Source organism: Hyla sarda, chromosome 6, assembly GCF_029499605.1.
Source record: "Hyla sarda isolate aHylSar1 chromosome 6, aHylSar1.hap1, whole genome shotgun sequence".
Taxonomy (NCBI): domain Eukaryota; kingdom Metazoa; phylum Chordata; class Amphibia; order Anura; family Hylidae; genus Hyla; species Hyla sarda.
The window spans coordinates 83,606,472-84,183,187 of record NC_079194.1 but is presented as its reverse complement, the minus strand read 5'-3'; the positions used below and the strand labels follow the sequence as shown (position 1 = coordinate 84,183,187).

The 576,716-nt window shown below is 43.4% G+C and overlaps 3 protein-coding genes across 23 annotated transcripts; 2 read left to right on the top strand and 1 right to left on the bottom strand.

The window, feature by feature from the left end:
- Positions 1 to 37,414: 37,414 nt before the first annotated feature.
- On the top strand, positions 37,415 to 108,875 carry CARD19 (caspase recruitment domain family member 19). Of its 4 annotated transcripts, none has more exons than XM_056524346.1 (6): positions 37,415 to 37,569; positions 101,330 to 101,472; positions 103,606 to 103,759; positions 105,055 to 105,114; positions 105,866 to 105,937; positions 108,004 to 108,875. In XM_056524346.1, the coding sequence occupies exons 1-6, from the start codon at positions 37,557 to 37,559 to the stop codon at positions 108,117 to 108,119; spliced, it is 558 nt and encodes a 185-aa protein (XP_056380321.1). In that variant the 5' UTR covers positions 37,415 to 37,556; the 3' UTR covers positions 108,120 to 108,875. The 4 variants fall into 4 exon arrangements, with proteins under 4 accessions (XP_056380321.1, XP_056380320.1, XP_056380317.1 ...); XM_056524345.1 differs by lacking the exon at positions 37,415 to 37,569 and adding an exon at positions 76,218 to 76,452; XM_056524342.1 differs by lacking the exon at positions 37,415 to 37,569 and adding an exon at positions 84,169 to 84,421.
- An 11,429-nt stretch (positions 108,876 to 120,304) lies between these two features.
- Positions 120,305 to 203,224, bottom strand: NINJ1 (ninjurin 1). Of its 6 annotated transcripts, XR_008844918.1 has the most exons (5): positions 203,065 to 203,224; positions 136,288 to 136,513; positions 134,065 to 134,226; positions 126,969 to 127,112; positions 120,305 to 120,570 (listed from the first exon to the last, which is right to left on the bottom strand). XR_008844918.1 is itself a non-coding variant. In XM_056524336.1 (4 exons), exons 1-3 carry the CDS (start codon positions 203,134 to 203,136, stop codon positions 134,075 to 134,077), a joined length of 450 nt encoding a protein of 149 aa, XP_056380311.1. In that variant the 5' UTR covers positions 203,137 to 203,224; the 3' UTR covers positions 123,225 to 127,112; positions 134,065 to 134,074. The 6 variants fall into 6 exon arrangements, 5 of the variants coding, with proteins under 5 accessions (XP_056380311.1, XP_056380312.1, XP_056380314.1 ...); XM_056524336.1 differs by lacking the exon at positions 120,305 to 120,570 and having other exon boundaries at positions 123,225 to 127,112; XM_056524337.1 differs by lacking the exons at positions 120,305 to 120,570; positions 203,065 to 203,224 and adding an exon at positions 198,079 to 198,384 and having other exon boundaries at positions 123,225 to 127,112.
- A 79,968-nt stretch (positions 203,225 to 283,192) lies between these two features.
- Positions 283,193 to 549,525, top strand: WNK2 (WNK lysine deficient protein kinase 2). 13 transcript variants are annotated; one of them, XM_056524329.1, is made up of 28 exons: positions 283,946 to 284,286; positions 285,346 to 286,240; positions 418,504 to 418,676; positions 426,719 to 426,939; positions 428,456 to 428,613; positions 445,628 to 445,716; positions 455,788 to 456,007; positions 460,042 to 460,315; positions 473,754 to 473,950; positions 477,840 to 477,983; positions 478,818 to 478,973; positions 481,889 to 482,386; positions 483,866 to 484,141; positions 484,247 to 484,296; positions 487,979 to 488,144; positions 488,972 to 489,088; positions 490,753 to 490,923; positions 492,756 to 492,801; positions 492,911 to 493,021; positions 498,753 to 499,666; positions 506,197 to 506,756; positions 514,425 to 514,630; positions 514,959 to 515,177; positions 518,225 to 518,323; positions 522,444 to 522,488; positions 523,550 to 523,812; positions 542,373 to 542,487; positions 549,281 to 549,525. In XM_056524329.1, exons 2-28 carry the CDS (start codon positions 285,533 to 285,535, stop codon positions 549,313 to 549,315), a joined length of 6,231 nt encoding a protein of 2,076 aa, XP_056380304.1. In that variant the 5' UTR covers positions 283,946 to 284,286; positions 285,346 to 285,532; the 3' UTR covers positions 549,316 to 549,525. The 13 variants fall into 13 exon arrangements, with proteins under 13 accessions (XP_056380298.1, XP_056380307.1, XP_056380304.1 ...); XM_056524326.1 differs by lacking the exon at positions 549,281 to 549,525 and having other exon boundaries at positions 506,197 to 506,595; positions 506,677 to 506,756; positions 542,373 to 545,011; XM_056524323.1 differs by lacking the exons at positions 283,946 to 284,286; positions 549,281 to 549,525 and adding an exon at positions 283,193 to 283,213 and having other exon boundaries at positions 542,373 to 545,011.
- Positions 549,526 to 576,716: the final 27,191 nt, after the last annotated feature.

The following is a 576,716-nucleotide window of genomic DNA, read 5'->3' as shown; positions in this document are numbered from 1 at the left end:
TCAATGCAAGCCTACGGGAGGGGGCGTGATAGCTATCACGCCCCCTCCCGTCGGCTTGCATTGAGGGGCAGAGCGTGACGTCACATGGGGCGGAGGCGTGACGTCACACGCCGCCGGCCCTGTAGTCGCCCGTAATCAGACCCGGAGCGAACACGCTCCAAGGACTGATTACAAACGGGGTGCCGCGTGCGTGATCGTGGGCGTCCCCAGCGGCGGGACTCCCGCGATCAGGCATCTTATTCCCTATCCTTTGCATAGGGGATAAGATGTGTAAGCACCGGAGAACCCCTTTAAGGAGGTGCTGTTTTCCTTTGTACCTTCTAGTTAGGTAGCTATATAGGTAGGTAGGTATCCAGGTAGCTAGCTAGGTAGCCAGGTAGGCAGCTAGCTAGGTAGCCAGCCAGGTAGGTAGCTAAGTAGATAGCTAGCCAGTTAGGTAGGTAGCTAGCTAGCTAGCCATGTAGGTAATTAGCCAGGAAAGTAGCTAGCTAGCTTGATAGGTAAGTAGGTAGCTAGCTAGGTAGCCAGACAGTTATCTAGCTAGCTAGGAAGTCAGATAGGTAGGTAGCTAGCTAGCTAGATAGTTAGCCAGGTAAGTAGTAAATTAGGTAGGTAACTAGATAATCAGGTAAATAGGTAGCTAGCTCAGGATACAGGTAGCTAGGAAGGTAGCCAGGTAGGAGGGTAGCTAGGTAGGTAGTCAGGTAGGTAACTAGTCAGATGATCCCCACCCTCGCAGTAACTAGCTATGTTCCCCCTTTGTATAAGGATAAAAAACACATACTCACCTCCTGTCCCACGCAGCAATCTCCCTTGCAGTACAGCGGGGCCATATCCTTCTTCCTTCACAGTGCAGAAGCCGATGCTCGGGGGCAGAGGTTACACTTTCTGTGGCTTACATAGACAGACAGCATTCCCTTGTTTGAGCAGGTGCGCATATGGCTGAAAACAGTGTTCACTAGCCTGGGGATCTGGACAAACTGTCCTGGATTTCCCAGGGCACCCGGGGCTATGGATGCCAGACCCAGGGCTTTAGTGTCAGTAGCGCAAAACCCCCACCCCCCCCCCCCCCCATCCCCCCTTAGCTGCACACCTGTTAAGAACACATATGGGGGATTTTATTAAAGGGTTTTTTTTTTATTTGACTATGCTACAGGGGCTGTAAAGTTAGTGTATTTCATAATATAGTGTCTGTACCTGTGTGTGACGGTTTTCTCACAATTCTTCTGTGATTTACACTCCAATATTTATGTTTAACAGCATACAAAATGACTGTTGTCTCAGATTTTTCCCAGGTGGCAATGCGGCCGAGACCTGACCTCACTAGTCAGCTGATGACAGGGAGCCTGTCTGCTTCAAAGGGTGGAGCGATCGCTTGGTGGGAGAGATCTATCTGCAACTAATGCAACAGCTGTAGGCACCCTGATTGAAAATCACAGGTCTTTTGAATGGATGCAGCTCACTTATGTTTCAATGGGTGGAGTGGCTGATGTGTAGGAGTGAGGAAAATGGAATTATGGGATTTGTAGGCAAAAGAAATACCAGTTCACAAAAAGCTAGTCACAGTGTTATGGTAATCTCACAACAAGACAAGCGCAGATCCTTCCTAAGCATGTCCATTACTGTCTGGCAGGTACTTACTAAAATCACCTTATGGTGGATAACCCCTTTAAGGTCTGAGATCAGCCCTAGGTTGCAAATTTTTGATACTTTTGGGCAATGCTCGCCAAGTGAGCAGGGTTTTGTGTACGCCTATTCATAAAAGAGTCCCTTGCACCAAAAAGCTAGCAGACATAAATTGTACCTTACATCTACAACAACTTTAAAACCTCTTGATAATTCACTATGATCCTACACTGGCAGGGGTTTGCTTAAAGGGGTAGTCACATATTACAAAATTATTAAAATGCTGCAGAAGTTTATAGCATTGCTTACCTGTCTGCTCTGGTTCTGAAATCACCCAAAATCTATTTGTTTTGTGTGTCTGTGGGTCTCACCCTATGTCAGATAATCACTGTGCTTCCTGGTTGAGCAGTTCTTCTGTGCTACAATTTCCAGAATGCAATGATTTCCCTCAGCTCTCCGTAATATTTCTCTCATTCTGCTCACTCCCTATCCCTACCCCTTCTGCCATTTCTCTGACCACAGAGCTGCTGCAGAACATTGCCGTACACAGCAGAGTGCCTCTCCACACAGTAAGGCTGCAGCAACTGCTGTATTCATTGTCTGTCCTCTCCTCTCATTGTTCAGCACAATACATATTTATACACACACAGAGAAAGAGAGTGAAAGGTGGTGACATCACTCAGGGGGCAAAGCTTGAGCTCAGAGACAAGATAAAGTCACACCTTCGAAGAGAGTAGAGCAGTGGTCTTCAACCTGCGAACCTCCAGATGTTGCAAAACTACAACTCCCAGCATGCCCGGACAGCCGTTGGCTGTCTGGGCATGCTGGGAGTTGTAGTTTTGCAACATCTGGAGGTCCGCAGGTTGAAGACCACTGGAGTAGAGGATCAGGAATTGTCTTGGGAGGGAGGAGTCTAGGAGCAGAAAATTAGACGACAGCAAATTAATAACGCTGTATCAGTCAGTTACAAGTCTGGTGGTAATAGCTTTGGTTATAAACAATTTTATGATACCAAAATAACCCTTTAAGGGTGCGTTCACACCGTTTCGGTTCCGTTCTTGCAGGCTGTAAACGGATTTAAAACTTTTTTTTTTTTTTTTATCCCATTCATGTCAATGGGATTTTTTTACAATCCGTTTACATCCGTTTGTACACGTCAGTACTCAAAAAAAAACAGAAAAAAACCCTGAATATAGTAAATTTAACATTGAAGTCTATGGAAAACGAATGAGTCTTTAATGTCATCCGTTTGCATCAATTTTTTCAATCTGTTTTTTGATCCGTTTTTACTTCTGAGCATGCTTTTTGGGGGTGTTATTGACTGAACAATAACGGATACAAACGGGTAACATCCGTTTGCATCCTTTATTGTCCTTTTTCTTTTTTTTTTTTTTTTAAAGGGGTACTCCCGTGGAAACCTTTTTTTTCTTTTTTTTTTAGTAACTGGTGCCATAAAGTTAAACAGATTTGTAAATTACTTCTATTAAAAAAATCTTAATCCTTCCAGTACTTTTTAGGGGCTATATATACTACAGAGGAAATGCTTTTCTTTTTGGATTTCTCTGATGTCATGACCACAATTGTCACGATTCGGCTGGCAGGAGGTGGATCCTCTGTGCCAGAGAGGGATTGGCGTGGACCGTGCTAGTGGACCGGTTCTAAGTTACTACTGGTATTCACCAGAGCCCGCCGCAAAGCGGGATGGTCTTGCAGCGGCGGTAGTAACCAGGTCGTATCCACTAGCAACGGCTCAACCTCTCTGACTGCTGAAGATAGGCGCGGTACAAGGGAGTAGACAAGAGCAAGGTCGGACGTAGCAGAAGGTCGGGGCAGGCAGCAAGGATCGTAGTCAGGGGCAACGGCAGGAGGTCTGGAACACAGGCTAGGAACACACTAGGAAACGCTTTCACTGGCACAATGGCAACAAGATCCGGCGAGGGAGTGCAGGGGAAGTGAGGTATACATAGGGAGTGCACAGGTGAACACACTAATTAGAACAACTGCGCCAATCAGTGGCGCAGTGGCCCTTTAAATCGCAGAGACCCGGCGCGCGCGCGCCCTAGGGAGCGGGGCCGCGCGCGCCGGGACAGGACCGACGGAGAGCGAGTCAGGTACGGGAGCCGGGGTGCGCATCGCGAGCGGGCGCCACCCGCATCGCATCCCGGCTGGAGGCAGTATCGCAGCGCACCCGGTCAGTGGATCTGACCGGGGCGCTGCAGTAGCGAGGATGTTGCGAGCGCTCCGGGGAGGAGCGGGGACCCGGAGCGCTCGGCGTAACAGTACCCCCCCCCCCCCCCTTGGGTCTCCCCCTCTTCTTGGAGCCTGAGAACCTGAGGACCAGACTTTTGTCTAGGATGTTGTCCTCAGGTTCCCAGGATCTCTCTTCAGGACCACAGCCCTCCCAATCAACCCAAAAAAATTTTTTTTCCTCTGACCGTCTTGGAGGCCAGTATCTCCTTTACGGAGAAGATGTCAGAGGAACCGGAAACAGGAGTGGGAGAAACAAGTTTGGGAGAGAAACGGTTGATGATGAGTGGTTTAAGAAGAGAGACATGAAAGGCATTAGGAATACGAAGAGAAGGAGGAAGAAGAAGTTTGTAAGAGACAGGATTAATTTGGCACAAGATTTTGAAAGGACCAAGATAGCGTGGTCCCAGTTTGTAGCTGGGGACACGGAAGCGGACATATTTAGCGGAGAGCCATACCTTGTCTCCGGGAGAAAAAATGGGGGGAGCTCTTCTTTTCTTATCGGCAAACTCTTTCATGCGAGATGAAGCCTGTAAAAGAGAATTTTGGGTCTCTTTCCATATGGTGGAAAGGTCACGAGTCACTTCATCCACAGCGGGCAAACCAGAGGGCAAGGGAGTAGGGAGGGGGGGAAGAGGGTGACGGCCGTACACCACGAAAAATGGGGATTTAGAAGAAGATTCAGAGACTCTGAAGTTGTACGAGAATTCGGCCCATGGTAGAAGATCTGCCCAGTCATCCTGGCGGGAGGAAACAAAATGCCGTAAATAGTCACCCAGGACCTGGTTAATTCTTTCTACTTGCCCATTGGATTGAGGATGATAAGCAGAAGAGAAGTTTAATTTAATCTTGAGTTGTTTACAGAGAGCCCTCCAGAATTTTGACACGAATTGGACGCCTCTATCTGAGACGATCTGCGTGGGCAAACCGTGAAGACGAAAAATGTGTACAAAAAATTGTTTTGCCAACTGAGGCGCTGAAGGAAGACCAGGAAGAGGAATAAAATGTGCCATCTTGGAAAATCGATCAACGACCACCCAAACAACAGTGTTGCCACGGGATGGGGGTAAGTCTGTAATAAAGTCCATACCAATCAGAGACCAAGGCTGTTCGGGGACAGGCAGAGGATGAAGGAGACCAGCAGGCTTCTGACGAGGAGTCTTATCCCGGGCACAGACAGTACAGGCCCGCACAAAATCAACAACATCCGTCTCCAGAGTCGGCCACCAATGAGTTGCAAGGACTTTTTGATGCCCGCATGGCCAGCGAGGTGGGAGGAGTGACCCCATTTGAGAATCCCGAGACGTTGGCATGGAGAAACGAACGTCTTCCCTGGAGGAGATTGCCTGATGGAGGCTGGAGAAGTGGAGATCAGACAGTCAGGAGGAATGATGTGTTGCGGAGAGACCTCTACTTCCGAAGCATCCGAGGAACGAGAGAGGGCATCGGCCCTAATGTTCTTGTCGGCAGGGCGAAAATGAATTTCAAAGTTAAAACGGGCAAAGAACAAAGACCACCTGGCCTGGCGAGGATTCAGCCGTTGGGCAGACTGGAGATAGGAGAGATTCTTGTGGTCGGTGTAAATGATAACTGGAAATTTTGATCCCTCCAGCAGATGCCTCCATTCCTCAAGTGCCAATTTAATGGCCAGTAGTTCTCGATCCCCGATGGAGTAGTTCCTCTCCGCCGGAGAGAAGGTCCTAGAAAAAAAACCACAAGTAACAGCATGCCCGGAAGAATTTTTTTGTAGAAGGACCGCTCCAGCTCCCACTGAGGAGGCATCAACCTCCAATAGGAAGGGTTTAGATGGGTCAGGTCTGGAGAGCACGGGAGCAGAAGAAAAGGCAGACTTGAGCCGTTTAAATGCGTCTTCCGCTTGAGGAGACCAGGACTTAGGATTGGCATTCTTTTTGGTTAAAGCCACGATAGGAGCCACAATAGTGGAAAAATGAGGAATAAATTGTCTGTAATAATTGGCGAACCCCAAAAAACGTTGGATAGCACGGAGTCCGGAGGGGCGTGGCCAATCTAAGACGGCAGAGAGTTTATCTGGGTCCATTTGTAGTCCCTGGCCAGAAACCAAGTATCCTAGGAAAGGAAGAGATTGACATTCAAACAGACATTTCTCCATTTTGGCATAAAGTTGATTGTCTCGAAGTCTCTGAAGAACCATGCGGACATGCTGGCGGTGTTCCTCTAAGTTGGCAGAAAAAATCAGAATATTGTCCAGATACACAACAACACAGGAATATAAGAGATCACGAAAAATTTCATTAACAAAGTCTTGGAAGACGGCAGGGGCGTTGCACAGGCCAAAGGGCATGACCAGATACTCAAAGTGTCCATCTCTAGTGTTAAATGCAGTTTTCCATTCGTCCCCCTCCCTGATGCGGATGAGATTATAAGCACCTCTTAAGTCCAGTTTGGTAAAGATGTGGGCACCTTGAAGGCGATCAAAGAGTTCTGAGATAAGAGGTAGGGGGTAGCGGTTCTTTACCGTGATTTTATTAAGTCCGCGGTAATCAATGCAAGGACGTAGGGAGCCATCTTTTTTGGACACAAAGAAAAATCCAGCTCCGGCAGGAGAGGAGGATTTGCGGATAAACCCCTTTTTTAAATTTTCCTGGATGTATTCAGACATAGCAAGAGTCTCTGGGGCGGACAGAGGATAAATTCTGCCCCGGGGTGGAGTAGTGCCCGGGAGGAGGTCAATAGGACAGTCATAAGGCCTGTGAGGAGGTAAAGTCTCAGCTTGTTTTTTGCAAAATACGTCAGCATAGTCCATATAAGCCTTAGGGAGACCGGTTACAGGGGGAACCACAGGGTCACGGCAGGGAGTACTGGGAACCGGTTTAAGACAGTCCTTGAAACAAGAAGTACCCCAGCTCTTGATCTCTCCTGTGGACCAATCAAGGAGAATTTCGGAAGTGCAATTGGAGAGGACCAAAAACTCAATTTTTTCGTGATGAGGTCCGATGCACATTAGGAGGGGCTCCGTGCGGTAACGTACGGTACAGTCCAATCTTTCATTGTTAACACAATTGATGTAGAGGGGTCTGGCGAGACTGGTCACCGGGATGTTGAACCTGTTGATGAGAGAGGCCAAAATAAAATTTCCTGCAGATCCGGAATCCAAGAAGGCCATAGTAGAGAAGGAGAAGGTAGAGGCAGATATCCGCACAGGCACAGTAAGGCGTGGAGAAGCAGAGTTGACATCAAGAACTGTCTCACCTTTGTGCGGAGTCAGCGTACGTCTTTCCAGGCGGGGAGGACGGATAGGACAATCCTTCAGGAAGTGTTCGGTACCGGCACAGTACAGGCAAAGATTCTCCATGCGGCGTCGTGTCCTCTCTTGAGGTGTCAAGCGAGACCGGTCAACTTGCATAGCCTCCACGGCGGGAGGCACAGGAACGGATTGCAGAGGACCAGAGGAGAGAGGAGCCGAGGAGAAAAAACGCCTCGTGCGAACAAAGTCCATATCCTGGCGGAGCTCTTGATGCCTTTCGGAAAAACGCATGTCAATGCGAGTGGCTAGATGAATGAGTTCATGCAGGTTAGCAGGAATTTCTCGTGCGGCCAGAACATCTTTAATGTTGCTGGATAGGCCTTTTTTAAAGGTCGCGCAGAGGGCCTCATTATTCCAGGATAATTCGGAAGCAAGAGTACGGAATTGGATGGCGAACTCGCCAACGGAAGAATTACCCTGGACGAGGTTCAGCAGGGCAGTCTCAGCAGAAGAGGCTCGGGCAGGTTCCTCAAAGACACTTCGAATTTCCGAGAAGAAGGAGTGTACAGAGGCAGTGACGGGGTCATTGCGGTCCCAGAGCGGTGTGGCCCATGACAGAGCTTTCCCAGACAGAAGGCTGACTACGAAAGCCACCTTAGACCTTTCAGTAGGAAACTGGTCCGACATCATCTCCAAGTGCAGGGAACATTGTGAAAGAAAGCCACGGCAAAACTTAGAGTCCCCATCAAATTTATCCGGCAAGGATAGTCGTAGGCCGGAAGCGGCCACGCGCTGCGGAGGAGGTGCAGGAGCTGGCGGAGGAGATGATTGCTGAAGCTGTGGTAGTAGCTGCTGTAGCATCACGGTCAGTTGAGACAGCTGGTGGCCTTGTTGCGCTATCTGTTGCGACTGCTGGGCGACCACCGTGGTGAGGTCGGCGACAACTGGCAGTGGAACTTCAGCGGGATCCATGGCCGGATCTACTGTCACGATTCGGCTGGCAGGAGGTGGATCCTCTGTGCCAGAGAGGGATTGGCGTGGACCGTGCTAGTGGACCGGTTCTAAGTTACTACTGGTATTCACCAGAGCCCGCCGCAAAGCGGGATGGTCTTGCAGCGGCGGTAGTAACCAGGTCGTATCCACTAGCAACGGCTCAACCTCTCTGACTGCTGAAGATAGGCGCGGTACAAGGGAGTAGACAAGAGCAAGGTCGGACGTAGCAGAAGGTCGGGGCAGGCAGCAAGGATCGTAGTCAGGGGCAACGGCAGGAGGTCTGGAACACAGGCTAGGAACACACAAGGAAACGCTTTCACTGGCACAATGGCAACAAGATCCGGCGAGGGAGTGCAGGGGAAGTGAGGTATACATAGGGAGTGCACAGGTGAACACACTAATTAGAACAACTGCGCCAATCAGTGGCGCAGTGGCCCTTTAAATCGCAGAGACCCGGCGCGCGCGCGCCCTAGGGAGCGGGGCCGCGCGCGCCGGGACAGGACCGACGGAGAGCGAGTCAGGTACGGGAGCCGGGGTGCGCATCGCGAGCGGGCGCCACCCGCATCACGAATCGCATCCCGGCTGGAGGCAGTATCGCAGCGCACCCGGTCAGTGGATCTGACCGGGGCGCTGCAGTAGCGAGGATGTTGCGAGCGCTCTGGGGAGGAGCGGGGACCCGGAGCGCTCGGCGTAACAACAATGCTCTCTGCTGACCTCTGCTGTCCATTTTAGGAACTGTCCAGAGCAGCATATGTTTGCTTTGGGGATTTTCTCCTGCTCTGGACAGTTCCTAAAATGGTAGTGGATGGTTGGCTTCAAAGGAACCCGGCTCATGGCGCTGATCGACCAGACAGGTAGGTAAACTTAAAAGAGGATTTATTGACCAATGGTTAATAAATCCTCTTTTAAGTTTACCTACCTGTCTGGTCAATCAGCGCCGTGAGCCGGGTTCCTTTAAAGCCAACCATCCACTACCGTTTATGTTCCGGAGGGCAGCAGACGATCTATCCTATGCCTATTCCCATTGTTGTGTATGTGCCTACACAACCACCCAGGGTGGGCAGTTCATTTATACAATTATCTAGCTCTCTGGGTCCAACAATTTTATTCTATGGAGCGCTTATTTCCTTGTCTCTAGAGTTTCTAAAATGGACAGAGATGTCAGCAGAGAGCAGTGTGGTCATGACATCAGAGAAATCTAAAACGTAAAGCATTTCCTCTGTAGTATATAGCCCCTAAAAAGTACTGGAAGGATAAAAAATTTTTTATAGAAGTAATTTACAAATCTGTTTAACTTTCTGGCACCAGTTGATTTAAAAAAAAAAAAATTTTTTCCACGGGGTACCCCTTTAACCCCTGAACGACGAAGGACGTATATTTACGTCCCGCCGGCTCCCGCGATATGCCGCGTCATATCGGGCCGGTCCCGGTGGCCATCAACGGCCGGGACCTGCGGCTAATACAGGACATCACCGATTGGGGTGATGCCCTGTATTAACCCTTCAGACGTGGCGATCAAAGCTGACCACCACATCTGAAGAAAAAGTGAAAGTATCCCGGCTGCTCAGTCGCGCTGTTTGGGACAGCCGCTGTGAAATCGCAGCGTCCCGAACAGCTTACAGGACACCGGGAGGGCCCTTACCTGCCTCCTCAGTGTCCGATCGGCGAATGACTGCTCCGTGCCTGAGATCCAGGCAGGAGCAGTCAAGCGCCGATAACACTGATCACAGGTGTGTTATTACACGCCGGTGATCTGTGTAAAAGATCAGTGTGTGCAGTGTTATAGGTCCCTACGGGAGCTATAACATTGCAAAAAAAAAAAAAGTTTAAAAAAAGTGTTAATAAAGATAATTTAACCCCTTCCCTAATAAAAGTTTGAATGACCCCCCCTTTTCCCATAAAAACAGTGTAAATAAAAATAAACATATGTGGTATCACCGCAAGCGTAAATGTCCGAAATATAAAAATATATTGTTAATTAAACCGCACGGTCAATGGCGTACGCGCAAAAAAATTGCAAAAAAGCTTATTTTTGGTCACTTTATATACCATTAAAAAATGAATAAAAAGTGATCAAAAAAGATCAAAACAAAGTGGTACTGATAAAAACTTCAGATCACGGCACAAAAAATGAGCCTTCATACCGCCGTGTACGTGGAAAAATAAAAAAGTTATAGGGGTCAGAAGATGACATTTTTAAACGTATAAATTTTCCTGCATGTAGTTATGATTTTTTCCAGAAGTACGACAAAATGAAACCTATATAAGTAGGGTATTATTTTAACCGTATGGACCTACAGAATAATGATAAGGTGTAATTTTTACCGAAATATGCACTGCGTAGAAACTGAAGCCCCCAAAAGTTACAAAATGGCGTTTTTTCTTCGATTTTGTTGCACAATGATTTTTTTTCCGTTTCGCCATGGATTTTTGGGTAAAATGACTAATGTCACTGCAAAGTAGAATTGGTGACACAAAAAATAAGCCATAATATGGATTTGTAGGTGGAAAATTGAAAGGGTTATGATTTTTAAAAGGTAAGGAAGAAAAAACGAAAGTGCAAAAACTGAAAAACCCTGCGTCCTTAAGGGGTTAAGTCCGATTTTATTTTTGACGGGAGAAGAACGGGACGGGTCTAGATGGCTGTCTTAGTAAATAAGACTCATAATATGAATGTCAGCCTGTTTCTGTCTCAAATTGTGCCAAAATTCTAGTGCACTTCCAATGGTATCATGCACTGACTGTGTACTTATCTGCGCTTTTCTACAGTGCATTATCTGAATTTGCAGCAAATTATTAAATGGGGAAAATCGCCAAGAAATTCAGAATGACTTTCGTCTTGACAAATTGTATTTGCATTAAATTATATGTGTTGTTCCAGTTCTTTGTGTTGACCTAAGCTAAAAAAAATCCATTTTGCCCTTACATTATAAGCCTGTCGGTAGTGGATCTGGAGACAGGTGGAACACAGGTTTCTAATATGTAAATCTGGTGTATTTCATTACCTGGGTGACAGCTGGTTTGAATGTGGAGGAGTGTAACATGCAATTAGAACAGGATTTTACCATCAGAATGCAGAAATGACAAGCGACGTAAATTCAGAAGAGATACCCGCCTTTTGTTTTTCATCTCTTTACAAATTAATCATTTGCATTTCAATAACATCGTTCTCCGTTAATCACAGATCACCCTGTGGAAAACGCACACATTATATCTGATTGAATCAAAACAGTCTGCGCCTCCAATTATAATGTGACTGGTAGGAATGACACATTATCAAACCCATTTCAAAGAACTATAGCAAGACGAATTTAATTGTTTCTTACATTGCCTAAAAATGTAATTATTCGCCACAGTATTTTATAGCATTGCTTCCATAGATGAATCGAAATGTTAAAATAAAATGTCATTCCTAAACCACCTGCATGAAGAGGATGATTGCTCCGCTACATGGCATTACCTGCTGTCTTCACTATAGGTGACAATGAAAAGCCTTGCAGCTTGGATCATAAAGTTGCTAAGTAACATTATTGTAACACTGATATAAATATCTCTTTGCTGCAATCAAATAAGAGTGAAAGCATTCTGTTTAGAATTCTGAAATAACCGATTCTGTGTATGCAAGAGTAAAAGAGGAGAGATACTAGATGTGAAGTGTTCAGAGAAAAAATACAGTGATGCCTCAACTTACAATGGCCTCAATATACAATAGTTTCAACATACAATGGTCTTTTCTGGACCATTGTAACTTGAAACCAGACTAAACATATAATGTGACGGACAGTCCAGATCTGTGAAACGTGTCAATGGCCGGAAGATCTGACGAATCAGAAATGGCATTCATTGGTAAAACCCCTGTATTACTGAAGTGTATGCACTGACTGGTGTCTGGTAGTGCCCCCTACAGTACAGGGAGGTAGTACATGCTCTGTACTCTTTACCTGTGCCAGGGTTACCTGCTCCTTTGGACACCAGGTGAGGGCGGCTCCATTTTACTTTTTTAGGACATTGTGTGTACTGTACAGGACCCCGAAGAAGCTCCTGTCCTCTACATAGACAGTGATTACAGCTCCCAGCAGATCTTTCTTACTTTTATATGTAAGGACTTGGTTTATCTATATTAGTTATCTACTTATTTTTATTTAATCATCACTTTTTCCTATCTTTTGATGACATTTTGGGGGCTTCAGAACCAATTGGCAGGTTTCCATAGAGTTATGGTCTCAACATACAATGGTTTCAACAATGGTCATCCTAGAACCAATTAATATTGTAACATTTTTTTTCTGTGTTTTGGACCCACTCTTGGTTTTGAACCATAATAAGGTGCAAAATACTGTGAGCACATAGACTAAAGGGTCTATTCAGATGGCAGAATTTCCGCTTGAAGAATTCCATCTCAAATTAAAGCCCATAGACTTCTATGGAGCTCCGCACTCCCATTCACACTTCTGAAATTCCGTTAGCGGAATTTCAGAAGTGTGAATGGGAGTGTGGAATCCCATAGAAGTCTAGGGTCTTTAATTTAGGCGGCATCCCGCCGTGTGAATAGACCCTTATAGGCTAGGTTCACACTGGGAATCTCTGGGCAGAAAATTTCCGCCCGAAGATTACAAGTGCAGCCAGTGCCGACTGAATCAGTCGGCGCTAGGACCGTGCGGACACTGCAGTCTCCAATAGACTGCAATGTGTTCCGCGAGTATTTCCGCATGAAGAATGAGCAACGCCATTCTTCAGGTGGAAATTTCCAAGCGGATTTTGAGTTGACAAATTCCGCTTCACAAAGTCCGAAGTGTGGATTTGTGAACAGAAACCCATTCACTACTTTTACATTTTAGCAAGCGGAATTTCTGCCTGCAATTTCAAAGCGGAATTGCAGGCGGAAATTCCGTAGTGTGAACCTTGCCTTACACTGCCAAAGGCCTAGTATTAGAAGATGATCCTATTTGTAATGGCCATTTACACTTCAGAATATCCTCACAGGCAAGTATTCTGTGTGCAGTGGCTGCCGCCTATGGGACTCTGTGCTAGGACCGCGCAGACCTGCACTGTCCTCATTGATGGTAATACAGTCCATGCAGAATTCCGCCGAATGAATAAACAGGTTAATTAATTCAGCGGGTCTGAAATTCACAATTTCTGCATTCACACCAATGTTAAATTCATGCAGTGGAATTTCCAAGCAGAATTTCTGACAAGAACTCCACTCGGAATTCCATAGAGTGAATACACCCTAAGGGTACGTTCACTCGGGGGGATTTATTTACGGGTTTCCCACTGCGTATTTGAAAGGGGTGGGCTTTTCTCGGCTGTCCACAGCAGATTATCCGCAGCGGAATTTACGCTGCAGAAAATCCGCCGCAGACCCTACTGACTTCAATGGGGCTTGTGGCGGATTTTCTGCAGCGTATATTCCGCCACGGAAAAACTGCTGCGGACAGCCGAGAAGAGCCCACCCCCTTTTAAATACGCAGTGGGAAACCTGCAAATAAATCCACCTGAATGTAGCCTTATGGTGCGTTCACACAATGGAATTTGGAGATGGAGAGCAGCAGTCCCATTGATATTAAAGGAGTACTCCAGTAGAAAACTTTTTTTTTTTTTAAATCAACTGGTGCCAGGAAGTTAAACAGATTTGTAAATTACTTCTATTTAAAAATCTTAATCCTTCCAGTATTTATCAGCTGCTGTACGCTCCAGAGGAAGTTATTTTCTTTTGGAATTTCTTTTCTGTCTGACCACAGTGCTCTCTGCTGACGCTCTTTTTATTATAAATATATAAAAACTTAACAAAACAGAAAAACAGGCTTAACTAGCATTAACAAAACACAACACAACAAAACCTGCCTAACTGGCCAGCCCAACTTAACTAAACTAACTAAACACATAACATTATACCTACATATAAATTATCAAAAATACTATCACACACACATACCCACACATTCTTTACATAAACATAAAAATAGCTTTACTTAGCTTTAACTAAAAACAACCAGAATTGGTAAAACTCAACCACACATTACATTCACAACTAACCCACCCCAAAACCCCCACCACCACCACCCCCCCCCCTTTTTTTTTTTTATATATATGTTTTTTAATATTTTTTTTTATTATTATTTTTATTTTTTTACTAAAATTTAATTTTTCCCCTCACATATATACACATATATACATATATACATATATATATATATATATACATACATACATAAACATACATATACACACCCTTTTTTTAATCTACACTACCATAATACAACCAATATTAAATTAAAGTAATATAAAAATGCTAACTAAATCTGATCCGACTGCCTATCCCCATCCCCTCAAATAAGATAACCAATCCATACTATATAATAATATATACAATACGAATATAAAAACACAAATACATAACCTAAATGCAAATACATACATAAACTATATACACCAACAAACCAAAATATACATCTACAAAACACATGACATCCTACACTAGACTAACCCATTACCCACACAACCACCCACATTGACATGGGTCAGAGTCCATAGTCCATGGATATCGAGTCCAGTCCACAACTGACCCATGCCAGCCCCTCCAAACATCCACCAACCCACCAATTCCCCCACCCAACCTAATCTATACCCAAAACCAACTATACAAATACAACTTCATAACATAACATATACAAAACAATACAACCCACCTTAGGCCCAAGTTCGGTCGCCTGTAAGCCCTTTACGCAATCCATATTCTGAAAACAAAACAAAAAGACTAGGGTGTACATGCATAGCCCACCACCAGGAAGAAGGATGGCAATCCTGATGTTACTTTATAAACTCTCTCCACTAACTTTTCCCTACGACTCACCCTACTGTTATCCCTTCAACAAACTGACCCTGCACTCACCCTCTCTCTGTCCCTACATTGCTATCCCTAACCAGAAAAAGGGGTACTCTACCCAAGAGGTCTAGTACCTAGGGCACATCAAATGAAAAACCTCTCCACAGGAGAGAAGCCCTGCTGGTACCAAGACTGCCATACTCCAAAGACCTGATCTTCCCGAGGTCACCGGTGATGTTCCTACAGACCTCCACCTCGGAGAGGACTTTCCGCTGTGTAGATACTAGACACCGTGCGTTCCACGTGTAGTACCTAACTACTAAGCTGACTACAAATAAAGTGCCCCGGTCTCGGCCACCCAGGTTCCTGAATGCCCCATAAGCCCACTCCGGATAGGTAAGGCCGGCAAGTTGACTCCAGCCAATGGAAGCCCCCACCCGGTTGTAGACCCCTATATTAAAGGGACAATGAAGCAGGAAATGGTCCATGCTTTCCAGCATGTCCTCGCACTCTTCTCTGGGACATCCCCGGTCATCAGAGCTCCTACACTTCAAATTGTCCCTCACATATAGCTTCCCATGAAAGCAGCGCCAGGCCAAGTCCCAAAACTTCTGGGGGATCCTTTTCATGTTTAAAAGGTACAACCCCGCCCTCAGATCCCGACCTGGGCAGTCCCTGAGCGCCAGAGGCTTCTGGAAGTGGGTCTACAGAACCCGTTTGTCAAGGAACTGCCTTGACTGGGTCCTGATCTCCCACACTCCCAGACCCCACCGACGTATCGCCTTCAGAGTTGGGGTAGCATAAGCCGGAAGATATCCGTGTGGCATACGGAGGTCCTTCACTTGCCCTCCTGTCTCCCATTCCTGGAAGAAAGGCCGAAACCATTCCCTGCAGGAGATTACCCACGTAGGAGCCCTCTCTGACCAGAGGTTTGAGATGTTAGCTTTCAAGAAGGTGTTTGTTAAGAACACCACAGGATTTACCATAGATAAACCCCCTAGTCTCCTCGTGCGGTACGTAACCTCCCTCTTGACTAGGTTCATCCTGTTCCCCCATAACAGTTGGAAAAACAGGCTGTAGATCCTAGTGTAGTAAGCCTCTGGCAAGATACATACGCTGCCCAGATAGATAAACAAGGGGAGCAGGTACGATTTGATCAGGTGTACCCTTTCCCTGAGGGTCATAGACCAACCCTTCCATTGGTCCACCTTCTGAGCGGCATCCTGGAGCTTACCATCCCAGTTTTTGGTGGGATAATCATCCTGGCCGAAAGTGATGCCCAAAACTTTTGCTGACTCTTGGGGCCCTGGAAGGGTGTCCGGGAGATCAAACGTGGGATCTCCCCCTCCCAGCCAGAGACTCTCACACTTATCCCGGTTAATCTTAGACCCGGATGCCTCAGAGTAGCGGTCCACTTCCAACATCACCACATCGACCTCCTCTCTCGAGGACACGAAAATGGTGACATCATCAGCGTATGCCACCATTCTCTGGGCGACATCCAGCTCCGCCAGACTCATCCCGACTCCCGCCAACGGCCCACAATCTACCCTCCGGACGAAGGGATCGATCGCAAACACGTATAAAAGCGGGCTCAAAGGACAACCCTGACGGACTCCGGACCCCACCTCAAAAGAGCGGCCAGACCAACCGTTCACAAGCGGGAAACTCTCTGCCCCTGCATACAAGATCTTAAGCCAATTAACAAAAGTACTTGGTAAGCCATATCTCAGTAGGACGGACCAGAGGTAGTCATGGTTCACCGATCAAATGCTTTGGCCTGATCCAAGGACAGCATGTACCCCTTCCAGAGACCCGCACTACTCCGCTCCACTGCCTCCCTGACACTGAGGACAGCACTTAAGGTGCCTCGGCCTGGAACAGAGCAGTGCTGGGCCCCCGAAAGGAGCCGGGGTGCAAACTTCACCAGCCGATTAAACAGTATCTTGGCCAGAAGCTTCCTGTCCGTATTGAGAAGAGCTATGGGCCTCCAATTCTCAATCCGGCTAGGATCTTTACCCTTTGACAAGAGAATCAGGGCTGACCTCCTCATTGACTTCGGCAGAGTGCCCGAGGAGAGACACTCATTGAATACCTCAGTCAAGAGGGGAGCTAAAGAATCCTTAAAGGTCCTGTACCACTCGGATGTTAAGCCATCCGGACCTGGCGACTTCTTAGGGGCAAGCCCCTCGATCGCCAGTCTCACTTCCTCTTCCCTGATTTCTTCTGCCAAAACATCAAGAGAGGGGTCTACCCCTGGCTCAGGAAAGGTTTCAGCCAGGAAAACCGACATCCCGTCTCGATCTAGATCCTTCCTTCCCAAGAGGTGCAAGTAGAAGGATCTGACGACCTCCAAGATCCCCGATCTGGACCGATTCAGAGATCCTGTACTATCGATCAGTCCTGAAATGACTTTACTACTCACTGACATCTTACAGTTTCTGTAAGGGTCGGGCGAGCGGTACTTCCCGAAATCCCTCTCAAAAACCAAAGATGCGTGCCTATCGTACTGACACCTCATCAGCAAGGATTTCACTCTGGAGATATCCTCTCGGCTACCTCCAGTCGAGACAAGAAGCTCGAGTTTCCTCCTCAGACCCTGATACAAGCGATACCTGTTCAGGGACCTGAGGCTCGAGAGCTGGCGGAAGAACCCCGCAACCCGCTTCTTGAATATCTCCCACCACTCCAGCTTATTACTACAAAGATCCAGTAAAGGTACCTGACTCTGAAGAAAATCCTCAAAGGACTGTCTTACCTCCGCTTCCACCAGGAGGGACGAATTCAGCTTCCAATAACCTTTACCCATCCGGGGGGTCTCTGAAACATTCAGGGAAAACAAAATCATACAGTGATCGGAGAACTCCACCTCAACCACGGACACTGCGGAAGAGACGGCTTCCTCCTTTAAATAAAACCTATCTATTCTAGACCTGCGGCTACCTTGATGATAGGTGAAACCCGCGTGGCCCGAGGGGCTCCGGGGGGGCGTCCTCTAGGCGAGCTTCTCTAGTTATGCTAATTAGTGCCACACTATCGCAAGTCAGTGGACCATTGGAGCCTCTCCTATCCTGGGACCTCGTGACATTATTGAAGTCCCCTCCAAAGATCACCTGCCGACTCGTAAAAAGAAAGGGCTTAATCCTCATAAAGAGATCTTTACGGCCCCGCTTAGTTTGCGGGGCGTAGATGTTAATGAGCCGGAGCTCTTGTCCCTTCATGAAGACATCAATGATCAGGCACCTCCCCATTTGTAGCTCAATAACCCGTCTGCATTCAACAGGAGTGGAAAAAAAGACCGCCACCCCACTATACGGCTCAGCCGCAAGAGACCAGTGGGAGGGACCGCGCCTCCACTCTCTCCTGGCTTTTGCCAGAGAGGCAAGATCTGACAACCTGGTCTCTTGTAAAAAGAAAATGTCGGCTTCAACACGGCCGAGAAAATCAAAGGCTGCAAATCTAGCCGTATCTGACTTTATACTGGCACAGTTAATAGATGCCAGCGTCAGTGGGGTGAGTGCCGCCATCATGGGTGATTGAGTTAGATGGCCTCACCCCTTAAACCTTCTTCCTCTCCTTCCCTCCACCCCCATCGGAATCAGAGGAAGACCCTTTACTTCTTTTTAAACTCTGGGACATATCCATCCCAGGATCTTTACCTCCGGCACCTGGTGTTACCTCTCCCCCTGAGGAAACTACCCAAGAGGAAGGAGGCTCGGTACCTCCTGGAGGCCGCACTGCCTCCTGACCCTCGAGAAGAGGAGGGGAGATGGTATCCCCGAGGGCCTCATATCGATTCGAAAGGACGATCAGAGGGTCAGAGACTGAGTTGTTCCTTCTATGGTCTGAGGCTACAATTGAAGAGGAGGACGGCGCCACCTTACTCTTACACTTCTTCCTCCTCTTCTTTTTCTGGCCACCATTTACTGTCTGCCCCTCCTCCTCCTCCTCCTCATCCATAGTTTCGGATTCAGAGGTATGACTGGAGGAAGGAGCATCTTGACCTTCTTCCCTACGCAGTCTCCCTATCTCCTCGTCCAGTTTGGCCTCACCCAAAGCCTCAGAGTTATTCTGACCTCCTTCTGAGCCAGTGTCTGGAGTGGGACCCCGAGCTACCCCTGGTACCTGGGCATTCTCAAGGGCCCTCTCCAACCTGCGCTTCTCCTGTCGCATCCGCATAGAGGGGGTCTTATGTTTTTCCTTCACTGGCTTTGGTGCCCCCTCTCCTCCACTGGTCCCCTCCCCCGCCGGGGCAACTGTTAGGCTTTCCCCAGACGGGGCGGTCACAGCATTAGAGAACGAGCGCGGACACCGGCTGAACGGGTGACCTAAGTCACCACACAAGTTACACCGAATCTGCCCACAGGTGGCCGCCAGGTGACCCACCCCACAGCAGAGGGCGCATATCTGCTGAGTGCAGTTGGCACTAAAGTGGTTTGGGTCACCACACCTGTGACACAGCTTCGGCTGCCCCTGGTAGAAGATCTGAATCCTGTCGCGTCCCAGGAAGGCGGCCGAAGGAATGTGGGTGACCGTGTTCCCGGAACGCCTGAGACGGACGGAAAACGTCCAGGCCCCAGACCATATATTGTGCTCATCAAAGTTTTTCCGGGGGATGTCCGTCACCTCCCCGTACCTGCCCAGCCAGGTCATAATGTCATAACAAGAAAGTGACTCGTTACAGGTCAAAACGGTCACTTTCTTTACCATACTCTGGCGAGATACCGCTTTTACAGTGAAATCTCGCCATCCGGGCTCGTTTTTCACCAGCTCATAATTAGACCAGAAGAGATCTAGTCCCTCCGGCCTAACAAAGCTGACGTCAAACTCAGAGGAGCCGAAAGGGTGGATCAGGGCAAAGATGTCCCTAGCCCTGAAACCCATCTGGAAGAGAAGCTCCACCACCTTGCCCCTTTGGGGGCACGCATCTTCGCCTTTCCAGACCAGACGGGCCACATTCCTGCGACCTACCTCCTGCCCGGGTGTCTGGAGGGACCATACAGTCTCCCCCATTTCTCTGTCGGAATGCTCCCAGACCATGTCTCTCCACCCAGAAAGATAGGTCCATCTCCTTTCCCTCTACCTGGAGCGTCCTTTCTCCTCTCTTTAGTGCCTCCAGGAGGCGCCGTTGCAACTGACCGTCACCAGACACAGGAGGTAAAGATCCCACTGAACCCCCGGCCGCCACGCTGGCATAACTCCTGGCGACCGAGGGGGCAGCCGGACCAGACCCTGTCCCTACGGCCCCACCTAAACCACCTGCACTGCCACAAACGTCACTATTATACACACCACTACTACTCCTCTCATTCACTCCACTATCACTCCTCCCATCTGCACCACTCCCACTCATTCCACTACCACCCCGCCCATTCACTCCACTACCACTCCTCCCATCCGCACCACCACCACTCCTCCCATTCAATCCACCACCACCACTCACTCCACTACCACTCCTCCCATCTGCATCACTGCCACCCCGCCCATTCACTCCACTACCACTCCTCCCATCTGCACCACTACCACTCCTCCTATTCACTCCATTACCACTCCTCACATTCACTCCACCATCACTCCCACATACACTCCTTTCATCCACAGCACTACTACTCCCATCATTCACACACCTTGTAGTGACATTGCTTTTGGTTTTATTAGCAGTGTTTTTGGGATCAGCCGCTGCTTCACCCACTACCTCTGGGCTGGCCAGGACGTGCTTTAGCTGGATCTCTGTCGGCGATGCTGATTCCTCCTCCATGTGGGATGTCACCGCAGACATCACATCCCGAGGCCGAGGCTGCCCCTCCAAGCGCACCTCTGCCCCTCCACCTGCCACTGACTTGCAGGGACCCTCCTCCCTCACAGGGGAAATCCCTACAGCGTCCATGCCACACACTGCGCCTGACTGCACGGGATCAGCAGCGGGTCCCGGTGCCTGGACACTCCCCCCCTCTCAGGGGAGTGCCCTGCAGAGCTGATAACAATGCCAGGGACACCCACCATTAACCCATCCTGCTCTTCCCTACCAGCAGGATGCGTGACTGTAGCACCCACGGCCATGTTGGATGCAGCACTGTACCCCCCGTGCTGGTCCCGTTCCACAGCAGAAACTGGATCTGGCAGGGTGGGGGGCCCAGCAGTCTGAACTAACTTCTCAGGTGGCCCAGACTGCTGGATAGGGGAGAAAACAAACATGACTTGCTCCTCAGCCTTTTTCTTCCTCCTGTTCTTTTTCTTCTTCTGGCTCTCCTCAGGGCCCAGGTCCTGGCCAAAACTGAAATTTTCCAGACGGGTGGGTGACTCCTGCATCACTATGGCCCGCAGGAGCCCCCCACCGACTGGGCCGCTGTCACCACCATCACTACTGTCGCTTTCCTCTGAGGTGGTTGGTAAGGCGACTTGGGCAGGGTTAATATATTCTGCACTTGGGGTGACAGATGTCTTAGGGGTACACGGGGTATCACACACATCCCCCTCACTCTCATCACCCTCACTGCCGCCATCTCCCTCACCACCTTCCTCCATCTTCTCCTCTGTATCACACAGGTGTTCTTCCTCCCCCTGGCTATCCTCTTCCTCCTTCACAGGGGTCCGCATGATTTTATAGCGGTCCTCGTTTTTTAATTTTTCTTTAAACATACCCGCTCCCTCTATGATCTGCATTCGGGCTCTCACCACCTCCTGCTCCTCTGCCTTCAGCTCGCACACTCTAGCAACAAACTTAGCCCTCATGGCCTTGGCAGAGTTATCTGTCTGGTAGCGGGCAAACTTCAGATCCTCCCTTAACACTTTCAGCTTTTTTCCCAGCTGTTCGTATTCCACCAGCTTTGCCTGCATGCGGGATCCAAACGTGGCAAGCGACTCCCTGGGTCCCTTCACCCCCCATTGCTGGGGTTCCGTAACATTAGAAACAGTCCCTGAAGACACAACAGTTATCTTCCTACCGTATGCCTTGCGGTTTCCAGCGATGGACGGGGGAGTGGGCTCCACATTACTGCGGAGCCTGCTGGATCTTCTGACCCCGTCCTTGGAATCGGCCGTAACTCTCTCACTCCCACCCCCCGCCGGCCTAGTACGGGAGGTGGAAGGCCGTGGGTCCATAGCAGGAGGCTCTTCCCAGGAGTCTGCCACCCTCCTGGGGAAAAGGTTGCTGGAAAAAACTCCTTCTCTCCTCTCCCTCTGGACAACTCTGGAAGTGAGACACACCCAACAGCTGCTGTGTTCCACAGGAAGTGCTCTCTGCTGACACCTCTGTCCATGTCAGGAATTGTCCAGAGCAGAAACAAATCCCCATAGCAAACCTCTCCTTCTCTGGGCAGTTCCTGACATGGACACAGGTGTCAGCAGTGAGCACTGTGGTCAGACTGAAAAGAAATTCTAAAAGAAAAGAACTTCCTGTAGAGCATATAGCAGCTGATAAGTACCGGAAGGATTAAGATTTTTAAATAGAAGTAATTTACAAATCTGTTTGACTTTCTGGCACCAGTCGATTAAAAAAAAATTCCACTGGAGTACCCCTTTAATTGGTATAATTGTTTACAAGCAGAAGTTTTTGGCGCAGATATTTAAATTCCAGTGTCTGCAGAAAGAATAGACATGTTTCTTATTTTTGCCGACTCCATACGTAAATGCATTGCCATCTAGAAGGCATTTCCGAGCAGTCCTAGTGCCAACATGGTTTGTCAGCAGTCCACTGTTGGGAGATCTTGTGTGAACATAGCCTATTAAGCCTGTTAAGTTAAATATGAATTCTAACCACAGCAGTTTATGCTTTATCTATAGGATATGTCCCAAATGTCTATTTCTAGGAGATCAGGGGTATTGTGACTGACCCTCATTGTGTCACTTCAATTGGCTAATAGCAGCAAAGAAAATAGGTAGTAGGTAGAGCATTTTTTTCTATATTATCCATGATTTGCTGAAGAGTTTGTTGACCAGACATATTAAGGTACCTGTACACAGTACGGCAGAGGCACTGACATCATTGTGCCAGTCTATGCTGGAGACCTGTTCACTCCACGGTGGAGGCAGATGCATTGACATCACTGTGCCAGTCTATGCTAAAGACCTGTACATGCCACAGCAGAGGCAGATGCATTGACCTCATTGTGCCAATCTATGCTGAAGGCCTAAAGTAGTATGTGGTCTATCAAGTGGCGTAGCGTGGGTTGTCAGCACCCGGGGCAAGGCAAGTAATTTGCGCACCCTAACCCGTGGATTTTAGCACTCGAGTCTCTTCCACTAGATTAGTTAAAGAAACCCTTACCCCCTAAGCACATGTATTATTTACCTCTGAATTACTATACCTCTGAAATGCAAAACACTCTGTGCCCCTCACTTATAGTAATAATGCCCCATCCTGTGCCCCCACATATAATAATTATAACCCGTCCTGTTCCCCCCACATAATAATAATAATGTCCTCTGCCCTGTGCCCCTCACATATAATGCCCCCTGTCCAGCCCCCCTAAGGGGGTATTATATGTGAGGGGCACAGGACATTGGGCATTATATGTGGAGGCACAGGACAGCCCCCATGTCATATACCCATATAATGCACATATAATGCCCCCCTGACATATGTCCCTGACTTATAACGCCCCCTGTCCTTTGTCCCTCACATATAATGCCCCATGTCCTGTGCCCCTCACATATAATGCCCCCTGAGGGGCCAGGACAGGGGGCATTATATGTGAGGGGCACAGGACATGGGGTATTATATATGAGGGGCACATGACAGTGGGGCATTATATGTGAGGGGCACAGGACATGGGGCATTATAAGAGGGGCATTATATGTGAGGGGCACATGTCAGGGGGCATTATATGTGGGGGCACATGACGGGGGCATTATATGTGGGGAGCACATGACAGGGGGGGCATTATATGTGAGGGGCACATGACAGGGGGGCATTATATGTGAGGGGCACAGGACAGCAGGTATTATAAGTTATGGGTACATGACTTTGGGTATTAAAAGTAAGCGGCAAATGTCAGGGGGGCATTATATGTGCATTATATGTGCCCCCACTTATATTGCCCCCTGACTTGTGCCCCTCACATATAATGCCCCCCTGTCATGTGACCCTGACTTATAATGTCCCCTGTCCTGTGCCCCTCACATATAATGCCCCATGTCCTCTGCCCCCCACATATAATGCCCCCCTGACATGTGCCCCTCACATATAATGCCCCCTGAGGGGGCAGGACAGTGGGCATTATATGTGAAGGGCACGTGTCAGGGGGGGGGCATTATATTTGAGGGGCACAGGACATGGGGTATTATATATGAGGGGCACATGACGGGGGGGGGGGGGTCCTGTCATGTGCCCCCACATATAATGCCCCTCTCACTTATAATTTGCTCCCCTCTCCCCTTTCTCACGCCCGTCACCTTTCTCCCACGCTGCGGCATCTCCATTCCTGCAGTCAGTGAGAGCCGCGGGGACGTGATCTCCTGCCGTGATTGGCTCTCACTGCAGGAATGGAGCAGCCGCGGCGTGTGATAGCAAGGTGACGGGCGTGAGAAAGGGGTGGTGGAGCGGGACAGCCGACAGCTCCCGCTCCACCATGCGATAGTTCAGGAAGAGGGGCAACAATCTCGGGGGGGGGGGGGGCAATTGCCCCATTGCCCCCCCCCCCCCTGGATCCGCCACTGCCTCCGCATTGGGCGACGACCCGGCGGCTCGGATCGGATTCTCACAGCCAGCACTGCAGAGAGAGTGAGTGAGCCAGGCAGGGGCAGAGAGCTGCGAGTGAGAGCGCGCCCCCCCAGATGTTGCGCCCGATGCGGCCGCCCCCCCCCCCCCCCTGCACCCCCCACGCTACGCCTCTGGGTCTATCACAGTTTAAATCTCTATCCACATTCCGAAGGCACAGATAAAGTTAAAAGTAGTGCACAATCAATTGTAATCAACCGATTGCGGATCCCTGTTTTAGACAGATTACAGATGTTCTCCTTTTGTTCTTTTGTTACCTTTTTTTGCAGTTACAAAAGCATTAAGAGTTGACTTAATCTTAGAGGCAGATATTCTCCTGCTAAAATTCTGCAGCCAAAAGAATGGTCTTGTCCATTCTTTAGACGAAATCCGCTCCGCAGACACTGCCCTCTATGGGGACGGCAATTTACGCAGGGTCCTAGAATTTTTCAGTTTTTTCGTAAGTTTGAACCTGAAGTGTTGCTAGGAAAAGTGCGGTGTAACGGAGCTGGATGTGGATCCTCTAACCTGTGTGGCTGATGACTCAGACCGTATCGGGGAGCAGAGTCTAAGGTGCTGCTAGTCTTTACCGGTGCCCGCCGCAAGGCAGGATGGGCTGTGACAGGCGACACCCAGGTTGCTACCCCCGACACGGCTCGACCACACAGGTAGCTGGGCAAGGCGAGGTACAGGAGGATAAGGCACTTGCGTAGTCAAACGTAGCAGGAGGTCAAGGCAGGAGGCAAAGGTGCGGAGTCAAATAACATAGCGGAAGGTCTAGATACACGGGTAAGGTTAACAGGCTATAGGGAATGCTTAATCTCAGGCTTGGGGCACTGAAGATCCGGCAGGGAAGTGTGGGAGGTGCATGGATTTATAGAATGGTGTCAGGTGTACAATAATTATGGACGTACTGGCCCTTTAAATTTATGAGCTCTGACGCGCGCACTCTCTAAGGGTCGGGGACACGCGTGCCGGAGCTGAGACACAAGGGAGCCAGCAGGAGAGAGAGGTGAGTGACAGGCTGGGATTCGCATGCGGGCGCGTTCCGCGATGCGAATCCCAGCCCCGCGGACAGCGGTGGACAAGTGAACAATGCGCTCGTGGCTGGTGCAGGTGGCCGGAGCGCGGGCATAACACGCAGTAACACTCCGTTTCCTGTTGCCTCCACTCAGATTTTTCTGTTTGATTGCATGGTGGGTAATACCAGAGTGCTATGATTATTTCCTTCTTCTGTCAGACAGCTGACAGAAACTCCTAGTCTCATGTAGATGGGTCCAAGTAGTATCTACATCCCAGCAGCCATATCTATTAGGTATTGAACTATATTTCTGCCATAGGTTCACTGATATTTATGGTCTTCCTGAATTAAATAAAATTCCTTTCCTATAGTATCTTAAAAAACTAACATTTTGAAAACCAGATCATGCTTTTTACCTGAAAAATGGGATGTTTCAATTCCATTTCCTGATGGACTTCTCCTCTTGAAGTTGTATTGCAATGACTGTAGACATGCTTTAACATAAAGGCTATAGCCAGCTTTGAAATGCTCAACTCTCTATCCAGCCTGTGTGAGCTGTCCTCCAAGGTTTCTTTCCCCCTGACCACAATCCAAGCTGGTGTGTAACCCTCTCCCCGATCCCTGTTGATATCTCTAACACTGCGAGAGAAGAAAGTTTGATGAATTTATTGTATCATTCTCTCAGTAACAGTTAAATGGTAAGAAATTTTTAATTAACACTATGTAGGACGTTGCTTAGTTTCGCATTCAGGAAATAAATGAACAATATAAAATGCAAAGGTGTCCATAGCCTTTAAGATACATCATGTCACAGTATGCACTACTCTAATTGCTGTAGCATGAGGGTGCACCAGAAATACTGTCCCTTATGTTAGGTTTTCTAGCAAATTCTTTATCCATGACTATGCATCTATACATCACGCTGAAAAAGAGCTCTGAATGTGGCATACTGTAGGTGAATTATAACTCTTAGTAAGTCAATAAAAAAGATAATAAGACATAAATATCTATATTAATTATATGAGGCTTGTCAAAAGGTCTAATTAGCAGGAATTTATTACTAAGACATCACACTAATAAAATATAAATGATAAAGACTGGGGATTAATAACCAAATGTGATAGTAGGTGAGATCTTGAATAAAAAATTGAGCATTGTTTTACAGAGGCTTACAAAATATACATAATATTATGAATAAACCCGAAAAGTTGAGAACAGGCAGTGAAATATATCTAAGGAAATAGGATAAAGCAATGTAGGAAGTCATTATAATGATCAAGTGGTTTATAAACTGAATTACGGTAAATGTATTTACAGTAATTACAATTCAGCATTGTCTCTCTGTGAATCATTTATGTTTTATATCCTAATCTCAAACTTCTGCACTGTTATATACATCCAGGTATGCTATCTCATCCTGGTCACATGAACAATATCTATCAAAACAGGACCCCAATTTAACCATTAAAAAAGGCCATGGAACTTTCCAAAACCACCATCTGGTATTATGTGTTTTATTAGTTTAGCAAATAGATGGAGATGGAATTGGAAACATAGCACAAAAAAAAAAAAAGAATGTTTGAAAGGTCACTAGCTTTTCAACAAATTTCACATAAATCAATAGTACAAGTGAATATAAGAAACTTTGCAATATTCTGTGTCTTATTAGAGAAAAATGCCTCTTTCATCACTAACCAGATGCCATTACTCTTTTCCATCCCTGCTAACCTCATTATTCAAGTTGGAAAACTGCTAAAAATCTCTCCAGAAAGAGGGGATGGATTATCAGCTCACTGAGAGATCAGTTACATTCTGGCCAAAGAAGTCTATGAAAAGAGGAATGGGAGATAAAGCTAGCTGAAGAGTGAAACAGAGGCAGAAAGAGACACACCAATAAGCTGCTGATGGATCTAGTAAGTGTTATGTCTAACCTCAGGGCTTAATTCACAGCTTGCACTGATCAGTACTGCTCTATAATGTCTTCCATACTGCTGCTACTTCTGAGAGTGTGTTGTAGCGATAGGATTCTTAGAATTCTACTGCATGTGCATCCTCAAGATGATTATGGGCAAAATTACAACTTCTAGTATATTTTTATCATTGCTAGGCTATACTAGAGTTGTATTTTCACATGGTAAAAATTTTTTATAATGGGAAACTTCAATTCACAATTGCTTTATTTGATTATTAAAAAAAAAATTATGACGTGGTACACTATGGACATCCATTACACCAAATGTGTGGAACTAATAAAAAAGAAAGTTTAATTAAATATAATTTTTAAAAATCTACCCAAACAAAACAAAAAAAAGACAAATTTTTGGCATCACCACATGCGTAACAAGTAACAACCTCAACTACAAAATTCTCTCATTATTTATCCTAGATGGTAAACAACATAAAACTAAAGTATTACAAAAGTATGTAAAAGATAAAGTTATCAAAATGTCATATGTACCCTAAAATTAGACCAGTAAAACTAAACAGTTTTCCCGTAAAAACTAACCCTCAAACAACTCTATAAAGAAAAATGTGTTCCCCCACATTAGGCAGGCAGTGTTCCCCCACATTATGTAGGGATCACTGTGTGTATGGATGGATGGAGCACAAACTGAAGAGAGAAGATTTGCTTTAAATGGATGGTTGACATGCTGAGGAGAGGAGGTTCAGTTTAGATCAATGGGGACATGCTAAGTAGAGGAGGACACTGTATGGTTAGATGGGGACATGCTGAGGGAGGAACATGGTGTGGATAGATGGGAGACACGCTAAGGAGAGCAGTGGGCATTTTGGATGGATGCGGAACATACGGGGCCTCATTTGCTAAGAGTGTTGTGTTTTTACTAGTGGGAAATGTTGTTTCATATTCGCAGGATTCCGCTGTATTAACTATAGGGATTCACAGATTTACAAGTCGGAAGAAATTTCTGACCAACTTTTTTAAGGTGGAAATTTCCAGCCATTTATACACAGGATTTTCTGTGAATTCAATAGTAAATTGGTCGGTTTGTAAAACTACGCCACTTTGCGACAGACCACGCCCCTTTTCGTCTTTTCACAGTGAAATGTCGGATTAGTCGGATTTTCCTGTCGCACACTGTCGCAGACTGGCGCAGACATTTCGCAGACACTTTGCCCCACAATAACCAGACAAAAACTGGTCGTTTTTAGCTTAGTAAATGAGGGCCACTGAATGGAGAAAACATGGTGCGGATGAATGGAGACATGCTGAGGCGGGAAAACATGGTGCGGATGAATGGAGACATGCTGAGGAGGGAAAACAAGGTGCGGATGAATGGAGACATGCTGAGGAGGGAAAACATGGTGCGGAGGAATGATGCACATGCTGAGGAGGGAAAACATGGTGCGGATGAATGGAGACATGCTGAGGAGGGAAAACATGGTGCGGATGAATGGAGACATGCTGAGGAGGGAAAACATGGTGCGGATGAATGGAGACATGTTGAGGAGGGAAAACATGGTGCGGATGAATGGAGACATGCTGAGGAGAAAAAACATGGTGCGGATGAATGGAGACATGTTGAGGAGGGAAAACATGGGGCGGATGAATGGAGACATGCTGAGGAGGGAAAACATGGTGCGGATGAATGGAGACATGCTGAGGGGGGAAAACATGGTGCGGATGAATGGAGACATGCTGAGGAGGGAAAACATGGTGCGGATGAATGGAGACATGCTGAGGGGGGAAAACATGGTGCGGATGAATGGAGACATGCTGAGGAGAAAAAACATGGTGCGGATGAATGGAGACATGTTGAGGAGGGAAAACATGGTGCGGATGAATGGAGACATGCTGAGGCGGGAAAACATGGTGCGGATGAATGGAGACATGCTGAGGCGGGAAAACATGGTGCGGATGAATGGAGACATGCTGAGGAGAAAAAACATGGTGCGGATGAATGGAGACATGTTGAGGAGGGAAAACATGGTGCGGATGAATGGAAACATGTTGAGGAGGGAAAACATGGTGCGGATGAATGATGCACGTGCTGAGGAGGGAAAACATGGTGCGGATGAATGGAGACATGCTGAGGAGGGAAAACATGGTGCGGATGAATGGAGACATGCTGAGGAGGGAAAACATGGTGCGGATGAATGGAGACATGCTGAGGAGGGAAAACATGGTGCGGATAAATGATGCACATGCTGAGGAGGGAAAACATGGAGCGGATGAACGATGCCCATGCTGAGGAGGGAAAACATGGTGCGGATGAATGGAGACATGCTGAGGAGGGAAAACATGGTGCGGATGAATGGAGACATGCTGAGGAGGGAAAACATGGGGCGGATGAATGGAGACATGCTGAGGAGGGAAAAAATGGTGCGGATGAATGATGCACATGCTGAGGAGGGAAAACATGGTGCGGATGAATGATGCACATGCTGAGGAGGGAAAACATGGTGCGGATGAATGATGCACATGCTGAGGAGGGAAAACATGGTGCGGATGAACGATGCCCATGCTGAGGAGGGAAAACATGGTGCGGAGGAATGGAGACATGCTGAGGAGGGAAAAAATGGTGCGGATGAATGATGCACATGCTGAGGAGGGAAAACATGGTGTGGATGAATGGAGACATGCTGAGGCGGGAAAACATGGTGCGGATGAATGGAGACATGCTGAGGAGGGAAAACATGGTGCGGATGAATGGAGACATGCTGAGGAGGGAAAACATGGTGCGGATGAATGATGCACATGCTGAGGAGGGAAAACATGGTGCGGATGAATGGAGACATGTTGAGGAGCGAAAACATGGTGCGGATGAATGGAGACATGCTGAGGAGGGAAAACATGGTGCGGATGAATGGAGACATGCTGAGGAGGGAAAACATGGTGCGGATGAATGGAGACATGCTGAGGAGGGAAAACATGGTGCGGATAAATGGAGACATGCTGAGGTAAGAAAACATGGTGCGGATGAATGGAGACATGCTGAGGCAGGAAAACATGGGGCGGATGAATGGAGACATGCTGAGGGGGGAAAACATGGTGCGGATGAATGGAGACATGCTGAGGAGGGAAAACATGGTGCGGATGAATGATGCACATGCTGAGGAGGGAAAACATGGTGCGGATGAATGGAGACATGCTGAGGAGGGAAAACATGGTGCGGATGAATGGAGACATGCTGAGGAGGGAAAACATGGTGCGGATGAATGGAGACATGTTGAGGAGGGAAAACATGGTGCGGATGAACGATGCACATGCTGAGGAGGGAAAACATGGTGCGGATGAATGGAGACATGCTGAGGCGGGAAAACATGGTGCAGATGAATGGAGACATGCTGAGGAGGGAAAACATGGTGCGGATGAATGGAGACATGCTGAGGAGGGAAAACATGGTGCGGATGAATGATGCACATGCTGAGGAGGGAAAACATGGAGCGGATGAACGATGCACATGCTGAGGAGGGAAAACATGGTGCGGATGAATGGAGACATGCTGAGGCGGGAAAACATGGTGCAGATGAATGGAGACATGCTGAGGAGGGAAAACATGGTGCGGATGAACGATGCACATGCTGAGGAGGGAAAACATGGTGCGAATGAACGATGCACATGCTGAGGAGAGGGGACACAGTGTGGATGTGTCAGAGACATGCTGAGGAGAGCAGGGGACATTGTGGATGGATGGAGGACATACTGAGGAGGGGAAACATGATACAGATGAATGGAGACATGCTGAGGAGGGGGATATGGTGTGGATAAAGGAGGGACATGCCAAGTATCTGCCTGTATTTCACAGCATTGAGGACACCATTAACCCCTTAAGGACCAAGCCCATTTTCACCTTAACCCCTTAAGGACCAATGCAAATAAACCTGTACGCCCCTGAAAGACCAGGCCTGTTTTTTCAAATCGGGGATGTCTGTCTTTATTAGAGAATAACTCTGGTAACGTTTTGCCAATCACGATAATTCTGACATTGTTTTTTTGTCACAAGTTGTCCTTCATGTACATAGTAAAAGTAAGCCGATATCATTTGTAGTTTTTTTTTACAATGCAAAAAATCATGAAATTTTTACAAAAAAATTACGATTTTTTGCTATTTTAACACTAATTGGTTGCATATATTTATACTTACTGACCAAATAGTTCATGAAACTTATACTTTCAGATGTCTACTTTATTTTGACGTCATTTTTTAGTTTTTAATTAACATTTTAAATTACCGTATTTATCGGGGTATACCACGCACCGGCCTATAACACGCACCCTCATTTTACCACGGATATTTGGGTAAAAAAAGTTTTTTACCCAAATATCTATGAAAAAATGAGGGTGCGTGTGTGCGCGTGTATACCCCGATATACCCCCAGGAAAGGCAGGGGGAGAGAGGCCGTCGCTGCCCGCTTCTCTCCCCCTGCCTTTCCTGGGGTCTAGAGCGCTGCTGTCGGCCCTTTTCACCCCCTGGTTATCGGCGCCGCGCTGCTCCGCTGCTCCAGGCCTCCGTCGTGCGTCCCCGGCGTCATTGCTATGCACGGCGCGGCGCATGACGTCAGAGCGCCGCGCCGTTCAGCGCATAGCAATGACGCCGGGGACGCACGATGGAGGCCTGGAGCAGCGGAGCAGCGCGGATCGGACTCAGGTAATTATGCCACCGGGGATGGGGGGAGGCAACGGGGCAGCGGCGCCGGCAATGGGTGCCGCTGCCCGTTCTCTCCCCCGGCTGTCGGCGCCGCTTCTCTCTCCCTGGCTATCGGCGCCGGCACCGATAGTCAGGGGGACAGAACGGGCAGCGGCGCCGATAACCAGGGGGTGAAAAGGGCCGACAGCAGCGCTCTAGACCCCAGGAAAGGCAGGGGGAGAGAAGTGGGCAGCGACGGCCTCTCTCCCCCTGCCTTTCCTGGGGGTGTATCGGCGTATAACACGCACACAGACTTTAGGCTAAAAATTTTAGCCTAAAAAGTGCGTGTTATACGCCGATAAATACGGTAGTTAGAACCCTAACAATTTAACTTGAAATTTTGAAAATTTTGAAAATTTGAAAAGTACATCTTTTTTTATGTGCTATGCAAGGTTTGCAGAAATTAAAAGGTAGTAGAACATAGGAACACCCCCCCCCCAAATGACCCCATTTTAAAAACTAGACCGCTCAAGGTATTCGCTAGGGGGTACAGTGAGCATTTTAACACCATAGTTTTTTGGCAGGAATTATTACAAAGTCAGTGTTAAAAATTCGAAAATTGCTATTTTTCACAAATGCATCATTTGGGGGGCATATTTTTTGTACATCACTTCTGATATTGAAAGAAATGCACCCTATATTTTATTTAGCTGCTTGTCCCATGTTCGGAAATACCCCCGCTTTGGCCATATATGGTTCCTTGGCCGCGTGGTAGGACTCAGAAGGAGAGGAGCGCCATTTGGCTTTCAGGGCAGAACAGTACCCCCACCCCCACAAGTGACCCCATTTATATACCGCACCCCTACAAATTATTGGCTGGTCGGCTGGCAGTATAACGCTTCTGTCTGTGACAGTTAAGGCTCCTGATGGATATATCCGCCATGTTGTGGGAATAAGCGCCCGCTCATGGCGAATATATCCATTACTGCTGCGGCTGGGTAGCTCAGTGTGTCCGCTCATGACTGCTAGCGGAAAATCCGCCGCTATGAGTGGACGCACAAAGCTACCCAGCCGCAGCAGCGAGCTCATTACCGTGACTGCTGCATAATGTGTAGGATCACGTGGCGGACATCCGCAGCATATTACATGCTGCGGATGTCCGCCAATGCGATCCTACACATTATGCTTTTTTTTTTTATTAGATTCATTTAATAAATGTATTTTTAATATATATATTTTTTTACACTTTTATTACATTTTTTTTTATTTTTACACTTTTATTTTATTTATTTATTTATTTTTACACTTTTTAATGCTTTGGAATACTTAGTATTCCAAAGCATTGCAGTTATATGCTGCCTGCCAGTTTTCACTAGCAGGCAGCATATTTCACTGGCAGGCAATACCCAGGGCAGACCTGGGGGTCTTTGTAGGACCCCCGGCAGCCCAGGTATGCAGCAGCACCCCGCGATCGCGATGCGCTGCAGGAGAGACAGAGGGAGCCCCCTCCCTCAGTCAGAACTCCTTACTGCCCGCGGTCACTTCCGACCGCGGCTGTAAGGGTTAAAACTGCCGGGACCGAAGTTTACTTTCGGTCCTGGCAGTGCAGCAGGGTCCCGGCTGTGTGATACAGCCGAGTCCCTGCCGCGATCTCGTGGGTGCACTGGGCAGCACCCACGAGAAGAATGGACGAGTATAGACGTCCAGGTGCGGGAACGCCCGCCAACCTGGACGTCTATACTCGTCCATGGTCGTTATCGGGTTAAAGGGGTACTCCAGTGGAAAACATTTTTTTTTTCCAAATCAACTGGAGCCAGAAAGTTAAACAGATTTGTAAATTACTTCAATTAAAAAATCTTTACCCTTCCAGTACTTTTTAGCAGCTTTATGCTACAGAGGAAATTCTTTTTTTTATTTTTTATTTATTTTTTGTCTCGTCCACAGTGCTCTCTGCTGACACCTGATGCGCGTATCAGGAACTGTCCAGAGCAGGAGGAAATCCCCATAGCAAACCTATGCTGCTCTGGACAGTTCCTGATACGGGCATCAGGTGTCAGCAAGAGAGCACTGTGGACAAGACAAAAAAAGAATCCAAAAGAAAATAATTTTCTCTGTAGAATACAGCTGCTTAAAAGGACTGGAAGGGTAAAGATTTTTTAATAGAAGTAATTTACAAATCTGTTTAACTTTCTGGCACCAGTGGATTTATGAAATGTTTTCCACCAGAGTACCCCTTTAACCTCTTGGGGACGAAGGGCGTACAGGTATGCCCTTGCTCCCTGGTACTTAAGGACCAAGGGCGTACCTGCATGCCCATGGGAATTTCGGTCCCCGCCACGCACATCCAGTGCAAATACCTGGGGGAGGGGGTCCTGAGAGAACTGGGGGGGGGGGTCGGCGACTTGTGGCGATTCCGGGCTGATCGGGTCTCTGATGGCAGGGGTGCCACCTCCTCCTATTCCCTGCGATTGGCCGATCATGAGTGACCGTTGAATCGCAGGGCAGGTGTGGGGGGGGGTGAAAGTTCATTTCTGGATGTCTGGGCAGAGCGGGGGAAGATGGCGGCGAGGTGCGGGGGCCATGAATGCACGGGGGCGGCGGGTGGGGGACCGGCGGCAGTTACCTGGTATCATGCGGGGACCAGGGACCGGCATCAGGCAAGTGGTGCGGCGGCGGTGTCGGATGCCGCAGTGAAGATCGTTGTAAAGTGATCTTCACTGCTGCTTCTAGGAGTTTCAAAACTACAACTCCCAGCATGCCCAGACAGTCCAGGCATGCTGGGTCTGTAGTTCAGTAACATTTGGCCCTTCAGATGTTGCAGAACTACAACTCCTAGCATGGCTGGACAGTCTCAGCATGCTGGGAGTTTTAGTTTTGCAACATTTGGAAGGGCACAGTTTGGAGACCACTATACAGTGGTCTCCAAACTGTAGCGCTCCAGATGTCAATTCAAAGCATGCTGAGACTGTCCAGGCATGCTGGGAGTTGTAGTTTGGTAACATCTGGCACTTCAGATGTTGCCGAACTACAACTCCCAGCATGCCTGGGCAGTCTGGGCATGCTTGGAGTTGAAGTATTGCAACATCTGCAGGACTACAGTTTGGAGACCACTAGACAGTGGTCTCCAAATTGTTCTCCTCCAGTTGTTGCATAACTATAACTCCCAACATGCCCTTCGGCTGTCTGGGCATGGTGGGAGTTGTAGTATTGCAACAACTGGAGGCACACTGGTTGGGAAACCATGTCTGTTTCCCAACTCAGTGTTTCCCAACCCATGTGCCTCCTGCTGTTGCAAAACTATAACTCCCAGCATGCGCTGACAGACCTTGCATGCTGGGAGTTGTAGTTTTGCAACATCTGGAGGCACACGGGTTGGGAAACACTGAGTTCGGAAACAGACAGTGGTGCGGAAATACCGCGGTAGTCTGTTACCTAACACAGTGTTTCCCAACCAGTTTGCCTCTAGCTGTTGCATAACTACAACTCTCTGTCAGTGCATGCTGGGAGTTGTAGTCCCCCCCCCCCCCCATGTGAATGTACACGGGCGGGGGTTTACAGTAAGTGTCCCAATTCAAGTTTGAGATGCAGCAAATTTTCCGCTGCAGCGGGAAACTCACTGTAAACCCCCACCCGTGTGAATGTACCCTAAAAACACTACACTAACCCTAAATAAAGAGTAAAACATTACATATACACTACACCCTTAAACTGTCGCCGCCCCCCCAATAAAAATAAAAACCATCTTGTACGTCAGTTTTTCCAAAATGGAGCCTCCATTTGTTGCAAAATAACGACTCCCAGTATTGCCGGACAGCCATTGACTGTCCAGGCATGTTGAGAGTTTTGCAACAGCTGGAGGCACCCTGTTTGGGGAAAACTGACATACAGTATTTTTGGCATTGGAGGCAAGTGTAACGCTTCAAGGCAACAGAACAGTTGCTAGATAGTCTCTTGCAGAGATGATATGCATGGCGCCGTGCCGTAGTTGGGAGCGCTGAAGAGGACTGATGTGCGTCAGACTAATGCATTCTGCAGTGCTGTAGACCCCTTATAAGTTGCCCACTCTACCCTGGCAGGGATGGTAAGTTATGAGTGGGATGGGGATTGCGGTTATGTCACTCTTACTTGAAATGCTCAAGATGTATTTGTCTGGTGCACTCTGCAGCGCTGGAGACCCCCTATTAGCTGCCCACTTTACCCTGACAGCACAGGGATAATGGATGGAAAGTCTCAAGTGGGATAGGGGTTGGCACACAGTGCCCCTTACCGGTGCTGCCAATATATGATATGCCGGGTCTCAGATCTTAGGACAGGATGGATGACAGCTGGCCAGCGGGGTATGAGCGGTCTTGGGAGTGTGCGCTCACTTACTGTATCTGCGGTCCCATTTTTACAGTATGAGGGGATCTTCAGACTTGCCAGCACTGGGGTATGAGCAGATGTATGGTTGATGGCTGTGGCTATACGCGTTTCGGGGAGCCAGGTCCCCTTTTTCAATAGCTCGTGTTCACAGTTGCATAAATACTAGTAGTACACACACACACACTTTATTAAACACATTATTAAAATACATTAATAATAAAAAAAATTCCCGAAAATTTATTTGGATCGAATCAATTTTTTTTTTTTATTATTCGGCAAATCGGCCGAATAGAATTTTTCCAAAATTCGCTGATCTCTAGTGCCAACATTTACAGCCATGACTGTATAACAATGAGGGAACAAAGAAGCTGTAGTGATGTTCCAAAACACATTCTCATGTTTATAAATCCAGTTTCATAACCTTATTATGGTCACAAGATCCAAACTGCACCGCCCTTCAGCTTGTTTTAAAATAAAATTTAAACATTATAGAATCATATGGTGATTTAAGTTTGGTCATTTAAATTTGGTCCAGCTCAACAATTTTTTTTCATAGAGTTTTCCCAGGGAGCTGTATAAACATTAACTGTTATAATGTGTTGTCTTTGCCAGCCCCAGGAGCTACAATCACATTTGGGCCCCTAAGAAATACGGACCTCCCTACAGCACTTGAGGAAGGCAGCTCTGTTAGAGGGCCGGGGAAAGGAGCAATGACATATCGTGCTAATTGAATAAACATGTAATTATAGCAGACAAAGCTCATTATACAGATTAATATTCTAAAGCTTGGCACCATGATCTATAATGATATGTCTCCTCGCAGGCATTTTGTGGCAGCAGGTGCTCTGGACTGATGAGTCGAAATTTGAAATATTTGGCTGTTACAGAAGGGCTGGAGAATAGTACAATAAGGAGTGTCTGCAAGCAAATATGAAGAATGGTGGAGGTTTCTTGCGAGTTTGTAGATGCATTTTAAGGGTACGTTCACACAGCTTTGATGCACAGTATTTTCTGCTGCATATCTCAGTGTAAAGTAAATGACTGAGAACAGCTTCTAATTTGCAGTTACAAATCCAACACATCAAATTTGCACAGGATACTGTACATGTGAATATACCCGCACAAATTAAATTGGATACTTGGTCAGGATTAACCCCTTATGGACCAAGGGCATACAGGTATGCCCTGACGTCCAGGTGCTTAAGGACCAAGGGCGTACCTGTACGCCCGTGGGAATTCTGGTCCCCACCACTCACCAGGCAGGGGTGGGACCGGGATGCCTGCTGAAATCATTCAGCAGGCACCCCGTGCAAACCCCTATGTCGGCGATCGCCAGAAATCACTGATCAATTCAGGTCAACGTTTTGCTGCGATTCCTGGTGCCACCTCACGATCGTCCTGTTTACCGGCCGTTACCGGTCTACGAATCAGGACTTCTGCTGTGGGGGTGTCCTTAACGTCACCCGCTCCGCCCCTACTCCGGAGGGTGAGCTCAGATGCCGAGAGTCTTTACCTGGCATGGGGCCCCCAATCCCTGCCATCGGCAGAAAGATTGGGGCCCCAGGAGTGAGGCGGCGGCAGGCAGGCAGGAGCAGCAGGAGGTAAGGCTGGCCTCCTGCTGTTGCTTAGCAACAACTTCCAGCATGCACAAAAGGGCATGCTGGGAGTTGTTGTTATGCAACAGCAGAAGGCACAACTACAACTCCCAGCATGCTGTTTGGTAGTTTGTGCAAGCTGGGGGTGGTAGTTATGCAACAGCTAGAGGCACGTTTTTTCTATGAAAAAGTGTGCCTCCAGCTGTTGCATAACTGCAACTACGAGCATGCACGGACAGCCAAAGGGAATGCAGATAGTTGTAGTAGTGTGCCTCTAACTGTTGCATAACTACAAGTCTCAGCATGCCCTTTCGCCTGTCACTGCATGCTGAGAGTTGTTGCTTTTGAACAGCTGAAGGCACACTGGTTGAGAAACACTGTGAGTTTGTTACCTAATTCAGTGTTTCGCAACCAATGTGCCTCCAGCTGTTGCAAACTACAACTCCCAGCATGCACTGATAGACCGCACATGCTGGGAGATGTAGACTTGCTGGAGGCACACCAGTTACGAAACACTGAGGTAAGTAACAAACTCTGTGTTTTGCAACCAGTGTGCCTCCAGCTGTTGCATAACTGCGACCCCCAGCATGCACGGACAGCCAAAGGGCATGCTGGGAGTTGTAGTTTTGCAACAGCTAGAGGTTCGCCAGCCCCCCTGCATGTGAATGTACAGGGTACATGCACTCGGGCAGGGGTTTACAGTGAGTTTTTCGCTGCAAGTTTGAGATGTAGCAAATTTTCCCAGCGGGAAACTCGCTGTAAACCCCTGCCCGAATGAATGTACCCTAAAAAAACACTACACTACACTACACCACAAAATAAAGGGTAAAACAATACATATACACATACCACCCCCCCCCCCCCAATAAAAATGAAAACGTCTAGTACTGCACTGTTTCCAAAACTGAGCCTCCAGCTGTTGCAAAACAACAACTCCCAGTATTGTCGGACAGCCATTGACTGTCCAGGCATGTTGGGAGTTTTGCAACAGCTGGAGGCATCCTGTTTGGGAAACACTGCCGTAGCGTAATTTTGGTATCGGAGTGTAATTCTTGCATCCAGGTCTGTCCCTATGCAAATCCCTAATTTAGGCCTCAAACGCGCATGGCGCGCTCTCACTTCAGGGCCCTGTCGTATTTCAAGGCAACACTTTACGGCCACATATGGGGTATTTCCGTACCCGGGAGAAATTGCCTAACAAAGTTTGGGGGGCTTTTTCTCCTTTTACCCCTTATGAAAAGGTAAAGTTGGGTTCTACACCAGCATGTTATTGTAAAAAAAAAAAAAAAATGTTGCCCCCATACTTTCACAAGAGGAAAAAGGAAAAAAGACCCCTAAAATGTGTAACGCAATTTCTCCTGAGTATGAAATTACCCATTATGTGGACATAAAATGCTCTGCGGGCGCACAGCAGGGCTCAGGAGTGAGAGAGCACTATGTACATTTGAGGCCTAAATTGGTGATTTGCACAGGATGGCTGATTTTACAGCGGTTCTGACATAAACACAATAAAATAAATACCCACATGTGAGCCTTAACACCCCCACAGGTGTTTGACGAATTTTCGTTAAAGTTGGATGTGAAAATGAAAAAACATTTTTTTTTACTAAAATGCTGGTGTTACCCTACATTTTTCATTTTCACACGGGTAAATAGGAAAAAAAGCCCCATAAAATTAGTAACTCCATTTCTTCTAAATATGGAAATTCCCCATATGTGAATGCTCAGAAGAGAAGGAGCGCCATTGGGATTTTGGAGAGAGAATGTGTCCGGAATTGAAGGCCATGTGTGTTTACAAAGCCCCCATGGTGCCAGAACAGTGGACCCCCCCACATGTGACCCCATTTTGGAAACTGCACCCCTCATGTGATGTAATAAGGGGTACAGTGAGCATTTACGCCCCACAGGTGTCTGACAGATTTTTGGAACAGTGGTCCGTGAAAATGGAAAAAAAAATTTTTTTCATTTGCACAGCCCACTGTTCCAAAGATCTGCCAAAGCCAGTGGGGGTGTAAATGCTCACTGCACCCCTTATTAAATTCTGTGAGGGGTGCAATTTCCAAAATGGGGTCACATGTGGGGTGGTAGTGGTGGGGGGGTTCCACTGTTCTTGCACCATGGGGGCTTTGTAAACGCACATGGCTACCAACTTCCATTCCAAACAAATTCTCTCTCCAAAAGCTCAATGTGACTTCTTCTCTTCTGAGCATTGTAGTGAGTCCGCAGTGCACTTGATGTCCACACATGGGGTATTTCCATACTCAGAAGAAATGGGGCTACACATTTTGGGGGGCATTTTCTCCTATTACCCCTTGTAAAAATTTTACATTTGGAGAAAAAAAATGCATTTTAGTGAAAAAAAAATTCATTTACACATCCGGCTTTAACGAAATGTCGTAAAACACCTGTGGGATGTTAAGGTTCACTGTACCCCTTGTTACTTTCCTTGAGGGGTGTAGTTTCCAAAATAGTATACCATGTGTTTTTTTTTTGTTGTTGCTGTTTTTTTTTGCTGCTCTGCACCATGGGCTTCCTAAATGTGACATGCCCCCCAAAAAACATTCCAGCAAAATTCACTCTCCAAAATCCCATTGTCGCTCCTTCCCTTCTGAGCCCTCTAGTGCACCCACAGAGCACTTTACATCCACATATGAGGTATTTCCTTACTTGAGAGAAATTGGGTTACACATTTTGAAGGGATTTCTCTCCTTTTACCCCTTGTAAAAATTCAAAAACTGGACCTACAAGAACATGTTAGTGTAAAAAATGAAGATTTTGAATTTTCTCCTTCACATTGCTGCTATTCCTGGGTTAACACACTTTTACTGAATGCCATTTTGAATACTTTGAGGGGTGCAGTTTCTATAATGGGGTCATTAATTGGGTATTTATAATATGAAGGCCCTTCAAATCCACTTCAAAACTAAACTGGTCCCTGAAAAATTCCGATTTTGAAAATTTTGTGCTGCTGTATTTTGAAGCCCTCTGATGTCTTCCAAAAGTAAAAATATGTCAACTTTATGATGCCAACATAAAGTAGACATATTGTATATGTGAATCAATATATCATTTATTTGGAATGTCTATTTTCCTTACAAGCAGAGAGCTTCAAAGTTAGAAAAATGCAATGGAATTTTTCACCAAGAAATGATGCAAGTATCAACGAAAATGAATATGTCACAAAAAAACTATCTCAGAATCAAATTCATAAGTAAAAGCATCCCAGAGTCATTAATGCTTAAAGAGACAGTGGTCAGATGTGCAAAAAATGCTCTGGTCCTTAACCCCTTAAGGACGCAAGGTTTTTCAGTTTTTGCACTTTTGTTTTTTCCTCCTTACCTTTTAAAAATCATAACCCTTTCAATTTTCCACCTAAAAATCCATATTATGGCTTATTTTTTGCGTCACCAATTCTACTTTCCAGTGACATTAGTCATTTTACCCCAAAATTCACGGCGAAACGGAAAAAAATCATTGTGTGACAAAATCGAAGAAAAAACGCAATTTTGTAACTTTTGGGGGCTTCCGTTTCTATGCAGTGCATATTTCGGTAAAAATGATGCCTTATCTTTATTCTGTAGGTCCACACGGTTAAAATGATACCCTACTTATATAGGTTTGATTTTGTCGTACTTCTGGAAAAAATCATAACTACATGCAGGAAAATTTATACGTTTAAAAATGTCCTCTTATGACCCCTATAACTTTTTTATTTTTCCACGTACAGGGCGGTATGAGGACTAATTTTTTGCGCCGCAATCTGAAGTTTTTATCGGTACGATTTTTGTTTTGATCGACTTTTTGATCATTTTTATTCATTTTTTAATGGTAAAACACGCTTTTTTGGACTTTGGAATTTTTTTACGTGTACGCCATTGACCGTGCGGTTTAATTAACGATATATTTTTATAGTTCGGACATTTAGGCACGCGGCGATACCACATATGTTTATTTTTATTTACACTATTTTATTTTTTTTATGGGAAAAGGGGGGTGATTCAAACTTTTATTAGGGAAGGAGTTAAATGACCTTTATTAACACTTTTTTTTTTGCAGTGTTATAGCTCCCACAGGGACCTATAACACTGCACACACTGATCTCCTATGCTGATCACTGGCGTATATTAACACGCCTGTGATCAGTGTTATCGGCGCTTGACTGCTTCTGCCTGGATCTCAGGCACAGAGCAGTCATTCGTCGATCGGACACTGAGGAGGCAGGTAAGGGCCCCCCCGGTGTCCTGTATGCTGTTCGGGACGCCGCGATTTCACCGCGGCGGTCCCGAACAGCCCGGGTCACTTTTACTTCAGACGCGGCGATCAGCTTTGATCGCCGCGTCTGAAGGGTTAATACAGGGCATCACCGCAATCAGTGATGTCCTGTATTAGCCGCAGGTCCTGGCCATTGATAGCCGCCGGAACCGACCCGATATGCCGCGGGGACAACGCGTGACCCCGCGGCATATTGCGGGAGCCAGCGGAGGGCATAAATATACGTCCTTCGTCGTTAAGGGATTAAACTACTACTTTGTCCCTAAAACTTATGCCCCCATGCATGTCTATTATAATTCATTGGTCCCAGTGTGTTTATAATAATTAATTGCCCCCAGTGTGTTTAAAATAATTCATTGGTCCCAGTTGTGGCCCCTTTGTGTGTATTGGAACTAAACCAAAAAAGGGAGGAAAAAAAGCAAATTGGACATAATGTCACACCAAACTCCAAAAACGTGCTGGACAAAATTAATGGCACCCTTAACTTAATATTTGGTTGCACACCCTTTGGAAAAAATAACTTAAATCAGTCGCTTCCTATAACCATCAATAAGCTTCTTACACCTCTCAGCACTCTTCCTTTGCAAACTGCTCCAGGTCTCTCTTATTGGAAGGGCGCCTCTTCCCAACAGCAATTTTAAGATCTCTCCACAGGTGTTCAATGGGATTTAGATCTGGACTCATTGATGGCCACTTCAGAACTCTCCAGCGCTTTGTTGCCATCCATTTCTGGGTGCTTTTTGACGTATGTTTGGGGTCATTGTCCTGCTGGAAGACCCAAGATCTCGGACGCAAACCCAGCTTTCTGACACTGGGCTGTACAGTGCCACCCAAAATCCATTGGTAATCCTCAGATTTCATGATGCTTGGCACACATTCAAGGCACCCAGTGCCAGAGGCAGCAAAACAACCCCAAAACATCATTGAACCTCCACCATATTTCACTGTAGGTACTGTGTTCTTTTCTTTGTAGGCCATCCGTTTTTGGTAAACAGTAGAATGATGTGCTTTACCAAAAAGCTCTATCTTGGTCTCATCTGTCCACAAGACGTTTTCCAAGAAGGATTTTGCCTTACTCAAGTACATTTTGGCAAAATGTAGTCTTGCTTTTTTATGTCTCTGTGTCAACAGTGAGGTCCTGCTGGGTCTCCCGCCATAGCGTTTTATTTAATTTAAACGTCAACAGATAGTTCGCACTGACACTGATGCTCCCTGAGCCTGCAGGACAGCTTGAATATCTTTGGAACTTGTTTGGGGCTGCTTACTGTCACGATTCGGCTGGTGGATCCTCTGTGCCAGAGAGGGACTGGCGTGGACCATGTCGGTGGACCGGTTCTAAGTTGCTACTGGTTTTCACCAGAGCCCGCCGCAAAGCGGGATGGTCTTGCAGCGGCGGTAGCAACCAGGTCGTATCCACTGGCAACGGCTCAACCTCTCTGAATGCTGAGATAATATAGCCAGGGAGCAGGTGGAAGCTAATTAGGCTGATTGGGCCAGGCACCAATCATTGGTGCACTGGCCCTTTAAATCTTAGAGAGCTGGCACGCGCGTGCCCTAAGGAGCGGCGGCGCGCGCGCCAGGACATGACAGCCGGGGGCTGGGACAGGTGAGTGACTTGGGATGCGATTCGCGAGCGGGCGGTCCCGCTATGCGAATCGCATCCCCGCTGGCAGTGTCAGTGCAGCGCTCCCGGTCAGCGGGTCTGACCGGGGCGCTGCAGAGAGAGGAACGCCGCGAGCGCTCCGGGGAGGAGCAGGGACCCGGAGCGCTCGGCGTAACACTTATCCACCATCCGAACCATCCTGCGTTGACACCTTTCATCAATTTTTCTCTTCTGTTCACGCCCAGGGAAATTAGCTACAGTGCCATGGGTTGCAAACTTCTTTATAATGTTACGCACTGTGGACAAAGGCAAATCTAGATCTCTGGAGATGGACTTGTAACCTTGAGATTGTTGATATTTTTCCACAATTTTGGTTCTCAAGTCCTTAGACAGTTCTCTTCTCCTCTTTCTGTTGTCCATGCTTAGTGTGGCACACACAGACACACAATGCAAAGACTAAGTGAACTTCTCTCCTTTTTGTCTGCTTTCAGGTGTTATTTTTATATTGCCCACACCTGTTACTTGCCACAGGTGAGTTTAACAGAGCATCACATGCTTGAAACAATCTTATTTTTCCACAATTTTGAAAGGGTGCCAATAATTTTGTCCAGCCCATTTTTGGAGTTTGGTGTGACATTATGTCCAATTTGCTTTTTTTCCTGCCTTTTTTGGTTTAGTTCCAATACACACAAAGGGGGACATGTATCATTGCATTTAGACCATTTTTCACGTCTACAAATTTTGCGCAATTGCGCTTTTTTTGCATAGAGCTGCGTTTTTTTTGGTGGACAGTTTTCTAAAGTTGTCACCAGTTTGGTCTACCGTACACCACCTAATCCAGTGGACTGGTATTTATCAATTGCGCAAAAAAAAAGTAGATGGGTTTTTTTGCGCAATTGCGCTTTTTTGCAAGAAAAGTAGTCTAAACCTAAGAGTGCTAGCAAGGACTCGTAGAAAATGGCAGACGGTGGAAGATGCAGGTGGGGGATGCAGGAGCTGTCTCTCAACACTGCAGTACTACAACTACTCCCATCATGGGACAGAATCTGTCCCATAATGGGAGTAGTTGTAGTACCGGAGTGCTGAGAGACGCACATCCCCTGTCTGCGGAACTCTATTGTGACTGTTAGGACTACTACTCCCATCATGGACAGACTCTGTCCATGATGGGAGTTGTAGTCCTGGGGCTGAAGGACAGATCGCAGCAGGTCATTCTCCAGAGACCCGCTGCAATCTGCATTTATTAACTTAAAAAGCCGGCGGTATATGCGGCTCCACTGCGCTGCCGCTGGCTCCCGTATACAGATGTCACGATTCATAATCCCCGCCTCCGGGAGACAGGAGCTCTGATTGGTGGAAAGCTATTCACCACTATACACCAATCAGAGCTCCTGTCTTCTGGTGGGGATTATGAATTGTGACAGGTCTATACAGGGGAGCGAGTGGAGCCGCTTCTACAGTAAATAATTGTTATGTGTACTGTACCCCCCCCCCCCCCCCCAGACTAATACTGACCCCTTCTATAGTGAGCGCTGGGACCGCTGTGTGATTGACAGGTCCCCAGCGCAAGTGTCCGGCCCCACTGACCTTTATATGTTATAAATCTTTATGATACACACTGCCCGTCCTCCTCTTCATTCTTCTGATACCGGAGACGCGCGGCTTCTGCTTTCACTATAGTCAGAGCGCCCCCTGCCGTTGTCTGCTCTGTCTATAGACTATGATACAGAAGCCGCGCGTCTCCGGTATCAGAAGAATGAAGAGGAGGACTGGCAGAGTGTATCATAAAGATTTACAACATATAAAGGTCAGTGGGGCCGGACACTTGGGCTGGGGACCTGTCAATCACACAGCGGTCCCAGCGCTCACTATAGTATTAGTCTGGGGGGGGGTACAGTACACATAACAATTATATACTGTAGAAGCGGCTCCACCTGCTCCCCTGTATAGACCTGTCACAATTCATAATCCCCACCAGAAGACAGGAGCTCTGATTGGTGTATAGTGGTGAATAGCTCTCCACCAATCAGAGCTCTCCTCTCCCGGCGGCGGGGATTATGAATCGTGACATCTGTATACAGGAGGAGGGGTGGAGGGGAGTGCAGTGTTGCCGCCGGCTTTTTAAGTTAATAAATGCAGATCGCAGTGGGTCTCTGGAGAATGACCTGCTGCGATCTGTCCTTCAGCCCGAGGACTACAACTCCCATCATGGACAGAGTCTGTCCATATGGGAGTAGTAGTCCTAACAGTCACAATACAGTTTCGCAGCTGGGGGATGTGTAAGAGCCATCCCTCAGCACTGCGGTACTACAACTACTCCCATCATGGGACACAAAATTTCCCATGATGGGAGTAGTAGTCCAAGGGCAGACTGACGGATCTCAGGGGTCTCACTCTTGAGACCCCTTGCAACTTCTCCGCCCCTGCCCCCTAGTGATGACATCATTAGGGGGCGGAGCTTCACAGTCCAGGCCTGAAGCCAGGGTGGTAAGTATGGCTCTGTTCTCATTATGCGTTTTGCATAATGGGAACAGAGCCTTTTTGGCAGTGTGTTCCCAAACAGGGAGACTCCAGCTGTTGTTTACCTACAGCCCCCATGATGGGAGTTGTAGTTTAGCAACAATTGGAGGCTCCCTCTTTAGGAACACACTGCATTATGTGCGCTCTACCCAGGGGAGAGCGGCAAAAATGTACTGACCCATTTTCCGTGTTTTTATTTTCTTATCATTTCAGATAAGTGAATGCAGAGGACTACCTGAGATTCGGTGGAGTGTGACGATGACTAGCATTATTTTAATGTCAATAAAAGGGTTAACGAGGGCTGTGGGGGAGTGTTTTTTTAAATCCATTTTTTATTTCATGTGTTGTGTTTTTTATAATTAAAATGTCAGGCTTAGTAGTGGAAGCCGTCTTGTAGACGGAATTTATTACTAAGCTGGGCTTAGCGTTAGCCCCGAAAACAGCTAGCGCTAACCCCCAATTATTACCCCGGTACTCACCGTCACAGGGGTGCCGGGAAGAGCCGTTACCAACAGGCCCGGAGCATCAAAAATAGCGCTCCTTGCCCTAGGCGGTAACAGGCTGGGGTTATTTAGGCTGGGGAGGGCCAGTAACAATGGTCCTCGCCTATCCTGGTAATGTCAGGCGGTTGCTGATTGGTTGGTGTCTGACTGACACTGAAAATATGGGGAACCCTATGTGTTGTTGTTTTTTGTAATAAAAAAAAGTGTGTGGTTCCCCATATTTTCAGTGTCAGTCAGATACCAACCAATCAGCAACAGCCTGACGTTACCAGGGTGGGCGAGGACCATTGTTACTGGCTCTCCCCAACCTAAATAACCCCAGCCAGGAGCGCTATTTTTGACACTCCAGGCCTGTTGGTACTGGCTCTTCCCGGCAACCCTGTGGCGGTGGGTAACGGGGTAATAATTGGGGGTTAGCGCTAGCTGTTTTTGTGGCTAACGCTAAGCCCGGCATTGAAAAAAAAATGTATTTAAAAAAAAAAAAAAACACTCCCCACACAGCCCTCATTAAACCTTTTATTGACATAAAAAAAAAGCTGGTCATCATCGCAATACACTGAATCTGACGTAGTCCTCCCCATTCACGTATCTGAAATGAGAAAAAAAAAAGGTTAGGACATCATTTGCGATCTCACCTGGGGAGTGCGCCCATACTGCAGTGTGTAACAGGGAGCCTCCAATTGTTCTCGTCTGCCTACTGTATCCTGTATATACAGTCATCTATAGATGGCTGTATATACAGGAGAGCGCACAAAGATTTAACTCAGAACTGCAGTGTGGGTTAACTCTTTCCTTGCTGGGCTCCTGTATAGTATACATGGATACACTATGCCCCCTGTATACTATACAGTGGGCGGAGGTAAGTAGTGATGCTCTCCACCCTGTATATGTATATGCTTTACATCACTCCTTACCTCCTTACACTCCGTGGGGCGGGCGCTCTGCATCCGACCCATGGAGTAGTACCTGCAGTGAAAAAAATGCACACAGGGTACAAAAATGTTTGTTTCCGCACACCAGCAAAAATGCAAGAAAAAACACAAGGGGAGAGATTAATCAAAACCTATGTAGAGGAAGAGCGGTGCAGTTGCCCATAGCAACCTATCAGATTGCTCCTTTCATTTTTGTAAAGAAGCAATCTGATTGGTTGCCATGGGCAACTGCACTACTCTTCCTCTGTACAGTTTTTGATAAATCTCCCCCAAGAAAAATTACCAAAATGCAGGAAAAGCTGGGACCGTTTTTCAGGCGTTTTTGCTGGTGGACAAAAAAAAACCTCAGTGGAATCCTGAAAAACAATAGAACAAAAGCCCAGCGTCCAGGATACACCACTTTTCCTGTGAGATGTAGAACACGTCTACAAATAGAACTTTGTGGAGATTTAGACCATTGCACGAAATTTATCATGGGGCTTGCACAAGTTTGATAAATTTGGAGAAATTGCTCCAAATTTAGACCAACCAAAATGATCTACAAAAAATGTCTACCAATAACAACATTGATACATCTCCCCCAAAGGGAATAAACATGTGTATAGTAAAACATGTGTTACTGCAACCATTCTCTGTGAGAAATACTTATTTTTCTTGAAAAATTTCAGGGGTGCCAACATTTATGGTCATGACTGTATGTATTATAAATGTTATAGGGTACCCCTACCAAAAAGTGTAAAAAGTTTAGAAATCACCAAGGAGATTTGTGCCAATAAAATAACACAAACCTTCTAGCTGAACTCATTCACATGTCATAGAACTATAAAGTGACTTGTAGTTTTCAGGGATGTCGTGGTGCCATGTTACACCAGGTAAATGCCTAGCTACTTTTTACTTTTTTAAGCAGAGTAGCTAAGGGCACTCTTAACTGAGGACCCCTGAACCCAGGAGGTTATAAAAACTGGACACCACGGCATAAAGAGTGATGTGTAGTAATCCAGCTTGCACTCCTCCTCCCTGCAGTCTGCTCTACGCTTCCTGCCAAACGGGCTCCTGTAGCTACTCTTCTCCCTTCTGACCTCTCTTTGCAACATCAACAGACAAAGAGTGCTGTGCCCTAGTGCTGCCTATTTATTAATAGGTTATGAGCTATCTGCAGCTCTGAGCATGAAATAGGACTGATAGATTCCCTTTAAGGTTATTGGATCTCAATAAAGGGGTCATTCAACATAAAGTGACTTCGCTAATTACCCATCAGCCAGTAATGGACATGCTTACTATGAATCTGTGCTTGTGTTGGTGGTAAATGGCCAAGTCTTGTGTCCCCCATCATGCTGCTGGCTTGATTGTGTGAACTGGCTATCTCCTGTTTCTGTGCCATTCCTCCAACTAGAATCCCCAGGATCCCTTGTTTCTTGGTGGGAGGTGACGTATTTCCCTCCCACACATCAGCCACCCCACCCATTGCAGCACAACTAGGCTTCCCCCATGCGTGCTGTGAAACTCCCTTCAGCCCTGTGGAGAATGATCTCCCTCCAACCCAGCGGTAACTCCACCTATTAAAGCACAGACAAACTCCCTTTCAATACCTGACTACTGATGTATTGTCTCTGGCCACACTGCAACCTAGTAAAGGCCCGAGACAATACTAATTTTGTATGCTGCTAAAAATGAACATCCAGGGCAAAGATCATGTAAGAATTGCGAGACTAGCCATCAAACACAGGTACAGAAACTATAATATGAACTACACTAACTTTATAGCCCCTGTAGCACAGTCGAATGAAAAAAAATCTTGGAACACCCCTTTAATTTAAGGATCTGGGGTACTATTTATTTGTACAGTATAGTGTACTATTTATGTGTGTGAAAGAGAGCCACAATTTATGTGTTACTTTCAATTCTAATTGTAATTCTGCAAATGGAATCCCATTTTAAGGCCTGTTCCACACATTATTTTGGTCCATAGTTTTTAAATGCAAAGGACATTATATGGTTAAAGAAACGGACATTTCTTTTACAATTGAGTTCAATTTAACTCAATAGCTAAATGGTTTGTTTGTGCACACATTTATTAATTTTATGGTTTTCAGACATTTATTATTCATTGGACAATCGCTTTAAAGGGAACCAATCATCAGATTTTACCCTATTTAATGCTTGGCAAAGCGTTATATAGGGTAAAATCTTTATTTTCACCATTCCTGGGGGATGCTCCTGCCCCCAGGGATGGTGAAGATATGAAGTTATAAACTAGTCACCGCCGCCGCCGTAAGTAGTCACCTGGGCGGGGAGCTCTTCTCATCTACTCCCGTTCTTCGGCCGGGAGCGACGCCCCCTCCGCTTGATTGATGGGCCGCGTCATTGTTCCGCTCACTGAACAGACGGAGCAGAGTGATGACGCGGCCCATCAATCAAGCGGAGGGGGTGTCACTGCCGGCCGAAGAACAGGAGTTGGTGAGAAAAGCTCCCCGCCCAGGTGACTACTTACGGCGGCGGCGGTGACTAGTTTATAACTTCATATCTTCACCATCCCTGGGGGCAGGAGCATCCCCCGGGAATGGTGAAAATAAAGATTTTACCCTATATAACGTTTTACCAAGCGTTATATAGGGTAAAATCTGATGATTGGTTCCCTTTAAAGGGGCACTCCATTGGAAAACAAATGTTTTCAAATCAACCGGTGCCAGAAAGCTAAACAGATTTGTAAATTACTTCAATTTAAAAATCTTAATCCTTCCAGTACTTATCAGATGCTGTATTCTCCACATGAAGTATTCTAGTTCTTTTCAGTCTGCCCACATTGCTCTCTGACACCTCTGTCCGTGTCAGGAACTGTCAAGAGTACAAGCAAATCCCCATAGCAAACCTCTTCTGCTCTGGACGGTTCCTGGCTCAGACAGAGGTGTCAGCAGAGAGCAATGTGATCAAATTTGAAAGAACGACACTACTTCCTCTGGAGCATACAGCAGTTGATAAATACTGGAAGGGTTAATATTTTTTAATAGAAGTAATTTACAAATCTATTTAACTTTCTGGCACCAGTTGATTTGAAAATATTTTTTTGTCCCACAGCCTTTGGCTGTCCAGGCATGCTGGTAATTGTAGTTTTGCAACAACTGGAGGCACACTGGTTGGGAAACACCGTTTTATGGCTTCGGTTGTCTTGTATGTTGTAGTTATAAAAATGCAATTTAATTCCCAAAATTTTGGTTAATTGAAAAACCTGTTGTTTAAACAGCTGCATCTATTTCTCCTAAATCGACCTCTGATTTTAATTAGTGGAAAGATTATTACTCATCACTTCTTAAAGTCCTCTACATGTTTGCTGCAATTTTAGTCAATGCCTTTATAATTTTCCTGTTAATTGCATGTAACAATGATGGTATTGTCCCCGTGGTGTTGTGAGCCATCACAAGGTACATACCGCCACCAAAACATCTCATTTGGTTTCCAGACACCAGCTCCTGAGTTTTTATGGACATAATAAGTTCTCTGCCGAAACAGACAGGTGACAAATACCCAATTATTTCTTTTCACTAGGGGGGTTCACAGACTATCCTGTTTATAATAAGACTCATTAACATAATTATTAAGGTAATTATCTATGCTAATACAGAACAACACCTGTTGTTCCGCCATATGATAGAGTGACCAGAATTAGACAGATGTGTGACCAGCTTGTAAATGGAATTTTACAATATATGTATATAAATAGGATCATCACTTGATAATTAAATATATTTAGGCATACGGCTTGAGTTGAGCAATTTACAGGATCTGTGCGCCATCTAGTGCTTACTTGAATAAGTACAGGTTTAGACAACAGGAATTTTTTTTTCTTTACAAAAATCTTAAATAATTCACAGTTCACTAATTAAAAAAAAAAATAATTAAAAAGATGAAAAGAAATAGCTGCAACACCCACAACCTAGTACAGTGATCCCTAAACTTACAATGGCCTCAACATACAATAGTTTCAACATACAATGTTTTTTTCTGGACCATTGTAAGTTGAAACCAGACTCAACATACAATACTACAGACAGTCCAGATCTGTGAAACGTGTCACAACTGGAAGAACTGACCAATCAGAATAGGCATTTTTTCTGGTAAATCTTCTCTATTACTGAAGTGCATGCACTTACTGACTGGTAGTGCCCCCTACAGTACAGGGAGGAATGACAAGTTCTGTACTACTCTTTACCTGTGCCAGGGTTAGCTGCTCCTTTGGACACCAAGTAAGGGTGGTTCCATTTTGGACACTGTGTGTACTGTATAGGACCCTGAAGAAGCTCCTGTCCTCTACATAAACCATTCTTTCCCAACCAGGGTGCCTCAAGCTTTTGCAAAACTACAACTCCCAGCATGCTGAGAGTTGTAGTTTTGCAACAGCCGGAGGCACCCTGGTTGGGAAACACTGACATAGACAGTGATTACAGCTCCCCGCAGATTGTTCTTACTTTTATATATTAGGACTTGCTTCATCTATATTAGTTATCTACTTATTTTTCTTTAATCCTCCCTTTTTCCTATTTTTTGGATGACATTTTTGTGGCTTCAGAACCAATTACCAGGTTTCCATAGAGTTATGGGGGGAGATTTATCAAAACCTGTGCAAAGGAAAAGTTGCCCAGTTGCCCATAGCAACCAATCAGATCGCTTCTTTCACTTGGCAGAGGCCTTGGTTAAAATGAAAGAAGCAATCTGATTGGTTGCTATGGGCAACTGGGCATCTTTTGATACAATGGTTTCAACATACAATGGTCGTCCCAGAACCAATTAATATTGTAACTTGAGGGACCACTGTACAGTGTTATTGAACTGGGCTTAGAGCACGATACAAAACGTAGAACAGGCCGTAAAATTTATGTGAACCGGGTCCAATTATGTACAATACCAATATTACAAGCAATATATACAATATTACAAGCACTTAACACAACACCAAATAATTATCAGAGAAAAACTTTATTAGATACAATACATTAAAAATCCACTAAAAGAATCAGCAGCAATCCGAAAAAATGGTACACGGAGCACTGGCACTGAATAGATAACCATATTCCCATAAAGGAAACATCTACATCTAGAGTTATGTTCACATAAGGTGTGTAAAGGTAATTCATAAACAATAGGGGGAGATTTATCAAAACCTGTGCAGAGGAAACATTGACCAGTTGCCCATAGCAACCAATCAAATCGCTTCTTTCATTTTTCAGTCACCTTTTTAAAAATGAAAGAAGCGATCTGATTGGTTTCTATGGGCAGCTGCTCCACTTTTCCTTTGCACAGGTTTTGATAAATCTCCCCCAATAGGTACATATGTAACAAAGATACAGGGAATATATACAGATAACCAATGTATAGCAATGTAATGTCGGTTATCAGATGTAAACGCAGGACAGTATAGACAGGCGGGTGGATGTAAGAGCAGACCATACAGAGGAATGGCAGCCAACACGCCACCAGCCTGCCAGTCAAGGAGAGAAGATAAGAAGTCACTGCCACACCCCAGTATCAGACAACATGCTATACTGACATACCAGAGCGTTGTGACCACTCCTACGCTGTTTCGCTTTCGCTTCCTCAGGGACTGGCCCTATTATGTGTTCATAATAGGAGGACATTTATCAAACAATGGTAAAGGAAGCCTAAGGCTAGGTTTTTGTAAAACAAAAAATACACAAAAAAGTAGAAACCTAGCCTAAGGGCCTATTATATGATCGAGAAGATGAGTAAAGGAGCGCTAAACTTATAAATAGGTACTCGTTTACCGAGCCTATTACATGCTAGATTGTTTCACTTTGCTTCAACGAGCCGTCACCGCACATTACACAAGGAGCTGTGCGGTTGATGGCAGATCATTTTTTGAAGGGCCAAAATGACCCGACACAAACTAGTATTTGCTTGTTCATTGGTTAACCGTGAGGCCTATCAGGGTAGCACACATGGCAGCTACTATGGGGCACAACAATGAAGAGGGCCAATTTCCGTGCATTATTCCTGAATTGTGACATCATTATGTTAATTTCCCGTGCTGTGATGTCATAGTGAGCATGGTGACCTTTTATATATATGGTATTTCTGGGTATTGATATCGCGGTGTGTATTATCCTTATGTATAATTATTCTGTTTTGTGACATTATTGTGTACAATATCTCTGTACTCTGACATTACTGTGCATTCTTTCCTATTATTGTGGTATCTCGTTGTACAATATACCTGTACTGTGACATCACTGTGTGTATATTATCCCGTTATTTCAACATCACTGTCTGTATTACACCTGTACTGTAACATCATTTTGTGCATTATTCCCAGTAGTGCAACTACAAAGCCCACCATGCATGGCACCAGGAGTGTCCTGTATCTGCCTTCCTTACCGGTCTTTACCATTTTGGGGACCTAAGTTGAGCTTAAAGGGGTATTCCAGGATTTTTTTATTTGACTATGCTACAGGGGCTGTAACGTTAGTGTAGTTCATAATATAGTGTCTGTACCTGTGTGTGATGGTTTTTCCACAATTCTTATGTGATTTTCACCCCAATATTTATTTTTACCAGCATACAAAATGACTGTTGTCCCAGATTTTTCCCAGGTTGCTATGCGACCAAGACCTGACTCACTAGTCAGCTGATGACAGGGAGCCTGTCTGCTTCAATAGGTGGAGCAATCGCTTAGTGGGAGAAAGATACTTCTGCAACTAATGCAACAGCTGTAGGCACCCTGATTGAAAACCACAGGTCTTTTCAATGGATGCAGCTCATTTATGTTTCAATAGGTGGGGTGGCTGATGTGTGGAAGGGAGGAAAATGGAATAATGTAGTCAAAAAAAGAAAACTGAAACAGGAACTACCAGTTCACAAAAAGGAGCCACAGTGTTAGGGTAATATCACAACATAGCCATTTATCCCCAGGACAAGCGCAGATCCTTCCTAAGCATGTCCATTACTGTCTGCCAGGTACGTACTAAAATCACCTTATGGTGGAAAACCCCTTTAAAGGGGAGGCATAGACAAGCACTATAACTTTGTGATGCACACTATTACCTTCTTAAAGCACACAGGAGACAATACAACCTTCTGGGGGCAGTGGGCACTACTACCTTATGGGAGACACAGAGGGGTCACAGTTTCCTAGTAGGAGCACAGAGAGAGCACTGTTACTTAGTGGTGAATACTATTACTTTATTGGGGCACACAGGAGACAATATTAACTTCTCGGGGGTTGTGGGCACTATTACCTTATGGGAGACATAGAGGGGACAATATTATATACTTTGGGACAGATAAGGAGCAGGATAACCTTCTGGGCACACAGAAGCACACAGGGTACTATAACCTTGTGAGGGATACAGAGGGGGACTGCCACCTTACATGGGACACAGAGCATGCATTATTACTTGGGTAGGGGGTGCATAAGGTCATTATTAACTTAAGGGAGCACTTATGGGCTAGATCTCTTTGTAAAGGCACTGTGGGGGAATTACACTAATGTTGTGTGGGGCACAAAGGAGTCACTAATACTCTATGGTGAGCAAAGAAACGGCACTGGGGGTGCATTGCTGCAGCCGGTGATAAGCTGAGAGCAGCGTGACTCACCGATCCGCAGGAAGCGGAAGAAGACAGGGACCGGAGAACGGGACACTGATATCGGAGCAACGGGGGAATGTAGGCAGGTGATTTAAAGGACATTTGCAGCGTGATTAACACTTATCCCCTATCATCAGGATAGGGGATAAGTGTTTGATCGCGGGGGGTCCGACCGCTGGGACCCCCTGTGATCTCCTGTACGGGGCCACGGCTGTCCCGTGCTGGGGGCGTGCCAGTCACAGCATGATGTTGCAGCCGGCACGCCTCCTCCATACATCTCTATGGGAGAGGCGGGGAGGTAGCGTTCGTGCCTCCCCGTCTCCCCCATAGAACTGTATGGGGACGGGGAGGAGACAGGGCATCACCATCGACCTCTAGGTCGACGCTACGTCACCATGAGCGTTAATGGCGACGCCCGTTAGGGATATCGAGGGGGGTCACAGCGGTCGGACCCCCCACGATCAAACACTTATCCCCTATCTTGTTGATAGGGGATAAGTGTATATTGCGCTGCAGTTGTCCTTTAAAGTTTGTTTTGTATAGTTTTGCAGCCCGGGCACAGGGAGATAAAAAAAAACCAACATAGTACTCCTTTAAAAGACCCAACAATTTAGCCAAAGTATATGACACAAGAATCTGGAGGCTCACATCACAAATCTGGATGAATGAATACAAATACTGAGGTGACTTCAATACACTACGTGTCAATATATAGTAAAACGAAAACAGATGGATGCAGACCTTCTAGGTATGAATATAGCTAAAAAATGTGAATATCAGGCGATATGGCTAGTTAAAATTCCATTATTTAATACATATGATATTAAAACTGACCAACTAACATCATATGAGGGCCCACGTGTCCGATGTAGTGGTTAAAAAATACAGTATAAGTGAAACATGCAATTTTAGGTAATATACCAACTAAAACATACTACATACCATATTTTTTATTCTCTATTTTTTAGTTGGTACATTACCTAAAATTGCATGTTTCACTTATACTGTACTTTTTAACCACTACATCGGACGCATGGGCCCTGCTATGATGTTAGTTGGTCAGTTTTAATATCATATGTATTGAAGTTTATGGACAGCCTGCAAGCTGAACATTCTCACCAGAACCCATAAGCTATACACTGTGGCATTATGCAATATCCATATACTGTGACATCAATGTGTACATTATACTGGCATCACTGTGTACATTATACCTGTACTGTCACACCACTTTGTGCTTGATCCCTGTACTGACACATCATTGTTCATTGTGCATTATCCCTGTACTGTGACATCACAGTGTGCATTATCCTGTGACAACACTTTGTGTATTATTCCTGTTCTGTGACATCATTAAGCATTTTTCCAGTACTTTGATATCACTGTGTACATTATCCCTGTGCTATTACATTGCCCTGTGTATTATACTGTACTGTGACATCACTTTGAACATTCTACAATTACTGTGACATCACTATACACATTATTAATGTACTGTTACATCCCTTTGTGCATTATCCCTGTGCCTTAGGGAGATTGAAAGACTTTTGTCATGTTCTGAACTGTTGCTGTTAGAGATGATGGGGTAGGGCCATGTTCCATGTTTTGCTATAGGTTCCATAGTTACTTGTGTTACGCCGAGCGCTCCGGGTCCCCGCTCCTCCCCGGAGCGCTCGCTTCACTCTCCCCGCTGCAGCGCTCCGGTCAGATCCATTGACCCGGGGCGCTGCGATTCCGCTGCCAGCCGGGATGCGATTCGCGATGCGGGTAGCGCCCGCTCGCGATGCGCACCCCGGCTCCCGTACCTGACTCGCTCTCCCTCGGTCCTGTCCCGGCGCGCGCGGCCCCGCTCCCTAGGGCGCGCGCGCGCCGGGTCTTTGCGATTTAAAGGGCCACTGCGCCGCTGATTGGCGCAGTGATTCCAATTAGTGTCTTCACCTGTGCACTTCCCTATATCACCTCACTTCCCCTGCACTTCCTTGCCGGATCTTGTTGCCATTGTGCCAGTGAAAGCGTTCCTTGTGTGTTCCTAGCCTGTGTTCCAGACCTCCTGCCGTTGCCCCTGACTACGATCCTTGCTGCCTGCCCCGACCTTCTGCTACGTCCGACCTTGCTTCTGTCTACTCCCTTGTACCGCGCCTATCTTCAGCAGCCAGAGAGGTTGAGCCGTTGCTAGTGGATACGACCTGGTCACTACCGCCGCAGCAAGACCATCCCGCTTTGCGGCGGGCTCTGGTGAAAACCAGTAGTGGCTTAGAACCGATCCACTAGCACGGTCCACGCCAATCCCTCTCTGGCACAGAGGATCCACTACCTGCCAGCCGGCATCGTGACAGTAGATCCGGCCATGGATCCCGCTGAAGTTCCTCTGCCAGTTGTCGCTGACCTTACCACGGTGGTCGCCCAGCAGTCACAACAGATAGCGCAACAAGGCCAACAGCTGTCTCAACTGACCGTTATGCTACAGCAGTTACTACCACAGCTTCAGCAGTCATCTCCTCCACCGGCTCCTGCACCTCCTCCGCAGCGAGTGGCCGCTCCTGGTCTACGCCTATCCTTGCCGGATAAATTTGATGGGGACTCTAAGTTTTGCCGTGGCTTTCTGTCCCAATGTTCCCTGCATCTGGAGATGATGTCGGACCTGTTTCCCACTGAAAGGTCTAAGGTGGCTTTCGTAGTCAGCCTTCTGTCTGGAAAAGCCCTGTCTTGGGCCACACCGCTCTGGGACCGCAATGACCCCGTCACTGCCTCTGTACACTCCTTCTTCTCGGAAATCCGAAGTGTCTTTGAGGAACCTGCCCGAGCCTCTTCTGCTGAGACTGCCCTGTTGAACCTGGTCCAGGGTAATTCTTCCGTTGGCGAGTATGCCGTACAATTCCGTACTCTTGCTTCAGAATTATCCTGGAATAATGAGGCCCTCTGCGCGACCTTTAAAAAAGGCCTATCCAGCAACATTAAAGATGTTCTGGCCGCACGAGAAATTCCTGCTAATCTACATGAACTTATTCACCTAGCCACTCGCATTGACATGCGTTTTTCCGAAAGGCGTCAGGAACTCCGCCAAGATATGGACTCTGTTCGCACGAGGCGTTTCTTCTCCTCGGCTCCTCTCTCCTCTGGTCCCCTGCAATCTGTTCCTGTGCCTCCCGCCGTGGAGGCTATGCAGGTCGACCGGTCTCGCCTGACACCTCAAGAGAGGACACGACGCCGTATGGAGAACCTCTGCCTGTACTGTGCTAGTACCGAACACTTCCTGAGGGATTGTCCTATCCGTCCTCCCCGCCTGGAAAGACGTACGCTGACTCCGCACAAAGGTGAGACAGTCCTTGATGTCTACTCTGCTTCTCCACGTCTTACTGTGCCTGTGCGGATGTCTGCCTCTGCCTTCTCCTTCTCTACTGTGGCCTTCTTGGACTCTGGATCTGCAGGAAATTTTATTTTGGCCTCTCTCGTCAACAAGTTCAACATCCCAGTGACCAGTCTCGCCAGACCCCTTTACATCAATTGTGTAAACAATGAAAGATTGGACTGTACCATACGTTTCCGCACGGAGCCCCTTCTTATGAGCATCGGATCTCATCACGAGAGGATTGAACTTTTGGTCCTCCCCAATTGCACCTCGGAAATTCTCCTTGGACTTCCCTGGCTTCAACTTCATTCCCCAACCCTGGATTGGTCCACTGGGGAGATCAAGAGTTGGGGGTCCTCTTGTTCCAAGAACTGTCTAAAACCGGTTCCCAGTAACCCTTGCCGTAACTCTGTGGTTCCTCCAGTAACCGGTCTCCCTAAGGCCTATATGGACTTCGCGGATGTTTTCTGCAAAAAACAAGCTGAGACTCTACCTCCTCACAGGCCTTATGATTGTCCTATCGACCTCCTCCCGGGCACTACTCCACCCCGGGGCAGAATTTATCCTCTCTCTGTCCCAGAGACTCTTGCCATGTCTGAATACGTCCAGGAGAATCTAAAAAAGGGCTTTATCCGTAAATCCTCCTCTCCTGCCGGAGCCGGATTTTTCTTTGTGTCCAAAAAAGATGGCTCCCTACGTCCTTGCATTGACTACCGCGGTCTTAATAAAATCACGGTTAAGAACCGCTACCCCTTACCCCTCATCTCTGAACTCTTTGATCGCCTCCAAGGTGCCCACATCTTTACTAAATTGGACTTAAGAGGCGCCTATAACCTCATCCGCATCAGAGAGGGGGATGAGTGGAAAACGGCATTTAACACCAGAGATGGACACTTTGAGTATCTGGTCATGCCCTTTGGCCTGTGCAACGCCCCTGCCGTCTTCCAAGACTTTGTTAATGAAATTTTTCGTGATCTGTTATACTCCTGTGTTGTTGTATATCTGGACGATATCCTAATTTTTTCTGCCAATCTAGAAGAACACCGCCAGCATGTCCGTATGGTTCTTCAGAGACTTCGTGACAATCAACTCTATGCCAAAATTGAGAAATGTCTGTTTGAATGCCAATCTCTTCCTTTTCTAGGATATTTGGTCTCTGGCCAGGGACTACAGATGGATCCAGACAAACTCTCTGCCGTCTTAGATTGGCCACGCCCCTCCGGACTCCGTGCTATCCAACGCTTTTTGGGGTTCGCCAATTATTACAGGCAATTTATTCCACATTTTTCTACCGTTGTGGCTCCTATCGTGGCTTTAACCAAAAAAAATGCTGATCCCAAGTCTTGGCCTCCTCAAGCAGAAGACGCCTTTAAACGACTCAAGTCTGCCTTTTCTTCGGCTCCCGTGCTCTCCAGACCTGACCCTTCCAAACCCTTCCTATTGGAGGTTGATGCCTCCTCAGTGGGAGCTGGAGCTGTTCTTCTACAAAAAAATTCTTCCGGGCATGCTGTCACTTGTGGTTTTTTCTCTAGGACCTTCTCTCCAGCGGAGAGGAACTACTCCATCGGGGATCGAGAGCTTCTAGCCATTAAATTAGCACTTGAGGAATGGAGGCATCTGCTGGAGGGATCAAGTTTTCCTGTTATTATCTACACCGACCACAAGAACCTCTCCTACCTCCAGTCTGCCCAACGGCTGAATCCTCGCCAGGCCCGGTGGTCTCTGTTCTTTGCCCGATTTAATTTTGAGATTCACTTTCGTCCTGCCGATAAGAACATTAGGGCCGATGCTCTCTCTCGTTCCTCGGATGCCTCAGAAGTTGAACTCTCTCCGCAACACATCATTCCACCTGACTGCCTGATCTCCACTTCTCCTGCCTCCATCAGGCAAACTCCTCCAGGAAAGACCTTTGTTTCTCCACGCCGACGCCTCGGAATCCTCAAATGGGGTCACTCCTCCCATCTCGCAGGTCATGCGGGCATCAAGAAATCTGTGCAACTCATCTCCCGCTTCTATTGGTGGCCGACTCTGGAGACGGATGTTGTGGACTTTGTGCGAGCCTGCACTATCTGTGCCCGGGATAAGACTCCTCGCCAGAAGCCCGCTGGTTTTCTTCATCCCCTGCCTGTCCCCGAACAGCCTTGGTCTCTGATTGGTATGGATTTTATTACTGATTTACCCCCTTCCCGTGGCAACACTGTTATTTGGGTGGTCGTTGATCGATTCTCCAAAATGGCACATTTCATCCCTCTTCCTGGTCTTCCTTCTGCGCCTCAGTTGGCTAAACAATTTTTTGTACACATTTTTCGTCTTCACGGGTTGCCTACGCAGATTGTCTCGGATAGAGGCGTCCAATTCGTGTCTAAATTCTGGAGGGCTCTCTGTAAACAACTCAAGATTAAATTAAATTTTTCTTCTGCATATCATCCCCAGTCCAATGGACAAGTAGAAAGAATTAACCAGATCTTGGGTGATTATTTGCGACATTTTGTTTCCTCCCGCCAGGATGACTGGGCAGATCTCCTTCCATGGGCCGAATTCTCGTATAACTTCAGGGTCTCTGAATCTTCCTCCAAATCCCCATTTTTCGTGGTGTACGGCCGTCACCCTCTTCCCCCCCTCCCTACCCCCTTGCCCTCTGGTCTGCCCGCTGTGGATGAAATTTCTCGTGACCTTTCCATCATATGGAGAGAGACCCAAAATTCTCTCTTACAGGCTTCATCACGCATGAAGAAGTTCGCGGATAAGAAAAGAAGAGCTCCTCCCGTTTTTTCCCCTGGAGACAAGGTATGGCTCTCCGCTAAATATGTCCGCTTCCGTGTCCCTAGCTACAAGTTGGGACCACGCTATCTTGGTCCTTTCAAAATTTTGTGTCAAATTAATCCTGTCTCTTATAAACTTCTTCCTCCTTCTCTTCGTATCCCTAATGCCTTTCACGTCTCTCTTCTCAAACCACTCATCCTCAACCGTTTTTCTCCCAAATCTGTTCCTCCCACTCCTGTTTCCGGCTCCTCGGACATCTTCTCTGTCAAAGAGATCTTAGCTTCCAAAAAGGTCAGAGGGAAAACTTTTTTTTTAGTGGACTGGGAGGGTTGTGGTCCTGAAGAGAGATCCTGGGAACCCGAGGACAACATCCTAGACAAAAGTCTGCTCCTCAGGTTCTCAGGCTCTAAGAAGAGGGGGAGACCCAAGGGGGGGGGTACTGTTACGCCGAGCGCTCCGGGTCCCCGCTCCTCCCCGGAGCGCTCGCTTCACTCTCCCCGCTGCAGCGCTCCGGTCAGATCCATTGACCCGGGGCGCTGCGATTCCGCTGCCAGCCGGGATGCGATTCGCGATGCGGGTAGCGCCCGCTCGCGATGCGCACCCCGGCTCCCGTACCTGACTCGCTCTCCCTCGGTCCTGTCCCGGCGCGCGCGGCCCCGCTCCCTAGGGCGCGCGCGCGCCGGGTCTTTGCGATTTAAAGGGCCACTGCGCCGCTGATTGGCGCAGTGATTCCAATTAGTGTCTTCACCTGTGCACTTCCCTATATCACCTCACTTCCCCTGCACTTCCTTGCCGGATCTTGTTGCCATTGTGCCAGTGAAAGCGTTCCTTGTGTGTTCCTAGCCTGTGTTCCAGACCTCCTGCCGTTGCCCCTGACTACGATCCTTGCTGCCTGCCCCGACCTTCTGCTACGTCCGACCTTGCTTCTGTCTACTCCCTTGTACCGCGCCTATCTTCAGCAACCAGAGAGGTTGAGCCGTTGCTAGTGGATACGACCTGGTCACTACCGCCGCAGCAAGACCATCCCGCTTTGCGGCGGGCTCTGGTGAAAACCAGTAGTGGCTTAGAACCGATCCACTAGCACGGTCCACGCCAATCCCTCTCTGGCACAGAGGATCCACTACCTGCCAGCCGGCATCGTGACAACTTGTTATACCCCAGCCCATGGACTTTAACCCCTTAAGGATGGGGGGGGGGGTCTGTTTTTGCATTTTCGTTTTTTGCTCCTTGCCTTTAAAAAAATCATAACTCTTTAAATTTTGCACCAAAAAATCCATATAATTGCTTATTTTTTGCGCCACCAATTCTTCTTTGTAATGACATCAGTCATTTTGCCCAAAAATCTACGGTGAAATGGAAAAAAAAACAACATTTTGTAACTTTTGGGGGCTTCCGTTTCTACGTAGTACATTTTTCGGTAAAAATGACACCTTATCTTTATTCTGTAGGTTCATACGATTAAAATGATCCCCTACTTATATAGGTTTGATTTTGTATTACTTCTGGAAAAAATCATAACTTCATGCAGGAAAATGAATACGTTTAAAATTGTCATTTCTGACCCCTATAACTTTTTTATTTTTCCGCGTATGGGGGAGTATGAGGGCTCATTTTTTGCGCCAGTTTTTAGCGGTACCATTTTTGAATTGATAGGACTTATTGATCGCTTTTTATTCATTTTTTCATGATATAAAAAGTGACCAAAAATGCACTATTTTGAATTTTTTTGCGCGTACGCCATTGACCGTGCAGCTTAATTAATGATATATTTTTATAATTCGGACATTTCTACACGCGGCGATACCATATATGTTTATTTTTATTTTTATTTACACTGTGTTTTTTTAATGGGAAAAGGGGGGTGATTCAAACTTTGAATAGGGGAGGGGTTAAATGATCTTTATTCACTTTTTTTTCCACTTTTTTTTGCAGTGTTATAGCTCCCATAGGGACCTATAACACTGCACACACTGATCTATTACATTGATCACTGGTTTCTCATAAGAAACCAGTGATCAATGATTCTGCCGCTTGACTGCTCATGCCTGGATCTCAGGCACTGAGCAGTCAATCGGCGATCGGACAGCGAGGAGGCAGGTAGGGACCCTCCGGCTGTCCTGTAAGCTGTTCGGGATGCCGCGATTTCCCCGCGGCTATCCCGAACAGCTCCCTGAGCTAACCGACATGGTTTCACTTTCACTTTAGACGCAGCGTTCAACTTTGAATGCCGCGTCTAAAGGGTTAATAGCGCACGGCACCGCGATCAATGCCGTGCGCTATTAGCCACGGGTCCCGCCCGTTGTTAGAGGCCAAGCCCGACCCGCTATGATGCGGGGCCACGCCGTGGCACCGCGTTATAGATCGGGAGCGGACACATGACGTTCCAGTACATTATGTGTCCTTAAGGGGTTAATAGTAGTCCTATTACAATTTCAACAAAATGAAATATACATTGTGTTCCAAATTATTATGCAAATTCTATTTAACCTCTTCAGGACGCAGGGCGTATGCATACGCCCTGCATCCTGAGTCCTTAAGGACGCAGAGCATACAGGTACGCCCGTAGGAATTTCGGGGATGCCTGCTGAAATCATTCATACGGGTCTCCAGTGACCCGAAAAATAAGGGGGATCGGAGTGAGGTAGCAGGGGTGCCACCCCACCTATTCCTGCTATTGGTCGGTCAGAAGCGACCAACCTATAGCAGATCGGGGGTGGGGGGGTTTAAAGTTCTGTTCCCCTGCTCTGCCCACCCACGGTAGTTCGGGCAGAGCAGGGGAACCGTGATTTGAATGGCGGCGGAGGTCCCTTACAGCTTGAGCAGTGTGCTGCAGGAGGTGAGTAGTTGCCTAACAACATCTGCAGGGCGCCAATTTGGAGACCACTATACAGTGGTCTCTAAACTGTAGCCTTCCAGATTTTGCAAAACTACAACTCCCAGCATGGTTAGACAGCTGTTTGCTGTTTGGGCATGCTGGGATTTGTAGTTTTGCAAGAATTAGAGGGGTACAGTTTGGAGATCACTGTGCAGTGGTCTCTAAACCGCGGCCCTCTAAATCTTGAAAAACTATAACTCCCTGCATGCACGAACAGCAAACGGCTGTCTCGAAATGTTGTAGTTGCATACCTCCAGCTGTTGCATAACTCCCAACTATAACTCCCAGCATGCCCTTTGGCGATCAGTATATGCTGGGAGTTGTAGTTTTACAACAGCTGGAGGCAAACTGGTTGGAAAATACTGAGTTAGGTAACAAAACCTAACTGAAGGTTTTCCAACAAGAGTGCCTCTAGCTGTTGCAAAAGTGCAACGGTCTGTCAGTGCATGCTGGAAGTTGTAGTTTTGCAATAGCTGGAGGTTTGCCCCCCCCCCCCCCCCCCCCCCCATGTGAATGTACAGGGTACATTCACACGGGCGGTTTACACTGAGTTTCCTGTTTAAAGTTTGAGCTGTGGCAAATTTTCCACCGCAGCTCAATCTCCTAGCCGGAAATTCACCGTGAACCCCCATCCTGTGTGAATGTACCCTAAAAACACTACACTACATAAAATAAAGGGTAAAACACTACATATACACCCCCTTACACAGTCCCCCCCCCCAATAAAAATTAAAAACGTATCGTACAGCAGTGTTTAAAAAAACGGAGCCACCAGCTGTTGCAAAACAACAACTCCCAGCATTTCCGGACAGCCACTGACTGTCCAGGCATGCTGGGAGTTTAGCAACAGCTGGAGGCACGCTGTTTGGGAATCACTGGCGTAGAATTTTTTTTTTATAGCAGAGCCAATTGTAATGCTTGCATCCGAGTCCACCCCTATGCAAATCCCTTATTTAGGCCTCAAATGCGCATGGCATTCTCTCACTCCGGAACCCTGTTGTATTTCAAGTAAACAGTTTAGGGCCACATATGGGGTATTTCCGTAATCGGGAGCAATTGCTTTAGAAATTTTTGGGGGTTCTTTCTCTTTTTACCCCATATGAAAATGAAATATTGGGGTCTACACAGCCTGTTTTTTTTTTACACTAACATGCTGGTGTTGCCCCATACTTTTCATTTTCACAAGAGGTAAAAGGAAGAAAAGACCCCCAAAATTTGTGACACAATTCCTCCTGAGTACGGAAATACCCCATATGTGGACGTAAAATGCTCTGCTGACGCACAACAAGGCTCAGGAGTGAGAGCGCACTATGTACATTTCAAGCGTAAATTGGTGATTTGCACAGGGGTGGCTGATTTTACAGCGGTTCTGACATAAACGCAAAAAAATAAATACCCACGTGTGATTCCATATTGGAAACTACACCCCTCACGGAAAATTTCCTTTCCAAAAGCCAAATGTGGCTACTTCTCTTCTGAGCATTGTATTTCGCCAGTAGCGTACTTGATGTCCACACATGGGGTATTTCCATACTCAGAAGAAATGGGGTTACAAATTTTGGGGGGGCATTTTCTCCTATTAGCCCTTGTAAAAATTTGAAATTTGGGGGAAAAACTGCACTTTAGTGAAATTTTTATTTTTTATTTACACATCCGACTTTAACGAAAAGTCGTCAAACACCTGTGGGGTGTTAAGGCTCACTCTACCCCTTTTTATGTTCCTTAAGGGGTGTAGTTTCCAAAATAGTATGCCATGTGGTTTTTATTCTACTTTTCTAGCACCATAGGGGCTTCCTAAATGTGAAAAGACTCACAAAAACCATTTCAGCAAAATTCACTCTCCAAAATCCCATTGTCGCTCCTTCCCTTCTGTGCCCTCTAGTGCACCCATAGAGCACTTTACATCCACATATGAGGTATTCCCTTACTCAAGAGAAATGGGGTTACAAATTGTGGGGGGATTTCTCTCCTTTTACCCCTTGTAAAAGTTAAAAAAATGGCTCTACAAGAACATAGTGTAAAAAATGATTTAGAATTTTATCCTTCACTTTGCTGCTATTTCTTTGAAACACCTAAAGGGTTACCAAACTTTCTGAATGTCATTTTGAATACTTTGAAGGGTGCGGTTTTTATAATGGGATAATTTATGGGGTATGTCTAGCATGAAAGCTCCTCAATTCAACTTCAAACTGAACTGGTCCCTGAAAAATTCAGATTTTGAAATTTTCGTGAAAAATTTAAAAGTTGCTGCTAAACGTTGAAGCCTTCTTATGTCTTCCAAAAGTAAAAACATGTCAACTTTATGATGTCAACATAAAGTAGACATATTGTATATGTGAATCAATATATAATTTATTTGGAATATCCATTTTCCTTACAAGCAGAGAGTTTCAAAGTTAGAAAAATGCTAAATTTTCATGAAATTTGGGGATTTTTCACCAAGAAAGGATGCAAGTAATGACGAAAATTTACCACTATGTTAAAGTACAATATGTCACGAAAAAACAGTCTCGGAATCAGAATGAAAGGTAAAAGCATCCCAGAGATAAAGTGACATTGGTCAGAATTGCAAAAAAGGGCTGTGTCCTTAAGGTGAAAATGAGCTGCGTCCTTAAGGGGTTAAGTGTCACAAAGATTACATATTTTGTTTTTCATTTTAACTCATGGATGGCATTGTGTCTCAGGGCTCTTTTGATCACTGAAAACAATCTCGGACACCTGTGATAATTAGTTTGCCAGGTGAACCCAATTTAAGGAAAAATTACTAAAGGTGGGTGTTCCAAATTATTAAGCAGAGCACCATTTTGAAGCAATATGGGGAAGAAAAAGGATCTCTCTGCTGCCGAAAAGAGTGAAATAGTGATCATCGCACTATTAAGAGATTTGTGGCTGACACAGGAGGATTCGAGCAGATAAAGGCACATTGAGTAAGATTACTAAGTATTCTAAAGCATTTAAAAAAAGTGTAAAAAAATATAAAATAAATAAAAGTGTAAAAAAGAAAGTGTAAAGACAATAAATGTAAAAAAAGTGTAAAAAAGTGTAAAAAAATGTAAAAAAGTGTAAAAAAAATTAATAAAGATACATTTATTAAATAAATATAATCAAAAATAAAAATGCATAATGTGTAGGATCACACGGCGCACATCCGCAGCATATTACATGCTGCGGATGCCCGCCAGCAGTCACAATAATGAGCTCCCTGCTGCGGCTAGGTAGCTTTGTGTGTCTACTCATAGCGGCGGATTTCCCGCCGGCAGTCATGAGCGGACACATTGAGCTACCCAGCCGCAGCAGTGATCTCGCTCCTTGTGACTGCTGCCGGGGGCATCCGCAGTGTGAAATAAGCCGCGGATGTGCTCTGTGCCCCTACAGTGCGTCCCGTTCATACTGCGTTTGTGCAGTGTTAGAGGTATCCGTCAGCATCACGTCAAAAAGAGTGATGCTGACGTATACTGTAGCAGCTCCATTTATTTCTGAATAAGGCTGGGTCCACACTACGTTTTGTCCCATACGGGAGCGCATACGGCAGGAGGGAGCTAAAAGCTCGCGCTCCCGTATGTAACCGTATGCGCTCCCGTATGTCATTCATTTCAATGAGCCGACCGGAGTGAAACGTTCGGTCCGGTCGGCTCATTTTTGCGCCGTATGCGCTTTTACAACCGGACCTAAAACCGTGGTTGACCACGGTTTTAGGTCCGGTTGTAAAAGCGCATACGGCGCAAAAATGAGCCGACCGGACCGAACGTTTCACTCCGGTCGGCTCATTGAAATGAATGACATACGGGAGCGCATACGGTTACATACGGGAGCGCGAGCTTTTAGCTCCCTCCTGCCGTATGCGCTCCCGTATGGGACAAAACGTAGTGTGAACCCAGCCTAAGACTGCTACAGTATACATTGGCATCCCTTTTTGACATGACAACGGACACCTGTACTGCAGAAATGCAGTATGAATGGGGACTATTCATATAATGATGCCCTGAAAGCCAAATGGGCTCCTCTCCTTCTTGGTCCTACCAGGCGGTCAAGCAACAAGATATAGCCTAAGTAGGGGTACTGCCCAGCCCGGGACGAACAGGGTGATAAAATATGGGGCGTATTTCCTCCATTTCAAAGCGACTTACCAAAATGATGTCCCACAAATAAAGAATTTGTGGGAAAAAAAGCTCATTTCTATTTTTTCCACTGACTTTGAAATAATTCTAGCCACACAATAAGGGCTCAACGTACTCACTTTTGCCCTAGGTGAATACTTTAGGGAGCGTAGTTTCGAAAATGGGGTCACTTCTGGGGGTGCGGTATTGTTCTGACAGCTAGAATGCTTTGCAAGTTGAAGTGCGGCCCATAATTTGTATAATGATATCCTGAAAGCCAAATGGGGCTCCTCTCCTTCTGGGTCCCACCATGTGGCGATGCAACCAAATATGGCCTAAGTGGGGGTATTACCGAACACGGGACAAACAGCGTAATAAAATATGGGGCGCATTTTCTACTTTTCAGATGCAATGCACAAAAAATATGTCCCGCAAATGATGCAATTGTGGAAAAAAAAAGAAAATTTAAATTTTTCCACTGATTTTGTATCCATTCCAGCCACACAAAAAGGACTCAAAGTACTCCCTTTTGGTCTAGATGATCTTTGGTCTAGTGTAGTTTCCAAAATGGAGTCACTTGTGGGGATTCTGTATGGTTCTGGCAGCTAAAACCCTTTGCAGGCATGAAGTGCAGCCTACAATCCATTCGGCCTAAAATGATGCCCTGGAGGAGCAGCTTAATAAAATATAGGGTGCATTTCTTGCAATATCAGAAGTGATGTACAAAAAATATGTCCTACAAATGATGCATTTGTGAAAAAATGCAAATTTCAAATTTTTAACACTGACTTTGTAATAATTCCTGCCAAAAAATTTTTCTTAAAATTTCATGATTTTTGGCATTGTAAAAAAAAAACTACAAATGATATCGGCTTACTTTTACTATGTACATGAAGGACAACTTGTGAAAATAAAAAAAAATTCAGAATTATCGTGATTGGCAAAACATTACCAGAGTTATTCTCTAATAAAGACAGACCTCCCCGATTTGAAAAAACAGGCCTGGTCTTTCAGGAGCGTACAGGTTTACTTGTATTGGTCCTTAAGGGGTTAAAGTCCCATGCAAATCTACAGGAAATGTATGTTCCCGCATAACCTCCGTATGGCTGGAGTAATTTCAATAATACCTGGTACACATATTACTTATATGTCAAATAAAAATATATGATATATATATGATCGTTACATTAACCCTTACCTGCACCCTTATATAAAAGATGGGTTTTTGTTTCAAGTCCAATACAAGCATATTGGACTTCTAGTACCTTCCTCCACAAGCTCCGCTCTGCATCTCCTGGTGAATGTGTCAGTCCGGCTTGCAAGCCACACCCCATCTCACAAAGACACACCCACAGTTTAAGCCCCCCCTTTCATTCTCTACCCTTTTTGTGCATTGGTCTGGCTTGCAAATCACGCCCAGTCCCACAAAGCCACAACCCCTTCTATTTTCAGCTTACAATATCTTCATCACAAGTCAGTCCCACCTGAGGACAGGATATGAATATGGGACATGAGGACGGGATATGAGGTAGGGATATGAGGACAGGATATGAGGACAGAATATGAGGTAGGGATATGAGGTCGGGACATAATGACTGGATATGAGGAAGGCATATGAGGATGGGATATGAGGATGGGATATGATAATGGCATATGAGGTCAGGATATGAGGTTGGGATATGAGGTGTGGATATGAGGTCGGGACATGAGGCCGGGATATGAGGACAGGATATGAGGATGGGATATGAGGACAGCATATGAGGTTGGGATATGAGGTCAGGATATGTGGTGGAGATATGAGGATGTGATATGACAACAATATATGGGGATGGGATATGAAGTCAAAAGCTTCCTCCTTTGTTGATTTTCCTCCCCAATAAGGATTAGGAAGGAGAAACTGGGCAATGCCGGGTACTCAGCTAGTAGTGGATAAAATGAGAATTATGCTGACTGTTATTTACATCAATTATTTAGGAAAATGAGAAAATTTAATTTGCATAATAATTTGGAACAGGGTGTAATAGGAAAGTCATGTTAGAAATGGATTTGGCATGATATTCTGTAGCCTTGAATTCACAGACAGTCTGCAAATAAATAATAATTTAAAAAAGAATTACACTTGGGTGGCTCACACTATAATTATAAAAATTATACCTAGGTAACTGTGTTGCACGATACCCTAGATGCCTAAGTGAAGAAACATAGGGAATAAAATAAAAACCTTCTAGGTATAATTAAAGGAGTACTCCGGAGGAAAACACATTTTATAATCAACTAGTGGCAGAATGTTAAACAGATTTGTAAATTACTTCTATTAAAAAATATTAATCCTTCCAGTATTTATCAGCTTCTACATTCTCCACAGGAAGTTGTTTTGCTGCATGCTCTGGCTTTGTTTTTGTTTTTTATCCAAATTTTTGTGGCATTTTTCACCCATAGACCTCCGCAGGTTGACAAAAAACACCACATGGAGGAGAAAAAAAGGGGGATTAGAGGCAGGACAAAATTTGTGTCTGTTGGCAGGATCGGAAACACATTTTGTTTGGCGCTTTTTTGGCCTGAAAATAATGCCACAAAAAGTTGCCCCCCTTCTCTGCCTCATGTGGCATTTGTGACATGAAAGTGTGTTTTAGTATATGTGCTTTAAGGGTAGGGTCACATGTAGCGGATCCGCTGCAAAAGAGCTACCCGATTGCAGTTGGGAGCTCGCTCTTGTGACTGCAGTCTGCACACCCGCAACGTGAAATATGCTGCGGATGTGCTCTGTGTAACCCTACCCTTAATGTTTTTTCCCCCATGCATTTTTTTCATTACAAGTCATGTGATCTCAAGGATCACATGACTTGCAATGTAACTTAACCCCTTAGGGATGATGTTTTTTTTTTCTTTTTTGCACTTGCGTTTTTTCCTCCTTACCTTCTAAAAATCATAACACTTTAAATTTTTCCATGTACAGACCCATATGAGATATTGAATAAAGAGAGGGTTAGCTCACCACATTTGGAGGAATCAATGGAATGTCCATCAACGGAAACACTAGTGTCTTGGGATGGAAGCCTGGCAAACAGCTCAGCTGTGTCTCAGTGTAGATAATCCAGGAAAACCAGCTCCCATGAAAATCGACTTTATTCAGAAATATCATTAAAACATATAAGGTGAATCATATATATATATATATATATATATATATATAAAGGATAAAAACTATACATTCCTCGAAACAGCGTTTCGAGGAGCGTATGGTTTTTATCATTTTTTTTTATATGAATCACCTTATGGGGGATTTTGGGGGCTTCTGATTTAACGTAATGCACTTTTCTGTAAAAATGACACCTTATTTTTATTCTGTAGGTCCATACGGTTACAAGGATACCTAATTTATGTATTTTTTATTTTTATTTTACTACTTTAAAAAATATATAACTGGATGCACCAAAATGAGTATACTTAATATTTTCATCTTCTTACCCCTATAACTTTTTTTATTTTTCCATATACAGGGCTAATTTTTTGCACTGTGATCTGAAATTTTTATCTTTACCATTTTTGTTTTGATGACGCTTTTTATACATTTGTTTAGGTATACAAAGTGACCAAAAATATGCAATTTTGGACTTTGGTATTTTTTTACGTAAACGCTATTGACCGTGTGGTTTAATTAACACCTTGGGGACGGAGGGTTTTCCCGTTTTTGCTCTTTCGTTTTTTCCTCCTTACCTTTTAAAAATCATAACTCTTTAAATTTTGTACCTAAAAATCCCTATGATTACTTATTTTTTGCACCACCAATTCTACTTTGTAATGACATCAGTCATTTTACCCAAAAATCTACGGCGAAACGGAAAAAAAATCATTGTGCGACAAAATTGAAGAAAAAATGCCATTTTGTAAATTTTGGGGGCTTCCGTTTCTACGCAGTACATTTTTCGGTAAAAATGACACCTTATCTTTATTCTGTAGGTCCATACGATTAAAATGATACCCCTACTTATATAGGTTTGATTTTGTCGTACTTCTGGAAAAAATCATAACTACATGCAGGAAAATTTATACGTTTAAAATTGTCATCTTCTGACCCCTATAACTTTTGTATTTTTCCACGTACAGGGCAGTATGAGGGCTCATTTTTTGCGCCGTGCTCTGAAGTTTTTAGTGGTACCACTTATTTATTGATCGGACTTTTTGATTACTTATTATTCATTTTTTCATGATATAAAAAGTGACCAAAAATATACACTATTTTGGACTTTGGAATTTTTTTGCGCGTACGCCTTTGACCGTGCGGTTTAATAAACAATATATTTTTCTAATTCGGACATTTCCGCACGCGGCAATACCACATATGTTTATTTTTATTTGCACAGTTTTTTTTTTATGGAAAAAGGGGGGTGATTCATACTTTTATTAGGGAAGGGGTTAAATGATCTTTATTAACTTTTTTTTTTTTTTGCAATGTTATAGCTCCCATAGGGGGCTATAACACTGCACACACTGATCTTTCACATTGATCAATGGTTTCGCATAGGAAACCATTGATCGATGATTCTGCCACTTGACTGCTCATGCCTGGATCTCAGGCACTGAGCAGTCATTTAGCGACAGTGAAGAGGAAGGTAGGGGCCCTCCTGCTGTCCTGTAAGCTGTTCGGGATGCCGCAATTTCATCACGGCAATCCCGAACAGCCCCGAGCTAACCGGCAATGTCTTACTTTCACTTTAGACGCGGCGTTCAACTATGAACGCCGCGTCTAAAGGGTTAATAGCACGCGGCACCGCGATCAGTGCGGCGTGCTATTAGCCATGGGTCCGACCCGCTATGATTTTATAGAAAGGGAGTCGGCAGAGGGCGTATAGGTACGCCCTCCATCCCCAACAGGTTAAAGGAGTTATCCAGGAAAAAACTTTTTTATATATATCAACTGGCTCCAGAAAGTTAAACAGATTTGTAAATTACTTCTATTTAAAAATCTTAATCCTTTCAGTACTTATGAGCTGATGAAGTTGAGTTGTTCTTTTCTGTTTAAGTGCTCTCTGATGACACGTGTCTCGGGAACCGCCCAGTTTAGATGCAAATCCCCATAGCAAACCTCTTCTACTCTGCAGTTCTCGAGACAAGCAGAGATGTCAGCAGAGAGCACTGTTGCCAGACAGAAAACAAAAACTCAACTTCAGCAGCTGATAATTATTGAAAGGATTAAGATTTTTTAATAGAAGTAATTTACAAATCTGTTTAACTTTCTGGAGCCAGTTGATATAAAAAAAAAAAAAAAGTTTTTTCCTGGAATACCCCATTAACATAATATTTTTTATAGTTCATAAATTTACGCACGTATTTATTTTTGTTTACAATTTTTTATATGAGTAAAGGGGAGTGATTCAAACTTTCCTTAGGGAAGGAGTTAATTGAAATGTATTAACTTTTTTTGTTTTTTACTTTTTTTTGCACAATTATATAGGGGACTATAACATGCAATCTTCGGATTGCATATACTGGTCAATGCTATGCCATAGCATAGCATTGATCAGTGTTATCGGTGCTCTGCCACTCCAGCCTGCTGAGACTGACAATGAGACTGGTAAGGGCCCTCCTGCCATCCTCTAATCTGATTTGGACACCGCGGTTTCACTGCGGTGGTCCCCATCAGCTCAGTTGAGCTGCCTGGATAGATTTTTCTCCGGGTCCCGGTGGCTTATAACTATAGGGACCACCCCGCTATGACGCGGGGTCAGCTCATTGCCCCGCGTCATATAAGGGGAGTGGGACGAGGGCATACAGGTAGTTTTTGTGGTGTTTTTTATTCCAAAGTTTTTTTCTTTGGCAGTTTTCCCCTGTGTTTTTATTATTACAAGTCATGTACACATTGGCCCAGATTTATGAAAGAATGTCTACAGTAGAGCTATTTTCCCACGTTTATTTGGGTGGTGGGTTTGACTAGCGTGCATCTTATTTATCAAGAAGGTGCTGCAGGATGATGAATTTTGCGCAGCTCTGCTGTGGTGGTAAAAGCTCTACCACATACACTATTTCTAGACACTTGGGAGGGAGGGAAGTAGACACTTTCCCGGGTCCTGAATTTGGCAGGTTAGGTGTTTTTACTTACTTTTACAGGGACATTTTTACTTGTATTTTAGACGCTACAATCAATTGATTGCGGTGTCTAAGGGGTTAAAGCCGAGCATCACCGTGATCGGTGATGTCTGGCATTAGAGATAAGTCCTGGTGGCAGATAGCCGCCAGGACCACCCAACTATGACCCACACTCAGCTCCTGAGCACGTGTCCTAGAAGGGGAGTGGGACGCTGTCATCCACAAGAGGTTAAAGGTTGAATTGTGGAAGGTAGAAATTATTCTCACGCCTACTGGTAGGGGGTGTAGCTTTACGCCTATAAAAGTACCTTTGCGCACAAAATAGCGACTTTTGACGAAAGTCCCAAATGATAAATACGTGACCTCTGCATGGTTAGAAAGAAAAAGTTCTACGGGTAGGAAAAAAGAGTAAAACTGTCTATATCAAAAGGCGCATAAAAGTCTCAAAATATGCTGCTTGCGCCTGAACTGCGCCAAAACAGACAAAAAAATGCTCTAAAAGCAATGATAAATCTCCCCCATTGAGTTTTTCCCACGACCAATGTCAACATTTTAAGAAAGAAAAAAAAAATGCCATATAGTAAGTTGTTTTTGTGGCATTTTCCCAGCCTCAGGCTAATTTTCCACAAAATATATTTTTGTATGTGTTTTTTTTACCTGAAATACACGTGTCTTTTTTTTTACGTTTTTCCCCTTGCGTTTTTCTCATTACAAGTAATGTGATTAATTCATCATGTGACTGAAGGATTTTTTTTTTTTTTGGGGGGGGGGGGGGGGGGGGCTGGAAATGCCAATGTTAACCCCACATAGCATTTTTCTTCTTCGCGCTCCAGCTGTTTGCAAAACTACAACCTTCGGCTGTCAAGGCATGCTGGGAATTGTAGTTTTGCAACAGCTGGGACATCACATGTAGGGACAAACTGATATATACTATTCTCTGTGAACTAAACACAGCTGCAGAGACACAGGTTGGGAAACACTGTCTGCCAGGGCATGCTGGGAGTTGTAGTTATAACAGCTGTAGAGCCACAAGTTGGGAAACACTGTCTGCCAGGGCATGCTGGGAGTTGTAGTTATGTAGCAGCTGTAGAGCCAAAGGTTAGGAAGCACTGTCTGCTACGGCATGCTGGGAGTTGTAGTTATAACAGCTGTAGAGCCACAGGTAGGGAAACACTCTGCAAGGGCATGCTGGGAGTTGTAGTTATGTAGCAGCTGTAGAGCCAAAGGTTAGGAAGCACTGTCTGCTACGGCATGCTGGGAGTTGTAGTTAGAACAGCTGTAGAGTCACAGGTAGGGAAACACTGTCTGCAAGGGCATGCTTGGAGTTGTAGTTATGTAGCAGCTGTAGAGCCACAGGTAGGGAAACACTGCAAGGGCATGCTGGGAGTTGTAGTTATAACAGCTGTAGAGCCACAGGTATAAGCACTGGTATAAGGTACAGCACAAGGCACATGACCGCAATTCACCCATCGCTAGAATTCCTCACGTGCCAGGATCGCTCCCTCCCAAGCGACCCCTGCAGGACACAGCGCGTATTACATGTCTGCTGACGTGATGACCCCTATGATCCAGTTTCACTTTGTTGGGCAGGAAAGGACTTTGACCCCCTAAAATTCGGGCGATGAGCGGACCCCCCCAAGCCTGAGGATGATCCCCCGGTACCGATCATGTGAGTGCACAACTGCGGGAGGACGTGGGGAGTGACAAAATGTCAGGGAGCTGTGAATAGTATGCCATGCCAAGGGCACGGCTGGCATCTGCAGCTGGTAGGGAACTAGGAAAGTGTAAAGCCCTCAGCGCGTGATGTGAACACGTGGCAGGCAGGAGAACGAGTCCGCTGCTGTTGCCTATAGCAACCTATCATCTTTAAGCCCTAAAGCCATGTGGAAACTGAAAGCAGTGACCTGATTGGTTGCTAGGGTTGACAGCACAACTTTTCCAACTTTACGGCAATACCGAATTTATACATATTTGTAAAAAACATATATATATATATTTTGAAATTGCACTGCAGCATTGTACTCTGAGACCAATAACTTTTTTATGTTTCCCTCTGCAGACTTATATGAGGGTTTGCTCATATCCTGACCTTGTCTCCTGCCCTAATCTCATATCCCATCTACATACCTGACCTTATGCCCAGCCCTCATGTCCCACCCTCAATTCCTGTCCTCCTTTCCTCATACTTTGTCCTTATATCCCATTCTCCTATCCCTCCCTCATACTCCTACCTTATACTCCGCCCTCATTCCCCTACTTCATATCCCGTCCACATACCCTGACTTCACGCCTTGCCCTCTTGTTCCGCTCTCATCTCCTACCCTCAGTTCATGTCCTCATACCCAGTCTTCGTACCGCTTCCTCATATTCCGACCTCTTGTCCCGCCCTCAAACTCATATTCCTACCTCATATTACTTCCTTATACCCCGTCATCATACCCTTAAGCTCATATCCCGTCCACATGCCCAGACCTCTTGTCCTGCCCTCATATCCTGACCTCATATCCCCTCCTCATATCCTGTTCCTCACACAGTTGGTTGTAAATTTAAGGGATTATTCCAGGATTTTTTGTTCTTTAGCCTTTGAGCTCATGATGCCATGTTATAATACTGTACTGTGTAATATGCTTCTATTACCTCCTTACACTGCTTTGTTGCTTTTCCCTGCATAGGACCCATACCCGGAAGTGCTGTAGTGTAAGTCTTTTGATTTTACTGTTGTCTCTGACCTTTCCCAGCATTCCATGTGGTCAGAGACAATATGTCATAAGTCACATGTTCCCCAGGGAGTGTGGATATGCTGCAGGCGGGTAGCAGGGTGCAGGGGATTTACAGAATTGATGCTATCTATCCACCCACTGTAGAAAATGCTTTTGACAAAACCGCTCAGAAATGCATTGCCTTCTATAGAAACGGCCTGGTCCAAGCTGTGACTTCTGTCGACACTGGCAGCCCTTGTCATCTCTGGCCAGAGATTCCCTTGCATGAACGCAGCCATCCTTAGAACTCCATTGATCTGTGTGATCTGTGTTCATTTCGTTAAGCCTGCTTAGCCCTCCGGCTACCTCCACAGCGGATCGCCTTCCCGCAATCTCGCTGCATGGGGGCGATCCAACCCACTGGACCACCAGGGAGCATTTACATGTCCCTTTAGATGCCGCTGTCAACTTTCACAGCGGCGATCTAAAGGTTTGATAGCCGGCCGCGGTGATCACTGCATGTCGTCTATTAGCAGCGGGCCCCACTACAAAAATTAGCAGGGGGCTGCAGGGTATGGTCGATGACAGATATCGGAGCAATCTCCGATGTCCGTCATTACAGCCAGATGTCAGCTGCTGATAGCAGCAGGCATCTTCCATGTATGACACGGATCTGACCCGTGGGTCCACGTCATGTCCTCACCCGACTTATGACTTTCATGAATTTCATTTTTTACACTGGTATCGCGATTCGAATCGTATCGCCAAATTCTTGGCGATTCACACCCCTAGTATTTATACTGTTCATACGCTCACAGGGTTTGTAATCATATGCTCATGGCATTAATACTGTTCATACGCCCATGGCATTTATATTGTTCGTGCGCTTATGGTGTTTACATGGTTCTCACACTCATGATATTTTGCGGTTCATTATGCTCATAGTAGTCATACTGTTTATATGTTTATGGCTTTTCACTGTCCATACGCTCGTAGCATTTATACTGTCCTTATGTTCATGGCATGTATACTGATTATACGCTCATGGCATTTATACTGTTCATACACTCATGGCATTTATACTGTTCATACGCTCATGGCATTTATACTTCATACGCTCATGGCATTGATACTGTTCATACAATCTTGCCATCTATTCTGTTCATACGTTCATGGCAGTCATACTGTTCATAATATTATGGTATTCACACTGTTCATACTATTATGGTATTCACACTGTTCATAAACTCTCGTTGTTCATACATTCATAGCATTTATGCTGCACGTGCACTCTTGGCGTTTTTTGCTGTGCATGCGCTCGTGCCTTGGGTTCATGAGCACATGGCGTTTGTGCTGCGCATGCGCCCACGACATTTGTGTTCATGTGCTCGTGGGATTTGTGCTGCCCGTGCGCCTGTGGAGTTTGTGTTTCCTCCTCCCATGGCGTTTGTCCTGCCTCGAACATTTGTGATCCATATCATTTCCACACATACGCTCAAAGCACTTACACGGCATATGTGATTTATAGTTTTATACTGTGTTTGTGCTTATAGTATTTATTTGTGCACGTACATAGTTTACACGGCACTATCGCTCTAATCGTTTACACGGTATATTCGCTCAACATTTTACGGTATTTTCACGCTTTTATCGGTACATACGCTCATAGCTTCATATAGCACATATGCTCATAACATTTATACTGTTTGTAGGCTCATAGTATTTATATGGGACATTACTGCTTAGGTTTCATTTCGGGCGTACATTCATAACATTTATGCTACATACTGTGAGTATTGATAGCTTTTTATGTTCATTTACACTGTGCAGTCATACACAGCACTTATACTGTTCATAGGTTCTTACCTTTTACATCAGTCATATGTCCAGGACCATTCATGGTGTATATATAGGTTTACATACGGGCGTTGCTAGAATTACATGCATACTCTTGTTAGGTCCATAACATTTTATACGTTAGATGGCATACTCACACTACAATAGCATGCACCCCACGCTTGTGGTACATATTTGAAATCACGCATATGTTCCAGTCGTGTTGCGATGTCTGTTAGTTTCAGCAGATGTTCCACCTTATTACTACAGCGGATATGTTACAATTAGCAATGTTAGAATTTGCATTGTATTCATCACCAAGTCAGTCATACAAAATTTTAGCATTCGAGTCACCTTGGCATGTTACACTCAGTATTTACTTTACAACCTTTCCAAGGGTATGCACTACCCTAGTAGTTGTTGACTTCGTGGTTTATCATGTCTGCAGGGGCACAATCTGCGTACTTACTGTTATTGACACTTTTTCAGAACAATAAATCATGACGCATAAGCAGTATAGCAGTCATACCTGCCACATATGTAGGGGGATGCATTGCGTAGTTGTTGTTACTGACACATCTTCAGAGCAACAACATAATAACACATAGGTGGTTGTATATCTTTCATACCTGCCATGTTGGCAGGCACGATAGTTACTCACAGACCTCTCCTGTCTACAGGCTCGATGGTTATGCAAAGACCTGTCATGTCTAGAGGCTCAGTGGTTACGCAAAGACCTGTCACGTCCACGGGCACGGTGGGTACCCAAGGACCTGTCAGGTCCACAGGCACAATGGTTACGCAAAGACCTGTCACATCTACAGGCCCGATGGCTACCCAAAGACCTGTCACGTCTACAGGCACGATGGTTACGCAAAGACCTGTCACGTCTACAGGCACGATGGTTATGAAAAGACCTGTCACGTCTACAGGCACGACGGTTACGAAAAGACATGTCACGTCTACAGTCATGATGGTTTTCCAAAAGACCTGTCATGTCTACAGGCAAGATGGTCTTGCAAAGACCTGTCTTGTTTACAGGCACAATGGTTACCTGTCACGTCTAAAGGCACAATGGTTACGGAAAGACCTGCCACGTCTACAGGCACGATGGTTACGAAAAGATCTGTCACGTCTACAGGCACCTTGAGTTACAAAAAGACCTGTCATGTCTACAGGTATGAGGGTTATGCAAAGACTTGGTAATGGTAATGAAGGCATTGGTCACTCACGGCGGGAGATCACTACAGAGTTTTGAGTCAGAAGCTTGGCAGTTTAAGGTATGTTTTAGTTTCAGGTAAGGGGCTTTTTCGAGTGTAGTTTGATTTACAGGTGATATGGCACCACAAGATTTTTATCACCAAAAGTCTGTCATGCAGTTTTGTTATTGAGTGTCATTTTCCAAACAGTTAATTTTTTGCCTCTTAATAGCAGGGACTTCGATAGCTCCATGTTACGCCTGACAGGTATCTATTGGTTTCAATCTTGCCATGATGTCATAGGTAAGTATGTTAAAGATACATACATCAGCTAGTGTGTCAGCCTGGTCCTGTTTCAGTGCCAGCCCCTCGCTACTAGGCATTGTTTATTGGGATAGCTAGTTTGCAAATTCTACTTTTCTGCCTCTCAAGTTAGAATCTAATTATGGGTTTTGTGTTAGTTGTTGTGGTATTGGTTATGATTATAAATCCTGTCATTTTATTCTACCGGGTTTGACTTTTGCCGTCTAAAGGCGTACCCTCCGTCACACTTATGGGCACAAATCTGACCGCTTTGTTAAGTTTATTGTTTCTTACAGGTATGTATGTATCTGTAACACTCACGTTTCAGTAGACAGTAACACCGGTGGATGTGGATCCGCTGGACCTGTGAGGGAGATGACACGGACCGTACCAGGGAGCGGAGTCTAAGGAGCCACTGGTTTTCACCAGAGCCCGCTGCAAAGCGGGATGGACTTGCTGCGGCAGGTGGCAACCAGGTCGCTACCCCTGGCACTGCTTTACCACACAGCCGGCTGAGGAGTTCGAGGCACAGGTAGTATACTGCAACTTGTAGTCAGGATAGCAGAAGGTCAGGGCAGGCGGCACAGTAGCGTAGACAGGAACATATCAAGGGGTCAGTAGGCAGGCGGCAAAGGCGCAAGGTTAGGTCACGGAGCAAAGGGTATGATACATGGCAAGGCAATATACAGGAACGCTTTTTCTCAGGGACTAGAGCAACAAAGAGTAAGCAGGGAAGTGTGGGAGAGGAGGAATTTATTAACTGAGCCACAGGTGATTATTTACTTAATGGGCGTACTGGCCCTTTAAATCTGAGAGCTCCGGCACGCGCGCGCCCTAGGGGAAGTGGACACGCACGCCGGAGAACAGAGGCAGGAGGAGCAGGGAATGAGTGACAGGCTGGGATTCGCATGCGGGCGCGTCCCGAGATGGAATCCCAGCTCTGCCGGTAGCAGGGAGAAGCGGGGCCATGCGCTCGCGGTCGGCGTGTGTGGCCGGAGCGCGGGGCATAACAGTATCATTGTAATCACGAGCACGAGTGTGAAGCCCCGAGCACAAGTGTTAAGCCTATCAGGCTGTATTTGTGCGAGGGGCGTGAGTATTTTCCACCCCCTGCACTTATAGGCGAGGCATTAAGGAGTTGTGTTGAAGGCGAGGGTATATAACGCCCCTGTACCTACTGGCGGGTCGTACATGATGTTTTTATGGACCCCCCCCTTTTTCAATTTATCCATTACAGGGCATGCCCTTTAAAGGCATGCCCTCCGTCCCGGTTATGGGCACAAATCTGACTGCTTTTTTATGTTTATTGTTTCTTACAGGTATGTATGAATCATTGTAATCACGAGCATAAGTGTGAAGCCCCGAGCACAAATGCAGTTTCAATAGACACCAATGCATTTCAGAGCAGATTCTGCCAACATAGTGAACACGTTGATTCTTTCGGTGTAGTCTGGGGTCCGGATTTTCTGTTGTGTGAATGGTGCAGCAGAATCCTATTGAGAACAATGAAAGGCTGCTGTTCAGAAAATACAAAGTATGAATGGGCCCTAAAGTGTGCCTTTCATTTACCAGACCAACCCCCTTCTGCTTCCAAATAAGCGGCAGAAGCACACGCTTAAAGGGGTACTCCGGTGGAAAACAAAAGTTTTCAAATTAACTGGTGCCGGAAAGTTAAACAGATTTTTAAATTAATTCTATGTAACCCATTAATCTGCAGCCTAATATAACTTATCCGAACGCTGGGACCCCCCGCGAATTCCTGTATGGGGACCCGACTCTGCCGCGGATCTCCCTATGCAATTGATTGATTCACCCCACTGGACCACCATGGATGCATTAAAGGTCCCTTTGGATGCTGCTGTCAGCTTTGACAGTGCCGATCAAAAGACTTGCCACATGTTGGCTATTAGCGGGGGCCCTCAGCTACAGGAATCAGCTGAGGGCCACCCGGTCAAAAATCTTAATAGTTCTTTTCAGTCAGATTACAGTGCTCTCAGCTGACACTTCTGTTCATGTCCAAAACTGTCCAAAGAAGCAAATTCCCATAGCAAACCTCTCCTGCTCTAGACAATTCCTGACAAGGACAGAGGTGGCAGCAGAGAGCACTGTGGTCAGACTGGAAAGAACTATTAAAGAGGTACTCCACCCCTAGACATCTTATTCCCTATCCAATGGGTAGGGGATAAGATGTCTGATTATAGGGGTCCTGCAGCTGGGACCCTCGTGGTCTCTTTGTAGCACCCAGTGTTCATTTACAACGCTGGGTGTGGGCGGTTGGGAGTGTGAATTCACGGACATGCCCCCGTGACGTCACAGCACGCCCCTCAATGCAAGTCTATGGGAGTGTGCATGGCGGGGTTGTTACGCCCCTTCCCATAGAGTTGCATTGAGGGCGTGTGGTGTGACATCATGAGGTGGAGTGGTTGTGACGTCACAACCCCCGCTTCCCGCTCCAAGCATTCTTAACAAAATGTTCTGAATGCTGGGGAAATGGAGTACCCCTTTAAGATTAAGATGTTTAACCTGTTTAAGGGAACCAATCATCAGATTTGACCCTATATAACGCTTGGCAATGCGTTATACAGGGTAAAATCTTTATCCTCACCATCCTTGGGCCTTATGAACTTATAAACTGCTCCCTGTCGGCCGCGTAAGTAGTCCCCTGGGCGGGGATCTCCTCTCACCTAGTCATGTGTCTTTGGCCGGCAGAGACACCCCCTCCGCTTGATTGACGGGTCGCGTCATCGCTCTGCTCACTGAAGAGACGGAGCAGAGTGAGGACGTGGCCCCTCAATCAAGCGGAGGGGGCGTCTCTGCCGGCCAAAGACACAGGACTAGGTGAGAGGAGCTCCCCGCCCAGGGGACTACTTGCGTGTCCGTCGGGGAGCAGGATGGTGAGGATAAAGATTTTACCCTATATAAAGCTTTGCCAATCGTTATTTAGGGTAATATCCGGTGATTGGTTCCCTATAATGACCAATGACGTGGCTCCATAGACTTATAGTGGAGCCCGTCTAGTGCAGCTGGATGAAGATCACTGTGAGGAATGAATTGATTAGGTGTGTGATTCGTCCCTCTAATACTAATGATCGTGGGGGTCTGAACATTCTGACCTTGAACAATCAAAACTTTGGAGATGTTTCTTCTTTTCTTTTATTTCCTAAATCAGTGTGCCTTCAGCTGTTGTGAAACTTTTTTTTTTTGCAACAGCTGGAGACACCCTGGTTGGGAAACTCTGCCCTAGATAATTGTTGATGTGAGTGGCCCAGAGAGACCCAGTCACATGGATATATGTCGTTTCTGCTGTGTATACAGGAGTTAAGCTTTGCCTTTTTGGCAGAGACATGGCGGTCGTACTGAGCAAGTAAGTGAATGCAAAGCAGTAATACAGTTCCACCTTAACTGAAGGGGAGGTTCTCTGGGTGTAACCCAAGCCTGGTGCTTGCTGGGTTTGGTTTCTCCCTGCGGTCACTGTCAGTCATCACAGACATGGCAGGGAGAGGGGAGGGACAGACAGACAGACAAACAAGGAAGTTCTCTACCTCCAGATTGCATTATCAACCAGAGGAGGTTGCAGCACTTCCTAATCTCACCATGTCAGGTTAGTGACCCCCAGACCACCCAGTTAGCACTGCTGTGTGACCCAAAGTTATCAGGCAGGAGGTGAAAGTGACATTGAGCAACTTTGTACCTAGTGATTTCTATGTGATGCAGATAACATTGTGTCCATGGAGTGTTGTTGTTATTAGTAAATTAATGTGAAAAATGAAAAGTGGCTCAGTCATCGGTCAGGGGTGATGTGAGGACGAGCTGCTGACACAACAGATCTGACTGCTGGATTGGGTCATTGATATACAGTACGTAATCATTTACTGACCCCATACAAAGAATGCATTACATTAGAAATTGTAGAGACAACTCTATTGTAATGTATCAATCACTGTATTTGATAACAGATCATCCAATATTTACACATTTGTATCCATCAATATTAAGTGACATTTAATGGTGCACAGATGTTGCGAAAATACAACTACCAGCTGTCATGCTGCAGGTTGGCGACCTCTAGACCAGTGTTTCCCAACCAGGGTGCCTCCAGCTGTTGCAAAACTACAACTCCCAGCCTGTCCGGGCAATCTGGGAGTTGTAGTTTTGCAACAGCTGGAGGCAGCCTGGTTGGGAAACCCTGCTCAAGACCACTGTTTCCCAACCAGGGTGCCTTCAGCTGTTACAAAACTACAACCCCCTGCGTGGCTGGACAGCCTACGGCTGTCCAGTTATGCTGGGAGTTGTAGTTTTGCAACAGCTGGAGGCACCCTGGTTGGGAAACACTGTGCTAGACTATGCAGTGTCTTTGGATATGTGCTGACATGTAAAGATGCATGCATAATGGGGCACATTTATAAAAACAGCTTCTGAGTTTGCCATAGACATCTATGCAGTGTACTTGAGATGGGCATCTTTAGCTTCAGACCTCTTCTTCTTGCCTGATTGTAGAGAAAGGGGACAAGGAAACCCCACATTGGGGGGGGGGGGGGCAGAAAACATTCAAAGTAAATTACTTCTATTTAAAAATCTTAATCCTTCCAATAATTATCAGCTGCTGAAGTTGAGTTGTTCTTTTCTGTCTGGCAACAGTGCTCTCTGCTGACATCTATGCTTGTCTCAGGAACTGCACAGAGTAGAAGAGGTTTGCTATGGGGATTTGGTTCTACTCTGGACAGTTCCCGAGATAGGTGTCATCAGAGAGCACTTAGAAAAGAACAACTCAACTTCAGCAGCTCATAAGTACTGAAAGGATTAAGATTTTTTAATAGAATTAGTTTACATATCTGTTTAACTTTCTGGAGCCAGTAGATATTTTAAAAAAAAGTTTTTCCTGGATAACCCCTCTAAACACAGCTCATAGCCTTAAATGACAACTGCAGCGCAATACACACTTATCCCCTATCTACAAGATAGGGGATAAGTGTTTGATCGTGGAGGGTCCGACCGCTGGGACCCCCCCGCGATCTCCCTAACGGGGCGCCGCCATTAGCGCTCATAGTGAGCGCTAAGGCGCGTAGCGTCGACCTAGAGGTCGACGGTGATGCCCCGTCTCCTCCCGGTCCCCATACAGTTCTATTGGGGGAGGTGGGGAGGCAGGAACGCTGCCTCCCCGCCTCTCCCATAGAGATGTATGGAGGAGGCGTGCCGGCCGCAATGTCATGCTACAGCTGGCACGCCCCCTGCACGGGACAGCCGCGGCCCCGTACAGGAGATCACAGGGGGTCCCAGCGGTCGGACCCCCGCGATCAAACACTTATCCCCTATCCTGTGGATAGGGGATAAGTGTTAATCACGCTGCAGATGTCCTTTAAAGGGGTTGTCCAGGAATAGAAAACCAGACAGAGCTTATTTCTTTCCAAAACAGCGCCAACCCTGCCCTCATGTTGTGTGTGGTATTACAACTTGTCTCCATTAGCTTTAATGGAACTGAGCTGCAGTACCATACACAACCTGAGGACAGGGGTGGCACTGTTTTTGGATGACATTAGATCTGGTTTTCTCACCTAGGACAATAATCTATTTTCTAAGGGGCTGATGTTTTACCATTTACACACAATAAATAGAATGGATGTCTATTCATTTGCATGCCCATTGCCCCTGCTTTGCTCTCAGTGCTGTGACTGCATTAACCTTGACAGCAGCTAGCCTTGTTGTCGGGATAGTTTTCTTTACATCATTAGTGAAATACTGTTTGTTTATACATTTATTAATTAAGTAGAAATTACAATCGTAAAAATTTAGTGGCATAAACTATAATCAAGGCAGAAAAAGTCTAAGGCAAAAAAGAATGGTCATTTTTACGCTATTGTTGTAGCAAAATAAAAACTACTTCAAATACAGCCATAACAACTAAAAAGGGTCAAAAAAAGGCAAAAAAAAAATATAAACTTAAAAAACGCTGTGAACATGGCCTAACATTTTGCTACTTCTGCATTAATTGGAAAGGAAATGTATCTTATTTACCATTCAGACATCTACAAAGTAAGTCTCATCATAATCTATTATTCGCAAGCCAGCCGGAGTGTATGGGAAGGTTAGCCCAAGGGGTCTGCATTTTTAAAGGGTCTTTTGAGCTTGTCAGCTGTCAGCACTGTTATGTCTGAGGTTTACAAGAAGCTGTGACTTTGATTTTATTGGAGCAGCATGTTCAGCATATGCAGTGTACATGGAATGGCAGGAAAGCGCATGAGTTAAAGTGCAGCTCCATTTTTGATTTCCATTGATTCTATACATGATTCGGCACATTAAAAATCTTAATTATCTTTTTTTGCTATTTTTATATACGGTATTTGTCAGATTTTTCTTACTTTTTGTAGTATGGAAAGATGTTGGTTTTAAATGGGCACTGTCACCAACTTTATTTTTTGATATGTTGTAGTACTTATGTACTACAACATATCTCTAATATACTTTTATTTTTATTTTTTTTCATTAAAAAGGTTTAATTTACATTTAAAAACCGGCCACTGAAAAAGGACTGATTTTGGAGTGGCAAACAGTCCTTTTTCAGTTAGGCTGCACTCGCTCCCTGCCTGTCAATCAGACAGGCGGGAGCGAGCGCATTGGCTCCCCGGCCACTGGCTGGGAGCCGCCACTCCTGCACATCGCCACCGCCACCTCGTTACCGCCGCTGTCCCTGCACACCCGCTGCCGGACTCTGCAGTAACTGCAAGTGTAATGAGGGAACGGGGTATGCGGGGCGGGGGGGGGGAGGGAACGGGCTAGTGCCGTAGCCGGGTGGGCGGGGGGGGATGGGGAACGGGCTAGCAAAAAAAAAATAGGATGGTGGGAGCTACCCTTTAATGGATCTACTATTTCAGAATATCAGGTTGTGCATGTGTTAATAAGTGGAACTATAGGGTATATTTAGGGCAAGTTCACATTGCCGTTGGGATCCGTTATATGGAGTTTAATAGGAAAAAATGTTTTTTCTCCGGTAAATTATCAGATCCCCGAGGAACCCCATTCAAGTCAATGGATCCATCAGGACCTGGTGGTGACCTAGTGGAGTCCATTGTGCTCTGACACATTTTTGCACAAAAAAAGGGCAGAACAGACCCTTAATGGGACAGAGCACAACAGCAATGTGAGCTTATGTTTAGATACATAAGCCATGATCTGAGGATAAATAAGGTGATCCCATAAATCATTAGTAGCTAGCGTACTCCCTAGTGGTTTCCACACAGCAGAAGACATTGGCAGATTTGTAAAAACCACCAAAGTGATATAAGGTAAAATATGTAATACAAAGTTGCAACATCTTAGATTTACTATTCACAGTAGATTGTGGCAGGTATATATCATGTCCTGTGGTTCCTCTGCTCCATGTTCTGCATTTATCTTACCCAGGATGAAATTGTTTATGAAAACATTATTTGTTTCAGTCAGGATCATGGGATGTATGCTGGATGTAAAACCATCAGAAGAGGTCAGACGTTCTCTCTAGGAAGAACTAACAGGGCTTTAGGCACAAAACTGTTCTTAGAAAAGTGTCAGTGTCCCATAGAAATGTTTCTTTTCATCCAGGAGGCCCATTGTGTCCGCTTGGCTTGTATAATTATAGAACAGGATACAGAGACAGCCCCAGTGATGACTTAACACCTTAAAGGGCTACTCCGGTGAAAACCTTTTTTCTTTTAAATCAACTGGGGCCAGAAAGTTAAACAGATTGCTAAATTACTTCTATTCAAAAATCTTAATCCTTCCTGTACTTATTAGCTGCTGAATACTACAGAGGAAATTCTTTTCTTTTTGGAATTCTCTCTGATCATGAGCACAGTGCTCTTTGCTGACGTCATTATAATAATAATAATAATAATAATAATAATAATAATAACTATAACTCTTTATTTATTGTTGTCCTTAGTGGGATTTGAACCCAAGGCCCCAGCACTGCAAGGCAGCAGTGCTAACCACTGAGCCACCATGCTGCCCTTAGCATTCCTCTGTAGCATTCAGCAGCTAATAAGTACTGGAAGGATTAAGATTTTTTAATAGAAGTAATTTACAAATATGTTAAACTTTCTGGCACCAGTTGATTTAAAAGAAAAAAGGTTTTCCCCGGAGTACCCCTTTAAGGACGCAGGGTTTTTCCGTTTTTGCATTTTCATTTTTTCCTCATCACCTTCTAAAAATCATAACGCTTTCAATTTTGCACATACAATTCCATATTATGGCTTATTTTTTGCGCCACCAATTCTACTTTGCAGTGACATTAGTCATTTTACCCAAAAATCCACGGCGAAACGGGAAAAATTTTATTGTGCGACAAAATTGAAGATAAAATTTAATTTTGTTACTTTTGGGGGCTTCCGTTTCTACGCAGTGCATTTTTCGGTAAAAATAACACCTTATCTTTATTCTGTAGGTCCATACGGTTAAAATGATCCCCTACTTATATAGGTTGGATATTGTCGTATTTCTGGAAAAAAATCATAACTACATACAGGAAAATGTATATGTTAAAAATTCTCATCTTCTAACCCCTATAACTTTTTTATTTTTCCGCGTACGGGCCGGTATGAGGACTCATTTTTTGCGCCATTTTTTGCACCATTTTTGTATTGATCCGACTTTTTGATCGCTTTTTATTCATTTTTTCATGATAAAAAAAGTGACCAAAAATACACTATTTTGGACTTTGGATTTTTTTTGTGCGCACGCCATTGACTGTGCAATTTAATTAACGATATATTTTTATAGTTCGGACATTTTTGCACGTGACGATACCATATATTTTTATTTACACAGTTTTTTTTTTTTATGGGAAAAGGGGGGGGGGGTGATTTAAACTTTTATTAGGTAAGAGGTTAAATGACCTTTGTTAACTTTTTTTTTTTCACTTTTTTTTGCAGTGTTATAGCTCCCATAGGGACCTATAACACTGCACACACTGATCTCTTATGCTGATCCCTGCAAAGCCATAGCTTTGCACGGATCAGTCAGATAAGGGCTCGATAGCTCAAGCCTGTAGCTCAGGCTTGGAACAATCAATCGACGATCGGACGCCTCGGAGAGAGGTAAGGAGACCTCCGCCTGCGTCCCAGCTGATCGGAACATCGCAATTTTATCGCGATGTCCTGATCAGCCCGACTGAGCTGCCGGGAAGCATTTACTTTCGTTTTCAGATGCGGCGGTCAACTTTGATTGCCGCGTCTGAAGGGTTACAACAATCGATGCCGCGCGCTGTTAGCCCAGGGTCCCGGCTATATTAGCACCCGGGACCGACCCGGTGTGATGCGGGGTCACGGCGTGACCCTGTTTTAAACACCGGGACCGGGCGTAAAGGAGTTAAAGGGGTGCTCCCGTGGAAAACTTTTTTTTTTTTTTTTAAATCAACTGGTGCCAGAAAGTTAAACAGATTTGTATATTACTTCTATTAAAAAATCTTAATCCTTCCAGTACTTTCTATGAGCTGTATACTAAAGAGAAATCCAAAAAAGAAATGCATTTCCCGTGATGTCATGACCACAGTGCTCTCTGCTGACCTCTGCTGTCCATTTTAGGAATTGTCCAGAGCAGCATATGTTTGCTAAGGGGATTTTCTCCAGCTCTTGACAGTTCCTGAATGGACAGGAGAGGTCAGCAGAGAGCACTGTGGTCATGACATCAGAGGAAATGCATTTATTTTTTGGATTTGTCTTTAGTATACAGCTCATAAAAAGTACTGGAAGGATTGAGATTTTTTTATAGAAGTGATTTACAAATCTGTTTAACTTTCTGGCACCAGTTTTCCATGGGAGTACCCCTTTAAAGCGAACCTGTGTTTTCAGGTGACTTTTCAGGATAAGCTGCCCTGTGTGTGTACATGAGACGCAGCACTGTTTCTTCCCATTATTTAACTCGTGTATGGAATTTTTAAGAAGATTTCTGCTCTCCAGGCTTCATCTCTGATTTTCAAGAGCCAGTGGGCAGAGCCTAATGTCTATGGCAGTGGTTCTTAACCTGTGTTCGATCGAACCCCGGGGGTTCGGTGGGTCAGTCCCGGGGGTTCGACAGGGGAGGTCGCAACAGGACAGGCAAACCAAGCAATTGCTTGGGGCCCCGAGCAGAGCCGGTGTTTTCCCGTCCTGTAGCGACAGGGCAATTCCCACCATCACTATTAACTCCCTGCGGCCATGCGTTAAGTTTAAAAACGCAGGGCCGCCGGGACATAGTGCACGCCGGGAGGTCACTGACGTCCCGTGCGTGTGCCCATGGAAACGAAGGCGCTGAGTACCGGAGGATAGAGAAGGAGGAAGACGCGCGCTGGCCAGCTTGGTAAGTGACCAGCAGCACGTCATCTTCGGTGCTCCGACCACCGGTCCCAAGACCTACTGCTATAGCCGTAGCGGTGGTCTGAGCACTGAAGTGGGCAGTACACAGGCATACAGCCTCCAGCCATACACTGTATATGGCTGGAGGCTGTATGTCTGTGGGGGAACACTGCCTACATCAGTGGTCTTCAACCTGTGGACCTCCAGATGTTGCAAAACTACAACTCCCAGCATGCCCGGAACTCTGCCTGCCTAATGTGGGGGAACTCTGCCTGCCTAATGTGGGGGAACTCTGCCTGCCTAATGTGGGGGAACTCTGCCTGCCTAATGTGGGGGAACTCTGCCTGCCTAATGTGGGGGAAATCTGCCTGCCTAATGTGGGGGAACTCTGCCTGCCTAATGTGGGGGGAACACTGCCTGCTTAATGTGGGGGAACACTGCCTGCCTAATGTGGGGGAACACTGCCTGCCTAATGTGGGGGAACACTGCCTGCCTAATGTGGGGGAACACTGCCTGCCTAATGTGGGGGAACACTGTCTGCCTAATGTGGGGGAACACTGCCTGCCTAATGTGGGGGAACACTGCCTGCCTAATGTGGGGGAACACTGCCTGCCTAATGTGGGGGAACACTGCCTGCCTATGTGGGGGGAACACTGTTTGCCTAATGTGGGGAAACACTGCCTGCCTAATTTGGGGGAACTCTGTCTGCCTAATGTGGGGGAACACTGCCTGCCTAATGTGAGGGAACACTGCCTGCCTAATGTGGGGGGAACTCTGTCTGCCTAATGTGGGGGGAACTCTGTCTGCCTAATGTGGGGGAACTCTGTCTGCCTAATGTGGGGGGAACACTGCCTGCCTATGTGGGGGGAACACTGTTTGCCTAATGTGGGGAAACACTGCCTGCCTAATTTGGGGGAACTCTGTCTGCCTAATGTGGGGGAACACTGCCTGCCTAATGTGGGGGGAACTCTGTCTGCCTAATGTGGGGGGAACTCTGTCTGCCTAATGTGGGGGAACTCTGTCTGCCTAATGTGGGGGGAACTCTGTCTGCCTAATGTGGGGGGAACTCTGTCTGCCTAATGTCGGGGGAACACTGCCTGCCTAATGTGGGGGAACACTGCCATTGTTGCGAAAATGACATGAAAGTGGCACTTGCCAAGGTAAAGCCGCGCATTTCTGAACTGGTCTCTGAAAGACAACAGCAGAAGTCACACTGATTTGCAGTAAATATTCATTATGCTTTTGTTTTTGTGTGAAAATCATGTTTTCATGGTTTTGTTCTTTGTTCTTAATGGTTTTGTTCATTTTGTGCACCTATGTATAAATATATACTTAAATATATACCTCCTATGTTTTGAATTTGAAAAAATCATATTTTATTTTTCCAATTAAGAGGGGTTTGGTGAATGTGCATATGAAACTGCTGGGGTTCAGTACCTCCAACAAGGTTAAGAAACACTGGTCTATGGTGTCTCCCATACACTGCAAACAGACAAAGGAGGAGATCCTGCACTTCTATGTCTAAGTGCACAGCCTAAACTGCAGCTGCAGCCTGTGTGCATGATCAAGTAAGCAGTCTAAACTGCTGGGGTAAGATCTTTTACTTACAGAATTGTCTCTCTGCAGCTTGTGTATGTTCACATTTCATCCCCCTTTCCCCCTTCCATCTCTGTCCATAGACTTGTATTGCTTGTAATTTGATTCCTGACTGAGCTACAAGGACAAAATTTAGCTGCTTTTCAGAGAGTAAGACAGCCTATCGAGAGCAAAACTACAACTCGCTGAATGCTCAGATATCCGTTGGCTGTCCGAGTTTGCTGGGAGTTATAGTTTTGCAACAGCTGGACACACCGTGGTAGGGAAACGCTGCATTAAGGAAATCGATCAAACATGGTCACTAGTGGACAAAGTTAATTTTAGTCCATTAAAGTCAGTGGGCCCATAGCAGGCACGCTGTAGTGTACTCTGGCAAACTTGTCATTTGGCATCCCAATGTAAACTGGCAATGTGAGGCCTAAACATGAAGTGAATCCAACATTGCCCACATAAAAATGATATCAATGCTAGAACTTTAGTACTGTGTAGGGCCAACTGTACCATAGTTTTAATACAGCAGTAACTCTGTATATGTGAGAGTTGCTTAGGTTCCTATGGCTTCTTCTTTGCTGAGGCAGATTCCACCTGGTAATGAAATCTTAGAATTTGCCAATAAAACTTTCTCTAGTAGTTTATTGGCCTACCTTCAAAAAGATAAGGGACATAAATTGTGTAGCCGAGATTGTATGTTTTATAGAGATTATAAACAATACCATAAAGTAACATTTATTACATATACAATCATAATAAATACCTACAAAAAAATAAATAACAAATTTGCCAGGAATTCCACTTATGACACTATAACCAAGCTATTCTTCCATACATGTCATTGTTTATTTAGTAGTGGTAAAGTTAGTAGAACCAATTCCTTAATCCTGCTTCCTCAACTGAACTGGGGTAGCTTCTTAAATAAGGGCTAGGTCATTCCTATATACCAATGAGAGTGAAGAAAAAAAGCTCCGGTGTGGTGCTATCCAATGAAAATTCAGGACAAAGACTGCTGTCTTTTTAATCAATTAAAAATATATTCATTAAATGAAAATTACTTAAAATACATCTATGGCAAGACGCGTATCGGGTGATATACCACCCTTTATCAATTGCAGATGAATGACCTTAACAGAAAGTAAACGTCATTTCTAAAGTCAAAAAGGGCGCCAAGGTAGAGCTGGGTGGTATGACCAAAAATGTGTATCACAGTATTTTTGTAAGTTATGGCAGTTTCACGGTATTTAACCATATTTCTCCTCCCCCCACCCCATCAGGTCATCCACGTGCGCAGTTCTGCTCCTCTACCACCCCCCCCCCCCCCCCCGGTTTATAAGCCCAACGCTGCGCTGTCTCCCACATCGTGGAACTCATGATATGTCACCCTGTCCTCCTGTGAGTTGCGGGCCGCCGGCGCTGGAAATCTGTACTGTACTACATATTCCTTGTGCCCAGGCGGCGAAAATAAACAAAATAAAATTTAACTCACCTTCCCACGTTGCTCCGGTAACGGCCTCACGCTGGGGATGGGAGCGTCACCAAGCCGTCAGTCTATCACCGGCCGCAGCGATGTCCCTCCTCAGTCGGTGATAGGCTGAGCGCACTGTCATGTAAGGAGTCGGCCGGGACATCGCTGCGGCCAGTGATAGGCTGACGGCTCTGTGACGTTACCATCCCCAGCGTGAGGCCGTTACCGGAGCAACGTGGGAAGGTGAGTTAAAGTTTATTTTGTTTATTTTTGCAGCCCGGGCACAAGGAATATTTAGTACAGTTCAGATTTCCAGCGCCGGCGGCCCACAACTCACAGGAGGACGAGGTGACATATGATTAGTTCCCCAATGTGGGGGAGAGCGCAGCGCTGGGCTGATAAACCTGGGGGTTAGAGAAGCAAAACATCGCCCGCGGGTCACATATTAGTTCCCCGATGTGGGGACAGCGCGCTGCGGCTGATAATTCATACATTCGAGGGGGGATGGGCCCAACGGTATTGCAGTATGGGAAAAATTCATATCGTGCAGGAAAATTTTTTCGGTATGAACGCTACGCCAAGGTTTCAAAGGGGTGTGGCTACACCTGTCATAGAGAAATATCATTATCTCATAATAGCAATTAAAAAAGGAATAATCATGATACAAAGACCTAAAACACTTTTTAAAACAATCTATAAAGGAATAATATCAATAAAATAGATTTAGTCACGTAGTTCTGAACCTGATGTACAGGAACTTCATCCGGAGTATGTAACCGGAAAGTAAACAGAGTGGTATTCATTAAAGGAGAACTACGGGATTGGACATTTTATCCCCTATCCTAAGGATAGGGGATAAGTTTCAGATCGCGGGGGGTCCGACCGCTGGGGCCCCCTACGATCTCCCATACGGGGCCCCGGCTCTCTGCATATAGAGCACGTGTCGACCACCGCACGAGGCGGCGGCTGACACGCGCCCTCCATTTACTGCTATGGGAGTTCGGAAGCGCTGCCTTTGGCAATTTCCGGCTCTCCCATAGCAGTGTATGGAGGGGGCGTGTCAGCCACTGCTTCGTGGGGTGGTCAACACGCTCTCTCTAACCAGAGAGCCGGCGGTAGGACCCCCTGCGATCTGAAACTTATCCCCTATCCTTAAAATAGGGGATACATTTTTCAATCCCATAGTTCTCCTTTAAGTCAAAGCATAGTGTTTTGTGAGATACATTGTGGCTAGGCAAAACGTATGCAAAATGAAGGTGATGTTAATTGTAATAAGTAGGGATCAACCGATTGTCGGCCGATATTCACAATTTTGGGCGTTATTGGTATTGGCAATTACCTTGCCGATAATGCCCTACCCCGTGATGTCACGATCTTCTGTCCCCGTGGTTGGTATAGTATTAGCCTGAGGGCCTCCAGCGGTTCCGGAAGCCGTTACAGGTGTGTGCCGCATTGTAGAATGAGACAGACATCTTATCCCCTATCCTTTGGATAGGGGATAAGATGTCTAGGGGATGAGTACCCCTTAAAGTGCATCAAGGAAAGGTTAAAATATTACCATCTCTGGCCATAAACAGAAAGTTTGTTTCTTCTCCATTGAGTAAAGTCCTATCCATGTCATCTTATTTGCATTTCTTATGCTGACAGATGTTGATTTTGTATGCACAGAGAACATTCGGCGTAGGATATTAGTTATTATACCTTAAATGAGATGAGTCAGCCAAGTGATCAGTAAGAGGATTAGTATGCAGGGTGTCAGTGCTGCCAAAGAAAAAAATTACACTTTTTACCGATTACTACTCGACTGATATAGTTTATACCCATATTAATCTCAAGATGCACACAAACCGTGACTATACAAGACCATATTCTGCCCGGCCGATTAAAGCTCAGATTTTCCTTTGATGAAACTACACTTGTAAAGTTTCATACATTGCAATTCCATAGCGGAGAATGCAGAAAGTAATCATGGAACCCAACTCAACTACTACAAAACACTTTAGCAGAAAATTGCAATCGACTCAGCAAAGTTACAGCCTGGGAACCATGCAGACAGTGATGTCATGGTAGCTGAGTAGTGGACTATTACTTTTTTTTTTTAATCTACATTTGTATCTTATATAGCACCAACATACTCTGCAGAGCTGTACAGAAATCTTCATATCTCACATTAGTCCCTGTCCTCTGGGGCTCACAGTCTAATTTCCTCTGACAAAAATGTACATTGCAGACACACACCAGGCACAATTTCATAAGAAGCCAGTTAAAGGGGTACTCCAGTGTAAAACATTTTTTTAAAGGGGTTATCCTCCATAAGGTGATTTTAGTATGTACATGCCAGACAGTAATGGACATGCTTAGGAAGGATCTGCGCTTGTCTTAGGGCTAAATGGCTATGTTGTGAGATTACCATAACACAATGGCTAGCTTTTTGTGAACTGGTATTTCCTGTTTAAGTTTTCTTTTTTGCCTACAAATCCCAAAATTCCATTTCCCTCCTTCCCACACATCAGCCACCCCACCCATTGAAACATAAATTAGCTGCGTCCATTCAAAAGACCTGGGGTTTTCAATCAGGGTGCCTACAGCTGTTGCATTAGTTGCAGATTGATTTCTCCCACCAAGCGATCCCTCCACCCATTGAAGCAGACAGGCTCCCTTCATCAGCTGACTAGTGAGTCAGGTCTCGGCCGCATTGCAACCTGGAAAAAATCTGAGACAACAGTCATTTTGTATGCTGGTAAAAATAAATATTGAGGTGAAAATCAAAGGAGGAATTGTGAGAAAAACGTCACACACAGGTACAGACACTATATTATGAACTACACTAACTTTACAGCCCCTGTAGCATAGTTAAAAATAAAAGAAATTCCTGGAATACCCCTTTAAATCAACTGGTGCCAGAAAGTTAAACAGATTTGTAAATTATCAAAGTATGTAGATACATAAATGAATGTCCGGCACAGCACTGGCGAGCAAAGGGTATGTAGGGGTATGATTGGATCCGTGCGTCAGGAGTGCAATGAGATCACTGGAGGTGGAAAACGGGGTGCAGGTAAGGAAAGGCACAAGTCGCTATGTGATCAAAGCAGTAGAAGAAAACCGCACTCACCCGTCAGTAGTGCACCTGCCGGTATCCTGCTGTCTTGTGTTCATGTCCACAGTTCTTTTGCAATTAAGTATCAGTGCACTACTGACGGGTGGGTGCGGTTTTCTTCTACTGCTTAGATTTGTTAATTACTTCTATAAAAAAATCTTTACCCTTCCAGTACTTATTAGCAGCTGTTTGCTACTAGTGTTGCTCGCGAATATTCGCGATGCGAATTTTATTCGCGAATATCGCATATTCGCGAATTCTCGCGAATATAGCACTATATATTCGTAATTACGAATATTCGTTTTTTTTTTTTTTTCTCACAGTACACATCAAAGTGATCATCCCTCTCTGCTTCCAGCTTGTGTGGTGTAAAGAAGGCTCTAATACTACTGTGTGAGAGTGGTGTGCGAATGTTCGTCCATATATTCACGAATATTCGCGAATTCGAATATGGCCTATGCCGCTCAACACTATTTGCTACATGGGAAATTCTTTTCTTTTTGAATTTCTTTTTTGTCTTATCGACAGTGCTCTTTGCTGATACCTGATGCCCGTATCAGGAACTGTCCAGAGCACTAGAAAATCCCTATAGCAAACCTATGCTGCTCTGGACAGTTCCTGACACTGACAGAGGTGTCAGCAGAGAGCACTGTGCTCGTGATGTCAGCAGAGAGCTCTGTTATATAAAAAGGAAAGAATTTCCACTGTAGCATACAGCTACTAATCAATACTGAAAGGATTGAGATTTTTAAATAAAAGAAATGTAGAAATCTGTTTAACTTTCTGGCACCAGTTCATTTATTTAAAAAAAAAAACTTTTTTCACCGGAGTACCACTTTTAACCTATTAGTATGTTTTTGGAGTGTGGGAAGGAACTGGAGTACCCGGAGGAAACATATGCAAACACATTCCCACATGCCCCTTCGTATCTATATTGCATATAAAAAAAAGTTGGTAAAAGAGGTATTCTAGAATTTTTGTATTATTTTACTGTGCTCTGGGGACAATGAAATAAAAAAAAAAAAATATATATATACTTGTTCCCCTGCCACAACCACTATTTCTGTGTCTGGCCACTCCCTCGCTGTTCTTCCTTGTCTGTGTGCAAGAGGACCCTGCTGCTTAGCCAATCTGTAGCTGAGGACACCACCTCCTTGTTAGCGTTCTCCTTGTTAGCGTTCACCTCCTATCCCCTCCTTTACTGGTGTTCAGAGCCCTGTACATCAGTCTGGGAGGGGCTGGGAGGTAATGAGTGAGGAGGTGTACCAGGATATGGCACTTGAGCAGCTCAGCCCCGCGTCCATGACATTTGGCTAAGAAATTAAAGGGACATTTTTAAAGTTGGCGACCACCATCATCTCCTTGGAAGGTACAGTTTGGTTTATAGCCAAACAGCTATCCAATGGTGTCTGCAGCTCATAGCGGGAAGTACAGCTGACAGATTCCCTTTTAAGTATCAATTGAATCAATTCAATTGAAATCAATTCACTTTAATGAGCCAACCGGAGTCAAACAGTGACTCCGGTTGGCTCATTTCTTCCCCATATCCGGTTTTGTGACCGGACCTAAAACCGTAGTGGCCAAGGTACAGGCGGACAGCAGACGACAGATGGAGGAGTATCCCAGGTAGGAGCCCCCCTAGACGCCACGCGTTCCGTTCCCCGTCGGCAACTTCCTCTGAGGAAGTTGCCGATGGGCAGCGGAATGCGTGGGGTCTAAGGGGGCTCCTGCCTGGGATACTCCTCCATCTGCTGTCCGCCTGTACCTTGACCACTTTGATACCTGGATGCAGGTTGTAACACAATATTGTCTATAGCCAAGGTTGTTATCATGCATGGAATACATATAAAACATACAGCACAGGTTGGGGTGACTGGCGTGCATATATATTTGCATTGAGATTTGCAGATGCCCTGGGATGGGTCTTTGCTTTTTGTTTGGGTCCCCCCCTGTTTGTGCAGTGGCTCTTTTGGCCTTTTAGGTGTTTTTAAATGCTCTTTGTCTTCTATAAATTGAAATAAACGTGGATATATACATTTCTGGGTGTGCGCTGAATTGTGTATCGCTTTTTTCTTTTGGTGCAGTGATAAACCCCTTGGACACCTATCACTCAATAGCTGTGGGCCAATCTCTCATTTGAACCGACTTCCACCTCACTTGATTCTTATATCCACATAAACTTTTGACTCAGTTGAGTGTTCATGCGTTCTGAGTAGAGAGAGAGGAGGGGTGAGCTGATGCCTGACTCCTCTGGCGAAATTTTATCTCTGAGAACAAAAAGAATCGGCAATTGATCTCTCCTGACATTATCTTTCAGGAGGTTCCCCATACATATTTATCAGCTGGTCTGGTCAAATCAACAGGTTCGGCTATCTTTTTTTCTAGTGTGTATGGATTATTTTTACAGTCCTCTGTAAAGGTGGCCGTACACTTTAGATTAGTGTTTCCCAACCAGGGTGTTTCCAGCTGTCCGGGCATGCTGGAAGTTGTAGTTTTGCAACAGCTGGAGGCACCCTGGTTGGGAAACACTGCTTTAGATGCTTGTTCACTACTTAATTTTATTCTTCAAATCAAAGGAAAGGAATAAGCCCTGACAGACACCTTTCGGCTTATCTCTGGCAAAAAAAAAGAACCAGGTATGTTAAAATGCAGCATGTCCAATTTTGGAAGAGTCAGGAAAAATCCCATAGTCATCTGCCAAAATTGGCTAGTTATCCTACTTTACAGCCTAACATTGCTGTTATTTTGCTTTGGTATTTCAGAAGGTTCAGGATTCTATAAAGGAATGTCATTGGGCTGTACCTCATGAGTCACCATGTATAAATCGGTAATAGACATATTTAAGGCTGCATTCACATCCCGGTTTTACACTACGGGTGCCGGAATCCGGCTGGGGGAGGGGCAAACCGGGCTCTCTTATACCCCAGCCGGACCAGCGCTGAACTCCATTTACTTTAATGAGCCAACCGGAGTCGAAAATGACTCCGGTTTGGTCATTTTGGACCCGTATCCAGTTTTGTGACCGGACCTAAAACCATAGTATACTACGGTTTTAGGTCCGGTCAGGAAACCGTATACGGGTCAAAAATGAGCCGACCAGAGTCACCGTTTGACTCCGGTTGGCTCATTAAAGTAAATGGAGTTCAGCGCTGGTCCGGCTGGGGTATAAGAGAGCCCGGTTTGCCCCTCTCCCAGCCGGATCCAGCACCCGTAATGTAAAAACGAGATGTGAATGCAGCCTAAGTCAGATTAGTAGCGCATTCATTGTTTGATGTCATTTTCCTGGCTGAGCGCCTATATTATCGGCTAATTGATTCCTGAGAGTCTCCTGGGTATTGTAAAAGGGTTTTGGTTGTCTGTGAAAATATAGGAAAATTTGGGTTTTCTTCTGGGAATATTGATAACTGAAAGAGTGATTAAGACCGAGTGAAGCAGAGTCATTTATGTGGGAAAAAAGAACAAACTATTACCATGAGCCGCTGTACGCACACTTCTGATAATTGTGGTGGTCATCATTTAGGCTGCATTCACATCACGATTTCTCCATCCAACTTGAGTACACGATTTTTATAACTTAAAATCGTATGAAATCGTATATAAAGTCGGATCCATTGACTGCCATTAAAAAATGGGATCCATTACACACATCCGATTTGATCCGCATCCGATTTCACACGATTTTTGTTCGGGGGTTGACCACGATTTCAGACCTGAACAAAAATCATGTGAAATCAGATGCGGATCAAATCGGATGTGTGTGATGGATCCGATTTTTTAATGGAGGTCAATGGATCCGACTTTATATATTATTTCATACGATTTTAAGTTATAAAAATCGTGTACTCAAGTTGGATGGAGAAATCGTGATGTGAACGCAGCCTTACAGGTTCTGTTCACTTTTATATTCATGAATAAGGTTGGCTGCACAGCATGGTTATATTGGTCCATTGTGGGGTGGGAGGGATGAACAAATGACCATGACCATGATATTTCTATAAATATAAGGTAATTCATCTCTCTTACTGTTCTGCCGTATTTTTCTATTATTTTCAGACCACTCTTATTCTGACCGGCTTCTCCAGGACACAGCGTACTTAAGGAGCAATAGGAATTTAAATGAAAGGACTGTGGACAAAATCATTTTGCAGCTAAACCGTGTCTATCCTCAGGTTCTTTCTAATAAGGAAGCTGAAAAGGTAAGATATGTTTTTCCTGTATAATGCCTCTGTAAAGATAACAAGGTTTATGTCATAGGTCTGATGACTCTATGGGGGGAGATTTATCATTGCTTTCAGAGCATTTTTTTTGTCTATATTTTGGCGCAGTTCAGGCGCAAGCAGCATATTTTGAGACATTTATGCGCCTTTTGATATAGACAGGTTTACTCTTTTTTCCTACCCGTAGAACTTTTTCTTTTTGACCATGCAGTGGTCACGTATTTATCATTTGGCACTTTTGTCAAAAGTCGCTATTTTGTGCGCAAAGGTACTTTTTTAGGCGCAAAGCTACACCACCTACCAGTAGGCGTGATAATCACTTCTACCTTCCACAATTCAACCTTTAACCTCTTGTGGGGCTGAGCGCGGGTCATAGTTGGGTGGTCCTGGCAGCTATCTGCCACCAGGACCCATCTCTAATGCCAGACATCACCAATCATCACGGTGATGCTCGGCTTTAACCCCTTAGACACCGCAATCATATTTGATTGTAGCATCTAAAATGCAAGTAAAAATGTCCCATCAGCTCTGTGAAAGCAAGTAAAAACACCTAACCTGCCAAATTCAGGACCCGGGAAAGTGTCTACTTCCCTCCCTCACAAGTGTCTAGAAATAGTGTATGTGGTTGAGCTTTTCCCACCACAGCAGAGCTGCGCAAAATTCATCATCCTGCTGCACCTTCTTGATAAATAAGATGCAGGCTAGTCAAACCCACCACCCAAATAAACGTGGGAAAATAGCTCTACCGTAGACATTCTTTCATAAATCTGGGCCTATGTGCCTCATGTTGCTCTCCACATGGAGAAACTTTTACCTTCTTGGTCTCAGAACACAGACCACTCTGTTAGCCAGCTAGCACCCTGCTGTGTACTGACAAGGGACAAGAACCCTCCAAAAAGTTGTCTATAAATAGGTAACTCTTCCTTTTGGATGCTGCGCATACTTTTTTTCATTTTCATAGTCCTTTCCAGTGCTGTGATATAAGCCTTTTGGTTAATATGTAATCGAGGCTCAAGAGCCCAGGGGGTGTTCCCCAGCACAGCAAGAGCCCAGATTAGTCCAACCCATGCCCTCTATATCTAGTGGCTGTCAGTCATATGGGGTAGGCGGATACAAGCAGGTACAGAAGCGGTGAATAAAAGACAAGGAGTGGAGAACTTACCTGGTCACTTTCGTGCTGCAGAACATCCCCTTTGCTTTTGAGCCTTATTTACAAAAAGATTTCTATCTCAGCACTGGAAAAAAAACTATGGAAAAATGGGTATGCCCAGAATCCTGATGACTAGCCATCTTTAGCTCTGAGCTTATTTCCACCCAGGGTTTTCTGCTGACAGGTCCATTTTATGCACCCATAAACATTAAAGGGGTACTCAGCCCCTAGACATCTTATCCCCTATCCAAAGGATAGGTGACAAGATGTCTGATCGTGGGGGTCCCGCGGCTGGGACCTCCGCAATCTCTGTGCAGCACCCGGCGTTCATTTAAAACGCTGGATGCGGGTGGCGGAGATTGTGATGTCACGACCACGCCCCTTGTGACATCACGCCATGCTCCCTCAATGCAAGTCTATGGCCCCTCCCATAGACTTCTATTGAGGGGGTGTGGTGTGGCAGCATGAGGGGTGTTGCCGTGACTTCACGACCCCCGCCGCCCACTACAAGTGTTCGGAACAAAATGCTGGGGCAGCGGAGTACCCCTTTTAGGAGATGTGACCAAACCTGCCGATTCCTGGACCTGTTGACTGTGGTATGTGTATGGGGGCCTTCTGACTGATGATGAGGTCAGATGAGGTCAGGAGAAAAAGGATCGGGCATGGAGAATATCAACTGTCTGACTCTTTTGTTCTCTGGAAAATAGGCCCCCTACCAGATGAGCCTGGCAGCGTATTACCGCCACTCTTTCCATTTACAACCCATGACTGCAAAAGACCACCTCTTTGAGAAGACCAGACTAGATTTTGTATGACTGATTTTCAGTCCACTATATTGCATGCATAGTGCCCAGTTTTTTAAGAAGGCAACCCCCATAGAAGACTATTTATCGATGCAAGTTTGGGTCGTCTCAAATAGATGTTTTACTGTATTGCGTGACTCTAAAAATGGTCATTTACAGTTTAGGAGTCTGACAACTCCTCTCCGCACTCGGCTGGCTGATCTACTGAAGTATCTACAGAAAAGAGGGGAACGAGAATGTCAGGAGTTCTACAGGGCTTTACAGAACAATGCGGACAAGGTGTACGCTGCACTTCCGAGCAGGAGCAACCTGAGTAAGTGAAAGAGAGCAGCACCAAAACCAGTGCCATTCATCAGCTATACAATCACCGATGTCATTTTATATTATTTTATATTATTAAAGGTGTGTAATGACAAAGTATTATCAGTCCACTGGATAGGTGATAGATTCCAGATCAGTGGGTGTCTGACTGCTAAGAACTCCAGGCATTTGGAGACATTACTGGGAATTCTCTGTGACCTTTTCAGAGGTCATTCTATAGAGAGGGAGGATGCTAAGCTCTGCTGTGAATGGTGGTGTATTCAGTGTTTTCTTTCTACTGGTGTCACCTTTTCTCTGTGCTCCTGAAAATAAATGATCTGTACACAACTGGAAGTCTCAGTTCTTAGTTTTAGGCCTAGTGGCCAGAATGGAAACTGCAAGATTTTAGGATTGTTATCAAATATAGATAGTAAAGTGGAAAATGAGAAAGATCATCACCAACCCTTCTTATAAAATAACATAAAACCCTGATAGTTCAATAGTTAAAGGGGTACTCCCGTGGAAATTTTTTTTTTTTTAATCAACTGGTGCCAGAAAGTTAAACAGATTTGTAAATCACTTCTATAAAAAAAATCTTAATCCTTCCAATACTTTTTAGGGGCTGTATACTAAAGAGAAATCCAAAAAGAAATGCATTTCCTGTGATGTCCTGACCACAGTGCTCTCTACTGACCTCTGCTGTCCATTTTAGGAACTGTCCAGAAAAGAAGAAAATCCCCATAGCAAACTCTGGACAGTTCCTAAAATGGACAACAGGAATACCCCTTTAATTAATTTTTTTTATATCAACTGGCTCCAGAAAGTTAAACAGATTTGTAAATTACTTCTATTAAAACATCTTAATCCTTCCAATAGTTATCAGCTGCTGAAGTTGAGTTGATCTGTGCTCTCTGCTGACATTTCTGCTTGTTTAGGAATTGTCCAGAGTAGGAGCAAATCCCCATAGCAAACCTCTAATGCTTCGGACAGTTCCTGAGACAAGCAGAGATGTCAGCAGAGAGCACTGTTGTCAGAAAGATAAGAACAACTCAATTTCAGCAGCTGATAACTACTGGAAGGATTGAGATTTTTTTTAAATAGAAGTAATTTACAAATCTGTTTTAACTTTCTGGAGCCAGTTGATATAAAAAAAAGTTTTTTCCTGGAATACCCTTGAAATTTTCTGATGACACATTCATTTTTAGTAGTGTAATAACATTGGCCCAGATTTATCAACTAGTAACTAAGTACAGCTCAGCTTTTGTTTTTTATTTTTCTCATATTCTGAATGTTTCTTTGTTACCACAGATACCTCAGATCCCATAGAAATCAGTCTGAACCAGGAGAAAATGATCCTTAATGACCATGGTAAGTAACTAAGTTACAGTCGAGTAAGCATGCAGAATAGGAATGTAGTTCAGGAGATCTAGATCTCAAGCTGCCTATTCATCTAATATATAAAGGGGACACATAATGTCACCTGATGTCATGGCGGGGAAGGGTCTGACAAGTCTATGGGATTTCTGCCAAATTTGTGTGCTGTTTGCCATTTCTTTGGCTATAAAAGTGGCTTTGAAGGTGTTGCAAAAAATGTAAATGCATATTGTGGAGTTCCCCTTCAGTTCTCGATGAGATAAGACACCACCAAGGAAGACTGCAACCTTCACCTTATTCAAAATACATGCATGCTCAGCCGAGCCTAGCGTGCTTGTGTATTCAGCAATTGAGGAATCACTGTCTGCCATACACCTCATCTGGCTAAAATGTATGGCTAGCTCTAGGTTCTCATCCTGTGGTGCTTGTAGCCCAGGTGGTAGACACCATATCTCAATGGATTCTTTGACTGTGCACCACAGTGTATGATCAAAGCCTCAGGGGTACTTGGATATAATTTGAGTTAGGGGGTACTTGGCTTAGGAACATTGAGAAGCACTTATCTACATGCATCCTACACAGTGTAGTTTCATTCAAGCCTGATCTCATTTACCCCAGCCAAGAGTGGGAACTTGGTTCCCTTTTTCACAGTTATGGTGGGGATCCCAGGGAATGGACCCAGACCTATCATACTGCTATGATCTATCTACCATTATGTATTTATATGCATGTTTTTCATTGACAGGGCCCATCTTTTTCCTGGCGTGCTTTAGTGTTGCAGCAGGACTGGCATTTTTAATGTATTACAATAATGCAGGTGAGTGGCTGTAAATCAGCTATAAGATTGTCCCACTCATGTCCTTTGTATTGTTTGCGGAATACAGTAATTACTGATAATACTGCAGTGCATTGTTCTCCAAACTGTGGACCTCCAGCTGTTGCAAAACTACAATCCCCAGCATGCGCAGACAGCCACCGTTTAGAGACCACTGCTGAAGAACTGGAAGGTTGCATGATCATAAGATGTTTGTTGTGAAGGAACCTGGTGCCTACATACCGGGTCCTTGTACACATAGTAGTCAAACTAGAAACCAGGACTTTATCCAAATTACATAGAGATGCACTACAAACGCTCACTATAAGGGATTTACTGCCCATACTGAGCGTCGATCATCAATGCAACAAAATGATTGGCGTTCATTTACTTTATCATGTTTTTTTCTGTTGTTGTGGTTTTTTTTTTTACAAACAATTGTGCATGCGATCGTTCAGACAAACTATTTTATAATATTCTCGCCAATCTGGGACGGGAGATCTAACTTCCGAAATGCTCCATTGCCATTTTATGTATGATGATTTTTTAGTTTTTACCGATGTCAATAAACGTATTGATGCTTTTTTTAAAATAGCCACATGTCCTTTGAGCCTTAGTGGAATGAAGCGTATAAATGCCACATCCAGTGCACCGTTTTTTCTCCTCTTTTGTGATTAAGGTATTCTCGGTAGTACATCACATTTACATAGGGGGAATGCGATCCATGACGGATCGTTTGATTACTGGACATGTTTACACGGAACAGAAACAAACAAATGTACAGTCATTGCCCCTTGAAAAGAACCCCAAAGGCATTTCCAGTGTATACTTACTGAAAGTGCTGGAGAAAGAAGTTAAAATTTAAGTAGTTAATTTGTTTTGCCTTAGTCTGTCAGCAGCACAATGATGGGTGATTCTCTGCCGGTGTGAGCTGCAGGACCTGTTTTTTTTTTTTTTTTTTTTAATGTTTTTAATGTTTTTTTTTTTTAATGTTTTAATGACCTAAATAAAGTTTATATGTTATAAAGAAGCTGGATCTGCAGTGCTGGAAATTTTGGCTTCAGTAGGAGCTCCTCTGTTTATCCATTATTTAAAAATGTTTCGGGCACTGTGGAAAAAAGAATAATAATAAAGCATATACACTTGCCTCAATCTGCCACCGCTTCTTTTTGCTTTCTGTGTATGACGTTCCTGCTCAGCCAATCAGTAACCACAGAGGTGACCTGCCTCAGCTAGTGATAGGCTAAGCGGGCAGTTCCTGCATGGTTGTCATGTCACAGGAAGAACCCAAGAGCTCCAGCATCCGGGAGGAGGCAGGACTGTATCTGCTCTACATAACACAAGATGCAGCCTGTGTACATAGATGGAAATCATCCAGAATGAGAACAACACAGAAAACTTGTGATCTGTGAACAATTATTGTGGGTTTGGAAGATGTACATTCTGCTTGATGGAAACATTTTAAAGGGCTTGTCCAGGGAGCAGAAAAGGTCCTACTTGTTCTTCTCCCTGGGGCTTTACTTCCGCTCCTTGGAAGTATATCTCTGAAGTATACTGTTTAGAGACAGTAGGGGATTATTGCTTAAAGGGGTACTCCGCTGCCCAGCGTTTGGAACTGACTGTTCCAAACGCTGGAGCCGGCTCCAGGAGCTCGTGATGTCATAGCCCCGCCCCCTCATGATGTCATGCCCCACCCCTTAAATCAAGTCTATAGGAGGGGGCATGACAGCTGTCCCCATAGACTTGCATTGAGGGGGGGCGAGGCGTGACATCATGAGGGGGCTATGACATCATAAGCTCCCGGTGCCGGCTCCAGTGTTCGGAACTGTTTGTTCCAAATGCTGAGCAGTGGAGTACCCCTTTAATGTCACCACAACATTGGTAACATCATACAGCACACTCCAAGATTGCACAAGAGCCCCCCCCCCGGATGAGGATAAGAGAGGTCTTTTTTCTTTTGGGGGAGCATAGGTGGTTTATCATTCTTTGTTTTCCAAGCTGTCCCCGTGTACATATTATGAATTCCCGCCATGTATTGCTCATATTTGGGATTTTGCTTTTCATTGTAGAAATGAAGTCACCCAGCTCAGCCAAAAAAGTATTTGGATTTTCTGCCATTGGATTTGGGAGAAACATCAGGAACATCTTAATATCCTTTATGGAGAACACAGCGTTGAGTCAATGAGAACCTCAACCTCCAGCTAACAATGTACTTGAAGCAATCTGCTATGCACTACTCACACCTTTACCAAAGATTAAGATTGTTATTTGTCCATGGTGTTCTTAGGTTGTCTCCAACCATGTAAAGGAAAGGCAAGTATTTTATGGAAGAGTGGGATTTTGTATGGATTTTTCACATTTTGCCGTCCAAAGTTTTCTTAACATTTAATGTGGACCAAAGGTCAATCCCAAATGTTATTACGTGAACTTTGGTAAATGTGTTATATATGAAACGTTACTGAACAAAACGAAACACAGAAGTACTCACAATGGGTCAAGCTCAGTTATTTTAATTATTGGTGTCTTTTTTTTTTTTTTTTTTTTGGAAGCTGGAAAGTCTTCTCAATAGTTTTTCGTTAGTTGTAGAAAATAGTTTTATCTTTTAGTTTTGACTTCTGGGTTGATCCATATCCAGAATTTTCTGAATTATTTGTGTATTGTTTATTGCATGTTTGATGCTTTATATCTAAGAAGGTTTTAATATTTTTAAACTATATTTTCTTTTTGGGGTTTATATGATTATTATTATTTGTATTATGTTATTTTAAACAGCCATAGGGCAATGTCACATGCTCGGTGTACTATATGGACACAATAGGTTATTAGTTATGGTGGCAGCCCCTGCAGAACTGGAACATAAATGGACAAACCGGTAATATGATGTAGCCTTTATAGTGACTAGAGATGAGCGAACTTACAGTAAATTCGATTCGTCACGAACTTCTCGGCTCGGCAGTTGATGACTTATCCTGCATAAATTAGTTCAGCTTTCAGGTGCTCCCGTGGGCTGGAAAAGGTGGATACAGTCCTAGGAGACTATTTCCTAGGACTGTATCCACCTTTTCCAGCCCACCAGAGCACCTGAAGGCTGAACTCATTTATGCAGGAAAAGTCATCAACTGCCGAGCCGAGAAGTTCGTGACGAATCGAATTTACTGTAAGTTCGCTCATCTCTAATAGTGACCACAAACCTATAGTCTCTAGAGAAGAGAAGAATAGTAAGGGTTTATTCTTTTGATTTGTAAGTATAAAAAGGTCCCTTTTAGGAAACAGATAATGGCTGGCCTAGCGTAAAAACAATAAGGGTGTATTCATATTTGGCAGGTTTGTTGGAAAAATTGTATTATTTACAGGATAGGGCAGTGTTTCCCAACTAGAGGGCGTCCAGCTGTTGCAAAACTACAACTCCCAGCATGCTGGGAGTTGTAGTTTTGCAACAGCTGGAGGCACTCTGGTTGGGAAACACTGGGATAGGGGATAACAAGCTGATAGGTGGATGTATGACCACTTGGAAAATTATCCCCCCAAGTACCGTAAATGTAATGTATCATATATATTCTCTATGGAGCTTCTGGACATTGCAGAGCACTTTGTTCTCGGGATCAGTGGAGGTCCCAACTGATGAGCTTGTTATAAAACTCACTGTTTAATTCTATTATTCCTTATGGAGAAAAAAAAATGCTGAAGTTTTTGGTGTGTAGGTTTATGTGGGGATTACTTGCATGCATTTTGGGGTGGATCTCCCCTTTAGACAGTGAGAGAATGATACGACAGTGCCTTCATACAATAAAGTAAGGAAGAAGATAGCATTTAAAAATAAAGGGGTTTTGCATTACAGGCTGGTTGTTTAACCCCTTAAAGGGGTACTCCGCCCCTGGCATCTTATCCCCTATCCAAAGGATAGGGGATAAGATGTTAGATTGCCACGGTCCCGCTGCTGGGGACCCCGGAGATCGCCGCTGCGGCACCCCACCATCATTACTGCACAGAGCGAGTTCGCTCTGTGCGTAATGACGGGCGATACAGGGGCCGGAGCAGCGTGACTTCATGGCTCCGCCCCTCATGACATCACGGCCCGTCCCCTTAATGCAAGTCTATGGCAGGGGGCGTGACGACCGCCACGCCCCCTTCCCATAGACTTGTAATGACGGGGGCGGGCCGTGACATCACGAGGGGCGGAGCCGTGACGTAACGATGCTCCGGCCCCTGTATTGCCCGTCATTACGTGCAGAGCAATCTCGCTCTGCGCAGTAATGATGGTGGGGTGCTGCAGCAGCGATCCCCGAGGTCCCCAGCAGCGGGACCCTGGCAATCTGATATCTTATCCCCTATCCTTTGGATAGGGAATAAGATGTCTAGGGGCGGAGTACCCCTTTAAGGACATAGTGTTTTTCCGTTTTTGCACTTTCATTTTTTCCTCCTTACCTTTTAAAAATCATAACCCTTTCAATTTTGCACCTAAAAATCCATATGATGGCTTCTTTTTTTGCGTCACCAATTCTACTTTGTAATGACATCAGTCATTTTACCCAAAAATCTAGGGCGAAACAAAAAAAAAATCATTGTGCAACGAAATGGAAGAAAAAACGCCATTTTGTTAATTTTGGGGGCTTATGTTTCTACAAAGTACATTTTTCATTAAAAATGACACCTTATCTTTATTCTGTAGGTCCATACGATTAAAATGATACCCTACTTATATAGGTTTGATTTTTCTATTACTTCAGGAAAAAAATCATAACTACATGCAGGAAAATTTAAAAAAAAATTAAAATTGTCATCTTCTGACCCCTATAACTTCTTTATTGTTCCACGTATGAGGGCTCATTTTTTGCGCCGTGATCTGAAGTTTTTATCGGTACCATTTTTGTTTTTGATCAGACTTTTTAATCACTTTTTATTCATTTTTTAATGTTATAAAAAGTGACCAAAAATATGCTTTTTTGGACTTTGGATTTTTTTTACGCGTACGCCATTGACCGTGCAGTTTAATTAAAGATATATTTTTATAGTTCAGACATTTACGCACGCGGCGATACCACATATGTTTGTTTATTTTTATTTACACAGGTTTTTTTTATGGGAAAAGGGGGGTGATTCAAACATTTATTAAGGAAGGGGTTAAATGATCTTTATTAACGTTTTGTGTTCACTTTTTTTTGCAGTGTTATAGCTCCCATAGTGGACTATAACATTACATACACTGATCTTTTACACAGATCACTGCAAAGCCATAGCTTTGCATTGATCAGTGTTATTGGCAGTTGATTGCTCAAGCCTGGATCCCTCACCTTTATGTATGTCATTCATTATAAAGGGGAAATCCTCCCAAAATGCATGTTTTGGTATAAAAACAAACAAAAAGTCTTGCAGCAATCAATCGCCGTTCAGACGCGCAGGAGGCAGGTAAGCCACCCTCCTGCTGCATCCCAGCTGATCGGGACATCGCGATTTTATCGCGATTTCCCGATCAGCCCGACTGAGCTGCTGGGATGCTTTTACTTTCACTTTTAGAAGCGGCGTTCAACTTTGATCGCCGCGTCTAAAGAGTTAATGCCGGACATATGCCGGAGCGGCGTTGTCCGGCATTAGCCACGGGTCCTGGCTGCTCATAGCAGACGGGACTGTGCAGGTATGATGCGAGCTCAGCTCCTGAGCTCGCTTCATAACCCTCCCGTGCCGCGGCACCATATAAACCTGCCTTTTTGCAGCAAGGGGTTAAAATAAGTCATTAATACTCACCCACCCATTGCCTTTCACTGCCATTTTAATATATACTGTATCCCCACTGCTGATCACTGCTTCCTGGTCACAAATTGACAGAAAAGAAAGTAACCTACAAATTACGGGCTGAGGCCGGTCCCCACTGCGGCCAGTGATTGGCTTAATGGGCATTTTCTGTGTGTTGGGACGGGACATGTCATCAGTGGGGACCAAGTTGTGTTTTTTTTTTTTTTTTAACTCTTTAAATATTTTATTGGTTGCAGACAAAGAAACAAGTAGGAACAGACAATAAATGGCGATTATCTCACAGTCATCGCCATGGAAAAGGTAAAATGGCAGAAGTACATTACACAATCACCGGATAAAGTTGTCCAAATGTAGGCGAACAGGAAATAAACAATAGAAGCAAACCCTGCATCGTAAAACAACGTAGGGGTCGCCAGAACATATAAAGATGGCGGAAAGCCAGAGGGTGGGGTAATGGAACAGCAAAGAAGGGGGTTTCATACAGAAAAGTAGATAACTTGAAAGACAAAGGGCAAAGAAACGGCCAAAACTAGGGAAGAAAAAGACGAAAAGAGGGCGGGGGGGGGGATACGGGGAGTAGGAGGGTAGGAATAGAAGGGAGAGGGGGGATATCAGGGGTTGGATTGTTTTTTATTAATTTATTTCAAGCCATATAACTGCTGGATCATTCTCTCAAACCAAAAATGGTTCTCCCTCGCCTTTATGTATGTCATTATAAAGGGGAAATCCTCCCAAAACGCATGTTTTGGTATAAAACAAATAGACGTCAGTAGGTCACTTTATGCATCCGTAGGCTGAGCTCCACTTCTGAATAGAAATCTGACACAACGTTCCAGGGGCGCTGCCATTGATCCGAATGGGCATTTGTTTAGGATGTTTTTAGAGATTTCTAGTGAGTGAAATCTTAAATACCCGATCCTTCATTCCCCGTCGACTGTGGGGTTGCACCTAATATGTTTAGCCAGCTCATAGGGGTATTCCCATTTATGACCTATACATTACCAGGTTACAGGAATAGTGTGGCTCGCTGTTTATGCGACTCCCCTTGACGTTTATGGGACTTAACAAAATGCGTAAGACTTGACTAATATCGGAATTACAGCTACCAAAGCCTGGCTGCGAAACTCAGTTCTAGAAATAAGTGCAGGTCCCAGAGGTGGAGTCCACATCTAATGTCAATATCCCATAAATGTCTGAGATGGGAATACGCTTCAGGCCAGTGTTTCCCAACCAGGGTGCCTCCAGCTGTCGCAAAACTACAACTCCCAGCATGCCCGGACAGCCGTTGGCTGTCCGGGCATGCTGGGAGTTGTAGTTTTGCAACAGCTGGAGGCACTCCATTTAGGAAACACCTCTCCAGGCCCTATTGTTGTCATAGACTGACAATAGAGCTTTGTCTATCCAAGGTTAGCAGATCGGATCTCTCCGGTGACCCCATGTCTTATTTCGACAGTATTCATCTCCCGTCTGACAAGCTGTATACTCAGGTGACTTGTATGATAGTAATGTCAATGATGATTGCAGCGACAGATCACTGTTCACATCACCCTTCATATAGTATATGGAAAGGTACGTCATGGCGTTATTCCTGCTACCACATTACGGTTCCATGGGCAAGACATAAATGCAGCATCAAGAAAAGTGATCAGATCCGATTAGGGGAGGGGGCAAATGTTGTCACATATCAGTAACCAATCCAGTTTAGACACTATACATGTATGTGTTGTGTTTCTTACAATGAGCCACAATACATCCATCTGAATAAATCCTTAGTTCGCGTTCACACAGCATAATGTCCGCACGGAAAATCTCAGTGCGGACATTCCATACAGTGCAGTAGCCGGCAGAATCTATGGGATTCAATGGGACTCTGCTGCAGCAGAAATTCCGTGCGGACATTCCAAGCGGAAGTCCGCACGGAATTTCTGCTGTGTGAATGCGGCCTTAGGGTATGTTTGTGTACATTTAAAGGGGTACTCCAGGCGAATAAAACGTATCCCCCATCCACAGGGAGCTCTGCAATCTTCAGAAAGGGGCTACTCACCTGTCCTCAGAGCATAGTGTCCCCTACCCTCGGAGACCGGCTGAGACAGGGGGTCCCCTCGCAGCGGATGATTGAGTATGCCATCACTCCAGCACGTCTCCGAGGGTGGGGGGCGCTCTGCTCAGAGGACTGGGGAGTAGCTGAGTCCCTTTCTAGAGATCACGGATGGCCCCACGATTATACACTTATCCCCTATCTTGTGGATAGAGGATGAGTTTTATAGTTTTAGTTACCCAGAGTACCCCCTTAACATCTACACCATGAAAGCCCCAGGAATATATGTTACGTTAAACATATATGTCCTTTTGGCCTCCAGTATGGAGCAGGATATACCTTTTTTTTATGCTGGATAGAATGACATGTCAAATACATTACTATTCTATCCACAGATTTCCTGCTAAAAGAAAACATACCCAAAGTTTTTTTTTCCCTTTGCCATCATGTACCCATAGGCTCCTTTTTTTTTTTTTTTTTTTTTATTAAATGGGTATTGCAGGAAAACACTTTTTTTTTATATATATATATATATATATATATATCAACTGGCTCCAGAAAGTTAAACAGATTTGTAAATTACTTCTATAAAAAAATGTTAATCCTTCCAATAATTATCAGCTGCTGAAGTTTAGTTGTTCTTTTCTGTCTGGCAACAGTGCTCTCTGCTGACATATCTGCTTGTCTCGGGAACTGCACAGAGTAGAAGAGGTTTGCTATGGGGATTTGCTTCTACTCTGGACAGTTCCCGAGACACGTGTCATCAGAGAACAACTCAACTTCAGCAGCTCATAAGTACTGAAAGGATTAAGACTTTGTAGTAGAAGTAATTTACAAATCTATTTAACTTTCTGGAGCCAGTTGATTTATATATATATATATATATATATATATATATATATATATATATAATTCCTGGATAACCCCTTTAAATGCTCTATACTAGCGGAATATGCAGAAAATGTAATGTGTTGTACGGGATTTACAAAAGAAAAAAAAATGTGTGTGTTTTTTTTTTTCTCTCCCAGAAACAGCACTATACCCCTCCAAAGGCTGTCTCTGGTATTACATCTTAGTTTCATTGCAGCAAATCATGTCGAGTTGCACTACCAAAAACAAGCTGTGTACAGGTATGGAGCTGCTTCTACAAGAAAGTTAGCTACACTGAAACCTCTGTAAGGCTGGGTTCACACCACGTTTTTGTAATACATTTCCCTTGTACGTTTTCTATGTGAAAACCATACGGAACCGTATTGAAAACCGTATGCCAAAAGATGCAACCGGTTGTGTCCGTTTTGCATCCTGTACGTTTTTTTCAGTTTTTTTCCCGTACCCAAAACTGTAGTCTACCACGTTTTTTGGTCCGGGTGAAAAACTGTATTAAACCGTATACTTTTTTTTTTTTTTTAACATGGGAGTCAATGGGAACCGTACAGAACTGTATGTGCGTACGGTTCCATACGGTTTTCACCATACTGTTTTTGACTTTGCAAATTTTTTTTTTCTTGGAATTTCAATCTAACAAGTGAAACTTTATTCATAGTGGAGTGAAAAGTTAAAAACGTATAGTTTTCTTTCTTAAAAAACAAATGCAACCGGACATCATTTTTTAAATCATATACGGGTTTTAACTGTATACGGGTTAAAATTTGTACAGACGTTGTGATACAGTTTAGTCCTGTTTTGAGGAATCAGTTTTTTATCAAAAACCTGATACGGGAACTGTATTGCAAAAACGTGGTGTGAATGCAGCCTAAGACAACCATGAAAATTAACATTGAGAAGTGGTTTTCTCAAAGAAAACAGACACTAATCATGTATGAAAATCATGTATAGAAAATCTGGTCTGGATAAGGGGGTGGTCTTCACAAAGAAGTGGGCTTTAAAAAAAAGTGTTTAACCTTTTTTTTCTAATCCTCTACGACCCCTTCAAAGGGACAATCCGGGATGTATAAATTAGGCTTTTTATCCTTAACACATTAATGACATTTATAATCAGTACTTTTTGGTTACGCAGTGAGTGAAATAATATTATATATACATGTTCAGGGAATTGTAATAATAGCGCTAACACATGTTACAGTGTGCTCAGAGGCAGTGCATCCCCCGCATCTGCATTGTACAGGCTGCAGTAAATGGTGCTTGCATACCACTAGTGGCGCCCCCTGGGCAGTGGGGTAGAATCTCAGTCCACTGTCACTGCAGGAGCCATCACCCAGATAGCATCAGTATCCTGAAAGCTTTATCATTTTATACCAGCCTTAAGTGCTCCGGAGCTGAAATCAGTGTTCAGTGCTTGCAGAGTGTTATTATTTTGTTGTGGAACTTTATAAACCTTTTCGTTGTGTGAAGAAATACATTGTATACAATCTTGCCATGAACTGACTTTCTATGAATTGCAGCTGTTATATCATATGGCTAATGTATTATTTTTCTATATTAAAAATTTTGCTCACTTAAGTATCTGATTATTTATTTATTTTACTTTTTTTAATGCTGATAATTACACTAAGGCTGGGTTCACACTGCAGAATTTCTGCCGTAGATGGAGCCGGCGGCTCTAGGACCGAGCAGAAATGCATTGCCATCTATGGGGGCGGCAATGTAGTCCGCACGGTCCTAGTGCCGCCGGCTCGATCTCCGGTAGAAATTCTGCCCAGAATTTTCACAGTGTGAACCTAGCCTAAGGGGTCTGTTCACACGGCAGAATTTCGCTTGCAGAATTCCGCCTCAAATTAAAGCCATAGACTTCTATGGGATTCCGCCCTCCCATTCACACTTCTGAAGCGGAAATTCAGAAGTGTGAATGGGAGTGCGGAATCCCATAGACGTCTATGAGCTTTAATCTGAGGCGGAATTCCACAAGCGAAAATTCTGCCGTGTAAATAGACCCTAAGGCTAGGTTCACACTGCGGAATCTGACTGAATCTGTCAACGCTAGGACCGTGCGGACACTGCAGCCTCCAATAGACTGCAATGTGTTCCGTGAGTATTTCCGCCTGAAGAGTGGGCAACGCCATTCTTCAGGCGGAAATTATCAAGCGGATTTTCCGTTCACAAATTCCGAAGTGTGAATTTGTGAACGGAAACCCATGCACTATACTATACATTTTAGTAAGCAGAATTTCGGCCTGCAATTTCAAAGCGGAATTGCAGGCGGAAATTCAGTAGTGTGAACCTAGCCTAAATCTTTATAGAGTGAGGTAGCCAAAAAGATTAGTCAATACAATACAGCTGCACTAACTTAATGATAACATATCTGGGGAATTAGTTGGTAAACTGTAATTCGGTAGTTCTGGTTAGTTGCAGGAGTTCTTCAATAGCACAGACTGCCATAAACAGCAGTAGTGTTCACATACATGGCCACACTGGGAATTCCCTGCATCTCCTTTCTTTTCAGAGTCCAGACGTGTCAGCAAATACTTTAGAAGGAGTGACTGGAAGCTGAGCAGGAATATCTTCGGCGCTGGACAAATTAGCAGAACCACGAGAGTAAAACCAGGTCTGTTTTAATGTGTGGAGATGTAACGTGTTTCACTGCGCATGTACAGCTTCATCAGGAATGCGAAACTCGTTGCATATCTGCACATTAAATCAGACCTGGTTTTACTCTCGTGGTTCTGCTAATTTCATCCGTCCTGCGCCGAAGATATTCCTGCTCAGCTTCCAGTCACTCCTTTTGATCATATTCACTACAGGAAAGCTGCGGACGATACGTTTTATACCCTATGCGCTCTCCATTGTTGTGTGTGAGCGGCTGTTGGCCCCCTACCCTACCCTGCCAGTTTGAGATCCTGTACACGGAGCGCCTTCTGCTTTCACAGCACAACTCCATTCAAGTGATTATAAGAGTAAATCTTAACATGGGTTATCCTCTAAATGTAAAAGTTTTACATTATAGGGGATAACTGGACGATTCGTGGGGAGGTTCCCCATGTGAATGTAGCAGCAAGCAGCGTGTATGCTCAACAGTCTCTATGGGGGAGATTTATTTAAAAAAAAAAACACTGTGAAGAGAAACGGTGGTGCAGTTCCTCATAGCAACCAGATCGCTTCTTTCATTTTCAAAGAGGCCTGTGAAAAATGGAAGAAGCAATCTGGTTGCTATGGGCAATTCACCACTCTTCCTCTATATACAGGTTTTGAGAAATCTCCTACTATGAGACTTTGGAACATTGACAAACACTGAACTCATAGACCGTGAAGAGAGCGGTGGTTGAGCAGTCATATAACCACACGATCAGTCATAATCACCACTGATAAGATGATTTCTTCCACCTCTGTCCTCAGGTTGTGTGAGGTATTGTAGCTCAGTTCCATTGAAGTAAACACAGCCAAGTTGTAATACCCCACACAACCTGAGGACAGGTGTTGTTTTTAGAAGAAATTAGCTCTGTTTTAAAGACTGAACAATATACTGTACATTAGGTCTGAAATAATTCTACTTTGCAGGTGGGTCTCTTTTTGTGTTCTAAATGCCAAGCCAGAGATCTCTCCAGAAGGATAGAATACCCATCTGCACAAAACTGCTTTGGGGTTTTGCCCCTCATCCGTACAGAGCAGGGGGCTGGCTAGTGAGAGGCCTGCCATCATGGGACAAAACGGGGAAGGTTTCTCACTAGTCAGCCAGCACGCTGCTCTGTATGGGATAAGGGGCAAAACACTAAGGGTGCGTTCCCACAGGGCGTATACGCAGCGTATTTGACGCTGCGCAAAATTTATGGCAGCAGCAGGAAAGACGCTGCGTATTCCTCGCTCTCTACACACACAGGGCTTTCCGGCGGCAGCCCTATGTGTGTAGTGAGTTTTGGAGGCGGAGCCGCGCGTCACAGACACGCCGGCATATGGCCCCGCCTCCAAAACTCACTGCACACATAGGGCTGCCGCCGGAAAGCCCTGTGTGTATAGTAAGCAAGGGATACGCAGCGTATTTCCCGCTGCTGCCATAAATTTTGCGCAGCGTCAAATACGCTGCGTATACGCCCTGTGGGAATGCACCCTTAAACTGTCTGCTGATAAGTTTTCTTTCCTTCTGGCGATATCTCTGGCTTGGCATACATTCCCAGTCAGTTTCCAAAATTCTTTGTTTGGCTTTAAACACTGACTTCTAAGAGAAAGCTGCTTGGAGAAAGTGGTGCGAGAGCTGCTTTGTATATCCTTTTGTTAGCTTTTATGAGAAACATACATAACTAAGTGTCTCTCAATGTGGTTTTCTGAGGCTACAATCCAGCTTTCCTAGAGCTCTCATTTCCAAAAAGCCTAATTATGCATGGATTCCTCTCCTTGACATTACGGGCACAGGGTGCAGTCATTGGCTCAATTGTGAGCCTGGGTATTGTCCATACTAGACTGTGGCTTTGTCAGTTTACATTATTTTAGGACAAAACACCACCGTTCCAACATGTTTCACCTGGATGGTGCGGGATATACAGGAGACAGACTGGGGAGTAAAAATGCAAACACAGAACCCTTATTAATAGTGTCCTATGAAGATCCCACACCATCCAGGTGAAACATGTTGGAACTGCAGTGTTTTGCTTTCATTTATTTGGACAGATATAAGGTCCTGGATTATGTAATTGTGGATACTAAATACAGGTCCTTAGATGTACGTGAACCGTCCTTATATCCATGGAATGTTAATTATTCACTTTTCTATTGTGGGGTATAAAATATATTTTTTATTCTTGATAAATATTAAAGATTTAAGAGGAGAACTCCAGCCAAAATTAACTTATCCCCTGTCCACAGGAGCTGGGATCTCGAGAACAGGACCCGGCTTTTAGTGAGGAACACGTGCGGTAGACGGCACACGCTCCATTCATTTCTATGGGAGTGCCGAAAAGACCTGTGTACAGCATTCTGTCATCATTGGCGCTCCCGCAGGAATGAATAGATGGCATGCGTCTACCAGAAGACGACACACGCTCCTCAAAGAGAGTCTCATTCTGGAGATCGCGGAGGGTCCTAACGGTCAAACTACCAGCGAGCAGCTACTTATCTCCTATCCTGTGGATAGGGGAGAAGTTCATTTTGGCTGCAGTTTAGGTTTTAGTTCTGGTGCTACTGTAAATTCTACTTCTCCCCCACCCAGCTCTACTATATGATGGCCAGTAAAGGAGGGTTTACACCATTGTCCGTTTTCTTATTCCTTTAGTGTCGCTTAAGACCAGAATTTCCCAACTAGTGTTCCTACAGCTGTTGCAAAAACTGCAACTCCCAGCATGCCCGGACAGCCAAAGGCTGAGAGTTGTAGTTTTGCAACAGCTGGAGGTCCACTGGTTAGGAAAAATTGATCTAGACCCTAGGTAAGCCCATCATTTATTTTATTCTGTTATCAGGGCTGTTTTTTTTTTTTGCCACTTTTCTTTGCTAAAAAAAAAAATAAAAAATTGCAGCCAAAACATTACTCTAATTCTACCACTAGATGGCGTATGCGGCATACAAATTTTGTATCCAAAAATGACTAGGCCATGCACAGCGTCGGCCATTTTACTGGTTAGAAAATGAAGACAAGGCATCAAGAAAACGCAACAAAGGTTTAAAAATAAAAAAAAAACTTTAATAAAACAATATCTTTAACACCAGGCATATAAAATTGCATAAGGTACAAGTGGTTTTATATAATTTTGGTCTTAAAAATAACAGTTTCTTGCATATTTGTACATAATATATGTAGGTTTCAGTGTCTACATAGAAGAACATTTTAAAGGATGACAAACATACATATTCCGTGTATAATAGCAACCAGGTATACAGTAAAATTCCTTTAATCCTGTAGGTGTCAGTTTTACCAGAATTCTGCATTGTAATTAGGCACCGGAGACGAGCAACGGGCGACTGGATGCTGAATTAAAGAAATGTTATTTTACAATAATATATTTATCAGTGTAATATAAAATGGTTTAAGCAACTTTGGTTTCTATACAGTAAATGTTTAAAGTAACAGATCTGTATTTTATTAAGGGGTTTTACCATGAAGATAAAATCAGTCTTAAAGGGGTATTCCGGGCAAAAACATTCTATCCCCTATCCAAAGGATAGGGGGATAAGATGTCTGATCACAGGGGGCCCGCTGCTGGGACCCCCCGCGATCTCCCTGCAGCACCCGCATAGAATGCGGGTGCTGCAGGGAGATCGCGGGGGGTCCCAGCAGCGAGCCCCCCGCGATCAGACCATCTTGTCCCCTATCCTTTGGATAGGGGATAGAATGTTTTTGCTCGGAATACCCCTTTAACTGATGCAAATTACACATATCTCCAATGTACAGTCACTTCACAAAATGTTCTGTTTGATATTCACTGACTGGCCACTTTATTAGGTTCAGTTGTTCAATTAGTTGTTAACATAAATAGTTAATCAGCTAATCACATGGCAGCATCTCGATGAATTATGCATGTAGACGTGGTCAAGACACCTTGCTGAAGATTAAACAGAGCATCAGAATGGGAAAGAAAGGGGCTTTAAGCGACATCCAGAGAATATATCCAATGAGTGGCTATTGTGTGGATGAAAATGCCCAAGAAGAATGGGAAAATACCATCTCAACACGTTAAACCTTGAAGCAGATGGGTTACAGCAGCAGAAGACAAAACTGAGTGCTACTCCTGTAAGCTAAGAAGAGGACACTGAGGCTACAATTCCACAGGCTCAAGAAAACTGAACAGTGGAAAACTGGAAGAACGTTACGTGGTCTGATGGGTCTTGGTTCCAGCTGTGACCGAATCAGATGGCAGGACAAGAATTTAGCATAAACAACATGAAAGCATGGTCCATCCTACCTTGTATCAGCAGTTCAGGCTGGTGGTGGTGTAATGGTGTGGGGGACAGGGTGTAACAGCTGGAGGCACCCAGGTTGGGAAACACTGGCCTATACGAGGCTTCTGATTCCACAATAGATGTCTGCTAGACACCTATTGGGGATAAATATTTTATTAAAAAAAAGAAATTGGTAGCACCGGCCCAGTCACAGATTTTTATCTAAGGCCTCATGCACACGGCCATATTGCTTTTCAGTGTTGCACAGATCCTTATTATTGCACCATAAGGCAGTATCACACAAGTGTAATATGATTATTTTTAACCCGGAGTCATAGCAGGTCAGGCCCAGCCTCTAACAACGGCCGGGACCCGCGGCTAATAGCGTGCTATTAACCCTTTAGACGTGGCGTTCAAAGTTGATCGCCGAGTCTAAAGGGAAACTAAACTACCCCCGGCTAGCTCAGGGAGCTGTAGGACACGAGGAGAGTCCCCCTACCTGCCTCCTGGCGTCCGATCACCGAACGACTGCTCACTGCCTGAGATCCAGGCATGGGCAGTCAAGCAGCAGAATCATCGATCAATGTTTTCCTATGAGAAACCACTGATCAATGTAAAAGATCAGTGTGTGCAGTGTTATAGGTCCCTATGGGAGCTATAACACTGCAAAAAAAAAAAAAGTTAATAAAGATCATTTAACCCCTTCCCTAATAAAAGTTTGAATCACCCCCCTTTTCCCATAAAAAAAAAAAAAGTGTCAACAAAAATAAATATATGTGGTATCGCCGCGTGCGTAAATGTCCGAACTATAAAAAGATATCATTAATTAAACCGCACAGTCAATGGCGTACACGCAAAAAAAATCCAAAATAGCGTATTTTTGGTCACTTTTTATATTATGAAAACATTTATAAAAAGCGATTAAAAAACTCTGATCAATACAAAAATGGTACCACTAAAAACTTCAGATCATGGCGCAAAAAATGATCCCTCATACCGGCCCATACGCAAAAAAATTAAAGTTATAGGGGTCAGAAGATGACATTTTTAAACGTATACATTTTCCTGCATGTAGTTGCACGTAAAGTCAAACCTATATAAGTAGGGTATCATTTTAATTGTATGGACCTACAGAATAATGATAAAGTGTCATTTTTACCGAAAAATATACTGTGTAGAAAAAACGGAAGCCCCCTAAAGTTACAAAATTGTGTTTTTTTCTTAAATTTTGTCGCACAATGTTTTTTTTTCCGTTTTGTCGTAGATTTTTGGTTAAAATGACTGATGTCACTGCAAAGTAGAATTGGTGGCGCAAACAACAAGCCATCATATGGATAATGGGTTAAGAGAATTTACCATTGTCACTTCGAGGCCACACAGTAAACTGAGATGTCTGTTTTAGCCGTAAAATTGTATTTGTACTTGTGAACATGGCCTTGGCTGACATTTCTCACACAGTCAGTAGAATCCTATGCCATAGTCTTCTGGTTCTCACAGACAGATTCTACATTTTATCTTTCCTCTGTAAGTACAGTCTGTACTCTCATTACTCTTAAAGTGGTACTCCGGTGGAAAACCTTTTTTTTATATGAACTGGTGCCAGAAAGTTAAACAGATTCGTAAATACTTCTAAATTTAAAAATCTTAATCCTTTCAGTACTTATTAGTAGCTGTATGTTACAGAGGAAATTCTTTTTTTTTTTTTTCTTTTTTGTCTTGTCCACAGTGCTCTCTGCTGACACCTCTGTCCTTGTCAGGAACTGTCCAGAGCAGCATAGGTTTGAATTGGGATTTTCTCCTGCTCTGGACAGTTCCTGATACAGGCATCAGGTGTCAGAAGAGAGCACTGTGGACAAGACCAAAAAGAAATTAAAAAAGAAAAGAATTTCCTCTGTAGCATACAGCTGCTAATAAGTAATGGAAGGTTTAACTTTCTGGCACCAGTAGATTTAAAAAAAAATGTTTTCCATCGGAGTAGCCCTTTAAGGTTTCCTCGTAGGCTAAGACATTAGAGAATATGAAGATTCTTGGCATGGAAGTATGTACAGCTGCAGCAAGAACAACGCTAAGAAATCCAAGGAGAACATTCAGAAGATGCTGGGGATTAGCCTGACGATGAAAACCATTACGATCAATGAACGAGACCTATCAGAATAGAGGATCACCTTAGACAACCGCTATTGTTGGGAATCTCCTGAATGGGGCCCTGCCAGTCTGCCGGAAGCGGATGTTCTGACCCCCGCAGGAAGCCGCGTCAGACGTGCCCCCTCCATATATCTCTATGGGATACATGGAGGGGCGTGGGGGTCGGCACACCCCCTTCCAGCAGACTGCCGGGGCCCCATTCAGGAGATTGCGGGGGGGGGGGGGGGGGTCCCAGTGATTGGACAACCCCCCCTTGCCGATCTATAATTTATCCTCCTTTAGAACCGGGATAAGTTATATTTCACTAATAAACTCCTTTAAGGATAAGGTTCACAGCAGAAATTCGGCTTCAAAATCCAAATCCCATTATTTGCAATGTGAGTTCAGATTTACCTGCATTACAGATAAAAAAAAAAAAAGGGATGTTCCAAACAGATTACATGGGGGAAAAGCATTGGGTAGCATAAATGTGACACTGCTGCATACAAGCTACAAATCCTTGACATCAAATCCTGTGCTTTGGAAAAATAGATTTCCGTCACGGATTCCACAATTTGTCTGAACAGTCTTATAGAACATATCCTATAAACTACAATATATCTGTTCAGAAGAGTGAATTTTGCCTTATTATAAAATATAGCTACACTACACGTGATGTCAGCACCATCCAAATGAACCATCGTTAGTTGAAACCATCGTTTTACATTGTAGCTTATCTGGCTAAAATCTTTTAGATACGTTTAAGAAGGAAATAAAATAGACAAAACATGAATAGACAAAAAAAAATGGCAGTGATTCCATTATAATGGTAGTTAGGTAAAATGATCCGTATGATTTATGAGATGGGGCATTATGGCTGTGTGATGATGCTGTTTTACCAGACGGGCCCATTTAGACTAGGGTGAAGGAACTTTTCTTCCTGGGTAACCATACCAATCTACTAACAATCTACTTCTTCAGAAAAAATACCATTTACAGTATAGCATAATTGCAGGTCAGCTACAAAATTAAAACTGGGTGCTAATCTGGTGCTGGTTAACAGAACACCCCTAACCACCTGCACAGCAGGACACAAGCTTGTTTGCCCCACAACACCCTTCCAGTGATCCTTGTATTAAAAGGAGTTATCCAGAGCATATGGGGGAAGGGGGTTCAAAGCTATGCCCATTGTGTGAGATATACCAAAATAAACCTCTACATACCTCCAGCGCTCCCACGGTGCCTCTGGTGTCCTCCTCCAATTCCCTAATGCAATCATCTTTCTCAGCAGCAGCATGACTCATTTACGGAAGCACCCGGCCCAATGTGTCATTCTGCAACTCAGCGAATCATTGACCGAGGTGGCACATTGCTAGCGATTCGCTGAGCTGCAGAATGACACATTGGGCCAGGGTTCTTCCTGGGCCCGACAAGTCATTCTACAGATCAGGAAGACAATAAGGGACAGGAGCAGGACCCCCCCCCCCTCCCCTCACACACACACTGGATAACCTTCACTTTTCCACTTTGTTAGCCAGTGTTGTTGGACCTGTCAAGAAATGCATGCATGGGTTCTCAACACCCATTAAGATAAAAGGCACAGCCAACCTAAACTTGGCCATCTATGATACATATGCAGATAGGGTTAACGGGGGGATGTTATAAGTTGATGCCCAAAGGACGACACTATCTTATTATAAGCCAGCCAATAGTTTCCATTCATTCTTCTAGTCTACACTGTTAATTTCATCTGTGAAGTAAATCTGACCCTGGTGGCATCGTAACCTGTGCAGCGGTTTACTTAGTGGCATAACACCACACCTTGCAACCAAAAATTTATTTCACCTTGCCCATATTTCTTCAGTATATCAACAAACCTATTTTGTTCCTTAAAAAAAAAATTTAAAAAATTTGGCCCTGATTTACTAAGAGTGTCGTGTAGGTTTCTTTGTGGGTTTTAATTCCCAACAATTATTTTCCACGGTATTTTCTAAGGTTTCCCTACATTTTCCACTTTCCCTACACTTTGCTTTTTTTACACATGTTCTGATCTGTAGGGTTTTCCTTCGCTCAAATCCTCCACATTTTATGTGGAAACCTTAGTAAATACAGTGACCCCCCCGACCTGCGATGGCCCTGACATACGATAATTTCGACATACTATGGCCTCTCAGAGGCCATCACATGTTGAAGGCAGCATCAACATACGAGGCTTTTGTATGTCGGGGCCATCGCATAAACGGCTATCCGGCAGCGCAGACTGCTTCAGCTGCCACCGGATAGCCGTTTACGGTGCCATGTGTGGTCCCGTGATGGTCACTCTCCTGTCCCCGACGTTCCGGACCGTCGTCTTCAGGCTCCGCTGCATCGCCGTTGCTCTCAGTCGTCATCACGTTGCCTCGCACGCTGTCCCGTCATCCAGTAGGAGCGGCGTGCGCAGCGACGTGATGACTGCGATGAAGAGCGACGATCCCGGCCAGCAGAGACGGTCTGGAGCGGCAGGGACACCCCGGGGATGCGGTGACAGCGATGGAGGGTGACATCCAGGGCAGCGGTGATGGTCCGGAGTGGCGGGGACAGGTGAGTATAACTTCCTATACTTTACATTGCACGGATCCCTCAACATACGATGGTTTCAACTAACGATGGTTCATTTGGAACAAATTACCATCGTATGTTGAGGGACCACTGTATGTTGGGTTTGTGCGAAAATGTCGGGAAAGCGTCCCTTTTCGGTGACCACGCCCCTTTCCCCCACCGGCCATGCCCCTTTTTGGGGTTTTCTTAGTAAAATGGAGAGTTAGTCAGGTTTTTTTAAAATTCTGGCTCATATTCTGGCGCAAATTCTGGTGCAGACAAGATTTTCTGGCGCACAACGCGACAAAACATGTCGGGTTTGCAATAGTAAATGAGGCCATTGTGTTACAAAAAAAAAATAAATAAATAACCTAAACTGATGTAGTTCCATCATGCTAGAAAACAGCTACAGAACAGTGGACAACACCACAAGAGGGTTGTGGGACATAGTATTGCAGCTTACACGGACCATCCCACATCACCACCATGGAGATAGACATATGTACTGTATATGAGACATGCAGCGTGATTCATAACACTTCTCCAGACTGCATCGTCTTCAGAATGCCCATTATTGTGGGGTAAAACAACTATCGGACTAGTTACAGATGTTATGATTCCTTTCTGGTCCAAGACTACATCATCTGATCAGTTTTGGAGAAAAAAAAAAGAAATCCCTGCTCTTTGGTTTTCTGCCAGTTGTGTCCTCTGAGGGACATAGAACGTCAGAGATTAAATTGACAGCGAAATCTAAATAACTTCCATGTGTCTTGTGTTACATTTTACCCAAAAGAAGCAAATAATTCCAGTACTCGATGCACATGTTGTGTCCGGGGAAGGTGCGTAAATGGGAAGACTTGAAATGTCTCGGTTGCCATGTGTAGGATGTTTGTGTGATAAACAAATATACTCTTTTCAGTCCTTAAATATCTGCAAAAAAAAGACAGATGCATTTTAGAATGTGTATGTATATATATATATATATATATATATATATATATATATATTAGAAGTGTAGAGAATTACTAAGAAATAGAGATGAGCGAACTTACAGTAAATTCGATTCGTCCCGAACTTCTCGGCTCGGCGGTTGATGACTTATCCTGCATAAATTAGTTCAGCTTTCCGGTGCTCCGGTGGGCTGGAAAAGGTGGATAAAGTCCTAGAAAAGAGTCTCCTAGGACTGTATCCACCTTTTCCAGCCCAGGGGAGCACCTGAAAGCTGAACTAATTTATGCAGGAAAAGTCAGCAACCGCCGAGCTGAGAAGTTCGTGACGAATCGAATTTACTGTAAGTTCGCTCACCTCTACTAAGAAACACAATTAGGAGTTTATATAAGAAATGCTGTGAATTTACTATACTGCTACAACAGTAAACAACAACAAAAAGTTCTGTGTAACCAGAACCTGGTGTATGGTATAGATGAGTGTTTCCCAATCAATGTGCCTCCAGCTGTTGCAAAACAACAACTCCCAGCATGCCCGGACAGCCGAAGGCTGTCCGGGCATGCTGAGAGTTGTAGTTTTGCAACAGCTGGAGGCACATTGATTGGGAAACACTGGTATAGATACAGCCTATACGTAGAGAGACATTCATTATCCATAACCTGTTGTATATCATACAATACATGATCAATGCATTAGACATGTTTTTCACCGCACCTCAAACCATGGCCGACTACGGTTTTAGGTGCGGTTGGAAAACCGCACACAGGGCAAAAATGAGCCGACCGGAGTCAGCGTTCCACTCCGGTCGGCTCATTGAAATGAATTACATACGGGCAGCATACGGCAGGGATACAGGAGCGCAAGGTTTTAGCTCCCCCCCCCCCCCCCCCCTTAGCCGTATGCGGTCCCGTATTGGTAAAAACATGATGTGAACCCAGCCTTACTTTTTCCCATTCTGTTCCATCCGTTTTTTTTTGCCATACGGTTTTCTTTAGAAAAACTGATTAAAACAGTATGGCAAAATCGTGATGTGTACCCAGCCTAAGTAAGACAAATTCCACATGCACCATGTAGTGTACTTTTGTGTCGACAGGAGTCCAATAGCTAAATACTGAAAAGGGTGACCTTGATGACCCCCTATTATTGCAACCACCACCTTGTATGGGCCAAGGAAAATAATCAATTGACCTGTGACCCTTGGTAGAAGGTTGTCTGGAGTGACTGGTTTATATGCTTAAAGGGGTATTCCAGGAAAATACTTTTTTTTTTTTTTTTATATCAACTGGTTTCAGAAAGTGAAACAGATTTGTAAATTACTTCTATTAAAAAAAATCTTAATCCTTCCAATAATTATCAGCTGCTGAAGTTGAGTTTTAGGAACTGTCCAGAGCAGCATATGTTTGCTATGGGGATTTTGTTCTACTCTTCTACTGTGCTCGTGATTCAGCAGAGAGCTCTGTGTTCCAAAAAGAAAATCATTTCCTCTGTAGTATTCAGCAGCTAAAAAGTACTGGAAGGATTAAGATTATTTAATAGAAGTAATTTACAAATCTGTTTAAGTTTCTGGCACCAGTTGATTTAAAAAAAAAAAAAAAAAGTTTTCCACTGGAGTACCCCTTTAAACACTTACTTACCCCTTTAAACACTTGTGCTACTATGTATGTGATTAATGATAACTTATCTGTGGTATTACACAGGACTGCAGGTAAGCCTCCAGAGCAGTTTTAAGAATGCTTCATGATATCAGTTGTTCTAAACATTATTAGTATTCTAAAAAGTGCAGCAGAATCTCATTGAATACAATGCTTCGGCGGAATTCTGCATGGACAATCTGGGCGTTTGAACATGGCCTAATAGTTTAGTACATCTAAAACTACTCAACTTCTTTAAATGGTCACTCTCATTAAAACGAATTTTTGCTATTCCACTCCTTATGATGAATAAAAAATATTTCTAATATACTTTGTTTAAAAAGAAATGAAGTTTTCTATGCATTATTTGTGCTTAAAAAAGCTCAAGAGCACATTTCCCCCCATCTTATACACAGACTAAGGACTGAGGTCCAAACACAGGAAGTGCAGCCTGGAGTGCTGAGGGGGTGTGTCCAGCCAACAGCATATGGCAATGTTCAACACTCCAGGCTGCACATTTTGTGTTTGGGCTTCGGTCCAAAGTCTGTGTATGAGATGGGGGAAATGTGCTCTTGAGCTTTTTTTAAGCACAAATAAAACATAGAAAACTTCATTTTTTTTAAACAATGTATATTAGAAATATTTTTTATTTACCATAAGGAGTGCAATAGCAAAAATTAGTTTTAATGAGAGTTACCCATTAATTAAGGACCCTTTTATAAGATAATATCTTATTTAGAAAGCCTTTAGGCAGTGTTTACACCTTCAGGTTTTTAATTGCAATTACTGAATACAAAACCAGGAATAAATCATAAATGGAGGGCACATATAAAGGAAAGACTGAGACTTCTTTTTTTTATTTTTAAATCCATTTCTGGCTTTGCATTTAATAACAGTAATTATAAACCTGAATGTGTGTACATGGCCTCACGTAACTCGATAAAAGGGGTATTCCAGCTTTATACGGCCATCATGCCACCTCCCATAGACAGGAATGGAGGGGGCTTGGTGTAATGTCACGAGAGGGCGTGGCTGTGATGTCACGTCTCTGAGGCAGCGCCCGGCACATATTTCCGGGGGCTGCACCAAGATTGCTGGGGTCCCAGCAGCGGGACCTCCGCGGTCATACATCTTATGCCTTATCCTTTAGATAGGGGATAAGATGTATAAAGCCGGAATAGCCCTTTAATTGGGTGCACATCACATGTTTACACCGGATGGAGTGTGGCTGATAACTATGATCTTTTTGACCGCACAAAAAATGTGATCAGCCAACAAATGACAGCTTTCTCAATTGTCAGCTGATGACTGGGCCGTTTATATATTAGCTCATGTAAAAGGGCCTTTTAAGGGGGTAATCCAGTGTTTTCTAAGCATATCATGCTGGGGGTCCGGAAAAAAGTTGAAAAAAATAAACAGTTTATGACTTTTTATGTGAATTGACTGGGCAAGAATTATATAGGGTTCTATAGCACAGGGGGTGTAATTCCATACACACTTACAAAGTCACAGTTTTTATTTATTTAGTTAAACAAGGTTAAAAAAAATGTGGACAAGTTTTCTAGGACCTGTCACGATGCCGGCTGGCAGGAGGTGGATCCTCTGTGCCAGAGAGGGATTGGCGTGGACCGTGCTAGTGGACCGGTTCTAAGCCACTACTGGTTTTCACCAGAGCCCGCCGCAAAGCGGGATGGTCTTGCTGCGGCGGTAGTGACCAGGTCGTATCCACTAGCAACGGCTCACCTCTCTGGCTGCTGAAGATAGGCGAGGTACAAGGGAGTAGGCAGAAGCAAAGTCGGACGTAGCAGAAGGTCGGGGGCAGGCGGCAAGGTTCGTAGTCAGGGGAGATAGCAAAGTTCTGGTACACAGGGTATAAACACACAAAAACGCTTTCACTAGGCTCTAGGGCAACAAGATCCGGCCAGGAAGTGCAAGGGAGGAGACTAGATATAGCCAGGAAACAGATGGGAACCAATTAAGCTAATTGGGCCAGGCACCAATCATTGGTGCACTGGCCCTTTAAGTCTCAGGGAGCTGGCGCGCGCGCGCCCTAGAGAGCGGAGCCGCGCGCGCCAGCACATGACCGCAGGAGACGGGAACGGGTAAGTGACCTGGGATGCGATTCGCGAGCGGGCGCGTCCCGCTGTGCGAATCGCATCCCCAACGGCCATGACAGGGCAGCGCTCCCGGTCAGCGCTGACCGGGGAGCTGCAGGGAGAAAGGCGCCGTGAGCGCTCCGGGGAGGAGCGGGGACCCGGAGCGCTAGGCGTAACAGTACCCCCCCCCCTTAGGTCTCCCCTTCTCTTTATCGGGTAACTGCCTCCCCTGGGATGAGGACACCGGGAAAGGAAGGAGGGATTCCTCAACGGCAGGCAGAACCGCAGGAGTAGGAATGGGGAGAGAGGGCAGAGGGCGAGACCTGGCACGGGGCAGTGTGACACCAGGACGGGGGCCATGGGGTGGCACAGAGGCTTGCCTGACGGGACTGGGAGGGGGGGAGGGGCATTTCCTGTGGCAGGCAGAGTCCTTAATGACCTTAGGGGGACCGGAAACAGGAGGAACCACAGGGTCACGGCAGGGAGTACTGGGAACCGGTTTTAGACAGTTCTTGGAACAAGAGGACCCCCAACTCCTGATCTCCCCAGTGGACCAATCCAGGGTAGGGGAATGAAGTTGAAGCCAGGGAAGTCCAAGGAGAATTTCCGAGGTGCAATTGGGGAGGATCAAAAGTTCAATCCTCTCATGATGAGATCCGATGCTCATAAGAAGGGGCTCCGTGCGGAAACGTATGGTGCAATCCAACTTGGCTCCGTTGACCGCGGAAACGTGGAGTGGCTTGACAAGACGGGTCACCGGAATGCGAAATTTATTCACTAGGGACTCTCGAATAAAATTTCCAGAAGCTCCAGAGTCCAGGCAGGCCACGGCTGAGAGAGAAGAGCTGGCTGAAGCAGAAATCCGCACGGGTACCGTGAGACGTGGAGGAGCAGACTTGGAACCAAGAGACGCCACACCCACGTGAGCTGGGTGCGTGCGTGCGTTTCCCAGGCGTGGAGGACGGATAGGGCAATCCACCAAGAAATGCTCGGTACTGGCACAGTAAAGACAGAGATTTTCTTCCCTGCGGCGATTCCTCTCTTCCTGGGTCAGGCGAGACTTATCCACTTGCATGGCCTCCTCGGCGGGAGGCCCAGGCGTAGATTGCAACGGATACTGTGGGAGAGGTGCCCAGAGATCTAAGTCTTTTTCCTGGCGGAGCTCTTGGTGTCGCTCAGAAAAACGCATGTCAATGCGGGTAGCTAGATGGATGAGTTCTTGCAGATTGGCAGGAATCTCTCGTGCGGCCAGCACATCCTTGATGCGACTGGATAGGCCTTTTTTGAAGGTCGCGCAGAGTGCCTCATTATTCCAGGATAATTCTGAAGCAAGGGTACGGAACTGTACGGCATACTCGCCAACGGAAGAATTACCCTGGACCAGGTTCAACAGGGCAGTCTCAGCAGAAGAGGCTCGGGCAGGTTCCTCAAAGACACTTCGGATTTCCGAGAAGAAGGAGTGTACGGAGGCAGTGACGGGGTCATTGCGGTCCCAGAGCGGTGTGGCCCAAGACAGAGCTTTTCCAGACAGAAGGCTGACTACGAAAGCCACCTTAGACCTTTCAGTGGGAAACAGGTCCGACATCATCTCCAGGTGCAATGAACATTGCGAAAGAAAGCCACGGCAAGACTTAGAGTCCCCATTAAATTTGTCCGGCAAGGACAGGTGGAGGCTAGGAGTGGCCACTCGCAGCGGAGGAGGTGCAGGAGCTGGCGAAGGAGATGATTGCTGAAGAAGTTGCGAATGTTGGCGCACAATGGTGGACACTTCCGACAGCTGGTGGGTTAGATGGGCGATCTGTCGGGCGATATCAGAGACAACTGGCAGGGGAACCTCAGCGGGATCCATGGCCGGATCTACTGTCACGATGCCGGCTGGCAGGAGGTGGATCCTCTGTGCCAGAGAGGGATTGGCGTGGACCGTGCTAGTGGACCGGTTCTAAGCCACTACTGGTTTTCACCAGAGCCCGCCGCAAAGCGGGATGGTCTTGCTGCGGCGGTAGTGACCAGGTCGTATCCACTAGCAACGGCTCACCTCTCTGGCTGCTGAAGATAGGCGAGGTACAAGGGAGTAGGCAGAAGCAAAGTCGGACGTAGCAGAAGGTCGGGGGCAGGCGGCAAGGTTCGTAGTCAGGGGAGATAGCAAAGTTCTGGTACACAGGGTATAAACACACAAAAACGCTTTCACTAGGCTCTAGGGCAACAAGATCCGGCCAGGAAGTGCAAGGGAGGAGACTAGATATAGCCAGGAAACAGATGGGAACCAATTAAGCTAATTGGGCCAGGCACCAATCATTGGTGCACTGGCCCTTTAAGTCTCAGGGAGCTGGCGCGCGCGCGCCCTAGAGAGCGGAGCCGCGCGCGCCAGCACATGACCGCAGGAGACGGGAACGGGTAAGTGACCTGGGATGCGATTCGCGAGCGGGCGCGTCCCGCTGTGCGAATCGCATCCCCAACGGCCATGACAGGGCAGCGCTCCCGGTCAGCGCTGACCGGGGAGCTGCAGGGAGAAAGGCGCCGTGAGCGCTCCGGGGAGGAGCGGGGACCCGGAGCGCTAGGCGTAACAGGACCATTCAATAAACTCCATATCATTTTCAGGTTGTCGTGCAACAAAACAGAAAAGTCAGCAAAGTAGGGGTAAATACTTTCACAAGGCATTGTAGGTATTAACACAGCAGCATAGTATGCAGATAGACCCTCTCGAAGGCAGTAGGATGGGGACACTTCCACTCTCCTATTAGCAAAATTGACAAAGAGATAAAAATATTTTGCCAATTGACTTATTGGATTTATTAAAAAATACAGAGGACAAAGGGTTATGAGAAGGTGTATACATGAGGAGATAACTCCCAGCCACTGTTAAGATGGAAAGCGCTTCACCATGATAAAAGGGTGCTGAACATGCCTAAAATGCGTTGGATAGTTTTGCATTACAATTTATACTGAACTTTGTGGATTACAGTTTTCCTGTTTTTGAGTATAAATATTGCTGTGGTCAGACTGTGGATCTATGCAGGATATATAAGCCGTGAGATGGACTTATATCTAACAGATTCATACTCATGTGTCTGCTGTACACTGTGATTCCTATAAGTCAAATAGCACAATATTGTTGTGCCATTTGAGCTATGTCCCTGTAATATGCTCATACATGCCCCCAAAGTGGATCGGTCATCATATTGCATTAGCTGTTATGACTTTATTTACCTTTTTAGTTCTATACTTTTGTAGGCGCCTCTGCTGGCTTCTGCACCCCAAATGCTGTAATAAACACATTGACCACGACAATGATAAACACAATCCCAGTAGCAGCGTTTTCTAGGTTGTCCAGTTTGGTGTGTTTGGCCACATTATTAAGGTCATATTTAACTGAAAAAGAGACCAGTAACAAGTGATAAAAACAATAGTTTGTTAGACTGTAATAAATAACAGATCGTAAACATCTCCAGGCTAATAAAACAGTCAACAGGCAACATAAAGGAGGTCTCCTGTACACAAAGCCATGCCTGAAAGAGTCAAGACCCTCAGCTGTATCATAAAAAGGTTTTCTGAGCAATGCAAGGATGAGAAGTATAGTATAGTCATGTAAATCAGGCTTGGGGACCACAGTAAATGGCCTTAGCAATTTATATAGAAGCACAACATGTATTCAGGTCACTGAACTAAACCAGGAGGAGAATTTAAGATGACATAATGGGGATTCTTTAGGTTGGATGTCTAAAGTACCTAAACCTGATATTTCATTGTGTGTGTGTGTATATAACCATAACTCCAGGGCAGCAGGCTCAGTCTTCGAGATATGCCGTCTTTCACTCCCTTTATTCAGTTACTTTTATGTTCTTCTCATCTGCACCTCAAAAACATATCCATAATCCCCCCTTTTCTCACTGTTAGGCTATGTTCACACTTCGGAATTTCCATGCGGAATGTCCGCTGCAGCAAAGTCCCGTACAATTCAACAGGATTCTGCTGTGCCGTGTACATGGTGGAATTACTGTGTCATATGTTTTTGGCACAGAAATTCCGATTTTCGTATCTGTAGAAAGAATGAACCCATTCATTCTTTCTGCAGACTCTGAACGGAATGCATAGCCATCTATGAGATGGTGCATTCCTGCGCTGCCCTACCGTTAGCATATTGTGCCGGCACCTGCAGTCTCCGGAATGTCCGCACAGAGATTTTCCGTAAATGTGAACATAGCCTTAGATTCATTCTTGACTTGACAATTGTAACTCTTTACTAATAGGCCTTCCATTCCCTAAAGCCTGCCCTTTTCAGTCTATTCTAAATGCCGCAGCCAGACTCCCCTACCTCTTCAACCGTCACCCTGATGCCCCCCCCATTCAGTCCATTCTAAATACCACAGCCAGACTCCTATTCAGCCATTACACCAATGTGTGTGTCCTCCCCTCACCCTACATCTCCTCCCTCATCTCTGTCTACCATCCTACACGTGCTCTCTGCTCTGCTATGATCTAAGACCAACATCTTCTAAAACCTCTCACTCCTGTCTCCAAAACTTTGCTCGGGCTGCACCAATTCTCTGGATTACAATATCCCAAACTCTAAGACTTTCCTAACCTCCACAGTTTTAAATGTGTCCTAAGGATAAATCTCTTCAAGCAGGCCTATAGCATTTCCTAACTGATCTTCTGCACTATCATTCCATATGGTCTCCCTACATTTTCTGCACTTTAAACACTCAAAGAGATTGCTTGGTTAGGCTAGCATTACATATGTCCAGTGTCCGGCATACGTAAACCCAGCCTAAGTTTTGACATACAGATGCCACAGCTGATGACAACATGCATAAGTTGTCATCAGTTGTTTTGCATCCAGCGTCCATTATTTCTGAACGCCTGACAGGTGAACACAGCAAGATGCGTTCCCCTGTCCGATGCCGATACGGCAAATCCAATCATCCGGCATCCAAACTGAGAAGTTGGATGTATGTGAACTGTCCTATTCAAATCCATGGGATCAGTTCTACAATCAGTTTCCCTCCAGCGGATTTCCTACAGCACCAGTGAGAAAAGATGCCAGACAAGGCATATATGTAAACCCAGCCTTACTGGCTCATCCACCTTTAGGTCATTCACATACTTATAAACATGGCTGAAACCTTGTATATTATTATAGAATGTGAGCCCTCACAAGCAGAGTCTTCATTCCTCTTTTCTAGGTATTTAGTGTGTAATATTGTGATGTCTGATACCTGTCTTTATTTGTACCCTCAGAATTGTAAAGTGCTGCATAACAATATAAATAAATAATTATCCATACTATGCATGAAGGTACTAGGTTATCAGAAATATCAGTAAACTTACAAGTATACAGCTTTCTATTAACCACCAGCAGGAACCAGAAAATATCCAAAATGGAAGGAACCAAAAGGGGAAAACAAGAAAGGAAAACATATATATACAAACCAATGAAGATGAGGAGCACCCCAACCACAATCTGGAGGACCAGGGATATCGTGATCATAGTGATGAGTGGGACATAGAATGAGAAATCAGGTCCTTGCTCGATTACGGCTTTTAGCTGGGACGCGTTGGCCATCAGCAGGGCGATATCCAGCATGCTCTCTGCTGCGCTCTTCTTATTAGCATAATGATTCATATTCAAGTTCCTTCTGGCCGGTCTATGAATGATCTGGAAGAGAGAGAGAGATCTGGCATAAGGATGAAATTTAGTATACCAACCAAGGTATGTGGTCCTAAAGGGGTATTCTGTTTTCAGAAAATCCTATAAAACTTTAGAACACAAAGCATAACATTTATGTGCTAATAAATTAGTTTTCAAGATCTCATCACTGTTTGCTTCAAGTGGATAAAATGTGTCTTGGTCATGTGATGATCATACAGGAGCTTGGCTTGTTACAGGTACAGTTTAGTTCTGTCTGTCATGGAAGGAGACAAGCTGGGTGTCCTTCGGCCAGTGATTGGCTGAACGGGGTGGTTTCTATGGGAACAGGATGTCACAGGAACAAGTAGTGATGAGCAGGAACGGGTGAGATCAGACCTACATCTGCAGAATACTACAGGAGGGGGAATCACTTTTCTTTACATTTATAGCACCCAGGACGCATAGAATTATTGTTATTGATTTATTTATTTTTATCCTAGACAACCCCTTTAAAGTAAGTTACCCGGCATTCCTTGTTAGGCAAGGCAGCAGAAGCATAATCCACAACAGTCTTGATTGTGAGTCAGGAGTAGGGCATTTAAGGGCCAGACATTATAAATATGATATTAAATATTTACAATTTCCTCATATCAAAGAAATGTAAATTCATGGTACAGTGACCCCCCCGACCTACGATGGCCCCGACATACGATCATTTCAACATACCATGACCTCTCAGAGGCCATCGCATGTTGAAGGCAGCATCAACATACATTGCTTTTGTATGTCGGGGCCATCGCATAAACGGCTATCCAGCAGCGCAAACTGCTTCAGCTGACACCAGATAGCCATTTATGGTGCCCCGTGTGGTCCACTGACGATCACTTACCTGTCCTCAGGGCTTCGGCGCGTCCTCTTCAGGATCCCCTGCATCGTCGGTGCTCTCCATCGTCGTCATAACATCGCTGCGCACGCCGTCCCGTCATCCAATAGGAGGATGGGTGGGTGTTGTAGTTTTGCAACATATGGAGGTCTGCAGGTTGTAGACCACTGTCCTATACTTTACATAGCACGGATCCCTCAACATACGATGGTTTCAACAAACGATGGTCCATTTGGAATGGATTACCATCGTATGTTGACGGACCACTGTATATCAGCCAATCTAAGTAAAGTCATACAAGGTCAAATGCATGAAGCCAGGTTCACACTACATTTTCCGGCCAAAGAGTCTAAGGGCAGCAGGTGTGACTGAATTAGGCCCCAAAGACATCAATGTATTCCACGTGGATGCCACCGAAAGAATGAGGAAGAATTTTCTAAGTGGATATGAGTCTTTCACAATGATCTGTATGATCTGAATGGGCACTTATGTATGTGGAGATTTGCCGAGGACATAGATGTCATCCCATTGACCAACAGGAAATGGAATATGCTGGAAACTTGAATATGTTTAATCATCTGCCTGAAACCAATTGGTGGCTGCTGCAAGTGAAAAACTAGTGTTGCATTTTAGATTTTCATTTAGAAACATTTTGCTAGAATCAGTCATGCGACCCACCAATTTAGATGTGAAATTGTATCCTGACTTCCCACAATGCTCTTCTCTTACATTTGATGGTGACTGACTGAGAATTATCACATAAAATGCTCGGTAACATTTACCATGACTTCAGTTTGGATTCTCTAAATGGATTTTTACTGGAAAATGTTAAATGTAAAGTTTACCCTGTTACTTCACAAACTAAGTCACATTGTCACGTCTGGCCGGCCCTGGGCAGAGAAGCTGTAAAATATTAACATGACCCCTCATTGTAGTTGTTCAGTAAAGCTTGAAACAGATGAGGTCAGTCCACAACACATACCAATGGAAACTATGGGGAGATTTATCAAAATCTGTCCAGAGGAAACGTTGCTGAGTTGCCCATAGCAACCAATCAGATCTCTTCTTTCATTTTTGAAAAGGGCTCTGCAAAATCAGCGATCTGATTGGTTGCTATAGGCAACTAAGCAATTTTTCTTCTGGACAGGTTTTGTGGAGAAATCTCCCCCTATGTTGCTTATGTAAAAGTAACAAAAAAAAAAGTGTCCACATCCGATCTAGCGTCACTATGCTGGAAGATTCCCATTAGAGGGGTATTCCCCTCTGCAAGTTCATATCTGAAGATGTAGGGCATGAAAATTAAGATTTTTTTGCAAATTAACAATATGGGGGAGATTCATCAGAACCTGTCCAGAGGAAAAAGGTGCTGAGTGAGTTGCCCATAGCAACCAATCAGATCGCTTCTTTCCTTTTTCAGAGGCCTGTTCAAAAATGAAAGAAGTGATCTGATTGGTTGCTATGAGAAACTCTGCAACTTTTCCTCTGGACAGGTTTTGATAAATCTCCCCCAATAGCTAATAAAAAACAGCCCAAATATGCAGTGTACTGTACCAATTTAGTTTTTTGCAAGTCAAGGGTATTTGTCCTCAGGTTCCTACACTTCACCCATATTCTGACTAGTTCCCTTTTCTTAGGAAGACGCCTTTCTGTTCCCTTTAAAAGTTGAGTTCTAATTGTGCAAATGCCTCTGTTATTACGTAACAGTCTGGGGAACAAAGAAAACCATTGAAACGGCCAATGTATTATTCAAGGATCAAGTGGCCGTATGACGTGAACATTCACAACAAAAGCTGGAGCATGTTTAGAAGACTATTTAAAGCGGTAGTTCTCCTACTACAGTGCCTTGTAGACACCCCCCTTAGTTTTTTGTTGCATTATTATAAAAGAATGACATCTAAAAATTATAAATAACTTGAAAATACTATTTAAAACAAGGTAATATTTTGTTATCCATTCATGTATTCTGCTATATCCAAAATTATTTTTTCTTTTACCAGAGAGAAGTGCATTGTGGGAGCACAGGTGACAGTATCGGCTGTTAAGATAGCTAAACACATCAAATAAAAATAGCAAACAACTATTCCAATATACGCTAAAAGAATATGCTTATTCATCATTGGAGAGGGGCATTATGCACTATTACATTTCTGGTCCCATATATATTTATATAAGTTAGTTGACTAGGTTATCAAACTGAAGTACATGTATCCCAAGGAGCAAACACCAATTCTTTAGCAGGCGATCGTTGTTCTTAGCTGCTGCGTATGATCGTAGCCTTGGACGTACTCTGATGCTTCAGTAAGAGGCTCTTGGCTTAGGAACATTAGGAAACACTGGCAAAGGAGTTACAAGAGATCTGCTTTCAAGGGAAATTCCAAACAGAAGCGAAAGTCTGAATTTATGGGGAATTTGTGAGTAATAAGATTCCTATGTTGTCATAAGGAAATTCTCAGAACACCTAGAACTTTATTTGAAAACGAAACGTGAATGCTATGCTCGAGGGTGGGGGGGAGGGAGAGACGAGCATGCCTTTTGGATACCTTTACTTAAAACTTGGAGGTGGTGGCTCGTCCCAATGTAAGAGACTTTGTAGCTGTGGGATTACAGTAGATGCTAGAGATCAGCATCATACCAGCCTAAGGCAAAAGGTTACCCATTGTAGAATTTACAGACATTTTATTTTACACTTACACTGACGCAATTCTTTTTTTTTTTTTTGCAAATTACGGATAAAAGGGATTGTGTACAATAAAATAATCCTGTAATTGTTACTAGGTGTGTTATATAGGACCCAGAAGGAGATGCTGTCATGATGTATCTTAGACATAAATGAAAAACACCGATGTTAGTCTCAATATTGGAGATGAATTGCTGGAATTCGGCTACAGTGCCATTCCAACAGAAAAACCTCATTACTATAGCGTGTCCTGAACAATATCTTTCATGACCACAAGATATCAGCAGGAAAAGATAAAGGTGTTTTCCACCAACCCAGGAGAAAATTGGCATATATAGGGGCACATGGACTCCCCATCACCATACCCAAGTTAGTGGTCAAACATAAAATAATTACATGTAAGAGTGAATTCAGTATGTTTTAGATCGGCTCCCCCCTCCATCTAAAAAAGTACTATATGGCACATGGTTCCCACTCATGCGAAATGGGCCTCCCATTTCTTTGCTTGGGGGTAGGGGGGGTTAGATCTTTGTCCAATTAACATGGTTATTTTATGCTCCCGAACAAACTAAACCTATTTTTTTCTCACACTTTTTTGTGGTCAGATAGGTTTTGTTCTTGCGGCAGAAGATACTTCTCTGGTCATGTATCCCTTGCTCAAGCCACCTCCGTAGAGGTTTCCTTACAATAATTTCCATTTGTCTTCGGCTTTTATTTTGTTTTACTCAATCCTTTCAACTTGCCAACTTGTAGAGGTCATTTCTTCCCACAGTAAAGGATTACATCCTCCGTGCAACCAAATTCATTCTTCTGCCGATCTGATTATGTTTTCAATACATACCGCTCTTCTCAATCCCTTAGATCACTGGCCTACCACAGAATCATGGAAAGCTATTCACACTCCCTCCCCATTCTCTGCTACCCTTAAGGGGCACAACATCCCGATATAATTAAGACACAAGGCCTCTTGCTTGAGTCAAATCAAGTCTCTAAAGCAGTGGTTCTTAACCTGGGTTTGATCGAACCCCAGGGGTTCAGTGAGTCAGTCCCGGGGGTTCGGCGGGGGAGGTCGGCACAGGACAGGCAAACCAAGCAATTGCTTGGGGCCCCGAGCTGGCCCGGAGCCCCGAGCAGAGCCGGTGTTTGCCTGTCCTGTAGCAACAGGGCAAGCGACAGTGCAATTCCCCCCATCACTATTAACTCCCTGCGGCCCCGCGTTAAGTTTAAAAACGCAGGGCCGCCAGGACATAGCGCATGCCGGGAAGGAGGAAGACGCGTGCTGGCCAGCTTGGCAAGTGACCACCGTTCCCGAGACCTACTGTTATAGCCGGAGCGGAGGTCGGAGCACTGGAGTGGGCAGTACACAGGCATACAGCCTCCAGCCATAAACTGTATATGGCTGAAGACTGTATGTCTGTGGGGGAACACTGCCTACATCAGTGGTCTTCAACCTGTGGACCTCCAGATGTTGCAAAACTACAACTCCCAGCATGCCCGGACAGCCGTTGGCAGGTTGAAGATCACTGGCCTACATAATGTGGGGGAACACTGCCTGCCTAATGTGGGGGAACACTGCCTGCCTAATGTGGGGAAACACTGCCTGCCTAATGTGGGGGAACACTGCCTGCCTAATGTGGAGGAACACTGCCTGCCTAATGTGGGGGAACACTGCCTGCCTAATTTGGGGGAACACTGCCTGCCTAATGTGGGGGAACACTGCCTGCCTAATGTGGGGGAACACTGCCTGCCTAATGTGGGGGAACACTGCCTGCCTAATGTGGGGGAACACTGCCTGCCTAATGTGGGGGAACACTGCCTGCCTAATGTGGGGGAACACTGCCTGCCTAATGTGGGGGAACACTGCCTGCCTAATGTGGGGGAACACTGCCTGCCTAATGTGGGGGAACACTGCCTGCCTAATGTGGAGGAACACTGCCATTGTTGCGAAAATGACATGAGAGTGGCACTTGCCAAGGTAAAGCCGCGCATTTCTGAACTGGTCTCTGAAGGACAACAGCAGAAGTCACACTGATTTGCAGTAAATATTCATTATGTTTTTGTGTGAAAATCATGTTTTCATGGTTTTGTTCTTTGTTCTTAATGGTTTTGTTCATTTTGTGCACCTATGTATAAATATATACTTAAATATATACCTCCTAAGTTTTGAATTTGAAAAAATCACATTTTATTTTTCCAATTAAGAGGAGTTTGTTGAATGCGGTTATGAAACTGGTGGGGTTCAGTACCTCCAACAAGGTTAAGAACCACTGCCCTAAAGTGTCCCTGTCAAAGAGATGATAAAAGTTTTGATTGGTCGGAGTCTCACTGCTGAGACCCCTACCGATCATTAGAACCAGTGAATGGAAGTGTGCGGCTTATAGCAATCTCTGTCCTGCTTCACAGAAAGTCTATGGGGCTGTTATTTTTTGACAATGGTATGTGGCATGTAAAGTTTTTGGAAATGACAGGGACTTTAACCATTTAGCTGTTGCATCTGAACCATTTGTTCCATGCTCTGAATTTCTTACTTGCTTGAACAATTTTATCACCAGTATCCTGACGCCCAGCAAAGTATCTCAAGATCTAGGGCATGTGAATAACTTATGTTTACACACATCTCTCTAATACTAGCTTCTTACTGAAATCACTATGCAATGCTACACAGTATCACCAACTCCCACCCATCCAAGCCACATGTACCAAACCCACCCCATTGTTTTCTCAGACTCTTCTTAGTCTTATTGCTTGTTCATGGCCTAATCTGTGTGCAGTGTAAAACTGATCCCATTGTTCTTCCAGACATCTTATGTTTACATAAGGTTGTGCACCTTTCAATCGGTATGGTAAGGATCATGTTTTAAGCCTTGTACTTGCTTTTTTATGTTTCATGTATACTTTTAAAACATAAAGTGTAATACAATATTTAAAAAGTGAAACACCACAATCCTAGAAAGTGAACAATGGTTCAACCATGTTTATTTCAGTTTGACCCTATTTAAACCTAATAGGAAAATACCTGTAGAAGAAACCTGTCAGATTGGTCCAGTCTCTAGGTATCCTGTTCTAGCACAAGCGAAGCTGAGCAGATTGATGTAAAGCATTCTCAGAAAACTTTCAGGATAACTTGTTATTTAGTCTGGGCTATGTAGTCATGTGGGCGGTCCTACTCCATGATTGACATCTACCTCTATAAGCAATCACGTAAATAGAGCAGTCTCTTACTGTGAAGGACCACCTATTTGACTAACTTTAGGAGGTGGTAGTCAGTAAGATTATCAACCTTCTCTAAGTGGACACTTATACACAAATAGCTCTAAATAGGACCGCCCACATGACTATTGAGCAGATATGTACTTGTATAAATGAGAAGTTATCCTGGACGTTTCCCTACAAACCGATATATCAATCTGCTCAGCTCCTACTGTTCTGTAACAGGATGCCTGCAGATTGGATAAATATCAACCATTGCATTGCCACTATTTTTTTAAATATAAAAAAACACCAGGAGGGCAACCAAAATACCGGCTATGCCGGTGAAATATCGGCCAGATGGAAACCCTTTATACACTGGACACATCAGGGAGTCACTAATACAAGTGTGTAGTGTCTGGGCTAAGACGAGAAAATCAGGAAGAATACCATGCAAATAAAAACTGATCCTGTTTGAAAAAGAAAATAAACTGATTCAAAAGGATGTATGAAAGAGTGAAAAAAGTATGGAATTTCTAATGATGCACATCACTTTCAATGTATAGGACCATATAATATAACTGTACACGTGTCAGGCAAAGCATTTGTGAAATATTTAAATGGTCACTGGATATCTGTGCATGTGAGTATTTATAGAAGTTACAGCCCCGGCCTCTGCTCTCCTATCACTAGTCACACACATTGTTTAGACACACAAGGCCACTTGCTGATGACTTTATCTAAAAGGCAGGACTCTATGTTCAGCTTTCTCTCCCAATATATGCAAAATAAAGAAAAGATAACACTTTTTGCTACAAAAATAAGGCATTTTTTCATTCTTTAATTATTATATATATTTAATTATATTCTGAATTATAAGCTATATCTACACTTACAGTTTTAGACACTATTTGGTCTATAGCAGTCTACAATTTATTTTTGTCATGTTCATTGTTCATTTCTATTAGGTATTTTAACCCTTATCAATGTAAAGTGCCCTGGAACCAATGATACTTTATAAATAATAATAATAATAATAGGTTAAAGGGAATGTGTCATCAGAAAATGGGCTATTGTTTAAATCAAGTTTTTATGTTAACCATATTGTTAAATCATTTTGGGTGATTTTTTTTTCTTATTTTCCATTTTGTTATCTATATTCTATAATAATCGTGAAATGTTGTCGGTTCCATTCTGGCTACTAGTTCTAAAACTAAGGTCAGGTGCAAACGGCTACTACCGCGTTCCACTGGATCCCATTCACTTGCATGGGGTCCACTGGTGATCCGGTAATTTTTCAGAAATTTAGCAGAAAAAAAATTGTGCTTGCACTATTATTTTGCAGATAAACTCCCATCCTTCAGGCCGGATTGCTGTTGGAACTCAGAATAGCGGCCTTAACTGAACGAGGCCTTAACTGAGACTCCCTGCTCTGTACAGATGCCTTTCTTCTCAGAACAGACAGAAGTACAATGAAATTAACACCAGTATAAAGATAATACTAGATCCCCCACCATTCACAGCAGAGATTAGCACCCCCCCCCCCACACACACCCTCCACCCTATTATATAATAACCTATGAGTCACAGAGAATGTCCAATAACATCTCCAATTCATCTAAATAGGACAGATCCTGTCTATGGTTGTCTATGTCCATGGGTCCTGCTGTAAAACATATCACTAAATGCCATAAAAAAAACAGCTAAGGCAAGATGGCAGCCCCCATAATAATGTACAGATTAAAAATAAAAATTTTGAAATCTGACAACAGAAGTTGATTAAAAAAAAAAACCACACAGCAGAAAAACATGTTTTAGTATTTGGTTCTAATTGGAAAAAAATAGACAGGTGAAACATTCCCTTTAAATAGTAATAGAACAGTAATTCCTTAGGCCCCAGGATTGCTATTGCAAAACTACAGACTGTCAACTAAAGGCAGTAGACTGCAGTCAGAGGAGGGAATATGAAAAATAGTGAAAGCTATTTTTTTTCAACAGGAAATATTTTTTGTTTATTGTTGCCGCCGATGAACAGGTACACTTTTGGTACAGGTACACTTTGTGTCCATGAGGTTTGTGAGGCACGGGGCGTGTCCCTCTCTTCTCCTCACTGTGATGACTCCTCCCCCTCCTTACTCTGCTCTGACTCACAGAGGGCTTGGAGCAAGCATAGCAGCTCTGGACCTGCTTGCAGCCCTGTCTATCCCTCATGGTGTCCATGAAGTGTTGATGACCACTAGACACTGCAGGACTGGTATGTATCCCAGGAGGCAGGGGGACCCTTAGTGGCCACTTTTTTGACCGGCTTTTTCAGTATGCAATACTGAAAATTTTCTGATGAAAGAGATTGTAAAACATGTAGTTTTTGCATGCTTTAACATATCAAAATGTATTGTATCTGACAACGCCCATTTAATAAAAACAATTACTTTAGTCTCCCTCCTTCATAGTTCCTGAAATGCTCTTTTCCAGTCTCCTCACATGAGGACTAGAGTAAATAGAGGACTTAAAACCCAGCCTGGGAAATGTGAATGTCAGGGTCAGCCCACAATCCAGGGATTAGAGGCGTCTGGCAGCATAAGGTGGGGGGTGGCTGGGTGATTGCTTACTTTACCAGCTCTGTCTGTTCAGGACTCTCGGGCTTCCAGACAGCTCAGGAAACCAAAACTTTTATACCCACCCAAAATTAAGTATAAATTAATTATATTAATTTTGGGAAGCAACTAAGTGCTCATTTTTTGTCAACTATGTTTTACTCCATACAACATATTGCTAGTACAGTATCTACAGGCTAATGGGGATTGTATATGTTGCCATGTATACAGTACATGCCTTGTACAGAAGTACTCTCCTTTTATCCAATATATGTATAAAAGTGCATTCGGAAAGTCCTTCGCTCAATCCTGTCTCTGAGCTCTACATGCATTTTTCCCCCCTCAGGGCTTGGTTTCTGCTTTGATCTCAGGGGTGTGGAAAAAAAGAAAAACTATTTGTCCAAGGGACTAAAGCAGAATACAATCTACTTGTCCCTCAAGAAAATCCACTTGTCCTGATAGATAAAATAATTTCAAGCAAAATAATATGAAAATAAGGTCTTTATTAGTTTCCGCACTTTGGTTTTTTCCTCCTCGTCCTATAATAGCCATAACACTTATTTTTCCATCTACAGACCCATATGAGGCTTGTTTTTTGCGGGGAAGTATACTTTGTAATGACACCTTTAATTTTTCCATAACTTATGCTCTGAAACAAAAAAAAATATTTATTTGTGAGGTGAAATTGAAAAACAAAATGCAAATTTTGAGGTTTTCTTTTTTTCGCCATTCACCTTGTGGTCAAACTTACATATTATTTTGATACTTTACGTCGGCCTGATTACACCAATACCAAATTTTAGTTTCCGTCACGTTTTAATAATAATTTTTTTTATTTAAAAAAGAAAACCCCTGACCCCTATAATATTTTTTTTTTCCGTATACTGGGCTGTATAAGAGCTCATTTTTTGGGCCGTAATATGCTGTTTGTATTGGTACCATTTTGGTATTGATCGGACTTTTTGAACACTTTTTTACTTAATTTTTTCTGGGATATGATGTTATAAAAAAGCAATTCTGTGATTTAGTATTTTTTTTTTACGTTAATGCCATTTACGGTACGGGATATAAAATGTAATTTTTTACTAGTTCAGTCAATTATGCACGCGCCAATACCAAATATGTTTATTTTTATTATGTTTATATATTTTTATATGGAAAAGGGGGGTGATATGAACTTTTAGGGTACGTTCACATGGGCGGTTTCCCGCTGCGTATTTGAAAAGGGGCAGGCTCTTCTCAGCAGTCCGCAGCAGATTTTCCGAGGCGGAATTTACGCTGTGGAAAATCCGCCGCAAGCCCCATTGAAGTCAGAAGGGTCTGCGGCAGATTTTCCGCAGGGAAGATTCCGCCGCACAAAATCTGCTGCGGACAGCAGAGAAGAGACCGCCCCCTTTCAAATACGCAGCGGGAAACCTGCAAATAAATCTGCCTGTGTGAACGTACCTCTAATATGGAAGGGGTTTATGGGTGTTTTTAAACTTTTATTAAAATTTTCTTCTTTTTTTTTTACACTTTTTTTTAGGAGGAATCATTTAAATGCATTAAACTCTATTGATCTGTGTTCATTTAGTTGAGCCTTCTCAAGGCAGCCTCAATCAAATGCAGAGCTATGGGGCAACCATGGATGCAGTGGTAAGCCCTCCGGCTACCTCCACAGGGGATCGCCCCCTCCCCCCCGCGGTCGTGCTGTGGGGGGCGATCCACCCCACTAGACCACCAGGGATGGTTAAAAGATCCCTTTAGACACCGCTGTCAACTTTGACAGTGGGGATCTAAAGGGTTAATAGCTGTCCGGGCTATTAGCGGTGGCCCCAGTCGGGGACCGCCGAGTATGGAGCGGGCAGGACTCAGGAGCCCGCTCCGTACACCCTGAGCGCCGGTGTGAGGTGCAGACTTGCGCCCCATGCAAGTCTGTGCCCGCTCCTCCCGTCAGTCTGCACCTCACACCGGCGTTATAAAAAAAAAAGGGGGAAGTAGCTCCGGCCCTGCTTGCCCGATACGGGACTAAAGCTATGAAAAATTCACCTGCCCGGCGCCCTGAACTACATGTCCTGGGCATCGGGCGATAGGATTTCCACATCCCTGGATTTGCAGCCCTGGAGCTCCCATTGACTTTAATATGGGCTTCAGAGCTGAGTGGAAGTGAAGTACCATTCATTTTATTTTATTTTTTTTAAACATGGATTCCTGTTCTCCATTAAAGTGAATGTGAGCACAGTCTCCGACGCAGAAATTGTCGCCGTTTCCCCTTTAAAAGCCACATATTAGCCGGTGAACATAACCAACGGGTCACTGTCATTTGAACTCAATTCATACGTGACATGTAGATCTGGCAGAATTTGAAAGGTGTTGGCTCATTTTCTATTTGGAAGTGGGGGTATGGGGGGGTATGGGGGGCTCTCAGTACCTGGGGCCACATCAATTGTTATATATATCATTTTATATACATATTATTACATATACATACATATACACACATTAATATATAGGGATTGCTAAATGAAAAGGTGGTGTTATTGAGCTGCTTTACATAGTCCCTCTTCCCAAAATGCCCAGTGGAGTGCTAATGGCCTTTGAAGCTCCACACACTAGCAATGGTGTCTCCATAAGGAGAAATATTATTGCAGATATTTATCTCATGCAGATTTACATTCAATTGTTGTGTGTATTTACCAACCACATCTGCTGCATGTTTGTTCCAAGCATCTACTACTCTTTCAGGAAAATAATATTTTCTCATGTAGTTTCTGATCTCCTTCCTAACTAACCTCAGATTGTGCCCCTTGTTCTTGTGTTTAGCTTCTAAGTAAAAAAAAACTTCCCTTATTTACCCTTTTACATTATAGGGGTATTCCAAGAATGGGAAAAAAGACAGCACCCTCCTTGTCTCCACTTTGGGTTTGGTATTACAACTTGGCTCCATTCACTTCAATGGAACTGAGCTGCAGAACCACACCCAACCTGGAGACAAACAGGGAGATGTCTTTGAAAGAAAAAAGGCCTGTTTTTTTATTCCTGGAATACCCCTTTAAATAAGCTTCAATACAAAAGGGTTTTAATTGTTATTGCTAAGATGAAGGACCTCGGTAATGTGTGAGATTTGAATAGAGATGGTAGAATGCCAAGTGGAGGGCAGGAGCCTTTTGTTAAGTCAATTGCTAGGGGCTTCCATACCTTTGCCTTTATCAGTTTAAACCTGTCACATCTTGGGAATTTAAGTGCAAAGATCCTTAGCAATTCTTTAAATATCACAGATGTAATCTGCTCAAGTGCTGCTCTTTAAAATGCTGCTATAGAGCCATGCCCTTATTTCTAACAGGAAATTAAGTTTTCCATGACTAAACACAGAGTCTAGGTTTGGGGTGGGGATTTTCAACAAATTCCCTATCTGAACTTTTACCCTTTTCATAGAAACACAGCAGAAAACGGCAGAAGTCCACTGCAGTCATTTTACTGGATGAATCATGAAGACACTGTGTGAACATGCAGGATCCATTTATAAGACAGGACGAGTCTAGGGGTCCCTATTGCCCCAAACGGGACGATTAGTGCCTCATGTAAAAGACCCAGTAATCAGAAACTTTTTCTCCTTTATCAGCTGACTGCTTGGTTAGTTCAGTACTAAAAATCACCATTAGTAGGCAGCAGATTTCCCTGCATACACTGGGGATTCGCGGCTATCAATGAGGATATATAACTGAATAACTTGTATATAGTTGATTGGCGCTTGTACCTGGCAGCTATATGTTTTATGTATAAGGGTTAGTAAATCCACAGTATTTTTTATTAATTGTATAACAAGAAGTTATGCAACTTCCTTATACTCTATGTTTTCACTACAATTCTTCTGTGATTTTCACTCCAATATTTATTTTTACCAGCATACAAAATGACTGTCTATTTTTCGCATGGTGCAATACGGCCGAGACCTGACTCACTACTCAGCTGATGACAGGGAGCCTGTCTGCTTCAATGGGTGGTGGGAGAGAGATCAATCTGCAACTAACGCAACAGCTGTAGGCACCCTGATTGAAAACTAGGGATCGACCGATTATGGATTTGGCCGATATTATCGGCCGATAATCACGATTTTGGGCATTATCGGTATCGGCAATTACCTTGCCAATAAGCCGATAGTGCCCCGCACCGCGACCGCCCCCCCCCCCCCCCCCCGGCCCGCGGCACCGCACCACCCCCCGACCCGCCTCAATGCACCGCGTCGCACCCCCCACTGCACCGCCCCGGCCCCATTGCCTCCCCCATCCCCGGTTTTATAATTACCTGTTCCCGGGGCCCACTCTACTTCTGGCTCCTGCTGCATCCTGTGTTACGCTTTGCGCAATGACGAGTGACGTGCGTGACGTCACCGTCAGTGCGCACAGTGACAGCTCAGGAGGACGCCACCGGAGCCAGATGTACAGGTAATTATAAAACCGGGGATGGGGGAGGCAATGGGGCCGGGGCGGTGCGGTGGGGGGTGCGACACGGCGCGGTGGTTGTTGGGGGGAGCGGTGCGGCGGTGGGGGGGAGCGGTGGCTGTGATAGGACTCAGGACCCCCGGACAGGCAGGGGGAGAGAAGCGGGTGGCGGCGGTCTATGGCACTGCAAAAGCCACTGCAGTGCATTGATTTAAAGCGCCCGCTTTAAATCAATGATCTGCAGCGGTGTCGCGGGGGGGGATGAATAGCCGATAACTTATACCGGAATATCGTTATAAGTTATAGGCTATCGGCCCTAACCTCCACCGATTATCGGTATCGGCCCTAAAAAACGATATCGGTCGATCCCTATTGAAAACCACAGGTCTTTTGAATGGATGAAGCTCAATTATGTTTCAATGGGTGGGGTGGCTGATGTGTGGGAGGGAGGAAAATGGAATTATGGGATTTGTAGTCAAAAAAAGAAAAATCAAACAGGAAATATCAGTTCACAAAAAGCTAGACACAGTGTTCTGGTAATCTCACAACATAGCCATTTAGCCCCAAGACAAGCGCAGATCCTTCCTAAGCATGTCCATTACTGTCTGCCAGGTATGTACTAAAATCACCTTATGGTGGATAACCCCTAATTTCCTATAAACTGTCACTGTCATTTTGAACAACTTTCCTCCATGTAATTCCTAACCTTTCTGTAAATCATTTCATTTACCAAAAATCACGAAAAATCTTGGCAACAAGTCTTGGCTACAAGGTGTCTCCATTCACTGCAATCTGATGGAAATCAATCTCTAGTACCAGACACTACAATGTAGCACAGGAAGTTGGGGTGAGGCTTAGCATGTGCTATGTGCAGGAGAGGGGAGAGAAAGACTGAGTACCTGCAAACTGTGTCCATTCTCCAGAGAATCCTCACTGTCCTTCAATGTTAAATCAAAGTTTTATAATATATAGGATAGATCCAGACCTCAAGGTTGTAACTAAAACTAACAGTTAAAGGTACACAATGAAGAATATATTGAAATAGAATATAGATATAGGAGACCGTGCTTCATATACAAATGTCATTTATTAAAATATATAATAAAAAACATGCAATCATGTCCCATCACAGGGCCCTTGTGAATGGGATAAAATATAAAATTTATGAGCAAATAACCACACTGTTGTAACTCTAAGGTTAGGATATAATATAGTTCCAATTCTAGAATATAATATATGTACTGTTGGTTAGTAGATACCGTATATACTCGAGTATAAGCTGAGTTTTTCAGCACGATTTTTCGTGCTGAAAACACCCCCCTCGGCTTATACTCGAGTGAACTCTCCACCCGCAGTGGTCTTCAACCTGCGGACCTCCAGAGGTTTCAAAACTACAACTCCCAGCAAGCCCGGGCAGCCATCGGCTGTCCGGGCTTGCTGGGAGTTGTAGTTTTGAAACCTCCGGAGGTCCGCAGGTTGAAGACCACTGCGGCCTTCGACATCATCCAGCCCCCTCTCACCCCCTTTAGTTCTGTACAGTACTTGCCTCCGCTCGGCGCTGGTCCGGTGCTGCAGGACTGTCCGGAGAGGAGGTCGTCCGGTGGGATAGTGGTTCCGGGCTGCTATCTTCACCGGGGAGGCCTCTTCTAAGCGCTTCGGGCCCGGCCCCAGAATAGTCACGTTGCCTTGACAACGACGCAGAGGTACGTTCATTGCCAACGTACTTCTGCGTCATCGTCAAGGCAACGCCTCTATTCTGGGCCCGAAGCGCGGAGAAGAGGCGCCCCCAGTGAAGATAGCAGCCCGGAACCACTATCCCACCGGACGACCTACTCACCGGACAGCCCTGCAGCACCGGAGGCGAGCGGAGGCGAGTACTGTACAGAACTAAAGGGGGTGAGAGGGGGCTGGATGATGTCGAAGGACGCAGTGGTCTTCAACCTGCGGACCTCCGGAGGTTTCAAAACTACAACTCCCAGCAAGCCCGGACAGCCGATGGCTGCCCGGGCTTGCTGGGAGTTGTAGTTTTGAAACCTCTGGAGGTCCGCAGGTTGAAGACCACTGAGGGCGGATGATGACAAGAGGATGATGAAGGGGGGGTGTGGGATGATGACAAGAGGATGATGAAGGGGGGGTGTGGGATGATGAAGGGGGGTGGGGATGATGACAAGGGGATGATGAAGGGGGGGTGTGGGATGATTACAAGGGGATGTTGAAGGGGGGTGGGGATGATGACAAGGGGATGATGAAGGGGGGTGTGTGGGATGATGACAAGGGGATGATGACAGGTGATGATGATGAGGGTCTGGATGATGACAGGCGGTGATGATGATGAGGATGTTAACGACGGGTCTGGATGATGACGGGGGGGGATGATGTATTTCCCACCCTAGGCTTATACTCGAGTCAATAACTTTTCCTGGGATTTTGGGTTGAAATTAGGGGTCTCGGCTTATACTCGGGTCAAAAAACACAAACTCAGCTACTGATAAATAAAATGTCTAAGGCTGAGAGTGAGAAGATTTACGAATTCGACACTCTGAAACCTAGGGGTCTGAATTCCAATTTTGAATTATTGGGCTTTCTGTAGTTGGGTTGGCTTCACATCATCCAAAGTCCCCTGTGATCATGTTTGGGGACGCCTGCTGGTGCTGAGCCTGCCCGATCTAATGTTCTTCAATCAAGCATTTTTGTATTCTTATTTTCACTTTTTTTTTAAATACATTTTTTTTAATTATTTATATATTTTTTTTCATTATTTATATTAATTTTTGCAATGCTTTTTTTAAAATTATTATTCTTTTAATAATATAAATAAATAATCCTTATAAAAAAAACTGTCTTAATCTATGTAGTTTTGCATAGTTGCAACATAGATTACATATTATATCTTATTTATATTTTTCATTTCAAAATAATATATTAGTTGGTGTCAAATAGAAATACCATTGTCCATTGCTCATATTGAGCTCTTCCATCTTTTGTTTCTATCATTTATTAGTATATATATATATGTATGAAGATGCATGAGTTTGTTCCAAATAGGGATAGCATTGCCTACTGTTCACACCCAGCTTTTTATTATATACAAAAATGCATTGGCCTGTTCAAAATGGAGAAGGTGTTGCTTGCGGTTTGTGAGATGCAATTCATGTTTAAAGGGGTTCTCCGTTGCTTAAACATCTTATGCCCTATCCAAAGGATAGGGGATAAGATGCCTGATCGCGGGAGTCCCGCCGCTGGGGACCCCCGGGATCATGCAAGCGGCACCCCTTTGTAATCAGTCCCCGGAGCGTGTTCGCTCCGGGTCTGATTACGGGCGACTACAGGGCGGGCGGCGTGTGACGGAACACGAACACGTTCCGGGGACTGATTACAAACGGGGTGCCGCGTGCATGATCCCGGGGGTCCCCAACGGCGGGACTCCCGCCATCAGGCATCTTATCCCCTATCCTTTGGTTAGGGGATAAGATTTTAAGCACCGAAGAACCCCTTTAAGTCCACTGAGATGGACGCAGTGTGAACAGACATGCGGTTACCTTTATATGTATGCTATATATATTCTTTATTTTTTATTTTAATATTATTCATTTTTTCATTGTATATCAGTTTTCCTATTTATTTTAAATGAACTTCTGTCTATTAATACACAGTATATACTTGTATTTAAATATTGGGATGCTTGTCTTTCCAAAGTTTGAATCTCCTTCCCTAGATGCCTGATTACTTGATGAGCTACATATGTTAGTTTGGATATAAAAGAGACCAACATTGCTTCAGTTCTAGCATGTCTACTGAGGAAATGTCAGCAATGTATGCAACCAGCACCCTGAAAAGCATCTAGCCAAGCCAGATAGCCAAGTCTAAATGAGCACCAAAGACGTATCCACACTGTGCTCCCGAGACGCCCAAGGTTGCAACTCCGCTACAGCTTTTCATTCCACCGCTTTGTTATACCTCTGCCTACTTTTTCCATATGAATGCGGACACTAGCCTGACATCAGACGCCGCTCCAGCTTACCAGTTCTGAAATCTTCTGGCATACAGCTCTCTCCGCAAGCCACTTTGGACTTACACCTGCCCTGCCAGGCCTGTACCAGTGAGATCGTGGCACTGTAGGTGAGAGGTACAGTGTACCATCTGCTGTAACACAGTGCACTATTTGCTGAAACATCTGCTGTAACACGCATGAAATATGCACTGCCTGTGTTCCCTCTGATAATATGAATTATCAGTCATAGCATGCAGACTTAACAAGTATATCAGCAGTCTCTCGCTATATAATAAATGGGAGAGTTTTATAAAATCTGCGAGAGCCTTATTGGATTACTGGATGCCGGATGGTGCAGTTGCAAATTGCTATATTTCTTTATCAGTAGCAGAGCTTGGATTTCTTGCGGGCAATTATCTAATAACCAACAGTACATATATCATTCTAGTAATGGAACTATATATTATATCATAACCTTAGAGTCACAACAGTGTGGTTATTTGCTCATACATTTTATATTTTATCCCATTCACAAGGGCCCTGTGATGGGACAGGATGGCATGTTTTTTATTGTATACTAGCTGAGTACCCAGCGTTGCCCGGTTTTTCCTTCCTAATCCTTGTTGTGGAGGAAAATCGACAGAGGAAGCTTTTGACTTCATATCCCGTCCTCATATATTGTTGTCCTATCTCGACCTCCTATCTCGACCTCCTATCGTGACCTCCTATCGTGTCCTCCTATCACGTCCTCCTATCCCCACCTCCTATCCCAACCCGTAATATGTGTACCAGGTATTGAAATATCTCCAGTTGTACGTAAGTTATGTGGGAACATACATTTCCCATAGATTTGCATGGGACTTTAAACAAAAACCCAGACCCTCACAAATGGGGGTAGTTAAGGGTTAAATTAACTATTCTATATTTTAAGTGGACATATAAGTAACGCCAAGATTTTAAAAATATCTCCAGCCATTTGGAAGTTATGCAGTAACATATATTTCCCATAGAATGGGAATGGGAATTTAAACAAAAACCCTGACCCTGGCAAATGGGGGTGAGTAAGGGTTAAAGGACAACTGCAGTGGTAAACATTTATATATGCCCGTGCCGGGCCTCAAAAATAAACAAAATAAACTCATACATACCTTCCTACGAGCCCCCGTTGATCCGGCACAGGCCTCACGGTCCGGCAGTGCTGACGTCATTCCACTTCCTGGGGACAGGGACGCCGCAGAGCCGTCGGCGTATCACCGGCTGTAGCGATGTCCAGGCCAGCTTCTTACATGACAGTGGGCTCAGCCTATCACTGACCGGGGCGGGACATCGCTACGGCCGGTGAAACGCCGACGGCTCTGCGGTGTCCCCGTCCCCAGGAAGTGGAATACGTCAGCACTGCCGGACCATGAGGCCTGTGCCAGACCAAAGGGGGCTTGTAGGAAGGTTTGTATGAGTTTATTTTGTTTATTTTTGAGGCCCTGGCACTGTCATATATAAATGTTTACCACTGCAGTTGTCCTTTAAATCACCTATCCTATGTTTGTTGTTGACATATAAGTAACATGTGTGCCAAGTTTCATGTTAATATCTTTAGCCGTTTGGACGTGATGCTGGAACATACACACATACATACACACATTGAGTTTTATATATATAGATTTTAATATATGACATTTGTATATGAAGCACGGTCTCTTATATATCCTATTAACTGTTCGCTTTGGTTACAATCTTGAGGTCTGGATCAATCCTATATATTATATGTCTCTTTTTTGCACTACTGGGTATTGGTGAACATCCAGAGAGACCTTGGTTGATATAGTTGTGAGCTACACATATCCCTTTTTAAATCAAAGTTTTACTCTCATTTAAAGATCAATTCAGTCCTTAATATAACACCTTCCTTATGATGCTGTTACTGTTTCTTTCATTTCTACTCATATAGCAAAGGCAGTGCATCAATAAGCCCATTCCCCATCACATGCAATCTATAGTGGTATACTATATAAATCATGAGCCCAGCATAGTGCCAGCCTGTTGAGTGCACATTCACCAATGATATGTCATGGAATAGAAAGGTAGAGTATGTGCTATAATGTGATTGGACAGGAAACTAAGGGAGGCAATAACTAGGAGAGTACTGCTGGTTCACAGCCCAGCTCTGGTCCTGCCCCCTGAAAATTTAAAATAGCTGTGCAACACTGAGGGTGCTCTCTAGGCTTCAATAACACTAAAATCAGCTTGTTACTACTCTGACAGTGTAATCTAACAAAACCAGGCACGTTTATAAAAATCTTATGAAACAACAAGAGAAGGTTCCCAAGTGTGAACTCACTCACACTCACTCTCTCTCTCTCTCTCTCTCTCTCTCTCTCTCTCTCTCTCTCTCTCTCTCTCTCTCTCTCTCTCTCTCTCTTACTCAAGACTATAAATAGAGGAGACATAACAGTATCCATGTGGCATTATTTCAGTTATGTACATACAGGAAAACAATTAACAGTAAAAGAATGAAGTGTGGACATAGCCAGGTTCAGAAATGGAAAGTCACCAGCTACTGAACTTCTGGACTCTAAAAGTAACCTCAGTTTACTGTGTTTTAACTGGTGGAGAAGATCTTAAATAAACCACAAAAGTCAGCCATTATACTCCATTGGAATACTTCAAGACTGACTCTTCTTGGAACAGATGAGCAAATGTTACAGGACACTGAAAACTAAGAATACATTATCTTCCTGTAGACTGATGAGTAATTCTCTAAATTTACTCTCTTCCTACACCCCTTCCTTTTGCTTAGTTTTCCTTAGAAACTATCCATCAGAGGACAGCCAGACCATTTACACATCAGAAGATTAAATAAGATGAAATAACTATAACCACAGAAATACTAGACATAACATTGGACAAAACAGGTACCCACTCAAGTTAATAGACAACCTAACCATAATTTCTTATAGCAATGCTTAAAAGTCACCCGGAAACACAGACACATGAAGCACATGATGCTGATGCAGTAGATGGACATAGTGAAGCAGAGCTTAGCTGGTTGAGTAGCAGAGTAGCCTGGTGCAGCCAGGTGGTGTAGGCTTGAAAAAGTACAGGTGGTCTACAGTCAGGGTCATATACTGGAGAATCGGCAAGGTACATGGGGGGGGGGGGAATAAGACAGAGCCGAGATATCAGGCACCGAACACAGATCAGATACCTTAGCTTTAGAAACTACAACATTTCTCAGGCACCACAGGAAAGGAGGAGCACTCTTGTATATGTGGTGCATAGCAGGGATTGGAGAAGGGCAGGAATCAGGGACTTACATAGACCCTTAAAGAGATAGCCCATGCACACGTAGCTTCATCATGCACCACCGCTTAAGGTACTGTCTTTGTCATAACATAGTTTATAAAAAAAATTCTGGTCCAAGTAATAAAGCAGTCTATCTTCAGTATATCTTTAAAGGGAACCAATGATCAGATTTTACCCTATATAACGCTCGGCAAAGTGTTATATAGGGTAAAATCTTTATCCTCACCATCCCTGGGGGGACACTTCTGCCCCCAGGGATGGTGAAAATATAAAGTTATAAACTAGTACCTGCCGACCCCCAAGTAGTCCCCTGGGCGGGGAACTCCTCTTGCCTAGTCCTGTTACTTTGGCTGGCAGCAACGCCCCCTCGGCTTGATTGACGTACCGTGTCATCGCTCTGCTCACTGAACAGACTGAGCGATGACGCAGCCAGTCAATCAAGTCGAGGGGGGGGTCGCTGCCGCCCGAAGTAACGGACTAGGTGAGAGGAGCTCCCCGCCCAGAGGACTACTTACAGGGCCGGCGGGGAGCAGTTTATAAGTTCATATCCTCACCATCCCTGCAGGCAGGAACGCCCCCCGAGGATGGTGAGGATAAAGATTTTACCCTATATAACTCTTTGCCAAGTGATATATAGAGTAAAATCTGATGATTGGTTTGCTTTAAAGAATAGCGGTAAAGAGTTATATTAACCCGATAATGACCATGGAGGTCTATGCTAGTTCAATGGCCGTTAACGGGGTATGACGCGGGTTCTTGACTCGCTTTCTGTAGCTGGGGGCCGGCGTTAATAGCCGACATGCGGCTATCGCCGCGCCCGGATATTAACCTTTTAGATTGCCGCTGTCAAAGTTGACAGCGGCTTCTAAAGGTGCCTGTATCCAGTCCCTGGTGGTCCAGTGGGGTGGATCACACCCCCCCTCCCCCCACAGCGCGATCGCAGGGGGGCAATCCACTACTGAGATAGCCTGAGGGCTTACCTCTCCTGCTGCGGCGGCTCCAATGCTCAAAATGATAGAGCCTGGCCAGGCTTTATCAATCGAGGGCAGAGCACACAGATCAATGGGATTGTATGTAATCCCATTGATCTGTATGAAAAAAAGAAAAGAGGCGGAGGGCTCCTTGTGGAGTAAAATCACTTCAATATGGAAGGAAGAATGGGGGGGGAGAAATCACCGCTCACCCGACATAGTTGTGTAGCCCATACACAACAATGGAGATCGTGTGGATTGTCAATCCGGAATCTGCAGCCTTCCTGGTGTGGACAGTCATAAACAGAGCGGGCTTCTGATCCAGGAATTAATTGGCGCTGACCGGGATAAGGACACCAGACAGGTAGTATACCTTCAAGGAGGGGTTTATTGTAGGTAATGCAACGCGTTTCACCACGCATGCGTGGCTTCCTCAGGCATGCAAATCCGCAGTAACAGCTTGGTTTTATACGCCGAGATTAACCCTTGCATATCACAATTAAAATATAGACAAAGACACAAGGATTACTACAATATATACACGTATATAGGTAACAAAAAGAATATATATAAAGATAGACATATCTATACGGTAACAAGGTAAAATAATTGTTTATAAAATTGTATGTATGGAACACATGTAAAACCGCATAATGTGAATAAAGGAATAAAAAAAGTTCTTACTCGAGACACTCAATCTAGTTAAAAAGTTGCAAGTACGGAACCTATCTAGAAAGATAAGTAATATTTTTTGAGGTAACCCAGAATATTCAATTATTATTTTACTATATTATTTTGCCAAGTATATTGCCATAATGCATATGACATCACATACACCATAACAACATATCACATTATTTATTAAAATTAATATATGTATGCAGATATATACATACTAGTTATCCAACTCATTACATGATATGCAACGAATAGGAAAATAGTAGGCACACAATATCTGGATACAATAAATCAACGTACATTCTCTATGGTCTCATTGAGACCCCCCGGGACCAAAGTAGCGAGTCTATGTATCCAGTAGGATTCTCTATTAACTAAACGTTGGAACCGATTCGGAGTATTTTGGGGAATACTTTCAATAATAATCAATTTGAAAGAATCCATGGAATTATTGTGTATGACCGAGAAATGTCTCGAGACTCCGTGAAACATGAAACTGTGAGCAATATTAAAACGATGCTTGGTTATGCGTGACCGCACTGTCCGTACAGTGCGGCCCACATACTGTAAATGACAACCGCATGTAATCAAATATACTGCAAAAGTGGATTCACATGAAACTGTACCTTCAATACGAAAAGTTTTTACAGTTTGTGATGATTTAAATTCCATAGAAGTCTCTTTAATTAGGCCACAGCAGAGGTGCAGAGCCGCAGGGGCTGCAAGAAGATGTCGTCTGAACTGGGACCAACCCGGAGCTATGGAATCTACCAGGTGCCAGAAGATTTTGTAAATTACGGGCTCTTCTATACGTAATCTGAGGGATGTGTGGAATGGATGTTTTGAGAATAGGATCACTACTAATAGTAGACCAGTGTTTAGATTGTATTTTTTTAATATTGGAAGATTCGTTATTAAAATTACCGTAGTTATAAAATTAAACCTAAATTTATGTGCAGATGTTTTTCATTTTATACGGGGAGTTACTGGTTCTGATTGATCTTTATTTTTAACTTTATTGTAAGCCTGGGTAAGAAGTCTTTTGGGGTAACCTTTTTCAAGGAAGCGTTCCCTAAGGACAGCAGCCTGCGCATAAAAGTCTGAATCAGTGGAACAGTTCTTACGTATACGCAAGTACTGCCCATAGGGAACACTCCTATATATGAGGAATGTCCGAATTATAAAAATGATATCGTAAATTAAACCGCATGGTCAATGGCGTACGCGCAAAAAATTTCCAAAGTCCAAAATAGCGTATTTTTGGTCACTTTTCATACCATAAAAAAAAGGAATAAAAATCAGACAAAAAGTCCAATCAAAACAAAAATGGTACCGATTACAACTTCAGATCACGGTGCAAAAAATTATCCCTCACACCACCCCGTACGCGGAAAAATAAAAAAGTTATAGGGGTCAGAAGAGGACCATTTTAAATGTATTAATTTTCGTGCATGTAGTTATGATTTTTTCCAAAAGTACGACAAAATCAAACCTATATAAGTAGGGTATCATTTTAATCGTATGGACCTACAGAATAAAGATAAAGTGTCATTTTGTACGGCGTAGAAACAGAAGCCTCCAAAATTTACAAAATGTAGTTTTTTCTTCAATTTTGTCGCACAATGATTTTTTTTTCTGTTTCACCGTGGGTAAAATGACTGATGTCATTACAAAGTAGAATTGGTGACGCAAAAAATAAGCCCTAATATGGATTTTTAGGTGCAAAATTGAAAGGGTTATGATTTTTAAAAGGTAAGGAGGAAAAAAAAAATGGGCCCAACCTCATTGGCGATTATTAGTCAGAAATTGGTATTAATAGATCTATGGAGGGTACGTAACCCTGACCATCAAGTATTCTCCTGTTGGAACAAAAGCCATCAGATATTCTCAAGAATAGACTTGGCTTTACGAACGTCCACATTTAATCAAAAAAATAGTTGAAATTAAATATCTATACCGAAGTATATCCGACCAAAACCCCCTTTTGGTGAAAATTAAAAGGGAAAGCAATAGAAGGGTAGCAATAAAAATAAACACCCATTGGTTTAATGAGAAAGCACTGGAGATCTTGAAGGGAGGGTAAAAAATATGATTGAATTCAACTGGGGGTCAGCATAAGATGGGATTGTATGGGAGGCCATAAAAGGGTATCTAAGGGGCAAATTATTTGGAACCATTTGTAAATTGAGGAAGAAAAATCAGGAAGAAGAGAAAAAGGATGTTGAGTAGGGTAAAACAAGCGGAAGAACTTTTTCTTAACTCGCTGACAATAAAAAATAAAGAGCAGTGGGAAAGGCGTCAGGGGGAAATAGATAGGTTTAATGAGGAAAAAGTTAGGAATAAAATGTTTTTCGCAGAGAAGCAAAGGGTTTGGGACGGGGGGGGGATTAACAAATGTCTCATATCTTTGATCAAAAATGATAGGAAAGGTATAACTGCGTTAAAATCTAAACAAGGAAATATCACTAATGATCCACAGATTATCCTCTCTAGTATTGCTGAGCATTTTGAGAGAATATATTCCTCTGAAGTATCCTGCTCTGAGATCGAGGTTCAGTCATATTTAGAGCAGATATATTTCCCGGCAATATCGGAAGAGGATAGACTAGAACTTGATGCTCCACTAATTTTAAGTGAGCTAAATGGTGCTCTAGAATCAATTAGAGAGAACTCTTCTCCTGGAACGGATGGATTTCCATATGAAGTATACCGGAGCTATAAGGAACATCTTTTACCCCGGCTTTTTAGACATTGGAAAATGGTACTCTCCCAAGATCAATGCTCCAAGCTAAAATAATACTTATCTTGAAACCTGACAAAAATCCTTTGGAAATTGAGTCTTATAGACAGATTTCACTTCTAAACACCGATAATAAAATATATGCTAGACATTAGCAAATAGGCTTAAAAAATAATTAGTAAAATAATTCATAAAGAGCAGAATGGGTTTATCCCAGAATATATGGGCAAATTTAATCTTAGGAGATTATACACAAATATGCAAATGAATGGAGAGAAAGGGTCCCACTCGATCCTGTCCTTGGATGCAGCAAAGGCATTTGACAGGGTGGAGTGGGAATACTTGTGGGGTACAATGAGATCGTTTGGCATAGGGGAAGAATTTTTTAAAATGGTGAAAATATTGTATAAGAACGCAGTAGCAAATGCAGAGGTGAATGGAGACTCCTCAAGATGGCTTTCTCTCTTGGGGGACCTGACATGGTTGCCCATTGTCCCCTTCTTTGTTCTCCCTGTTTATCAAACCCCTAGCAACCCAGATAAGAGATGACTCAAAGATAGAAGGTTTTGGAGCGGAGGGCGAAAGGGACAAAATATCCCTATATGCGGATGACCTTCTGCTCTATCTTAAAGACCCTCATACCTCGTTGCACTTGGTTATTGAAAAAATCGAAATATTTGGAAAATACTCAGGATTGACTATAAATTGGGAAAAATCTATTTTGATGCCATTAGTACCAGGTATAGATTTGGGCAACCCTGTAGTAAAAATGTTAAAAGAGTGAAAATTTTTAAATACCTGGGGATACAGATATCGAGGAGTGTACAGGAGTTCCATCAATTAAATACCTTCCCTGGAATAAGCTACCAATTTCTAATAAAAGCTATAATAATTCTGAAACTGCTATATTTGTTCTGTGGGACTCCCATATGGTTTGGAGATCAAATATTTAAGCAAATTTTTACTCCTTAATTTGGGGGAGGAGCATACAAGAATAAAAGGTGGAATATCTTTGTGTACAAAAAGATAAAGGTGGATTATCATTCCCAGACATTAAAAATTATTTTTTAGCCACACAACTTGCTTGGTTTATTGATTGGTGGAATGATGGATTGTTGAGATATGTATTTGAAGGTTTCCAAGGGAAGTTTAAAAATATATTCAAAATTTTGGAATCTGGTGTAATGGAAGTGGGGGAGTACAGGAAAAACCCAGGGGTGGATTGTTTGATCAAGACCCGGGCAAGGCTTAAAAAGATCAAGGGAGTCCAACATAGTTTGGAAATATCTACGATATGGCATAATAAAAAGATAGAGGAATTCTATAAACTAGGATCATTAAAAAATATAGAAGAGAAGGCAATTAGGAAAATTTCTGATTTGATAAAAGAGGGTAAGCTTATTAGATGGGAGGATATAAAAGAAGAGTTTGATTTGGAAGAAAAAGCATGGTACGAATATGCTAAAATTAGATATGCATTCTTGGCCGCCAAAGTGGTCTACTAGAAAAAATTGTTAATAACAGAATAGGAAAGAAAAAAATTGTAGCAAATTTATATAAACACCTGGTAGTAAAGACAACAGAAAAGACTAAATTCAAAAGTAAAGAAAAGTGGAATAGAGACTTAGGGGAGATGGGAAAAGAGGAATGTGGGAGGATATACAGGAATGTAAATAGGTGCTCATTTAATAGTAATAACAGGTTAACGCAAATATGGATCCTACATAGAATCTGTTATTGCCCTAAGACACTACACAAAATGGGGAAACAACTGCACTCTAGTTGTCCAAGGTGTGGGGGAGCAGGATGACGATTTATACCATATGTGGTGGGGGGCACTGAAATTAGAAAATATTGGTATGATGTATATATGGAAATTGGTAGGAAGGTGGGAGGGGAGATTAAGATATGCCCTAAAATGGCCATCCTTGGTGAAGAAGGGGAAAATCAGGATCAAATAAAAGAAAATAGACATAAGGTAACCAGATATCTCTTTTATGCTAGATTGCTGATAGCAAGAAGGTGGATATCCCTTAGGCCCCCGGATGTTAGAGCTTGGTCAGAAATATCCACGTATTTTGAAAAATATGCAAATGAAAGGACAGGAAGGGGAAAATAGGAGAGGTTAAGCATTTAAAATTTTATAAAAAAAAAACATTATTATGTTTTTCTTTCCTTCTCTTCACTCTTTACTGCAGCAAGGGGGGGGGTGGAGGTTACATTTTTGTTTTGTTAATCTGTATTAGAAACATAAAAATAAAAAAAAATGAAAATATAAAAAAAAAAATAATAATGTCTAATCTATAAAAAAGTATTAAAAACACAACTGTGGAGTTTTGCCATACCAGAACATCATATGTAGACATACTTTCCCTGTATCATTAGAGCAGGGTACCCCACACATTTTTAGTATAGAGGACCACGGTGCTGTCTGATAGCTGACTGGGCCACACACTGTATATGGTCTCAAAAGAGAGCTGAGGGGATCTGAAGGGGCATGGTGCTATATAGAGTGCGGAGGCCGGTCATTCACAAGTGGTGGGGGCAGAGTGTTCCGGCACACACTGGTCAAAACTTTCACATCTCACAGATATATCAAAATTAAGTTGCAAAGAAAATTTGCAGAATAATTCCCTTTAAAATGCAGCTATAGTCCAGAGCCATGTCCTCATTTCTAACTAAAAGTGAAGTTTTTGTGACTCTATACAGCTTCTAGGTTTGGTGGGGGCTCTTTAAAGGGGTACTCCCGTGGAAAACTTTTTTTTTTTTTTAACAGATTTGTAAATTACTTCTATTAAAAAATCTTAATCCTTCCAGTACTTTTTAGGGGCTATATATTACAGTAGAAATGCTTTTCTTTTTGGGTTTCTCTGATGTCACGACCACAGTGCTCTCTGCTGACCTCTGCTGTCCATTTTTGGAACTGTCTAGAGCAGGAAAATATCCCCATAGCAAAGATATTCTGCTCTGGACAGTTCCTAAAATGGACAGCAGAGGTCAGCAGAGAGCACTGTGGTTGTGACATCAGATAAACCCAAAAAGAAAAGCATTTCCTCTATAGTATACAGCCCATAACATATATTGGAAGGATTAAGAATTTTTAATAGAAGTCCTTTACAAATCTGTTTAACTTTCTGGCACCAGTTGATTTTAAAAAAAAGTTTTCCACAGGAGTACCCCTTTAAACATTTCCTGTTTTCTGCTTTGCCACACTATTTCTAGGTAAAGCAGAAGTTCATCTACTGAGGCCATTTTACTGTGTGAACCATTAGAGCAGTGTGTGAACAGGATTACAACATTACACAGCTACATAGTTTGTATGCTTGAGTTAGTCTAGAACCCTCAAGCTGACAGTATTATAAGTATTCATCAATCATTGTTTTACAAGATATACAGTTTTCTAATACACTTTGGGGGGATTTATAATTGCTAATTTTCTACACCTTTTTTTTTTCAAGCTTGCACTTTCCTTTACACCAGTTTAAATTGTGTAAAATGTATCAAATTATCTTGTGAATGATGAATTTGCATTTTTTCAATGCACTTTTTTCAGTTGTGGTTTGTACTCCCACTTCTGCCCAATTCTGCAACAGCCTCACATAATAAATGTGTCTGAAAACTAGTGGCTACACTTAACAAGGTAGTAATGGGAGTCCAAGCGGTCAGACACTTATCCCTATCCTGGGCACAGGTGATAAGTTATTGTTCAAGTGGAATAAGGGAATAAATGTCTGCATGTAGGAGGTCTGACCGCTGAGACCCCCACAAACTCCAGAACTGGGCTCTCAGCTCTTCCCACCGCATGGACTTTTGCGTCAGCACCACTCCATGCATTATTTATGGGAGCACTGAAGATACACAAGTGCTGTCCAGTGGATAGGGGATAAGGTTTTAAGTGCTGGAGTAACCCTTTAAACTATGTACTTTTACACTGTTTGTTGGAGGAAATGCAAAAGTGACTAAAACAAAAAAAAATTACACATTTTTGAGCAAAAAGATTGCAGTTTCAAAAGTTTTTATTATTTTTTGTAAATTCATAGTTTTGTTAGATTAAAGGGGTACTCCGCCCCTAGACATCTTAAGATGTTTGATCACAGGGGTCCCGCCTCTAGGGACTCCCACAATCTGTCCTGCAGCACCCACTTTCATTAGCTGCACGGCATGATGCCTCGCCCCACTTGCATTGAGGGGGCGGGGTGTGACATAACAAGGGGCGGGGCCGTAATGTCACAATACTCTGGCCCCTGTATCGTGAGTCATCAGACACAATACAGCTCCATGCAGCTAATGACAAGTGGGTGCTGCAGGACAGATTGCGGGGGTCCCCAGAGGCGGGACCCCCGCGATCAGACATCTTTGGATAGGGGATAAGATGTCTAGGGGCGGAGTACCCCTTTAAACCTTCAGAGTGGTGAAGTTTTTTTTTCATTCTCTCAGTTTCCATGAGGTGGGACTAGAACTGAGTTGTTTACCAGTAGTACACACACAGGGGTTCTTTCTTTCCCTTGGTTGCCTGGGAAATCTTAGTACAGAACTTACCCCTCATTGATGTACTGCTGGTGGTGCAAGTGGGAAAATACGGTTTTGGAGGCGCTGCTGGCAGGTGGTCAGGAAACAACAGACTCAAGCCGGCACAGGACAATATTTTATTTTGCAAAGAACGGACAACGCGTTTCGGCATATACAGAACGGAGGGGAGTCCACGCCGGCACCACAAACACACAGGATCCGCACCAGCACACTCCCACTTTACCAACAACGAAGAGTGTACTGTCTCATTTGACCTAAGGAAGGCATTCTGTATATGCCGAAACACATTGTCCTTTCTTTGCAAAATAAAATATTTATTGTCCTGTGCCGGCTTGAGTCCGTCGTTTCCTGACCACCTGTGAGCAGCGCCTCCAAAACCGTATTTTTCCACTTCCACTTGCACCACTATTACTGGTTTCCTATGGGAGTCCAGTACCGGTTGGGAGTGCAGCAGCTCTACATCCATCCGCAATACCACCCCACGACACTCTGACAACCACAACCCAGAAGGACCGTGGATCAGTCTGTCACCACCAGAAAGGTGAGTATATGACCTAGGTGTGATGGAGGGCTCACACCAAGTTGATATACATTACAAGAGAGCGCCCCCTGGTCTCTTTTTTCTTCCTCTTCAACCTTGCCATAGTGCTGGTGGATGATTTTGAGCACAACTGGCTTTGCAAGGTGTTATGTGAGCAGAAAGGAAAGAAACAGCAGCAACGCAAGGATGATGTTGCACTTCGTAGTGAACTACTGCTGAGTGGTAGGCCATGATTTCCCCTTCATTCACAGCAAGGATTCTCTGGAGGATGGAAACAGGCTCACAGATTGCAGATACACAGCCCAGGCTCACTCCTATTCTCCTGTACACAGCAGTAGCCAAGCTTGTTTCCCACTTCCTGTGTTCTTTCCTGAACCAGCTGTTACTAGAGACAGTTCTCCCCTAACATCAGGCAGTGAATAGCAGATTGCAGAGAAGTTACACATTAAGTGGACAAGACTTTAAAGGGGTACTCCCGTGGAAAACTTTTTTTTTTTAAATCAACTGGTGCCAGAAAGTTAAACAGATTTGTAAATCACTTTGATTAAAAAATCTTAATCCTTACAGTACTTTATAGGGGCTGTATACCAAAAAGAAATCCAAAAAAGAAATGTATTTCCTGTGATGTCATGACCACAGTGCTCTCTGCTGACCTCTGCTGTCCATTTTAGAAACTGTCCAGAGCAGCATATGTTTGCTATGGGGATTTTCTCCTGCTCTGGACAGTTCCTCAAATGGACAGCAGAGGTCAGCAGAGAGCACTGTGGTCGTGACATCAGAGAAAATGCATTTCTTTTTTGGATTTCTCTTTATTATACAGCCCCTAAAAAGTACTGAAAGGATTAAGATTTTTTTAATAGAAGTGATTTACAAATATGTTTAACTTTCTGGCACCAGTTGATTTAAAAAAAAAAAAAAAAAGTTCCACAGGAGTACCCCTTTAAAGCTTTGTTCTGGGGTAGGGAGTCATTTTTGTTAAAATAAATGATTTACAGATATCTGCAGATCGCATAGGGTATGAAATGGAGGGAAGTTGTATGAAACAACCTTTATCAATTTAAGTCAGAGACTCCTGCAACCCACAAAGTCGTCCCTATTAGGGTGGGTTCACACCACGTTTTTGCAATACAGTTTTTTTTTCAGGTTTTTGATAAAAAAAACGGATTCCTCAAAACCTGACTAAACTGTATCAAAACGTGTGTACAATGTTTTATCTGTATACGGTTTGAAAAGTGATGTCCGGTTGCATCCGTTTTTTAAGAAAAAAAACGCATACGTTTTGAACTTTTCACTCCATTATGAATAAAGTTTCACTTGTTTGATTGAAATTCCAAGAGAATAAACTGTGCAAAGTCAAAAACGGTATGGTAAAAACTGGCTGGAAACGTACACACATACAGTTCTGTATGGTTCCCATTGACTCCCATGTTTTAAAAAAATGTATACGGGTCAATACGGTTTTTCACCTGGACCAAAAATCGTGGTAGGCCACGGTTTTCTGTACAGAAAAAAAAAGTAAAAAACCGTGTGGTGTGAAAAACGGAGACAACCGTATGCAATATGGTGCATACGGTTTTGAATGGAAAGTCTATGGCCAGTTGCATACGTTTTTTTTTTTTAAAACCGTATCCAAAAACTGTATAAAAAAATCGTGGTGTGAACCCACCCTTACTTTGTTTCAAGTTGAAAATACTGCTGTCTGATCTATTGTATAGTCTAAGATACCTGCAGAAAATATATCAAACATTACTAAACAACTCATTCAAAGCAGCAGCAGTACTTAGAGTGGTGTGCAGTCATACACTGCTCAAAAAAATTTAAAATAAAGGGAACACTTGAAACAACACAATGTAACTCCAAGTCAATCACACTTCTGTGAAATCACACTGTCCACTCAGGAAGCAACACTGATTGACAATCAATTTCACATGCCGTTGTGCAAATGGAACAGACAACAGGTGGAAATTATAGCCAATTAGCAAGACCTCCAATAAAGGAGTGGTTATGCAGGTGGTGACCACAGACCAATTCTCAGTTCATATGCTTCGTGGCTGATGTTTTGGTCACTTTTGAATGCTGGCAGTGCTTTCACTCTACTGGTAGCATGAGACAGAGTCTACAACCCACACAAGTGGCTCAGGTAGTGCAGCTCATCCAGGATGGCACATCAATGTGAGCTGTGGCAAAAAGATTTGCTGTGTCTGTCAGCGTAGTGTCCAGAGCATGGAGGCGCTACCAGAAGACAGGCCAGTACATCAGGAGACATGGAGGAGGCCGTAGGAGGGCAACAACCCAGCAGCAGGACTGCTACCTCTGCCTTTGGGCAAGGAGAAGCAGGAGGAGCACTGTCAGAGTCCTGCAAAATGACCTCCAGCAGGTCATAGGCCAGGGTGGTATGAGGGCCTGACATCCACAGATGGGAGTTGTGCTTACAGCCCAACACCGTGCAGGACGTTTGGCATTAGCCAGAGAACACCAAGATTGGCAAATTTGCCACTGGTGCACTGTGCTCTTCACAGATGAAAGCAGGTTTACGCTGAGCATGTGACAGACCTGACAGAGTCTGGAGATGCCGTGGAGAACGTTCTGCTGCCTGCAACATCCTCCAGCATGACCGGTTTGGTGGTGGGTCAGTAATGGTGTGGGGTGGCATTCCTTTGGGGGGGGGGGAGCACAGCCCTCCATGTGCTTGCTAGATGTAGCCCGACTGCCATTAGGTACCGAGATGAGATCCTCAGACCCCTTGTGAGACCATATGCTGGTGCGGTTGGCCTTGGGTTTCTCCTAATGCAAGACAATGCTAGACATCATGTGGCTGGAGTGTGTCAGCAGTTCCTGCAAGAGGAAGGCATTGATGCTATGGACTGGCCCGCCCGTTCCCCAGACCTGAATATGATTCATCACATCTGGGACATCTTGTCTCACTCCATCCACCAACCCCACGTTGCACCACAGACTGTCCAGGAGTTGCGGATGCTTTAGTCCAGGTCTGGGAGGACATGCCTTAGGACAGTGTTTCCCAACCAGTGTGCCTCCAGCTGTTGCAAAACTACAACTCCCAGCATGCTCGGACAGCCTTTTGCTGTCCGGGCATCCTGGGAGTAGTAGTTTTGCAACAGCTGGAGTCACCCTGATTGGGAAACACTGCCTTAGGAGACCATCCACCACCTCATCAGAAGCATGCTCAGGCATTGTAGGGAGGTCATATGGGCACGTGGAGGCCACACACACTACTGAGCCTCATTTTGACTTGTTTTAAGGACATTACATAAAGTTGGATCAGTCTGTAATGTGGTTTTCCACTTTGATTTTGAGTGTGACTCCATATCCAGACCTCCATGGGTTGATAAATTTGATTTCCATTGATCATTTTTGTGTGATTTTGTTGTCAGCACATTCAACTATGTAAAGAGGAAAGTATTTCATACGATCAGTTCATTCATTCAGATCAAGGATAAGTTATCTTAGTGTTCCCTTTATTTTTTTTGAACAGTGTATAATGGATACTCAAGATTTAGGCTGGGTTCCCATTATGTTTTCCCCCATACGGGAGCGCATACGGCAGGGGAGAGCTAAAACCTTGCGCTCCCGTATATCTCTCTATGTGCTCCCGAATGTAATTCATTTCAATGAGCTGACCGCAGTGAAACATTCGGTCCTGCCGGCTCATTTTTGCCCCGTATGTGCTTTTTCCCCGCAGCTAAAACTATGGTCGACCACGGTTTTAGGTCCGGTTGTAAAAGCGCATATGGGGCAAAAATGAGCCGACCGGACCGAACGTTTCATTGCGGTCAGCTCATTGAAATGAATTACATACGGGAGCGCATAGAAAGGCATACGGAAGCGCAAGTTTTTAGCTCTCCCATGCCGTATGCGCTCCCGTATGGGGGAAAACGTAACGGGAACCCAGCCTTACACTGCTATTTTTTCCACGTACGCGCACAATGTTCTGCAATTTGTACAGAGGAATTAAATTAATCCAGAATTAAATTAGATTTTCTTAAGTGTCGAAAACTGTAACCAAGCAGAAGTGGTAACAGGTTCTCATTTATTTAGCAACAACAGAAAAATGGTAAATGGTAAATATAAATACAAGTGCCACCACAATAGGAAGTCAACATTGGCAATACCTTTGTACAAGTACCACAAACAGGAACAATTTGAACTACATGAATGTTGATATCCTGGAAACCATTGTAGAGGATTTGCAAGAGAAAATGAATTCATAACAATTTTTTAAGAATAAAGGTAAAGTGCATTACAATGGAAAGAATGTATGAAAGAATCAAAATCATTGAAGTAGTTAAAGGAGAACTACGGGATTGAAAATTTTATCCCCTATACTAAGGATAGGGGATAAGTTTCAGATCGCGGGGGGTCCGACCGCTGGGGCCCCCCACGATCTCCCGTACGGGGCCCCGGCTCTCTGCATAGAGAGCGCATGTCGACCACCGCACGAGGCGGCGGCTGACACGCGCCCTCCATTTTCTGCTATGGGAGAGCTGAAGCGCTGCCTTCGGCAATTTCCGGCTCTCCCATAGCAGTGTATGAAGGGGGCGTGTCGGCCGCTGCTTCGTGCGGTGGTCAACACGCCCTCTCTAACCAGAGAGCCGGGGCCCCGTACGGGAGATCGCGGGGGGCCCAGCGGTCGGACCCCCCGCGATCTGAAACTTATCCCCTATCCTTAGGATAGGGGATACATTTTTCAATCCCGTAGTTCTCCTTTAATTCAATATAACACACACATTGTATTATTCTACAAAACTTTTGTATAAAATTGTTAACAGGACAAACTTTATCTGTCCATGTCGAAGAAGCTACTGAATGATACATTGAAGGAGGGCTGGGCAAAAATTGTAAACACAGTGACACCTCTATAAGACAACAACCAAACATAACACATAAAAGTGGTCTTCTAGGGAGTGATCTATTGAGTGGTCAAAAATGCATGATATATGGTGGGATGGAAAATCAGTCACAGGAAATCTGGTCTGAATATGGTGTTGTCTTCTCAAAGATGTGGTCTTTAGAAAAGGTCACTGTGTTCCGATTCAATACTGTGTATGTAATGGAACCAACTATGGATCATATTAATATTATTTACAACATGCAAATGGCTTATTATTAGAAAAAAAACATTAAAATTATCTTTCTTCAGTGAATTATGTGATAAAATTTAGATCAAGTGGGTCTCAATGATCACTAGAGAGTGGCTCTCAAGTTCACAGTCAACAAGAGTGTTTTGCTCCATACAACTATATGTGAGATAGGAAAACGGTCAACACTCCAGACCTAGTAGTGCCCCCCCCCCCCCCCCCCCGCTATGTAACATTTACTGCTTTGTGTCAATACTTGAAACTACAATGTCATCCAGCTTGTAAATCAGTGAGTCAGCAAAAGGTGTCTCCAAAAACAGTATTCAACTTGGTGACTCCAATTTTCTTATTTGTTTTCTTATTTCTACTGGGAGTCTGGAAGGAATGATAATGTAACTAAAACTTAAATGGAACACGTGTTAACTTGAAGCACAATTTCTTGTTTAGAGCTACACGTATCCGCTCTACACATGCCTGGTGATGAGAGGTGGCCAGAAGTTCAAAACCAGACAGTCTCAGGATCTGAGCCGTGTGACCTATTTATTGCCAGCCACATAGTACATTCTGCAGATCCCTCCTCTTACGAATGCCAGAACACTGCCATCTATGACACTCGGGTGCCTGAATGAGTGAAGCAGAACAATGTCAAGATTGTTATTTGAGATCATAGCTAAAGCGTTTGCAGTCACTTCCTCTGAAGCCATTCATCACAAATGAGGTCACGTTTCTTCTGCAGCCCGCTATTACTGAATTCTCACATGGCTGAAGCAGCTATTTCAATAAAGATGTAATTATGTTATTGTTACTTAAGGGGATCGTATGAGGCTAGAACAACATGGCTTCTTTTTACCAGAAATAGCACCAATCTTACCATGGACTGTGCCTAATATTGCAGCTTAGCCCCATTTACAAGTGTCACAATACTTTATAAAAATATAGCTGCATCCATAGACTTTGTAAACTCATATAAACACCTATAAAAAAAAACAACACGCTTCCTTGGTATTTGTTTTTAATTGTTTCCAAGGACAGATCAGTCCATAGTAATGTTACACTGACAGGTATTTTGTGTGATAAAATATATGTCAACTGTTGCTGTACATTGCAAATATATACATACACAACATTACTGGCAACCAGTACTTTTCACTGGTTCAAAACTATAATTTGGCCCTTTACCCATATCCAGTAAAGTTTTCCTAAGGCATGATAGTAAAACTGAAGCCAGAAGCAATACTATTGTTTATTAATTAATGATGATCATTCCTGTCATTTAGCACATCCGTTTTTCTATAGGTCTCAATACTTTTGTAGTATAAAAAAAATAAATAAATAAATAAATACAATAAATAAAAAAAATATGGAGAAAAAGCCAGATAAAAAAATAAAAAAGAGAGGGAACTGTTATTTGTGATTCCAGCCTATACAAGTGCAGGTATAAAGTAAAATCTCTCTGTCAGTTTAGTAAACTCTTCACACAAATCCTAAAAGGGGTTTCCAGATTGAAATGATTGATGGCTTATCCTCAGGACCAACATGTGGCACCCGCAGTGATCAGCTGTTCTGCACCCCACACTAATCAGTGAACGATGCTGGACGCCATGCGCCATTCATTGTATAGTGGTGGTGTTGCGTTACTACATTTCAGCTCCTATTGAAGAGAATGGGAGCTAAGCTGCAGTAACGCGGTACCACCACTATACATTACTGACAACCAGTAATTTTCACTGTTTCAAGACTTCAATGGGTAGTAGCGCTTCCCCACTACTATACAATGAAGAGCACACAGATTCCAGCCTCGTTCACTGTGTGATGAGGGGGGACGATCAGCTGATCGACAAGGATGTTGACACCACCCACCAATCAGCAATTAATGACCCATCTGGAGGATGGGTCAATTATTTCATGCCAGAAAACTCCTTTAAAAAAGCACTTTTTAAAAAGGTGTTTTGCAGTTACAACAAGTGATGGCATATTGATAGAAGGTTTGTCCATGATTACCCCCAACCAATCAAAAGAACAAATGGGGAAGATTTATAAAAAAAAAAATAAAAAAAAACCTACGTACAGGAAGAGTGGTACATTGGCACATAGTAACCAATCAGATCTGTTCTTTTATTTTCCAGAGTTCCTTTTTTTAAAGTCTCCATCAGAGACTGTATAATTAAAGGGGTACTCCGCTGCTCATCGTTTGGAACAAACTGTTCCGAACACTGGAGCCGGCAGCTGGTGACATCATAGCCGCGCCACCTCATGACGTCTCACCCTTCCCCCTCAATGCAAGTGTATGGGAGGGAGCTTGGTGGCTTGAGGGGGCGGGTCTATGACGTCACGAGCTGCCGGCATTGGCTCCAGCATTCAGAAGAGTTTGTTCCAAATGCTGAGCAGCGGAGTACTCCTTTAAGAAGTCTGTTTTGGTTGGAACAACATAAAAGGGGACACTGCTTTTCGACGCAACCTTGCGCCTTCCTCAGGTCCATATAAAAGCTGATCAAGCAGCTGATCAAGCAGATCAAGAATTGAATCTCTTCCTGAGAGTTGAACTGGGTCTCTGTGGAGGAGGAGATCCAGACACGCTAAACCTGGGAAGAGATCCAATTCTTGATCTGCTTACTGTCGACCGGAGGAAGGCGCCAAAACATATCCCGATACTTATTCTTTCCAACCTCCGAATGGCATATTCTATTAACTCATCAACATTTGCTATGACCACACTACTCTAACTTTTAGCTAATCAAATCTTCCCAGTTCTCTCTTGGATTAGTCCCCTTGTATCATGGCAGTGTCCATAGCACAGGTTTTTGTTCTCTTTACACGGTTTTGATGTAGTAATTGCTCACAACGAACGTCCGTGTAACATATTGCTGCTAGAAAATCTGTTTATACATTGGCAACTACGTGCAAATCCACAGGAAAATGGAAAAACCCAAGCCAAAGAGTTACATCAGGTCGAGCGGAAGGAAACGTCAGCAGCAATAATTTCAATTCCTTGCTTGGAGATTTCTGAAATACTCGACGGCATTATTTATTTACAATGCTAAATAAAAAAATTAAAAAAACATAAAAAAAAAAACATTAGCCCTAGCAGCAGGCCAGAGATTTGCATAAGTAGATATCACAGGCAGGTTGGCATATGCCAGGACGCTGCAGCTGAAAGGATTTCTTTGTACAGTCACATCCCAGTGTTAATAGTAGAAACCTGGCCAAGTTCAAGGATAAGAAAGGCTTTCAACCTATATAGACGACTGTATGTGCAGAATCAACACCAAGGACTAAGAAGTGGTTATCCATAAAAAAAATACAAATTAAAAAATGTATTTTTCTAGAATGGTCTCTTTGAAGGAGTTGTATTAAAATATATATAATAATAATATTAATAATAAATAAAAATGAATTATTAACAACCTAAGTCTAGTAACAGCAGGTCCAGGGGTTGTGTCTAGCATTGCAGTATATCAGTGATTGGGGTTGAGCTGCAATACCAGACAGAGCCTGTGCACAGGAGTGGTACTATTTCCTGGATAAATAAAGACCTACGACTCCCAGCCTTTGGCTGTCCAGGCATGCTGGGAGTTGTAGTTTTGCAACAGCTAGAGACATACAATTTGGAAAACACTGGGTTAGCCCTTCAGAGTGGTGAGCAGTTGATTTCAGTGCCCCCTACTAATGCTATTGAGACCCTCAGAAGTTCCATCTATGGTGCACAAGAGCTCGGCCTATTTCTCGATCCCTCACAGAACAGCACATACTCTTCTCTGTATGCTATCACATAGTGCTGATGAAAAGTGCAATGGCCTGCACAGACTGGCACTATGGTGGGGTATGATTTACACACTACTATAGACGGCAAATGGAGGGAAAGGGATTACTGATGCTCTGGGTTTAGGGTATGTTCAGACTACGGATTTGTAGCTGAATCTCCGCTCGCGGGCTTCCACGCAAAGAATGAACATGTTCTTTCTTTGCGCTGAAATTCCGCAGTGTGAACTGGTCTCGCGGAAGACCCATTAACACAGATGCCAACGTTCACTGTGCGGAATTTTACTCGCGGAATTCTGTGAGCGGAATTCCGCAGTGTGAACATACCCTAATGCTACTTCTGCCAAAGGGAAAGGGAATGGTAAGATTATACCTTAGCACTGTGGACACACTGCAGTTGGTACACTGGTATTTACACAAGGGACAGCATATGAGTTGTAAGAGATAGGAGGAAAGCCTTGATTTACCTCTTAAGCACAGTGAGAATCCCTCTCTATCCTAAGAAGCAGAAGGGCTGTGTAACTGCAAGCTAAGCCAAAGATTTCAGTCTCTGGCTCTCTTTCCTGCACGTAGCACATGTTTGCCCAGTCCTTACTTCCTGTGTTCTGTCCTGACCCAGTTGTTACTAGAGACAGATTTCCCCTAACAGACAGTGGACAGCAGATTGCAGAGAAGGGAGACATCTAGTGGCCAAGGCTTTAGAACTGTTATTGCATTTTTAAATTAAATGATTTACAAATATGTTGCTAGAAACAAGAAAAATGGGGCTCAGCTCAAAGGGTTGAACTTTGCAATGGGTGCTACTAAAGTGTATCAAAATATAATAGATATACCAAGAGAGAACCCCTAAAGACTAGTGGACACCCAACACATAATACAAAAAAACATCTCTTTATTAATAAAGTGTCTGTACATGTCCTAATATTAATAACATGAGGGGGCACTATTGCTTTCCCTTATGTGCAAAAAGGTATACACTATAACAGCGGAGACTCAGATACTGCCTATTACTTAAATGAATAAAATATTGTTATTACTCCATATTTCAAAAAAATGCAAATTGCTTAGCGATATGAGGCAGATCAATAAATAGCAACATATAAAATAGCAGTGCTAACAGTTTATCACAATCATAGTGAGGAAATGGCAGCAGAATAAATGTCTATGGGGACATTTATCATTGTGTGTCTGAGTAAGTGTGTACTGGAGGCATTTATTTTTGGCTTAGGTTTTGCTTGCGTGCGACATATTTATTTAACAATAAATCACTTCAGAACACCACTTTGCATGATTTCTCCTCTTCGCTGCTAATTTTCTGCAATTTTTTACCCCATTGCGAAAACAAATAGCAATTTTTTAAAAGTGCTCTCCACAGCCATTTTTGTAAGCCAAGTTTGGGCTGATGTAGAGATGCTTGTTTTTTGAGGGGTTTGCGACATTTCATGCAACATTCACATTTAATAAATCTGTTACCACTGCAAGTAGAGAACGCAAAGTGACTAGAGTAAGCATGTTTGAACTAGTTTGCTTCGGGTGGGTCACGGACTAAAAATCAAATTTTATTTAAAAAAAAAAATTTTAATGTACCGTATTTTTCGCCGTATAAGACGCACTTTTTCTTCCCCAAAACTGGGGGGGAAAAAGTTGGTGCGTCTTATACGGCGAATACACACACCTATCGGGTCGGTCCCTGTGGCCATCAACGGCCGGGACCCGCAGCTAATACAGGACATCACCGATCGCGGTGATGTCCTGTATTAACCCTTCAGACGCGGCGATCAAAACTGACCGCCGCATCTGAAGGTAAAGTGACACTAACCCGGCTGCTCAGTCTGGCTGTTCGGGACCACCGCGGTGAAATCGCAGCGTCCCGAACAGCTTACAGGACACCGGGAGGGACCTTCCCTGCCTCCTCGGGGTCTGCTCCGTGCCGGGATCCCCTGCATGGCCGGCGCTCTCCTTCGACGTCATCACGTCGTCGCGCACGCCATCCCGTCATCCAATAGGAGCGGCGTGCGTAGCGGCATGATGAAGGTGACGTGATGACAGCGACGGAGAGCGTGGATCCGTTGGAAAGAAGACGTCCGGAGCGTCGGGGACACCATGGGGACGCGGCGACAGCGATGGAGCGTCATCCAGGGCAGCGGTGACGGGTCCGGAGCGGCGGGGACACGTGACTATTACCTCCTAAACCAGTGGTCTTCAACCTGCGGACATCCAGATGTTGCAAAACTACAACTCCCAGCATGCCCGGACAGCCAATGGCTGTCCGGGCATGCTGGGAGTTGTAGTTTTGCAACATCTGGAGGTCCGCAGGTTGAAGATCACTGTTGGGTTCAGAATCTTTTTTTTCTAGATTTTGCACCTTTAAAATTGGGTGCGTCTTATATGCCGGTGCGTCCTATAGGGCGAAAAATACGGTAAGCACAAAAAAAAAACTCTAAATACAATGATAAATCTAACCCTATACTGATTTTTTGTGTGGTATACGCTGTTTTGTAAAAGAGAACAACCATTAATGTATTGAATGTGCAGACATGTGATCCGCCGAGACCCCATACATTTGCTGATACACAATTTCTTTAGCGGTGTTACACCCCTGATGAAGTTGTGCATCAGCAACAAAACACGTGGGGTCTCTGTGTGCCCCATCATTGTAGCGAATCTCTTTTTGGAGCCAGTGTTTTTAACAAAGAGTGTCTGTACATGTGATAATATTACTAAAGCAATTTTTTATTATTATGTGTTCGGTTTTCTCTTTTCTCTCCAGGTATCAAAATTTACAAATATGTTAGAAATCACATAGTCTGTCATGTAGAGGGAGGGTGTTTAAATGGTATCTGAATTTCAGAGGAGTTATCTGATTTAGAAAACCCAATTTTCAGACATAATAGTTTATTAATATTTTTTGACTGATATTCTGTACAAGAGCTTCTTGTTAAAAGACATCTGCCAGCAGTGTCACCCGCACTAAATCTGTCACACAGGCTTGTAGTGTGGGTGATGCTGATCAAAACGATACTCGAGGCTTCCAGATTCGCCGAGCCGTTCCGCCGCAATTCGCTTTTTTCTTTTTATTCAAATGAGCGCCTTGGGGCATGGGCAGAGCTCTGAAGGGGCACGCTGACTTCATCTTCGCCAGGCAGGCGCTCCGCCCGGCTCATCAATATTCATAACCCCCCTCCCTGCTCTTGCGCCCTGTGTTAGTGTACGGCGCATGCGCCGTACACTAACATGGGGCGTAAGAGCAGGGAGGGAAGCGGCGCATGCACCGTACACTAACACAGGGCACAAGAGCAGGGAGGGGGGTTATGAATATTGATAAGCCGGGCAGAGTGCCCTGCCCGGCGAAGATGACGTCAGCATGCCCCTAACTCGGTTTGGAGCTCCGCCCATGCCCCAAGGCCCTCATTTGCATAAAAAGAAAAAAGCAAATTGCGGCTGAACGAATCTGGACGCCGTGAGTATCGTTTTTGTGGGTGATACTGCTGACAGATTTCCTTTAACGGCTCTTATGTATTAAACAGAGCAGGGAGCTGCTCCAAACTGTTTTGTTTCCCATCCGTAATCTATCTAGTGTGCATTTATCCTAATGCAAAGACATGTTAGGTCCTCCAGAGCAAACATTGAAAATCTACACAGACTATGGTGAGAATTTAGCAAATTTGCAGTTTGTGTGGAAACGATGGATTTGCTGCATATTTTATCTCCCGCATCGATTATAAGATTAAGAGAAAATTGGGACAAAATCATGTGATAAAATCTGCAACATTTATTCACATGCTAAGGGTGCATTCACACAAGCAGATTTACTTTCAGACTCTCAGCATGTTTCCCGCTGTGAGTTTGAATGGGGGCGGGCTCTCCGCAACATATTATCTGCAAGACCGTTCAAACTGGCAGCGGGAAACACGCTGTAAGTCTGAAAACAAATCTGCCCATGTGAATGCACCCTGAAGACATTACAATCCACAGGTCAGTGCCAGTCAGAAGAATTTCCACTGTGTGTAGATGAGATCTCAAAAATGACTGCTTCACATTTCCCTGTAAATTTCCTTGCAGAAACCCTGTAGCAAATCCATATAGTGTGTATTTACCCTTACAGGAACATTCCATTTATTCAATGAAACAAATTGGTAAGGCTTATTTTGGCCTGTGGTGCTACAGGGAATCTGAACACTTGCTGCTCAGGTTCCCCACAGATTTCATCAGATCTCTAGGCCTCAGTAACAAACACCACAGTGGTCGACATATTGTCTGGAAAGCCTTCTAGTAAAACAGCCCTCTGGTCCAATATATCTGGGTTTACACTAGAGCTTCTGCACACGTCAAAATATCCCATTCATTTCCATGCTTTACACGCTACGCTAAATCTATTGTGAAAGCTCTGGAATCTACAGAATGGAATGCATGGAATTATAGCAAAACATTAACTAAAACTACAACGTTTTATTGCGCAGAACAGCTTCAGGGATACATCACAATTGATTCAAGAATGAATGAATAAATAAATAAAAGGAGTCAGGACAAAGTTGCTGATGAAAGACTAAACAGAAGGTTGTTTAGACTTATGGGTGACAATGGACCGGATTCCAAAAAAAAAAAATACATACTTACCTAGCCCTAGTCTCCTGTTCTGCTTCATCCAGTACCCTAATCTTCCTGCTTCTAAGACAAGTGCTTGTTACAGGACCTGCTGGCTCAGACAGTCTGTGCCTGCACCTTTTTTTTTAATTAATTAATTCATTTTTTTAAAATAAAACACTGGATAAAGGAGATATATATCATGCAAGAAAACTTATTCCCTATGCAAAGGGGATAGCAGTCAGACCCCCCATGATCTAAAACTTATCTCCTATCCTTTAGATAGGGGATAAGTTTTCTTGCATGATTGATACTTCTCCATTAACATTTCTAGAAAGTTTATAGGGGAAAACAAAAGAATAAAAAATGACCACGATTTTGTAATAAACCAAAATTTTAGGCTTCTAGTGTTTGTGCAAAAGTCTGTTCTAGAACATTTTTAATTTTCTAAATAGGCACTTCAGATCAGCAGAAGCTAGCAAAGTATTACTGCTCAAAAATGCTCTCACTTTCAGATGGAGGACTATGTGCCATGTTACAAGGATTATGTCCACATGATTTCTTATGATCTGATGACCAGAAGCCCCTGGATGCAGATACAGATGACACACGTGTAGAAAAGGTAAAAGAAAAAAACAGGGATATGCGCCCCTGGTGAAGGATGTTTTAAAGGTGAGATGGAGACAGGTTAAATTGTTGCACTCACCGATTTGCGTTGTGCTGAGAGCACAACACCTATGATAGCCTTAGATGAGATCTCAGGTCTGCAGCCACGGTCCTCTGGAGCAAAAGCGATGTCCCAGCAGTGTAAGTAACAAGAAAAGGCAAAGTTGGGCCGTTGATGGTGCTGGTCCTGATGGAAAGAAAGCTCTATAGACCCTTCTCAGTGTCGAAAACGTGGTTTATTAGCACAGAAAGCAACGCGTTTCTGGTCCGAACTGGACCCTTCGTCTGGCAACGTGCATGCACGTTGCCAGACGAAGGGTCCAGTTCGGACCAGAAACGCTTTGCTTTCTGTGCTAATAAACCACGTTTTCGACACTGAGAAGGGTCTATAGAGCTTTCTTTCCATCAGGACCAGCACCATCAATGGCCCAACTTTGCCTTTTCTTGTTACTTACACTACTTAATTTGATGCTGATCCACATTGATGTTTCCATAGAGAGCTATGCATTTACAACATGTATTAACTGTATGATATACATGGAAATAAATACACAGTCCACACCCTCTGCAGCTGTGATCCCTGTTCTATGAGTACTATGTACAGTGTCCATAGTGCTCCGCTACGTTGTTCAGATATTTCAGAAATAATAAAGTAAGAGGGCCTTTACTGATGGCTGGAGAGTTAGAGACCAGCAAATTACTGACTTTTGGGATATTTAGCATTTTATGGGGTTATGCAGGATGAGAAAAACAAAAACAGCATCACCCCCGTTCTCAGGTTTTGTGTGGTATTACAACTCTGCTCCATTCACTTCAGTGGAACAGGGCTGCAATACCACAAACAAACCGAGAACAAGAGTGGTGCTGTTTCTGTAAAAAGAAAGCAGCTATATTTTTCTAATCCTGGACATCCACTAGAGTTGAGCGAGCCTCATAGCTTGGCTGTTGATTACTTTGGTCTGCATAAATTAGATCAGCTTTCCAAGGGCTCCAGTTTCCTGGAAAAGGTGGATACAGACCTGGGAGACCTAAGACTGGCATCCCAGACTTTTCCAGGCAACCAGAGCCCTTGGAAAGCTGAACTAATTTACATAGTCTAAAGTAATCAACAGCCGAGTTGCGAGGTTCACTTACGAGCTAATTTACTGTAAGTTTGCTCAACTCTAACATCCACTTATAAAAAATTGCACATTTTTCACATTTGTTAGCGTAAGAGAAAGCAGTGCACAAAGAAAGCTTTTTGTCAGTAAACAAAACCCTAAGTCAGGTGCATTTGAGTTGCATGCCAGTGAGTGCCGACCTGGGGATAGTCCCAGGACAAAACAGCTGCGGCTGCTAAAAGATCCGTTCAGGGAAATGGAATGATGCACCTCCCCCTCCCTCTTCCTGCCTGGTTAACTATAGCAGTGCAGCTCCGGGAACATGTTCAGAAAGAGAGAAAGTTCTCTCTCTTTTTCTTCCCTGTCAACCTTATTCACCTGCTGTGCAGTTCTCTACCAGCAGCATGGAGAGAGTGGGAGGGAGGGGGGGCAGGGGGTCGCTCTGTACAGGCGGCAGTGTCTGGAGGAGGGCATGTCAGGGGTCACTGCTACAAATCAGTAAGTCTCCTATATGTTTCTTTGTAATACACTAAACTCAGCTCCTGGCTATGACAGCAGCTCTCCTGCCCCAGAGACAGGCTCCGGTCTCTGTCAGTCTATAGATCCCCATAACTGTGTTACCTACATAAGTGTGTCATTCACAGATCCCCATAACAGTGTTCATTCACAGATCCCCCATAAGTGTGTCATCTAAGGAACCCCCATAAAAGTGTGTCATGTCATTCACAGATCCCACTATAACAATGCGTCATCCAGAGATACCCCATAACAGTATGTCATCTACAGATCCAGAGAACAGTGTGTCATTTACAGATTATGCAGGGTGGTGAATCTGGGGTCTGTATTATGGTGGGTGGTGATTCTGGGGTCTCTATTATAGTGGGTGGTGATTCTGGGGTCTGTATTATGGTGGGTGGTGATTCTGGGGTCTGTATTATGGTGGGTGGTGATTCTGGGGTCTGTATTATGGTGGGGTCTGATTCTGGGGTCTGTATTATGGTGGGGTCTGATTCTGGGGTATGTATTATGGTGGGTGGTGATTCTGGGGTGTGTATTATGGTAGGTGGTGATTCTGGGGTCTGTATTATGGTGGGGTCTGTTTCTGGGGTCTGTATTATGGTGGGGACTGATTCTGGGGTGTGTATTATGGTGGGTGGTGATTCTGGGGTGTGTATTATGGTGGGTGGTGATTCTGGGGTCTGTATTATGGTGGGGACTGATTCTGGGGTCTGTATTATGGTAGGTGGTGATTCTGGGGTCTGTATTATGGTGGATGGTGATTCTGGCGTGTGTATTATGGTGGGTGGTGATTCTGGGGTCTGTATTATGGTGGGGACTGATTCTGGGGTCTGTATTATGGTGGGGTCTGATTCTGGGGTATGTATTATGGTGGATGGTGATTCTGGGGTCTGTATTATGGTGGATGGTGATTTTGGGGTCTGTATTATGGTGGATGGTGATTCTGGGGTCTGTATTATGGTGGGGTCTGATTCTGGGGTCTGTATTATGGTGGGTGGTGATTCTGGGGTGTGTATTAGGGTGGATGGTGATTTTGGGGTCTGTATTATGGTGGATGGTGATTCTGGGGTCTGTATTATGGTGGGGTCTGATTCTGGGGTCTGTATTATGGTGGGTGGTGATTTTGGGGTCTGTATTATGGTGGATGGTGATTCTGGGGTCTGTATTATGGTAGGGTCTGATTCTGGGGTCTGTATTATGGTGGGTGGTGATTCTGGGGTATGTATTATGGTGGGTGGTGATTCTGGGGTCTGTATTATGGTGGGGTCTGATTCTGGGGTCTGTATTATGGTGGGTGGTGATTCTGGGGTCTGTATTATGGTGGGTGGTGATTCTGGGGTCTGCATTATGGTGGGTGGTGATTCTGGGGTCTGCATTATGGTGGGGTCTGATTCTGGGGTATGTATTATGGTGGGTGGTGATTCTGGGGTCTGTATTATGGTGGGGTCTGATTCTGGGGTCTGTATTATGATGGATGGTGATTCTGGGGTCTGTATTATGGTGGATGGTGATTCTGGGGTCTGCATTATGGTTGGTGGTGATTCTGGGGTCTGCATTATGGTGGGTGGTGATTCTGGGGTCTGCATTATGGTGGGGTCTGATTCTGGGGTCTGTATTATGGTGGGGTCTGATTCTGGGGTCTGTATTATGGTGGGGTCTGATTCTGGGGTATGTATAATGGTGGGTGGTGATTCTGGGGTCTGTATTATGGTTGGTGGTGATTCTGGGGTCTGTATTATGGTGGGGTCTGATTCTGGGGTCTGTATTATGGTGGGGTCTGATTCTGGGGTATGTATTATGGTGGGTGGTGATTCTGGGGTGTGTATTATGGTGGGTGGTGATTCTGGAGTCTGTATTATGGTGGGGTCTGATTCTGGGGTCTGTATTATGGTGGGGACTGATTCTTGGGTGTGTATTATGGTGGGTGGTGATTCTGGGGTGTGTATTATGGTGGGTGGTGATTCTGGGGTCTGTATTATGGTGGGGACTGATTCTGGGGTCTGTATTATGGTAGGTGGTGATTCTGGGGTCTGTATTATGGTGGATGGTGATTCTGGGGTGTGTATTATGGTGGGTGGTGATTCTGGGGTCTGTATTATGGTGGGGACTGATTCTGGGGTCTGTATTATGGTGGGTGGTGATTCTGGGGTCTGTATTATGGTGGGGTCTGATTCTGGGGTATGTATTATGGTGGATGGTGATTCTGGGGTCTGTATTATGGTGGATGGTGATTTTGGGGTCTGTATTATGGTGGATGGTGATTCTGGGGTCTGTATTATGGTGGGGTCTGATTCTGGGGTCTGTATTATGGTGGGTGGTGATTCTGGGGTGTGTATTATGGTGGATGGTGATTCTGGGGTGTGTATTATGGTGGGTGGTGATTCTGGGGTGTGTATTATGGTGGGTGGTGATTCTGGGGTCTGTATTATGGTGGGTGGTGATTCTGGGGTCTGTATTATGCAGGGTGGTAATTCTGGGGTCTGTATTATGGTGGGTGGTGATTCTGGGGTCTGTATTATGGTGGGGTCTGATTCTGGGGTCTGTATTATGGTGGGGTCTGATTCTGGGGTCTGTATTATGGTGGGTGGTGATTCTGGGGTCTGTATTATGGTGGGTGGTGATTCTGGGGTGTGTATTATGGTGGATGGTGATTCTGGGGTCTGTATTATGGTGGGGTCTGATTCTGGGGTCTGCATTATGGTGGGTGGTGATTCTGGGGTCTGTATTATGGTGGGGTCTGATTCTGGGGTCTGTATTATGGTGGGTGGTGATTCTGGGGTGTGTATTATGGTGGATGGTGATTCTGGGGTATGTATTATGGTGGGTGGTGATTCTGGGGTGTGAATTATGGTGTGTGTGGGGATTCTGGGGTCTGTATTATGGTGGGGACTGATTCTGGGGTCTGTATTATGGTGGGTGGTGATTCTGGGGTGTGTATTATGGTGGGTGGTGATTCTGGGGTGTGTATTATGGTGTGTGGTGATTCTGGGGTCTGTATTATGGTGGGGACTGATTCTGGGGTCTGTATTATGGTGGGGTCTGATTCTGGGGTATGTATTATGGTGGATGGTGATTCTGGGGTATGTATTATGGTGGTTGGTGATTCTGGGGTCTGTATTATTGTGGGGTCTGATTCTGGGGTCTGTATTATGGTGGGTGGTGATTCTGGGGTCTGTATTATGGTGAGTGGTGATTCTGGGGTATGTATTATGGTGGGGACTGATTCTGGGGTCTGTATTATGGTGGGTGGTGATTTTGGCGTCTGTATTATGGCGAGTGGTGATTCTGGGGTCTGTATTATGGTGGGGTCTGATTCTGGGGTCTTGTTATGGTGGGTGGTGAGTCTGAGGTCTGTATTATGGTGGGTGGTGATTCTGGGGTCTGTATTATGGTGGGGTCTGATTCTGGGGTCTGTATTATGGTGGGGTCTGATTCTGGGGTATGTATAATGGTGGGTAGTGATTCAGGGGTCTGTATTATGGTGGGTGGTGATTCTGGGGTTTGTATTATGGTGGGTGGTGATTCTGGGGTCTGTATTATGGTGGGTGGTGATTCTGGGGTCTGTATTATGGTGGGGTCTGATTCTGGGGTATGTATTATGGTGGGTGGTGATTCTGGGGTGTGTATTATGGTGGGTGGTGATTCTGGGGTCTGTATTATGGTGGGGTCTGATTCTGGGGTCTGTATTATGGTGGGGACTGATTTTGGGGTGTGTATTATGGTGGGTGGTGATTCTGGGGTGTGTATTATGGTGGGTGGTGATTCTGGGGTATGTATTATGGTGGGTGGTGATTCTGGGGTCTGTATTATGGTGGGTGGTGATTCTGGGGTCTGTATTATGGTGGGTGGTGATTCTGGGGTCTGTATTATGGTGTGTGGTGATTCTGGGGTCTGTATTATGGTGGGGACTGATTCTGGGGTCTGTATTATGGTGGGGTCTGATTCTGGGGTATATATTATGGTGGATGGTGATTCTGGGGTCTGTATTATGGTGGATGGTGATTCAGGGGTCTGTATTATGGTGGATGGTGATTCTGGGGTGTGTATTATAGTGGGTGGTGATTCTGGGGTGTGTATTATGGTGGGTGGTGATTCTGGGGTGTGTATTATGGTGGGTGGTGATTCTGGGGTCTGTATTATGGTGGGTGGTGATTCTGGGGTCTGTATTATGGTGGGTGGTGATTCTGGGGTCTGTATTATGGTGGGGTCTGATTCTGGGGTCTGTATTATGGTGGGGTCTGATTCTGGGGTCTGTATTATGGTGGGTGGTGATTCTGGGGTCTGTATTATGGTGGATGGTGATTCTGGGGTATGTATTATGGTGGATGGTGATTCTGGGGTATGTATTATGGTGGGTGGTGATTCTGGGGTATGTATTATGGTGGGTGGTGATTCTGGGGTCTGTATTATGGTGGGTGGTGATTCTGGGGTCTGTATTATGGTGGGGACTGATTCTGGGGTCTGTATTATGGTGGGTGGTGATTCTGGGGTGTGTATTATGGTGGGTGGTGATTCTGGGGTGTGTATTATGGTGTGTGGTCATTCTCGGGTCTGTATTATGGTGGAGACTGATTCTGGGGTCTGTATTATGGTGGGGTCTGATTCTGGGGTATGTATTATGGGGGATGGTGATTCTGGGGTATGTACTATGGTGGGTGGTGATTCTGGGGTCTGTATTATGGTGGGGTCTGATTCTGGGGTCTGTATTATGGTGGGGTCTGATTCTGGGGTCTGTATTATGGTGGGGTCTGATTCTGGGGTATGTATTATGGTGGGTGGTGATTCTGGGGTCTGTATTATGGTGAGTGGTGATTCTGGGGTATGTATTATGGTGGGTGGTGATTCTGGGGTCTGTATTATGGTGAGTGGTGATTCTGGGGTATGTATTATGGTGGGTGGTGATTCTGGGGTCTGTATTATGGTGGGTGGTGATTCTGGGGTATGTATTATGGTGGGTGGTGATTCTGAGGTCTGTATTATGGTGGGTGGTGATTCTGAGGTCTGTATTATGGTGTCTGTATTATGGTGGATGGTGATTCTGGGGTCTGTATTATGGTGGGGTCTGATTCTGGGGTCTGCATTATGGTGGGTGGTAATTCTGGGGTGTGTATTATGGTGGATGGTGATTCTGGGGTATGTATTATGGTGGGTGGTGATTCTGGGGTATGTATTATGGTGTGTGGTGATTCTGGGGTCTGTATTATGGTGGGGACTGATTCTGGGGTCTGTATTATGGTGGCTGGTGATTCTGGGGTGTGTATTATGGTGGGTGGTGATTCTGGGGTGTGTATTATGGTGTGTGGTGATTCTGGGGTCTGTATTATGGTGGGGACTGATTCTGGGGTCTGTATTATGGTGGCTGGTGATTCTGGGGTGTGTATTATGGTGGGTGGTGATTCTGGGGTGTGTATTATGGTGTGTGGTGATTCTGGGGTCTGTATTATGGTGGGGACTGATTCAGGGGTCTGTATTATGGTGGGGTCTGATTCTGGGGTATGTATTATGGTGAATGGTGATTCTGGGGTATGTATTATGGTGGGTTGGTGATTCTGGGGTCTGTATTATGGTGGGGTCTGATTCTGGGGTCTGTATTATGGTGGATGGTGATTCTGGGGTCTGTATTATGGTGAGTGGTGATTCTGGGGTATGTATTATGGTGGGGACTGATTCTGGGGTCTGTATTATGGTGGGTGGTGATTCTGGCGTCTGTATTATGGTGAGTGGTGATTCTGGGGTCTGTTTTATGGTGGGGTCTGATTCTGGGGTCTTGTTATGGTGGGTGGTGAGTCTGAGGTCTGTATTATGGTGGGTGGTGATTCTGGGGTCTGTATTATGGTGGGATCTGATTCTGGGGTCTGTATTATGGTGGGGTCTGATTCTGGGGTATGTATTATGGTGGGTGGTGATTCTGGGGTTTGTATTATGGTGGGGTCTGATTCTGGGGTCTGTATTATGGTGGGTGGTGATTCTGGGGTCTGTAATATGGTGGGGTCTGATTCTGGGGTCTGTTTTATGGTGGGGTCTGATTCTGGGGTATGTATTATGGTGGGTGGTGATTCTGGGGTCTGTATTATGGTGGGGTCTGATTCTGGGGTCTGTATTATGGTGGGGACTGATTCTGGGGTGTGTATTATGGTGGGTGGTGATTCTGGGGTGTGTATTATGGTGGATGGTGATTCTGGGGTATGTATTATGGTGGGTGGTGATTCTGGGGTATGTATTATGGTGTGTGGTGATTCTGGGGTCTGTATTATGGTGGGGACTGATTCTGGGGTCTGTATTATGGTGGGGACTGATTCTGGGGTCTGTATTATGGTGGGTGGTGATTCTGGGGTCTGTATTATGGTGGGTGGTGATTCTGGGGTCTGTATTATGATGGGGTCTGATTCTGGGGTCTGTATTATGGTGGGTGGTGATTCTGGGGTCTGTATTATGGTGGGTGGTGATTCTGGGGTGTGTATTATGGTGGGTGGTGATTCTGGGGTGTGTATTATGGTGTGTGGTGATTCTGGGGTCTGTATTATGGTGGGGACTGATTCTGGGGTCTGTATTATGGTGGGGTCTGATTCTGGGGTATGTATTATGGTGGATGGTGATTCTGGGGTCTGTATTATGGTGGATGGTGATTCTGGGGTCTGTATTATGGTGGGGTCTGATTCTGGGGTCTGTATTATGGTGGATGGTGATTCTGGGGTGTGTATTATGGTGGGTGGTGATTCTGGGGTGTGTATTATGGTGGGTGGTGATTCTGGGGTGTGTATTATGGTGTGTGGTGATTCTGGGGTCTGTATTATGGTGGGGACTGATTCTGGGGTCTGTATTATGGTGGGGTCTGATTCTGGGGTATGTATTATGGTGGATGGTGATTCTGGGGTCTGTATTATGGTGGATGGTGATTCTGGGGTCTGTATTATGGTGGGGTCTGATTCTGGGGTCTGTATTATGGTGGATGGTGATTCTGGGGTGTGTATTATGGTGGGTGGTGATTCTGGGGTGTGTATTATGGTGGGTGGTGATTCTGGGGTATGTATTATGGTGGGTTGGTATTCTGGGGTCTGTATTTTGGTGGGGTCTGATTCTGGGGTCTGTATTATGGTGGGGTCTGATTCTGGGGTATGTATTATGGTGGGGTCTGATTCTGGGGTATGTATTATGGTGAGTGGTGATTCTGGGGTATGTATTATGGTGGGGACTGATTCTGGGGTCTGTATTATGGTGGGTGGTGATTCTGGGGTCTGTATTATGGTGGGTGGTGATTCTGGGGTATGTATTATGGTGGGTGGTGATTCTGAGGTCTGTATTATGGTGGGGACTGATTCTGGGGTCTGTATTATGGTGGGGACTGATTCTGGGGTCTGTATTATGGTGAGTGGTGATTCTGGGGTCTGTATTATGGTGGGGTCTGATTCTGGGGTCTTGTTATGGTGGGTGGTGAGTCTGAGGTCTGTATTAAAGTGGGTGGTGATTCTGGGGTCTGTATTATGGTGGGGTCTAATTCTGGGGTCTGTATTATGGTGGGGTCTGATTCTGGGGTCTTGTTATGGTGGGTGGTGAGTCTGAGGTCTGTATTATGGTGGGTGGTGATTCTGGGGTCTGTATTATGGTGGGGTCTGATTCTGGGGTCTGTATTATGGTGGGGTCTGATTCTGGGGTCTGTATTATGGTGGGTGGTGATTCTGGGGTCTGTATTACGGTGGGGTCTGATTCTGGGGTATGTATTATGGTGGGGTCTGATTCTGGGGTATGTATTATGGTGGGGTCTGATTCTGGGGTATGTATTATGGTGGGGTCTGATTCTGGGGTATCTATTATGGTGGGTGGTGATTCTGGGGTCTGTATTATGGTGGGGTCTGATTCTGGGGTATGTATTATGGTGGGTGGTGATTCTTGGGTCTGTATTATGGTGGGGACTGATTCTGGGGTCTGTATTATGGTGGGGTCTGATTCTGGGGTATGTATTATGGTGGAAGGTGATTCTGGGGTATGTATTATGGTGGGTTGGTATTCTGGGGTCTGTATTTTGGTGGGGTCTGATTCTGGGGTCTGTATTATGGTGGGGTCTGATTCTGGGGTATGTATTATGGTGGGGTCTGATTCTGGGGTATGTATTATGGTGGGGTCTGATTCTGGGGTATGTATTATGGTGGGGTCTGATTCTGGGGTATGTATTATGGTGGGTGGTGATTCTGGGGTCTGTATTATGGTGGGGTCTGATTCTGGGGTATGTATTATGGTGGGTGGTGATTCTGAGGTCTGTATTATGGTGTGTGGTGATTCTGGGGTCTGTATTATGGTGGGTGGTGATTCTGGGGTCTGTATTATGATGGGTGGTGATTCTGGGGTATGTATTATGGTGGGTGGTGATTCTGGGGTCTGTATTATGCAGGGCGGTGATTCTGGGGTCTGTATGATACAGGACGGTGATTCTGGCATGTGTATGATGGGGTCTGATTTTGGGGTCTGTATTATGGTGAGGACTAATTCTGGGGCCTTTATGTTGGCAGAGTGGTAATACAGGGGTTGGTATTATGCAGGTCTGAATTAAAATGGTTATCCATGCTGAACAAATACTTTATTGGCTGTTGTGAGCATGCCCCCTCTGTGTATTGTCCTCACTGTAAGGCCCTTACAGTTGGGACAATATATTGGAAACATTCTAAAAAAAAAAAAAAAAAAACACCCACCCTGTGACAAGCCACACACCCCACAAACCCCTCCCACAGTAAACCACACCCACAATAAAGCCACACCCAAATTGCCGTCACACCAATCGAACATTTTTTTGTCATGGGACTACCAAAAAGTTGCCTACCCCTGCCCTAAGTTCTGAATTACAGAGTCATAGTCACTCAGAGAGCCACTTTACTGTATGCTACCGCAGTATGGCAGTGTAATTTCCCCTACTCCATAGGAGAATATTTTTATAATATAGCATAGAAAGTTACATGTCACAATTGTTTTCAAACTTTTAGGTCCCATTCACATGTTAGAAAACTATAAAAACCCACACATTACTGCTCTACAAAAGCATTTTCCTATCTTTAATGACAATTTGCGCCAAAGCCTATATGACACAGTGTTTTTCATTGCCGAGTTGAGAACCTGACGTTGAAATACCTCTAGAACCACATTATTACCAAAAGACAAGGGGTAGATGTCAATGACTAATCTATTAAAATGCCTGAACCAAGATAAGCAGCTTATTCACCGTCACTTAGTAGAGAGAAGTAGATGGTGTGGGATTATTTACTGACCATCTCCACCTCTAATGCAGCGCTTTGAAGCAGATCTATTAGAACAGTCTCAAGAAAGACTAGAACATGCAAATGCATTCACTATGTAGTAATTAATAAAATAATATTAATGTATATCCCTAGTTATATGTATTACTTTCAACCAGGGCTGAATCAACTAATCGATTATGAATAGTTAACTATATACATAATCGATTGGTTGATTAGTTGGTCAGCCAAGATCTACAGTTCACATACACTTAGTGATTATCACTATGTATATATGCAACTGTGGTCCTCGGCAACCTGTTAAGTGAAGAGGGGGCCCAGCTTTCTGCAGCTCCCTTCTGCAGCTATCGTGAGTCCCCGGTTGTCAGGTTCTGTGCTAAAGGCCAGATTCCCAATAGTTGCAAAGAGAAGATGTAGGAAGGGTAAGATTGTGTGCTGGTCCCCTCTTCACTAAATAGGCTGCTGGGGGCACATGGGATGGACAACCAGGGAATGTGCTGCCCCTCCTATCTGGCCACAGGTAAGAAACAGGGAGGGGGGTATAGCTCTTACAAGGAAAAAAAAGTATATATATATATATATATATATATATGTTTATACACACACACACACACACACATATATATATATTTATATATACACACACACATATATATATATATATATATATATATATATATATATATACACACACACACATGGGGCAAAAAAAAGTATTTAGTCAGCCACCAATTGTGCAAGTTCTCCCACTTAAAAAGATGTGAGAGAGCTGTAATTTTCATCATAGGTATACCTCAACTATAAGAGACATAATGGAGGGAAAGAATACAGGAAATCTCATTGTATGATTTCTAATGAATTAATTGGTAAATCCATCGGTAAAATAAGTATTTGGTCACCTACAAACAAGCAAGATTTCTGGCTCTAACAGACCTGTAACTTCTTCTTTAAGAGTCTCCTCTGTCCCTCCATTACCTGTATTAATGGCCCGTTTGAACTTATTATCAGTATAAAAGACACCTGTCCACAACCTCAAACAGTCACCCTCCAAACTCCACTATGGCCAAGACCAAGGAGCTGTCGAAGGACACCAGAAACAAAATTGTAGACCTGCACCGGGCTGGGAAGACTGTATCTGTAATAGGAAAGCAGCTTGGTGTGAAGAAATCAACTTTAGGAGCAATTATTAAAAAATGTAAGACATACAAGACCACTGATAGTATCCCTTGATCTGGGGCTCCACGCAAGATCTCACCCCGTGGTGTCAAAATGATCACAAGAACAGTGAGCAAAAACCACACGGGGGACCTAGTGAATGACCCACAGGGAGCTGGGACCAAAGTAACAAAGGCTACCATCAATAACATACTACGCCGCCAGGGACTCAAATCATGCAGTGCCAGACGTGTCCAGCTTAAGCCAGTACATGTCCGGGCCCATCTGAAGTTTGCTAGAGAGCATTTGGAGGATCCAGAAGAGTATTGGGAGAATGTCATATGGTCAGATGAAACCAAAGAAGAACTTTTTGGTAAAAACTTAACTTGTCATGTTTGGAGGAGGAGAAAGAATGCTGAGTTGCATGGAAAGAACGCCATACCTAATGTGAATCATGGGGATGGAAACATCATGCTTTGGGGCTGTTTTTCTGCCAAGGGGCCAGGAAGACTGATCCATGTAAAGGAAAGAATGAATGGGGCCATGTATCGTGAGATTTTGAGTTAAAACCTCCTTCCATGAGCAAGGGCATTGAAGATGAAACGTGCCTGGGTCTTTAAGCATGACAATGATACCAAACACATCACCCGGGTAATGAAGGAGTGGCTTCGAAAGAAGTATTTCAAGGTCCTGGGGTGGCCTAGTCAGTCTCCAGATCTTAACCACATAGAAAACCTTTGGAGGGAGTTGAAAATTTGTGTTGCCCAGCGACAGCCCCAAAACATCACTGCTCTAGAGGAGATCTGCATGGAGGAATGGCCCAAAATACCAGCAACAGTGTGTGAAAACCTCGTGAAGACTTACAGAAAACATTTGACCTCTGTCATTGCCAACAAGGGGTATACAACAAGGTATTGAGATGAACTTTTGTTATTGATCAAATACATATTTTCCACCATAATTTGCAAATACAAACAATGATAAAAAAAATCAGTGTGATTTTATAGATTTTTTCCTCTCATTATATCTCACAGTTGAGGTATAACTATGACAACATTAACAGGCCTCTCATCTTTTTAAGTGGGAGAACTTGAACAATTGGTGGCTGACTAAATACTTTTTTGCCCCTCTGTGTATGTATATATATATATATATATATATATATATATATATTTTTTTTTTTTTTTTTTTTTTATTTAAATAATTATTATACATATTTCAATATAATAAAAAGCTTCTCCTCTGCATCTAGCTGACCCCACACAATGCATCCCTTACCTAAAACACACAGAAGACCTTCAGTCCGATCCCCTCATTAACTCCTCCTCTAGTCTAACTCACAAATTATCTTTATCTCTACTATGGTTATTTTAATCTGATTAGTCGATTAACCCCTTCATGACCCAGCCCATTTTCACCTTCAGGACCTGGGCATTTTTTGAAAATCTGACCACTGTCACTTTAAACATTAATAACTCTGGAATGCTTTTACTTATCATTCTGATTCTGATTTTTCTAACTTTGAAAGTCTCTGCTTGAAAGGAAAATGGATATTACAAATAAATTACATATTGATTCACATATACAATATGTGTACTTTATGTTTGCATCAAAAACTTGCCAAGTTTTTACTTTTGGAAGACACCAGAGGGCTTCAAATTTCTGCAGCAATTTTCCAATTTTTCTCAAGATTTTCAAAATCGTACTTTTTCAGGGCCCAGTTCAGGTTGGAAGTGGATTTTAAGGGTCTTCATATTAGAAATACCCCATAAATGACCCCATTATAAAAACTGCACCCCCCAAAGTATTCAAAATGACATTCAATAAGTGTTTTAACCCTTTAGGTGTTTCACAGGAATAGCAGCAAAGTGAAGGAGAAAATTCTAAATCTTAATTTTTTACACTCGCATGTTCTTGTAGACCCAATTTTTGAATTTTTACAAGGGGTAAAAGGAGAGAAATCACCCTAAAATTTGTAACCCAATTTCTCTCGAGTAAGGAAATACTTCATATGCGTATGCAAAGTGTTCGGCGGGCGCAGTAGAGGGCTCAGAAGGGAAGGAGCGACAATGGGATTTTGGAGAGTGAGTTTTTCTGAAAGGGTTTTTGGGGGGCATGTCCCATTTAGGAAGCCCCTATGGTGCCAGAACAGTGGACCCCCCCACATGTGACCCCATTTTGGAAACTACACCCCTCATGGAATTTAATAAGGGGTGCAGTGAGCATTTACACCCCACTGGCGTTTGACAGATATTTGAAACAGTGGACTGTGCAAATGAAAAATTTTATTTTTCATTTTCACAGACCACTGTTCCAAAAATCTGTCATATGCCAGTGGGGTATAAATTCTCACTGCACCCCTCATTACATTCCGTGAGGGGTGTAGTTTCCAAAATGGGGTCACATATGGATATTTATTGTTATGCGTTTGTCAGAACTGCTGTAACAATCAGCCACCCCTGTGCAAATCACCTCAAATGTACATGGTGTGCTCTCCCTTCTGGGCCTTGTTGTGCGCCCCCAGAGCACTTTGCGCCCACATATGGGGTATCTCCGTACTCAGGAGAAATTGCATTACAAATTTAGAGGGTCTTTTTTCCCTTTTACCTCTTGTGAAAATGAAAAGTATGCGGCAACACCAGCATGTCAGTGTACACTAACAAGCTGGTGTAGACCCCAACTTCACCTTTTCATAAGGGGTTAAAGAAGAAAAAAATAATAATTTGTAACACAATTTCTCCCGAGTACGGAGATACCCCATATGTGTCCCAAAACTGTTGCCCTGAAATACGACAGGGCTCCAAAGTGAGAGAGCGCTATGCGCATTTGAGGCCTAAATTAGGGATTGCATAGGGGTGGACATAGGGGTATTCTACACCAGTGATTCCCAAACAGGGTGCCTCCAGCTGTTGCAAAACTCCCAGCATGCCTGGACAGTCAATGGCTGTCCGGCAATACTGGGAGTTGTTATTTTGCAACAGCTGGAGGCTCCGTTTTGGAAACAGTAGCGTACCAGACGTTTTTAATTTTTTCTGGGGAGGGGGGCTGTGTAGGGGTATGTGTACATGTAGTGTTTTTTACTTTTTATTTTAGGTTAGTGTGGTGTAGTGTTTTTAGGGTACAGTCACATGGGCAGAGGTTTACAGCAAGTTTGCCGCTGGAAGTTTGAGCTGCAGCGCAAAATTTGCTCCATCTCAAACTTGCAGCACTCACTGTAAACCTCCGCCCATGTGAGTGTACCCTGTACATTCACATTGGGGGGAGGGGGCAAACATCCAGCTGTTGCAAACTCCGAGCATGCCCTTTGGCTGTCCGTGCATGCTGGGAGTTGTAGTTTTGCAACAGCTGGAGGCACACTGGTTTGGAAACACTAAGTTAAGTAATAAACTTTCAAGTGTTTTGCAACCAAACTTAGTGTTTCCAAACCAGTGTGCCTCCAGCTATTGCAAAACTACAACTCCCAGCATGCATGGTCTGTCAGTGCATGCTGGGAGTTATAGTTTTGCAACAATTGCAACAGCTGGAGGCACTGAGGTAAGAAACGGACAATGTTTCCCAACTAGTGTGCCTCCAGTTGTTGCAAAGCTACAACTCCCAGCATGCCCAGACTGCCCAGGCATGCTGGAAGTTGTAGTTTGGCAATATCTGAAGGATCATATGTTGCCGAACTACAACTTCCAGCATGCTTGGGCAGTCTGGGCATGCTGGGAGTTGTAGTTTTGCAACATCTGGAGGTCCACAGTTTGGAGACCACTGTATAATGGTCTCCAATCTGTGCTCTTCCAGATGTTAGAGAACTACAACTCCCAGCATGCCTGACAGACTGAGCATGCTGAGATTTGTAGTTTTGCAACATCTGGAAGAGCACAGATTGGAGACAATTATACAGTGGTCTCCAAACTGTGGACCTCCAGATGTTGCAAAACTACAACTCCCAGCATGCCCAGAAAGCCAAAGGCTGTCTGGGCATGCTGGGAGTTGCAGTTTTGAAACTCCCAGAGGCAGCAGTGAGATCGCTTTACGGCGATCTCACTGCTGCCAATGATGATGCCGCACTGCTGCCGGAAACTCACCGCCGGGATGCAGCGCCGCCGGGACCGCCTGGAGGACGACGCTCGCGCCGGGACTGCTCGGGACACCGCATGGCCGGGTAAGTGACGCCGGGGGACGGGTAAGGGACACTTAGCAGAGCGGTGTGTGTCCCGATCCCCGTGATCAGGACTCACACACCGCGCTGCTAAGTATTCTGATAGCGAAACTCTGCTATCAGCTAGTCAGATTTGACCAGCTGATAGCAGCGATCGCTGGGGGGGGTGTGGGGGGGGATGAAACCCCCCCCGTGGTCACATGGTAATATGGCTGGCTATCAGTGATAGCCACCATCTTACCGGGCACTGCGGGATGCCGCGAGTAGCGGCAAAAATGTTCATGACGTACCTGTATGTCATGGGTCGGGAACACCTTGCCACCCATGACGTACAGGTATGTTATAGGTCGGGAAGGGGTTAATCAAAACAATAAATCGGCCAAACAATCGATTATGAAAATAATAGTTAGTTGTAGCCCTAGTTTCAACCGACCTAACATTACAAGTATTGAAATGTTTGAAAAGAAAGATCAAACCTCCTTCAGCTGGATCCAGCACAAAAAATACCTGAAATGTTTACAGAATCTAATAACAAACATGGAGACAGTTTACACAGTATAAACATTAATCAGAGTCCAGTAAATGGACTTTAAAACCAGTTATCTCCTACGATTTAGAAATTTCCATGTGCTTGTACTACGGTACAAATACCCCCAGGAACCAGGGAAAACATTTTTCTTTTAAAAACGAATAATTTCAAGGGGAAATCTCTGATTCTAACTTTAAAGGAAAACTGTCACATGTTTTGTCCTGCACTATCCACAGGACCGAAAAATCGTGCGGGAGACACTGAACAATTTGAGTCCTACCTTGCCCGGATCCGCTGTGCCGTTTGCCCGTTACAGGTCTTTTTCTGTGTATTAAAATTAGAACTTAACTGGCAAAGGCGGGGTTACTGCCTTCAACTGCCACTGTATTGTAACCGCCGCCCTGCGAGTCTCAAACTGCCTACACCCTTACTTCAGCGCTGCTCCGGACGAATGAAGCAGCGCTGAAGACCGCTTCCGGGTGTAGTGAGAAATCCCGCACATGCGCAGTAGCGTCCGGGACTCGGCCTATATGAGATTACATAGTAAAGCAATATATGAATATTAATTAGCCGGGCGGTGCTGCGGGCAGGGCGGCGGTTACAACACAGTGGCAGTTGAAGGCAGTAACCCCGCCTTTGCCAGTTAAGTGATAATTTTAATACACAAAAAAAGACTTGTAACGGGCAAACGGCGCAGCGGATCCGGGCAAGGTAGGACTCAAATTGTTCAGCGTCTCCCGCACTATCCACAGGTGCCTGTGGATAGTGCGGGACAAAACATGTGACAGTTTTCCTTTAAGAATTGGAAGATAAAGGGAATATCTACCCAGGGCTGTAGCTCTGATGAGGGGTGAGGCGATCGCCTCAGGTGAGCTGTTGCAAGGGGGCACATGGGGGGACCAGCACACATTAAACTTAGGCATTGACTCCCAACCAGGGTGCCAGGACACTCTGCTGGGAAATATGGCGCTAACATTTTTTATTTTCCTGCCCAGGCTTGCGCACTTGTCAGTCACAGGCGTGCAGGCCAGGCGGGAGGGAAGTCTGTGTGCAGTGCCGGGATGGGAGATGCTGCAGCTCCAATCCTCATGTATCCTTCCTCTACTGTGGAGCAGTTCTGGATTCTCCCTGGTCCCTCAGCAGAATGATGTGGATTAGTGATGAGCGGCATTGGTCATATTCGAATTCACGATATTTCGCGTATTTTTTGTATTCGCATATTCACATATGTCCTGTCCCAGATGGGGAAGAAAAGAATAAGAATAACTGATTATTTGGTAAGGGTGTCCCGCTAATGTTTTTTTTTTCTCGCCTTAGGGTAGATACAGAGCTGTAGCCAGTTCTTTTTGCTCCCATCATTTGGACCCCACTGGTTTACTGCCTTTTGACACAATTGTGATGAAATTCAAATTGGAGAAATCTGACTTTCATAAATATCTTCAGCTACGGCCCTTCATATCCACAATTAGAGGACAGCTTGGCACAAATGGATCCCACTTTCAACCTTGTTTTATTTCAGAGAGGCCTTTTAGGAAAGGGATTTCCCTGTCATACCAGGCTCTCATCTCAGACGCAATACCGTATTTTTCGCCCTATAGGACACACCGGCGTATAAGACGCACCCAATTTATAGGTGCAAAATCTAAAAAAAATAAAGATTTTGAACTCAATAGTGGTCTTCAACCTGCGGACCTCCAGATGTTGCAAAACTACAACTCCCAGCCGTTGGCTGTCCGGGCATGCTGGGAGTTGTAGTTTTGCAACATCTGGAGGTCCGCAGATTGAAGACCACTGCATAGGAGGTAATACTCACGTGTCCCCGCCGCTCCGGACCCGTCACCGCTGCCCTGGATGTCGCTCCATCGCTGTCGCCGTGTCCCCGTCGCTCCGGAACGTCTCTGCTGCCGGCCGGGTATCCTCGCTCTCCGTTGCCGCCATCACGTCGTTACGCACGCCGATGCACGCACGCGACGACGTGATGACGAGGAAGGAGAGTGCCGGCCATACAGGGGATCCCTGAACGGAGAAGACACCGAGGAGTCAGGTAAGGTCCCTCCCGGTGTCCTGTAAGCACTAACCCGGCTATTCAGTCGGGCTGTTCGGGACCGCCGCGGTGAAATCGCTGCGGTCCCGAACAGCCCGACTGAACAGCCGGGTTAGTGTCACTTTCCCTTCAGACGCGGCGGTCAGCTTTGATCACCGCGTCTGAAGGGTTAATACAGGGCATCACTGCGATCGGTGATGTCCTGTATTAGCCGCGGGTTCTGGCCATTGATGGCCGCAGGGACCGCCGTGATAGGGGTGTATTCGCCGTATAAGACGCACCGACTTTTTCCCCCCCAGTTTTGGGGAAGAAAAAGTGCGTCTTATACGGCGAAAAATACGGTACCTCCTCACAAGGGCCCTGTGACAGAAGGGTATAATAATCTATCTAATTGTATTTTAATAAATATTTCCTGCATCATATCATACAATTGAAGCACGGTTCATTTATTTCATCACTCTCTATTTTTAACATCATATATCAGTATATCTGATATTGTCCTTGAGGTTTATGGTCATTTTTTTCTATTGTACAAATGTATTTCACACGGAAGGTGTAGTAGGTGTTTAACCATTATACTCCTCGGTCAATAAATTGTGAGCAGCACATAACATTTTTTATCTAATTTACAAATCTGTTTAACTTTCTGGCACCAGTTGATTTAAAAAAAAAATAATAAATAATGTTTTCCAGCGGAGTACCCCTGGAATTCCCAACTTTTTGTCAGAAGGATAAGGGGAGGAGGAGGGGCAGCCATGATAAGGGTGCTATGACATTTTCTGCACCCTACCCTGTCATGTGGAGAGTTATGTTATCAGAAAACGCTTGTAACCAGGGACATCTATGGGAAAGACAACTGAACAACTCAAACCACATCAAAGTCAGCAAAAACACGGGGGTTTCCAGGTATCAAACTAAATAAGCTTTAGGTGTAAACATTAGGGATCGACCGATATCGTTTTTTTAGGCCCGATACCGATAATCGGTGGAGGTTAGGGCCGATAGCCGATAACTTATACCGATATTCCGGTATAAGTTATCGGCTATTTATCCCCCCGCAACACCGCTGCAGAGCATTGATTTAAAGCGGGCGCTTCAAATCAATGAACTGCAGTGGCTTTTGCGGTGCCATAGGCCGCCGCCGCCACCCGCTTCTCTCCCCCTACCTGTCCGAGGGTCCTGAGGGCTATCACCGCCACCCCCGCCGCGCCTAGGGGTGCCTCCAGCTGTTGCAAAACTACTACTCCCAGCATACCCGGACAGCCGTTGGCTGTCCGGGCATGCTGGGAGTTGTAGTTTTGCAACAGCTGGAGGGCCTACTGTAGGTATATATACAGACCCCTGTCCATCCCAGAACCCTGACTCACCTTACCAGTTGCTGCAGGGACCATACGGGGAGGGTGGTCCGGGCCATCCATCCTTCCTGTAGTGTCCGGCGGCATTCCGGGTGGAGGGTGAACCGGTCCGGGCTGTCCTTCTTCTCTGGGGATCCTCTTCTCCACTCCGGGCAGGCTCCGGCCTAGTAACGCTGCATAGACGCTGCTGTGCAGCGACGCACCTGACGTAGCGGCGTCTATGCAGCATACTAGGCCGCAGCCTGACCGGAGTGGAGAAGAGGATCCCCAGAGAAGAAGGACAGCCCGGACCGGTTCACCCTCCACCCGGAATGCTACAGGAAGGATGGATGGCCCGGACCACCCCCATTATGGGTAAGTTTAATTTTTTTTATTGACTCGGAGGGTGGGGGAGGGGCCCGACCGGTATAGCGGTATGGGCAAAAATCCATACTGTGGTAGAAAAGAAAACCGGTATCCGGTTCATACCGGTATACCGCCCAGCACTACGGTGGGGGGTTCGATGCAGTGCTGTGGACGGTCGCGGTGCGACGGGTCAGGGGGGGGGGGGTTCGGTCGCTTTGCGGTGGGGGCGGTGCATTATCGGCTTATCGGCAAGGTAATTGCCGATACCGATAATGCCCAAAATCGTGATAATCGGTCGATCCCTAGTAAACATAAAGTAAACTAGAGTGATTTCTTCTGCGGCCAGTATCGGGCACGAGGTCATAGTGCTGTACCATTGTGTCATCACATTACATCACAATGGATGACATCACTGCAGTGTAACACACCAGTAACGGGGGAGGTAATATACTATTCGGAAAACCCCTCTAAGGCCCCTTTCACACTACAAAATTACTCAGTTTTAAAGATCCGTTTGAAGTTCCGTCTGAAAGTCAGCTGAAAACGGCCGTTACAAAATCCTATACGGCCGTTAGAAAATCCCTTTATAGTCTATGGGATTTTTACATTATCCTTTTTAACCCGTTATCGCCCGTTATTAATAACGGCCATTATTTTGTGACGGGTGAATGCACTATTTCTCCCGTTACTATCTTCCGTCACAAAATAACATCCGTTATTAATAACAGGTTAAAAAGGATAATGTAAAAATCCCATAGACTATAATGGGATTTTTTAACGGCCGTATAGGATTTTGTTACTTTTCAGATGGAACTTCAAACGGATCTTTAAAACGGAGTAATTTTGTAGTATGAAAGAAGCCTAACATTACAGCAAATGTTTTTCCAGCAGTTGCAAACCTACAACTCCCAGCCTTTGGCTGTCCGGGCATGCTGGAAGTTGTAGTTTTGCAACAGCTGGAGATCCACTGACCTACAACCTGTGCTTCTCCAGCTGTTGCTGAACTACAACTCCTGTCTGGATTTGCTGAGGGTTGTAGTTTTACAACTCTTGGGGAGCCCAACACTGACCTGTACACCTCTAGGCTTAGGTCACATTTATCTGCAACCTGTTGGTGGCGCTGTAGAGCATCACTTCAGTGTTGATACAACTGTCACTTCTTGATACAAAGTTACAGCTCCAGCACCTTGTATCATCATGACCACATATTGTGCAAATCAATGAGTCCCTGTGGGCAGGAAGGTGATGAGGAGGAAGATGAGGATTATTATTATTATTTATTATTATTTACAGCATCTGTAGTGATACAAATAGTCAGACACAGCTGTCACTACTGGGGTGCAGACATGTTTAGGGGGATCTAGTACAGAATACAGTACTGATTCATAGACATAACATATACCCCTATGGGGGGCATAGAAGAGGGTCAGATGCCAGGTCAGTGATTGACCCCGATCATCAGGACTACCACCCCCATTAAGTTACTCAGAGCCCCCAGACTCCTCAGCCCCTCCTCGGTTACCTCGTCGTCCTGCAGATGCTCCCTCTCCTCCAGCCGACCATTCAGCTCCATAGCATCTGTCCTGGTCCCCATGATCCTCCTTACACCGGTGTCTGTGAGGGTTGAGGAGCCGCAGCACACTGCACACAGGTCGGGTTCTCGTCACAGGATCTGCCTCCTGGAAGTGAGAGCAGGGGAAGTGCTACCGAGAAGAACGACACTGCGCCCCCTGGAGGCTGAAACTAGTAGTGCACCAGGAATCATCTTTCACTTCCACAAGGGAATTTCCTGATCATTTTTGTAGTTTTGCAACAGATGGAGGTCACAGTATGGAGACCACTGATTATTTTTTATAAAAGGGTCCCATAAAAAACTGTCTTCATACCATATCCTATAACAGTGTTCTCCATCCTGTGCCTCTCCAGCTGCTGCAAAACTACAGCTCCCAGCATGCCATTGACCATGTTAGGAGTTGTAGGTATGAAACAGCTGCAGAGCCATAGGTTGGGGAACACTGCTATAAGATATGGTTTAAAGATTGGACCCTTTATCAAAATGTCTATAATTCAGTGGTCTTCAAACTTTGGACCTCCTTCTGTTGCAAAACTACAGCACCCAGCATGCCCTGACAGCCCTTGGCTGCACTAGAATATCTGAGCGGAATTTCAAAGTGGAATTTTCCTTGTAAATTCTTTAAGGCTATGTTCACATGGCAGAAATTCTGCATAGATGCCGAATTCCGTGTCTGCATTAAATTGACCGAAATTTATTCTGGAATCCACACGATATTTGCACAAATTACGCATTGTGTAAAGAAAGTCCCACTGACTACAATGGGGTTCCGCTCCTGAATTCCACAAAGATTTAAGACCCAACTTAAATCTTGCAGAATGTGGAATATTAGCTGTGGAATGTCCACAGTGAAAACTCTGCTGTGCGAATGGTACTACAGAATGCCATTGAACACAAAGGGGGAGATTTATCAAAACCTGTGCTAAGGAAAAGTTGCCCACAGCATCCAATCAGATTGCTTCTTTCATTTTGCAAAAGCCTTGTTAAAAATGAAAACAGCAAGCTGATTGGTTGCTATGGACCTTCTGCAGTGTCCAAATGACGGAAATTCTGCATACCTGCGCTAATTCTGCATCTGCAATGGATATGTGCAGAATTCCGCAGTGTCTTATCATTCGCGGAATCCGTGCGGAAATTTAGTACCGATTCCGCGAAGGATGAAAAACTGCAGAATTCACCACAGAACCAATGCTGATGCAGAATTTACGCAGATATGCAGATTTGTGCACAAATGTATTGCCAATTCACTTCAATGAAATTCCTGCAGCGGAAATTCTGGTGTGTGAATGGGACACGCACTAGGCACGACTGACCTCAGCAAAGACTTGGTGCAAAAGAGAGAGAAGCTCCTCCCAGGCTTTTATGGGGGAGAATAGCAGGGAGCCCATAGGTCACCCCTGGGATCACCTGGTCACTGGATCACCTGGTCACTGCGTAACAATCACATGACATAACAAAGTGATAACACATTTTATACAGTTCAACATATTTACAATGGGGAAAACCAATGGAGGAGACCCTGGGGACACTGAAGGATGCTGCCTGACAGTGATCTCCGGCCATATTCCTATGATGCAGGATCAGTAACCTAGCGCTGTCTATTCTCTATTACAAAACAGAGGAAACCAGGAAAACCATCCCCAGTGGGAAGTTTAGGACGAGGATGTCTGGTTACCTCTGATTGGTTTCCAATCTGTTTTTGGTATAAAGTATACAGCAATCAGGCTGACCTACAATACAGTATTGTAAATACAGGCATAAAGAGGTGGCAGGTGTATTATAAGGCCATAAAAGAGACACAAAGAAGGCATTATTATACAGTAAGGAGCACAGAGGAGGCATTATTATACAGTAAGGAGCACAGAGGAGGCATTATTATACAGTAAGGAGCACAGAGGAGGCATTATTATACAGTAGGGAGCACAGAGGAGGCATTATTATACAGTAAGGAGCACAGAGGTGGGCATTATTACAGTAAGGAGCACAGAGGTGGGCATTATTATACAGTAAGGAGCACAGAGGTGGCATTATTATTCAGTAAGGAGCACAGAGGTGGGTATTATTACAGTACGGAGCACAGAGGTGGGCATTATTACAGTAAGGAGCACAGAGGTGGGCATTATTACAGTAAGGAGCACAGAGGTGGGCATTATTATACAGTAAGGAGCACAGAGGTGGCATTATTATACAGTAAGGAGCACAGAGGTGGCATTATTATACAGTAAGGAGCACAGAGGTGGCATTATTATACAGTAAGGAGCACAGAGGAGGCATTATTATACAGTAAGGAGCACAGAGGAGGCATTATTATACAGTAAGGAGCACAGAGGAGGCATTATTACAGTAAGGAGCACAGAGGTGGGCATTATTATACAGTAAGGAGCACAGAGGTGGCATTATTATACAGTAAGGAGCACAGAGGTGGCATTATTATACAGTAAGGAGCACAGAGGAGGCATTATTATACAGTAAGGAGCACAGAGGTGGCATTATTATACAGTAAGGACAACAGAGGAGGCATTATTATACAGTAAGGAGCATAGAGGTGGGCATTATTATACAGTAAGGAGCACAGAGGTGGGCATTATTATACAGTAAGGAGCACAGAGGTGGGCATTATTATACAGTAAGGAGCACAGAGGCGGGCATTATTATACAGTAAGGAGCACAGAGGAGGCATTATTATACAGTAAGGACAACAGAGGAGGCATTATTATACAGTAAGGAGCACAGAGGTGGGCATTATTACAGTAAGGAGCACAGAGGTGGGCATTATTATACAGTAAGGAGCACAGAGGTGGGCATTATTATACAGTAATGAGCACAGAGGTGGGCATTATTATACAGTAATGAGCACAGAGGTGGGCATTATTATACAGTAAGGAGCACAGAGGAGGCATTATTATACAGTAAGGAGCACAGAGGTGGGCATTATTATACAGTAAGGAGCACAGATGTGGCATTATTATACAGTAAGGAGCACAGAGGTGGGCATTATTATACAGTAATGAGCACAAAGGTGGCATTATTATACACTAAGGAGCACAGAGGTGGGCATTATTATACACTAAGGAGCACAGAGGTGGGCATTATTATACAGTAAGGAGCACAGAGGTGGCATTATTATACAGTAAGGAGCACAGAGGTGGGCATTATTATACAGTAAGGAGCACAGAGGTGGCATTATTATACAGTAAGGAGCACAGAGGTGGGCATTATTATACAGTAAGGAGCACAGAGGTGGCATTATTATACAGTAAGGAGCACAGAGGTGGGCATTATTATACAGTAAGGAGCACAGAGGTGGGCATTATTACAGTAAGGAGCACAGAGGTGGGCATTATTATACAGTAAGGAGCACAGAGGTGGGCATTATTATACAGTAAGGAGCACAGAGGTGGGCATTATTATACAGTAAGGAGCACATAGGAGGCATTATTATACAGTAAGGAGCACAGAGGAGGCATTATTATACAGTAAGGAGCACAGAGGTGGCATTATTACAGTAAGGAGCACAGAGGTGGGCGTTATTATACAGTAAGGAGCACAGAGGTGGGCATTATTATACAGTAAGGAGCACAGAGGTGGGCATTATTATACAGTAAGGAGCACAGAGGTGGGCATTATTATACAGTAAGGAGCACAGAGGAGGCATTATTATACAGTAAGGAGCACAGAGGTGAGCATTATTATACAGTAAGGAGCACAGAGGAGGCATTATTATACAGTAAGCAGCACAGAGGTGGCATTATTATACAGTAAGGAGCACAGAGGAGGCATTATTACAGTAAGGAGCACAGAGGCGGGCATTATTACAGTAAGGAGCACAGAGGTGGGCATTATTATACACTAAGGAGCACAGAGGTGGGCATTATTATACAGTAAGGAGCACAGATGTGGCATTATTATACAGTAATGAGCACAGAGGTGGGCATTATTATACAGTAAGGAGCACAGAGGTGGGCATTATTATACAGTAATGAGCACAGAGGTGGCATTATTATACACTAAGGAGCACAGAGGTGGGCATTATTATACACTAAGGAGCACAGAGGTGGGCATTATAATACAGTAAGGAGCACAGAGGTGGCATTATTATACAGTAAGGAGCACAGAGGTGGGCATTATTATACAGTAAGGAGCACAGAGGTGGGCATTATTATACAGTAAGGAGCACAGAGGTGGGCATTATTATACAGTAAGGAGCACAGAGGAGGCATTATTATACAGTAAGGAGCACAGAGGTGGCATTATTACAGTAAGGAGCACAGAGGTGGGCGTTATTATACAGTAAGGAGCACAGAGGTGGGCATTATTATACAGTAAGGAGCACAGAGGTGGGCATTATTATACAGTAAGGAGCACAGAGGTGGGCATTATTATTCAGTAAGGAGCACAGAGGAGGCATTATTATACAGTAAGGAGCACAGAGGTGAGCATTATTATACAGTAAGGAGCACAGAGGAGGCATTATTATACAGTAAGGAGCACAGAGGTGGGCATTATTACAGTAAGGAGCACAGAGGTGGGCATTATTACAGTAAGGAGCACAGTGGTGGGCATTATTATACAGTAAGGAGCACAGAGGTGGGCATTATTATACAGTAATGAGCACAGAGGTGGCATTATTATACAGTAAGGAGCACAGAGGAGGCATTATTATACACTAAGGAGCACAGAGGTGGGCATTATTATACAGTAAGGAGCACAGATGTGGCATTATTATACAGTAAGGAGCACAGAGGTGGGCATTATTATACAGTAATGAGCACAAAGGTGGCATTATTATACACTAAGGAGCACAGAGGTGGGCATTATTATACACTAAGGAGCACAGAGGTGGGCATTATTATACAGTAAGGAGCACAGAGGTGGCATTATTATACAGTAAGGAGCACAGAGGTGGGCATTATTACAGTAAGGAGCACAGAGGTGGGCATTATTATACAGTAAGGAGCACAGAGGTGGGCATTATTATACAGTATGGAGCACAGAGGTGGGCATTATTATACAGTAAGGAGCACACAGGAGGCATTATTATACAGTAAGGAGCACAGAGGAGGCATTATTATACAGTAAGGAGCACAGAGGTGGCATTATTACAGTAAGGAGCACAGAGGTGGGCGTTATTATACAGTAAGGAGCACAGAGGTGGGCATTATTATACAGTAAGGAGCACAGAGGTGGGCATTATTATACAGTAAGGAGCACAGAGGTGGGCATTATTATACAGTAAGGAGCACAGAGGAGGCATTATTATACAGTAAGGAGCACAGAGGTGAGCATTATTATACAGTAAGGAGCACAGAGGAGGCATTATTATACAGTAAGCAGCACAGAGGTGGCATTATTATACAGTAAGGAGCACAGAGGAGGCATTATTACAGTAAGGAGCACAGAGGCGGGCATTATTACAGTAAGGAGCACAGAGGTGGGCATTATTATACACTAAGGAGCACAGAGGTGGGCATTATTATACAGTAAGGAGCACAGATGTGGCATTATTATACAGTAAGGAGCACAGAGGTGGGCATTATTATACAGTAATGAGCACAGAGGTGGCATTATTATACACTAAGGAGCACAGAGGTGGGCATTATTATACACTAAGGAGCACAGAGGTGGGCATTATAATACAGTAAGGAGCACAGAGGTGGCATTATTATACAGTAAGGAGCACAGAGGTGGGCATTATTATACAGTAAGGAGCACAGAGGTGGGCATTATTATACAGTAAGGAGCACAGAGGTGGGCATTATTATACAGTAAGGAGCACAGAGGAGGCATTATTATACAGTAAGGAGCACAGAGGTGGCATTATTACAGTAAGGAGCACAGAGGTGGGCGTTATTATACAGTAAGGAGCACAGAGGTGGGCATTATTATACAGTAAGGAGCACAGAGGTGGGCATTATTATACAGTAAGGAGCACAGAGGTGGGCATTATTATTCAGTAAGGAGCACAGAGGAGGCATTATTATACAGTAAGGAGCACAGAGGTGAGCATTATTATACAGTAAGGAGCACAGAGGAGGCATTATTATACAGTAAGCAGCACAGAGGTGGCATTATTATACAGTAAGGAGCACAGAGGAGGCATGATTACAGTAAGGAGCACAGAGGCGGGCATTATTACAGTAAGGAGCACAGAGGTGGGCATTATTATACAGTAAGGAGCACAGAGGTGGGCATTATTACAGTAAGGAGCACAGTGGTGGGCATTATTATACAGTAAGGAGCACAGTGGTGGGCATTATTATATAGTAAGGAGCACAGAGGCGGGCATTATTATACAGTAAGGAGCACAGAGGTGGGCATTATTATACAGTAAGGAGCACAGAGGTGGGCATTATTATACAGTAAGGAGCACAGAGGTGGGCATTATTACAGTAAGGAGCACATAGGTGGGCATTATTTTACAGTAAGGAGCACAGAGGCGGGCATTATTACAGTAAGGAGCACAGAGGTGGGCATTATTACAGTAAGGAGCACAGAGGTGGGCATTATTATACAGTAAGGAGCACAGAGGAGGCATTATTACAGTAAGGAGCACAGAGGAGGCATTACAGTAAGGAGCACAGAGGTGGGCATTATTATACAGTAAGGAGCACAGAGGTGGGCATTATTACAGTAAGGAGCACAGAGGAGGCATTATTACAGTAAGGAGCACAGAGGAGGCATTATTACAGTAAGGAGCACAGAGGAGGCATTATTACAGTAAGGGGCACAGAGGTGGGCATTATTACAGTAAGGAGCACAGTGGTGGGCATTATTACAGTAAGGAGCACAGTGGTGGGCATTATTACAGTAAGGAGCACAGTGGTGGGCATTATTATACAGTAAGGAGCACAGAGGTAGGCATTATTACAGTAAGGAGCACAGTGGTGGGCATTATTATACAGTAATGAGCACAGAGGTGGGCATTATTACAGTAAGGAGCACAGAGGTGGGCATTATTATACAGTAAGTAGCACAGAGGTGGGCATTATTATACAGTAAGGAGCACAGAGGTGGGCATTATTACAGCAAGGAGCACAGTGGTGGGCATTATTATACAGTAAGGAGCACAAAGGTGGGCATTATTATACAGTAAGGAGCACAGAGGTGGGCATTATTATACAGTAAGGAGCACAGAGGAGGCATTATTATACAGTAAGGAGCACAGAGGTGGGCATTATTATACAGTAAGTAGCACAGAGGTGGGCATTATTATACAGTAAGGAGCACATAGGAGGCATTATTATACAGTAAGTAGCACAGAGGTGGGCATTATTATACAGTAAGGAGCACAGAGGTGGGCATTATTATACAGTAAGGAGCACAGAGGTGGGCATTATTACAGTAAGGAGCACAGAGGAGGCATTATTACAGTAAGGAGCACAGAGGAGGCATTATTACAGTAAGGAGCACAGAGGAAGCATTATTACAGTAAGGGGCACAGAGGTGGGCATTATTACAGTAAGGAGCACAGTGGTGGGCATTATTACAGTAAGGAGCACAGTGGTGGGCATTATTACAGTAAGGAGCACAGTGGTGGGCATTATTATACAGTAAGGAGCACAGAGGTAGGCATTATTACAGTAAGGAGCACAGTGGTGGGCATTATTATACAGTAATGAGCACAGAGGTGGGCATTATTACAGTAAGGAGCACAGAGGTGGGCATTATTATACAGTAAGTAGCACAGAGGTGGGCATTATTATACAGTAAGGAGCACAGAGGTAGGCATTATTACAGTAAGGAGCACAGTGGTGGGCATTATTATACAGTAAGGAGCACAGAGGTGGGCATTATTACAGTAAGGAGCACAGAGGTGGGCATTATTATACAGTAAGGAGCACAGAGGTGGGCATTATTATACAGTAAGGAGCACAGAGGTGGGCATTATTATACAGTAAGGAGCACAGAGGTGGGCATTATTACAGTAAGGAGCACAGAGGTGGGCATTATTATACAGTAAGGAGCACAGAGGTGGGCATTATTATACAGTAAGGAGCACAGAGGCGGGCATTATTATACAGTAAGGAGCACAGAGGAGGCATTATTATATAGTAAGGACAACAGAGGAGGCATTATTATACAGTAAGGAGCATAGAGGTGGGCATTATTACAGTAAGGAGCACAGATGTGGCATTATTATACAGTAAGGAGCACAGAGGTGGGCATTATTATACAGTAATGAGCACAGAGGTGGCATTATTATACAGTAAGGAGCACAGAGGTGGGCATTATTATACACTAAGGAGCACAGAGGTGGGCATTATTATACAGTAAGGAGCACAGAGGTGGCATTATTATACAGTAAGGAGCACAGAGGTGGGCATTATTATACAGTAAGGAGCACAGAGGTGGGCATTATTATACAGTAAGGAGCACAGAGGTGGGCATTATTATACAGTAAGGAGCACAGAGGAGGCATTATTATACAGTAAGGAGCACAGAGGTGGCATTATTACAGTAAGGAGCACAGAGGTGGGCGTTATTATACAGTAAGGAGCACAGAGGTGGGCATTATTATACAGTAAGGAGCACAGAGGTGGGCATTATTATACAGTAAGGAGCACAGAGGAGGCATTATTATACAGTAAGCAGCACAGAGGTGGCATTATTATACAGTAAGGAGCACAGAGGAGGCATTATTACAGTAAGGAGCACAGAGGCGGGCATTATTACAGTAAGGAGCACAGAGGTGGGCATTATTATACAGTAAGGAGCACAGAGGTGGGCATTATTACAGTAAGGAGCACAGTGGTGGGCATTATTATACAGTAAGGAGCACAGAGGTGGGCATTATTACAGTAAGGAGCACAGTGGTGGGCATTATTATACAGTAAGGAGCACAGAGGCGGGCATTATTATACAGTAAGGAGCACAGAGGTGGGCATTATTATACAGTAAGGAGCACAGAGGTGGGCATTATTATACAGTAAGGAGCACAGAGGTGGGCATTATTACAGTAAGGAGCACATAGGTGGGCATTATTATACAGTAAGGAGCACAGAGGCGGGCATTATTACAGTAAGGAGCACAGAGGTGGGCATTATTACAGTAAGGAGCACAGAGGTGGGCATTATTATACAGTAAGGAGCACAGAGGAGGCATTATTACAGTAAGGAGCACAGAGGAGGCATTATTACAGTAAGGAGCACAGAGGAGGCATTATTACAGTAAGGAGCACAGAGGTGGGCATTATTATACAGTAAGGAGCACAGAGGTGGGCATTATTACAGTAAGGAGCACAGAGGAGGCATTATTACAGTAAGGAGCACAGAGGAGGCATTATTACAGTAAGGAGCACAGAGGAGGCATTATTACAGTAAGGAGCACAGAGGAGGCATTATTACAGTAAGGGGCACAGAGGTGGGCATTATTACAGTAAGGAGCACAGTGGTGGGCATTATTACAGTAAGGAGCACAGTGGTGGGCATTATTACAGTAAGGAGCACAGTGGTGGGCATTATTATACAGTAAGGAGCACAGAGGTGGGCATTATTACAGTAAGGAGCACAGTGGTGGGCATTATTATACAGTAATGAGCACAGAGGTGGGCATTATTACAGTAAGGAGCACAGAGGTGGGCATTATTATACAGTAAGTAGCACAGAGGTGGGCATTATTATACAGTAAGGAGCACAGAGGTGGGCATTATTACAGTAAGGAGCACAGTGGTGGGCATTATTATACAGTAAGGAGCACAGAGGTGGGCATTATTATACAGTAAGGAGCACAGAGGTGGCATTATTATACAGTAAGGAGCACAGAGGCGGGCATTATTATACAGTAAGGAGCACAGAGGAGGCATTATTATACAGTAAGGAGCACAGAGGTGGGCATTATTATACACTAAGGAGCACAGAGGTGGGCATTATTATACAGTAAGGAGCACAGAGGTGGCATTATTATACAGTAAGGAGCACAGAGGTGGGCATTATTATACAGTAAGGAGCACAGAGGTGGGCATTATTATACAGTAAGGAGCACAGAGGTGGGCATTATTATACAGTAAGGAGCACAGAGGAGGCAATATTATACAGTAAGGAGCACAGAGGTGGCATTATTACAGTAAGGAGCACAGAGGTGGGCGTTATTATACAGTAAGGAGCACAGAGGTGGGCATTATTATACAGTAAGGAGCACAGAGGTGGGCATTATTATACAGTAAGGAGCACAGAGGTGGGCATTATTATTCAGTAAGGAGCACAGAGGAGGCATTATTATACAGTAAGGAGCACAGAGGTGAGCATTATTATACAGTAAGGAGCACAGAGGAGGCATTATTATACAGTAAGCAGCACAGAGGTGGCATTATTATACAGTAAGGAGCACAGAGGAGGCATTATTACAGTAAGGAGCACAGAGGCGGGCATTATTACAGTAAGGAGCACAGAGGTGGGCATTATTATACAGTAAGGAGCACAGAGGTGGGCATTATTACAGTAAGGAGCACAGTGGTGGGCATTATTATACAGTAAGGAGCACAGAGGTGGGCATTATTACAGTAAGGAGCACAGTGGTGGGCATTATTATACAGTAAGGAGCACAGAGGTGGGCATTATTATACAGTAAGGAGCACAGAGGTGGGCATTATTATACAGTAAGGAGCACAGAGGTGGGCATTATTACAGTAAGGAGCACATAGGTGGGCATTATTATACAGTAAGGAGCACAGAGGCGGGCATTATTATACAGTAAGGAGCACAGAGGTGGGCATTATTATACAGTAAGGAGCACAGAGGTGGGCATTATTACAGTAAGGAGCACATAGGTGGGCATTATTATACAGTAAGGAGCACAGAGGCGGGCATTATTACAGTAAGGAGCACAGAGGTGGGCATTATTACAGTAAGGAGCACAGAGGTGGGCATTATTATACAGTAAGGAGCACAGAGGAGGCATTATTACAGTAAGGAGCACAGAGGAGGCATTATTACAGTAAGGAGCACAGAGGAGGCATTATTACAGTAAGGAGCACAGAGGTGGGCATTATTATACAGTAAGGAGCACAGAGGTGGGCATTATTACAGTAAGGAGCACAGAGGAGGCATTATTACAGTAAGGAGCACAGAGGAGGCATTATTACAGTAAGGAGCACAGAGGAGGCATTATTACAGTAAGGAGCACAGTGGTGGGCATTATTACAGTAAGGAGCACAGTGGTGGGCATTATTACAGTAAGGAGCACAGTGGTGGGCATTATTATACAGTAAGGAGCACAGAGGTGGGCATTATTACAGTAAGGAGCACAGTGGTGGGCATTATTACAGTAAGGAGCACAGTGGTGGGCATTATTATACAGTAATGAGCACAGAGGTGGGCATTATTACAGTAAGGAGCACAGAGGTGGGCATTATTATACAGTAAGGAGCACAGAGGTGGGCATTATTATACAGTAAGGAGCACAGAGGTGGGCATTATTACAGTAAGGAGCACAGTGGTGGGCATTATTATACAGTAAGGAGCACAGAGGTGGGCATTATTACAGTAAGGAGCACAGAGGAGGCATTATTATACAGTAAGGAGCACAGAGGTGGGCATTATTATACAGTAAGGAGCACAGAGGTGGGCATTATTACAGTAAGGAGCACAGAGGTGGGCATTATTATACAGTAAGGAGCACAGAGGTGGCATTATTATACAGAAAGGAGCACAGAGGTGGCATTATAATACAGTAAGCAGCACAGAGGTGGCATTATTATACAGTAAGGAGCACAGAGGTGGGCATTATTACAGTAAGGAGCACAGAGGTGGGCATTATTACAGTAAGGAGTAGTGTTGAGCGGCATAGGCCATATTCGAATTCGCGAATATTCGCGAATATATGGACGAATATTCGTCATATATTCGCGAATATTCGCATATATCCCCGTTTTATTTTCGCATATGCGACAATTCGCGTATGCGAAAACTATCATATGTGCATATTAGCATATACAAAATTAACACGCGCGAAAATTCGCATATGCGAAAATCAGCATATGCTAATTTCGCATATGCGAATTTTCGCACGCCAGTCTCACACAGTAGTATTAGAGCTTTCTTTACACCACACAAGCTGGAAGCAGAGAGGGATGATCACTGTGATGTGTACTGTGAAGAAAAAAAAAAAAAAAAAAAACGAATATTCGTAATTACGAATATATAGCGCTATATTCGCGAAATTCGCGAATTCGCGAATATGCGATATTCGCGAATAATATTCGAATTGCGAATATTCATGAGCAACACTAGTAAGGAGCACAGAGGTGGGCATTATTATACAGTAAGGAGCACATAGGAGGCGTTATTATACAGTAAGGAGCACAGAGGAGGCATTATTATACAGTAAGGAGCACATAGGAGGCATTATTATACAGTAAGGAGCACAGAGGAGGCATTATTATACAGTAAGGAGCACAGAGGTGGGCATTATTACAGTAAGGAGCACAGAGGTGGGCATTATTATACAGTAAGCAGCACAGAGGTGGGCATTATTATACAGTAAGGAGCACAGAGGAGGCATTATTATACAGTAAGGAGCACAGAGGTGAGCATTATTATACAGTAAGGAGCACAGAGGTGGGCATTATTATACAGTAAGGAGCACAGAGGTGGGCATTATTATACAGTAAGGAGCACAGAGGAGGCATTATTATACAGTAAGGAGCACAGAGGTGGGCATTATTACAGTAAGGAGCACAGAGGTGGGCATTATTATACAGTAAGGAGCACAGAGGCGGGCATTATTACAGTAAGGAGCACAGAGGTGGGCATTATTACAGTAAGGAGCACAGAGGTGGGCATTATTATACAGTAAGGAGCACAGAGGTGGGCATTATTATACAGTAAGCAGCACAGAGGTGGGCATTATTATACAGTAAGGAGCACAGAGGAGGCATTATTATACAGTAAGGAGCACAGAGGAGGCATTATTATACAGTAAGGAGCACAGAGGTGGGCATTATTATACAGTAAGGAGCACAGAGGAGGCATTATTATACAGTAAGGAGCACAGAGGTGGGCATTATTACAGTAAGGAGCACAGAGGTGGGCATTATTATACAGTAAGGAGCACAGAGGTGGGCATTATTATACAGTAAGGAGCACAGAGGCGGGCATTATTACAGTAAGGAGCACAGAGGTGGGCATTATTACAGTAAGGAGCACAGAGGTGGGCATTATTACAGTAAGGAGCACAGAGGTGGGCATTTTTATACAGTAAGGAGCACAGAGGCGGGCATTATTACAGTAAGGAGCACAGTGGTGGGCATTATTATACAGTAAGGAGCACAGAGGTGGGCATTATTACAGTAAGGAGCACAGAGGTGGGCATTATTATACAGTAAGGAGCACAGAGGCGGCATTATTATACAGTAAGGAGCACAGAGGCGGGCATTATTACAGTAAGGAGCACAGAGGTGGGCATTATTACAGTAAGGAGCACAGAGGTGGGCATTATTACAGTAAGGAGCACAGAGGTGGGCATTATTACATTAAGGAGCACAGAGGAGGCATTATTATACAGTAAGCAGCACAGAGGTGGGTATTATTATACAGTAAGCAGCACAGAGGTGGGCATTATTACAGTAAGGAGCACAGAGGCGGGCATTATTACAGTAAGGAGCACAGAGGTGGGCATTTTTATACAGTAAGGAGCACAGAGGCGGGCATTATTACAGTAAGGAGCACAGAGGTGGGCATTATTATACAGTAAGGAGCACAGAGGTGGGCATTATTACAGTAAGGATCACAGAGGTGGCATTATTATACAGTAAGGAGCACAGAGGCGGCATTATTATACAGTAAGGAGCACAGAGGCGGGCATTATTACAGTAAGGAGCACAGAGGCGGGCATTATTACAGTAAGGAGCACAGAGGTGGGCATTATTACAGTAAGGAGCACAGAGGAGGCATTATTACAGTAAGGAGCACAGAGGAGGCATTATTACAGTAAGGAGCACAGAGGTGGGCATTATTATACAGTAAGGAGCACAGAGGTGGGCATATTTATACAGTAAGGAGCACAGAGGTGGGCATTATTACAGTAAGGAGCACAGTGGTGGGCATTATTACAGTAAGGAGCACAGTGGTGGGCATTATTACAGTAAGGAGCACAGAGATGGGCATTATTATACAGTAAGGAGCACAGAGGTGGGCATTATTATACAGTAAGGAGCACAGAGGTGGGCATTATTACAGTAAGGAGCACAGTGGTGGGCATTATTATACAGTAAGGAGCACAGAGGTGGGCATTTTTACAGTAAGGAGCACAGAGGAGGCATTATTATACAGTAAGGAGCACAGAGGTGGGCATTATTATACAGTAAGGAGCACAGAGGTGGGCATTATTACAGTAAGGAGCACAGAGGTGGGCATTATTATACAGTAAGGAGCACAGAGGTGGGCATATTTATACAGTAAGGAGCACAGAGGTGGGCATTATTACAGTAAGGAGCACAGTGGTGGGCATTATTACAGTAAGGAGCACAGAGGTGGGCATTATTATACAGTAAGGAGCACAGAGGTGGGCATTATTATACAGTAAGGAGCACAGAGGTGGGCATTATTACAGTAAGGAGCACAGTGGTGGGCATTATTATACAGTAAGGAGCACAGAGGTGGGCATTATTACAGTAAGGAGCACAGAGGTGGGCATTATTACAGTAAGGAGCACAGAGGAGGCATTATTATACAGTAAGGAGCACAGAGGTGGGCATTTTTATACAGTAAGGAGCACAGAGGTGGGCATTATTACAGTAAGGAGCACAGAGGTGGGCATTATTATACAGTAAGGAGCACAGAGGTGGCATTATTATACAGAAAGGAGCACAGAGGTGGCATTATTATACAGTAAGCAGCACAGAGGTGGCATTATTATACAGTAAGGAGCACAGAGGTGGCATTATTATACAGTAAGGAGCACAGAGGTGGCATTATTATACAGTAAGGAGCACAGAGGTGGGCATTATTATACAGTAAGGAGCACAGAGGTGGGCATTATTACAGTAAGGAGCACAGTGGTGGGCATTATTATACAGTAAGGAGCACATAGGAGGCATTATTATACAGTAAGGAGCACAGAGGAGGCATTATTATACAGTAAGGAGCACAGAGGAGGCATTATTATACAGTAAGGAGCACAGAGGTGGCATTATTATACAGTAAGGAGCACAGAGGAGGCATTATTATACAGTAAGGAGCACAGAGGTGGGCATTATTATACAGTAAGGAGCACAGAGGAGGCATTATTATACAGTAAGCAGCACAGAGGTGGGCATTATTACAGTAAGGAGCACAGAGGTGGGCATTATTATACAGTAAGGAGCACAGAGGTGGGCATTATTATACAGTAAGGAGCACAGAGGAGGCATTATTATACAGTAAGCAGCACAGAGGTGGGCATTATTACAGTAAGGAGCACAGAGGTGGGCATTTTTATACAGTAAGGAGCACAGAGGTGGGCATTATTACAGTAAGGAGCACAGTGGTGGGCATTATTATACAGTAAGGAGCAAAGAGGTGGGCATTATTACAGTAAGGAGCACAGAGGTGGGCATTATTATACAGTAAGGAGCACAGAGGCGGCATTATTATACAGTAAGGAGCACAGAGGCGGGCATTATTACAGTAAGGAGCACAGAGGTGGGCATTATTACAGTAAGGAGCACAGAGGAGGCATTATTACAGTAAGGAGCACAGAGGAGGCATTATTACAGTAAGGAGCACAGAGTTGGGCATTATTATACAGTAAGGAGCACAGAGGTGGGCATTATTACAGTAAGGAGCACAGTGGTGGGCATTATTACAGTAAGGAGCACAGAGGTGGGCATTATTATACAGTAATGAGCACAGAGGTGGGCATTATTACAGTAAGGAGCACAGAGGTGGGCATTATTATACAGTAAGGAGCACAGAGGTGGGCATTATTATACAGTAAGGAGCACAGTGGTGGGCATTATTATACAGTAAGGAGCACAGAGGTGGGCATTATTATACAGTAAGGAGCACAGAGGTGGGCATTATTATACAGTAAGGAGCACAGAGGTGGGCATTATTACAGTGTGGAGCACAGAGGTGGGCATTATTATACAGTAAGGAGCACAGAGGTGGGCATTATTATACAGTAAGGAGCACAGAGGAGGCATTATTATACAGTAAGCAGCACAGAGGTGGGCATTATTACAGTAAGGAGCACAGAGGCGGGCATTATTACAGTAAGGAGCACAGAGGTGGGCATTATTATACAGTAAGGAGCACAGAGGTGGGCATTATTACAGTAAGGAGCACAGTGGTGGGCATTATTATACAGTAAGGAGCACAGAGGTGGGCATTATTACAGTAAGGAGCACAGTGGTGGGCATTATTACAGTAAGGAGCACAGAGGAGGCATTATTACAGTAAGGAGCACAGAGGTGGGCATTATTATACAGTAAGGAGCACAGAGGTGGACATTATTACAGTAAGGAGCACAGAGGAGGCATTATTACAGTAAGGAGCACAGAGGAGGCATTATTACACAGTAAGGAGCACAGAGGTGGGCATTATTATACAGTAAGGAGCACAGAGGTGGACATTATTACAGTAAGGAGCACAGAGGAGGCATTATTACAGTAAGGAGCACAGAGGAGGCATTATTACAGTAAGGAGCACAGAGGAGGCATTATTACAGTAAGGAGCACAGAGGAGGCATTATTACAGTAAGGGGCACAGAGGTGGGCATTATTACAGTAAGGAGCACAGTGGTGGGCATTATTACAGTAAGGAGCACAGTGGTGGGCATTATTACAGTAAGGAGCACAGTGGTGGGCATTATTATACAGTAAGGAGCACAGAGGTGGACATTATTATACAGTAAGGAGCACAGAGGTGGGCATTATTATAAAGTAAGGAGCACAGAGGTGGACATTATTATACAGTAAGGAGCACAGAGGTGGGCATTATTACAGTAAGGAGCACAGTGGTGGGCATTATTACAGTAAGGAGCACAGTGGTCGGCATCATTATACAGTAATGAGCACAGAGGTGGGCATTATTACAGTAAGGAGCACAGAGATGGGCATTATTATACAGTAAGGAGCACAGAGGTGGGCATTATTATACAGTAAGGAGCACAGAGGTGGGCATTATTACAGTAAGGAGCACAGTGGTGGGCATTATTATACAGTAAGGAGCACAGAGGTGGGCATTATTATACAGTAAGGAGCACAGAGGTGGGCATTATTATACAGTAAGGAGCACAGAGGTGGGCATTATTACAGTAAGGAGCACAGAGGTTGGCATTATTATACAGTAAGGAGCACAGAGGTGGGCATTATTACAGTAAGGAGCACAGAGGAGGCATTATTACAGTAAGGAGCACAGAGGAGGCATTATTACAGTAAGGAGCACAGTGGTGGGCATTATTACAGTAAGGAGCACAGTGGTGGGCATTATTATACAGTAAGGAGCACAGAGGTGGGCATTATTACAGTAAGGAGCACAGTGGTGGGCATTATTACAGTAAGGAGCACAGTGGTGGGCATTATTATACAGTAATGAGCACAGAGGTGGGCATTATTACAGTAAGGAGCACAGAGGTTGGCATTATTATACAGTAAGGAGCACAGAGGTGGGCATTATTACAGTAAGGAGCACAGAGGAGGCATTATTACAGTAAGGAGCACAGAGGAGGCATTATTACAGTAAGGAGCACAGTGGTGGGCATTATTACAGTAAGGAGCACAGTGGTGGGCATTATTATACAGTAAGGAGCACAGAGGTGGGCATTATTACAGTAAGGAGCACAGTGGTGGGCATTATTACAGTAAGGAGCACAAAGGTGGGCATTATTATACAGTAAGGAGCACAGAGGTGGGTATTATTATACAGTAAGGAGCACAGAGGTGGGCATTATTACAGTAAGGAGCACAGTGGTGGGCATTATTATACAGTAAGGAGCACAGAGGTGGGCATTATTATACAGTAAGGAGCACAGAGGCAGCATTATTATACAGTAAGGAGCACAGAGGCGGGCATTATTATACAGTAAGGAGCACAGAGGAGGCATTATTATACAGTAAGGAGCACAGAGGAGGCATTATTATACAGTAAGGAGCACAGAGGTGGGCATTGTTATACAGTAAGGAGCACAGAGGTGAGCATTATTATACAGTAAGGAGCACAGAGGTGGGCATTATTACAGTGTGGAGCACAGAGGTGGGCATTATTACAGGAAGGAGCACAGAGGTGGGCATTATTATACAGTAAGGAGCACAGAGGTGAGCATTATTATACAGTAAGGAGCACAGAGGTGAGCATTATTATACAGTAAGGAGCACAGAGGTGGGCATTATTACAGGAAGGAGCACAGAGGTGGGCATTATTATACAGTAAGGAGCACAGAGGTGGGCATTATTATACAGTAAGGAGCACAGAGGTGAGCATTATTATACAGTAAGGAGCACAGAGGTGGGCATTATTACAGTGTGGAGCACAGAGGTGGGCATTATTATACAGTAAGGAGCACAGAGGTGGGCATTATTATACAGTAAGGAGCACAGAGGTGGGCATTATTATACAGTAAGGAGCACAGAGGTGGGCATTATTATACAGTAAGGAGCACAGAGGTGGGCATTATTACAGTAAGGAGCACAGTGGTGGGCATTATTATACAGTAAGGAGCACAGAGGTGGGCATTATTACAGTAAGGAGCACAGAGGTGGGCATTATTATACAGTAAGGAGCACAGAGGCGGCATTATTATACAGTAAGGAGCACAGAGGCGGGCATTATTACAGTAAGGAGCACAGAGGTGGGCATTATTACAGTAAGGAGCACAGAGGTGGGCATTATTACAGTAAGGAGCACAGAGGTGGGCATTATTACATTAAGGAGCACAGAGGAGGCATTATTATACAGTAAGCAGCACAGAGGTGGGTATTATTATACAGTAAGCAGCACAGAGGTGGGCATTATTACAGTAAGGAGCACAGAGGCGGGCATTATTACAGTAAGGAGCACAGAGGCGGGCATTTTTATACAGTAAGGAGCACAGAGGCGGGCATTATTACAGTAAGGAGCACAGAGGTGGGCATTATTATACAGTAAGGAGCACAGAGGTGGGCATTATTACAGTAAGGATCACAGAGGTGGGCATTATTATACAGTAAGGAGCACAGAGGCGGCATTATTATACAGTAAGGAGCACAGAGGCGGGCATTATTACAGTAAGGAGCACAGAGGTGGGCATTATTACAGTAAGGAGCACAGAGGAGGCATTATTACAGTAAGGAGCACAGAGGAGGCATTATTACAGTAAGGAGCACAGAGGTGGGCATTATTATACAGTAAGGAGCACAGAGGTGGGCATATTTATACAGTAAGGAGCACAGAGGTGGGCATTATTACAGTAAGGAGCACAGTGGTGGGCATTATTACAGTAAGGAGCACAGTGGTGGGCATTATTACAGTAAGGAGCACAGAGATGGGCATTATTATACAGTAAGGAGCACAGAGGTGGGCATTATTATACAGTAAGGAGCACAGAGGTGGGCATTATTACAGTAAGGAGCACAGTGGTGGGCATTATTATACAGTAAGGAGCACAGAGGTGGGCATTTTTACAGTAAGGAGCACAGAGGAGGCATTATTATACAGTAAGGAGCACAGAGGTGGGCATTATTATACAGTAAGGAGCACAGAGGTGGGCATTATTACAGTAAGGAGCACAGAGGTGGGCATTATTATACAGTAAGGAGCACAGAGGTGGGCATATTTATACAGTAAGGAGCACAGAGGTGGGCATTATTACAGTAAGGAGCAGAGTGGTGGGCATTATTACAGTAAGGAGCACAGAGGTGGGCATTATTATACAGTAAGGAGCACAGAGGTGGGCATTATTATACAGTAAGGAGCACAGAGGTGGGCATTATTACAGTAAGGAGCACAGTGGTGGGCATTATTATACAGTAAGGAGCACAGAGGTGGGCATTATTACAGTAAGGAGCACAGAGGAGGCATTATTATACAGTAAGGAGCACAGAGGTGGGCATTTTTATACAGTAAGGAGCACAGAGGTGGGCATTATTACAGTAAGGAGCACAGAGGTGGGCATTATTATACAGTAAGGAGCACAGAGGTGGCATTATTATACAGAAAGGAGCACAGAGGTGGCATTATTATACAGTAAGCAGCACAGAGGTGGCATTATTATACAGTAAGGAGCACAGAGGTGGCATTATTATACAGTAAGGAGCACAGAGGTGGCATTATTATACAGTAAGGAGCACAGAGGTGGGCATTATTATACAGTAAGGAGCACAGAGGTGGGCATTATTACAGTAAGGAGCACAGTGGTGGGCATTATTATACAGTAAGGAGCACATAGGAGGCATTATTATACAGTAAGGAGCACAGAGGAGGCATTATTATACAGTAAGGAGCACAGAGGAGGCATTATTATACAGTAAGGAGCACAGAGGTGGCATTATTATACAGTAAGGAGCACAGTGGTGGGCATTATTATACAGTAAGGAGCACAGAGGAGGCATTATTATACAGTAAGGAGCACAGAGGTGGGCATTATTATACAGTAAGGAGCACAGAGGTGGGCATTATTATACAGTAAGGAGCACAGAGGAGGCATTATTATACAGTAAGCAGCACAGAGGTGGGCATTATTACAGTAAGGAGCACAGAGGTGGGCATTTTTATACAGTAAGGAGCACAGAGGTGGGCATTATTACAGTAAGGAGCACAGTGGTGGGCATTATTATACAGTAAGGAGCAAAGAGGTGGGCATTATTACAGTAAGGAGCACAGAGGTGGGCATTATTATACAGTAAGGAGCACAGAGGCGGCATTATTATACAGTAAGGAGCACAGAGGCGGGCATTATTACAGTAAGGAGCACAGAGGTGGGCATTATTACAGTAAGGAGCACAGAGGAGGCATTATTACAGTAAGGAGCACAGAGGAGGCATTATTACAGTAAGGAGCACAGAGGTGGGCATTATTATACAGTAAGGAGCACAGAGGTGGCATTATTATACAGTAAGGAGCACAGAGGTGGGCATTATTACAGTAAGGAGCACAGTGGTGGGCATTATTACAGTAAGGAGCACAGAGGTGGGCATTATTATACAGTAATGAGCACAGAGGTGGGCATTATTACAGTAAGGAGCACAGAGGTGGGCATTATTATACAGTAAGGAGCACAGAGGTGGGCATTATTATACAGTAAGGAGCACAGTGGTGGGCATTATTATACAGTAAGGAGCACAGAGGTGGGCATTATTATACAGTAAGGAGCACAGAGGTGGGCATTATTATACAGTAAGGAGCACAGAGGTGGGCATTATTACAGTGTGGAGCACAGAGGTGGGCATTATTATACAGTAAGGAGCACAGAGGTGGGCATTATTATACAGTAAGGAGCACAGAGGAGGCATTATTATACAGTAAGCAGCACAGAGGTGGGCATTATTACAGTAAGGAGCACAGAGGTGGGCATTATTATACAGTAAGGAGCACAGAGGTGGGCATTATTACAGTAAGGAGCACAGTGGTGGGCATTATTATACAGTAAGGAGCACAGAGGTGGGCATTATTACAGTAAGGAGCACAGTGGTGGGCATTATTACAGTAAGGAGCACAGAGGAGGCATTATTACAGTAAGGAGCACAGAGGTGGGCATTATTATACAGTAAGGAGCACAGAGGTGGACATTATTACAGTAAGGAGCACAGAGGAGGCATTATTACAGTAAGGAGCACAGAGGAGGCATTATTACACAGTAAGGAGCACAGAGGTGGGCATTATTATACAGTAAGGAGCACAGAGGTGGACATTATTACAGTAAGGAGCACAGAGGAGGCATTATTACAGTAAGGAGCACAGAGGAGGCATTATTACAGTAAGGAGCACAGAGGAGGCATTATTACAGTAAGGAGCACAGAGGAGGCATTATTACAGTAAGGGGCACAGAGGTGGGCATTATTACAGTAAGGAGCACAGTGGTGGGCATTATTACAGTAAGGAGCACAGTGGTGGGCATTATTACAGTAAGGAGCACAGTGGTGGGCATTATTATACAGTAAGGAGCACAGAGGTGGACATTATTATACAGTAAGGAGCACAGAAGTGGGCATTATTATACAGTAAGGAGCACAGAGGTGGACATTATTATACAGTAAGGAGCACAGAGGTGGGCATTATTACAGTAAGGAGCACAGTGGTGGGCATTATTACAGTAAGGAGCACAGTGGTCGGCATCATTATACAGTAATGAGCACAGAGGTGGGCATTATTACAGTAAGGAGCACAGAGATGGGCATTATTATACAGTAAGGAGCACAGAGGTGGGCATTATTATACAGTAAGGAGCACAGAGGTGGGCATTATTACAGTAAGGAGCACAGTGGTGGGCATTATTATACAGTAAGGAGCACAGAGGTGGGCATTATTATACAGTAAGGAGCACAGAGGTGGGCATTATTATACAGTAAGGAGCACAGAGGTGGGCATTATTACAGTAAGGAGCACAGAGGTTGGCATTATTATACAGTAAGGAGCACAGAGGTGGGCATTATTACAGTAAGGAGCACAGAGGAGGCATTATTATACAGTAAGGAGCACAGAGGTGGGCATTATTACAGTAAGGAGCACAGAGGAGGCATTATTACAGTAAGGAGCACAGAGGAGGCATTATTACAGTAAGGAGCACAGTGGTGGGCATTATTACAGTAAGGAGCACAGTGGTGGGCATTATTATACAGTAAGGAGCACAGAGGTGGGCATTATTACAGTAAGGAGCACAGTGGTGGGCATTATTACAGTAAGGAGCACAGTGGTGGGCATTATTACAGTAAGGAGCACAGAGGTTGGCATTATTATACAGTAAGGAGCACAGAGGTGGGCATTATTACAGTAAGGAGCACAGAGGAGGCATTATTACAGTAAGGAGCACAGAGGAGGCATTATTACAGTAAGGAGCACAGTGGTGGGCATTATTACAGTAAGGAGCACAGTGGTGGGCATTATTATACAGTAAGGAGCACAGAGGTGGGCATTATTACAGTAAGGAGCACAGTGGTGGGCATTATTACAGTAAGGAGCACAAAGGTGGGCATTATTATACAGTAAGGAGCACAGAGGTGGGTATTATTATACAGTAAGGAGCACAGAGGTGGGCATTATTATACAGTAAGGAGCACAGTGGTGGGCATTATTATACAGTAAGGAGCACAGAGGTGGGCATTATTACAGTAAGGAGCACAGTGGTGGGCATTATTATACAGTAAGGAGCACAGAGGTGGGCATTATTACAGTAAGGAGCACAGAGGTGGGCATTATTATACAGTAAGGAGCACAGAGGCGGCATTATTATACAGTAAGGAGCACAGAGGCGGGCATTATTATACAGTAAGGAGTACAGAGGAGGCATTATTATACAGTAAGGAGCACAGAGGAGGCATTATTATACAGTAAGGAGCACAGAGGTGGGCATTGTTATACAGTAAGGAGCACAGAGGTGAGCATTATTATACAGTAAGGAGCACAGAGGTGGGCATTATTACAGTGTGGAGCACAGAGGTGGGCATTATTATACAGTAAGGAGCACAGAGGTGGGCATTATTATACAGTAAGGAGCACAGAGGTGAGCATTATTATACAGTAAGGAGCACAGAGGTGAGCATTATTATACAGTAAGGAGCACAGAGGTGGGCATTATTACAGTGTGGAGCACAGAGGTGGGCATTATTATACAGTAAGGAGCACAGAGGTGGGCATTATTATACAGTAAGGAGCACAGAGGTGAGCATTATTATACAGTAAGGAGCACAGAGGTGAGCATTATTATACAGTAAGGAGCACAGAGGTGGGCATTATTATACAGTAAGGAGCACAGAGGTGAGCATTATTATACAGGAAGGAGCACAGAGGTGGGCATTATTATACAGTAAGGAGCACAGAGGTGAGCATTATTATACAGTAAGGAGCACAGAGGTGAGCATTATTATACAGTAAGGAGCACAGAGGTGGGCATTATTACAGGAAGGAGCACAGAGGTGGGCATTATTATACAGTAAGGAGCACAGAGGTGGGCATTATTATACAGTAAGGAGCACAGAGGTGAGCATTATTATACAGTAAGGAGCACAGAGGTGGGCATTATTACAGTGTGGAGCACAGAGGTGGGCATTATTATACAGTAAGGAGCACAGAGGTGGGCATTATTATACAGTAAGGAGCACAGAGGTGGGCATTATTATACAGTAAGGAGCACAGAGGTGGGCATTATTATACAGTAAGGAGCACAGAGGTGGGCATCATTACAGTAAGGAGCACAGAGGTGGGCATTATTATACAGTAAGGAGCACAGAGGAGGCATTATTATACAGTAAGGAGCACAGAGGTGGGCATTATTATACAGTGAGGAGCACAGAGGTGGGCATTATTACAGTAAGGAGCACAGAGGTGGGCATTATTATACAGTAAGGAGCACAGAGGAGGCATTATTATACAGTAAGGAGCACAGAGGTGGGCATTATTATACAGTAAGGAGCACAGAGGTGGGCATTATTATACAGTAAGGAGCACAGAGGTGGGCATTATTACAGTAAGGAGCACAGAGGTGGGCATTATTACAGTAAGGAGCACATAGGTGGGCATTATTATACAGTAAGGAGCACAGAGGTGGGCATTATTACAGTAAGGAGCACATAGGTGGGCATTATTATACAGTAAGGAGCACAGAGGTGGGCATTATTACAGTAAGGAGCACAGAGGTGGGTATTATTATACAGTAAGGAGCACAGAGGTGGGCATTATTACAGTAAGGAGCACAGAGGTGGGCATTATTACAGTAAGGAGCACATAGGTGGGCATTATTATACAGTAAGGAGCACAGAGGTGGGCATTATTACAGTAAGGAGCACATAGGTGGGCATTATTATACAGTAAGGAGCACAGAGGTGGGCATTATTATACAGTGAGGAGCACAGAGGTGGGCATTATTACAGTAAGGAGCACAGAGGTGGGCATTATTATACAGTAAGGAGCACAGAGGAGGCATTATTATACAGTAAGGAGCACAGAGGTGGGCATTATTATACAGTAAGGAGCACAGAGGTGGGCATTATTATACAGTAAGGAGCACAGAGGTGGGCATTATTACAGTAAGGAGCACAGAGGTGGGCATTATTACAGTAAGGAGCACATAGGTGGGCATTATTATACAGTAAGGAGCACAGAGGTGGGCATTATTACAGTAAGGAGCACATAGGTGGGCATTATTACAGTAAGGAGCACAGAGGTGGGCATTATTACAGTAAGGAGCACAGAGGTGGGCATTATTATACAGTAAGGAGCACAGAGGTTGGCATTATTACAGTAAGGAGCACAGAGGTGGGCATTATTACAGTGTGGGGCATTCATAAGGAGAATTATTACTGTGTGAGGAATAAAATGAAACCCTAAAGATCACTGTTTAAGTGTGTGCAGGGACTATTTCTGTAAAAGGAACAAAAAGGTCATATTATTAGAATAGCATGGCAAAAATGGGTGGTGTGGTCAAAGATCGCCAAGTTGTGCTCCCTAAATCGTGCTAAATCTCAGCTAATGTAAGTAAATGTTGACACACGTGGAGAAATCCAACACAAATCAGTTATTGCTCTTTAGGTGGTTTATTGAATGCTAAAAATGGTCTCCTGTGACCCTGTGGTCTCCTGTGACCCTGTGGTCTCCTGTGACCCTGTGGTCTCCTGTGACCCTGTGGTCTCCTGTGACCCTGTGGTCTCCTGTGACCCTGTGGTTTCCTGTGACCATGCATTTATGTTGCCTTTTTAAGAATTGAATAAAATACCTATAGAACAAGAAATGGATTTTTGCTGGATTTTTCTACATGTGTCATTCAGGGGTGGACTGACAACTAATGAAGCCCCTGGGCAATAGCGGATCATGGGGCCCCCCATGCACGTCAGCCTCAGGAAGCTCAGCATCATCAACCAATGAGAAGGCTGATGCTGGTCGATGGCCAACATTAACCCTTTAGACGCCGCAAGCAAAGTTGATTGCGGCATCTAAAATAGAAAAACACCTAATCTAAAATTGCTAAGGATTGGGACTACCGTGACAAAATTGCGGGGATCCTGATCAGCTGAGAGGAAGGTGGGAGGACCCTTACCTGCCTCCTCGCTGTCCGACCCGTACTCCAATAGTGCAGGCAGCATCAGTAGCCGATAACACGAATCAGTGTTTGCAATCTAAAGATTACATGTAATAGTCTAATATGGGCCCTAAAAATTGTGAATAAAATGTAAAAAAAAAAAAATGCGAATAAATATGCCCCATCCTAATAAAAGTTTGAGACATGATGTCCCAGATGTGCTCAATCGGATTCAGGTCTGGGGAACAAGCGGGCCAGTCTATAGCACCAATGCCTTCCCCATGCAGAGTTAGGAGGTTGGCCAACTTTTCATGTCTTTATTTAACCCTATCTACCCCTAAGGCTGTCAATAGGGTACTAAAGCAGTATTTTCATAACAGTGTGCCTCCAGCTGTTCCAAAACTACAACTCCCAGCCGAAGGCTGTCCAGGCATGATGAAAGTTGTAGTTTTACAACAGCTGGAGACACTGTTTGGAAAACACTGTACTAGAGCCTTCATGTATCCCTCATGTGTGGTGTATGACTCAGTGTTTTCCAACCAGGGTGCCTCCAGCTGTTGCAAAACTCCCAGCATGCCTGGACAGCCTTTGACTGGGAGTTTTGCAACAGCTGGAGGCACCCTGGTTGGAAAACCTTCCCCACCGACATGCAGGGCTGTAATTAATCACTTACAGGGAGATGGATGTTTTCAGTGCTGGCTGCCTCACTACCCCACGCGATCTCCGAGGCGGCCGTGCAAGCATTTTTGTTTTTCTTAAAAAGGGCCGTCCATAGAAGGAGCAGGTGAGCTTTACCAAAAATAGAGTTAAACTCTGCAGCTCCTTCTAATGTTAGTTTTTGTCTGGGCCCCTCAGACAAGGGCCCTCGAGAAGTGCCCGAATGCCCGACATGTCAGTCCACTTCTGGTGTCAGTACAAGTTGCTATTGCTCCACAGCTGTCCTTGCCCTTCGTTCTTGCAGAGGGAGGAGCTGAGCTGATTTGCACATTAACTGAGATGCAGCTCAATTCATGGAACGCAACATGGTGATCTTTGGTCACGCAATCCGGGGGCCCCATTTTTAATTTTTGCCCAGGCCACACAGTCTAAAACTGGCCCTGCTGTGCTATGCTCCCTGAATTGTGCTGCACTTCATCTAATGTAAGGGAATGGAGTTGCCCATTGACCTGTAGTGGCTGCAACTAGAAATTTATCCTGGAAGGATTTCTGGAGAATGTTGGATTACAGTTCCAGCCACTTGCAGGTTGCAATTAGAGAGGAGCGAACTTACAGTAAATTTGATTCGTCACGAACTTCTCGGCTCGGCGGTTGCTGACTTTTCCTGCATAAATTAGTTCAGCTTTCAGGTGCTCCCGTGGGCTGGAAAAGGTGGATACAGTCCTAGGAGACTATTTCTTAGGACTGTATCCACCTTTTCAGCCCACCGGAGCACCGAAAAGCGGAACTAATTTATGCAGGAAAAGTCAGCAACCGCCGAGCTGAGAAGTTCGTGACGAATCGAATTTACTGTAAGTTCGCTCATCTCTAGTTGCAATGCGACCTTATGCACTTACATTACCCGCAATGCAGCACGATTTAGGAAGCACAAGTCTTTGACCACAGAGAAATGAAATTTGCCATGGACAACTGCACCAGTTTTCCACCAAACAATTAATTTTACCCCGCCAGGTAAATTGAGACCAAGTGTCAAAAACGAATGTATAGAAAAGTGTACATTAGCATTCCTGGTGGAGATTTATCAACGTTTGTGCACAGGAGCAGTGGTGCAGTTGCCCATAGCAACCATTCTGAATCCAGCTTTCATTTTTTTTTTAAGGCCTCTAAAACATGAAAAATGGAATCTGTTTGGTTGCTATAGGCAAATACATTGCTATTCCTCTGCACAAATTATAATAAATGAACCCCACTAGTAAATTAGTAACCCCGCCTCATCTGTTAAAATTGTAATTTCTCTGGTGGAAAAAAAAATTCTGTCCATGGAAACAATGGGGGGGGGGGGGGGGGGGGATTTATCAATTTTACCTGTTGACCGTTTCTTTTTACCTTTTTTTTTTCACTTTGGTTTTCGTGGACATGCACCAAATTTATCATTTGGTGCAAGTTGTTAGTAATTTTGGCTCAAATGTTGAAATCAGCTGTTCACAGCGCCTTTTACACCGAACTTACCCCCACAGAGGACGCGTATTTTACCCTGTAGAGCAGCCATTTCGGGGTCCCTCCTGCAGTATATCAGCAAGCGACATGAGTTATTTTCTTTTGTGGGGTTTATAGTCACCATGTGAAATGGATTTTATTTTCAACTTGAGTAGTTTTTTTTTTGGTTACTTTAGTGCAGTGGTCTTCAATCTGCGAACCTCCAGATGTTGCAAAAGTACAATTCCCAGCATGCTGGGAGTTGTAGTTTTGCAACATCTGGAGGTCCGCAGGTTGGAGACCACTGCTTTAGTGCTTACCTTTCCTGAACCTGTGTGGCCATGTCAAATGCTGGCTCAACGGAGGGTGAAGGTTCCTCAGGATAGTATTGAGCGGCCCTTTTTAATGTATTTTGACGCCTTTACATTTTCTTACATAGCTAAGTGTGTTTTCCAAGTGCAAAATTTCTTGGCGGTGATTTGCGCCAAAAAAACAGGATTTGCGCTAAAATTGCACCAAAGATCGATTGGCGCAAATGATGAATTACTGACTAAAGTTGAAATCACACACAGGACTGCGTGATTTTGAGAAAGTTGTAAAAATGACAGTGGAGAAGATGCGCCAAACTTTGGCGCAAAAAGACACTGCGCCAAAGTTACATTAAAAAAAGACACATAAATCCTTTGATAAATAACCCCCAATTGGAGGAGATTTATCAAAACCTGTGCAGAGGAAGAGTGGTGCAGTTGCCAATAGCAACCAGATTGCTTCTTTCATTTTTCACAGGCCTTTTTAAATATGAAAGAAGTGATCTGATCGGTTGCTATGGGCAAATTCATCAGTCTCTCTCTCTTCACAGGTTTTGATAAATCTCCCTCAATGTTTATGCACTAAAAACCTAATTTTCCTGAGAATCAGTAGCCATGGAAGTTCCCTCACCAAGAAACTTACTTTGCTCTGACAGTTTGCAGTAGTTAAAGGAGTAGTCCAGTGGTGACCCAGTGGTGAATAACTTATCCCCTATCCTAAGGATAGGGGATAAGTTGCAGATCGCGGGCGGTCCGACCGCTGGGGCCCCCTGCGATCTCCTGTACGGAGCCCCGACAGCCCGCGGGAAGGGGGCGTGTCGACCTCCGCACGAAGCGGCGGCCGACTCGCCCCCTCAATACAACTCTATGGCAGAGCCGAAGCGCTGCCTTCGGCAATCTCCGACTCTGCCATAGAGATGTATTGAGGGGGCGTGTCGGCCACCGCTTCGTGCGGAGGCTCGACACCCGCTATCTGGCCGGAGAGCCTGGGTCCTGTACAGAGAGATCGCAGGGGGCCCCAGCGGTCGGACCCCCCCCCGCGATCTCAAACTTATACCCTATCCTTAGGATAGGGGATAAGTTTTTCACCACTGGACTACCCCTTTAATGTTTTGGTACCATATAAAAAAAGGGATGTCAAACGCAACCAAGGTGTCTGATTACCCCTGATCTGCCGCCAATTTTAGGAACAACGCAAATGGCTTTAAAACTATTCAAAAACACAAATATAGAACAAGGTAAATTTTGTCTGTGATTTGTCAGTGAGGGACATGACATATGGCTGCTCTTAGCTTGTTCTAAGGGGATTTTCATCTGCACTAAATGTATCAAAAGGATGTGTGCCTTTTTGATAAATTAGGCACAGGACTGTCAAAATCACAGCAAAAAAAAAAAAATCAAAAACTGCTACAAAAATGCCTATTCACAGCCATACAATGACAAATCTCCTCCATAGTTGTTGTGTAGCCCTAGCCTAATAAAAGCGAATGGCCCTATGAGCAACCATACATGCGTCCCCTCACTCCTGACAATTTGGGACATATAAATGGTCCTTTCAATAAGTGCCTACTCTCTTGTAAATAGAGTTTCTTACATAAGTGATTACACCCCTCACATTTTTTGTAAATATTTTATCATATCTTTTCATGTGACAACACTAAAATAAAGGACACTCTGCTACAGTATATATAACAGTGTTTAATGTGGTTATGAAGGGTTTAAAAAAAAAAAAAAAAGTAGATTTAAAAAAAGAAAAGAAAAAAGTGTGAAGCTGTTTTTGGTAAAAATCTGTTCTTTTTTATTTATTTATTCCTTGATGACTCCTTTGAAATGGGTACTACAGTGGAAAACAATATTTTTAAACCAAATGGCTCTGGAAAGTTAAACAGATTTGTAAATTACTTCTATTAAAAATCTTAACCCTTCCAGCACTTATCAGCTGTTGTATGCTACAGAGGAAGTTGAGTAGTTCTTTTCAGTCTGACCACCGTGCTCTCTGCTGACACCTCCGTTCATGTCAGGAACTGTCCAGAGCAGGAGATGTTTGCTGTGGGTAATTGCTTCTTCTCTGGACAGTTCCTGACACAGACATAGGTGTCAGCAGAGAGCACTGTGTTCAGACTGAAAAGAACCATACAACTTCCTGTGGAGCATACAGCAGCTACTAAGTACTGGAAGGATTAAGATTTTTTTTAATTGAAGTAATTTACAAATCTGTTTAACTTTCCGGAGCCATGAGCCAGTTGATATGAATTTTTTTTTTTAAACTGGAGTACCCCTTTAACTTTGCTTCCCTCTCAATATAACACAACACACAGCCATTAATGTCTAAACCTTGGCAACAAAAGGGAGTACACGCTTAAGTGGAAATGTCCAAATTGGGCCCAATTAACCATTTTCCCTCCCCGTTATCATTTGACTCATTGTTACAAGGTCTCAGATGTAGATGGGAAGCAGGTGACTTAAATTCTTTGTTATTGCTCTCACACTCTCTGGGGGAGATTTATCAAAACCTGTCCAGAGGAAATGTTGCCCATAGCAAGAAAGAGTTGCCCATAGCAACCAATCAGATTGCTTCTTTCATTTTTGAAAAGGCCTGTGAAAAATGAAAGAAGCAATCTGACTGGTTGCTATGGGCAACTGTACCACTCTTTCTCTGCACAGGTTTTAATAAATCTCCCCCTCTAAGTTTGGGTTCTCATGGGTGAAAAAAGTGCGGAAAGTCTGCACAAAAATCAGGTGCAGACATTCCACACATCTGACTAACAGGGGGGTGCTTGGACCACTCGGAAATGCATTGTCTCATAGATTGCAATGCATTTCCTTGCAGACTTCACAGAAAGAATAGCCTTGTCTGGGGGAGATTTATCAAAACCTGTGCAGATGAAACCAATCACATCACTTTCATTTTTAACAAGGCCTCTGCAACATGAAAGAAGGGATCTGATTAGTTGCTATGGGCAATTTAGCAACTTTTCCTATGCACAGGTTTTGATAAATCTCCCCCGTTTATTCTTTCTGCGGACGCCAGAATCAGAATTTCTGCGGCAAAAACATCTGGCCCGGAAATTCTGCTGTGTGAACAGTGCAACAGAATCCCATTGAAATCAATGTGACTCTGCTGTTGTGGAATGTCCATTGCGGAATCAGAGTAAGGCTGGGTCCACACTACGTTTTGTCCCATACGGGAGCGCATACGGCAGGGGGGAGCTAAAAGCTCGCGCTCCCGTATGTTACCGTATGCGCTCCCGTATGTCATTCATTTCAATGAGCCGACCGGAGTGAAACGTTCGGTCCGGTCGGCTCATTTTTGCGCCGTATGCGCTTTTACAACCGGACCTAAAACCGTGGTTGACCACAGTTTTAGGTCCGGTTGTAAAAGCGCATACGGCGCAAAAATGAGCCGACCGGACCGAACGTTTCACTCCGGTCGGCTCATTGAAATGAATGACATACGGGAGCGCATACGGTAACATACGGGAGCGCGAGCTTTTAGCTCCCCCCTGCCATATGCGCTCCCGTATGGGACAAAACGTAGTGTGGACCCAGCCTTAGCTCCTTTTGCGCCCGAGGCAAGCCCAGAAAATTGTAGACACTTATCCCCTATTCTTTGGATAGTAGATACATTTTTCTAAACTGGTGTGCCTCTTTAAGGATTCAGTAATTAAGTAGGAAAGGGGGTGGGGTGGTGATAAGGTAGAAGATGGGTTGGTTGGTTAGGTATGTGGGGGTGGGGTTGGTTGGTAAGGTATGTGGGGGGGGGGGGGGGCAGGCAGATAGGGGGGAGGTAGGTAGGTAGCTGTTTTGTGAAGTTTCCCACTTTTTGCTGTTTAAATACCTATACGGTAGCACTGGCAGATGGTAGCAAAAACAAGAGGTCTAGCTCCTCATGCGACATTCAGCAGCAGCACATGCAGTCAGACAGGCGGCATTGCAGGAACAGGGAGAAAGATGGTGGGCAGTTTGCGCATCTCCCGTCGTAGTAGGAGCCCCCTTTAGCTAGTAGTAGCAGCTACCTTTAGGTAGTAGCAGCCCACTTTAGGTAGGTAGTGGTAGTAGTAGTAGCAGCAGCAGCGCATTTTAGGTACACACATCTATCATACACACACATCATACAAACATCACACATACATCATACATATGCACATCATATACACATCACACATCATACAAACATCACACATACATACACACATATCATACATACATACATCTAGCCAACACACATCTATCAAACATACACGCATAATACACATAATACATACGTACAATCATACATACATCTAGCTTACGCACATCATACATACATGCATTACATACATACGCACATCTATCATACATACATTACATACACACATATTATATACACATCCTACACATACACATCATACATGCAGACATCATAAACACATTATACATATGCACATACACATCATACAAATACACAAATCATACACACATCATACATATACATATCATACATACACCTGCCGCTGCCCCCCCCCCCCACATCATACATTACATACACACATCATACATATACACATCCACATCATGCATACACATATCATACATACACCCGGCACTGCCCCCCACATCATACATTACATAAATACACACATCATAAATATACACATACACACATCATACATATGAGTATGTATGATGTGTATGTATGTATGATGTGTGACACATCATGCATACACATGATACATACACCCGCGATAAGACATCTTGGATAGGGGATAAGATGTCTAGGGGAGGCGTACCCCTTTAACTAATATGGATTGCCCCTTTTTAACTCAGAGTCGGGGCAGGATATCCTACGCAACACGCTTGACGCATGCGCACAGTGGCTCCCACGGCCCGACATCTATCTATACAGTGCAGCGGCTCCTGCGCACGCACTTGGACATGCGCACTACAACCTGACAGTCCATTCTCTGGCGTGTATCAAGTCGCGCAGCTTGGTCTGCACACTGACATGTATGCCGGGACATCCAATCGGATCTTCTTGCGAGGTGTTTTGACAGCTATAATTGCCAGTATAAGATGCCAATCATGAAGTTTTAGAAGAAAAGCATCATGATAGTTTATTAGTTGCTATTACTTTACTTACTTATTGGCTGGAGAAGATGCCAGTCTTGATTTAACCAATGATTAGGTTTCTTAAGAAAAACCAATGACATCACAATTAAGAGGTTATAAAAACCCTTGAATGGCTAGTTCACACGCCATTTGCCCTAAAGCCCTTGAGAAAGCCACCGATTGTGGTGAAACGGTGGATGGGCAATGTGTTGTAAGGTTACAATAATGAGCTATCTGGTCACTATGGTAGTTGTGGAGTGCAGCCACAACACCCTATGTTTGCACTTTAGATTAACATGCAGTAGCATGTATTGTTTCATGTAATTGTTTTGTTACACCGATGAGACCAGTGGGTTGAGTTTTTTGACCAATTTTTTCAGCTGAATAAAAGTTACATTTTATATTCATATTAGTGGATGGGAAATACAGGGTTCTTGTGATCGTCTTTGTGGGGTAGGCAGCGTTGGCGAGGGCGGCAGCACCCTTCTAACTCGAAGTGGAGACCCCATTGGTGGGGTCACTGGGGCATCACCCTCCTGTTGCTCAGGTGGTGACAATGGCGCTTCAGGTTCTGACATCTTTGTATTGACGTGCTAGTCCTTTAAATCAATCTTGGATTCCTGGGTCCCAAGGTGGTACGCAGATGTTCTCTAATCTGGAACTGGAGTGCGTAGATTTCAAATTTGAGAGCGGTGACTTGAAACTTGATCGCGTTGAGTTGAAATTTGAGTGCGTTGATCGGCAGCTGAAGAGAATCCATACAGGACCTCAATTTGGCAATCTGGCGTCTTAGATTCCTGTATTGCTCCAGCTCTTTACCACTTTCAACCCGCTGTCGCACTCTGCGCTTTTTCGGATCTCCGGCTCTAGACTCCGGTAAAATGGCCACCGCGGCCCTGAGGGCTTCGGTGGGCGGACCTTCTGAATCCCGCACACGGGAAGGCCCTGCGCTAGCTTTAACTCTTTCATCTGCGGATTGTAGCTCCGCTGTACTCTTCGCCTCCCCCCTTACTTTACATGCGCACTTTCTCCACACAGCACCATGTGCACAGACTCGTACACTAGAATGTAATCCAGAGTCCATGAATAAAGTCCGTTATATTGGGGGGGGGAGTACAATTTCACTAGTGGCAACAGCAGCAGGCACACACCCGAATCCTGTTCGTCAGATGCCAAAAAGGCTTTGTGATAGCCTGGTGGGGTGTAGGGTAGTTGGGGTGTTGCTGTAGTATATGAGGGGTTAATTTAACCCTTGTCACTCGTTGCGCCAGGGTGAGGGTTAAAACTCTGTAGTGATGCTGGGCCTATCGCCACCCTTCCCAAGAGCGATAGGTGAGTGTAAAATAAATGGATTGTCCACAGCAGTGCTGAGCTTAAAACTTGCAGGAACTTTACTGAAGATTTTCTGTACATGCAGTATCGGTAACAGTCCAGATAACAGAGTCTATATAGACAGCACAGCAGTGACTGACAGTTGCTTAGGACCGGAAAGTTCCCTTAAGATTAGGAGGATTGTATTTGCATAGATCCGCTGGATTTAGGGGTTGGATTAGGTCCAGAGATCTTGCGGAGATAGCGGGGAACTGTAAGAACTATCCGTCTCTAGCGTAGGCTTAGGCCGCAAGGCTTTGGCCGAGTAATTGTCTTGAAAGCTGCGGAGGTCCTACCTCGTCCAGAGTCAGCAACCCAAGAGAGCGACAAAATGGTGCAGTTCCCTTATATGGCCAGGGGCTGGCCATTTTGGATTGGTCCATATCAGCTGTCACTCACCGTTACAGTGGATTGTGGGTGATCACCTGACTAGAACCAGTTCTGTGAACCGGGTCACATGACCCTCAGGTCCTGCGACGCTAAAACAAGTAAGTAACATCATATACATATATTTATATAGATAATAGTTATAAATATCAAGTTACTAAGGGGTGACTAGGGGTTAATTAGGGAAGCGAACCCCGACAGTCCTAGGGACTCTAACTTTGGGGACTAATAACTAAGGCACAGTATGAAATACGGTGCCGAAACACCACAATAATTACACCTGTCTTCTATTCAGTAAAGCCTCTGTTTACCCTCAACTGGTTGTGCACTCTTTATTCACTACTAGCCCGTGGGATATCGGAGAATCCGGGCGTGTGGTGTTCCAGAACTCTAAAACAACACTGGCGTCGCGAACACATAGGGATTAATACCATCCGACCCCAGGGCTAATAACATGGGATCCCAACGCTCATCACCGCAACACCCGTGGTCCTACCACTCACCCTAGTGGCACACCACAATAGTCACACATAAGACTTTTAAGTGACTCGCGATGTGTGCGCATTGTCGGTCAGGTACAAAGCTCTATGCAAATGCCCAGTGCAGATGTCATCATATTGGCACTCTGTGCCAGCATGACATCTTTAGCATTAACATCTGTAAATGACACCTGAAAACCTCCATTTCCCACATGCATTCAGGGTAAATTCTTTCTGCAAAATCCCCTCTGAAAGGCACTGCTGAATATGGCAGTGTTTCCCAACCAGGGTGCCTCCAGCTGTGGCCAAACTACAACTCCCAGCCTGCCCGGACAGCCGTAGGCTGTCCGGGCAGGCTGGGAGTTGTAGTTTGGCCACAGTTGGAGGCACCCTGGTTGGGAAACACTGGTATATGGAGACAACACATTTTTGAGCGCTGATATGTTCTTCCAGCATCTGCAGCCAGCAGAATGTCCATTCCACCATGTAAAGAAGAGAATATACATTACTGTCTAGTGTCCGGATTGTTGAGGTATTTGGGGAGTGTAGGCACCTAAGAAAACTGCATTGCAGCAGTAACTGGATTTTTCTTGTAAAGGCAGATGTCATTTCTACCAGCAGATGGCGCTCAGCGACCTTAGCTTTTGGTAAAAGTGCAGCATAGGCTCGCTTGTGCTTACCGTGAGGAGTTATGAAAAACTCTGAATTCACTCACTGTGGATCTGTTGCAACTCAGTACAGTAAAATGTTTGGGAATAGGGTTTTACAAATTCTGTAGTGTGATCCCAGCCTAAAAGTATGTTCACATTGTGATGTCCCTATCAGCTTGAGCCCCTGCACGTCCTCAGGGTTCACCTGCAATGTTCCCCCATAATGTAATTAGTGGTACATTGAATGTAAAGGAACTTTGATATGGTCACATGGTTGTTAGTCACATGATAATGGTTGTCATGATAAAGTCACATGTTTTGTTACCCAGAGAGCACCAAGTGACCAGATGACCCGCAGCTCCTTGCTCAGCCCCCCTATATAAAGGAAGGGAGGAGCTGCAATCTCTCTCATGATACACTTTCTGCTGAGGTCAAGTCCAGACGTCTCAGAGCCAGTGTCCAGCACATCTGGAGGCCTCAACCTAAATTACAGCCACAAGTCAGTAAGTCAAGTCATCTCTGTCTACTGTCACTGTCTTCAGTCAAGTCGTCTATTATAGTCAGCGTGGCTGTCCTAAAGTCTGTCAAAGTCCCTGCAAGTCCCAGCAAGCTGCAAGGCCCCTTGTGTTACTGTTCATCTCTCTGGGATCCTGGCCTAGCTGTAAAGACTGTACCATCTGTCTACCTCAGTAAAGCTACCGTTAACTCTGACCGGGCCTTGGACTCTTATTTGCTACAATTTGGGTGGTTCTCGGTAAAACCACGCCCTGGCTTCACGAACATTTAGGGGTTAACACCATCTGCCCCTGGGCTACAACACCTCACATCGCACCCCCGTGGCCCACCACAACATGTCCCTTATTTTCTACCACAAGAAACCTCCATGGATTTCAAAAGATTCTGCACCAGAAATTGAAGCCACCTAGTAAATCCAATCAGGATGTATGTGCTATTTTAATCGTACTTAAAAGATTGGTCTACTTAGCTGTCTAGTCTTCTTTAACCCCTCAAGAACCAAGCCCATTTTGACTTTAAGGACCAGGCCAATTTAATTTTTGCATTTTTGTTTTTTCCTCCTCGTCTTCCACAGACTAGTATAAGGGCTTGTTTTTTGCGTGACTAGTTGTTCTGCATAATGACATCACTCATATTACCATCAAATGTATGGCGCAACCAAAAGAATACTATTTGTGTGGGGCAATTAAAAAGAAAACCGCAATTTTGCAAATTTTGGAAGGTTTAGTTTTCATGCCGTACAATTTATACAAATGACATGTGTTCTTTATTCTGTGGGTCAATACGATTAAAATGATACCCATGGTTACATACTTTTCTATTATTGTTGCGCTAAAATAAAAAATCGCTAACATTTTAACCAAATTAGTATGTTTAAAATCCTTCTATTTTGACAAGCTCTAACTTTTTCCATACAAGCGGCGGTATGAGGGCAAATTTTTTATTTTTTTGCGCTATGATCTGTACTTTTTATTGATACCACATTTCTGTATATAAAAACTTTAATAATTTTTAATTTTTATAAAATGTGACAAAAAAGCTGCAATTTTGCACTTTTTTTATGTTCACACCATTCACCATAAGGGATTAATAACATTATATTTTAATAGTGCGGACATTTACACACTCGGCGATACCAAATATGTAAAATGGGGAAAAAAAGGACATTTTACATTTTTATTGGGGATGGGGATTTTTCATATTTTTTTTTTTTTACACTTTAATAGTCCCCATAGGGGACAATTTATAGCAATCCTTTGATTGCTAATACTGTGCAGTGCTATTCAGTGTTCACGGATGTTGGCCATTACCGTCGGGTCCCTAGCGATCAGCACCTGGGACCAGCCGTGCATGATCCGAGCATCGCTCCGATGCTCGCGGTCATGTACAGGACGTAAATATACATCCTGGTGCGCTAAGTACCGCATTACCAGGACGTAAATTTACGTCCTTGGTCATTAAGGGGTTAAAGGGGTACTCCACTTGAAAACATTTTTTTTTTTTTTATCAACTGGCACCAGAAAGTTAAACAGATTTGTAAATTACTTAAAAATCATAATCCTTTCAGTACTTATGAGCTGCTGTATGTTCCACAGGAAATTTCCATTGCATCTGACCACAGTGCTCTCTGCTGACATCTCTGTCCATAATAGGAGAAAATCCCCATGGCAAACCTATCCAGCTCTGGACAGTTCCTGACATGGACAGAGGTGTCAGCAGAGAGCACTGTGGTCAGACAGAAAGGAAATTCAAAAAGAAAAGAATATCCTGTGGAGCATACAGCAGCTGATAATACTGGAAGGATTAAGATTTTTAAATAGAAGTCATTTACAAATCTGTTTAACTTTCTAGTGCCAGTTGATTTAAAAAAAAAATGTTTTCCAGTGGAGTACCCCTTTAACTAGCACATGTGTCTTGAATGGAAAGAAAAAGAAGAACAAGCTACACTGGAACAATATCAGCACACCATGAATCATAATACAATTATACAAATCTTTATTTTATACAAACAACCTCCTGCAGACATTACAATTGGTGCACTTAAGAGGGAAACAAAGATAAAAACAATTAAAAATGGTCTCACTGGGAGCCTGAGCACAACCCTAGGGAGGGCCCTCTCCTAGAAACTGGCACTCGTCCTATAAATAATGACCAGTGTTCCACTCCATCCAGACAATACACTAGTATGGAAATATAGCCACAGAATAGGTACAGTGCAACACAGGGAATAAATATTAACACAATTCTGGTAAATAATTACAATAATTCTGGCAGTATATAAACTACACCTCCAATTCCCAATTGTATTGCCACAATCCAGTTGTTATACTGGCAATTATATAAAGTGCATAGGAAGCAAGCGTCCCAGACTGGATGGAGACTCCAAATAAACCATGGTGAAAAATGAGGACGAGGCCACCAAGGACCCCACGCGTTCCGCCGCTGCCAAGGCGACTTCCTCAGGGGTGTTGTGCTACCACTGATCCCTCCACACTTTATATATCCATACTAGTTAGAAAATTCCTTGCAGATGGGCACCACACCACACCGTCTGTCTCAATACATTGTGATTATGTCCGGCCTATGATGTGACCTCACTTCCGGTGCCGGTCATGTGTGCGTACCAGTGAGCCACATCACAAGATCGCTGGTGCACATCACTCGCACATCCCTGTCTTGCTGCAGGAGAGGGGCTTCATTTCATTCAGTTCTCTAAGCTAAAACTTTTAACCCCTGCTGTGCCCGGGCTGTAAAACTATACATAATAAACTTTCACTTACCTGCCTACGATCCCCCGTTGTTCCGATATCGCCGTCCCGTTCTCCGGTCCCGGTCTCTTCCACTTCCTGCAGGTCGGTGACTTCACTCTGCGCTCAGCCTATCAGCGGCCGCAGCAATGTCCCGCCGCGGCCGCTGATTGGCTGAGCGCAGAGTGAAGTCACCGACCCGCAGGAAGTGGAAGAGACCGGCGAACGGGACGACGATATCGGAACAACGGGGGATCGTAGGCAGGTAAGTGAAAGTTTATTATGTATAGTTTTACAGCCAGGGCACAGCTGGATTAAAGATTTCAGTTGGAGAACTCCTTTAAGTGAAACAACATCATGGAGAGACAGGGAGACAAGGCCTTATCCGAGCACTTATACCAGCTGTATCTAATGGTCGGTCAGGGTCTGCACACCAGGACCCCAATGGATCAAAACTTTTGGCATGTCTCTAGGACACATCATAAATTTTATAAAGTGACGGGGACACTTTAAAGGGGTTTTCTCCGGGTCTGATTACTGGCGATCACGGGGACGGAGCATTGTGATGTCATGGCTCCGCCCCTGTGTGACATCACACTCCACCCCCTCAATGCAAGCCTATGGGAGGGGGCGTGGTATGCACACCCCCTCCCATAGGCTTGCATTGAGGGGGCGGAGCGTGACATCACACAGGGGCGGAACCGTGATGTCACAATGATCGCCAGTAATCAGACCCGGAGCGAACACGCTCCGGGAACTGATTCTAACGGTGTGCTGCGTGCAAGATCACGGGGGTCCCCAGCGGCGGGACCCCCGCGATCAGGCATCTTATCCCCTATCCTTTGGATAGGGGATAAGATGTCTTAGCGCTGGAGTACCCCTTTAAGAGTAATATGTGGCTTCGAGATCAGGGAAGTGTTACTTATATTTTATAAATAGATTGTAAAAAAAATATGTAATTCTGAAGAATGTAATTACAGAAAACAACATTTGTGAGATGACACTCTCATATTAAACATTAGCACTTATACTAACCACAGAAGACCTCAAAACACAAACATTATTTCATGGTCTGCTGACTACATGCAATGACTTTATATCCAGCATAAAAAGAAATTACTGTTTGAAACGTATTCAGGTTTTTGTATTCTGTTTAAATATTCGAATATAAACAGGTAAAAAAAATCCACACATTTTTATTGGACCCCCTAAGCGACAGTGTGAAGAGTTGTAGCTGACGGCTGCCATCATCATCTACAACTCAGGACATTGAGCAATCACAGCTCAACACAACCGCAGCTCTGGACGACCTGAAGTTGTTAGGACTGGTGCAAATCTGTAAGAGCCTATTCACATGGCGGAATATCTGCACAGAAAAAACATTCCTTGTGCGGCAGACACTGGCTCAGTCAGTACTAGGACCGCTCGGACATGTCCAGTTTCCATTTGAGTTAGTTAAAATCCCCAAATTTTCGGATTTCAAGAGAATTCTATGGTGCCCTACGATGAAGGTTTACACAGTGTCACAGAGAGCATGTAGAGGAGTACTGGCTGGTGCGCACTGAGTGGGAGGCATACACTGTATGCCTTATGCTTACCACTCAATTAACATTTTCTGGGTGCAGCTTACATCTCAGTGTTTGCCTGTGTGGTGCGCCACAGGGTGTCAAGGTGAGGTGTATGGGGCAGATGTTGTGGCCCAGGGGCAGGTGTTATTAACTCCTAAATGTTTGTGATGCCAGGGCTTGGTTTTCCTGTAACCCCCCGAATGGTAGCTCCGCTATCCCTAGGTTAACCTCTTCAGGACACAGGGCGTATGGATACGCCCTGCATTCCGAGTCCTTAAGGACCGAGGGCGTATCCATACGCCCGTGGCAAATCCGCTCCCCACCGCTAGCCGGTTGGGGACCGGAACCGGATGTCTGCTGAAATCATTCAGCAGGCACTCCGGCACATTGCCCATGTCGGCGATCGGAGAAAATCGCATGTCAATTCAGACATGCGATTTTCTCCAATTTAGGGCTGATCGGGTCTCTGGTGACCCGATCACCCGGAAAATAGGGCTGATCGGAGTTGTCAGCAACAGCCTAAGGGATAGGAGTGAGGTCGTAGAGCTGCGATCTCCTCCTATCCCCTGCCATTAGACAGAACGGAGTTCTGACCAATGGCAGCGCAGGACAGGGGGTTGCCATGACAGAAGGACCTTGCAGCTTGCTGGGACTTGTAGTAACTTTGACAGACTTGAGGACAGCAATGCTGACTATAATAGACTTGACTGTAGGTAGTGACAGCAGACATAGATGACTTGACTTACTGGCATATGGCTGTAGGTTAGGCTTGAGGCCTCCAGATGTGCTGGACCCTGGCTCTAAGACGTCTGGTCTTTACTGTGCCTCGGGATCTAAGAGTGGTGGAAGAGAGGGATTGTAATGGTTGCCCCTCTTATAAAGGGGGGCTGAGCCAGAAGCCCATAGGTCAAGCTGCAGGTCACCTGGTTAGCTGGTGCTCTCTGGATAACAAACACATCATGTTAACACATTATCATGTGACTAACTCAAATGTCCTTTATACCTAATGCATATAACACTATACATATATATTTATATATATTAATTATGATGGGGGAGACACTGTAGAGAGGGCCCCTAGGACACAGAGGGACTCAACCTAACAGGACCTAAGTACTGTACAGGACTATATCCCGTACTGGGACATCACACCTGTGTTTCCAAACCAGGCCGCCTCCAGCTGTTGCAAAACTACAACTCCCAGCATGCCCTGACAGCCTTTGGAGACACATTGGTTGGGAAACACTGGTGTATGCCTTGCTGCTCTTTGTCCAGAAGCAGGGACTCCTGTCTTCTGACAGAAGTCCCTGATTATATATTAATCAGAATTGAACCCAACAACCAGAGTATCCTCCCAAAAGAAATTTAGGGGGATTTGCTCATTTCTATTTAATAGTATTATATAGTTCAAACAATGAAGGGGAAACTATTAAGATTATAATGTTTGTAAATGCTTGTCTGTAATAGTTTTTAGGTTGCTCTTATCGATCCTATTCGTGATCAATAATAAAATGATATTCTTGTTTGAATGTGCTTTTATAGTTATCGCACAGAACATGAATGTTACGCAGTGACATCCCACAGGGACAATAAACACGGCACAGGAAGAATTACCAAAGTGATGTACCGGCATAGGAATGATTGTCAGGGTGTCATAGTACAATGGTGACACACACAGCAGTCGTGGTTGCAGAATATTACTCTAATAACATCATACAGTGATGTCACACATCCAGAATAACATTGCCGCAACAGAAAATTGATATTAGGCATTGTATAGTCATAGAACGGATATGATAGTTACAGTGATGTCAATGTGTACGATGACAAACACAAATGTCACGAAACAAACGCAAACATGGCACGGTACATAGACCAGTGTTTCCCAACCAGGGCGCCTCCAGCTGTTGCAAAACTACAACTTCCAGCATGCCCGGACAGCCAGAGGCTGTCCGGGCATGCTGGGAGTTGTAGTTTTGCAACAGCTGGAGGCGGCCTGGTTGGGAAACACTGACATAGACCATATACTCTGAAGCCATAGAAAAGCTTTACTGCACACATAATGCTCCAGAGTGAGAATAATGCTGTCCGGGCATGCTGCGAGTTGTAGTTTTGCAAGAGCTGGAGGCGCCCTGGTTGGGAAATACTGACATAGACCATATACACTGAAACCATAGAAAACCTTTACTGCACACATAATGCTCCAGAGTGAGAATAATGCTGTCCGGGCCTGCTGCGAGTTGTAGTTTTGCAACAGCTGGAGGCACCCTGGTTGTACGTAATAAATGCTAGTGTTCTCCTATACGGCACAGATGGTTCCCCTCAACCCCTAGCACCAGATGTGACTATAGCTTCAGTTCTGCCCTGGGCACTAGTCCATAATAAATTTGGCATCATCATTCTAAACTGTTTTGTCATGTCCATTTGTTGTATCTCTATTTCAGTCTGTTATACGTGTGAAAGAAGATGATTAATAATGGCATATATTTATCTATATAACTAGACATTTTTCTAGTGCACATTTTTGCTGTATATCTGGCACAGTTTTTTGTTTTTTTTTTAGAAACGTGCCCCATTATTCCTTGTAGCACTACTTGAGTGAGCACAACGTGGAAGCACAATATGGGCTCCCTTATGTTGTCACACCATGCAGCAAACCATCTGACAAAACCCATAGGTGTCACTTTTCAGCTAAATTTATAATTTGTTTTGTTTATTATTCAGTGTCAGCATTTGCTTTTGTGGTGTGCTTTTTTTTATATAATTATTTGTACAATTTAGCTGGAAATCTTGAAGAAAACAAGGCACACTTGAGTTTTCAAAACTAGAGCTCGTCCTGACTTTTAGGAGAAACATATGACTTCTAGAAAAGGTTTATTGAGCATTAGAAAGGCGATGAATCTACTCAAATAGGATATTAGGCCTCTTCTACATTGCCGTTGGGCTCCTCTATGTGGAGCTCGATCAGCAATTCTGTTGAATTTAGCGGAGAAAAAAATATATATATAATAAATAGAGCTATATTATTTTTTCTCCGTTAAACTTCAGTAAACTACTAGAACTCTGACAGATTCAAGTCAATGGAATCTGGTGGAGTCTGATGTGTTTTGACCCCAAAAAAAGAGCCGAACAGACCCTTAATGGGACGGAGCACAATGGCAATGTGAACATAGTCTAAGGCTAGGTTCAGACTACGGAATTTCCGTCTTTCAATTCCGCTTTGAAATTGCAGGCAGAAATTCCGCTTGCTAAAATGTATAGTGTAGTGAATGGGTTTCCGTTCACAAATTCACACTTCGGAATTTGTGAAGCGGAATTTGTGAACGGAAAATCCGCTTGGAAATTTCCGCCTGAAGAATGGGGTTGCTCTTTCTTCAGGCGGAAATCCACGCGGAACGCATTGCAGTCTATTGGAGACTGCAGTGTCTGCGCGGTCCTAGCGCCGATTGATTCAGTCAGCGCTGGCCGCACTCGGAATCTCCGGGTGGAAATTTTCTGCCCGGAGATTCCATAGTCTGAACCTAGCCAGTGCTCCTCTCTAGGCTCTGACACAGTAATGGGCCAATCCGAGGCCTACCAGCTGTTGCAACAATAACACTTTCAGCAAGCCCGGAATGCCGAAGGCATGCTGGAAGTTGTAGTCTGGCAACAGCTGGAGGCACCCTGGTTGGAAACCACTGCTATACACTGAAAAAGGAAGGGAATTTAGTGGTGAAACTCCACAGCATCTGGATGAGATAATGAGCAAGCTTTTCATTTTCAGAAACAATGTGATAATTTGTTTGGAAGTTTTCTGCTATATGTGGATATAGTTTTCTAAACCCTATCCACCTGTATAGTACTATAGTAATGCAAGAGCAGGAGAGCCATAGGCGTGACATCTAGGCATGCGGACATGGTCATGTGCGCTCTCACGATCCTCCGAACTCCTGGAGAGAGCCCAGGCCACGAAGTCATGAGAAAGCAGTCCGGGGAGCCAGCCAGAAGCCAGGTACCGCACCGAAGATTAAACAGAGGGGGACGATGGCCTGGGGATCCGAGGGACCTACTAAGTGTGGTCCGTGCGACTTTCTGAGCTGCCCGAACTAGCTGCTGTTGGAGCAGAGGGTTCAGTAGTTATAAGGGACGGGCAGTTACCTGAGTTGTGGACTGTGTATATATAGTTTGTATTAACGGGACCTTCGCGGTGAAACAGCAATTAGCTGATGAGCCAAAAGTACCACGGAGCCCATCACTTATTTAAAAAGGTATGAACAGTTATATATATATATATATATATATATATATATATATATATATGTAAGAAAGGTGGCAAAAGTGGAGAGGAATAAAAGAAACCCCAGATGTGACCGCAAAGAGGAGAGTTGGGGAACCGAGAAAGAGTGGAAAGACAAATCTGTATTTAAACATATCTATCCTATAGTGTGCATGGCATCCAACATCTATACAATATAAAAAGGGAAACGTTTCTTGGGGTCATGCCGAGAGCGAAAAATAAGCCAGCCCTACCCCAAATCAATATGGACTTCAATCCCGTTTCCATAACACATTATTTGAGAAAAGGATGTGGAAATATTGGCTCCAGATACTTCTAGAGTAAAACAAAACAAAATCCTCATGAGGTAAGAGTTAAACAGGGGAATTCATCTTTGTGCCTATCAAATATGGATGATAAAGCTGATAGTCTATGCTCCTAAAGTTCTGGTGAACTTCAGACTACTACACATGTCCCCAATTGAGGGGGAGATGGGAAGTGTGACAAGTGTCCCTTGAAGCTCATCACCAGTGAGACATAATACCTTGTCAGCAGTAATTCTCCGGGAAGCGGTGCAATTCCGAAGTTGCTTGCAGCTAAGAACAGGCAAATAGATGAGGGCAACTGCGCTTGGCAGAGGAACAAACAGAGGAGGAGCAGGAGGAGGATTGGGACTGGAAAACACATAAAGTCAATACCAACTAAGATAGATTTGAATATTGTGATTACCAGACTAGAATTGTCCCACAAAAAAGAAATTAAGTTCTTGAGGGCCGACATTAAACATATTGGTCACCGGCTGAGTGAAACTGAGGTGGCACAAGAAACGGCCTTTCAACAATTGGAGCTGCAGAGGAAAAGTATAAACCTAAACTCTAAAGAAATAATGGAGTTGAAAAAACATATTATATGATATTGAAAACCGCAGTAGGAGGTGCAATATAAGGAATCTGGGACGACCAGAAGAGGTGAGACCCTCACAACTGGAGCCTTGGGCCCAAGATTTAGAGAGATGTCCTGAAACAAGGGAAAGATGAGTATATTGAGATTGACAGAATCCACTGGTCAATAGGAACTAAATCAACAGATTTAAAAAGACAAGAGATAAAATTTGTTGTATCCACTATTATAAGGAGAAGGAAACTATAATGAGAGCCTTAAGAGAAGTGCCCTCCCTCACATATAAAGGTCAGCCATTTTCTATCTTCCCTGCAAGAAGAACATTGCAGATCAGAAGGTCACTACGCCCTCTTTTGGATCTTCTGAAGGCCAGAGGTGTAAACTATAGGTGGGGGGATTCCATCACGGGGTAGGACAGCGTCGGAGGACAGGATACCTCCACTGACGTGAGTAAGTAGTAACACCGCTGATTGGAAGATTGAATTACCTGAGACAGGATGTTGTTGATATCTCTGCACTCTGATTGGCAGAGTTTGATACAAACAATCTCATAGGTAGATCTGTATTGTCCCATACAGAGGAGGTATCTATATATACCCCCCCCCCCCGCCATTTTGTCACTGCCATTGCCACTGTTTGCCTCTTGAGAACGCCGTTGTAGCAGCAAAACATGTTGAGTCTGGCAATATAATGAGTGATTTTAACATCATTCAGTTGGTCATTAGGTATCTGCAGTACCTACCCACTTATATTGGAGTAACTACTCCTTTACATATATAGACTACTGGTCCCACTGGAATCAGTTTTAATTAATTGTTCTGGCTTCATTTTTTAATTATTGATAATAAAAGTTACATTTTATGGGTATATCAATAGGGGTGTTACACCCCGGGCCACAGCCCTGGGCTCTAGTGAATTATTATAACTATAGGTGGGGCTATCTGTTCCATCTAATTGCAAAAAAAAGATGACAAGATGGTGATTTTTAAGGACCCAGATGTGACAAATTGCCAAAAATATTACTACCAGAATGGCCAGAGGCGAATCAATTAAGTGTTGTCCCAACCAAAGAACAGTGGAAACAAGTTCAACTGAAAGAAAGGAAGAAGAAAATTGGAGAAACAAAGACTAACAAAGTTCCAAATGGACATATGAAGAAAATATATATTTCTTTTTTTCCTCCTTTTTTTTGTGAGCTGGGACTATCACTGTTTTACTAACGAAAAGCTCTTTCTCCTTAAAGAAGAGTGGAAATAAGCTCAAAAGAAAAGATGAAGGCCTCTGTGGAGTCGGGACTTGAAAGTCTATATGATACTTCCCCCCCCCCCCCCCTTCTCCCTTCCTTCTATCATATTTGATTATGATAATAAATGTGGACATATTTTAGCTAGGGTTTTACATCCCCGTACAGAGCAAAAGCAAATTACTGCTATACAAACTGTGTTGGGCTCAATGGTCCATGGCCCATCTGAGATGCTGGGAGAGTTCCATAATTACTATAGAGACCTCTACAATTTATTTGGAGGGGAACAACATTCATCTACTCAAGAGAAAACAGCTTATTTGAGGAATAATAATTTAATTTAAAAAAAATTCCAGAAGAAAAAGAACAGGATTTCACACAAATGGAGTTTGAAGCAGTAGTAAATCAACTTAAAATTTGGAAGAGCCCGGGGCCTGATGGGCTGACATCTCATTTAAAAAAAAATAATGTTGCCAGACTCTGTCCCTGTTTATGATAAAGGTATATCATTCTATCTTACCTACATTCTTATTTACAGTCCTTACAGACACATATAGTAGTGATACCTAAAACTGGAAAGGACTTAACTCTATGTGGAAATTATCGTCCGGTTGCCTTAACATAGATATGAAAATTTTCTCCAAAATGATTGCAAACTGATTATATAACATTGTTCCAAGGTTGATAAATAGAGAACAAGTTGGATTTATACCGGGTCGGGAAGCCAAGGACAATGAGGGACATTTATCAATGTTTGCTTATGTATTCCATTTTTTAGTACTTTTTTCTTTACTTTTTTTTTGCTTATGTGTGACTTATTTATCAACTGGTTTCAGCCTGTTGATAATTTTCTTTCACGTAAGCAATTTTTTCTTTTTTACTTTGGTAGTAGCTTTTTCTGCTCCATTTTTTAGATGGAGTAAATGTAGTCAATTTTTAACCTTGTTGTGACTTTTTTTTGCGCAGTTGCGACTGTCGCAGTTAATAAATACCAGACTACCCGTAGTCCATTTTAAAATTATTACTACGTAGTTAAGTTTTGGCAAACTTCCTTTTCTCGCTTTCCAGTCAAAATGTCGCACGAAAAATCGCGTAGTCGCAGGTATGACATTTGTGCGACATTTTTAGTAAAAAAAAATTAACTAAATCGCTTGATAAATGTCTGTCAATGTGATTAGAACAACTGCCCTGATCTCACAGTCTCTCCTCCAGGGGACCCCAACATGCCTGCTGATGGTAGACGCAGAAAAAGCTTTTGATAGGGTAGATTGGGGTTTCCTGGAGGTGACACTTGTGGAAATGGGGATGGGGAAAGAGAATGAAAAATTGGATTATGGCTTTATGTAAGGACCCAAGTGCTTGGGTTAGAGTAAATGGAGTTCTTTCAGATAGTTTTGCTATTAAAAATGGAACCAGACAAGATATCTATACATCTTGGTAATGGAATCATTAGCAAATGCTATCAGATCTAACAAGCTAATTCTGGGGGCTCCAGATTGGTCCCTGTAAACATAATTTAGCTTTATATGATTTATTAATATTTGTTACATCACCTAAGAGAAGCCTTCCTTCTATTCTTCAGGTCTTTGCAACATTCAGTAAATTAAGTCATTTTAAAGTAAATGTACAAAAATCTGAAATACAAAATTTAAATGGACTAAATCCCATATCAGTTACCTGGGAGTACTGATCCCTCCAGATCTTAGTAAACTATTTATTTTTAACTATATGCCCATGATAAATTGAATAGAGAAACATTTGGATAAATGGACTCATGGTTTGGAAGAATAAATGTGATTAAAAAAAATGGATGTCCTCCCCAGTGTATTGTATTTTTTTCCCAGACGACTCCAGTAATGTTACCACAATCTTTAAACATTTTTTAAAATTTTTTATAAATTTGTATGGAATAGCAGGAAGGCTCGCTTAAAACTCTCCTTCCTTACAAAACCCAAAGAGAAAGGGGGATTGGGAGTCCCTGATATGTACTTATATTATGTGGCATCAATCAGTAAGTGTGTAGTGGAACCCCAGAACCACGATATAGGGAAACTATGGGTAGAAAGCTATATACTCTATTGCCCACGCTAGCATGTTTTTTTTATTTATTTTTGGGATAGATAAATTTAATTTGGATAAAATAGAAATACCATTTATATTTAAAACCCTATATGAAGCCTGGAGAAGCTTCTTGAATAAATGTAAACTTGTTAATATACCACTATATACTAGTGAACCGCCACATATCCACTAAAAAGATACAAGAACTTATGGTAAAAGATATGAGTATTGGGGGTGTCAGGATCCGGACTAGCGGCTGGTGATGACTCAGGAGGTGGATCCCCTGTACCAGAGAGGCAATGACGCGGGCCGTACTGGGGAATCGGTTCTAAGCAGTTACTGGTGTTCACCAGAGCCCGCCGCAATGCAGGATGGACTTGCTGCAGCAGTAACTACCAGGTTGTGTTCCCCAGTAGCGACTCGACCTCTCTGGCAGCTGAGACTGGCGCGGTACACAAGGACTAGACAGAGGCGAGGTCAGACGTAGCAGAAGGTCAGGGCAGGCAGCGAGGTTCGTAGTCAGGGGCAACAGCAGAAGGTCAAGGTACACAGGCTTGGGACACACTATAACGCTTTCTCAGGGCACAAGGCAACAAGATCCAGCAAGGAGAGGAAGGGGAAGTGGGTTTTTATAGGTTAGGGAGTGATTGGGCCAGGCACCAATTAGTGGTGCACTGGCCCTTTAAATCTAAGCAAGTCGGCACGCGCGCGCCCTAGGGAGCGGGGCCACGCGCGCCGGGAGGAAGCAGACGGGGCGAGAGGGGAGTGAGACGGGGCGCAACCCGAGGGCGGACACGAGCCGTGCCCCGGATCGCGTCCCCTCCGGGGACCAGAGAGCAGCGCTCGCGGTCAGCAATGCCGACCGGAGCGCTGCAGCCAGAGGAACGCCGTGAACGCTCCGGGAAGGCAGCGTGACCCGGAGCGCTCGGCGTGACAGTACCCCCCCCCCCTTGGGTCTCCCCCTCTTCTTGGAACCGAGGAATCTGTAGATGAGTTCTTTGTCTAGAATATTGTCCTCTGGCTCCCAAGACCTCTCTTCGGGACCACAATTCTCCCAATCAACAAGAATTTTTTTTTTACCTCTGACAATTTTTGAAGCGAGAATTTCTTTAACCGAGAAGACGTCAGAGGAGCCCGAGACAGGAGCAGGAACGGTGACCTTGGGAGAAAAGCGGTTAAGAATGAGAGGCATGAGAAGGGAAACATGAAAGGAGTTAGGAATACGAAGAGAAGGAGGAAGATGAAGCTTGTAAGAGACACGGTTGATTTGACTTTTGACCCTAAATGGCCCGAGGTAACGTGGACCCAGCTTGTAGCTAGGGACACGGAACCGAATATATTTGGCAGAGAGCCACACTTTGTCACCAGGGGCAAGGACAGGAGGAATTCTTCTCCTCTTGTCCGCATGTTTCTTCATACGAGAGGAGGCCAGCGAGAGCGACCTTTGAGTCTCCTTCCAAATAGAGGAAAAGTCCCGGGTCAAATCATCTACGGCAGGGACTCCAGACAAAGTGGGGATAGGGAGGGGGGGAAGTGGGTGACGGCCGTACACCACAAAGAATGGGGACTTGGCGGATGACTCAGAGTCTTTGAAATTGTACGAGAATTCGGCCCAGGGTAACAGGTCAACCCAATCATCTTGGCGGGAGGAGACAAAATGTCGCAGGTAATCACCAAGGATTTGGTTTACTCTCTCCACTTGTCCATTAGATTGCGGGTGGTAGGCGGAGGAAAAATTTTATTTAATCTTTAATTGGGTGCAGAGTGCTCTCCAGAATTTCGAGACGAATTGAACGCCTCTATCGGAGACGATATGCGTAGGCAGTCCGTGGAGACGAAAAATGTGCAAAAAAAAATGCTTCGCCAATTGTGGCGCAGAAGGGAGGCCAGGGAGTGGAACGAAATGGGCCATTTTGGAGAATCGATCAACGACCACCCAGATGACAGTGTTACTATGGGATACAGGAAGGTCAGTGACAAAGTCCATCGCTATGTGAGACCAAGGCTGTTCAGGAACTGGCAGAGGAAGAAGAAGACCCGCGGGCCTTTGGCGAGGAATTTTATCACGTGCGCAGACAGTACAGGAGCGTACGAAGTCAGTTACATCTTTTTCAAGGGAAGGCCACCAATAGGGTCTGGCAATCAACTGAGTGGATTTTTTGATTCCAGCGTGACCTGCCAGGTGGGAGGAGTGACCCCATTTGAGAGTCCGGAGGTGAAGACGTGGAGGGACAAAGGTTTTTCCTGGAGGAACTGGTGCCAGGGAAGCCGGAGCAGCAGAGATCAGACACTCAGGGGAAACAATGTGTTGGGGAGCGGTTTCTGCCTCTGTGGCATCAGTGGAACGAGAAAGGGCATCCGCTCTGACATTCTTGTCAGCAGGACGAAAATGTATCTGGAAATTAAAGCGAGTGAAGAACAATGACCACCTGGCCTAGGGAGCAGGGGCCGCGCGCGCCGGGAGGAAGCAGACGGGGGCGAGAGGTGAGTGAGACGGGGCGCAACCCGAGGGCGGACACGAGCCGTGCCCCGGGATCGCGTCCCCTCCGGGGACCAGAGAGCAGCGCTCGCGGTCAGCAATGCCGACCGGAGCGCTGCAGCCAGAGGAACGCTGTGAGCGCTCCGGCAAGGCAGCGGGACCCGGAGCGCTCGGCGTGACAGGGGGTCTGAAATCATTTACTGATTTGATAAAGGATAGAGTACTTGATAAAGGGAGCTGGGTGCATTATTTACAGTTGAGAAGTTGTATCAACTCCCTAAATAAAGGGAAATTCACAATACTCCCCTTTGACATTCTTTGAAGATTTGTGTATTGTGAAAGAGACACCTGTGGTGAGGGTCGACAGATAAGGCAGAAAAAATCCGGTTGGTGGAGGCGCTGCACAACTGTGATCATGAAGGGAGGACTCGAGCAGCAGAGAACAATAAAACTTTTATTGGTACAGTGGGGACAATGCGTTTCGGCAGGCCCACTTACAGTGCTAAAAGAATAGACATATGTTACGCCTAGCGCTCCGGGTCCCCGCTCCTCCCCGGAGCGCTCACGGCGCCTTTCTCCCTGCAGCTCCCCGGTCAGCGCTGACCGGGAGCGCTGCCCTGTCATGGCCGTTGGGGATGCGATTCGCACAGCGGGACGCGCCCGCTCGCGAATCGCATCCCAGGTCACTTACCCGTTCCCGTCTCCTGCTGTCATGTGCTGGCGCGCGCGGCTCCGCTCTCTAGGGCGCGCGCGCGCCAGCTCCCTGAGATTTAAAGGGCCAGTGCACCAATGATTGGTGCCTGGCCCAATTAGCTTATTGTGTTCACCTGTGCACTTCCCTATATCTAGTCTCCTCCCTTGCACTTCCTTGCCGGATCTTGTTGCCCTAGAGCCTAGTGAAAGCGTTTTTGTGTGTTTATACCCTGTGTACCAGTACTACTGCTATCTCCCCTGACTACGAACCTTGCCGCCTGCCCCCGACCTTCTGCTACGTCCGACTTTGCTTCTGCCTACTCCCTTGTACCTCGCCTATCTTCAGCAGCCAGAGAGGTGAGCCGTTGCTAGTGGATACGACCTGGTCACTACCGCCGCAGCAAGACCATCCCGCTTTGCGGCGGGCTCTGGTGAAAACCAGTAGTGTCTTAGAACCGGTCCACTAGCACGGCCCTCGCCATCCCTCTCTGGCACAGAGGATCCACTACCTGCCAGCCGGCATCGTGACAGTAGATCCGGCCATGGATCCCGCTGAGGTTCCCCTGCCAGTTGTCTCTGATATCGCCCGACAGATCGCCCATCTAACCCACCAGCTGTCGGAAGTGTCCACCATTGTGCGCCAACATTCGCAACTTCTTCAGCAATCATCTCCTTCGCCAGCTCCTGCACCTCCTCCGCTGCGAGTGGCCACTCCTAGCCTCCACCTGTCCTTGCCGGACAAATTTAATGGGGACTCTAAGTTTTGCCGTGGCTTTCTTTCGCAAAGTTCATTGCACCTGGAGATGATGTCGGACCTGTTTCCCACTGAAAGGTCTAAGGTGGCTTTCGTAGTCAGCCTTCTGTCTGGAAAAGCTCTGTCTTGGGCCACACCGCTCTGGGACCGCAATGACCCCGTCACTGCCTCCGTACACTCCTTCTTCTCGGAAATCCGAAGTGTCTTTGAGGAACCTGCCCGAGCCTCTTCTGCTGAGACTGCCCTGTTGAACCTGGTCCAGGGTAATTCTTCCGTTGGCGAGTATGCCGTACAGTTCCGTACCCTTGCTTCAGAATTATCCTGGAATAATGAGGCACTCTGCGCGACCTTCAAAAAAGGCCTATCCAGTCGCATCAAGGATGTGCTGGCCGCACGAGAGATTCCTGCCAATCTGCAAGAACTCATCCATCTAGCTACCCGCATTGACATGCGTTTTTCTGAGCGACACCAAGAGCTCCGCCAGGAAAAAGACTTAGATCTCTGGGCACCTCTCCCACAGTATCCGTTGCAATCTACGCCTGGGCCTCCCGCCGAGGAGGCCATGCAAGTGGATAAGTCTCGCCTGACCCAGGAAGAGAGGAATCGCCGCAGGGAAGAAAATCTCTGTCTTTACTGTGCCAGTACCGAGCATTTCTTGGTGGATTGCCCTATCCGTCCTCCACGCCTGGGAAACGCACGCACGCACCCAGCTCACGTGGGTGTGGCGTCTCTTGGTTCCAAGTCTGCTCCTCCACGTCTCACGGTACCCGTGCGGATTTCTGCTTCAGCCAGCTCTTCTCTCTCAGCCGTGGCCTGCCTGGACTCTGGAGCTTCTGGAAATTTTATTCGAGAGTCCCTAGTGAATAAATTTCGCATTCCGGTGACCCGTCTTGTCAAGCCACTCCACGTTTCCGCGGTCAACGGAGCCAAGTTGGATTGCACCATACGTTTCCGCACGGAGCCCCTTCTTATGAGCATCGGATCTCATCATGAGAGGATTGAACTTTTGGTCCTCCCCAATTGCACCTCGGAAATTCTCCTTGGACTTCCCTGGCTTCAACTTCATTCCCCTACCCTGGATTGGTCCACTGGGGAGATCAGGAGTTGGGGGTCCTCTTGTTCCAAGAACTGTCTAAAACCGGTTCCCAGTACTCCCTGCCGTGACCCTGTGGTTCCTCCTGTATCCGGTCCCCCTAAGGTCATTAAGGACTCTGCCTGCCACAGGAAATGCCCCTCCCCCCCTCCCAGTCCCGTCAGGCAAGCCTCTGTGCCACCCCATGGCCCCCGTCCTGGTGTCACACTGCCCCGTGCCAGATCTCGCCCTCTGCCCTCTCTCCCCATTCCTACTCCTGCGGTTCTGCCTGCCGTTGAGGAATCCCTCCTTCCTTTCCCGGTGTCCTCATCCCAGGGGAGGCAGTTACCCGATAAAGAGAAGGGGAGACCTAAGGGGGGGGGTACTGTTACGCCTAGCGCTCCGGGTCCCCGCTCCTCCCCGGAGCGCTCACGGCGCCTTTCTCCCTGCAGCTCCCCGGTCAGCGCTGACCGGGAGCGCTGCCCTGTCATGGCCGTTGGGGATGCGATTCGCACAGCGGGACGCGCCCGCTCGCGAATCGCATCCCAGGTCACTTACCCGTTCCCGTCTCCTGCTGTCATGTGCTGGCGCGCGCGGCTCCGCTCTCTAGGGCGCGCGCGCGCCAGCTCCCTGAGATTTAAAGGGCCAGTGCACCAATGATTGGTGCCTGGCCCAATTAGCTTATTGTGTTCACCTGTGCACTTCCCTATATCTAGTCTCCTCCCTTGCACTTCCTTGCCGGATCTTGTTGCCCTAGAGCCTAGTGAAAGCGTTTTTGTGTGTTTATACCCTGTGTACCAGTACTACTGCTATCTCCCCTGACTACGAACCTTGCCGCCTGCCCCCGACCTTCTGCTACGTCCGACTTTGCTTCTGCCTACTCCCTTGTACCTCGCCTATCTTCAGCAGCCAGAGAGGTGAGCCGTTGCTAGTGGATACGACCTGGTCACTACCGCCGCAGCAAGACCATCCCGCTTTGCGGCGGGCTCTGGTGAAAACCAGTAGTGTCTTAGAACCGGTCCACTAGCACGGCCCTCGCCATCCCTCTCTGGCACAGAGGATCCACTACCTGCCAGCCGGCATCGTGACAACATATATGTACATGTATACACATAAATATGTATACAGAGTTTAGGTTATAAGTGCAGAAAATGTGTAGAGGTAGTGATATATTTCCAAATACTTCAGAAGGGTAAATGCAGTAATATATATATAATATATATATAGAGATGCAAAATTGCATGTCTTATATGGAACAGGCACAGGACATAATGGAGATCTCAAAATAGAGTAAAATAAAATGCAATAAAAGAAAACCCCAGTTCAGATGGCATAGCGCGGTAGAGTACGCTATTCAAAGCGGCGCAATGCAAATAAAAATACACAGATAAAAATACATTTCTGTGCTAAAACCAATATACTCAGCATTGTTAGGCACCAACACCTGTCACTTATCCTATCCTTTACGGTTGTGGAGTAGAGACTTAGACCGCCCCATAACTCAGGAGATGTGGTGTCACGCATTCAAATGCATACACAAAGCTTTCCAATGTTCCACACACCTAGAGAGTGCTTATAAAACTATTAAAAGGTGGTATTTCCCTCCGATTAAGATAGCTAAAGCATACCCAGGATCCTCGGATCTGTGCTGGCGTGACTGTGGACATAGAGTCACACTTCCCCATGTTTTATGGTCCTGCCTTCTCGTGCAACCCTTTTGGCTGAGTGTGAACAACTGCTTAGTACGATCCTAGATTGTGCTTTTATATGGTCGCCCGAATCTGTCCTCTTATTCCTAGATCTAGAGCTTGTACCACCCACACATAGGGACCTTTTCTGTTTGGTATGCATCATCACCAAAATAGCTATCACTAGCCACTGGAAATCCCAAACCATTCCGGCTATAGAAGTAGTAGTGAGTAAATTGAACACTACATACTCATATGAAAAAATATTGTCGCTAGGCTCTGGCAAATACAAATCCTTTTCTAATAGATGGAGCAGGTGGATCTCATCCATGCACTGTACAGATAGTTGATGGATGGGAGTCCTCCCTTCCCGTCTTTTAGCCATACCAATGGAACACAACAAGAACTCAGGGCATCAGCCTTAGCAGACAGGTCTTGACCATTTGCATACAGCCCAAAATTTTAGGTAAGGGTGGAACCACCTTACTTGAACTTACTGTTCTTTGCTTAAACCTTGTAACCATTGATTGAATATTCTGTACAATTGTACCTTAAGACTGTTGTCAGGCATTTATTGTCTTTTTGATGTTCTTGTAACTTTTTATTTGCGCAATGTTGGTGCCTGTTGTTCACTTTAATAAAGAAAAATTCAATAAAAATCTATTGAACGTAAAAATACATTTCTGTGTACTGATGTGGAATCCTTGCGGTGGTACCTGGTTATCATGGCATCCGTATTATAGTATTAGCACTTCTCATGTAAAAGGAGGAAGAATAAGGTGCAGACTCAGGTGTAAATATCTAATTACAAATTTAAAAAAAATGGAGGAGGTGGACAGTGTGAACTTACCCCAGGGTTTGCTGGGCTTGGTTTGGTTTGGATAAGTGTATAATGGCAGGGAATTGGAAAAGGAAGGGGAAATAATATATACAATAAAAATAAAATGTAATTGAAAATAAAAATAATAATAATTAAAATAAAAAGTAAAGATAAAATTAGAAGAAAAAAAAACAAGAAAAAAAAGAAAAAATTGGAATATAAAAATAAAGATGCACAAATATAAATAAAAGGTGGGAATGGAAATGGGAAAGAATATGGGGTGTGGGATAAATATATAATACCCTTGGTTGTGGGCATGACATAGTGAAGTAACTGAAAACCAAAGATTGACAAGGATGGAAAATGGAACCAGTGTGTGTGAAGTGAAAATTTTGAGTAAAAACTGTTGGGATGTATGCTGGATAAATAGAAAATTGAGAACTAAAGTTCTATACATTCATTGAGTCTGTAGGGTTGGAGACAGTTCAATTTAAATATCCAGAAGGCTTATCTCTTATTTAAAGTGGCCACTCTGTTCTGCGTCTCTGGTGTGATTTGCTTGATCGGTAGGATGCGTATCTGCGAGAAGTCCTTATTGTGTGTTCCAGCCAGATGGCGGGAGACACTGTGTTTCAGAAATGCATTGGAACAATTGCGGCGGTGACCGTTTAGACATTTGCATAATGATTGGGTAGTTCTTCCAATATACTGGAGTCCGCAACGGCATTCAATGAGATATATTACATGTGAGGAGCCGCAGTTGAGGTGTACTTTGATTGTAAAGGTGGTAGAGGTGGTTTTGGAGGTGAAGGTGTTCACGTTGTGGCCGATGTTGTTGCAGCATAGACATCCCCTCTGGCCACATTTGAATGAGCAGGGTTAGTGTGGACTGTTTGTTTGTCTTTGCTTTTTTCTTCAGGCGGCTGGGGGCCAATATGTTTCTTAGTGTCTTTGCCCTTCTAAATGTGAAACCTGTTTTTTGGGGTATTATCTTTTTCAATATAGAGTCTTGCATCAGGATATTCCAGTGTTTTTGAAATTTTTTTCTAATCTGGTAGTGAGATTGGTTATAGGTTCTGATGAAATTGGTGGAGAATTCTGTGGTGGTGTCTGAAGTAATTTCTGAAGTGGAAGGTGTTTTTCCATCTGCAGTCCGTTCGTTGGGAGGCAGAAGTGTTTTCTGGCTGGTTGCAAGGTTCCGAAGATATGCATCTTTTAAGAAAGGTGCGGGATAGTTTTTTTGAGGGAAATTTTTTTTGAAGAGTCTTCTGTGTTGGAGCAGTTCTTTTCTGATCCCACGATATTGGCTGAATGGTATATTTTTTAGCCATTTATTGTAATATGCACTTTTAAAATCAAGAAAACTGTTGGTGTCAACGTCCTTAAAATCGGTGCGTGTTGTAATACTGCTTTCCTGGTGGTTTATCTGCATATCAAGAAATACAATGGATTCAGGACTGATGTTAGGTGTGAATTCTAAGCCCCATTGGTTGTTATTCAGATGCTGTATAAATTGTTCAGCCAGATGCAGACCTCCACTCCAAATGATGAAAAGATCATCTATGTATTTTTTATAATAGATGATGTAGGGGTTAAATTCGGTGGTGCCGCTGATGTAGGTGGTTTCGAACCCCCCCATGAAGAGGTTTTTATAGCTGGGGGCCACACGGCTCCCCATAGCTGTGCCCCGTTTTTGATGATAGATGGAATCTTCATGAGAGAACAAGTTGTGTGATTGACAAAAAAAAGATGGGCCCCACCTGTAATTATCCTCACAGACTGGGTGCAACCAGCTGCCACATATCACATGAAAAAAAAAAGAAGAAAAGAAGATGGAAACTATAAAGTGATGCACTCCAAGAATAAATAACCATTTAAACAATTCATCTTTATTCATCAATTTAACATACAAAAAGAGAGCGTACAATTAAAATAATTTAAAAAGAGTGAAACTGGCGGAGGAGTGTAGTCCTTCAACGCCCACCCCGTACCGGAAAACAGGTTAAAATCCAACAGGAAATGCAGGTTGTCCTGATCATAAACCAATATCTAAGACCGTATACCAAAAGCACCCCACAGAATACACCTATGCAATCTACCTATATATAGTCTGCACTAAAAAAAAGGTAAACCCAATACTGAAAATATACAGGCTAGAGAAGATACCAAAGTACACACCATGAAAAATATATGTATATCACATATCCTCTGAAAATAATGACAACCAATGCATATACAATACCATAAGCCTGAATGAAGAGATGAATGTAGGTGGGGATAAAGTGTCATACGTGGCAGACAAATAAAACGCAAATAAGGAGATATCACCAGTGGGGGACTATGGCTAAGTAAAGTCGAGGACTTCCTGCATCTCAGTACGGGGGAAAGCGGACCCCACGCGTTCCGCCTCCACACGTTGTGTGTAAAAATGAAACTGAGTCCGTTTAGTATGAAGTTGATTCATGTTGTTGATTCTGTTGTTCTTCAAATTTTTCAGTTTGGTGCAGGAATTTTGCAGTGATGTTTAAACCGAGTTCATGTCTTAGGTTTGAGTATAGTGACATGAGTGCATGCCGAAACGAGTTGTCCCCACTGTACCAATAAAAGTGTTATTGTCCTGTGCTGCTCGAGTCCTCCCTTCATGATCACAGTTGTACAGCGCCTCCACCAACCGTTTTTATTCTGCCTTATCTGTCCTCCATTACGATCGGTCCCCAGCACTGGGGTCCGATACGGGTAAGAGTGCAGCAGCTAACAATCATGACTCACCCATTCGCGCAGATTGCAGCACATCGTTATACAAGGTGGGTATCTCACTTGGGTGTGGTGAAGGGCACACACCAGCAGATATCCCTCATCAGGGAGCACCCCCTGTGTTTTCTATCCCTGTGCTGAGGGTGTGATGCAGGGCAGATGGAATTACCCTAGGGGCAGATGGCATTAACCCCTTGTGTTCATGACGCCAGGGCGTGGCTTAACCGCTTCACCACCTGAAGGTAGGGCACTGGATCCTGGGCTAGGCACGGGGGCAAATAATGTCTCCGACGCCAAGTTACGGAACAACGGCAGCTTTACTAAGTCAGACAGATGTAACAGTCTTTACAGCTTGGCTAGGTCCACTGAGGTGACCAGTGACTTAAGAGACCTCAGGTCTTGCTGGTACTTATGGTGGACTGAAACAATTTGCTGCAGAGCCACACTGACTGAAGACAGATTGACTTGGACTGACTTGACTATGCAGACTATGACTGACTTCACCCCTTCTGTAGCTTACCAGGCTTTGACTTGACCTGTGGGGTACAGGACTTTAGGATCTGTGGCTGTGTGGTAGACTTTAGGCCTCCTCTGGACTCCAGACACACTCTTACAGCACTTGACTTTACTGCAACTCAGCTAAGCAGGAAGAGATTGAGCAGAGGCTCCACCCAGGGCTTATAAGGGGGAGATTCTGAGGGATCCCTTAGGTCACACTGTAGGTCACATGTCACTGATACCTTCCTGGGTACGAACAACAGGTCTTAAAGGCATAACACATTTTATATGCAATACACTATACAACACAGGCACTTAGGAATATGCATAGGGTCCAGGTCCAGGGTGGGCTCAGGGGTCACGGTATCGAGGCTGCCTTACAGGGCCGCAAGGGTTCAAGGGTGCAACTCCTGTACTGGGCCACCACACACCCAAACATCTTTTATCAAAAATCTACGTTATATGGCAAAAAGAAAGTTATAAAGAATATATACATCCTTTAGAGAAGAAATGGGTAAAGGACCTGGGTATATTTATTCAGGGAGACGAATGGAGGAAGACATATATCCTTACACATAAAATGTCTATATCTGTTAAAATACAAGAACTAAACTATAAGATGATGACACAATGGTACCTGACTCCAGAAAAAGTTAAAGGGGTTATCCAGCATAAGGTGATTTTAGTACGTAACTGGCACACAGTAATGGACATGCTTAGGAAGGATCTGCGCCTGTCTTGGGGATAAATGTCATGAGATTACCATAACACTGTGGCTAGCTTTTTGTGAATTTGTATTTCCTGTTTGATTTTTCTTTTTTTGACTACAAATCCCACAATTCTATTTTCCTCCTTCCCACACATCAGCCACACCACCAATTGAAACATAAATGAGCTGCAGACCTGTGGTTTTCAATCAGGGTGCCTCCAGCTGTTGCATTAGTTGCAGATTGATCCCTCCACCCATTGAAGCAGACAAGCTCCCTGTCATCAGCTGACTAGTGAGCCGGTCTCGGACGCATTGCAAGCTGGGAAAAATAAAACAGTAATTTTGTATGCTGGTAAAAATAAATATTGGGGTGAAAATCAAAGAAGAATTGTGAGAAAACGGTCACACACAGGTACAGACACTATATTATGAACTACACTAACTTTACAGCCCCTGTAGCATAGTCAAAAAAAAATAATTCCTGAAATACCCCTTTAATAAATGTTACCCGACTAGTTTGCCGAATTGTTGGCAATGTAAGAATAAGATAGGAGATATGTTACATATTTGGTGGGGATGTAAGGGGGTACATAGTTTGTGGCTAGAGGTCATAGATTTATACAATACACTTACATCTAGTCGGGTCTCGCCAACACCAGCATTGTCTTTAACTTCCATAACTGCAATCCCCCCTTGGTAGATCACAAAGCTCCAATGGTAAACTTATCAGGATATACTTGACAATGTCCCATCGTGTCAATTCCATCTATTGTGTCTTATCTATGACCAGTGGTTCATATTATTTGCCATTCAGAAACAGGCAAATGGAACCCGGAGCACGGAATTGTAAAGTTACAATCGCAGGTATAATTTAACTTAATAATATGTATCTGGGGAAAGCAAGAAGGAAATTGCCTATAGGTGACAGTTTCACGCTTTGTTCTGTTCCCCGTTGCGTATAATGGATTTTATCTTTAGGGTGCTCATTAGATATAAAGAATTACTAAATGCCAGCCTATTGTAATGTATTCAATGGAAAGCAAACTGCAGAGTGTTCACTTGAAAGGTTTAGAAGTCTGGAGTGTGACATGTCTGCCTGACATCAGGTATAAATGGCGGTGATTGACACCTAACAGCTTAAAACCTACATCACTTGTATTTAATATGGATGAGGTAATACTCTCTCAGGAGCGGTTGTCAGCCTCAACCTTCTGCATTTAAGAATTAAACAATAAAGAAAAGTCTAGTATACCATTGTGCTGCGCCCAGATCATACTGTACGATATGGCATATACAGGCTTGAGGAAGCCCCCTCATAGGAATCATTTGTCCATTTTAGGACACAGTACAGTGATCCCTCAACTTACAGTGGCCTCAACATACAATAGTTTCAACATACAATGGTCTTTTCTGGACCATTGTAAGTTGAAACCAGACTCAATATACAATGCTACAGACAGTCCAGATCTGTGAAACTTGCCAATTGCCGAGAGAACTGGCCAATCAGAATGGGCAATTTACTGGTAAAACCCCTGTATTACTGAAGTGCATGCACTGACTGGTGTCTGGTAGTGCCCCCTACAGTACAGAGAGGTATTACATGTTCTGTACTCTTTACCTGTACCAGGGTTACCTGCTCCTTTGGACACCAGGTGAGGGAGACTCCATGTTACTTTTTTAGGATGTTGCATGTGTCACGATGCCGGCTGGCAGGTAGTGGATCCTCTGTGCCAGAGAGGGATTGGCGTGGACCGTGCTAGTGGATCGGTTCTAAGTCACTACTGGTTTTCACCAGAGCCCGCCGCAAAGCGGGATGGTCTTGCTGCGGCGGTAGTGACCAGGTCGTATCCACTAGCAATGGCTCAACCTCTCTGACTGCTGAAGATAGGCGCGGTACAAGGGAGTAGACAGAAGCAAGGTCGGACGTAGCAGAAGGTCGGGGCAGGCAGCAAGGATCGTAGTCGTGGGCAACGGCAGGAGGTCTGGAACACAGGCTAGGAACACACAAGGAAACGCTTTCACTGGCACAATGGCAACAAGATCCGGCGAGGGAGTGAAGGGGAAGTGAAGTATAAATAGGGAGTGCACAGGTGAACACACTAATTGGAACCACTGCGCCAATCAGCGGCGCAGTGGCCCTTTAAATCGCAGAGACCCGGCGCGCGCGCGCCCTAGGGAGCGGGGCCGCGCGCGCCGGGACAGGACAGACGGAGAGCGAGTCAGGTACGGGAGCCGGGATGCGCATCGCGAGCGGGCGCTACCCGCATCGCGAATCGCATCCCGGCTGGAGACGGTATCGCAGCGCACCGGGTCAGTGGAGCTGCCCGGAGCGCTGCGGTAGCGAGAGAGAAGCGAGCGCTCCGGGGAGGAGCGGGGACCCGGAGCGCTCGGCGTAACAGTACCCCCCCCCTTGGGTCTCCCCCTCTTCTTAGAGCCTGAGAACCTGAGGAGCAGACTTTTGTCTAGGATGTTGTCCTCAGGTTCCCAGGATCTCTCTTCAGGTCCACAGCCCTCCCAATCCACCAAAAAGAACCTTTTTCCTCTGACCGTCTTGGAGGCCAGTATCTCTTTCACTGAGAAGACGTCAGAAGAACCGGAGACAGGAGTGGGAGAAACTAATTTGGGAGAGAAACGGTTGATGATGAGTGGTTTAAGAAGAGAGACATGAAAGGCATTAGGAATACGGAGAGAAGGAGGAAGAAGAAGTTTGTAAGAGACAGGATTAATTTGGCACAAGACTTTGAAAGGACCAAGATAGCGTGGACCCAGTTTGTAACTGGGGACACGAAAGCGGACATATTTAGCGGAGAGCCATACCTTGTCTCCGGGAGCAAAAATGGGGGGAGCTCTTCTTTTCTTATCGGCAAACTTTTTCATGCGAGATGAAGCCTGTAAAAGAGAATCTTGGGTCTCTTTCCATATGGTGGAAAGATCACGAGTCACTTCATCTACAGCGGGCAAACCAGAGGGCAAGGGAGTAGGGAGGGGGGGAAGAGGGTGACGGCCGTACACCACGAAAAATGGGGATTTGGAGGAAGATTCAGAGACTCTAAAGTTATACGAGAATTCGGCCCATGGTAGAAGATCTGCCCAATCATCCTGGCGGGAGGAAACAAAATGTCGTAAATAATCACCCAAGACCTGGTTAATTCTTTCTACTTGTCCATTGGATTGAGGATGATATGCAGAAGAAAAGTTTAATTTAATCTTGAGTTGTTTACAGAGAGCCCTCCAGAATTTAGACACGAATTGGACGCCTCTATCCGAGACTATCTGTGTGGGCAACCCGTGAAGACGAAAAATGTGTACAAAAAATTGTTTAGCCAACTGAGGCGCTGAAGGAAGACCAGGAAGAGGGATGAAATGTGCCATCTTGGAGAATCGATCAACGACCACCCAAACAACAGTGTTGCCACGGGATGGGGGTAGGTCTGTAATAAAATCCATACCAATCAGAGACCAAGGCTGTTCGGGGACAGGCAGAGGATGAAGAAAACCAGCGGGCTTCTGGCGAGGAGTCTTATCCCGGGCACAGACAGTGCAGGCTCGCACAAAGTCCACGACATCCGTCTCCAGAGTCGGCCACCAATAGAAGCGAGAGATGAGTTGCACAGATTTCTTGATGCCTGCATGACCTGCGAGATGGGAGGAGTGACCCCATTTGAGGATTCCGAGGCGTTGGCGTGGAGAGACGAAGGTCTTTCCTGGAGGAGTTTGCCTGATGGAGGCTGGAGAAGTGGAAATCAGGCAGTCAGGAGGAATGATGTGTTGCGGAGAGAGTTCAACTTCCGAGGCATCCGAGGAACGAGAGAGAGCATCGGCCCTAATGTTCTTATCGGCAGGCCGAAAGTGAATTTCAAAATTAAATCGGGCAAAGAACAGAGACCACCTGGCCTGGCGAGGATTCAGCCGTTGGGCAGACTGGAGATAGGAGAGGTTCTTGTGATCGGTGTAAATAATAACTGGAAATCTTGATCCCTCCAGCAGATGCCTCCATTCCTCAAGTGCTAATTTAATGGCTAGAAGCTCTCGATCCCCGATGGAGTAGTTCCTCTCCGCCGGAGAGAAGGTCCTAGAAAAAAAACCACAAGTAACAGCATGCCCGGAAGAATTTTTTTGTAGAAGGACCGCTCCAGCTCCTACAGAGGAGGCATCAACCTCCAATAGGAAGGGTTTAGATGGGTCAGGTCTGGAGAGCACGGGAGCCGAAGAAAAGGCAGACTTGAGCCGTTTAAAGGCGTCTTCCGCTTGAGGAGGCCAAGACTTGGGATTGGCATTTTTTTTGGTTAAAGCCACGATAGGAGCCACAACGGTAGAAAAATGTGGAATAAATTGCCTGTAATAATTGGCGAACCCCAAAAAACGTTGGATAGCACGGAGTCCGGAGGGGCGTGGCCAATCTAAGACGGCAGAGAGTTTGTCTGGATCCATTTGTAGTCCCTGGCCAGAGACCAAGTATCCTAGGAAAGGAAGAGATTGGCATTCAAACAGACATTTCTCTATCTTGGCATAAAGTTGATTGTCACGAAGTCTCTGAAGAACCATACGGACATGCTGGCGGTGTTCTTCTAGATTGGCAGAAAAAATCAGGATATCGTCCAGATATACAACAACACAGGAGTATAAGAGATCACGAAAAATTTAATTAACAAAGTCTTGGAAGACGGCAGGGGCGTTGCACAGGCCAAAGGGCATGACCAGATACTCAAAGTGTCCATCTCTAGTGTTAAATGCCGTTTTCCATTCATCCCCCTCTCTGATGCGGATGAGATTATAAGCACCTCTTAAGTCCAGTTTGGTAAAGATGTGGGCACCTTGGAGGCGATCAAAGAGTTCAGAGATGAGGGGTAGGGGGTAGCGGTTCTTTACCGTGATTTTATTAAGACCGCGGTAGTCAATGCAAGGACGTAGAGAGCCATCTTTTTTGGACACAAAGAAAAATCCGGCTCCGGCAGGAGAGGAGGATTTACGGATAAAGCCTTTTTTTAAATTTTCCTGGATGTACTCCGACATAGCAAGAGTCTCTGGGGCGGACAGAGGATAGATTCTGCCCCGGGGTGGAGTAGTGCCCGGGAGGAGGTCAATAGGACAATCATAAGGCCTGTGAGGAGGTAGAGTCTCAGCTTGTTTTTTGCAAAAAACATCCGCAAAGTCCATATAGGCCTTAGGAAGACCGGTTACAGGGGGAACCACAGAGTCACGGCAAGGGGTACTGGGAACCGGTTTTAGGCAGTCCTTGAAACAAGAGGGCCCCCAACTCTTGATCTCCCCAGTGGACCAATCCAGGGTTGGGGAATGGAGTTGAAGCCAGGGTAGTCCAAGGAGGATTTCGGAAGTGCAATTGGGGAGGACCAAAAATTCAATCTTCTCGTGATGAGGTCCGATGCACATTAGAAGGGGCTCCGTGCGGAAACGTATGGTACAGTCCAATCTTTCATTGTTTACACAATTGATGTAGAGGGGTCTGGCGAGACTGGTCACTGGGATGTTGAACCTGTTGACGAGAGAGGCCAAAATAAAATTTCCTGCAGATCCGGAATCCAAGAAGGCCATAGTAGAGAAGGAGAAGGCAGAGGCAGATATCCGCACAGGCACAGTAAGACGTGGAGAAGCAGAGTAGACATCAAGGACTGTCTCACCTTTGTGCGGAGTCAGCGTACGTCTTTCCAGGCGGGGAGGACGGATAGGACAATCCTTCAGGAAGTGTTCGGTACTGGCACAGTACAGGCAGAGATTCTCCATGCGGCGTCGTGTCCTCTCTTGAGGTGTCAGGCGAGACCGGTCGACCTGCATAGCCTCCACGGCGGGAGGCACAGGAACGGATTGCAGGGGACCAGAGGAGAGAGGAGCCGGGGAGAAAAAACGCCTTGTGCGAACAAAGTCCATATCCTGGCGGAGCTCCTGACGCCTTTCGGAAAAACGCATGTCAATGCGAGTGGCAAGATGGATGAGTTCATGTAGGTTAGCAGGGATTTCTCGTGCGGCCAGAACATCTTTAATGTTGCTGGATAGGCCTTTTTTAAAGGTCGCGCAGAGGGCCTCATTATTCCAGGATAATTCTGAAGCAAGAGTACGGAATTGTACGGCGTACTCGCCAACGGAAGAATTACCCTGGACCAGGTTCAACAGGGCAGTCTCAGCAGAAGAGGCTCGGGCAGGTTCCTCAAAGACACTTCGAATTTCCGAGAAGAAGGAGTGTATAGAGGCAGTGACGGGGTCATTGCGGTCCCAGAGCGGTGTGGCCCAAGACAGAGCTTTTCCAGACAGAAGGCTGACTACGAAAGCCACCTTAGACCTTTCAGTAGGAAACTGGTCCGACATCATCTCCAAGTGCAGGGAACATTGGGAAAGAAAGCCACGGCAGAATTTAGAGTCCCCATCAAATTTATCCGGCAAGGATAGTCGTAGACCAGAAGCGGCCACTCGCTGCGGAGGAGGTGCAGGAGCTGGCGGAGGAGATGATTGCTGAAGCTGTGGTAGTAGCTGCTGTAGCATCACGGTCAGTTGAGACAGCTGTTGGCCTTGTTGCGCAATCTGTTGTGACTGCTGGGCGACCACCGTGGTGAGGTCGACGACAACTGGCAGAGGAACTTCAGCGGGATCCATGGCCGGATCTACTGTCACGATGCCGGCTGGCAGGTAGTGGATCCTCTGTGCCAGAGAGGGATTGGCGTGGACCGTGCTAGTGGATCGGTTCTAAGTCACTACTGGTTTTCACCAGAGCCCGCCGCAAAGCGGGATGGTCTTGCTGCGGCGGTAGTGACCAGGTCGTATCCACTAGCAACGGCTCAACCTCTCTGACTGCTGAAGATAGGCGCGGTACAAGGGAGTAGACAGAAGCAAGGTCGGACGTAGCAGAAGGTCGGGGCAGGCAGCAAGGATCGTAGTCGGGGGCAACGGCAGGAGGTCTGGAACACAGGCTAGGAACACACAAGGAAACGCTTTCACTGGCACAATGGCAACAAGATCCGGCGAGGGAGTGAAGGGGAAGTGAAGTATAAATAGGGAGTGCACAGGTGAACACACTAATTGGAACCACTGCGCCAATCAGCGGCGCAGTGGCCCTTTAAATCGCAGAGACCCGGCGCGCGCGCGCCCTAGGGAGCGGGGCCGCGCGCGCCGGGACAGGACAGACGGAGAGCGAGTCAGGTACGGGAGCCGGGATGCGCATCGCGAGCGGGCGCTACCCGCATCGCGAATCGCATCCCGGCTGGAGACGGTATCGCAGCGCACCGGGTCAGTGGAGCTGCCCGGAGCGCTGCGGTAGCGAGAGAGAAGCGAGCGCTCCGGGGAGGAGCGGGGACCCGGAGCGCTCGGCGTAACAGCATGTACTGTACAGGACCCCGAAGAAGCTCCTGTCCTCTACATAGACCAGTGTTTCTCAGCTGTTGCAAAACTACAACTCTCAGCATGCCCGGACAGTCTTTGGCTGTCCGGGCATGCTGGGAGTTGTAGTTTTGCAACAGCTGGAGGCTCCCTGATTGGAAATCACTGACACAGACAGTGATTTACAGCTCCCAGCAGATCTTTCTTACTTTTATATGTAAGTAATTTGCTTTATCTATATTAGTTATCTACTTATTTTTCTTTAATACTCACTTTTTTCCTATTTTTGGATGACATTTTGGGGCTTTGGAACCAATTACCAGGTTTCCATAGAGTTCTGGTCTCAACATACAATGGTTTCAATACAATGGTCGTCTCAGAACCAATTAATATTGTAACTTGAGGGACCACTGTATAAGAATGGAGGAGGCCCTGACAATCTGACCACAAGGGGTTAGCATGCTTGGAGCTCCTGAATCATGAGAACATCCTTTTAGGCTAAGTTCACTCTTCAGAATTCCCGTCCAAAAATGAAAATTTAGAAAATTTAGCATTGTTCTAACTTTGAATCTCTCTGCTTGTAAGGAAAATGGATATTCCAAATAAATTATATATTTATTCACATATACAATATGTGTACTTTATGTTGGCATCATAAAGTTGACATGTTTTTACTTTTGACAGTTGTTGGGAGTAGTAGTACCTGCAGTTAAGGACAGATTACAGCGGGTATCACTCCTGACACCCGATGCGATCGTCCATAATATAGCAGAGATGTGGAGCGGATCTATACAGCACTCGCATCTCTGCACTATACTCTGGCCAGTGATATGAATAGAACATCATTCATTCATATTTCCTGCTGAGAGCTGTGATTGGCTGCAACCATTCGGGCAATCGCCACTGTGGGCAGAAAATATGAATGAGTGATGTTCTATTCACATCACTGGCCGGAGTACAGAGCAGAGATGTGAGCGCTGTATAGAGCAGCTCCACATCTCAACTATATTATGGACGATCGCATCGGGTGTAAGGACTGACACCAGGGGCGATATGTCTATTAGTACAGGTACTACTACTCCCATCATGGAACAGTGTGTTCCATGCTGGGAGTAGTAGTACTACCTAAAAAATTTAAAAAGAAAGAAAAAGTGAAACACACACACTTTGTTAAAAATTAATTAAAATTTCATTATAAAAAATAAAACTTTCATTAAATAATTTTTTTTTCATCACTACTGCATCTTTTTTTTTTTTTTTGGGTACCCAACAAGAAACGCCAAAGGGGCCAAAAATGCTATTTCCATTCAAATGCAAAAAACGCCAGAAAAAAAACACAAGAAAAAAACGCCAAACACAGGAAAATTATGTGCCATTTTTTTCTTGCATTTATGTGGGCCACAAAAAAACCAAGTAGAAACCTAGGCAAAGTCAGGGGCCCAGAGATAAAAACTGCATGATTTGCCCATAACCCTCAGCTCAGCTTTTATATTCTAACAAGCTCTGGTAAAATGAAAGCTGGACTGTGATTGGTTGTTATGAGCAAACCTGTAACAACCATTATGGTTTCAGATGGATTGATAAATCTGGACCAGTGTGTCCCAATGTTAGCTAAAGGTAAATAGTCAAATATAAACCGCTATACCTGGCATTTTTTCCTCACTTGGAGTCAGTGGGGGAGAAAATCAAAACCTGTGTAGAGAGAGCGGTACAGTTGCCCGTAGCAACCAGTCAGATCGCTTCTTTCATTTTTAAAGAGGCCTGTGAAAAATAAAAGCAGCAATCTGATTGGTTTCTATGGGCAATTGCACCGCTCTCTACACAGGTTTTGGTAAATCTCCCCCTATGTGTGTTTTCGTGTTGTTTTTCCCACAACAAAGCATGCTGTAGCTGTCACATTTTTTTCACGCAGTCTGTGGCGTTTCTCTCTCACAGATTTATGTCCCAGATTAAGAAAACCACCTGCAAACGTTTTCTGTGGCTTTTTTTTCCACATTTTTTGATAGACATCCTTGATCCACACTGCAGTTTGTTATAGCTTGACCCCCCAAAATGTGCAGCGAAAATGATGCTCAGAAACATATTGCAGTCTATATAGATGGCACATCTCTTAATAGACGTAGCGGCGGCATGTTCTGGCCAAAAGTTTCCCCGCCATCTGAACAAAACCTTAGACTGGATTTCCATTGTTTTTTTTTGTTTTTCAGGCCAAAATATTCCACATCCACCACATTGTTTTTTTTTTTTTTTTGTTAACACACAGGAAGTTAATAGGGAAATATTTAATGCCAAACTCACTTGGCTTTTTTCCTTTTTGCATTTTTTTTTGCATTCTTCATTTGCGTTTTTTTTCTCAGTGGCAGTTTTTGAAAATTAGAAAATGCTGAGACTATGAGTTTTTTTTTTTTAGGAAATCCTGCCATTTTATTATTCGCCATTTTACCCAAAAATCCACGGCGAAACGGAAAAAAAAATAATTGTGTGTCAAAATTGAAGAAAAAATGCAATTTTGTAATTTTTGGGGGCTTCCGTTTCTACGCAGTGCATTTTCCGGTAAAAATGACACCTTATCTTTATTCTGTAGGTCCATACGGTTAAAATGATTCCCTACTTATATAGGTTTGATTTTGTCGTACTTCTGGAAAAAATCATAACTACATGCAGGAAAATTTATACGTTTAAAAATGTCATCTTCTGACCCCTATAACATTTTTATTTTTCCGCATATGGGGATGTATGAGGGCTCAGCGCGTGACCCCGAGTTCTATGGCGGGAGCCCGCTCATGACGTATGCAAATGTCATGTAGTGGGAAGAGGTTAAGGGTAGGGTCGAATGGAACGGATATTTTATGCTGCGGATCTGCCGGTGACCAGACCCAGAGTGTGCCTCCAGCTGTTGACACCAGCCCAGCCCCCACCGCCCCGCACCCTGGCCTGCCCACAGCGCCAATCTGCCGCTCCGTGCAGCCACACAGGGGCCTGGGAGTCGCTGAGTGCACTGACAGTGCAATATCTGAGTACACTGCGCATGCACACGGCGACTTGCTGGCCCGTGTGGCTGCTCAGAGTGCCGGATTGCCGCTCCGAGCAGGCCAGGGGGCGGGGCACACTATGGGTTACATTATTATTTTGTACTGCAGAGCTCACTGTATACTAAATGACCTAACATGGCATCAAATCTTCAGCTTTAAATCGTGCACATCAAATTTGTGCAGGGTACCGTACATGTGTATATTGGCTTGGGGAGGAATAAAGACAGCACAAAAAAAATGCAATGTGGGTTTAACTTGGGCATTTTTTCTTTCTGGCATCACATAAATCACACGATGAAGCAATCACGTGACTTGAAAAAAAAAGACCACAGGGGAAATCCCCCAAAGAAAAGACGTTGAAAACCCCCTCCCCCCCCCCCCCCCCCAGAAAAAAATAAAAATAAACTTAATCTCGGGAGTGCGAATTGGGAGGCCAAATAATTCGGACGCGGCATCTTTCTGCAGAATTCATGATGAATTTCTTCAGAATTCATGCAGAAATTCCACAGAAAGTGTACACATTCTGCAGATGAAAAAAAAAGCCCCATTCACTTTAACCGGCTTCCTCATCCGAGTTCCGCAAATATTTAGGACAGGACCTTTCATTTTGCAGTCATCATCACAATGAAAACAGTCCACCGCACTTTTGAGTCTGTTGAAGAAAACTAATACGGCCCAAACAGTGACTCGGTTTGTCCGTTGAAATGAATGACATCCTCTGCTATACGTTACAGTATATTTGGCATCCTGTCTTGTCAACGGATTCGTCTAACGAGAGACAGAAACACAGTGGGGAAGATTCATCAAAACTTGTGCAGAGGAAAAGTTGGCCAGTTGCCCATAGCAACCAATCAGATCGCTTGTTTCATTTTTGAAAAGGCATCTGAAAAATGAAAGAAGCGATCTGATTGGTTGCTATGGGCATCTGGTGGACTTTTTCTCTGCACTAGTTTTGATGAATCTCCCCCAATGTCTTAACCCCTTAAGGACGCAGCCCTTTTTCACCTTAAGGACTGAGCCCTTTTTCGCAATTCTGACCACCGTCACTTTACCAATTAATAATGCGAAAACGCTTTTATCGAATATTCTGTTTCTGAGATTGTTTTTTCGTGACATATTCTACTTTATTTTGGTGGTAAATTTTCGGCGTTAATTGCATAATTTTTTGGTGAAAAATCACATATGTTACAGAACTATAACTCCCAGCATGCCTGGGCAGTCGAGGCATGCTGAGAGTTGTAGTTTGGCAACATCTGGAGGGCTACTGTTTGGGCACCACTGTAACAGTGGTCTCCAAACTGTGACCCTCCAGATGTTGCAAAACTACAACTCCCAGGATGCCCAGACAGCCTTTGGCTGTCTGGGCATGCTGGGAGTTGCAGTTTGGCCTTCCTAGTGGTTGCCACAGTAAAGATCGTTTTGCTTTCACTTTCAATCCCCCCCCCCCCCCCCCACCACCGTCGATTCCCTACCTGAGCAATGATCCAGCAGGCTCCAGCGAAGATCTCAGGTCCCCAGGCATTTTCTCCTGCAGGTACGGCCTCCATCTTCTTCCCAGATCCCCTCGACATCCAGGGGCGGGCAGAACAGGGGGTTGCCATGGCAACCCACTGTCCTGCGCTGCCATTGGTCAGAACTCTGTTCTGCTAATGGCAGGGGATAGGATGAGATCGCAACTTTGCGACCTCACTCCTATCCCTTAGGCTGATCGGGGCTGTTGTTGACAGCTCCGATCAGCCCTATTTTCCGGGTGATCGGGTCACCAGAGACCCGATCAGCCCGGAATTGGAGAAAATTGCATGTCTGAATTGACATGCGATTTTCTCCGATCGCCGACATGGGGGGGTCTCAGGACCCCCCTGGGCGATGTGCCGGGGTGCCTGCTGAATGATTTCAGCAGGCATCCGGCTCCGGTCCTCAACCGGCTAGCAGTGGGGACCGGATTTCCCACGGGCGTATGGATACGCCATCGGTCCTTAAGGACTCGGATGCAGGGCGTATCCATACGCCCTGTGTCCTGAAGAGGTTAAAGGGGTACTCCCGTGGAAACCTTTTATTAATTTATTTTTTTTAAATCAATTGGTGCTAGAAAGTTAAACAGATTTGTAAATTACTTCTATTAAAAAATCTTAATCCTTCCAGTACTTTTTAGGGGCTGTATACTACAGAAGAAATACTTTTCTTTTTGGATTTCTCTGATGCCACGACCACAGTGCTCTCTGCTGACCTCTGCTGTCCAGAGCAGGAGAAAATCCCCATAGCAAACATGCTGCTCCGGACAGTTCCTATAATGGACAGCGGAGTTCAGCAGAGAGCACTGCGGTCGTGACATTAGAGAAATCCAAAAAGAAAAGCATTTCCTCTGTATACAGCCCATAAAATGTATTGGAAGGATTAAAATAGAAGCAATTTACAAATCTGTTTAACTTTCTGGCACCATTTGATTTAAAAAAGTTTTCCACGGGAGTACCCCTTTAATGCCGCAGAAATAAGCACATTTTCTGTGTCAAAAACAGTGCACCTGTCTTACCATTCCCTGTCAGCCTGGAGCACATAACCTCTTCTCACCATGAGCTGCTGTGAAAAGGGAAGGGAAAAAAAATTAATAAAAAAACAATGAATAGCTTCAGTGTAGAGCAGTGGTCTCCAACCTGCAGACTTCCAGATGTTGCAAAACTATAACTCCCAGCATGCCCGGACAGCCATAAAAAAACATACGTTTTTGAAAATGTTGTCCATTTAGGTGGATACTTTAAGATGCAAATGCACATGTGCACAGTAAAAACCGTATACGTGTGCATTTCCCATTGACGTCCATGTTAAAAAAACGTATGCGGTTGCAGCACGGTTTTTAAACCGGAGTCAAAACCGTGGTTGACCAAGATTTTGTCTCCGGTTTAAAAAACTTACTGCAACTGCATACATTTTTTTTACATGGACGTCAATGGGAAACGCACATGTATACGGTTCCATACAGGAAACAGTATACGGTTTTTACTTTACACATGTGCATTTGCATCCTAAAGTCCCCACCCAAGACCCCTCCCAAAATTTTCAAAACAGCATACGGTTTGAAAACGCATATGGTTTACGTTTTCCCATACTGTTCCATTCGTTTTTTTGCCATACGGTTTTCTTTAGAAAAACAGATTGAAAACAGTATGGCAAAAACGGGATGTGAACCCACACACCACGATTTTACTATACGATTTCATAAAAAAAACGTATGCAACCGCACCGGAAACAGTGCCCATAGACTTCCCATTCAAAACCGTATGCACCATATTGTATACGGTTGTCTCCGTTTTTCAAACCATATGGTTTTTTCTTTTTTTTTTTTGTGGACAGAAAACTGTGGCCTACCACGTTTCTTGGTCCAGGTGAAAAACTGTATTAAACCGTATAAGTTTTTTTTTTTAACATGGGAGTCAATGGGAACCATACAGAACCGTATGTGCGTACAGTTCCATCCGGTTTTCACCATATGGTTTTTGACTTTCCACAGTTTTTTTTCTTGGAATTTCAATCAAACAAGTGAAACTTTATTCATAATGGAGTGAAAAGTTCAAAACGTATACTTTTTGTACCGGCCATCATTTTTCAAACCATATACAGATAAAAATTTGTACACACATTTTGATACAGTTTAGTCAGGTTTTGAGGAATCCATTTTTTTAATCAAAAACCTGATACAGGAACTGTATTGCAAAAACGTGGTGTGAACCCAACCTTACTGGAGTTTCCTTTAAAGTAGCCCAGTCATGTGACTCCTATCTGACCACAGGAGGGTAATGAAGAGCCCAGCTCACCTGTGTATAATAGGGAGTGAGCCCAAGTATATCCTGGTGGGGAGTTGTGTGATTCATTTATGGTTTTTATCAACCCAGGACATCTGTAAGTCCTGGAGTTATAAAGTAAGTGTATTCTATTTACCAGAACTGTTCTACCCGTAGCTAATATTCCTAGTTGGAAACCTGGGGAGGTAAAAGACAACAGAAGGGCAGAGTTGTCATTTGTTAGAATGTAATGTATGGGAAGACTGTAGCTGATGTGTGAGGCAGGCACTCTGATGGGGCAGTAGTTCTGGTAGTTATACTATTAAAAGGGTTTATAGGATATGATCACATGGATTCCTATGTATTGATTCTGTGCAAGCAAACACTGAAGCCCCTGTACTTTATTATCCGTGATTAGAAAAACCTAGCTGCTTTCTTCCAGAAACTTCTCCGTCCTTGTCCTCCGTGTGATATTGTAGCTCTGGTCCATTAAAATAAAAATGGAGCCAAGATGTAATACCACACACAACCTGAGGACAGGTGTGGTGCTAATCTCCACTTTTCATGAAAAGGGAAAGAAATGAAAAGCTGGCCACTCACCGATGTGTTCTCTCTTCAATCTTTTATTGCAGCGACATAATACTCACATATACGGGGTGTGTGTACAGAAAGGAAGAGCAGGGGGGGTACAGATGTATAGCTGGATGAAGCACTTGAGTGTGCGAAATGGAGCTTGTAGCCTCTGTACCCCCCCCCCCTGCTCTTCCTTTGTGTACACATCCCCCGTATATGTGAGTATTATGTCGCTGCAATAAAAGCTTGAAAAAAGAACACATCGGTGAGTGGCCGGCTTTTCATTTTTCTCTTTTCATTTATATTGTATCCACTGAATACTGCAAGTAGCCTGAGCACCACCTACACCTAATATAAGAATCAACCACACACCGTATCCTATGTACCTCCAGTAGTTCTGAAATCACAGTGCCGTACAGGTTCCCTTCTACTCCTCCCTAATCTCCACTAGGACTGCATGGACATGTGCCATCCCCATTAACAGCCATGCAGTCTCCGCAGATTAACATGTTGAGTCTTTTGATGGAATCTGGAGTTTGAATTTTCGTGGTGGAAGCTTCCACTGTGGAAGTTTTGCATTGTGCACGGTGCAGCAGAATCTCATTGAAGACAATGGGAGGCTTCTCCACTGGAATTTCCAAACAGATTTCTCAGCTCAGAAGTTCTGTAGTGTGAATGGGTCCTAAGGGTTGGACAAAGCTGTAATATGAATCCTATAGAAATCTATAGGCCCGTCCTGTACCATTGGCTTTATATTTTATGCCTGGTTCAAATTGAATCGAGTATAACAAATGGTCAACATTCCATTCAAAATCCTAACTATAAATTTAATTTCTTTTAAAACTATTATTTTTATAGGGCAAACTGCCACTGTAATCTGCTGCTGTAGTTACTCTGAGGCCATTTGAGGCTGGAACGTACATTGCAGTGTATGGTGTCCTGGTCTGGTTTTAGACAATGTGAAGCCCCCAATGCGGAGATGTTGTATTAACCCCTGAGACCCTGTAATTTCAGATTGCGTATGCACAAAGCTGCAATGCTTGGTCTCAGAAGATCAAGGGCACAACCCCCAAAGCATATGCCCCCTGCCCACACGCTGATCACATTTAGCAAATACTACAACTAGGACAAAAATTACCACTATACAGAAACTCTAAATGACCTATATAGTGGTAATTTTTAACATTGAGTACTTGTGTAATTCTGTGACCGTATTAAGCTCTATTTTAACTTTAGGGTGCGTTCACACCAGTGCATTATTTCTTAAACTCTCTGTGAGTTTGAAAGGGATGCTTTTACCTGCTCTGCGATGCTTTTACCTGATTCCAAGATTGTTTTTCATGACATATTCTACTTTAACCCCTTAAAGGGGTACTCCGCCCCTAGACATCTTATCCCCTATCCAAAGGATAGGGGATAAGATGTTAGATCGCCGCGGTCCCGCTGCTGGGGACCCCGGGGATCGCCGCTGCGGCACCCCGCTATCATTAATGCGCAGAGCGAGTTCGCTCTGTGCGTAATGACGGGCGATACAGGGGCCGGAGCATCGGTACGTCACGGCTCCTCCCCTCGTGACATCACGGCCCGCCCCCGTCAATCCAAGTCTATGGGAGGGGGCGTCACGCCCCCCTGCCATAGACTTGCATAAAGGGGATGGGCCGTGATGTCATGAGGGGCGGAGCCATGACGTCACACTGCTCCGGCCCCTCAATGCCCGTCATTACGTACAGAGCGAACTCACTCTGCGCAGTAATGATAGCGGGGTGCCGCAGCGGCGATCCCCGGGGTCCCCAGCAGCGGGACCGCGGCGATCTAACATCTTATCCCCTATCCTTTGGATAGGGGATAAGATGTCTAGGGGCGGAGTACCCCTTTAAGGACCTGGGGCGTACCTGTACGCCCGTGGAAATTTCAGTCCAAGGGGTACAGTAAGCCTTAACACCTCACAGGTGTCTGACGAATTTTCGTTAAAGTTGAATGTGACAAGGGAGAATAGGAAAAAAGCCCCCCCAAAATTTGTAGCCCCATTTCTTCTGAGTAAGAACATACCCCATATGTGGATGTGAAGTGCTTTGTAAGCGAACTACAATGCTCAGAAGAGAATGAGTGCTATTTTTATTGGGGGGGAGGGGCAGTGTAAGGGGGTGTATATGTAGTGTTTAATCCTTATGTGGTGGTGTAGTTTTTTTTTTGGGGTACATTCACACAGGCGGGGGTTTACAGTGAGTCTCCCGCTAGGAGTTTGTACTTCCGCGGAAAATTAGCCGCAGCTCTAACTTGAGGCAGGAAACTCCTTCACGTTGCCACCTCACTCCTATCCCTCCCATGGGATCGGGGGCATCTTGGACACAGCCGATTCCCCCCCCCCCCCCCCCCCCTTAAGACCCGGAATTGCTGGTCTGAATTGACCGGCAATTGTCGAATGATTTCAGCAGGCATCCCGATCCCTGAGATAGAGGCAGGGACCAAAATTCTCTTGTACGCCCTGCGTCCTGAAGAGGTTAGTGAAACTTCCATTGACTTTAATGGGCTTTTACCTGCGGATTCCTCAGTCTGTCAGAAAGACCATTAAAGTCAATGGGACTAAACTTGTGGTGCTCCACAGGGGTGCAATGAGGTGTATGGGGCAGATGTTGTAGCCCAGGGGCGGATGGTATTATTCCCTAAATGTTTGTGGCGCTGGGGCGTTGTTTTCCTAAGTAAACACCCGAAGGTAGCTCTGCTATCCCTAGGTTAGGCAGGGTAATAATAGTCCAAGACCAGGTTAGGGTTAACGGTAGCTTTACTGAGGTAGACAGATGGAAATAGTCTTTACAGCTAGGCCAGTATCCCAGAGAGGTGACCAGTAACCCAGAGGGGACCTTGCAGCTTGCTGGGACTTGCAGTGTTTGGACAGACTTCAACTCAGCCACGCTGACTATAATAGACTTGACTGTAGGTAGTGACAGCAGACAGAGATGACTTTACTTACTGTCATGTGGCTGCTGGTTAGGCTTTAGGCCTCCAGATGTGCTGGACACTGGCTCTGAGACTTCTAGTCTTTACTGTATCTTAGCAGGAGTCATAAGAGAGGGATTGTAATGGCTGCCCCTCTTTATAAAGGGGGCTGAGCAAGAAGCCTATAGGTCAAGCTACAGGTCACCTGGTGCTCTCTGGGTAACAAACGTGACAGCATCATGTGACTAACTCAAAGGTCCTCTATACATAACATACATAATATATATCACTATGGGGGAGCCCCTATGACACAGAGGGACTCAACCTGACAGGGCGTAAGTACTGTACTATATCCCATAGTGGGACATCATACATTTTTCTTGACGAAATGAGTTTGGAGTGGAAGTGACGCAGAATTTTCTTATTAAATTTTCTAAAGGTGAATTGAGAGCCAGCCCATTGGTGGTTGTAATACTGCTCCTCCTCCAAATTTGGTATTCAAAATTCTGCATCAAATTCTGCACCAATTCCACTTCAAGCAGATTTGCTGAATTTCCTTACACCGAAATGATTCCTTGTCAATCCCTCAGTGTGAACATACCCTTACTGTTACTGGGCATAGTCTCTTTTCCAGCAGGTGTGTAACATTTCCTAATTGGTCTCCCCTATTAATAGGTGACACACACACACACACGATCATTCTGAAGTGCGCTGTGAGGAGCTCGCAAAGGTGGGTGCTGAATGACAGATTGTGGGGGTCCCCAGCAGCGGGACCCCCGCGATCAGACATCTTATCCCCCTATCCTTTGGATAGGGGAGAAGATGTATTAGGGCCGGAGTACCCCTTTAAGTATCTTTTAGTGCACGTGTGCCTTACGATAGGATTATCACTCCCATCTGACATCATGCACTTGAAGATACTTACAATGATGGGAGTGATAATGTCAGATGGGTGCTGTATGATTATCACTCCGATCATTGGGGGAGATTTATCAAAACCTGTCCAGAGGAAAAGTTGCTGAGTTGCCCATAGCAACCAATCAGATCGCTTCTTTCATTTTACAGAGGCCTTTTCAGAAATGAAAGAAGCGATCTGATTGGTTGCTATGGACAACTCGGCAACTTTTCCTCTGGACAGGTTTTGATAAATCTCTTCCATTGTGAGTATCTTTTTTTAGTTCATGATGGGAGTGAAAGTCGTATATGGCACCCATCTAACATCATGCACTAGAACAGTGGTCTCCAACCTCCAGATGTTGCAAAACTACAACTCCCAGCATGCCCGGACAGCCAACGGCTGTCCGGGCATGCTGGGAGTTGTAGTTTTACAACATCTGGAAGTCCGCAGGTTGAAGACCACTGTACTAGAAGATACTTACAATGATGGGTGTCATCTGATTATCACTCCTATCATTGTATCTGGTGGGTGCCATATGCCCCCATATATGATCACTAACAGATCAGGGATCGTTTCTATTAGAGATGAGCGAACTTACAGTAAATTCGATTCGTCACGAACTTCTCGGCTCGGCAGTCGATGCCTTATCCTGTGTAAATTAGTTCAGCCTTCAGGTAATCCGGTGGGCTGGAAAAGGTGGATACATTCCTAGGAAAGAGTCTCCTAGGACTGTATCCACCTTTTCCAGCCCACCGGAGCACCTGAAAGCTGAACTAATTTTATGCAGGAAAAGTCATCAACTGCCGAGCCGAGAAGTTCGTGACGAATCGAATTTACTGTAAGTTCGCTCATCTCTAGTTTCTATTCCAGTCTGACCATGCACATATTGGTGGCGTCAGGCAAAAGATCGTTTGGTCTGTTGACGATTTCATCGCACGATCCATCGGTCGATCAGTGGTTCCTGTGCACACAGCTGCTACAATACTTCCCAATAAGGAAGACAGTGGGGTCGGGTGTATGATCCGCCATAGACGGTAGCGCATCCTCGGGTTGGTGAGCTCCCTGTCTCCGGAGCTGTCATCATCGATCAGGGAGGGGCGAGCTCAGAGATGCCGGCTCCTTCTTGGTCCAGGGCCGGTGAAGCCCTCCTCTCCTCCTCCTCCTACCCCAGCCTCTCCTCCTCCTCCTCCCCGCATTGCCCACCTAGGCATCCCCCTTGTCCAGCAGCCGGCGTGCTGAATGGAGATGTCACTACAAAGCGGAGGACGAGCGCTGGGGGGCGCAGCCGGCGCCCACTGACCTGCCATGTACTGGGGGCGCTGTCCTGTGATCAGGGTGGGTAATGCAGAGGGAGCAGGGCATGGTGGGGTGGGGTCAGCAGGAGCCTGTGCTGGGCTGGGGGGGGGGGGGGGGGTCATTGTGAGAAGTTATATGTATATCTCTGTATACTGTGACTATATAGAGGAGCCCCCCCAAGGGATCCATGTGAGTATTGTTTGCCTCTGCCCATCCTATTTCTTGCATGTGCTCCCTCTCATCACCAGGCTCTTCTGGGGGTCAGCCAGCAGTGCAGGGGTTAAGCAGATATGCATGTTGCTGCAGGGCCACACAGTAGCCCCCCCCCCCCCCCCCCCCCCCCCCCGGCTGCACTTTGTCGCATTCAGAATATCATGAATGTTTTAATGCTGTAGGTTGGCAGTAGAGAGGATGGCAGGCCTGGCACTTATTCTGTATAGTAAACATGCCAGGCCTGATACCAGTGCTTCATAAATGTCTGCCAGGCCTGCTACTTGTGTCATCCTGTACCCCTCCTACTCTTTGTTCATTTCAGGGGGCCAGGGCCTTGGTGGCTTCTCGTACCCCTCTTTGTGTTGTAATGAGGATCCCGGGGGCCAGTGTTGAAGCAGAGGGGGGCACTTTTATTTATTTATTTATTATTTTGGGGGAGATGCCAGGCGGTGAATGCGCACCGATAACCATTTCGGAATTTCCTAAACAAATCCTTTCTTTTACACCTCCTTGATGGTCCTTCATCTGACCCTATGCCCACAGTTCCATGTGCCAGCGATAAAGACGGCATGCCCTGCAGGTCATCTTGAGATGGTGAGAGCTCTAGCCCAGTGTTTCCCAACCAGGGTGCCTCCAGCTGTTGCAAAACTACAACACCCAGCATGCCCGGACAGCCTTTGGCTGTCCGGGCATGCTGGGTGTTGTAGTTTTGCAACAGCTGGAGGCACCCTGGTTGGGAAACACTGCTCTAGCCCACTTTTCCCACGTGTCTTTGCTGACCCCAGTGGATGGGAGGTGGTGCTGGACAGCTCCTGAGTGCAGTTGGGGAGTGGAGTGGGTCCATGCTGCTTGTGTGTATCTAATGGTTTTGTCTCCTTCTTGCAGGCTCCTGTGGTTTCCCGACAAGATCTGGGTTTGCAGCGTTGACAGAGGATCTGCAGTGATCTGGGGGGCAGTTTTTATAACCTTTACATGGGAGCTATAGGAAGGGCTGCTGCAACTGCATCTGTCTGCGTCACAGCCTCCTGCAGGGAAATCTGCTGAGTTTTTTTTTTTTTCTTCTTAAACTGATATGTACCATGATTCCACCCGACTGGGGACACACGGCTCTCAGCCTACAGCCACCAATCTAATGGAAAGTGGGGTTCATCGCAAAAAGGATCTCGCTCTAAGAAACGGGTGTCCAGCAGAATCCAATGACTGTACGGGGACATCTATGAATATTCATGGGATGAACACTATTGTGGATATCCTAGATACTGCAATGCTCAACTCGGGGAAAGAAACCCAGCTTGTACCAGCTGCTAAAGACTCTAAAACGGTCAAGCTGAGGTTCTTAAGAAGAACTGTAATAGAGTCCGATCAAGAAGAACCTCCAGTTCTAGATTTGAACGAATCTCAAAACCGCAACAAGGTCATCCCTATCTCTAGAGCCAGGCGAGCCATTGCCAAGAGGGTGCATGAGGTCAGTGACCAGGTTGTGACCAAAGAGGCCCCTGAACCCAAGTCCGAGACCTCCAGTGAAAACAAAGCGGAAGGACTACCAGCCCAAGTGGAACTAGAGAAAAAAGATGAACCCGAAATTGCAAAAGAGGTACCAAAGTCCAAAAAAGAAGAGGAGGACGACAACGAAGAGGATTCTGACATTAAAGCTGTTTCTACCTCCCCCGATGGCAGGTTTTTAAAGTTTGACATTGAAATCGGAAGAGGCTCCTTTAAGACGGTTTATAAGGGTCTGGATACAGAAACATGGGTGGAGGTAGCATGGTGTGAACTTCAGGTAAGACTCCAATTTGTTTTCATTACCTGTATGAGATTTTATGTGTTAGAGGTCATGAAGACCCTACAGAATGTGCTTGTATAAAGAAATGGTCCGGAGTGTGAGCAATGTATAGGACTATAGATTTGGGGATCCCCAGCACTGAATGCAGGACAGGTCACCTATAGGCGGTCTAATTGCTAATTCTGCAGAAGTGTGTTTGCACCATTCTGGCCTCAGAAATGATGGGTTTTGTATTGATCCCAGTTTGGAGCTTGTGTCGGAGAATATTGGGCCTTGGTCATCTGAGAAAACTCATCATCTCTTTGTGCAAATCCCAGGAAATGAACTTATCTGCTTATATAATCGCACACATGACATCCAGTCCTAAAGGTCTTCATGGTTATTCTTATCTATATGCTAGTCCTGTGACCATGCAGCACATTCCCCACAATTTCAATCATTTGAGGGGAAAAAACTGACTAAAAAGGGGAGTTTAGTTTTATACATTGTACTTCCTGCAGTATACAGATTGTAAATATTATCAGTATAACAACATGTTTCCAAAATACAAGTGAAAACTACAGTGGTCCCTCAAGTTACAATATTAATTGGTTCCAGGACGACCATTGTATGTTGAGACCAGAACTCTATGGAAACCTGGTAATTGGTTCTGAAGCCACCACAATGTCATCCAAAAATAGGTAAAAGTGAGGATTAAAGAAAAATAAGTAGATAACTAATATAGATAAAGCAAATCCTTAAACATAAAAGAAAGATCTGCTGGGAGCTGTAAATAAATGTCTATTTCAGGGTTTCCCAACCAGGTGCCTCCAGCTGTTGCAAAACTACAACTCCCAGCATGCCCGGACAGCCAAAGGCTGTCCGGGCATGCTGGGAGTTGTAGTTTTGCAACAGCTGGAGGTGACCTCTTTGGGAAACACTGGTCTATGTAGAGGACAAAAGCTTCTTAAGGGTCCTGTAAAGAACACGCAATGTCCTTTAAAAAAAAAAAATAAATAAATAAATAAAAAATGGAGCCTCCCTCACCTGATGCCCAAAGGAGCAGCTAACCCTGGTACAGGTAAAGAGTACAGAACATGTAATACCTCCCTGTACTGTAGGGGGCACTACCAGACACCAGTCAGTGAATGCACTTTAGGAATCCAGGGGTATTACCAGTGAAATGTCCATTCTGATTGGTCGGTTCTTCCAGCCATTGACACGTTTCGCAGATTCCATAGCATTGTATGTTGAGTCTGGTTTCAAGGTACAGTAACCCCCCAACATGCGATGGCCCTGACATATGATCAAATCGACATACAATGCTTTTATATGTCGAGGCCATCGCATTAACTGCTTAAGCTGCTGTGGGATATGAGTTTAAGCATCCCGGACAGGTTCACTTACCTATCCCCGCTGCTCCGGGTCCACTTCGCGATCCTCCGGCATCTTCTGCATCTTCTCCGGGGTCCGGGCCTCGCTTTCCGGCGTCGTTATTACGTCGCTGCACACGCCGTCCCGGCGCCGCAACTCAATAACGTCACCAGAAAGCGAGGCCCGGACACCGGAGGATCCCGAAGAAGACGCCGGAACAGCGGGACAGCATCAGGAGCCCCTGAGACAGCATCGGGAGCGGTGAGGACGTGGTCCGGAGCGGCGGGGACAGGGGAGTATAACTTCCTCTACTTTACATTGCACGGATCCCTCAACATACGATGGATTCGACAAACGATGGGTGGTATGTTGAGGGACCACTGTACAATGGTCCAGAAAAGACCATTGTAGGTTGAAACTATTGTATGTTGAGGCCATTGTGAGTTGAGGGATCACTGTATATCCGTTTACAGGATGAAGTGTTAATATAGGTTTCAATACACATGGTAAGGATCTGTTTGCTTTATGGTTATGGTCAATTCCTTTAGATATGCACATCCTAAATACCACAAAAACGAAAAAAAAAAAAAAAAACCCTCACGTGATTACAGAAAACAGTGGGATCCGAGCCAATAGACCTATATATGGAATAGGAAGTATCCTGTTAAGGGAACTGTCTATGCAGCCATGTTTCTAGTGAGAGGTTTGTATTTAATAGGATATACAAATGTTTCATGTTTAGGTTTCCCTTTTATTTATTTATTTTTTATTTTATTAAATGAGCTCTAGAAGAGAAAAAAAATTTTGGTCATGTAAAAAGCTTGAATGTATTTTCTTTGAAATCTGAAATGTATCCAATCCTTATTTGCTGCATAAATGGTCGGTGTTCACCAGCTAGCAATTGTTTCCTATATGGTTACAATTGTGTTTTTGCTGCCTTGGGCTTGATATCCATCTTCCTAGAATCTTGCCTACCAGGGGTCCCATGATGCCATACTTGCTTCCCTTGCTAGAAATCTTGTTGATCTGGGGATCTGTATAAAATGACCAGTCATTCTATGTAAAAAAAACAAACAAAAAAAACTTATAGATAATACAGGGTCAAGAAAAATGTTTGCACAGAGGATGAGAGGATTTCTTCGCATAGGCTCAGGTTCCAAAAAAATTTGTATTTTTATTTTTTTCCCTCTGCTAAAATCCTGTAAAATTACCGGGTCACCGATGGACCTCATGCAAGTGAGTGGGGGGCCGTCGGGACCTGGCAGCAGCCGTTTGCATCCGACCTGTTTCAGGGTCCGATCGGCTCAGAAAAATTAGTTTGGCCGACAGATCTCTACCCATTCAGAGCACATAAACTGACGTGTATAGAGCGAATGGAAGAGGGGAGGTAAGCCGCTACCAGGCATCTCTGGTGGCCTGTCTCCCTGAGAACAAAAGTGTCCCAAAACTTTTCTCCCCAACATAATCTGTCAGAAAGCTCCCATACACCTTAGACAGGTGGCCGGTCCAATCGACTTAGGATACGTTTACATACAGACTTACAGCATATTTTACGCTGCAGATCCGCCGCTGAAGGACCTCTGTATGGTGCCCTTAAATGTGCCTGCTCGGAGCGGCAATACGCAGCTACGAGCAGACACTGCGATGTGCGAGTCGCCGCGCATGCATATACATCGCAATGTGTCTCCTCGTAGCGGCGTATGTGCCCGAGCAGGCACATATAAAGGCAGCATATAGGAGGTCCTTCAGCGGCGGATCCGCAGCGAAATACGCTGTGAAAATCCACACGTGTGAACGTACCCTTATACTGTTGAAAACTACACCCCTCAAGGAATGTAGCAAGGGGTGCAGTGAGCATTTACACCCCACTGGCTTTTGACAGATTTTTGGAACAGTGGGCTGTGCAAATTAAAAATGTTTCATTTTCATGGACCACTGTTCCAAAAATCTGTCAACACCTGTGGGGTGTAAATGTTCATGTTGCATTGCTTGAGGGGTGTAGTTTCCAAAATTGGGTCGCATGTGGGTGTCTTTTTTTTTTTTTTTTTTTTTTTTAATGTCAGAACCGCTGCAACCCCTGTGCAAATGTACATGGTGTTCTCTCACTCCTGAGCCATTTTATGCGCCTGCAGAGCTCTTAAAGGGGTACTCTGGTGGAAAACTTTTTTTTTTTATTTATTTTTTTTTAAATCAACTGGTGCCAGAAAGTTAAACAGATTTGTAAATTACTTCTATTAAAAATCAAAGGAAATTATTTTCTTTTTGGAACACACAGCTCTCTGCTGAATCGTGAGCACAGTGCTCTCTGCTGACATCTCTGTCCATTTTAAGAACTGTCCAGAGTAGGAGAAAATCCCCATAGCAAACATATGCTGCTCTGGACAGAGATGTCAGCAGAGAGCTCTGTGTTCTTAAAAAAGGATTTCCTCTGTAGTATAAGTACTGGAAGGATTAAGATTTACAAATCTGTTTAAATTTCTGGCACCATTTGATTTAAAGAGTAGCTCCCACCATCCTTTTCTTTTTCCTTTTTTTTTTTTTTATTTTTTTCTGTCTTTGCCTATTGCCCATCTATCCCTAACCCCCTCTACTATATTTAAAAATGCCTTTTTGTGTGCCTGGTAGTGTGCTCACTACCAGGCAGACTTCCCCAGCAGGCATGACGTCACATGATGCCTGCTGGGGCCGACACTTCCACCCTTAGTTCAGCTATACAGGGTGCCTCCAATTGTTTCACCACTACAACTCCCAGCTTGCCCTGACATCTATTGGCTGTCAGGGCATGCTGGGAGTTGTAGTGGAGAAACAACTGGAGGCACCCTGTGGTGAAAACAGTACCTCTGAACCCTGCGGGGTAACCTGATATCCCCCACCCCCCTCCCCCTGAAAAAGACTAAAGTGCAGGATTTACACTAACACCAGGAGCTGGGGCCGGCGTGAGAGGCCAGGGAAACTGCGCGCATCCTTATAGTTCAAAGCGCTCGCTCCCGTCTGTCCGACTGGCAAGGAGCGAGCGCAGCCTGACTGAATTCGGACCGATGCGTGGCCGGGATCGGTCCGAATTCATCTGTGATGTCACAGCAGACTGCCACTAGGAGGGAGACCCCTAGTGGCCAGATTTAAAAATTAAAATAAAGTATTTTAATTACAAAAAAATTAAGTATATTAGAAATTTAGGGATCGACCGATATGGTTTTTTTTTTTTTTTTTTTTTTTTTTTTTTTTTTTATAGGACCGATACCGATAATCGGTGGAGGTTAGGGCCGATAACTTATACCGATATTCCTGTATAAGTTATCGGCTATTTATCCCCCGCGACACCGCTGCAGATTATTGATTTAAAGCGGGCGCTTTAAATCAATGCACTGCAGTGGCTTTTGCAGTGCCATAGGCCACCGCCACCACCCGCTTCTCTCCCCCTACCTGTCAGGGTAGTCCGGGCCATCCATCCTTCCTGTAGTGTCTGGCGGCATTCCGGGTGGAGGGTGAACCGGTCCGGGCTGTCCTCCTTCTCCGGGGGTCATCTTCTCCACTCCGGGCAGGCTCCGGCCTAGTAAGCTGCAGTGACGCCCGTGCGCAGCGACGCACCTGACGTCACGGCGTAGCGGCGTCTATGCAGCGTACTAGGCCGGAGCCTGCCCGGAGTGGAGAAGATGACCCCCGGAGAAGGAGGACAGCCCGGACCGGTTCACCCTCCACCCGGAATGCCGCCAGACACAACAGGAAGGAAGGATGGATGGCCCGGACCACCCCCATTACGGGTAAGTTTAATTTTTTTTATTGACTCTGAGGGTGGGGGAGGTGCCTGACCGGTATAGCGGTATTGGCAAAAATCCATACTGGTATACCGCCCAGCACTACGGTGGGGGTGCAGTGGGTCAGGGGGCGGTCGTGGTGCGGCGGGGGTGGGGGGGGGGTGTAGGGGGGGGTTTGGTCGGTCGCGGTGGGGGCGGGGCATTATCGGCAAGGTAATTGCCGATAATGCCCAAAATCGTGATTATCGGCCGATAATAATGGCCATACCGATAATCGGTCGATCCCTATTAGAAATATGTTGTAGTAAATCAGTACTACAACATTATAAAAAAATAAATAAAAAAAAAGACCGTGCCTATTTAGAAAAAAATAAAAATTAAATAAAATTCCACCGGATTACCCCTTTAACATCCACCTATGAGTTATTTCTGTACTCGAGAGAAATTTCTTGACACATTTTGGGGGTCTTTTTCTCCCTTTACCTCTAATGAAAATGGTAAGTATGGGGCAACACCAAAATGTTTAATGTAAAAAATAAATAAATTTAAATAATTAAAACTTTATACACGAACATTCTGGTGTTGTCCCCCAACATACCGAAAAACACCATTTGTGGCACTAAACTATTGCCTTGAAATACAACAGGGCTCCAGAGTAAGAGCGTCATGTGCATTTGAGGCCTAAATAAGGCCGTTGGCTGTCCGGGCATGCTGGGAGTTGAAGTTTAGCAACATCTGGAGGGCCACAGTTTGAGACCACTGTTTTAACTGGAAAATGCTGTGTCCTTCTACAAATCTGAGCCTATCGCTGTAGTTACACAACATCACACAATGCTGCCTGAGTTTGGTAACTCTTGTCCTCATAAAAAACCATTTCATACATATACACAGTATACAACTGAGTGGAATCACGAGTAAATCAGGAGTCTTCAGTTTGAGTTGTTGATGAGAGGGTTTTATGGGATATACATAGAGCCTTTGTCTATTAGATGGGACTGCTCCCTCTGATGCTTCCTGATAGAGATGTGAGTGTCCTTGTGCATGGGACTACCTGCTAGGCTATGTTCACACTAGGGATCGACCGATTATCGGTTTGGCCGATATTATCGGCCAATATTCGCTATTTTGGACGTTATCGGTATCGGCAATTACCTTTCCGATAATGCACCGGCCAGAGACCACCACCCCATTGCCTCCCCCATCCCCGGTTTTATAACTACCTTTGCCCGGGGTCCGCTCTACTTCTGGCCCCTGCGATGTCCTGCACAGCGCAATGATGTCCTCAACGTGACGTCACCGTCAGTGCGCACAGTGACAGCTCAGGACGCCGCCGGAGCCAGAAGTAGCGCGGACCCCGGGAACGGGTAATTATAAAACTGGGGATGGGGGAGGCAATGGGGCAGCGGCGGTGGTTGGACTCAGGACCCCAGGACAAGCAGGGGGAGAGAAGTGGGCAGCGGTGGCGGTCTCTGGCCCCGCAAAAGCCGCTGCAGTTCATTGATTTAAAGTGCCCGCTTTAAATCATTGATCTGCAGGGCCTGGTGAGGGGAAATAGCCGATAACTTATGCCGATATTCCGGTATAAGGTATCGGTCGATCCCTAGTTCACACCACGGAATGTCCGCACGGAATATCTCCTATGCATTCTGTGCGGAGAAGAATGGAGAAGTTCATTCTTTCTGCTGATGCTGGAATCGGAATTTCCATGGTAGAAACATCTGGTGCAGAAATTCCACCGTGTGCACAGCGCAGCAGCATCCTGTTGAATTCAATGGGACTCCGCTGCAGCGGAATCTCCGTGCAGAATTCCACATGAAAATTCTGACGTGTGAACATAGTGTTCTAAGGCTATCTGCTGTTTGTGGATTGTCATTGAGCAGTATCCTTTTAGGGGGGAGATTTATCAAAACCTTTTGTAGAGGAAGAGTGGTGCAGTTGCCCATGGCAACCAGTCGGATTGCTGCTTTCAATTAATTTTTTTCACAGGCACCTTCAAAAATTAAAGAATCAACCTGGTTGCTGTGGACAACTGCACCACTTATTCTCTTCACAGGTTTTGATAAATCTCCCCCATAGTCTGCACAACCACATCTCTTCAGCAGCAAATCAACCAAGCAGCATTATTGCAGCATCTCTGGAGCTATGGAAAAGCCCTATATTGCTCTGATTCAGCAACTGGATAAAAATGCATCAAGCTTTAATTTCATTCATTATTCATGGATGCATTCATACATATACATTCCTATATTTACCTTCATAGACTTTAAAGAGGTACTCCGGTGGAAAACTTATTTATTTATTTATTTATTTTTTTTTTTTAAATCAACTGGTGCCAGAAAGTTAAAGAAATTTAAAAAATCTTAATCCTTCCTGTACTTATTAGCTTCTGAATACTACAGAGGAAATGTATTTTCTTTTTGGAACACAGAGCTCTCTGCTGACATCATGACCACAGTGCTCTATGCTGACATCTCTGTCAATTTTAGGAACTGTCCAGAGCAGTATATGTTTGCTATGGGGATTTTCTTCAACTCAGGACAGTTCTTAAAATGGACAGAGATGTCAGCAGAGAGCACTGTACTCGTGATGTCAGCAGGGAGCTCTGTGTTCCAAAAAGAAAACCATTTCCTCTGTAGTATTCAGCAGCTAATAAGTACTGGAAGGATTAAGATTTTTTAATAAAAGTAATTTACAAATCTGTTTAACTTTCTGGCACCAGTTGATTTAAAAAAAAAAAAAACAAAAAAAAAAACTTCCACTCCTTTTAATGCTGCTTGTTGCAACCAAAATGGCAGCTGTATGTCACTGCTGAATGAGCTGGAGACCTTTGTACTATATAAAGTGCAAAGGTCTATTAAAAAATCTTAATCTTAATCCTTCCAGTACTTTTTAGGGGCTGTATACTAAAGAGAAATCCAAAAAAGAAATGCATTTCCTCTGATGTTATGACCACAGGGCTCTCTGCTGTCCATTTTAGGAACTGTCCAGAGCAGCATATGTTTGCTATGTGAATTTTCTCCTGCTCTGGACAGTTCATAAAATGGACAGCAGAGGTCAGCAGAGAGCACTGTGGTCATAACATCAGAGGAAATGCATTTCTTTCTTGGATTTCTCTTTAGTATACAGCCCCTAAAAAGTACTGGAAGGATTAAGATTTTTAATACAAGTGATTTACAAATCTGTTTAACTTTCTGGCACCAGTTGATTTAAAAAATAAAATAAAATAAATAAAAAAAAAAAAAAAGCTTTCCACGGGAGTACCCCTTTAAGGACTCGGGGTTTTTGCACTTTAGTTTTTTCCTCCTTACCTTTAAAAATCATAACCCTTTCAATTTTGCACCCAAAAATCCATTTGATGGCTTATGTTTTTTTTTTTTTTTTGCGCCACCAATTCTACTTTGTAATTACCGCATTTATCGGCGTATAACACTCATTTTTTAGGCTAAAATTTTTAGCCTAAAGTCTATCTGCGTGTTATACGCCGATAAGTCGCTGCAGTTCAATGATTTAAAGCGGGCACTTTAAATCAATTAACTGCAGTGGCTTTTGCAGGTGCAGAGACCTGCCGGCTTCTCTGCCCCTGCCTGTCCTGGGGTCTAGGGCCCTGCTGCCGCCGCTTCTCTCCCTCTGGCTATCGGTGCCGCTGCCCTTTCTCTCCCCCTGGCTATCGGTGCCGCTGCCCCATTGCCGGCGCCGATAGCCAGGGGGAGAGAAGCGGCGCCGGCAATGGGGTCACTCGTTATTGCGCCGTGCAGCGCATAGCAACGACGCGAGGGACGCCACACTGGAGGCCAGAAGCAGTGCGGACCCGACCCCGGCAACAGGTAATTATACAACCGGGGATGGAGGAGGCAACGGGGCAGCGGCACCGGCAATGGGTGCCGCTGCCCCTTCTCTCCCCCTGGCTATCGGCGCCGCTGCCCCATTGCCGGCGGCGCTTCTCTCCCCCTGGCTATCGGTGCTGGCAATTGGGGAGGCGGCTCCGATAGCCAGGGGGAGAGAAGGGGCAGCGGCGCCGATAGCCAGGGGGAAAGAAGCAGGGCTCTAGACCCCAGGAAAGGCAGGGGGAGAGAAGCGGGCAGCGACTGCCTCTCTCCCCCTGCCTTTCCTGGGGGCTTCTGCGGGGTCAGAAACAGTGTATCGGGGGATACACATGCGCGCACACACACACCCTCATTTTACCAAGGATATTTGGGTAAAAAACATTTTTTTACCCAAATATCCTTGGTAAAATAAGTGTGCGTGGTATACCCCGATAAATACGGTACATTGTGAGACAAAATTTAAGAAAAAAATAAATTTTGTAATCTTTGGGGGCTTCCATTTTCTTGGCAGTACATTTTTTTTCAGTAAAAATTACACCTTCTCTTCTGTAGGTCCATATGATTAAAATAATACCCTGTTTGATTTTGTCGTACTTCTGGAAAAAATCATAACTACATGCAGAAAAATGTATACGTTTAAAATTGCCATCTTCTGACCCCCTATAACTCTTATTTTTCTGCGTACGAGGCGGTATGAGGGCAAATGTTTTTGCGCCATGATCTGAAGTCTTTAGCGGTGCCATTTTTGTATTGATCTGACTTTTTTTGATCGCTTTTTATTCCTTACACTATTTTTGGACTTTGGAATTTTTTGGCGTGTACGCCATTGACTGTGCGGTTTAAAGGAAATCTGTCATCAGAATCACCCGCACTAAACCTGTTACACAGGCTTGTAGTGCGGGTGATCCTGATTAAAATGCTTCTTACCTGGTTAAAAATGGTTTAGCGGTTCTTCAGATATCTTTATTTTTATTTTTCTGTTATTCCCTGGCTTGGGACTCAGTGGGAGGTGTTATCATCTGGGACTCGGCCACACGTCATTCTAGCTGGGCGGAGCGGCCGCCCGGCTCATGAATATTCATGAACTTATCCTCGTAGTCTAACTCCTTTTTCTAGGTCACGTGGGGAGGACCGTGCATGCGCCGCGTTCCGTACACCCGGAAGCAGTTCCGGGTGTACGGAACGCGGTGCATGCGCGGTCCTCCCCACCAGACCTAGAAAAAGGAGTTAGACTACGATAAGTTCATGAATATTCATGAGCCGGGCGGCCGCTCCGCCCAGCTAGAATGACGTGTGGCCGAGTCCCAGATGATAACACCTCCCACTGAGTCCCAAGCCAGGGAATAACAGAAAACTAAAGATAAAGATATCTGAAGAACAGCTAAACCATTTTTAACCAGGTAAGAAGCATTTTAATCAGGATCACCCGCACTACAAGCCCGTGTAACAGGTTTAGTGCGGGTGATTTTGATGACAGATTTCCTTTAATATATTTTTATAATTCAGACATTTCCGCACACGGCGATACCACGTATGTTTTATTTACACTTTTTTTTTTTTTTTTTTTTTTTATATGGGAAAAGGGGGGTGATTCAAACTTTTAGGGGAGGGGTTAAATGATCTTTTGTTAAAAATAAAAATTATTTCACTTTTTTTTTTTTCTTTGCAATGTTTACACTGCACACTCTGATCTTTTACATTGATCATTGTTATCCCATAGGATAACATTGATCAATGATTCTGCCGCTTCACTGCTCATGCCTGGATCTCAGGCACTGAGCAGTCATTTGGCGATTGGACACGTAGGAGGAAGGAAGAGACCCTCCTTGTGTCCTCCAGCTGTTCGGGACACTGCGATTTTTGCCGCGGCGGTCCCGAACAGCTGACTGAGCTAGCTGGGTCTAAAGGGTTAATAGCACGCGGCACCGCGATCAGCTACAGGTCCCGGCCGTTGTTAGAGGCCAGGCCCGACCCGCTATGAAAGGGAGTGGATTCGGGGCATTCAGGTATGTCCTGGGTCCTTAAGAGGTTAAAGAAGTTACTTGTTTGTAGGTGACCAAATACTTATTTCCCACTATAATTTACAAACAAATTCTTTAAAGGGAAAACTGTCAGATGTTTTCTCCCGCACTATCCACAAATACTGATGGATAGTGCGGGAGACGCTGAATATTCATAAGCGGCGCTGACGTCAGTGCCAGTTAGCTGCAGAAGGGGCTTCTTATCTTCATCTCACCAGGACGACAGCAGCGCCCTTTAAAAAGTATTTTTTTTTTCCTTCCTCTCCATTGTGTATTCCTCCTGGACTGGCCAGTCCTGTACCCTGGGCTCAGCAGCTGCATACGGTGTACCAGCATCTATACTACTGACCCCGTTGTGGGTTTATATGCAAGTTTTTTTTTTTTTTTTTTTTTGCTCGCTCAAGGTGAGAACCTATAACCTATTCTCCTACTACCCCTCTACCTGTCGCCAACGGTATCACACTAGGCGCCTTCCCGCCGGTCTTCTTTTTTTTTTATTTTTTTATTTATTTATTTATTTTTTGCCCTTTTCAGATTTTTGTATGTGTTGATCAGGAGAGGTGGCAATCGGTCAGACTAGTGTTGGGCCTTTGGCCATACTTTTGTATAGCAGCTTTACTCTTCAAGTAGCATGATGTAGGCAAATGTAGTGGTACCTCCCTGTCCCTTCTTGTCAGTGGTCTAGGCATATATTGAACTGGCTCTTTCTTTGTCCATTTTAAAGGGGTACTCCGGTGGAAAACGTATTAAGTTGTGGTTGTTGTTGTGCCGCCGCCGCTGTCGTCCGACTCCAAAAAGTTCGTTTTTTGGAAATTACTTCTATTAAAAAAAATATTAATCCTTTCAGTACTTATGAGCTGCTGTATACTACAGAGGAAGTTGAGTTGTTTTCTATTTGACCACAGTGCTTTCTGCTGACACCTCTGTCTGTGTCAGGAACTGCAAATCCCTTATCAAACCTCTCCTGCTCTGGACAGTTCCTGACATGGACAGAGGTGTCAGCAGAGAGCACTTTGGTCAGAATGGAAAGAACTACACAACTTCCTCTGGAGCAAACATGACATAAGTACTGGAAGGATTAACATTTTTATATAGAAGTAATTGACAAATCTGTTTTAACTTTCTGGCACCAGTTGATTTGAAGAAAATAGTTTTCCTCCAGAGTACCCCTGACCGAGTCAAAGTTGAATGCCGCGTCTAAAGTGAAAGTGAAAGTATGCCGGTTAGCTCAGTGGGCTGTTCGGGATAGCCGCGGCGAAATCGCGGCATCCCGAAAAGCTTACAGGACAGCAGGAGGATCCCTACCTGCCTCCTCGCTGTCCGATCGCCGAATGACTGCTCAGTGCCTGAGATCCAGGCATGAGCAGTCATGCGGCAGAATCATCGATCACTGGTTTCCTATGAGAAACCAGTGATCAATGTAATAGATCAGTGTGTGCAGTGTTATAGGTCCCTATGGGAGCTAGAACACTGCAAAAAAAAGTGAATAAAGATCATTTAACCCCTTCCCTATTAAAAGTTTGAATCACCCCCTTTTCCCATAAAAAAAAGTGTAAATAAACATATATGGTATCGCCGCGTGCAGAAATGTCCGAATTATAAAAATATATCTTTAATTAAACCGCACGGTCAATGGCGTACTTGCAAAAAAATTCCAAAGTCCAAAATAGTGCATTTTGGTCACTTTTTATATAATGAAAAAATGAATAAAAAGCGATCAATAAGTCCTATCAATGCAAACATGGTACCGCTAAAAACTTCAGATCACGCGCAAAAAATTTGCCCTCATACCGCCCCATATGTGCAAAAATAAAAATTATAGGGGTCAGAAGATGACCATTTTAAACGTATTAATTTTCCTGCATGTAGTTATGATTTTTTCCAGAAGTCCGACAAAATCAAACCTATATAAGTAGGGGATCATTTTAATCGTATGGACCTACAGAATAAATATAAGGTGTCGTTTTTACCTAAAAATGTACTACGTGGAAACTGAAGCCCCCAAAAGTTACAAAACGGCGTTTTTTTTTTTTCAATTTTATCTCACAATTATTAATTTTTTTTCCGTTTCGCCGTAGATTTTTGGGCAAAATGGCTGACGTCATTACAAAGTAAAATTGGTGGCGCAAAAAATAAGCCATCATATGGATTTTTAGGTGGAAAATTGAGAGTTATGATTTTTTTAAAGGCAAGGAGGAAAAAAGGAACATGCAAAAAAAAAACGGAAAAACCCCGGGTCCTTAAGGGTACGTTCACACGCGCGGATTTTTTTGCGGGTTTTCCGCTGCGTATTTGAAAGTGGGCCGCTCTTCTCGGCTGTCCGCAGCAGATTTTCCACGGCGGAATTTACGCTGCGGAAAATCCGCCACAGTCCCTACTGACTCCAGTGGGGCTTGTGGCGGATTTTCCGCAGTGTACATTCCACCGTGGAAAATCTGCTGCGGACAGCTGAGAAGTGCCGGCCCACTTTCAAATACGCAGCGGAAAACCGGCAAAAAAAATCCGCGCGTGTGAACGTACCCTAAGGGGTTAAAGGGACTGTCCATTTAAGCAATGAAACCAGGAAATTCAGTTTTTTGCTAATTGTTTATTACTATGAATGCGAGGGAGTCTATAGTAACATAAAATGCAATGACCTGGCGGAATGTGGATTCCTTCTTTTTTAAATCGTATGGCTCCCTCTAATATGTAATAAAAATACAGCTAAGAATGTTAACTCTTTAATACTATGGCTTTCCCTATCTCATCCATATCCTGGTGTATATGAGAATGGTTTGTGGACTTTTTGCCCGGTGAAGTGTGTTCTGGTTTATATGATTTATGCATGGATCATGAATTTTTAGCCGTAGCACCGCCACTATTCATTGAATCATTTTATTGCTGTAGGCATCTGCTCAGTGCGCTATAGAATTGGCGCACAATAAATTTATATACACAAGCTACATAATGAAAACGCACAACCTGTGGACTTCTGTGGGTATCTCTGAAGTATCTCACAAATGCCCAGTTATCTATGAATACTGAATACCTCATTCGTGTGTTAGTGTCAGAATATACAGTGATCCCTCAACATACGATGGTAATCCGTTCCAAATGGACCATCGTTTGTTGAAACCATCGTATGTTGAGGGATCCGTGCAATGTAAAGTATAGGACAGTGGTCTACAACCTGTGGACCTCCAGATGTTGCAAAACTACAACACCCAGCATGCCCGGACAGCCAACGGCTGTCCGGGCATGCTGGGAGTTGTAGTTTTGCAACATCTGGAGGTCCGCGGGTTGAAGACCACTGGTATAGGAAGTTATACTCGCGTGTCCCCGCCGCTCCGGACCGTCACCGCTCGTCCCTTACTGCCCGGGATGTCACCTTCCTTCGCTGTTGCCGCGTCCCCGACGCTCCGGCAAGGCCTCTGCTTCCCCGGCATCGTCGCTCTCCCTCGCCGCCATCATGTTGCTACACACGCCGCTCCTATTGGATGATGGGACGACGTGCACAGCGACGTGATGACGGCGATGGAGAGCGCCGACGATGCAGGGGATCCCGAAGAGGAGTCGCCAGAGCCCCGAGGACAGGTAAGTGATCGTCAGCGGACCACACGGGGCACCGGTGGCAGCTGAAGCAGTCTGTTTTGCCGGATAGTCATTTATGCGATGGCGCGGACAAACAAAAGCATTGTATGTTGATGCTGCCTTCAACATGCGATGTTGAAATGATCGTATGTCGGGGGGGGGGGGGGGGGGGGGGGGGGTTGTCACTGTACCAGTCTATAGCTCCCAGAGCTGCCTGGGTGGGTGAGGGATTCCCTTGCCCCGTATTGCACAGCTGATTGATTCACCACTAGTGTAAGATGCCCAGAGCTGCACTTGGCATAACTGCTTAGTCGGCACAGTTGGTTCATTTTGCTTTCACTATGTAAGGACATTTTAAGGACATGGGGCTATTTCATGAAGACAAACCCATTGCGGATTAAGGCTATGGGGAAAACCTCCTCATCTCAATGGCTTTAGAAACCCCTAAAAATGTTGTTTTATGACCAGGAGATTTTGCTGGCCATATGTTTTCATTCCTGTGAGTGCTGCAACAGAAATATATTTATATAAATGTAATCTTTAGATGGGTGCATAATATTAATGCGTGGTTACTTCAGAGGCAAACTCCTCTTTATTATGTCCTTTACAAAAGACCAAAGAATTATTAGTATTTTTATTAGTATTATTATTTATTAGTATTAGTATTATTAGTATTAGTAGTATTATTAGTAGTATTATTATTATTATTATTTTTATTATTATTTATTATTATTATTATTTTATTATTTCTGTCCATCCACGGTTATTTCCACACCAATGAGTGCTACATTGCACACCCAAATTCTGTGGTCTTTTTTTTTATTTCCAGTCTAGCCTTCTGCTTAGCCTTATATAGTTAATTTATGGGCTTTGTTACTGTCATTTGAAAGTTGTGTTGTGTTTTTTGTTTGTTTTTGCAGTGTTTGCATGGGGTTAGGAGTAGATGGTCCAGTGCCCCCAAAGATCTTGTTTTAGCTTTGTCTGTATGGATAGATTCCTTTTATTGCCATTGTAATCTGGTTGTTTCCAGTGCAGGGTGCTACTGTGGCTTGTAGCCGGTGAAAATTAAATTGGGAGAATAAATCAATTGAGATGGGTCTTAATCTGGAAAATCACGATTTACACCTGTATCTCTGTATTACAATGAATTTTTCATGGTTGCAGTTGAATGTTGCACATCGAACATTGTACAACCCATTGTACAACATTGCAAAGGAGAAAAGAGATTGACAGTAGATGTGTTTTTTACCACCCGATTTTTCTTTTTGCAGTGCATCCTAGTTTGACTGATCTGGGACTAAAGGGGAGATTTATTAAATCGTGTGCAGAGGAAAAGTGGTGCAATTGACTATAGCAACCAATCAGATTGCTTTTTTAATTTTTTAAATAGGCCTCTGAAAAAGTAAAGCGATCTGATTGGGCAACTGGTCAACTTTTTTCGCTGCACAGGTTTTGATAAATCTTCCCCCAAGTGTCGCTATATAGAAAGTTAAATATAAGAAAGTAACCTTTTTAGTTTGCTGAAAAAATAGCAGTTGATTTAAAAGGACAATGAGGGGTATGTATGAAGGATTTTACCCTGTGTTGTTTTTTTTTTTTTTTTTTTTTTTTTTTTTTGTGATTTGTCTCAAATTTCCTTTTATGTCACTTTTTTTGCGACAAACAAACAATTGCGCCAAATGGTTTAGAACAAAATCACTGATTTCACTTTGTTAATCATGATTTCAGTTACAATCATTCTTTGATCTGGAATTCATTAATTGCGACTTTTCGATTTGGCGCAAGTTTAGGCGCAAATACCTTCATTTAGGCGCAAATCTACACCATGAATAAAGTGACAGAGAAAATAGCTACAACAATAGAATGTCCCAAAGTCAGATTTACTGCCTGGAATTCTGGGGTCTGCGCCTTTTTGTAGGGCTACATTTGTGCCAAAATTACAAACTTGCGTACGACAATTGATGATTTTGGCGCAAATATTCTCCATTTGACGCAAAAAAAATACATAAAATCACACATTGCTACACCATTATTGATACATGTCCCCCAGTGTACTTACTCTTTATTCCAGAGGTTTAGTGTGCATTATGGCTAGAATAGGTATTGCAATACATTACAATTGTGTGCAGTAAAGAGGTCCATACCCACAGATGAATTGTCTTCATGGCCGTCATCAAGAAGGGGGTGAAGGGGCCTTTCCCTCGTGAGGACCACACACACAACTGATGCAGACATGATGCTATTACCTACGGTGCAGCTGTTACAGGAGACACTTGGTTATAATAGCAGTTTGTGGAGGTTTCAGCAGCTGGACTCGTGGCACAATGGTGACCCAGATCAGTTACTCGAGTATTTGTATTTAAACCAAACCAGTTTAAACATTAGCTGCCAATCTGGCTTTTGCTATGGCTTTAAAAGGATATGGCTCCTGCTTCTATAAGTCTGGCCAGACTGGGTATAAAAATCAACCTTGAAACTTCAGTGATCTCTCAACATACAATAGTTTCAGCATATAATGGTCTTTTCTGGACCATTGTAACTTGAAACCAGACTCAACATACAATGCTACGGACAGTCCAGATCTGTGAAATGTGTCAATGGCTGGAAGAACTGACCAATCAGAATGGGCATTCACTGGTAAAACCTCTGTATTACTGAAGTGCATGCACTGACTGGTGTCTGGTAGCGCCTCCTACAGCACAAAAGTAACTGTGGGGCAGCTCAACCAAAAAAGAGAAATAGGTGATGGGTGCCAGCAGTCTATTGTCCCGGGTGACGGGTCAAAGGTAGATAATCAAAGTAACAAATTCCGCAGCACTCCAAAATAGATGCAAAAAGTGGTGACGGCATAGCCACGTTTCGGCTGCCCTGCAGTACAGGGAGGTATTAAATGTTCTGTACTCTTTACCTGTGCCAGGGTTAGCTGCCCCTTTTGGACACAAAGTAAGGGCGGCTCCATTAAAGGGGTACTACCATGGAAAACTTTTTTTTTTTTTTTTTTTTTTTTTTTTTTAAATCAACTGGTGCCAGAAGGTTAAACAGATTTGTAAACCATTTCTATTAAAAAATCTTAATCCTTCCAGTACTTTTTAGGGGCTGTATACTAAAGAGAAATCCAAAAAAGAAATGCATTTCCTCTGATGTCATGACCACAGTGCTCTCTGCTGACTTCTGCTGTCCATTTTAGGAACTGGAGAAAATCCCCATAGCAAACATATGCTTCTGTGGACAGTTCCTAAAATAGACAGCAGATGTCAGCAGAGAGCACTGTGGTCATGACATCACAGGAAATGCATTTCTTTTTGGATTTCTCTTTAGTATACAGACCCTAAAAAAGTAGTGGAAGGATTAAGATTTTTTAATAGAAGGGATTTACAAATCTGTAACTTTCTGGCACCAGTTGATTTAAAAAATAAATAAAATTCCACGGTAATACCCCTTTAAACTCTTTATTTATTTATTTATTTTTTTTTTTTTTTTAAGGACATTGCGTGTACTGTACAGGACCCTGAAGAAGCTCCTGTCCTCTACATAGACAGTGATTACAGCTCCCAGCAGCTCTTTATTACTTTTATATGTAAGGATTTGCTTTATCTATATTAGTTATCTACTTATTTTTATTTAATCCTCACTTTTTCCTATTTTTGGATGACATTTTTGGTGGCTTCAGAACAAATGACCAGGTTTCCATAGGGTTATGGTCTCACAGTACAAGGGTTTCAACATACAATGGCCGTCCTGGAACCAATTAATAGTGTACCTTGAAGGACCACTGTAATTTCATACTATACAGTATTGAGTCCTTCTGCAAGTGACTAGAGATGAGTGAAGTAACACTGATTCGATTTATCACTAACTTCTCGGCTCGGCAGTTGCTGACTTTATCCTGCATAAATGAGTTCAGCTTTCAGGTGCTCCGGTGGCTGGAGACTCTCCTAGGACTGTTTCCACCTTTTCCAGCCCACCGGAGCACCTGAAGGCTGAACTCATTTATGCAGGATAAAGTCAGCAACTGCCGAGCCGAGAAGTTAGTGACGAATCAAATTACTGAGTTTGCTCATCTCTACAAGTGACCTTTATTTGCCAGTCTTACGTAGGAGGACTCCACGGCAGATGCACGTTTACATGTGGCAATTTATTGCAGCACAAGGGACACCTGGCATTTAATTTTCCAGAATTCCCCAAATGAACTACCGTATATACTCGAGTATATGCCGGGTTTTTCAGCACGATTTTTCGTGCTGAAAACGCCCCCCTCGGCTTATACTCGAGTGAACTCTCCGCCCTCAGTGGTCTTCAACCTGGGGACCTCCAGATGTTTCAAAACTACAACTCCCAGCAAGCCCGGACAGCCATCGGCATCTTCACCGGGGGGGGGCCTCTTCTCCGCGCTTCGGGCCCGGCCCCGAAATAATGACGTTGCCTTGACGACTGGGGGATGATGACGACAGGGGGGATGATGTATTTCCCACCCTAGGCTTATAGTCGAGTCAATAACTTTTCCTGGGTTTTTGGGGTGAAATTAGGTGCCTCGGCTTATATTCGGGTCGGCTATACTCGAGTATATATGGTATGTGCAGTAGAGATGAGCAAAGTTACAGTGATTCGATTCGTCACGAACCTCGCGGCTCGGCGGTTGATGACTTTATCCTGCATAAATGAGTTCAGCTTTCAGGTGCTCCGGTCCGGAAGAGGTGGATACAGTCGTAGGGGAGAGTCTCCAGCCCACCAGAGCACCTGAAAGCTGAATCATTTATGCAGGATAAAGTCAGCAACTGCTGAGCCGAGACGTTCGTGACGAATAGAATCAATGGAAGTTCGCTCATCTCTGATGTACAGTCCAAAAGCTGCGGCTGCAACATACACGATGGAAGCTTGGCCCACAGCCTGCGCACACTCTACTAACTGGCTACATGTAGGGCAGTCTGCATGAATTTTACAGGTTTGCAGCCAGTGATGTAACTAAAGTTATGCAAATTCTAGACCTACCCCCATGTAGTATTAAAGGGGTTATCCAGGAAAAAACTTTTTTTTATATATCAACTGGCTCCAGAAAGTTAAACAGATTTGTAAATTACTTCTATTAAAAAATCTTAATCCTTTCAGTACTTCTTTTGAGTTAAGGTTGTTCTTTTCTGTCTAAGTGCTCTCTGATTACACGTGTTTCGGGAACCGCCCAGTTTAGAAGCAAATTCCCATTGCAAACCTCTTCTAAACTGAGCGTTTCCCGAGACGCGTGTCATCAGAGAGCACTTAGACAGAAAAGAACAACCTTAACTTCAGAAGCTCATAAGTACTGAAAGGATTAAGATTTTTTTAATAGAATTAATTTACAAATCTGTTTAGCTTTCTGGAGCCAGTTGATATATAAAAAATTTTTTTTTCCTGGAATACCCCTTTAAGTCCACATACTGCAGGTCTCATGGGGGGGTGACAGAATAATAAATGATAATTTTATTCTTTTTCAATTCTCCTCCCCATTGTTCTCCCAGCGGCTCCTCTGCTCTCTGAACGTCCTTTACAGGCAGCATCACATCACACATAGATGCTGCCTGCACTCAAAGCTCTGTCATGGTCACAGCGCACATTCAGGGAAACTACTATGGAAATATATTGTCCCTAAACTTTCACCAAAAACACGCCAAAAAAAGTATTTTTAGGATAAAAGCTTTCTAAAGCCATCTTTCTGTTTTCTTTAGGTTCTGAATAAATAATGTTTATATATGAGCATACACGAGCAGTATTTTTAGACTTTCTCCTCCGTTTTAGAAGTCTGTTTCTCACATCAGGAATGGTGGAAATCCTCTAACAGCTTAATGCTAATTTTGAGACCTGTAATTCTGCAAAACCCTGTCTGTTCCCTGGCACTCGTGGTTCTGTGTTTGTTCGTCTAAGAATAACAGGCTTTGATCTTGGATCATCTCTGGAATAAAAGGTCCTTTGAGACGGCAGCATCATGAAAAAATCTGTGTCATGGGGAATTGTGTTTTGCTAATATAATAAAAATAATCAAAGCATTATGTTGCAGTAGATGGGGCTCATTCACAATATGAAATCTCTTCCTGGAGATATTCTGAGCGGAGATTCCATCTGTAGCGGGTGCTGGCAAAAGAAGCCAACGCTAGGACCTCTTTTGAAATGTGGATTCTGACAAAAGAATAAACATGTTTGTTTGTTTTTAGGTGCAGTCTGGGGACTGGAATTCCTGCTGCAGAAGTTGTGTAGCGTGAATGGTGAAAAAGAATCCCGTTGAGAGCAATGAGGGAGATTTATCAAAACCTGTCTAGAGGAAAACCTGCAGAGTTACCCATAGCAACCAATCAGATCGCTTATTTCATTTTTGAAAAGGCCTCTGAAAAATTAAAGTGATCTGATTGGTTGCTATGGGCAACTTTTTTTCCTCTGGACAGGTTTTGGTAAATCTCCCCCAATCGGAGGCTGCTGCACCATATTTTCATTTTTTCTATGAAAAAGCATGTCTAGAGTGTGTGCCGAGGTCTGGCATATTCTTAGATATTCGACAAAGGGCCTTACCTAATCGGTGTGGAAGGAATTGGAGGGTGACCACGCCAGTCTTTCCGATAGTGCCATGGTAATATACAGCCTGGATCCCTAAACAACGAATCTCCCCTTATTGTCTGTGTGCTAGGGCACATTAATTCATTTAAGACACACAGCTCTCTGGTGTGCGGGAGTGAATCTCCTTTTCAGTTTCACATACTTATATTCTTAAAGTAAGAACATTCCCATGCATTCTTTCGCCTAATGGAAGGAGACCCTTAAAGGGGTACTCCACCCCTAGACCTCTTATCCCCTTTCCAAAGGATAGGGGATAAGATGTCTGATCAAGGGGGTCTCGCCGCTGGAGACCCCCCACAATATAGCATGCGGCACCCACCTGTTTCTGCTCTGGAGGGTCTGGGTCCCGACCACGGGAACGGAAGTTCCTGACGTCATGACTCCGCCCCCGTGTGATGTCACGCCCCGTACCCTCAATGCAAGTCTATGGGAGGGGGCCTAACTGTAAGGAGTGCAATAGCAAAAAATAGTTTTAAGTGCCCATTTAAACTCCTTTTACTATATTTACTTAAATATGTCTAGTAGGTCCTGAGATTTGTCCCCCAGAAGATCCTCACAGACAATGGGGGATATTTATCAAAGTTGTCTATGTCCCGCATCAATATAGACCAAACTACAGAGGGTTAGGCCGGTCTATTGTGCGCCTAATTTATCAAAAGTCGCACGGCTCCTGATAAATTCTGCGCACAGACTTCGTGATCTATACTTTAGACTGTATATAAACCTGCTCCAACATGGTCTGACATTTCGGCGTACTTTCAGCCGATGCGACTTGTTGCAGAAAAGTCTCTCTTGATAAATTCAGCACCAATGCATTTTCCAATGCATTTCCGTCTAAAATAGACTAGCATGCATCATGTTCTAAAAATCCTCTAGAGCAAAAGTCGCACATATTTAAACTGCAACTTTTTGTGCGACAAATTTAGACAGGAAAAAAAGTCTAAATCCTTTGATAAATATCCCCAAATGAATATGTAAATTGAGTGGATGGAGCCTTGCGCCCTATACGCAAGTCACTGAATTTTGCAGAGGATTTTCTGGGGGACACTTCACAGGACCTACTGGACATATTGTCAGATATAAAAACGTTTTGATATGTTGTAAAGCATTCAAAACCAATAGGTTTTGCAATTGCTTTCATAATTTTTTTCCTTTTCTTCCGTATTTCATACTGAAAAAGCCAGTCAAAGCTTCCCCCCCCCCCTGCCTCCTGGGATACATACCAGCCTAGCTGTGTCCACTCATCATCACCTACGTCATGGACCCACTTCATGAATGACAGGTCTGCAGATCTAAAGCTGCTGTGATCACTCCCTCAGTCTCCTGTGTGAGAAGGGGGAGGGCTGGAGTACACTACTGCCGGTGAGCAGATGATGAAAGAAGCTGGGGACAGAATGGAGGATTTTTTTTGTTTAAAAAGTGTCCCTGTGTGTGTGTGTGTGTGGGGGGGGGGGGGGGATATATATGTATGTGTGTAAATCTGTGTTGCCATGTTACCAGTGGCGGATCCAATCTGTGTTGCCTCACCCTGACAGCATGGTGGAGCGTGAACTGTCAGCTTTCCCGCTCCACCACTCCCTCACCTTTCTCGCGCTGCTCCATTTTTGGAGTGAGAGCCGCGGGGACGCCATCCATGGCAGGCCGGCGCAATGACATCACATCATCGCGCCGGCGCCCGGAGATCATATCCCCGCAGCTCTCTCACGCTGCAAGAACGAAGCAGCGTGAGAAAGGTGACCACTGCTCGGGCGCTGTATGGACTGGCAAATTATAAGTGAGAGGCACATGTCAGGGGGGCATTATATGTGAGGAACACAGGACATTGGGCATTATATGTAGGGGTCACAGCACAGGGGGTATTATAATGCCCCCCTGTCATGTGCCCCTCATATATATGTGGGGGCACATGACAGCCCACCCATCATGTGCCCATATAATGCCCCCCTGAGGGGGGACATGGGGCATTATATATGAGGGGAACAAGACAAGAACAAGGGGGGTATTTATGTTTACCAATGAAAAAAACTCTTACAAAAAAAGGTAAACGTTAACAATAAACATGTTCATTTAACAGCAGATTTGTGTAGAAATTAAAACACACGGAATATCGGTATAAATTACCGGCTACCGGCCTGAACGTTCACAGGTTATTGGTATGGGCTCTAAAAAAAAAAATCAATATAGTTACATAGTTACATAGTTAGTACGGTCGAAAAAAGACCTATGTCCATATAGGTCGATCCCTAGTGTGTATAACCTAAAATCAGAAAGGAAGGGGTTACAGATGCTCACTCCTGAGACCAGTGACTGAGGAGAGGGAGGGAGGGGGAGTGGTTATCACCTGAGGAGAAGAAACGGACCTGCCCCCCTGCTTCTAGTCGACAACATTAAAGGGGTTATCCACCATAAGGTGATTTTAGTACGTACCTGCAGATAGTAATGGACATGCTGACGAAGGATCTGCACTTGTCTTGAGGCTAAATGGCTATGTTGTGAGATTACCTTAACACTGGCTAGCTTTTTGTGAACTGGTATTTCCTGTTTGACTTTTTTTCTTTTTGACTACAAATCCCACAATTCCATCTTCCTCCCTCCCACGCATCAGCCACCCCACCCATTGAAACATAAATGAGCTGCATCCATTCAAATCAGGGTGCCTACAGCTGTTGCAGATTGATCTCTCTCCCACCAAGCAATCTCTCCACCCATTGAAGCAGACAGGCTCTCTGTCATCAGCTGACTAGTGAGTCAGGTCTCGGCCGCATTGCAAGCTGGGACAGTCATTTTGTATACTGGTAAAAATAAATATTGGAGTGAAAATCGCAGAAGAATTGTGAGAAAACCGTCACACACAGGTAGGTAGGGATCGATCGATATTGATTTTTTTTATTTTTTTTATTTTTTTTTAGGGCCAATACAGATTTACTTCTCTCCCCCTGCCGGTCCTGAATCCAACCACCGCCGCTGCCCCATTGCCTCCCCCATTTTATAATTACCTGTTCCCGGGGTCCGCACTACTTCTGGCTCCGGCGGCGTCCTGAGCTGTCTCTGTGCGCACTGACGGTGACGCCGCATTGAGGACGTCACTCGTCATTGCGCTGCGCACAGCAATAGAGCAGGACGCCGCAGGAGCCAGAAGTAGCGCGGACCCCAGGAACAGATAATTATAAAACTGGCGATGGGGGAGGCAATGGGACGGCGGCGATCTCTAGCCAGGGGAGCGGGGCATTATTGTCAAATCGGCAAGGTAATTGCCTATACCGATAATGTCCAAAATCGTGAATATCGGCCGATAAATCGGACAAAGCGATAATCGGTCGATCCCTACACACAGGTACAGACCCTATAATATGAACTACACTAACTTTACAGCCACTGTAGCATAGTTAAACAAAAATAAAAAAATTGATTCCTGTAATACCCCTTTAAGTTCAGAAATAAAGTTAATTCTGAGAGAAATATAGGTCATAGACACCTTTCCTGGTAGGCCTGTAGTCCATGTACTAGTTTAGTCTCTTCTGTAAACTCCAAAGTATTTAGCCTTCTGGAGATACGACCTCCAGTACTGCGCACAATTTAGAAGTCTACTTTGGAAGTGAATATACTGTAGTATATATGGAGTCTCTATCAGTAATGTGCTGACTAAGTCTCCCTGCATGTAAACTAGTTAAATAATGCAAATTTAATTTTTGACCCCCCCCCCACATCAGACAAATGATTCCTGACAAACACATTTTGGCTCTGAACTATCTGCCACCTCTTCCTCCTGCCATCATTTTAATTCAATTTTCTTTTGTGCCATGCAAAGTGTAACCATTCAAAGGTTGAGAAGTCGCCTGCTGCATTTTGTGATTCATGTTTGGGTCATTTCGGTTGTAATAACTGAATGCTTTATGCAGAAAAAAAATGGCTCGCAATGTCTACTTAATGTGTTGTCCGTTCTGTTTTCGCCACATTATGCAAATGTAATGTTTAAAAAAATTATAATAATAATAATCTTTAAATTATGTTTAATATAATTATCGTAAGGCTAGGGTCACATGTCTGGCATAGTTGCCATCTGCAGGTGCCAGATCAAAAACCGTTGCATGGAGGATTTACTTTCTTGTATTTTTTGTATGTATTTAGGTTATATTTTTTTTTTTTCCGGGGGGTTCCATATGCAAAAGGTTCCTCCAACTCAAGAAACTGCACCAGTCTTTTCCATGTAATACCAGATGTAAATTCCATCACAACTCTTGCTAAATCTTGGAATTTTTCTCATTGTCGTACAGGTTACACTTCAGCCATTCAGCTGGATAATTTTATGTGGTTGACCTTATAACTTCCATTATCTGTGTCACTCAGCTATAGGCAGTAGGTTAGTTCAGCTAAAAAACAAACTTATATTTGTTCTTTACTCTTTGGACCTAGCAACCAAGGGGGCCCATACAGATGATAGTATGGCTCTGCTGCCACCCAGTTGGTTACATCCATGCTAAAGTTACGGAGGGCCGTTCTGACTGATTATGCCCTCCTAAATCTACTACTTCTTTAATATTACTCTAAATTTAAGCTTAAACATTGCGACAGTCTTTATTTGCATCTTGGTTGGAGGAACTAGGCATCATTGATGCAGGACCAAAATTGCTCGTGGAATGGAAACATGTTAGGCGGGTCATTCTGAATGAGATATGGAGAGAGACGCATTTCCTCATATTACATAAGGCTACTTATGTGTTTAATCTGTTGTTTAGGGATGCTCCTGCCCACTATCTCTTAGGAACTGTCCTAAATGTGCTTTAGCTAAAGCCCCACTCCTACATTCTTTGTAGGAATGCCCACGCTTGATTTCCCTATGGGAGGAGGTGCAGAGTTACATTAAGTTGGTGTGGGGTAGAGGTCCCACTTTCCCCATGATCTTCCATTTTATTCCACTCTCTGCACAGGAAGGGGACGGCGGTTCAGTGGTGGCAGTAAAGGGGGTGGGTTTGATGCGATTATTATCCACAGTTAAATGTCCAAGACAATGGTTGTAGAGTGAGCCGCCCACACGACAAGTAATTGATGTAATGAAGGGTTTGCTCTTCATTGACAGACTGGATACTTTAAGAGACATGGAACGAAGGGCCAGTAAATTCTTTCATACCTGGAGGTCGTTTATGGAGCATGCATACTTACCCAGTGAGCTACCTCACTTAGTGAAGGAGTTTTGCGACTCTTCTTGGTACCACAGGGCGAGTCTTAATGGTTCACTGGGAGGGTTACGAGTGAACAGAGTATGAGAGAGGGGTGTGGGATGGCACAGAGGATCTTTTCACTTTCTTTTCTTTGACTCTTAATTTTTTTTGTTCTTTCTTTCCTTACTACTCTTGCGCAAAGCCACTGAAAAGTCTCTAAAACTAAACCAATCCAGACTTGGCTTAGCTTTTTAGTGTATGGGAAGAGTGAAATTTTAGAAAAGGTTACCTGCACAAAATTTATCAAATGCTCTGCGACCATTTTAATCTGGTGCTCCTACTGGAGATGAGCGAAGATAGTGATTTGATTCGTCACAAACTTCTCGGCTCAGCGTTTGTTGACTTTAGCCTGCATAAATTAGTTCAGCTTTCAGGTGCTCCGGTGGGCTGGAAAAGGAGGTTACAGTCCTAGGAGACTCTACATCTACACATTACCAGCACACACAAAAGTGTAGAAAATGCTTCACTTACAATGATAAATGCCGGCTATGTTTTAGTCCTTTTGGGAGTGGCCGTGGGAGTTGGGAGTCTTTGGGATAGAGACCTTGGGGGGGATTTATCAAAACCGGTGTGAAGGAGGCCCTTAGCAACCAATCAGATTGCTTCTTTAATTTTTCACAGGCTTCTTTAAAAATGAAAGCAATCTGGTTGCTATAGGCAACTGCACCACTCTTCCTCTACACAGGTGTTGATGATAGATTTTCTCCCTGATGTTTTTTCTGTTGTTTGAGTATTGTGATAGTATGGAAGGTGACCGTGAAATCAATATACGCCATTAATGTGTGCAACATTTACCTGGGCCCTATAGGCGGAGGCCCCACTTGGTACAGCACTGGACTTTGCCTACATATTGGAGGATATTCATCAAAGGATTTAGACAGGTTTTTACTGTCTAAATTTGTCGCACAGAAAGTCAGTCTAAATATGTGCGACTTTTGCTCTAGAGGATTTTTAGAACATGATGTAATGCATTTTAGACTGAAAAATGCATTGGTGCTGAATTTATCAAGAGCGACTTTTCAGCGACAAGTCGCATTGGCTGAAAGTACGCCGAAATGTCAGACCATGCTGGAGCAGGTTTAAATACAGTCTAAACCATAGATCATGAAGTCTGTGCGCAGAATTTATCAGGAGCCGTGCGCCTTTTGATAAAGGTCTATATTGATGCAGGACATGGACCGCTTTGATAAATCTCCCCCATTGACTCTAAAGATGATGTAGTCCAGAGTGAACCTCTCACATTTTTTTTCTGTTACTCCTTTGACAGAGTTATGACTCTGCTGTATGATCAACATTTATTGCCCCTGTATGATGTCTTTCTGTACAGTACATTGTTCCGTTGTATTTGATATATCTTAATAAAACAGTGTTTTAAAAAAAAAAATAGAAAAAGAAAATTACTCTAAAACTAAGCTGACTTGCTGTGCAGAGCACATTATGTGCTCTGTTTTTCCTAATAATAATAATTTTATATATCCTGCAGAAGTTCTGCATCTTAAAAGCAGATAGTTAGACCATACCTCATATTGAATACATGATGTGAAGGTAAATGCATCAGTAATCTACAATTTGCTCTTGGGACCATTTTTTGGTACCAAATTTATAGATTACCTAGTTATGGATGGTAAAATGGGCCCATTTTGTGTTCAGATCAAGTAACTTTATTATCGTAAGAACTTTTACAAGTGCTTTGTGGTTTCATATAAAGCAAATGTAACGGAGTACACAATGTGTTCTCAGCGTCTAATATAATTTTCTCTAAAATTAAAGTTTGTCTAAGTGCCTGTAATAAGAGTTGTGGCGAAGGGAGGAGGTCTGTTTACAAATTGTGTGCACATCCTGTTCTTATACGTAGGTTAACTCAATATACCATATATGTTTGTTGTTTGTGCAGAGTCCACGTGGAATGCCCAGCTGTCTGAGATGGCGCATTCCTGTGCGGTCCTAGGCTAGTGCCCACAGTTTGCAGTCTGTCTGCACAGAGATGTTTTATGCGGACATTCCATAGTGAAAACATGACCTTGAAGGAAAACAGTCAGCCAGGTTCACCCACACTATACCCAATACACTGGGTTATAGTGGGGGTAAACAGGATTCTAACGAGGGGTCACTTATTTTGGTCCGCCGGCTGCAGAGATATTTGCTTGTAAAGTAACGGTATTTCATCCATGACTAGCTCTTTGAAGTCGTTGCCCCCACCGACTGGCCACCTCTGCCTCCCGGAGTGAAGGTCCTAAGCCTGTCCTCACTAGTAGCATATTCATTATCTTCAACTCCACATCCTAGTGACATGGAGTCATAGGTCACGTGAGCACAGCGCTCTGAAATTTTCCGGCACATGCGCTCTGCAGACAAACAGCTCTCTCGTTCTGATGATGTGCGAGCTCTGCATAAGGGGAGCGCTCTGATGCTTGAAATCTTTTGGCGCATGCGCTCTGCAGTTAGAGCGCTGAGCTCATGTGACCTGTGATTCCACGTCACTAGGATGTGGAGTTGAAGATAATGAATATGCGAATAGCGGGGGCAGGCTTAGGACCTTCACTCAGGGAGGCAGAGGTGGCCAACTGGCGGGGGCAACACCTGCGTTTAGTGTGGGTGAACCTGGCTGACAGTTTTCCTTTTTAATGGGGAATAATTTGTTCAGAACAAAAAGTCTCAGGTTAATTTAGGCCCTAGTGGCCAAAATGAAAACTGCAAGATTTCATAATTTATGTTTAAAATATAGGTAGTAGGGTCAGGTAACAGCTGCAAGTATATTCAACTCTAAGCACCTGACATTACTTCCACAGGCTCTAGCTCAGGCTGGGTAAAAGTTACAGCTGCTTCCCTGGTCTATGTTTTGGGCACATGATTAAGGCTCTAGCTAGTAACCATGATGTATCACATATGTCCTTGGCTACTGAAGAGTGTCCCTGCCATGACATATGAGATATGTCATTGTCAGGGAAATAAGTCAACTGATGCCAGCAGGGCTCACTCCTTCTTCATATTTTTTGGCAGTGTCATCTGTTCTCTTCATTGTGGAAAGAAGTGTGGGGGCTGGTCTTTAAGTTTACAGATTATACCCTCCCGTTTTTCTTGCTTTATCTTTCTGACATCCCCATTTCCATTTTATTGTGTCTCAATACTAAGTCATCTGCTCAATGCAACAAGAGCAAGCATCCCCACCATGTGGAACCAGCCACACCCACAAATCTCTGTTATGGTGATTGACATCAGTATGGACCAATTAGCATTAGTCCAGCCCCTGCCCATATAAGGGAGCTGCGTCCAATTATCGCTCTCTTGGGTTGCTGCTCTTGTGGATGCCGGACTAACTGGATGGTGCTACGCAACTTTCAAAGACACACTAGGCCTCAAAACCTCCGGCCTCAGTGGAACAAAAAACATGTGAGTTCAAATCTAAATCTCCGCTAATGCTGGTGTGACTACTGGACTGTAACTAATCCCTAAATCCAGTGGAGCAAAGCATAGTATCAAAAGACTCTTAATGCTAAAGTCCCAACCTTTGTCAATCATCAAGGAAAAGCTCTTGTTATACCCAGAGACTGTTATAATATTGAAGCTTGCAGAAAACCTTCAGTAAAAGTTAATGCTGTTTCAGAAACTCTCCAGTTGTGGACAATCTATTCTTCTTATCTACCTCCCTATCGCTCTTGGGAAGGGTGGCGTTAGGAAAAGCTTTATTGAGGAGCCCTCACACTGACGGCACGAATAGCAAGGGTTAACAAACACCCTCTGATTACCACACAGCTACACTCCCTATACCCTACACCCCCAGGCTATCACATAATATAGTGTCTGTACCTGTGTGTGGGATGGTTTTCTCACAATTCTTCTGTGATTTTTCACCCCAAATTTTTTTTTTAACACATTTTATTGAAAAATTTCAGAGAACAGAGAAGAAAAACAAACAATATAACACTTCCACAATAGGGCAAGCAATACCGCAGTCAAAGTACATAACTATGCAGTAAAATCATCAGGACATGTCGGAGTAATAGTGAAAAAGAAGCAATGCAGTAATCGGAAGAATATCATAGTACATAAACAGTATAGCCATATCTTGTTGGAATCCCATTGGAGCACATATGTATAAACATAGTAGACGTAAACAAAAACGTGACCCCTGGACAAACGTATAACGATGTATTCAAGGTGGCAGCTGCAATGCACCTAAAGTATTCCCTATAACTCCCAAACAATATCACTCCGTGGAACTGAAGGGCCCCACTATGTCAGCTATTTCAGCCGTGTGAAAATGTGAAAGAATGAACAGTTCCCATTTTGTCAAAAAATTTTGCGGTGCGAGTACTCTTATGACGTTCAGAGTCAAGCCTGTCAAGGTTACATAAACGTTTCATTTGTGTAATTACCATAGACATAGTAGGCGGAGAAGATGAGAGATATGAGTCAAAAATACATCTTAAGGCCACCAGGAGGATAATATGGACTAATTGGGGTATTTTCGGTAGGGATTGTTGTAGTTGGTCAGGGTCTGGCGGTCTGAATTGATGAAAGAGCAGTGCTCTCGGAGTATTGGGCAGAGTCACTTCCCATGTTTGTGTGCTATAGAAGAGTACTTGTCTCCAGTAGGGTAGTATGTGTGTACAAGTCCAGATGCCATGCCAAAGGTCATTTAAGGGGGTGGAACATTTAGGGCAGGCTGTGATCCTGTCTGGGAAGTTGGGGGTCGGCAAGATGTTAAAACCATATATAGCTCTGTGTGTGAGTTTAAAGTAGGTTTCTCGCCAACGTTCATTAATGATACATCTGCGAACCACCGACCACCCATGCAGCACACAGTCAGAAATATCAGCTTCTGGAATCAATCTGGACCATGAAGCAAAAATTGTAGAAGGGTCTGTCTTTAACAGCATCTTTTTAAATGGAGGCTATCGACAGCTTGTGAGGGACTGATCCAATTATGTAATCTAGGGTGTGATCGTGAACTTCTACTTCAGGGATACGTAAGCACGATGAAAAAAAAGAATACATTTGGTTTTAAAGGGAGAATATGTGAGGGAGGTAAGCTATAGGCGGCTTGCAAGTCTTGCGGGGACAACCAGGGTTTGTTAGGTTTGTCGATTAAGTCGCGTACCGAGGACAGACCTTTATTTGCCCACAGGGTAAGTATATGTGTAGGGATATTCACAGGCAATTCAGGATGACTACTCAACAGATGATATTTAGACACTAGAAAGGCAATTTGAATAATTTTCGAACTTCCTTCCACGTGGCCACAGTGTCTCTCAGGACAGACCTTTTAACTAAGCTGGGCATTTTTGAGTAGGCGGTGTGTAAAAGTGTCCGCAAATCCCATGGATCCGCCAGTGCCCTCTCCAGATCGCCGACAACATGGAAGGAAGAGTTATGGACCCAGTCAATCACAAAACGAAACAGGCAGGTAAGATTATACGTTTGCCAGCCCAAATAAATTTAGTAAAGGCAGAATTTAATTTACGCACATCCGTATGTTTAAGAAGTAGCGGTAAGGTCTGGAGTGGGTACAAGAGCCTTGCGAAACTAATCATTTTAATTAAATTACATCTCCCCATGAAGGTTAGAGGGAGGTTATGCCATTTTGCCAGTTCTGTACATATTTTAGATATGATTGGGGGGGAAATTGAGGGAGTAAACAGTATCTGGAATCTTTCTTACCTTGATCCCTAAATAAGTGATTGAAGAGTCCACTATTCGAATCCCTAAGTGAGCAACATTTTATAACCACCTAGGCGGGTAGATCCCCAGCGGGAGTAGTTCTGATTTGGAAACGTTGATCTTGTAGCCTGAGAATGTCCCGAAGAGGGTGAGATGGTTTAGGATATTATGTAAAGAGGTGCTGGGATCCTTCAGGAAGAGCCGAACATCGTCTGCGAACATGGTAAGTTTCACTTCCTTCTCTCCGACCCTGATGCCTTGGTACAAAGATGAAGTCAATAAGGATTTCGCTAAAGGCTCTAGTGCAAGGTCGAAGAGGAGGGGCGAAAGAGGGCAACCCTGCCATGTCCCTTTAAATAACTTAAAGGGAGGCGATAATATCCCAGGTGTGTAGACACTAGCCATGGGTGCCCTATAGACTCCCGTTAAGTAATTCCGAAAAGGCCCGTGTAGGCCCACCCGGTCCAGCACCATCCCCAGCCAGTCCCATCTTAAATTATCGAACGCATTTTGGGCATCAAGAGCTAAAAGCGCTGGTCGGTCTCCCGGCTGGGGACTATGCTGGAGCCGATCCAAGACCGCCACTACCGTTCTTAAATTCATGGTTGCGGATCTTTGTCTGATGAAGCCCACCTGGTGAGTACCCACTAGTGTTGGCATAAATCATGATAATCTGTCTGCTAGGACTTTGGATAGGATTTTGATGTCCTGGTTTATTAGTGAAATGGGCCTGTACGAGCCGGGGGCACTAATATCTTTACCTTTTTTGGGCAGCACTTTAATATAGGCCATAGACGCCTCCTTAGGGATAGTGCCTGTGGACATAAATTCTTTATAAACATCAGCCAGCAGCTTGGATAACTGTGGTAAAAGTGATTTTAAAGAATTCTCCGGTGTACCAGTCAGGGCCTGGCGCTTTATTATGTAAGTTGCGGATAATCGACTGTATTTCTTCCTCACGAATCGGAGCATTAAGCACCTCCCTCTGATCATCTGACAGAGAGGGGAGATGAAGACTCCTTAAAAACATTTCCCCTGTGGGCAGATTAGAAGAGGAGTCCGCGTATAGGTTGGAATAAAAATTTCCCAAGATTTTATTAATAATGTGGGGGTCATGTTTTAATGTGCCCGTGGAATCTCTAAGTGCCGTGATATATGTGGGGGGTTGACACCCTTTCGCTAGGCAGGCCAAAAGACGTCCAGCTTATTGCCATGGCGGAAGAGGTCAACCTCAAATTGAGAACGTTTCATGCGTTCATGTCTATCGAGCCACACCTCATAGTCAGACTTGGCTTGTTTCCATGCTTCCCTGTTAATTTCAGTCGGGGAGTCAAGAAAAAGAGCGTAGGCCTCCCTCAGTCGAGAGCTAGTGGCCTGAAGTGGTGTGCGTGATTTGCCCTTAAGTGCCGATATGTGGGCCATCAATCTTCCCCTGAGCACAGTTTTCCCTGTTTCCCAGAATAATATTGGGTCATGTCTGTGAGTCATTAGTAGTCGAAAATTCCAACCACCAGGCCCTGAGCAGCTCCACAAAATCCTCGTCCTTCGTCAAAAAGGAAGGAAATCTCCAAAGGATATCCGTGCCTTTTTGGCTCGAATATTGCAAGGTCCCCGATGTCCACCGAGCACAGCCTATAACTACAATTCGCACTCATAAGAAAATAATCCAATCTAGACCATGATCCGTGGACATGGGGAAAAATGTGTAAAATCCCTATGGTCTGGGTGAGCGAGTCTCCATGTATCCACTAAACTTAGTTGTTCAAGGAAGGGTAAAAGAACACAATCCCGGGTTCTAGGGGGTAAGGTAGTGATAATATTGGGGTTTTTACGGTCCACTCGGGAATCTAAGACAGTGTTCAGGTCCCCCCCCCCCTATCCGTTTCCTATCCACTGTGTCCGATTGAATTGTAGTAGCCAAGTCCCGAAAAAAGGATCCATTTTCACCATTCGGAGCATACACATTGTAAATGCTCAAGGTTTCTCCATTATGTTCTATCATGAGGTGAGACATTCTATCGTCAGTCAGCGTCATGAGAAATGAGTAAAGGCAAGTGATTTATGTAATAATATGAGGACACCCTCTTTGCCATCCAAGGCTGAGGACCCGTACACCTGACCCACCCACTGTTGTTTCATCCTAAAGAAATCCTGATCCGTCAGGTGAGTTTCTTGCAGTAAGACAATATCTGGGGAATCCTTTTTTTTTTATTTTATTTTAAACGCAAGAATAATCTCCGTTTATGTGGGGACCGTAGGCCCTTTACATGCCAAGATATTATTGTAAGCATGACTATCCGCTAGAAGTGAGACCTGCAGATATGTGACATAAGTCACTAGGAGATAAATATCTAGAAAAATGTATGTTAATGTAGTGGCTAAAAAAAAGTGTATGCAAGTATTATACCGTGTAACCAAAATGTGTGTTATTAGCCCCAAGTCCTGCAAAGAAAAAACACCATGGAAAACAAGGTAACACTAGTATTACAATGAGAGCATTGAGAACATAAACTAAAACGACTGAAAAAAATATAATAATCAGGACCCAGAAGGCCGACATCAACAACCAGTCATGCCCGGTTGGGTTAAGGTATCCTCATCAAAAATATAGGGAACAATGAGTCCCCCCGCCCCCTCCCCCTAACTAATTGGCTCCCAGCCCCGGTAAAGCTTAATAGTAGCATTGGATATGCGAGACATGGGAAAGCCCAGGAAGCCCCCGTATCATTTACCTCAGTCCGTTATACCTTGTGGACGAGTAAGAGTCAGAGAGTAAGTCCCCCCAAAAATTTTAAAACAAAATCCATAATATGAGACAAGAAGAAGAAAAAAGAAAAAAAACCTGTTCCTAGATGGTCGCTGTCCGGTCAGCTCGTCCGGAAGGCAAGGGCTGTCAGAGAGGCAATGTGAAAAGGACGTGTCTCAATCCTGAGATGAGTAGCGCTCTCCACCATAGCCATTCTTGGGAGAACTCTGTCTACGTCGTTGATTCCTCGATGCAGGAGGGCATTCTGGTTCTCTGGCGGGTGATCTGGAACGGTCATCTCTTCTTGGAGAGCCGGATCTCCTGTTTGGGGTAGAATGTGCAGATCGCCTGGAGGATGAGCCCAGAATTTGTTCCAGTGAGGCGGCCGCAGCTTCCGGAGTTTTATAGGTGGAAATAGATCCGTCTGGTGGGGAATACCCTCAGGATGGCAGGATACTGGAGCTGGAATCTGTATTTGGCTTTAAAAAGTGCGGTGCAAATGGTGCTAAAAGCCAGTCTCCGTTTAGCCACCTCCACTGAGTAATCCTCAAATATGACAAGGCGCATACCCTGGACTACAAGGGGCTGAGACAGTCTGTAAGCATGTAGGATCTCCACGTTATCATTGAAGTCCAGGAGTTTCAAAATGACTTGACTGGGACGGTGCGCCTAAGTCGCAGGCCCATTTGAGGGTGGGTCCGGAGGCGGACCGATCCTGTGCACCCGTTCCATCCGGCAGGGGTGTGACAGCCCCAGTGTCTTGGGGAAGTCTCTCTCGCAAAATCGCTTCAATTCAGTGGGAGGGATAGATTTTCACACCAATTATACGCAGATTGTTCCTTCTTATCTTCTAAGTCCTCCATTTTTTCTGATACTCTGGACAATTCTATCTCGGCGGCTTTCAAGCGCCGTTCTGTAAGGGAATCGCCATCCTCCAAATGTGACACCCTCTGTTCAATTTCAGTGATCCTCCCAGTGTGATTAGATACTTCCAGAGTAAGGTTTTGTAAAGTGGCTTTGAGTACGTCCTCCACTATTCGCTGTACATTAGGGGTGATGCTGAGTGCCATTTCAGTGGCAAGCTGCTGATAATCAATTTGTACAGGTAGCCCTTGTGAGGTAACTGGCTGGTATGGTAGTGGAGAGTCCTGAAGAGGCTTATTTATGCCCCTGACCTCTTCATTAATAGCCTGGCCTGAGTGTGGGGGGCTTGCAGGTGATGGGGCCTGAGGAGTGACCTCAATCTCCCCCTGTGAGTCCTCCGTGAGGAGAGATGGCAGCGGGCGTGCAGGGGAGCTTTCATGCAGGAGACGCGGCCATTTTATGTGTGCCGGCAGCTGCCGGAGGCGTTGCGGAGGCTGAGGTCGGCGCCATAGCCGGTCCTCCGCTGCGCTGGAGGATTCGGTCCATACCCGGGTGTGAGCGGCGTCTCCCAGAGCCTTTTTGCAGGGCTGCGTGGAGCCGGGTAAGTGCGGGTACAAGCCGGGGAGGTGCGGGAGCTAAGGTCCTACATCGGCCGCGCCGGAACCGGAAGTCCCCAATATTTATTTTTAATAGTATACAAAATGACTGTTGTCTCAGATTTTTTCCAGGTTGCAATGTGACCGAGACCTGACTCACTCACTAGTCAGCTGATGACAGGGAGCATGTCTGCTTCAGTGGGTGGAGAGATCAATCTGCAACTAATGCAACATCTGTAGGTACCCTGATTGAAAACCACAGGTCTTTTGAATGGATGCAGCTCATTTGTTTCAATGGGTGGGGTGGCTGATGTGTGGGAGGGAGGAAAATGGAATTATGGGATTTGTAGTAAAAAAAAAAAGCTGAAACAGGAAATACCAGTTCACAAAAAGCTAGCCACAGGGTTATAATAATCTCACAACATAGCCATTTAGCCCAAAGACAAGCGCATATCCTTCCTAAGCATGTCCATTACTGTCTGCCAGGTACGTACTAAAATCGCCTTATGGTGAATAACCCCTTTAAGGACATCCCACGTATGGAAGAGCTGATGATTCATCTCTTTGCCAATCTTTGTTTTGCATATATTAAATTTTGCCTATTTATGTTTTACCACCGATACATCCGTAAAGTAAACAGTAATAAAAAATTAAATATTTAGAGATTGTAATGTTCTACTTGTTTCCTGTAAAGGTGAACTCCTTTTGGCTTAGAATATAAACCAAACATACTTTCATCAGGGGTGCACTCCTTTTTACGAAATGCATTTATCACATTTCTGGACTTGCTACACCTAAACAGTGCTCTGCAAGCAGGTGACTTGTTCTAAACCCGGTAAATTACAGTTTATTCCGGAAATTGCGCTGGAGAGACCGATCTGTACACCTGCAGAGCCTATATTCTGTAATCTCTTATTACTCTTTGCCGTCCTTGCTGTGTCAAGGGTTAATCCAGCATAGTAATACAAACCCCTTCTTATCCTCCTCTTAGAAATGTCAGTAAAAGAATTAACAGGATCATTTATGTCCAAGCACAATGGTTATCATGGAATTAGTGAAAAACATGAATTTACTGTATAATTTCTAGCATACTTTCTAGCTGTCAGAATAAAGCTTTTTAAGTGTGTCTCCAATGTACTCCCTACTGAAAATGACAGGACTATTAGAAGGCATTGTGCTGTAATATGCCAAGGAAACTCCAAGGAGACTTTGGATAGGCTTAATAGTAGGGAATCCATTTTTTTTTCTTCTTCTTCTTTTGTAGTAAACACTTGATGATAAAGCCAGGAGAGCTGAGAGTGATTTTATATAAAGACAGTGCGGCATAAAGGTGCTGCAGTTAAAACCTACTATATGTTACTTTGATCAACCTTTGCATCAGGGCTATGGAGTCAGTAGATAAATGTTCCGACTCCGGCGTTTTCTATACTTCCAACTCCGACTCCTCTGTATTAATATGCAAATGCATTTTATACATTCCTTGAAGGAAAGAAAGGCAACATACATGTCACCACAGGACTACTGGCTACAGTCTACTGTATTGAACAGTTTGTGTGCTGATCTGCTGCTGAAGATAGGGCAGTGGGAGGATCCAGGAAGGGGCATTTATTATAAAAACATGATTTCCTAGTAGAATCCCATAGTCATGTTTAAAGAGGTACTCTGCCCCTAGACATCTTATCCCCTATCCAAAGGATAGGGGAGAAGATGTCAGATCACCGGGGTCCCGCTGCTGGAGGCCCCCCCCCCCCCGGGATCGGCGTTGTGGCACCGTGCTTTCATTACTACACAGAGCGAGTTCGCTCTGTGCGTAATGACTGGCGATACAGGGGACGGAGCAGCGTGACGTCATGGCTCCGCCCCTTGTGACATCACGACCCGCCCCCTTAATACAAGTCTATGGCAGTGGGCGTGACTACCGCCACACCCCCTCCCATAGACTTTTATTGAGGGGGCTGGCTGTTACATCACGAGGGGCGGAGCCATGACGTAATGATGCTCCGGCCCCTGTATCACCTCTCATTGCGCACAGAGCGGGGCCCCAGCAGCGGGACCCCGATGATCTGACATCTTATCCCCTATCCATTTTGCGGTTACGTGAGGCACTGCATGTATTGGTCTCTATTCTTAAAGTAGAGAAGTCATTAATTATAACTTTTTGTGAATTGGGACATTTTAAACTTGCTTTTTTTTATTTTTTTTATTCCAATCTAAATTTAGTAGGAGTAGGTGCATTGTTCTCCAACTCCAGGTACCCAAAATTTTGTCCGACTCATACTCCTCGACAGCCCTGCTTTGCATGGTGGCAAATTTGTTGTGGTTGACCATATGCCAGTTTTTGGCAATTAGCCTTGTTGGTAAGAGGGCATTCTCGAATGTGCAAACTGTTACTGCTATACTGAGGGCTACTCAAGGTAGCTTTAGTCTTCTTTCTCAAAGTAGAAACCTGTGTGAATACATCTGTGTATTCCCTGGGCTCTCGCTCCTCATGGTCGTCTTTGTATTTTACATTATGCCCTAGCCTGCTCTTTTTGGTCTGGCAAGGTGTGTAGACCATGTTTATTGCCCACATCAAATGGCCATAAATAAAATCTCTTAATGGGAATCTGTCAGCTATATACGAGGCATACAGCTGCGTACATTGTCGGATAGCTGGTACTGCAATAAAACTAATGGATTAATGAACCCACCATCAGCTGCATCAAAGGTGATATTAAAGCGACAGAGGCTGACATGGCTGCTGAGGGGCCACAGCTTGGCACCTCCTTGCTCCCCTCCCAATCTCATGTTGATTGACATACCGGGCATGGCTTGCCACACAAGTGGTGAGTACCTGAGGCCACTGCCTCGAGCAGGGAACCTCTCTACATGTGCATAGCTTTTTGTTTCATAGCGCATGCATGGGATTTAAAGACAGGACTCGGAGCCAAGCTTAGCATTGTACATCCGTCAGTAAGGGACGGGGAGGGGTTAGGAGGTGTGCTGAGCTGCAGCACTTGAACAGCTTGGCACTGCCACTTTAACTGGAAAATAAAAGGAGATTTTATATGTTTTGGGCCCACCATCAGCTACAGCAAAAGTAACATTTAGTTGTATTGCAGTACTATCTACTTAAAGGGTACCTCTCATAAAAAAACTTTTGATATATTATAGATTAATGTATGCAGAATAACTTTACAATTGCATGTTATTAAAAAATATGCTTCTTTCTATTTAATTTTCCATTTTGAAGATATGACCACTAGGGGTCTCCCTACCAGTCTAGGCAGCAAGCATTTCAGACTCATGCTGGAGTCCTAAACACTACGAGCTGCCAGTCTGCTTTGTTCACAAAGGAGAACACTCAGAGCTGCCAGCCTGCTTTGTTCACAGCCTGTTTGGCTGTGAACAAAGCAGGCTGGCAGCTCTGAGTGTTTAGGACTCCAGCATGGGTCAGAAATGCTTGCTGATAGGACTGATTGGGAAAAATACAATAGAAAGAAGCATATTTTTCATTAACATGCTATTGGAAAGTTATTCAACATTCATTAATCTAAAATATATCAAAAGTTTGATGAGGTACCCTTTAACAGCTGTATATCTATATATACAGCTGACAGATTCCCTTAATGTAGATTGTTGGTGGGGGGGGGGGGATTCTTTTTAGATTTAAAAAATTTAATAAATAAATTCCCATCACATGTGCTGCTGTTGAGGTTGGTCCCTGCTCATTTTGTCGTCTTGGTTCCCCCTCAACACACAGAGAAAAAGCCCCCTCAGCCTAGGATTACAGCCTTTGGATTACAGCCTGACGTTACATTGTGGACATCAGCTGAGATTACACACGGGTGTCTGTGTTTATTCACTGCCAACTTGTATGTCATATTTAAAATGGCAGAAAACCTGTAGTCTCTTATCTGTGTTTGATATGCAGTTACGTTTGAAGTGGCTTTCCTTTTAATAGGATATTACAGATCCATATGGCCTCTTAATGCAAATGGAACTCCTAGAAGGGGGGGCTTCTGTTTGGGACTAGGAAAAATTGAATTGTTCTGGCACTCGTCTAGATCCTTAAATCTATTTGGACATGTGCCAGATTTCTTAGTTTTCCCTTGGACATTACACTGGCCTATGTGTTTTCTAATCATGTGCCTAGTACATTGGATACAAGATGTTCATCCATTATGAAGGAACCAAGTAAGTTCATATAAAACGTTTTCTATATAGGTGATTCCTTCTATTAGTGGGAGCTTCTACACATGTTCCAAACAGTTTATTGTCTGAGGTTCCAGCTGCAGGATCCATTAGTGAGCTGTAGGTTATTAGTCGGGGTTTGAAAACACCCAATGCCCTAAATACATTGGAGCCAGCTCCTACCTCCTCCCTTTAGAGGATCTAGCATGGAATGGCTTGGAGGAAAAGCCGTACAGCAGCGCAGAAGCAAAACGTAATTCCAGCTGATGATCTTGGATAAAATGTCTTCTGACGCGTTTTGGTGCAAACACCTTAGTCATCAGTCGGATCCTGAGCTATATTTTAATTTTAATAATAAAGAAGTTTTATCAAAGACCACCAGCTAGAATTTCTTTGTGTTTTTGCTGCATTAGTTGGAGTTTTGTCCCAACTAGACAACAACTTCAGCATTGCTCTCTCTGGTCTTATTGCATCTTTGGCTGGCCATGCGTCTTCTAGGACTGAAATCCTAGTAGATTTTGGGCATCCTATGACAACTGGATTAAAATCCAGTAAATCTGCTGAGCTGCCCGATGCTATGCTCCTGCTAATCTCCACCCAATAAAAAAAAAAAACTGATGTAAAACTGGTAAAAAGTTTGACATTTTTGTTAAACCAAGACTTCTAAAAATATTTGTCAGAAAACTGTCAGATAAGTCTCAAGAAAATCTCCCCTTAATCTGCTGAGATCTGTACTTTCATGCAAGGGGGTTCTGACTGTAATGTTTTTAAGTGGGACTATTGACTGGAATATCAGGAAGATGTCAGCCCCCATAGTCCCTGCCCTTCATAATGGACTTCCCGTTCTGAGTACTTCCATAAACTATAAATGGTTGTGAGATTCAGCATTGGGTGTGTTCTGGAACTTTTCCTCATACACAGGACTGCTGTACCACCAATCTAGTGAGGATGGGAAATTAGGTACTGATTTTATTGTGTTGGGAATTGAATTTTTTAGCGTCTAAGCATGTTTGCAGAGCACTAGTTATCTGGTCATTGTGTGAAAGGATTGTGTGCAGAGCATCATGTGCAGAGCTGATAAATGAAAGTTCTTTGTCAGGCGGAAATGACTCTCTCTCCTGAAGGTTTCAGAGCACCTCTGGGCATTAAACATTTTATTGTATCAAGCATCCGCTATCTTACAGGCAGGCTGGTCGCCTAGTACCATTGTAAGATTCTGCCAATTTAGTATATATCACGTCCTGCGTGGGCAGATGATCAAGAATGGCCATGTTAACAGTGTTTGGTGAACATGGCCATAAGCCAGATGGTACACAATGCTGACGTATTGTAGTAACTCAGTGTGAATATAACCTAACCTTAATATCCAACGGGTGTAACTAGGATTTATAGGCCCTCATGACTGAGATTGACTCCACCACCTTATGAAATGCTGCTTTGTTTCCTAAGTAGCAATAATTAAAGGTAGGAATAATAATGCCTCACAGTAACGCTAGATAACTAAAAGCTATTCCTTACAAAAAGACACGATGAGGAGATATAGTGGAATTCTGGCTCTAGTCGCACCAGTAAACTGGTGTACATTCCGTATCCCAATTTTTTTTTTTTCTATATATTTTTTATTTTTTATTTTTCTCCTTGCTAGACACTTTTGAGAAGGGGTCATGGATCAAGTAGGCCATAACGTGCTGGCTTAATCACTCTGATACACGTTTTTGTCCAAAATATTGTAGTAAAGCAAGACTACCATGGTGGCTTAAAGAAAAGTGCCTAACGGGTCTTTTAAAAAAAAAAAAAAAAAAAAAAAAAAAAAAAAAAAAAAAAGCATGCACCACGGTTTTAAATTTGGTATGTCTTCTGCCTGCCTTTCTTTATTTATTTTTTTGGCGAAGTCTAAATTTAAGACAGAATATTTGTAGAGCTATTTAATACTGTCACCTGAGTGGACCCCTGAGAACCTTTTGAGCCCCATAGCAGCTGTTATGGCTGTAGTTAAACACAGAATATCCAATATTACATCTTTTTTTGTTTTACTTGATGAATCTGCCTGTATGAATATTTGAATTGTGATGGAAGATTGCCCCATGTTTCCAGCAGAGAGGTAAAAGAACTTAAAGAACATCTGCAGGGATAACTGATTGTGTCGGATTGTGGGGGGTCCGAAAGCTGGTACTTTAATAAAAAGAGAAACCTAAGCAAATTTGGTACCAATAAAAACTACAGATCACAGCGCAAAAAATTTGCCCTCATACTGCCCCATATATGGAAAAAAATGAAAGTTATAGGTGGTCAAAATAGGGCAATTTCAAACATACAAATTTTTGTTAAAATAGTTTGAGATTTTTTTTTTTGCGGTAAAATTATAGAAAAGCATATCACATGGGTATCATTTTAATTGTATTGACCCATAGAATAAAGGAAACATGTCAATTTTAAGTAAAGTGTACAGCGTGAAAACAACCTTCCAAAATTTGCTAAATTGCAGTTTTCTCTTTAATTTTCCCACATAACTTATTTTACCATAAAATGTATGGCGCAACCCAAAAAAAATATTATGTAATTACAAAATTAAAATTGACGCAAACAACAAGCCCTAATATGGGTCTGTGGATGGAAATATGAGTTATGATTTTTAGTAGGCGAGGAGGAAAAAACAAAAATGCAAAAATAAAATGGGCCTGGTTCTTCAGGGGTTATCAAAGCAGAGTGAGCATGCTCTCATTTCATATATGTATCCTCTTCCTGCTTCTTTTAGTCAACGGGTCACACTACGGCTCTGCTAATGGCTGGCATTGGCCGATGAGTTTGCCATGTTGAACCTGACCTTGGAGTCCCCAGAGAAGTGACGGTAGATAAGGTTAAGGTGTTAGGTCTTAAATGGGCTACCTCAAAGTCAAAGGTTATCTCCCATCTAAAGGATGGGGAATAACTAGCTGATAAGCATGGTACTGACTGCTGGGACTCCCACCAATCAGGAGGATGGAGGCCACCACTCTATTCACCCTCTATAGGACTTACGAACATGGCCGAATGATCAAAATGACAATGTATAAATGTCCCATAGAGTGAAGGGAGTTGTGCCAAGCATGTGGGCAATCGACTTGTAGTGTAGTGTTCCAGCTATCATTATGCAGTTATTTGGTCATAGTGTGTTGGTGTTATTTACATTCTGTGAGGCACTGCTACTTGAGCACTGTATAGTTAAGTTTGTGTATGGTGATAGTAGTACACTAAAACACTCCAAATGCACAGTAGATGGATATAAATGACTGTACTGTGCGGAATTCCGCTCTCACAAATTCAGAAGTGTAAATGTGAGTGTGGAATCCCATAGAAGTCTATGGGCTCTAATTTGAGGTGTAATTCCGCAAGTGGAAATTCTACTGTGTGAATAGACCTTTTATTATGGTCTCCTCAGTGTGAGCTATGGTTAAGGTAGCTTTGGCCGCTGTGCTAGTGGGTTAGATTGAATCAGAGCCTGCAGTGCTAGCTAACCCTGTGCCCTCAGCTTGCTCTCGCATATCATTGATCTAATTTTATCATATTGTGTATACCTTTTTTGATTTAAATTTGATGCAAGATCACACAAAGAAAAAAACACAACTTAAAACCATGTAGAAAGTAGGCATCGACCGATATCGTTTTTTTAGGGCCGATACCGATTAATCGGTGGAGGTTAGGGCCGATGGCCGATAACTTATACCGGAATATCGGTATAAGTTATCGGCTATTTATCCCCCGCGACACCGCTGCAGATCATTGATTTAAAGTGGGCGATTTAAATCAATGCACTGCAGTGGCTTTTGCGGTGCCATAAGCTGCTGCCGCCACCCGCTTCTCTCCCCCTGCCTGTCTAGTGGGGTCCTGGGACCCATCACCGCCACAGCTCCCCCCGCCGCACCGCGCCTAGGGGTGCCTCCAGCTGTTGCAAAACTACTACTCCCAGCATGCCCGGACAGCTGTTGGCTGTTCGGGCATGCTGGGAGTTATAGTTTTGCAACAGCTGGAGGGCCTACTGTAGGTATAGTATATTATGCAGACCCCTGTCTATCCCAGAACCCTGACTCACCTTCCCAGTTGCTGCAGGGACCGTCCGGGGAGGGTGAGCCAGGCCATCCATCCTTCATGTAGTGTCCGGCGGCATTCCGGGTGGAGGGTGAACCGGTCTGGGCTGTCCTTCTCCGGGGGTCCTCTTCTCCACTCCAAGCAGGCTCCGGCCTAGTAACTCTGCATAGACGCCGCTGCACAGCGACGCACCTGACGTCACGGTGTAGCAGCGTCTATGCAGCGTACTAGGCCGGAGCCTGCCCGGAGTGGAGAAGAGCACCCCCGGAGAATGACAGCCCGGACCGGTTCACCCTCCACCCGGAATGCCGCCGGACACTACAGGAAGGATGGATGGCCCGGACCACCCCCATTACGGGCAAGTTTAATTTTTTATTTTTTTTTATTGACTCTGAGGGTGGGGGAGGGGCCCGACCGGTATGGGCAAAAATCCATACCGTGGGAGAAAAAAAAAAACGGTATCCGGTTCATACCGGTATACCGCCCAGCACTACGGTGGGGGGTGCGGCGGGTCGGGGGGGGGGGGGGGGTGCGGGGCATTATCGGCTAGGTAATTGCCGATACCAATAATGCCCAAAATCGTGATTATCGGCGGATAATATCGGCCATAACGATCAGTCGATCCCTGGTAGAAAGTCACTTCACCCACACAATCTTTGATAAATTTCCCCCAATTAAGTGTAGATGGTTCTTGTGAATTTTTTTTGCTCTTTATGAAAGGGTTTTATAGATTGTACATATAACACTGTATAGTTTATGGTCCTTTTTATAGTTAGATTCTGGTTAATTGAACACTATGTGACCGCATATGATGTACAGGAAGATGCCTAGAGAAGGTTTCGCACAGGCCATCATACACCATAAGAGTCACCCTGCATATACTTCACACGAGATTAACAGCAAGACCTGTTCTCATGAATGGGCAATTCTTCCTTTTCTTTTTTTATTTGTTAGATCAGTTGTTTCTTGGTAATCTGAAGATGTCTTGGGCAGGTCTGATGAGCTTCCTCCCTTTTTAGATGCTGTAATGCTTAAAGGTCTGCCGAGATTTTCTCTCTCAAGATTTGACACACACTTGATTTGTATGAAGTAACAAGCAGCAGAAACTGATTTTTAAATTAGCGCAAAAAAAAAAAAGTTAAAATTGTCGTGGTCACATTAAGATATTTTGTGCTTCTGCTTCTCCTGAGTTCAAAGTGGGATCAAGGTTCTCCATGGAATAGCTGAATAAATGTATTTTATAACTCAGCTTTATATGGGGGTGTTTAATTGCTAGGATGCACTTAGCAGATTTGTCATCCACAATGTTCGTAGGACAATTATTTGAGTCATCAGTTTATTACGCAAATACACTTTTAAGGTTTTATTCTTTGGTAAAATAGTTTAGATGTAGTTGGAGACCGGAAGTTAGAACCATAGTTTACGCCTTCCTTGGCTCCTCTTCTGTCCCTCTTTTCATGTATTCTTTAGGCTTTGTTCACATCGGCATCAGATGTTCAGTTTGTTGCCTCCATCAGATTCTGTCCCAGGCACAATAACACTTCTTGCCGCACTATTTTTTGTCCAGAAAAATTCCAGGGACCTTGACAAAACCACAACTAACCCCTGGTTATCCAGGAATAGAAAAACACACATTTTTCAAAAACAGCTCCATGTCTGTCTCCAGGTTGGGTGGGGTTTTACAACTTTGCTTCATTCACCTCAATGGGGAGGGTGCAGCTGTGCTTGGGGAGAAGATGGCTAGAAGGGGACTTATTAATGTACCTGGGGGTGGGGGGAGGGAGGGGTTAGAAAAGTTAACAGGGATAGGCTTCATAGAAAGAAAACCTACACCATTGAATTGCATGATAACTAATGCCAGAAGTCTGACCAATAAATCAGAGTAACTTAAGTGGCTGATGTCTGAGGAAAATTGACATAGTGGGTATAACAGAGACTTGGTTGGACAGTAGCTGTGACTGGGCGGTCAACATACAGGGTTATAGTCTATTCAGGAAGGATCGGACAAAATGGAAAGGAGGAGGAGTCTGTCTGTATGTGAAAGTCTGAAGGTCGCACTGCGGAAGGATATACGGGAGGGAAATGATAATGTGGGTTCATTTATGGTTAGAAATATATGGAGATAAAAATAAAAAAAAATTCAGATAGAGGTTTGCTATAAGCCACCAAACATAATGGAAGAGGCAGAAGATCAATTACTGAGGAAAATAAACAAGGCAGCAAATCAGAATGAGGTGATAATAATGGGAGACTTTAACTATCCTGATATAAACTGGGAGACTGAGACCTGTGAATCTCATAAAGGAAACAGGTTTCTAACTATAGATGAAGACAATTATCTGTCCCAAATGGTGCAGGGCCCGACCAGAGGGGGCGCCCTACTGGGTTTAATATTAACCAACAGACCTGACAGAGTAACTAATGTGCAGATAGAAGGAAACCTAGGAATTGGTGATTATAATATAATACATTATAACTTGTTCTTCAATAAGGGAATCTCTCGAAGGGCCGCAAAAACAATGGCTGGCATTTATCATTGTAGGTGTAAGTGAAGCATTTTTCTACACATTTTTTTGTGTGTGCTGGTAATGTGTAGGAGCACCAAATTTATTAAATGGTCACAGAGCATTTCATACATTTTGTGCAGATACACCTTTTCTGAAGTTTCTCTCTTCACATACATAAAAAAGCTAAGGCTGGGTTCACACTATGATTTTTAACTACGGTTCCCGTATACGGCTGGGAAGAGGGGGGCGGGGCTTAATCGTTGAGCCCGCACTCAGCCGTATTCGGGAACCGTATTTAATGCATGTCTATGAGCCGACCAGAGTGAACCGCAGCCTCCGGTCGGCTTTTTTTTCCGGCCGTATGTGGTTTCCCGACCGTAGGCAAAAAACGCGGTTGTATTTTAGAGACTTTTCAGTGGCTTTGCACCTTTTTTGCGCCTTTTAACAAAAAAGCGCAGTTTATAAAACCCTTCCATATAAATGTGTATTGCCAAAAATCGGTGGATTTCAACTCAAAATCGGCAGAAATGGGTAAACCAAATGGAGCCAATAAACCCTGCTTGCACCTTTTGTAGACACACAAAAAAAAAGTCTAAAGACCATGATAAATGTTGGCCAATGAACTTTAACCCCTTAACGACAATGGATGTAAATGTACGTCATTGTGACGTGGTGCTCGCGTCATGCCCGGCAGGTCCCGGCTGCTATCAGCCATTGACCCCTCCGATGCCGTGATCAAAGTACCGCAATGCCGCAGATGCAGTGATCTGTATTGAACGGATGATCGGATCGCCGGCGTCACTGCCGCGGGGATCCGATCATCCAGCATGGCGGCCGGAGGTCCCCTCACATTGCTTCGGCTGTCTCCCGGGGTCTTCTGCTCTGGTCTGAGATCGAGCAGACCAGAGCAGATGATGACCTATGCATAGCACTGAACAGTATTGGCAACTGATTGCAATGAATAGTCCCCTATGGGGACATAAAAAGTGTAAAAAATAAATAAATAAATAAATAAAAAAAAAGTAAGAAAATGAAAAATCCCCTCCCCCAATAAAAAAGTAAAACGTCCATTTTTCCCATTTTACCCCCAAAAAAGCGTAAAAAATAATGAATACACATATTTGGTATCGCCGCGTTCGTAAATGTCTGAACTATTAAAATATATTGTTAATCATCCCGTACGGTGAACTGCGTAAACGTAAAAATCCAAAATTGCTTTTTTGTCACATTTTATTCCAAATAAAAATTTAAAAAAAATTTATAAAAAGTAAAACCTAAGCAAAAATGATAGATAAAAACTACAGATCATGGCGCAAAAAATTTGCCCTCATATCGCCCCATATACGGAAAAATGAGAAAGTTATAGGTAGTTAAAATAGGGCAATTTCAAACATACTAATTTTGTTAAAATGGTTTGAGATTTTTTTTTTAAGCGGTATAATTATAGAAAGAAAAAATATAATCATGGGTATCATTTTAATCGTATTGACCCACAGAATAAAGAAAACATGTCATTTTTACCGGAAAGTGTACAGTGTGAAAACAAAACCTTCCAAAAGTTGCTAAATGTCGGTTTTCTTTTTAATTTTCCCACATAAACATTTGTTTGGTTGCGCCGTACATTTTTATGGTAAAATAAGTGATGTAATTACAAAGTACAATTGGTGACGCAAAAAACAAGCCCTCATATGGGTCTGTGGATGGAAATATAAGCGTTATATAAATATATTATGAATAAATAAAAGGAAACCAATATGGATGAATAAAAATATTAAGGGGGCAATAAACGACAAAAATAAAGCATTTAAAGTAATTAATAAAACAGGACTGCAGTGAAGAAGCATTAAAAAGCTATAGAGAAAAATTGAAAATATGTAAAAAAAAAAAAAAAAAAATAAAAGCCACACAAATACTCATTGCCAAAGAGAGTAAAACTAACCCCAAAATGTTTAACTATATCAATAGCAAAAAGGTTTAAAAAAAATGAAAGTGTTGGCCCTTTAAAAAATGAGGAAGAAATTAGAAATGGGGATCAGGAAAAAGCAAATATATTAAACAAATTCTTCTCCACTGTATTCACCGAGGAAAATGAAATGGCAGGTGAAATACAGCAAGATAAGGTAAACTCCTCAGTACAGGTCACCTGTCTAACCCAGGAAGAAGTACAATGCCACCTACAAAAAATCAAAATAGACAAATCACCAGGTCCAGATGACATTCATCCCCCCCCCCCCCCCCCATGTTCTAAAGGCATTAAGTAATGTAATAGACAGACCCCTATTTTTTATAATCAGGGACTCTATAGTGACAGGGATGGTTCCCCAGGACTGGCACATGGGAAATGTTTAAAAAGGGGTCAAAAGGTGATCCCAGGAATTATAGGCCTGTTAGTTTAACCTCCGTTGTATGTAAATTGTTTGAGGGTTTTCTAAGAGATGCTATTTTGGAGTATCTTGATAAAAATAAATGCATGACTCCATATCAGCATGGATTTATGAGGGATCGGTCCTGTGAAAGTTAACCTGATCTGAGCTTTTATGAGGAGGTGAGCTCCAGACTGGACCATGTCAATATCTGGATTTTTCCAAAGCATTTGATACGGTGCCACATAAAGGTTGGTGCATAAAATGAGAAGGATTGGGCTGGGGGAGAATGTGTGTAAGTAACTGGCTCAGTGATAGGAAACAGAGGGTGGTTATTAATTGTACTTATTCTGATTGGGTGACTGTTACTAGTGGAGTAACACAGGGGTCAGTCTTGGGTCCTATTCTATTCAATATATTTGTTAATGACCTTTGTAGAGGGGTTGAATAGTAAAGTAGCAATCTTTGCAGATGATACTAAACTCTGTAAAGCGGTAAACACTGTAGAGGACAGTGCACTGTTACAAATGGATCTGGAGAGGTTGGAGGTTTGGGCTGAGTAGTGGCAGATGAGGTTCAACACTGATAAATGTAAGGTAATGCACATGAGGAGGAAAAATCCGGGCTGGGGTTATGTATTGGGGTACGTTCACATGGGCGGATTTATTTGCGGGTTTCCTGCTGCTTATCTGAAAGGGGGCAGGCTCTTCTCGGCTGTCTGCAGCACATTTTCTGCGGCGTAATTTACGCTGCGAAAAATCCACCGCAAACCCAATTGAAGTCAGTAGTGTCTGCGTCGGATTTTCCGCAGCTGAAATTCCGCCGCAGAAAATCTGCTGCGGACAGGCGAGAAGAGCCCGCCCCCTTTCAAATACGCAGCGGGAAACCAGCAAATCCACCCGTGTGAACGTACCCTTAAGTGGGATAACACTGGCGACGACTGACATAGAAAAGGACTTAGGAGTCTTAGTTAAAGGGGTACTCCAGCACTTAGACATCTTATCCCCTATCCAAAGGACAGGGGATAAGATGCCTGATCGCGGGGGTCCCGCCGCTGTGGACCCCCGTGATCTTGCACGCCGCACCCTGTTTATAATCAGTCCCCGGAGCATGTTCGCTCCGTGTCTGATTACTGGCAACCACGGGGCAGGCAGCGTGACATAGACATCTTATCGTCTATCCTAAGTGCCGGAGTACCCCTTTTAATAGTAAATGTAGCTGTAGTGACCAGTGTCGGGCAGCTGCTGCCAAGGCAAATAAAATCATGGGGTGCATCAATAGGGGCATAGATGACCACGACAAGGAAATAATTCTACCGCTGTACAAATCACTGGTCAGACCACACATAGAATACTGTGTATAGTACTGGGCACCAGTGTACAAGAAAGATATAGTGGAGCTGGAGAGGGTTCAAAGACGGGCAACCAGAGTAATACAGGAATGGGAGGACTACAGTACCCAGAAAGATTATCAGAATTAGGGTTATTTAGTTTAGAAAAAAGGCTCACGCCCCCTACCATAGACTTGCATTGAGGGGGTGGCGCGTGACGTCACACGGGGGCGGAGTCATGACGTCACGATCTTCCATTCCCGTGGTCGAGAGCCAGACCCTCCAGCGCTTCCGGAGCAGTAACAGGTGGGTGCTGCATGCTAAATTGCGGGGGTCCCCAGCGACAGGACCCCCGTGATCAGACATCTTATCCCCTATCCTTTAGATAGAGGATAAGATGTCTAGGGGTGGAGTACCCCTTTTAAAGTCCGTTTGGTCCATTGCATGACTTGGCATCACCGTTTTTTTTGTTCTTCCTTCTTGACAGAGCAGTACAACAGAATAGTGTGGTGAACCTTGCTGTATTCCCATAAGGGGAGATTTATCAAAACCCACGCAGAGGAAAAGTGCAGTTGCCCATAGCAACCCATCAGATTGCTTTTAGTTTTCAGAGGCCTATTCAAAAATGAAAGAAGCAATCTGGTTGCTATGGGCAACAGTACCACTTGTCCTCTACACAGGTTTTTTCTTTTAATAAATCCCCCCCCCCCCCATAGTCCTCTCCGTGTAGTTAGTTGTACTAGTCTACAAAGGGACGTTAATTAGGTCCCATTGTGTAGCTAGACCAGGCATAGGCAACTTTGGCAACTGCTGATATTTTGGGCTAAATCTCCCATGATGCTTTGGCAGAATTTTGGCTTTAGAGCATCATGGAGATGTAGTCCAAAACATCTGCAGTGCCCAAGGTTGCCTGAAGGAACATGGCTTTACTTATATATTGCTAACTTTGTAGAGATTACTAACTTAACGTGGTGAGATATTTGTCACTTAGAATTGACCATTATTAGTGCACATTAGTACTATTCTATTAGAACATGTCACTGCTTAAAAATTGTTCCCCCAACAAAGTGTTCCTGTAGTTGCTCATACGTTTTTTTTTTTTTTTTGCAGGTTTATTATAGTCTGTGGCTTTGTCCAACCACTGAATATTTGCCTCTCTAAGATTTTACCTCAAATGAGCACTTTGTGTAAAAATGCACATTTAGTAAATTCATTATTCTCCCTTTCGTTCCTAGATTTTACCGCTTTGTGGAAAGGTTATAAATTAATACTTTTTAAATGCTGCTCTACAGAAATCGCTAGATTTCTATTGTTGCCACTTTAAAATTATTTACATGATTTGATTGCATGCGCGTACAGGGCTGTCTGCATTGTTGGAATATATATATATTATAGTGTGTGTGTATATATTCATATTTATCTGCCGACTACAGTGTGGTTCAAGAAAGGGGTATTATAGAAAAATAACTTTTTAAAAGCAGTGGCTTTTTTTTTTATTATAGCGTGTGTGTGTGTGTGTGTGTGTGTGTGTGTGTGTGTGTGTGTGTGTGTATATATATATATATATATATATATATATATATATATATATTATACTGTGTGTGTGTGTGTATATGTATGTATATATATATATATAATATATATTATAAAATTTCTAATTTCTTTTAAGACTCTTTATAGTTTCCAGAGCCATGACACACTTTCTGCTGCCCCCTTCTATTTGTGCTTTAAAAGGACTTAAAAGAATGCGTCCCCCATCCACAGGATAGGGCATAAGTGTGTGATCACAGAGGGTTTGGTCCCCCCCCCCCCCCCTTCCCCCGAAATATTCAGAACTGGGCCCATATTCTCCCAAATGAGCATTCCGGACCCTGCCTTTTTGAGACAAAACTGGTTTTGATAGTGACTGGACGCTCACCCAATCACAGACTGAGGTGGGGCATCGCTGCAGCCCGTAAATGACTAAACGCCCAGTCACTGCCATAACAGGTACATCTCTGAAGGTGGCAGGCAGCCAAAGCACTCGTCTGGGAACCTCTGGGCCCCGTTCTGAATTTCGTGGGGGGTTTGGCCACTGGTTAGGGATTTTTTTTTTTTTTTTCAAACTGGTTAACCCCTTTAACACCAATAAAAGGAGGCAGCAGAAAGAGTGTATAAAATCAAATTTCTTCTAAAAACAGCACCACACCTGTCCTCGGGTTGTGTGTGGTATTGCATTAGAGCCCTGCGCAGGACTGTTTTAACTGTATAATCCTGCACCTGATGTATTTTTGACTATTGAACTGTAAGCAGCTATAAGCAGATATGCCATTCAGGAGCCTGGAAATGCAGTGTGTGACAGACTCTGAAATAACTCATGACCCTGTAATCATTCCATGGTATGACTCATACAATTTTAAGCAAATCATTCAGGAGCCTGGGAAAGCCTATGAGTGCAGTCAGACAGGATATGGGGGCATACTCAAGTATTGTACAGTAGAGGACTTTGTTTGCAAATGTGCGAACACAGGCGACTACCTGGTATTCCTTAAGTTCACTAATACTTATGGACAACATGAGTGGTGCAGTACGACCACAGCACAGACAAGATGGCGTACACAGTCGGCATCGGTGTAGCCAAGCATCAGACATTAATGACTGCTGAGCCGGACAATAGTGTCCGACCCTTCTCAAGGAGTTTGTGCTCACCCGACTCTTGCCTGGACATCCTAAGAGCAGAGGGGCATTTAATGTCACCTGAGTCTGCAAGTATTTCAACAGGTCCCGCAGGATCTCAATCCCTATGCAGATCTCTATATTACAGCTCTATTCCATGTATTGATGTGAATGAAGCAAAGTCGTAATACCACACACAACCTGAGGACAGATGTGGTGCCGTTTTTTTGAATAAATTTTGGTCTTCTGGAGAGCAGAAGAATGTTTGGATTTAGTTTTCTGTCTGCAATTTGTTACTGACCTCCATGTGATCCAGCTGGAGAAGCAGAAGAGTTGACGGTCTACTGCGCCACCTGTGCATGTACTGGAAACCTCAAAAAGAGGGGCTGCTAATAATATAGAGTAGGTGTCTCTAGTGACGAACCAGCTATCTGCAAAACCAATCTTATAAATCACTGAGACCAAATTAGTCCAAAATATGGTGTACAAACTTTATTAAAGTGCATAATTTACATAAAATCACAATTAAAATTGAACAGGTACAGACAGAAAGATGCATGCGTCTAATTGGCTAAGTAAGGTGAGTATTTCTAGTGCAAACCATTTGGCTAGAACACTCCACAAGTATATGGGTATAGGAATAGCTATATATAAATATCAGCAAAATCACCCATATTAGACATATATGGAGTACATTAATATTAAACATTATACTCAAACAATAGGGGTCTCAAAAAGAAAATATAGGAAAGTACAGGGAGCATGGTGTCTCATCACCAAACCACTGAACATGTGGCCTCAGCGTATATAAGGTGATGACCCGCCAGTACAGGCAGCACACATCACACCATATGCTCTGGCCCAAACCTAAGGAGAGGTCAGATGAGACACAATGCCAGTGTACAGCAAAGACACCCTTACCAATACAGACCGCCACCCCAACGCCGTTTCGCAATGAGCTTCTTCAGGGAATGTATAGTATAGTGGGATTAGAGAGAATTATATATTTTTTCACAAACCAATCACAACGAGTAAACACTAAACAAAACAATATTCACCTGTGGAGCGTGTTCTCCCTCTGTCTCGACTGGTTGCCGCCATCTTGATCCCGACTGCGCATGCCCCGGCGTCAAGATGCGTGGTGCGTCCACCACGTCATCACGCACGGAGGCTGCACACTGGGGATCAGGCCCGCGGACCTCCGAGACATCTCGCGAACCCCCGGCGAGGTCGCAATCATGCGCCGACTCCACAGGGTTCGCGAGTAGGCCATCTTGGATCAGGGACAGGGGAAAGGCAATCAAACCATAGCAAACCATGGACAGGTAAAGTGTCGTGTGCAGGACCCATTGTATTAGATCATAATGGGGGGCAAATCAGCAAGGAAAATTACATGATTACAGAGATAAGATTAACATGAATAATAGTAAAGTGCATATGTATATTAAATAAATAAAAAAGTGTAAACACATGTGACATGCCGTGAATACATATGTAAAGATAAATATATTAGTGAAAACATAAGAAATATATTATGTAGAAAATTTTTGTTTTGTAAGAATTTAATAAAGTGGAAGTGAATAATCATAATAGTTAGAAGTATATATACTAAATATTAAAAAGTCCTAAAATAATTCATAAATGCCATAATGATGTGCATATATAATATATATATCTATATATCAGACATTAGCCCAACATAGAGTGAATCCCCTCTTGCACACCACATTTCTATACATGACAAAATGTAGCAATCCAGATGTTACTCCTATCCGTATAGTTCTTTAGACTCCAATCCTATTGATCATGTGTGATCATATCCCAAGATATGAGGAGATGAGCGCTGCCAGGGAATACAGAAAAACAAAAAAGGAAAAAAGAGACCAGAAAACAGAGCAGAAACATAGAAAAAGAAAACAAAAGGGGGAGAAAAGAGGGAAAGAGAAGAATGGGAGAAGAGGAAAGAGAAGAAAATGGAGAAAGAGGAGGAAATGGGGATAGAGGGGGAAAAAAACGAAAAGAGGAGAATGGGGAGAGGAAAAAGAGGAGAGAAAAACAAAGAAAGGGAGGAAAAAACGAAAAAAACAAGAAAAGACAAAGGGGAGAACAAACAAAAAAGTGAGATTGGTAAGTATATAACAAGAATGCAGAAATAAAGACTAATTAAAATCACTAAAAACCATAGTATACATAAACAAAGGATCAATAACAAAAATAAAAAATATATCAGCCAGGCTGATGGGTATCAATTTTTCATTTTTACTTAAAAAATGAGGCGAAGCTATTGTGGTCATTCAGACCATATGGGCTAATGGTTTTAAGGGTAAAAATCCATCTGGACTCCTTCTGGGCCAGGGTCTTTCTCCAATTTCCACCTCGTGGACCCACCAGCACCCTGTCTATCCCTCTCACCTTTAGTAGTCTTCCATTACAATTGTGATGTTCCCAGAACTGACGTGGTAATGTCTTCAGAGTAGATATGTCTTCAATTTCTCTTGCTGCTTCAATCCCACGAAAGTGTTCCTGGACTCTCCTCCTCAACTCCCCGATGAGTCTGAGTCTTTCTTGTCTGTACCTGTTCCATTTTAATTGTGATTTTATGTAAATTATGCACTTTAATAAAGGTTGTACACCATATTTTGGACTAATTTTGGTCTCAGTGAATTATATGATTGGTTTTGCTGTGCATGTACTGGTAAAACAACAAATAAATGTTCTTCTATGTGGGCTCAATATTGATCTCAATGCCTAATGCACTGACTATGCTCACAGAGGTTCCATAGTTTCACCATCTGGATATAGGCCTCGTGCGGGGGTATCTTGCATACTTTATCGTCAGCATCGTGAACTAGCATGCTGTGACTAGTGAGGACACAGAGAAAGTCTTGGCTAAAGAAAATTTATCCAAACAGACCACACAGTTTTTCCAATTACAAGCAATCACAAAACAGATCTCCCTCTAGAAGTAGTATACTCCGATCAGTTATGACATAAGTGCATAACATTGGTTATCTACTATTCTACCGAGAATGGCATTTAAGAGATGTGTTATATTTAGCTCTAAGGAAACGGTCCATTCTTGAAGTCGATGGGTTGGAAACAAGAAAATTGGCAAGTCTGAGGCCTTGACATGTTTGTGGTTTTGCTGCATTTTGCCATGATAGTGACAAAAGTTTTTCCCTAATGTGGATAGCTGGGTGAGATTGTATTCCTTGCCTAGGGCAGAGATGACACCTGGATGTCCCATAGAAAGAAAGCTAAATCTGATAGAGGCAGAATATACTCTGGGCAATGTTTTGCTGTGGAACCTTAGGTCTTTGCATCTATGTGGATGCGGCATTACAAACCATTTACCGAGACTCTGTTGCAATATGTACACCCTTTTATAGCAAATGGCATCTTTTGTCAAGGTGGTGACTTGGCCTCCAAATTTCCCAGATCTCAATCTGATCAAGCATCTGTAGGATGTGCTAAAAAAAAGTCTGATCCATGGAGGCTGCACCTGACAATGTACAGGACTTAAAGAGGTTCTCTGCCCCCTAGACATCTTATCCCCTATCCAAAGGAGTACCCCTTTTAAGGATCTACTACTATCTTAGTGTTAAATGCCACAGGTCACCTTCAGAGGTCTTGTGGAGATCAGGCCTCAATGAGTTGGTTGTTATGACAGTGTGAGGGAGACCTACACAATATTAGGCAGGAGGGGTTTTATGGTTGTGGATAAACACATGGTAAGATTATTGAAAGATTATTTTGTCAAATTTGTTTGCTTCATTTATTTGGAAGGGAATGCAGGTCATTGGAGGTAGATTAAGGACAGACTGCAAAGAGGAAGGAGTTGCCAGCATTTTAAATTATTATCCAGGGACACTGTTGCTGAGCTGGTGCAGCAGACTGGCACATGGACAACTGTGCCATTCGTATTGAATTTCAAAAGAATTTCTGACTAGATGAATCTGTATGGGTTGTAAAAATGTGCATTTACCTTGAAAAAGACAATGAGCCGTGGGTCTTTAGGGGAATATTCACTTGAGAAGCAACACTGTCCCTGTAAACCAGGTGTAGCTGGGGAAATGGAACTATATTGTCACCCTCTAAAGTACCACAATCTGTTCTTGTGCTATGCTTTCAATTAGGAAGTGCCAGTGTTACTATTGGTATTGCCATGTCTTGTGCCAGAAAGATCTGTGTGAGCAGAGTTAGCCATCTGTTCTCTGCATCCTGGGGACTCTGAAGTGCGCACAGGCAGCATACATTCTAATATGTGTAAATAAGGCTTTAGGATGTCAAAGTGGGTCTGTTACAAGACTATCACCATACCTATCATATTGTGACCATAACGTTGTTCTGAAATGGCAGATTACCATCCATAGTTTCGTAGCTGAATCCTAAAACTATTTTCTGTTGCTCCAGCACACTTTTTTTTTTTTATTATCTTAAAGTACAGACTCTTTACATTGCTCTATGCGTTGCAACTATTAAAGGGGTATTCCACCCCTGGCATCTTATCCCCTATCCAAAGGATAGGGGATAAGATGTTAGATCGCCGCGGTCCCGCTGCTGGGGACCCCGGGGATCGCCGCTGCAGCACCCCGCCATCATTACTGCACAGAGAGAGTTCGCTCTGTGCGTAATGACGGGCGATACAGGGGCCGTAGCAGCGTGACATCATGGCTCCGCCCCTCATGACATCATGGCCCGTCCCCTTAATGCAAGTCTATGGCGGTTGCCACGCCCCCTTCCCATAGACTTGCATTGACGGGGCGGGCCTTGATGTCACGAGGGGCGGAGCCGTGACGTAACGATGCTCCGGCCCCTGTATTGCCCGTCATTACGTGCAGAGCTATCTCGCTCTGCGCAGTAATGATAGCGGGGTGCTGCAGTAGCGATCCCCAGGGTCCCCAGCAGCGGGACCACGGCGATCTGACATCTTATCCCCTATCCTTTTCGGATAGGGGATAAGATGTCTAGTGGCGGAATACCCCTTTAAAGGCGAACTACGGCTTTTTTTTTATTTTTTTTTATTTTTTTTAAATGAAGTGGTGTCAGAAAGTTAAACAGATTTGTAAATTACTTTTATAAATAAATCTTAATCCTTTCAGTACTTTTTAGCAGCCGTTTGCTACAGAGGAAAATCTTTATTTTGTGAAAAAAGTGTTCCACTGGAGTACCCCTTTAAGTGGCTTCAGATGGAAAACTTTTTTTCCATTTATTTATTTTTTATTTCCTTCAGTTATGTCCCAAAGAGAACATTCCTTACCTTCTGGACTGAGACAAAAATTATATAAAGGCCAAAATATGGCGCTACACGGCAACCGTGTTTTACCACTACATAGTGACTAAATATCATACGGTTACTGAATAAAATCCAGTATATCAAGGCCAATGTAACCAATAATGACACTATTCGAGGTGCAAAGAATACCCCCATATTCTGACTAGTGTTGCTTGCGAATATTCACAATTCGAAGCACTATATATTCGAAATTTTTTCTCACTGTACACATCACAGTGATCATCCCTCTCTGCTTCCAGCTTGTGTGGCCTAAAGAAGGCTCTAATACTACTGTGTGAGACCGCCAGGCGAATATTCGTGAATATTGATCCCTCCCTCTGCTGCTTCTATCAAGTTACTACACTGGTATACTTGCTATAAAGTTCATAAATTTTCGCGTTTGCATATTTTCGCATATGTGAAAAAACAGCGAATATTCCGAATATGCGAATTTAGCGAATATATGACAAATATTCGCGAAATATCGCAAATTCGAATATAGCCTATGCCGCTCAACACTAATTCTGACCACACACAACCCCTGCCATATGATTAAATAATACTCCAATATTGCTACTGCATAAAGACCAGTTTTACCCACATATAGTGATATTATAGTGATTGCCGTGCAGTCACATCCAGTAACTCGTGGGTGACGTGTTCTCTTGTCAGCCTTCCTCTCGTCTTTCAATCTGGGACAGATCGCCATCACTCATCTCTGCAATATCTATCAAACATCTTGGGCTCTGCACTTTCTAACACCACTTTTACCTTTTTGCCTTATCCGTAGTGTCCCAAAAAGTAATAGTGCCCTGAGTAGGTAGAGGGTTGCCCCAAGTACATATAGTTCAGTGATGAGGCAAACTTTTTTATGTGAATGGTGAAGTTAACAAACAAAACCACCGCTATTGGTCTGACACTAACCCACATTGGATAGATCCTCAAAGACTGTTGGAACACAAAAATTGATGGTATGGTGTGGTATATGGGGTACAAAGATAGTGGAGCCATTCTTCATCAAGGGAAACCTCAAGGCCACTGTATATGCGAAATTGCTACATGATGATGTGTTTCCCTCTTTATGCACTGAAGCTGGCACGTTCCCGGAGTTTTTCCAGCAAGATGGTGCACCACCACATTATGGGTGTCAGGTCCGAGCTTTCCTAGATGAACAGTTTCCTGGAAAGTAGATTGGTCATCTTGGGCCAGTTGAATTGCCCCCAAGGCCTCCCGATCTGACCCCCTTAGACTTTTATCTTTGGGGTTATCTGAAGGCAATTGTCTATGCTGTGAAGATACGAGATGTGCAGCACCTGAAACCAGGAATACTGGAAGACTGTGCTAGCATTTCTCCTGCGGTGTGTATATAGTAGTATATAGCAGTGTATAAGGATACTGGAAGCCTGTGCTAGCATTTCTCCTGCGGTGTTGCAATCAGTGTGTGAAGAGTGGGAGAAGAGGGTTGCATTGACAATCCAACACAATGGGCAGCACATTGAACACCTTTTATAAGTGGTCAGAAACTTGTAAATAACTTATGAAAGAATAGTTACGTTCAAACCAAGCACATCATTGTTTTTCTTCTGAAATTCCCAATAAGTTTGATGTGTCACATGACCCTCTTTCTATTGAAAAAACAAAAGTTGGATTCAAAATGGGCAACTTCAAAATGGCCACCATGGTCACCACCCATCTTGAAGAGTTTCACCCCTCACATATACTAATGTGCCACAAACAGGAAGTTAATGTCACCAACCATTCCCATTTTAACACATGTGGAATTATAGACATAACAAGTGTGAAACTGAAAATATGTCATATTCTAGGTTCTTCAAAGTAGCCACCTTTTGCCTTGATTACTGCTTTGCACACTCTTGGCATTCTCTTGGTGAGCTTCAAGATATAGTAACCTGAAATGGTTTTCACTTCACAGGTGTGCTGGTGTGGAGGAGGAGGTGTGATGATGGTGTGGGGGTGCTTTGCTGGTGACACTGTTGGGGATTTATTCAAAATTTTAAGGCATACTGAACCAGCATGGCTACCACAGCATCTTGCAGCGGCATGCTATTCCATCCGGTTTGCATTTAGTTGGACCATCATTTATTTTTCAACAGGACAATGACCCCAAACCCCAAAAAAACCCCAAAAATGACACCTCTAGGCTGTGTAAGGGTTATTTGACCAAGGAAAGTGATGGGGTGCTCTGCCAGATGACCTGGCCTCCACAGTCACCGGACCTGAACCCAATCGAGATGGTTTGGGGTGAGCTGGACCGCAGAGTGAAGGCAAAAGGGCCAACAAGTGCTAAGCATCTCTGGAAACTCCTTCAAGACTGTTGGAAGACCATTTCAGGTGACTACCTCTTGACGCTCATCAAGAGAATGCCAAGAATGTGCAAAGCAGTAATCAAAGCAAAAGGTGGCTAGTACCTAGAATATGACATATTTTCAGTTGTTTCACACTTTTTTGATATGTCTATAATTCCACATATGTTAATTCATAGTTTTGATGCCTTCAGTGTGAATCTACAATTTTCATAGTCATGAAAATCTCTAGGCTTAGATCTCTGAAGTTTATCAATGTGCATTTTGTATGTTTGCATATGCCAAGTCAAGGCGCGGATTTTTGGGCTTATTTATTTTTGGGGAAAAAAAAAAACAGGAGCTCCACCGCAGGTGGGGCAAAAGGTTGTTAGCATTATGACAGAGGAGTTCTGTTTACCTTTTGAGGCAAACAAAGCATAGATGGGAACCAAACAAAGGTACAGAACTATTTGAAAGAATAACCATATTTATTCCTTAAGTGGTCAATATAGATATTTGAAGAATAATAAGGAAAGGGGCATTTTTATGGGTTCAATTGTAGTCCATGGGGCCGCAAACTGCTCTGGTGCTTCGGTTCTGATGAAGTGTGATCTAGTCCTCTACCAGTGCGGAGGGGACACATTTTGAACTTTTTAAAACCCATCCGACTGGATAGGTTGTATAAATAGCCTGTTAGAAAGGGAATTTAACTAACTATATAGCATTTGTAACCTGCCCTAAATATAGAGATATTACCTATATCTGTACCCAGCAGATCATTCAATGTTCCTCTGTGGACTGTTCTGAAACGGTCTGTGCAAATTGAACACTCTTCCTAACCTTGCTCTTACATTGGTACATGTGCTGACCTCTTCTGTATGATTTAAACAGAGCTGACATATAAGGTCCAATTATCATGTTTGGATAAACTCCAGTGTATTGGGAAAAATATATGCTGGAAGTACATTTTGTCCACTGGGGGACTGGTGGGGCCACATGGCCCCTTCACTATAGTCATCCTCCTATGGACATCACTGTGTTTTGGTCCTGTAAGCCCCTCAACCCCTTCTGTTCTGCTGAAGAGGCGATGTGACCCCACCAGTAATACACTGATGGCTAAGCCTAAGGATAAGCCATCAAAGTAATATCTGAGACAACCTCTTTTATAGACTTCTAGAACCACATTAATAAACCTACAGTCATGGTTATAAATGTTGTCACCCCTAAAATGTTTCTAGAAAATGAAGTATTTCTCACAGAAAAGGATTGCAGTAACACATATTTTGCTATACACATGTTTATTTAATTTGTGTGTATTGGAACTAAACCAAAACAGGGAGGAAAAAAGCAAATTGGACATAATGTCACACCAAACTCAAAAAAGGGGCTGGACAAAATTATTGGCACCCTTAACTTAATATTTGGTTGCACACCCTTTGGAAAAAAATTACTGAAATCAGTGGCTTCCTATAACCATCAATAAGCTTCTTACACCTCTCAGCCGGAATGTTGGACCACTCTTCCTTTGTAAACTGCTCCAGGTCTCTGGAACATATGTTTGGAGTCATTGTCCTGCTGGAAGACCCAAGATCTCTGATGCAAAACCAGCTTTCTGACACTGGGCTGTACAGTGCGACCCAGAATCCGTTGGTAATCCTCAATTTCATGATGCCTTCCACACATTCAAGGTACCCAGTGCCAGATGCACCAAAGCAACCCCAAAACATCATTGAACCTCCACCATATTTCACAGTAGGTACTGTGATATTTTCTTTTTAGGCTTCATTCTGTTTTCGGTAAGCAGTAGAATGATGTGCTTTACCAAAAAGCTCCATCTTGGTCTCCTCTGTCCTCAAGATGTTTTCCCAGAAGGATTTTGGCTTACTCAAGTTCATTTTGGCAAAATGTAGTCTTGCTTTTTAATGTCTGTGTCAGCAGTGGGGTCCTCCTGGGTCTCATGCTATAGCGTTTTATTTTATTTAAATATCGACAGTTCACGCTGACACTAATGCTCCCTGAGCCTGCAGGACAGCTTGAATATGTTTGGAACTTGTTTGGGGCTGCTTATCCACCATCCGGTCTATCCTGCATTGACACCTTTCATCAATTTTTCTCTTCTGTCCACGCCCAGGGAGATTAGCTACAGTGTCATGGGTTGCAAACTTCTTGATAATGTTGCGCACTGTGGACAAAGGCAAATTTAGATCTCTGGAGATGGACTTGTAACCTTGAGATTGTTGATATTTTTCCGCAATTTTGGTTCTCAAGTCCTCACAGTTCTCTTCTCCTCTTTCTGTTGTCCATGCTTAGTGTGGCACACACAGACACACAATGCAAAGCCTAAGTGAACTTCTCTCCTTTGTATATGCTTTCAGGTGGGATTTTTATATTGCCCACACATGCTTGAAGCAATCTTTTTTCCACAATTTTGAAAGGGTGCCAATAATTTGGTCCAGACCATTTTTGGAGTTTGGTGTGACATTATGTCCAATTTGCTTTTTTTTCCCTTCCTTTTTGGGTTTAGTTCAAAAACACACAAAGGGGGCATATATCATTGGCTTTACACCACTTCAATGTTCTAAATGTCCCTGCAAATTTTGCGCAATTGCATTTTTTGCACAATTTTTTGTGCACAATTTTCGGTAGAACATCTTTCAAAGTTTTCTACTGTTTTTAGTGCACCATACCCCACTTTATGCAGTGGAGCTGTATGTATTATTTGCGCAAATTAAATATAGAAGTGTGTTTTTTATTTATTTGTGCAAAGCTTACTTTTTGGGCAAGTCTACACCATGTAATAGGACACGTACAAAAGTGCACAAAGCTTAAACCAATCTCTACAGCTCATTGGTTTGTATAGTTGAGCAAAATTAAGTCCTGTGCACCTTTTTGTTAGTAAATTTTGAGCAACTGTGTAAACAATACACAAAGCAAACAGGGATAAAGTCTATTCTACCTTACACAAACATTGATAAATGTCCCCCAAAGGGAATAAACATATGTATAGCAAAACATGTGTTACTGCAATCCTTTTCTGTGAGAAATATACTTCATTTTCTAGAAAAATTTCAGGGGTGACAACATTTTGGTTTTCTTTGAGGTTTCACTGTACATCACTGTACATCTGATACTAAATTCTAATTTTTCTTGCGAATGTATAATTTCCTAGTTTTAAGAAAAATGTCTTCAAATGAGGATTAACAGAAGTTTTACTGTACATTTGTCTAGTCATTGTCCAAAGATATTGAAAGGAATATTCCAACAATGCTGAGCACATCTGAAATGGCAACTAGAGCTTATAAGGCAAAAATCACAAAAGCCTGCAGAGATCAATGACGCATACATTCAAAAAACAGATAATATATATGTCATTATTATTTTTAAATCTATACAAATTTCAATTTAAACATTGTGGTTCGGGTTGACTTTTCTCTCCGTAATTCTATGTTTAATTAAAATTTGTATAGATTTAAGAATAATGAAATATATATTTGTTTTCTGAATGTGTCATTGATCTCTGCAGGCTTTTATGACTTTTGCCTTATAAGATCTAGTTGCCATTTTAGATGTGCTCAGCATTGCTGGAATATTCCTTTGTGTCCTTGGACAATGACTAGACCAATGTACAGTAAAACTTCTGTTAATCATCATTTGAAGACATAATATATATATTTTTTCTTAAACTAGAAAACTATACATTCGCAAGAATGTTGTATCATAGATGTACAGTGAAACCTCTTTGAGAAAACCACACAACTGGCCACTATATATTAAGCTATATGAAAAACTTTGTAGGGGTACAGGATCTGTTGCGTATTTTCTGCAGCTAATTTTGCGATTTATTGAAATTAAAGGGGTATTCCGGGCAAAAACATCTTATCCCCTATCAAAAGGATAGGGGATAAGATGTCTGATCGCGGGGGGCCCGCCGCTGGGACCCCCCACGATCTCCCTGCAGCAGCCCACATTCTATGCATAGCTGCATCTGAAGTGGTCACGCCGCGCCCCCTCCATTCATGTCTATGGGAGGAGGCGTTGTGGCCGTTATGCCCCCACCCATAGAAATGAATGGAGGAGGCGTGGCGTGACATCACGCCCCCGTCTCGGAAGCCCGCCGGTTTCCAAGACTGCAGACACAGCTTCGCATAGAATGCAGGTGCTGCAGGGAGATCGCGGCGGGCCCCCCGTGATCAGACATCTTATCCCCTATGCTTTGGATAGGGGATAAGATGTTTTTGCCAGGAATACACCTTTTAGTAGGCAGCAAAATCAGCTGCACAAAATATGCAGCAAAAATATTCAGCAGATCCTGTACATGATTTGTATTCTCAACTTCACAGATTGCTGCTAAATCCACTTTCTATCACATTTCTCGTGTGTGTGTGTGTGTGTGTGTGTGTGTGTGTGTGTGTTAGTGTTGCTAAAAGGGCAACCAAAGAGCTACCCATGCTGGTATAGAAATCTTTCTATTGGAACATCTTGAGCTTGGCTGGCAGGGAGCTGGTGCTGGTATTTTGGAGTTACTGCAGGAGGTCATTTTCCTTACATTGCCCGCAGAAAGTTTTATGCAGCATTATAAATTCACTGTACAGTTTGACAGTGCGCTCCCGGCATGAACGCTTCTAGCTGAGCAGTCTGCTTATTGATTTGTTAGTCGGCTGAACTTTTACATGGTCTTTATCAATTTAAAGAGGGTTATCTGGTTCTTTAGGATAGTAGGCCATCAATATAAGGACTATAATGATATGACTGTGCTGCGCCCCCACATTACAACTGCTAGAATTGTGAAAATAGCTGTTGTCTAAAGCAACGCCACATCTGTCCACAGGTTGGAAAGTGCTGCCGCTCTGCTTGATTTTGCTTCAGATTTTGGGTGAAAAAAGCTAATTATTATTATTTTTTTTTTTTTTTAAATCTTGTAGAACCCTTTCATGCTTTTCTCATAACTCTGGAAATATTTACCTGTAGCGAGACACTGCTTTTCTAACTTGGGCCACAGGTATATTACAGGTGCATTTGTGCACCCATGTTATGGCAGAGTGTCTGCAGGTTTAGACTCCCTTCATATATGTCCAGTGTCTGGCTCAGTCCTAAACGTGCCACAACAAATGAGAAACTGCATCAGTTGTTTATGATCCAGCCTTCAAATATTGCACTTGTGGTCGAGGCAATAAAAGAATAGACGTACTTACCAATACCCTGGAACTGACTACCTGGAACCTCTGACACGAGCGTCGGCACCTGAAAACTCTTCCTACCAACACGTAACCTATAATGGATCTAGGCATGATCTCGACAGTACTGTGTACAATACATATAAACAAACAGCGGTGGAACTGTGCCCATGACCGCGAATGAGGGCACGCCTATAGTGGGCAAAAATTACACTGCTAGGTTAAAGTGAATCAAGTAACTCTTTATTGACCATTACATCACCAAGAACCAACGAGTTTCTTGAGATCATGACCTGGGACATGACCCTTTGAGGCTGCTGAGGCCGCTCCTATGCGAAATGAATGTCCCGAGTAACTGAGCGGGTTGAAACCTAATATTCTAAGCAACGTGCGGACATGACTTACAAACTGAGCCGTGGTCAGATCTACTGAGTCAAATGGGAGTAAAGGACCAAGATCGGGTTGGTCACTCAAGATATGCATCCACTCTAAGTACTTTGACTGGACACCAAGAGTTACCTGAGGGATAGTAATGAACCACTGTACCTTGACTGTAGGTTTTCGTGACAGCAATGAAAAGCTCACCACACCCCTCATAGACTAGGAGTTGAGACTTGGTCAGGTATGCGGATGTACTAGACGCACAGAAGAACTCACCTGGCCTGAGAAAGCCGTAGAAGGCCAGGTAAATGCCGACTTTAATAACCCTGCTACGATGTGCGCCAAAAGGGGAGGAATCAAGGAGTGTAGACATTGCCCTGAACATTTCCCCTGTGATTGGTTGCAGCATGCCTGTCAAACTTTGGAGCTCGGCTTTGGTTGTGACCTGGGTCCTCACAAACTTCCGTAAGGACTCCTTTCTATTCTATTTAACTTATCCACAGGCAGACTCGCCTGCATCTTGACTGTGTCCAGGACTATGCCAAGAAACGTGATTATGACCGAGGGACCCTTCATCTTTTTGTGTGATACTGGCACACCCACCAAGCTGAACAGAGACCTTAATGTTGCAAGACTACGAGGACTATCCAAAGGCAGCTCTAACAGTAAAGTCATCCAGGTAATGAATCCCGTATTTGCAATCTGCAATATTGACAAGTGCCCAGTGTAACGCTTGTGCCAGCTGGTCGAATAACCAGGGGCTGCTCTTGGAGCCGAAAGTAAGTTTCTTGGCAAAATAGTATCTCCCCTGCCATTTCACCCGGTACCATCTCCATAAGTATTGACACATCTGTAGCAGCTTGAAGGCATCCGTGATGTCTGCCCTGATCCCAACTGAATAATTGCCTAAATGGCATGATCGAGGGAAGAGTACTTCATACAAAATTCTTCAAAAGGGATCAGGGAATTAATGCTAAGAACCACGGAGGAATATGGGGCAGACAAGTCGTAAATCAGGCATTTTTTATTGCTAAATTTAACGAGCACTACACCAATTGGGCTGACTCTCCAGATCTCGAAAGGGGAAGAGAGGAATGGACCAATCGTATAGCCTTTGTCCAGCTCATTTTGCAATAATTCTGAGACCACCTGTGGCTCTTACCTTGCTGATAACAGATTATCACATTTGAAAATCTCCTGTAGCAATGCCGCCAAACCAGTGTGGAAGCAGAGCCTGAATCCGTTCAGCAACCACTGCACCCAATCCGGGTCTTGGTGCTCAGCTATTATTTAAGCCAGCGCCTCCACCTGTACCCCCGTCTAGTCACGCCTGCTGCAATTTCTGTGAGCAAATTGAACTCGGGTGAGCCCTGAAGCATAGAAAACAAACATGTAACAGCCTGCAGTTGCTATAATTACAGTTGGATAAGTTGTAGTTGTTAAAAAATTTGACTCTCTCCCAGATATTTCACTGGGTGTCCCAACTTATCCACTGTAGGCGTGACTTTCTGACCAGGGGCAGGCGACAAGGTGACACCTTTTGCTGGTGCTCGGCTCTGGTTCGTGGCTGGCATTGGAACACCAAGGTGCAGTGTGGGATATCGACTGGCAAATTGCACAAGTCGGCGCCTTCAAGCCCACGAAGTGATTACAAAAAAGTTTTTTGTATAAACTACACTCCAATCAGTTTCGGTATGGACAGAGGTTCCTCGATATCGGAGGCGTTCGACATGGTTGAGGGACACACCTGTCTGGGCCGTGAAGGGTGCCGGGGAAAGATATTAACAGAGAGTGACTACCAGGTATGAGAAATCGCTTAACATATCAACCACAATCCTACTAACCTGCAGCAAGCACCACCTCAGTCTAGTATCAACCTAGAAAACGACAAGACAGTGTAAATACTAAGCACTGAAAAGCTAAGGCCCCTTGTTCCAAGTGACTAAAATCAAAACCGTGAGCATACAATTGCCCCACCTGGACAACTAATTGTACTGGGCATACCTGCTCCAAAATGTGATTGACAGAGTAAACAACACAGTGACCAAATCAGAGTGTCCCCACCCAGTACCCATGTTTGTAAACGAGAAGACAAAGTACGAGGTTGTCATGAAGACGTGTCGGCAACAACCGTCCACAATGGTCCCTACTGAAAGCAAGTCAGTAAAGCTGTAAACCATTGCGCATGTGTTCAAGCAGCGATTGTTCTGAAAAAGAGTCAGTAGCAACAAAAGCGCATAGGTCCCCTCCTGAAAACGTGTCTGGAATACAGGCTAAAACCTATGCCTATGTGTACTGCTGTTTTGCTCTGAAAAAACGGATAGTAGCAACGTATGTATTGCCCAGCCTAAACAGTAATTACCCAAACCGTGCAAGAAATGCCATGGCTGATGTACCATGACAGCTAACAGTGCCCTACCCCAAGCCACCTGCCCCTCTAACATAAAAAATCAACATACCCACCTTCACACCAGTCACTGTGATTTGCTTGGATAGCGACCACACCTGTAAATGAGTATTATTTAACTGAAACTTGACTGCCAGCCACTCCATAGTAATATCCCAACGTTAAATCCCTTAATTTAAACAACCAACAGCTAATATATGCACCAGTACTAGCAACCATGCATTACAAATTACTCTGCCATCACACCTTCAGAGTGCCCGAATGCTGCGGCCCCACCTGCAATACCTCTCACTCATGCTGACGACCCTGCACGGAGGGTTACACTGACCTGCTCCCTCAATGTCTGGATGTCATCCTTGCCTTCGCATTACCCGCACAGACATTGCGAAGTATGTATATACTATGTATTAACACCACTGCCGGAGGCTTGCACTTACCCACTTGCCGCTTGCCTTGCCGGAAGTTACGAAGGTACCGGAAGCACGGTGTCATGACACAACACTGCACTCTGCTACTGTGACGAACTAACTCCCTGGCAGGAGGGAGGCGTCCGTTTAAGTAGCCCAATGCCCCTCCCACAAATACAGCCTATGCAGGCTTTACACATGCAGACAGGGGAACGCAGCATGTTTGGAGCCCATGTGGTGTGTTCCACTGTCCAACATGCAACTTAACCACTTAAGGACCCAGGGCATACCTGGACCAGGATGACTGCTGATATCTATCGGCAGTCATACCGTGCAAATGCCCAAGGGGGTCCTGAGATTCCCCCCCCCCCCATGTCTGCGATCAGCAGTCAGTTTAGACTGGCGATTCCTGGTCAATTGGGTCTCTGGTGACCGGGAAGAGAAGGGTGAACAGGGGTGGTCCAAGACAGCCCCATTCACCCTTACCCAGCAGGAGTGAGGTGGCACGGGTGCCACCTAACGATCACGTGATTGATTGGTCGGAAAGACTGATCAAATTGCTGTCCTGCTGGCCGGAGATCGGGGCCAGCGGGGGTCTTCTACCTTTCCCTGGTCCGGCGGGGGTCCCCTCACGAGTGGCGGCAGCAGCGACGATGGTCCCGGCGGTGCATGCGGCAGGATACAGCAGGAGTTGAGGCCTGTTCACCTCCTGCGGTTTCTTAGCAACAACTCTCAGCATGCACAACCAAAGGACATGCTGGGAGTTGTAGTTTTGCAAAAGCTGCAGTAACTACTACTCCCAGCATGCCCTTTGGTAGTCTGTGCATGCTGGGGGTTGTAGTTATGCAACAGCTGGAGGCACATTTTTTCTATGAAAAAGCGTGCATCCAGCAATTGCATAACTACAACTCCCAGCATGCACAGACTACCAAAGGGCATGCTGGCAATTGTAGCAGTGTGCCTACAGCTGTTGCAAAACTACAACTCTCAGCATGCCCTTCGACTCTCAATGCATGCTGAGTGTTGCAGTTTTGAGAGAAACTCACTGTAAACCAGACTGTGTGAATGTACCCTAAAAACACTATACGACACACAATAAAAAGTAAAACACTACATATACATATACCCCTACGCAGTCCCCCCCCCCCCCCCCAAAAAAAAATAAAAATAAAAGTCTCTTGTACGGCACTGTTTCCAAAATAGAGCCTCCAGCTGTTGCAAAACTCCCAGTGGCTGTCTGGCAATACTGGGAGTTGTTGTTTTTCAACAGCTGGAAACACCCTGTTTGGGGAAACACAACCGTAGGGTATTTTGGTGGCGGATGCAAATCCCCAAAACAGGCCTCAAATGGGCATAGCGCTCTCGCTTTGGAGCCCTGTCTTATTTCAAGGAAATATTTTAGGGCCACATATGGGGTATTTCCGTACTCGGGAGAAATTGTTACAAATTTTGGGGGGCTTTTTTTCCTTTTACCCATTTTATAAAAAGGTAAAGTTTGGAAACTACACCCCTGACAGAATGTGAAAAGGGGTATAGTGAGCCTTAACACACCACAGGTGTTTGACGAATTTTCGTTAAAGTTGGATGTGAAAATGAGGAAAAAAATAGTAGCTTCACATGTCCACTGTTCTGGCACCACGGGGGGGGCTTTTTTTCAGCGCACATGGCCCCTGACTTCTATTCCAATCAAATTCTCTCTCCAAAAGTTCAATGGCGCTCCTTCTCTTCTGAGCATTGTAGTTCGCCTGCAGAGCATTTTACATCCACATATGGGGTATTTCCATACTCAAAATTTGGTGTAATTTTAGTGAAAAAATCTAATTTTTCATTTTTACGTCTAACTTTAGCGGAAATTTGTCAAACGCCTGTGGGGTGTTAAGTTTCACTGTACCCCTTGTTACGTTCCTCTAGGGGTTTAGTTTCCAAAATAGTATGCCATGTGTTTTGTTTTTTTTTTGCTGTTCTGGCACCATAGGGGCTTCCTAAATACGACATGCCCCTCAAAAACCATTTCAGAAAAATTTGCTTTCCAAAAGCCAAATGTGACTCCTTCTCTTCTGAGCATTGTAATGCGCCAGTGTAAAAAATTTTGTTTTTGAATTCTCCATAAATTTGCTGCTATTACTGTGAAACACCTAAAGAGTTAACAAACTTTTTGAATGTCATTTTGAATACTTTTAAGGGTGCAGTTTTTATAATGGGGGTATTTCTAATAAGAAGGCCCTTCAAATCCACTTTAAGGGTACATTCCCACACAGCGTATTTGCTGCTGCGTATTTTATTTTCCCTGTTGAAGTCAATGGGTAGGAAAATACGCAGCAAAATACGCCACATGGGAATGCACCCCAAAACTGAACTGATCCCTGAAAAATGTCGATTTTGAAAATTTTGTGAAAAATTTGGAAAATTGCTGCTAAACTTTGAAGCCCTCTGATGTCTTCCAAAAGTAAAAACATGTCAACTTTATGATGCAATTATAAAATAGACATATTGTATATGCGAATCAATATATAATTTATTTGCAATATCCATTTTCCTTCTAAGCAGAGAGCTTCAAAGTTAAAATGCAAAGTTTTCAAATTTTTGATCAAATTTTGGAATTTTTCACCAAGAAGTATTGATGAAATTTTACCACTAACATAAAGTAGAATGTCATGAAAAAATAATCTCTGAATTGGAATGAAAGGTAAAAGCATCCCAGAGTTATTAATGCTTAGTGACAGTGATCAGATGTGCAAAACAATGGCCGGGTCCTAAGGTGAATAATATGGGCTGGGTCCTTAAGGGGTTAACTCCACTGGAAAACACTTTTTTTTTTTTTTTTAACTGGTGCCAGAAAGTTAAAAAGATAAGTAAATTACTTCTATTAAAAAAATCTTAACCCTTCCAGTACTTATCAGCTGCTGTATGATCCACAGGAAGTTTTCTTTCTGAATTTATTTTCTGCCTCACCACAGTGCTCTCTGCTGACACCTCTGTACATGTCAGGAACTGTCCAGAATAGGAGAAAATCCCCATAGAAAACCTCTCCTGCTCTGGACAGTTCCTAAAATGGACAAACTTGTCAGCAGAGAGCACTGCAGTCAGACAGAAAAGAACTTCCTGCAGAACATAACAGCAGCTAAGTACTGGAAGGATTAAGATTTTTTTTTTTTTTTTTTTTATAGAAGAAATTTACAGATCAGTTTAACTTTCTGGCGCCAGTTGATAAAAATGTTTTCCAGTGGAGTACCCTTTTTAAGAGGCTGGATGAATGTGAACTGTCCCATTCAAAGGAATGGGATCCATTCTGAAATTGTGTGTGTAAATAAAGGGAACACTAGGAGAGCACCTCCAAGATCTGAATGAACTAATTGTATGAAATACCTTCGTCTTTACATAGTTGAATGTGCTGACAACAAAATCACACAAAAATGATCAATGGAAATCAAATTTATCAACCCATGGAGGTCTGGATATGGAGTCACACTCAAAATCAAAGTGGAAAACCACACTACAGGCTGATCCAACTTTGATGTGATGTCCTTAAAAAAAAGTCAAAATGAAGCTCAGTAGTGTGTGTGGCCTCCATGTGCCCGTATGACCTCCCTACAATGCCTGGGCATGCTCCTGATGAGGTGGCGGATGGTCTCCTGAGGGATGTCCTCCCAGACCTGGATTAAAGCATCCGCCAACTCCTGGACAGTCTGTGGTGCAATGTGGTGTTGGTGTATGGAGTGTGACATGATGTCCCAGATATGCTCAATTGGATTCAGGTCTGGGGAACAAGCGGGCCAGTCCATAGCATCAATGCCTTCCTTTTGCAGGAACTGCTGACACACTCCAGCCACATGAGGTCTAGCACTGTCTTGCATTAGGAAGAAGCCAGGGCCAACCGCACCAGCATATGGTCTCACAAGGGGTCTGAGGATCTCATCTCTGTACTTAATGGCAGTCAAGCTACCTCTGGCAAGCACATGTAGGGCTGTGCGGCCCCCCAAAGAAATGCCACCCCACACCATTACTGACCCACCGCCAAACTGGTCATGCTGGAGGATGTTGCAGGCAGTAGAACATTCTCCACGGCATCTCCAGACTCTATCATGTCTGTCACATATGCTCAGTGTGAACCTGCTTTCATCTGTGAAGAACACAGGGTGCCAATGGTGAATTTGCCAATCTTGGGGTTCTCTGGCAAATGCCAAGTGTCCTGCACGGTGTTGAGCTCTAAGCACAACCCCCACCTGTGGATGTGGGGCCCTCATACCACCCTCATGGACTCTGTTTCTGACCATTTGGACACATGCACATTTTTGGCCTGCTGGAGGTAATTTTGCAGGCCTCTGACAGTGCTCCTCCTTGCACAAAGGCGGAGGTAGCTGCTGTATTGTTGCTCTCCTCCTACAGCCTCCTCCATGTCTCCTGATGTACTGGCCTGTCTCCTGGTAGCGCCTCCATGCTCTGGACACTACCCTGACAGACACAGCAAACCTTCTTGCCACAGCTCGCACTGATGTGCCATCCTGGATGAGCTGCACTACCTGAGCCAATTGTGTGGGTTGTAGACCCAGTCTCGTGCTACCACTTGAGTGAAAGCACTGCCAGCATTCAGTAGTGACCAAAACATCAGCCAGGAAGCATAGGAACTGAGAAGTAGTCTGTGGTCACCACCTGCAGAACCACTCCTTTATTGGGGGTGTCTTGCTAATTGCCTATAATTTCCACCTGTTGTCTGTTCCATTTGCACAACAGCATGTGAAATGTATCATCAATCAGTGTTTCCTGAGTGGACAGTGTGATTTCACAGAAGTGTCATTGACTTGGAGTTACATTGTGGTGTTTGTGTTCCCTTAAATTTTTTTGAGCAGTGTATTTAGATATAGATTGGTATATTGCTCTCTCTATTTTTTATTTTACAGTTACAGATTCTGCTGCAGATCGATAGTATTAGGACAGCATAATCTGCAAAAATATTATTTTGGGGGAAAATCTGCAGTGTATTGGCAAAGTAAATTGACATACTGCGGATGCATGCAGAAGTGATGCGATTTTAGTCTCCCAGTCTCCTCCACATTTCCCACATTGCACCAAACTATTGCTTATAGATAAGCTATCAGCATCAAAGGTGTTTATCTGGCACAGTAGATATATTTATCCCTTTTGTACACGGTTTACATGGATTTGGTTTGATACATAAACACCCATCGCAACCATTTCTTATCTCTTCATATTTTCACCTTTCACATAACTCTGTCTTTTCTTATGAATGGAATAAGGAAATAGTGGTGAAGTCCTGAAAAGTTGTTTTAGTGAGTGCTGTGCCTGTCCCCGACCTGCAGGCTCTGAAATCGGACCTTTTTAGTACGAGACCTTGCTACTACATTGATAGATCCATTTTTTTTTATTTTATTTTTTTTAAACCAAAGGCTGCGAATCCGAAACTGCACCTTTTTGCATCTGTCACCAACAGCAGAATGCTTCATCTGGAGATGACTCAGAAAACGTATGAATCATCTCTGCGTGACTTGGGTCCCCACGTTACCTGATGAATGACGAATCTTTTAACTGTCTAACAAATGTGTTTACAGTACAGATGAGGGTGAACCATATTTTCTGTTTTCTGCCCCCACCCATCCAGACCATATTCAGGTTTATTTTCAACTCCTTTCTACTAGGTATGCCCCCTTTTAGGTGTATCTATGCGGTTCTGCCAACACTCTTCATACGTACATGTGCTTATGTGACCACGACTTTAATCTTATTGTTAAAGCTGTCAACAATAGAAAGGTGTTGGAACACACAGTACATCACAGTTGATGAGGATAGTGGTGTGTGTGTGTGTGTGTGTGTGTTTTTTTTTTTTTTTTTTTTTTTTTTACAAATCCCACCTGAAATCAGTCTGGATAAAAACACTTCAATGTGCATCAGTCATTACCTCTGTCCTCTGTAAAGGGCAACCACTAGCCGCAGATGGCTTTCTGGTGTTTAATGTAGGAGAATAGCAGATCAGTCTGTGTCTTTCATGATTCAAGTTCCGGAGGTTTTTGGCTCCCGTTGTCCTTTTTATGGAGGACAGAAGACATAATAATGCACATTGGATTAGTTATGTCAATCGATGACATTGAAATACTGTTTAGTGTTGTGAGCAGAGTTTATCTGGCTTATGACTTGGTTGTATACTCTCCATTACTGTGCTGTAAAAACAACAAAAAAACAAACTAAACAAACAAAACAAAACTCTGCCAGTAAGCACATGGTCCCCATATTGTGCAGGTGGAAACAAAGGTGATTTTTATTTTATTTATTTATTTAATTAAAATTAGACCCCAATAGCACCCGATAAACTACCTTTAAAAATCCTGGTACTTGTACTGGTTGGCGCAGAGAGCTGAGCGCTGCAGAAAACTACATAGACCATGAGCCCCTGCACTTGTTTACTGTGTGAGCTGTGGGAGGAGCTGCCTTCAGAGACCAGAGCAGGTCACATGGTTAGAGAAGCAGTGAATATAGATGATGGAGGTGTGTGCCTCAGCCAATCGCAGCCCATTACACACTGAAACACTTTTGGCTCTGAGTGCTGGGGAGAAGTGGGTGTGGCAACTTAAAAACAGAAAAGCTGCAAGAAGTGCAGTGTGTAAACATAGCTTAAAACTACTGGACTTCCTGCCTGTGGGGGGGGGGGGGGAGCTGAGAGAAACAGGGTGTGCGCTCAGTAAAGATTACACTTGTACAAAGTTATATAACTTTTCTTTTATGAAGCTATATAAAGGTAATTTAATTTTGGCTGTGAGTGACAGGATGTCAGAACAGTGGACATAATCCCCTCCTACTAGCGCTCAGTCCCCTCCCAGCTACATCTGCTATCTCTGAGATCATGATTTACAATATATAGTTTGTATGCACCTTCCCTGAGGCTTTGTTCACACATTGCATTTCTTGCTGCTTTTTATCTGTTTTGCTGCAATTTTTCCCCTAATCATGTCAAAAATTTAGATATTTTATCGCAATTGTGCAAAACATGGCAAAAAAATGATTTTGGAAATGGCAGGAAAAATTCAACATGTGAACACAGTCTAAAGACAACATATCTTTATGAAACACCTCAATTGTGATTATAGGGTAAAACTCCTTATGGCTATATTTAAAAAAATAAAAATAAAAAGCACTTTGAGAGCACTTTGTGCATTGTGAACTGACACAACCCACTTTTTAAGTCTCATGAGTTCACCTGGGGGATCTACAGCACTAGCAACCTAATGAGATAACCAGCTGGAGTGATCAAGCACCTGATCCTCAGGTAAGAGGATTCATAGAAAATGTAGGCTGCATTTACAGAATCCACAGAATTGTGCTTTTGTAAACCAAAATTGAGCCTATCCCATGCCTGCCACATCAGCAAAGAGAGGTAAGCAAAAAGCATACACAAAAACCTCAACATTATTCTCTACTAATAACCTATGTTGCACTATACAAGCAAAAACATTACCAGAATGCTTCTTTGAAGGAATCATACTAAAACCATCAATCTGTTCTTTTGGTAAGAAGTTGTGGTGGTGGGTGATGTTGTTTTTTTTTTTTTTTTTAATGTTTTAACTAGTTCTACATCAAACCTGTGTACCGTATATACTCGAGTATAAGCCGAGTTTTTCAGCACTATTTTTCGTGCTGAAAACACCCCCCTCGGCTTATACTCGAGTGAACTCTCCGCCCTCAGTGGTCTTCGACCTGCGGACCTCCAGATGTTTCAAAACTACAACTCCCAGTTGTAGTTTGAAGGTTGAAACCCCCCCCCCTTTTAGTTTTGTACTCTCCTCCCCTCGGCGGGACGTTAGGGTGAGCTGGTCCGGGCCAGCTGTGCTGCAGGACCGTCCGGTGGGGAGGGATAGTCGTTCCGGGCTGTCCATTTTCACCGGGGGGGGGGCTCTTCTTCGGGCCTTGACGACGACGCACAGGGAAGTTCATGAGCAACATCCCTGTGCATCGTCGTCAAGGCATAGTCTCTATTCCGGGCGCGGAGAAGAGGCCCCCCCCCGGTGAAGATGGACGGCCCGAAACGACTATCCCTCTCCACCGGACGGTCCTGCAGCACAGTTGTCCCGGACCAGCTCACCCTAATGTCCCGCTGAGCGGAGGGGAGTACAAAACTAAAGGGGGGGGGGGTCTGGATCATGTTGAAGACCGCAGATGTTTCAATGGCTGTCCGGGCATGCTGGGAGTTGTAGTTTTGGAACATATGGAGGTCCGCAAGTTGAAGACCACTGTAATCAAACATTGACAAGCGGTGATGATGAAGGGGGGTGGGCTGATGACAGGTGGTGATGATGAAGGGGGGGTGGGATGATAAGGGGATGACAGGCGGTGATGATGAAGGGGGGGGTGTGGGAAGATGACAGGCAGGGATGATGACAGGGGGATGATGATAGGAGGATGATGAAGGGGTGTGTGTGGGATGATGACAGGGTAATGACAGGCGGTGATGATGAAGGGGGTGTGGGGATGATGACGGTGATGATGACAGGCGGTGATGATGAAGGGGGGGGATGATGACAGGGTGATAATGATGAGGGTGCTAATGACGGGGGTCTGGATGATGACAGGGGGAATTATGTATTTCCCACCCTAGGCTTCTAGTCGAGTCAATAACTTTTCCTGGGTTTTTGGGGTGAAATTAGGGGCCTCTGCTTATATTCGGGTCGGCTTATACTCGAGTATAAGCCGACCCATGTCAGGAGAGTGGGGGGATTGTATGCTATAAAATGTGGTAATCTGAGATGCATATGGCTCTGTGTCCCCTTTGCATTCAGTAATAAATTAACAGAGTATCTGGTAAAATTATCTAGCAAGATACCCATAGGCATAAATCAAATCTTGAAATAACCTATCGGGATGACTGGTGTAAATGATGGTGCAGATATAGCAGTGCTAAAATATGCAGCTGAGGTTGCTTATTGTGCCGCATGGTTAGGTTTGTTATTCATTGATCAACTCTGCTCTGCTGCATCTGATGCTATAGATTTTGATATTCTTATATACGTCCATTTCTTGTTTACACATGAATTTAGCATATTTATCCTTGTTTTCTTCCAAATACTTCATGTTTATTCTGCTTATTGGCTCATATTCTGTGGCCTGGCCTCTCTTAACCCTTTTTGCTTTTGCATTCTAGTGTGACGAACCCCTGCTGTATTTAGCTGGTGTAGAACATGGTTCATAAATAGAAAATATGTCATTTCCCCCCCTCCGGAGGGAGGGGAGGGTGAAAATAGCCTTTTCTATCTGAATTTCCAAATGGCACCTTGTATTTTAAGTGCTGGATTTATGTTTGGCTATCCTTGCGGATAAGAGGAGAAATATCTGCAGTCTCACATCTTGCAGCTGCTGGCACCGTTCCCAGCCTGAGAGGTTCCATGAGCGTCTAAATATTTGATGAGTTTATCTAGATAGCAGCCAAACATTTTATTACTTGGGGGAGGAGGGGCTGAGTGAATTGTGTATATGGATGCAGGGTGACCTGTATGGTGGGCCAGATCATTCCAATCTGCCAGGCCTGTTCAGTATGCGCTCCTCTCATTCGGATACATACGGTAATGAAGACCTTGGTGGAAATAAGAATATTCTGAACTCCATTATGTGGTTACTTTTTTTTATAGAAGCTCCGTAGGCGATGGCATAAAACCCACAAGTCGGTGGACTGTAATTTGAAATGTAGGGATTTCACAAAAGCCGTGACTTGTTTTCCTGCGTAAACACACTGGTGGGGGGAGTATGAGGGCCATGTTTCTGGGTCTGCAGACCTTACATTACATTTTGTGGACTTTGTTGTATTCTGTTCTCTACTATATCTCTGTGCACCACCAGGAATTCATTTGGAACGCTGGGTGCGGGCAGCAGGGGTCGTAACGTCATGGCCATGCCCCCTCCCATAGACTTGCATTGAGGGGGCATGGTGTGACATCACAAGGGCCGTGACATCACGACCCCCGTCACACGCTCCAAGTGTTTGGAACAAAATGTTCCGAACACTGGGGCAGCGGAGCACCCCTTTTTAAGGAGCATTTTCATTTACACAAAGAAAATAAAGTACTTGTTAATGTAACTCTGGACCCTCTGTGGATCTACTCAACTGTTTTTATAGCAACATAACTCCCTATGGTCCTGAAAGCTTGGTTTAGTGGAACCCCCATGGAGTGTGCTAGTATGGATATGGATGGTAAATGGCACAAAACAGATGTCTAAATGAGTTCTTCAGCTAGGTCAGTGGTCTTCAAACTGTGGCCCTCCAGATGTTGCAAAACTTCAATTCCCAGCATGCCCGGACAGCCGTTGGCTGTCCGGGCATGCTGGGAGTTGTAGTTTTGCAACATCTGGAGGGCCACAGTTTGAAGACCGCTGAGCTAGGTATACATATGTGGGAGATTTTGTTTGGATCCTCTGTCACAGATCCCGTTCCAAGACCACAAAACTAAGATGGACGGTCTGCTGCATGACACAAACTGATCCAGAGGGGGGAGGGGGGGGGTGCCATTCAATTTCCTTCTTGTGTCCATTATTTTACTGGACTAGAATTGGATAAAAAATACTGCATACTGCATTTAAATTTTTTGGTCCCGTTTAGAGATGAGCGAAGTTAGTGATTCGATTCGTCACGAACCTCGCGGCTCGGCATTTGCTAACTTTAGCCGGCATAAATTAGTTCAGCTTTCAGGTGCTCCGGTGGGCTGGAGACTCTCTCGTAGGATTGTATCCACCTTTTCCAGCCCACCGGAGCACCTGAAAGCTGAACTAATTTATGCCGGCTAAAGTTAGCAACTGCCGAGCCGAGAAGTTAGTGACTAATCGAATTACTGAAACTTTGCTCATCTCTAGTCCCGTTATTTTAACATGTGAATATAGGCTTACAGTTTCTAGCGGGGTTAAAGGAAAGTGTGTTTTTTTTTTTTTTTTTTAAATTGTCCTGCATCTGTGCCAACAATGTGAATGCTGCCCAACAGAAAAGCTGCCATAAAAGTCTGGCGGATGTTCATACCAAAAAACATGGATGCTCTACTGCGCGTAAGAGTCAGCCATTGACTGACACCAATTCCTACTATCTTAAATATAGGCGGGCACATGGCAGCATCGGTAAATAGTGATTGCATGCACATGGTGGCTGATTCCCTTTGCATTCAGCACTAAGCTGCTTGTTCTGAGAGTGAGGTTGCTGGTTGCTGGTGGTGGCTAACAGTAGCCCCTCTGGCAATTTCTCTGTCCTACATGAAGATCTGGTGGAGGGAAGCAGTAATGAGGAGGCAGCCAGGGAAAAGCGCACAGCACCGTTCCTGCCAACATTGGTGCCTGGGGCACTGTCGCATTTGTGTGTGTGTGTGGGCACACTCCTGGGTGTCATATAGTGCTAGTCATGGAAGAAAAGTGGTGCATAGCTAGATTGATTCATCATGGAAAAGTCAAAAAAGGCTAAGTGAAAAACCTTATTCTTTAACCTGACTTGCAACCCAGTTTTCCAACACTTTGTTAGTTAGAAATATGTCAAAAAGTAGATGTATAACTAGGTATATTTACTATTTAGGAATTTGGGACATTTATGCAAACTGGGTCTGCCGTATTGGTTGTCACTCTGTCGGGGCTTTGAGCTGAGCGCCACTATATCTAGCTATTAGGCTAAGTTTCCACTTGTTTTTTTTTCTGGCAGTTTTTGGATATCTGCCACTGCAGTTTTTGAGCCAAAGCCAGAAGTGTATTCAAAAGGAATAGGACATATAAAGGAAGGACTTACACTTCTCCTCCCTTATGGATCCACTTCTGACTTTGGCTCAAAAACTGCCAGAAAAAAAATAAGTGGAAACTTAGCCTTAGCATGTCATATGAACTGGGGCTCTTTGGGTGTTGCAGGGGGATTGGGTGTGCCCAGGCACAACCCATGTGCACGTTTATCTTAAAGGGCGCATCCTGGAATATAAAAAAAAGTATTTTTCAAAAACATTGCCACCCTGTCCTCAGGTTGTGTATGGCAGGGTTTCCCAACCCAGTCCTCAAGGCACACCAACAGTCCAGGATTTAAATTTTTCCCTGTTCTATTCCAATGGAGTAACTGAAAAAACCCGGAATGTTGGTGTGCCTTGAGGACTGGGTTGGGAAACACTGCTGTATGGTGTTACTTGTCTCTATTCACTTCAATGGAACTGAGCTACAATACTACACAAAACCATAAGAACATGTGTGGTGTTTTTTTTGGAGGAAATCTGCTTGATTTCTCTAAGGGTATGTTCACACTACGGAATTCCGCGGTGTGAACTTAACATTAATGTGAATGGGTCTCCGCGAGACCCGTTCACACTGCGGAATTTCAGCGGCGGACAATTCCGCCACTAAAATTGTTCCGTGCAAAGAAAGAACATGTTCATTCTTTGCACTGAAGTCTGCGAGCACTACATAGCCATCGATGGTGCAGTGCCGCGCGGTCCTTCCGCCACTGCTGGCTGCCAGTCTGAATCTCCGCTCGCTGAATTCAGCGAGCGGAGATTCCGTTCACACTCTGTAGTGTGAACATACCCTTATCCTGGACATCCCCATTTAATATGTAAAAATGGCAACCCTGTTCCAAAAACTGTTTCTGTAGCTTAGCTCCATTCATATAAATGAAACTAAACTGCAATACCACACACAACCCATGTACAGCAGTGGCACAATTTTTTGAAGATGGTTGCCATTTTATTTTATTTATTAATTTTTTTTAATCCTACAAGGTTCAAAGGAATCTGTCAGCTCTGTATAATGCCCAGAGCTGCTGACATGGGCAGATAGTAGCTCCAAAGGAGTTAAAACAAATGTACAGGGTTTTTGGCTTCCAGCACTGAAGCCTGTATCATTAATAATGCAGTGTGGGTAGGGGTGGTGGAGGGAGAAGGCATGCATGCTTCAGCTCAGCCTGGCTTCTCTGGCAGCTTTTAAAGGAAAACATGATTTTATAACTTTACAAACAGCCATCAGTTCAAAGACCTGTATAATTTGCTGTAACTCTCTTTTCAGCTACCTGGCCATGTCAGCAGCTCTGAGCTTGTATTTAAAATCTGGTAAAATCTGTCAGTTTTACATCAACTGCCTGTACTTATTTCTGTAGCCTACAAATGAATTAGTACTACCATAGCTATTAATCTTATATTTGCTGAAGACATGTTTTGTTTGCAGTTAGATAGCGGTATGTTATATGGCTTGGTTATGTTTTGTTTTATAGTATACTCTTTACAGGAAGTACACATTACAAAGCTGGCATTTAGATGACTTTCTCTCAGTTATAAAATTGATTTGTGGCCTACCCCAGGCAATGTGACCTTTTTATGATTGGCTCAAGGTTTGCACCCATTTCCAATTTTAAATGCATCTTCTAGATTTGCCTTTTATGAGGAATGACAACTTACCCTTGGAAAAGTATTTATTACTCTTTAGCTGATGCTGGACTCAATTTTAGCTCCTTTTTCCCTTCTGCTTCATTTCCTTGTCTAATTGGCTTATTGTTTATGGTATAGATGTCGTAGCAGAATGTCTTCTTCCCTCTAGAACCCTGCAACTAGGGTGTGTGCATTGTGTATAAAACTAACAAATCATATGCAACATGAAATATATAACTTATAAAATGAGGTCCCCGGGTGCTGATCTTGGACCATGTCTGCAGAATGCTTTCTTTTTTTTTTCTCTTCTTTTTACGTACATTGCTCTTCATATATGCAGTGCCTTCAGGGTGGGGCTGATCAGCAAAGCTGCTCAGCATTTCCATCCTCTATTGTTGCTTGCCTCCTCCTTCTGAATTTGATCTGTGTGTTGTAGTGGATGGCAATGCTGGGCACTTTATATGATCAGTCCCACCTTAAGGGCACTTGATGCTTATTTGCATATATAGATAATGTACTTTATACCTCTTTAAATTGTATCACCATATAGGGGGACATTTATCAAAGCATTTAGTAGGTTTTTTTTGCTTTAAATTGTCGCAAAAAAGTCGCACATTCGACTGCGCTCTTTTTTTCTGCCACTTTTTGCATGTTCAGTGTCCTAAGCAAAAAATTAAAATCTTGCTTACCAAAGCAAAAAGTGATTTTTGACTTGCAGTGGTCAGAGATTTATCAAGTGTGAAAGTCGCAAAAAAGTCGCATCGCATGAAAAAACCTAATACATTTTACTCCAGCTCAGACATGGAGCAGAAAAAGCCACTACCAACGCAAAAAAAATTGCTTAAAGGGGTACTCCGGTGAAAAACTTTTTTTTAAATCAACTGGTGCCAGAAAGTTAAACAGATTTGTAAATTAGTTCTATTAAAAAATCTTAATCCTTCCTGTACTTATTAGCTGATGAATACTACAGTGGAAATTCTTTTGCGTTTGAAACAGAGCTGTCTGCTGACATCACGAGCACAGTGCTCTCTGCTGACCTCTGCTGTCCATTTTAGGAACTGTCCAGGGTAAAAGGAAATCCCCATAGCAAACATATGCTGTTCTGGACAGTTCCTATAATGGACAGAGATGTCAGCAGAGAGCACTGTGCTCATGATGTCAGCAGACAGTTCTGTGTTTAAAAAAGAAAATAATTTCCGCTGTAGTATTCAGCAGCTAATAAGTACAGGAAGGATTAAGATTTTTTAATAGAAGTAATTTACAAATCTGTTTAACTTTCTAGCACCAGTTGATTTAAAAGATTTAAAAAAAAAAAAAATGTAAAAATTTTCACCGGATTTATCAACAGGCTGAAAGCAGTTGATAAATAAGTCGCACATTAGCAAAAAGATTGTAAGAAAAAAATTACTAAAAAAAAAAATACATAAGCAAACATTGATAAATGTCCCACAATAGTGATTACTAGAGTCCTACATTGACTAGGGATTAATTGGTACTCCAGCATTTTAAAATTGATCCCCTATCCTGTGGTCTGGTATCAGGGGTCTCCAGAACGGTGCCCCAGCTCACCCTGTGCATGAATTCCCTATGGGAGTGAGTGCTGGAGACAGCTGAGTGGTGTTCTACAAGTTTTATTGAGATTTTATTGGCAACTTTAAAAATCTTACTTGTCTTATAAAAATGAAAAGTTCAATTTAAAAAAGTGACAATAATAATTTTTTGTAAACCCTTACTGCTTGTAAATTGTAAGAAATCTCTGCATTGTAACTTACTGGAAATTTCCAGAGATTACAAGTTAGTTGAAGTTCATTCTTCTAACAATTTTACGTGTGTTTTGTTTTATTACTTTTGGTTAGTCAATTACATGATGGCCAAAGAATTTTTTTTTTTCTTCACACATTTCCTAAGTGTATCTACTGGTGAATACTAACTGTAGAATTTTGCTTATACACAGCAGCCAATTTGAACAAGCAGAACAGCAGTGTAAAGTAATATGGACATAAGGACAATATAACAAAGTGGACCTTTTTATTTTAACTCAAGATATGGTAGTATTGTAGGAAACAAAGTAGATATGGTTGAGCGCCCAAAAAAAAGCCTGCTGTTATGCAATATCCATAAATCAATTGACATTATTGGGAGTTTTACCAAAAAGACCTATAAATATTGTGTGCAAGACATACAGTATATAAAAATGATAGAACAATAATATCAATAATGAATACACCTATAAAATCAACTAAAAATAAGGAATAATGTATAACATCAGAAGGAACCGATGGATGAACACAAAAGATCTATATTCACAAGTGTATAAGTAAAACAGGATGCACAAAGTGAATAAGTAAATTAATATAATAAAAATAAAGGTAACCCCCTTAAATGGGCACTCTCATTAAAACTTATTTTTACTATTGCACTCCTTATGGTAAAAATAAATCTTTCTAATATACTTTGTGTAAAAAAGAAAAAAGCTGGCACTAGGTGTCTCCCTACTTGTCTAGAGCACATTCTCCTCCCCCCCCCCCCCCCCATCTTTTGCGCGGACTTTGGACTCCTGCTAGCCTGGCAGAAGACCAAACACAGGAAATGCAGTCTGGAGTGCTGAGGAAGGGGGAGGGGTTCAGCCTTAGCCCAATCATAGCTCCTCTCACACTTAACTGCTGTTTGCTGTTGGTTGCAGAGTTAGGGAGGAAGTTCTCCCCCGTATGGCTTCAGATGATTTCACGCCTGCTGGGGAACGCCCCTTCCCAGTCTGTAAACCTGAGGCTGGGCAGAAAATACAAAACTATATCAAGGTAGAAAACTAAAATTAAAAATAAAGGCAGGGGGTGGTTAATCATGATTGGGGCAGTGAACTGGGAGGATTATAAAATGTATCCAGTTAATGAGAGGTACTCTATAAGGACATTTGATGTACATCTACGTCCTGAACTGTGGTCTGACTATGAAGCTAGAGAAGAAGCAGCACTTGCTTCATAGACTGTGACAGCTGCTAGCAGAAGCAATGCACTTACAGTCAAGGATGAAGAACCGCAATCACATCGTTCTCCATCTTTAAAGGGGTACTCTGCCAAAGGATAGGGGACTCCTGCAATCTCCGGGCCGGCACCGGTGCCAATACGTTAAACAGATTTGTAAATTACATCTAATTAAAAGATCTTATCTATCAGATGCTGTATACTACAGAGGTAGGTCTTTTCTTTTAGAATTTTTCTGTCTGACCACAGTGCTCTCTGCTGACACCTTTGTCCATGTCGGGAACTGTCCAGAGTAGGACCAAATCCCCATAGAAAACCTCTCCTGTTCCTGACATGGTCAGAGGTGTCTGCAGAGAGCACCGTGGTCAGACAAAATTTTTTTTTTTTTAAAGAAAAGAACTTCCTCTGTAGTTTAAGCAGCTGATAAGTACTGGAAGGGTTAAGATTTTTTTAATAGAAGTAATTAACAAATCTTAAACTTTCTTAAACTTTCTGGCATGAGTTGATTTTCCACTGGAGCACCCCTATAAGGCCAAAATGGGCTGTATCATGAAGGGTATAAACCCAACCAAAACATAAGGCAAAAAAGATAAAAAAAATAAATGTTTTAAAATAAAAGGATCCTAAAGTATGCAAATACATCAAACAAAGTGAACTTCACGTCAACCTCCTTAAATGCCAGACGTGCATCTCGCATGCTTCCAGAGTTACCTAAACAACGAAGCTCTTGGTGCCATGCCATTTGCGCAGCATGTGAGGTCACAAAGTTCTGCTCATGCTTAAACTGTTAAATACTTATACCCGTCATAATTTATGACACGGTCACCATTGGAGGAATAAATGCGTTACTTGAGTTAAGTAAAACAAATCTACATTTATTATAAGCTTATAGAAATCATAGCAGACAGAATAAACTAGTAAATCTCATGTAAATAAGTCCTTGCATAAGTGTTACAATAATTACAGTAGGAAGTGTCTTTAGAACCGTCTCGCCAACAGGTTTATGTGAGCTGGATCCCTCTTGGAGTCCTTCTAAGATGGCTTCCTCCATCAGACTGGCTTGGCCCTGCCTTCCTTCCTTCCTCATGGGTTAACTTGGCTTGACTTCCTTCCTCATTGGTTAACTTGGCTTGGCTTCCTTCATCAGTCTTGCTTCCTTCATTAATGATGACCTACCCTACTTTCTTGTAGTGCAGCTCTTATATACCATACCTATGGGTGTGTCCTTTACATATGTGGGCGTGTTTATCCTGTGTCTTCTATCCATAAATATACCTATATAGTATATATCTCCTCCTAGTGGGTTGGCTTGAATGTATCTTTAACTTATGGGTGTATACATTATGTAATGCTTAACTTGTAATCTGATTGGATACTACTATCCTTTACATATATAGTACTTCTGTAGTTTCAACCATGACTGCTGACTATTCTGGAATAGTGTGTTATGCATACCTCTATCTTAGCAATGTCTGTCTATAGAAGTCAGCTGGTTTAGGTTTAACTCTTCTAAATGTCAAGTGTCAGCCATCTTGTTTCACAGAAGACAATACCCTGCATGAGTTACAATTGTATAATAAAATACATATCCTAAGATTTCATATCTCATACGATTTTACACAAACACTGCCCCGGAATGTCAATTGAAATTTTATGCAAACTGCTTAATACAGCCAGCCAAAAAAAAGGTAGGTTTTAGGTCCGGAGTTCAGTGTTGATCACTCCTATCTTTTAGAGCAGTTGGAGATTTGTTTTCCAGTTACAGAGCTCCAAATCCCTTAACCCCTTAAGGACCCAGCCCAAATATACCTTAAGGACCCGGCCATTTTTTTGAACATCTGACCACTGTCACTTCAAGCATTAATAACTCTGGGATGCTTTTACCTTTCATTCTGATTCAGAGATTGTTTTTTCGTCACATGTTCTACTTTATGTTAGTGGTAAAATTTTGTCGATACTTGCATCATTTCTTGGTGAAAAATTCCAAAATTTGATGAAAAAATTACAAATTTTGCATTTTTTTAACTTTGAAGCTCACTGCTTGTAAGGAAAATGGATATCCCAAATAAATTATACATTGATTCACATATACAATATGTCTACTTTATGTTTGCATCATAAAATTGACGTGTTTTTACTTTTGAAAGACATCAGAGGGCTTCAAAGTTCAGCAGCAATTTTCCAATTTTTCACAAAATTTTCAAAATCTGAATTTTTCAGGGACCAGTTCAGTTTTTAAGTGGATTTGAAGGGCCTTCATATTAGAAATACCCCACAAATGACCCCATTATAAAAACTGCACCCCTCAAAGTATTCAAAATGACATTCAGTAAGTGTGTTAACCCTTTAGGTGTTTCACAGGAATAGCAGCAAAGTGAAGGAGAAAATTCAAAATCTTCATTTTTTACACTCGCATGTTCTTGTAGACCCAGTTTTTGAATTTTTACAAGGGGTAATAGATGAAAAATCCCCCCAAAATTTGTAACCCAATTTCTCTCGAGTAAGGAAATACCTCATATGTGTATGTCAAGTGTTCGGCGGGTGCACTAGAGGGCTCAGAAGGGAAGGAGCGACAATAGGATTTTGGAGATGGAATTTTGCTGAAATGGTTTTTGGGGGGCATGTCACATTTAGGAAGCCCCTATGGTGCCAGAACAGCAGAAAACCCCAACATGGCATACCATTTTGGAAACTAGACCCCTCAAGGCACGTAACAAGGGGTCCAGTGAGCCTTAACACCCCACAGGTGTTTGACGACTTTTCGTTAAAGTCGGATGTGTAAATGAAAAAAAAAATTTTTTCACTAAAGTGCAGTTTTTCCCCCAAATTTACCATTTTTACAAAGGGTAATGGGAGAAAATGCCCCCCCCCCCCCAAATTTGTAACCCCATCTCTTCTGAGTATGGAAATACCACATGTTAGGACGTAAAATGCTTTGCGGGCAAACTACAATGCTCAGAAGAGGAGGAGTCACATTTGGCTTTTTGAAAGCAACTTTTGCTGAAATGGTTTTTTGGGGGCATGTCGCATTTAGGAAGCCTCTGTGGTGCCAGAGCTGCAAAAAATACCCACATGGCATACTATATTGGAAACTACACCCCTCAAGGAACGTAACAAGGGGTCCGCTGAGCCTTAACACCCACAGGTGTTTGACGACTTTTCGTTAAAGTTGGATGTGTAAATGAAATTTTTTTTTTTTTTTACTAAAATGCAGTTTTCCCCCTAAATTTTACATTTTTACAAGGGGTAATAGGAGAAAATGACCCCCAAAATGTGTAACCCCATTTCTTCTGAGTATGGAAATACCCCATGTTAGAACGTAAAATGCTCTGCTGGCGAACTACAATGCTCAGAAGAGGAAGAGCGCCATTGAGCTTTTGGAAAGAGAATTAGTTTGGAATGGTAGTCAGGGGCCATGTGCGTTTACAAAGCCCCCCCGTGGTGCCAGAACAGTGGAACCCCCCACATGTGACTCCATTTTGGAAACTACACCCCTCACAGAATTTAATAAGGGGTGCAGTGAGTATTTACACCCCACAGATCTTTGGAACAGTGGGCTGTGCAAATGAAAAATTTTATTTTTCATTTTTACGGACCACTGTTCCAAAAATCTGTCAGACACCTGTGGGGCGTAAATTCTCAATGTACCCCTTATTACATTACGTGAGGGGTGTAGTTTCCAAAATGGGGTCACATGTGTCGGGGGTCCATTGTTCTGGCACTATGGGGGCTTTGTAAACACATGTGGCCTTCAATTCCGGATAAATTTTCTCTACAAAATCCCAATGGCGCTCCTTCTCTTCTGAGCATTGTAGTTCGCCCGCAGAGCACTTTAAATTCACATATGGGGTATGTTCTTACTCAGAAGAGATGGGTTTACAAATTTGGGGGGGCTTTTTTCCTATTTCCCGATGTGAAAATGAAAAATTTAGGGTAACACCAGCATTTTAGTGAAAAAATATAATTTTTTTCATTTTCCCATCCAACTTTAATGAAAATTCGTCAAACACCTGTGGGGTGTTCAGGCTCACTATACCCCTTGTCACGTTCGGTGAGGGGTGTAGTTTCCAAAATGGGGTCACATGTGGGTATAAATTTTTTTTTGCGTTTGTCAGAACCGCTGTAAAATCAGCCACCCCTGTGCAAATCACCAATTTAGGCCTCAAATGTACATAGTGCGCTCTCACTCCTGAGCCTTGTTGTGTGCCCGCAGAGCATTTTACGCCCACATCTGGGGTATTTCTGTACTCAGGAGAAATTGCGTTACAAATTTTGGGGGTCTTTTTTTCCTTTTACCGCTTGTGGAAATAAAAAGTATTGGGCAACACCAGCCTGTTAGTGTAAATTTTTTTATTTTTTTACACTAACAGGCTGGTGTAGCCCCCAACTTTTCCTTTTCACAAGCGGTAAAAGGAAAAAAAGCCCCCCAAAATTTGTAGTGTAATTTCTCCCGAGTACGGAGATACCCCATATGTGGCCCTAAACTGTTTCCTTGAAATACGACAGGGCTCCGAAGTAAGAGAGCACCATGCGCATTTTAGGACTAAATTAGGGATTGCATAGGGGTGGACATAGGGGTATTCTACGCCAGTGATTCCCAAACAGGGTGCCTCCAGCTGTTGCTAAACTCCCAGCATGCCTGGACAGTCAGTGGCTGTCCAGAAATGCTGGGAGTTGTTGTTTTGCAACAGCTGGAGGCTCCGTTTTGGAAACCCTGCCGTACAAGACGTTTTAAATTGTTTATTGAGGGGGGGGGGGGGGGACAGTGTAAGAGGTGTATATGTAGTGTTTTACCCTTTATTAGGTGTTAGTGTAGTGTTTTTAGGGTACATTCACACTGGCGGGTTACGGTGAATTTCCCGCTAGAAGTTTGCACTGCGGCAAAAAATTTGCCGCAGCCCAAACTTGAAGCAGTAAATTTACTGTAAACCCGCCTATGTGAATGTACCCTGTACGTTCACATGGGGGGGCAAACCTCCAGCTGTTTCAAAACTACAACTCCCAGCATGTACTGACAGACCGTGCATGCTGGGAGTTGTAGTTTTGCAACAGCTGGAGGCACACTGGTTGGAAAACCTTCAGTTAGGTTCTGTTACCTAACTCAATATTTTCCAACCAGTGTGCCTCCAGCTGTTGCAAAACTACAACTCCCAGCATGTACTAATCACCGAAGGGCATGCTGGGAGATGTAGTTATGCAATAGCTGGAGGTACCCAACTACAACTCCCAGCATGCCGAGACAGCTTTTTGCTTTCTGTGCATGCTGGGAATTGCAGTTTTGCAACATCTGGAGAGCTACAGTTTTTAGACCACTGCACAGTGATCTCCAAACTGTGGACCTCCAGATGTTGCAAAACTACAACTCCCAGCATGTCCAGTCAACAAACAGCTATGTGGGCATGCTAGGAGTTGTAGTTTTGCAACATCTGGAGGGATATAGTTTAGAGACCACTGTATAGTGGTCTCAAACTGCAGCCCTCCAGCTGTTGCAAAACTACATATTCCAGCATGCCCAAACAGCTGTCTGGGCATGCTGGGAGTTGTAGTTTTGCAACATCTGGAGGACTACAGTTAGAGACCACGGTCTCAGACTGTAGCCCTCCAGATCTACTTACCGGCTTCCATAGGATCCCGGCAGCCGTCCTCTTCAGACGCATCTTGACGCCGCCCGCCGATCAATGTCGCCGCAGCCTCCGGACGGGTAAGTGGACGTCGGCGCCCGGTCCCCTTCGGGGAAAACGAAAGTTAACCCCCCCGCCCCCGGTCTGCTATTGGTCGTCGCCTCTGACGATCAATAGCAGACCAATAGCAGGGATAGGAGGGGTGGCAACCCTGCCACCTCACTCCTATGCCTACAGGGGGATCGTGGGTGTCTTACACAACCGCGATCCCCCCTTCTATTCCGGGTCACAAAAGTACCAGGACGTCAAGGCGTATCCATACGCCCTAGGTCCTTAAGTGGTTAAATGATGTTCAAAGTAATGTCTCGTATGTAATTCTTCTTTCATTAATATAATTAGATTTCTGTCTTTAGGAAAAAAATAATTACGCTGATTAATAAAAACTGCCTAATTCTCAGAGTAAACATGGACTTTTTCCACAATGTAAAGTGCTGTTTGAAAATCTGGAATGCCTTTTAGTTGGCTTATTTATTCTGAAATTGTGCGCCAAAATGTTGGCACAAAGCAGCACATTTAGCTTATACCCATTTGCCAGTAGGCTATGCCCCATCTTTGAGCAAAAGTTTGGCGAAAGTGTCTAAAACACATTAAAAAGTGCCCCCCTTTTTTTTCCCCTCTGAACTTCACCAAATTTTGACACATGCAGTTTGATCTTGTGTGTGTGTGTGTGTGTGTGAATAATTCCTGTCTACTTGGAGCATGGGCGGAGCTTTGTGATGTCACCACTGCTGTTTCTCTACTGGTTCCTGCTGGTTCTGCTCATGCTCAAACCCTACCCTGGAATGTAAATGGCAGCAAAAGATTGTGGGAAAACCAGAGCACGAAATGGGACCAGGTAAGTATCATTGTCATCAGTGTCACCAGCACTACCTGTCTGTACCGACAGGTTAGTGCAAGTGAAACTGATGACAGATTTCCTTTTAAAAGGAACCTGTCTTTTTGGTTTCATGCTGCCTGAACCACAAGCATTATTAACAGACAGGGAACTGGATCATGACATACTATGATCTTTGGAATTTTTGAGAAATCTTATTTTTAAAGAGAATCTGTCAGGTCTATATCATGCTCAGATATTCTAGCACTGAGCCCTGTACGTCAGTCAACAAAATTAGGTAGAGGGGAGGAGGCATGTATGCTGCAGCTCAGGAACTGCCTAAACATTTCAGCTCTGACCAGGATATAGAGCTGACAAATTCCCTTTTTAAAAGGTGCTGATAATGAAGTAACTAATCATTGGGTAGTCCTTGCTCACCACCCTGAGAGCTTTGAGTGATTCCCAATACTAACATAGGGGGAAAATGCACCACTTAAGGCCAGCAGGATGGGAAGCTGTTCTCTTCTGGCTACATATGTTGTTCCCAGGGGATTTTAAAAATAATTTTACTTTTTTTTTTTATTCCATAGCATTAGTAAATCGTAGAATATTGTGATCCTTCTCTCTGTCTCGGTTTCATGCTGTTGATGGATTAAGCAGCATAAAACTGACAGGTTTCCTTTAGGTCACAGACCAGAAATTCTTCCTCAGACCTTCCTTCTTCAGTATGACCTAGTTAGTGCAGAGCAATGAATGTATCCTACCTGGTGGTTTTACCTTATCACATACAGGAGATGTTTGTCCACTCACCTGAGGCCTTCATTAGCATAATATTCTTTGCCTGGGAAAGAATATTGAGGAGACAGGGGAGCTGGGTGAGCCACCTCCCTACCTCCATTGTGCTCTGGAGTGCAATACAGCAGGAAGATTGGTGTCAGATCTCTGCATATACTAAACAGATTTAATAACTGCCCCCCCCCCCCCTCCTTGTAAAGCTGTTCACCCTGTTGTAGGAATCCAGACTTGTAGTAATTCAGGCTGTGCTGTCTGCCGGGATAGCAAATTCGCCATAGTTGAAGAAGCACAAACAACATATTGACCCTCATTTACTTAGAAAATCGGGTTGTAAGTCTATCTTGCTTTTGTACCCGATTTGCTTTTTTCCCCTGGTATTATGTCGCATCTTGTTTGTCGCACGTGCGTTTTGTGGGTTTTGGTTTCCAACTCCTCTGAGCTGTCGGGAAAAAATTCACAACAATTCAAGAAATTCGGGTTGGAAACCTTTATAAATACGTGGGAAAGCTCAGAAATGTCGGGTTACGCCCCTTTTTCGGGTTTGGGAGAATCCGCATCGGGTCCGTCGGGGAAAAAATGTTGCATCGTGTTGCAGACTGGCGCACCATGTCTGCGACATGGCGCAGACAAAGATGCGACAAAAAAACCCGACAAAAGAAGTCGGGTTTAGAATAGTAAATGAGGGCCATTGTGATCCAACAACACTGTTCTCCCACCAGCTTCAGGAAGAATCCCCCTTGCTAGTGTGGGTTATGTTTGTTTATACCGAACAAAAGGGAGGGTTTACAAAGCCACTCCCACATACAGTACAAAGCCACTCCCACATACAGTACAAAGCCACGCCCATACATAGTCAGCATTAGGTTACAAGGTAATGATTCAGCCTACAGAAGATATGGCAAACCTCCATGTGCCATCAATAACCACCACATCTGCAGCTATGGTGACCAGTTGACAACACATGAATCTACGCCATATGGCACAATATGAAGGCAATGTGACAACTTAATATTTCCAGGACAACCCGCACTATGACCCAGTATATTCTGTTTAATGCGGGTGAACAGGGTGTCAAATTATCTTTAAATTGAGATAATCTGACTGTATTTTAGAGGACTACACTTACCTGTATCCTTACATTGACAGGAGTTTATAGTTGTCATTGTACATTTGTGAAGTTTCTCCATAGAGGAGCAGGTAAGTACATTTTTTGGCACCTGCAATGAATAGTCATTTGACAGAGAAATGTGAGTACAATAAAGTCCCTAAGAAGTGATGGAGTGCAGCCCCCTCTCCCCGAGACCAGGGAGGCACAGAGAAGCCACATACTGAACGTTTTGTGTGTATAATTTTGCCCTTCTGTCTTATCTATGCTTCCAGCAGTGAAGGAGAGAGGTCATTAATTCGCCTACCATCTATTGCAAATGAGCTCATCCTGTCCCAGTTAGCAGAAGAAAAAACTCTAGTGATCTACAGAAAATATCAGCTTATTGTGTATGCTTCAGTGTTCTGTGAAAATAAACTATTTCCGCACTGCCATCGCTTTAGGGTTTCCCTAGCGGCACCCATGACACCTGCTGTGCTGGAGACCTGCAACGCCACTCCATTCATGTGAATGTGCTGGGTCACTTGCCTGCATAGCAGAGAAGGAAATTGACGAGGTCACAGAGCTAAACCAGTGCTAAGGCTCCTTTTTTCTAAGGTTCTGGGGGGTCCCAGAAGTCAGACCTCCAATAATCATAAAACGTGTGTGTGTGTGTGTGTGTATACAGTGGTCCCTCAACATACGATGATAATCCATTCCAAATGGACCATCGTTTGTTGAAACCATCGTATGTTGAGGGATCCGTGCAATGTAAAGTATAGGACAGTGGTCTACAACCTGCAGAACTCCAGATGTTGCAAAACTACAACACCCAGCATGCCCGGACAGCCAACGGCTGTCCGGGCATGCTGGGAGTTGTAGTTTTGCAACATCTGGAGGTCTGCAGGTTTAAGACAACTGTTATGGAGGTTATACTCGTGTGTCCCTGCCGCTCCTGACCGTCACCACTGCCCTGGATGTCTCCCTCCATCGCTGTCGCTGTGTCCCCGATGCTCTGGAAAGGACTCTGCTTCCCCAGCATCCTCGCTCTCCGTCGCCGCCATCACGTCGCTAAGCACGCCGCACCTATTGGATGACGGGACGGTGTGCGCAGCGACGTCATGACTACTATGGAGAGTGCCGATGATGCAGGGAATCCCGAAGATGATTCGCCGGAGCCCCGAGGACAGGTAAGTGATCATCAGCGGACCACGCGGGGCACCGTAAACGGCTATCCGGTGGCAGCTGGAGCAGTCTGCGCTGCCGGATAGCCGTTTATGCGATTGCCCCGACATACAAAAGCATCGTATGCTGATGCTGCCTTCAACATACGATGCCATTTGAGAGGCCATCATATGTTGAAATGATCGTATGTCGGGGCGTCACTGTATATTAAATTAAATTAGAGGGGCAAAGGTTTATGCAGTAATATCAGGAAGTATTACATTACTGAGAGTAGTGGATGCATGGAATAGCCTTCCTGCAGAAGTGGTCGCTGCAAATACAGTGAAGGAGTTTAAACATGCATGGGAGAAGCATAAGGCTATCCTTCATATAAGATAGGGCCAGGGACTATTCATAGTATTCAGATTATTGGGCAGACTAGATGGGCCAAATGGTTCTTATCTGCCGACACATTCTATGTTTCTATGTACTAGTGATAGGCATTCAAAATTATGATGTAAAAAATCTCTTTAATTAATTTGTAGGTATCATGTCTATATTTTAAAGACATGAAAAAATGCAGCAGAATCTCCCTAGATCTTTTAAATAGTCTGGTAAAAATGTTACCTCCGGAAGATTTATCTGGCGGTAGTGTATAACGTATGCTGGATACTATCGGAAGCTTTAAGAAATGCCCCAGTTCTATAATCTTGAACATCTGTTTGGCACATCTCTACTCCCTCTCTGACATCACTCTCACAATCTTCCCTACAAAACATAACAATCGGCTTGTATCGGGATTGTCCACATTTATTATGTTTAGGAATGCACCGAAATGTCAACAACCGAAAATTATGACCCATAAATCAGATTTTTGCCAAAAGGAAAATATGCATCAAAAATAGGGATGGATATGGCTTACAGTCAGGGGGGGGGGGGCCTGGCTGGTGTACAAGTCCACCAGAAGCACTGCAGGAGGCGCCCCAGCCAAGACCACTGAGGGGTCCACAGCCAGGCTCGGTGGCCTCCAGGCAGTGTCAGTTGTCTGTGCTTTCGTTCTGGTCACACTCGCCGGCTGGCTTCTGTCATTGTGTCCATAGGGTGGCATGCTGCACCTGCGCAGTGGTTCTTCTGTCCGCACACTGAGCAGCCGGAACTTTATTGGTGAGTTGGCACATATAATGGTCCAGGACTGCTCTGTACTAGGTGCCAGGGAATGTGCCACTGAGCTGCCACTGTCACTGCTGAGCACACGGATAACTGCCTTAGCTATAAAGCTACAGGTCGCATATCATTGCTCCCCCAATTTTAATAACTTTCATTTGCATTGTCTGAGCTGTGAGACAACGCAAATGAAATGGGGGAGCAATGATATGCGACCTGTAGCTTTATAGTTAATGTAGATCTAGAACTCCCAGCATGCCCTGAAAGCCTGTTGCAGATAATTTCTCTATCATAGTACTAGTTTTTGGTCAGCTGTACTATAAACTACTTGTATACATAAAGGGGTACCCCTCTGGAAAGCTTTTTACATTTATTTTTTATTTTTTGGACTGATGCCAGAAAGTTATACAGATTTACAAATGACTTCTATTTAAAAATCTTACTCCTTCCAGTCCTTACTCCTATCAGCTGCTGTATGCTCCTAAGGAAGTTCTTTTCAATTTGAATTTCCTTTCCAGTCTGACCACAGTGCTCTCTGCTAACGCCTCTGTGCATGTCAGGAACTGTCCAGAGCAGGAGAGGTTTGCTATGGGGATTTGCTCCTGCTCTGGACAGTTCCTGACATGGACCGAAATGTCAGCAGAGAGCACTGTGGTCAGACAGAAAGGAAATTCAAAAGGAAATGTGGAGCATATAGCAGCTAAGTATTGGAAGGATTAAGATTTTTAAATAAAGTAATTTCTCAGATTATTGTACTGTATACCATTTTAGTTTACCAAAATACTCCATACCACAGAGAGAAGGGTATAACTATGTATTCTGGTCCAAGGGAAATTAAAGGGGTAGTCCAGTGGTGAAAAACTTATCCCCTATCCTAAGGATAGGGGATAAGTTTGAGGTCGCGGGGGGTCCGACCTCTGGGGCCCCCTGAGATCTCTCTGTACGGGGCCCCGGCTCTCCGCCGAGATAGCGGGTGTTGACCCCCGCACGAGGCGGCGGCCGACACGCCCCCTCAATACATCTCAATGGCAGAGCCGGAGATTGCCGAAGGCAGCGCTTCGGCTCTGCCATAGAGTTGTATTGAGGGGGCGTGTCGGCCGCCGCCTCGTGCGGAGGTCGACACGCCCCCTTCCCGCGGGCTGTCGGGGCTCCGTACAGGAGATCGCGGGGGGCCCTAGGGGTCGGACCCCCCGCGATCTGCAACTTATCCCCTATCCTTAAGATAGGGGATAAGTTGTAAACCACTGAATCACCACTGGACTACTCCTTTAAGCATTCTAGAGGTCCTTAGAGGACAATTTTAGGCATACTAATTTTTGTACAAAAAGCTATAATTTTTAAAAGTAGCAAAATCAAACCAAACCTGTATAAATTGGGTTCTGCTGTTCTCTATTCTGCAGGTCCTTACGATAACATTACAGTGTCTATATGCAGTGAACTTTTCTGTAAAAGTTAATCCCCCAAGAGTGGTGTTGTGTTTTTTTTAATTTTTTATTATTATTAAATCCCTCATATGGGCATTAGGAGGTGAGGAGGGAAAAAACAAAAGTGCAAAAACAAAATCTCTACATCCTTAATGGTGCATTCACACGTACAGTATCCTGCGCAGATTTGATGCGTGTGATTTTTTTCTGCATATTTCAGTGTAAACTAATTGACGGCGCACAGCTTCAAATCCTGAACATGAAATACTGTGCAGGATACTGTATGTGTGAATAGACCCGAAGGATGGCTGGGGGGAAAAATAACCAAAAAATCACCAGAAATTCTTACATTTGGTTAACATAAAAATTAGCAAAAAGTATGGAATCAGAAAATGACCTATTGGTTAAACTAAATAGCCATTATATGGTTATATGAATCTTTCAGTTGTATAAAGCCATAGTTTGGTAATAAAGGGAATATGAAGGAAAAGGATCCCGGTTTTGAGGTTCAAAAACCCTTCAGTAATAAAAAAAAAATTGTGCTGCTGAAATACTCACACCAACTTACAATTATTAAAATAAATAAAACTTATAAAGCCATATAACATAATGAGTTTCAGGGCATGCAGCGCCCCTTCCTCAGATGTGCAAATGGCATGCAACATAACAAAATGTTGGGAATACTGAAAGGGTATGAAAATGTTCTGAATGCATTGTATGTTTGCTTTGTTACTTAGATAAAAGTCGAAATTATAGTACAATTGCAGGCCAATCCTTTTTATAGTGAACGTTTGAATAGTGAGCCCTTTATTTGGATAAACTCCAGGATGTGTATTAACCTGATTGATGGGATATACAGTGACTTGCAGATCAATATGCAGGTGACCCGAGCCAATCTGGCCAGTTTGCAGAGAACTTTGCCAGCTGTTGACCATCTGGAAGTCGTGGGAATTTCAATGTGTGGTCTCTACTAATATAACAAATTAACCATTTTTGGCCACACGCAGCACCAAGTTATTTCCCATTTTCCTTGTACAGAATGTTCTGAACCACAGTATAGTTGCACATCTGTAGGGACCAATCGTTGGACAAATTAAAATATTGGTATAATATAGTGTTCCTTATCCTAGGGAAAGGACTTTTATTTCTTGCCAGCTTGAAAAAGCGGATCGATACTACTGATGTTTCTGGAGGCTTTTTGTACATCTGCCTGTCAGCACAGGAGCTTTTATTATGGAGCAGATCCTTGTTTGGATGATCAGCACATCAGCTGCTTTTTGAAAGATCATCAAACTTTGTATTAATGTTTAGAAATTGATAATATTTCAAAAGCGAAGTGACTGCTTTGAGCATTAATGCCCTGAACACATCATGACCACAAGTGCCATGTTGGCAAGTGATGAATGTGATGCAATGCTTTAACAGATTATGGCTGCCCGACTTTACATCATCCTTGTATCCTGATGACTTAAAATCACCAAATGATCTGAAGATTTCCTGCATTTGAGCAAAGTAAAAATAAACTTTTCTTAATTTATAATGTTAATATAAATGCATGTAGGTGCGGGACCCAGTATAATGGGATTCTATGGTGCTGGGTCTGGCACTGATGACTGGCTATGGAAGCAGAGAAGGAAGCTTTTTGTGTTTTTTTTTTAATGATTTTTTTTTTATTTAAATTTTCTTTGCATAGTTATATACGATAAGCAGAATGGCACCCTCCTCAGGCATTTACGTGCCTATTTTTAATTGTCATTTTGAAATGCTTAAATGTACCGATGGAGTCACTTGTATTAAACTCTTAAACAGTCCAATGTTAAAGGGGTACTCCAGGATTAGAAAAACAAAGCTGATTTCTTCAAATAGCACCACCTCTTTTCTCATGTTGTGTGTGGTATTGTAGCTCATTTCTATTGAAGTGAATGGAGCAAAGTTGTAATACCACACATAACCTAAGGACAGATTTGGTGCTGTAAGTGAAAGAACTTTTGGCCCTACAGTCCCCACTCCTCACCCATATTGCATGAAAAACCTGCGGCGTGCTGCGGCCCCGAATGCACGTTTTCATGTCTTCCTCTTGAGATTCAGGTTTTGCTTATGCAAATGGAAAGCTCATACATATTGACAGCTCATACATATGCAAATAGAGACCTGAGCCAAGCCCCAGCCAATGAGGGAATAAAAGAGGTATCTGTTTGCCTTCAAGATTCTTGCTTAATGTCCTAAACCGGTTGTTCAGTGAACACTATCTTATCCTTTATCCACAGAATAGCAGATAAGTAGCTGATCAGCAGGGGGTCTGACCACTGGAACCCCTGTGATATCGGAACGGTACCCTTGCTCTCAATGAGGAGCGTGTGCTGCAGATGGCACGCGCTCCATTCATTTCTAGGGGAGGTTCGGAGATGCCAGAGTACAGCACTCTGGCATAAGATAGTGGAGAAGAAGATATTGTTCGCTGGACAACCCCTTTAACTTGTTAAGGACTAAGGGTGTACAGGTATGTCCTTGCGTATTGGTACTTGAGGACTAAAGGCATACATGTACGCCCTGGTCCCGTTGATGGGGTTTGAAGCATGCTTACAATCTGTGCACGCTTCATATCCAGTGGGTACCAGTTGCTATGAGCAGCCAGGACCTAGGGTTAATGCTGGGCATTGCTGATCCGGCCAATATACCCTTTCGGCAGCACAATCAAAGTTTTTTTTTTTTTATAGTTAGCTATACTGTGTAAAAAAAAATAAATAAATAAAAATAAATAACAAACTATCAAAAAGTCCCATCAAAACAAAAATGATACTGATAAAAACTACAGATCACTGCGCAAAAATTGAGCCCTCATATAGCTACGTATGCGAAAAAGTAAAGAAGTTATAGGAGTCAAAAGAGGACATTTTTAAGCATACTAATTTTGGTGCATCTAGTTTATAATTTTTTTTTAAAGAAGTAAAATAAAATAAAACCTACATAAATTGGGTATCCTTGTAACCTTATGGCCCTACAGAATAAAGATAAGGAGTAATTTTCACCTAAAAGTGCACTGCATAGAAACTGAAGCCCCCAACAGTTACAAAATGGAGAATTTTTTTTCTTTCTCTCAACTTCACCCCACAAAAAATGTATGTGTATATAATATATATATATATACATACACACACACACACACGTATATATACAGGGTGGGCCATTTATATGGATACACGTTAATAAAATGGGAATGGTTGGTGATATTAACTTCCTGTTTGTGGCACATTAGTATATGTGACGGGGGAAACTTTTCATGATGGGTGGTGACCATGGCGGCCATTTTGAAGTTGGCCATTTTGAATCCAACTTTTGTTTTTTCAATAGGAAGAGGGTCATGTGTCACAAGAAACACAATGATGTGCTTGGTTTTAACGTAACTTTATTCTTTCATGAGTTATTTACAAGTTTCTGACCACTTATAAAATGTGTTCAATGTGCTGCCCATTGTGTTGGATTGTCAATGCAACCCTCTTCTCCCACTCTTCACACACTGATAGCAACACCGCAGTGTGTGTGTGTATAGAGAGATAGATAGATATATATATATATATATATATATATATATATATATATATATATATATATATATTAGCTATAGAGAGATAATGTTTCACTGTAGATTTTGTTATGAAATGATTGATGTCATCACAAAGTACAATTGGTGATGCAAAAAACAAGCTCTAATGGGTCTGTAGGTGCAAAATTGAAAGCGTTGTGATTTTTACAGTGGGGGAGGAGCAAAAAACAAAAAATTGGCCTTGTTCTTTAAAGAGGTACTCCGCCCCTAGACATCTTATCCCCTATCCAAAGGATCGCTGAGGTCCCGCCGCTGGGGACCTCTGTGATCTCCCTGCTGCATCAGTTGTTCGTTTAGAGCGTCGGGTGCAGCGCCGGTGGCTCTGGACATCACGACCACGCCCCCTCAATGCAAGTCTATGGGAGGGGGCATGACTGCCATCACGCGACTTGCATTGAGGGGGGCATGGGCGTGACGCCACGAGCCTCTGCCTGTATCGCCAGTCATCCGGCATGCAGCAAAGTTTGCTCGTGCATCGGATGTCTGGGGTGCTGCAGCAGAGATCGCCGGGGTCCCGCCACTGGAGAGGAGATAAGATGTCTATGGGTAGAGTACCCTCTTTTAAGGCCAAAATGCAGTAACTTCCATGAAACCTTGCAACATTCTGATACTTTGTTTGTTTTTTCCTTTTGTATTTTTCAAGTTTTTAGTGTCCTTAGTGTTTTTCAAACTGAGTGAAAACTTGCAGGTCCTCTGCTCCATCCAGGGGGCACCCTCTGGGGCAAATATGCTTAGTCATGGAGGATGCTGTGGTCACAATTTTATTTAAAATGACATGACACTGAAAATGGCAAACCCCCCAACTCGCGAAGAGTCACTCTTCAGTACTCAGGCGAGGAAAAACCCCTCTGAGGGTACATTCACACGTACGCAGATTTGATGCACAGGATTTTCTGCTGTAGATTTCAGTGTAAACTAAATGACTGAGCCCCGCTTCTAATCGTCAGTTACAAATCAAGCGCATCAAATCTGTGCAGGATCGTGTACGTGTGAACCTACCCTGAGGAGGAGATCTCGAGGGAGCCATGACTGAAGAGCTGCCCCTCGCTTGGGCTTAGAGAGCAATGCCAATATGTAACTAAGCACAGTTTGTGAATTTTATAAAATGGGCAAATTCTTAGACAATAACATAACAAAAACAGGCAACATATTCTAAATCAGATGTGAGAGAAATCTGGCCGTGTTATCCCTCACCATATTTATGGCTAGGCGGTTGTCTTTTTTCTTACGTATACAGGTCCACTTCTTGTGTAGGTAAACACAGAGTTAATTGGGTTATCTAAAGCAGAGAACCCTTTTCCCCTGCTAAAACCTCAAAATTATATCAAGGGTAGGGCAGAGTAAGGGAGTCAAGGTCCAAAGGCACATCCAAAGATGGCACTGATCATAGAAATGCGGCCTTGTTTTATTGGATCTTTCTTTATGACCTAAGCTGTGGTCCTTAAAGTTGCCATGGTTACTGCAGGTGTCAACTGTTAACTGAAGTATTAACCCTTTAAAGGGGTACTCCACCCCAGGACATCTTATCCCCTATCCAAAGGATAGGGGATAAGATGTCAGATCGCAGGGGTCCTACCGCTGGGGACTCCGGGATCTCTGCTGCAGCACCCCGATATTGTTACTGCACAGAGCAAACTCGCTCAGTGTGTAATGATGGGTGATACAGGGGCCAGAGCATCGTGATGTCACAGCTCCACCCCCTCGTGATATCACGGCCCGCCCCTTCAATACAAGTCTATGGGAGGGGGGTGTCACGCCCTTTCCCATAGACTTTCATTAAGGGGGTGGACTGTGATGTCACAAGGGGGCGGAGCAATGATGTCACGATGCTTCGGCCCCTGTATCACCCGTCATTGCGCACAGAGCGAGTTTGCTCTGTGCAGTAATGATAACGGGGTGCTGCAGCCAAGATCCCGGGGGTCCCCAACAGCTGGACCCCTTGCGATCTGACATCTTATCCCCTATCCTTTGGATAAGGGGATAAGATGTCCTGGGGCGGAGTACCCCTTTTAATGACTGGACAGGTGGGTTACTACCGAAGCCAGTATAAACATGCTTGTTAACAAACAAATAGGGAGAATTATCAAACCTGTGCAGGGGAAAAGTTGACCAGTTCCCCATAGCAACCGATCGGATCGCTTCTTAACCCCTTTCCTCCCTAGGACGTATACCTATGTCCCAGCTAACATGTTAGCACAACTGTACGTATGTATATGTCCTGGCGATATCCTTATCAGGAGATCGCTGGCAGGATCCGGCTGTCAATCACAGCCAGGGTCCCACCGCAGCTACCAAGACCGGAATCGCGCCAGTCTCTGCAGCATTAACCCCATAGATTCCGTGACCAGGTTGACAGGTGGAGGTGGCTCCCCCTGTTAACAAACGGTGATCCTGCGTTGGTTGCCATGGCAGCAGGAGGTCAGGTGATTGCCTCCTGTCTGCCTAGTATGGCAGGCTGCATGTCAGTGTATACAGATGTACTATACAGAAGTACTACAGCATAGAACAGGTGAAAGGTAAAAAAAAGGCTTTCAAAGTGTAAAACAAAAAAATCACCCAAACCTATACATAATGGGTATTGCCACATCCATAATGACTTGTGCAATACTGTAAAGCTATAATGTTATTTATCCTACACAGTGAACACTGTAAAAAAAAAAAAATTGCAGAGATAGTCCCAATAAGTGTAGCTTGTCCTCCAAAAAATAAGCCCTCACACAATGCGGTTGGACAAAAATAAGTTATGACTAGAGATGAGTGAACTTTTGAAAAATTTGATTCGGGCATTTCGATCCGAATTTATTCGCGGCGAATCTATATTAAAAACGGCTATTTCTGGCCTACATAGAGCCTCAATAGGGGTGCAGAACACTTTGTTGTGTTCTAAAACGCATATGGAGTGTGCTGGGGTAGGGAAATAATACTGTTATTCAGAATGACATGCAAATTAACGGCATCGCTTTTAGAATCACTGCTGTAGAGCGGCACAAGGATGCCTGGAGGTGGCATAAGTATGAGGAGACCATATAGTGGCTGAATGACACAGTGTGGAGGTGTTGGCAGCATGAGGGGACAATTATAGTGGCTGAATGACACAGCTAGGAGTTGTCGGAAGCAGCACGAGTAGACACTGGGCCTTCACAATCCCTTAGATTACAAGATGAATTCGGGAATTTAAACCAAGGATTTTGGGTAGCTAGTGCTACCAAAACAACATTTTTATTCCTAGACCCAGGCCCAGCAGCATCAGTAAACCATATATTGCCTGATGACACAGCCTGGAGTTGGCAAAAGGATGAGGAGACCATTGAAATATAACAATTTTAAATAGAAATCTAAGATTTTGAAATTGAGGATTTTGAAATGGAACTTTTAACTCCAAAGTTTTAGTGCCCCGGGCCCTGGAGTGTGGGTACAAAGGACCTAGTCTAACAAGGAGTCACATGGCATCACAATGACAGAGCCTGAAGGTGGCATCAGTAGGAGGAGACCATATAGTGTCTGAATGGCACAGCCTGGAGGTGGCTGAAGCATGAGGAGATCCCAGGGCTTCACATTCCCTAAGAAAAAAGACGAAGTTTGAAATTTAAACTGAAGATTTTGGGTAGCTAGTGCTACTATAACAAAACATTTTATGCCAAGGAGCATCCGTAAACCCTATATTGCTTGAATGACACAGCCTGGAGTTGGCTGAAGCATGAGGAGACCATATAGTGTGTGAATGGCACAGCCTGGAGTTGACAGATTAACAGGTACAAAATAGTACACTACTTAGATGTAGATATGTAGTATGCACTTATGAGGGCAGAAAAATGTGCTACAGTGAGCCTAAAAACTCTGTAAATTATTATTATTTTTTTTTTAACACCAGCTGGTGATTACTTTTGGCTGTCCTTTCACAGTATGTAGGCCCTTGACAGATTAACAGGTACAAAATAGTACACTACTGAGATGTACATATTCGGTATGCACTTATGAGGGCAGAAAAATGCGCTACAGTACCCTTAAAAATTAAAACGTTTTGTAAAACACCAGCAGTACACAACAGTGCTGCAGCCAAAAAAAGCTGTGCACTAAACACAAAATTGTACTCGGTCTCAGACTATTAGGAATGGACTGCTGGGTATTATATCATCTACAGACTAGTATAACCAGCAGATGATTTTTTGTGGAACAAAGACACAGAATTGCGCTGAAAAATTATTTCTGCCTCCTCTGCTAAGGTTTATGAAGTTGAGGCAGCTTGTTGAAATGTATGAGGCAACACACAGCTTTCTGCCCCTCACTGTAATACTGTGCCGAAGAAAGTGACTGGGAGATTAATGCCTGCAGCTGCAGTAAAAATCCTTTTCAGTGAAAATAAACAATGCTCACCGTCCACGAGAACGCTGATGTTACAGCAGAGAAAAGCGCATTCCAGCAGCGTTTAACATTCTCCTAGTAACACACACAGCGATGTCCGTCCTGTCTCTCTGCAGTGTAATGAAGTGACTGACCGCAATATTGCTGCCAATTATATAGGGCTGTGACATCACAGGGGTGACTGGCTGCTGATGGGCTGCATCCTGCATGTGATTCAGGTTCATACCGCCTACTTCCCTTGCCCCATGTACTGACATGTGGATCTGCCGTTTTAGATGCCCTGGAGCCTGGAATGCTGTAAAATGGAGTTTAATGAAGCAATTCGCGCTATAGAATCTCGTTGCGAATTGAATATTTCCTGAAATTCGTAACTAATTTGGGTTTGTTGGCTTCGATTCGCTCATATCTAGTTATGACAAAAAGGGGGAAAACTATTTTGTTGAGAAAAGGAAAAAGAGCAGAAGCTATACAAATTAGCTATCACCATGATCATACAAAATGAAATAAAAGATCTTTTTTAACATAGTGAATGGCAGAAAGCCAGAAATTGTCCAATTTTTCACAATATTTTAGTCCCCCCCCCCCCAAAAAAAAAAATGCAGCCTGAATAAACAAAGATTTACTACTAAAATAAAGTACAATATTGCACTAAAAAACAATATCAGAATAAAACTTTCAGCTAAGTAAAAGCATGTCAGAGGTATACCCACTTAGAGACACAGGCCAAATTTGAAAAATTAGGCTTGGTCATTTAGGTAAACACAGGCAGTGTCGTTAAGGGGATAATTCTTAAAAAGGACTGAAAATGCAAGAAGCAATCTGGTTGCAATGGGCAACTGGTCAACTTTTTTCTTCTGCACAAGTTTGATAAATCTCCCCCAAAGCACTCTGTACATGGTTGTCATCAGGTCAATTCCCTAAACCAGACTTCTAATTCCTCTATTTCTTTCCCATTATTTGACTTCTTTGCAAGTGATTCGTGTATAATAATGAATTAGTAGTTTTTTGGGTACCGTCCCTCGATGTGTCTGCTGAATTGTAGATAAATCCTTTCTAATTTGTGCACTATTTTTGCGGTAATACCACAATACCATTGGCCCCAGCATGTAGATGTAGTTCTGCATGCATGCTGCTGCTGCAATGTGGGACCATGTCTGTAGTATTGTAGCATCAGGCTTTTCAGACAATTTCTGTTTTACACACACCAACCACACCAACCACACCAACCACACCAACCACACCAACCACACACACCACACACACCACACACACACACCACACACACACACCAACCACACACACACACCAACCACACACACACACACCAACCACACACACACACACACACCAACCACACACACACACACACACCAACCACACACACACACCAACCACACACACACACACACACACACACACACACACACACACCAACCACACACACACACACACCAACCACACACACACACACCAACCACACACACACACACACACACCAACCACACACACACACCAACCACACACACACACACCAACCACACACACACACACCAACCACACACACACACCAACCACACACACACACCAACCACACACACACACACACACACACCAACCACACACACACACACCAACCACACACACACACACCAACCACACACACACACCAACCACACACACACACACACCAACCACACACACACACACACCAACCACACACACACACACACCAACCACACACACACACACACCAACCACACACACACACACACCAACCACACACACACACACACCAACCACACACACACACACACCAACCACACACACACACCCACACACCAACCACACACACACACCCACACACCAACCACACACACACACCCACACACCAACCACACACACACACCCACACACCAACCACACACACCAACCACACACACCAACCACACACACACACACCAACCACACACACACCAACCACACACACACACACACTATATTTCTTTTTCTAGAGCATTATTTTTGAATATGGACCATAGAGCCAACATATTATTCTTTTTAACTTTGAAACCAGAGTTGGGGCAGTTTTGGGTGCCAATTGTAGAAAATGGGGGTGATTTATCAAAACCTATCCAGAGGAAAAGTTGCCTAGTTGCCCATAGCAACCAATCAGATTGCTTCTTTCATTTTTAACAAGGCCTCTGGTAAATGAAAGAAACTATCTGATTGGGCAACTTTTCCTTTGCGCGGGTTTTGATAAATCTCCCCCAATATACTCAGTCTCCACTGTCCTGGTTTTCATGGCCCCATGAGGAATACTTTCTATATTAAAGTGGACTGCGCTCACCTATGCTTAGAGTACTTGGATGTAATAAATCCATGTAGATAGTAACATGGATGACTTTTGAGCACTCAGGACTTCGTGAAAACAATGTGACAATGTGCTAGTTCATTAAAGTTGTTCATCTTTCTCTCTACACCTGAAACTGCTCTTACAGTTATTAAACAAGTGCCACTATCCCTTCACTAGTCCTGTTGGTGACACAGTGAATTTCTGAAAGACCGCCTGTGGTGCCTGTTGTTAAATTGTGACTTAAACATTTTGGCTGTTGGTTAGGAAACCTAGGCAGGAAGTCTGAAGGCGTTTTCAAATAACACTGATCATAAAGTTGTCGTCCTTTGACTGACTGGTTTCTACTGAGCTAATCTCCCACAAAAGATGACAAACAATGGCAAACTAGCAGTCAGGGACAGGGACACAGAAGTAACTTTTAAACAGGGCTTCTCTTATCTTTTTTTTCACTGAACAAAACAAAAACAGCCTTAACACTCTGGCATAAACACACACAAAATCCTGCTTGTCCAGCACGGACTATGAAAATATTGTCCCTCTCTGTACATGTGACTTGCTACCAGCCACTTCACACATTCAACAAAATGTGTTACTCAGGTTTGTGTCCCCTCTTAAGGCTTTAAAACCTATGGATTCAAACTGCTTTCAGAGGGTCAGGTTCCTTACTTGCAGACTGACTCTCTCTCTCTCTCTCTCTCTCTCTCTCTCTAGTCTTAAAAGGGTTATCCAGCATAAGGTGATTTTAGTACGTATCTGCCAGACAGTAATGGACATGCTTAGGAAGGATCTGCGTTTATCTTGGGGCTAAATGGCTATGTTGTGAGATTACTATAACACTGTGGCTAGCTTTTGTGAACTGGTATTTCCTGTTTTTCTTTTTTTTGCCTACAAATCCCATAATTCCGTTTTTCCTCCCTCCCACACATGTCACCCCAACCATTGAGAAATAAATGAGCTGCATCCATTCAAAAGACCTGTAGTTTTCAATCAGGGTGCCTCCAGCTGTTGCATTAGTTGCAGATTAATCCCTCCAACCATTGAAGCAGACAGGCTCCCTGTCATCAGTTGACTAGTGAGTCAGGTCTCCGCTGCATTGCAACCTGGGAAAAATCTGAGAAGTCATTTTGTATGCTGTTAAAAATAAATATTGGGGTGAAAATCACAGAAGAATTGTGAGAAAACCATCATACACAGGTACAGACACTATATTATGAACTACACTAACTTTACAGCCCCTGTAGCATAGTCAAATAAAAAAAAAATCCTGGAATACCCCTTTAAAGCCCAGTGACAAGGTTTCCTCAGCACTTTAGCTATTGTAAAAATCTGGAGTATCCCATGTAGGAGGAAAGGACCCCCTACCAAACCTGCCTTTTTGAATTCATAAAAATTCAGGCCCAAATACAGGACTTGGCAATGTCCATATCAAGCCAGAGATTTTAATGGTTTCTGGATTTCCTATATCTTGCCCAGCTTTCCTTGGATGAGATGCACTTTCTGAAACTTCCTGAATGACTGGTACCTTGGGGAAATATAGTGATCCCTGATGACTATTCCTGTCACTGTGTCACACCTTTTTTGTATTAAAAGATTCTGCTTACATTTAAATTTAGTTTTTAATGTACAGAACAGTCCAGTTCCACAATCCTTCACCCTGGCAGCTACTTATCTCTTTGCAATTTATACAGATCTCTCTGGGGCAACTTGTGATTAGAGGAAACAAAAGGAGCTGACCGATTTAAAATCAAACACTGTAAGTTATTAGTCCATTGTTCAGTCTTCCACACAATGACCTAGAGTTACAATATTTCCATTGCAATGGTCATTCCTGGACCTTTGTATCCTGTAACCAAACTCTCCATACAATGCCAGAAACAGTTTGGAACAGCGGCAATTGTGAATGCAAACCAATCGGAGATGGCAATTCACTGGTTAAACCCCTGTATCATTTTAAAGTACATGCACTATTTGACTGTTTAGTAGTGCCTCTACAGTATAGAGCAGTTCCGAATATCCTCTACTGCTCTTTACCTGTCCCAGGACTAGCTGCTCCTTTGCAAACCAGGTGAGGACCCCCTCTTTTATTTTTCTAGTATACTATGTAATGGGTGAAAGTTATTTTACAGCCTCCAGCTTGTGATTTCTATATGTAAGGACTTACCTGCTTATCAATCTTTAATTTCCATTTTTTTTTTTTTGTGCTGACATTTTGGGGTATACAGAACCAATTGTTTTCCATAGTTATGGTCTCAAGATGCAATGATCACCCTGGAACCAATTAATATTGAAACTTGAGGGACCATTGTATAAAGATTGGCCTTGGGTCACCCATTAAAATCTAATGACTTTGAAAATCTTTCATTAACTGTGATACTACTAACGTAATATATCTTGTAACTTACAAAGCATGTGACTTTTATTTCCGGGTAGTACACCCAACATATTGTCTAAGATGGAATCACGAGCACTTGCACCATTCAGACAAACTGGAGTGCATTTATGTCCTCTCATTCTAACAAGACACATTAGAGGTGGATAATGGTGGTGCCTCTAATATCGAAGTGATAAGAATTAGGGATCGACCGATTATCGGTATGGCCGATATTATCGGCCGATAATCACGATTTGGGGCATTATCGGTATCGGCAATTATCTTGCCGATAATGCCCCGCACCACCGCACCGCGACCGCCACCCCCTCGACCCGCCGCACCGCACCCCTGACCCACCGTGATGCTAGGCGGTATACCGGTATGGATTTTTTCCCATACCGCTATACCGGTCGGGCCCCTCCCCCACCCTCCGAGTCAATAAAAAAATTAAACTTACCCGTAATGGGGGTGGTCCACGCCATCCTTCCTTCATGTAGTGTCCGGGGGCGTTCCGGGTGGAGGGTGGTCCGGTCCGGGCTGTCCTTCTTCTCCCACGGTCTTCTTCTCCACTCCGGGCAGGCTCCGGCCTAGTACGCTGCATAGACGCCGCTACGCCGTGACATCAGGTGCGTCGCTGCGCACGGGCGTCACTGCGCAGTGACGTCTATGCAGCGTACTAGGCCGGAGCCTGCCCGGAGTGGAGAAGATGACCGCCGAAGAAGGACAGCCCGGACCGGACCACCTTCCACCCGGAACGCCCCCGGACACTACATGAACGATGGATGGATGGCCTGGACCACCCTGACAGGTAGGGGAGAGAAGCGGGTGGCGGCGGCGGTCTATGGCCCCGCAAAAGCCACTGCAGATCATTGATTTAAAGCGCCCGCTTTAAATCAATGATCTGAAGCGGTGTCGCAGGGGGTTAAATAGCCGATAACTTATACCGGAATATCGGTATAAGTTATCAGCTATCGGCCCTAACCTGCACCGATTATCGGTATCGGCCCTAAAAAAACGATATTGGTCGATCCCTAATAAGAATTGATCACGTCCATCCCCCACGAAGAGGAGGGGATTGGTCTTGAGCCCTCTTTTTGAGAGAAATGTTCTGGACTCTGCCTTGATACCCGCTATCCAGTGGGCATGAATTGATCTATCATTTATTTTAGATGAACATCTTATATCTTACTTGTGTTTGTACAGACTAAGCTTCTGATATATCTAGTTTACATACCATTGTGGTGTTATATGTGACTGTTCAGAATGCTCAGTCTTTTACCGAACATCCATTGTATTAGCCACCTGGTAGTTTTTCCCCTCCTCTCTGGATGACTGTTTCCTGTGTGACGGGTGGAGCTCAAGTTGAAGTCCGAGAAGCCTTTCATTAGTATTTGTGTCCTGTATAGTGCCTTCGTTTGAGCCATGGCTAAGAACCTTTTAGGGTTTGAAACGGGTTGGCGTTAGGTTTTTACTGCACCTATCACTATTTTTGTTTTCAATGTTGGGATTTTGATATGAAGCCTAAATAATTATGTAACTTTTAACCTGATTTTTGTGGTGCTGGAGCACCCTACATCGCTATCTGCCAGTCCTCTTCCTGCTGTTGTTGCCTGACATGTAACACTGAGGGTCAGATCATCGCCGGCCACAACTATGTCTTCCTTCGGCTGGTGATAGGCTGAGCTGCAGTGTCATGTAACAAGCCTAAAAGATAAGAGCGGTCCATAGTGTAATTAAAACAGGGGACACAATAGTGAAAGAGAAGCATAAAAGCTGCTCACCCTGACGTGCTGTGTAGCCACATACACAACAATGGTAATATGTGGAAGTGTAAATGAGACGTCCGCTGCCGGCTGGATGATGTATACAGGTAGAGGTAGCTTCAATGGAAGTGCCGGCTCAGCATGGCGCAGGAGCGACTCGAGGTACAGCCAGGTAGGCTGTACCTGGCTGTACCTCGAGTCGTTCCTGTGCCATGCTGTGCCGGCGTTTCCATTGATGCTTACCTCTACCTGTATGTAAAAAGCCTGGCTTTTTTCCTGGTGCCTATGCCTGATACATGACACGGTGGTTCATCCTAATGAGCCTGGGCACCAGGAAGGCAGCTGGACTTATTACATGACACTGTTATTCCGTCTATCCTTGGCTGAGGCCGGACATTGCTGCAGCCGATAAGCTAAGCCGCAGTGTTGCGTGCCTTAGCTTATCCATTGTATTAGCCACCTGGTAGTTTTTCCCCTCCTCTACTCGGTGGCAACATTGGGAGCGGTGGAAAGTAAGTTTAATGTTTTTCTTTTAATTCGGCAGCCGAGTCCTAGTAAAAAAAATAATAAAATAAAATAAAAATTCACTGGAGTTCTCCTTTTTATAGAGGCTCCTCATCTGTGTGTGTGTATAGATAGATAGATAGATAGATATAGAGAGAGAGAGAGTTACCTATTTGTAGATTCTTTAAAAGTTTAATATACACTGTGTCTGACCTGGCTTTAGGTGTCTGAAAAGATTTTCTTTTTACTGTATATCTATGTGGTACTTGCTGAAACCTATCCCAATGTATTACTTTTTAATTATTTTATTTTAAATTTTATAATCCATACAATTCCAAATATACATAACAGTACTTGGTAGGTAGTATGGTTCTTTCATCTTCATCTTTGTCTACAGTTGCTCAGTGTTTTTTTTTTTTTTTTTTTTTTTTTTTTTTGGTGCTTTGACAGGTTCCCTATTCTATCTTGAATGAAAATCCTTTTAGTGGAACCAGATTATTATTATTAGCATTATTATTTATTATTATTATAATAAAAAAAATAAAAAAAATTATATATATATATATTTTTTTTTTTGCAATCTCAAGATTTGCCCACCAATGGAACCTCTATTAGTGGTGGGGGACTTTCACAGTTACTGAGAATGAGGGGCTTCAAACCTCATATCAAGGCAACCATTAGGTAAATGTTAGCACTTGGCTGTTTGGTAGGGTGAATATTTAGGAACTGCAATGTGATTATTCAGTAAATTGACATTGCTATTTGCATTCTCAGCAATGATGTTTGGCTCAGTCCAATGGACCTAATGTCCTTTCCATGTGTCTTTTTCAGTTTAGCTGTAAATTCAGATCTTTTGTAGGTGCTTGGTTTAAAGTCCTTAATCGTACAACGCTTCACCAATATCGAACAAGTTAGTCTTTCAAGATCCTTTAAATATTTTCTCCTTGTGATTCCGATCCGTCATCAATACTAACATGATTTTGTTGTTGCTTTTTTAAAAGCACTGCTAGCTACACACCATTTTGTAGCTTTTAGAAAGACCTTTTGCCCATTTTCCACTTGGATGTTCCCAGGGGGAAACTGCGGCTCTTTAATTTGCTGGTGAAATCTACACACATCTGTCCATTGGGGCCTCTGAGCTTGAACACTTTGAATTAAATGAATAAATCACTTTGTAGCTTCTGATTTAGCAGATACTGTGGTCCTAGGAAAATGTTTAACATCTAACAATACCACTATCCTGCACACTGCAGGCATGACACAGCTTTTTGTTTTATTAGGGTGTATTATGAAAGGCTGTCAATTTTACTGTAGTTAACCCTAGTAGGTCTGGATTTGGACAGTCTGGCTGTGAAGCCACTTGCTCTTAAATTTTTTTCTTTTAACGTTTCATAGCCCACAGGTTAATGGTGGATAGTTTGCAGTATCACTCCAATATGGTGCATGGGAAAGCATACATCACACTGTGATAAGTCTTGTCTATTCTTTCTGCAGCGTCCATACGGAAATGCATTGCAGTCTATGAGACGGTGCATTTCCGAGCATTCCTAGCGCTGTTCTGCCGGCGCTCCGTGGTTGGTGGAATGTCCGCATGGAAATTTTCTGTGCGAACATTCCACCATGTGAACATAGCCTCATAAAGAGTGTCTCCTACAGAATCCTGAATGGCAAATCTGACTGAGGGACTCCAGGCGTACAGGTACGGGTGCCACCTCACGATCACATGATTGATCGGTCGGCACGACCGACCAATCACTGTCCTACTGGGCAGTGATCGGGGCCGGCGGGGGTCTCCTACCTCTCTGGTCCGGTGGCAGGAGTGGTGGCAGCAGTCCCGGCGGTAGGATACAGCAGGAGGTGAGACCTGTTCACCACCTGCTCTTGCTTAGCAACAACTCTCAGCATGCACAGCTAAAGAGCATGCTGGGAGTTGTAGTTTTGCAACAGCTGGAGTTCCAACAACTCCCAGCATGCCTTTCTGTGCATGCTGGGGGTTGTAGTTATTCAACAGCTGGAGGCACATTTATTTCTATGAAAGTGTTCACCCGGCTGTTGCATAACTACAACTCCCAGCATGCACAGACTACCAAAGGGCATGCTGGGAGTTGTAGCAGTGTGCCTCCAGCTGTTGCAACACTCAGCATGCACTTCGACTGTCAATGCATGCTGAGTGTTGCAGTTTTGCAACAGCTGGAGACACATTGGTTGTGAAACAGAGTTTTCGCAGCCAATGTGCCTCCAGCTGTGTCAGAACATGGTGCCAGAACAGTGGACCCCCCCACATGTGACCCCATTTTGGAAACTACACCCCTCACAGAATTTAATAAGGGTTGCAGTGAGCATTTACACCCCACAGTTTTCTGACAGATTTTTGTAACAGTGGTCCGTGAAAATGAAAAATGTATGTTCTCGCACCACGGGGGGCTTTGTAAAAGCACATGGCCCTCGACTTCCATTCCAACCAAATTCTCTCTCCAAAAGCTCAATGGTGCTTCTTCTCTTCTGAGCATTGTAGTTTGCCAGCAGATCACTTTACATCCACATATGGGGTATTTCCATACTTTTCTTTGAAAATGAAAAATTTGGGGTAACACCAAAAATTTGGTGTTATATAGAAAAATCTCCTTTTTAATTTTCATGTCAAACTTTTGTGGAAATTTTTCAAACACCTGTGGGGTGTTAAGGCTCAATGTACCCCTTGTTACGTTCCTCGAGGGGTGCAGTTTCCAAAATAGTATGCCACGTGTTTTTATTATTTTTTTTCCCCCCCTGTTCTGGCACCATAGAGGCTTCCTAAATGGGACATGCCCCCCAAAAACCATTTCAGAAAAACTCCCTCCAAAATCCCATTGATTCTCCTTCCCTTCTGAGCCCTCTACTGCACCCACAAAACACTTTACATACACATGAGGTATTTCCTTACTCGAGAGAAATTGGGTTTGGGGGGGGGGGGGGGGGGGCTTTTTTCTCCTTTTACCCCTTTTCAAATTTCAAAAACTGGGTCTACAAGAACATGCGAGTGTAAAAATTTTGAATATTTTGAATATTGCTTTTCCTGTGAAACACCAAAAGGGTTAACACACTTTCTGAATGTCATTTTGAATACTTTGAGGGGTGCAGTTTTTATAATGAAATGTATGAAATCCGCTTCAAAATTGAACTGGTCCCTGAAAAATTCCGATTTAGAAAATTTTGTGGAAAATTGCTACTGAACTTTCAAGCCCTCTGTTTTCCAAAAGTAAAAACATGTCAACTTAATGATGAAAATATAAAGTAGACATATTGTAAATCAATATATAATTTATTTGGAATGTCAATTTTCCTTTATAAGGAGAGAAATTCAAAGTAAAAAGAAAATGCTACATTTTCTATTTTCTCTGCAAATGTTGTAATTTTTCACCAATAAATGATGCAAGTATAGACAAAAAATTACCACTGACATAAATTAGAATATATCAAGAAAAAACTGTCTCGGAATCAGAATGAAAAGTAAAAGCATCCCAGAGTTATTAATGCTTAAAGGGACAGTTGTCAGATGTGCAAAAAATGCTCTGGTCCTTAAGGTGAAAATGGGCTGGGTCCTAATGGGGTTCATATGTACCAATACAAGGCAGGAAAATAAACAAATATATCTAAAAAAATAAGCTACACGTAAAAATTCAGCTGGAAGTATCAGTTTCCGAGTCCTCTTTTTCTCAGCTGAGATACTTGTGAAATAACCTGTAAATAACCATGAGCATATGGCCTATATTTACCAATGCATGGTGCCTCCAGAATTGGATAAGCATCTGTGGCAGCTCCAGGCAAAAACATGGAGTGCCCCCTCCCCTTCCTGATACGATGGGGATTATATGTATATGTGTTCATAATGAGCAGTACATTACAGCAACCGTACTTCAATAACAACCATAACATATAATGCTCAATGGTTAGATAACAAGACCACAGAGAGCTCAAATAAAATTGCCATACAATGTCAAAAAAATGCATAGTTACCCCCTGCTGTGACTCGTTGATAGATGGTGAAGGCCATGGCACTTTCCCATTTAAAGTAGACAACCCCTTTCATATAAAAGCTTAACACTCAGATGACACCCCCTGCAAGCAGCTGATATTGCAGGGAAAAAACGCAGCTAGCCAGATATTTCACATGTGGCCGGTTTTCATTAATATCTATCGTGCATGATTTTCTTGATTTTAATAAAACAATCCGCATTGGATGTGATCTTGTCTACAATGTGTTCCTTCCCCTACTCGCTTAACACTTTTTGCTCTCTACTTTTTTTGAGGAAAAGGATCAAGTCATTATATTGTGTCCCCTGCCCATATGACTACCAACCAACATGAAGATCAGTGGTACCATAATTACCTGGCGCTTCAAGACACTGGAGGATGACCACACACGTTTTTTTTTCTTTTAAGGGGGGAATTCTAGACCCTTTTTTTTTTTTTTTAATTGTAATTTTATTTTTTGGAAATTTCAGTGCATTATTATGGGGGCTACCATCCTGCCTAGGCTGTTTTTGTGCATTTTGTGATATGCTTTACAGCAGCCCCATTGACGTAGAAGACGGGAAGACTTTAAAAGGAGAACTCAGCAAAAAATAACTTCTTCCCTATCCACACGATAGTAATTAAGTAGCTGATCACGGGGGGGTCCGACTGCTGGAATCCCCCGTAGTCTCTAGAATGGGGAGAGGCTCTATTCATTTCCATTGGCATGCTGAAAAGACCCAAGTACAGCACTTGGGCATCATCGGCGCTACCATAGAAAGAAATGGAGTGTGTGCCATCTACCAGTAGACTACATGCACCCCTCACTGAGTGAGCCGGCGTCTTGTACACATTCCCATCAAGACAATTTTTCTGATGACCCATTTCCTTTTAATGGGTGAATTATAATGTGTGCTCATTGTTTTCTGAAGTCTAGGTAGCATATTGCAACTAACTGATCCCCAAGAAATTGTTTGATTGAAATATAGTAGCAGATGTTTCAGAAATGTAGTATTATGGGGGGAGGGGGGAATAGTCCTCGAGGGACGACTTGTTATAAAGGGGTTATCTTGGATTAGAAAAAACTGTGGATTTCTTAAAACGGGACCACTGATAACAGGAGTTGTCCCGTAAGATTGGAAGTTAGAAAATGTTGTGCCCATTCACAAGAAAGGTAGTAGGGAGAAATCAAGCAACTATAGGCCAGTAAGTCTGACATCAATAGTGGGAAAATTAATGGAAACCCTACGAAAGGATATGATTGTGGAACATCTAAAATCCCATGCATTGCAAGATGAAAAACATGGGTTTACTTCAGGGAGATCATGTCAAACAAATCTTATAGATTTTTTTTGACTGAGTGACTAAAATAATAGATGGCGGAGGGGCAGTAGACATCGCATATCTAGATTTTAGTAAGGCTTTTGACACTGTCCCACATAGAAGACGTATCCATATACTAAAGTCATTGAGCTTGGACTCCTATATTGTTGAGTGGATTAGGCAGTGGCTGAGTGACAGACAACAGAGGGTTGTAATGGAGAATATTCAGAGCAAGGTCTTGTTACCAGTGGGGACCTCAGGGATCTGTACTGGGACCAATTTTGTTTAATATCTTCATTAGTGATATTGCAAAAGGTCTCGATGGTAAGGCATGTCTTTTTGCTGATGACAAAAGATATGGAACAGGGTTGATGTTCTTGGAGGGATACAGCAAATGGAAAAGAATTTAGGAAAACTAGAAGAATGGTCAGAACTCTGGCAACTGAAAGTTAATGTAGATAAATGCAAGATAATGCACCTGGGGTGTAAAAACCCTTGGGCAGATTATAGAATATATGACTCAGTATCTGAGGAAAGGGATTTAGGCGTAATTATTTCAGAAGACTTAAAGGGAAGAAGGTACAAACAGGAAAACGCAGCCATTGTGGAGAATATACAAAAAAATACTTTATTCAATGAAACAAAAAATACATAAAAAGTACAGGACTCCCACCCAAGGGGGAAACTAACAGCAAGGGTGACCCCTCAGGTCGCAAAGATGAGCTTAAGTAGGCAAAAAATGCATACATCTTAATATAAGAAGTGTAAAACACTACAATCAAAACAGTGTCCAACAAAGGGACTACAAGAACCAGCAAGTCAAATGTAGTAATAAGCATACTTATACAGAGTACTCCAGAGGGACCTGAGAGCACTCTGTATAAGTATGTTTATTACTGCATTTGACTTGCTGGTTCTTGTAGCCCTTTGTTGGACACTGTTTTGATTGTAGTGGTGTTTTACACTTTTTATATTTAGATTTATGCTTTTTTTTGCCTACTTAAGCTCATCTTTGCGACCTGAGGGGTCACCCTTGCTGTTCTTTTCCCCCCTTGGGTGGGAGTCCTGTACTTTTTATGTATTTTTTGTTTCATTGAATAAAGTATTTTTTTTGTATTTTCTCTACAATGGCTCAGTTTTCCTGTTTGTACCATTTAACTATGGGAGCTTAATAGCTTTTTCTGTATATGGGTGGATTGTTACTAGAGAGGATTGTATATCCTGCCATTATTACATATTTCTACTCTTCACCCACCCTTTTGGTATCTCTTTTTTTTTTAAAGGTAAGAAGACAATGTAATAGAGCAGCAGGAAACTCTAGCAGAATGCTTGGATGTATATGGAGAGGTATAAGCAGTAGAAAGAGAAGTGCTCATGCCGCTGTACACAACACTGGTGAGACCTCACTTGGAGTATTGTGCGCAGTACTGGAGGCCGTATCTCCAGAAGGATATAGATACTCTAGAGAGAGTTCAGAGAAGAGCTACTAAACTAGTACATGGATTGTGTTAAATGGATACTCCGGTGAAAACCTTTTTTCTTTTAAATCAACTGGTGGCAGAAATTTAAACATATTTGTAAATTACTTCCATTAAAAAATCTTAATCCTTCCAGTACTTAGTAGCTGCTGAATGCTACAGAGGAAATTCCTTTCTTTTTGGAACACTGATGACATCACGAACACAGTGCTCTCTGCTGACATCTCTGTCCATTTTAGCAACCATGCATAGCTGATGTATGCTAAGGGCAGCATGGTGGCTCAGTGGTTAGCACTGCTGCCTTGCAGTGCTTGGGACTTGGGTTCAAATCCCACTAAGGACTACAATAAATAAAGCATTATTATTATTATAATAACGTCAGCAGAGAGAACTGTGCTCGTGATGTCATCAGAGAGCATTCCAAAAAGAAAAGAATTTCCTCTGTAGTATTCGGCAGCTCATAAGTACAGGAAGGATTAAGATTTTTTAATAGAAGTCATTTACAAATATGTTTAACTTTCTGCCACCAGTTGATTTAAAAGAAAAAAGGTTTTCACCGGAGTACCCCTTTAAAACTTACCAGGAAAGGTTAATGGACTTTAACATGTATAGCTTGGAAGAAAGAAGAGACAGAGGGGATATGATAGAGACTTTTAAATACATAAAGGGAATCAACACGGTAAAGGAGGAGAGGATATTTAAAAGAAGGAATACTACCACAAGAAGACATAGTTTTAAATTAGAGGGGTAAAGGTTTATGTAGTAATATGAGGAAGTATTACATTACTGAGAGAGTAGTGGATACATGGAATAGTCTTCCTGCAGAAGTGGTCGCTGCAAATACAGTGAAGGAGTTTACCCAGCACCGGATAAGCATAAGGCTGTCCTTCATATAAGATAGGGCCAAGGACTATTCATAGTATTCAGATTATTGGGCAGACTAGATGGGCCAAATGGTTCTTATATGCCAACACATTCTATGTTTCTATGTTTTATGTCCTCAGGGTGTGTGTGTGTGTGTGTGTGTGTGTGTGTGTGTGTGTGTGGTATTGTAGCTCAGTTCAATTGAAGACAGACACGTTTTAAGACATGCACAACCTGTTTGTATTCCTGGATACGCCTTGCCCATTGGGTTGCATAATTGCTAGAAGTTTATAGTTTACTATAGTACAATGCAAGATAAATGTGCACATTGCAGATCACTTGAGTGTGTGTATATCACTGCATGTGGTATAGGAGGGATTGATTTTTGTTAAGTATTCTGTAAAATTGTCTTAAGAATCCCCTGTACAGTAATTACTTCAGGAGTAGTGTGCATTAGCCAGTCTTCCATATAAATGCTTACTTTATTATACCGCATAGGAGGCAGAGGTCATAGTGGTGAGGTCATGACTACTGTAGAAGCTTTCATAGCTCTTAGAACCAGTTTAACAGCAAGAGTGACAGGTACAAGATGTATTCCATTGTTGTATTGAAGACTGTCTACACATTGTAGACAAGCTGCGTGTTTCATATGTAACAATATTGATCCAGAGCTTCATTTTACCAGTTGTGTTTGGTTGGGATTTATTACAAGATGTCTCCATTCATTCCTTCCCATTTACCAGTGTTCCACATCTGTTGTATTCCTCAATCCTTAAATTCTTCTGACCTAGGTCTCCTTCCTTATTCTTTAGAGGTCCTGGACTAGTTAAGGGGGTACTCCGCCCCTAGACATCTTATCCCCTATCCATAGAATAGGGGACAAGATGTCTAGGGGTGAAATACCCCTTTTAAGGGCAGTCTGGAGCTTCAGGAATTTAAAGAATTAGAACACAATATAGATGCAATGTCTTGCTTAATCTTTGATAGGGAATTTTATTTAAACTTCATTTGATACAAAAGAATAAAGCTGGCATATATAAGAACATGCACAGCCATATATGCTAAAATATAAACATTTTGTTTAACGCTACGTAGAATAGCATAACATTTTTAAAACCATACATAATACTGGGTGGAGGGAATGATAGGCCTGTCACATATATCCCTATGGTAACTCCAAAGAAGGATATCAATAGTAGAGAAGGCTCCCCAGGAAAGAACATGGATATGCCAGGTCAATAATAAGGAATCAGGTGCCAGAATAGTAAAGTGTAAATTTACTGTGCAAATAAATCACATACAGTATTTATCGGGGTATACCACGCACCGGCCTATAACACGCACCCTCATTTTACCAAGGATATTCGGGTAAAAAAAGTTTTTTACCCAAATATCCATGGTAAAATGAGGGTGCGCGTGTATACCCCGATATACCCCCAGGAAAGGCAGGGGGAGAGAGGCCATCGCTGCCCGCTTCTCTCCCCTGCCTTTCCTGGGGTCTAGAGCCCTGCTGCCGGCCCGTCTCTCCCCCTAGCTATCGGCGCCGCTGCCCGTTCTTTCCCCCTGACTATCGGTGCCGGCGCCCCATTGCCGGCGCCGATAGCCAGGGGGAGAGAAGGGGCAGCGGCACCCATTGCCGGCGCCGCTGCCCCGTTGCCTCCCCCCATCCCCGGTGGCATAATTACCTGGTTCGGGTCCGCGCTGCTGCAGGCCTCCGGCGTGCGTCCCCGGCGTCGTTGCTATGCGCTGCACGGCGCGGCGCATGACGTTATCGGTGTATGGCGTGGGCACCTGACTCGTGGCAGCTCCATACTTGGCGGCCTTAAGCTGATTCCTGTAGCTAAGGGCTGCCACTAATCGCCACAGACGACTAATAACCCTTTAAATCGCCGCTGTCAAAGCTGACTCCGGCGTCTAAAGGGACCTTTAATGCATCCCTGGTGGTGTAGTGGAGTGGATTGCCCGGAGCAGGCTCAATCCAATGAGCACAAAGCACACAAATCAATGTATTTCTATGAAACTGCATTGATCTGTATGAGGAATCTATTGATTCCTCCTAAAAGTCCCCCCAGGGGACTAATAAAGTGTAAAAAAAATAAAATAAAATATATATATATATATATATATATATATTTAACTAGTGTAAAAACTAAATAAATGACCCCAAATTTGCAAAATTCATTTTTTTTTTTTTTTTTCAATTTCACCTCACAAACTTGTTTTTCTTTTCCGTTTCGTTTTGAAGCATAGGTTATGGAAATATGAATGAAGACATTACTTAAGTGCAATTGGTCCTGCAAAAAAACAAAACCCTTATATGGACTGAAAACGCTCCCCAGTAGCTGAACAATAATGTCCCTCCCTCCCCATTACATAATGACACAAATGCTTGTTAACCTTCTTAAGTGGACGTGGGGGACGGCCACAGCTTTATTATATTAATATAAACATGGTTTAACAAAACTCCCCTTCTGGTTGCCAACCTACAGGATGTTGAAGTGCACCGCTAGCCGCCGGCATTGGCCGAAGGGCAACTCAGTCATCCAACCTCATTATTCTATAGATTTAACTCCTGCACCGCCATAGGAGGAGCTCACGTATCTTCATTTTGAGCTCCGATCCCCACCAAGCACATATAAGGCTTGCTCGATACCATCCTGAAGCCCTGATGAAAAGATATCAAGCCCTATGTCATTTAAGTGGATCCCGTCAAAAGTCATAAGGCGCCGGTTGTCGCCCTCTAGTTGACCACAACTCCAGAACCTAGTTGACCGGTTGTCGCCCTCTAGTTGACCACAACCACAACTCCAGAACGTGCCAGGACATAGCGAGCCATACGGGAGTTCACAGAGCGATGGGCCCGTTCAAAGGCCACAGCATCTCTGGGTCCCTGCCAAATGACCCTGGGGACGATTTTGGACCACAAAAAAATTACTTTGGAGAAGAGCACGATGATCCTCTCAAAACTGTTCCTCATCAGAGTAATCAACTCCGGAACCGGAAGTGAACATAAATCATTGCCTCCAGCATGGGTTACCAAAACGACTGCTGACTGCGAGTGGCCCGCAATTTGAACCGCCTCTGTTAACACCCTGGATCAGGGCAGGCCACCAATGCCCTTCCAGTGAACAGCCAGCAGCTGGAAGCCCAAGGATCTGCCTCCCGGGCGGCACATAACCCTCTGAGCAGCCCGATACACATACGAATGGCACATGATGTGAACCATTGGGGGGCAACAACCTGAAAGAAAAACATATTAAAGAATCAATTCAGGGCGAACATAACTGGCATAACAATCAGACTTCCAACGCTCTATCCACTGAATCTCCGCAGCTGGAAAACCCACCCTAGCGGCTTCTGTTGCTGCCCCGATCCGAAAAGAGTGGGAACCATAGTCCACGGGGGAACCCCGCAGCCACTAAACAACGCTTGAAAACCGAAACAAACTGAAATCTAGTCAAGGGGAGGCCCGAACTATGGGATAAAAGAATAAAAAGTATGGGAGCTCTACATAAAACAGGAAAAAACCTAAGCCGAGGATACTGCGTTGCACAGACCCAATGTGTCTACAGTGATAAGAAAAAACAAAAATGGTAGTCCTGCTAGGCTAAGGGTAAGTAATTAGCAGAAATAGTGGAAAAGAAGATGCAAGAAAACATGTCCAGTATTAAAATAACATTTTATTTAAATAATTGGAGTTTATAATGTGGTCTTTAGCAGGGCCCTTGCTTCAGACAGGTCACAAGATATAATAGATGCTACAATTAAATGGATATAGTATAAAATGCATATAAAAGCTGAGCTGTAATAAGGTCAGTAGCAGCACTCTGCAGCGCTGGAGGCCCCCTATTTGTTGCCCATTCTACCCTGTCGGCACAGGGCACACGAGTGGTTTCTAGGTAGTGTGGGGGTTAGGGCTAAATGTCAATCGTGTGGCTTGCAGCGCTGGAGTCCTTGAGTTTAGGAACCTCTTTACACTTTACCCTGACTGTACAGGGACAAAACTAAGTTCCAGGCGGAATGAAAGTTTGGCACAATGTGCCTCTTATGACTATGCCAATGGTGAAATTGCCACACTGTGCTTGCTGTGGCTGGCCAGCGGTGCGGTCGTGCTTGTTGGAGCGTGCTTTCAGTTCTCAGATGAGACAGCAATGGCTTCTGACTTGCGTGTACTCCAATGTGTCCACAATTGGGGTATTGGTAGATACAGACTTGGGCTAGATGCATTTTGGGGAGCCATGTCCCCTCTTTCAATAGCGGTGAGTGTGGTTAGCTGAATTCAGCCAAAACATTATTAACCCTGGGCACATGATGGGAACGGAACCATATGTTATGCTCCAAACACCTGAGAACCAAGTGGCGAAGCAAGGCCAAAACTGGTCGAGAGGAGGAGGAAAGGCCGTCAATACAATACGCCAAGATTGTCCGTCCAAAAACAGACCTTACGATCCTTTAACCTAGAACCCCAGAGCTCGACAGCCACAATGGGGGAACAGTTCCTACAGTGTCATATTACGACACAACCCCTCACCTCTCCACGCCTCAGGCCAAGGCGCAGCACTCCACTCATTACCGAAAACGGCCCCATAACCTTCAGACGCCGCATCAGTAAACATTGCTAGTTCCGAATTACAGACCTCGGGGGCTTGAAATCAGGTGCAGCCATTGTAGTGGCACAGAAACTCGCACCACACAAACAAGTCTGCCCTCAACTGGGAAGTAATACGAATCCTGTGCTCGAGTCTCCTGACTCACTTCATCACCAAGGAAAGGCGCCTGGGAAAAAAACGCAGCCCATAGGCATGATACGACAAGCAAAGACTAGGAGACCCAAAAGGGATTGCATCTGTTTCAAAGTAACCTTGGAAACCCCACTAAAACCATAAATAAGCCCTAACAGTTTTTCCAATTTGTCATCAGGAAGCCGAAACACCATGCCCACAGTCTATTTCAATCCCCAGGAACAACAGGTTTGTACGAGGACCCTCCGTCTCTTCAGACGAGAGAGGTACACCCAGCCGACTCCTGAGGAAACAAAACTAATCCAGGATGAACTTACAGCATGGAGAATCACCCGGAGCTACAAAGAAAAAATCGTCCAGATAATGAATTATGGACGAACAACCAGTTTCAAACCGCACCACCCACTCCAAGAATGAACTAAACATTTTGAAGTAGTGGCACTATATGGAACTGCCCATAGGAAGGCAAGTATCATAGTAGTAGATACCGTCCACACAGCAACCCAGAAGATGATAGCATTCCGGGTGTACCGTGAGGAGTCGGAAAGCCGATTCTATGTCTGATTTCGCCATAAGGGCACCCCTGCCCGCCCGCCGAACCAATAATCCTGTCAAAGGCTACGTAGGACACAGAAGAGGCGTCCTTAGGGATACAGTCATAGACCGACTCACCCTTCGGGTACGAGAGGGAATGTATCAAGCAAAACTTGCCACACTCCTTTTTGGGAACGACCCCCAGGGGGAACACCCTCAAATTGGAGAGAGGGAGGGGTGGACAAAAGGGCCCTTAAAACGACCCAAATTAACCTCCTTACTGACTTTTTTTCCCCAGTGAATCAGGGTGAAGGGAAGCAGACTGCAAATTCGAGGCCTGCTGTGAAAAAAACAGAGGGAACATATGGGATGAAAAATCCATAGGTAAAACAAAGATACAACTGCTCAGCCTCTGACCTGGGGTAAAGCTCTAGCCAGGGCAACATCACGGACACGTTCACCGGTGTCTTTCCCATCGGCTGGGGGAGGCCCCTTGACCGGCAGTTTCGCCACACGGGGACATCTGACTGCTGCATGAGTGCCCCCCCGCAGGTGGAACATTCATGTTTGAACTTGCACAGCCCGAAGAATTTGCAGTGACCCTCATTGAAGAGCCAGCAAGATCCGGGACGGTGTGCGGCCACTGCGCCCTGGAAACCTGCTGAGGAGGCAGTGGCCCCTGCTGGAAAGGGGGTGGGGTGCTGAGACATCATCAATCTAAGCCAAACATCGATAGCCCTGGAACCCCAACCAACCTCAGGCTGCAGAGCTAACCGCCTCCTGGTTTCCTTATCATACTTCCACCACGCAGAGCCGCCGTGGGACTTGTATGCGCCATATATGGAATCCATGTATATGAAGAGCTCAGAACATTGCTCAGGATGCTGCTGACCCATGATACATCCCAGAAGAGAGAGAGCCTGTAACCAACTACCCACAGTTTTCGCAATGCCTGGCTGGCATTTGTCCGATTTTTTTCCAAAAAGGGCCGGCGTTCTTTATCTACGTTGCTTTGGTCAACAGAACTTAAGGACCATATATCAATGTATTAATTCGCCCATATCTTTTTTCTTAACCTCTTCATCAACATGAGCCCCTACGAGGCTGATACTGCAGAAAAAGGAGCAGATCCCGCCCCTTGTGAACCAGGCTCCAACTGCGCCAGCAACACCCCAAGGGCCAGAACCAATGACCTCTGGAAGCAGGAGGCTGGGTGGGAGGAATGGACTGCAGGAAGCTGGGTGGGAGGGATGGACTGCAGGACATCATGAAAAACAGCTCCATGGGCCTCATGTGCCTCCACGTGGGGAGGAGGGGCAGGAGCAGTGTGAGGGGGTGTAAGTGCTGCAGGCAAAGGGTCAGGGGGCACAGACTCCTCAACTGAGGGCAGAATTATTGCCCATATTAAAATGTGGCAAAACTGGGTGCAGGGAGCTGACAGGGAACCACTAGCCCAGGGGAACGCAGGCTGCCACTGACCTTGGTGGAAGAAGGGGGAGGGGCCTTGGTGCTCCACTGCACCGCCCCTCCTACCTCCTCTGGCAGAACACACAGTAGCAGTGTGGCCCCTGCGCCGGGAAACTCTGGGAGTACTAGGGCACAGTCATTCAGGCGTGCCGTGCAGTGCCGGCCGGCAGGGCCCCAGCTCCACAATCATGCAGGCCAGGAACACAGGATCTGCCGCGGCCCGCTCCCGGAGCACAATCAACAGCTCTTCAGCCATACCAGCCAGGCGTCCAACTCCTGCTATAACCACAAGGTAAGAGGAAAGGGAGGGGGGAAAAGCAGGAAAGGAGCCCCCCTGAACACCCCTACTCTGCGACCTATGGGGAGGGATAAGAAAGGAAAAATAGCTACCCCTCTCTACCTGACATTTGCCCAGTCAGAGTCCCCTGGCCCTATACGGACCGAGGTTACCCAGTCTAAACCTAGGCAAAAAAAAATGAGTACTCCCCTAAGTGGAAATGTCAAAATTGGACCTAATTAGTAGTTTTCCCTTCCTGGAGCCATGTGACTCGTTAGTGTTACAAGGTCTCAGGTGTCAATGGGGAGCAGGTGTCTTAAGTTATGTCTCACACTTTCTAATATTTGACACTGGAAGTTCAACATGTCAAAAAACAAATATATGTTTTTTAATCAGTTTTTTTGTGAAGTTTGTCCCACCAAGATCTTCCTGCAAGGGAAAGCATTAGATGATCTGTTTCTTACTACAAATAACATAACCCCTCAAAACATGTGCTACAGCATCCAGGAGGTTAACAAATACCCTGGTTGGATGCACATATTCACATACAATGCACATATTTGGTCTAAAAAATTGGCTTAGTTAAAGGAGTATTCCGGTGGAAAACTTTGATATATGATATAATGATGTATATATGTTTGATGATATATGTTTATAATTCGGACATTTTCGCATGCGGCGATACCACATGTTTATTTTTATTTTTATTTTTAAATGGGGAAAGGGGGGTAATTCTTTTATTAGGGAAGGGGTTAAATAATCTAACTTTTTTTCACTTTTATTTTATTTTTTTGCAATGTTATAGCTCCCATAGGGGGCTATAACACTGCACGCACTGATGTTTTACATTGAGCATTGTTATCCCATAGGATAACATTAATCAAGGATTCTGCTGCTTGACTGCTCATGCCTGGATCTCAGTCATTTGGTTATCAGACACCAGGAGGCAGGGAAAGGGACCCTCCTCGTGTCCTACAGCTGTTCCGTGGCCCCGCGTTATAGAATGTGAGCAGACTCATGATGTACATAGATGTCATGGGTCGGGAAGGGGTTAACAATCTTAATCCTCATAGTTAGAGATGAGCGAACTTACAGTAAATTCGATTTGTCACGAACTTCTCGGCTCGGCAGTTGATGACTTATCCTGCGTAAATTAGTTCAGCCTTCAGGTGCTCCGGTGGGCTGGAAAAGGTGGATACATCACTAGGAAAGAGTCTCCTAGGACTGTATCCAACTTTTCCAGCCCACCGGAGCACCTGAAAGCTGAACTAATTTATGCAGGATAAGCCATCAACTGCCGAGCCGAGAAGTTCGTGACGAATTGAATTTACTGTAAGTTCGCTCATCTCTACTCATAGTACTTATTTGCAGATGTATGCTTCAGAGGAAATTTTTTTTTTTGTCTTATCCACAGTGCTCTCTGCTGACACCTCTGTCTGTGTCAGGAGATGTCCAGAGCAGCATAGGTTTGCTATGGGGATTTTCTCCTGCTCTGGACAGTTCCTGATATGGGCGTCAGGTGTCAGCAGAGAGCACTATGGACAAGAAAAAAAAAAGAAATGAAAAAAGAAAATTTCCTCTGCAGCAAACAGCTGCTAATAAGTACTGGAAGGACAAATATTTAATAGAAGTCATTTACAAATGTTTAACTTAATGGCACCAGTTGAGAAAAAAAAAATCCACCGCAGTACCCCTTTAAGATATCATGAAGATATGGTGTCCTATCTGTGACTAAAGGTATAGTGGGGAAAAATTGGGCTTTTTCTTTATTTTGATGTAATTTTTTTTTTTTGGGGGGGGGGGGGGGATATGAGTGAAATATATTTTAATGTCTTTAAAGTATGATTCCTAGTTACTGATTATTAGAAGACATGGTTAAACAATATGTCAGGTTTTGGTGTAATAATTGGACCCCATTTTCTTGGCACACTTTCTGGTAAGCTCTTGAAATCATATGTTGAGATAGCCCTTAGATTTCATTTGAAATTTGTCATATCAGCTGTTGTTTTTCACCCTCTGTTATTGCCCAACCCAAGCCCTAATATAGTGAGGACGGAAGCAATTGAAATTAAAGTATGCTACAGCCATAAAACACGTATAACTTATCCGTTGTGGTGGGTCCAACTGCTGGAAACCCCCCCCCCCCACGATCTCCTCTATGGGGACCCAGCATTGCAGTGTCTCTGCACGGCTAATGCTTGTCATCGACCTCACTTAGAGGTCGACAGACATGCCCCCTCCATTCATAGATACATGGAGGGGCGTGTAGGCCGTGGCAGAGCCGGGGCCCCGTACAGGAGATTGCGGGGAGTCCCAGTGGTCAGACCCCCCCACCCCGTCATGCAGATATTTATCACCTATCTTGCGGAGTGGTGCAGTTGCCCGTAGTAACCAATTAGATTGCTTCTTCACCCCTTTCCCTCTGCAAAGGTTTTGTGAAGTATCCTCCTGATGATTTTAGTACAGCTTGGGATAATGCAGCTTGCGAACCAGATGAATGGATATTTGGTCACAGTTAAATTCAGTAAATCTGCTGTAAAAGAATCATTAAAAAAGGGACAATCTTTGTGGTGCTTTTTTTAGCACATAAAAGTGTAATGACTAATGCAGGTGCAATATAGACACAAGTTGAAGGGGTACTCCGCCCCTGACATCTTATCCCCTATCCAAAGTACAGGGGATAAGATGTCTGATCGCTGGGGACTCCTGCAGCACCCGCTAGTCATCAGCTGCAGGGAGCAAAGATCACTCCGTGCTGATGACTCACGATACAGGGGCCAGAATATCGTGACTTCACGGTCCCACCCCCCTTGTGACATCACACCCCACCCCCTCAATGCAAGTCTATGGAGGGGGTGTGGCTGCCGTCAAGCTCCCTCCCATGGGCTTCCATTGAGGGGGCGGGGTGTGATGTCACTAGGGGGCCTGGCTGTGACTTCACTGTACTCCAGCCCCTGTATCGTGAATAATCAGCATGGAGCGATCTTTGCTCCCTGCAGCTGATGACAAGTGGGTGCTGCAGGAGAGATTGCAGGGGTACCCAGTGGCGGGACCCCCGCGATCAGACCTCTTCGCCTATAGACATCTTATCCACTATCCAAAGGATAGGGGATGGGTACCCTTTAATGTTCACAGTACAATTTGCTTTGTCCCTACTGATGAGGATCTTTACAGGTTGGCTTACTGTGGTGTAAGAGGTCTACTTTCTTCACACAACTCTGACTTGTGACACTACCCATAGGGATGTATGCAGGAAAACTTTCCTCAACGACTTGGCAGACTTTCAGCACCAACTCAGACCACTGAAGACATAAGTGTATTGCAGAGAGACCCTTGTTCAGCCTTTTATTCTCTCTGACAAAAACACGACTAGGGGAGATTCTAGCTGCCTGACATTCACCATACAAACCCCTCCCCCAAAAACGACCGACACATCTGTATGGTGCTTAAAGGCCACAGCAGCCAACTTTATTCAATAACAATTAGAACATTGTGATAAATACAACTTTGTATGAACGTCATACAATACCAACACATATATAAATATAAATATAAACCATAACTTCTTGACCAAACGTTGACAGGAGAAGACCCAGAGACATCGTTCCTTTGTTTCCACCAAAATGAATAACAAAGGCCTCCTACTCTTGCTCCCGGCCGACCAGCACCTTGCCCTGGAGCACCATCTTCGGATCCCTGTATCCTTCCCTGGGCCCCCCATGGCCACAGGAACCACACCGCCGGGGTGTATTTCCTCCACGCCCCCACTTTTACTCCCGATCCACCGTATCTGATACCTCCGAATACTTCTCCTGCCCCATCCACTGCTGCGACAATCGGATACCACAAGGGAGGGTGGGTCGGCCTTCTTCTTCTTCTGGCGGCAACTGCCTAGCTCCTCCTTTTCCTCCCTTCATTTTATATCCTTTTATCCCAACTCCTCCCACCCCTCTCAGACTAAACCCTGCACGTCCCTACCTTACCTTAACCCCTTCTTAGCCGGCCATAATCCCCCTGTCATGTGCCCCTCCTTTCCGATCCTCTCCAATACAGGGCTTTCTAAGAGCTGCTTCTTGTAGATGAACAACTTAGGCACTTAAAGGGGTACTCCGGTGCTTACACATCTTATCCCCTATCCAAAGGATAGGGGATAAGATGCCTGATCGCAGGAGTCCCGCAGCTGGGGATGCCCGGGATCATGCACGTGGCACCCCGTTTGTAATCAGTCGCCGGAGCGTGTTCGCTCCGGAACTGATTATGGTCGACTGCAGGGCCGGCAGCGTGTGACGTCACGCCCCCCGCCCCCGTGTGACGTCACGCTTCGCCCCTCAATGCAAGCCTTCGGGAGGGGGCGTGGTAGCCCAATCCCCATAACAAACCTATCTTGCTCTAGACAGTTTGCGACACAGACAGAGGTGGCAGCAGAGTGCACTCTGGTCAGACTGGAAGGAACTATGTAACTTCCTCTGGAGCATACAGCAGCTGAGAAGTACTGGAAGGATTGAGATTTTTATATGGAAGTAACTTACAAATCTGTTAACTTTTTGGCACCAGTTGATTTAAAGATAGATATCATCTTTTATAGAACATATCCACAATAAAGGAAGTGAATAGAAGGGAGATAAATTGGGTCGGAGACATAGCTTTAAGTGCTGCAATTTCTGCATCCTACAGCAACTCCGCTGGTGCTAGAAACATCTCTACCAATTAGGAAACCCCTCTGAATGTCTAAAATATTTCATTATCCCTTCTACATTTTTGTCAGGCTTTTTGTACCTTGGCAACTTACATATGTGTTCTGAAGACAAGAGGATAATTTTATATAGAACCATGGTAAAAGCTCCCCTCTCACAGATATTTGTGTCATTTTGATGTACATAACTTCCTTTCTATGTACAATATAACGTTATGTTTGTTTGTCTTTAGGATCGTAAACTAACAAAGCTTGAGAGACAGCGATTTAAAGAGGAGGCAGAGATGCTGAAAGGTTTACAACACCCGAACATTGTCAGGTTTTACGACTTCTGGGAATCTTGTCTGAAGGGGAAGAAGTGTATTGTTCTGGTTACCGAACTTATGACATCAGGGACACTGAAGACGTGAGTGAACTTACTGTGAAAACTTATGAAATAGTGGATGTGACTCAAGTTGCTAAAGAAAAACAAGGCCATGTAATGACCGTTCTTAACCAGAAATGGATACCTGCCCAATCTGTAATCAGCTTTAAAGGGGAACTTTAAAGGAATAGGGGATAAGATGCCTAGGGGGTATCCTAGGTATGCCGAGTGCAGCAGGGGGATCACAGGGGTCCCCACACACCCACGATCTTCATGCTGCAGCCGGCATTCATTTAGAGCTCCGGGTGCAGCTCCCGGAGGCTCGTGACGTCACAGCCACTCCCCCTCAATGCAAGTCTATGGGAGGGGGTGTTACTGATGTCACGCCCCCTCCTATAGGCTTGCATTGAGCGGGGCATTGCTGTTGCACCACAAGCCTCTGCCCCGCATCGCTAGTCATCCGGTGAAGTACGCTTAATGCATCGGATGTCTGGACTGCCCAGCAGAGATCAAGGGGGTCCCCAGCGACAGGACCCCCGCAATCAGACCTCTTATCCCCTATCCTTTGGATAGGGGAGAAGATGTCTAGCGGCAGAGTACCCCTTTAAGTAGTTGTGAGCCACCTGTTTGGTTGTTATGGATGTACATTGATGGCAATGAAGGCAGACTGGCAGCACTCGCTTTGAACTTCCATTGTGATCACACTAGGATTGTTGTGAATGAAACATGTTGTTGTACTAGAACAGGTTTTGAATAGATTGTCTCATCGTGACAAAAGCAACTGAACACCCCCATTTCAGCAGGCAGGTAGCAGTTGAACAAAAAACCGTGAAGTGGCGCTGCTGGTTCCAAGGGTGAAAGTAGCAAACCAAAGCCAGAGATGTAGGTGTACAAAGCACTGTAAGGTTTATTAGTGACGCACAAAAACAATAAAAAAGCGGATTACGCTTTTCGGGAGGAGACCTCTCTTCCTCAGATCAGAATAAGGTAATCTCATATAGTCAACTTTAAATAGCCCCAAAATGGGCGCCAAAACAAGGGGGAGGAGTGTACAGTCAGAAACTAATTTCTTACATATCATAAACTAAATTCTATTAAATTGTACAGTGTAGGGGCATATAGAACAGGTATACAGTACAGTATGACAATAATACAGCATAAGTAAAGAATGGATTCAAATTTAGCAACAGCAGCAGAGACGCAGTGGGCCGGAAGTGACCCACTGCAGCGTGTGAACAGTAAACAATAGGAGCCGCTTGTGTCAAGCCAGGATCACTGTGCAGTATGGCTGCACGATATATCGCAAAAGCAACCGAATCGCGATTTTTACTTTTTGCGATATGGCCCCCCCCGGGAAAACTTGCGATTATCTGCTCAGGCTGGCTCACGTGTGTTGCTGCAGGCAGGGGCCGGCCACAGCAAAGGCTAAGGCTGTCCGGGCATGCTGGGAGTAGTAGTTTCACAACAGCTGGAGGCACACTGGTAGAAAAACACTGAACTAAGTAAAAGGGCACAGGGAAAAAATTTTTAAAAAAAATCTTCTGCTCACCTACTCCCGGTCCCTGCAGATGCCGTTCGTCTCCATGCGTTCAGGTGTCTCCTCTTTACCATACAAGTAGTAGGACCTTTCCCTTTTCAGCCAATCACTGGCCGCAGCGGTGTCACGTGTCAAGCCAGTGATTGGCTGATGGGGAAAGGTCTTTTTCGGCAGCAAACACACTGGGTTTCCCGGATCCGGTGGGAGATTTGAAACAAAGTGTATTGCTGCAGTAGAAAAAGCTACCTACACGGGATAGAATGTGACGGAGGGGGGATAGAATGTGACACGGGGGAATCTGACGGGGGGGGGGGGTAGGGGGGCTGGGTTCTGTGATGGGGAGTGTGGAATGTGACAGGGGGGAGGGGGGGAATGTGACCTGGTGCATATTTTGATGGGGAGTTGGGAATGTGACAGGGGGAGGGAAGGAATGTGACGGGGGAGAATGGGGGGGGGGGGGAGGGAGGGAGGGAATGTTGCAGGGGGAGATGTGATGGGAGAAGATGTGACCATGAGGGGAGAATGTGACAAGGGAGATATGAAATGGGCAGTGGGCATAAAATGAGTGGATAGTTGTAAAATGGAGTAGATTGGACATGAAATGGCGGGAATTCACCATTTATTTATCATATAGCATTGCATATCGATATCACAATATTTAGGCCGATAATCCCAATCGCACATTTTCCCCATTTTTTGCAGCCCTACTGTGTAGCAGCGATCAGGAGTGTCGGGCTGGTTGCCCAGGATGCGTTGCCATGCTGGGGAGTCACATGACAAGCCCTCAGCCTATCAGCAATGTGCTGAGACGGCATAGGACTGTCAGTGTGAGTCGCTCGCAGTATAGCGCTGCCGGTGATAACATCGCGCTACAGAGCATATATTAAGTCAGAGGGACAATATAGAATAAGGGAAAAACAGCTACGGGGAGTTAACAGCATAACATAAGGTAGAGTATAATGGAGCAAAGACATGATGGGGATAGAGAGAACCAGTGTGATGATGGGAGGTAGTTATATGATGAACAGGGCTCGGAATGTGTGTAGATGTTACTAATGGATATGTGGAATTCGGTTATAATAACACCATAATGGGATAGTATATTATGGAATATAGAGCCAACACATAGAGTTCTATGAGGATGAAATGATGAAACGCTGCAGTGGGTCACTTCCGGCCCACTGCTTCTCTGCTGCTGTTGCTAAATTTAAATCCGTTCTTTACTTATGCTGTATTATTAATGTTGTGGTGGATTCTCAGTATTCTTGTAGCTATCTTACTCCCGGCCAAATCCGTATACAGAATGTATATACTGAAGCATAGAGAAGTAAATCAGACAGAGCCATTGTCGGTTGCTTCTGCGTTCTCTGTGTGCTTTCCACTGAGCTTTATTTCAAATCGTTCAAGTTTATATCACCTTTGTCATTAACCCCTTAAGGACGCAGCCCTTTTTCACCTTAAAGACTGAGCCCTTTTTCGCAATTCTGACCACCGTCGCTTTATGAATTAGTAACTCGAAAATGCTTTTACCGAATATTCTGAGATTTTTTTTTCGGGACATACTCTACTTTATTTTGGTGGTAAATATTCGGCGTTACTTGCATCCTTTTTTGGTGAAAAATCCCAAAATGTAATGAAAATTTTTAACATTTTGCATTTTTCTAACTTTGAAGCTCTCTGCTTGTAAGGAAAATGGATATTCCAAATACATTTTATATTTCTTCACAAATACAATATGTCCACTTTATGTTGGCATCATAAAATGGACATATTTTTGCTTTTTGAAAAAATTTGAGGGCTTCAAAGTAGAGCAGCAATTTTCAAAAATGTCATGAAAATTGCAAAATCTGAAGGGACAGATGTTACAGAACTACAACTCCCAGCATGCCTGGGCAGTCAAGGCATGCTGAAAGTTGTAGTTTGGCAACATCTGGAGGGCTACCGTTTGGGCACCACTGTAACAGTGGTCTCCAAACTGTGACCCTCCAGATGTTGCAATACTACAACTCCCAGCATGCCCAGACAGCCTTTTGGCTTGCTGGCCATGCTGGGAGTTGCAGTTTGGCCTTCCTAGTGGTTGCAACAATAAAGATCACTTTTACTTTCACTTTCATTTAACCACCGCCCCGCCCCCACCGTCGTTTCCCTACCTTTGCCTGTCTCCAGCGACGATCAGGGTCCCCACGCATCTTCTCCTCCAGGTACCGGCCTCCATCTTCTCCACACGTTCTCCACGACATCCAGAGGTGGGCAGAACAGGAGGTTCTAGTATACACAGTAGTAACCGAGTTATTTCAATGTGTAGAGTGTATATACAACTCCTATACGACAGAGCTCCAGCCTCTCTGTTCAATGATTCATGATTAGACACACAGGTATAGGGCGCAACTCCAGTTGACACGCCGGCAACAGGATTTTAGGTGAGTATACACATGAATGTTCTGACTCACGGTTTAGTAGAAAATTTCTTTCTTGTTTATTCAAGTATATTCGGGTATTGTCTCGCAGGACATCAGGTTAGCAGCATAATATGCAAGCAGCAAAGGTGGATACAAGCTCCGTGCTCCCTTCAGTCATGGCCCAACATTTCAGGGGCAGCCCCCTTAGTCATACGCAATGGCTGCCCGGAACAGGCATCGCTCATGTTCCGGGCAGCCATTGCGCATGACTAAGGGGGCTTGCCCCTGAAACGTTGGGCTATGACTGAAGGGAGCACGGAGCTTGTATCCACCTTTGCTGCTTGCATATTATGCTGCTAACCTGATGTCCTGCGAGACAATACCCGAATATACTTGAATAAACAAGAAAGAAATTTTCTACTAAACCGTGAGTCAGAACATTCATGTGTATACTCACCTAAAATCCTGTTGCCGGCGTGTCAGCTGGAGTTGCCCAGAACGGGAGGTTGCCATGGCATCCCACTGTCCTGCGCTGCCATTGGTCAGAATCAGTTCTGACCAATGGCAGGGGATAGGAGGAGATCGCAGCACTGCGACCTCGCTCCTAACCCCTCAGGATGATCGGGTCTGTCACTGACAGCTCCGATAATCCCTATTTTCTGGGTGATCAGGTCAGCAGAGACCCGATCAGCCCGGAGCAGCAGAAAATCGCATGTCTGAATTGACATGTGATTTTCTGCGATCCCCAACACGGGGGGGGGGGTATCAGGACCCCCCTGGGTGATGTGCCGGGATGCCTGCTGAATGATTTCAGCAGGCATCCCGGTCCGGTCCCCAACCGGCTAGCTGCGGGGACCGAAATTCCCACGGGCGTATGCATACACCCCACATCCTTAAGGACTCGGGATGCAGGGCGTATGCATACGCCCGGCGTCCTGAAGAGGTTAACATAAGTTCCCACCCCCTGCGAGGGGGAAAGGCATGCCACACTTTTTTTTTTACATGGAAGGAAAACCTACACATCTATTACAATGTCATACTGTACTGTATACCTGTTCTATATGCACCTACACTGTATAATTGAATAGAATATTGTTTTTTATGATATGTAAGAAATTAGTTTGACTGTACACTCCTCCCCCCTTGTTTTGGCACCCATTTTGGGGCTATTTAAAGCTGTACTATATGATATTACCTTAGTAGAGAAAAAGTCCTGTGTAGACTATTAGGCTGTGCTCAGGTGTGGGTATTCACCAATCCCCCGATGCAAATGCTTGTATGTAAGACCATGAGCTATGTAGTATTTAGATACAATCGTTTTTTCTTTATTCAATCTTTTTCATTTTCATAAAATTCAAAGCTTGCAGATGTTATGTTCGGCATACAACCGTCCCAGCAGAGAACTTATCTTATTCGCTAGTCGGGAGCCATCAGGGTCTGACGCCACGTTTCGGGGGAACCCCCCCTTACTCATGCATGAGTTAGGGGCCATTCCCCCGAAACATTGCGTCCGAACCTGATGGCTCCTGACTAGTGAATAAATGGGTTTAAATGGCTGGTAAAACTCTATGCACTTCATTACGCCCACCATCTTTGAGATAAAAGCAGATGGTGAACAGGAACTACTGATCCCAGAAGGTCTTTATCCAAAGCAAAGCAAGCTGAGCAAAACAATGAGCAGTTGACTGACCTTGGTGACTTCCTGTCGCCTCCCTGCATTACTGTGGCCAATTGGTGCACTACAGATCTCAGCAGTGTAACTGCATAATGAGCCTATAAAAGCTATCACGTTATGATGCAAAGCATTGAGCAGTGGGCTGACCTGTATTGTAACATAAATATGCCTTAAAAGCATGTATAGTGAATGTGGCCTGTATTTTCTTGGTTTAGTCAGACATATAGGCCCAGGTTTATCAAAATGGGAGAGAGAAAAAAGAGATTTTTCCACATCCACCAATTACAGCTCAGATTTCACTTTACCAGAACTTGAAAAGCTGAGCTGTAGGAAAATTTCTCTAGTTTTTCATACACCTTTTGATAAATCAGGGACATAGTGCTTCTACATGTGTTTAACATTAACCCCATAAGGACCAGGGGTTTTTCAGTTTTTGCACTTTCATTTTTTCCTCCTTACCTTTAAAAAAAATCATAACTCATTCAATTATGCACCTAAAAATTCATGATATTTTTTTTTTTTTTAGCGCCGCCAATTCTATTTTGTAATGACAAGCCATTTTTCCCAAAAATCTACAATGAAACGGGGAAAAAAAATCTACGCAGTACACTTTTCGGTAAAAATGGCATTCTCTTTATTCTGTAGGTCCATACAATTAAAATTATATCCTACTTATATAGGTTTGATTTTGTCTTTCTTCTGGAAAAAATCATAACTACATGCCGGAAAATTTATACATTTAAAATTGTCATATTCTGACCCCTATAACTTTTTTAAAGGGGTGATTCAAATTTTTATTAGGGAAAGGGTTAAATGATTAATTTCACTTTTTTTTTTTTTTTTGCAATGTTATAGCTCCCATAAGGGGCTATAACACTGCACACACTGATCTTTTACATTGACCAATGGTTTCTCATAGGAAATCATTGATCGATGATTCTGCTGCTTGACTGCTCATGCCTGGATCTCAGGCACTGAGCAGTTAATCGGCGATCGGACACCAGGAGGCAGGTAAGGGGACCCTCCTCGTGTCCTACAGCTGTTTGGGATGCCGCGGCGGTCTCGAACAGCCCCCTGAGCCAACCGGTATTAGTTTACTTTCACTTTAGACGCGGTGATCAACTTTGAATGCCGCGTCTAAAGGGTTAATAGCGTCATGCGCTATTAGCCACAGGTGCCAGGCCGGTTGTTAGAGGCCGGGCCCGACCCGCTATGACACATTATAGAAAGGGAAAAGACCCAGGACGTACAGGTACGCCCTTGGTCCTTAACAGGTTAATATAAATACACATTGTAAGGCTATGTTCACACTACAGAATGTCCGCACAGAGAATCTCAGTGCAGACAGTACACAAACTGCAGGGCGCCGACATGACATGGTCAACCTTGCTGCAGCGGTTCATAGAGTAAATAAGAGCACCCCTAGTATTTTCTCTACCAGCTTGTTAGTGGCAGTACCAGCTCTGTGGGCACCACTCATTGCCCAGGCCCAGTACAGGTAGCATCAGCAGCAGCCCAGTGCCATGTGGTATTGGTAGTAGTAGTAGCAGCAGTATAAGCAATTGGGAGATGAAATCTGTGGAAGGGCTAGGGGATAAGAAACCTACACAAGGTGACAGTAGTGGCGGTGGTGATGACCAACCTTGGCAGAATGGAACGGAACAAGACCGGGACCTTGGAAAAACTGACAAGGATGGCAAGCTGTATGTTTATTTGCTTGCACACGAACAAGCATATTAGGCGCTTAAACAAAAGGGATGACTACTCTATTGACACACTATTAGACCTTTGGGATAAAGCCAGAATGGGGGACACTTTGTTCACCTTCCGAGAAGGATAAATAAAATTTTTATAGGGAGAAGCTACAGTGTCTGCTTGCTGAGTCAATGCTCCACTCCCTCTGCCTGAACTAACCCTGCAGGAGTAGCATCATCATCTTCACACTGGAGTACAGGATGACGAAGGTTTTACATGCGTTATTTCACCCTGGCATGAATCGTCACCAAAGAGAACTAGGTTGAGCATACCTAAGCTGTTTCCATCTTGTTGCATTTACCAAACAGAATTTTAAAAATCCATGGCATCTTCTCTTGCCAGACTCAAAGCCTGTTGCAACTCCCAATTAGACAGAATTTTTGGAATGCTTGGAAAAAGCCATTGCGTGCATTTTAACACCAGCAGGCACCTGGCAACAAATAGAAATACTTTATGCACCTTTTTGTTTGTGTTAAAAAGCATAAAAAGTCTCAAATCCACCTTTAAACCACTTAAATGCATTCCTAGATGACCCTAGTGGTGGTATACAGAGCTCTTGGTATTGGTAGGATTTTTCTCTTTCAAATGAGAACAAGAAAATGTCATTTCATATATGCATTTACCAATTCTGTTAGATCGACCAACTAATCTGGACTGGACTTGTGCCGTAGCTTTTGCTCATTGTAAAAAAAAATGTGTAATTGTTTTTTCACTACAGATACTTGAAGAGATTTAAGGTGATGAAACCAAAGGTTTTGCGCAGCTGGTGTCGGCAGATACTGAAAGGACTGCACTTTCTTCACACCCGGGCGCCACCCATCATCCATCGGGACTTAAAATGTGACAACATTTTTATTACAGGGCCGACCGGCTCTGTAAAAATTGGAGATCTTGGGCTGGCCACTCTCAAACGAGCGTCTTTTGCCAAAAGTGTAATAGGTAATTCTACTTTGTCATGAAAATGTTCCTTGAAATTTGTAGTTATGAGTTAAAAAATGTTTTTGAATTGAATAAAATCTGTCTTAAAATGTAACAGCAAGGCTCAGTTCAGACTATGGTCAGAGGCTCCTATCAAATCTCATGTACAGTGCTCTGCTTAGTAAGTAACATGGGTTTGTTGGGCTCTGTTGGCATCCATTATAGAATGGATCGGCTGTGTATTGAGGCTTCCGCTATAAACTGTAACCACAACACAATGTGATCGTAATTAAAGCTGAATACAAAGAAAAAGGAAAAATATAAATCATCACCTCAAGGCTGATATCAGACAACCCGATACATGATAATATAGAAATATAATAATAATAATAATAATAATATCGTGCTTCAGTTTTGTGAAGAATTGCAAAATGTATTAAAAATGCATAAACTGATAAAATTATGCAGATACAATATACTAGAAAATATACTAGACCTATTTCCGCAGGGCCCTTGTGGAATAGTAATATTTGTCCCGCACTTTAAATGTGAGATTTCGCTGATACATTCAATAGTCCGGCATTTGATGGTTCGGAATAATGAAGTTATAGATCACAATATCATGAATATTGGTTAGTGCATCCCAGTTCATATGTATAAGTAGAATGTATATTTACCGGCTGAGACGAGTTTCGGGGCTCTTATCTGTTCAGAACGGCCCTTTCCTCAGTAGAGATGTCAGCCTTGAGGTGATGATTTATATTTTTTCTTTTTCTTTGTATTTATGCCACACGTGGGTGTAGGTGTAAAATCATTATACCTCGGCCAATAAATTGTGAGCTGCACTTATTTATATAAAGCTGAATATGGTTTTATGATTCTTTTTATATTTTTTTTATTTTTTTAATAGTGCTTTGTTTTCTGCTATGGGTTTAATTAAACTTATTAAAATACAAATATCAGTTTTTCAATTTCTCAGGCCTTTACCTCAGTGACTGATGTACTGAATTAACTAGGAGCTAAAAGAATCACTCAGATTTCCCCATTCAAAGGCAGTTTTGGCCCCATTAACCGCAACTGTGACTAAACTCTGTGTAGAGTGTGATCGGTTAGTTAGCCTGTCTCTGAACGGGGAAATACCGCCCTGGGAGACGAGGTTCAGCTTGGGTGAGTAAGCATTCCATCTTACTCCTTTACAGGTAATAATAATAATAATATCCTGTGTGGAGCGCACTCTACTTTCCTGAACTCCATAAGGCCAGAAACCATGTATTATAGGTCACATGGTGTTCAGGGAAGCGGGGCTGTGCTACAGTGGTTGGGAGGGACTCAAAAAAATCAATGACCACAAAGCTAGCCTAGCCGCTCTCCCTGTGACCTATTTTGTATATGTTTATCTGGGGAGGAAAAAGTTTACGTTGTTCTATATATACCATGAAGAGAACATGAGGAATGTTAAAAAAAAAAAAAAAAAAAAAATCACTTTAGTTTTTTGATTAAACTCCATAAACTGATATTGTGTTCTTTATACCTGCAGGGACTCCCGAGTTTATGGCACCTGAAATGTATGAAGAACATTATGACGAGTCTGTGGATGTTTATGCTTTTGGAATGTGCATGTTAGAAATGGCTACCTCAGAATATCCATACTCCGAATGCCAGAACGCTGCTCAGATCTATCGGAAAGTGACCAGTGTAAGTAACCATCTTGGAAAGTTTTTAGTGTTGTAGTAAAATGCTTAAACCTTTTTAATATTTCAACTTTTTTTTTTTTTCACTAGTAAGTCTATATTTAAAACCTTTTGCACCTCTCTGAGCAGCCATCTTTCCTAGATATACATAGTGCCTGGGTAGGTTTATAACCATTGCCTGTGTCTGCACCTCTCTCCTGCCATACATGAATGCTAGAAGACAAGATGTCCAATTTGACTACGTAAAGTGGTTATCTGCCCTGGTGATGGAGTATTAGTTGTGTTTACAGAAACACTTTGGGCAAGTGGGTTATGTCTAGTGCAAGACCTCTGAGGACTGTGGATGACAAGGATTTTTTTATTTAAACAGACATGTTTTTTTTCTAGCTTTTTGGGTACGTTCACATGTACAGATTTTATTACCATAATGATATGTGGAAAATCTGCAGCTGAATATGCACCTATGAACGTAGCATTAGTTTGTTCCTCTTCTTTAAAGAAGCATTCCAGGATAATATATATATATAATTGTTTTTTTTTTTTTTGTTTTTTTTTTTGCTTTAGTGCAGCTTACACTATTACAGAATTGATTAGAATGTGGAGGTTTTTGTATGCCTTTTGCTTACTACTTTTTGGTGATGTGGCATGCAAGGGAAAGGCTCCATTTTGGTTTACAAAATGTACAATGACGTGGGTTCTGTAATGCAGCCTACATTTTCAATGAATCCTCTGGTTTTCACTGAGGTGTGAGATTATTATGGCTGGTCATCTCATTAGGCTGCTGGAGATCACCCAGGGGAACTCATTGGACTCACAGATGGGTTGGTATCAGTTCACACTGTGCAGTTCTGATGCATTTTCTTGTTTTGTACTTTGACCTATTATTAGAATTGAGGTGTTTTATGAAGATTGTGTTTAGGCTGTGTTCACACATTGAATTCATTCTACATTTTTTCAAAATTTTTTGCTGTGTTTTAGCGGTTTTTGCAGTAATTTTCCAAAATGGTGTTAAAAAATGTCTAATTTTTACTATGCGCTGTTCAATTTCCATTTAATGCCATGATTTGGTGAAAGTCGCAGCAAAATTAAAAAATTATAAAAAAATCTGCAAGAAATGCAATGTGTTAAATACATCCTCAGGGGAGGTGTATAATTACTACATATCCTAATCCCATATAAATAACAGATGGAGCTAGGAGGTCTGGCTAGAGGTATGGGAGCTAGTAGGAAAGAGCTGGTAGGTGAGGATGTCATCCTGTAGTCAACAGAAAGTCAGTGTCTGTTGTAACTACTAGGTACTGGAATATTTGGAGAGTCAGACGTGATCACATGACCAAAAACCCTGTAGTGCTTCTTTTAAGTAGAGTTTTGGACAGCTAAAAGTACTGTGAAACTGTAACCAATCCTGTGACCAGTCCTGGTTTTCAATGTGGCCCCAAATCAGCACAGTTGCTGAACACAGCTTATAACTGGACTCACAAAAAGGTGTAGCACAGTCTTCAGGCTGTGAGACTGTCTTCTAGCCTCTTGTGGGGCACGCTAAGGGTAGGGTCACACAAGCAGGCGACGTATTTGCTGCTGCATATTTTTCCTACCCATTGACGTCAATGGGTAGGAATATACGCAGCAGCAAATACAGCATATGTAAACCTAACCTTAGGGTAAGTTCACACGGGCGGATTACCTGCGGAAAATCTGCAGCGGACTTTGCTACCCTTGACTTCAAAGGGTCAGCAAAAAATCTGCAATAGAGGCAGATTTTCTGATTTTCCTTTGGGCCCATTGAAGTCAATGGTAGCAAAATCCCCTGTGGATTTTCCACAGCAGATACTGTGGAAATTCCACAGGTAATCTGCCCGTGTGAACGTACCCTTACAGTGTGTGAGTAACTCTTGAAGTCTACAGTTTAAGGTAGCAAACAAAACAGGGCAAAGAGTGGATCCGGCACTGCAAGCCACCTAAATCCCGTTCCGGGAAAAGTCTTAGCCGGCAACAAAGTCCTGCGGGGCAACACTGAGTGTGCACTCTAAACTGGACAGTGTGCAATAAAGAAGAAAGCAGATGCACTCACTCAGGTATTCGTACCAAACAAAGTCTTTATTCGGTATCTGTAGCAAGGTAAAGCGGGTAGACTCAGAGGAGCAGCCTCGCAACGACAGACTGTTTCCTGCGCCCTAGATGCAGCAGCATCCCGAGGAAGTGCATCTAGGGCGCAGGAAGCAGTCTGTTGCTGCGAGGCTACTCCTCTGAGTCTACACGCTTTACCTTGCTACGGATACCTAATAAAGACTTCGTTTGGCATGAGTACCTGAGTGAGTGCATCTGCTTTCTTTCTTCTTTATTGCACATTACAGTTTAAGGTGACTTGTAGGAAGTCATCTGTATAGCCAGGAACATTCTGTATAGCCAGGCTGTACTTTTGTTATGTTGAAAAATGAAAACAGGAGAAGCCCAGTTTTTAAGCTTTTTATTTCAGTATCATTGCCTCTGATGGCTGATTGCCAGTATTTGCCTGGCTCTACAGAGCTGATCTCTCATAGTACCTTTTGCAATGCAATGTTTAAGAGCTTTTATTGTTCCTTTTTGACAAACAAATGTTACTGTAGTATAGATCTCATTCACTTTTGGAGGGTCGCAGATGTTCCAGATGTCTTTTTCTCTTTAGCATGAGGGGTTGGGATGGACTGTGTTTCCCTTGATGATTTTTTCCTGCTCTCCAGGGTCATTGGTAATGGATTTGCCCATATGCTGCCGGTCTTTGGTCCCTTTTTGATAGATGGTAATGTTTCTCTGATATTCATCCCCTGGGAAGAAAACTGGTTCTAGCACTTGTGTTACTTTATGTCCCTCTTATCATATGTACCACGTGCCTCCTGTTATTTTCAGGTTTTCTTGGGTTACTGCTGTCTGGTCCTGTGATTGGAGTATCTCCATCTACAAGATAATATCATGTCATTTTGATAACTCCTTACATTAATCTCTGGATACATATGGCATGTGCTCCCTCTGACTCCAGCTAATGATTACATTCTACTGTTGTACAAATAGAGATCAATCTGGAAATGATCAGTTGCGCTGGTGTCTCAGAGCTGCGAGCTGATCAAGGTCAATTTGCAGGTTGTTGAAGCATGAAGAGTTTCCGCTGCTGATGTACGGGACTTTCCATTGAGTCACTGGCAATTGTCACTGGAGTCAAAAGGGAATTCTGGATAGAGCTGAAATGACATGATTTATTTATTGCACTTTGTGTTTAATCGCCCACTTGTATAGTATGTGGGCATTTTTGCTCAAAATTGCATTTTACTGTTTACTTTAAGAAAATATTTGGTATAGCATCAGCCACTTGTGCTAGATTGTCTGATATAAACAGCAATGTAGCAGGTACATAATCTATACTGTATACAGGATGGACTCAGTGGGGACAGAAAGAGTAGTAAAATTATTTTATACATATGTTTTTAAAGAACAATTTGCTTCAATAAATGGGTCAATATAGGACTTTATACCAACAAGAAAAGTATTAAAGGGGTATTTCAGGATTTTTTATTTGACTGTGCTACAAGGGCTGTAAAGTTAGTTTAGTTAATAAGTGTGATGTTTTCTCACAATTCTTCTGTAATTTTCACTCCAATATTTATTTTTAACAGCATACAAAAGGACTTGTCTCAGATTTCTCCCAGGTTGCAATGTGGCCCAGACCTGACTCACTAGTCAGCTGATCACAGGGAGCCTGTCTGCTTCAATGGGTGGAGTGATCACTTGGTGGGAGAAAGATCATTCTGCAACTAATGCAACAGCTGTAGGCACCTTGATTGAAATCCACAGGTCTTTTGAATGGATGCAGCTCATTTATGTTTCAATGGTTGGGCTGATGTGTGAGAGCTAGTAAAATGGAATTATGGGATTTGTAGTAAAAAAAAAAAAAAAAAAAAAAAAAAAAAAAAAAAAAAAAAAAAGAAAACTCAAACAGCAAATACCAGTTCACAAAAAGCTAGCCACAGTATTATGGTAATCTCACAACATAGCCATTTATCCCCAGGACAAGCGCAGATCCTTCCTAAGCATGTCCATTACTCTCTGCCAGGTACGTACTAAAATCACCTTATGGTGGATAACTCCTTTAAACCATAGGCTATTGAACCCCAAAGTTTATTAGTAACTTAACGTTGTGTTTATACAGTGCTTAGGCTTTACTCTATACCTTAGGCTCTATACCTTTTTTTTTCAAAGAAAATAAATCACTACCTGCTTTTTTCCAAAAATGTATCTTGTCAAACAATGCATGTAGCAGTAAGTAAGGCTGAGTGGCGCGCAGGCCGCCGTACAAACCCAACTCTTGAACAGAAAATTGGCATATAGCACAGATGCATGGAGACCTTGGGGTCATATGCTCACCTAGTGTTGGGTGTGGGGTAATAAGGAAAATAGAGAGGGGGTAAGAGGTAAGGAGGAGAGTATATGGGATTAGAAGGAAGCAGAGGGGGGATAGAGGTGTAAGGGGGGGGGGGAGAGATATTGAAAGAACAATAGGATACATCCGCAACCGGAGGTGTAGATGGGATGGACCCAACTATTTACAAATCAGGCACTGATCTAGTCACACATTCAGGACAGTCCTCACTATTCCCTGTATCACAGAGGATAAGCAGGTGATCTTTTAATATGCTTATCAATGTCTGTCATGAGCTCTGCTAGAAGTGTCACTGGAACATAGACTAAGCATGACTGCAGTCATAATTAGTAATATGTCAGATGTGACAAGCCTTACCCTGAATATTTAGTCCCCCTTCACATGTATCGGCAGTATTTCACTCTGTTCTTTGTATCCAAGTGGTAGTTACATATAGGTATCTGCTCACCAGACTTGTCTTTACCTTTTGTTGTAGAAATAGATGTATTGATATTTATTGCAACAGTTTTTGGTTCTGATATTCAGCACGTAACACTTACTATATATCGGCTTCAGCTCTCTTCTGTTCTGGAATACATTGGTCTTTGGCAGACTTCAATCCCATCCAGTAGTATTGGCTGATGATAGTTTTGTATAAAACGTCATTGTTATCTGTACTTATCGGAGCTTAACAGGAATCCTGTAAATGAACGAGCAGAAAGTCATGTGGAAACATTATATTGAGAATATGTCCTACATGTTGAACATAAAATACACTATGCTGTCTTGTGTAGAAGTTTAATGTATTATTTGACAGCTGATGGATAGCTCCCATGTGCCTTACAGGGTAATATCCATCTCCATGCACTAGTTTATATATAGAATGAAATACAATTAAAGTTAAGTAACTTTGTATATACATTTTGCCTTAGGTGTGTATCATGTGTTTTATTTACTGTGCATTTTCAATAGCCAACCACCTCTGGGCAAAGTATTCAGTGCGAAACACATTGCAAATGGTTTGTTACCTGTGCTGCTCCCTTTCTCTTTAGGCTTCTTTAATACCACAGTTTGCACCCTTTGTACTATGCTCTGCATTTTTTTTCTTTGTATTGTTTATTTATGATAATAATATAGAATTGTATGTATCATTTTTAAACAATGATTTAATGAATTTAATGTTAAAAAATTGTATATAAAATGATTAACTATTATAAATTACTTAATATATATATGTATGTATTTATGTATATATGTGTGTATATAAAGTGTGTGTGTGTGTGTGTGTGTATGTGTATATATATATATATATATATATATAACCCCCATAAGTAAGTCCACCCCTCGCATTTGTAATATATTAGATCTTTTCATGTAACAAACACTATTATACCAGCTGCACACTCGCTACTTTACATTGTAGCAGATTGTAATTACCTCAGTGTTTAAGTTGTGAACCGTCAAATTAACTCAACACACGCCCCTTCAGGACGTTTTTTTATTTTTTATTTTTTTTTCATTTTTGCACGTTTGTTTTTTCCACCTAAACCTTCAAAAAAAATCATAACTTTCACTTTTCCACCTATAGACCCATATGAGGGCTTGTTTTTTGCACCACCAAATTTCTCCGGTTTAATTGACATATTTTTCAAGTTCAGGCATTTATGTGCTCGGCGATACTACATATGTATGTTTTTTTTTTTTTTTATGGAAAGGGGGGGGGGGAGCGGTTAAATCACATTTATCTTATTTATTTTTTTAATTTATTATATCTTCAGACTGCATACAATGTTCAATGCTATGCCCTAGCATAGCATTAATCAGTGTTAACTGTACTCTAGCTGTAGAGGCTTCCGGGAGCATCGAGCCACCGATCAGACAGCGAGGAGGCAGGTAAGGGCCCTCTTGCCATCCCCTCAGCTGATCTGGACACCGTATTTTCACTGCGGTGGTCCCGATCAGCTTCACTGAGCTGCTGGGATGTTTTGTTTTACATTTTAGTTGCAACGATCAACTTTGCTTGCAGCGTCTAAGGGGTTAATGCCGACATCAACGCGATCAGCTCCTGAGCCCACACTATAGTAGAAATAAAAGGAGGATGGCGCCCCGTGTAATTCCGTGTGGCAAAGAACCCCACAATTCCCTGGGGTGGTAAGGTGCTCACATTTTTGTGAAGCGTGGATTCGTACATATCGCCCCTGCGGTTGGGGTACAGATCTCTGATCATGGGCTGCAGCCTGCAGGTTCAGTACTGGTCTCCTCAAGGGGGGTCGTCAATGTGTGAAGTAGATAAAAGTAAAAGAATACCTTGCGATGGTGCTGCCAGTCAATGATCGATTTCACAACTCAATTGCTGGAGTTTAAAAGTATCAATATTTATTTGACACACACAAAAAATTAAAATTAAACCTAAAAGGGGTGACGGGGTGCAAGACACGTTTCGGGAGCAACTTTTCCCTTTTTCAATTGCATGTGGAGCTGTCTGGTGTAGCAGCACACTTGTGGAAATTAAATACAGTTGTATCTGGTGCCATAATGTATGGTCAAAGGTCACAAATGTTAAAGGGTCACTACCATGGAAAACTTTTTATTTTTTTATTTTTTTTTTATCAACTGTCATGTATAAAAAGAGGCATGGACTCAAGGGACAGGGACATAATACTCCCTCTTTATAAAGCATTGGTACGGCCTCACCTGGAATATGCTGTTCAGTTTTGGTCGTCTGTACATAAAAGGAACACTGGAGCTGGAAAGGGTGCAGAGACTAAACTAATATGGGGGCATGGAACATCTTAGCTATGAGGAGCGATTAAAGGAGTTACAATTGTTTAGTCTTGAGAAGAGACGTTTAAGGGGGGGGGTATGATAAACGTATATAAGTATATAAATGGCCCATACAAAAAATATGGAGAAAAACTGTTCCAGGTTAAATCCCCCCCAAAGGACGAGGGGGCACTCCCTCTGTCTGGAGAAGAAAAGGTTTAGTCTAAAGGGGCGACACGCCTTCTTTACCGTGAGGACTGTGAATTTATGGAACGGTCTACCTCAGGAACTGGTCACAGCAGGAACAATTAACAGCTTTAAAACAGGGTTAGATACATTCCTGGAACAAAATAATATTAATGCTTATGCAGAATTATAAAACTACATCCCTTTCCCTTATCCCCTTACACCCTTCACTTCAATTCCCTGGTTGGACTTGATGGACGTATGTCTTTTTTCAACCATACTAACTATGTAACTATGTAACTGGTGCCAGAAAGTGAAACAGATTTGTAAATTACTTCTATTTAAAAATCTTAATTCTTCCAGTACATTTTAGGGGCTATATACTACAGAGGAAATGCTTATCTTTTTAGATTTCTCTGATGTCATGACCACAGTGCTCTATGCTGACCTCTGCTGTCTATTTTAGGTACTGTCAGGAGCAGCATATGTTTGCGATGAGGATTTTCTCCTGTTCTGGACAGTTCTTAAAATTGACAGAGATGTCAGCAGAGAGCACTGTGGTCATGACATCAGAGAAATCTAAAAAGATATGCATTTCCTCTGTAGTATATAGCGCCTAAAAAGTACTGGAAGGATTAAGATTTTTAAATAGAAGTAATTTCCAAATCTGTTTAACTTTCTGGCACCAGTTGATTTAAAAAAAAAATAGTAGTACCCCTTTAATTCACTAGTAAGTACAGCAGTGGTTAAAAGAGCACTTTTAGCGAATAATTTAGTCAAACATATAAGTCAAAGTACAGTGTAAAACACAGGGTATTAATAGCAACACAAGTATTCTAGACAGAAATTATGTGTGTGTGTATATGTGTGTGTGTATATATATATATATATATATATATATATATATATATATATATATATATATATACTTCGTCTTGCTCCGATATATTGGAGCAAGGCTTGGGTGTTTTGTAATGAGGAGGAGGCTTGGATGGCAGGTCGTATGTTTTGAATCGCCCGCCAGTTCATCCATCCAAAAGAGCGACCAATAGGAGTGGAATAGTAGTGACGTCATGTATTCGAATGATTGGGGAAGTTTTCTTTATGTAATCACGTGGTTTCTCGGCGACCAATCGGGTCTGGCCAAAAAAGACGTACAGCCAATCAGCATTTGTTCTATCGGATGGTGGTTAAAATCGCGCTGTGAATTTAAAAACATCTACGGCGTTTTACGGACGAAGCTGGCAAATTTAATTGGCCAGGACAAAACGGCATACATTTTTTAAACTCACAGCCCGATTTTAACCACCATTCGATCGAAAAAGACGTACAGCCAATATTTGTTCTGACAGACCTGATTGTTCGTCGAGAAACCACGTGATTACTTAAAAAAAAAAACTTCCCAATCATTCAAATACATGACGCCACTACTATTCAACTCCTATTGGTTGCTCCTTTTGGATGGATGAACTGGCGGGCAATTCAAAACATACGACGTGCCATCCAAGCCTCATCCTCATTACGGAACGCCCAAGCCTCTCTCCAATATACCGGAGCAAGACGAAGTATATATACATACAATTTCTGTTTAGAATACTTGTGTTGCTTTTAATACCCTGTGTTTTACACTGTACTTTGACTTATCATAGGTTTGACAAAATTATTCGCTAAAAGTGCTATTTTAACCTCTGCTGTTCATACTAGTGAATTAACATTTGTGACCTTTGACCCTACATTTTGGCACCAGATACAACTTTATTTAATTTCCACGAGTGCACTGCTACACCAGATAGCACCACATGCAATCGAAAAAGGGAGAAGTTGCTCCCGAAACTAGTTTTGTACCATCACCCCTTTAGGTTTTTTTTTTTTTTCCCCCCAAAATAAAAGGTTTATTAAAGTTTCAATACAGTACACAAATGAAACGGGAACTGTGCGATAGGATGGCATAACAATACGCAGGTAGTCTCCAGTGAATTATGGACAAGGAACAATAGCAGACATCACAAGGAGACTGGGCAGTCTTCTTGTGGACATTAGACTCTGGAATGAGAACATATGAATGGCAAGTAGCTATGACATAATACAATTTGTGAAAAACTTGCAGCTAGCCATTGGAGAACTCCAAGATAAGCCATCGTACAACAAAGAACAAAAGGGATATGGTGTTAATTAACAGAACAGATTAAAAGGAGTGGGATGGGGGGAAGAGAGGGGGGGGGAGGAGAAAGAAAAAACAAAGAAGGAAAAGGGGAAGCAGGGAGAAAGGAGGATCAAAAGGCAAGCAAGCAGTAAGAGGGAGCAGGATAAATAGAGAGGGCAGGAGACCTCAAGGTTGTCGTCTCTTCCAGCCTCCACAACATCCACCACACCCCAGATAAGTGGCGAGAGATGTGATGGCGTGTCTGAAATGTTTAGTAAGGGGAGAGGGTGACAGAAGGCTTCATTTTTTTTATGTGTCAAGTATTGATACTTTTTAAACTCCAACAACTGAGATGTGAAATTGATCATTGACTGGCAGCGCCATCGCAAGGCATATTTTCTACTTGTCCTTCTTCCCTATTATAACGTGAAGTAGATACAAGGGTGTATAAATATGCCCTTCGTTCTTAAGTGGTTAATGTCTAAATTTTGGCAACACCCTAAGTAGAAATGTCCAATTTGGGCCCAATTAGACATTTTTACGTGACTTGTTAGGGTTACAATGTCTCAGTTGTGAATGGGGGGAGTAGGTGTCTTAAATTTGGCATTATCATTCTCACACACTCTAATACTGGTCACTGGAAGTTCAACATAACACCTCCATGGTAAAAAGAAAAATACTCTGATGTAAAAAAATAAAATAAAATAAAAAGCTGCACCATGGTAGGCAAGACCATACAGCGGTGTCACAGGACAGATTCCACTCAGAACAGGCCTAGTCATGGTTGACCAAAGGAGAGGAGTGTTTGTTCTCAGTGACATATAAAGAGGGTGTCTTTGGGAAGTAGGTATAGGAGTGCTGCCAGTAATGCTGCAGAGGTTAAAGGGGTAGGGTTCAGCCTGTGAGTTCACAGACTATACGCCACACACTACATCAAATTGCTCTACATGGCTGTTATCCTAGTAGAACGCCTCTTGTAAAGATTATGCACAAGAAATCCTTTTAAACAGTTTGCAGAAGACAAACAGACTAGGGACCTGGATTACTGGAACCATGTCATGTGGTTCAATGAGACCAAGATAAGGTGAGGAGTACAAAGACAAGTGTGTCTTGCCTACAGTCAAGCATAGTGATGTAAGTCTCATGGTCTGTGCCAACATGAGTGCAGATGGTACTGGGGAGCTACAGTTCATTGAGGGAACCATGAATTCCAATATGTACTGTGACATACTGAAGCAAAGCATGATTCCCTCTCTTCGGAAACTGGGCCACAGGGAAATATTTCAGCGTAACCCCAAACACACCTCCAAGACCACCACTGCCTTTCCAAAGAGCTGAGGGTAAAGGTTATTGACTGACCAAGCAGGTCTCCAGACCTAAATCTTATTGATCATCTGTGTGGCATCCTCAAACTGAAGGTGGGGGAGCACAAGATCTCTAAACTTCCACCAACTCTGTAATGTCGTCATGGAGGAGTGGAAGAGGACTCCAGTGGCAACCTGTGAAGCTCTGGTGACTGTCAAAGAGGCTTAAAGGGCTGGAAAATAATGGTGACCACATAAAATATTGACACTTTGGGCCATATTTATACATTTCTACTTAGGGGTTTAGTCACTATTGTTGCCAAGGTTTAGGCATTAAAGGGAACCAATCATCAGATTTTACCCTATAAAACGCTTGGCAAGGCGTTTTATATAGGGTAAAATCCTTATCCAGAGACGTTCCTGCTTGCGGGTATGGTGAGGATATGAACTTATAAACTGCTCCCCGCTAGTCCCCTGGGCAGGGAGCTCCTCTCGCCTAGTCCCCTTGTTCGGCCGGCAGTGACACCCCCTCCACTTGATTGATGGGCCATGTCATCGCTCTGCTCACTGAAAAGAAAGAGCAGAGCATTAATCAACTAGGTGAGAGGAGCTTTGCCAAGCGTTATATAGGGTAAAATCTGATGATTGGTTCCCTTTTTAAGAAAAAACAATTTCCAGCGGAGTACCCCTTTATAGATCAGCTGGTGCCAGAAAGTTAAACAGATTTATAAATTACTTCTATTTAATAATCCTTCCAGCACTTATCAGCTGCTGTAAACTACAGAGGAAGCTTTTTTTTTTTCTTTCTATCTGACCACAGGGCTCTCTGCTGACACCTCTGTTCATGTCAGGAACTATCCTGAGCAGGATTGGTTTGCTATGGGGATTTGCTTCTACTCTGGACAGCTCCTAAAATGGACAGAGGTGTTAGCAGAGAGCACTGTGGTCAGACAGAAAGGGAATTTAAAAATCTTAAGCCTTCCGGTATGCTCTTTTTGAAGAGAAGACATTTCTGGCACCAATTAATAAACAATGTTTTCCAGTGGAGTACCCCTTTAATGACTGTGTTGAGTTATTTTGAGGGGACACAACATTAATTGGTATACAGGCTTTATTATTTCCATCATTTCTATACTTTGGAGTTATATAGAGGATTATTTTATATAGTTTTTCCCAGCACCCATTCCCAGTTCAGCCTGTGTGCGGTATCGTACCTCAGCACCATTCACTGCAATGGATTTGAGCTGCACATGGCATATAAACAGGTGTTCAGGGAAGAAATCTCTTGTTTTTCTAATCCAATATAACCCCTTTAATAGTAGATACATTACAGGTGACGGCTTTGTTCCTGTAAAACAAAGTTGTTAGACATCTGTGTGGTGACAAGCTTGTTGACTGTTCCCTTTAGACTGTGTTCATATGGTTACATTTTTTTACACAATTTTGGCGAAATCAATGCAAAACTTGTGTTCTCTTACAATATGAATCGCAACAGGGCTACTTTTCACCAATGCTTATTGCTAGTCTCCAAACAATAAAGTATATGATAAAATGACAAGGAAGGGAACTGTACATGAAGCTATACACTATGGTATACCCTACTTACCCTGAAAAAAAAAGCCAGACTTTATACGACCAAAACTCAACATAGGTGGGTATGCCTAACCCAAGAGCTTGATGAAATTGAATAAATGAATGTAACCAAACACTAAATAAATGTTATAAAAAAACAACAACTTTTGGCTTGTTAGACAATGCTTGTTTTACTGATCATTCAGGACCTTGTGTCAATATGAGCGAGATGGTCCAATAGACTTTGTGTCATGTGACCAAGTCTGTCTCCTAGTCGGAAGAGAATGAACTAAGCACTCACTACTTCTTCTTTTGTTCCAATAATATGTCGTAGAGACATATGAAAAGTTTTGATCAGTCTGGGTCTGAGTGTTCAGACCCTGACCAATAAAAAAAAAAATACACTTTGGGTACGTGTTAGACATATGAAAGTTTTTTTTTTTTTTTTTTTTTTTTTACTGTGCTCATTTAAAGGGGTACTCTGCGCCTATCCAAAGGGACCCCCCGAGATCTCTGCTGCGGCACCACAGAGATCCGGTGCACGGAGCAAACTTTACTCCATGCCGAATGACTGTCGATGCGGGGCGGAGACCCGTGACGTCACGGCCATGCCCCTTCAATGCAAGTCTATGGGAGGGGGTGTAATGGCATAGACTTGCATTGAGGGGGTGTGACATCACGAGCAGGGCACGCCGGTGACTTCACGAGCCTCCGGCGCTGCACCCGACGCTCTACGAATGCCAGTGTAGCAGGGAGATTGCGGGGGTCCCCAGCGGTGAGACCCCCGTGATCAGACAGCTTAAGAAGTCTAGGGGTGGAGTAGCCCTTTTAACATATCTGTACATGTGTGACCACAGCCATCTCTTGCGATCTTTCAATGTTTGTGCTCTGAATGGAGAGAGGAGGGGTAAACACTAATCAGACAGCTCTGTGGCTCGTCTCTTCTACTAAAATCTGCATATGTTTGAACAAATATTTTTGAGAACCTTTTTGTCTTTTCTATTTTTGTCTTGGAACTTTCTGGTCTCAAGCAAACCAGAATTGGGGAACACATTCAGGACACTTCTTCTTCTTCTTTATATTGGCTTTGATTCTAGCAAACCTATCAGTGATCTCTCCTATTCTGGCATAGTGTTATAACTTCATTCACGTTCTAGTGAACGTACATCAATAACACATTTCTCCCATTGGGAAAAATGTGTAATCTTGTAGCAGCTTCCTGGAAAATGTAATATGTACTGGGATCTGTAGGGAAACCAGTGTACTATATTTCACTTACGTAAAGATCATAACGCCATTTAATGCCCGTATCATTCTCTTTTTTTCTTTGTCATAAATCTTTTCACTTTCTATAAATAGAAAATAGATCCTACAAATGCTGATGGCTGATTCTTCTTAGGTTTCTGGCCACTAACTGCTTAGGAAGGATCTGCACTTGTCTTGGGGATAAATTGCTATGTTGTGAGATTACCATTATACTGTGGCTAGATTTTTGTGAACTGGTATTTCCTGTTTGAGCTTTCTTCTTTGCCTACAAATCCCATAATTCTATTTTCCTCCCTTCCAGACATCAGCCACCCCACCCATTGAAACTTAAATGAGCTGCATCCATTCAAAAGACCTGTGGTTTTCAATCAGGGTGCCTACAACTAACTTTACAGCCCCTGTAGCATAGTCAAATAAAAAAAATATCCTGGAATACCCCTTTAACAAGTCAGTCACTGTCCCCAGTAAGGCTCACAATCTAGTTTAAAAATGATCGGTATGTTTTGGTGTGTGAGGAAACTGGAGAACCCAGAGGAAACAAGGGGAGAACATAGAAACTTTATGCAGATGTCCTTGGTTGGATTTAAACCCAGGACCCCAGTGCTCTGATCCTTCAATGGTAACTATTCAAGCACACATTTGGTTGTAATTGATCTGTAAAAATATTAATATTTTCATGTAATATATGTATAATATAATTTTTTTTTTTTTTTTTTTTTTGCAGGGGGGGGGGGGGGGGGGGGTTTACAATCTATATTTTATAATCCTCTACTCTAAATCTGAGACTTGCAGATCATCTCCCAGTAATGCCTTTCTTCTAAGAGCAGGCAAGGATTGCAGTGAAAGAAGACACAATTGTATAGATAACACTGGATTGACCACCACTCACAGCAGAGATCAGCACCCATCCTCCCTCTTCCTGTAGAATGACCTCTTAAAAATTTACAGATAATGCTCAGTAGCATCTTAACCGGTTGCCGTCTAAATACGAGCCGGCTTGTCCTGAGACAGCAAGTGGTGTATGATGCGGGCTCCCGACTCGAGCCTCTGTCATACCGGCTGACCCCAGCTGATTCCTGTAGCTGGGGGCCGGAGTTAATAGCCGACAAATGGCGATTGCCACGACTGGCTATTAATCCTTTAGATCGCCACTGTCAACTTTGTCTAAAGGGACATTTTAAACCATCCCTGGTAAGCCCTAATACGGCCCCATACACAGAAAAATAAATAAGTTATAGGGGTCAGAAGAGGATATTTTACACTAATTTTTCTGCATGTAGTTACGATTTTTTCCCGAAGTATGACAAAATCAAACCTATAGAAGTAGGGTATCATTTTAATCATATGGACCTACAGAATAAAGAAAATGTCATTTTTACCGAAAAATGAACTGTGTAGAAACGAAAGCCCCCAAAAGTTACAAAATGGTGTTTTCTTCAATTTTGTAGCACAATGATTTTTTTTTTTGTTTCGCCGTAGATTTTTGGGTAAACAAAATAGAATAGAGTAGAATTGGTGACGCAAAAAAAAGAAGCCATCATATGGATTTTTAAGTGCAAAATTGAAAGGGTTGATTTTTAAAAGGTAAGGAGGAAAAAACGAAAGTGGAAAAATGCTCAGTCCTTAAGGGGTGCTCCTGTGGGAAACAATTTATTTTTTTTTTTTTTTAATCAACTTTTTGTTCTTTTCTGTCTGACCAGTGCTCTGTGCTGACACCTCTGTCCATTTCAGGAACTGTCCAGATCAGGAGCAAATCCCCATAGCAAACCTATCCTCCCCTGGACAGTTCCTGACATGAACAGAGGTGTCAGCAGAGAGCACTGTGGTCAGACAAAAGAAATGTAAAAAGAAAAGAACTTCATGTGAAGCATACAGCAGCAGATAAGTACTGGAAGGATTAAGATGTTTAAATAGAATTAATTTTCAAATCTGTTTAACTTTCTGGCACCAATAGATTTAAAACAAAATTGTTTTCCACCGGAAAACTCCTGTGAATAAGAGTTTGTGTCTATGGTCCATGAGTCCTGCTGTAAAGCAAATCACTTAAAGGGGTACTCCGCCCCTAGACATCTTATCCCCTATCCAAAGGATAGGGGATAAGATGTCAGATCGCCAGGGTCCCGCTGCTGGGGACCCTGGGAATCGCTGCTGCAGCACCCCGCTATCATTACTGCGCAGAGCGAGATCGCTCTGCACGTAATGATGGGCAATACAGGGGCCGGAGCATCGTTACGTCACTGCTCCGCCCCTCGTGACGTCACGGCCCGCCCTCGTCAATACAAGTCTATGGAAGGGGGCGTGGCGGGCGTTACTTGCATTAAGGGGACGGGCAGTGATGTCATGAGGGGCGGAGCCATGATGTCACGCTGCCCCGGCCCCTGTATCGCCCGTCATTACGCACAGAGCGAACTCGCTCTGCGCAGTAATGATAGCGGGGCGCCGCAGCGGCGATCCCCGGGGTCCCCAGCAGCGGGACCGTGGCGATCTAACATCTTATCCCCTATCCTTTGGATAGGGGATAAGATGCCAGGGGCGGAGTACCCCTTTAATGCTTGTAAAAACAGAGCAAGCAAGATGACAGCCCCCATAATATTGCACAAAAAAATAAATAAAAAATTACAATTAGAAACTAGAAAAAGATTAAGGAAAAAAGAACATGTTTCAGAATCTGGTTCTAATCATGAAAAAATTATAGGTGGTAAATTTCCTTTAATGTATAAGCACAGTATTCAATAAGGCCCTAGTCTTTTATCTACGTTAGCATGTATGTCTGCCTGCTTTACATGATATTTTCAAAGGGGGTGAGAGTCCAGTTTACATCAAAAAATTTTGTGTAGAAATCACAGAAATGGTTGTAGTGTTATTGTTTTTGTTTTTATTTTTTCTTAGTTGTTTGGGGAAAATGTGTTCTTTAATTATTAAAAAAAAAATTATTGAAAAATGTTATTAAAGAATAAATAAATATATTTATTATTATTATTTTTATTCTTGGTCACTGCACCTGCACTCACATTTAAGCTCAGAAATGTTTTATTTATACAGTTATCGGTTGTCTGGGCACTAGTAACCATGGAATATTTCATGAGATGTTTCCGCCAGAATTTTCTGGTAAAGTTATGTAAAGTTTGGCGCAAAAAAAACAAAATTTCAGAGTTTGGCACCAAAATTGCGTCGTAAAAAAAAAAATCCAATATGGCTGCAACAAAATAAAATTCAAAGAAAATGAATTTTCACATGTTTTCATATTTTCAAAGCAGCACAAAAGACATTTTGAAAGCGTGAGGAGAAAAAAAGTGTGAATGATATCGCTAGAAAATAAATTACAGTAGTTTTTGAGAATCTCCTCCATTGAGTGAATGGAAATTTAAGCTTCTGTCTTTTTTTTCCTTTCCAGGGAGTAAAACCAGCAAGCTTTGAGAAAGTGCCAGACCCTGAAATCAAAGAGATAATCGGGGAGTGCATCTGCAAGAAGAAGGAGGAGAGGTGCGGGCATTGTATTTGCATTGTGTGTAATGTAAATGTCAGTCTGATAATTGTAATTCACGTTTGCTGTCAGGATATTTGCCCATGAAATGCAGGCCTGGCGGAGCATAGCCCCAGGATCTCAATAGAGAGATTCTCCTATCGACCAGTCACCGCATTTACACAGCTCCGGTCCCGACAATTTGTTTTCTGAGAGTCAGCTAAACAGTGGACAGCCCTGGTAAATAGAGTACTGTTGGTTACGGTGCTTTTTTCTATCTAAAACAAATAACCTCTCAAGAAAAGAAAATGCTGAGCCTTGGAAATTGTTTCCTATTTTAAAAACCTAAGTAAAGCTGTTCCTGTACGGACACTATGCTATTATGACATATAAAACACTGCAATGCACGAATAGCCAGACTCCACATATACCGTATTTTTCACCCTATAGGACGCACCAGCGTATAAGACGCACCCAATTTATAGAGGCAAAATCTAAAAAAATAAATATTCTGAACCCAGCAGTGGTCTTCAACCTGCGGACCTCCAGATGTTGCAAAACTACAACTCCCAGCATGTCCGGACAGCCGTTGGCTGTCCGGGCATGCTGGGAGTTGTAGTTTTGCAACATCTGGAGGTCCACAGGTTGAAGACCACTGGATAGGAGGTAGTACGCATGTGTCCCCGCCGCTCCGGACCCGTCACCGCTGCCCTGGATGTCGCTCCATCGCTGTCGCCTGTTCCCGGGGTGTCCCCGACTCTCCGGACGTCTTCTTCCCCGGGACCCACGCTCTCTGTCGCCGTCATCACGTCGCTACGCACGCCGCTCCTATTGGATGACGGGACGGCGTGCGCGGCGACGTGATGACGTCAAAGGAGGGTGCCGGCCAAGCAGGGGATCCCGATGCGGAGCAGACACCGAGGAGGCAGGTAAGGTCCTGTAAGCTGTTCGGGACCGCCACGATTTCACCGCGGCGGTCCCGAACAGCCCGACTGAGCATCCGGGTTAGTGTCACTTTCGCTTCAGGCGTGGCAGTCATCTTTGATTGCCGTGTCTGAAGGGTTAATACAGGGTATCACTGCGATCGGTGATTTCCTGTATTAGCCGTGGGTCCCGGCCGTTGATGGCCGCAGAAACCGCCGCGATAGGTGTGTATTCGCCGTATAAGACGCACCAACTTTTCCCCCCCAGTTTTGGGGAAGAAAAAGTGCGTCTTATACGGCAAAAAATACGGTGTATATATATATGTGTGTGTGTATGTGTATATGTGTGTATATATGTATATATATATGTGTATATGTGTATATATATATATATATATATATATATATATATATATATATATATATGAATAAATATAATATTAATTACACATACATACATGCCATGCGGCTTCTGTGGGCTCCTCCATAGAGAGGGGGTCCTGCCCTGAACGGTCCAGTCCCTTTCAATATTCGGGTAGTGTTTGCTTTGCATAAATTCTGCATAGAGTGTGCAGAAATATTCTGCAGAGAAAAATCGACCACATTCTCGTAGTGGCAAATCTACTCCAAATCATGTAAAATTGCTGCGGATGTGCCGTTCAGATGCCTTATTTTGACATTCGGTACGGTGTTTATAGTGAAATCTGTCTGAAAAGCAGCCTAATGGCTCTGTCTCCAGGCTTTCTTTCGCCTCTCCTAAGGGAACTTCTATGCCCAGCTCAAAATCAGTGTTTTGTAGAATAATAAGAACAAAGACAGACATTTGAAAGAAAAGTGTTTAAATGTTTGTAGAGCTAAGGGGTGTAAAGTAGCCCATGGCTAGATATGGCTTCTCATCAGATAGGGATTCCCAGTATATATATTCTATTTCAGTAGTCTTCTCCATTAGTGAGAGAGAAGCCTCATTTGCCAATTAACAAAAAGCCTTAAGTGCCATGGGGACATTTCTTTGCATGGCAAGCGCCCAGGTAAGTCCAGCCCACATCTTCTTTATCTAAGAAGAAGAAGAATAAGCAAAACTGTTGTCTGGTGTCACATTTTGGAGTAGCATTTTCTTCAAGTCACTGTTAGGCCCCTTTCACACTGCCGGTATGCCCCGTCAAATTCCTTTTTTTTTTTTTTGCAGTTTGACGGCCGTAATTTTGACTGGTCATAATGGCCAATAACTGGTCCCGATGGACCCCATTATAGTCAATGGGGTCCGTCGGCACCGTTATTTTCGAAGAGAATTGCCGGAGAAAAAGACTGTGCAAGCACTATTTTTTTTTTCTCCAGCTATTCTCGATCCTAAAATCAGAAAATAACGGGCTTCACACTGCCTGAGATAACCGGCAGTGTAAATGTAGCCTTATGCTTCTTTCAGAAGCTTTGGAACATGACTGGGGATTTAATAGGCCAAGCCAGAAATTCCCCAGAAGTGGAAGATACCCATCTCTATACATGGCCTAGACATCTCTACTCCTTTTTATGGCACTCTTCTCAAGGAGAACCATTAGCCATTTGGCACAAGATAAAGTAGGACCAAACAGGGTTAACAGAAGACTACAAGGTAGGGATAATGAAGACAAGGACATGAGTTACCTGGGCTCTTGCCGTGCTGGTGAATGCTCCCTGGACACTTAAGCCTTATGACAAAAATGCTTCTATCTCTGCGCAGGAGAAGACTGTTAAACAAAAAGGTATGCCCAAAATCCTAGTGTGAAATGCTATCTATACCCCTGCTTACCTCCTGACAGGTAACTTTATAGTTCCCCAGCCTTCCTTTCAGCTCTCTTCTTGAGCTTCTCGTGTCTGTCTGCTACTCTTTACAGCCACTGCCACCAATGCCAAAGTTTAGATACTGTCAGCCTGCTTAGGCACAGAGAATCCTAAGCCAGAGGTTGCAGTATATGCCTCACAGACCAGGTCCACAATCCTATATTACCTACAAGCCTAGCGGCTAATCCAAAACTCAATTATATACCTACAAAAATTAGCCCAGAAGAATTATTTATGTAACCAACATCTCTTTATTAATCATAATCAATAACAATAGGTAGAAAAAACCCATAAAAAATACCCACCCTTAAAAATGCCCCCCCCACACACACACACAAAGGCAGGATGTGGGGAACCCAATATATAGATTCAATAAAATGTACAGAGTCCCTATCAGCATGCCATCATATAATAATTAGATCAAGTACTGTACCTGTCGGTAGCATGCTGAACAAGTCCCCACGCTCCTACCACCTCGACACGTGTTTCGGGCAATCCCTTTCTCAAGAGGCTCATGGGAGTGAGGAACTGATGGCCCTTTATGTGGCGTGCCCTCCAATGGCGCATGAGTGGTCCGAGCGCCGCGCGACTTCCGGGCGGCGTCATTGGCGGAAGTACGTCATAATGAAAACATCCGCCAATACTGACTGCCGAACGAAAGATCGCGCTACGTCTGAACCACGCGCATGCGCACTGGGCAACACATAGTTATAGTTCAGGTCCACAATCCATATAATGTCAAGAGAAAAAAGTAGGAAAAAATATATAAAAATGGCCAGTGCTACATTTCAGCTATAGCAAGCATATTCCCTAAGCATATACACTTTGCCCTCCTAACAAAGTGTATATATAGGTTCACATATTAATCATCCATAAAGTGAATCGCTGTAGTCAAGTGAAGTTAAGTGAAAACATATGTCATGTATTGTATAAATGTAGACAGTGTGATCCAGTGTAGATGTCAAATTCCTCTTTCCACCATGCCTGTATCCTCTGCACAACACAGCGCATGCCCAAGGTTCACAGCACTTACTTGTCACTTGTGAGGCCGGCGTATGCATACAACTAGAATGCTGCCTAAGCGCCAGGACCCTGTAGGGCAGTGGTCTTCAACCTGCGGACCTCCCAGATTTTGCAAAACTACAACTCCCAGCATGCCCGGACAGCCGTTGGCTGTCCGGGCATGCTGGGAGTTGTAGTTTTGAAACATCTGGAGGTCCGCAGGTTGAAGACCACTGCTGTAGGGGAACTGATGGGATTCACTCACTAATGTAATGATTACTATATGAATCCTTATAGATACCTTCTTAGGAGAGCACATTGGGGAAATAAAAAAATAAAAAAACCTGTGTCAAAACTTAAAGGGGTATTCCAGGCAAGAACTTTTTTATATATATATCAACTGGCTCTGGAAAGTTAAACAGATTTGTAAATGACTTCTATTAAAAAATCTTAATCCTTCCAATAGTTATTAGCTTCTGAAGTTTTCTGTCTAACTGCTCAATGATGATGTCACATCACGGGAGCTGTGCATGATGGGAAAATATCCCCATAGGAGCTGGACAGCTCCCGGGACGCGAGTCATCAGAAAGCAGTTAGACAGAAAACAACAACTCAACTTCAGAAGCTAACAACTATTGGAAGGATTAAGATTTTTTAATAGAAGTAATTTACAAATCTGTTTAACTTTCCGGAGCCATCTGATATATAAAAAAAAGTTTTTGCCTGGAATACCCCTTTAAGGAATTTGTGACCAAAAACCTTTTACTTGATTTAACGCCATTTTCAGCATGTTTTGGACACTTCTGTACCATGTCCAAGGGGCTTGGCTTTATTTTACGAATCTGTTCACACTGTTTTGGAGTATGTGATGGGAAAGACCTGGGTACATATAATGAACATATCTGGAGAGAGACCTACCGTATGTATTTTTATTTTGTTTGTTTCCTAAATAATATACACACAACCCTACATCTGCCCTAATTGATAGCTTGAAACAGCCAAATAAAGCTTGTTGAACAAATACCTGTATTCGGTTGCCGATGTTCCCTATTGACTATAAATGTGTAGCTCCAAATAGGATATTTAGTGGGATATGATGTTCTACAATACAGATAAGCATAAATACCGATCAGACTATTGTAGCCTATAAACGTATCCTTCTCGAATGGCGCATACTTTGTCCTCTCTCTACTTCTAACATTGTTATACAGTGGATCTACCTTTGCAGCATTGCTACTTAAAATGCCATTCCTTGAGATGTCATTGTATAGAACGTGACATTGAATTGTGCAGGGGTACTGTGTCCTCTACGCCTTTTGTCTGTAAGGGTTTACCTTTTCATGACCACATAGTGGTTGGGTGTTACCATGGGAATAAATCAAATTTGCTGTAACCTAATCCTTGACATCAGACTGGCCATAAAGATAATGTTGAACACATTGAAATCTGAACAAGTAGAGTTCATGGCCATGTCACTGCCTGTTTACGTGCTGGTATGTACTGCCGGCATTTCTTCCAGATCTATGGATTTGCATGGCAGTATTTGTTTAGACTGCGTTTGGTCGAAAAAGGACTGAAATGTCCCCGAACTCCTAGGTTCCCCATGGTTTCTATATTATCTGCCAAATATATTTATTTGAAGCCTATAGCGTAAATTCAAACCTCCCCTTCCCCATACACTTGACATTATTAACATAAAGCGAATAAATAAATATACGAGCGCTTCCAGTTAAAATAGGATTTCAGCGCGCAAAAAATCATCTGCCAGGTATTATGGATCCCTGTTAACCATAAAAGGTGCTATTCAAAGCTAAAAATAAATAACGGCGCTGTTTGGGCCTTTGTTAAAAGGAATTTATTTATTAAGAGAATGGCCCTCATTTACTAAGAGTGTTGTGTAGATTTCTTTGTGGGTTTTAATTCCCTACAATTTATTTTCCATGGTATTTACTAAGGTTTTCCTACATTTTCCACTTTCCCTACACTTTGCTTTTTTTTACACATGCTCTGATCTGTCTGGTTTTCCTCAGCTCAAATCCACCACATTTTCTGTGGAAACTTTAGTAAATATGTTGGGATTTTGTGAAAATGTTGGGAACACGCCCCTTTTCTGTGACCACGTCCCCTTTTCTTGATGGCCACACCCCTTTTCGGGTTTTCTTAGCAAAATGGAGAGTTAGTTGGGTTTTTTTCAATTCAGGCGGAATTTCAGGCGCAAATTCAGGCGCAGATAGAATTTCAGGCGCATATTCTGGCGCAGACACAATTTCAGGCGCAATGCGCCCGAAACTGGCGCACAACCCGACAAAACATGGCAAGTTTGCAATAGTAAATGAGGGCCAATATATTAATATAAAAGACCATATTGGACCAATGGATGAGTGGTTGCGCACGTACTTCAAGTATGTATCACTGGCAAAAAATAAGAGAGGAAATATATATAAGGCCATCAATTCTCAAAAAATGAAGAGATGAAACGCGTGTTGTAACATACAGTGAGGTTACATGCCCTTCAGGTGGCTGGAAATGTGTGTCTGCTGCTGTTCCTAATCTGAACAGTGTTTGTACAGATATAGATGAGCAGGGGTTAAATCCTACAATAAATAGACATAAGTATACAGCAGTGTCTCGATCCAGTCATAAGGCTATACAGATAATTACTATAGTACACACAATTCTCAAGCTCTTACCTATTGTTGTTATATTAAGGATGAAACCACAAGAGGTACAATTTTCTTCTCTCCCAGTAGTAAAGGTTGCAATGTTCTGCAGTTTGTTTATTAACTCCAGATAATATGGAAACTATTTGAATGAACATGTATATTCATATATCTAGCGAGAGATTTTTACTAAAATACACATACGGTAAGTGTTGGATGAGTATCCTTTCCGTCCTATATGAAATATTAGTCAGTAAGTGGTTTCCTCGGTAACGTTTGGTTTCTTCCCAGGGGTGCAATGTGCTGCCGCTATTCCCCTAGTTGTATGATTAAATGGGAAAAGAACAAGTATACAGTTTAGATGCAACTTATAAATGATGTTTATATCCTCCAGGAAGTTCTATTTAAGTGCAATGCTCTGCATTAGTTATCCATTTCGTTAATGGAACAAGTTGCGTGTGCTGCTCCGCTATTCACTAGGAGCCAGCGCCGCACACTAATATCCACCGTATCGGCGGAAAAAAAGAATACCTGCTTTCCTCCTGTTTGTGTGTCCTGTGTGGAGTCCCAGTCCCGGTGTCCTATTCGCGGTTGAGCCTGGGAGACTGCCCCCGGCCGGTGGTGTCTCTACCAGTGCTCGTTCCTGCTGTTGGTATTAGTGGAGTGGTCAGGTGACTGCTTAACTTCGTGACGTCACTACAAGTGCGGATTTGGACCAAAATTCTCTGACAGGTTTCGAAAAACTGACCATTTTTTCTTCGTCTGGGAGTGTGTGTGGTCCACAAGTGCCCACTTTAAATACCCGCAGCAGTTTTAAGGATCGGGATATAGGTGCTTCATATTGTTTGATGGTGTCTTGATACAAGGCTATTTGTTCTTATGTTCAGATATTTAAAAGGGGGAATGTACGGTATATACATATATTTCTAGAGCACATCCATATGAACACAAAATGTATATAAAATATATATACATAAAAATATATATATAAAAAATAGTGAGAATATGAAAATAAGAGTGCGAGTGTAAGGTTTGTATCTATAAAAAGACAAAAAGTTCCATCTCCATATTTAGTCCATTCGGTGCCAAAGTATCCAGGTTAAATGTCCATTTTGCCTCACCCTGGACATTTGGGCAATTTAGTCACCACCTCTCCAGTGTGGCTCCATTTTTTCTATTGCAAAAAATTCCCACCCTCTCATTCAGGCATTATGTTTCTCCTTGAAGAGGTTTGAGAGGGGATGTTCCCCGTATCCATGATTAATGTTATATAAATGCTCTCCGATTCTTTTGGAGAGCGACCTTTTCGTTCTTCCAATGTATCTTTCTGCATGGGCATCTTATTGTATATATCACCCCTTTAGTTTTACAGTGCATAAGTTGTTTGATTTTTACCTCCTTTTCATGATGCTTAATTGAATAAACCGGATTTTTGTTTGTGCTGATACATGCTTTACAATTTTTGCATGGAAAAAAGCGATTTTTCTCCCTCAGCGTACTTTTTTTTTGCTAATGGACAATGCTGAAGTGTGGTGTTTTTTTTATTTTATTTGGGTTTTTAATGGTAGGGGCTACATATTTACCTATATTTTGGGCTTTTTGGAAGATTAATCTAGGTGCTTTGGGTATGAATTCTCCTATTATTTTTTAGAAAATTTGGGTAGTGCAGCTCACAATTAATTTTCTGAGGCATATTATGGTTTTACACCTATACCTTAGGTGTTAAGTAAAATATATAGTAAAACAAAAGTAACCATACACCTAAAGGGTAATACCAGGGTTACTGGTACAGGATGATTATAAAAAATATAAAAATATTTATATAATTTTACATTTTTTCATATGGATGTGCTCTAGAAATGTGTGTGTGTGTGTGTGTGTGTGTGTGTGTGTATATAATGTATATGTATGTTTATATACATTCCCCCTTTTAAATATCTAAAACATAAGAGCATATAGCCTTGTATAAAGACTCCATCAAACGCAATATGAAGCACCTATATCCCGATCCTTAAAGAGGTTATCCAGGAAAAAACGCTCTCATATATATATATATATATATATATATATATATATATATATATATATATATATATATATATATATATTATAATATATAATATCTCAACTGGCTCCAGAAAGTTAAACAGATTTGTAAATGACTTCTATTAAAAAATCTTAATCCTTTCAGTACTTATGAGCTTCTGAAGTTGAGTTGTTCTTTTCTGTCTAAGTGCTCTCTGATGACACGTGTCTCGGGAACCGCCCAGTTTAGAGGAGGTTTGCTATGGGGATTTACTTCTAAACTGGGCGTTTCCTGAGACAGGTGTCATCAGAGAGGACTTAGACAGAAAAGAACAACTCAACTTCAGCAGCTTATAAGTACTGAAATGGTTAAGATTTTTTAATAGAAGTAATTTACAAATCTATTTAACTTTCTGGAGCCAGTTGATATATAAAAAAAGGTTTTTTCCTGGATAACCCCTTTAAGAAAAACTGCTGCAGGTATTTAAAGTGGGCACCAAATGCACTTCCAGACGAAGGAAACAGTTTTCAAAATGCATCGGAGAATTTTGGTCCAAATCCGCACTTTTAGTGACATCACGGAGTTAAGTGGTCACCTGACCACTCCACTAATACCAACAGCAGGAACGAGCACTGGTAGACACGGCACCGGCCGGGGCAGTCTCCCAGGCTCAACCACGACTAGGACACCGGGACCCCACACAGGACACACATACAGGAGGAAAGCAGGGATTCCTATTTTTCGTCGATACGGAGGATATTGGTGTGCGGCGCTGGCTCCTAGTGAATAGCGGAGCAGCACACGCAACTTGTTCCAGTAACAAAACGGATAACTAATGCAGAGCATTGCAGTTGAATAGAACTTATTGGAGGATATAGATATCATTTATAAGTTGCATCTAAACTGTATACTTCACTTCCATATTATCTGCAGGTAATAAACAAACTGCAGAACATTGCAACCTTTACTACTGGAAGAGAAATTTTTTTACCTCTTGTGGTTTCATCCTCAATATAACAATAGGTCATAAGGTATAGCCTTATGACTGGATCGAGACACTGCTGTATACTTATGTCTATCTATTTATTGTAGGATTTAACCCCTGCTCATCTAGATCTGTACAAACACTGTTCCGACTAGAGACAACAGCAGACACCTTTCCAGCGGCCTGAAGGGCATGTATCCTCACTGTATGTTACAACACATGTCATCCCTTAATTTTTTGAGGATTGATAGCCTTATACGTATTTCCTTTTTTATCTTTTTGCCAGTGATACATACTTGAAGTACTTGAACAACCACTCATCCATTGGTCCGATATTGTCTTTCATTTCTATTTTTATACTCTTTATAAATTAATTCCTTTTAACAAAGACCCAAACAGCACCGGCCTTTTATTCATTTATTTAGTATAAAGCAATGGGTTTCTTTGTGAGATTATCCTGTCTTAAGTTTTTTGCCTTTTATATGCCTTGGTCACACGGTACGGACTTGGTGCACTTGGCACATGCGTTTCTTTCTAACGCTAGAAATGGACCCAAAACAGAAGAAAAGTATAAAAGACAGAGGCACATAATACAACAAATACAGTACGGACTTAAAGACCTAAAACTTTAATAACATATATTCCATTCCTTTACATCTTGGGTTTCTGTGTTTCAGGTATGAAATTAAAGACTTATTAAGCCATGCTTTCTTTGCTGAAGACACTGGGGTGAGGGTGGAACTTGCAGAGGAGGACCACGGCAGGAAGTCCACAATTGCCTTAAGACTGTGGGTGGAAGACCCTAAAAAGTTGAAAGGAAAACCCAAAGATAATGGAGCCATTGAGTTTACTTTTGACTTGGAGAAGGAAACGCCTGAAGATGTTGCACAAGAAATGGTAAAAGCAATGATTACTTAAAGGGAACTGGTCATGAGGAGTCTAATCTGCCAGCAGCTTGTTATAGAGCAGAAGGAGCTTAGTAAATTGATATCTAGCTTTGTGGTAAATGAGAAGGTAGCAGTATCTTGTAATACCTTTTTTATTGGACTAACAGCATTTTGTAGAGACAAGCTTTCGGGATTCCTCCCTTTATCAAGTCCAAAGCAAATCTAAGCTCACAAGTAGAAGACACAGGTTACATCTCACAGATATGCAGGGGTTAAGACAATAGATGTGGAGAATTCACACTAAGATGGGCCATAAATAGTCCTGTTATAGGAACATAGACTAAATAGATAAGGATGAGAAAAAGGGGGGAGGGAGGGGGGAGCAGGGGAGAGACTGGGAATTAAACAGGACGAAGTGAGATACAAAAGAGAATCCAGTACAAGTTATAAGAAATTTTGATAATGAGATAAGCTCAAATCCACATTGAGTCCCCTGTTTTTCGAGTCAAAAAACAGTATAATTTGTCCTGTTTAATTACCAGTCTGTCCCCTGCTCCCCCCTCCCTCCCCCTTTTTCTCATCCTTATCTATTCAGTCTGTGTTCCTATAGCAGGACAATTTATGGCCCATCTTAGTGTGAATTCTCCACATCTATTGTCTTAACCCCTGCATATTTGGGAGATGTAACCTGTGTCTTCTGCTTGTGAGCTTAGATTTGCTTTAGACTTGATAAAGGGAGGAATCCCGAAAGCTTGTCTCTACAAAATTCTGATAGTCCAATAAAAAAGGTATAACAAGATACTGCAACATTTTTTGATTTGCATCTGCATCACTGGACGAAGACGGCTACTCAAATTTACTCATATATATATATATATATATATATAATATATAATATATATTTTACCCATTAGCTTACTCTGGGCTTAGGGTTCCAGTGGCCTGTCTTGCTGGTCACTGACTGCTACCTTGTACAGTTTATACAGGGTAGGCTGTAAATCATTGAGCAAGACCGCCCACTGGACTTCTGACCCAAAAATAAGCATTGACTTCAATTGGTAACTTACAGGTTATCCCAAGTGTGCTCTATAACATGATGGTAGATTGTACTACATTTTCAAGGTTACCTGCTAAAGTGCAACCTCTGCTTTCCGTTGAAACACTACCGTGCTCTAAAGTTGTGTAATTTTCCATTTTATCTTTTCATGGCCATTAATTAGTTTGGTGTTTCCTGGCATCACAACTCAATAAGAAGAAATTAGTGTATAGCAGGTATTTCTTAAATGGCTATTCCTGTATCTGTGACCTGACTGTTTGCAATAAAAAAAAAAGTACTTGCTATACATGTGAGTGCCATCAAAATTTCTTCTTATTGGCTTGTGATGCCTGACTATTCATTAGATTGAGCATCGCAGGAGAGCACTTTTTGGGATTCTTCTGTTTAGCTGCTGTACTCTCCTTCTCCGCTCAGGGATGCGGCAGTGCCGACTCTATTTCTCTATGAACAGTATTTTCCTGGCATGATACTATGGCTGTGTACCCCCTCATGTCTTTTTATGGAAAAGATCCGTAATAAACTAGGGTTGTGGAGTTTGTGGAAAAACAGTGGAGTCTAAAGTTTCTCTCACCCTCTTAATCAAATTCGTGCTCCTAAAATTAATGGCTCATTTATAATTTAATTATAACAAATTTAACAATTCTAGAATGTCAATCAATCATTAAATATTAATAAAATATATATTATATTGCTGTGGGCTTATGAGAGGGACAAATCACTGACCAGGATGGGACACTGCTGCAGCCAGTGAGGGATTTGATAAGCAGACAGGCCCTGCTCCAACTTCTCTTCTTGAAAACAGACTGAAAAATCTTGCAAAGGGGAGGTGGGGGGGGGGGGGGGGGGGAGCTGGGGGTAGGAAAGTATATATATATATATATATATATATATATATATATTTTTTTTCTGAAGGGGTACTTTAGGGAACTGAACTACTGAACTTATGACGTGTCCACATGACAATGGATAAGTGTCTGATTTCATTGGTCAGGCCTCCAGTGCTGCAGGAACGTATGGGAACAGGGTCCCTGCACTTTTTCCACAGCAGTAACAATGTTCCCATTTGCAGGAGTCCTGCAGGACCAGCCCTTGAGTAGAAATCTTGGGTGAGTTCCCACACTTTCTTTCCCAGGACGTGACCCCTGGTCTCAGTGCTGCGACATCCACCAATCAAGAGAATAAGCAGAAAGAATCACGCAGTAGCATGCTGGACTCCCAACGATCTCCATTATAAGTCTTTAGGGCTGTCCAGCGAAGCTAGATGGAGATCATTGCAAGCCAAGGAGTGAAGCATGCTACTGTGCATTTCACTCTGCTGAGTCTCCTGATTGGTGGTATCTCAGTACTGGGACCCCTAAGAATCATAACTGTGATATGTGAAGTTTTTTTTCTTTTGTTTGTTTTTATATGACAGGTACATTTTTAATTGGATTTTCCGAACTGATTTATAACCTATTTACGTGTGCTTTCCTTCCCCCTACATCAGCTCATTCTTAATCCGTTTATTTGTGGTCTGAGGTCTAGCATTTTGATTTGTGTAAGAATGTCCTAACGAGCATACAGAGTGTTTTTATGCTAGATGTATGACCTCTTTATATGTTACGCAGCTGCTGTCCCCACTATGCAGAAGATCAAGTATTAGAGGCCTAGGAAATAGTTTAACAACAAGGAAAGAAAATTGCATTTTCTAATTGGATCAATACCATGTTTGTATTCTAAGAAGGAGACGTCAATACTTAGATCAATCATCCTTCTGATCACAGAGAAGATGACGTTCTTTAGAGAGAGAATGCAGGAGCAGCAAAAGTGCGCTGCGATGCTTGAATAGTCATCCTCTTAGTGATGGGGCTCATGTTGTCCCTGCATCAGGGAATCGATGATAATGCAGAGAGTGAGCCATTTGAGCATTTATATTTATGTAGAAGTAATGCCTCACAATTTACTGACTGTAAACAACAACTCATTGTGGTTACCGGCCCTCCCTTCTCACTAGTGTGACTTGGACAGCAATGTAATTGTATTAGGGTTTCAAGTTAATGGGCTAAGTAGCAATACCAGACACAGCCCATGAATGGGAGTGGTGCTGTTCTGTGACACAAGAGTCACAAGAGACAAGGGCTCTTTGTTTCCTGTTCATCAGCATCATCAATGTTTTTGCTGTTTTGTAGAATTATTCTAAGACGAATGTACAAACCTAAACAAATCTCACACATTAAAATTTCATTGGAAACATAAAGTCTGGTCTCTTGCAATGTAACCCAAAAAATGGAAAAGTACAAAGGGAGCATGTTACCTTGAGCATGCAATCTGATCTGCTTGCAGCGTGGTATAGAGCAGGAGAAGCTTAGCAGAATGATTTTCTACAGAAAAAAATAATAAAACGTAATTTTTTTTTAAAGGGACTGATCATCACTTTCAGGCTGCTTTAACCACTAGTCATCAGGGTGGTCCTCATCAGCTTCTTCCCCTCCCCACCAGCCTTAATCTGTAGAGCTTTCTCTATACCCAAAGAGGAGGAGGTTATCAAAGTAGATGTGGAGGCGGAAGCCATTGGGGTCTACAGTGATGACTTGTGGTTCAGGCTATGTGAAAGTGATGTCCGGTTACCTCTTTCTCTCTACTCGTTCTGACTATAGGCTGTGTTTCCACATGCAGCCAATACCACGTCCCCATGGGTACACTGGTGGTCGCGCGATGTTGCCGGAGATCAGCGGCAACCTTAAACAACTATTGGGGAGTGCATGGGGATGTGGTTTCAGCCACATGCATTAGTCCAGTGGGCACTTCTTCAGGATTTGACAGCTCTGTTCTTCTGCAGTTCTATTAGTATACATTCTATCATTGAGTGAGACCACTCCTTGGACTGAACCCAGAATTACAGGGATTTGAATCCATAAATTGATTGCTCAGGTTAGGTACATAGAATGTATTTATTTGTGTTGTTGGATTTAAAACCTAATGAAACTTTTTTTTGTTGTTTTTTTAAGGTTGAATCAGGATTTTTCCATGATAGTGATGTGAAAATTGTGGGAAAGTCAATACGAGATCGAGTGGCATTAATCCAATGGAGACGAGCAAGGATTCGTGTGGAGAATGGTGAAAGTGAGGGCCTAGAACAAATGAATGTGCCACAGACACCACTTGCACCATTGGCCCATTCTTCCCACATTGGTCAAAATATGATGAATGAAGCAGATGAACTTGAGACTGACCAGCATTCATTTTTGCCCAAACTACCCGCCAGCATAACTTCAGTTGCATGTAAGTATTCGTCCCTAACATTTGTGGGACATGTCATGTTAACTGATACCATATGTAAGGGTCTGTTATTGCGTTCATGTACTTTATATGGGTTCTTTGAGGTTAGAAGAAAATAGCACCTCACCTGTCCACAGTTTATGCTTGGTATTGCAGCTTAGCTGCATTAACTGTAGTGAAACTGAACTGCAGTTTCAGACAATGTTCATGGACAGGTGTGGTGCTGTTTTTAGAAAAAAGGCAGACATACTTTTGTAATAATGTATAACCCTTTAACTATATTTACTTTTCTTTTTTTAAAGTGATAGAGATGAGTGAACTTACAATAAATTCGATTCGTCACGAACTTTTCGGCTCAGCAGTTGCTGACTTATCCTGCATAAATTAGTACAGCTTTCAGGTGCTCCATTGGACTGGAAAAGGTGGATACAGTCCTAGGAAAGAGTCTCCTAGGACTGTATCCACCTTTTCCAGCCCACGGGAGCACCTGAAAGCTGAACTAATTTATGCAGGAAAAGTAATCAACTGCCGAGCCGAGAAGTTCGTGATGAATCAAATTTACTGTAAGTTCACTCATCTCTAGTGATAAAGGAAGAATTTTACAGCCAGTCTATACAAGCAAGATATGTCCATAAATGAATTTGTATACAACCCATATACAGTCATGGCTGTAAAAGTTGGCACCCCTAAAATTTTTCTAGAAGATGAAGTATTTCTCACAGAAAAGGATTGCAGTAACACATGTTTTTCTATATACATGTTTATTCCTTTTGTGTGTTTTGGAACTACACCAAAAAAGGAGGGAAAAAACAAATTGGACATAATGTCACACCAAACTCCAAAAATGGGCTGGACAAAATTATTGGCACCCTTTCAAAATTGTGGAAAAATAAGATTGTTTAAAGCGTGTGATGCTCCTTTAAACTCACATGGGGCAAGTAAAAGGGGTGGGCAATATAAAAATCACACCTGAAAGCAGATAAAAAAGGAGAGAAGTTCACTTAGTCTTTGCATTGTGTGTCTGTGTATGCCACACTAAGCATGAACAACTGAAAGAGGGGAAGAGAACTGTCTGATGACTTGAGAACCAAAATTGTGGAAAAATATCAACAATCTCAAGGTTACAAGTCCATCCCCAGAGATCTAGATTTGCCTTTTTCCACAGAGTGCAACATTATTAAGAGGTTTGCAACCCATGGCACTGTAGCTAATCTCCCTGGGCATGGACGGAAGAAAAAAAATTCATGAAAGGTGTCAACGCAGGATAGTCCGAATGGTGGATAAGCAGCCCCAAACAAGTTCCAAAGATATTCAAGCTGTCCTACAGGCTCAGGGAGCATCAGTGTCAGCGTGAACTATCTGTTGACATTTAAATGAAATGCTATGGCAGGAGACCTAGGAGGACCCCACTGCTGACACAGACATAAAAAAGCAAGCCTACATTTTGCCAAAATGAACTTGAGTAAGCCAAAATCCTTCTGGCAAAATGTCTTGTGGACAGATGAGACCAAGATAGAGCTTTTTGGTAAAGCACATCATTCTACTGTTTTCCGAAAACAGAATGAAGCCTACAAAGAAAAGAACACAGTACCTACAGTGAAATATGGTGGAGGTTCAATGATGTTTTGGGGTTGTTTTGCTGTCTCTAGCACTGGGTGTCTTGAATGTGTGCAAGGCATCATGAAATCTGAGGATTACCAACGGATTTTGGGTCACTGTACAGCCCAGTGTCAGAAAGCTGGGTTTGCGTCCGAGAACTTGGGTCTTCCAGCAGGACAATGACCCAAACAAACGTTAAAAAGCACCCAGAAATGGATGGCAACAAAGCGCTTGAGAGTTCTGAAGTGGCCAGCAATGAGTACAGATCTAAATCCCATTGAACACCTGTGGAGAGATCTTAAAATTGCTGTTGGGAAAAGGCGGCCTTCCAATAAGCAGTTTGCAAAGGAAGAGTGCTCCAACATTCTGGCTGAGAGGTGTAAGAAGCTTATTGATGGTTATAGGAAGCCACTGATTTCAGTTATTTTTTCCAGATGGTGTGCAACCAAATATTAAGTTAAGGGTGCCAATAACTTTTTCCAGCCCATTTTTGGAGTTTCGTGTAACATTATGTACAATTTGCTTTTCTTCCTCCCTTTTTTGGTTTAGTTCCAATACACACAATGGGAATAAACATGTGTATAGCGAAACTGCAATCCTTTTTTGTGAGAAATACTTCATTTTCTTCAGGGGTGCCAACATTTACGCCCATGACTGTATAATGTCCATAGAGCTCCTTAAAGTGGCATTTCAACTTTTCTGTCACTGCTTTATGTCCTGGGATGACCTGTATACATAATTTGCCTTAGCAGCAAAAACATTGGCAGTTCTTGCTCACCTCTGAACTAGTAACTCCCAGCAATGTGTAAAGTAGGATTTATTTATAAATATTCCTTTAAACCAAGTACCCTCTATTTAACTGGAAAACATAGGGGCAAGAGTAACGATTAATTGCCTTCTCAAGGTTTGTACCCTGGGTTAAAAACCTTTAAGGGTTTGTTCACACTACAGAATTCCCGCGGAATTCCGCAATGTGAATTTAACATTAGTGTGAATGGGTCTCTGCGAAACCCGTTCACACTGCAGAATTTCAGCAGCGGACAATTCCGCTGCTGAAATTGTTCCTCGCAAAGAAAGAACATCTTCATTCTTTGCGCGGAAGTCCGCGAGTACTGCATAGCCGTCAATGGTCCTACCACCACCGTCGGCTGCCAGGCTGAATTCCGTTCACACTCTGTAGTGTGAACATACCCTAAGACTTTTTTTATATTAAAACAGTGGTAACAAAAACATATAAAAGTGGTCTCACAAAGGGTCTGAGGATCTCATCTCGGTACCTAATGGCAGTCAGGCTATATCTGGCAAGCTCATGGAGGGCTTCTCGATACCATGACTGACCCACTGCCAAACCGGTCATGCTGGAGGATGTTGCAAGCAGCAGAATGTTCTCCATGGGCGTCTCCAGACTCTGTGATGTCTGTCACATGTGCTCAGTGTGAACCTGCTTTGAAGCATCTGTGAAGAACACAGGGCGCCAGTGGCGAATTTGCCAGTCTTGGTGTTCTCTGGCAAATGCCAAACGTCCTGCACGGTGTTGGGCTGTAAGCACAACCCCCACCTGTGGATGTCTGGCCCACCTACCACCCTCATTGAGTCTGTTTCTGACCGTTTGATTGGACACATGCACATTTGTGGCCTGCTGGAGGTCATTTTGCAGGGCTCTGGCAGTTCTCCTCCTGCTCCTCCTCGCACAAAGGCGGAGGTAACGGTACTGCTGCTGGGTTGTTGCCTCCTGATGTACTGGCCTGTCTCCTGGTAGCGCCTCCATGCTCTGTACACTACGCTGAGACACAGCAAACCTTCTTGCCACAGCTCGCATTCATGTGCCATCCTGAATGAGCTGCACTACCTGAGCCACTTGTGTTGGTTGTAGTCTCATGCTACCACTAGAGTGAAAGCACTGCCAGCATTCAAAGTGACCAAAACATCATCCAGGAAGCATAGGAACTGAGAAGTAATCTGTGGTCACCACCTGCAGAACCACTCCTTTATTGAGGATGTCTTGCTAATTGCCTATAATTTCCACCTGTTGTCTGTTCCATTTCCACAACAGCATGTGAAATTGACTGTCAATCAGTGTTGCTTCCTGAGTGGACAGTGTGATTTCACAGAAGTGTGATTGACTTGGAGTTACATTGTGTTGTTTAACCTCTTAAGGATGTAGGGCGTACCTGTACGCCCTGCTTCTGGTCCCGGTGTTTAACACTGCATACATCCAATACGGAAACTGCAAACAGAGTCCTCCTTATAGAAGCTAGTGGTGCTCTATTCCTATGAGAATTAGGACATGTAGTAGACTTTGAATGAATAGAAAGCAGGAATGGCACTCACCGCACGCTTCAGTTTCCTTCCTTTATTCCAAAAAAGTGCAGGTTATAAAAACGGCATTATTCACCTGGCAAGGTGCAGACGCCAGCTTGTGTGCTCACAGGTTACAATTGTTTCGCTCAACTGAGCTTCAACAGACCCTCCCCATCCTGTGCTCACGCATCCATTAAAACACCTTACCTGGATGACGCAAGCACTAGGGCAGGGATTACAAACACTTAGTTAAAAACAAGTGAAAAAATACAAAGCACATAGTTTAAAACCAAAAACAGGCAAAGTTTAAAGAAATTTTTTGTACTTGTTTTTTTTTCTGTATTAATGTTTTTCTATCAGTTTTCCTAGCTTTTGTCAGTGCTTTCGAGTAGAGATCGACCGATATCGTTTTTTTAGGGCCGATACCGATAATCGGTGGAGGTTAGGGCCGATAGCCGATAGCTGATAACTTATACCGATATTCCGGTATAAGTTATCGGCTATTTATCCCCCCCTCGACACCGCTGCAGAGCATTGATTTAAAGTGGGCGCTTTAAATCAATGCACTGCGGTGGCTTTTGCGGTGCCATAGGCCGCCACCACCACCACCCGCTTCTCTCCCCCTACCTGTCAGGGTGGTCCGGGCCATCCATCCTCCCTTCCTGTAGTGTCCGGCGGCATTCCGGGTGGAGGGTGAACCGGTCCGGGCGGTCATCTTCTTCTCCGGCGGTCATCTTCTCCACTCCGGGCAGGCTCCGGCCTAGTACGCTGCATAGAAGTCGCTACGCAGTGACGCCCGTGCGCAGCGACGTACCTGACGTCACGACATATTGGCGTCTATGCGGCGTACTAGGCCGGAGCCTGCCTGGAGTGGAGAAGATGACCGCCGGAGAAGGACAGCCCGGACCGGTTCACCCTCCACCCGGAATGCCGCCGGACACTACAGGAAGGGAGGATTGATGGCCCGGACCACCCCCATTACGGGTAAGTAAAGTTTTTATTTATTTTTTGACTCGGAGGGTGGGGGAGGGGCCTGACCGGTATAGCAGTATGGGCAAAAATCCATACCGGTATACCGCCCAGCACTACGAGGGGCGGTCGCGGTGCGGGGCGGCGGATCGGGGGGGCGGTCGTGGTGCGGGGGGCGGGGCATTATTGGCTTATCGGCAAGGTAATTGCCGATACCAATAATGCCCAAAATCGTGATTATCGGCCGATAATATCGGCCCTACCGATAATCGGTCGATCCCTACTTTCGAGAGAATATCTTGCGGATAGCCTCTTGCTAATAGACGCTGTGTGAGGGAATAAGCCTGGTCTTCAAAACTGTCTTCCTCCGCTATTAATTCTCCTCAACCTCAAATACTGTCCATACAGAATTGCATTCCTGGTATGTGCAGGGTGGAAACTTGAGAAGTGCAAATAAGAATTTGAGGCTGTACTTTTTCTAAAGCCTTTTGTTATTAATTCACCATTTTCCACCATAACCTGCACATCCAGGAGTTATGATGTGCAGGTTATGGTGGAAAATGGTGATCGCCGCGCTGAAATTAAAGTAAACGCTTCCCGGCAGCTCAGTCGGGCTGAATGGGACAATCATGATCTCCCGATCAGCTAGGATGCGAGCGGAGGTCCCCATACCTTGCTACGTCTCGTCCGATCGGCGTTTGATTGCTCCAAGCCTGAGCTACAGGCTTGAGCAATCAAGCCCCTATTACGCTGATCCATGCAAAGTTATGGCTTTGCAGGGATCAGGGTAAAAGATCAGTGTGTGCAGTGTTATAGCCCCCTATGGGAGCTATAACACTGCAAAAAATAAAAGTTAACAAAGGTCATTTAACCCCTTCCATAATAAGTTATATAAGTTAGAATCACCCCCCTTTTCCCATAAAAAAAAACTGTGTAAATAAAAATAAACATATGTGGTATCGCCAAACTATAAAAATATAAATAATTAAATTGCAAGATCAATGGCGTACGCGCAAAAAAAATTCCAAAGTCCAAAATAGCGTATTTGTGGTCACTTTTTATATCATAAAAAAATGAATAAAAAGCGATCAAAAAGTCAGATCAATGCAAAAATGGTACCGATAACTTCAGAACACGGCCCATACCTATATAAGTAGGGTATCATTTTAACCGTATGGACCTACAGAATAAAGATAAGGTTTAAACGGAAAACTTAAAAAAAATAAAAACGGAAGCCCCCAAAAGTTACAAGATGACATTTTTTTTTTTGTTGTGCAATTAATTTTTTTTCCATTTCGCTTTGGATTTTTGGGTACAATGACTGTCACTGCAGAGTAGAATTGGTGGTGCAAAAAAATAAGCAATCCTATGGAATTTTATGTTCAAAATTGAAAGCGTTATGATTTTTAGAAAGTGATGAGGAAAAAATGAAGATGGCAAAACGCTGAGTCCTTAAGGGGTTGTGTTTTTTTTTTCTTTGATCAGTGTACCTCTCCCTATATACACCGATGAGCACTTCCCTCTCTATGCTTCGAATTCCTCTCCTTATACACCCAAACATTCTGCTTGCATTTCATGCTGCTCTATGACATGGTCTGACTACTTTTTAAGCCTTCTGAAATAATGACCCCTAAATCCCCTTTTTTTAGATACTGAGGTTATACCTGTATCCCTAAATCTATTTTCCTGGATTTGCCAGAGTTCTGACCATTTTCTAGTTTAGCTAAAAAAAAAAATTTGGACCATCAGCAAAAAAGACCAATACCTTACAATTAAGACCTTCTGCAATATCACTAATAAACATGTTATACTGTATATGGTGTATCTGTAATATGGCTACACACGAGGCTGCAGAGCTCTGCTGTTGTCTCCTATTGAAGAACGGTCTCCTTTTTAGTCTTGACATTTGTTCACCCTGACAAAATCCCTCTTACTATGTGATGAAATCCATTTAGTCCTAGTCCCTGCATCTGTGTTCATAGTCATTTGCCTTCTTGAATTCAACTTTTGGCTTTTGAAAGGTTGGATTGATAAATGATTGCACATTCCTCTTGACAGGGCTCTTCTACGCAGAGATTGTTGACCTTAATACGCAGGGTATATGTGCAGCTGTGTCTTGTGTAGTTTCAGATCAGTACCAACTTGCATTCTGAGAATTACAATACAGTGATTCCTCAAGTTACAATATAAATTGTTTCCGGGACGACCATTGTAGGTTGAAACCTTTGTATGTTGAGACCAGAACTCTATGGAAACCTGGTAATTGGTTCTGAAGCCACCAAAATGTCATCAAAAAAATAGTAAAAAAGGGAGAATTAAAGAAAAATAAGTAGATAACTAATACAGATAAAGCAAATCCTTACATATAAAAGTAAGAAAGATCTGCTGGAAGCTGTAATCACTGTCTATGTCAGTGTTGCAAAACTACAATTCCCAGCATGCCCGGACAGCCTTTGGCTGTCCGGGCATGCTGGGAGTTGTAGTTTTGCAAGCAGCTGGGGGCACCCTGCTTGGGAAGAACTGGTCTATGTAGAGGATATAAGCTTCTTCAGGGTCTTGTACAGAACACACAATGTCCTAAAAAAGTAACATGGAGTCGCCCTCACCTGGTGTCCAAAGGAGCAGCTAACCCTAGTACAGGTAAAGTGTACAGAACATGTAATACCTCCCTGTACTGTAGGGGGCGCTACCAGACGCCAGTCAGTGCATACGCTTCAGTAATACAGGGGGTTTTACCAGTAAATTGCCCATTCTGATTGGTCGGTTCTTCCGGCCATTGACACGTTTCATAGATCTGGACTGTCCGTAGCATTGTATGTTGAGTCTGTTTTCAACTTAGAATGGTCCAGAAAAGACCATTGTATATTGAAACTATTGTATGTTGAGGCCATTGTAGGTTGAGGGATGACTGTAAATTTTACATCATAGTGTAGGCCCTAGTAAGCAATTGTACTGCAGCTGCCTTCACCCTACTCTGTATCTCCTGCACTGCACAATATTCATTATATATGTATAGGATGTGTGCATTAAAGCTGACATGTCTTAAAGTTCTTATGGTAATAAGGCAGAACAGGTCTATTACTTGAGAAGTAAATACAAGATGTATTTAGAGGGAAATAATACTCTCTACGCTCATTAACCTTGGATGGATTTCAAGGATACTTATCATTATAGCAAGACAACCATGTCTCTTAAACAACTGCATGAAAGAAAGACCCCTAATTTTTTAATTTAGCCATTTCAGTTTATTTTTGATTAGACCCTTTTATTAAAAACAAAATTCTAAAAAGCAAAGCACCGTACTTTCAGAAAGGGAACACCTGGTACCTAGTGAACATTGCAATTAGTACCCTCGTAGGCGCTTACATTCAAGGGTAACATTTTTGATTTGCAGATTTGAATATTTGTGTATATCTTTACAAAACCATCAAAATGAGGGCTGATTCTGGGCTTTATGTGTTAGTTGTGGCAATCGTGGTGTTTATGTACATGACAGTGAGAATGCGAAGGAGTTTATCTGTGATCCCAAAACAAATGGTGCCATACCTGTCCTTTCATTATTGCAGCTGGGTCATGTTACCAGTACTCTGACCACCAGTAAATGACTTGCTCTACTTTATAGACAGGAGATCAGTTTCTCATGTGGGCCTGATTTCACTTGAACTATAGAAAAAATATTACCAAATTATATCAAATTCTTCCAGAATGCTCTAAATATCTCCCCTCCTCATCAAGCCCTGCCCTACTTTGTTTCCGCTGTATGTTCTTCCATGCATGATAAAAATATATTTTCTGCCTTATTTAAAGGGTACCTTATACATTAATGTATGCAGAATAACTTTACAATTGCATGTTATTAAAAAATATGCTTCTTTCTATTAAATTTTCCACTTTGAAGAAATGACCACTAGGGGTCTCCCTACCAGTCCTGGCAGCAAGCATTTCAGACTCATGCCGGAGTCCTAAACACTACGAGCTGCCAGTCTGCTTTGTTCACAAAGGAGAACACTCAGAGCTGCCAGCCTGCTTTGTTCACAGCCTGTTTGGCTGTGAACAAAGCAGGCTGGCAGCTCTGAGTGTTTAGGACTCCAGCATGAGGCAGAAATGCTTGCTGACAGGACTGATCGGGAAAAATACAATAGGAAGAAGCATATTTTTCATTAACATGCTATTGGAAAGTTATTCAACATTCATTAATCTAAAATATATCAAAAGTTTATTTGATGGGAGGTACCCTTTAAGAGACCAGGAGAGCAGCACTATAGTAAGTGAATCCATACAGTGATTAGTTGCAGAGTTAGAAAAGTCCCCTGACTCACACAGCCTGTCTTGTTTTACTAGATACTTTTCCCTGACTCCCCATTGTATGAGCTGATAGGAAAAATCCTATCACAAGGACACAGAGAGAAGCTGCATTTCATAGGAATACCCTGAGACACTATAGTGTGAGTTAGCAAACAGAAGTTCTATGTCACTTGCACCTCCACTGCTGCATAGCCAGAAACATAGGCTGCATTAAAAGACCCATATAACGGAAAGACGTCAAGATGACATAAAAGCCATAAATGGCATACACAAGAGGCTCCTTGTTATTCACTAATAACCTATGCTGTTATAGGAGTGCTTCTTTAAATCCTACACGACCCCTTTAAGTGTAAATCCTCCTTTGGATTAATGCCCAATAATTACCAGATTTTTCGCCCTATAGGACGCACTGGCATATAAGACGCACCCTATTTTAAAGGTCCAAAATCTAGAGAAAAAAAAAAAGATTCTGAACCCAACAGTGATCTTCAACCTGCGGACCTCCAGATGTTGCAAAACTTCAACTCCCAGCATGCCCGGACAGCCAACGGCTGTCCGGGTATGCCGGGAGTTGTAGTTTTGCAACATCTGGAGGTTTGCAGGTTGAAGATCACTGGTATAGGAGGTAATACTCACATGTCCCCGCCGCTCCGGACCCGTCACCGCTGCCCTGGATGTCGCTCCATCGCTTTCATCGTGTCCCCGTGGTGTCCCCGATGCTCCGGACGTCTTCTTCCCCGGGATCCATGCTCTCCGTTGCCGTCAACACATCGCTACGCACGCTGCTCCTATTGGATGACTGGACAGCGTGCGCGACGACGTGATGACGTCGAAGGAGAGCGCCGGCCATGCAGGGGATCCCGGCACGGAGCAGACACCGAGGAGGCAGATAAGGTCCCTCCCGGTGTCCTGTAAGCTGTTCGGGATGCCGCAATTTCACCGCGGCGGTCCCGAACAGCCTGACTGAGCAGCCGGGTTAGTGTTGTTTTCGCTTCAGACGCGGCGGTCAGCTTTGATCGCCGCGTCTGAAGGGTTAATACAGGGCATCACCGCGATCGGTGGTGATGTCCTGTATTAGCCGCGGGTCCCGGCCGTTGATGGCCGCAGGTATTCGCCGTATAAGACGCACCAACTTTTCCTCCCCAGTTTTGGGGAAGAAAAAGTGCGTCTTATACGGTAAAAAATACGGTATCTACTGACAACAAAGAGGATTATTTCCAGACAACATGGTACCACCACCATTCCCTTTATGGCTGTGTAATCTCTCATCTTCCAATTGTGTATAGGGGACCTTGAAGGGATTTGGATGCCTGGTGCAATATCATTTTGCATTATTCGGTTTTGTTTCTCATGCTTTAGTGGCTTTATAGTCTAAACAATATGGAGCCCTAGGTGTTTTGTTTAGAGGATCTACAGTATTGGAGTCTTGTGTCCTTCACTGGACATTAGTGATGTGCGTTAGCCTCAAATTATTTTGTGTAGGATTATGTTATCCATGTTTGTTTATATACAGAGATCTAGGATTGCATTTGATCGCATTACAGTGCAGTACGTTGTCTTGCTTGTACATCTTCAAGCTAGAGGAAATATTAACCTCTTAGATTCTGTATAACTTCCTATATAGTGTATATTTGGGATAAGAAAGTTTAGCCAGAAAAATATGATCACTTTACAGCAACATTTACGGGATCCTTATGTTTTTAAAGCAGTGATTGCATCCATGGAGTGCTTATTATCCGCTTGTGATTTTCCCATATTGATAGTCTTCAACAAAAACCATTATGGCACATTCTAACTGGTGGACCCCACCAATTTCAAGTACAAGGGCTCAGTATCCCAGATTTAAAGGGGTACTCGGTGGGAAAAAAAATTTTTAAATCAACTGGTGGTTATTTTTTTTTTTTAAATCAACTGGTGTAAATTCTATTTAAAAATCTTAATCCTTCCAGTACTTATCAGCTGCTGTATGCTCCAGAGGAACTTCTTTTCTTTTTGAACTGCGTTTCTGTCGGACAGAGGTGTCAGCAGAGAGCACTGTTGTCAATGTCAGGAACTGTCCAGAGCTGGATAGGTTTGCTATGGGGATTTGCTACTACTCTGGACAGTTCCTAAAATGGACATAGGTGTCAGCAGAGAGCACTGTGGTCAGACAGAAAGGAAATTCAAAAAGAAAAGTACTTGCTGTGGAGCAAATAGCAGCTGATGAGGAAGTATTAAGATTTTTAAATAGAAGTAATTTACAAATCAGTTTTACTTTCTGGCAACAGTTGATTTAAAAAAAAAAAATGTTTTCCAGTTGAGTACCCCTTTAATGGTCTTGACTACTATATAGTTCACTTGACACTTTTTGGCTAGTTTGATACAAAGTCCTAAAAGTGTGACTCTCTACAGATGGATTTTTAGGCCAAAAACCTACTGCACGTATATATAGATAAACACAGACCAGGTCCTCTTCCACTATCGTGAAAGGGAGAATAAAAACTTATGACGATTATAATGAATAGAGAATGCATATATATATATACAGCCAGTTTACTGCAAGAAAGGGGACACAGGGCATTGAATGTAATGCATGGCCTTTTTAGATGGAGTCAGATGCCACATCTACAGCCCCTATAATGTAAAAGGTTGTCTGTCACTGTCTTAAAGGTTCAGTCATTCTAGAGCCTTGGAGATCATATTGGATATCATCCTAGTTGCAGAATTATCCACCTGCTTTATAATGTGGATGTGTGTTTTTTCTGCTTTTGAAGGAAGTTTTTAGCAGAGATGTCAATGTGAAGTTATTTTTCTTGTGTTGTAGCATTAGTAGCACATGATCAATGTCTTTTAATCATTTTCTTCGTTGCAATGTTCAGTCTGAAAGTCGTAATGTAAATATCAGTCTGTCAACTGAGTTAAAGGATTTTTTTGTGCCTTGTGCCCGTTCATTGTGATGGTAAAGATTGATCATCCATGGATGGCCGAACACTAACAACGTTGTATCGATTAATCATTACACTTGGCATAGGTTAACATTTTAAAAAGGACATTTTCTTTTCATAACTCGAAGATCAAAGCAGAATTCTATTTTGGAAGTAATTGGTGGCTTTCAAACTACCTATTGGTTACAGTAGCCTTTATCTATTAGGGCTCATGTGCTTCCATATACCTATTACATAAAAAGGTGTACAGAGATTTTTTTTTATTTTTTATTTTTTATTTCTTATGAAAAATGTGGCTTGGTCCATCAGGCTGCGTATGTAGTAAGGTTTTCTCCACCTGAAGTATTACTTAGTGAGGTGTAGTCTGTGTGGCAGCTTAAATGGGCTGTAAAGCTCAGTACACATGGTTCAGTCTGGTAAGCCCTTAATGCGTAGTAGATATTGGGTCATTATGGTCAATGACGTTTATAGGCTCCTTTATTTCCTTCAATAGATTTGATGTCCCACAAAACTGCCCAAACAGTGGTAGAACCTACTCCACTATTAGTACAATTAGTAGGTGCAAAAACTACAGCTCATATAGGAGTCAATGCCAAGAGAATGGAAAAAAGGAAAATAACTTTTATTGGTTAATAAGCTATAAAATGTGTAGTAAAGTGGGTAAAGGGCAACAAACAAGGCTTCTCTAAGGAAGTTCAGATAAATGAATTGATTAGAAGTACCCCAAGAAAAGCAAGTAATAGACACATAATAGAATAGATTTAACAAGTCCAAAAATGTGTAATAAATGGTCTTAAAAAGTACCTTATTCCAAATAAGAAACAAAAGGGGAAAAAAACAGCAGCCATGGACTCCCACACCCAGGGAAAATAGAGATTAACTTCATTATAACAACCAAAGTACCCAACAAGGGAGCAACCGTACACTACTGTAATAAAAGCGAGAGAAAAGACCGACTTTACAGGTTAGAAGTCTCTTACATGTGTGGTATTATTTTTTTCAACATGATTTTTTTTATTTTTTGTGTATTGTGATGATATTTATGTACATGTACCACCCTGGGTATTAAAGATGATACCCACCTCAACTAGTTTAAAAATAATAATGAAAAAAAAAGCCTGGTTGCTGTTGACAGCCACCCTTTTGATACTAAAGACCCTATTTTGAATGTATGTGTATGGTTATGGCAAAAACTTTTCCTAAACGTACATATTGTTAAGCTTAAAATAAATCTAATGATTTGCTTATTTTTATTTATCTATTCCTTGTTTTTTTATTTAGTTTTGTCTTTTATTTTGACAGCATGTAATTTTTTTGCTTTTTATCTGGCTTTGGTTTGACAGCTGACAGCACATTTGACAGTGGTCAGGGGTCTACAGTCTATTCGGACTCACAAAGCAGTCAGCAAAGTGTAATTTACTCCTCTCTGCCAGACTCTCTACCCTCTGCGGTCCAGCGAGTATACAGCCCACCCATCATCGAGGGACAGGTATCACAGAGCCCTCAACATCAGCTGGGGCAGTACCAGCAAGCTGCAGCAGTAAGTGCGATTTTTATATTATGTAAGGAAGAAAAGGTGTATTCCAGCCAAAAGAATGTATCACCTTTATGCTGGATAGTTGATAAATGCCAGACGAGGGAGGATTTTAATATCGGTACCTCCACCGATCACTAGAATTGGGAATGCGATCCCATTACCACAAAGCTACACCACTTCTACAGTTGTGCAGCTAGAGGGACCAGGGTACTCTGTTCCAGTGTGTAAGTGTTAAAGAGGTTGTCCTATCATCTTTTCTCTTTTCTGGCCACCACCTTTTTGTTGCCACTAGAGGTGGTCAGAGAAATTGTAAGCAGTTGAAGCAGGGAAGTTATGCAATTTGCCATTGAAATGCTTTTTGCTGAAATACCCCTTTTAAGATGTTATTGATGCTTTGTTTTGTTTTTGTTTGTTTTTTTTGTATTTAATTCAATGTTGTTGTTTGTTTTGGGACTCAGCAACACACATTGCGTAGCACTCAAGATTTTTTATTAAAAGAATGGTTTAGTAAGCCCTATGTGGGTTACAGCGAAAGTCAAAGAAGATGTAGTATTTCAGTTGTTGAAACATCAGACTTTGGCAGGTGCTTAAAATGCCCTAATGTTGGACATCCAAAGCAGTTTACGGATAGTCCACTTCTTTGTGAGCGCAACTTCTCAAACATTGACATCTGTACAGGTGACATTCGTCAGAGCAGAAGACACATTATTGACCAAAACTTGCTTCTTGTGACTCCTCATTCATGTTCCACACATCGCAGACATAGTGATTCTGTTGTGACCCCTAGTATGAGGACAGAATTGATGGATTTGATGTCTGCTGAATATCCATTAGATACTAAAAGAGTCAAACCATCTGGGTCAATGAAAGCTACGAATGAGAACTTTGACCCTTACCAAGCATCATTTCCCAAAAGTAGACCACAACAGAGGTCATCTACTCTTACTACTAGTATTAGTTTATATCATCTTGGGAAACACCCTAAATCTTTGCCTCTTCACAGAGAGCACAGGCAGAGTTTAGATATTTTCTGTCTCCATGAGCTACTAAAGGTTATTATGAACCAGAAGACTAGGGAGACCTCTTCCAGAGTGCCATTGTCATCAGTGTTGAGTGATCAAGAATTGTCCAACCTTGGGAAACCAAGCCACTATTTTATACCACTTCCTGGAGATGTCAAAGAAAAGTACAATTCAAGCTGGAAGTTAAACTCTCCCACAGAAGACTGTGAAAGTAATTGCTTTGGTGTGGTAGGTCAGATGAGGTTTTCTTAATTTTCTATGTCTTTCTAAGAAATAACCAAGATCCCTACTTGTATACTTTTGCCTGATCTGTAGTGACCCTTGTCTTAAATACCAAGACTACACCTTCTCCTCGACCTTCCTTAATTATCATGCTTACAAATCAAATTTTCCTTTAATTTGTTCCCTAAAAAGCCTGTTATGCGTTTGAGTGGAAAGAGGTATAAGAGCAAAAATGGTTATTCCGTATGATCCCTGCTAAAGCTGAATCTGATTACACATGCAATGCTGCGAAACCCTCCTGTCTGTCTCATTTCCGCTCTGCATGAAGCAATAACCTAGGCGGTTTGATTGAGAGGAGTAATTAAAAAAAAGTGCTCGTTCAGCAAAAACAGGCAACCAATAAATTAGGCATCAAAATGTGGTCTCTTGGAGAGAAACCACTCTCCTGGTCCTTTTTTATCGGCCAATAATTTCTTCCTGTGATTGCAGCCTGTTAGGCATGTCCTGCCCTTTGCAGAGAGTGGAAGGAACACACATCGTATGCATTACACCGCTGAAGGTTGCTCACTTCTCGTCTTGAGTTGTTTAATTGGCTCATTTACTGAGCAGATCTTTTAATCACATTTGGCCATGTGCAGTCATCTCCTGTCTCCAGATGTCTGTCCGAAAAGATATTCAATTATTCAAATCATATGCCACTGAATATTTAGTATCCATCAGATAGGCTTGCCCTGTCTGCTCATGCATGTGTCTGTCCCACAATCTATTTTTAAGCTGTTGATACAGAACATTCTCCAAGAGGCGGAAATTAACCTCGGCTCCTGCCGTTTCTCCAGCTAAAGGTTTCTGTGCCAAGACATCAAGCCTCCACGATCTGCCAGTTTGCTAGAAAATGTTTAAAGAGACAAAGATGGAAGAAAGCAAATGTACAGTTATCTAGAATTTTGTTTCTGACTGACTTCTGGTCTGTGTTAATAATGATGGAGAAATGTAGAGTTGTAGGTATAGTGGGCATGGAAGAAAAAAAACTAAAGCTTGTCCAAATACCCTAAATTTTATCTTGCTTAAAGAACATTTAAAAGGAACTACTAAACTAATAATCAATAACATTTTATCTACTGAGGATCCTCCGGTGAGCCCACATCCTCACACAATAAGTAGGCTCCAAATGGCCAGCAGAAGGCAATCTCTTTTGGAGCCAATCACTTTTATTCTTTTTTTTTATTTAAATTTTTAGATATTTTCAGTTGACATCCAGTAAGAATTTTTTATACAATTATATTGTAGAATGTAGGTAAATGTGGAAATGCTAAGTATAATTTAGAATTTAGAACTGTTTCCTTTTGGTGGACTTCAGTAATGTCAGTCCGACACCAAAATGTGTAGGTTTGTTTGGTAGGGTCTTCATGTTGTAAGACTGGAAAGTTCCTTCGGAGAAAAGGTTCAATTACACCAGGGTCAATTTTATTTTTGTGTGTTTGGGTCTTTTCCTTTTAAAAGGTTCCAATTTTCCATCTTGTAGTGAATCATCATGTTTTTTTACCATTTTTATCCTTTTCTGCAATATTAAAGGGGTTATCCAGGAAAAACTTGTTTATAATAAATATATATATATTACACTCAATCAATCAACTGGCTCCAAAAAGTTAAACAGATTTGTAAATTACTTCTATTAAAATATCTTAATCCTTTCAGTACTTATGAGCTGCTGAAGTTGAGTTGTTCTTTTCTTTCTAAGTGCCCTCTGATGACACCTGTCTCGGGAATTGTCCAGCATAGAAGCAAACCTCTTCTACTCTGTGCAGTTCCCGAGACAAGCAGAGAGGTCAGCAGAGAGCACTGTTGCCAGACAAAAGAGCAACTCAACTTCAGCAGCTGATAATTACTGGGAGGATTAAAGGGGTTATCCACCATAAGGTGATTTCAGTACGTACCTGGCAGACAGTAATGGACATGCTTAGAAAGGATCTGCACTTGTCTTGGGGCTAAATGGCTATGTTGTGAGATTACCATAATACTGTGGCTGGATTTTTGTGAACTGGTATTTCCTGTTTGATTTTTCTTTTTTTGACTACAAATCCTATAATTCTATTTTCCTCCCTCCCATACATCAGCCACCCCACCCATTGAAACATAAATGAGCTGCATCCATTCAAAAGACCTGTGGTTTTCAATCAGGGTGCCTACAGCTGTTGTATTAGTTGCAGATTGATCTCTCTCCCACAAAGCGATCGCTCCACCCATTGAAGCAGACAGGCTCCCTGTCATCAGCTGACTAGTGAGTCAGGTCTCGGCCGCATTGCAACCTGGGAAAAATCTGAGACAACAGTCATTTTGTATGCTGTTAAAAATAAATATTGGGGTAAGAATCTCAGAAGAATTGTGAGAAAACCGTCACACACAGGTACAGACACCATATTATGAACTACACTAACTGTGCAGCCCCTGTAGCATAGTCAAATAAAAAAAAATCCTGGAGATTTTTTAATAGAAGTAATTTACCAATCTGTTTGTTCTGGAGACAGTTGATATAATTTTTTTTTTCCTGGAATACCCCTTTAACTACCTGTTTTTATGTTTGCACCCAGCGTCCTGCACCCAGAAAAGAATTGCTAAACATATTACTAATTTTTCTGTTTTCTTTCCAGCATGGTGTTTGTAGTGCCCCTACATTGCACTCCGGACTACCACAACATCATTACCAAGACCCAAGCACATCTTACCCTTTTGCACAGCCAACCACTGTTGCATCTCTCCAGTTTGGGCCTGCCGCACCTGTATTATCCAGCCAGGTCAGAAAGTAATTTTAAATACAGTAGTAAGGAAATAAACTAATGTGCATAAGCAGAGAGCACTGTGGTCAGACAGAAAGGAAATTCAAAAAGAAAAGAACTTTCTCTCTAGCATACAGCAGCTGATAAGTACTGGAAGGATTAAGATTTTTAAATAGAAGTAATTTACAAATGTCTTTAAAAAAAAAGTTTATATAATGTTGTACAATTTTTGTGTTACATACTTTTTATATATTGAGAGGCAGCATTAAAGGGGTACTCCGCTAGAAAACATTTTGTTTTAAGGCAACTGGTGCCAGAAAGTTTAACAGATTTGTAATTTTTCTATTTAAAAATCTTAATCCGTAAAGTAGTTATCAGCTGCTGTATACTACAGAGGAAGTTCTTTCTTTTTGAATTTCCTTTCTGTCTGATCAAAGTGCTCTCTGCTGACACCTCTGTCCATGTCAGGAACTGTCCAGAGAAGGAGCAAATTCCCTTAGCAAACCTCTCCTGCTCTGGACAGTACCTGACATGGAAAGAGGTGTCAGCAGAGAGCACTGTGGCCAAACTGAAAAGAAATTCAAAAATAATTTCCTTTAGAGCATATAGCAGCTAATAAATGATGGAAGGATTGAGATTTATAAATAGAAGTTATTTACAAATCTGTTTAACTTTCTGGCACCAGTTGAGATATATATATATATATATATATATATATATATATATATATATATATATATATATATATGAGTTTTCCAGCGGAGTACCCTTTAAGAGCCAACAGGGGGCTCACTGCTGTACTATAGTTTTAGGTCAGTCCTCAGCTACTTCTGTGTTTTTCATTTTATCCAGCAGCAGCCAGTTCAACACCTACAGCAAATTCCAGCCGGGCATACTGTCTGTCCAGTGCAGCCTACCTCCCATACATACCCACAGTACCAGCCACCACTCAAACCTCTACAGATCTCCACTGTACCATTGCAGCAGCACCAGGTACCTGCATCACAGGTACAACCATTGGAATCTGTTCTTTTAACTTTCTTTGATTGTCTTCTATATTATCTGCTACTTGTAGAACTATGAAAGCATTTAGTTTTATGAACTTTGCTCAATGATTCATAAACAATGTGCTCTTGCTATATGCTTCTTACTATTATTTATTATTGCACAGAAAGATAATTGTCTCCAAGACCTAAAAGTGCCTTCTCAAAGTCTATTTTCTGAGCATATCCAGTGACTATTGTCTATATTTATGGTGTGCCTAATGCACTTTAATTTGTTTGTGATGTTATCAGTAACATCACTAGTTTGGAGGAACAGTAATACAAAAACCTTAAAATATTGGTTAATGGTGGCCAAAAGCTTTCAGCCAATGGTTTTCTCCTGACCTCCCTCCTCCCAACACGCATGAACGCCTGTCTTGCAAAGTATGCATGTGTTCTCAATGGGGAAAATGGAGTAAGCCACCACCAAACATCAGTGACGTTGGTAGTTTTTTTTTTTAAATAACCGTTTATTTATGTAGAAATATTTTCCAAGACATTTTATACACCTCAAATAACATGTAAAAGGTAAAGCAAGAAAGTATAAAATCATCTCCAGTGTAGAAGTAGACGTTGGTAGTTTATAGCTCATAAATATGCTGTGCTCCTGGCTTGCATAGCGCCAAAGTGAATAAAGTGTAAGTTTGGCCGCGTTACAGGATATACATACATAACACACACCGCTATTAAATTCAGCATGCATGTCACCACTGCACGTGGCCTTAAACAGACTTGTGTTCACCAAAAATAAGTCCTCTGCTAGGAGAGCTTCTCAGGATTCAACAATACCTTCTTAGCCTTTTTATTAATATTTAAATGAGGCTCAAGTGCCCATAGGGTGTTTCCCAGCACAGTACGGGCCTGGACACTAGCCTCATTTAAATATTTAAAAAAGGCTTGTTCTGGGCCTGTGCTGTGCTGGGGAATGCCCTCTGGGCACTCGAGCCACATTTAAATAGCTTATCCTGGGCCCAAATTCCCAAAATCCTGATGCCATTGGCTTTTATTTTTACCAGCTTTAACTGCTGACAGGGCCACTTTAAAAGATAAACTCAAAAGAGGGAGCTTAGGAACAAACTCTTGTCTGCATTCTGAGCTCCTAAACCACCTTTATTGGCAACTGCAGGTGAGCCAGAAGAGACTTACTGGTAGCCATTTATGTTACTAAACATATTTAAAGGAGTACTCCACTGGCCATTGAAAATTTTGCTCCGAACGCTGTGTGCGCTCTGCTGGGGTCGGCCATGCCCACTCAAAGCAATTCTATGGGAGGGGGCGTGGTGGCCATCACGCCCCCTCCCATAGACTTGCAGTGAGGGGGCATGACGTCACGGGGACGCGTGGCCGACCCCCGTAGAGTGCACACAGCGTTCGGAACTAAATGTTCCGAACACTGGCCAGTGGAGTACCCCTTTAAAGAAGCACTCTGTATTTTTTTTTTTACATATTGCTAACTCACACAGGGCCAAATTTACAGGCACTTAAACTGAATACACCCCATTAGGGTGATTCCACAAACGTTGAAATTGTCTTCATGCACATCTGTCACAAATATGCAGCAAAAACTGCATGAGTTATATGCAGATTTATCATTTTTATTAATCCCTTAAGTGCTGCCTCCCCTCAACCCTGCTCCCTTAAGGCCCACGGGTGATCTAATGGAAGATGCAGCTTAAACTCCACTACTCCTGAACCACCAGTATTCCTGCAGTGTAATTTGTTCCATCTCAGCTCAGCTGAATTCTTATGTTTCATTATTGAAGTTGGGTCAGCTAACCAGCAGTAAATAACATGCTTTCCGGTTTGGCTGACTTCTTGTGCACTACAGGAATACATCATCACCTATGTCCCTGCAGAGTGTGCTGCTGAAATTCTACCCTAACCAAAGAGACCAGGAGAGCAGTAATATAGTTATATCCTCTTTATCTGTAGTTCTAAAATCCCCCTGACGATCTTTGCTGTGTGTGCAAATTCTCTAGTGTGTCCTATGAGATGCACCTTGACACTGATCTTCTTCACCTAGTGCTCATAAGATCCAACAGGCAGGCTTATATTTTCATAGGATTACACTTAGACTCTGCAGGGTGATTTAGTGGACAAAAGTCCTTTTGTCACTGATCTCTCACCTGCTACACTTTGGACTAAAAGAAGGGTCAGTGTAATGAGACTCCACTCCCTCGGTCTCGGCAAAGTTGGAGGCAACATAAGAAATATAGGCTGCATTAGGACAGCCATATAAGAGGGAAAGAAAAAAAGAAAAATGGCAAACAACCCATAGTTGCAACCTCAGCTAAAATAGGCATACACAATCCATACACAAGAGCCTCTATTTATAATTAATTAATCATGGTTTTGTCTGCAATTTATATGCAATAAAACACTGGAGCGCTAAAAGATTTTAACAGATTGGGCCTAAAACGCTTCGTTTCTTTCCTCATTGATTTCAATTAGAAAAGCTTTGGTAGTAAAAAATGGCACAATTGGTCTTTTCTCAAGCTGCACCATGACATTATTTTCCAGTTGAATGGTTTTAGAAACAATATTTTAAGATATTGCTGCACAAACTACTATTAACAAGTATGACCCTAACCTACCCTAATGACTAAAGAATTTTAATAACGTATATAAATGACCCTAAGCATCTAAATTATCTAACAGTAATCTTTCGTATAGCTGTTCATTATACTTTATTTTTGAGGTTTTTGTGCTCTTTTTCTGTATATTGTGAGTAGATTAGGAGTTAATTTTGCATTTCCAAGTGCCATGTATCAGCTGCCCCTGCCTTGGCTCTTATTGAAGCGCACAGTAATCATTACAGTTATGTTATGATGGAATATGTGCAATAATTGTTTTTTTTTTGTTTTGTGCATTGTTTTTCAGCTTCCTCCGTATCCTCTCATTCCAGCAGTTACTCCTCTAACAGGACTCGAGAGCCTCCCTGCCAATCTCTCTGACTTACCTGCTGTCTGTATCACTCCCCTGCCTGCTCCTTGTCAGTATTTCCCTTCAGGTGTGGTTATGCCCAACCTTCCTGTGACTCCCGCAGGGCTCCCACCAGGGCAAATAGTCAATCCGCAATTGGTGCTACCCTATGAGACAAATCTTATGCCAAACATACAGGTGGCTCCTGTACCTTTATTAACGGTGGCTCCCCCTGGTGGGCCTGGATTACCAACCCCACAACCGCTGCCACTGCATTCCCAAACACAGGTGTACCAGGCCTCCTTTCAACAGATCATTCAGAGTGATGTCCCTATGGTTCATCACTCACAAAGTGTTCCGCCTGTGTCACAGCAACCCCATCCACCTCTTCCTCAGTCACATCATCCGAGCATAACCCATCCACCTGATCAGACTACATCTGGGGCTGGGAACCAGGTAATACATTGTAAAATCCCTATAATTTCTGTTTAGTGTCTACTAAAAGAACAATATGAGCTGCCCAACTATTTTCGAATACAGGGGCATGGGCAAGGACACAATCGGTAGGTCCGAGAGATCACAAAATAACAGAGGAAAAACAATGTCATACACATAGGATGTCCTTTTTTTTTTCAGAAAGGACATGCTGGCATGTTCTTTTTAAAACATGGCAGTTATATGTGTTACATGCTTACATTACATGGGGATGTGGATACAAGCATCAGAATGTACAGTAGTAGGACATTTTGTCGATAGCTGTAACAATTATTTTATCAAAATTTTTATAGCACTTGGTACCGTAGTCTAGCTGTGGACTATTGCCCCGGAGACTTTACTATTTTGGGCATCTTTACTTTTGTGTTTTATTTAGGCACAGCATGGTACTATTCGGGCATGGTACTATTGGATGTACATTTTATGGCCATATTAGATGTTCACTATAGGAGACTTATGTTCAGCAGTATTGTATGTGCTCGGTTTGTTTCCCTAACTTGGCTCTCTGGCAGTAGTAATTCTAAAATTAACAGCTAGGAAAATTATACAACTAAAGAGCTTGGTGAGGAGCCAATAAAAGAATGATGGTAGCATTCGTGAAAGGTCAAAAGAAGCACATAGGGGTAAATTTATAGTTTGTGCTTTTTTTTCTTAGCCCCAATGTCTCCTAAAGGCCCATTCTGAGAGGTTTTTGTAGACTTGAGATCAAGTGCTTGTTGCCAGCCTAATTTTAAGCTTTAAGAGCTAATTTTGTCTTTAAAAGTAAAGACAAGTTTTTCCATCCTTCTCCTGTGAATGGATTTTAGAAATATACATTAGGCACCAACCTCAATCATTTGTCCTTCATAGTGCATATGAGTAGTGGCCGGTAGTAGAAAACAGATTTTCCCCAATTAGGCAATACTTTTGTTAAGGTAGAGAGATGAACATCTAATGTGCCACTTATCTTGAAGATGGTGGCTCAAAGATGTCCAACCTTTTTATTCTCCTGACCTGAAATAACCAGCTTAAGCCCTATACAAAAGTGTACCTATCAGTGAGACAAAATGTACCACTACTATACATACATGACAGACACTTTACTAAAAAGTGCATGTCAAGAATGTGGTTCTAGGTCGAACATCCTCTTTTTACTTACCAAAAAGATACCTATGCTATGATGACTAGCATGTGTGATCTTTTTGTCCGTTTTATTTTTCTATCCTTTTTATTTCCATTTTGCATCATCATTTTAAAGATCTGTTACCTTACCAAACGGTCGCATTTAGGAGGTTTAATTTTTGGGATTGGTATAATGGTCAGTAAGGTATAAAATTAACGTTGTTCCTTAGAGAGGTTACTTTTGTGTTTTATGCTGTTTTTATGTTCTCTTATACCTGCTAATTGTTTAGCAGGCTGTTTTTAAAGTAAATGTTTAAAGAGGTCTCCTATATTGTACAGGTCATTGGTCTTCCGCAGTATTCAGTGGAACTGGGCACTCCTATAGCAATGATGCCTGTTGCTTCAGTGATATCACCACCTGTGCATCTATCAAATGATACTCCCCCACCCCATCAGGGGCAAGATCCACTTGCACAAGTATCATACCCACATGCCACAACGGAGATGACTTTTGCTGAAAATCAAAGTATGCATATAGGGTCAGGCCTATCACAGGTTACTGATCCTCATAACCTGGCCAATGCCATCCGGTCGTACACTGAATCCAGTCAAGAGGTGCTTACATTTTTACATTTTTAATCAGAAACTACATAGACTTGAGTGTACGCTGTCTTAGAAAGTCAGGGTTTGCCTTTTTATCCTTTTTCTATCATTTTTTAGGAAACTTTGTTACAAGAGAATCTGCCAACCTCCAGTCAGAGCTGTGACAAGTAAGTGTTTTCTAAATCAGGCACCTTTTTAAACTCGTTCTGTTCACAATATTAGTTATAATAGAACAGGGGTGGACAAATCCCAGATTGCTCATGCTGAACTCTGCTACTGGTGCTTACCATGTCTATAAGGGTAGTTTTTCATACAGCATTTTTTTTTTTTTTATGTCATACTGGTTTTGGTTGTGTTTTGAGCCAAAGCCATTAGTGGTTCCAGCAGGAATGCATTGATATGCACTGCTCAAAAAAATAAAGGGAACACTTAAACAACGCAATGTAACTCCAAGTCAGTCACACTTCTGTGAGGTCACTACACATACTGTTGTGCAAATGGAACAGACAACAGGTTGAAATTATAGCCAACTAGCTGAGTACCCGGCATTGCCCATTTTTTTTCCCTTACTAATCCTTGTTGGGGAGGAAAATCAACAAAGCAGGAATCTTTTGATTTCATATTCTGTCCCCCATATCTTGTCCCCCATATCCTGTCCCCCATATCCCTACCTCAGATGGGACTGACTTGTGATGAAGATATTGTAGGCTGAAATTAAAGGGGATGCGGCTTTGTGAGACTGGGAGTGATTTGCAAGCCAGACCGAAGCACAAAAAGGGTAGATAATAAAAGGGTTGGGGCTTAAACAGTGGGCATGTCTTGGTCAGTCCGGCTTGCAAGTTACACCCCATTTCACAAATTCACGAGGAGATGCAGAGCTTGTGGAGTAAGGTAACGGAAGTCCTATATACTTGCATGGCACTTGAAATAAAAACCCATCTTTTATATAAAGGTGTAAATAAGGGTTAATTCAACTATCATATATTTTAATTTGACATAAGTAATATGTGTACCAGGTTTTATTTAAATATAGCCAGCCGTACAGAAGTTGTGGGAACAAACATTTCCCATAGATTTGCATGGGACTTTAAAGAAAAACCCCGACCCTCACAAATGGGGGGTAGTTAAGGGTTAAATTAACTATCCTATATTTTAAGTGGACATATAAGTAACATGTGGCCAAGTATTATCAAAATATCTCCAGCCATTTGGAAGTTATGCAGTAACATGTATTTCCCATAGACTTGTATGGGAATTTAAACAAAAACCCCGACCCTGGCAAATGGGGGTGAGTAAGGACTAAATCACCTATCCTATGTTTGTTGTTGACATATTAGTAACGTGTGCCAAGTTTCATGTTGATATCTTTAGCCGTTTGGATGTGATGCTGGAAAATACACACACACATTGAGTTCTATATATATATATATATATATATATATATATATATATATATATATATATATATATATTAAATATATATATTTAATATATATATATTTAATATATATATATTTAATATATATATATATATATATTTAATATATATATATATATATATATATATATTTAATATATATATATATTTAATATATATATATATATATTTAATATATATATATATATATTTAATATATATATATATATTTAATATATATATATATATATATATTTAATATATATATTTAATATATATTTAATATATATATTTAATATATATATATATATATATATAGGAAGACACCTCCAATAAAGGAGTGGTTCTGCAGGTGGTGACCACTGACCACTTCTCAGTCCCTATGCTTCCTGGCTGATGTTTATCACTTTTGAATGCTGGTGGTACTTTCACTCTCGTGGTAGCATGAGACATAGTCTACAACCCACACAAGTGGCTCAGGTAGTGCAGCTCATCCAGGATGGCACATCAATGCGAGCTGTGGCAAGAAGATTTGCTGTGTTTGTCAGCGTAGTGTCCAGAGCATGGAGGCGCTACCAGGAGACAGGCCAGTACATCAGAAGACATGGAGGTGGCCGTAGGAGGGCAACAACCGAGCAGGAGGATCGCTACCTCTGCCTTTGTGCAAGGAGGAGCAGGAGGAGCACTACCAGAGCCCTGTAAAATGATCTCCAGCAGGTCACAAATGTGCATGTGTCCTCTCAAATAGTCAGAAACTGTGATACCAAAACAGAATATGTGAGACCATATGCTGGTGCGGTTGGCCCTGGGTTCCACCTAATGCAAGACAATGCTAGACATCATGTGGCTGGAGTGTGTCAGCAGTTCCTGCAAGAGGAAGGCATTGATGCTATGGACTGGCCCGCCCGTTCCCCAGACCTGAATCCAATTGAGCACATCTGGGACCTCATGTCTCGCTCCATCCACCAATGCCACATTGCACCACAGACTGTCCAGGTCTGGGAGGACATCCCTCAGGAGACCATCCGCCACCTCATCAGGAGCATGCCCAGGCATTGTAGGGTGGTCATACGGGCACGTGGAGGCCACACACACTACTGAGCCTCATTTTGACTTGTTTTAAGGACATTACATCAAAGTTGGATCAGCCTGTAGTGTGGTTTTCCACTTTGATTTTGAGTGTGACTCCATATCCAGACCTCCATGGGTTGATAAATTTGATTTCCATTGATAATTTTTGTGTGATTTTATTGTCAGCACATTCAACTATGTAAAGACGAAAGTATTTCATATTAGTTCATTCATTCAGATCTAGGATGTGTTATCTTTATCCCTTTAGTTTTTTGAGCAGTGTAGTCCAGACTCTCTTGCACATAGCACATGCTAAGTCCTGCCCCAACTTCCTGCGTTCCACCCTGATCTCTGCTGCTAGAGACTGAATTCCCCTAACAGGCAGTGAACAGCAATTTGAGAGGTAGTGTGACATTTAGTAGCAAAATTGCTAAATAATAATTTAATAGCACAGTACACGGATTTGGTTACATGCACATTACCAAATTATGGCCTGTAATATAGGGAGGACTTCATGGTCAACTCTGATTAAGACTATGTGTAAGGATGGATTCTGGGTTTGTTTCAGTTTTTGAGCCTACATACTTTTCAGTATTTTTGGAAATTTGTGAAGGTTTATGTAGTTGATGATCTTAATCCACACAGTTTCCATGACACACTTCAGTCAAAACAGGGAAGATCAGCGGCATCTACAAATAGTGCATGGGCTAAAACATTAAGTAGTCCTATCTCCGCTTAGAAGTAACATTTTAAAAGTCTTCTTGTTTGCCTTCCTTAAAGGAGAACTCCAGAATATAAAAATTGTCCCCCATAATGCCGGCAGTAAAAAAAATAAAAAATAAAGATGTACATACCTTCCTTCGCTTCCCCAGGGCCTCCGGTAACCGGCTCTGGTCTCCGCCGTGATCCTCTTCCTGGTTGCTGGTGGTCGGCGAGTCATACTGCACTCAGCCAATCACCGGCCGCAGTGCAGTCCCCACTCGGCCGGCGATAGGCTGATCGGCAGTGTGAGAACACTTCAAGACACAAAATTCTTCACTACACCGGCACCTGCTGCCGGGGCTGAAAACGTCACACTGCCGCTCAGCCTAACGCCGGCCGAGTCGGGACTTCGCTGCAGCCGGTGATTGGCTGAGTGCAGTATGACTCTGACCACCAGCAACCAGGAAGAGGATCGCGGCGGGAACCGGAGCCAGTTACCGGAGGCCCCGGGGGAGCGGAGGAAGGTACATGTACATCTTTATTTTTTTTTACTGCCGGCAGTATGAGGGACAATTTTTATATTCTGGAGTTCTCCTTTAAATGTTAATATTGAATATATTGAATTCTTTTTTTGTTCTCCATTATGTCTTCTCTTACAGTTATATAGGTTCTGATGCAGCATCTGGTAAAGAAATGAGTGACTATGAGGGCGTCCATGGTGGTGGTAAACAAGATGGAAAACCAGCAAGGAAACACCACCGGCGGTCATCTCGTACTCGCTCTCGACAAGAAAAGACCAATAAACCCAAACTGACCATTCTTAATGTAAGATCATGCCTTGTAAAATGAAATAAGAACCCTGTATGGCAGAGTGTAGATAAACATTGTTTGGGAAATAAACCAATAAACCATATATCCTCCTGTTAGAATATTTTCAACATACAATGGTCTTTTCTGGAACATTTTAACTTTAAACCATACTCAACATACAATGCCAGAAGCACTGTGGATCGGTGGCTCATGTTAATGTCTGGAAGATCCAACCAATCAGAGAGGCCATTTCACTGGTAATTACACTATAGGCCCAGATTTACAAACTGTGTAATAGAAAAAAAGTGGAGTGATTTTTTTTTTCCCCCAGCAGCCAATCACAGCTCAGCTAACAAGCTCTGGTAAAGTGAAAGCTGAGCTGTGATTGGTTGGTGTGGGAAATCCGCTCCACTTTTTCTCTCACACAATCTGATAAATCTGGGCATATGTGTACTGCACAGGAACCCCCAAGAAGCTTTTGCTCTCTGTCTAAAGTGATTTATAGCTTCTAGCAGCTATTTCTGACCATATGTAAGGACTTGCTTTATCGGTATTGGTTATCTTGTCATTTTTCTTTAATCTTCATTTTTTTCAAATTTGTGGATGACCTATTGGAGGCTTTGGAACAGATTAGCAGTTTTCCATATAGATACAATATTAATTTTGTTCCAGGAGGATCCTTGTTACACGAGGGACCACTTTACTTGTAAAAATGGTCATAATTTCCACGTGATTACTTTTCATCTTTTATACACAGTTGCCCAGTAGTGGGATTTTACAGTATATTGGTTGATGTCTCTCCTGGCATTATGGCTTTTATATTTTCTGGGTTCTTTCAATAGGTGTGCAACACTGGAGACAAAATGGTGGAGTGTCAACTGGAAACACACAACCATAAAATGGTGACCTTTAAATTTGACTTGGATGGTGATGCACCAGAGGAGATTGCTACATACATGGTAAATGATGTAATATGTGAGATTAATATGACTAAGAGAAAGCATAGAAATAGTATATCTGCAGTAGTGTGCCTGTCCATCTTGGTAAGTGTACCTTCTTGGTAATGTGTCTTTATTGTGAAGGAGGCAATCGGCTGTGTGCCTGACATATACAGAAATAAAGGCTCAAGCAGACAGCACCGTACTGCAGCTCAGCTCTCATTTACTAGATACCATTGACACAAGTCCATGGTATATATATCAAAAAATATACATTGGCCAACCCTAGATCTAAGGGGTTCTACTAAGAGTTTTCAAAAGAAGCATCCCAGTGCATCTCTCCCCCCCCCCCCCCCCCAACCCTCCAGGTCTTTTCAGGTATGGATCCTGACTCAACAGATTCTGGTAATAGTGTGACACCCTTACACAGCAGGTGTTGGTAGGAAGAAGTATGTTTTATTCAGAGGTATCTGGCAATGTCCTTCCTCATAAAGGGGTACTCCGGTGGAATTTTTTTTTTTTTTTTTTTTTTTTATGAACTGGTCCCAGAAAGTTAAACAGATTTGTAAATTACTTCTATTTAAAAATCTCAATCCTTTCAGTACTTATTAGCAGCTGTATGCTACAGAGGAAATTATTTTTTTTAATTTCTCTTTTGCCTTGTCCACAGTGCTCTCTGCTGACATCTGTGTCAGGAACTGTCCTAATAAGTACTGGAAGGGTAAAGTTTAAAAAAAAAAAAAAAAAATTTGTAATTTACAAATATTCAATAAAGAAAAACGTAGGTGCACTCACCGTTCAGCGTGAGCACAGGGAGCTGGGTCTCAGCATAGGCGCAGGAAGTGTGGCGCTCGAAGGCAAATATTTACAAATATGTTTAACTTTCTGGCACCAGTTGATTTTAAAAAAAATAAAATAATAATTTACACCGGAATACCCCTTTGAGAACAGAGAATAAATGTTTATTTCATAAAGCAGAGGTGAATACGTTGCTGCTGGACTTCTTTGGCATTGACTTATTTCCCTTTAGATCAAAGGATTTGGCTTATTGAAATCCAACATGCCCGATCCCTTCACTAGAAATGGCCAATTTATCTTCCCGTGGGATTAAGGGGAGAATTTATTATTTCCTGCATGAGTGCAGAGTGGCAACCTTTTACAAGCCCTGTCTTTGCACAAAAAGAATTGCGCAAACTCCCATTTTTGCAAAATGTTTGCCCAAAATGTTTTGCGTACTCTGCGTTCCTTTTTCTGTGCAAAGTGTTATTGTGTGTGTGTGTGTGTGTGTGTGTTAATATATTAGATCATTATAATGGCAGCCACAGTCTAGTTTACATATTGCCATTCCTTTCTCATATATGACTTAAATAGCTTTCCTTGTGGGTAAACAATAATTTTTGCATTGTTTTCCGGTGATACGATGGTGGGGTAGGACATGCGCGTCTCTTACTAAGGCTATGTATGCTAACAGAAAAAGTCTGGTCTTTCTATTTTGCTTTATGGCAGTGAGTATTCATGCTGGGGCTTATAGATCATAGATATTGTAGCACATAATACCACTATGACATTTTGTAAGATTGTAGCATTTCACGTTATCTCTTTCCTCCTGCATTCTAAGCCTTGAAATTGCGGCATTCTGTTGTAACAGGACTGCCTTCTGCATTAACATATTCGTATGCTTCCAGGTGGAAAATGAATTCATACTGCAGGCTGAGAAAGAGATTTTCATTGAGCAGATGAAGGATGTTATCGACAAGGCAGAGGACATGCTGAGTGAGGATACAGAAGGGGAGAGAAGCTCCGATCAAGGGGCAAGTCCTCAGCAAACAGACTCCTTCAGGGTGGAAATGAGGGAGGTACAGTGTGCACATTTTCTTGTGGGATGCTCTTAGCTTTCAGCCATGGATTATTTGTGCAATAAAATGGAGGAAAAAAGCGGTGGTAGCGCCGGGTGCGGTGTAGGTCTTTATCCGGTATAGGTGGGGGTACCCAGGTGGGGGTAGCGTGTTCCTTGCCGGTGATGGTAGCTTGGTATGCAGGCCAGCAGCGTGAGGACGGAGCCCAGAGGAGAATCCGTAGAGTAATGCAGAAGTATTGGAGGAAAAAAGCTGCGTTGGCGCTCCCAAGGAAGTAACCCAAGTCGTGGGTATTGATGCAAAATAATTTATTCTTACAGTATAAGAAATCAAAGAAAATAATAAATATAAAGCAAGACGCTTTTCGGGAGTCACAGCTCCCTTTTTCAATTGATACAGCAACCACCTGCAATTGAAAAAGGGAGCTGTGACTCCCGAAACGCGTCTTGCTTTGTATTTATTATTAATTTTTTCTTATGCTGTAAGAATAAATTATTTAGCATCAATACCCACCACTTGGGTTACTTCCTTGGGAGCACCAATGCAGCTTTTTTCCTCCAGTACTTCTGCATGGATTATTTGTGACATGGCAGCTATTCCTATGAAGAAATTGACTTCTGTCCACCCCGACTGTCAGGGCATGCCTCTCTCTGCCGCATAAATTACAGATTTATTGCAAAGTAATTTATTGGAAATCTGATCGGAAGGATGTGCCCTGAATAATGCTGATGATCTTCCTAGTCCTCTGCAGATTTATTTTATTAGACATTTAGTCTCTTTGCTAAAATTTATTCACCTATAGGTGACACTTGTTGTGTTGTAAACCTGCCAAGCCTAAAGTGTCTATAAACATAGAAAGAATGGTTAACAGTGTGATCCAGTGATAGCTGTCAATAATAGTCAATTTTCCATGATTGGATAGTAATTAAGAAAAAAAAACTATGAAAAAAATTATACCATTCATTTTCATTGGGTGCCCATTTTTTGATATTTCGATAGCTTAGATTTGCTTAATTTGTTAATAAAGGGAATCTGTCACCTGGAAATTAAATGGGCACTGTCATTTAAAAAAAAAACATAAAAAAACTGACATGTAAAAAGTTTTCACTGGTCATAGTCTGAGTGTTCTGACCCTGACCGATCACAAGAATGAGCAGAGAGAATAATGTTCTCAGCCCACGTCTATGGGGCCATCATTTATTTATTTTATTTTTTTATTTGTGTTTTTTACTGGTACACTTAAAGTATGAAATTACCAGCAGCATTAGTGTTATAAAGGTCTTGGGGGAAAGGAGACAAACATTAATTTTCATTTACGTAGCTTTCTGTTGCAATTTGTAAAAAAAAAAAAAAGCAGTTTTATGCTGTGAAGAGTCAAAAAGGCAAGCCCTGGGCTCTGCTGTGCCCCGGGCTGGAACCTTTCTTATTCCCCACAATCTCCATGTTTAAAAGTTCTGCAGCTCACAATTTTTCACACACACTGCAGACTCCTGTTTCCAATTCTGTAACATTTATCAGTCAGCATTCTATGTGAAGACTTGTCAGCTGCAGAAGAGAAACTAAACAGAAGATTTAATGAAGACCCATGAAGAAAATGTTTTTACAGCAGAAGTACAATCCAATAATAAAAACAAAATGCATTTAGGTGCCTAAAGCTTTTTGCTGTGGCCGAATTAGTGGCAGAAAAACATGCTATGTGTGAATCTCCAGTTATGAAGAAAGAATACCCATATTTATGCCAGCGTATCGGGGTTGTTAGGGCACTTTGATTTGGTTGAGAATCAGTCTAGTGCATATATTGTTTAATGTGGTGTTTTACCTTTTTTCTGAAGGAAAATCCGCTCAACCCTGAAAAAACTCCAGTGTACCAACAGAATGGTATGATGTTACATCAGTCTGGTTTTTATTTTACTATGACCATTTTAGAAACTGCAACGTAGAACTATTCAGTTTTGTTTTGAAACCATGTTGTTTGTCTCTTGTTCAGTTTTGCATACAGGAAAGAGATGGTTTATCATCTGTCCAGTGAAGGAATGCCCAACTACTGCAGAAGGGTCATCCCTCAATGGTAACCAGGAAGTTCAGAGTAATCTCAAAGGTAATAATTTTAGTAACTGCTACTGGTTATGCACCTATACAAAGGCTTAAATATGGGAACATAGGCTTAAATAGTGCAAATCAGGCTGCTACTAGAGCATAATGTACAGGTTCTTGTGTATGCCAGGTATGCACCTCTTATAGCTGATGTGGCATGCACGTGCGAGCTGATAGGAGATCTAATAAGTGACTATGTCACAGGTATTCAGCTGACCCAGGACTGACCACTTGACACTTTAAACACTGATTTTCTGTGGGTCGGGCTGGTCATTACACACCCCAAGATTGGGTAATAAAACACATGGATGCAGCTGTGCTGAAATGAAATGGATAACTCTGTAGGAGGGGTGATGGTCCTAGAGAGACATCTGGCTCTGGCTCAAAAACTGCCAAGTGAAAACCCAGCCTTAGGTTACATTCACGTTACCTTCAATAGGTCCGTAGGAGATTTTCTGCTGTGGATAATTTGCAGCAGATTATTTACATGTGAACTTATCTTAGACTGGTGTCATACAGGGAAATGGGGGGGGGGAAGGGAATGACTGTGCTCAAAGTTTAAATGGATATATCTCCTTGATATATTTATTAAAAAATCATGATCACATAAAAAATAAATATAATATATATTTGTCTGGAAACCCACAGGACCCTTGTGCCTAACCTCTAGCTACCGGTATACAGAATTTAAGATTATAACATTATATAACAATCCTGATTATGTAATATAAATAAGAATAACATACAGTGGGAACTGCTGCTGAAATGAAGTGCAATAATGGTACTCCAATGGCTAAAAAACACAAGGGCATTATGCCACTTGTAGTCCTCGCGCATAAATGTTTCTTGCTGATGGTTATATAGTCTATCACAAAGTGATTATAATCTATTGCCGAAACAATGCGCTTGTTTCGGCAATAGATTATAATGTTCTGTGCGTTTTGAAATGTTAACACAGTGTGCGGTGCTGTGCACCTCTGACCTAATCCACCGAGACCACGGGGGACGGGAGTTCAGAGCAAGGCAGTCTGATCCTGCCGCTCCTGGAGTTGGAAGCAAACCTCCGATAACACGGGCTGTATAATGCCGGCACTGATCTTCTGCAGCAGTGTGCAGGTATTGGCAGCTGTGTGATCCTTGGAGACTTGTGGACCTTTGTTCTGCGGCAGGTACATATAAAACATCGGCGTCCTCGTGTCTTTGGGCGCAAGGGGTGCTTGATTGACAGGGCACTATCTGTCAAGGGCGCCTATTCAGGCAAGTAGCGGTGTGCTGGGCAGCAGCAGACCTCACTGGGCAATGATAACAATGAGGTTAATGGTTCAGCAGTTCCCGCTGTATTTTATTCTAATTTATATTACATCATCAGGATTGTTATATAATGTTATCTCAAGTTCTGTATAGCCAGAGGTTAGCCACAAGGGCCCTGTGGCTTTCCAGACGGTTATATATATTTAATTTTTTATGTGATCATGATTTATTAATAAATATATCATCGATATATCATATCCATTTAAACTTTGAGCACAGTCATTCCTTTTTTTTCCAGTTTGCATTATTTTATTTTTTTTAACACCTAGGGTATAGGTGTTTAGATGGTTTATTGGTCAGTTTTAGGTATTAAAGGTTAGGTGAGCACCTTCCATTTTTCTTTGGTCATATAAAGAAGCTTTTGGAAAAAACTGGCCAGTGTGACCTTTAAAGGTTGTCTGTGTATTCTCTCCCAGTTTAGTTACCAATCTGACATTGGGCGTAGAGAGAAGCGGGTGGGTAGTACAGTTGCTGAGACAGTAACTAGTTACCCAGTAAGAATTGTGCATGGGCCCCATTAACTAGAATAGGATTTGTACACGATACTCATTGGGCATTGAACAGGTAGGCAGGTGTAGCACCCAGTATGCAGCGGTCTCTTTGACAGATGTCAGACCTGGTGGGATAATGTACCTGTCATTAGAAAAAAAAATGATATAATATAGATTAGGGTTTCCCAACTGCCTCCAGATGTTGCAAAACTACCTTTGCAGGCATTCTGTGAGTTGTAGTTTTGCAACACCTGGAGGCACCCTGGTTGGGAAATACTGATATAGATACTAATATATGTATCTTTGTAATATACATTTTTGGGTGAAAAAATGTTGTCCCTGCAGCTATTGCCTGTGTGTCTCTGTGAGGGTGATACATGAAGTGAGGGTGGTACAAGCAGGGCCATTTGCAGGCTCCTGGCTTGTCAATCATCCTGCTGTGTGCTGGTGCATTGATTGATTGGACCTGACGAAGAGCAACATTTGCTCAAAACGTGTTGTCTGTATTATCCAATAAATACTTTATTTTTTTAATTTTATGTCGGTGTATTACGGTTAATTCATTCAACCCACTGGGAGCGCCTGGACGCATAGCGTTCACTTTTTACTTTCTATCCCTCACCACTGGAATGTTTCCTAAACCTGAAAGGGTTAGAAGTGGTAACCCGGATGGAAGAGCCTGAAGATTATTGCAACCTCACTGCACAGAGCCCTGCTTGTCATCGGTGCTCAGAGCCCTGCTTGGCCCTGGGGGCTCAGAGCCCTGCTTGGCCCTGGGTGCACAGAGCCCTGCTTGCCCAGAACCCTGCAAGAAATCTTCTGGCTAAAACCGCAATAATTGGCTGTAAAAAAAAAAAAAAAAAAAACCACTAAGCCAATGTGTGAACCCTGTCTTAATATGGTGTAGTCTGCTTATTCTCACTTACAGTTTAGCATCTATTTTTGAGCTGTAAGTATTTCCTACACGGTAACGTTTCAGCAGTGCATAAATGAATATATTTTAAGACACATTGCAAAAATCTACATATTATTCAGAGATGAATGAGAAGGAAATGATTTCTCGGAACCTGCAGGGCAGCCAGACGATGTTCTAGAATATTTAAGTCTAATTTTCTGAAAACCAATCTAAAGAAAGAGAACCCTTTTTTTCATGATGGACTCCTTAAAAAAAAATCTCATTCTTATTATGTACATGTAGAGAATGACCAATAATGAGTAAATGGAGGTCTCATGTATAGTGCTAGACATACTGTCAGTTTCCTTACCAGTCTTTAAAATGTTCTGATTTTAATTCTTCTTTGTGTCTTTGAGGTCTGTTTCACACCAGTGTAATACAACTGCATTTTTATGTCCATCAAACTGAGAGGCCAGTCACCCAAACAGAAAGCATCAAAGATCCCTGGGATGCCATCACTTTGTCATTAGACCTGTTTTTGGGCAGAGCTCTGCAGATAATTGTCTGAGGTATAAGGCGGCCTCCCAGCTCTCCACCAGCAGATGGTGTAGGTGAAAAAGGGTTGGGTTGGATCTTAACTGCCCAACTCTTGTTCTGGGAGGACTATGGTTCTATGGGGGACTCCACTTGCATGATCAACACATGATGTTAGAAGTGGTTAACACAAGAGAAGTCTCTTTTTATATAGGTTTTGTGTCTGACTAAATCCAGCTAGGTAAAGAACATGTAATTCTGATGAGTGGGTGGCATGTTAGTTCAGTGGTATCATTTCTGCTATGCAAATCCAGCCGGGTATTCTCCCACACTCCTTAAACCCACTGATACTTATGAGACTTTACAAAATGGATGTCCTTAGCATGTATGTGTATAGGACTGGGAGTGGGAACTTCCTATATACAGATCTAGGCTCTTCTTCCCCATCTTCCTGTTGGCTCTTGTGCCACTAGGAGCCCTTTTACTTTTTATTTAGGCCTCTTCTCCTCTGAGCTCTGTAGTAAGTTTGGTAGTCTGCGTTAACAGGAGTATAGTAAAAAAAAGTAATAGAGCAGCCTGTATAAAGGGCAACTGATACTAGATCTATTGCTTCCATTTGTCAGATGAAGAGGGGGTTAGGAAGTCTTTGCAATCATAGTTTAATTTTGGCACAAGATACAGACAGCTGCTCCTTACATTGTACAAGTATTAAATATTGAAAAAACTTGAATTACAGGCATTGCAGAGGTAAGTTGATGTCCAAGTAATATACAGTAGATGGAGGATTGTTTCTTAGCTATAGAACTCGCAGAGGTTGCGGCTGTGACAAGCCCCTTAAGCAGGGGGGTCCAGAGTGCACCTCACCACACTAAGGGTGAATGCTCATCTCCAGTGCTCTGCAGTTTTTGGAGGTCTGTGCAGTAGCACTGACATGAGCAGAGGTGTCGCACAGGTTAGAAATGGTTAGAGGAGTAGACTGACTGACAGGAGTATGGAAGATGAGAAATGGAAGTGTCTTAACCCCTTCCTGCTCATTTGTCAGGTCACTATACTCCAGATAGACATGACAAAAGTTTTGATTACTCATGGTCTGAGTGTTCAGACTCCAACTGATCTCTATGGCCCAGATTTGTAGAGATAAAATGGTGATTTTCCCACAGCAACCAATCACAGCTCGGCTAATGAGCTCTGGTAAAGTGAAAGCTGAGCTGTGATTGGTTGCTGTGGGGAAATTGCTAAATGTTTTTCTCTCGCACAATTTGATAAATCTGGGCCTATAGAGAGATCGCTGGGGGGAATCTCTGTCCAGCTGCACTAGATGGGCTTCATTATAAGTGTATTGCCATTGCAGCTAGACAGATTGTGGACAATCGGGAGCGGGGATTTTTTATTTAGAGAACGGTCATGAACACCCAGACCTGAAGCTATCAACATTTAAGTATATCTAACATGTCAATAGTTTTTCTAAATGACTGGGACAATTTAAGCAAATAATGCCTTAAGGGGTTGTGTCTCAAAAGAATCCTTGAACAAATGCCCAGCTTCATGGGGCAAAACCAAGATAATTAGAGGACTTGTGGTCAGTATAAATAAAAATTGAGGCTTTATGTGATTATGAAGCCTCAGGTCATCTGATTCCAATCTGGTTTTTACTTTCTTGCATAGGCGTTTACTTTCTTGCATATGCGTTTTATTATTTAATTCGATTTTGGTTGATTATCTGCACTTTTCCCTGAATATTCATGTGGGCTGGAACTTTATTTTAAAAAGGGCTGTGAATGCTAGACTCAGAGGGCATGAATGGGGCAGAGAGTGCATGAATCAGGTTCACACTCCAAATATATAGATCGAGAATGGTGGGGAAGTTAACAAAAAAAAAAACTGTCGGTGTTTGGGTACCAGCGGTTACTAAATTCTAGCCAATTTTTTTTTTTTTTCTGACCACAGATCCACTTTAGCATTGGCTACCGTTTTGTCCATGCATATGGTTGCTAACATGATTGGTTATTCCTGAATGGCCATCTTGTGTTGATGCAGCTTCCCCATAAATGTAATTATTATTATTATTGTCAGTGCAATTCCGATTAAGACCAACATATAACACCATGCTAGGTTAATTCCCCCTTAGTGTTTAGCTAATGACATTTTTTTTTTAGGCTGAAAAGTTGAGATGAACTTGTCCTGAGCTTTTCTGACTGAATGCAATGTTATCCAGTGTTGACAGTCTCTGTAATTTAAATACATGAGAGACGACAGAAATCCTTCTCCTATGCTGTTGCTTTGCTACAATGTTTTAGTCTGGAGTTCCGATTGTTGGCTCACAGAGGATGTACAGATTTGTCTTCACTTCACTTCTCAGCTGTAAGCTGGTCTAGGGCTGTACCTTCCAGCTCCCAAACCAATTTGTTTTGTTATTGGTTTTAATGGTGAATTAGATCTTGTCTTGGATAAATAGTTCCTTTTGATACATTTTTCTTTTGGAATAATCTTTACATTTCTTACAGATGAAAGAATTTCTGAAATCAACCAACATGAGTGTCCAACAAGTGAGGATAAGACTATTTCAGCTGCGACTCAGTCCATTTTAACAGATGCATGTGACCAGTCCATGGGAATTCCTGCTTCCATGACACAATCCTCCTCAACAATCTCGCCCACTGAGATGCAAACTCTTCCAGAATCCCTTTCCTTCCTCCAAGGAGATACTATCACTATTGGTGCATCTGCTATTTTACAACCTGTGATAGAAGCACAACCAGACTCGGTTATCTTGGATGGTGTTCTGCTAAAAGAGGCGCCAGTTGTACCTCAACCAGAGCACAAGCCATGTGTGTTACCACCTGATAAGACAAGTTTGACCACAAATGAAACTGTTCAGTCAGAACATGTAAAATGTGACAATGGTCATGTGCAGAAGGTTCCTCAGGAAAAAGTTCTCGATCTTAAGCCTGAGCATCAGGTGTTATATGATTCAGATACTGGTTCTCCTGTTGTAGTCCAATTAAAGTCAGAAACTGGATTGACTATTCAGGGTATCCCAATAACTGATCAACTACATGTCATTCAAGAAGTATCTCCAGCATCGCAACCCACCTTACAGACACAAGCCCAAGGTTTAGCTGTGACCTTGATTAACCCAAATCTTCAGCAGTCGGGCATAGAGTCTGATGGGGAAGGGCCACCTAGATTGGAGTTCACTGATGACACTATTAAGACTTTAGATGAGAAACTCCGTACATTACTATACCAGGAGTATACTCCAGCTAACATGCCTGCTGGGACACCAGAGAACTCTGTCACATTAGAGAATGCACCAGAGGTCATCAACTCCCAGCCACTAAACCAGGACATCAACACACTCTCAGCTCTACAAATTGAACATGGTGGTGATATGGTTTGTGACTTACAAAGTCAGAGGGTAAGTTTTTTACACTTACAAATAGTTCCTTACATATATGTTGAAATGAATAGTCTAGGATTAATAACCAATCTGTAGTTTTTGCAGAAATCCCAACACTCTCTTGTCCATAGGCTGTTCCTGGTAGAGGAGTTAAACCAAATGCCAAAACCCCAGGGCACAAAGACTGGGGCACAAGATCCCTTTAGGGACAACCCTTATAAAATGTAACTTTTTTGTATGTACCATGTGACAATGATTAAAACTTAGATGTCACAGAACCAGTTGTGCATATAAGTAGGGATAAACCCCAAGTGATTAGTTTGTGGGGAACTGCAGTTTCCCTTTTATCTGGTAACTGTGGCACAGATTAAAATCACGGAATTTGCCCCCCTCTACTAGTTTCGGTGCCTCAGCACCGTCCTCAGGAGGATATCTGGGCAAAACGATATCCTCCTGAGGACGGTGCTGAGGCACCGAAACTAGTAGAGGGGGCAAATTCTGTGATTTTAATCTGTGCCACAGTTACCAGATAAAAGGGAAACTGCAGTTCCCCACAAACTAATCACTTGGGGTTTATCCCTACTTATATGCACAACTGGTTCTGTGACATCTAAGTTTTAATCATTGTCACATGGTACATACAATTTTAATAATGAGATACAATAAAAGTTAAATTTTATAAGGGTTGTCCCTAAAGGGATCTTGTGCCCCGGGCTTTGTGCCCTGGGGTTTTGGTATTTGATTTATTAGGTGATCCCTGGCCCTTTAGGGGATTATTGTGGTAAAATTTGGTATAGGAGTTCACTTTAAGGGGTATTCCAGCTTTATACATCTTATGCTCTATCCAAAAGATAGGGGGTAAGATGTACGATCGCAGGGGTCCCGCCGCAGGTGACCCCCACGATCTCTGTACAGCCCCCGGCATTCTGTGCCAGGCGCTGCCTCAGACGGTGACATCACGGCCACGCCCCCTATTGCCGTCACGTCACCGTCTCTGAGGCAGCGCCTGGCACAGAATGCCGGGGGCTGTACAGAGATCGTGGGGGTCCCCAGCGGTGGGACCCCTGTGATAGGGATAGGAGATAAGATTTATAAAGCCGGAATACCCCTTTAAGTGTTTTCCAGCTTAACACAAACTAATATTTTGAACACCAATCTAATATTGTTCTGTGAAAAGGCCATCAATGTTGTAAGTGCTGCAGCCTCTTCAATGTTTACTTCTACAGATCCTTGCATCACTGTACCATTAGTGGCATTAGCGCAAGGCCCTGCAGTGTTGTCCTGGTCATTGAATACAGTGAACAGAGATGGATAATAATCCGAAAGTATCAATCCATAGTACAATAATCCAGCCAGCGTTGCCAGACCCTACAAAATAGATTTCCTTTATACTATGTAATGGGTCATTCACCTTGATCTAGTTAAGTTTGGATCTTACAATGTCCAAACCATTGACCGATGTTTCTCTGAGCATTAGCTATTTTAGCTGCCAAAAAGAAAAAAAAAACAGACAAATCTATGGGAAGGTTTTTGATACTGTTTTTTTGAAAAGATGCTTCATCTTTATTGAAAAATATATTTTTTCCAATTTTCATAAAGATTTTATCATAGAAGAGTAAGAAAGATGTAATAAAATACAACACCATATGATAAGAGAATGCCACTGCACAGATAATGCATACTTATAGGAAATAAGAGCTGGAATAATACGAATGTATAAGACATGTAACTATAGCCGCTTGTCTCATATGTAAGAAGGATGAATGCTAGAAAGGCTATACTCATGCGACTAAAAATAGATATGGCACATATAGGGTTTCATAGCATCGATCCACAGAAGCAAGTGTCATAGCAGAGGAATACAGAGAAAAGGGAAAAAAAGAACGAGGGGGGAGAGAGGTGGAGGTCAGGGACCAAACAAGCTTGAAAGGCACTTCATCTTTTGGGTCATGATATTGCAGCCTATCCGCTAGTAAACAACCTTTTTTTTTTTATAAATCAACATTGTAATATTTACAATAAATTTTTTTTTATTTCTCACTAAACAAAATCTGATATGTGAACCTCTATCCAGAACACATTAGGTGAAGTTCACACTGCCGTTCAGCTCAGTTTGTTATAAGTTGGAAAAAAAGAAAAGAAAAAGAAATACTCCATATTGTTCGGCTCCATTTTGTGGCGCTAAATGTGACTGGGCTCCTCTGGTCGGAGATGAATGGTGGTGTGAGCTTAGCCTTAGCAGGATAACCCTTTTATCTTTATCATGCCCAGTGTGTCCAGTCTTTTTTATTGTCTTTTTGTGTTTCATAGAAGACTATAGTCTGGTCTTCTGTATCATATCCAGAACATTGTAGTCATCTCGCTCTGGTTTTTAGACTGTTCACACTAAGGATGCAGGTCCTCGGGCACATACAGGTCAACTTACTTTCTTAGTTTTTTCTTTCTTGTGTCTGCCTCCTCTCTGAGGACACTGCAATGTATTTTTCCACTAGTAGTCAAACCCCATTTAGTGGATACATTTATTTTTTTTTTACTACAGGTGCGATAAACAAAATGCCATCAAACCAGTAATGTGGCTGAAAAATAGGTACATAATCTGTACCTGTATTCTGCTGATGGTGTCTGTGGGGAATTGATTTCCCTCTACTACCCTGACCCTTTACTTGCTTTGTAAGAAATGGGTGATGCCAATATATATATATATATATATATATATATATATATATATATATATATATATATATATATATATATATAACTCAATGTGTGTATGTATGTTCCACAAAAACATCCAAACGGCTAAAGATATTAACATGAAACTTGGCACATGTTACTTATATGTCAACAACAAACATAGGATAGGTGATTTAACCTTTACTCACCCCCATTTGCCAGGGGCGGGGTTTTTATTTAAAGTCCCATACAAGTCTATGGGAAATATATGTTACTGCATAACTTCCAAACGGCTGGAGATATTTTGATAATACTTGGTCACATGTTACTTATATGTCCACTTAAAATATAGGATAGTTAATTTAACCCTTAATTACCCCCATTTGGGAGGGTCAGGGTTTTTGTTTAAAGTCCCATGCAAATCAATGGGAAATGTATGTTCTCACATAACTTCCATACGGCTGGAGATATTTTAATACCTGGTACACATATTACGGGTCATATATATGACAACAATATATGGGGATGGGATATGAAGTCAAAAGCTTCCTCCTTTGTTGATTTTCCTCCCCAACAAGGATGAGGAAGGAAAAACCAGGCAATGCCGGGTACTCGGCTAGTAATGTCAATAAAAAAAACACCACCTGGCCTATCTAGTCTGCCCTTTTTATATTATTTCCATTTTTTTTTATTATATATTTGTTTATATGGTATATATTTATCCCAGGCAGGGGTAACGTTCACTTACTGTCCATTTATAAACCACATCTGCTGGAAGTTTGTGTTTAAAAATCTACTAGCCTTTCAATTATAATAAAACCTCCTTATTTTAGTGTCAATAACAATTAACAATATCCATGTTCAGTGACTGCCTCTGGTTTTGCGTACCATTGTATTTGACTTTTCGATCATAATGGTTATTGCACATGAACATTGTATTCTGCAGGCCCAGGCTAAAAGCTGTAGGATCGAGACCTATTTTCATTACTGTGCAGAACTCCATAGAGATCCATCTGTACAGAAAGCGTAGTGCTGAAGGACATAGTGTCACAATAAATAGTTGTACCTCTTCATTGGGTTTCTAGTCCAGCTCCTAATGACAACAGGATTGGAAAGCAATTTCGCCTCACTGCATGGATGCAGACAGATAATATCGCGGCTCATAATAATGGAGGCCACATTGCTAATCAAACAGATAAGAGGATTTCATTATAAATGTGTCATTGCCGAATGCATTCAATGCAAATAATGTTCTACAATGACATCAATGTAGTGGCTGTGTTTAGTATTAGATTAATTAACATCTAATTTCGGGGTTTTACCTTGGAGGACTGTCAGTCCCTGGAAATAAACTTCATATCCACTTAGCTGAGACTAGGCAGACATCCCTTGTGTGATTGCTGAGCATTACGATAGTGATGATGTGGACATCTGTGTTACGTATGTCAGCACACAGTTGATGGATCTGGAAGCTGCCTTACCTTTGCTGACTTTAATGTTTTGACAGGCTGTCAGATGTGATTTAGTCAGTAGGGGGCACTTATTGCGGAAGGCTTTACATGAATGATATTAAAGAAATTGAGGCTGATGAAAAAATTAGACGGTTATTCACACAATGTTTTGACCAAAGATTTTATATATTTTTTTTCCCACATTCTAAAATTTAAAGGGAATCTGTCAGGATTGGTTATTTAAGTCAACTTTTTATGGTCAACATATTGACCCAGATTTATCAATCTGTCTGAAATTAAAACTTTTTAAACCACATTTATTGCTGTGCTGTGAAACACCTTTATTAAAGGGGTACTCCGAAGTAAAAGGAAAAATAAATTCAAATCATCTTGTGGCAGAAAGTTAAAGAAATTTGTAAATTACTTCTGTTATGTCCCAGTACGGGATATGCTCCTACAGTCCTGTCAGGTTGAGTTCCTGTACGTCCTCAGGGCTCTCCTGTAATGTTCCCCCATATTGTGTATAGGTTGCATATTTAGTGTAAAGGACCTTTGATATGGTCACATGATTGTTAGTCACTGATAATGGTTGTCACATGTTTGTCATATATTTTGTTACCCAGAGAGCACCAGGTGACCAGATGACCCGCAGTTGGCATATGGGCTCCTTGCTCAGCCCCTCTTTATAAGAGTGAGAGGTACTACAGACTCTCTTTCACCACACTTTCTGCGTAGATCCACTCCAGACGTCTGAGCCAGTGTCCAGCACATCTGGAGGCCTCAAGCCTAAATTGCAGCCACTAGTTAGTAAGTCAAGTCATCTCTGTCTACTGTCACGATCTTCAGTCAAGTCAGTTATAGTCAGCGTGGCTGTGCTAAAGTCTGTCAAGTCACTGCAAGTCCCAGCAAGCTGCGAGGTGCCCTGTGTTACTGGTCACCTCTCTGGGGTCTTGGCCGAACTGTATAGACACCAACACCTGTCTAACCTCAGTAATAGCTACCGTTAACCTCAACCTGGCCTTGGACTATTATTTGCCCCTGCCTAACCTAGGACTAGCAGTGCTACCTTCAGGTGGTTACATAGGAAAACCACACCCTGGTGTCACGAACACTAAGGGGTTAACACCATCTACCCCTGGGCAACACCATCTGCCCCTACACCTCACATCACACCCCGACACCACACTTCTATTTAAAAATCTTAATCCTTCCAGGACTTATCAGCTGCTGTATACTACAGAGGAAGTTGTGTAGTTCTTTCCAGTCTGACCACAGTGCTCTCTGCCGCCACCAATGTCCATGTCAGGAAATGTCCTGCAGTTCCTGACAAAGACAGAGGTGTCAGCAGAGAGCGCTGTGGTCAGACTGGCCAAAAAATTCAAAACTCCCTCTGTAGTATACAGTAGCTGATAAGTACTGGATGGATTAAGATTTTTAAATAGAAGTAATTTACAAATCTGTATAAGTTTTTTGCACAGGTAAATTTAAAAAACCTTCTTATTCCTACAGAGTACCCTTTAAAGTGGTGTAGATATTGATAGGCTGATAGGGTTGTTTTGACCTGTAATAAAATCAGCAGGGTGGAGGGTGTTAAACAAGAAACAAGATGGGCATCTTGGAAAAAATAAAAAAAAAAGTCATAAAATTGTTACTTGACAGCAGATCCCACCATATGAAAAAGGGATATGTAGGCCACAGTAATGTGAGGTGCCGCAAGAATATAGAGCCCCGCTGTGGTAATGGCATGAGCTACATTAGGTAGCCTTTTCAGAGATTCTCCACCTTAGGTAGCCTTATCAGAGATTCCCCACCTGGAGAGTGCTACTTACATCTGCCTGCAGGGACTTCCTGGCGCAGGTGCACGCAATAAGTGACGACATCACACGCGCTGTGCAGGACGTTGTCCCTGCGTGGGGCTTGCGATGACATCACTCACGGCGCGCACCTCCGCCAGGAAGTCCCTGCAGGCAGATGTAAGTAGCAGTTTAGTGACTGGGCAAGACTGGTTGCCCTGTCATGTGCACTGGTTCCCACGTAGCAGTGTTTGCCAAAGTGTGGTAAGTCTTCCGGCATTTAGCCCTGCCTGCCCGAAGCAGGGCTAAATGCCTGAAGAAATCACCTGCCCGACGCCCGAAACTGCATGTCATGGGTGTCGTACGATACAAATTCCAGATCCCTGGTGTGGGCCGCAAAATTTCGTCAGGGAGCCACCTTCTAGACAGAATTACAGACCCCTATGGTCCATGTTATTAACAACATTCAGAGATGTTTTATTGCAGAGCAGCAGCTTAAAAAGATGGCTGCCCCATATCTACAATCAGAAAAAAAATCTGATTTAAAAGCATAGTATACGCATCAGAATCTTTTTAATGCTAGAAAAAAAATTCCAGCAACATTTTTTTTCTTATTTCTTTCATATGATAGGGCCAAGCACAAAGACGTGGCTCTGGAGATCAGAAATGGGAGGAAAATGCCATCGATAGATCTCCTAAAAGAAGATCACATCATGCTGACAAGTCTAAAACTATTGGGAGGTTTTCCGTGATGAGTACCGAAGACGAGGTCACCATAACCTCTCCAAATTATCTGAGGTTTTCTGCACCACCAGATGTGTATCTGGATCAACTTCCACCACAACCAGTCAGGACCTCAGTCCCGCGGGCTCACACCTCCTCACCTATAAACTCTCTCTTCTGTGGACACGTGTCTAGTGATTCAGGGGATGAAATCCCTCCACCAAAACCCAAAGATGGCCCTTCAACCCCAAGCAAAGGGGCAACTAATGACTTCATAAAGAAAGCTACTGCTTTTTTGCATCGAAAGGCCAGTATGCAAAGCCCAGATTCTCCTAGTGGCCAGGCCATGAAAATCCCCTCAATAAATGTTACATCTTTTCATTCGCAGTCTTCCTATATGAGCAGCGATAATGATTCTGAGTTTGAAGATGCGGACATGAAGAAAGAGCTACAAAATCTCAGAGAAAAGTACGTATCACCAGCTGGTATTCTGTTTCTGTATAACCTTAGTGTCTTGTAGAGATTGTCTATTTCAAGGAAATCTGTTGGCTGTAATTCATGCACTAAACTGCTGACACTGTTAGATAGCTGTAAGGACAAGGAGACACATGGTACCTTTCATATATCTGTCTGTTCTCTCCTAATGTAGAAAAATGCTTTAATTCTCTTATGACAAGCGTCAAAGAGCAGTTCCCATGCCCCTGAAGTGCTAAAGTAGGGCTGGGCGGTATGACCAAATATGTGTATCACAGTATTTTTTTAACTTACGGCGGTGCCACTGTATAGAACGGCATTTTCACCCCCCCCCCCCCCCCCAAATCATGTGACCCGCCAGCGCTGTTCTCCTCAAACCCCCCCCCCCGCCCCAATCATGTGACCCGTGCGCGGTGTTCGGCCAATGGCTGTCCGGGTAGTTTTGTAACAGCTGGAGGTCCGCAGGTTGGAGACCACTGCTGTACGCTGTATACCTATGCCCAGGCTGCAAAAGATAAAGAAAATAAACTGAAACTCGCCTACGTCGGCCTTACGCTGGGGACTGGAACGTCTGACAGCCGTCAGCCTATCACCGGCCGCAGCGATGTCCCGCCCTGGCCAGTGATAGGCTGAGCCCACTGTCATGTAAGAAGCCGGCCAGAGCTCCTTACATGACAGTGGGCTCAGCCTATCACTGACCGGGGCGGGACATCGCTCCGGCCGGTGATAGGCTGACGGCTGTCTGACGTTCCTGTCCCCAGCGTAAGGCCGACGTAGGTGAGTTAGTTTATTTTCGTTATCTTTTGCAGCCCGGGCATAGGGATACAGCGTGCAGCAGTGGTCTCCAACCTGCGGACCTCCAGCTGCTGCAAAACTACAACTCCCAGCATGCCCGGACAGCCAACGGCTGTCCGGGCATGCTGGGAGTTGTAGTTTTGCAACATCTGGAGGTCCGCAGGTTGGAGACCACTGGCGTACAGTATAGAGTTCCAGCGCCCGGCGGCCCCCAACAAAGAGGAGGAGGGCAGTGCTTGCGGGTGACATATGTGAGTAGTACCCTGCTGGGCTGATCATTAATTGGGGGGGGGCAGAACAGTGCTGGCAGGTCACATAGGATTAGTTCCCCGATGTGGGGACGGGACAGCGCTGGGCTGATAATACATTCCCGAGGGGGAGGGGCCAAACCGGTATTGCGGTATGGGGGAAAATTCATATCGTGCAGCCCAAAAAATTCGGTATTCAGTATGAACCGGTATACCGCCCAGCCCTATGCTAAAGGCTGGAACACCACCTTGATCCCCCTATCAAGAGTCAGGGCTCTGTCAATCAAGCAGGGATGGGAGGGGGAGCGAGGATGGCAGATTCTAAAATGTTTGGCCAGGTTCTGTCAAGTGTAGAGTTTTTGTCAATAGGAAGAGGGTGGAAACAAAAATGCCAAGCTTGCCTGGTAGTGACCAACTATCATTCATGTTGAAATACGTTATGCCTAATATTTACATTTGTTGACAGCAGATATGAGATGATAGGATGCCACCATACAATTTAGATTTTGGATGGATATATATTCTGTGCATTGCCAGCTTTAAATGTGAACATAGTCTTATTGTATAAAGAAAACCTGTCAGATTTTACCCTAGTTAACCGGTAGGGTAAAATTAGGGTTTCTTCCCAGTTCAGGATGACCTCCTGAGTTTCCGCGATACTGTATAAAATGTCCTGCGTTGTATGCTAAGGAGGCTCAAGTAGTCTTTGGGGCATGCGGCATCCTGCACCCAAGCCTGTAATCACTTCTACACAGCTGTCCGTGATTGATAGCCCGGGCACAGATGTCATCAAACATGAAGTCTCGAGCAGACCTATCGCTGCTTTTCGGCCTGTGAGAGATTTCAGAGAAGAGCGGTGGTGTTGGCCATACCCAGGTGGTCAATCATGCCCGAGAGACTAATACAGCTCTGAGCTCCGTGACTACATAAAGATGCAGTGGGACTAGTTGTAGCTGGCCACCATACGACGCAGGACACTTTAAAAACTTTTTTTTGACCCTTAAGCAGACTAGGAGGACATCCAAACCTGGTAAGAAACCTAATTTTACCCTATATAACCTGTTGATACCAGTTTTATATAGAGTAAAATAAAAAATGGAACCTGTTGCCAAACCGTACCATGTCGCGTGGTCAATTGCTGAGCACCAAAACCTTGTGCAAATTATTGTAGATTTTTTTTCCTGAAATTATTGCTCAATGTTTCTATACATGAAACACCATTTTAAAAATTGTGGGCAAATCATGGATTTGCCTTGCGGTATTCGCCTGCATGGCATAGAACAGCTATGTGTGAATGTGAATACAGCCTAAATACTAGTAAACTATAGGGCCCTGTTCATTCTGGCAAAAAATCTGTACAAAATAGTGAATGGTAAAATATCAGAAACTCCCCAGACCCCAGTATAGTCAATAGTGTCAGTCGGGTGCCGTTGGATTCAGTCATTTTTAACAAATAACTAAACAGAACAACAGAAATGCTTTAATGTAGTTGTGAACAATCCCCACCCCACCTGGAATATATAACGTACTTATAATTTTTTTTGGGGGTGTGCTTTTCTGGTCTTTGCAGTGTCTAACCATAGCCTGCCCATCCCCCAGTGTCTTGCTGCCATGCCAGATCATTTTTCATCAGTAACAATTAATATCCCACATTTTCTATACCTAAGCGGCAATTTGCTGTACTCAGCAGTCCTTGCTATTCCGCAGTTACTGATCTTGACATGTGTCTTGTAAATGCTTTCATATAAGGCTGAATATATAACATGATGAATTCCTTTCCCCATAACACGTTTTCACAAAGTTTGAAGTCCTTGGCAATGAAGGATAATGGGATATGACTCAGAGCGTCTCTTCTGCCTGCGTTAGTCATTATCTAACAATTTTCAGAATTCTGCTTAAATGACAGTAGGTAGTAGTTTACTTTGATATATTTAGGGGGTTATTTTTTTGCTTTGAAGTTTTCTATGGTTATAGGACTTTCCTATAACCCAGGTTTTTTACTTTGTAGCAAATGCACAAATCACAGATATGGAATAAAACAATGTTTGTTTAATAGCAAAACATTCTGGCTTCATGAAACCTCCCTCGAACAAATGAAAGGAAGTCATATAATCTAGAAAATCAGTGTAATTTAATAGAGGAAAAAATATGGCATCTCTATCAACCTTGGAAAGATGTGCAAATATAGACAAAATGGAAAGGTTATAAAAGGACAACTTACAGGTTGACCTAGGAAGACCGCAGAGTCAGGATAGAAATCTCACAGCAATATGCCATGAAGATATAAAGAATGCAGAACAAAACAAATAGGGGAAGGGGGGCCAGGAGTCAATGTTTGTGGCGAAAATGTAAAAAATCAGCTGAATGAAATGGGATAAAAAAGGCTTTGTGCTTCCGGGCCTGGTGATCATGCAATTGCAGAGAAGATTAGCAGATTTGCTACTGATGACAAAAAATAAATATAAATAACATAAAAATAAACCATGATGCATTAAAAATTAAATAACGGAAAAATAACTTGGAAGTTGAACACAGCTTTATGCAGAATATTGTCTATCAGTGACGTTTGGCCATCCTTAAAAGGGGTACTCCAGTGGAAATAAAAAAAAAATCTAAATCCTTCCAGTACCTATCAGCTGTATTATACTACAGAGGAGGTTTTATAGTTATTTTCTGCCTCACCACAGTGCTCTCTGCTGACACCTCTGTCTGTGTCAGGAACTGTCCAAAGCAGGAGAGGTTTGCTATGGGGATTTTCTCCTGCTCTGGGCAGTTCCTGACATGGACAGAGGTGTCAGCAGAGAGCACTGTGGTCTGGCAGAAAAGAACTACACAACTTCCTCTGGAGCATACAGCAGCTGATAAGTACTGGAAGGATTTAGATTTTTTAAAAAAAGTAATTTTACAAATCTGTTTAACTTTTTAACACCAATTTAAAAAAAAAAGAAAAAAATTTCCACCGGAGTACCCCTTTAAATTCAGGCATCCTTAAAGTCTAATGAAAAGCAAAAGAAAGTACTAAGATATAATTTTTTTTTTTTTTTTTTACTTCATAACTATTTTTTTAGCACTAACTGAATCCTTAATATTTCCTTTTGTTTTAACCATATACCCTTTAGTAAAAAAATTATATAGCTTTCATCAGTTTAAAAAAAAACAGAATTTTGTGTCATCGATCTATGACTTATGTATTTTATGTATTTGCTATGTTTTTGGTACGAATAGAGTTTGATCTTTTTTATTGTACCTAGTAAGTTATTTTGGTATTGTATCGGAAAGATCATCACATAGTCTTCTGTTACAAAATCTATCTCCCTAAAGATACAGTAACCACTGCGGGGACTCTTGGATATTCTATCCAAAAGCCCCAATCATATGTTTTGTTCCCTAACTAAGACTCCCTGCCATCTTGCTGTGGTTTCCCATTGCTCACAGTCATTGAGTATTTGTTAGTTTTAGGATTAATGTAGGCAACTAAGCTGATAAGAAATTTCAGGAAGCAACCTAATAATAGTTTATGTCCCATATGTCTTTGCTGTAGTTTTTCTTCTATAAATATCCCTCATTGCGTTTAGTTGCATCACAAACACTATTGATCTAGGTTATAAATTTTGTACAAAATACTCCCATAGTTCTCATCAATTCAGCTTAATGAAGGGAAAGCCGGTTAGTAAGCTGTAATATTGGTCTCCTGTTTTAATTTATGACTATCACAGTGCATCTCAACTAGTGGCAAACGCCGGCAGCCATCATTTAACAGCTTCTGCATTTCCTGTAACTGATAACCCAAGGTGAACACCAGCGGTATCTCTGCACGCTGCCATTATAACAGGACTATATTTTGGACTACATTAGAGCAGGACGCCAAGTTGTTCACTTAATCTCCGCTGATATAAATGTCTAGGATGTACTTAGAGAGGGGGGTTTACTTGTGTAAGGGTCGACCCCAACAACAGAGGGCTCTTGTGTAAAAAATAGTTTAACAATCTTTTAAAGCAGCACTAATTCTATGGCACTGGGATTACTACTAGGGCGCGCTTGAGTTCGGACAGTTGAAGTGGAAAATAGAGGAGAATGAGCACGTTACATAAATTACATTTGACCTGATCTAATGTGTCCCATATTCACATCAGTGAAAAAGGCATAGGACAAACGAGTCCATTAGGTGTCTGTATTTAGGTTTCTGACTAATGTGTATTAGTCACTGCCCATTAACCTTTAACCCTCTATATTGGTTTGTGATCCTGGCACTGTGCTGGCCGTTTCAGTGGATCAATGGCCTGACCTTAATTAATTATTTCCATTTCCAAATTAAAGGGGTTCAGGGTTTAAAAAAAAAGAAGTTACCTTCTTTGAGAAACAGCACCACTCTTGTCCTCAGTCTGTCTGTGGTATTGCAGCTCGGTTGCATCGAAGTGAATAGAGCCAAGATGTAAAATCTTGGATAACCCATTTAAGGCTAGGTTCACACACACACACAGTATTTTGGTCAGTATTTTTAATCAAAACCAGGAGTGGGACCAATACAGAGAACATTATAAATAAAAGATTTGCACCTTTTCTGTGTTTTGGACCCACTCCTGTCATTGGCTAAAATGACTAATTAAAATACAGTACAGTGCGTGAACACAGTCTAAAAGCTGCAGACACCCTTACAAAGATGAAAGTTTGTAAATAAATGACAAACCAGTCCCATACCAGCGCCATAGTACCAGTTGAGTTGATGACTTATCCCTATTTTCTGATTGGTGCAAGTGTCCAGGAGGTGGGGGAGATTTGCCTAAGTGCTGTGTTGGTTTCATGAAAAATTATGGACAGTGTTCTGCAGCTTGTATGTCTAACAATGCCAAACAAGCTGCTGAATCCAGCAGATTATATATTGTAAGACATCCCAACTGCAGGAGACAGGCTGGTCAAAATTTTTAAATGATCTCTATAATTTTTAAAAACTTTTGATGTAATGGTCTGTGTTTTCCAACCCTGTCTGATCGCTAGAAAGTCAGGAGAAGTGCATTCTTAGTTCTCCTGCCTCAATGTCACATGACTGAGACAGTCTCACAATGCAGGTCTATGGGATTCTCGCTCACATAGACACACAGCAGGAGAGACCCTTCAGTCAGGGTCTTGAACACTCAGATCCCAACTAGTTAAAAACTTTTTTGACTCTTTTTATTTAAAACTACGTAAATGTTTTAATTAAATTACTTACAATGTGATAAAATGATCTGCAGATGAGTACATTAAGCATAGCTAAATTACCTCTGGTGCACTTGCGTCTTTTATACACGATCAAGTAATATTTAAAGTCGTTGACCCCAAGCATAGGTATTTGAAAATTCTGAGTATTTAAAGCAAGACAAAAACAAAATATATGGAGAGGCGCTTCCTTGTGTATTATAGTCAGTTAACCAATAGAGACACCCAGGGCCCATAAAGACCGCAAGTTTAAAAAAGTACAATTTTTAGGTTTTGCAAATTAGGAAAAACACTAATGATCGCCGACAGATGATGAGTTGTTGCAGCACCTTGTGGAACTACACGGTAGACTGTGGAATACAACTTAAAGGGGTACTCCGCCCCTAGACATCTTATCCCCTATTCAAAGGACAGGTCATAAGATGTCTGATCGCGGGGGACCCCCACGATCTCCTTGCTGCACCAGACATTTGTTTAGAGCATTGGATGCAGCACTGGAGGCTTGTGACGTCATCACCATACCCCGCTCGTTAAGTCTCGGCCACGCCCCCTGAATGCAAGTCTATGGGAGGGGGCGTGATGGCCATCACGCCCTCTCCCATAGACTTGCATTGAGGGGCCATGACCGTGATGTCACGAGCGGGGTGTGACTGTACATCACAAGCCTCCGCCCCGCATCGCCAGTCATCTGGCACGGAGCCAAGTTCGCTCCGTGCACCGGATGTTTGGGGTGCTGGAGACGAGATCACGGGGGTCCCCAGTGGCGGAAACCCCACAATCAGACATCTTATCCTTTGGATAGGGGATAAGATCACTAGAGGCAGAGTACCCCTTTAAAGAAGCCAGGACCAGGCCAACAGATAAATCACACCCACACTCCATGACCAAGCAACTGATGCATCAAATCTCATGTCCTGTCACAAGGATTGACCAGGGTGAATCTTTTACCAAGGTCTTGTGTGGTGGTGTTTTTTTATTTTTTATTAGCAACGCGTTTCAGCTATAATACCAAAATCTTCAGGCTTGATGTTAGAGAGCTTAAACACATTGCTATAGGAAAATAAGACCATGATATGCGGTTCACTGTGGTCGGTCCCCTCATTCAGGGGGAAATCAGATTTGATGCATTGGTGTCCTGGAGTGTGGGAGCAAGATATCCCTTGGCCTGGTCCTGGATTCTTTGAGTATTTGAATCACGAAGCAGATCTATATGTTGCAGAACCCTTTCTTAGATGATTAAGCTTCAATTTTCACAAAACTGAAAGCCCGCTTGTTATGAATTCTAATCCCGAGAGTACTATAGTCTTCAGACTATGCGTCTTCTCTGTTCCCGCTGGATTCTGTACTATTACCATCTCCTCTGAGGTATGTTACTTTGATTATTATCTTTTTTGTAATTTTTTTTTTTTCCTTCTGCCTTAAGGCACATGAAAGAAATTTCTGAGTTACAAGTGCAGCAGAGGAAAGAGATAGAAGCCCTTTACATCAGACTGGGTAAACCTCTTCCACCTAATGTGGGATTCCTTCATGCAGCGCCACCAAGTGGCCGCAGACGGAGAATCAGCAAAAACAAATTGAAAAGTGGAAAGCTGCTCAATCCTTTGGTTCAGCAATTGAAAAACGGTACAAGTATGTTTCATGGTTTTCTAACATACCTAGCTTGTAACTGCATGTGTTTGTTGCTTTTTAGGCTGTGTTCACACCACCATTGCCAACCATTAACAAATTTACTGACAATTAAAATAAGTAAACAAATAAACGAGAAAAAAAATTCTCACACTCTGACTTTCCCTAGCAGTACCCTAACCAGTTAGTAGTGTTGTTCTAATTGCCTCTAGGTCTATATTTCTTATGTATTTTACAGTTATGAAAATATTTTGTCAGTAAATTTTTGTAAACGGGAGTTTTCTGGGTTGGCAACCCTGGTGTTTTCTTTCTGTTTTTATTTCTGTTGCAGGTGATATAACCACTGATTGTAATGGGTCTCCTTCCAAGGATCCATTGAAGTCTCAACTGGACCCAAAGAATAGACTTGCAGTTACCTCCCTGACAGCATCTCCGGGTCGAGCCGTTCAGACCCAGCAGCCTTGTTCAGTGAAAGTGACAGTGTCCTCAGATAATATCTGTTCTGGGGTTGTCCGGGATGGTGTTGATATGCATGGCAGCAGCGGACAAGGTGATCTATTATTACAGACTCTTCTTTCTGTGCTAGTTTCATTGTCAGTGTAGAGTATCAGGCTGAAATGTAGGAAAGCAACAGGGGGACTGCGTTGCTTTGAGACTACACTTTGCTGCTGTACTACAGGGTTTCTATATCTTGGCTCAAGACAAAAACTGTGAACATGATCATTCATCCTCTGTATGTGAAATCTATTCAGGTAAATTTCAGTGTTTGCCAGGAAAATCTGTTTTCATACAAGTAATTTCTGTTTAGGAATAGACAGAATCTGAATCTTGTATATACCTGCAGGCGAGTACTACAATCTGGGTTTACTTTGTTTATGCTAGATATACGTTGTGTAATGGAAGATGCAACCTCTTCTTTTCTTCCCCCCCCCCCCCTCTAATTGTAGTGATCATGTCTACTTAATAAGCCTGTCCTTTTAAAATTGCTTGCAAGCCCACCAGACTTGGATCAAACAGGAGATGCTACCCTTTGGATTTCTGGCAAAAAACGAATAATGCACCAAGGAGAAATTTTTGGAATGACGCACATCGTAAATACTTACACATATAAAGTGATTAGTGATTACAATAGTAGAGCAAAGGAATAATGTTGTTGGGGAAACCTATACAGTTGAAAGGAGGCTCTAGTATCATATTAGACCACCTCTAGCCTGGATACAAGATAACATACGGTTGGGCATGAAGGCATAAAAGTTTTAAATGGCATCCGGCAGCACATTTACACACAGGTGTTACAATTGGGCCTGGAGATCCTGCACACTTGTAGGTTACTGGCACTGGATTACCATAAATGCTTGATTTGACAATAAATCTGGTGATCTGGCAGGATAAGAGTGTTAGATTCGGGTGTAGACATTCCTGGGAAACCCTTGCAGTGTGGGGTAGTGTGTCGCTCATTATGAGGTGTTAATACTGGAACCTGACCCTTACTGGATCCTAAATAGAACCTCGATTTGTTGCTAAAGGTAATACAGTTTGTCTGTAGCAGTCCAGGTTTCTCATTCCTGATACTACTACGAATGTAGGAGATGGTGCCTGTCAGCGGCAGGACATTTAATGGATATCATGACACCAGATTTCCTTCTCCTTGGCACCTAAAAAAAAAATATTCTGGATGGTGGACAAGGAAATTGTGGAAGCTGCTCGTGTTTGGTGGTGGTTAAACAATTCTCTCTACGACAACTGTCTGGGCCATTCAAAACCTGTTTATCTTGTGTGTGCCCACACTTTACCACTGCTCCTGCCACCTCACAGCTTAGGCAGAATGGCCTAGGTGACGAAACAATCGTTCAGTTTTTTTTAGACTTTGTGGGGCCACATCATTATGCTATCAACTGGGCAAAATGAGGGCATTGTAGAGACATGTTTAGCAGTCAGTTACTCACCAAGAGGTTCAGGTACCAAGAAGTAGCCTTTGAGAGCCTTTTTATGGGGAAGCAGGGGGGACACTTTATACTCTCTTGTAGCAAGGCCAAACCTGTAACCATTTACATATGTGCATGAGACATAACTGCTTGGTGAGTTTTGCAGCAATCCATTTCTATCTGGGTGCATTATTTTTTTTGTTAGCGTGTAGTTGAAGTAGATGCTCAGTATGCCAGCTAAGCAACACTTAAACGAATATGGGTGCTAGCAGAACATTTCGTCTGACAACTTGAGCTTAAGGGGTGTAAGACCATGGGCCGTTCTGATTTGCTTTTGGTTATTCAGCAGTTTTTAAATGACTTAAACGAGGGAAAAATGAGATTTGCCATGAGCAGGCAGCTAGGTAGTACTACCACACACCACTATGACTATTTAAAGAGGTTTGCTTACTTACACTTACGGCCTAGTCACATGATAGTGATAACTTCATGATTGGTGAGAATCTGCCTGCAGGGGCCCCACTGACCATGAGACTGTCAGTCTCTGAAAAAGTAAATAGAGCAATGGTCTCCATTTGGAGTCTGTGGGGCAGAATACAGAACGGTCAGTCAGTCCTATAGACTGTAAATAGAGTGGCAGTCCCACAGGCACTTCTGCTCTGTTCACACAGTGGTTTCTGGCCCCCCAGCAAACACACATGAATTACCTACCCTTTGGCTAGGGAATAAATGTTCGAGAGTAGACTCCTTTAACTATATATTTAAGTAATTTAGTAATTTAACTATATATTTGAGGCATTATGTTACATGATGTCTACTGCTTTATCCTCTTACCTGTATGGTAAGGGTTTGGTCTGTATAAGTATAAGGCCAAGATATAGATCAGTATGATATTTTAGAGGCAACTATTGGAAGCATTCCTTGACTAATACATCTAAAGCCTCATTCTCTGAAGGTGTTCACAACCTGTGTAATATTAACCCTCATAAAATAACATTTATACTTTGTACATGGGGGTGATCAATGCAAGTTTAAAAGAACGGCTTCTAAAGTAGAAATGACCCATCACAATGCTAAAAGCACAAAGGAGAAGCGGGTGGCCTTACTGTCATTTACCGCAAGATTTTTCAGGGAAGCACTTATAACCAAGTCAAAACAGATTTGTGTACTTGAGGGGAAACGAGGCTAAAAAGGCAGTGCTCTCATAAAAGTCCAAATCATCAGCATAAATTATTCAAAAAGAGAAAAGGGCACTCACCCTAAATAAAACGTAGCTTTTATTCCCTCGTAGTTAAAACGGTCTTGTGAACATTGGCCAAAGACCGACCGGGTGGCCGCTGCGGTCCTTCAAGCAACAGGCTGCTTCACGGTCAAACTTCCTCTGGTCTCCCGGGAGGCCAGAGGAAGTGGGTTTGATCGAGAAACAGCCTGTTGTTTTATTTAGGACGAGTGCCCATTTTCTCTTTTTGAATAATTTATTCTGACCCATCAAAATGATTGTCCCCAGATTTAATAGAACTTGTATATTTTCTTCCTTGATGCAACCACCAATCCCTTGTTTGGTAGTAAAGAATTTCTATGTATATAACAAAGCTGTTTTTTTTGGCACGCATCCATAGCTAATCATAGTTTACCAGTGTCTCTGTTTTCTTCCCTCTATATTCATTTGCAGGCTGGACGGTTTACCACCAAACTTCTGAGCGAGTGACCTATAAGTCTAGTAGCAAACCTCGTACCCGATTCCTCAGTGGACCTGTCTCTTTATCCATCTGTTTGTATTTGTTCTTTTCTATTTAAAGCCTCATCTCTTCCCGACCTCAACCTTTTCTTTTACCACTTTCATTTCTATCAGCCACCTTTTTCTTCTGACAGCTCATCCATTTCTCTGGCTGTGGTACCCAACCTTTGTTCAAAGAAGGTCTTTTTGAAAATGTAGAATAAACTGATAGTCTTTTTATAACTAAACCCCAAGTAGCAGTTTCTTTTGCAGAAACAACATAAAATAATGAACCACATACTTAGGGAGAAGATTTGGCCTCAGTTTCTCTGCCATAGGTTGAGTATCATTGTTGAAAACTGGCATCATCTCTTTGTAACATGCAGATGCTGCCACTTTTTTTTATTTTACCATCTTTTATTTGAATGCTTTTGTTTGCGCAGTTTATACCTAAAGTCTAGGCAGCAAAAGCATGTGGGCAGGAGCTCACATTCTGTGCAGCCTGGCAACAGTGTGTACACCAGGGCAGGACTGGGACCAAAAATAGGCCTGTGCATTTTCGATTAAGCAGCCCATTTTCATCATAGGAGTAGCTATGTGGCGACAGGGCCAGAAATGGGAGGAGCCAAATGTTAATCATAACTTGGTACATCACAGAAAATGTATACTATATAAACATTAGGCTTGAGTAAAACAGTGTATTTTAGGCATATTTATTATGAATAATGCATTCGCAAAACTGCACAAAGATTGTGTCTGTATTTTTAACATTAATGTGCTTTATGTCTACGCGAAAGTAGTGTCTGTGCACATAGTTTGTAAAAAAAAGGGCATATTTTCTATAACATATTTTCTATAATTTTCAATAATACCAGTATACAAGGAGGAATATTATCACCATACATATTATCATCGTAGGGTTGCTGACCAAATTCTGTATACTGAGACCAATATTAGCTATAATAGCAGTATACAAGGAGGATACAAGTGGTACCTCCAAATCTGTGCTCGCTGCAGGCTCTCACCTTCCTTGTTACATCAGTGGCAGCTCTGGCAGGCAGTGGTTAGCGGGCACATTGTAACAGCTCAGTGGACCACAGTGTAGCATATGTACACAGTGACCTTACCAGCAGAATAGCGAGTACAGCTCTAGAGTATAATATAGAATATAACTCTGGATCAGTACAGGATAAGTAATGTATGTACACAGTGACCTCACCAGCAGAATAGTGAGTGCAACTCTGGAGTATAATACAGGATATAATTCAGGATCAGTACAGGATAAGCAACGTAATGTATTTAACCAGTGATCTCACCAGCAGAATAGCGAGTACAGCTCTGTAGTATAATACAGGATATAACTCAGGATCAGTACAGGATAAGTAATATAATGTATGTACACAGTGACCTCACCAGCAGACTAGTGAGTGCAGCTTTTTTTTTTACTTAAATTTTGATGTGTGTTATTGAATTTCTCATTTAAATGGTTATTATATCCTAGGGCCCCAAGGCTAAGGAAATGGAGGACTCCCAGATAAGATGAATAGTCTTTTTGTAAAGCTGGCCATACACATTAGAGGTGCCAGCCAACCATCTAATATGGTGTTTGAGAGAGTTTGGAGGGCCCATACAGATTAGATGGTCGGTTGGTTCCTCTGAAATGGGCACATCTATTGTGTATGGGCCCTCTGAACTCTTCCAAACACCATATGGTGAGGAAAAGAAGAAATTGGCTTGTTGAATTTCAGCTGCGCCATTATTTTTGTTCTCAGGAAGATGACCCACCACCAGAGGAATATGGTGGCATTGGCTTTCTCTCATATGATCATTCAGAACACTTGTGGCCCAACAGCTAACTTATATGTCCGGCCAGCTTAAGACTAGGGGACGAACAACTGTAGTAGGCCATAGGACAGACGATTGGATCAGTGTGAAAACTAACACTTGTAATTATCATATGCATTACATGTCATTTAATATTTTTTTTAAATCTGCCTTAGGGTTTGGTAAAAGTTGTAGCATTTAGAAACCTAGTGACCTTTTAAATAACGAAACATTCAGTGCATTGAAATTAGTGTAAAGGAAAAGTGAACTAGTTGTCTATGGGATCCAGTCTGTTCCCTGATTGCATTTTCCTAAGGGTCTCTGGAATAGGATTAGTTGTCATGAACATCTGTGGCGCTTACTTTTTGCACCAGTTTTGATAAATCTCCCTTACTGTTTTGCAGACCATCTAAACTGGGCTATTCATCTCACAGGATACCCAATATTCTACTCTTAGATTATTATTATTAATATATGACTTCTGGCTTTTTTTTTTTTTTTTTTTGGGGGGGGGGATTGTTTTTTACCCTTTTAATACCTTGAAATATCATCAAAACTACTTTCTCTCAAGGAGTAGGAGATGCAAGAAGATGTACTGAATGGATTACTATAATTATTTTATGTTCAACTCCTCTAGAATGAATTTCTGCTGGACCTCCAAGCAGGAGTTTAGTAACCCTCCTTGCCAATTCATGGTCTTCATAGTCTCCACAGAGTTTTTCCTCTTCCATTGAAGTGTATAGCTCTTTTACAGCACTCTGTACCCTACATAAATATCAACACAGAATCAGTGACTGGGGACACATGCAATTGTCACATTTCGGCCCTGTTTAAAAGGGTTTTATATCCAGTTTCTGATAATACATATTAATATTAGATTTTTCTTTTCCTTCACCTAAAAACCTCAGGACACACTTAAATGGTGGCCATACATTTTCAAGAACTGTCTAATGAACATGTAGTTGGTTAAAAGTTCACTCCTGACCCTCCCATACACATGAATGGTCTTATGTATCCTTTTTGGGAAGAGGGTAGGCACGGCTAGACAGCTTAGGCGCTTTCTTATCCTAGAACAAAAGGGCCCGGCAGTGGAAATCAAGCATCCCCCGACCTTTCTCTCCACCAGCACCATCTGTTCGTCGGGAGGCCACCATACATCTTAGACAGTTGGCTGAAGTTGACTTTATTCTGTGTATAAGCACTTTTACAAGGTAGCTACCCCCAATAAGTAGTACCAGTGAGACTTTCTTTCTAGAAGAGAGCTAGTTTGTATAATTTTTGCAATTATGATATCATCCTATACGGGGCTATTGTAGCTACATGAGCAAATGTCTCTTAGATACTGACAAATGCTGAAGCTTCTGGTTGTTCCCAATGGCTTTGAGAACTGATTGATCATATAGAGCTCTCTAGTACTGTAACAAGTGAATGATTAATAAGTAATTAAAGGAGTACTCCAGGCAAAACTAACTTATCCACTATCCACAGGATAGAGGATAAGTAGCTGATTGCAGAGGGTCCGACCACTGGAACGATGTAAGATAACAGTATAAGATTTTTTTTTTATGCAGATGTAGATCCTACATATGTGATCAGTGGGACCTTCAATCATGTACCAAAAAAAAGTTATTCTGTACTTCATTCAAGTGATAACCCAGGCACTGCCACTTGTTGTGCTGGAGCTGAGTTGATTGACAGGAGTCAGAATCCTACCAGTCACCCATTGATGGTGGGATCATTGGGACTCCTATGCAAGCTCCACAGCAAGTGGTCACAAGCCACGCTTGACTACTGAGTAACTGGTTGGTAACACTTTAGCCATTAGAGTCAGTTGCTGTTATTTAAGAAAAAAACGTCCGAGGCAGTCCTCTTCAGTTCTGTACATTTTTAATGCATTGACCGAGCTCATGTCCATCATTCCATTTAAGCTTCGGACCCCTGTTGTAGCCATCGTGGGGGTCCCAAAAATCAGATATTTCTATCACTTGTCCTATGTGTATGTGCTAAATGTCCATTGTGGCAAACCCCAAAATACACATTATATATGACCTAAAACGTTTCACCCCTTACTGTACAAATGCTGCTACTTGAAGAAAACTGTACACTTACCTCAATGGAATGCCTTGTCTGCTGTTGACCATTTTTTTATGCTCTGCTCTACTATGGCTGCACAGGGTCTGGCTGCACAGATGTGTTTGTTGTGTTGTGGTGTTTGTTGTGATTTGTTGTGTTCTGCCTGCCTCTCCTTGCCCAACAAAAATGTAAAAACTGCATACGATCCGTCTGTCTTTCCAACCTGTTGCCTATTTTGTTGTGCCTAACGTCTGTCTTGTACTGTTTTGCCTTGTAGGGTCCACTCTGAAACGGCTATGTCTAGGCAAAGAGCACAGCAGTAGTAACTATCCTGTTTTTTAATTTTTCTTGTTTCTTGGCATCATCCCCCACCCATAGCATGGAAACTTATTTATTCTTGTTAGCTCGCTTACTTACTGCAGGATAAAAAATTGTTCTGAGCATTGTGCTTTAGACATATGACGAGGTATTTCTCAGATAATCTACAAATTGGCGCTGTGAACTCTGGTGTGATTATCTGCATGCTATGTACAAACTGTTTACGCTTTTCGTACGTCAAGTGATCAGTTTCTTGAATATGTTGTTTGGTCACTGTATTCTCTTTCTGAATGAGCTCAGGATTTCTGTATTTTCCATTGTAGTAATCCACATCTTCTATATTTATACCATAACCCTAATGTACTATGTCTAGAGATCATGTCAAAGACTTGGCTTGACAAAAACATAGTGGCCCCTTGGTTGTGCCATCTCTACTTTTTGCTTACTACTTTTACCTACCACACACAACCAATACACAGTTTGGTAGTAGAAAAAGGGTGGTGTATCCACCAAGCTACAAAGGACCAGTAGTGACCCTTTTTGCAACCTTTGGCAGCATGGCAGCAATTTAATGGGGCCTATATGGCAGTTTACAATCTAAGTAGCTCTGTAGGAGATGTACGGTCTCCAATTGTGGTCATACACGACCCATCAGTTGTCATATGTATGGGATTGAATTCCATGCATATTAAGCATGCTTTTATTAACTTTTTTCTTTGACAGATTATTGCCACAATGCCTCTGCGGGATCTATCATATAATAGACCCATCCATGTGCATATGCCCTTAAAAAGGAGGATATTGTGTAGATTTGGGTCTTTTTTTTTTTTTTTTTTTTTTAATTCTTGGATGAATATTCATGTGGTACCTAATTTTCTATTCCTTATATGGTCCCATTTCAGCAGAATGGTTGCCTTGCTTTGGGCTTGCCAGTTTTTAGTACCACCATAGTACCTTTAAAGGTGGAGTCTTGACAGAATGAGAATACAGAAGACAAAATGAAAGTGTGCAGCAGAAAGATATTTTAGAAGACTACATTGATTGAGTTTTACTGTATTTGTGCAGGATCCTCAACAAGCAGTCTTGCTGTAGGACCCGAACAGTCGTCTGTCCCACCTGTGACTACACCGCAAGTCCAAGCCCAGTCTAACAATAGCAACAACAAAAAGGGGACATTCACAGAGGACCTTCACAAGCTTGTGGATGAATGGGCAAGCAAAACAGTTGGGGCAGCACAATTCAAGCCAACCTTAAATCAACTGAAGCAGTACCAACAACGGCTGGACCTGGAGCACAAGCCTACACCACGCAATGATGACTCAAGTTCAGTAAGTCAGTGTTCCTTTTTCATACCTATTTGGAAGCCTTGTTGTACAGTAATGGAGGATTTACCATAGTATGTACCTGGCACAGATCGTGAAAAAGTAGAAACATTTTGTAACAGCACTAAGTTTGCAAACATGTTGCAGATTTTGGCCTATCTGTGCTGTTTGCCAAAGGGAACAGGGCCTATTAAGGGGAGGCCAAATTTACTTAATTTTTTTCCGGTTTATAGGCACAAATTGTAGTTGAAATCTGTGCCAGTTCTGACCTGGCATAAGTTTCTGAGGCTGTCGCATGGGCAACCTCAGATGTGTACATCATTGAGAAGTCCAGTGGGATCCAACACTGATGGTCTTAGTAGATTTTCCCCTAAAAGTCTATATTGATTTTTACATTAAAACCCGAACTTGGAAGGGTTATCCAGGATTGGAAAAACAGAGCTGACTTCTTAAAAAACCAAAGACACAACCACACCTGTCCTCAGGCTGTGTGTTCTATTACAGTGTGAGGTGGGTGGGCATATCAGAGCAAAGGGGGTTGAGGCAGGGATGCTGGGTATGCAGAGTCCGGCCTCCATTGGGCAAAGGACGACATTTACATATAAGCAACAGAGACTAATATACCCTGTATCTCCAGAATGGCGGCACCAATCAGGGTAAGTTATACCTCATTTTAATACAGTTCACACTGTAACCCTGTGTATTGTGTTTAGTGCGGGTAAACCAGGCTTCTAAAGGGAAACGGAGAACCGAAAATGGACTGCAGTTTACTCCTATATTCTATCCTAACCAGAATAGTCTTAGAATGATCTAGAACTCAAGTTCTGAAGTTTTTTGATAATTTCTTAAAAGTTCCTGTCCCCTATCCTAATGCCAGTGTTTATGATATTGTAAGTAAAATTGTGTCACCAGGTAAAAAATAATCTTGGAGCATAATTTCCTAGAGCTCTGCCCTGTGCTATTTCTCTTACTTCTCCTGGAAATAATTGAATAATCTGACAGTAGGTGTTACCATTCCCCTTATCAGAAGAGTGTTTTTATACACAGCATAACAGGAGGGAGAAGGAAAAAACTATCCTGAGCTTTAGACATTTACACTACACTCAGTGGTTTGTCTCAAAACAAATTACGCTGGAACTTTTAAATTACCGTATTTATCGGCGTATAACACGCACTTTTTAGGCTAAAATTTTTTGCCTAAAGTCTGTGCGTGTTGTACGCCGATACACCCCCAGGAAAGGCAGGGGGAGAGAGGCCGTCGCTGCCCGCTTCTCTCCCCCTGCCTTTCCTGGGGTCTAGAGCCCTGCTGCCGGCCCTTCTCTCCCCCTGGCTATCGGCGCCGCTGCCCGTTCTGGCCCCCTGACTATCAGTGCCGGCGCGGATAGCCAGGGGTAGAGAAGCAGTGCCGACAGCCAGGGGGAGAGAAGGGGCAGCGGCACCCGTTGCCGGCGCCGCTGCCCCGTTGCCTCCCCCCATCCCCGGTGGCATAATTACCTGGGTCGGGTCCGCGCTGCTGCAGGCCTCCGGCGTGTGTCCCCGGCGTCGTTGCTATGCGCTGCACGGCGCGGCACATGACGTCGGTGCACCGCGCCGTGCATAGCAACGACGCAGGGGACGCGCGCCGGAGGCCTGCAGCAGCGCGGACCCCACCCAGGTAATTATGCCACCGGGGATGGGGGGGGGCAGCGGCGCCGGCAATGGGTGCCGCTGCCCCTTCTCTCCCCCTGGCTGTCGGCGCCACTTCTCTCCCCCCTGGCTATCGGCGCCGGCACCGATAGTCAAGGGGACAGAACGGGCAGCGGCGCCGATAGCCAGGGGGAGAGAAGGGCCGGCAGCAGGGCTCTAGACCCCAGGTAAGGCAGGGGGAGAGAAGCGGGCAGCGACTGCCTCTCTCCCCCTGCCTTTCCTGGGGGTGTATCGGGGTATACACGCGCACACACACCCTCCATTTTACCATGGATATTTGGGTAAAAAACTTTTTTTACCCAAATATCCTTGGTAAAATGAGGGTGCGTGTTATAGGTCGGTGCGTGGTATACCCCGATAAATACGGTAAGTGATAAAAATTACATATTTTGCACAATACAACTCAAATCTGCACTGGAATTCTCATGAGTGTTTTCTCTTCTCAGTTCAGTCACTTTCGTGAACCAGACAAAGACACTGGCCCTCATTTACTAAGAATGGAGTGTAGGTTTCTTTGTGGGTTTTAATTCCCTACAATTTATTTTCCACGGTATTTACTAAGGTTTCCCTACATTTTTCACTTTCCCTACACTTTGCTTTTTTTACACATGATCTGATCTGTCAGATTTTCCTCAGCTCAAATCCACCACATTTTATGTGGAAACCTTAGTAAATATGTTGTTTTTTTGTGAAAATGCCGGGAACACACCCCTTTTTGGAGACCACGTCCCCTTTTCCTGGAGGTCACTCCCCTTTTTCAGGTTTTCTTAGCAAAATGGAGAGTTAGTCAGGGTTTTTTCAATTCTGGCGCAAATTCTGATGCAAAATCTGGCGCAGACAGAATTTCTGGCGCAATGCGAAAGAATCTGGAACACAACCTGACAAAACATGTCTGGTTTGCAATAGTAAATGAGGGCCAATGTTTTTTAGGATAACTGCTTCCTCTACTATGTTCATTATATGTGCACAAGTTGTTGTGTCTACAAGGTAAGGTGAGCATATCCCTGACGGAGCACTCTTGTCTAAATTTATTTTGTGCCCTCTATGGTACGCATATGCAGCAAAATGGCATGCTGACATATCTGTGCACCCACAGACACAAGCCCCATTGAGTTCAGTGGCCCAAATATAGTCAACTAGTAACTATGTTCTTGTAATTTTCTGAACATATGACAGTTTTATTAAGATTGGTCTGCTGTGCATTTAAATGGGCAAAAACTTGAATAACCAGAGGGTAGTCATTATCTTACTTTACGTTTAGGCCATTAAAGTCGATCGCGCATGCCGAAAGATCTGTTCCACTGAGGGCACAAACATATCTGACTTTAATAGATACTATTGTTGCTCAAAGAAAAAATTTATAAGGTAAATTCAGCTCACCACTGTATGGTGATTGATGACTGAAGAGCAGGTATGGACTTGGAGAGGCAAACAGCGGGCCGTATCTCAGGAAGTAACTGCAAAAGAGGGCAAAAAAGTGGGAGCCTCCAGCTGCTCCAAAAAAAAAAAAAACATAAAAACTTCACTGTTATTCCATTGAATAAAAACAGAGGATATCCATAGTGAATTAAAAAGCAAGAAACACCGACGCATTTCTTGCCAAACGTGGCTTAGTCGATTAAGAGCCACGTCCGGCTCGAAACGCGTCGGTGTTGCTTTTTTTTTTTATTCACTATGGATATCCTCTGTTTTTAATCTTTATTTTTTTATTTTTTGAACAGCTGGAGGCTCACACTTTTTTGTCCTCTTTTGCAGATACTATTGTTGCTCTTTGCTTACGTTACAGTTTCCTATTTCTTTGGCACGGTCCGAACCAGTGCTGACAACTTCATGCTGCAGGAGTGTAAAAGGACACTCCATTAAAGGGATACTCCGGTGAACTAAACTCATAGCCCATCCTTTCCCTCTCACCAACCTATGTATTTGTCTAAATATCATTCATTAGCTATATAGAGCAGTTTCCTCATTTCAGCTGTCACTTACATGCAGGGAGTGAGAGAAAGATGTCATTATTAGATCCTCCTTGTCTTTGTGCAAATCCCCCAATGAGACTAGTCCCCACCCTCCTGGAAGACAAACGCCATGTGATTTCTGGATTCACAGCCACACCTCCCTGTATGAGGATCATGCGGCAGAGAAGCCCAGTCTCCTCAGCGGATAAAGCAGCTCCTTTCGCCATTGCCATGACAGCACCACCTGAGGGAGGGACTCCGCCCATAAGGACCAGAAACCGTAGAATAAAAAGAGACCTCCTCTCCAGCCTCAGTGTATTTCCTGTCCCTAAGAAAGCCTGAGCTGAGCAGGAGTCCCGGTCTCAGGTTGACTTTCCATAGATGAGGGAAGGACGCTAAATCCCCTAGTGGCAGGTTTTCCCTTACCCCTACATACCTCCTTAGTTGGGAAGGGGAGTCTGGCTCCACAAAAGGTTCTGGGTGCCCTGCAGGTGGGGAGCGCATCTGGGGCCGGAACCTGCTGCGGGACAACAGGTAGTTGCTTGTATGTTCCCCCACGTGCGCTGCTGCGCATGGGAATCTGGAAGTGGCGCAGGGCAGAGGGCTAGCAGACGCATATGACATTGGGTCATGTAATTGGCGGACCCGGATGGGACGTCAGACACTGGCCCTCGGTGTGTAAGTGCTGTCTGACAGTATTTAGGCAGCCTGCACGTTTCCAGAAGCCCTCCTTCTGGTAGCACAGCCAGCTATCAAGTTGGCAGCAAGTATTCCTGAACAGCGGTCAGCATGAGTTCAGCCAAGGAGGACCCCAAACGGGATACAGCTGAAGTTGCTACCAAAACCCTGTCTACGGTACCGCCAACCACCTGAGTGTATCCATTCTTTTTTGCTTTATGGGGTCATTAATGCTAGATACGGTTTATTTTCTAGGGTGTTGTTCCTAAAAAAAAATCTTCAAAAAAGAAGCATTTTGAATGTAATACTTGTAAATCAAAACTTCCCCAAGGTTATGACAAGCAGACCTGTGCCTCTTGTGTAGTAAAAGTATTTTCTACAGTTAGTCTTTACTAACCTCTATGAAAGAAATGATTAAAATGGAGATTCAAAATTCCCTGAAAGGGTTAAATACTTCTGTTTCTACCCCGGTGTCTGCTTGCCAAACCCCTGAATCCCCTGCAGCTATATTACCATCTACTGTGGGGTCAGATGAAGGGATTATAGTATATTCTGGAGAATCAGGGGATGTCTTCTTCTTCTGAAGACACTGAGTCTGGAAGACCGTTTTTTCTATCTGAGGATACAGATGGACTTATGAAAAATGTCCGTATGGCCATAAACATAGAGGATCCGAAGGAAGTTAAAACTATCCAGGATATAATGTTTGAGGGCCTTGAACCAAGGAAGCACAGGGTTTTTGGGGGGAAAAAGCTTTCTTATCCCCTAAAAGAGCTTTTTATTCCCCAAGGCTCTAAAACGCAAATATCCCATTGATGATAAGGATCTTACTGTGTGGGAAAAAGTTCCTAAGATAGATGTATCAGTCTCTAAAATTTCTAGGAAAGGGGCTCTTCCCTTGGAAGATTTGGGGGGTCCTAGGCATCCTATGGATAAAAAATCTGAATCTTTCTTGAGAATGGCCTGGGAAGCCTCAACTGGTTCCTTCAAACCAAATGTGGCAGCTTCATGGGTTTCTAGATCCTTGTTACTATGGAATGATCAATTGTCTATGGATATCCAGAACAAAGTTCCCCATGAACAATTATCTTCTATACCTTTAATTAAAAAATCTGCAGCTTTCTTGGCGGATGCTTCCTTGGATTCCTTGAGGCTATCTGCCAGGTCGGCCACTTTATAAAATTTTGCCCGCAGAGCCCTTTGGCTAAAAACTTGGCACAGGGATGTAACCTCTAAAAATATGTGCCCTCCTGTGCAAGGGAAATTTGCTTTCTGGACCGGCCTTGTCTGACATTTTGGACAAGGCAGGTGACAGAAAGAAAGGGTTCCCTATCCAGCCACCCTTTAAACAAAACAAGCCCTATCCTTAAAATAAACTAGGGAAAATTCTAGGTGGCGTTTTCCCAAGGGTTCAAAAGGTTATCTCTTTAATCAGTCCGCCTCAACCTCAAAAAAACCAGGTCAGCAATGACACTTTAGGTCGAGTCGGCGACAGAAATTTGTTCCCAATGGATGAAGAAATCTCTCTAACAGTTCCTGGGTATTAAATACCCTAAGAAATTTATTAACTTTCAAATTTCTCAGCCTCCGCCCCGACTTGTCTAAAAATCACAGTGAGTCACTCAAGTCATGTAGGTCAACTAGCTCCTAGAAAAAGTTCTTTCCTTAAAGGGGTACTCATCTGGAAGAATTTTTTTTTTCTTTTATCAACTGGTACCAGAAAGTTATGATCCACAGGAAGTTCTTTTCTTTTTTAATCTCCTTTCTGCCTGACCACAGTGCTCTCTGCTGACACCTCTGTTCATTTTAGGAACTTTCCAGAGCAGGATAAATTTTCTATGGGGATTTGCTGCTACTCTGGACAATTCCTAAAATGGACAGAGGTGTCAGCAGAGAGCACTGTGGTCAGGCAGAAAAGAAATTGAAAAAGAAAAGAACTTCCTGTAGACTATAACAGCAGCTAATAAGTACTGGAAGGATTAAGATTTTGTAATAGAAGTAATTTACAAATCTGCTTTATGGTACCAGTTGATTAAAAAAAAAATTCAGTGGAGTACCCCTTTAATAGAAAAGGAGGTCTTAGTTCCAGTCCCAGAAAGTGAAAAAGGTCAGGTTTTCTATTCTTCCCTTTTTTTTTTGTAAGAAAGCCAGACAACTCCTTTCACACCATAATAAACATAAAGCCATTAAATCAGTTTCTAGTCTACCATAAATTCACAATGGGAACTGTGAAGTAAACTATAAATCTGCTCAGAAGGGACTTATCCCCTGATGTAGGTACATATTCCAATCTGCTCAGAAGGGACTTATCCCCTGATGTAGGTACATGATCCAACTGCGGACCAATATATGGAGGGTTATTTAAACCAATTCACCAAAAGATCACCGAAGTGATCCACTAATTCCCTATATTTCCCATATATTTGTTAAAAGGTATAATCTTTATTAATTTCGAAACACCAACAAAAAGGAGTTAAAATTTGCAGTGTATCTCTCCTCCTGTATTATTAATTATCTGTGCCAGCCAGGCATCACCTATTATCTACCTGTGTGTACCTGCAGTGTACACACGGTTAGTGGAGGAGTCTGCACTGTGTATTAAAAAACCTATCCTATGCCCCCCTCGACATGTTTCGCCGCAAGACGCGGCTTTGTCAAGAGGCTTAAGGGCACTGAATGAAAAAGCGCCAAAACAGGGGTTAAATAACCTCCTATTGTGACATCATGGTGGGGTGATATTCACTTCTGATTGGTGGGACGCCATCCCATCCAATCATCCTCTATTTAATTTGATGGACCTTTCCATGCACCTATTGCTGCTATCATAATTCAACCAATCCGCATGGTTGTTTATTGGTTGCCTCGGTAATGCATCACATGATTACTGCGTCATGATCTCAGAGCCGATGTTCACATCCGCCTCCTGCGCTATGACCCCTGCGCGAGCTCTTGTACCAGCGCCGATATTCACATCCGCTTCCTGCGCCGTGACCCCTGCGCGAGCTCTTACACCAGCGAGCGTACCTTGCTGTCGGAGCTGCGCAGTTCTATATGCGCGGGGACTTAGTCTCCACGGGCATTTCCAAAATAGATATAATAGTCAGTCACTATGTAGTTTCATATGCGCCAGAATTTTTTATTTTTTTTTTCTATATAAGGGCTGCGTGATGTAATCTGCGCACATACTTGGTCTTCCATAGTGCTCCATGTTAATAGGGATATGATCCAATAAAATACATTATTGCTCTATATGATATTCTATATTATTCTATATTATTATCACCATAGGAGTAGTTAATTATTAAGTGATAATTAAAAGGCAGCATATTGGTCCATCATGGTTGGTCCATCTACAATTCCCTCCCTGATGTCACTTCGGCAGGGTGTTTAATAATTGTGTTGATAATTGTACACGATATTTATACATTATGGCAGCTATTCTAAATGAATGCTGAGAAGGTAAATCCCTCATGGAGTCCATTAGGGCTCAGGCTTTTGAGTCGCTGTATCCATCTTGCTTCTTCACGGAGTAATTTCTTATCTAAGTTACCTCTTCTGGGGCCCAATGTCATCTTAATTAGTCCCCAAAATTTAAGGGTTTGTATATCACCTCTATGAAAATTTCTAACATGTCTCGCCAGTGGGGTATCAGTCCCGGTGCGGATAGTGCTGAGATGTTGAGATATCCGTCTTCTCAGTTGCTGTGTGGTTTTGCCCACATATAGCTTACCACATCCGCACTGGGCTATATATATTACTCCAGAAGTCTGGCAGTTGATAAAATCCCTAATAATATATTTCTTGTTATCAGTTGGGTTAACAAATTCTTTCATCCTAGGCAGGAATCCACAAAAGGTACACTTTCCACAGGGATGAGACCCTTTTATTGTAGACTTGAGCCATGTTCTTTCAGTTTTTTCAGTATAGAGGCTATGAACCAGATGTTCTCTGATGTTTTTCCCTCTCCTATATGTGATCGAAGGAAAAGGGGGGATAACATCTCTCAGATCATTGTCTGCCTGTAGAATAGGCCAGAATTGATGTAGAATATTCATTACCTGATGACTATTTTCGTCAAAAGTGCCAATACATCGTACCGTCTTAGTTATTGTTCCCGTTATCTGTTTACTTTTCAGTAGCTCCTGTCTTGGGGTGTCACGAGCCCTAGCGAAGGCTCTATGAAGAACCTTCTTAGGATACCCCCTACTGATAAATCTGTTGTATAAAGTCCTGCATTCCCGTAGGAATGCTTCATCTGTGGAGCTGTTTCTCTTGGCACGCAGATATTGTCCCACGGGGATGCCTCTCTTGAGGGGGGCAGGATGATGACTGCCCCACTCAAGAAAGCTATTGGTAGACGTAGGTTTCCTATATATACACGTTTGGACGCTGCCATTAGGCTGCAGAGAAATCTGTAGGTCAAGAAAGTTGATGATGGTCTGGTGAATTTCTGAAGTAAAAAACATCCCTATTGTATTATTATTAAGTGTGGTGACAAATTGCTGAAATAGTGCTTCTGTGCCGTCCCAAAATAATAAAACATCATCAATAAATCGTGCCCAAAATAAAATGTGCGAAGTATACTGGAGATGGGTGTCTGTGAATACAATAGTGTCTTCCCACCACCCTAAAAAAAGATTTGCAAAATTAGGTGCACATGCCGTGCCCATGGCTGTGCCTTTGTGCTGTAAATAAAAGTGACCATCAAAAATAAAATAATTGTGTATAAGTAAAAAGTGAAGAAGTGACAAAATAAATTGATTGTGCTCAATAAATTGTGTTCCTCTCGTGTTCAGAAAGTATTCAACCGCCTTTAGGCCCAATTCATGTTTTATATTAGTATACAATGCCTCAACATCGAGACTCGCCACATATGTATTTGGTGGAAAAGAGATTTCCTGCAGTCTAGATACAGCGTCCCCTGTATCCCTAACATAAGACGGTAAGGCTTGGACAAATGGGGTTAACATCTGGTTCACATATTGGCTAATTCCCTCCGTGAGATTTTCATTTCCCGATACAATTGGACGTCCTGGGATAGGTATTTTTCTTTTATGTATCTTAGGTAATGCATACATTGTTGCTATAGTAGGCTTCAAATTCAGCATATACCTAAATTCATCTTCAGTGATCAATCCATTATTTTTCGCCTCCGTAAGTATCATTCTCAGTTCATTCAGGAATCTCTCAGTGGGGTTGGATTCAAGACGTCGATATGTTGTTTCATCCCGGATTAGTCGTCGGACCATATCCAGGTAATCATCTTTATTCATAATCACTATATTCCCCCCCTTATCGGAGGGCTTAATGATTATGTCCTGATTTTCTTCCAGATCACGCAATGCTTGATTCTCCTCACAGGTAAGATTTTGGTTTCCCCTCTTCCTAGGTCTCAACTCTTCCAATTTGGTACTAACCATCTGTACAAAGATGTTAATATTATCAAATTGTGTAAAATTGGGTGTTCGACATCTAGGTTTTAAATCCGAAAAAGGTGGAGTGGGTCTCCTTATACCACTTTCACCTTCCTCTAGTAGTTCATAAAGATCACTCACTACTTGATTATCCAACCTTGCCTCTATATCACTATCACGTGATTTGTGCACTTTGTGCAGAGCAAGTTTCCTTGCGAACAGATTAATATCCTTAATCCATTCGAAGGAATCAAATTGTGGTGTAGGTGTATAGGATAGTCCCTTTTTCAACAGCTTAATCTGATCCTTAGTGAGGATATACGATGAAAAATTGCATATCTGCATTTCATCCTTCTTCTCCTCATCTAGTTTTTCTTGTTGGACGGATACGCCCATTTGTCCCTGTCCCTCAACTGGACGCCTTCCCCTAAAAAAAGGGGGGATATGTTTGGATTCTGGCCTCCTGACATAATTTGTGCTGCCGTAGTTGTTATAGATGGCTGTATCAAAGGTGTAAACTGCAAGGCAGACGAATAAGATGTAATGGAGGCGGATCCCTCTCCATTTCGATTTATTGCTGGTATCGGCATATTGGGAGGCATTTCTGTTTGTATGGGACCTCTTTTTGGATCCGCCTCCATTACATCTTATTCGTCTGCCTTGCAGTTTACACCTTTGATACAGCCATCTATAACAACTACGGCAGCACAAATTATGTCAGGAGGCCAGAATCCAAACATATCCCCCCTTTTTTTAGGGGAAGGCGTCCAGTTGAGGGACAGGGACAAATGGGCGTATCCGTCCAACAAGAAAAACTAGATGAGGAGAAGAAGGATGAAATGCAGATATGCAATTTTTCATCGTATATCCTCACTAAGGATCAGATTAAGCTGTTGAAAAAGGGACTATCCTATACACCTACACCACAATTTGATTCCTTCGAATGGATTAAGGATATTGATCTGTTCGCAAGGAAACTTGCTCTGCACAAAGTGCACAAATCACGTGATAGTGATATAGAGGCAAGGTTGGATAATCAAGTAGTGAGTGATCTTTATGAACTACTAGAGGAAGGTGAAAGTGGTATAAGGAGACCCACTCCACCTTTTTCGGATTTAAAACCTAGATGTCGAACAACACCCAATTTTACACAATTTGATAATATTAACATCTTTGTACAGATGGTTAGTACCAAATTGGAAGAGTTGAGACCTAGGAAGAGGGGAAACCAAAATCTTACCTGTGAGGAGAATCAAGCATTGCGTGATCTGGAAGAAAATCAGGACATAATCATTAAGCCCTCCGATAAGGGGGGGAATATAGTGATTATGAATAAAGATGATTACCTGGATATGGTCCGACGACTAATCCGGGATGAAACAACATATCGACGTCTTGAATCCAACCCCACTGAGAGATTCCTGAATGAACTGAGAATGATACTTACGGAGGCGAAAAATAATGGATTGATCACTGAAGATGAATTTAGGTATATGCTGAATTTGAAGCCTACTATAGCAACAATGTATGCATTACCTAAGATACATAAAAGAAAAATACCTATCCCAGGACGTTCAATTGTATCGGGAAATGAAAATCTCACGGAGGGAATTAGCCAATATGTGAACCAGATGTTAACCCCATTTGTCCAAGCCTTACCGTCTTATGTTAGGGATACAGGGGACGCTGTATCTAGACTGCAGGAAATCTCTTTTCCACCAAATACATATGTGGCGAGTCTCGATGTTGAGGCATTGTATACTAATGTAAAACATGAATTGGGCCTAAAGGCGGTTGAATACTTTCTGAACACGAGAGGAACACAATTTATTGAGCACAATCAATTTATTTTGTCACTTCTTCACTTTTTACTTATACACAATTATTTTATTTTTGATGGTCACTTTTATTTACAGCACAAAGGCACAGCCATGGGCACGGCATGTGCACCTAATTTTGCAAATCTTTTTTTAGGGTGGTGGGAAGACACTATTGTATTCACAGACACCCATCTCCAGTATACTTCGCACATTTTATTTTGGGCACGATTTATTGATGATGTTTTATTATTTTGGGACGGCACAGAAGCACTATTTCAGCAATTTGTCACCACACTTAATAATAATACAATAGGGATGTTTTTTACTTCAGAAATTCACCAGACCACCATCAACTTTCTTGACCTACAGATTTCTCTGCAGCCCAATGGCAGCGTCCAAATGTGTATATATAGGAAACCTACGTCTACCAATAGCTTTCTTGAGTGGGGCAGTCATCATCCTGCCCCCCTCAAGAGAGGCATCCCCGTGGGACAATATCTGCGTGCCAAGAGAAACAGCTCCACAGATGGAGCATTCCTACGGGAATGCAGGACTTTATACAACAGATTTATCAGTAGGGGGTATCCTAAGAAGGTTCTTCATAGAGCCTTCGCTAGGGCTCGTGACACCCCAAGACAGGAGCTACTGAAAAGTAAACAGATAACGGGAACAATAACTAAGACGGTACGATGTATTGGCACTTTTGACGAAAATAGTCGTCAGGTAATGAATATTGTACGTCAATTCTGGCCTATTCTACAGGCAGACAATGATCTGAGAGATGTTATCCCCCCTTTTCCTTCGATCACATATAGGAGAGGGAAAAACATCAGAGAACATCTGGTTCATAGCCTCTATACTGAAAAAACTGAAAGAACATGGCTCAAGTCTACAATAAAAGGGTCTCATCCCTGTGGAAAGTGTACCTTTTGTGGATTCCTGCCTAGGATGAAAGAATTTGTTAACCCAACTGATAACAAGAAATATGTTATTAGGGATTTTATCAACTGCCAGACTTCTGGAGTAATATATATAGCCCAGTGCGGATGTGGTAAGCTATATGTGGGCAAAACCACACAGCAACTGAGAAGACGGATATCTCAACATCTCAGCACTATCCGCACCGGGACTGATACCCCACTGGCGAGACATGTTAGAAATTTTCATAGAGGTGATATACAAACCCTTAAATTTTGGGGACTAATTAAGATGACATTGGGCCCCAGAAGAGGTAACTTAGATAAGAAATTACTCCGTGAAGAAGCAAGATGGATACAGCGACTCAAAACCTGAGCCCTAATGGACTCAATGAGGGATTTACCTTCTCAGCATTCATTTAGAATAGCTGCCATAATGTATAAATATCGTGTACAATTATCAACACAATTATTAAACACCCTGCCAAAGTGACATCAGGGAGGGAATTGTAGATGGACCAACCATGATGGACCAATATGCTGCCTTTTAATTATCACTTAATAATTAACTACTCCTATGGTGATAATAATATAGAATAATATAGAATATCATATAGAGCAATAATGTATTTTATTGGATCATATCCCTATTAACATGGAGCACTATGGAAGACCAAGTATGTGCGCAGATTACATCACGCAGCCCTTATATATAAAAAAAAAAAAAAAAAAAAAATTCTGGCGCATATGAAACTACATAGTAACTGGCTATTATATCTATTTTGGAAATGCCCGTGGAGACTAAGTCCCCGCGCATATAGAACTGCGCAGCTCCGACAGCAAGGTACGCTCACTGGTGTAAGAGCTCGCGCAGGGGTCACGGCGCAGGAAGCGGATGTGAATATCGGCGCTGGTACAAGAGCTCGCGCAGGGGTCATAGCGCAGGAGGCGGATGTGAACATCGGCTCTGAGATCATGACGCAGTAATCATGTGATGCATTACCGAGGCAACCAATAAACAACCATGCGGATTGGTTGAATTATGAGAGCAGCAATAGGTGCATGGAAAGGTCCATCAAATTAAATAGAGGATGATTGGATGGGATGGCGTCCCACCAATCAGAAGTGAATATCACCCCACCATGATGTCACAATAGGAGGTTATTTAACCCCTGTTTTGGCGCTTTTTCATTCAGTGCCCTTAAGCCTCTTGACAAAGCCGCGTCTTGCGGCGAAACATGTCGAGGGGGGCATAGGATAGGTTTTTTAATACACAGTGCAGACTCCTCCACTAACCGTGTGTACACTGCAGGTACACACAGGTAGATAATAGGTGATGCCTGGCTGGCACAGATAATTAATAATACAGGAGGAGAGATACACTGCAAATTTTAACTCCTTTTTGTTGGTGTTTCGAAATTAATAAAGATTATACCTTTTAACAAATATATGGGAAATATAGGGAATTAGTGGATCACTTCGGTGATCTTTTGGTGAACTGATGTAGGTACATGTACCAATTCATCCGGATTATCATAAATACCTAAGACTAGCTATCTGTCTAAACTCAGAACTGGTGCACCTTCAGTTCAGGGCTCTACCCTTCAGCATCTCCATAGCCATAAGAGTGTTTACAAAAATAGTTTGAGATGGCGGCTCATATAAGGGAAGGAAGGGGTACCTTTGACCTAATAGCAGAAGGTAGTCTAAATAAGGGACAAACAGAAGAAGAGGTAAAAAGTTTCTTAGATCATACCTTGTCTGTTCTAAAAAAAAAATTTAGGTTGGATTATAAATTGGACAAAGTCATCCCTGGTGCCAACGAAGAAAGATCTTTTTCTGGGAGTCCTCTTAGAAAAATTTTAAAAATTCAAAAAGTAGTAGGCAAAGTGCTCAGTCTCCGTTCCATATCTCTAAGGAAAGGTATGTCCCTCCTTGGGCTGTTTACAGCTGCTATACATGCAGTCCCCTGGGCTCATTTACATTCAAGGCCTCTGTAGCTAAATCTAGGTTAGGTTCAGGATCTCGACCAAAAAATGTGTCTGCCTCCAGAGACTTTAGGTAGAAAATCTTCAAATAGGTCTAGACTGGGTCTCTGTAGATCCCAAGATACTTACACAGATGCCAGCCCCTGGGGTTGGGGGGCTCACATAGGAGATCTAAACTTTCAAGGTCCGTGGGATATCTTGGAAAAACCTCTTTCCTCAAACAGAAGAGAACTCTTAGCTGTACAGCCTGATCAAGTCGCAAAAACTCCTTCTCAACCAAAATGTAAAAGTGTTTCCAGAAAACTCTACCACAGTATCTGTGCTGAACAGACAGGGTACCACCAAGAGCGAAAACTTAATGAATATCTGTTATCAAATATTTTCCTTTACAGAATCAAATCTCCTTTCATTGTCCACAGTGCACTTAAAAGGTTCCTTAAACACGAGCGGATTTCTTAAGCCGTCACAATCTTCGTCAAGGGGAATGATGCCTAGACCCCCAGATCTTCAAGAAAATTTGCCATCTCTAGGGTACTCCACAGATAGACCTTTTTGCAGTGAGGGAAAACCGACAGGTACAAAAATTTTGCTACCTGAACCCCACAGAGAACCCACGGGCGGTGGATGCTGTAACCCAAACTTGGGACTGGTACCTAGCCTATGCTTTTCCCCCTCTTCAATTAATTCTGAGGGTCATAAAAAAAAAAGATTCGGATCGACAAAGCTCGGGTGATCTTGATAACCCCGTTCTGGCCACGGAGGGCTTGGTTTTCCTCACTAAGAGAACTGTCAGTCACAGATCCAGAGAACCTCCTGATGCAGGGTCCAGTGTTACATCCGTCGGTAAAGAATCTCCATTTGACGGCATGGCCCTTGAGGGGATGTTTTGTAAAAGTAAGGGAGTCTCTGACTCAGTTATCTCTACCTTACAGACCAGTAGGAAGTTATGCACCTACAAAATTTACTTCAGGATCTGGAAAGTTTATCTATCCTTTGTTAATGAACCATTCTCTGCTTCATTAAATATTCCAAAAAATTTTGAATTCCTTCAAGCAGGTTTGGAGAAAGGGTTAAAACTAGCCACTTTAAAAGTCCAGGTCTCAGCACTAGGTGCCCTCTATAATTCCAAAATAGCAGATCATCCCTGGGTTATCAGATTCCTCGGAGCAGTTAAGACTATCTGTTCATAAATTTCCCAGAGCCCCAATGTGGGATTTATCTTTGGTTCTGAAGGCTTTCTTGTCCCAACATTTTGAGCCAATTGATAGGATTTCACTTAAAAATTTGGTCCTAAAAACAGTCCTGTTAGTGGCAGTAACTTCAGCCAGGAGGGTAGGGGATCTTTCTGCCCTTTCTAGCGTAGAACCATATACTAAAATTTTAGATAGTATAATCTTTCTCCCAGATCCTACATACTTATCTAAAGTAGTTTCTTCTTTCCATGTTTCTCAAAATATTGTATTACCTTCTTTTTGTAACAACCCCTCTAATGACAAAGAAAAGGCCCTTCATTCATTAGATGTTAGAAGATGTGTCCTGCAGTATTTAGACAGCTAAGGACTTCAGAAAATCTACTGCTTTTTGTTCATTTTGCAGGTAAAAATAACAGATCCAAAGCTAATAGTAATACATTAGCTAGGTGGATCAGACAGTCTTTGCCTTAGCTTATACAGCATTAGGTCTTGATCCACTAGTAGGAGTGAGGGCTTATTCTACCAGGTCCATAGCCACCTCTTGAGCTGAAAGGCATGGAGCTTATCTAGATAAAATATGCAAGGCTGCTACTTGGTCTTCTCCACTACAGGGTGAATGTGGGTAGCTCCTCTTCTCTTGCCTTTGGTCGTAAGGTCTTACAATCAGTTATCCCACCCTAGGTTTAATCTGATATTCTCTTAGGTGGTGCTGTCATGGCGATGGGATGGGGGAAAGCCGGTAATTACTCACCGGTAATGTTGTTTCCACGAGCCATGACAGCACCAGGGCATTCCCTTTATTTTATGGTGTTTCTTTATCTCACTGGGTTTAGGTTCACAGTTCCAGGGCTCCCTAAGGCCACGGCAGAGATTGTTTGGGACAATGTAGCCTCTGCAATGCTAATCAATGGACACAAGGACTTGTCGTGGATGGCCATTCAGGGGGGACTATCTCTGAGGTCATTCATGCATGTCCGTGGCTTGTGCAAAACCAGGTACTGCCCCAGGTGCCCCTATGTGGAGGGAAACATCTATGCTCGTCTTTTGGCAGTGCCCCTTTGCGCAGGGCCTATTGAACGCCCTGGAACCTGAACTTAGAGACTCGGTACACAGGAACTAACTACCTATCGTACCATTTGGTGCTTTATGGACTTTTTCCTGGTTCATGACGTGGAGGCCATGCGGGAGGCCTGGGGCCTTATGAACTGTTTTTTAAGGACGCTATATGGCTGGCCAGGAATTGCCTCATCTAAAACAGGGAGGACATGTCCGTCCAGGACTGCCGCAGGCTGGTCCACAGCCGGCTTAGAGACTATTCTACCTTGGACTGTCCGGACGTAGATGAAGAAGAGGATTAACACTCCTCTACTTCCCCCTACCTCCCCATATGTTTGCCCAGTAGTTTGACCCTGTGATCTGCCCTCCCCCTACCCCCATTTGACCCCATGCCCCTTTCCCGATCAGACTGTAATATGTTATTGATTTTCAAATTTGTTTCTTCGATATTGAGTGATGGAGTGGAGTGTTAGTGTAGCATGTGGTTTGGTGTATAGCTTAGGGAACCTGTGCTGTATATTGTACTGTCATGCTTTTGTGTGATTTATTGTACGACTTGTAATGACGACTGAATGATGAATAAAGCTCTTTCAATACCTTTGTATGAATCTTAATGTAAATAATAACTTATGAAGGCTCTTCTGGCCTCGGAAATACTGAGGCTGAAGAGGAGGGCTCTCTTTATTCTCAGGTTTCCTGTCCTTATGGGCGGAGTCCCTCTCTCAGGGCTCGGGGGAAACAACCTTACCAGTGAGTAATTACTGGCTTTCCTGCTGTAGATCTTATCACTGACTGCTGCCATTCAGAGAATATCATGATTTATTGCTGGGGGAAGGATAGTTTGAAAGAAAAGACATGTACAGTGTGTTTTCAACAACACAGCATGCACACAGATAGCAAAAGCATTTGGCTGGCAGCCATTACGCAGAGCTGCACTGACTGATGGGAGTTATAGTCTGGGCTGCAAGCAAGAAAAAAGAATATTCAGGAGACAACAGGGGCCACAGGAGCTGGAAAAATCACATGGATAACTACAGGGGACACAGAACAGGTATCTTGGTGGCTTTGGGGCATTTTTATTTTTCTTCTCCAGAGCATGCCTTTAACAAATGACTGGTGAGAGCCAGTGGTCGATTTTATCAATGCATTTCCAGAAGGATTACCAGAGGAGGGGCACAAGGCATATATACAGATTTGTCATCTGTGTCAAAATTTAGGATGTGAAAAATCACTTGGTCCTAGCAATCTAGTAATATTTTGACAACCATAGCCACTCATTTGCAGTGAGAGTAAAAAAAAGTGTTAAAAACACTACTAAGTACCAAAGTTCTGGAATGCGGCACCCCTTGGGTAAGGAGGCAGACCCTATCCAATTATAGAATGGAAGGCTTATTAAAGGGATATTCTAGGGAAAAAGGTTTCAAATCAACTGGTGGCAGACAAATAAAAAGATTTGTAGATTACTTCTATTTAAAATCTTAAGCTTTCCAGTACTTCTGTATGCTCCAGAGGGAATTGTGTAGTTCTTTCCAGTCAAACGCAGTGCTCTCTGCTGTCACATCTGTCTGTATCAGGAACTGCTCAGAGTATAAGCATTGGTTAACCTTCCTCTGGAGCAAAACAGCAGCTGTTAAGTACTGGGAGGCTTGATTATTATTTTTTTTAAATAGAATAAATCTTAAATCTGTATAACCTGAGTTAACTTAAAAACCATATTCTTTTATGATCTAGTGCAGTGTTTCCCAAGCACAATCCTCAAGCTCCCCCAAAATGTCATGTGGGTCCTTTAAAAAAAATAAAAAAATATTATTATCTGTATTTAAATATGTTATGGCTGAAGATTATATTTACTCTCTCCTCAGGCAAGTCAAGGTTTATCTGAAAATTCGAATTACAAAACTCGTCAGACTTGTCCGACCCCCATGGGACTGATGTCATCCTCCATTCCAGCAGCCCTTTCTGGAGCAACACAGTCTGGTATATTACCATCTTACATGATGCCCTTATGTCAGTATGCAGGGGGTTTACCAACAACAGGGTATGGAGTTCAGTGGGCTGGAGCAACTATGCCCACAGGAGGTCAGCAGATAACTCAGTCAGCCAGCATGCAGATATTCCCAATGTCCTTGCCGCAGCCCACCATGAAGCAGTCTCATTCCAACATGAGAATCACGTAGCTTTGAGGCCTTCCTTTGTATGAAAGTCTATATTTTAATTGTCTGAGCCTGCCCATGCCTTGTGTGTTCTTAAGTCCCACCCCAGCAGTGCTGGGTAAAGTTGTATGGTTAGTAGCAGCCCTCTTGAGCACTGTAAGATGGATGAGGAGTATGGCATGACTGCAAATCCTGTCCAAACCCACATCTGCCTGCACACAACCATACTCTGCATTCCACGATCACTGTGAAAGTCATGCGCATAGTCTCATAGCCCTTACTGCTTGGTCTACATTTCTGTGGTTTATAATTTTACACATTCTGAAATGTATAGTACTTGAACTAAAAAAAATTGAGAGGTTTAGTGCCTTGAGTTATTTCCAGTTTGCCTGGAAAACCTGTGTGAAAAAATGGAAAGAAGAATGCCAACTTTTTTGTTATTCCATCCACCATTTTTATTTAACCATTTTTTCCCAGCACATACCTACCATACATACATATGGCACTTTTTGTTTCCTTTTTGCCTTACCTGTGAAAGATGGATGTTGTGTTTTTATATACCAGTACCCTCTCTCCAACTTCATAAATTATAATAAATATATATTTTTGTTTTTAATTTATACCTGTAAAAAGCATAAACACTGGCTTTTTATTTTAATCTAGAAAATCGATAAACTTATTGACACTTGCATAAGAAAATTTGTTTCCAGGTACAAACGGAGCTACATTGTCATTGGAAGAATGCATCTAACATCTTTATGTATTATTTTAATGCTTTGCCTGAATTTTAATTTTAAGATTTTTTTTTCCTTTTTTCTTTATTTTTTTCAACCGAAGGTTTTTTGGAGGCAGATTCTCAAGGTTTTCGAGAACTCCCAAAATGATCTCCTTTTTAGTGGTTTAAGCTCATGGGTGGATATTTTATGATATTGGTCAACATATTGTGGGCTGATGTGCAATCCATTAACTTACCCAGAAGCCAAAAGTAACTTTGTGACACATGCCTCATTAGTGCTACTATACAATGCTCAGATCGGTCCAGTCCATTAATTTCAATACTTGGTTACTGATGCACTTCAAAATGACTTCTAGAATAGGCTTTCACAATCATACACTTGGCTACAAACCTTGAGAATATGCCCAAATATTATTTTTCGTTTGTTACTATGATTTACTTTGCACTTTATTTATTGCACACTCACAATTTAATCAGTGTTAGCACATATACAGAGCTGCTAAAAAAAAAAAAAAAAAAAAAAAAAAAAACTTTGATTCTCTTTTTGGGGAAAATTATTGTTTTATGTCCTTTCCACATGAATAAGTAGAATGTTAATTTATTTTTCCTGGTAAAGGAGACAAATATAGTCCTTGCCCTTGTTGGTAACACAATTCACTGTTCTGCCCACACTTCACTAGACCTCCTTCTTCTTTTATATATTCACCAACAATATTATGGGTTTCATTTGTAAAACTGTTTTTGCTTTTTTTTTGTGTTTTTTTTTTTTTGTTTTTGTTTTTTTTGATGCTTCTTTTTCAGATTCATAATGTGTGGCATCAGCAATACTTCACTAAACAGATACTTTGCATAGACTTTACAGTTGCTATAGTGAACAATCTATATATTATGCAGCTCACATTGAGTAGCTGCTAGAATTAAAGGTAGATCCAGCTGTGAAGACAAATCCTTTGTTCTGTTTCAAGAAGGGTCAAGGATGGTCACTGCCACCAGTACTACTAACACGCACCATACAAAACCTGTGTAGACTATAAATGTACTTGGTGGCTTTCAAACTTATTGTACACAACTTGTCAGAATTGCTGCAACCTGCTTACTAAGACAATACGTGGTTGGTTAACCCTTGAATCCCCTAAAACAGGTAGTCAGACAGGAAAACTGGATACATTTCTCTTTCATGATATTTTGGATTCTCCCCTAGAGGCCTTGGCGCCTTGTTCTGTCAAGCTGTGAAATGTATCTCCCAAAGTCTAAAAGCTTTGTCAATGTCTCCATTTTGTTGGTAATCCCTGACTGTAAACTCATCAATTCTGTTGGAATTGAATTTTATATTGACCATTCTGCAGGGCAAGAACCTTTTAAGATAGAAAGAGATTTCTGTTCTCTTCAAGATCTTGAATTTGTTTTTAGATTCATGTGTGTGCTTCATGAGCAAACATGGGAAGTATGTACTGCACTCCTTTCCCCATGCTTGCACTGAATCTTACCTTCCAAGTCGCTCTTGCCTGATTGTATAAACTGTCCTCCTCTCCTGTATGCTGACACAGTCAGTGGCACCAATGCCTCAATATTGTACAATAATACAAAATAAACATTTTGTGCTTGAAAACATTCTGAATGGGTCCTCGTGTTTTCTCCTGTCCACCTCTGACCCTCTCCCTTCCTGTTTGGCAAACACTAACCCATGAATACAAGTTTCAAGTGTGAATCTATTGAAGATGTGTGATAGGTATGTATCTGGCCATATCCTAGAAATTAATGGTAAATTAAATATGATATCTTTAAAGACTCAGAACTTGAAACTTCCAAACTTTTCATACATCATGGTCACATTCATTACAATCAAAAGTGCCTTGTGTTTTACATTACTGTCCACATTCTCTCCTCTCGGTCATTTCAGATCACTTATGTTTTAGAAATATGAAATGTTGGAAAAATACTGGAGACATTTATTTCACTTGTGTTTGAATAACAATGATACGTTTTGTTTTTATTCCTCTCATCACCTTTCCAGTGGCTCTGAAGTTTCACCTTTCACTGCAATACTGCACAGATCATTTTCTAGAAGCCTTCTCTTTATCAGACAAAACTGGAAAATTACAAAAACACCAAAAATTCTGAATTGTCTTTAACATAAAAACTGCATTTAAACAGTAGATCAATTTCTGATGACCCATTCCTTTTAACTGGTAGAACACCCAATCCTGCATCAATCAATTGCACAATGACAGAGCTGATATTGGTGCCAACTGGCTAGACGGATGATCCGTCCATAGGGTAACCCAAACACAGTTGATCTCACTTGTACAAGATGAAAGTCTGGACTTCTTTGCTGGGTTCTCCTCAGCCAGAAGCGAGATAGTCTTTGTCTGAAGTGTTGAACTCAGGGCTCAAGCAACTAATCGATTAATCAGCAACTAATCCATTATGAAAATAGGTGTCAACTGTTCTTATAATTTATTAACTGGTTGGTGGGTAGTTGGTCAGCCAAAGTTCACATGAACTTAGCGATTATCACTATGTATATATGCAACTGTGGTCCTCGGCAGGCTGTTTAATGAAGAGGAGCCCAGAACACACAATCTTCTGCTTCCTGGAGCTCATTTCTGCAGCTATCGCAAGTCCCCGATTGTCAGGCTTTGTGCTTAAAAAAAAAAGTCAGCCTCCCAATAGTAGCAGAGAGCAGATGCAGGAAGTGGAAGATTGTGTGCTGGTCCCCTCTTCATTAAATAGGCTTCTGGGGGCACATGGGATGGACAACCAGGGGGGAATGTGCTGCCCCTCATATCTGGTCACAGGTAAGAAACAGGGAGGGAGGTATAGCCCTTACGAGGGAAAAAAAATTATATTTAAAAGAATTATTATACATATTTAAATGTAATAAAAAGCTATTCCTCTCAGCCTCCACAAAGCTCAGCATCTAGCCGACCCCACAAACTCTCAACACAATACATCCCTTACCTAAAATACACAGAAGACCCCCGATCCGATCCTCAACCCTTAATTAACTCACTCCCTAATCTAGCTCACAAATTATCATTTTCCCCAGTATGGGTATTTTTATCCAATTAGATGATTAATTGAAACAATCTGCCAAATAATCGATGATTGAAATAATCGTTAGTTGCAGCCCTAGTTGAACTAACCTATACCGCAGAAGCACACAAAATGGTGACAACTGGGACAAAGGGGGCATTTACGAAGATATGTGTGATGTAGTTCATTTATTTATATTTTTTTCCGTGACCAACAAATTTATTAAATGTTTGATTTATGTGGATTTGATAAATTATGTGGAGGATACACATTTTCTGAAATTCCACTCTTCACATACACCACAAAGCTAAGCTAAGTCTGGGCTGGTGTAGAATTGCGACTTTTTGGTGTTTTTTTTACTTTTTAAAAAAAAGTTGCAGTTGATAAAGTTAGTCTTGTGCAGTGGTAATGAATTTAACAGCTGGTCTGTACACTCCTTTTTAAAAAAAGGTGTAAACCAAAAAGTTGCAAAAAATTGCCTGAGGTGCAGTGCTGCGCTAAAATAGAGACAAATCTACACACAAAAACAGCTCTAAAGACCATGATAAATGCCCCAAAAGTTAGTCAAAGAACTATTTCAAGTCAAAGTGCATTGTTTTTATGAAATCAAAGTTTCTCTCTCTGCTGAAGGTGATCAGTAGAGATGAGCGAAGTTACAGTGATTCGATTTGTCACGAACTTCTCGGCTCGGCGGTTGATGACTTTAGCCTGCATAAAGGAGTTCAGCTTTCAGGTGTCCGGTGGGCTGGAAAAGGTGGATACAGTCCTAGGAGAGTCTCCAGCCCACCGGAGCACCTGAAAGCTGAACTAATTTATGCAGGATAAAGTCAGCAACTCCCGAGCCGAGAAGTTTGTGACGAATCAAATTACTGTAACTTCGCTCATCTCTAACGATCAGGGTAGAGTATAGCCCAACTATATGGATACTTGTTACAACCCCAAAAGTATGGATAATTGAAAACCAGTATTTAACACACAGACTTTTTGGAACCAAGAAGAAATGTTCCTAATACTTGAAATATGATAAGACGATGCAATTCTTCAGCACTTGTCAAAACTTTATCTTCTATCTCAAACCTCCTGAAATTACCACTTTTTTTTTTTAGCACATAATTATCAAGAAAAAGTGACGAGAGTTGTGTAATGTGTCTATATATACACTTCTATGATTTGCATACATCACATCCGTACATTAGATGGCATATAAGACTTTCCCAGAAGTCTCCTATCCATTCTTTCCCCAAACCTAGAGTAGGAAAATGTAAAAAGTACATGAATTGGTGTACCAGTCATGTACAAAAACTTTTTATATAATCTAGATAATATGCATATTTGTAATATACATTGGATAAAGTGATTTTTTTTCAGTGAAAAAGACATGGTTTGTCCCTGCAGATGTGTCTCTATGCAGAGACAAAATACAGAAAGTGTAGGCGGGATAGCAGGATGATTGGCAAGCCAGGAGCCGGCACAGAGCCCTTCTTGTCCACCCCCACTTCCTGAATCTTGTCTCCTCACAGAAATACACTGGCAGTAGCTGCAGGGACAGCATTTTTTCACCCAAAAATATACAGATTGTTTACCCATTGTATATTACCCATTGTACATTATATACAGTCTGTTACCCTACCCTTTAAGCAGACTAAAGCATTCGATGACACGAAATTTATCGATGACCGAACCACCAGATTCAGGTTTGACTATTTACTGTAAATCTGCTCAACACTATTCCTTATCTGTCATTACTTTATGGACAAGAAAAACATGTATCTTCATAGTAAAATGTATTTGTGGTGAATTTACATGTACCGTGAGTGGAGTGTACCACTTGGTGAATGAATAGGCCTGGGTTTGTGCCTGGCTGGTCGTGAAAAGTATCCTAAAGAAGGTGGATGCTCTGAGAGTGACTGTAGAGAAAAAAGGGGAAGGGAGGGTGGGGACGTCCTCCACTGCTAACATCACCTCTGTGGGTCAGGTGCGTATATAAAGACCAGACTCCTACCACAAATCAGGTTAACTTAAGTTAACTAATACTTGTATTTGTTTTACCAGTTTTTTTTCTGCAAATGAAACATACTACTGATAAATGAGAATAAACTCATTGGCCGACATTTATCATGGTCTTTTAGACCATTTTTTGTGTCTAAAAGGTTTTTTTGCGCCTTTTGGCTTACACATTTCTGCTGATTTTGAGTTGTAATCCACTGATTTTGGCAATACACATGATATGGACGGGTTTTATGAACTGGGCCTTTTCAAAAAAAGGTGCAAAGCCACTGAAAAGTCTCAAACGACACCAGCCCAGACTTAGCTTAGCTTTTTGGTGTATGTGAAGAGAGAAATTTCAGAAAATGTGACCTGCACAAAATTTATCAAATGCTCTGTGACCATTTATAAATCTGGTGCTCCTACACATTACCAGCGCACACAAAAAGTGTAGAAAATTGCTTCACTTAAACCTACAATGATAAACGCCGGCCATTGACGCCACAGACCACGGTCAGCTTGATCATAAACCAACTGTAGTGGAACTGGTGGAAGAAGTGCAGATCTATTCTTGGATGGATTTACTCATCTGTGCTTATGCTTAATAGTATTGTACTCAAATGCCAAAACCAATGTATAGCCTTTATGATATCATAATGAACCTAATGTGGTGACCCACTACTAAGTAATGTCTTGTAATGTAGCATCGTATTTCCTGTAAGTACCTAGAGTAGTCTTCAGAGTTCATCCTGTGGCGAACACCAATCCTTCATCATCGCTCATACATGAAATTAATGGATTCAGCATCTTTTTAATGTTCTGTTTAATAAATTGTTATACTTTATTCATTTTTTTTTAGCATCTTCAGATGAGCCAGACGAGAATGAAGATTAAATCTTAAGAATGGGGAAGGTTTCTCATAAGCACTTTACTTCAAGATAATAATGCACTGGAGCCTCATGAAAAATCTGTTATTAATGATATAGTACACGAAAGTGACTTACACGATGTGACTGATTGTAGGAAACACACCGACACACTAATGTCTTGTTTGATGCAAAGCTTCCACTGTTGCAGATGTTTTATTCTGATAATAAAGGTGTTAAAAAGATCATTCTGAAGAGACTCATTGTGGTGTAATGTGGGGACAATAATATTACACCTAACTCATTGGCAATCTGACAGCATTTTTTTTTTCTTGTATTATTAAAAGGTATAGTAAGGTCAATACCTTTTGTCAATTGCGTTAGTCTGAAAACGAAACTAATTTATAGAATTTATGCAACGTGCTTTGGATGCTGAAAAAGATGAATGCCGTCCTAGTTGACCCAAGACTGTCATTTAGGATTTTTCCGGGCACTTTGCTTTAGCCTGCATAAATTAGTTCAGTTTTTAGTTGACATTAGAACCGTTAGGCTATGTACTCACAGCAGAATTTCTGCGTGGAATTCTGCATGAATTTATTTCACTTCAATGGAATTCCTGCAGCAGAAATGCTGCTGTGTGAAAGGGACAGCAAAATCCCATTAAAGTATATTGGCTATAAATTCATGCAAAATTTCCATCCAGAATTCCATGCAAAAATTCTGGAGTGTGAACATAGCCTTAGGTTAAGGTTTGGCTGAACTTACTGTAAATTCAATCAACACTAGTCAAGGCTGCAATATCCCCCAACCTGTGGTTGTCCAAATGTTGCAAACCAAAACTCCCATAATACCCAAACAACCAAACATGATAGAAATTGTAGTTTTGCAACAGATAGGCACAGGTTAGGGGATACTGATGTATGTAATGTAGAACTAAAGAACTAGGTGTAAGTTGCACTCCCTTCTTATACCTTTAGAAACTTTTAAAGGCCACTTCTAATTTTGTATTATATTTTCATAATGCTCGGTTTTCACACAGGTTTTTTTCTGGCATTTTTTTGGGATATCTGCCACTGCAGTTTTTGATCCAAAGCCAGAAGTGTATTCAAAAGGAATAGGAAATATTAATAAAGGACTTATACTGGATCCACTTTTGACTCTGGCTCAAAAACTGCAGTGGCATTATTCCAAAAAAACGCCAGAAAAAAAACCCGTGTGGAAACCTAGCCTAAGAAATTGCCTTATTTACTAATTACATCCACTAGGACAATAATGCCCTTTTGGATAGAAGACTCCATGTGGAGAGCACTGGCTATTGAGATGATTGAACATAGGGTGCAGTTTGTGATGCCAGGGCACCGTTAACCTCCACGGTCTGAAGATGAGAGCTTCTCCTGGGCCAGGCGCGGGGTAATGAATACACTGATGCAAGGTTATGGATAACTTTACTGTAATGGAAATGACTGAATCCTTCACAATACAGGCTTTAGTGCAGAGTGTAACTTGGAGAACCTGTTGCCTTGCTGGGAGTTGTAGTCGCCGTTGTTGCTGCTTACAGATTATTAGCAGCCCACGCTGACTTGATCCAAGGGCTTTGCTTACTGCCAGGTTTTGACATTTAACTGTGCGCCGGCATGGCTGTATAATTTTGAGATTCTCTTCTCCCTAGGCCTCTTCTCAAGGTACTGGCACTCCACTTCTGAACTCCTCTAAACTACTTCTAAATAACTAGCTCCTTCCCTCTACACTACATAAGGGCTAGGTTTGGGGGTCCCACATTGGGGTGTCAGGATCACACGGTCACCCTGCCACAATCCCTTAAAGGTACCATGCATCATTAGGACATAACATAGAATACAACACAGTATAATAAATTAGACCATGGAGCAAATGGGCCCAGCAGGGATGCCCGAGGAAATCACAGGACAACCTTTGGTGCTGGAACACCACATCCACATAAGATCCGATCATGATGTGTCCATGTCTTACCTAAAATTACAAATAAATGCACCTAAGGGGAGTATGACCTTTTTAGACTGGCTGAGCAGGTTCTCATAATGATCGCCAGTCTTGTTGATCACTGGATCTTTCATGTGGACCTTTTAGTTTTCATCGACATTCATTGTCAGCTGCACATCCTCTATTATACAGGGCACGCCCCTTCCCATAGGACTGATTTTAAACTGGGTGCGGCGTGCAAGATCACGGGGGTCCCCAGCGGTGGGACCCCTGCGATCAGTCATCTTATCCCCTATCCTTTGGATAGGGATAAGATGTCTAAGCGCCGGAGTACCCCTTTAAGCCCCTGAGAGTCCTCTCTCTGGTGAACAGCTATAGTCCCTTCTCTCCGTTATATGGGGTAGGACCAGAGCTGGACTGTCAGTAGTGCACACACATGTACTTCTTTTTCCTGTTTTTTTTCTGTTCAATTAAGCACACAGCATCTACTCCTGTTATACTGTGACACTGTGCTGGAGAAACTGCACTGCACTGGACTGAACAGGCTGGCACTGTGGGGAATTGATGATTTACACCAAATAGTGCTAGCTGGTATGTGGGAGGGAGACAGTTACTGATGCACTGGGTTCTATAGGGGAGATTTATCAAAACCTGCGTAGGGGAAGACTAGTGCAGTTGCCCTTAGCAACCAATCATGTTGCTGCTTTCACTTTTCAGAGGCAATTGCACTACTCTACCTCTACACAGGTTTTGATAAATCTTCCGCTATGTGAGCAGAAAGGAAAGAAACAGCAGCAGGATCACAGCAAGGAAAGGGTTGCTCTAAGCTGCTTCTACTGTAGTTGATGCTGCTAAAAAACTGAAGGGAGGGGAGAGTGGAAATGGGATGTCTGAAATAACGCTAAATGACCATGAAAAACCACGTGTATGTGCAGCAACAAAGCATGGTTTATTGAAATAATATATAGTAGTTCAAACGTTAAAAGATAATCTTTTCTCTGCACACGGGGGCATTTATCATTGTTTGCTTTGGTAAGAAAGTTTTGAAGGCATTTTTTTTTGTGCTTATGTGGTACGTATTTATCATACTATCACAGTTTGAGACCACTGTTTTAAAGCTTTCACCCGTTTTGTATGAAGAAAATGTCTGGATAACATGCGCTATTTTGTTGCAATACAAACAATATTTTCTTAGACAACTATAATCGCCAGTTGACCCTGTTCTTACATTGGAGATGTTGTGTAAGTTGACTGGTGGCCAGTATATTCTTAAGGGTAGGGGCCCTCCTAAAAATGACCCTAAAGGGCTACGGGGAGGACATCTTTCAAGAAACAATCCTGCTCTAAACTATGCCGGTTCCTTTTATGATCGATTCAATCTTATTAGCAGAGTTGTTATATGTAATTGTAATTGTCCCCTATTGAACTCCAACCTTGTATGCAAATGACCAGAGTTTATTGGGATATTCTTGCCCACAAATCATTCCTTAATGATTTGGTCCTTGAAGACCTGATTATCAGTACAATGCTTCACACCCATAGTAACAGAGCATGGAGGACACTTAGTCCAGTGATCCAGCTCTTAATTTTGTTCTGGTTACCCTTGAGATTTAGCTTCAAACTTTTCACCATTAAAGGGGTTCTCCGCCCCTAGACATCTTATGCCCTATCCAAAGGTTAGGGGATTAGAGGTCTGATTCCGCCGCTGGGAAACCCCTGCATTCTCTCCTGCAGCACCCCTGTCTTCTCGTGCCAACTTAGAAGTGTCCCAGTGGGCACCATGGTAACCAAACACTGCCTAATTTTGGCAGCCTGTTCATACTACTGCGGCGGCCATTACCTCGTGGTGAGCCACCAGGTAGATATATATTTAGACTGTGTTTATGTATCAATACAATATTGATCACTAGGTTGTTCAATATGTGGTGTTCATCCATTCTACTAGCAATTTCATTCATACAAGGTAGGACATTCGATGGCCACTGTGTTACTTGTTTATTATCGTCATCACCATGACCATTTAGTTGGTACACATTATTTTTATTATGACTATACATATTCTTGCTTGTCATAGTTTTATTGTTGTAATTGTTTATTTATATCTTGTGTTATGAACTTTGACCTGTACCATGATTGACCAGGTGTATGTTATCTATAGTACCTCATGTTAGAAACTCCATATGAATTTACCTGAAGAAGAGTCCAGTCAGGGCTTAAAACACATTGTTGTGTGTGCAGAGAAATTATCTTTTAATGTCTTAACTACTTTTATCTTATGTGAATAAACCTCTCTATAAGGCTGTGCATACATGTGGTTTTTAATTGTCATTTAGGGCCTTTCCAGGGATCCCAATTTCAGAACAGCGCTTGGGTGCAGCCCAATTTTTTTTCCTCCCCACTTTCTTAAACTGACCTATGTGTATGGAGTTTGGGATCAGGAGGCTGCTGACCAAGTCATTGCGAATTTGTTGTGCTGAGGGTGCAACACCTCCATATGCCTATCACACTGTGTTAAGTACAATGGGGGATATTTATCAAAAACTGTCCAGAGGGAAAGTTGCGGAGTTGCCCATAGCAACCAATCAAATAATTTCTTTCATTTTCCAGAGGCCTTTTCAAATACGAAAGATGCAATCTGATTGGTTGCCACGGGCAACTCAGCAACTTTTCCTCTGGACAGGTTTTGATAAATCTCCCCCAATGTATGAATGTGTACTTCCATCCTCATTCATGCGGTCTGCACTAAGGGAGCTTTTTTTTTTTTTTCATATTCTTCTACAGCATGGCAGACACACAGCAGTAGATACCCTTGTATCTATGCTAGGAACAGATACCCTTAGCTTTATGGGTGGTAAGAGATGTGAGCAAAAAGCCTTGATTTACCTTTTAGACATAGTATAGATCATCTTCAGCAGGCATTCTATCTCAGCTTGCAGGTGTATAGTCAAGGTGTTCTCTCTTTCCCTCTCCCCTGCACAGAGCACATGCTAAGCCCCACCCCCTGTGATTTGTCTTGATCTAGCTGTTACTAGATAGGTTTCCCCTAGCAACAGGCAGTGGACAGCAATACAAAATGCTCTAGTTGGTCAAATGTATGCTAAGAACCTTTATTTTTTTTTAAAGCAGTGTTGCGGTTTATAATGTTTCATATTATATACCTTAGTGCATTAAAAGTGTTGATGTTGCATTTTTCTGTTAGTATAGGCAGCGGACATCAGATTGCAGAGAAGGGAGACACCTTGTGACCAAACTGTAAAACTGTTTTTCTGGGGCAAAAAGTGATTTTTGGTAAATTATTTAAAATAAATAAATAAAGAAAAAGCCCCCTATGGGGGCTATAACAGTGCAAAAAAAAGTTAAAAACAAAAAGTTAATAAAGATCTTATAACCCTTTCCCTAATAAGTTTGAATCACCCCCTTTTTCCCAATAAAAAAAAAGCTGTGTAAATAAACATATGTGGTATCGCCGCGTGTGTAAATGTCCGAACTATAAAAAGATATTGTTAATTAAACCGCACGGTCGATGACGTACGTGCCCAAAAATTCCAATTTATACCATAAAAAAATGAATAAAAAGCGATCAAAAAGTCTTATCAAAACAAAAATGGTACCGCTAAAAACTTCAGATCACTGCGCAAAAAAAGAGCCCTCATACCGCCCTGTATGTGGAAAATTTTTGAAGTTATAGGGGTCAGAAGATGACAATTTTAAACGTATACATTTTCCTGCATGTAGTTTGATTTTTTTCAGAAGTACGACAAAATCAAACCTACATGAGTAGGGCATCATTTTAACAGTATGGACCTACAGAATAAAGATATGGTGTAATTTTTACCGAAAAATTGATTGCGTAGAAACGGAAGTCCCCAAAAGTTACAAAATGGCGTTTTTTCTTCCATTTTGTCGCACAATTATTTTTTTCTGTTTCGCTGTAGATTTTTGGGTAAAATGACTTATGTCATTACAAAGTAGAATTGGTGGTGCAAAAAATAAGCCATCATATGGATTTTTAGGTGCAAAATTGAAAGGGTTATGATTTTTAGAAGGTGATGAAGAAAAAATGAAAATGCAAAAACGGAAAAACCCTGCGTCCTTAAGGGGTTAAATCATTCCATATGTTTACCTTTTTTTTCAATTTACCTGATAAATTTTAGGGTGTTTAGCTGATGGTATTTTCCTATTTTGCTTGATATATTTATCCCCAGATGTTTAAATTCCTCTCCTATATTCATTACCCTTAGTCCATATGTCCTCCCTATATTTTCGTCTCCCAATGGCATAATAACCAATTTCGACAAATTTATTGCCAGTCCAGAGAATATACCATAACTACTTATTATTTCTATCACTCTCGGTAAAGATTTTTTTGGGTCCTCGAGGAACATCAGAATATCATCTGCGTACATTGTAATCTTGTCCCCTCTCCCCCTGCTCCAAAACCCACTATTATCGCATCTTCTCTTATACTATCTTCCAATGGTTCTATAACCATCGCAAATAACAGGAGCGAGAGGGGACAACCCTGCCTGGTCCCCCTCGTCAGCCCAAATCCTTTAGAGCTCCTGCCGTCTATATCTTCCCAGTGGCTTTTAAATACATCAATTTAATCATTTTATTCAAATCTTCTCCCACACCATACTTTCCCAACACGTCCCCCCCCCCCCCCTGTCAAACGCTTTAACCGCGTCCAGGGACAGGATGGAGTGGGAACTCTTATCTTCACCTAGTTGTATATTTGAGAGCATTCTGTGGATATTATGTTTTGTTGTCCTTCCAGGTATAAACCCACACTGATCTGTATTTATTAATTCTGATATGATCCTTTGTATTCTGTTAGCTAAAGCCTTTGCTACAATTTTAATATCCGTATTCAACAGTGATATTGGTCTATATGATTCTATTTCTTCCATTTTTTTTTTTTAAATCTGGTTTTAACAGTAATAATATTAGTTTCACTCATTGAGTTTAGCAGTACCCCTGGAACTGAAGCTGTTTGAAATGACAGTGGAAATAGTAGATTCTACTCTGTTTTTAAAATGTTACTTTTGTTAAAGTCTACTTACAAAGACAAACCAGCACAAACTATTAGTCAAAAAATAAATAGTAAATAAAGAAACTTTCACCTAGGGTATTGTCCAGACTATAGACACTGACTATAGAGACTTATTCTATACAGCAGTGTGATAGTGACTTGGAGAGGATGCTTGCAAAAATACTACTAGGAAAATAGGCCAATACATAAAGGACTTTATTGTATATATGGACTATTCTGCAGGGTGGTAGTAGGCCAAGCCTGAAACTGCTAATAATCCATGAAAAAGCAAGGGTTCGTGGGCTCTAGACCCTGTTATAGACCTAGCAAAATCCTGCCTACTACCTCAAGATTGCCATCCTAATAAGGGTGATCCCGCATCCATGCCTCCTGTAATTCCCTAGATAATAGTGAACGCCCTGCTGCCATTGTACTGGTCAAGGTGACTAGCGCACCAGAATCATAGTAAAAAAATAAAATAAAAATCATACGGCATAAGCACAACATAAAAAGAAAGATGAGCCACAGAAGTCTGTGTCTGACCTTCTATAACTAGATTCTAAACATGTACGTGGTATCCTTTGCGGTTAAGGAAATTACCAAACCCACAGGAACAGGCTCTATGAAGCAGAACTCTAACAGAAAGGTTATGACGCATTTCGCTGTGTTGTGTATAAGACCACACAGCTCATCAGGAAGCAAACTACTTGTATCACGATACAATACCCCCAAGATCTAATCAATAAACTACTCAGAAGTAGAAATGCAGATGATTCTGGGGTGTTGCAGTATGTAGCAGGGTCTGGTGGTATTAACCCTGGGGGGGGGGCAAGATGTTGTTAACCCCTTAGTGTTCGTGATGCCAGGGTGTGGTTGTTCCGGTATGGTAACCGCCGTCAGCCAACCCAAAAACGGTTTGTAATCAAGGAATGTCCACAGCAAGGATTCTTTTACTTGAAATGTTTAGGGAACAGGCTTTACAATTATGCAGTTCCTTCAGAGGCAACCGGGACACCGGATACCTCGCAGGCTTGCTTGGACTTATTTAGATATTTAGGCAGGCCACTGTGCTACTAATATATTCCTTAGCTGAATAGTAGTCACTGGATTTGTAGAGAGAATTGTAACTCACGTTTTAGAAGTGGCTGTGTTTCTTTAGGATTTGGCCTAGATGAGATGAATTTGCAGTATACAGGAGTTTATGCTTTCTTTAGATCCAGAAGATAAGAGAGTGCAGGAACAAGAGAGCTAACTGAGAGACTACAGCCCCTTATATAGTAGGGGGCTGGACTAAAGCCCATTTGGTTGCTAATGTCTGGGGTTCCTGTGCCCATGGAACTCTGGGTATGTCACATGACAGTAGGTCATATGATCATGGAAGGTCCTATACATGGTATATGAACTATACGACTTAATACATACAGACAATATGTACATGATGCAAATACATTACATTTATATGAGGCAACAAGGGGGAGCCCTGCAGGAGAGCCCTATGGACTCAAGGGACTCTTGCTGAGGGGTCTCTTTGATCTAAGTGGTTCTGGAGAATGAAGCGGTGTATAACCAATAATGCACCAAGGCACTACCAGACAGTAGATTAGATCAGAATATAGACAGTGTATAAACAAGTACCTTCCTGCCTTGACCAGGTGTTCCTCACAAGATTTTTGACAGAGGGATGAGAAGAATAATCAGAAGAGTTATCCAAGAGCCAAGGGCCACCTGTAGGGAGCTTAAAAAAGACCAGGTATTAGCAGGTAATGTCTCAAGCAAAACAGTAAGTAATGCTCTCCGCTGCCATGGCCTGTACGCACGCTCACCACACAAGGCTCCATTGCTAAATAAAAAGCATGTTTGCTGCACAACATTTGGAAAAGCCAGTTAAATATTGGGAGTATAGTGTGTGCAAAATGAAATTGTTTGAAAACAAACCCCATGTTTGGAGGAGAAATGGCACTGCACGTCACCCACAGCCAAATGACCTGACTTAAATCTCATTGAAAATCTATGCAAAGAACTGAAGATCATGATCCATAGTAGAGGCCCACAGAACCTTCAAGAAAAAACCTTGTGGTAGCATTTACCAAAATAACACCAGAGCAATGCATGTGACTAGTTTCTTCTTACAGGAGGAGTCTTGAAGCTTTCATAACCAACAAAGGCATTTGTACAAAGTGTGTTCAATTATTTTTCCCTGTGTAATTCTACATTATTCCACATAACTTAATTTCTGATCTTACTGGTTTTGGTTCCTTCGTATATATAGATTACTTGGGTTGATACCAACATCTAATGAAATGTCATGTCAATAACACCTTTGGAAATATGAGAAAAATGATGATGTTCAATACTTATTTCACCTGCTTATCTACTGTAATACTTTTCTTTTACAACCTCTATCAAAACATGTGAATCACGAAACCTGGTCACCCAACATTTTCATTTTATAGCAAATATACAGATGAGAAGGGAAAAAATTGTAGAATTAGCAAAAAAAAAAAAAAAAATTAGTTATTTTTTGCTCCTTCTCTGGCTGTTAAGGTAATAGAAAATTCCTTGAGGCTTGGGCTTCCAACTTTCTCAAAGAACGATGACCTTTTCATGGACACTTTGTTTTTTAACTCGATCAGTTGGAGATCATGACTCTGTACTTGGCATGTCACTGACTTTCCTGGAAAACCCTAACACTCTGTTCTGTGGCAAATTCATTATCGTTACTTTCATTCAATCCTCCACACTCCAAGATCACTTCTCTTTAGCTCGTAATAACCCTATTACATGTTAGTGATGGTTGTTATGTACGTAAATCCCATTTCATTCAGCTGATTTCTTCCAGTTTTGTCACAAACATTGACTGCTGTTCGCACTTATTTGTTTTTCATTTGTTTTGTTGCACACTGTCTGTCTTTAAGTTATATTGTTTGTATTTTCTATCCTTTGACAGCTCACTTGGTCTACCTGTAGGTTTTTCTTTTGTACCCTTCTCATTTTGTTTATTCTTGCACTAAATTTGATACAAAGCTTGAGAACAACCAACATCTTTTGCTACACACAAAATCAGCAATAGTTCTTTGAAAGATTTTTAGTCATTGATTGATCTGTCTCTTTCACGGTGATGCCCTGCTTTAACCCTTCAGACGCGGCGATCAAAGCTGACCACCGCGTCTGAAGCGAAAGTGAAAGTATTCCGGCTGTTCAGTCAGGCTGTTCGGGACCACCGTGGTGAAATTGCGGCATCCCGAACAGCTTACAGGACACTGGGAGGGCCCTAACCTGCCTCCTTGGTGTCCGATCGGCAAATGACTGCTCCGTGCCTGAGATCCAGGCAGGAGCAGTCAAGCACCGATAACACTGATCACAGGCATTTTTAATACACATCTGTATAAAAGATAAGTATGTGCAAGTGTTATAGGTCCCTATGGGAGCTATAACATTGCAAAAAAAAAAAAGTGTTAATAAAGATCATTTAACCCCTTCCCTAATAAAAGTTTGAATCACCCCCTCTTTTCCCATAAAAAAAAGTGTAAATAAAAATAAACATATGTGGTATCGCCGCGTGCGTAAATGTCCGAACTATAAAAATATATTGTTAATTAAACCACACGGTCAATAGCGTACACGCAAAAAAATCCCAAAGTCCAAAAATGCGTATTTTTGGTCACTTTTTATACTATTAAAAAATTCATAAAAAGTGATCAAAAAGTCTGATCAAAACAAAAATGGTACCAATAAAAACTTCAGATCAAGGCACAAAAAATGAACCCTCATACCGCCCTGTACGTGGAAAAATAAAAAAGTTATAGGGGTCAGAATAGGACATTTTTAAACGTAGAAATTTTCCTGCATGTAGTTATGATTTTTTCCAGAAGTACAACAAAATCAAACCTATATCAGTAGGGTATCATTTTAACTGTATGGACCTACAGAATAATGATCAGGTGTAATTTTTACCGAAATATGCACTGCGTAGAAATGGAAGCCCCCAAAATTTACTAAATGGCGTTTTTTCTTCGATTTTGTCGCACAATTAATTTTTTTTACGTATCGCCGTGGATTTTTGGGTAAAATGACTAATGTCACTGCAAAGGAGTATTGGTGACGCAAAAAATAAGCCATAATATGGATTTTAGGTGGAAAATGTAAAGGGTTTTGATTGAAGGCAAGGAGGAAAAAACAAAAGTGCAAAAACTGAAAAACCCTGCGTCCTTAAGGGTACTCTAGTGGAAAAAAAAATTTTAATCGACTGGTGCTAGAAAGTTAAACAGATTTGTAAATTAATTCTATTAAAAAATCTTTACCCTTCCAGTACTTATTAGCAGCTATATGCTACAGAGGCAATTCGATTTGTTTGAAGCTGGCTTTAGTATGGTGTTGGCACATATATGTGTATTTATGTTGGTTGTGAATGAAGAGGATAAACCCAAGCAATCTTTTTACAAGTATCACCACTGAACATCTGGGCCTGCATGTCTTTGGATTTTATATTCTTTATTTGGGTCCACAAATTATGGACGCACATGCAATAGCTCTTCAAGTTACAATATTAGTCTGTCCAGGATGATCAATGTAACTTTAAATTTTTGTATTGAAAAGTAGAAAATGGTTGTTAAGTTGTTAAAACATCAACTCGGCATAATCAAATAAAAGAAGGAAAAAAAATAAAAGTTGATCCAGCTAATATTTACAGCACTTGATACGTATATACACTAACTGACCACTTTGTTAGGTACACCTTGCCAGTACCAGGTTGGCCTACCCTTTGCCTTTATTCTTTGTGGAATATTTTCTACAAGGTGCTAGAAACAGTCCTCAGAGATTTTGGTCCATATGGACATGATGACATCACACCGTCCCTCCATATGGACATGATGACATCACACAGTTCCTCCATATGGACATGATGAAATCACACAGTTCTTCCATATGGACATGATAACATCACAAAGTTCCTCCATATGGACATGATGACATCACACCGTCCCTCCATATGGACATGATGACCTCACGCAGTTCCTCCATATGGACATGATGACCTCACACCATTCCTCCATATGGACATGATGACATCACAAAGTTCCTACATATGGACATGATGACATCACACCGTCCCTCCATATGGACATGATGACATCACACAGTTCCTCCATATGGACATGATGACATCACGCAGTTCCTCCATATGGACATGATGACATCACATAGTTCCTCCATATGGACATGATGACATCACACAGTTCTTCCATATGGACATGATGTCATCACAAAGTTCCTCCAAGTGGACATGATGACATCACACAGTTCCTCCATATGGACATGATGACATCACACAGTTCCTCCATATGGACACAATGACATCGCACAGTTCCTCCATATGGACATGATGACATCACACAGTTCCTCCATATGGACACAATGACATCACACAGTTCCTCCATATTGACATGACATCACACAGTTCCTCCATATGGACATGATGACATCACACAGTTCCTCCATATGGACACAATGACATCACACAGTTCCTCCATATTGACATGACATCACACAGTTCCTCCATATGGACATGATAACATCACAAAGTTCCTCCATATGGACATGAAGACATCACACCGTCCCTCCATATAGACATGATGACATCACACAGTTCCTCCATATGGACATGATGACCTCACACCATTCCTCCATATGGACATGATGACATGCCATAGTTCCTCCATAGTGACATGATGACATCACACAGTTCCTCCATACGGACATGATGACATCACACAGTTCCTCCATATGGACATGATGACATCACACAGTTCCTCCATATGGACATGATGACATCACACCACTTCTCCATATGGATATGATGACATCACACTGTTCCTCCATATGGACATGATGACATCGCAAAGTTCCTCCATATGGACATGATGACATCACACAGTTCCCCCATATGGACATGATGACATCACACAGCCCCTTCATATGGACACAATGACATCACACAGTCCCTCCATATGGACATGATGACATCACTCAGTTCCTCCATATGGACATGATGACATCACACGGTTGTTGCAGATTTGTCGGCTGCACATCCATGATGAGACTCTCCGGTTCCACCACATCCCAGCGGTGATCTATTGGATTGAGATCTGGTGACTGTGGAGAGCAGTGAAGTCCAGTGACCTCATTGTATGAGATTATGTGAGTTTTGGGACATGGTGCATTATCCTGCTGGAAGTAGCCATCAGAAGATGTATCCACTGTGGTCATAAAGGGATGGACATGGTCAGCAACAATACTAAGGTAGGCTGTCATGCCATAACAGGGAAAAAACAGTAACATGTTTCCAGCACACCCAGCATTCTTTGATGTTCCACTTAAGATGAACCCGAGCTGAGCTGGACTGTATTTTTTACTACAGCTGTTTGAGCGGTGTTGGGCGGCACCTGTCCGAGCACGTACAGAGCGTTCTGGGTGAGCTGACTGAACTTTGCATATTTCACAAGGTGAAATGTATTTCTTTAAGTCTTTCTCTCATCCAATATGATCACGCTAGATTTTGTCATGAGAATTATGCTCTGATTTTTCCTGCAATATATCTATTGTGCACTAGAGGGCAACCTTGCCTTATAAGAGAACGTTTCCACAAAGTACATTCTCATGTTCATAGTTCCCCATAAATTTTGGGCAAAGTTGTGTAAAATAAACTGCACATTATATGCTTCCTATATCTCTTTGAGTATTTAAAGTATATAAACTTTATTCATGCAAGTAGTGTAAGAAAGGGAGAACTTGCCTTCGGCACTGATTACAGTAAAGGTGTCCACAATGCCTTCTCAGTACACACAGGTCACATGGACAACGAATATTCCTAAAAAACATGAACAAAAGCATAACTGAGAAAATTCAGCCTCTATATCCTTGTGGAATCAGTGGATTTAGGCTAAGTTCACATCTACGCTGGAGTTCCAGTGACAAACAACGGACACTGATGGGTGCTGACAGGTCCCATTTACTTTGAATGGGATCCGTTGGGTTTCCCCTGGAAAAACACCTGCAGTAGTTTTTCCTCAGTGATCCAATGCAAAAACATGCTCAGTGACCTAGTTTTTTCAGCCCTAAAAAATGTACCACCAACATGGTTTTAAAAAAAGTACTTTGATTTTTGTGCTATGTGTGGACAATAAAAGGTCTTTCCTATTTAAGTCAATGGAAGACAGATTTCATTGTGGAAACATGATTGTTTGGTGTGAGAATAGATATGCTTTATAATACTGTAGGTCACAGTGAAGTCTTGCCAAAACTCATCCTTAAATTTTATACTACATATTTGTTGTGAGCTGAGAGTAGACCCCCCAGATGAGCATGCACATTGACAATTGTCTATTCCAATAGCATTGACACACCATAAAAACTACTTACAGTCATGGCCATAAATGTTGGCACCCCTGACATTTTTAAAGAAAATTAAGTATTTCTTATAGAAAAGGATTGCAGTAACACATATTTTGCTATACACATATGTGTAATTTGTGTGTATTGGAACTAAACCAAAAAAGGGAGGAAAAAAAAGCAAATTGGACATAATGTCACACCAAACTCCAAAAATGGTCTGGACAAGATTATTGGCACCCTTAACTTAATATTTGGTTGCACGCCTCTCAGCTGGAATGTTGGACCACTCTTGTAACATCTACGCTCCGGGCCAGACATGCTGGCAGTGAGCATTCTCTTGTCATGTCCCCACTGCCGGCAGGCCTGGGATTCGCATCGCTGGACACGCCCGCATGCGAATCCCAGACCGTCACTCACCTGCCTAGTCTTCCTGTCCTTGCAGCCCTGGTGAGCATGCCCCCGCTCTTACATTTAAATAGCCAGAACTCATTTAATTAAGTGTCATCACCTGCACCCTGTCTATAAGTATCTGCACCTCCCCCTGCCCTGGACCAGATCTTTGTTGCCTTGTGCCATAGAGAAAGCATACTGTTTTCCTGTGTTCCTGATATCCGTATACCTGCTCCTTGTTCCGTTACCTGACCCAGCACCTGTGCCACCTGCCCTGACCTACTGATACCTTGACCTCGTCTTGCCAGTTTCCATTTTTGCCACGCCATAACCCAGCAACCTGTGTGGACGAGCCATGCCAGGGGTAGCGACCTGGGTGCCGCCTGCTGCAGCACGACCATCCTGCTTTTCGGCAGGGTCTGGTCACAAGCAGCAGCACCTTAGACTCCGCTGCCCGGTACGGCTCTCGTCATCATCCACACAGGCCCAGAGGATCCACCACCTGCCATGACCCTTAACAACTCTTCCTTTGCAAACTGCCTCAGGTCTCTCTTATTGGAAGGCACCTTTTCCCAACAACAATTTTAAGATTCCTCCACAGGTGTTCAATGGGATTTAGATCTGGACTCATTGCTGGCCACTTCAGAACTCTCCAGCGCTTTGTTGCCATCCATTTCTGGGTGCTTTTTTATGTATGTTTGGGGTCATTGTCCTGTTGGGAGACCCAAGATCTCGGATGCAAACCCAGCTTTCTGACACTGGGCTGTACAGTGCGACCCAAAATCCGTTGGTAATCTTCAGATTTCATAATGCCTTGCACACATTCAAGGCACCCAGTGCCAGAGGCAGCAAAACAACCCCAAAACATCATTGAACCTCCACCATATTTCACTGTAGGTACTGTGCTCTTTGTAGGCCTCATTCTGTTTTTGGTAAGCAGTAGAATGATGTGCTTTACCAAAAAGCTCTATCTTGGTCTCATCTGTCCACAAGTTTTTCCCAGAAGGTTTTTGGCTTACTCAGGTTCCTTTTGGCAAAATGTAGTCTTGCTTTTTTATGTCTCTCTGTCAGCAGTGGGGTCGTCTTGGGTGTCCTGCCAAAGCATTTCATTTAAATGTTGACAGATAGTTCGCGCTGACACTTATGCTCCCTGGGCCTGCAGGATAGCTTGAATATCTTTGGAACTTGTTTGGGGCTGCTTAACCACCATCCGGACTATCCTGCGTTGACACCTTTCATACATTTTTTTCCGTCCACACCCATGGAGATTAGCTACAGTGCCATGGGTTGCAAACTTCTTTATAATGTTGCGCACTGTGGACAAAGGCAAATCTAGATCTCTGGAGATGGACTTGTAACCTTGAGATTGTTGTTATTTTTCCACAATTTTGGTTCTCAAGTCCTCAGACAGTTCTCTTCTCCTCTGTCTGTTGTCCATGCTTAGTGTGGCACACACAGACACACAATGCAAAGACTAAGTGAACTTCTCTCCTTTTTATCTGCTTTCAGGTGTGATTTTTATATTGCCCACACCTGTTGCTTGCCTCAGGTGAGTTTAAAGGAGCATCACATGCTTGAAACAATCTTATTTTTCCACAATTTTGAAAGGGTGCCAAGAATTTTGTCCAGACCATTTTTGGAGTTTGGTGTGACATTATGTCCAATCTTTTCCTCCCCTTTTTTGTTTAGTTACAATACACACAAAAGGAATAAACATATGTATAGCAAAACATGTGTTACTGCAATCCTTTTCTGTGAGAAATACTTCATTTTCTAGAAAGATTTCAGGGGTGCCAACATTTACACCCATGACTGTATTCATTTAGTATGTGCATTAATAAATCTGTACATATCTTGACCTTTTAACCCTTTAAGGACAAATGCCGTAAATGTACGGCGCTGCAGAGAGTGAAATCAGAGGGGGTCTGATGAATCAACATGGCCGCCGGAGCTTCACTTACCTGTTCCCGGATGTCTGCTGCAATCTTCTCCTCTGGTCTGCCTTCTAGCAGACCAGAGAAGTACACTGCCTAAAAAATAAAGGGAACACTTAAACAACACAATGTAACTCCAAGTCAATCACACTTAGGAAACAACACTGATTGACAATCAATTTCCCATGAGGTTGTGCAAATGGAGCCGACAACAGGTGAAATTATAGGCAATTAGCAAGACACCCCCAATAAAGGAGTGGTTCTGCAGGTGGTGACCACAGACCACTTCTCAGTTCCTATGCTTCCTGGCTGATGTTTTGGTCACTTTTGAATGTTGGCGGTGCTTTCACTCTAGTGGTAGCATGAGACGGAGTCTACAACCCACACAAGTGGCTCAGGTAGCTCATCCAGGATGGCACATCAATGCGAGCTGTGGCAAGAAGGTTTGCTGTGTCTGTCAGCGTAGTGGCCAGAGCATGGAGGCGCTACCAGGAGACAGGCCAGTACATCAGGAAAACGTGGAGGAGGCGGTAGGAGGGCAACAACCCAGCAGCAGGACCGCTACCTCTACCTTTGTGCAAGGAGGAGCAGGAGGAGCACTGCCAGAGCCCTGCAAAATGACCTCCAGCAGGCCAAAATGTGTCGACTCAAATGGTCAGAAACAGACTCCATGAGGGTGGTATGAGGGCCCGATGTCCACAGGTGGGGGTTTTGCTTACAGCCCAACACCATGCAGGACGTTTGGCATTTGTCAGAGAACACCAAGATTGGCAAATTCGCCACTGGCGCCCTGTGCTCTTCACAGATGAAAGCGGGTTTACACTGAGCATATGTGACAGATGTGACAGAGTCTGGAGACGCCGGGGAGAAGGTTCTGCTGCCTGCAACATCCTCCAGAATTACCGATTTTGGCGGTGGGTCAGTAAAGGTGTGGGGTGGCATTTCTTTGGGGGGGGGGGGGGGGCCGCACAGCCCTCCATGTGCTTGCCAGAGGTAGCCTGACTGCCATTAGGCACCGAGATGAGATCCTCAAACCCCTGTGAGACCATATGCTGGTGCTGTTGGCCCTGGGTTCCTCCTAATGCAAGACAGTGCTAGACCTCATGTTGCTGGAGTGTGCCAGCAGTTCCTGCAAGAGAAGACCACCTGCCACCTCATCAGGAGCATGCCCAGGTGTTGTGGGGAGGTCATACGGGCACGTGGAGGCCACACACACTACTGAGCCTCATTTTGACTTGTTTTAACCCCTTAAGGACATAGGGCGTATCCATACGCCCCCGTTTCCAAGTCCTTAAGGACCGAGGGCGTATGGTCAGAGACGGCCCCGAACAGCCAGAGCCAGCAGGGGTGAGGTGGCACTGGTGCCACCTTACGATCGCCCTGATTCGTCGGCCGGATTCCCGGCCGACCAATCAGGGCGCCTGCTGCGGGTGTCACTCCCGCAACCCGCTCCGCCCCTCTTCCGGAGGACGTGAGCGGGTGCGGGAAGACGACCCCCGGTGCTGGGGACCCCGATCCCCGGCGTCCCTGTTGGGATCGGGGCCCCAGGAGCGACGGTGGCGGCGAGGGACTGACCTGTGCGGCGGCATCGTGGAGCAGCAGCAGGTGGTGAGTGACAGCCTCCTGCTGTTGCTTAGCAACAGCTCCCAGCATGCAAAAAGGGCATGCTGGGAGCTGTAGTTATGCAACAGCAGGAGGCAGACCACCACAACTCCCAGCATGCCCTTATGGGCATGCTGGGACTTGTAGTTTTGCAACAGCTGGAGGCACATTCTTTCTATGGAAAAGTGTACCTTCAGCTGTTGTATAACTACAACTCCCAGCTTGCACAAACAGCTAAAGTGCATGCTGGGAGTTGTAGTGGTGCATCTGCTGGTTGCATAACTACAACTCCCAGCATGCCCGTTGGCTGTCGGTGACTGCTGAGAGTTGTAGTTTTGCAACAGCTGAAGGCACACTGAGTTAAGTAGAAAACCAGTGTGTCTCCAGCTGTTGCATAACTACAATCCCCAGCATCCCCAGCCAATGTAGTATGCCTCCGGCTGTTGCATAACTACAACACCCAGCATGCCCTTCCGCTGTCTGTACATGCTGGGGGTTGTAGCTTTTGCAACAGCTGAAGGCACACTGGTTGCAAAACACTGAGTTTGTTACCAAACTCGGTGTTTTACAACCTGTGTGTCTCCAGCTGTTGCAAAACTACAACTCCCAGCATGCACTGATAGACCGTACATGCTGGGAATTGTAGTTTTGCAACAGCTGGAGGTATTTCCCCCCCCCCCCCCCATGTGAACGTACAGGGTACACTCACATGGGCGGAGGATTACAGTAAGTATCCGGCTGCAAGTTTGAGTTGCGGCAAATTTTCTGCCGCTGCTCAAACTGCCAGCGAGAAACTACTGTGAACCCCCCGCCCGTGCGACTGTACCCTAAAAACACTACACTACACTAACACAAAATAAAATAAAAAGTAAAAAACACTACATATACACATACCCCTACACAGCCCCCCTCCCCAATAAAAATGAAAAACGTCTGGTACGCCACTGTTTCCAGAACGGAGCCTCCAGCTGTTGCAAAACAACTACTCCCAGTATTGTCAGATAGCCACTGACTGTCTAGGCATGCTGGGAGTTTTACAACAGCTGGAGGCACCCTGTTTGGGAATCACTGGCGTAGAATACCCCTATGTCCACCCCTATGCAAGTCCCTAATTTAGGCCTCAAATGCGCATGGAGCTCTCCCTTTGGAGCCCTGTCGTATTTCAAGGCAACAGTTTAGGGTCACATATGGGAGATCGCCGTACTCGGGAGAAATTGGGCTTCAAATTTTGGGGGTGATTTTCTGCTATTACCCTTTTTAAAAATGTTAAATTTTTGGGAAAACAAGCATTTTAGGTAAAATTTTTTTTTTTTTTTTACATATACAAAAGTCATGAAACACCTGTGGGGTATAAAGGTTCACTTAACCCCTTGTTACATTCCCCGAGGGGTCTAGTTTCCAAAATGGTATGCCATGTGTTTTTTTTTTTTTTTGCTGTCCTGGCACCATAGGGGCTTCCGAAATGCGGCATGCCCCCAGAGCAAAATTTGCTTTCAAAAAGCCAAATGTGACTCCTTCTCTTCTGAGACCTGTAGTGCGCCAGCAGAGCACTTTTCACCCCCATATGGGGTGTTTTCTGAATCGGGAGAAATTGGGCTTCAAATTTTGGGGGGTGTCTTCTGCTATTACCCTTTTTAAAAATGTAAAAATTTTGGGAAACCAAGCATTTTAGTTAAAAAAAAATAAAAAATTTTCACATATGCAAAAGTCGTGAAACACCTGTAGGGTATTAAGGTTCACATTACCCCTTGTTACGTTCCCCGAGGGGTCTAGTTTCCAAAATGGTATGCCATGTGTTTTTTTTTGCTGTTCTGGCACCATAGGGGCTTCCTAAATGCGGCATGCCCCCCAGAGCAAAATTTGCTTTCAAAAAGCCAAATGTGACTCCTTCTCTTCTGAGACCTGTAGTGCGCCAGCAGAGCACTTTTCACCCCCATATGGGGTGTTTTCTGAATCGTGAGAAATTGGGCTTCAAATTTTGGGGGGTGTTTTCTGCTATTACCCTTTTTAAAAATGTAAAAATTTGGGGAAACCAAGCATTTTAGGTGAAAAAAAAAAATGTTTTCACATATGCAAAAGTCGTGAAACACCTGTAGGGTATTAAGGTTCACATTACCCCTTGTTACGTTCCCCGAGGGGTCTAGTTTCCAAAATGGTATGCCATGTGTTTTTTTTTGCTGTTCTGGCACCATAGGGGCTTCCTAAATGCGGCATGCCCCCCAGAGCAAACTTTGCTTTCAAAAAGCCAAATGTGACTCCTTCTCTTCTGAGACCTGTAGTGCGCCAGCAGAGCAATTTTCACCCCCATATGGGGTGTTTTCTGAATCGGGAGAAAATGGGTTTCAAATTTTGGGGGGTATTTTCTGCTATTACCCTTTGTAAAAATTTTGGGAAACCAAGCATTTTAGGTAAAAAAAAAAATATTTTTTTTACATATGCAAAAGTCGTGAATCACCTGTAGGGTATTAAGGTTCACTTTACCCCTTGTTACGTTCCCTGAGGGGTCTAGTTTCCAAAATGGTATGCCATGTTTTTTTTTATTGCTGTCCTAGCACCATAAGGGCTTCCTAAAGGTGACATGCCCCCCAAAAACCATTTGTCGCTCCTTCCCTTCTGAGCCCTCTACTGCGCCCACTGAACAATTAACATAGACATATGAGGTATGTGCTTACTCGAGAGAAATTGGGTTTCAAATATAAGTAAAAATTTTCTCTTTTTTATCCCTTGCAAAAATTCAAAAATTGGGTCTACAAGAACATGCGAATGTAAAAAATGAAGATTTTGAATTTTCTCCTTCACTTTGCTGCTATTCCTGTGAAACACCTAAAGGGTTAATACACTTACTGAATATCATTTTGAATACTTTAGGGGGTGTAGTTTTTATAATGGGGTCTTTTATGGGGTATTTCTAATATGAAGACCCTTCAAATCCACTTCAAACCTGAACTCGTCCATGAAAAATAGCGAGTTTGAAAATTTTGTGGAAAATTGCTGCTGAACTTTGAAGCCCTCTGGTGTCTTCCAAAAGTAAAAATTCATAAATTTTATAATGCAAACATAAAGTAGACATATTGTATATGTGAACCCAAAAAAAAATTATTTTGAATATCCATTTTCCTTTCAAGCAGAGAGCTTCAAAGTTAGAAAAATGCTAAATTTTCATTTTTTTCATCAAATTTGGGGATTTTTCACCAAGAAAGGATGCAAGATACCACAAAATTTTACCACTAAGTTAAAGTAGAATATGTCACGAAAAAACAATCTCGGAATCAGAATGATAACTAAAAGCATTCCAGAGTTATTAATGCTTAAAGTGACAGTGGTCAGAATTGCAAAAAATGCTCTGGTCCTTAAGGTGAAAAAGGGCTCGGTCCTTAACCCCTTCAGGACCAAGCCCATTTTGGCCTTAAGGACCAGAGCGTTTTTTGCACATCTGACCACTGTCACTTTAAACATTAATAACTCTGGAATGCTTTTAGTTATCATTCTGATTCCGAGATTGTTTTTTCGTGACATATTCTACTTTAACTTGGTGGTAAAATTTTATGGTAACTTGCATCCTTTCCTTGTGAAAAATCCTAAAATTTGATGAAAAATTTTAAAATTTTGCATTTTTCTAACTTTGAAGCTCTCTGCTTGTAAGGAAAATGTATATTACAAATAAAAAATTTTTTTATTCACATATACAATATGTCTACTTTATGTTTGCATCATAAAAGTGACGAGTTTTTACTTTTGGAAGACACCATAGGGCTTCAAAGTTCAGCAGCAATTTTCCAATTTTTCACAAAATTTTCAAACTCACTATTTTTCAGGGACCAGTTCAGGTTTGAAGTGGATTTGAAGGGTCTTCATATTAGAAATACCCCACAAAAGACCCCATTATAAAAACTGCACCCCCCAAAGTATTCAAAATGACATTCAGTCATAATTTTAACCCTTTAGGTGTTTCACAGGAATAGAAGCAAAGTGAAGGAGAAAATTCACAATCTTCATTTTTTACACTCGCATGTTCTTGTAGACCCAATTTTTGAATTTTTACAAGGGGTAAAAGGAGAAAATGTATATTTATGTTTGTAGCCCTATTTCTCTCGAGTAAGCACATACCTCATATGTCTATGTAAAGTGTTCGGCGGGGCAGTAGAGGGCTCAGAAGGGAAAGAGCGACAAGGGGATTTTGGAGAGTACGTTTTTCTGAAATGGTTTTTGGGGGGCATGTTGCATTTAGGAAGCCCCTATGGTGCCAGGACAGCAAAAAACCCTCACATGGCATACCATTTTGGAAACTAGACCCCTTGAGGAACATAACAAGGAATAAAGTGAGCCTTAATACCCCACAGGTGTTTCACGACTTTTGCATATGTAAAAAAAAATTATTTTTTTTCACTAAAATGTGTGTTTCCCCCCAAATTTCACATTTTTCCAAGGGTTAATAGCAGGAAATACCCCCCAATATTTGTAACCCCTTCTCTTCTGAGTATGGAGGTACCCCATACGTTGACCTGAAGTGCACTATGGGCGAACTACAATGCTCAGAAGAGAAGGAGTCATATTTGGCTTTTTGAGAGCAAATTTTGCTCGGGGGGCATGTCTCATTTAGGAAGCCCCTATGGTGCCAGAACAGCAAAAAAAAAACACATGGCATACCATTTTGGAAACTAGACCCCTTGAGGAATGTAATAAGGAATAAAGTGAGCCTTATTACCCCACAGGTGTTTCACGACTTTTGCATATGTAAAAAAATAAAAAAAATTTCCACTAAGATGTGTGTTTCCCCCCAAATTTCACATTTTTGCAAGGGTTAATAGCAGGAAATACCCCCCAATATTTGTAACCCCTTCTCTTCTGAGTATGGAGGTACCCCATAAGTTGACCTGAAGTGCACTATGGACGAACTACAATGCTCAGAAGAGAAGGAGTCATATTTGGCTTTTTGAGAGCAAATTTTGCTCGGGGGGCATATCGCATTTAGGAAGCCCCTCTGGTGCCAGAACAGCAAAAAAAAAACACATGGCATACCATTTTGGAAACGAGACCCCTTGAGGAACGTAACAAGGGGTACAGTGAGCATTTGCCCCCCACTGGTGTCTGATATATCTTTGGAACAGTGGGCTGTACAAGTTTTCATTTTCACGGACCGCTGTTCCAAAGATCCGTCAGACACCTGTGGGGGGTAAATTCTCACTGCACCCCTCATTACATTCCGTGAGGGGTGTAGTTTCCGAAATGGGGTCACATGTGGGGTTTTGTTTTTTTTGCGTTTGTCAAAACCGCTGTAACAATCAGCCACCCCTGTGCAAATCACCTCAAATGTACATGGTGCGCTCTCCCTTCTGGGCCTTGTTGTGCGCCCCCAGAGCACTTTGCGCTCACATATGGGGTATCTCTGTAGTCGGGAGAAATTGCGTTACAAATTTTGGGGGGCTTTTTTCCCTTTTACCTCTTGTGAAAATGTAAAGTATAGGGCAACATCAGCATGTTAGTGTAAAAAATTAAAATTTTTTACACTAACATTCTGGTGTAGACCCCAACATTTCCTTTTCATGAAGGGTTAAAGAAGAAAAAGCCCCCCAAACCTTATAACGTAATTTCTCCCGAGTACGGCGATACCCCATATGTCGCCCTAAACCGTTGCCTTGAAATACGACAGGGCTCCAAAGTGAGAGCGCCATGTGCATTTGAGGCCTAAATTAGGGATTTGCATAGGGGTGGACATAGGGGTATTCTACGCCAGTGATTCCCAAACAGGGTGCCTCCAGCTGTTGTAAAACTCCCAGCATGCGTGGACAGTCAACGGCTGTCCGGCAATACTGGGAGTTGTTGTTTTTCAACAGCTGGAGGCTCTGCTTTGGAAACAGTGGCGTACCGGACGTTCTTATTGGGGGAGGGGGGCTGTGTAGGGGTATGTGTATATGTAGTGTTTTTAACTTTTTATTTTATTTTGTGTTAGTGTAGTGTAGTGTTTTTAGGGTACAGTCACATGGGCGGGGGATTACAGCGAGTTTCCCAGCGCAAAATTTGCTGCATCTCAAGATGCGAGAAACCCACTGTAAAAGCCTCGCCCATGTGAATGTACCCTGTACATTCACAGGGGGGGGGGGGGGGGGGTGCACCAGCTGTTGCACAACCACAACTCCCAGCATGCATGGTCTGTTAGTGCATGCTGGGAGTTATAGTTTTGCAACAGCTGGAGGCACACAGGTTAGGAAACACTGAGTTAGAAACAGACAATGTTTCCCAACCAGTGTGTCTCCAGTTGTTGCAAAACTAAAACTCCCAGCATGCCCAGACAGCTGAAGGGCATGCTGGGAGTTGTAGTTCGGCAACATCTGAAGGGCCAGATGTTGCTGAACTAAAACTCCCAGCATGCCTGGATAGTCAGTGCATGCTGGGAGTTGTAGTTTTGCAACAGCTGGAAGAGCACAGATTGGAGACCATTATACAATGGTCTCCAAACTGGGGCCCTCCAGATGTTGCAAAACTACAACTCCCAGCATGCCCAGACAGCCAAAGGCTGTCTAGGCATGCTGGGAGTTGTAGTTTTCAGACTCCTAGAAGCAGCAGTGAAGATCTTCACTGCTGCTTCTGAGGACCATGTACTTACCTGCCGGTCCCGTCGCTGCTCCTCCACGTGGCCGGTCTCGCGCTGCTCCTCGGTCCCGCCAGGTAAGTCCGCCGGTCCCCTGATGTTCCCCTCCTATGCCGCAGGTCCCCGCAGCCATCGTCCCCCGTTCTGCCCGACTTCCAGGGGCGGGCAGTGCGGGGGATCTGAACTTTCACCCCAGATCACTGTGATTGGTCCACAGGGACCAATCACAGTGATCGCTGACCAGGACCATCAATGGATGTCCTGGGGGTGAAGCAGAAGTTGTCCCCTGCTGGAAACAGCGGGACTTCTGCCAGTTAACCCGTGCGATGCTGCGCATCGCGGGGTTAACTGAATGGCATATATAAACGCCGGGATGCGCGAAGGCACTGCACAACCCGGCGTTTATATATGCCATTCTGCGGGAAGGGGTTAAGGGGTTAAGGACATTACATCAAAGTTGGATCAGCCTGTAGTGTGGTTTCTCTGTAATATCCCATTACTGGATGTTGCCGTACTGTACTTCTGCCCTGTCAGGCAGAGTCCCTGCATGTCCTTGGGGCTCTCCTGCAGCAAATCCTATAGTATTTACAGGTTATATGTAGTTATGTATTATTCCTTTAAATCTGTACCACATGATTGTATTGTTACCCAGAGAACCCCAGTGACCAGGTGACCTCCCAAGTGACCTATGGACTCCTTGCACAGCCCCCTATATAATATGGGGAGTAGCTGCATTCTCTCTCTTAGCTCATTGCTACTTCTGCTGAGGTCCAGTGAAGTCAAGTGTTCCAGTGTCTGTGTCCAGCCATTGGAGACCTCAAGCCTAAATTACTGCAGCCACCAGTCGGTCCTGAGTAAGTCAAGTCATCTCAATTGTCTGTCACCATCTCAAGTCAAGTCATCTATAGTCACTGTGGCCTGCATTATAGTCTGTCAAGTCACTGCAAGTCCCAGCAAGCCTACAAGGTATCCCTGTGTCACTAGCCACCTCTCTGGGATATTGGCTGAACTGCATAGACTGTGCCATCTGTCTTACCTCAGTAAAGCTACCGTTACCCTTAACCTGGCCTTGGACTCTTTATTGCGCTTGCCTAACCTAGGATTAGTGGTATTACCTTCGGGTGGTTACAAGGCCAAACCACGCCCTGGCATCACGACAAGAAGGGGTTAATACAATCTACCCCTGGGGCCATAACATCTGCCCCCTTACACCTCACATCACACCCCATGGCGCACCACATTTCCACTTTGATTTTGAGTATGACTCCATATCCAGACCTCCATGGGTTGATAAGTTTGATTTCCATTGATAATTTTTGTGTGATTTTGTTGTCAGCACATTCATCTATGTAAAGATTAAAGTATTTCATACGATTAGTTCATTCATTCACATCTAGGATGTGTTATCTTAGTGTTCCCTTGATCAGTGCTATGCCTTTTCATCAAAAGCTTACAATAAATAGACACCTGTGGGGATTAAAAAAGGGTAAAAGTAAATAAAAGTGAATAAGCCCCTCCCCCTCCCCTCCAAAAAAACCATAAATAAAATAAATCAACATATTTGGTATCATCGTATGCAGAAATGTCTGAACTATAAAAATATAATGTTAATGATCCCGTACGGTGAACGGCGTAAACATAAAAAAACAGAATAAAACAATTTTAAACATACTTAGTTTGAGGGCGGGTTTCAATAAAAGTAAGGATGTAGACATGGGTATTATTTTAGTCGTATTGACCCACATATTAAGAATTAAACATGTCAGTTTTACAAAAAAGTGCACTGCATACCCCCCCCCCCCCCCCATGCATTATTTCTCCTGTTCCTATCTGTAACCCCTTCCTCTTTGTTTTCAATCAGGAGTGCTAGTCCCACTTACTGGCCCTTTTCCCAGCCTGTGCTTCAGCTGGGCCAAAGATGATGCTGCAGACGGAGAGGATTATGTTCTGGATGGTATGGGGACCCCTAGTGGTCTTTTTTTAGGAGCCACGATTTCTATAAAAAGACAGATAAACATTTATAAAGTATATTAAAAAGGTTAATGTTTTGCCAAGATGTACAACAGTTTTTGATTCTGACAGAGCTCATTTTAAGCGAAAATTATTTTTTTCTGGCTCTGTCCCTGTCTATTTGACCCCTTAAGGACTCAGAGCAGCAAAGCGCCAGTAACACTGATCAATGCTATGCTATGGCATAGCATTGAACAGTGTATGCAATCAAAAAATTGCATGGTATAGCCCCCTAAGAGGGCTAAAAAAAAAAAAAAAAGGTAAAAAGTGGTAAAATAAATAGGAGAATAAATGTGAATAAGCCCCCCCCCCTAATAAAAATTTAAATCACCCCCTTTCCTATGAGATGCAGCAAATTTTGCGCCGGGAAACTCGCTGTAATCCCCCGCCCATGTGACTGTACCCTAAAAACACTACACTACACCAACACAAAATAAAATAAAAAGTTAAAAACACTACATATACACATACCCTTACACAGCCCCCCTCCCCCAATAAGAAAGTCCGGTACACCACTGTTT

Bases quoted from the DNA above. Each gene is read 5' to 3' on its own strand.
- WNK2 (XM_056524323.1), top strand. From the start codon at position 285,533: ATGTACCATGATTCCACCCGACTGGGGACACACGGCTCTCAGCCTACA. The intron at 456,008-460,041 runs GTAAAAGCAATG...TGTTTTTTTAAG, and splicing joins AAGATGTTGCACAAGAAATG to GTTGAATCAGGATTTTTCCA. The intron at 482,387-483,865 runs GTAATACATTGT...TATATTGTACAG, and splicing joins CATCTGGGGCTGGGAACCAG to GTCATTGGTCTTCCGCAGTA.
- NINJ1 (XM_056524336.1), bottom strand. From the start codon at position 203,136: ATGGGGACCAGGACAGATGCTATGGAGCTGAATGGTCGGCTGGAGGAG. The intron at 136,514-203,064 runs GTAACCGAGGAG...TCTCTCTTCCAG, and splicing joins AGCATCTGCAGGACGACGAG to ATCATTCATAGACCGGCCAG. The intron at 134,227-136,287 runs GTTTGTATATAT...TCTCTTTTTCAG, and splicing joins GGTGCTCCTCATCTTCATTG to TTAAATATGACCTTAATAAT.
- CARD19 (XM_056524342.1), top strand. From the start codon at position 84,310: ATGGCAGGGAGAGGGGAGGGACAGACAGACAGACAAACAAGGAAGTTC. The intron at 84,422-101,329 runs GTTAGTGACCCC...TATTATTTTCAG, and splicing joins TCCTAATCTCACCATGTCAG to ACCACTCTTATTCTGACCGG. The intron at 101,473-103,605 runs GTAAGATATGTT...GGTCATTTACAG, and splicing joins CTAATAAGGAAGCTGAAAAG to TTTAGGAGTCTGACAACTCC.